Source organism: Plodia interpunctella, chromosome 12 (genome assembly GCF_027563975.2).
Source record: "Plodia interpunctella isolate USDA-ARS_2022_Savannah chromosome 12, ilPloInte3.2, whole genome shotgun sequence".
In the NCBI taxonomy this organism is placed as follows: domain Eukaryota; kingdom Metazoa; phylum Arthropoda; class Insecta; order Lepidoptera; family Pyralidae; genus Plodia; species Plodia interpunctella.
The window spans coordinates 8,518,082-9,094,636 of NC_071305.1; the positions used below are offsets into that span (position 1 = coordinate 8,518,082).

At 35.2% G+C, this 576,555-nt stretch overlaps 23 protein-coding genes and 2 non-coding genes across 41 annotated transcripts; 15 read left to right on the forward strand and 10 right to left on the reverse strand.

Annotated features, from left to right (window-relative positions):
* Positions 1 to 232: 232 nt before the first annotated feature.
* Positions 233 to 7,520, reverse strand: LOC128674377 (uncharacterized). Its single transcript, XM_053752873.1, has 6 exons — positions 7,332 to 7,520; positions 6,654 to 6,834; positions 5,797 to 5,938; positions 5,071 to 5,182; positions 4,210 to 4,391; positions 233 to 355 (listed from the first exon to the last, which is right to left on the reverse strand). The coding sequence occupies exons 1-5, from the start codon at positions 7,423 to 7,425 to the stop codon at positions 4,213 to 4,215; spliced, it is 708 nt and encodes a 235-aa protein (XP_053608848.1). The 5' UTR covers positions 7,426 to 7,520; the 3' UTR covers positions 233 to 355; positions 4,210 to 4,212.
* Positions 7,521 to 7,864: 344 nt separating this feature from the next.
* mldr (mulder) lies at positions 7,865 to 11,458 on the reverse strand. The gene is made up of 5 exons (XM_053752472.2): positions 11,215 to 11,458; positions 10,328 to 11,129; positions 9,818 to 10,201; positions 9,084 to 9,276; positions 7,865 to 8,024 (listed from the first exon to the last, which is right to left on the reverse strand). Exons 1-5 carry the CDS (start codon positions 11,456 to 11,458, stop codon positions 7,872 to 7,874), a joined length of 1,776 nt encoding a protein of 591 aa, XP_053608447.1. The 3' UTR covers positions 7,865 to 7,871.
* Positions 11,459 to 11,494: 36 nt separating this feature from the next.
* On the forward strand, positions 11,495 to 13,950 carry LOC128674122 (macro domain-containing protein PG1779-like). Its single transcript, XM_053752473.2, has 4 exons — positions 11,495 to 11,941; positions 12,235 to 12,327; positions 12,646 to 12,721; positions 13,186 to 13,950. Exons 1-4 carry the CDS (start codon positions 11,558 to 11,560, stop codon positions 13,482 to 13,484), a joined length of 852 nt encoding a protein of 283 aa, XP_053608448.1. The 5' UTR covers positions 11,495 to 11,557; the 3' UTR covers positions 13,485 to 13,950.
* Positions 13,951 to 14,627: 677 nt separating this feature from the next.
* crn (crooked neck) lies at positions 14,628 to 18,527 on the forward strand. The gene is made up of 5 exons (XM_053752471.1): positions 14,628 to 14,839; positions 14,933 to 15,118; positions 15,991 to 16,106; positions 16,462 to 16,618; positions 16,879 to 18,527. The coding sequence occupies exons 1-5, from the start codon at positions 14,801 to 14,803 to the stop codon at positions 18,505 to 18,507; spliced, it is 2,127 nt and encodes a 708-aa protein (XP_053608446.1). The 5' UTR covers positions 14,628 to 14,800; the 3' UTR covers positions 18,508 to 18,527.
* Naa20A (N(alpha)-acetyltransferase 20 A) lies at positions 18,504 to 20,407 on the reverse strand. The gene is made up of 5 exons (XM_053752474.2): positions 20,195 to 20,407; positions 19,998 to 20,113; positions 19,612 to 19,741; positions 19,076 to 19,212; positions 18,504 to 18,657 (listed from the first exon to the last, which is right to left on the reverse strand). Exons 1-5 carry the CDS (start codon positions 20,245 to 20,247, stop codon positions 18,572 to 18,574), a joined length of 522 nt encoding a protein of 173 aa, XP_053608449.1. The 5' UTR covers positions 20,248 to 20,407; the 3' UTR covers positions 18,504 to 18,571.
* Positions 20,408 to 20,933: 526 nt separating this feature from the next.
* Positions 20,934 to 26,056, forward strand: LOC128674125 (fibroin heavy chain-like). 3 transcript variants are annotated; one of them, XM_053752476.2, is made up of 5 exons: positions 20,934 to 21,156; positions 21,376 to 21,423; positions 22,443 to 22,530; positions 22,609 to 22,810; positions 22,871 to 26,056. In XM_053752476.2, exons 1-5 carry the CDS (start codon positions 21,059 to 21,061, stop codon positions 25,561 to 25,563), a joined length of 3,129 nt encoding a protein of 1,042 aa, XP_053608451.1. In that variant the 5' UTR covers positions 20,934 to 21,058; the 3' UTR covers positions 25,564 to 26,056. The 3 variants fall into 3 exon arrangements, with proteins under 3 accessions (XP_053608451.1, XP_053608450.1, XP_064292333.1); XM_053752475.2 differs by having other exon boundaries at positions 22,609 to 26,056; XM_064436263.1 differs by lacking the exon at positions 21,376 to 21,423 and having other exon boundaries at positions 20,940 to 21,333; positions 22,609 to 26,056.
* Positions 26,057 to 27,060: 1,004 nt separating this feature from the next.
* On the forward strand, positions 27,061 to 29,930 carry LOC128674179 (V-type proton ATPase subunit e 2-like). Its single transcript, XM_053752569.2, has 5 exons — positions 27,061 to 27,373; positions 27,946 to 27,993; positions 28,568 to 28,655; positions 29,210 to 29,347; positions 29,704 to 29,930. The coding sequence occupies exons 1-4, from the start codon at positions 27,276 to 27,278 to the stop codon at positions 29,297 to 29,299; spliced, it is 324 nt and encodes a 107-aa protein (XP_053608544.1). The 5' UTR covers positions 27,061 to 27,275; the 3' UTR covers positions 29,300 to 29,347; positions 29,704 to 29,930.
* Positions 29,931 to 31,005: 1,075 nt separating this feature from the next.
* Positions 31,006 to 54,815, forward strand: LOC128674440 (uncharacterized). Of its 5 annotated transcripts, XM_053752955.1 has the most exons (16): positions 31,006 to 31,218; positions 31,366 to 36,570; positions 36,844 to 37,087; positions 37,430 to 37,603; positions 38,172 to 38,275; positions 38,608 to 38,712; positions 39,339 to 39,414; positions 39,930 to 40,086; positions 40,719 to 40,924; positions 41,897 to 42,138; positions 43,997 to 44,120; positions 44,738 to 44,909; positions 45,608 to 45,796; positions 46,392 to 46,590; positions 50,459 to 50,568; positions 52,869 to 54,815. In XM_053752955.1, exons 2-16 carry the CDS (start codon positions 31,394 to 31,396, stop codon positions 53,174 to 53,176), a joined length of 7,587 nt encoding a protein of 2,528 aa, XP_053608930.1. In that variant the 5' UTR covers positions 31,006 to 31,218; positions 31,366 to 31,393; the 3' UTR covers positions 53,177 to 54,815. The 5 variants fall into 5 exon arrangements, with proteins under 5 accessions (XP_053608930.1, XP_053608929.1, XP_053608931.1 ...); XM_053752954.1 differs by having other exon boundaries at positions 31,006 to 36,570; XM_053752956.1 differs by lacking the exon at positions 50,459 to 50,568 and adding an exon at positions 47,891 to 47,951 and having other exon boundaries at positions 31,006 to 36,570; positions 52,869 to 53,007.
* Positions 54,816 to 54,868: 53 nt separating this feature from the next.
* On the reverse strand, positions 54,869 to 70,826 carry LOC128674442 (uncharacterized protein). 2 transcript variants are annotated; one of them, XM_053752960.2, is made up of 17 exons: positions 70,412 to 70,826; positions 69,662 to 69,846; positions 68,224 to 68,297; positions 67,927 to 68,032; positions 63,549 to 63,718; positions 62,647 to 62,872; positions 61,865 to 62,004; positions 60,456 to 60,586; positions 59,452 to 59,636; positions 58,941 to 58,958; positions 58,268 to 58,390; positions 57,275 to 57,436; positions 56,736 to 56,901; positions 56,272 to 56,373; positions 55,895 to 56,079; positions 55,312 to 55,472; positions 54,869 to 55,010 (listed from the first exon to the last, which is right to left on the reverse strand). In XM_053752960.2, exons 1-16 carry the CDS (start codon positions 70,524 to 70,526, stop codon positions 55,317 to 55,319), a joined length of 2,244 nt encoding a protein of 747 aa, XP_053608935.1. In that variant the 5' UTR covers positions 70,527 to 70,826; the 3' UTR covers positions 54,869 to 55,010; positions 55,312 to 55,316. The 2 variants fall into 2 exon arrangements, with proteins under 2 accessions (XP_053608935.1, XP_053608936.1); XM_053752961.2 differs by lacking the exon at positions 58,941 to 58,958 and having other exon boundaries at positions 70,412 to 70,825.
* A 1,442-nt stretch (positions 70,827 to 72,268) lies between these two features.
* On the forward strand, positions 72,269 to 84,418 carry CoRest. Of its 3 annotated transcripts, none has more exons than XM_053752557.1 (11): positions 72,269 to 72,555; positions 72,859 to 73,011; positions 73,103 to 73,317; positions 73,465 to 73,653; positions 74,054 to 74,143; positions 76,291 to 76,406; positions 76,810 to 77,041; positions 77,895 to 78,048; positions 79,083 to 79,247; positions 79,881 to 79,975; positions 80,471 to 84,418. In XM_053752557.1, the coding sequence occupies exons 1-11, from the start codon at positions 72,450 to 72,452 to the stop codon at positions 80,561 to 80,563; spliced, it is 1,608 nt and encodes a 535-aa protein (XP_053608532.1). In that variant the 5' UTR covers positions 72,269 to 72,449; the 3' UTR covers positions 80,564 to 84,418. The 3 variants fall into 3 exon arrangements, with proteins under 3 accessions (XP_053608532.1, XP_053608533.1, XP_053608534.1); XM_053752558.2 differs by having other exon boundaries at positions 72,874 to 73,011; XM_053752559.1 differs by lacking the exon at positions 74,054 to 74,143.
* A 586-nt stretch (positions 84,419 to 85,004) lies between these two features.
* On the reverse strand, positions 85,005 to 102,742 carry LOC128674486 (cilia- and flagella-associated protein 61-like). Its single transcript, XM_053753008.1, has 33 exons — positions 102,517 to 102,742; positions 101,310 to 101,444; positions 100,356 to 100,516; positions 100,070 to 100,214; positions 99,717 to 99,852; positions 99,124 to 99,278; positions 98,073 to 98,090; positions 97,875 to 97,965; positions 97,154 to 97,377; positions 96,935 to 97,029; positions 96,272 to 96,389; positions 95,553 to 95,664; positions 94,999 to 95,075; positions 94,690 to 94,869; positions 94,512 to 94,590; positions 93,858 to 93,983; positions 93,425 to 93,537; positions 92,818 to 92,949; positions 92,336 to 92,530; positions 92,097 to 92,225; positions 91,626 to 91,786; positions 91,094 to 91,278; positions 90,591 to 90,786; positions 90,127 to 90,296; positions 89,148 to 89,245; positions 88,614 to 88,679; positions 87,775 to 87,907; positions 87,381 to 87,554; positions 86,793 to 86,906; positions 86,255 to 86,362; positions 85,720 to 85,791; positions 85,488 to 85,514; positions 85,005 to 85,160 (listed from the first exon to the last, which is right to left on the reverse strand). Exons 1-33 carry the CDS (start codon positions 102,666 to 102,668, stop codon positions 85,005 to 85,007), a joined length of 4,233 nt encoding a protein of 1,410 aa, XP_053608983.1. The 5' UTR covers positions 102,669 to 102,742.
* A 645-nt stretch (positions 102,743 to 103,387) lies between these two features.
* On the reverse strand, positions 103,388 to 130,502 carry LOC128674396 (uncharacterized protein). The gene is made up of 6 exons (XM_053752892.1): positions 129,972 to 130,502; positions 119,275 to 119,441; positions 118,141 to 118,248; positions 112,991 to 113,158; positions 108,981 to 109,122; positions 103,388 to 105,107 (listed from the first exon to the last, which is right to left on the reverse strand). The coding sequence occupies exons 1-6, from the start codon at positions 130,477 to 130,479 to the stop codon at positions 104,998 to 105,000; spliced, it is 1,203 nt and encodes a 400-aa protein (XP_053608867.1). The 5' UTR covers positions 130,480 to 130,502; the 3' UTR covers positions 103,388 to 104,997.
* Positions 130,503 to 135,854: 5,352 nt separating this feature from the next.
* On the reverse strand, positions 135,855 to 135,927 carry TRNAR-ACG (transfer RNA arginine (anticodon ACG)). The gene has a single exon. It is a non-coding gene; the product is annotated as a tRNA-Arg (tRNA).
* Positions 135,928 to 145,934: 10,007 nt separating this feature from the next.
* Positions 145,935 to 153,321, forward strand: LOC128674360 (uncharacterized protein). The gene is made up of 5 exons (XM_053752854.1): positions 145,935 to 146,023; positions 150,878 to 151,031; positions 151,643 to 151,778; positions 152,049 to 152,139; positions 152,423 to 153,321. The coding sequence occupies exons 1-5, from the start codon at positions 146,011 to 146,013 to the stop codon at positions 152,548 to 152,550; spliced, it is 522 nt and encodes a 173-aa protein (XP_053608829.1). The 5' UTR covers positions 145,935 to 146,010; the 3' UTR covers positions 152,551 to 153,321.
* Positions 153,322 to 153,383: 62 nt separating this feature from the next.
* On the reverse strand, positions 153,384 to 157,028 carry LOC128674359 (uncharacterized protein). Of its 2 annotated transcripts, none has more exons than XM_053752853.1 (4): positions 156,652 to 157,028; positions 155,744 to 155,867; positions 154,429 to 154,609; positions 153,384 to 154,086 (listed from the first exon to the last, which is right to left on the reverse strand). In XM_053752853.1, exons 1-4 carry the CDS (start codon positions 156,994 to 156,996, stop codon positions 153,975 to 153,977), a joined length of 762 nt encoding a protein of 253 aa, XP_053608828.1. In that variant the 5' UTR covers positions 156,997 to 157,028; the 3' UTR covers positions 153,384 to 153,974. The 2 variants fall into 2 exon arrangements, with proteins under 2 accessions (XP_053608828.1, XP_053608827.1); XM_053752852.1 differs by having other exon boundaries at positions 156,628 to 157,028.
* Positions 157,029 to 168,779: 11,751 nt separating this feature from the next.
* LOC128674067 (uncharacterized) lies at positions 168,780 to 170,694 on the forward strand. The gene has a single exon (XM_053752360.2). It carries the CDS (start codon positions 168,838 to 168,840, stop codon positions 170,506 to 170,508), a length of 1,671 nt encoding a protein of 556 aa, XP_053608335.1. The 5' UTR covers positions 168,780 to 168,837; the 3' UTR covers positions 170,509 to 170,694.
* A 1,291-nt stretch (positions 170,695 to 171,985) lies between these two features.
* Positions 171,986 to 278,035, reverse strand: LOC128674068 (uncharacterized). Of its 3 annotated transcripts, none has more exons than XM_053752363.2 (5): positions 277,976 to 278,035; positions 175,384 to 175,471; positions 174,533 to 174,763; positions 173,058 to 173,187; positions 171,986 to 172,672 (listed from the first exon to the last, which is right to left on the reverse strand). In XM_053752363.2, exons 2-5 carry the CDS (start codon positions 175,450 to 175,452, stop codon positions 172,500 to 172,502), a joined length of 603 nt encoding a protein of 200 aa, XP_053608338.1. In that variant the 5' UTR covers positions 175,453 to 175,471; positions 277,976 to 278,035; the 3' UTR covers positions 171,986 to 172,499. The 3 variants fall into 3 exon arrangements, with proteins under 3 accessions (XP_053608338.1, XP_053608337.1, XP_053608336.1); XM_053752362.2 differs by lacking the exon at positions 277,976 to 278,035 and adding an exon at positions 182,767 to 183,048; XM_053752361.2 differs by lacking the exon at positions 277,976 to 278,035 and adding an exon at positions 177,042 to 177,192.
* Positions 185,407 to 189,294, forward strand: LOC128674070 (V-type proton ATPase 21 kDa proteolipid subunit c''-like). Its single transcript, XM_053752364.1, has 4 exons — positions 185,407 to 185,770; positions 186,929 to 187,027; positions 188,076 to 188,219; positions 189,134 to 189,294. Exons 1-4 carry the CDS (start codon positions 185,533 to 185,535, stop codon positions 189,265 to 189,267), a joined length of 615 nt encoding a protein of 204 aa, XP_053608339.1. The 5' UTR covers positions 185,407 to 185,532; the 3' UTR covers positions 189,268 to 189,294.
* Positions 207,140 to 257,736, forward strand: LOC128674066 (transmembrane protein 151B-like). Of its 3 annotated transcripts, none has more exons than XM_053752357.2 (8): positions 207,140 to 207,463; positions 243,358 to 243,506; positions 245,000 to 245,218; positions 248,830 to 248,914; positions 251,251 to 251,416; positions 252,197 to 252,320; positions 252,670 to 252,790; positions 252,996 to 257,736. In XM_053752357.2, exons 1-8 carry the CDS (start codon positions 207,413 to 207,415, stop codon positions 253,884 to 253,886), a joined length of 1,806 nt encoding a protein of 601 aa, XP_053608332.1. In that variant the 5' UTR covers positions 207,140 to 207,412; the 3' UTR covers positions 253,887 to 257,736. The 3 variants fall into 3 exon arrangements, with proteins under 3 accessions (XP_053608332.1, XP_053608333.1, XP_053608334.1); XM_053752358.2 differs by having other exon boundaries at positions 245,015 to 245,218; XM_053752359.1 differs by lacking the exons at positions 207,140 to 207,463; positions 243,358 to 243,506; positions 245,000 to 245,218 and adding an exon at positions 245,785 to 246,242.
* A 4,298-nt stretch (positions 278,036 to 282,333) lies between the features above and the next one.
* Usf lies at positions 282,334 to 288,209 on the forward strand. 2 transcript variants are annotated; one of them, XM_053752509.1, is made up of 7 exons: positions 282,334 to 282,492; positions 282,651 to 282,694; positions 282,821 to 282,907; positions 283,346 to 283,423; positions 284,153 to 284,271; positions 284,731 to 284,915; positions 285,486 to 288,209. In XM_053752509.1, the coding sequence occupies exons 1-7, from the start codon at positions 282,431 to 282,433 to the stop codon at positions 285,643 to 285,645; spliced, it is 735 nt and encodes a 244-aa protein (XP_053608484.1). In that variant the 5' UTR covers positions 282,334 to 282,430; the 3' UTR covers positions 285,646 to 288,209. The 2 variants fall into 2 exon arrangements, with proteins under 2 accessions (XP_053608484.1, XP_053608485.1); XM_053752510.1 differs by lacking the exon at positions 283,346 to 283,423.
* Positions 288,210 to 288,849: 640 nt separating this feature from the next.
* On the reverse strand, positions 288,850 to 297,142 carry LOC128674139 (zinc finger protein 354A-like). Its single transcript, XM_053752508.2, has 10 exons — positions 296,960 to 297,142; positions 296,299 to 296,492; positions 295,717 to 295,766; positions 294,555 to 294,741; positions 293,836 to 294,461; positions 292,698 to 293,188; positions 291,901 to 292,014; positions 290,833 to 290,978; positions 289,988 to 290,082; positions 288,850 to 289,435 (listed from the first exon to the last, which is right to left on the reverse strand). Exons 1-10 carry the CDS (start codon positions 297,065 to 297,067, stop codon positions 289,074 to 289,076), a joined length of 2,373 nt encoding a protein of 790 aa, XP_053608483.1. The 5' UTR covers positions 297,068 to 297,142; the 3' UTR covers positions 288,850 to 289,073.
* A 432-nt stretch (positions 297,143 to 297,574) lies between these two features.
* On the forward strand, positions 297,575 to 299,597 carry LOC128674141 (protein FAM177A1-like). The gene is made up of 2 exons (XM_053752511.2): positions 297,575 to 297,862; positions 298,293 to 299,597. Exons 1-2 carry the CDS (start codon positions 297,713 to 297,715, stop codon positions 298,569 to 298,571), a joined length of 429 nt encoding a protein of 142 aa, XP_053608486.1. The 5' UTR covers positions 297,575 to 297,712; the 3' UTR covers positions 298,572 to 299,597.
* A 70,898-nt stretch (positions 299,598 to 370,495) lies between these two features.
* Positions 370,496 to 373,718, forward strand: LOC128674163 (MATH and LRR domain-containing protein PFE0570w-like). Of its 2 annotated transcripts, XM_053752543.1 has the most exons (5): positions 370,496 to 370,740; positions 371,112 to 371,156; positions 372,038 to 372,292; positions 372,701 to 372,836; positions 373,338 to 373,718. In XM_053752543.1, exons 1-5 carry the CDS (start codon positions 370,649 to 370,651, stop codon positions 373,509 to 373,511), a joined length of 702 nt encoding a protein of 233 aa, XP_053608518.1. In that variant the 5' UTR covers positions 370,496 to 370,648; the 3' UTR covers positions 373,512 to 373,718. The 2 variants fall into 2 exon arrangements, with proteins under 2 accessions (XP_053608518.1, XP_053608519.1); XM_053752544.1 differs by lacking the exon at positions 371,112 to 371,156 and having other exon boundaries at positions 370,497 to 370,740.
* Positions 373,719 to 388,925: 15,207 nt separating this feature from the next.
* On the forward strand, positions 388,926 to 388,997 carry TRNAD-GUC (transfer RNA aspartic acid (anticodon GUC)). The gene has a single exon. It is a non-coding gene; the product is annotated as a tRNA-Asp (tRNA).
* Positions 388,998 to 501,342: 112,345 nt separating this feature from the next.
* Cph (Chronophage) lies at positions 501,343 to 545,445 on the forward strand. Its single transcript, XM_053752746.2, has 5 exons — positions 501,343 to 502,028; positions 528,085 to 528,261; positions 528,938 to 529,135; positions 529,715 to 529,900; positions 542,392 to 545,445. Exons 1-5 carry the CDS (start codon positions 501,992 to 501,994, stop codon positions 544,380 to 544,382), a joined length of 2,589 nt encoding a protein of 862 aa, XP_053608721.1. The 5' UTR covers positions 501,343 to 501,991; the 3' UTR covers positions 544,383 to 545,445.
* Positions 545,446 to 576,555: the final 31,110 nt, after the last annotated feature.

Genomic DNA, 576,555 nt, shown 5'->3' on the forward strand with positions numbered 1-576,555 from the left:
TTTGGCACATCCCTTGTTTGTTTACTAAGCATTAGTTTATATTAATACGTATTTGGACGATCGATTTGATTTGTCGAATCATTATAATTTTTATATTAAATAGTTATTTCTAACAAGCTACAAACTACTGGCATTTCGGAACGACAACTGTGCTGAGAAGGACGATGCGGACGTCCACTAATTAATACCATTCGCAACGGCTCTTGTTGTCTGCAAATAATAGAATACTTACTCCACCTAGCCCAGTGGCGACCAGACCAGGCTGAATAAGCCCGCCGTAGCCGAGCCCGTTCAACAACAGCTGGGGCTGTGGAGCCGCGGTGGACAGCGCCACGCAACACAGCACGAAGAATGCCTGGAATCACATTTTAGTTTTTTACAAGCTCTTTTGTTTCACCTGTCCCGATGTTTGCTCGTCTGTCTGTCAATCAAATCTTACAAGTTACATTTCTCCTACTTACAAATGTCCTACAGAGTTGAAATTTCCCGCGTCGCTATAGTTTCCATGAAAATTCATCATTATGATAAGCATGTGATGGTGCATCTAGGCTCGGCTCCCAACGAGGAAACTCCTCAACGGTTTCCAGCAAGGACATGGGTTTTTTGTCAGGCGTTATACGCCACTAGGTCTCTCAGACGACAATAAAAACTTGTGGCAAAAATGTAATTTTTGGAAAAAGTTGTTTCACTACTCTCTCTCTATGATTGGATGGAAGCCGCCTAAAATTAGATTTAAGTTCTAAAGTTAGTAAAATTAAGCTCTAAAGCTAGTAAAATTTCTATGTATGAATTTCTTGTTTGATCAAGAGCATAAAAATAAATGTCATACAAAAGTAAAATCTTTGCCTAATCAACAAACGGAATGTAACTTGATTGGATAAAATAGACTAAAAAAAGTGTATGAGCTTATATATTTAACATTCAAATTTATTATTTTTATTTTGTTGGTGTTTTAAAAATATTTCCGATAATTCAGAATTGATTTTTTAAATTTCATAAGTAGGCTAAAATGATAATTTGCAGCTTTTTGAGACGTAAAAAGAAATACTCACAGCGAATTTCATTTTTGATTGGGGGTTGGGTAGTGTTTCACTAGAACTGCTTTAAAAGCCTTCAAAGTGCAGACTATGATACCCTACGGAAGACAACAGTATTTATAGGGCTCTAGAAGGCCGTCAAGACAGCCCTAGGCGTGCCTAGGTCCTAAGGTCACTGTCTCAGTATGAATACTTAATAAAACTTGTCTTGGAAAAAAGTTGTTCACTTAATCCAGATCAAAACACATTCTTCGTGGGTAATCTATGGAAGTTATCACTACATGAGTTGATCGTCAGTCAGGGATTTTCAAAATATAAACATAAGTTTTTCACACTATCCGACGGCGAACCGCGTCACATGCCCTTTAGAGGTTCCATAGGAGTAAGGCTGTGATGTCCTGAAGCCCTGGTATCCGCATAGAAAGTAAACCTCAAAGTTTAGAACATCAGACGTTGTTTTTTTATTGCAAGGGGGCGGAAGCGAGTTAGCCCTCCGACAGGAAATGACAACCTCCTATTATCATTTCAGGAAGTTACCTAAAACATATGCAAAATAGCCAATTTCCGAAAATGTCAGATTCCAAAAATGACAAGAATAATAGATGCTATATTATGTGATTCCAGCCATCGATGATTCCAGCCAAACATTGTATAACTTTCGCCATTATGGATTTGAATTCTTTTTATTGGTTCGTCGTGGCGTGGTACGAACGGACGCAACTGGAGCACGACACAAAACAATACAATTTTGTGCAATACCATACAAATACAACATTACAATGTGCAGCTAATCAATTGTCAGTTTTTTCACACTTTTCCGAAGTGTGTTATGTAATAAATAAGTATTCTACATATTGTTTTGTAGGGATCATGCCTGTAAAATCAATTTATTTTATACCAAATGTTATTTAATTAATCATTTGCAATGTTGTGTATTTCATACGGTCACGATGCAGTATCTTCCCGTCATCGTCACTTTACGCAGTGATCGGCATCGGTTTTTACGCACTAATTTACAATATTTAATAATCATAATTTAATGATGAAGTAAGGCAGGAGAGGGAAAGATGTAAGTACTAATATTAGAAATGCGAAAATCTGCCTAAATGTCTATCTGTCACGATTCACGCTGGGCCGACACTGATGAAATTTTGAATAAGTAGATATAGTAAAAATGCAAATTATTCAGCCTACGACATCGCTTATTGACGTCAAAAATGTGCTTAAACCGAAATCTAGTGCCGACTTCCAATGTTGACCCTGGTTCGCGGATAAGAATACCGCAGAATGCCGGGATAGGCTACCACGGGCGAAGTTAGAAGTAGTTAAGTTTGTATAAAGTTATACAATTTGTATAATAGGGTTTGTGTTTGTATAAAAGATAAACAATTTATGACTTAACCTAGTTAGATAAGTACTACATTTGGTATTGATATCCATGATCTGCGATGAATAAATAAATTCCTTTGTTAATTTAGTGCCAAGGCAGTTATTACAGCTTGATACCTTGGGTCGTATCTTCGAGCTGGAAATGTAGGCGGTCCTCAAACTACATAATTTAAATGTATAAATGTAACGACATGAATCAGCCCTGAGGGGCTACCACGAAACATATAACACGTAGCACGACATTGCGTTCGCATGTTCCCTTTTTACACGACACTATTGGATTGTTATGTTTGGAAAACAAACTATTGAATGTATGGAAACTGAAATAAGTATTTCCTTTTAAATATGGCTTAGATATCGAAGAAAACGTCTGACACCTAGCTTTCTTTCTTTCATAGTGAAAATGATAGTGAACGATATGAACTGTCAATGAATGAGGTGAGCGAGGTGAAAATAACTAGTAATTCGATACACATTCGAATTTAGCCAATACAGAGATGATTTTTGTTATTTGAATTTAATAATTCCAACAGATGCGTACACGAAATGGAAAAAGAGGCAGTATGTGGACGTTAGTAACGAACGTGCTACCTATTTGTATGTAGGTATGTTTCGTGGTAGGCTTTCTGGTCCAGTATTTATGAATATATTCATAGTAATTTCTGATGTTTATTTCATCATTTTTAGTTCTTTGCTGATCAAGTAAATCAATTATATATCGTTTTGGTCTGTAGCGTTGGTAAATAAAGTAAGTAAATTATTTATTGACATTTTATTCTAATAATATTATAAAAATGAAAGTTTGGATGTGTGTGAGCTAAACTATACGGAACGGATTTCGATAAAATTTAGTTCATGGCAGAATTCAAAAAGTTTAGCAGGTTAAAACAATATTTTCACCAACAACGACCGAAGAAGGCTCGAAACGCAACTAATGTATAGGTATTTTTACAATATGTCCAGTATCATACGGCATTTTTTACAAAGATAAATCTTTTGCCGTAATTAGAAAAAAATTTAACAGTTTTTATTTTATTCCATTCCTGTCCATTATAATAATCTTCTTGCTTTTTAAGAAATGTCTCAACACAGGTAGCCTATTTTACTTGAGCCTAGGTATACTAATTCATGCTTAGCATTGCTAGCTAGCTAAGGAGTTACTAGTAGTTAGGAACCAGCATTTGCCTACAAATCACTTAGTAATAGTAAACTTGTTACCACCGCAACTTTGACGTTGGATTACATCATTTCTCCGTTCTCTTTGTTATATACATATACATACATGTATTTACTTACATTGCCTAGATTGATTGAAGAATAGGTATTTATATCCAAGTATTTAACGTTCTACCTTCGTTTCTAGGTAACGTTGTTGTAAATTAAGGTTAATGAAATAATATCGAAAACAGATACAGACTACAGATTATGCAAGGTGTTAAAGATTTTGTCTCTTCGGTCCTGTGACAGAAAAATCATCTGCTAGCAAATAGGTATGTAATAGAAAACCGAAAATTGGCGCTAAACCTGGAATTTTATCAAAAATTGTAGGATATGAAATACCTTATCCTCCCATGAATGTCGTTCGACGGCGATGATGTAAACTTAGACTTAATTATCTGTGAAACCTATCTAGGTTTCTCAGTATCCAGCCTGATATACTCGTCCACAAAGGACTCCTTGGGCTCCAAGACGTAGGCGCGGTACACGGCATTCCCGATCTTATAGCAACTATGAAGAATGGCAGCTAAAACGCTTTGGCACAATGTCTTCAGCGACTACGTACTTTTTAGCAAATAATGGGTTTCTCGGTATCCAGCCGGATATGCTCGTCCACGTTGGACTCCCTGGGCTCCAAGGCATCGGCTCGATACACGGCATTCTCGATCCAGACCGCGATGCGATCAGATATCGCCACCATGAACCGCGCCAGGCGGCCCGGGTGCGTGCGCGACGGCTTCGGCTCGCCTAATTATGGAAAATATCATTTTTAAATATAAATAAACAAAAATATATTGGGACAGATTGAGATAGCCCCAAAGTAAGTTCGAGACTTGTGTTATGGGATACTAACTCAATGATACTATATTTTATAACAAAAACATATGTAGATAAACATCCAAGACCCGGGCCAATCAGAAAAAGATCATTTTCCATTATGACCCGACCGGGGATCGAACCCGGGACCTCTCGGTTCAGTGACAAGAACTTTACCACTGCGCCACCGAGGTCGTCCTCGTCGAGGTTTTGGATGCTATCATTTGTCGATGTTGTCCTTTTTAGAAGTTGGCGTTCTTATATATCTATTTATTTATTTCTACATTGGATTACATAATTTCCAGATATTTGAGAAGAAATTTAAAGGAATAATTGCAATGAATACCTACTCTAATTAACTCTAAGCATTAGCAATTTTGACATTTGAGAACACAAACAGCATAAAACATATCAAAATATAGGAGAAGGCAGCTCTCATGGATTTCATCTATCACAATACAGGCTTGATGTCGATAAACAGGATATGCCATAGGCGCCTATGGTCTGACTACTAAGGATACCAAAGAACGAAAATAGAAAAAGTAGGAAAGCGGCCTCTCTATACTACTGAGGAAAAGATATTTTTAATTTTAAGCATTAAACCGCTAACCCAATATGTCGGCAACCCTCTCCAAGACCACATCAGCGATGCTTCGAAGTCTGTTTGAGACCAACATCTCTTTCTGACCCTTCGCTATGTAGTCGCAGAGACTGTACGCCACCTGGGTAACATAAGTACCTATATAGATGAGATAGATAATACATTTTTAACTTTCAAACCTGATTTATTGGTTGCACTTTTTGTGTTGCACTTTAGACCTATAAGAAGATAGGTACATATGTAAATAGTGCCCTCTGATGTCCAAAAAGAATTAAGTATTCGATTTCTTGGCAAGGCGTGTCAAATCAGTATGGACTTAACCTGTGCAAGTGTGCAGTAATGTCGATTAACGCACACACGCACAACCCTTAGCGCAATGACCGAACTCCATTAAATTGACAAATCTGTTGGAAGTACCTAAAGGCAGAAGAAGGCAAAAATACACTTGCCATTAGCTTACTCACATGCATGCTAGCTACTGGCAGCAGCGGCTTGTGCCAGCGACTCACCAAGCTTGCAACTTGTAACTGGCATGCCAGTAAATATCAAACTACTTATTTCATTTCATAACACGCAACATGGGTGTGTAAAACCATATGAGGATGAAGGACGTCGGGACAGCAGAAATTACAGTAAGGATGCGGATCGCTTTAGCTATGAATACGCACCGTGGCTATTTGCTAGCTAGCTAGCACGGCAAGCTTGTGGCTAGCACGCAAGTATTTCTAAGTTAACCTGTGCACTAAAGTTGATGAGCCACTTCTGCCGCTGCCGTATCTCTTTGGACTTGTCGCCGCCGACCTGGCTCCTCATGGCCATGCCGCCGGGGCTCGACCACAGCTTCGTGCCGTATGCTTGAAAGTACTGCTCCGTTTGTCTGTACCACAGAAATCGGAATGAGACAACTGGAAATGCATGCTGTCATATCAAATCTGATTCAGAAATAAGGCCTTCACAGCGGCGCGGCACGTTCTTCTAAATTAAATAATATTTACCAAAGCTAGAAACTACTATTATGTAGTACTAGAAAGAATGCCTGTCTTAATTGAGAGAGAGAGCTCCAATTTTATTCGTGAAAAGTTTAAACTAATTCTAACCCCGTTATCCAAAGCGCTGATGAAGAAAAACGGCACATCAAACTTCGCCGCAGCCTTTCTCCAGGGACGTTAATTGACAAATGTGGTTCATAAACTCTACTGCAGCTCATAGACAGGAAAATGTATGAGAAGGTGTATAACCTTCTCTAGATAAAAGATTTATTAGCACGGTGAATAGGGTAAACATTTTACCAATGTGAGCTAATTCTTGAAATTATAATGAAGAGCTCCATCGTCCTTGTCCATCCATAAGACACCAGTGCCTAGCAACAGTCATCATCATCGTCACCTAATTTAAGAGCGAGGCTTTAATCGGAGGAGTTTCTTCAATAGCTCACACTCTCCATAGCTTCACTTCTTACTTAATACGACACGACGCCCACTTTTTCTTTTATTTGAAAATATAAATATTTATTTGCCTGACTGACACTGCCCTGGTCCTCCTGGGCTTCTAACAGCTACAGTGGAGACACTAAAATGGCTGACGATGCTTACTCAGGGCTCAGAAAGTAGTCCTCCTCTAGGGCACTCTTGATCTTGTCCCTCCTGGCCGGAGACAGAATGCTGCACTTTTCGTCCCACAAAGAGCGCAGCCGGCGAGCGTTGGGACGAGCGAGCATCTCCACTCGCTCCATATTGCGCCGCACTTTCGAGGACACTTTGGGGCATGTTGATGCTGTCGTGACGGAAAATATGGGTCATTGAAAATGACCTTATATTTTGTTAAAAACTGTTATTTCTTCGTTCTCATTCCATACAGGTGATAATTTATATCCGTTTATTTACTTATAATCTGATAGCACGCGAAGATATTTAAAATAAAAAATAAACATGAAAGAAAGACAAGAGAATGATAGTCTCATCTGCACCATTCAAATCAATGGTGCACACGGTACGACGGGGAAAAGATTTGGGACAAATTATCACATAATTCAGTGACTGTAAAAATACAACGAAGTCATAAAATTTCGGACAAAATGTCGGATATTCCAGTTTGGTTGCGACCAACTGTGGCTGCAAGATTATAGAAACGTCAGATATATTATAATGAAATTAAGTGAGAGAAAGATAGACATACAAGAAATTATAACGAAATCTAAATAAATAAAAAATGTTCATACTAAGTCCCATTAATAGGAGATAGTATATAGTTATAAGTTTTTCCCATCTCACCTTGTTCACCCTTCTTACACACTTTTACATTTTGATCTGATTTCGACTTCATTTCGCTTCTAGAACTCCTAGAGGAAGACTGGTCTTTCGGCATGATTGCAGGTTAGTGGTACGATGTGTGAAAACGAAGAATTTACAGAGCTATCTAAATACCAAATGCTATCCCGCTGGTTGGTTGGGACATTTGAAACAAATGTCAAGATTATTTGAAGTTTCGAATAGGTAACAGCAAAGAGTTTTATTATAGGTACTTAGATCGAAATTTAAACTCAAACTTATGACAAAAAAAAATAATTTTTACCTTAATTTTTTTTACTTCATGATCAACTTGTACCGCCGGATTATTCCGAACCTGACCTAAAATCGTAACCCGGTGCAGGTTTACAATTTAAATGGAAGATCCTTATCTACCATAATTTTATACATAAAGTGTGTTTGTTTCTCCTTCTTTCACATCAAAATAGCATTGTAACAACATGTTCTTTGATATTATATTATTCATGAAAGTTGGTAAAAATAAATAAAATCAAATGTTTCAAATCAACATTTTATTCTAGGTCTCAAACAAAGCCAGCTGTCCAAGTTAGGAGTACCATCATTGAAATATGCAGTGTCTTCATCTTGTTCCTTCTGATAGGGTATGTGCCAGCTCGAAGCATTCTTCTGAGGGTACGGGTCCAGCTTCAGAGGTTCCTAGGGAAGAAGCAAAGTTTTTTTATAAATCCTGATTAATAATTCTACGGAATTCTGACATTTCATAAATGTTGCCAACAATAAAACAGCCGAACTGAGTATGGAAATCATTGGAGTAAAATAATAATTTAATTTTAGTATAGTGCATGCAAACAAGCGTACGGCTTGCCTTATGGTAGGCAAACACCGCAGCCAATGACCAAATAAAATATAAGCACGCGTTATTTTTTTGTGTGACGTACGCAAAACGTATAATAATTTATATTGATCAGTCTTCTCATTGTCGTATGCGTCATGGCTGAGAGTCGTGGTGAATTACGTGGAATGAAACACACAACTACATTCTTGGCACTAATAATGAAGTGGTTTGCCGTTGCCTTCTCCATTTCACACACAAGTTGATAATTAACCAGAGTTTTCCTCACAATGTTTTCCAGATCTACACCATCGCGGACCAGTTTGCAGAACTATGACGGAATAGGCATACATTGCTGATTTTCATTGCAGTAAATAAAAGCACTCATACAATCTACGCAATGTTCATGCATTCGCGTCGGCATCTGTCGTGTGTTCAACGATAGTTTGGAGCCGGCATAATATGCGGCTTTGCGAGAATGACGAATGTGAGTCGACTTGCTTGTATTAAAAATTGAATAATGTTTTTTATGTTTCTTTTTCATGTGATATTGGTATGAGATTTTCCTTTTCTTCCTTTATACTGTAATAGCGTACACATGTACCATTGTATTTAAATAACAATAAATAAAAATAAATAAATAAAATCACAGTCAAATCTTCAACATTTCAAAGATTATTTCTTTCGCTGACCCGGATATGTCACATCCCTGCAGGCCTATCATCAACTTTTACAGAACGATTCCAATGCAACTCAGTTCAATTTAGGAACCTAAAATGAATCACATTCATACAAAAAATTAAGTCGATACGATTTTGCGATGCGATGCAGTTTAGTTTAGGTCGTAAAGTGGATCGCGTTAAGAGATGATGGTAAGCCCTCTGTAAGCAACTAGGAGCATAGGGAGATAAGAGACAATATACCTGGAATATTAGCTTCCCAAATTTATTTATAAACACCATCCACTGGTGTTGCCATTGCCATCTTCTAAATATAATCCCGAGCTCATCATCTTGCAGTTTGAACCTGTGACCTCTCAACAAGTCCTTTGAAACTATGTCCGTATGCGCACCACTCAATATTGCAGCTGTTATGAAATACGGATCATCTTGAGTTCTAAAATAGATTAAATTTTTTAATTATTTATTATTTTGAGTAAAAACAAACTTATACAAAAATGGTGAACTTTAACTTTAAAAAAATAAAGTGAAATAATTCGAAATTAAGTTGTTTAGTTAATAATTTCCATGTGAATTTGGTTGAGGCAGTAAATAAAAAATCAATAACAATATATTTTTGGAAGTTACATAGTATATAATAATGGTTTTTGTATTTTAATACAAGACGCCGTTTGTACATCCCTCCATACATTAATTTAATATATAAGAACAAAGTTCTCTGTTTCGTCTTTCTATTCGCAATTATCTGAAAAACTACTCTCTGCATGTATTTTCATGCCTGATTCCTAAAGGTTCAGTTGTATAGTTTATTATGTTTTAACCCGGGCGAAGCCGGGATGGGCGGCTAGTGTACTTATAAGAAACATCACAGACTTTAGCAAAGCAACTATGATTCATAACTATTAGGTTTAATTGACTATCACATCGCCTGTATAAAAGGAGTCTTTAACCTCGCAAATAATTTACGTCCTACTTACAAGTCATCGGTGAAGAAACAGCAAGCTTTACTGGTTAACTCCTGAATACTCCGTCTCTGCCAGGTCATCATATGCTTCCGCCCCAGTACTAATATCTTCAATTTCTTCTGACGAAAACGGTCAACAACAGCATGCAATACAACCAATTTATCTCTTGAACCACCTCTGGCAGAAAACGCTATGTTCAAAGCATCTAATACAATGTCATAAGGTCCAGTTTTCTCTACAAATTGTGTGAACCGTTGTAACTCTTCAGGGGATGTTTTCAGAAATAAATCAGATCCTACAATCAGCTTTTCTTTGATTACTTTTTGCAGTTTTAGAAATTCCTCATCAGATAGCTTTAGAGGTGTGAGTCTTTCTTTACATATGATGCACTGTCCACTGGAAAATTTAGTAAATGTTAAAGTATTAAATTTGGACACACTATCAGTTTGGTAAATATGGGATCATTATTATATTTATAAAACAGATAAATATTTTATGTAAATTGTATTACCATTTACTTACTCTTGTTTCCTAAATCTTGTGTAATCCACATTCCAACCAGCACTAGAATACATTCTATAAAATATTTCAGCAGATTGAGTATTCAAGGTGACCAAATTTTTTGAAACATGTTGACATATATCTTCTAGACATTTTAATATAGATTTCTTATCTTTATACTTTCTAAGCACATAGTTTATCCAACTTTCATAAGCATCATGTCTTAATGGCCTATTCATATTTACACTTTCATCAATCAACTTCATTGCTTCAGTATTCTTGTTATTTCTAAATAGTGCAGCTATTAATGTACTGTATGCTGAATGTGTTGGTTTACCACTTAGATGTATATCGCGAAGGACTTTGTCAGCCTTCTTATATTCATTAATTGCACACAAAGCATGCAATAGACGCTCACATGTAATTGTATCTAACACTTTATATTTAGTATACAACTTGTTGTAACTTAACAAAATGAATTTTTTCTCCTCTTCTGTAAGATTACGGATTTTAGCTAATTCATAGTAAAGAGATAACAGACCATTTTTTACACCAATAGTTAACTCCTTTTTGGGCTGTTTAAGGTATTCGGCAAACGAAGTAGCCGCTTCAAATTTCTTTGAAGTAACCATAACTTTAAGAATGATTGCATCAATGTTCTTCTCATTAATTGAGCCAGGGATTGTCAATGTGTCAGACTTCAAAGACGCCCAGTCTTTAACGGTATTGTCTATTTCGGCCTGGAGGAAACTAATCTGGTCTGTGGCATATCTGCCGCTAATCACCACCGCAGCTTTTTTTACACATCGCACACTCAAGTTATCTGAAAAGTTCGGAATGGTAACATAACCTATCATTACATTAATAACATTCTTTTCATATAAAATAAATAATAAAATATATCTTACATGAAATACATGTTGCGTTTACAGTGCGGAATATGGAACGGTACATAATTTTATCATTAATAAACTTAAATATTGGTTTGTAAATAAAATAACTGAATAAATAAAGAAAGTAGACATTTACGTGAAAGGTTTTCATGAATGGATTGAAAACTACGTGCCATGCCAATGTCGATGTCATAAAAGTAGTTGTCATTGTCACCTCAATGAGTATCGCCCATCGGTACCGGTATCGTCCAAGCGACATGATATGCTGTTTATCCGCTGAGAAATTCTCTGTTCTCCCATGAGAATAGAAATGCAGTCAGTCAGTAATTTGTAGGTTATGTTATAATATTCTTAGGTTATGTTGTTGCCGATGAAGTTATCGAATTACTGCGCAAGGTGCTACAATAAATCACTTGAACGAAGTGTTTTGATTCATCAAACTCGTTTTTATTCGTTACCTAAAATGAATACCGATCCTGCATGGAAGGTCGAAAAAGAAAGGATTCTCTCCTTGCCCCTGGAGGAGAAGCGCAAGTTATACAAAGCGAGTGATTTTATTATTGTTGACAAAGTAGATCCCTGGAAGAAATACGTAGATTTGCTAAAGACTAAGGGCATTGCGCTTAAAAAACATAATCAGGATGATGTGAAAGAGTTCAAGAAGATAAAAATTGATAAGGAAAAGAACCAAGAGCTCTTTCACAAGGTGTCAATTTTCAAAGGAGATATTACTAAGTTGGAGGTAGGCACCATATTTCTCATAATTCTAGGTCAGTTAATCAGCAAGTTATTAATTAGTATTCTTCTATCCCCTTACACAATAATTCCTATATTATATATATGACTAGTAACTACCCACCTATATTAGACCCTACCTATATTACTGGCACAGAATTTAGAATAAATCCTGAACTAAAAATTCACAGAATATAGTCTGGTCTTTTGAGACGCTTGTGTGGGGATATGGATCCAACTTATTATTATTAATTGGCAAATAAACAAGAATTTACAAGGTGATGAAAAATGATATTCCAGGTTGATGCAATAGTCAATGCTGCCAACTCGCGATTGATTGGTGGTGGAGGTGTTGATGGGGCCATACATAGAGCTGCTGGTCCGTTCCTTCAGGTAAGCTCAAAGTTTGTGTTATCTAAAACTGATATAATGAAGCTGAACACAATGCATTTCTCAAAAACTATGAAATAAAGTGCTCTCTGCAATCATGTTAACAATAATCCAACTAAATTTTTTCCTATGTGCATGCAAAATTTCCAAACAATATTGATTCTTACCTATCTTCGAATCAATATTGACTTGTTTGTGATATGATAGCTTGTGTAAGTTGTCATGTACAAAAAGCTTTTTTGTCATACTGGTATGACACACCAAAAAAAAAAATTTATAGATGTTGATTGAGTCAATATTCTGATAGTGTATTTTTTTTAGGCTGAGTGCAATAGTTTGGGAGGCTGTCCAACCGGAGAAGCAAAAGTGACTGAAGGATACAACTTACCAGCTAAATGTTAGTTACATTATAATAAAAAATATATTATTCTGATAATTTTATTATGTGTTTAAAAAAGATTTGTGGAATACAGAATGTTTGAAGTTGTTAATACAAGATATTAATAAGTTTGTTTGTTTGTAAACTCTTTATTGCACAAAGAAAACACATACAAAGAAAGCAGTGAAATAAAGAAAGAACACATACAAAGGCGGACTTATCCCAGAAAGGGATTTCAGAAGTATGTAAACAAGTACATAAGTCTTTAGTTTTAATATCTTTTGTCCATCTGTGACATATAATATTATTTCTAAAAAACATCTACTCACACTTCTACAATTAAAAAAATCCATCTTATTTACATTTTGTCTAAATGATTTGAAATGGTGTGTACCAGTTATAGATGAAAGCTTTGCATCTACCAAACACCATGCATAATATTTGTCTTGACCTTGAACTAAAAAAAGATTATTATTTTTCAGATGTGATACATACAGTTGGCCCACAAGACGGGTCGGAAACAAAACTGCAATCGTGTTATGAAAATTGCTTGTCGCTCGCAAAACAACTCGAACTTCGCTCCATAGCTTTCCCTTGCATCTCCACAGGCATATACAACTTTCCTAACAGGCTTGCTGCGCACATTGCCTTACGCACTGCCAGGAAATTCCTGGAACACAATGATGTGGAGAGGATCATCTTTTGCACATTCATGCCGGTCGATGTTGAGCTTTATGAGACATTGATGCAATCATACTTTCCCCCTGAAGTTTATGATTAATGTTTCATATAGTCGTCAACTTCCTTATACCTATACAGGGTATTAAAAAATGCTAATAATAATAGTACATGGGAAGTGTTAACATCAGCATTGGGTATTCTTTATGCGAAGTTTCAAAACTACTATAAATTACTTAGGTAGTTGTCAGTCGCGCGATCGCGTCTACTCATTAGAATACGAAAACATTACGAGCACCATTGCTTGAAACTTCGAATTAATGATCTACAAGGTACCGTATCTTACCACTTTGTATGTAATATAGGTATTTTGTAACCCAAGTATATAGGTAGTATAAATATAGGTAGTTTGATCTTTGCATGCTTGGCCATTTAGCTTGGATTTAGTTTATTGAAATCATTGATGTGATCGTTCGTGATATTATTATTATAAAACGATAAAATGAAAGTCATTGAGTGTAGCTGGCTAATTTGTATAATACTTTTTATAATAAAAATATGTGACAAAACATGTTTCTCCATTATTTGAAATGAGTGAGTATCCTTATAGGTAGGTATAGCTTCATGGTAATAGCAGACATTCATTTGGAATGTAGAAAAAATGAAGTTTCTCGATTAATATATTTAAAAAAGTCTGTATTTTGGATTAAGATGGTATACAGCGTTATTTCTGAAACAACATCAACAACAAAACGAATTGTAATAATTTGTATTATTTTAACTAGCGGTCCGTCTCAGCTTCGTTTGGACAAAAATATAATAAATTATACACCTAAACTTTCTTCAAAAATCACACTTCAAATTTCACATTATCGGTGAAAACCGCATGAAAATCCGTGCAGTAATTTTTGAGTTTATCTCGAGCATGCAGACTGCAGAGGGAGGATGTTTTGTAAGGATATAAAGATAATTAAATCTAGTCCTGCTGTTAACTCCTGTCCAGCGAGGTTGCTGATGTGAGTGATGTATTGCGCCAATAATAATATATCAAGAAATGACGGGGCCCTTTTAAATCTAAGGTGAAAACGGGTCCCGCGCGTGGGGCCCTTCTAAATCTATGGTGAAAACAGATCCGTCACGCGGGGCCCTTTCTAAAATGTATGGTGAAGACATTGTAAAAGTCAACCAATAGGGAAAGTGGAAACCTAAAAAAGTCAGTCGTACTCGTGAATGTAGTGATGACATTGACAGCTTTGTTTGACAAACATCTCTGATGCGAGTTATATGTTGTTGTGAAAGCGTGGATTCGTTAATTTAATATAAAAATCTAATGCATGTAGTTAATAAGGCAAAACGTTTTATTTTGAAGTAGGTAATAACAAAAGATTTTTGAAAGTGTCCTACAAACAATTTTAGAAAATGGAAAGTAAAACTACTAAAATGCCTAAAGTGGCAAAGGTAAGGACTACATTGATTTCACAAATTTTACTGCAATATAATTAAAACTTTTTAACATAACTATGACTTTTCGTTCAATGTTAATCTTTGTAGGTAAAGAATAAAGCGCCGGCAGAGATACAAATTACCGCTGAACAACTCCTGAGGGAAGCTAAAGAAAGAGACTTAGAAATTCTTCCACCTCCACCTAAACAGAAGATTTCTGATCCTGAGGAACTCAGAGATTATCAGCATCGCAAAAGAAAAGCTTTTGAAGATAATATTCGTAAGAACAGACTTGTAAGTATAGGATTATTTAGTCAATAACGGCAAAGCACAGAGACACAAAAACCGACACAGCATACATATATGTTATATACTTATAAGCAGTTAACTGTAAAAGAATGATAAATTGTTTGAGCATAGTATGTTGCATGTATTTATATATATAAGTTGCTCATAGATCATCAAAGTATAAGTAGATCTAGTAATATTAAACTATTCTTCTTCATAGTTGTGGCCTCATGACTGAGGGTCATGGTCATTACATGGAATGAAACACACGTAAAAACTTGGCGTTATTAATGGAGTGGTTTACCATTGCCTTCTCCATTTCACACATAAGTTAATAATCAACAAGTGTGCAGGTTTCCTCATGATGTTTTTCCTTCACCAGAAGCAAGTGGTGGCCTATGAAAACTACTATACATGAGTCAGATTAGTATACAGTATACAAACTTATGTGGCATGAGTAGGATTCGAACCTTTCGATCCACAGGTGGGACCTTTCGATCCACGTCTTAACTACTATGGATACATATTAATTGAAAATATTTTATTTTTATTAGTAACTTATAATTCTTATTATATTCTCATGGGAATTTTGGGATAAAAAGTACCCTATGTGTTATTCCAGGTTATTTTCTACCTGTGTACCAAATTTCATAACAATTGGTCTGGTAGATAATGTGTGAAAAGGTAACATACAAACTTACTTTTCCATCTATAATATTAGTTGAGATTGGGATTATTTGTATGTAAATACTACCCATAAACTGTGCATTCAATGTTACCTGAAAATCAAAATGGCTGTATGCATTGCATATTTTTGTTGTACATAGATCCTATTCTATTTCTACATGTTTTTCATAAGGTTGATTGAATTATTACAGGTCATAGGAAACTGGTTGAAGTATGCACAATGGGAAGAGTCACAGAAACAGGTGCAGAGAGCCCGTTCCATCTACGAACGGGCTCTGGATGTGGACCACAGAAATGTCACTTTATGGTGTGTATTTCTTATTATTTTATAGGATGGTAAAAAAACCTGCATATCACCTGATGATAAGCCAATATCCACGACATTTGATTTTGTCTGACATATTTCATGTTTCCCTTGTCCATTGAACAAGAGGATTTAAGATAAAAGAGTGCAGGTCACCAAATGTTAATGAAAGCCCAGCAGCTCTGGGCTCTGAAAGCACTCATCAATGGGAAGTTTGGTCTTGTATATATTTGCCTGAATCCAAAGCATTTCATGCAATATGATATCATAATAACTTGATATTCCACTCATACAAAATGGTGAATAATGGGTACCTAGCTTTATTTATAAAATTCAAAAAGATTCCTATTTACTTCAGGCTGAAGTACACAGAGATGGAGATGCGCAACAGACAAGTAAACCACGCGAGAAACCTCTGGGACCGAGCAGTGACCATCCTTCCAAGAGTTTCCCAGTTTTGGTACAAGTATACTTATATGGAAGAAATGCTAGAAAATGTGGCTGGGGCTAGACAGGTAAGATTTAAAACTACTTAATAAATAAGTTTTCTATTTGTAGTTTTATGCAGTTTTATATTGACTCCACAGCTAGTGCCTAGACTGATCCTGGCTTACCAGTAAACTCGTGACATTCTATACTAATATTTCACTCACTCAATACCCACCAAAGCTCAGACCGTTGAGGTGAGAAATAACTGTCTTTGTCTTTTAACTGAACCAAGTATAGCTAGCATGGTAGCTTCACCACAAGATTTTACAGTTTTTCTTGTCTCTAGGTGTTTGAACGCTGGATGGAATGGCAACCAGATGAGCAAGCATGGCAAACATACATCAATTTTGAACTGAGATACAAAGAATTGGAAAGAGCGAGACAGATATACGAAAGGTTTGTAATGGTACATCCTGACGTCAAAAACTGGATCAAATACGCGCGATTTGAAGAAAATCATGGTTTCATCAACGGCGCAAGAAAAGTGTATGAAAGAGCTGTAGAATTCTTTGGAGATGAAGAACTTGATGAAAGACTGTTTATAGCATTTGCAAAATTTGAAGAGAACCAGAAGGAACATGACAGAGCCAGAGTAATATACAAGTATGCTCTTGACCATATACCTAAAGACAAAAATAAGGAGTTGTATAAAGCCTATACAATACATGAAAAAAAATATGGTGACAGATCTGGTATTGAAGATGTGATTGTTAATAAAAGAAAGTACATGTATGAGCAAGAAGTTATAGAGAACCCAACAAACTATGATGCATGGTTTGATTACATCAGGCTAGTGGAAAACGAAAGTAATCCTGAGGACATAAGGGATACATATGAAAGGGCCATAGCCAACGTACCGCCATCCAAAGACAAACAATTCTGGCGCCGATACATATATTTGTGGATCAACTATGCTTTGTATGAAGAACTAGAGGCAGAAGATATCGAAAGAACTAGACAAGTTTACAGGACTTGCTTAGAATTGATACCACATAAAATATTTACATTTTCCAAAATATGGCTTATGTATGCACAATTTGAAGTCAGGTGTAAGGATTTGAAACAGGCTCGAAAGACTTTAGGAATGGCATTAGGTATGTGCCCCAGAGACAAATTATACAGAGGGTACATAGACCTGGAAATCCAATTGAGGGAGTTTGACAGATGTCGGATTTTGTATCAAAAATTTTTAGAGTACGGCCCAGAGAACTGCATAACCTGGATAAAGTTTGCAGAATTGGAGACCTTGTTGGGGGATATCGATAGAGCAAGAGCTATATATGAAATAGCTGTGGGACAGCAGAGACTGGACATGCCCGAGCTATTGTGGAAGAGTTACATTGACTTTGAAGTTTCTCAGGGAGAAACAGAGCGTGCCAGGCAGCTCTATGAGAGACTGCTAGAAAGAACTGTCCATGTGAAAGTATGGCTTTCCTATGCCAAATTTGAACTTAATGCTGAAAATCCAGACAACATCAATGTAGAATTAGCTAGAAGAGTGTATGAACGAGCAAATGATAGCCTTAGGAGCGCAGGTGAAAAAGAATCAAGAGTGCTCCTTCTTGAGGCCTGGAAAGATTTCGAAACTGAAATAGGTGATGAGATTAAACTCGAGAAAGTTTTGTCAAAGATGCCTAGGAGAGTTAAAAAGAGACAAAAGATTGTCAGTGAAGGGGGCGTTGAGGAAGGTTGGGAGGAAGTATTTGATTATATTTTCCCAGAGGATGAGATGGTAAGACCTAATTTGAAACTCCTGGCTGCTGCTAAGCAATGGCGAAAACAAAAGGAGGTTATAGAACCAGAGGGGGAGAAAGAGACAGGAGAAGAATCAGAGCAAAATCAAAGAGAAGGTGAAGAAGGAACACCTCCACAAAATACTGACACACCTCCACCGAATAATGAAGACAGTAGTTAAATAAAATTGTTTTTAATTAATCACTTTATTTCCTAACACACCAGTGGTCTTGTCAATATTTTATTTAGTCCACATCTTCTGGCCTTACAGGATGTGCTAAAGGTATCACTGAATTTTTGTTCACATCTCTCGAACATGCTTTCCTCATATCTGCAACAATATTTGAGAAAAGTCAATATTTTTTTCACTGAAAACAATGGCACTCTTTGAATTTTTTTTTTAATATAGATCAACAAAAAGAAAAAAATACCCAGTTTTTTTAATTTAATGAACATCTCGGGGTTTTAATTTTTAATGAACATCAATCAATCATTTATTTGTCAAACATAGGTACAATGATACATCTCGTGAAACTTGTTAATTTTTGGTGTTTTTTTATGATAGGCTTCATGTAGCTACTGTGTATACCTTTATATATATTTATTTTATCTATGGTGTATACCCATTTATTTTCATAGCAAGTGAGAGATAGCAACAATGCATGAAGTCTTTACCACACAAATTGTAACATTTGAATCAAAATTTTACTACATTAAATTTTATGTATAAATGAAAATGTAATTCATACCATAAGCATCTTCATCTGGATCACCAGAGTAATATTCTAGAACTATCCTATAGACGATGTATCCCAAATTCTTGTACATATTGATTGCAACCTTGTTGCTAACTCTTACAAACAGATCAACAAAGAAAGCTTTCTTCCTGAAAAATAACAAATGTGTAGTGATTACCAAACATTTAAGTAATAAGCACAGTATAGTCAAGGAAGGCCTGCTCAGGAATGTACAATATATGACAAATCGTGAATTTCATTGTTCTCTTGTCTCAACATATTCCCAGTTTAATCCTCAGCCTATTAGAGTAAACACACTCCCCCCCCCTAGAAATATTCCTTACCCTTCCACATCAATTTAACTCAGACACACTAGTACTTTGCATTTCAGGTACACAAACTTTGGCTATGTGCCAGTGGACAAGTTGCTTCATAGAAAAAAACCTGAGTATCGGCCTATGCTATTACTGTATTTAATTATTTATATTTATTATTTTCAATATGTAATGAGTCAGTAATAAAGGGGTGAAAAAGTTTTTGCAACTAACTTTTCTGATACATCTTCCAGTATTTTCATCAATGTGGCAGCAAGACCTAATCTTCTGTAATCGGGACTAACTGTTAATGCTGTCACATGACCATGCCAGTTTTCACCATGCCCTTCAGCTTTACCCATTACTGTAAATTAAAATTAAATCACTATATAATATATTGTTCATTTTGTAGACACATTAGCTGTTATATGGGAATTGTAGATAGCCATATCAATAATATAAAAAGTATAATAATCAATGTGGCTATCATACATAAAAATTAGTTTTCAAATCTTATGCTCATAGTGCTAGAAGTTAATTTGTTCGAACAAATACAAACTCTACAGCTTACTGTATTAGTAGAGAAACGAAGATTGAAGTACGTATCAATACAAACTTACTATATCCCATAATTTCTCCACTGGGGGACTCGGCTACTTGAAAATATTCTGGCCAATGAGCTAAGTACTGAGTATAAAAAGATAGGCCATAAGTCTCAGTCAAGGGATCCAAGTTTCTGTAAAGTAACAAATGTTATCAGGTTTCAGTGAATAAGTAAAGTCCAAAAATAAAATACAAAAAAATACTGAATTCATACACATTATTAAATTTCAACATATCTTCACAGGTAAAAGGCCGAATGGTCGTCATCTTTTTTCGTTTTATCAAATTGTTATGCCTATACAATAAAAGATACGTATTTGATTTTTAATATATTGAAATAAAATAAATCTACAACAAATTTTATATCGATGTGCCGATAGCATAGAGCAAAAATTCAGTTTGTTGTCGTTGTTTGTCATTGGAATATTGTCAGTGAAAGTGAGTGTGACACTTTTTTTTTTATTCCAACGGCTAAAGACAAAGAAAATTATAGACGATGGGCGTACCCAAATGAGACAATTTCCATACAACTTCCCTTGTAAAACCAGGTCATGGAATTAGTAGGTACTCCGAGTACTTATTAAATCCATGAACCAGGTATGTGATGTTTAAAAGATATTATTATGATTAGCGTTCTATCCCGTTACTTTTTGTGTTTTTAATACGCGTTTCTCTTTTCGTGTGAGCATAACAAAAAATCATAACGATATATATATATAGACCATGGAATTAGTAGGTACTCCACGAAGTAGTAACTAAGTCCATGGTATAGACTAACTAGCCCCTTTTTTTGGTAACTCATTCCAGACCCCAACAGAAAACCTTCACTCAGACAGCCATAACACGTCAGAGCCCAACGTCCGCTGCACTGCACTGCACATCTTTTTATATCTGTGATCTTAACAATGTAGGTACCCATAGTTCTGAGGTTCAAATACTTATGTATCGATAACCTCACAGGAATGGAAGAATATTCTACGTCAGTAGTCTGGCAGTGGCAGTTCTCATTATCGTGATGACTTTAACAAAATATTTTTTTTATTTAATTCGTTATTTATACAAAAACTAATGCTTACCAATGGAGGAGAAATATATACCTATATTTGTTTTAACCGGAATTTTCGGAGCAATAATGGCTTTTGGGCCATTTTTGGTACGGAAAGGTCCTAACAGGGGGTGAGTTTTTGTGCCTACACCATACTGTAGGTACTGGTTCTACGCTATATATGGACAAATAATAATAAAATTTCAAGCAGACTTTAAACGCTTGGTCTCAGGTACTTTAAGTACACCAAAAATTACACGGAAAGCACCTGGTACTATAACTGGAATAATTCAAAAAGATAACATCATGTAAGTAGTAAAAGTAACATTAAATATTTATTAATGTTTCAGAATGATCCGAATTTGTATTATGATGTCTGCCTTCAGTGTTTGGATATTGTAAGTATAGTCTCTATAATATTATGTAGCAACAACGTGATGAGAGACGGGGTGGTACCATGAAGTTATAGATATAGAGATCGGGCCACAGATAAAAGAGATAGCAATATATGTTCTACATGTTTTCTGTTTTCGTAACATATGTCGTTATCGCACTTTGTAATATTTACAATTGATAGAAAGAGACAAAACATGCTTTACCTTAAAGTATGTTTAACTTTTTTATACCAAACGAGCACATGTTTTCTTTCCGTGGTAGAATACCACGGAATACTACGTCCATAAATGAAATTCATCCAAATCCTAACTTCGTAACTAATATTATAAATGCGAAAATAAGTTTGTTTGTTTATTTGTTTGTTACCTCTTCACGCTCTATCTACTCAACAAATTTTCTTGAAATTTTCCATATATATGTAGGTATGAAGTATGGAGACAAAGTAAGTATTAATAATCGCCCGCGTTCCAGACATACATAAATTTCCCGGAATGAAAGGTACCCTACCTTTCATTCCGGGAAATTATGTATGTGTGAAATTGACGCGGGCGAAGCCGCGGGCAAAAGCAAGTTAATTATAATCATAAGTTCAAAAACATTTGAGTCACACTATAACTACGCTTAAAAAGCAGACGCCCGCCTGTGAACCGAAAGGTTCCATGTTTGAATTCGAATCCTATTTAGGTAAGTATGTCACGTGAGTGTGTATACCAATCTGATTCATGTGTAGCAGTTTTGCATAGACCACCACTTGCATAGCGACAGGCAGACATATAATATAATATTACATAACTTATCTATATAATTTCGGTCGCTTCTAGGTAATCGAAGTTGTCTACCACAAAAAGCATGAAAAGTGCGTACCTGTCTACCACAAAACATAACGTAACACGTTACTGACGTCCACATGCTCTCTCTTTCCCTTATCGTATACGCATCGTGTAAACAATAGATTAGATTGTTTGGACACACTGACGTGCTGTGTTTTATAAGTTACATTGTTTTTTTTTTTTAATTACAGTTGGGTGACTACGTATATTGCTCAAATGAATCCTTTAGCTGGGCCACGCTTACACAATACAACTTTGGCGTGGATTCAATATGCTTTCGTATGTATATATATATATTTAAAGTTAAATGGTTTTCGAAATATCTTTCAATTTTAAATTCTAACCATATTTTTTTAGGGTAATACCGTTGCTGGTCCACAATTACGCGTAGTCACTACTTCAACTACGACACCCGATACCTCATCACCTGCTTCTGCATTTAAAAATATGATGACAATAAGACCACCCAGACCAGATCACAAACCTGGTGAAGGACCAGATTTCGGGCCAGGCCACAGACCCGGTGACGGACCAGATTTTGGGCCAGGTCACAGACCAGGTGAAGGACCAGATTTTGGACCAGGTCACATACCCGGTTACGGACCAGATTTTGGACCAGGTGAAGGACCAGATTTTGGACCAGGTCACAGACCAGGTGAAGGACCAGATTTAGGACCAGGTCACAGACCCGGTGACGGACCAGATTTTGGACCAGGTTACAGACCAGGTGAAGGACCAGTTTTCGGACCAGGTCATAGACCCGGTGACGGACCAGATTTTGGACCAGGTCACAGACCAGGTGAAGGACCAGATTTTGGACCAGGTCACAAACCAGGTGAAGGACCAGAATTAGGACCAGGCCACAGACCTGGTGAAGGACCGGATTTTGGACCAGGCCACAGACCTGGTGACGAACTTGATTATGGACCAGGTCATAGACCCGGTCACAGACCTGGCGAAGGACCTAATTTTGGACCAGGTCACAGACCTGGTGAAGGACCTGATTTTGGACCAGGTCACAGTCCCGGTGAAGAACCAGACTTTGGGCCAGGCCACAGACCCGGTGACGGACTTGATTATGGACCAGGTCATAGACCCGGTCACGGACCTGGCGAAGGACCGGATTTTGGACCAGGCGAAGGACCAGATTTTGGACCAGGTCACAGACCTGGTGAAGGACCGGATTTTGGACCAGGACACAGACCCGGTGACGGACTAGATTATGGTCCAGGTCATAAACCCGGTCACAGACCTGGCGAAGGGGCGGATTTCGGACCAGGTTATAAACCTGGTGAAGGACAAGATTTTGGACCAGGCCATAGACCTGGTGAAGGACCAGACTTTGGGCCAGGTCATAGACCTGGTGAAGGACCAGATTTTGGACCAGGCCACAGACCTGGTGAAGGGCCAGATTTTGGGCCAGGCCATAGACCTGGTGAAAGACCAGATTTAGGACCAGGGCACAGACCTGGAGAAGGACCAGATTTTGGACCAGGATACAAACCTGGTGAGGGACCAGACTTTGGGCCAGGTCATAGACCTGGTGAAGGACCAGACTCTGGGCCAGGTCACAGACCTGGTGAAGGATCGGATTTTGGACCAGGTCATAGACCAGAAGAAGGACCAGATTTTGGACCAGGATACAAACCTGGTGAGGGACCAGGCCATAGGCCTGGTGAAGGACCAGGCTCTGGGCCAGGTCACAGACCTGGTGAAGGATCGGATTTTGGACCAGGTCATAGACCAGGAGAAGGACCAGATTTTGGACCAGGATACAAACCTGGTGAGGGACCAGACTTTGGACCTGACCATAGGCCTGGTGAAGGGCCAGACTCCGGGCCCGGTCACAGACCTGGCGAGGGACCAGATTTTGGTCCAGGTCACAAGCCTGGTGAAGAACCAGACTTTGGTCCAGGTCACCGGCCGGATGAGGGACCCGACTTTAGTCCAGGTTACAAACCCGGTGAAGGACCAGATTCTGGACCGGGTCACAGGCCAAGTGAAGGGCCAGACTTTGGTCCAGGACATAGACCAGGTGTTGGACCAGATTTGGGACCCGGTCATAGACCTGGTGAAGGACCTGATTTTGGACCGGGTGTTGAACCAGGTGAAGGTCCCGATTATGGATCAGGCCAGAAACCCGGTGAAGGACCTGTTTTTGTACCAGGTGATAGTCCCGGTGAAGGACCGAACTTTGGACCGGGTCAAGGGCCTGGTGAAGGACCCGACTTTGGACCTGGTCATATACCTGGTGAAGGGCCGGACTTTGTACCGGGTCACAGGCCCGGTGAAGGACCAGAGTTTGGACCAGGCCACGGGCCTGGTGAGGAGCCAGACTCTGGTCCAGGCCACAGGCCTGGTCAGGGACCTGAGGGACCAGACTACGGACCAGGATATAAACCTGGTGAGGGACCAGAATTTGGACCAGGATACAAACCCGGTGAGGGAACAGACTTTGGACCAGACCATAGGCCTGGTGAAGGACCGGTTTTGGGACCAGGTCACAGTCCTGGTGAGGGACCAGACTTTGGACCAGGTTACAAACCCGGTGAGGGACCAGACCATAGCCCTGGTGAAGGACCGGATTTTGGACCCGGCCACAGGCCTGGTGGAGGTGAAGACTTTGGACCAGGTCACATGCCTGGTGAGGGACCAGACTCTAGACCAGGTCAGAGGCCGAGTGAGGGACCAGACTTTGGTCCTGGTCACAGACCTGGTGAAGGACCGGATTCTGGACCAGGTCACGGGCCCGGTGAGGGACCAGGCTTTGGACCAGGTCACAGGCCGATTGAGGGACCAGACTTTGGTCCAGGTCACAGACCCGGTGAAGGACCAGACTCTGGTCCAGGTCACAGGCCTGGTGAGGGACCTGAATTTGGTCCAGGTCATAGGCCGGGTGAGGGTCCTGACTTTGGTCCAGGTCACAGACCCGGCGAAGGACCAGAATCTGGACCAGGTCACAGGCCTGATGAGGGACCAGACTTTGGACCAGGTCACAGGCCGGGTGAGGGATCAGACTTTGGTCCAGGTCACAGACCCGGTGAAGGATCAGATTCTGGACCAGGTCACAGGCCGGGTTATGGACCAGACTTTGGACCAGGTCATAGACCCGGTGAAGGAGGAGGATCGGATTTTGGACCAGGTGGTGGACCCGATTATGGACCAGAAGGTGTGGAAACGAGTCGCAAACCAGGTCTAATCCTTGGACCAGATGGCAATCCGATTATTGAATCATTTGAATTGAACACTGTTGAAATACCTGATGAAGCACCGAAAGAGATACCAGACGAAATGTTTTTGTACGTTGAGTAGGTTTTTCTGTTTTTCTAATATATTATTCGGTATACGGTATATTGCATCAGAATTATTTCCATTTCACTCTGTGTCCTGGCAAAGTGCACACTAGTCTATAGTTTTTTAGCAGTCATTACGTATAGTAACCTAACACGCAATTCACAGCGAAAGTTATTTAAATTGTCTGTTATTATGTTACCATACCCAATTCGCAACAATAATGGTCCCAACGCTTCGAGAGAAAGATTTTAATTCTGAAATTGTCCGCTGTTTCTATTTAAGTACTATTTTCTATAGACTATGTTACTATACGTAAATGTTACTTACCTAATAGTAACATTCATAACAAGATTTTGATCTTTAAATTATCTTCTGTTTCTCTTACAACGGACTTCACTTTTTCTGTTTAGTGAATTATATTGAAGTCTATTATTATGTACTTTTTTTAATTCCAGCTAAGTATACCTACTTTATTTAGCGTATTTGTTAATGTTAGTACTATACAAACTAATTAAACCATTTATGTATGTACTTCTTACCTGTTCTTATTTCAGTAGATAACGTCAACTGCTTGATAAATGACAAGTGTCTACAACGTCAAAAAGTAAACATATATTATTTGATGTGCTTACTTTTCGACTCACTCTAGCATCGAATCTTAGCCCATGAAAACGAAGTGAGCAATAGATATGTTTTATTGGCTTACTTTTCGCTCAAACTTATGATGGCTCGTTGTTGTACGCAAAGTGTCTGACGATTCGATTTACTTTAGGATTTTTGGCTCGACGTTACAACGGCTCGTCACAAAGCACTGTGGAGAGAATCTATCTACACCGAAAAAGTCGGCAAATTAATAAACAATTTATAGAAACTATCACACAATCATGGTGAATTCTTATAAAGTCAGATTATCAAATTCTTCACCCCTATGTAGTCAACATACCACCTCATCGTACCTTCCGTTTTGGTTCCTCTTTTCTTCTACGAACTCCTGAGGTCTGAAATTATCTCCCTGCATCGTCTTAGAGTACCTAAGCATTATTATAGGCAAGTACCTAAGCATTATCATATAGGCATTATTTGTAGATTCCCATCAGGCTAGATAGAGGTCAAACGCATTTAAATTTCTAATATAAAAAAAAACATTCTGAATAGGTATAGCCAAATTAGAGCATCGAGAGATTTATTCGAGGAATGTGTGGTGGAACCTAATTGTACGGATTACCTACTAATTCCATGGTTATATGTGATACGAGCCATTTGTACCCTACGTCATAACGTAGGGTACAAATAACGTAGGGTACAAATGGCTAATCCGCTCTACTTCGGTGCTCGTAGAAGGAACGCAAGAAGTACTGGCCAGATTATTACTATTAGTAGGTACTAATTCCATGCATATAACAGAACAGTATTACTTGTCGTAAATATGCACATTTTTAAAAGCTTTATGAACTCCTACCATAGAGTAAACTGTGATCATTATAATCTTTACCTTCACAACTTTGTGATAATTAAATTTAGACAATTTCTGACAGACATTCTACTTTGAGCTTTGGTAACTTCATCATATGATTTGCATCTATTGTTTTTATTGTTTTCTTTTTGATTGGAATATCATTTGCGTTAGAAGTGCTTGAGATCATATTAATAATACACACAAAATATTATTGAACAATACATTTGCATTATTCCTGAAGTTCAGCTGATCTGATTCCAATCAGACCTCAGAAATGGATAAGAAATATATACCAATAATCGTGATAACAAGTGTTTTTGGAGCAATTTTTGCTTTTGGACCTTGTTTCGTACGGAAAGGACCAAACAGCGGGTAATTTTTTTTTCTTTTAGCTACTGACTACCTACAAATTAAGCGTCGAGTCGTCGACCGTATGTCCATTCAAGGGGTAAAATGGAAAGGGAAACATGGAAGAAAATTCCACCGACAAACGTAAATGATGATGACTTACTTTACTTTGTATCTGCTACTTTACTTTAGTTAGATAACTAAAGTAACAGATACAAGGCCTACCAGGAAACAAACAACCACGTAGCACGTGCACGTTTGCAACGTCGACATGCTGTCTCTTTTACCCATATCGTTTACACATCGTGTTTAAATAGAGAGAATGTGTGGACGTAATGACGTGCTACGTTTTACTATTTCATGGTAGCCTCCCGGTTGGTTTATTAAATCGTATGACTTTCAATTGATATCTACCTTTTATATAAGTACTAGTTTATTGATTGGCGTTAAATTTATAATAATAATAATTGTAGTAATAAACTCTTTATTGCACCATAAAAACATACGAGGAGTAGGTACATAAACAAAAGGAAATGCTTTATGTCATTGATAAGGTTAATTTAACTTGTTTTTTTTTACCTTTTAATTTATTTCAGAATGATTAAAGCTTGTATTATGATGACCGCATTTAGCGTTTGGATATTGTAAGTATAATATACGTTTAGTTCCTATTACCTGATGTACTCATCTGAAGTTGGCAGAGCTTTGAGTCCATCAGCAGTCTTGCTAAATGTCGGTAAAGTTTCATATCTTTCATTTCGCTCATACAATAAAGAGAAACGCGTAATATAAATACACGAGAAGGAACGGGACAAAATAATATCTATTATTCCTTTCCGTGTGCGCTGTTTTATACTAGGCCAAATCTGCTGTTTAGTATGAGATGGTCCGAGAAATTTTATGGAAATCCTCCATCTCATTTCGGTACGCTAGCTTGTCATTTTAGAATTCTTTGTCTTTGATACAAGGATATTACAGAATAGAAAATGTAGTGAAGTAGTCTATGACCATCATAAAGTAAACAAGATCGAGGATCGTGATGATCGTAAAGTACGAGTATGTTTCGTCATTGTCGCACTTCACAATTTTTATAATTGACAGAACGAGACAAAACATAAGTAATTAAGCTTAAAGTGTGCGATAGCTTGTTGTGAATGGGATACACGCTTGTGTACCTTACGTGTATAAAAATAAAATCTTATTGTTTGCTCATTTCAGCTGGGTTACTGCTTATATTGCACAAATGAATCCTTTAGCTGGACCGCGCCTACACAACACCACATTAGCATGGATACAATACGCTTTTGTATGTGATATTTCATAGTATCGTATTTATCATCATCAAAGATCAAAGTAATGACTTTGAAAATTAAAACAAAAATAGGTCTTTTTATCAAACCTATAAATTCATGGACTGGTGATACAAAGTAATGAAAAAATTTACACTTTTCGTACGTGTTTTGTATTTTTACGATGACCTTTCTTTTTTCTAAATTCTATAATTCTAGGCCAACGGCATGTATCCTATTAGGTTTTTATTCCCTTATGTGAAAATAATGGTCACGATTTTTTATGTCGTTTGAAGATTACAAGTTTGAACCCTAAAAAGCGAGGAGAAACCTCGGTAACTCTCGTGTCTTTAATCCAACTCGTTCTTGACTGATCTCAACTCAACTACCTAATTATAATATTATACTTACTTTTTTTTTCACGATAATGGTTCTCACATTGTGACGTTACTTGTGCCTACATAAAAGTCCCCTATGTATAGTATTTTTTTGTTTTTGACATATTGAAAAAAGTTCGTTATTTACTTAGTGATTTGACTTGATGGCAATTTTTAATGTTCATTATTTTTAGGGTAACACGGTGGCTACACCGTTGGCTGAAACTGACATTGATTTATTTGAAGATGATGATAGAGACTCAAACTCAGATTATTATACTTAATTAAATCATATATAAATACTATTAAATAGAATGAATCGTATTCTAAAGGTAAGATTCAGTAGATGTTCAAAGGTTTACGAATATCAAGTACCTAGATCATTAGTATAGTTAGGTACTATACTATACTATACGACCTCCGTGGCCTGGTCATCATGCCGGACTGCTACAATGAAGGCCCCGGGTTCGAACCCCGGGGACTTCATTCTAGTATAGTGTACATCTATATATATCATCATCATCTATATATCTATATATATCAACATCTATATCTAATATATATATATATATATAATATAATATAGTATCGTTGAGTTAGTATCCCTTGGGGCTAAATGTAAAACATATTTATTTTTACCTATATTTTGTTATTAAATTATGTTCTAATTAAAAATATTTGTCCTCAGAATTTTTCGCCGTTGGAATATTTGATATTACGATACAACGATAAGGAATTTTCCAGTTTTATTTTATATACAGTACAGATGAGAGAGGTGTAGATTGTTATGAGAGAATTTTATTTTATTTTTGCGTTGTCCATGCGTTTGTTGTTTTATGTCATATAGATTGTTATAATGTTCGTTATTTTATTATTCTAAGTTACTTATGAAATATACTTAGCAATATTTTATGTTATATTACTTACTTTTATTATATGTGTATAGTGGCTTTTAAAATAGGTACCAGCAAAAAACATCCCAAATAAATTTGCGTACTATCGATAACCAGTTTTGGTGCAATAATATCTCCTCTAGATAAATGTCTGAATTGTATAGATAAAGAATCAATAGTACCTATCTATTGAACCGGGATGATGATTAGCCTATCGATAGTATTACTGAACAAAGTTACTTGTCACTATAGATTGTGTAAAACTATCGATATAGACCACCGATAAATCAATCTAATACTGTAATTCAATACTATCGGTAACATCGATAGTTTATGTCATATTGCAGAGAAATCGATACTTGGTATCAACGAAAATCAATAAATGACCAATATAAAAATACAAAGAAAAACCACAAGCCGCGCACCACCCAGTGGATCTACAGGCAAGTTTTAAAGTCACAACTCGTATTTCCCTGTGGATTAAGACCCTAAGAGCGATTACTTTTTTTTGTTTCCAGCGTCCAGCACAATGTTTTTGTATCTGTGGTTTCCAGTTGCCACCCACAATGCAACTTTAATTTTCAATACCTTCTAATACAATAATAAATATATTTAATTTCATTCAAAGAGCAGGGTGGTATTACCTTTATCAAATTCTTTGTTCAATATTATTGCCTTTAAAATATGCTCGTGATAAAAAAAAATCGCAGTAATGGTAGAGCGAGAGCAATACCGACGCATAAACAATAAAAATTACATGCTGGAAGCACCATGCCTTTGATGCTCGTTTCTTAACATTATGATCCATTAGGTAAATTTAAACTTTTCTTTTCGATATTTTTCGATAATTTCTATTTAATTTTTTTACCTACCATCCTACTATATTTACCAATAAAAATATTGGTAATTATAGTAGGATGCTAGGTAAAAAAATTAAATGAATTCGTAATGGCAACATATTGAATTTTTCATATTATTGCCATATCTAATAATTTTATTTCAAGAATCATCAGTTTTCTCTTTCTAACACATGTCGAAAATATATATGTCACTCTTTTTTACAAGCCAAAGCTCAAGTGGAGCGATCTATGGGCTTCTTGTGCAGTTTACCAACACGACAATGGCCGAATTGTCCGAATAGGATATTTTTTATTGGCCCATACATCCCAACCTGCCATGTCTTTGGTTTTAAAAATGGCGTATACAAGCTTTTTGTTTGCCGGTTTACGCTGTTGAATAGTTTTCAAGACCTTGCGCGTACTCATATAAGGCGAAAACGTCGTGAATATGAAATTAAAGTACATCTGCAGGTATATAATCAACACTGTGAACTCCGTGAACAGATTATTGTAGCGTTATGGTGAATTAGAATGGTGCCTGTGGCTTGTCAATCTTGCACGTCGTCAGGTTACCCATTCGTAACGTAAATAACACCTAGTGAGCGTTTTATATTTCAGATATGACGGCAACGCAAAATAGTAGATAATGGAGAGTTCAGAAGATGATGCGGGCGCCGCGGCGAGCGCTCCCCGCCGTGCAGCGGCGCGGGAAAAAGATCTCGGGGTTGAGAAAAGCAACGCAACTGGTAGTTCGTCGTTGGAAACATCGGAAGCCCGAACATCGTGCCAAACGCCCGCGATGTCGGAAGAAAACTTTGATGGCGACAGCGTTCCATCGCCGTCCTCCCACGACGCCAACACCAGCACGGAGGCTATCCTGGATATGATCGATGAGATCGTGGATGGCCCGGGCGCACCGAAGCGACTACCGCATTCCCTCGACGCCAACAGCGAGTCGATCCCGATTACTAGTGAAAATCCAGAATTACCTATGGTGGTTTCTCAGGATAACGCCGTTCAACAATTATCGGTGGAATGTCTTGCCACCAGTGCAATTCAAAGTGGTCAAGATCCTGTCGAAAGTGCTAGTGAACTAGCTGAGAGTGCGACATGTAACACAGCCGCTGTTACGGGTGAGTTGGCTGAAGTGGGCTCTCCACAACCAAGTGTGCCTGTTGCTGAAATAGAAAATGTTACTAAATCTATCACAGTAGAAGGCAGTGCAAACCCTGAGTCCATCAGTGAATGTCCAACTCCAAATATTCCTACCAGTAGTGTAGTAGAGACCGATCAAAGCATTTTAAATGTTAGTGAGTGTCAAACACAAGACCGGACAGTGAAATGTGTGACTTCCACTGACGATCGGGACAATGTGACTGTAGTAGGAAGTGCTGAATCGACGTCTAGTGATAGTAGTGTTTGTGATGGTAAAGTTCAGCTCCAAGAAGCAACAACACGGTCCCCCCTGCGACGGAGGCTGGTGCGGCCGGCTCCTAGTGACCGGAGGCCAGACTCCACAGTTTCGTCCACATCAACAAGTGATGAAGTTGTCTCAGAACAATTAATCAGTGAAGTCAAAGATGTTTCTAGTTCATCAGATGCTGTGCCTACTGTACATGGTAATGTTAATGAAGAGATTAGAAATGTAAGCGAAATTAATGTCTGCAAAGCAGAAACATCTACGAGTCCTCCTAAAAAAATTAAACTTATTAGACAAAAAATATCTCCTGCTGTTCATAATGAAAATATGCAAGATATACCATTACCGTTGCTTGAACAAGAGCAGTGTCAATCAACATCAGCAGAGAGTGCTGAATCTATTGCAAGTGTGCCTCATCCACAGTTCACTGCGTCTTCAAGTGCAACAAGCTCGGATGATAACCAAACTAAGGATGATCGTAATAAAGAAGTAATGAATGAAATAAGTATAGAAATTCCAAGGAATGAATGTAGAAAAGAAGATAAACAAAAAATAGAAGAGGACTCAAGTGTAGGCCAAGGTGCTCTAATATTAGCATCCGAGTTGAATGATGAAGATGAGGAATCAACGGAAAAGTCAAAAGTAGAATCAAATTTAGATTCAAGTGGTTGTTTACCAAATGAATCGGAATCAGAAATCAGTACAGGTGTTGTTATCACAGAAAGTACTTTGGGCGATAGTGACAATGTGACACAAGAACCACCAGAAGCTATTAAACAAGTCCCAAAATTGACCATTAAGTTGAGTAGCAAACAATCTGAAGAGTTAAAATCTCCTGTGCCGAAGTTAACTATAAAACCAATAAAGCTTGATCATACACAAGCTGATAATTTTGAACAAATACCTAGTATTTCTAAACTGAACATAAAACCCATTCCAAAACCTCCACATGTAAATGATATAACAACAAGGTCAAGTAAGAATGAGAGCAGAGGTGATAGTGAAGAACAAATTCCCTTAGTGACAAAAATTAATATCAAACCCATCCCTAAGCCACCTGAAAAAATAAATGATATCCATCGCAAGTCCAGTAGTAGTGAAATATCAGAATCTGAAAATTCTGAAAATGATGACACAAGTACATCGGATCAGGCTTCAGCATCTGATCAAGGGCCAAGTGATGTTGTTCCTAAAGTCACAATTAAACTAGGAAAGCCAGGTTCTGAAAGTGAAGGCAAATTCTACACTGAAAAGAATATTCCCAAACTGACTATTAAGGGTTTACATAATGATAAAGAAGACTCTGAGAGAAATGTTCCTAAATTGACAATAAAGAACATAAATATGCTCCACAATGAAAAAGAAGATGCTGATAAAACAATACCTAAACTAACTATAAAAGGCATCCAACATTGTGAAAAAGAAGACTCAGATTCATCCAAACTTAAGTTAATTATAAGCCAATCTGAAGATAAACAATCTGAAAAAATACCTAAATTAACTATAAAAACAGTTGCGAAATCTGAAAGTCAGCCATTAAGTCCCAAGCTAACAATTAAACCAATAAAACCTCCAGATTGTAAGGACTATTTGCCCGATGTCCAACCTATTCCCAAACTCAAAATATCAACAGATTCAATTACTTCTGTAGCAGAAGTAAAAGAAAATGCTCATGTGCCTAAAATCACCATAAAACCAGTAATGAGACCTGACATAGATAGTAAAACACCTAAAAAATCAACAGTATCTTGTGACAGCCCTGAACATATTCCTGTTGTAACTAAGTTAAATATAAAACCAATTTTGAAACCTGCAGAGAGTGGGGAAACATCAGAAAGTTTGGATGTAAAGTTCCCTGTAGTTTCAAAATTAAATATTAAACCTCTTGTAAAGCCTAAAGATAATGAAGTAGATGCTAGTGTAGAAGGTATTCCTAAAATTACAAAATTAAATATAAAACCTATAAAATGTCCTGAAGGAAGTTCTTCAGATGAAAAAGACTGTGATGAAATGAATGCTGATGTAGAAGAAAATAGTATACCTGTTGTTACTAAAATTAATATTAAGCCTATTGTTAAGCCTGAAGTGGAAGACGCTGCTAAAGACTCAGAAAATCAATCTTCTGAGACTGGGAATTCAAGTGATGATAATGCAGATCATATACCCATTGTTACAAAGTTAAATATCAAACCCATATTGAAGCCGAATGATTTAGACAATATTTCAAAACAAAAATCATCTAATGACCAGGCAGCTATACCTACTGTAACGAAACTTAACATAAAACCATTAGTTAAGCCAGATGATAGTGTTTCACCATCATCACCCAAAAGAGATAGTTTGAAGGGGTCAGATGCAAAAACTTCAAATATACCTGTGGTCACAAAGTTAAATATCAAACCAGTGTTAAAGCCTGAGGATAGCAGTTGTCACACATCTAAGGATGAACTTGAAGAAATATCTGTCAAAAATCCACCTTTAGTGATGAAAATTAATATGAAAGCTGTAGCAGATACGGCATGCAATGAAAATTTCTGTATAGATAAGAAAATAAACAATATTGATAATAGAGAGCATATTTTTAATAATATTAGTGAAGAAGTATCTAAGCCTAGTTTAAAGGTAACATTAAAATCATCAAGCAATGAAGAACTAGAAAGAATCTCCTCAGATAATTCTAATATAGACAGGGTAAGTGATAAGGATGAAGACATAAAGTTAATGGAAAAATCTGCCGATATTAAAAGTAATTTAGAATCAATATTGAGGCAAAACCTTGTACCTGAAACTGCAGAAAAAGATAAAATTAACAAGATAGACTGTCATGAAGAGCTACCTTCATGCAGTATGACAACAAAAAGTGAGTTGGGGGATAAAACAAACACAGAATTAAATATATCCCAAGATAAAACACAAGTTTCTCAAGTGTCTAACAGCATATTGTCCCAAGGAATAGAAAATAAGCTTGATGAAGGAGAAATTGTGAAAACGTCAAATGACAATCTGAAATCAAATAGTTCAAGTGAAAGATCTGCAGTTTCAGAAGTAACATCAGAAGTAGCAGAAAAAGTAAATATGAGTAGGCAACATGGAATTCCATCTGTGCAGAACTGCACATTATTGAAAAAGTTGCTGCAAACAACTGATGCTAGCTTAGACAAAAGACTTGAAGAGCCCGAAGAAGAAAGTAATAGGTCACTATCACCATCATTACTTTCACAGGAGACTGTGAATTGCCTCCAAGGAGCCACTGGCCAAGCTGTCATTGACAAAATGAATATTAGTACTAACCATGATAGCAAAAGAAGAAGTCCTGAACGAACAAGTGACTCTATAACAAGTTCATTAGCAATAAAAATTCGACCCATCCAAGAACTCTGCAAAGAAGCAAGTGAAAATTTAAAAAATCCATTAGAAATTAATATATCTGAAAAAGTAAATCAAAGCTCAGGGCAAGATTCCCCAAGAATCATTTTGAAAATCAATAAGACTGACCATGGTGCTTCTGCAAAAATTATAACAGAAGATGCTTGTAAGCCGGAAACTGAACAGCAAAAGTCTGAGAATACTCAAGAGTTAGTAAATGATAAACAGAGTCCAAAAAGAAATCTTATCAACAGTAGAAGAAAGTTAGACACTCCTGTGAGTCAGGGCGCGCCTGTAGGCAAAAGATTGCGAAGTTCAAGGATTGTTGAAACTGCAGACAAGTCGCCAGCAGTGAGGCGCAATGCCGGGAAGCGACCTCCGCCTACGGAATCCAGTCCACCACAGAGCAAAGAGCCTGAGTTGTCTGTACTTGAAGCAAAGAGATTAAAACTCGGCGAGTTATTATCAAACAAATCCCTTACTATTACCCCTATTAGAGGAAATCAGGAAATCTCTATAAGGTCTGTAGATAATAAACAAGATAATAAAGGAAAGACTGTAAATCATAGCTTGTTGAACAATGAGAACTGTTCTAAAAATGGCAACTCAAAACTGCATAATATTCTGTCAAACTTGCAAGCGAGCCAAATTCAGGTGAAGCCTGTTAATGACGTCAACTGTAAAGCTAAGAACGAGACGGTAACGATAGAAGTTGATTCTAATGTATCTTCTGGGAGTGGGGATTGTGAGATTGTGCGAGTTGAGAATTGTCACCCAGAAATGCAGGAAATGATGATAAATGAGAACTTTGAGTTTGCTACGTTTGGGAATAGTAGTGACGACGTGTCACAGGATCCATTGGAAGTGGATACCAAATTGAATGAGGAGGTGGAAATTCCAAAGCCAGTCGAGATGACTCCGCAGCCAAAGAAGCGAGGTCGTCCGCGTAAGATTCCATTGTCCGAGGGCGCGAAACCTGTGGCCCTGCCGGTGTCTGCTTTGGAAGAGCGCCCGCAGCGATCACTGAGATTGTCTAGGTAAGTTTAATATCTTACTTTACAAAATTTTTCAAAATCTCTATTTTTGCATGAATAAGTAACAAACATCTAATATGCATTAAAATATTTGTTGGTATTATTTGTACTAAAGTATCAAACTGATTTATTATAGCACAAATCCCAGTTTCAAGTGTAGAGGGAAATAGTGCGAGCGAAAGGGGTGAAATCAATGTGAGAATGAATTGTTTTATGTCACTGTTTATCGGCCTAAATATAAAAAATATATAAATCCATATTTTTTATCATTTTCAGGGAGCGTCCATCAATAATCGCAAAGCCCCGCGGAGGCCGCGGGCGGGGGCGCGGGGCGCGGCGCCCCGACGCGGCGCCCCCCGCGCAGGGCCCCGGGCCCGAGTCCGAGCCCATCGACCCTACGAGCTCACGCATCAAGTTGCCGAGGATGACCGAAGCGCTAGACAAGTCTGTTTGCTCCACGCCGTTGTCCAGTCGACGCCACAGTGAGAATACCGATTTGAAGCTGTTTGGTGAGACACAGGTTAGTGAACGAGCACTCTTTTCTATTTCATTGTTACTGTCCAACAATATGTATGAAATGTTATCAAATTTTTGTACTTAACCCTGTAGAAATTCCATTATTCTAGATACCCTATGAAACTGTATAAGATGATGTGGAATATAGCTATCCAATGTATAAATAACACAAATCTTTTCAGCATTTATTCATCTGCAGCATTGATTAGTATGACACGAGTAAACTAAAATACAACGCTTTCACTCGATTTTAATCCCTAAGGCATGGGCCTTTATATGGATAAACCCGGAGACCGCTGAAAAATCTTGGATACAAATCTGACTTAATGAGACAATAACTTTGTAGGTGGTTTTAGAAGACAATCTCCCTAAAGATGAGTCGTTCATGAAGTCCCCGGAGTCGCTGACGCGCGGGACCCGCGGGGCGCGACGCGGGGCGCGCGCGGCGGGGCGCGGGGGGGCGCGGCGGGGCGCGGGGGGGCGCGGCCGCGGCGGCGGACGCGGCGCTATGTATATGAAGGTCAGTACACTACATGACTCTAAAACTGCTCGAAAGAGAAACGTAACAATGTTTTAAGTTGTCATCTCAAAATGTAATTTTTACTTTCTCCTTTCTTTTTTTTACCTTGTAATCTATTAAGATTGTAAGACCAATTTTGTCTGGAAAGTGGCAACTCTGACGACCCTATCCATACTAATATTATAAAGAGAAGAGAGAGAAGATTTTTCTTGCAATTCAATTTCGAAACAAAATTTTGTACACGCTCATTTAATTTGGATGACAATGCAATATTATGATAAGTATGACCTGATGATGCACCCAGAAATGACTCCAGACTTGGGAACTTATCAACGGACCGATTTCGATCAAATTTGTCACAAAGATGCAAGATGCAAGAGAAAAAAAAATACTTTAAACAAAATATTTGATAATATTTTGCAACGACGTCGCTCCCATCTTAACACATTCCTACCGTGCACCTCCAAAGAAACCCAAAAAATGCCTTCTACGCAGTGGTCATCTCTCGCGAATCGTACTACTTTGACATACAAGCGCCAACACAAGAATAACCAATAAACTGTGTCAGGAAACCCTGGGCATCTACGGGCGCGTGTGCGGGCCCGCCACCACCACGGTGCAGCTGTTCGAGGAGGAGACCTGCATGATGGACGACAACGCAACGCCCGCCAAGTGAGTTCTATATTCATCTAAACTATTATTATAAAGAGGTAAGCGTATGTTTGAGGCGGATAATCTCTGTAACTACCGAACCGATTTCAAAAATTCTTTCACTATTAGAAAGGTACATTATCCAAGATTGCTATAGGCTATATTTTATCTCAAAATTCCCACCGGAGCAAAGCCTCGGGCAACATCTAGTCTAATCTATATACATCTATTAAATACTGTAAATGCGTAAATACAATAACTCACCCAATCTTCTTGAAATTTTGCATACATGTAGTTTGAAGTATGGAGCAGGACATAGGGTATATGGATGGATACATGGTGTTTTTTCGCAGACCGTCGTCATGCTTACTGGATGAGGATTCGCAAAGCTCCGTCAAAAGCTCCACGAACGAGAGCAGCAAAATGAAGAAATCCAAATTCGAAGATTTATTTGATAGGTAAATAAATTTTTCAGTAAACTTTTTTTCTGTGATCAAATCTTGCAAGTTAAATTTCATACAGAGTTGTAATTGTCCATGTCGCTTCATTTTCCATGACAACCATGACCAGATGGTATACCCAAGATCGGCTCCCGACGAGGAAACTCCTCAACGGTTGCACGGATAATTGATTGAACTGATTCTTTGACACGCATTGAATGCACACGATCTCTCTCTCTGACGACAATTAATACTTATAGCAATAATGTTTTTGTAATGATCTATGGACGGGAAGTGGTCTATGGACAGTCTATGGACACTGGACAACAGGAGTGTCACAAATGCCGACCCTGAATGAATAATTCATTCATTTTTTAAAAACTCCAATTGTTTCAGTTTTTGCTTCCTGTGGAAACCATATTGACTTTCGTTTGTTATGTATCCTATAATTATATTTTAACTAAATACTTGACAAATTTTATTACATGGTTTAGTTTTTCTTATAATTTTGTTTCTTATGGCCGAGGGTGTAACTAAATTAACTAATAAGAAGATTGGTATATAAATTCAATAAGGTCGTCGGCATCCTTAGTTCTTCATATTCCTAGTCTACAAGCTATAATGTATCTACGTTTATTTTGTAGCAATAAAATATGGACTGCGGCCGACGTGAAAGAGTACACATGGCCGCAACCAGGGGAAGGAGACGAGGAACCTCGGGTAATATTTTTTTTTCGAAACTGGCTATAATTTGGGGTATAATATTTTCAGAATTTCAGTACAGTTTGTATACGATTACTTGCCAGTAGACGCGGTGGGTAGTCGTAAAGGTTATGTCAGATACCTTTAGGCTTCGCGGCTTCACAACTCCGAACGAAACCGAGAACATGCGGAGATGTGAGAGAGTATTCATTATAAAAAAATACCATTGTTTCTCTTTACAATATTAGTATGTAGTTCATTATTTTTTCATCAACATATATAGTGTGTTATTGCTAACACTGGTGTCAGATTTTATTCAAGTCGCCTAAAGGCATATGACATGACTTTTACGACTACTTACCGCCATATAGTGGCAGGTATACGTACACATTAGGGAACTAAACTGTCAACCAGTGTGCAGGTTTTCTCGCGATGTTTTTTTTTTTCACCGGAAGCAAGTGGTGGTATACAAAGTCAGATTGGTATACAAACTGCGGCACGCGTGTTATTTATTATTTTTTGTTGTTTTCCAGGTGATGATGATCCAAGAGCAAGTATCAATGTTCCTTGGCGTGAAAAGCTTCAGTCGGCGCTACCCGTCGCTGCAGCGGCGCAGCGTCGCGGCGGCCGAGCGCGCGCTGCTGTGCGCCCGCGGCCTGCTAGCTCCGGGCCTGGCGCACGGCCACGTCGGTCAGTACAGCTGTGTGTGTGAAACAGTGAGGAAACGAATGGCAGTAACCAGCAGCTTTGTTTGTGTGTCCGAGTATATATAAACACGGCGCGTAGCGTTTCATTAGTGTCGCACATGTTCTTGTGTAAAAAATATTTTTTTTTTCAGTTAAATATTTATAAAATTAACATTGTACCAGTACTTTACTTATTTATGTAATAGGATAATTAAATTAATTACTGTGTGTACAATTTAATAAACACTAATGACAGCCCGCGACGGAGTTCAAAACACTCGTGAAATTCACCCATTATTGCTTCCCAATCTCACAAATCTGGAGGCTCGTATCACGAAAAAACGGCGACCGGAATTAGCTCCTGGCATGGATTAATTATCTTTATTAGTTTTTTTATGACGATATTAAGAACTGTCACTCTCAAGTTTAACAAACCAGACTTATAACTAGCTTCCGTCTTTTCATTTCGTTGCACAGTCGTTGGAATTATTATTATTTTCGTGAATATCCTTATATATTATGCCGATCGCTAAATTAGAAGTGTATAACCCGAATTTGTACAATGGCGTACATACTTCGCGTAAACCAGTAGATATATATCTATATATTATATTTTAAAATAAATGTTAATTCCAGATATAACAGCGGTGGACGCGAGCGAAGTGCTAGACATAATGCTCTCGGACTACCCTCACAAGTACGAGGAGTACCGCTGCCACCAGCGGCAGAGGCAGCTGGAGGAGCAGAGCAGCGAGGAGAGAGTGGACAAGGTGGAGATGAAGATTGAGACTAAGCCCGAAGTCAAGCAAGAGCCTAAAGCTGACCCGGAGAAGACCAGACAGGTGAGAAATTGTTACACAGTTGAGAGAAAAATAATTATGGGGGTTCTATATGGGAATAACAAAAACTTTTAGAATTTTGTTTGTCTGTATGTTTGTTCGCGCATCACGCAATAACTACTGCATAGAATTTGATGCGGTTTTCACCGTTTTATGGCTGATGATCTAACTTAAAATCTGGTATAGGTTTAATCGCGATGCGTTGCTTAGAACCCGAGATGTGGACAAAAATAATAATACGAAATAAACGCAGGCGAACCCGCGGGCAAAAGCTAGTATAAGAAATATGAGAAGAAACGAGACGGAACTCTATCTTGTGTAGGTTATCACATGCCCGGCCCAATCTGCCACTTTGTATGAGACTATATGTTGCCCGGGGCTTCGCTCCCTTGGGAATTTTGAGATAAAATATAGCCTATAGCAATCTTGGATAATGCACCTTTCTAAAGGTGAAACAATTTTAAAAATCGGTTCGGTAGTTTCAGAGATTACCTGCCTCAAACATACTAACTCACAAATGCTTACCTCGTTATAATAATTGTATAGATTAATCAAATTGGGTCAGGACTGCTAAAGAAACCAATGAATTTTCATTGGTTTCTTTAGCATAGATTATCAAATTAGGGATACAATTCATACATTTATAAATAAAGCGGGCGTCACTTATCACCTTATATGTATGTAATTAATTTATAAATAAATAAATAAATAAATATATTAGGACAAATCACACAGATTGAGCTAGCCCCAAAGTAAGTTCGAGACTTGTGTTATGGGATACTAACTTAACGATACTATATTTTATAACTAATACATATGTAGATAAACATGAAAGACCCGGGCCAATCAGAAAAATATAATTTTCCATCATGACCCGACCGGGGATCGAACCCCGGAGCTCACGGTTCAGAGCCAAGCACTTTACGAGTTAAGTTGTGAGTTGCAATAAACACTGGATCTGAACTTGGTCCACAGGACATGGCGCTAGCGGCGATAGCGTCCGCCGCGGAGTGGAACACGCGCCTCAACGCGCTGCGGCGCCCCGCGTGCGCCGACCTGCAGACGCTGAGCATCCAGCGCCGCGCGCCCCCGGCGCCCCCGGCGCCCCCAGCGCCCCCGGCGCCCCGCGTGCGCCCCCCGTGCGGCTTCTACCCGCACGCCTTGCTGCCCGGCCAGTACCAGCACACGTACAGGGTCTACACCCCGGACCAACTCAGGTCAGTTGTTTATTTTATCCTATTACTTACTTTTGTCCGCGGCTTCGCTCGCGTGAATTCCTGTTATAACATTTATTTTTCCGGGATGAAAATGTATGGCTGTGTTCTTCTCCGTACTTCAAACCACATGTATGCAAAATTTCGAGTCTGAAACGGTTCTCCGACAATTGCTTCGTCTACGAACGTTGGGCGTTTGAACAACAGAACCCTTCATCTACGAACGATTCGCCCACAAAATAGAGGAGATATTCTGTCGACGAAATGTTCGTAGACGAAGCAATTGTCGGAGAACCGTTTTAGACTCGGGATTTCATGAAGATTCGTTGAGTAGTTAAAACGTTAATGGCAAGAAAATTATTTTCTATTATATTTCTATATTATATTATATAAAAGGATTTATTAGTTAGAATTTTTATTATCGTCGTAGACAGGTGTAGTATGAAGCAGTATGTATCACTCAAAAGAAATTCCATTTCACAACTCGTGTGTTACCCTCTACCAACGTCTCGTCTCAGCTTACACTGTGCAATATTTCCACACACTCCTTAGAATACCTTACTTTAATTTCTCGATGAACAATGTACTTATATTGTCTATAGGAATTCATATGTAACACTGCCATTAGAGCATTGCATATGAAACAGGTCCAACAAGTTTTGATGTTATGTCAGTCTCCCGCCAAAATCCATTCCTAGGTACATATACCAATGATATTGTTATGCCTTTTAACATTGGACCACATTACTGGCATTACATTATATCTCGATTAAATCTGATTATCTTTATGTGATTTGTGAGGGAGTTTTTTATGTTTCTACCCGAATGAAGCCGAATTTCAGACTTAATTGTAATTGAATATTTGTAACTCGAATTAAAACGACAATGATACAATAAATCAAACATTAAATTAAAATGTTTTGATCCATAGATGTCGACAACTATGCAGTGGCAAAGACAGCGTTTACTTTGAATTTGTATAGCTTGATATGCTATCGACTGTCGTATCTTACATGAAAGTTTGTGTATGAAAAAAAAAACAAATGAATACATCAAATTGTTCAATGATGTCGAATCCTTGCGCACTGAATGTTGTGTGGACATATGGGATGTACTGTGATATGCCGATCGCGATTATGGTACACTGAGAACAATTTGACTTTGTGTTTAGAGTTTTTAGAAAGAAAAAAAAAATAGTTTTAGGTCCTGAGTTCATTCCTATCGCGTAAATATTTGTACCGGTGATAACAAATATTTATCTGCGGTTCTAGGTGTACACGTTTCTGTGTAAGTTTGTGTCCATCAAACTCTTAATTTTTTTTAATGTCCTTTCAGATAATTGCTTGTCTATAACGTATCTATTATAGAAAATATTGCACGATGTATTTTGTATAATGTGTTTTTTTATAAATTTACTAGATGTGCCCTGGGACTTTGCTACCGTGGGAATTTCGGGATATAAAGTACCATATGTGTTATTCTAGGTTATATTCTACCCGTGTAGCAAATTTCATGACAATCGGTCCAGTAGATTTTGTGTGATAGAGTAACAAAGATCTTCATAAACTCTCGCGCATTTATAATATTTGTCGGATATGCAATAAATATATTACAAACAAGCTTAGTCATCAGTATGTGTCGTTGAGTGTAGTCCATGTATTGACAACTGTTCAAATGAATTTCTTTCGGCATTTCTTCTCAGCATTGGTCGTTCCAAAATGCCAGTAGTTTGTAGCTTGTGAGAAATAACTATTTGATATGAAAATTGACGTGAAAAGTACCCGTGAAGGTGTAATTTCTGAATAAATGATTTGAATTGGAACAACAACAACATGAATAACAACAACAACGTGGCCGGCAGATACTTCCCGCTGAACACGGCGCTGGCGGCGCCGGCCGCGCCCGCGCGCTCGGGCTCCGACTCGGACTCGGGCTCCGGCGACTCCAGCGCGGACTCCGACGCCCCCACACATCACTTACATAAGGTTTCTTATTGTGTATCATATACCTACTAGATGTTTCCCGCCTATATAGTAAAGCTTGCTTTTGCCTGCGGCTTCGCCCGCGTGATGTCCCAGGGGAGCAGTTATTTTTCCGAGTTGAAAGGTCCTTCTCCATACTTCAAACTATATGTATGCGACATTTCAAGAAGATTGGTTAAGTAGATAAGAGGGTGAACAGTTAACAAACTTACTTTCGCATTTATAATATTAGTTATCGAATTACATATTTTTTATAAGTTTTTATTTAACTTGCAATGTAAATGTGTCACTATGTCTCGGGTGGAATCTTGCAACTCAACTTTGAAGAAAATTTGTTTGGAATTTACAAGTTTGTATGACAATGCATTATTATGATAAGCATGACCTCTGACGGTGCGCACAGGAACGGCTCCAGACGTGGGAACTCCTCAACTGTTTACTATTTAATTTTGGAAAATCCAACTTGAAAATGATAACGAGATGAAAAAAATTCGGAATCGAGTGGGAATTAAACCCGCGCCCCTGTCTATCCGGGACAGTGCTCTCGATCACTGAGCAATCGAGTTTTTTATCTTCAAGTGTGGTGTCATTGTTGGTGGTAATAACGTTGCGTTTCGCAGAGAAAACGTCTCACGAAAGTGAAACGAAGCAGCCACGAAGCTAAGGAAGTGAAGGAGGAGAGTCGGGAGGGCCCCGAGGTGGAGCTGTGCAAGGTCTGCAAGCTGCGGCTCGAGGCTAACAGGAAATACACGCACGAGCGCTTCCTGGTCTGTGCCGACTGTAATGCCAAGCGTGAGTGCTCTTTTACTTATTCGTTTATCCTTTGAAGCAGTTATCAGTATTAGGGTAGAAAATTAAAAAAAAAAGGTGTATTTGTGATCGTTGTGATAATTTATAGACTGTATCAATGTTGCTGGATCATTATACGAAAATTTAGAGTTGGGTGGATCGTCCGTTCAAAAAATAATATATTTAATTATAAAAATAAACTCGACCATTCTAAAAAAAAAAAAAATTTTGAAGCAATGTCCATTAGGAAGTAATCACTATAAACGTAATAATTTAGGTAGCTGTCTAACAAACATAGCTTTTTTCGCTAAGATATTACTCAATTGTGACGTCACGTTCGAGTTTCATTTGTTACGGAGTATATGAACGAGTTCAAAAATGAATGATATGATCTTTGAAAGTAATGTTATTACCACCGCCTTAGAATAGTCATTAGAATAAAAATTGGCCATGTAATTTGTAACGAAAAGTTGTCGTGTCCCCCACTGTCAGTGCATCCCGGCTGCGTGCAGTTGTATCTTTGAAAGTATCGTCATTATCACAGTATTTCTTTTTAACTATTACTTCTGATACAAGGCCTTCGAATAGTCATTATGGTAATAAAAATTAACCATGAATATGTAATGAAAAATTGTTAGGGCCGTCGAATAGTCATCATCGAAATAAAAATGTATGTAATGTATGGTAAATTCCGGTGTCAGTGCACCCGGGCTGCGTGGAGCTGAGCGCGGACACGGTGCGCAAGTGCCGCGAGTACGCGTGGCAGTGCGCGGACTGCAAGCGCTGCCGCGTGTGTCGCCTCACTCGCGACCGCGCGCGCATGCTGTTCTGCGACCTCTGCGACCGCGGCTTCCACACATACTGTCTGGGCAAGGACAAGCCGCCCTCTGGTAACTCTCTCTCTCTCTCTCTCTCTCTCTCTCTCGCCACAGAGCGGCAGAGCTCAAGGAAATCGCGAGTTCCTCGGCATCTTTAATGTCAGATCATTGACACGAATATCATCCTTCACGATGCCAATAGCACCTTTTCATAAGAAAAGTCAGTTCAGTAACACTTTTGGTAGTTGTTTTCATATTTTGTATATTATTAATAAGTGAAAGAAACGTTTTCTTACTTAAAAAAATATTGTCCTGGGAAATGATATTTGAAATTGAATTGAAAAAATAGCAGTCTCAAAAGTTTAAGTTATTCAATTTTACGAATTGTTTCAATGAAAAGTATGAAGTTCGAAGAAATGCATCGCTACACATAACATATTTATTAACGGGACGTATCACGATTTGTTTTTCATCGTGGAAACGTCAGCTATATATAGCGGACGTTTCCACGACCTTCAATCACCGTGGTCGCAGCAAAACTGGATTATCGTACTAAGTCCCGTTAATAAATATGTAGTTATGTATATTCATGATTTGAAAGTGGTCGTCGATCATTTCATAACTTCTTTGCAGTACAAGAAAACTGTAGAAATCGTTATCGTTCCAGGTCGGTGGCACTGCGTAGAGTGCGCTATATGTAAATCGTGCGGCGCGCGGGAGCCGGCGGGGCTCGGCCCCCCGCAGCCGCCGCAGCCCCCGCAGCCCCCGCAGCCCCCGCAGCCGCCCGCGGACTGGCATCATCAGACCAAGCGGGGCCCGGGCGGGCACAAGGTGTACTCCCACTCGCTGTGTACGCCGTGCGCCAGGTCTCTATTGTTTTATATCTAGTCAACTATGGTTGTGCGAGGTTATACGATTTGGCGTGAAATTAGGAAATCATATGTTTTTTTTTTTGCGATAATGGACAAATTTTTCTGTTTAGTGACGACATCAGGGATTTTATTTCCTACCTAATATATATTTTAATATATTTTTAATTCAAGACGTTTTTTGACTCACTTTTGTGTCTAACTATGAATAGTGTTTAATTATTTGGTATCCTAATTTTACAGTTTTCCCTTGCAAAACTTATTTAGAGTAAAAATAATCAAATAATCTAGTTTGTAAATATTTTTTACATTATAATGTAACTTGATTCAGATATTTAAAATATATAAAGTTTACATCTTTCATTTCAGATTTGCATATTTATTTAAAAATCAAATTACATTAAAATGTTTCTACTTTAGAAATTCCATGGTTGTGTGAGACTTTCAATTTTACTTTTACTAATAATTCAATTGGCAATTCTTTGAATAATTGCCAATTAATTAAAGAAGCAATTCCAACCCATAAAGGACCCTATTTATTAATTATCTTATTTAGACATTACATTAGGTATATCAAGTTAAGTATGAGAGTCACACGTCTACAAATTCAATAATTAATTAATTTTCTTTTGGGACTGTAAATCTATTTGTGAGTCTAATAGTACATGCAAGAACTTTTATTTCCATTGTGGAATTTTCTAGACTATTTACTTTGCCTAAGAAAAGCATCATCAGAGAACCAGTTGTAAAACTATTAGAAAAAAAACATCCAAAGCAACCCAAGTTACTATTGTACTGTCAAAATTTCTAAATTCTCACACTTCCATATTATTATAGCAAACTACTTTGCTTCAATTTGAGTTGAATTTTAATTTTTATTAATTTCATTATATTTTTGAAATACATCGTCTTATGTTATATGCCAATATTTATTTACAAATGGCGAAATAGTTGTACAATATTCAGTGTACCCGTACATTTTGCAAGCTGAGGATTTGAAATCCCATTGTTTTGAGCCCGACCGCAGATAATGTTTGTGACCTATCTCTTCACATTGGGTTCTTCACTGCAGTGTTGGTAAATGGTAAATAATACGTGTCTACTAATAACACGAAATAATCTACGGCACTTTTAACCACAGTGAAGAATCGTTCGTTATAATAAGACGGCAAGAAATTCTCAAAGAGTTGTCATGTTTTGTTTTGCATATAGTGAAGAATCAATTGTTACAATAATAATGATGATTATAAAAGTCAGCGTAACAAATGATTGAATAATAAAAAATATTATTTTCAAGTAAATCCAAGAGGGGCCAAGTCAAAACGTGAACGCGTAAAGTTCCAACAAGGATTTTGGAAGTACACATTTTGAAAGTCTATTCAATGATTTATGTGTCTCATTTTAATTGGTCTTGGTAGTTGTCACGTCATCAATCATTGCGTGCTCGATGTGGATGTGGACTAACAAATAGTGTTGGCTATCGATTGCGTACTGTTGATAGACAATCGATCTATCGATAATTATGGCAAAATAAATTGTATCGGTAGCATCGCCAAGTGCCAGTAGTATCGATTCTATCGCGCGAAGTAATACTATTGATAACGGCAATACTATCGATAGTTTGACATCGAATACTATCGATAGTTTCGAGGTCAACTATCGGTAGAACAATCGATAGTTATTCAACACTACTAACAAATGGTTCATTCTATGTTTGACGTCTCACTGACATCCGCTTTGTCTCTGGTTACGTAGCATTTTGGCCCCGCAGAATGTTTCTCTATGTCCCAATGCAGCGATCTTACTCAGCACATCCCGTTACAATAAGTTGCATGCAAAATCCGTAATTATAAGTTTTATTATTATGTCTTTGTGTTGGATGTTCGCTCATTATTAATAATTCTTATAAGTATAACCACTCAGCATAAAAAAATATACATTTTTTATTCAAGATTACTTGATTTATATTGTTACAAAATTATAGTCTGTCTATAAAGAGTAGAAAATACTTTACTGTACTGGCTTTACTGTACGGGCTGTGTACTTCTTGGCTTTCTTCTTGAACATTATGTACTTATCAACCAATCTTGACCATTCTGTTTGGTTTTGTCGTTTAAAAGTCTATCCGCTCAGGCGTAGACTAAGAGCCGTTCCCCATTGCTCAGTGTTGTTCCGTTGCGACGACGCAGTAGGAGTTCCGACGTGCACCGTTGTTTTGTATAGGGTTTGACATTGACGTGCGTTGCTATGCGTCGAAACTTCATACAATTTCTTCGGGTGATCCTTCGATGTCAACGTGACGGAGCAACGGAGACGGGCTCTTGGTCCTCTGTTCGGGAGGTGTGTGTGTGTGTGGTTGTGTTTCTTTGGATGTTGAAGTAAACCGACTTTGAAAGATACTTTGTAGAGAGGCATCATCATCTCAAAGAGTCGTAATAGTTACAAAAATGTGTGTTTGGTGTTACAAACTATTACATCCACTATCATCCTGCTAAAATATTTCGCTGCCATGAGACAACTTCTAAAGTACTCAGGATTCGGAGCATTATGTTCTGCCTCATTTCCTCAAGCTTGAGCCGACGATGGCGTTATTTATCTATGATTTGAATAAATAATGTATTTAGCTGTGTGGTTTCCATTTGATGTTTCTAGTCTAAAATAATAAAAAAATGAGCAAACAATCTTCACGCACAGAACAGCAAAGTTTAGTGACAAAATAGCCACTTCTTTGGTTGTGGGACACTAAACCTCTGTCAAAATTAATAGCACAAGAAAAATCAGCACAAACTATTGCCGAATAATTTTTCTAGAATGGCAACTTTACTGTTCAATACTTTCAATTTGTAGTTTGTAATTTTCTCTATGCTTTTTGACACTGGGTCTGCCTCAATATCGGTGTCGTCCTAATTGACTAACGTTCACAATTTCATTTGTAATAATCGACTAACAATGGGCGTGAACCATCGACAACGAGGAACTAACTGTCATTTTTGTTTTACTACTTGTATTCTTGCTAGGTACACGAAACACAAAATACTTTGTCTTTTCCTTTATTTTCTGTATTATTTCATTCTTTTTCAACACTTGTGAAACTTTTATTATTATTTATCTTAATTGCTTTGTAAAACTTAATTATTAACTTAAATCCTTTTGGGATTCACGGCACATAGCCCGGTCCTTTGAGAGGCTTGCGTGGGGATATGGATCCAACACGTACTATTATTATTATTATATTATATTTTTTGTATATATAATATGTAATGTCACATAACTATCTTGCAGGGTGGTTGAATTAAAAAAGAAATGCTCTTAACATATAAAACGACTAGTGGTAATGGGACAAGCTCAAATAAACAATCAAAATCAGGATTCTTATCATCTTCAAAAGTCGCGTTGATATTAATGATCTTGTGTATTTATTCAATAACTTTGAAAGTAACCTCATAGTTGAGGGTCGTACCCATTATAATAATATTTTATTGAACTACGAATATTTTTATAATGTAGTTCAAGAGTCTAAAATATAACTGGCATTATGGTACACCTATATGATTTAATATTTTTAACTCTATCCCTGCTGCACGAAGGCATTTTAAATTTAACGTAATGTTACATAATATCTTCCTCGGATATTGATTTTAATATCTTATTATCGAGATAATATAGCAAATATATTTTTTATTCAAGTTTTAGAACACCTCCGTGCAACGGTATTTTCCAAATCCACTAAATCACATGCACATAAAACCCTCGCCAAGAATACAAGTAGTAACCCCATGCCGTGCAACATCGCGGTTCCGTATACTAATAGCGTGTTTCTATGTTCCGGTATTGTGCGCGTGCGTTTGTGTGTGTGCGTGCGTAGGGCGTATCGCATCGGTCGCTACTGCCCTCTGTGTGAGCGGTCATTCGTCGGGCCCAAGGGGAATATGCAGCTCGTCATTTGTAAACTCTGCGATAGGCAACACCATCAAGGTACGTCACGGATCGAGTACAACGCAAATCTGATCATTTTCCATGGATGCAGAACGGTTTAAATGAATATGTTGTCGGTTTGAGTTTGTAGGTAGTTTTACAAGCGCGGTTTGATGTAACTTCAAAATTGACACTATATTTCTATCATTTTACAATGGGGCTTTCGTCGCGATACTAACTGCTGCTTTATTCGAAACACAACTTATGTAAATATAGTTCACTCATTATTTGGTTCCGTGTAAACGGTGATTTAATATTAAAACAAAATGGCGGATTGTGACAGCTCGCAAATATTAATTTACTACTTGTATTTACGCTGTACGTGCTATATTTTCTAGCGCCGCCATTTTGAAATTCTTCATGATTTGTTATCACCGTTTATTACCCGTTCTGCGTCCAAATCCCTCTATCAATGCTTGTAGATCCTTATAAGGAAGCATTCTTACATTTAGCATGGTTTCTTTTTTGTGTTATAAAACTGTCATTTTGCGCTTTGCTCGCCGCCCACCCCGTGCATGTTACATATTCATTATAATCATAGTGTTTATTTATATTTTTATGTGAAAACTGCCTAGCTTTCTCTCTTTGCGTACTTGCCCACATCACGCAAAGTAATGTTCCACGAACGAGCGATTCTTTGGAGCTAGCGCCACGAACAAAAAAGAACTGGAAATGTGACCTAGGGATTTCTCCTTAATATTGCGATGTTGATTTATTTATTTCTCTCTTTCGCTCCGATATGAATGAATGATTTATGCATAAGAATGGCTTAGAAAATTTAAGTGTATCTCGACGCAATGGGAAACAACATCATTATTGTAAGAATGATTCACCTTAAATGTAAATCTACGAAAGATAGGTAGGAATTAGAACACCCAACAGACATGCACTACAGGTAAGAAGTGTAAAGTTTCTCAACGAGGTACCACGGAGCGAGTACGATATTAATGACAATTTATATGAAAAATTAGTAGTTCCTTTTACGTTCGATAGAGGCGCAGCTTTCATTCCATATAAATTATTGTAGATGGAGATAAGATTACGTTCTCGTAAGTTTTTACGACATCAACTGTTAATTGAAGCTCTATATTCAATGTGCTAATTCTTCTGAGTGATTTTTTTAAAGGTCATATTTCTCGTCTTAATTTTTTTCATGTTGCATCTCTAAGGATAAGCTCATTGGTTCCACTAATAACGAATGATAGCCCAGAATTAGGAAGCTTACTTGTTAGATGTGTTTTAGTGTAAGACGCGCATGATGTGAATACACGAAATGAATAGCAAAATGTTTAATAAATACAAAGATGAAGTTTGTGCATTCGTACAGGAATGACTTCGGGTAAGAATGGGTAAATGTTGCAGTGACAAGGAAAAGGTTACGTAGACGAGTGTGTTATTAGAAACGCATGAGCGATAATCGCGAGTTGCATGTCTTGTACGATTGAACACAATCAGATGTTACATAGAGAAGTTTCCTTGGAGCGGAAAATTTACCAAATGTCTGACCCTATGGACAGAAAGTTTGACATAAGTTGACTCTGCAGAAACGGATCTCTGTAACATCTTTGTGTCCTGTTGTCCATCTCTAGTTAACATGGACTTGCGTATCTCGGGAGGTTAAATCTAGCTCATGAGACGATAGTTTATAAAATTAAAGAGTTGTCTCGATTTATTCACTTGCGGTCTACTACTAATTTTCTTTTCTAATTAAGAAAATATACTCGATTTGGCAATCAGACATTTCCCTTGCTTTATTGTTACGAAGTAAAGCTGAATTATGTTTATGAACCTCCCGAATGCAAGTTTGTGTAAGCTATGTAATATCTATTTGGGCTCAGCCATGAGAAGAAACATAAATAATAAATAATCTCCATCTTTTCCTTCTTTTGAGTATGAGTTGAAATTATTTAATAATCTTTTAAAATCAATGTATGAAGATTATTTTTCTATGTTCAGTTCATGTTTCTTTATGATTACGAGCCTGTTCCAATTGGAAAGAGCGCAAACGCAGATCTTCCACTAGATTAATAGAAAGTAAATGATTTGTCCCGCAAAAGGTATTTAGATAGTCTATACAATCATAATGTAATGTATTTTGTCAGTAAAAGCTTTAAAACGAGAATACAAGTATTATACAATTTCCTACAAATCTTCGTCAAGGATTTGTTTTTATCCTGGGCTCACGATTACGATATTTGATAACGGGTACAAACTAGTGTAACACAATGACACAAAGGAAGATGTTGCGTCTGCGTTCGCCCCCCACCTACTTCCATAAAAACACTAGTCCACTCCCGCAGACTGTGTTAAGCCAACGGTGAGCAGTCTGAACGTGCTGGACTACACGTGCGCGGAGTGCCGTCGCGGCGGCATCACGTCGCGCGCCGCCGCCGTCCGCCTCGCCCCCCGCACCATCGCCACCCTCTTCATGGCCAAGCGCCGCTTCAACAAATACGCCCATCGACAATACCTCCAGAGCAGAATGCTCGCCAAATCCGCTGAATCCGTCGACGACCACGAGCCCTCCGACGACGGATCCGCTGAAACAGACTCTCGCGAAACGGACGCCGCAGTCTCTTCGCTCGAAGCCGACTTCGACCGAGTGTAAATATGGACCCATTGTGTATTATATCTAGCTGTTATTAGCGTATGTAACTTTCGCTTCGATAATACGGTTGTAAGGTAAACTGTTGCATAAATCTGATTAATATAACGATTAACCGGTAGGCTATGTAAGTTATCGGATAGTGAGGAGATACTAGCTGTATTGTCTTTTTTTCGTAGTCCTTCGTTTTCTATCGAGATGTTACATGACGGCGGAATTATGTATATTGTATACCTAGAGGAAGTAGTTCTTATGGAACGGACGAAGATCAGTGGTTAGAGATAGCTGTAGGTCGCAGGACTAACGTATACTGTACAGTAACTTATACTAACTTCACTATATGGGTAGCTGGGCAATTCGTACTGTTTTTAATATTAATAGTTTTGTTTTGTAAGCCGTGCGATTGTGAGGCCCCTGAGGGGACTGGACGGAAGAACTCTGTGAGTGAACTCGCTGTTAAATAAGTTTAAAGTTTTATTGTTTTAAGTTTAACTCGATTATTATTATTACAGTGTACCGTCGATGCCTAGAGCCGAAATAAATGTGTATAATTCAAATCTGCCTTTGGATGCATTTCATTTGAAAGAAATCTGTGTCGTCACTGTTGATTGGTCCGATCGGTATCTGCGCATTTTTTGGTCTAGATAAGAATATTGTTAATTTTGCTTTATAAGGTATTTATTTTAGTTTTACTTATATGGATACACCAGTATACAACCTGTCATTCTGTCCACTTGCGAAGGATTGTGAAATATGTTTCTATTCGCACAACTCAATGACACGTGACGCCCGGACTTGATGAATTTACTTATGAATTATGTTATTACGAAAGTTTCTCCTAAATCATGCGATTTATACAATGTTGATTAATTAATTACACATTAGTTATGTTAAGAATTTTGTTTAGTTTAATTTGTATGAATGAATTTCAGCAGCTCTATCAGTAATCGTCTCTTACTTAATTTCAAAGTACAAAACGCATAGGCTTCCTTTTATTTTAATTGTCACACAACCGTTCTGGAAAACGTACCGAACCCAATAAATATAGATTTATTATAGAAAGATCAAATAAATTATTTAACTCAGAGTATAATTATGTTTATTTCATGATGAGAAATTATTTATTTATTCAACTGTGTTACGAGATAGGATTAAAGTATAGCGAAGTTGGGAGTGTCGTTTCCAGAGCCCGAAGGTTCGCTGGGGCGGGTGTACTTACGATAATTGCTATCGTCTCTCCACAGTGCAATGACCCCGTATGTAAAGTATAAATATATGACAATTGTATTCGGAGCGACAAGGTCGGTGACGTGATCGAATACTTGTAATGTATCGTGTTTTAGTTTATAATTGTGCTTTGGTTATATTAATCATAATTTACTTAGAGACAATTTTAAGATAAAAAAATTATGTCCGCAAAAGTATAATCCATCAAATCATGTTATAACTTTTTTACGATGTACACGACGGCCTGGGGTGACCCACGCCGGTTTGCATTGCTTTATTGACACAGGTGAAATTAAGACTTACTTGTAAGAGAATAATGATAACTTTATGTCTACTTAATGCAAGTGTAAACGTTCTAGAAATCTCGCACTGTTCGGTCAATTTTGTAAAAAAAATTAAATAAATTTAATTTGAATATTGGCTTTCATTTTCGGTGAATTGAGTGAAACAAAAATTTGCAATAAAAAATAATTTATATAATTTTACTTATAGTATTGGTAAACTCGGTAGCGTAATAACAAAATTTCATAAACACTGAAAATATTCAGCAAATATATTTTATATAAACCGGCAATAAAGCATCTGCATTCGTTTTTGAAGAGTTGATGATCTGGAAAAGATATAAAACGAGTCATTGGATCAATAGGTTACAAAAATGACATTGGTGATAGACAACACTTTTTTGAAATATTGTCGATATTGTCAATATTAAAAAAAAAAGGTTACCACAAGAAAATTTTTATAACAATACAAATGTTATATTTATATGAGGCGCTACTCTACTTGCAACACCTGTAGAAGGTGACAAGTAATAAGTAACTATGTAATCATTTTATGACCATATTATCAAGAGCTAAAACAACTAGAAAATCTGATGGAATAGAAGTAAAATGTAATAATGATTGTTCTACCTGTCTCACTCGTCGAGCCTGAGCCCACTGATGGAGAGGAAGGTGAAGGCGTTGTGAAGGCCGAGCACGGGAACACACGTGACGGCCGCGCGGACCTTTACCCTCTCGCGGACTCTGTGCAGCGCTGACACCAACGTGCTGGCGCTGGGCGCACTCGATACCTGCGGAAAATAATAAATTAATACTCCAAAACCATCCTCAGGAATCCCACTACCTATTGGTGAAAATCGCATGAAAATCCGTGCAATAAGTTTTTGAATGTAACGGACAGACGCGGCATAGCACTTTGTTTTATAATATGTAAGGATGTACGGAAAAGATTTGGATAATAGTTCATTCGTACGCGCAATGCCAGTGCCCGATTTAAATTTAGAGTATCACAAAAAGTTCACATCAGCGACACAGCATAAGCCCTTTTTTTAATTTATTAGCATTTCCAAAGAATTCCAAACGGTCGGCTGTAAAATTAATATTAAATTATTTTTTTACGCTTGCTTAACCGCGACCATGTAAATGAGAACACGCGAGGATGAAAGTAGAGTGATTCAGATCCATTTGAAGAGACACTAATCTGATTACCCACCTGATAGAAGATTCTCATCTTCAACGCTGGCGCGGAGTCTCCATCATAGTCGTCCAGAAGTTTCTTCAGAGCGTATTCTAGAACCTCTTCAATGTGTTCGCTGGACATCTGCGCGGCGAGTCGTTTGTGGGATACACAAGCTTCTTCACTGGGGAACTGGAGTTGGCACGTGGACGGCGAAGAACCTGTTTTTTTGCCAAAGAAATATGATTATAGGACGAAGATTTATTTATTTCTTCCTACTACGTGGCATATGGTTCTCTGAGTTCGATACCCAGCGAGTCCAACTTTGCACTTGTGATTACAGATATTTGTTTGCGGTTGTATGTTGTGTCTTGAGAAATGCTTCGAGTTTGTGTAGTAAGTAGTACATTTACCTGTGGCTACATAACACACGAACGCTGCAACGGTATTTTCGTAGTTCCACCTCCTGGTGATCGCTACTTTGTACTCTCCAACGTTGCAGCCAGTTTCTTCGTCTGAAAATACAATTGCATTGCCTTAATTACGCCTATTCGGGTTAAGTTAAATTTCTAAATTTAACTTAACATTGGTTATTTACGGTAGTTTTTATGACGGTTTCAATTAATTAATATAAGTTAATATATTAAATGTCATCATCAGAATTTATGGGATAAGTAATTTAAGTTTACTTTTTTTTTAACAAAATTAATCTATTTGGTTCACCATTGGCTACTAAAACCCTGCATCAGTCGGTACAGCTATTAGACTAATTGTGTAACCTTCTAAAAGGTGGACACCACGTGCACTAATTTAAATTTGGGTAGGTTGATTTGCTGTTGACTATACATGAATGTGTAAATAAATGAACAAGACTGACATGAGAATCTGCAGTTGTCTGTGTGCGCCCAGGCGTGCCACTCGAGCGCGGCGGCGCGCGGCAGCGCCGACACCACGGCGTACTGGACGATTGCCCCGGCCGTGCGCCGCTCCAGCTGCCGCCGCGCCTCCCCCACGCTGCCGCCGTGGGTCATGTAGCATACGCTCTGAGGGGGGAATAATATAATAACTTATCTTATATTGATATATGTTTTTCAAATCCTAACGTTCAACAATTATATTATATAAACCACCAAATAAAAAAATGTTAATATATTTCAATACTAACCTATGTCCGCGCCGTGATAAAATGTATCTTTATTTTTGACCAATAATTGTTTAAAAAACAATTTCGATGTAGTTCCGAAATGCTACTAGTTTGTAGCTTTGGTAAATATCATTTAATTTAGAATACGACGTGAAAAAGTGCCTGTCAAGGCCTAATTTATGAATAAATTATCTGATTTTGATAAGCGTAAAGATTTAACAAATTCGCGAACACCACATAGGCAAAATGACATGAGACAACAGCAGCACCACCTGCACGACGCTGCGAATGTGCGCCCTGGGATGCGACGCGCGCAGCACGCGCGTGAGATGTCGCAGCGCCAGCGCGCACTGTCTGCGTGCGGCGCCCGCTACCAGCGCCATGCTGCCCGGCACTAGCGCGATCTGACCGCATGTGCCGATCACCTCGCCCACCTGAGCGGGGTAGACACGATCACATTGTGCCACTTATATACACAGGATACACGGGATGTTTCACCCATTTGGAAAAAAAATCGCATGTTGCCTATACTATCTATGTCCATTGTGACACTAGCTAATCTAATCTGAACGTAGTGCAGAAGGAAAAAAAATTTCCCTACGGCATTACCAGTAATGTGTCTTGGTAGTGCGATGGGTCTGAAGGGAAATAAAAAAATATAAGCAAATATACAGAGAGGCCACAAAATAGTAAAGTTGCAAAAGGTGGCTTTGGTTCCGCCCTAGAATATAGTCATGCATTGTAAGCAGTGGCAGCGCGAGACTGAAAACGTCCTTCGGATTTTAAAAAAAATATATTAGGACAAATCACACGGATTGAGCTAACCCCAAAGTAAATTCGAGACTTGTGTTATGGGATACTAACTCAACGATACTATATTTTATAACAAAAACATATATAGATAAACATCCAAGACCCGGGACAATCAGAAAAAGATCATTTTCCATCATGACCCGACCGGGGATCGAACCCGGGACCTCTCGGTTCAGTGGCAAGAACTTTACCACTGCGCCGCCGAGATCGTCGAATTCTCGAGTCGAGATTCTCGAATTTTTGAGTTACTTTATGAAAATCTCTCTTTCTCTCTCGTCTCCTCATGTTTCCGGTCGCGTTCAGTGCTATAGTGCGTCAGCATAAAAAACCTTATATTGTGACAATAGTTTTTGCAAATGACCTAGTTTTGGTCACAAATTAAAAACTCTAGTGGTGCATGCGGCCCTTTGCACCGCGCCTTCCACACCCGTTGATTGTGAGAGGAAATTAACCTTTATGGCCTGGCTATAAGGTCCAATGTTGGCGGGCGCCCAGTGCGATATACCCTGCACGTGCATGGTCACTCGCTCCTTGGGCGGCTCCGTCTCGTGAGTCGGTGTGGACTTATGCGCCACCTACAGACAATTAATAATATTTAATGAAGTTATAAATAGATAAATAAATCGTTTATTAGAATATATAATGTAATATATAATGTACAGTCAACAGTACATCAACGTACCCAAATCTTGATGTGCTGTTGGCTTTACTAATTGCACCTCCGATTTCGTAGGAATATCGGGTTTGAATGCACTTTTACTTCATAAGCTATTCCAGGATATGTTCTAAAAACGTGTACCAAATTTCATCGAATTGAGGAACCAACATTTTAATTCCCACAATATTCGCATGATACATGAATTATCCTATACTTAATTTAGATGATAAGAATATAATTACAATTTAATTAACGACTCTATCACATATATCTATACCTGTATAGACAGTAGGATGCAAAAAATCTTTATAGTATAAGCTACTGCGGAAAAAAAAACACAAGTGCAGAAAACTCTGAAGATAAATTGGTAAAAGTAGTCACAAAATGGTCCTTGCATTGGGTTAAGAGAAAAAATATACGAAACGACATTAATTTAAGAAATTACATGCATGTTTACTATAACTTACTGTTTCTCTATGTGCCAACTAGAACAAGAATAGGGGGTGAAATCTGTGCTTTTACACACAAGCGGAACGCGTGTGACGTAATACTATTTTACAATACAAACATTTTTGAGGAGTGAATTGTAGGATTAATCGGGATTTTTGATAATGTTTACTTAGCACATGTCTAGTGTTCAGTAAGTATTTCCAATAGGGTAACTGAAAGTCAAGTAAGTACTTTTCTTAATGTCAAAATCAATAAATTTATAATGGATATCCTAAACGAGGCTTTTTCGATCTGACTGAAGTGACTGTATTTTTCTCGCAGCAAAAAGTTTTTCACGACATTTCCCTCAGAAATTATTCCGGGTCCATTCTCTCGGCAAACATGGCGGTTTTGATTTCCATTGCTGGTTCTTCCTTACGATCAAAATGCTCACATTCAAACTGCGCAATGTACGTTCATTCGCGTCGACATCTGAGTTCGTAGATATCGTGGATCCGGTATTAAATGCTACAGAAAAATAACACTTACTGCGTCCAAAATAAGACCCACATTCGCCGGCAGAGGGCACTGAACGCAGACTCTCGTCGGTGGATTTTGGAAGCTGAAGTGTTTGACGTATACGGCGTTCAGAGCAGAATATTCAGCCATATCTCGCATGTATATGTTCACAGAACATACGTCTGTTAAGTACATGCCTTCGGAGTCCAGAAGATCTGAAAATAAAACCGAAGTCGCATAACGTGTACAGACAGCACAAGAACCTAATCAAATTCATTTCAAATTGGCCCCTATTACCGCGGCGTACTGATCCATCAAGATGAACTTGATAAACGGTCCACTCTACACCGGGTTCGAGCTCCGTTCAATATGGAAAATTCGTTTTCAGATTCTTTTATTTCGTGTACCGCCTCGTATTAGTGAAGACCAATAAATAAGACGTTACCGTATTCAGATTGATGTTATCCAAGTCGCCTAAAGGCATCGTAAATAAGATTTCAGACAACACAATGTTTTTGACAGAACAAAGCGTTGATTAGAGGTGTTCGTACTAGTTATTTGTCCCACTGCTGGGCAAAAACTTCATCATTCCTTCCATTTCTTAGTTTAAAATTATCTATCTCCATAATATTATGCAAGTGAATTTCACGACCGTTTAAACGCGGCGTGTAGAGTTTCATTAGTGTCGCACATATTTTTTTAATAAAGAATCATTTTGTTCAATTAAACATTTATAAAATTAACATTGTACCAGTACTTTACTTATTTATAAAATAGGTCAATTAAATTGACTACTGTGTATAACACACTGTGTACAATTTAACAAACACTAATGACAGCCCGCGGCGGAGTACAAAACCCTCGTGAAATTCACCCATGCCGGGATGGCGGTTTCGACGTACATTGCTGATTTTCTATGTGGTGAAAAATAGCTCAGATACACACAACGCAATGTACGTAGATTCACATTACATTACAAATAATCTAATAAAAACATGCAACTAAATAAAGACATCCCTCACAAGTTTACCTACTAATGAGTTTCTTCAGAGCGTCCTGCGTCGCGGATGCCGTGTCGGCCGCGACGCCCGTGACCCCTCCGATGAAGTACCACCCGTGCTTGTTACCGTATATTGTACTGTGATCTTCTACTGTGTGAGTGTACCTGGAATATTTGCCTTCATTATCACAGTTTAATGAGATTCATACAACTGTTCAACGGTCTTACTAAAGGTGAAACAGCCACCAACGTTGAAGAGTATATATGGTAGAATGTTGTGATAATCCTACTAATGTTATAAATGCGAAAGTTTGTACAACTGTGTGTGTTACTCTTTCACGCAAAATCTACTGGACGGATTGTTATGAAATTTGGTACACGTCTAGAATATAACCTGGAACACATAGGGTACTTTTTTATAAAATAGAAGAAGCCCCTGGGCACAGCTTGTAGTTTTATATATTTAGCCAAAGCTGACATCAAAGTAATACATGTTTTAAATATACATTAATTAATATTATCAAATAGCGTATCAATAAAAGGAATATGTATTTCCTTTCTCTCTATGTATTATGGCGTGTTGGGGCCGAAGTCGAGGGCTGTAACTTGGAAAATAATAGTAGATTAGTAGGCCAAGGGCTGGAAGGCATCAATTGCAGCCCGAGATATTTATAGTTCAAGGGTGCAATTGATGTTTACACCCGAGCCAACTACTCTGCTTTCCATCTCGATTGTGAGGTACGTAGAAAAAAAACTTAATTATAAAAGAAAATCCACAAAAACAAACAATATTTAAAGTAAAGTTTTCTATTCCCGCCTTTTTTCATTAAAAAGAACCACGTTGGCGTGTATTTGTTATAAATAGTATCGTTGAGTTAGTATCCCATAACACAAGTCTCGAACTTACTTTGGGGCCAACTCAATCTGTGTGATTTATCTATACATATTTATTATTTATTTATTTATTAAAGTAAAGAACTTTTTTTTAAGAACGAAATTGAGCTTCGCCGTTCCATACCTATTTAAAATTGATAACTATTATATTTATAAGAGTGAAGTGGTTTGTTTAATTACGTACCGCCCTAGAGCTTTTCTAGCTACATTATTACCCTAGGGTAATTGGTCACTTACAAGCCTTATTTTTAGCTCTTTACTTTTATTAACAGTCACTATAAATGTTCTTTCTCCACACTCTAATAACCAGCGACGTTAATGGTTTCACGAATAACATTTAAAAACATACTTAGCGCTCGTTTCACCACTTTCAGACAAAATATCATTCTATAATCTGACAGATAAACTAATCGATAGATAAATCTGCCTGAAGTGATTGCTCATTTAGCCCTATTCAACACTTGTGAAACACAATTATAACGCTATCTGTTCGATATGTTACTTAGACTATCAGATAGTTTATCAGCAAGAGGTGGAACAAGCTCTTACCCTCCAGGCGGCTCCTCGTAACTGTATCCATCTATGTAGTCCACGCTTTCGTCTCTCTTATCCACTTCGTCTACTTCATCAGGCCTGTCTCCTGAGTATGTGAGCAATGGATTCAGTTCTTTCTGCTTCTTCTTCTCTTCCTGAAACAAATTAATTGGTTCGAACTTAGTTTAAAGACTCATGCGCATATGTGACGTCCCAAAGCTCAGAATTCACGTAAGCGATCCTACTATTGTTCAATTGTTTTTTATCTCCAAATTAAACTCAAACCGCATACTGAGTTGAAAAATAACGACTTCCTAACATTGGACACCTCGTCATAAAAACTACTTTGAAAAATGGCAAAGTAGTCCGGCCTCTGAATTCAATCTCCCTCCCATCTGATTTTCCCGGTTCCTTCCTCAGCCATTGAATGTGGGAGCCCAGGGTCCGCTTTCCTATTTTTTCGTCTCCATTTCGCACGGTCGTCGGCATCCCCAGTTGTCAGGCCACAATTAAACAATTGGCCTACGAGTTTATTGACGACCTCCATGGCCTAATGGTCAGCAGTCCGACGACTGCTATACTGGAGGTCCCGGGTTCGATTCCCGGTCAGGTCACGATGGGAAACGATATTTTTCAGATCCGGACCTGGGTCTGGTTTATCTATATATGTATTTGTTATAAAATATAGTGTCGTTGAGTTAGTATTCCACAACACAAATCTCGAACTAACTTTGGGGCTAGCTCAATCTGTGTGATTTGCCTGTGTGTATTTATTTAATACTTATTTAATTTAATACCTTTTCTATCTTCTCAATGGATTCGATTTCTGACTCACTCAGCTCGATGTCGCTAAGGTCGCTAAACACCGTGTCACTGAGGTCCCCCACGAAATCCAGCGAGCTCTTTATGCTCGGAGGTAGTTTCACGTCGCTGTTGCATTTCGCCTCCAAGTGGAGTTTCAGGTTTAAATAACCGACTGGAGCGACCGGGTCTTCTGTGTGGATAACTGTCTCTTTCTCATCTCTGTGTGGGGAAATTTTTATTATGTTATTTTTTGACATGCTAAATTTTAGGTTAAGGGGAAGTACCTTATACAGCATCCTTTATTGATATGCCTAAACACGCACACATACACATAAAGCCAGTATAAAGGATCCAGCCAATGTAATCACTTCTTATATAAACAGGTATTTTGGTGTGGCGTAACAACGTGTGGTCCGACCTTGGAATGGCCTCGAATAGAACCACTCCATATCTCGTAGAAGACGACACAACAGCCTTAGCAACTTATAGGCATCAATTATATTCCCAAGGAGGGTTGACATCATATAAACAGCCTATTATGAAAACACAGCCGAATCTTCAAAATTGTAGGGTTTATTTTTTATTACTCCGGGTTTCGCGGCGTCATATCCCCGAATGCAACGGAAACACGCGAGAATGACAGACCTAGACATGGCCTCTTGCAGAGTATATACTGATAATAGGAAAATAATCTGAACTTACACGTAATTTGTACATAAAATATACTTTATCTAAGTTACGCAAATCTGTACGCGCATACCGGACATTGTTATTGTTAGTTAACCTTATTTGTTGTTCTCATGTTAAGTGAATTTGTAATTCTTTATGAAATGAGAATAAATATCTCAAACCTTATCTTTATCACATGGAGAGATGAGAGACAGAGAGAGCTTACATGACCAGTCGTTTCGCAAAAAGCGGACAGTCCAACGTAAATGTTTCGTATTCCCCGCCCTCCCCGCACACGTTGAGGCCGTACTTCTCCTGCATGAGCAGCAGGTGCGGCTGTATGTCGCGCAGGCTCATGCCCAGGTGTATCCGCGGGTCGAGCCCTAGGGCTGCCACCTGAAAACAAATTACATGCAATACAAATGCGTTTGGGTTAAAATAGTTGTTTTTAAATTTTCCCGGCCACAAAGAACGTGTTCCCATTGCTCAGTCAGTGTAGTTTTGTCGTGCTTCTTGTTTTTTTTTTTTTTTAAATAGGGTTTGACATTGAATTTTCTACAATTTCTTAGTGGTGGGTTGTTGACGTTTTTCGAGCCAACGAAACTCAACTGTTTTTTTTTTTCAACGAGCAACTAGCTAAACCAGTTGGCGTTGCCAACTGATTTGATATAACAACGTGGCTTTGTTTTTTCATCTGATTCGTAGCGTTGCGTGCAATGCGTTGAGCCAAAGCTCAACGCATTGCACGTAGGCAAAACAGTTGAGAACAATAATAAGTTAGAAAAAAATACAGTTTTTTTCTTTCACACTACAGTTCGCTCGCGCGGCGCGCGGCTCTGTTGGAAGCAAACCAGTTGGGTATCCCAACTACTTTTGCAGTTATGATTAAACCAGTTGTATCGTTGAGCAGTTGAATAAAACGGTTAGTTGAAATAACGCCCACGAATACAATTTCTACGTTCTTCTTGATTGCGTTGATACGCCACGGATACAGATTATAGGGTTTGTAAAATCCTTACACTGGTGATACTGGTGATGGTTTGATAGGGGTTGTTTCGGGGATAATATGATATAAAGAACCGAATAGAGTGCACTCATATATTGCACTAAAAATAAAATATGTTACTTGATACAGAAATCAGCATAGTGCCGCATATGGGAATTGTAATTTCAATAGCTATGTATTATATAAAATTAATAGGGTTCTAAGATTTAATGTACGGTGTTCCGTACACTGATGTCAACCTGACGGAGGACAACGCAGCGCAACTGAGCATTGAGAACACGCTCTAAGCAATGTTTTTGTGGAAAGAGCATATCAAGGTGAACATATTTTATTATGAACCACAATATCCTTCATTAAAATAAAGACATCTGCCGTGTCTGTTTTTGTCTGTTCGTTCGTGATAAATTCAATAACCACTGCACGGATTTTCATGCGGTTCTCACCATTAGATAGTGTGATTCCTGAAGAAATTTTATGTGTATAAATTATTATGTTTTTACCCTAATGAAGCCGGGTCGCCGTAGTACATAAACAGGTGTGATATTGATCGGAGCTGAAATATTTTGCAATTATTGTTCTTATTATTTTTCACAACCGAAAGGACTTTAACTCAATGGCATAATGGTTCATTTTGCATTGTACCGATAAACTTGATGATAATGATGATGATAGAGAGAGAGGGAGAGAGAGAGATATGTAGCTGTCTACTGTTATTGTTTAATATATCTTCTCCAGTATAACACTACCAAACAAGTGTTATCTAAAACACTTCCAGTCATTTTTTCTTAAAGGTAAACAAACATGTTTACATGTTATCCTCAGAAATTCTGGCGTTTTTAAGACAGATTAGAAATAAGGCTACGTAATCAAGGAAATTTCTCGCTCGATACAGAATAGATCCTTTAACACTCAGTCGATCAGCATTGGGCCCATTGGTGGGTCAAAGCCTATCCTCCTTATCCATACATAAGGAAAGCCAGTGCCCCAACAGTTTCAGCATTCAAATTATTTTTGCCACAAGCTTTTATTGTCATCAGAGAGTTCTTATTGCATTCAACGCCTGACAAAAATCAGGTCCGTGCAGTAAACCGTTGAGGAGTTCCCTCGTTGGGAGCCAATCTGGATGCATTATAAGTGATAATACCTGATCATAATAATGCATTGTTATAACAATTTCAGATTTATAGGACAAGCGGAAAGTGAACTTTAACTTTCAATCTATAAAGATTGACTGATCGGCTGTAAATAATTACAGCCAAACATCGTGACATATGAAACTAAATGAAACCTTATAATTACAGTCAAAAGGAGACGCGACACACCCAAGAAAAAATTCCTTGTTTACAACACTTTATTTATTTGTGTAATAATATTACACGAATTATATATATGTGTGTATGTGTGTACGTCAATCAATCTACTTTATCAACAGTGTACACAAGTGCACCGGTTTATCAATTCTATACTAAACCCTTACGATATTACAGAGACGATGTCAATACGTAAACTATATTGTACTCTTCTTATCGAGTGTGTTATTAACGTATGCTAACAGTGGCATACAATTTATAGAAAGGGCATCCGACACGACTTTACGTCTACCGCCATCTAGTATATAGGCAGTATCCACGTTAAATAAAATAAATATAAATAAAAAAATATATAGGGATTAATAACACAGATTGAGTTGGCCCCGAATTAAATTCGAGTCTTTGAAAAGAGTACGAAGATTTTGATTGTTTAAGTGGATCAAAAAACTCAAAAACTATTTTAAAACATTTGCACGGATTTTCATGCGGTTTTACCAATAGATAGTGTGGTTCCTGAGGAAGGATCAGGAGTATGATTTCGTTATGCTTTTACCCCGTTAGTAGTGTATACGTTTCAATAGGTAAAAATTTTAATGGGTAACTTGTTTTCTTGTATAACCAATCCACTTTTAGTCTTACGTCTTGCGTTTACAATGTTTGAACTCTTTGCGCAATCATCAATAAAATAAAAAACCATTTAAAACTACTTTTTTGCTTTCGCGCAAATAATTTTCGCTCCAGCGTCCTGATACGAATCTATGTGATTAAAAATGTATATTTACTTCAATACCTAATCAGTAGTAAAGTATTCCACAAACAAATGCAATCTACGTGCTCAGTACGTACAGTCAACAGCACATCAACCTACCCAAATTCATTGCAAACTTGTCGCTATTACCACGTCATAGATGTTCATGCAGCGTAACTTGATGTGCTGATGACTGTACATTGAATGCGTGCGTAATATCACGCCTATTTAATGCTTTTATATAAAAAATATCTACAATATACTATAAATAAAATAACATTATCACGCATCTGATTACATGCAGAACACGAAGTTTACATTCGAATAAATTAGTTGAACAAACTCGTGATTTTGGTAAAACAAACGTCATTCTGGGTCAAAGTTGGACTGTATAATGATGCCGCACGCGAATGATAAGGCTCTTGTTATGACGTCATTATCAATTATTAACCTGTATTCATACGAGTACAAGTTAATAATTGATAATGTTACTATAATTACAACAGAAAGTTAGGAAGTTGTCATATTATGTATATTGAAAGTCGGTTTAGTACACCTTATTTTTAAGTTTAAGGCTGAAATTTGGTAAGTAGGTGTACCCAATGTACCTCTACAAAATTGTGCAGTATGATTTTGAAAAATGCAATTATTAATTCACTCCATATCCGTACATATAACTGAGGGAAGAAGAAAAAAAAATGTATACAACATATCATTGTGGGGTGTGTATTAAATGAAGTGGAAAATAGTTCTTTAAATGATGCGAAAAATAGTTCTTTAAATGATGTGGAAATTAGTTACAGTTTTTTTTATTCCTATATATTGGAAAATATTTGACTCTTAAATTTGATTAAAAAGTCTGCGCCCCCCCCTTCTAATTTTTAAATTATGCAGTCAATAAAAACTTATACAGAGCGAGAAAGAACTATGTTGCATAATGGAAACGAGCCGAACGAGATTTGACAATATCCAGTGAATAGTACAGACAACTGTAAGTCAAGTTGGCGTGCACCTCTTAGGTAATAGGGGGTAGTATGTGTTGTAGAGTGTACTATCGAATGAAATACATACGTATTTCATTCCATAGATAAGAAATTGTTACTACAAGAATAAAACAGATACATAATACCACGTGAATGATATGTGTCTACATAGTGCGAGTGTGCAGTTCACTTTTTATTAACTACTCTTTGAGACGCAGCCACAGTGATATCACATTGTGATATGATTGTCGTCGTCACAATAAATTGCGTTGGCTGCGTACGATAGTGAATTGCAAAACCCGCAATAAAAGCCTCCGATTGCGATGGGATCGTTGTATGATAAAATTTATCAAATCAAAACTGTGATAAAATGCTTATGAGCTAATATGCACAGACACACTTGTTGTTTGTTATCTCTTAGGTTACAAGGTCAATCCGTTATTCATTTCTTACGAGTGTGTGACTCTCTCATGTCGCCTAAAGTCATCTGACATGTCAATTACAGGTAGACACACGCAATGAGCTTTCAGGATATTAAGGAGATAGAAAAAAAATACCTTAATAATAATAGCTTCAACACCGGATGTAATCATTTCCTGTAGCAATTCCTTTTGGTTTCTCCTCCAGAGGTACGCCAAGGATACTAGACCTAATCTTCGGCAACTGTAAAAAAAAAATAAATTATTAAATTATATTTACAATGTATGACGTTACAATGTATGATGGTCCTCACAAATTTCAACGAGTCGACACATTCAGAAGAGTGAATAAACTTTATTTATTTATTTATTTATTTATTGAAAAATAGACATAAAGACTCTTAAATAACAATAGTCTGAAGTCTTTATACTTACACATTTTCAACCCTAATTCTTTGGTAATCTGACAAGATTGCACCCACAGCCACCGCTTCTATTTCTAATTCGTCCTAAAATAAAACAAAAACATTACATAAACAAACTTACTGGGCAAAAAAATTTATTTCAGGTTTGTTTAGCCAAATTATGACGTCAATAAAAAGAAATCAAGATGACATCAAATCTATAAATACTATCTGTTCTAAACTAAGAGAAAAGATTTGTATTTGTGTTTGTAATGAATAAACACAAATGTCTGAATATTAAAATTCTGATTTTGATTGCCGAGGCTGTGATGTCGCCCGGGGGTCAGCGTAAAAAATTAACCTAACAATTTTAAAGATTCGATTGTGTGATTGTACAACCAGCCACCTGCCTGACTTCAATCTACTTTGGGAATGCTATTGTAGCCTACAAGCATCCAAGGCTTTGTGCCCCTTAGTCGGTTCGTACGACATTCACAGACGGCATACCATAAATTGACCAAAGGTTATCAAATAAACTATGGGGAATCCCATACATTATTTGTTGTAGTGGGCCGAAAGTTAGATCAAAACATTTTCAAACATAAAACTGCTTTTATTGCAACATTGTAATTTTACTAAATGTAAATAACACAAAGTTTTATTTGATTAAAGGGCTGATAAATAAGCCTATTGATTGTATTGTATACTCAATAAATGTATATTACATACAGTGTCTAGCTAACGAAGTCATAATACTACATTCTCTATATTGTATACAGTACTAGTGGCCCATCCTGGCTTCACTTGGGTAAAACATAATAAGTTATACCCTAAACCTTCCTCAGGAATCACTCAATCCAACCGCAAATGAAAACCTGCATGAAGATCCATGTTTAAAAGTTTTCAGGGAAAGTCTTTTTTTGGCTACAAGGGTTCTGCCATTTATATGTATTAGTATATTTCCGGAAATTGTTAATGTGAAATGTCATTATTCTAAATGTATGTTACTGATACGACTCCCAACATTTTACCAAATGATTTGAACAATCAATGCACCAGCAAATTGCTCCATTAAAACTATGTAAATTACTTAATTTGCGTCATGTAGCAAATATCACTAATCATTAGCTTGATCTTATAATGACACTAATAAGAAGAACTTAATATATGGACATGTCCTTGACTACACTGAAGGTTAATTTCATTCATGGCTAATTTTAAACTTATGTTAGTATAACTACAACACAAATAAGATAATTTACAATAACATACATTTTTTTACACCTATTTTGCATTTTGAACTTCAATGCATTATAATTTTGATTGGAATCTGTCTGTAGTAGGTACCATAGCTATCATATGAATGAACAAATTTTGATCTGATTTATATGATATTTCTAAAATATTCAAAATAATCTCACCACTAACTAAACAATTTTACTCATAGTTATTAGAAAATACCTTTTTACCTTGATCTTGGAAAGTAGCCTGAACAGATCTTCAACCTCATCATTTTCTGTGGGCTGGTAATTCCTGCCTTGGTCAACTGCCACACCAGTTATAGCCTCCCGGTACAGCGGGAGGCCCATGGCTTCTGCATACAGATCTATACCCTGGTGTCCAACCGTTTGGTACATGTAGCTGTCCAATTCATCTAAAAATATTTGGAATGTTTTCAATTTCTTTTTACTTAGAGTTTTCAACAAGAAGTGTATGGAAAAGACCAAAGACTTTTGTCCAGCAATGGGACATGTGTAGTGTAGCTATTAAAAAAATTATTAACTTTTTACAAACATAAGTAAAAGGCAGCTTTAAACATATTTTTAACTTTTTACAAAAATATTTTATAAGCAATCTTAAAGCCTGATTTATTTTGAAGTACCTATGTTTAAATTTTTTTAGTAAAAACTGGTAAAAACCTAAAGGTACTTATATCATAAAGAGCAGAAGAATACGGCAGTGAAAAGAGCATTTTTATTTCATCAAGTTTTAATCACTGAAACTGCCAGTTTGTAATAATATAATTACAACTAAGCTTCAATTTTTATTTATTTTGACAACAGCTGTTGTGTTGCAACAAAATGTAAACATACAAGTCAACTTCAAATGAACATATTATCAACCAATATTCATGATTTATGACACTCATTTATTAATCGAGTCCATATGGCGATGATCTAGATTCATGTTTGTCTAATTCTGTTAGGAGATAAAGTAACCTTTTTGTATGGGTTGGAGGTTGGCCAGCGCGACTATAGAGTGCCCGGCGGCTACACACTGCATCATGTTGTAACAGCTGTCCTTCCCGCCGCTGATCAAAGCCACTGCCCTCATCTTACCAATGATAATACAACACCGAAAACACTACAATATACGTTACATAACATACAAAATAACTGCACGCCCTTTAAAAATGAAATTAAAATGAAATTATCACAACGCGCCCGGTCACGGCAGTGACATATCAAATAAAATCGTTTAACTAAATTATAAGCACCACCGGTGCGACTTCACCACCTGTGGGTGAGAGAATTATAAAGCAACATAATCGTTATCTATTTTGATAACATTCTTCAAACGAGAGAAAAATAGATACGTCCCAAAAACTGAACTCAGGAAAACCAACTGTCAATTTTGACGGTATCTGTCTACGCGACAGGCGACAGCCAGCGACAGCAGACAGAACTTAAAATTAGCCAATTAGAGCAGACTTCGTATTTAAGAACGTTGTTTGATTGGTTGGATAATTGTGATAACATGGTGGTTATGATTACATACGGGTACCCGGGGCCGCACGGGGCCCTTCTAAATCTATGGGGTAGGTACCTTGCTAGCTAGGCAGGCAGGGCTCTGAATGTAGGACCCCTGATACTTCATCCTAATGGTTATTTGGTAAGCACCTATGGTACCTACCAAATATTATTTCAGATTCGTTCACCAAAAGCCAAAGAAAATGTTCAATTGAGCAGTTCAACTGGAACAACTGTCGATGAAACACCATTTCAGACGTGTGCATGATTATTTCTTAAATTCTTTCGTAAAATATAATAATTTCATAGATTAATTTGTTGTATAAAATTACGCAAATCAATTATGTTTCAGTCGTTCGCCGAAATTTGGCAGATTCGGCGTACTTTGTTAGTTTTTCACTACCTACAGGAAATTTACGCTCTCATGTGTACACTAGTACAAATTAATCAAAGGTTAGCGATAGTGTAGAGACAGAAAGTTCTGTTTCGGTTTCGCCTGAAAAACCTATTTCGATTAGACACTAAAAGAAGCTAACGTAGATAGCGTGATCATTATGTGAAATGAAACATACGACCTACTCTGGCTAGCTAATAATCATTAATGCAGATTTCTTCACGACGTTTTCCTTCACCGGCAGTAAGTGGTGGTCGATGAAAACTACCATTTACGATAGGTACATTACGTGCATTGATGTATATTCTAACACGAGTAGGATTCGAAAGATTTTTGTTCATTTTCATGCCTGGTTTCTATATTATGTAGACTACTAAAATTACGAAAAGGAAAATAGCGTAAAATGAATGGAATTAGTAGGTACTGGTGTACGGAGTACTACTAATTCCATGGTAAAATGTTATGAAGTGGGGAAGGGACTCTGCTGGGATCTGTTACTGGTGCCATGCTATTAACGCCATCTATTAATGAAAATATGATAACAGCAAAAGTTTTATTATTTATTATGGATCAAGCAAGATAATTGATATTTTTTTATTAATAAATATTAATAGGTATTTACTAGCATATATTTACATACGTAATATCATATTAATAATTGTGAACGACATTTATATAGTAATTAGTTTATCATATGTGTATTAGTTCATTCTATATAGACCATACATTCAGTGTTACTGCAATGAAAAAATAAACAAATATAATTTCCTTTGAATGTATTATATTAAATAAATATTTTATGTATAATGAAGTTTGATTATTAATTTACGATAAAATTTCAATCCAAAGAAACATAAAAAATAAATAAATTAATTAATAATTTCAAAAGCACAAAGTGAATGCTACAATCTAAGTACCGACGCCATTAAATGAACCATTACTCTCTTCTGACGATTTGTCAGATTATTGATGCGGTGGTTTGAATCACGTTTGAATTTAAGTGCGAAGCTTCGCATTTGTCTTTATTTGCCTCCCCTAATGTGCTTTAATTAATAAATGAAAGTCTCCGTAGTGTGATTGTAAAGTGAAGCTAGTGTTAATAAGTGAAAAATCATGGTATTGGCTGAAAGAAGTACCGATGTTCGGAACGGGAAGCGGTCGAGGGGGCCAAGCCCCAATGGTCATGGAAGTCCAGATTCAAGTTCAGAAGATGAAAATGGTAAGCAATATTTTAAGAACTCACACTACTTTTATATAAATAGGGTGTGATATTTCTTCATACATGGGGCTTTTGCTTGTCCGTGGCTCAAAACGTCATAATCGTGATGTCCAAGATTGAACGAAGTCGAGACGCGCATCTGGTAGGCGTCTCATATTGATAGCTTCTACTAATATTTACATCGAATTACATGTTATTAATCCTTCATAATCATCTGACGTGCTTTATTTTTTTATGCTTTTCACCATCTGCCTACATGCGGCGCTCCATCCATCATCACAAATTTACCATGAAACCAAGCAGTAGTGCCATTTGCAGCTGAGAAAATCAGAGTGGGTAGGGATTACCAAGCAGTTTGTCCTGAACTTGAGCCAGTTGATCAACGGAAACCGGAGCAAATATCAGATCGCGCATTATTAGTGTGGTCACCTACTGCAGATATCACTGACATGAAATGTAAGTAGATTTGAAATGAAATAATAAATAATGTTGTATTTATTTCTTTTGATTATGATTCTATTCATAAATACACAATAAATTGTTTTAGTGGATGAATATATTACAACTGCAAAAGAAAAATATGGATATAATGGGGAACAAGCACTTGGCATGTTATTTTGGCACAAACACGACCTCAACAGAGCATCTATGGATCTTGCTAACTTCACTCCCTTTCCTGATGAATGGACAGTTGAGGATAAGGTGTTATTTGAACAGGCTTTTCAGTTCCATGGCAAAAGCTTTCACAGAATAAGGCAAATGGTAAGTTATTGGTAAAGTAATTGGGATCATTCTTTATATTCTCAATAAATTTTTGGAGAATTTTCAAGGTTTACATTCTGATAAGGATTTTACATTCCTAAAATTTCATGTTTTACTTATTTAAATGACACAACAATTTGTTGACAGCTCCCTGATAAATCCATAGCATCACTAGTCAAATATTACTATTCATGGAAGAAAACACGAGCGCGCACATCCCTCATGGATGTTGTAGGTGAAGGCCGAAATGCTACCAGCTCCGGCACTGGTAAACGGGAATCTGGAGCAGGGTCTGAGCCAGGAGGTTCAGATAAAGAGTCTGATAACGACGAGAAGGTATGTCCTGTTACATGTTGCTTGAAATTAATTTGTTCACAATATGTTTCATTGTATAGTCTCATTGTAATTAATGTCAAAGCAGGAATTCAGATGATTAGCGATCTCAGATGGTGGTGTGTCTGGATTGTCCAATAATTTGATTTCCCTCAAATCACACATTGCAGTTAGTAAATAGAAATGCAGAGTAGTAGCTTTGTTTTATAAAGTTTGGATACTCCAAATTATGCCCTAACACCTGAAACCGAGAGTAATTGACTCGTTGATCTTATTTGCTCTGCATGTAGATTCCCTAAACGAAATAATTTTGTTTTTTATAAAGTACAGAAGATAATAGTGACATGACTAATCATTTACTGCTGAACCTTGTTGAGTTATGCGTGTATCTTGGATATGACAGAAGTGGACTTACCACCGTGGTATAGTGCGTGGCGGGAAGGGCCAGCCGGCGGGCGGGAGCTCGCTTCGCGCGTCCGGATCCGGGCCGCAGGTGGGTGCCGCTTCCCACCCGTCACCGTGGAACATGTGCAATGTCTTCTCATACTGTCTATATATTGGTGTTATGTCATTGATGTTTGTCAAACCTACTTTCTGTTGGACTGCTCTGGAAGCCTGGATAATGCGTCATGATCATGTAGCAGCACTTCATGTCATATCTGTGTCATGCTAGCGTTATGTTATGATACACGCTTATTAACTTTTGTTTTGTTCAGTCAGGGTTCTACTTGTTAAACTTTTAGCAAAATTGTTTATTTCTTAGAGTGAATAACAGTAGCAAATCAATTTACCTACATTCCAAATTTTCTCCTGCAGCATTAAGATTTTTGCCATGCATTTCTTGACTTTCGGTCGGCTGTATTCTGTATTGAAGAATTTTATGTTTTTGATTCCTATAATTCTTATTTACAGATTGGTTTTCTATTTTTATATTTCTTAAGATATTGTCGGACTGTCTTAGGTACTGACCTTGACTTAATTCATGGAATTTTATAAATAGCCACAATAGAGAAGAAGAAATAGTAGTTTGTAGCTTTGGTAAATATCATTAAATTTAGAATATGATGTGAAAAAGTGCCTGTGAAGGCCTAATTTCTGAATAAATGATTTGATTTTGATTTGAAGATGATTCTTCAGTAGTAAGATGCTCATCAAAAGCTTGAGTATTTTAATCATTCAAACAAATTCAAAACTTGGAGATTTAAGATTTTTGTTTAATTTTTTTTTGTTTGTGTATGATGATGCAACAATCTTATATAGTGCATGTCACTGGTAGTACTTTGTGTTATCCACTCTGAATATAAAATTGCGTTGGAAGTTTAGTAAATAATTCCACTGATAATTATTAGTTTTTGATTTCATTCATGTCACACCATTGGTTGTTTTATTCAGTGAAAGGTATAATATGTATATCTAAATATTTTATTTGGCTTATTAAATTGCTTTTTTTTTAAGTTGTACGCTCTGCATTTTTATCTACAAATTAAGACACATCATCCAACATTCACTTATAATCAAAGCTTAATTTTCATTATGAAACCAGTGGCGTGGAAATAGTTTCATGATATTAATTTTTCGAAAATTTCACGTGTAAACGTACAGTTTTACAATGCATTGATTTGACATCATTTGCGGGTGAATTTGATGACGAAATTAACGGTAGGATATTATTTTCATATCACTAGTGCCATAATGAAAGTGAGGCATGTTAGTTGACAATCATCATGAGAGATATAAGATGTATTCTCCTGTTTAATGTGGTGTGGTGAGCTTAATTTGACTTAAGAATATTAAAAAGTCAAATATTGCTATTGATTTTGGAGAATTGAAGTGGAAATGAGACGACAGCATACAGAAGACTTAAATCGTCGACGCGACGTCGGGTTCTAAGATGCCTAATGGGGTCAATCGATCGCCTTTATTATGCCGGCTGTACACTATCGGTAAACGTTTTGCCAAACTTTGGCGGATTCGGTATACAATGCTGGTTTTTCACTGCGGTAAATAAAAGGTCTCAGAAAAAACTACGCAATTATTGTTTATTCCCGTTGGCATCTGTCTGAGTTCGCCGATAGTGTGTAGACGGCATCACGCGATGTGGCTGTTGAGTTCCGTCGGATACAGGACGTTTATAGACCAGCAGCATTACGTCGCATTGTTGATTTAAGTTTTAACGTGAATTGAATTTACCTACTTCAATTGTTTTTCATTTTTGGTATTGATTTTTTTGACATTACCGAAGAGGAGCATTGCTTAAGGATTGACTGATCCGATTTTGTTTATGACAAATAAAACTTTACTTACCTATTATGACAATATTTTTACCATCCTTATATTCATTACTAAACAAAATACGTCATTTATTGCACTATAAATACATATGTATATTTTTAACAACATTAACTCTATAATTGTCAAAAATCCTATCCTATACCTGAACATCCTAAGGTTATTCCCGCATGCTTCCTTTAACAGCCCCAATGATAAATTCTCTAGTGATCTAATGTGTGCAGAATATAATTAATATAATAATCCTAATGGGTTTTTAAAAGAAGTGTGTGAGGAGTATTTGTGTTGTCCGTTCTAGAATTAGAATGTCAGTCGTTGAGGCCGGAATGTAAATTGTGTATTGGGGTTTAGGGCGAGGCGAGTGCCGAAGGCGCCGGCAAGAGTTGCACCGTGTGCGGCATTCTGTGCTCTCACATCACGCCGCACAACTCGCACAAGTTGTGTCAGGCTTGCCTCGTGCATGCCAGGTCGGTAGACTTCCTATTTTCTTATAAACTGCATGTGGGGGCTGCCGCTTAGCGCTCACCAACGCCACTGGCCAGTGAGGTCATTTAAATATGGAACCGGTTTATCTGGATTTAAAATAAATAATTACCTAATTTGTTTTCATTTAATGTTTCTTATCATCAATATTATATAATTTTTATTTATTATTTAAATCAATCTTTTGATTAGCCATTATTATGATGTAATTAAAATGACATTTAACGACTGTTGGAATCATATTGAGAAAATAAATCAGGACTCATGAACTTGGAAAGCAATCGAGACCAAAAACAAAATAGTTATCATAGACCTCAACGCCCGCTAGCGCTCCAGCGGTCCATAGCCCCTGTAGGACTGTTGTTTGAATGTTGGCGGTTGTGGCAGACGCACGGGCACGATGCGGCCGCTGTGCGGGCCTTCGGGGCGGCGCGGGCCGGGCTCCAAACAGCAGCGGTACAAACACCGTTTGCCGCGCGGCATTTACATCAATCACGACGATCTGGTCGCCATGGCCACCGGGCCCCAGCCCGGCGACGCCCCGGTGGCAGGCCTCGTCAATCAGGGCGACGCCATGCTTAAAGCGATGGACAGGGAAATTATATCGCTAAAGAGACAAGTAAGCGCGCACTGTCGCTATGTAGTGCCGACAACACATTCTCATGTTTGCGTCCTATTGGTCATTTAATCACTCCCATTTTGGCATTAATTTTCAAATATGATTCTCTTTCCATTGTCTTGGAAATATCATGTATTTATACTTTGAGGGGCGTTCCCTGTTGCTATTTTATGTTGAAACATATTTCATTATTTTTGCTGTATGGGAGTTATTTCAATTGTAATCTAAATTTAGCATGAGTATGACTGTGATGTAATGTGAGAATGTGAAGTTTGAATAGTAATAAATACAATGTAGTTTACGCTAATTCGACTCCGGTATCGTAATAACATATTCTGCACACAAAATAGTCTAGATCATTAGATAATTTTGGCTTTTTATTTATATTCCCAAGCTTATTTAGCGCTGCGATGGTCCCCTAGTAAATAAATAATAAATAAATAAATATATTAGGACAAATCACACAGATTGAGCTAGCCCCAAAGTAAGTTCCGAGACTTGTGTTATGGGATACTAACTCAACGATACTATATTTTATAACAAATACATATATAGATAAACATCCAAGACCCGGGCCAATCAAGAAAAGATCATTTTCCATCATGACCCGACCGGGGATCGAACCCGGGACCTCTCGGTTCAGTGGCAAGAACCTTACCACTGCGCCATCGACGTCGTCATAGTAAATGCTACGTACAACATGGAAAATCCAGATGCATCTATGTTTTTTCCTGTAGACATGTGACTATTATGAGACATACACTGAATCTGAGATTTTAAAAGTTCGCTTGTATTTTTTAAATATCGGATAGACACAAAGATTAAAAATTGTTTTTTTTTTTTTAATGTGTAGGTACAGCAGAATAAGCAACAATTAAGCGCAATGAAACGCAAGGTGGGAGACGCGGGAGTTGAGGAGTTGAGGCCTGGAGAACCACCGGCAAAGATAAATTCTCGTTGGACAAATGATGAACTCCTAATGGCCGTCACAGCAGTCAGGAAATATGGTGAGCCTACTCATGTTTTCAGACTAGTTCCACCCGCGGCTTCGGCGTGAATACCCCACGTAAAAAGTCCTTTTTTTCAGAGATGAAACTATGTGCTTTCACGCATTCCTAACTTATATGGAATTTCAACTAAATTGGTTAAATAAAGCATGATGCTGGGCCAATTTTGATAAATTAATAGGCTACTGAGGGTGAAGCCGCGGGCAAATTCTACTTTCTAATAAATATGTGGTCGTCCAAATCAAGGTACCTTATGGCGGCTGGCACTTAGGTCTTTATTGCCGTTGTTTTGTATTTGAATCCCTAATAAAGAGGTCCCTTTTGATTTGGACGGCCACATATTAGGATTCAGTGACTAGACATGTTTCTAACCATGTAAAGTTACGTTTTCCTTGTTTTTAAAGTTACTTTTCTCAGTGTTGTGTGTGGAAACCGATATTGACCAATATGAAGAGTCATTTGAGGACAAACATTGAATGATCGACACTCGACATCGTTCAATGCGTAGCAGATTACGTTCTGATTGATAGTTGACAATTTTAGGTCATCGTTTCATTAATAATATATAATATGCATTTTATCAAACAGTTCTCGTGCAACAAAATATCAAGCGAATGTATTTACAGTACCGTAATAAAATTCTAAAATTTCTTTCTTCGATATACTTCGAGATACTGACAATCTCTTCCTTTCATCTCTTTCGCACGTAAGGTTTTTGAGTCGACGCAGCTGAAATACAAAACAAATACATATGAAGTAGTTAACTTGGATTTTTTGTTCAAATTGTTTTAATGAGACATATATTTTTGACAATTCACGTAAACCCCTTGTTCGGTCGGACACTAGAGGGCAGGGAAAGATCATTCCCCAGTACTATTTATTATACTGTGTCTAAAATGATATATATATATATATATATATACCTGTTGTTAAATATATATATATATATATATATATATATATATATATATATTTAACAACAGGTCGCGACTTCCAAGCGATCGCGATATAAATATATATATATTTAACAACAGGTCGCGACTTCCAAGCGATCGCAGAGACGCTAGGCACGAAAACAGAGGCGCACGTCCGCACGTTCTTCGTGTCGTACCGACGTCGTTACAACTTGGACGCGGTTCTGCGTGAACACGAGGCTGATGAGTCGGCGCGCGTCAATAATCCACAAATAAACCGCACAGGTGAGAAGTAATAGTAAAATAGCCCGTCCGTCCAAATCATATCCTGTCATTTCATTGATATAATTCGGGAGCGGGTTTTGGCTGGAGACCTACATAACATCATAATTGTGTGAAGCCTCAAGTGTTGGATCTATATCCCCATTCAAGCCCCTCAAAGGGCCGGTAATATGTGCCGTAATTTTTTTATGCACAGTAGCGCCATCTACTTTATAAAGCGCCATTGACTATCAGACTTTTTGGCCAAATCCTACGGGAACAGCGTACTTTCGTAAAGTACCCTGTGTGTTAATCTAAGGTACCTCGATAACAAATTTCACAAGTTTGAGCGTGAAGAAGTAACAAAAATACAAACTTTCGCCTTTAGAATATTAGTGGGATTGAATTAAAATCAATAAATTAATAAATCATAAGACTCATTGTTTAGTAAAGTATTTTATATAGTTTATTTGTAAAGAATTAATATTCTTTAGCAATTCAACCACTAAACTTTCGAGCCGTCGATTTAAAGCCTTGACATTTGATAGTCAAGACAGTTGAACACGATAGACTTCGGCGATTTTTCTACTTATGGCGATCAAAAATCGCAAGTTTTTGTCAAATAGAATTGCAGTTTTTCTATTATATTTTGTGCAGGTGCAACGAGCACAGAATCAACAGACACAGCCAACGACAACACTAACGCTAACAACGGGACAGCGTCGCCGCCGTCCACCAATAAAGATGAGAAAGTAAGTCCCATGTTTACCAGATTTGTGTAGTATTCCTTTCAAACACCGATTTGAATAGCTCAGTGTTCAGATCACTTGGCAAATTATTGATTTGTGCTTTAAGTGGAATATAGCCTATTTTAAAAGTATATTCCTAAAATGACTTTTTTTATTAGAGTTTTCCTATCCAATTATGTTTTAAATCTGATCTGCTAACTAATGTTAAATGTTATCTGTTTCATACTGGCTTTTTACCTGTTCCTGTAGTATGGATTACCAATTTAGTAAGACATATCTGTCTTACTAAATTGGTAATCCATACTATAAAATCTGTCGCTTTTACGGCTGAACCGTTGCACGAATGAATGCATTTTTTATGCTATAAGAAATGATTATTTTACGCTAAAGAAGTCGCGGGCAAACAGCTAATGATAAACATAAACAAAAATTGTGTAAAATGTTTTTTTGTGGCGATAAATCTTCGTCTTTTTATTTATTTATTTATCTGTCGTACAGATGGAAGTGGACAGCGAGGGCGTAGCTATCGGCGCGTCGGCGGAGCAGGGCGGCCCGCCCACCACGCCGCCCAAACACAAGTCCAGCAAGTGATGGCCCTTCTAGGGCTGCCGGCTCGTCTAATGTGCCCCACGGTGACACCCCTGAACACAGCACTGTTTGAAATTTCGCTTATTTATTACAATATAATACAGAATCCTTTATTGCACATAAAGCAAAACAAATAGCTACATGTATTTACATTAAAAATACATTATATGTGCAAAAGGCGACCTCTGCGAGCTTATTCTTCAAGGCAACCAATATTATAGAAAAAAAAATTAACCACCTCATGGACGATTTGATAGTTGCGTCTTTTGAACTTCGACTGTGACTTCGAAAATGTATTATTTTATCCTCCGATTACTACATTGTCTTGTTAATTATATTTTTTAATATGAATTTTGTGACATGAACTCATATTTATTCTGCATTAAACAATGCTATGGCAATTTGTCGGCGATATACATATATGGCCATAAACTTCAAGCTACGACGTAGCGATTGGTTTGCACGAGCTGTCGCGTACTCTCGCACATCAATAGATTTTCATAGTGAGCTAAAGCAATAATTCCTGGTATAAGTAGACTTATGCACAAATATTAGCCAGTATGTTTCATAATTTAATGAATACTATATATTTTGTATATCTGCTTCTATCTACAAATCATAAATATTAATTTCTTATGAATTAAATGTATATTCAAAGGCAGGTGCATGGGAATACCCGTGCACTTAAACACTAGCACTGAATAGCATATACAGAAGCATTTGTTCCTAGTAATCAAAGTAAACTATATATAAAATTGTTCATAGATCTTATAGTGAGACTGTTGATGGACTATAAAAAAGACGATCAGAAATCAGAACATAAATCTTAGATGGGGTAATGTTGTCAAAATAATAAAAAAAACCCTGATTACGTGTAGTGGTGAGTAAAAGTCAGTCACACGTGTATTTGATAATATGGAGAAGTTCAGTCGTCTTTTTTGACGTCCGTTGGTTGAAAATAAGGCAATATTAATACTGGGTTTGTATAAGGTGTAATGAAAATCTGTTGTACTTCAGTGGTCATTGTTATGGAGTTCCGTTTGGAATTGTGATTTTCGTGTAAGGAATGACAGTATACGCATAGTATGGATGTAAATATAGTATTCGAAATTAGGTATGTAATTGTGGAAAATTTAAGACGTCAACGCCTTTACAAGTGGGGCTAAAATGCGCGGTTTCTAAAGGATATACTGAAGACGGCGATGTCTATTTTAAATTCAATGATATAATATCCCTTTTAATTCATTCGTCGATGTGAGCCTTTGAGAGCTGTGCTCTTGTACGGTTTAATGATCTCTCGGCGTATCTTAGTTGTATCTCAATGATAATCACTTGCCTTAAGTAACCATTCTTCTAATATACTCGCATTCACACTACAGATTATAGTACTACCTAAAGTGGTATAGTTTTGTATAATATTTTAAGTAATAGGCAGTTTATTAGTCTTAAAAATTATTAATCTATAAGCATAATCAATTGAATTATGTCCATTTTGCTTGTAGTTTTATAGTTGAACTAACAATGAATTAGATTTTAGGGCGATTTTATTCGATGATTGGTTAAGACTTATTTATCATAGTCTCAAATTTTATCTAATTCTGAACAGCATCTGTGCGTATGGTTGGCGAACTGTATCGCGTGTGCACGTGTGCATTCTCGCTTCATTGTGTTAAGCCTAATTTTTGTAATTAATATGAACATAATGATGTATAGAAATAATTAATATTGACGATATTTTTATACACTTAAAAGACATCTTTGTAGAAGTTCGTGTGATTAGTACTTTAGTGTCATTTAATTTTAGAAGTCTATTAACGCAGCGATTTGTTTGGTGAACAGAATTTGGGTAATTATAATAAGTAGATATTAGACGACGGAAGTGCATTTTAGTACAGTCGCATTCTGTGCCCTCAACAAATCGCCTCCTTCATAGATAACTTGACTATATTTACAATTTCGTTTGGTATAATGTATTTAATTGATCGCTTGTTTATAGCATAATGTCCTGATAGTTATATTATAATGAATACATCACGATTGATGATGAAGTACGTGTTTGATGATGTGTTACCGGAGTTTAAGTTTATTTTGTAATTGTAACCATTGACTGCGTTCATGATATAGTAATAATTTGAAAATCTCACTTTTACGTTCGCTTATACCTGAAATTTTCAAAGGTTTTACTACGTCCTACGACATAATTTATTGTGTACATAGGTACTCACCATAGTTTAATCTTTTTTTAAGATAAGTAGTAATAAATTTCGTATTTGAGCATTTCTTCACATTGCACTAAAACTATTCTGATACATTCAAATAACGTCCGCCTATCACTGACGTAGCAATATTTTATTCGCCTTTATATAATTCTTTTTTATTTTAATGAAAGCGAGTGTATTTTTTTAAATATACTATAATGTAGTTGGGGTCATGGGTTCTTAATAATTTAGTAGTACTGCCCATTTCTACTAATCATATAGACGACTAATTATAGGTAAACTGCCCTATGTAATTTTAAATTATATCATTATTATTCGAGATTAAAATTAATTATGTGTAATGATTTGAATTTGACTTTTCATAAGATGGCGGTCACATTGCTCCGTTGTACAACGATGCGTCGACGTAGAGCGTTGCCGCTCAGAATGACATTGACGTATGTCGGCGCACTGCAGTTGTGCCAATACTGAACGCTTGCACAACTGCATTGTGACGACATCGCCATCGCGCTGCGTTCCATCAACGGATCAACGGAGCGCAGCGCGACGGTGCAATGAGGCCGCACTTTAAGTTGCGTACACACTGTTTACATTGTAATAATCTAGAAAAAATTGGTGCAGTGAGATAAAGTTGGCCTAATGACTATGAAGAATACTCGTTTATACCGTTTACTCTCGCCTTAATCTGTTGTAACTATGTACCAATTGACGGTATTCAACCTTTGTCGTATGCACATTTCTCAGTTGTTACATTGTAAATACTGTTACGTATTAAAATTGTGTCTTTATACTGGGAGTTTTATGCCGGGTCCACATTGAGCCAACGAACGCCATTAAATAGTATTCGGCGATTATACTTGTCTCTTTCTATGCTATAAATAGGAAGCCATCATTTGTCCTTCATTGGCTCGGTGTGTACATATCATTAGATGAATATAAGTTAGTGGAAGTGGGACGCCTGTATAATATCGTGCTGTTTTATCTCTATACTATAAAATCGTACTACTTTTACTTTGCGTTCTAGTAATATAATGTCATAGATAAGAGATAATCGTGTTTTTGTTCGTTTTACTGGACGTAATGGCAAAAATCAGACGCCTTGCAGTAGATCCGAACGCCAATCACACCGAACGCGTATCCAGCACTTTCTCAGCAAATTCTATGCAATTTGAACACACTAAAGGTAGTAATAATAGTGCGTTAATTCCATACAACGGTGCAGGAAAAGGGCTGCACAGGGATTCGGTGTGCACGGGCCTTTATCTTAGGCAAATATGAGAAATAATCAAACTATAAATTATAATTATGGCAACACTTTTATCAATTTTCAATAACGTTTGTTCCTTTGCCTGATGTGTCTGACGATAGAACAAACTCAGATTTGTCGTGGCATAAAATCGCTCCCAAAGACGTCCACTCAATGAAGTCACACTATTTATTGATGCTAATTAGGATTATCAGAATTAAATTATTTTTATTAGTTATTGTGTTCTGTATATTAAGGAAATCAGTTTTGCAGTTCGTTTTATAAGTGAGCTCAAGCGGTACCTACTTTATTTATCCTAAATTGATTAACACATAGTCCTTACTTCAGGGAGTTTATTTTAAGGATAATAATAAATATAAGTATCTATAATAATACGGCTTTTTTATTTTAATCACATTATTTTCAGATTGTTGCATGAATATCCTATATTGATGGTTGCTTGGACCAACACTGTTTAATGAGACTCTTTGGGTATTTCTTCTCAGCAGTGGTCGTTGCGAAATGCCAGTAGACAATCTAAAATATGGGAGCATCAAGGAAGAGACTATGTATATACTTACGATACGATTTATCCTGTGGAATTATCTGACAAAGCCCAAAATAATGATTGAGCCCTACTCTAATTACTCTCAAAAAAAATAGAGTTATTTTCATATTTTCTTTTTAGTAATTAAAAATTTTTTTTATCTTAAATATTTAATTTACTAAAATAAATTTTGACATATCGCACATCTATAGGCTTTAGGAAACAAGGTAAAAAGTGAACCCACTTAAATACACATATAGGTATGTAAATTCAGCAATTATAACACTCTTTTTCACAGTCTTGTCTCGTGTAGTAAAAATAGTGGCCAGGCCTCATTGCCTCCGTTGCGTTGTCGTCTGTGTGGAGTTTTGAAACGGCAACGCGTTGCGTGGTCGCAGAGAAAGAGGACGAAGCAATTGTCCCGCGGCGTAACTAATAGAACTGAGGGTTGGGAGCGGCGTACTGCGGGTTGGTGACGGAGTTTCTGTTGAGGAATTTGGCGACGTGCGCAACTACGATTCGGTCGCCGCCAACCGTGCGCCAGAACGACCGCGCCGCGTTGCGCACCGCTGCGCTCTGACCGCACTCCTGCAAAAGGGGAAGAAATTTTCACGTGTGCTTGTATGCCCGAAGCCTGGTTCACGTACAAATAAACCTTAAATTGTGAAGATTCGGCTCAGATTTTTTTGGGAAACCCTCTTTGGGAATGCTGTTGTTGGTCAAGGTTTTGTATCTCTTAGCAGATCTTGGCCGAGAAAGTAATTGGGAAAACGCTCCAGATGAGTGTCAGAATATGGTCCTACCTATAAATTTGAAAACATCATTGTCAAGTTGTACATATTTACGCTTCTTGGTCTGATTTTTATATTTATTTAGCTAGGAAATCTCGACAAGTAACAGGTATTTAGTACTTACCGAAGGTATATCTGCTGCAACTGTCACCTGAAACAGGTCACGAGGAATTTATTGAGACATATTTGTATATTGAAGGCATAGAATGAGCATCGCTCGCTTGGTGTAAATCAGCCTTAGCCGTCTGCTAAAGGCCAGGATGCAGAAAGTGGAGAAGGAAAATTAGGATAGCGAGCTTTGGGCTTCGAATCTCTACGAATAGGGTAGAAATCTGAAAAAATAATAGAACACTTACAATTTGCGCTCGACTTGTTGCGGCAATAAAATTATCTATCACGGAACGGAAGGTGCCAAGGTCCTTTTTTTCCTAAAAAATAAATAAACTATTATTTTTCTGAATGTTGCAGAATAGCCTAAAAAATAAAGCTGCTCTTATAGAGCCGCTTCTCAACGAAGAACTGGTGTTATCAGTTCTTTGTCAACCAGAAGAAAGTAACCATTCTGGCGACCATTTTTATAGTCGTATTCCTCATATCTGAGGAACGTGGTCATTACGTGGAAAAAAACAACGACTTTCTTGGAGTAATTATGGATTAATGGAGTAGTTTGTCATTGCCTTTCCATTTCGCACACAAGTTGATAATCAATCAGACTGCAGACTTCCTCACGAGGTTTTCCTCCATCGGAAGCAAGTGGTGGTCGATGAAAAATACTATACATGATTCAGATTGGTTTGCACATTCATGTAGCGCGAGTAGGATTCGAACGTTGAACATCTATCAAATAAACATATAGATGATGGCTAGACTAGTAATTCCAGAATCCCTTACCTGGAGTGAATATAAAACGTCAATGAATGTGCCCGAAGGCACGTCAGGACCGACAATATCCTCTGGTTTTTCTCCTGGATTTTCCCCTGACAACAGGAGTTCACCAGCCTGACAATTTGTTAAAAAAGCTTTTATGTAAAGAAATATCTATTATATCTATACTATTATTATAAAGAGTGAGTTTGTGACTTTGTAACTTTGTATGTTTGAGGCGGGTAATTTCCGAAACCACCAAACCTATTTCAAAAATTCTTTCACCATTAGAAAGGTACATTATCCAAGATTGCTATAGGCTATATTTTATCTCAAAATTCCCATGGGAGCGTAGCCCCGGGCAACATCTAGTTAGGAATAAACGTACAGAAAACCGCACGTCAAATTGTTGCCTTCCATTGAAGTTTAAGCTGTGGAAATAGTGCCGATTTGCAATGATTTTCGGTAGTTTCAAGACCCGTTGACAACAGAAAAATAGGTGGATCATTAAAAAAAAAAGAAGCGTATTTGAGATGTGTGCGTAATTCACAAAGTAGGTGCTTACCTTCGAAACGTCTTGCTCTGCGATGTCCATCATGAGCCTGTCAAAGGTCTCCTGGTAGATGGTGGACATCCAGGATTGCGTGAAGAAGTCGAAGAAGTCCTCTATCAGCCCCATCTATGTAACCAAATAAAACATATTAGTTTGAAATAAATTTACGTAATTAAAATCAGTAGCTTTAAAACCCAGGCTTTGGCTTCATTACAGAAATTTCCAAACTAAGTAAAATTAAATTCGAGTAAGTGTAAATACCTACTTAAATCAACTTCATAAGAATTCTAATTTCAACTGATCTTCAAGATTTAGGCAGACAAAAAAAGAGAGACAATCTAGGTAGTTCTGAGAAAATGGAGGTCTTATTCGGTGTCACTGAAAACCAATATCATGGCCTCGCAAATAGGTACCTACTCATTCAAGTGATGATATATATATATATATATATATATATCTCTATGAAGAGTTAAGATATATTGCGCCGAAATTTAGAAATGGAATAACCTAATAAAAATTACATTGATAATCTTGTCCACTTTTTTGTTAATGTACCTAGTTATTGAATGTACGAATTTCTATTTCTAAAAGAAATCATGCCTGATATCTAGCCAAGAGTTGATTGAACAGCGCCTCGTGTTTGCCGTACAGCTGCGAGAGGATCTCCGTGGAGAAGTATTTCTTCCCGAGACAGGTGACTGCGTCCACGCAGTGAAGCACGTTCACTTGCAGACGGAAGTAGTTACAGCGTTTGTCTGTCACTAGCGTGTGGCCCTGGGAATAAAGGCATATAGCCGTTATCATGGTCAGCGGTGTTAGTCCAGTGGTTGCTTGAGACGCCGGGCGCCGGTGAATCGAATGGTTCCAAGTACGACTCCTGTTGTTTTCCTCGCTTCCGATGAACAAAAACATTGTGAAGATATCTGCACAACATAATGATTTATCGACTAGTGTATCAAATGGAAAAGGCAATTTAGGGTAAATGCTATTTTACCCGATGTGGAAGCGTCAGCTGGACCTCCATTGGAATCTCTGGACCAGGTTTTCTCAGCTTCACGTAGTAATTGGGACCGGGCAGTGTCGCCGACACCATTAACGGTGATTCGAACTTCATGACTGGTTGCCATCTTTGAAGAGAAAAGACATTATATTGACGGGGGTCAACAGCTTCAGAATTGCCCGTTATTTATAGGAAAACAAACAAAATACCGTTTTGCACCATGTGCTCGTATAAACGAGTTATCACGAGTATATCTTATGATAGAGACCATAGAACAGACGCGGATCCAGACTCTAAAAAGGATCTGGTCACAGCCCCCGAGAGTGGTATAAATTCAAAATGACAAAAGATATGATTTAAAAATTGGTGAAATTATTGAGATAGATTGGTACAAATTTAATCAAAGCTGTTGGTATATCGGGGCCACAATAGTGAAACAGCATCTGGCAATCAGTGTCGTCAAGAATATTTGCAACATATCGGATAAACGACATTAACTTAATCCAACATTTGTTAATGTTAAAACCAAATGACGTAAGAACTTTTATTACGTTTCTGGAGTAAGGTACTTTTTAACCAGTTTTTTTTACAATGAATATAATATATTTGTAACTTATATAATGAAATATAAGTTACAAATATTATGCACCCAAATACTTGTCTGGAGAGCACATCATCTCCGTTATATCTTATGTTAGTACAATATTTCATATACCTATTTCGTGTTTACTATCCTTATGTCCTATAGTTACGTCATTTAATAATATATTTAACAAATTCAGACGAATTTGAGACGATTTTTGTGTGCGTGTATAAATAACGTAAACACATACTTCCTCTGGAGTCCAATTGAAAATTGTGTAGCGGACGGAGATATACCGGTTTGAGATGTTCTAAATCTGCAATAGATTTTTTTAATCTGTTTTAGTCAAAATGGCGGTGAAAATATGTTAGTTGGCTATGTCCCTTATATATTTCCCGGTCAGAAAATCATAGCCAAATCTTCAAAATATAATGATAATTTACAACGCGAGCCCTGGGCTTTGGAGTTGTTCCGTATATGCCCAGAACCACTTTATTTTTTTTTTTGGTTTATTCCCTCGTTTTATTAAGGAGGCAAAGGGTACTAGCCCATACAGCATAAGTCTTTTGTATTGAATATCTATATATACCTATAAGAGTGGCCAATATCCACTGAAGAAGAAGGCATAAGCCAAGTCTGTAGTGTGCCCAGAACCACGCGAAAACGAGACAGAGAGAGAGTAAATAGCCTTTATATATATTTCCTTTATCTATGGTAATAGCACAAGTACATTTCTTTTATCTATGGCATACTTATATGATTGTCTATTTATGTATAAACTTACCCTAGTACAGTGGAGCTGGCATTAGGCAACATATCTTTAGGATCTGGTTCGTCGCACATGATGAAGGGGTCCACTTTCCTTAGAAATTGTTTTGCCAACTGTATGGACAGATAGAATCCATTTTAGAGTGTGCGCTATGAAATAAGTTCTATGGCAATATGTATAACTATCAAAATAGATCAACCACGTTACTGTTGGTAGGTTATTAGAGACGATTTTTGTGTGCGTGTATAAATTATTTGTCATATAATAATAACTAATGTATATTGTATATTTTTAGCTCACTGCACGCCTTGGACAACTGTTAGTGCAGTGAGTGACTTTATACATAAATAAATAAAGTTATATAAATGATACCACATTAATCAAAGATATATGAGTGCACGCACGATTTGCATCTTAGGTAGGCATCTACTAATCTTAATTATCTGTCTCTAATGTCTTAATTTTTTTGTAAGCAACTATAGCGGTCTGCGACACAATCGTAACTCTTCCCAGACACTTCCACTACACCATTGCTGGTGCAGGTCAATGATTCATACGGGACATAAGTATCAACCACTTACTTCTACGGATACAGAGAGCTATGTAATAACAATTATACTATCTATATGTACCTACACTCACAAATAAATGATTTGAATGATTGATTGATTACTTACTGTTCTTCTCAGTACTTAAACCCAAAAAACGTCAAAAAGGGCGTGAACATTTTCGTTCAGGGCTGCTAACGCGCGTGGGCCCCTGGTGTTGCAGGCGTCCATAGGTTGCGGTGACCACTTCCCATTTGGTGCTCCGTATACCTATTTGCTCGCTCAGTAGTATAAAAAAACGAGAGTCTTCTGTTCTGCGCTATGGTTCGCCAGTTGATAGCTCCCAATTTACGCTGAATAAAAACACGAGTAATACTTGGGGTTTATCTGCTGCAGGCGGCGAGAAAGGGAAAGAGATAGGGAGAAAGAAAGAGAAAACATCTCACAGCTTCCCCGACATCCTCAGAAGAGTAGTACTTGTGGTTAATACGCTTGGCGTACAATCTTCTAGAGTAGCGCACGCATGTTCCTGCCGCGTAGATGTGAGGGTCGTTCGTCTCGAACTGCGGGCCCACCACGATGCCTCCGTCGTACACAAGTCCGCTTTCGTTTATTGCTGGAAAGTGTATTTTTTGTGTAAATCCTTGTTATGTAGAAGAACGCAAAGCGATAGTAAACTTAAAAAATATATATATCTAGGGAAAATCCGGATTGTTTGGGAGTTGTTCACCTTTATTTTTCTGTTTGTTGTATCTTGTTTAAGTAATACTTATAAAAATTTTAATATAGTAAGTATTCGACAAAGATTTATTAATAGTTTTATTAGCGTGTGTTATGTTTTTGTCTAGTAGGTACTTGTCATTATAATAAATAAATGAGCAGAAAAAGTAAATTTGGTTCGTGGATTTACCTTTGAAAGCATACAAATCAATAGCCTTCAACCCGTAATAAAACAGCGCGAAGCAAGGTAAAAAGATGGCGTGGAGCGGGGCCATTAGGTCGATGGACACGACGTGATTGTTCCGCAGACACCAGCCCACTAGCGAACAGCGTCGGAACTCTGTGATGCCGAGCCTCTTGATGCTCGCCTGGACTCGCGAGTCCACCTGCAAAGGTGTCCTTGGGTATGCATTTTCGAAGATTGAGAACCGAGGATCTTTCAAATTTAAATCCTTTATTCAACATAGTATGATATACCTTAGTCGTCTTATCAAAAATAAATACAATTTAGAAAGACATTTGAATAGCCTATGTATAATATTATTATGTCTCATAACATGAGTAAGACTTCATTTTAAATTACTTTTATGTCAGAATAGTAACAATAGGTACTAGTGGAACTAAGCAAAGAATTGTAAATGAAGATTTGAACAAAGAATTTGACTATGTTTTATTTTAGTTACACTCGCGTACCATTTCGTCGTTGAAGCAGTTGACCCTCATGAGTGTGCTATCTTCGGGCGGGAAGGGCTCGACGAAGGTGATCATGGAGGCCGATATACCCAGTTCCAGCAAGGCTGCCAAGCAGGAGTAGGCTTCCACGCAGTCTCCATATACGATGACCTGGTTGTTTTCGCTCAGGCAACGAGAGGAGTCCTCTATGATGGCAGAAAAAATAATATTTTGACCTACTTATCTTAAATTTTAGAAGGATTCATGGATATAGGATAAATGTCTTGCATTTAACTGTATCTGTAAATAGGTTTTAAAAATATAATAACAATCTTAATTTAAAAAGAGAAGAAATGGCACGAGTACCTATATGCATCGTAAATAAAGTGTTAGCGAAAGACTTGAGATTTAATACAACATAATATCGTAATGCTACGGGTATAGAGTCACACTATCCGTATCTTTTATATGAGCCTATGGTCTGTTTTCTTAATTTTCTTTTCTACACTTTACGCAATGCAGAAGTCCACACATAACCTGGAATGGAACTCACTCGCTTCGGAGATCATCTTGAGCAGCTTCCTCAGGTTGAAGTTAGCCTCGAACAGCGAGTTGACCAGGAACAGGTTGTCGGGTATGTCCGGGGGAGGGGGCACCCGCTCCGGCTGGTACTTCGGGTTGTCCATCAGCATACGTTCGCATGGCTTGCCTTTCCTTATTTAAAATATTAATTTAGTGGTTGTAGAAAAGTCCATGGCGTGTCATTATCGGCATACCCTTATCCCACTTTACGTGGGGTCGGTAGATCATGTCGGTTTCCTCCACTTTATCCTGTCTAATGCTAACCGATCTGTTCCAAGAAACAGAGAATATCAGTGTACCATTTAAGATTCTGTGACAAAAATGATCCTATATTCATAACATTTCATTTTATAAATGACATGTTATTTTATTTCTTGTACTCATTAGTTAAAATTGACGGAGGAGATTATGTAAACAAACGTAAAATGACAACAAAACTTACTCTATTTCTTTGACGAGTTCAAGGGAGTCGCACAAATATTCCGGATGCTGGTATTGTTGGCCGCAAGTTAAAACCAAGTCATCATAGAACTTGACTCCTCCACCTTTCAAACGAATGCATTTTTTTTGCCTAGAACAAACGAACGTTGTAAATATCTTTGCAACCGTTACATGTCTTTACCTAGATCATCTTCATCTCAAGAAGATCTTATCGGTATTGGCAGTAAAACAAAGATTTACCTGTCAATATTAATCATGACAGCGGACATGACGTCGACGTAAAAGTAGAAGGGCACGCTCTTGAGGTAGCGGTCGGTGTAGCGGCCCACGCGAGGCACGCACGTGTCCGCCGCCTTGAGGCACTCCGCCACGGCCGGCAGCCCGTGTTCCGTCACCAGCGTCACGTTGGAGAACGTCAGGTAGCCCGACGTGGCGCTGCTTGCAGCATAATGGAGGTTAATTTAAGGTTACGTTAGCAATGTGATGATGGTTTTGTAAGGACCTTTGATGAAGTCTTTGTAAGGACGTTCATGATACAATGTCACTAAACTTATGTTAGACCGCTCGTGATGTCACTGTATCGCTACGACAACGCGAAAGCTTTTTGAATATTTACGATCTGGGATGAGATCATTAAATATTTTGAATAAAATATAAGTCTGTTCTAAGCGACAAAATGTTTATGTACTGCCCATTTTGATGGCTAAACTCAAGTTTATCACCCCATAATGAGAGTTTCCAGAAAGGCGAGCCCAGTGCGACTGGCGCCGACCACAACGATGCTGTTGTTGACGAACACACGGGGCATTGACGTCAGAGGACGCTCCAATACCCACAACGCGAAGGGGACCGCCCTGGGGAAATTACAATACGTTTTTTACCTGACTATTTCGTTGAAAAGGTGGTGATGAGCGAAGGCGGAGGAAATTGGAAAAATACTGAGCATAAATAATTCATGTGTTATGCTATGCTTAAAGCTGAGGAAGAATTACTTAAGAACGTTGAGAAGTCAAGTTTTAGCCAAATATTATATAACTTTCTTGTCTAAAATACATTTGGAAGCAGTAAAAGACGAGTAAGTAAGTGATATCTGTGTCAAGAGAACGACTTATTTTTCTCTTCATGTATAAGTATAATGATAGGCAAGAGAGATTTGTCAGAATCGTGGCAAGTGAAAATACTTAGTCTCTGCCTATTCCCAAGAGAAACTGGTGTGATATGTGTATGTAAAAGTTCCATAAATGCATTGACGACGTTCAAGTTGGTATTCTAATTGATGATGGGTTGAATTCTAATTAGTATTTCTACAGCCAACCCATCGGTACTAACAAGTCATGAGACAGCTTGTCCAAGTCCTTATTCCCAGTGATGTTGGGCACGGTGCGCCGCGGGTGCACTGGCGTCATGTGCGTGGCTAGCGACATCAGGTTGCGACTTGGACCCTTGATGACAAATCCATATGGTATAGAAAAAAAAATGCGTTTTGTCTTTTTAAATTATGCTTATGCACCTATATATAGACGGTCCTACACTGATGCTAAAAAGTTCAGGCCAAAAGTCTGCCCACGACCTATCGTAAGTACTAGGTCATCGCTTTATTGAGAGATCATTGCTCTGCAGTGGGGAAAGACTTAGACAGTGGACTAATAAAAGAAAACTTGTTACTCATGTGATTAGGGCTCCTGAAATACGATTTTTATTTCGATGCTTTTCGAACTGTTCATAGCTGCACTGAAAGACGTGTATGTATAGAGTTTATTACCACATCTCCTTTGGCGAAGAGGCGGCAAAGCCAGAAAAGCGTGGTGAACTGCGAGTGCCGCAAGATCTCCCGCATGTACCAGCGACCGTGGGGCTCCAATGCTGGAGACATCACGCCAGCCACCACCTGACATATTCATAATTAATTACATGACCTTAAACTTTAGGAATCAACTTCTGAACATGGCGAACTGTTTATTACTTTACTTTATTTTATTTTATATTTATTTATTTTGTGTTATGGATCTTGTGTCTGCAATAAAGAATTATTATTATTATTATTTTTATCTCCTTTTGGGATTCACGGCACATAGTCCGGTCCTTTGAGAGGCCGAGGATATGGATCCAACACGTAGAGGCCCTTTGGAGAATTTTGATGTTGTGTAGGGACCCGCTCCCGGATATACCAATGAAATGATTTGCCCATGAGCAGGTCTCGGCGGGAGTGTGAACTATTGCAGAATAATGGATAGAAGTACTGGTCTATAGAATGAAATTTGGATGGACTGAGAATGGGCTATTGCAAAGAGTTCGGTCACCTGCCATAATTATTATTTGTTTACCGATAGTGATTGCTGACTGATAGTTTGATAATTGAATAGAATTTTCCATTGATTTATTTAATCGAATACGCATTGAGTGCAATATAACTAACTGTTGCGTCAGTCCCAGCCCGCCGTGGCTCGGCATCCAAATCGTACTGCATGCGGATACCAGCACCGTCCGTCAGTGGCCTGAAAGATGAGATATTTTGTTTTGTAGTATATAGCATATTGAAATAAACTTGACATCATTATCATTTCTCGCAGTATTTTATAGAAAAATCTACTAACCCAATAACTATGACCCCGATAGGCTGCTTCTCACTGAGCAATACAAACGAGAGAAGACTCTTAGACGTGAGAGTGGATTCGAACAGGTCTCCGAGCGACTGCGGACGAGGAGCGTGCTCAAGGATGTCGCTCACAATCTTTTCCACGTCGTGACCTTCACCAGGTCGAACGGCTACGGTGCTGGTAGGAAACAAGAAATTATATAATTCTATGATATTACGATAACAATGAAATTTTATGAAAAATGTGATTCACCGTCCACATAGTTGAAATTATAATCGTAATTATTGCATTTGGTGCAATACGTACCCTCTAACCGAGTTGACGTGAGCTACGTAGAGAGTCTCGTTAATAAATCTCATCCTGTTTCCGTATGGTGTCACCAACTGGAAACGTCAATGGAAATTTTAGCTACGATCCCATAGATAATACAAAATACATATTTGTAAATCACACTAACACACCATACTTCTTATATTTACTTCTATTTATCACTATCAGTAATTTTTTGACGTCAATGAGTGATGCGAGATGGTACTTCTAAGCTGAAAAAGTATTTTGTCCTGATTTTGAATATCGCGGTGAAATCCCAGTGGCAGTGGTTAAAACTAAGCCCATAGTCGAAAGGTCCTAGGTTCGAATCCTATTCGTGTCACATGAGTTTGTATACCAATATAAATAATGTATAGTAGTTTTCGCAGACCACCACTTCAGGTGAAGAGAAACATTGTAAGGAAACCTGCACACTGGTAAACTGATCTGATTAGCTCACTATAGTGTGTACGCCACTAGATGGTGATGATTATGTCAGATGCCTTTGATAAAATATAGCATACTCGATAAAGAAAAAAGACTAAATTTACCGTAAAGTGATCAAGCAGAGGAAACGAAGGATGATTGGATGGCAGGCACAATATACAGTAGTCTCTAGTAGGAAACAGTTCATAGGCTGCTTCTAATATGTCGAACCCATATCTTAAATATGAAAAAAATTACAGAATAAGTATTTAACAAAAAATCATTAAGTACCTACTTATCTCATGGAAAAGATTTTCGAATTCAGAGTAATCCCTCAGGGTTGGCTTAAAAATACCCTTTAAATTTTGAAGTTTCTGCTGATGATATTATAACCGGACTGCTTCATGTCAAATGCTCTTTGAGAATGATGTGTGAATGTTCCCAACAGCTGCAAAGGTTTTTCATCCCTTAGTCGCCTCGTACGATTTCCAACGGTGACTATGGTGTGATCTTATTCTAAGAAGGGAGTCACATGCATAGAGTTGTTTTGCTTCATCATTGAAAAAATACTTACTTATGAGGAATTGATTTATTTTTCCGAAAGACTCAAAATCATTAACTGTTTGGTGTGTTTTATATAAGTAAAAACACTTTATTGCACTAAAAAGGAAACACAAATATATACAATTTAAAATAATGATACAACTAGGAAGGCCTTATTGCTAGTGCAATCTCTTCCGAAATGTAATCTCTTGGGGTAAGGAGATATGAATATAAATGATGGTGCTTAGAGTAATGAGAATTTTTTGACATAGTCGATGTCCGAGTAGTTGACATGACATACCTCTCATCATAATCAGGGTGCATAGCAAACAGCTCCAGAAGGAAAGCGTTGGGTGCGCCGACGTAGCGGTTAGGTTCAGGTGTTTTGTTCGCCGTTGGGGAGAACGTTGGCGCTTGAGCTGTCGAAGTTATTGACTAAATCCAGTTATAGTTATATAAGGCGTAATTTCAGAAAAAGTTATAGACATCGTCATAAACTTTAATTTCGTTCATAATAGACAAACGCGTATTGGAAATAGATGATGAGGAACGGGACAGTGGCTTAATATATTTTGTCCCTTATCATCTGCGAGGTAACTATTGAACACATAGGTATAGATAGGGAAGGAATATTTTCATCTCATGTGGCTACGCTTACTCATTGTATATATATATCGTTTTCTTTGTCTCAGATATGACGCAAGTAACGGAAAAAGTGAGCGTGATATCATATCAAGAAAGAAAAATGTACACACATTTGATATAATAAAAAAGTTTGTCCATTCCATCTTCTGCACTATTCCTACCTTCTTCTGAATCTAAGTCTTTCTATCGTTACTCTATTGCGTCCGCGATCTTCCTCTCTTTCTATAGCCTCTTTGAGAATGCCATGACATGTTTGAACATAGAAACAGAGGAGCCCCTTGTCCAGCATTGGGATAATAAAGGTTAACTAAAAACTTACAATTCTTCTTAGTTTTATTATTTTTCGGCTTCTCCTCATCGACTGATTTCTTTTTGGCTGTCATGGCTATTTTATTTGTAATGCTGTCAGCTACTCTGTAAATGGAACACATCATTTAAATAATATGTCAAAGGGCGATGTAATGTTGACGAGATTTTTATCGATGTGGGCTAGAGGTGTTCTAGTGCGGAACCACACTTTACAAAAGTAAATACCGACCCTTCCATGTTCCTGTAGCTGAGGACTTCAGGCACCCTGAGAAGATCGGTGTCAATGTTTATGATATCAAACTCCAGTTCCTCTTCCTCATCCTCGAGCAGATTCAGGATCTCCAGTTGGCTGGCCGCGTACGAGACCGGCTGGCGGCCTGCCTGCGCCGCTTGCGCCTGCGCAACGGCTTCGATACCCTCCGCAAAGCCCTCGTCTTCCGCTGTCCATGTCACCTTAAATTTTACAGATATCTGTACGACCGTATTTTTTGCCGTGCCCACTTCACGATTGATTAGATCAGTTTGATTAGATCAGTAAGCTGAATGTAATTTTATTTGTAACAAGCATTAAACATGGAAGATGTTTATTGAATGTTCTTTACATTAAGGTAAAATAGGAAGAGAAGAAAAACAAAGAAGATATGGATGTATTGCGTCAAAGAAACTGTGAATAGGAAGGAAGTGTTGTTTAATTGAAATGCCAAGTGACATAGCTAATTGGAAATAAGATAACATACTTTACCGATAAGTAGGAAAAAGAAGAAAATGAAGAATATGTATTACATTTGCGAAAGTTTCGATGTGAGTGATGTTTGTTGCACAATCACGGAAAATCTACTCGACCGATTTCGTTGGAATACGGTACAGTTTGGTTTCTACCTTGAAATTCCCACGGGAGCAATTCGAGTGCAGCATTTAATAACATTAATACCAACACCAAAATGGCTTACTCTGGACTTTGCATCCTTCATTTTCATAGCAGAGTCGTATTTGTTGATGCTGAAGAGTTCTGAAGGTGTTGTCGTCATGCTTAGTGATATACTGGAACAAGTAAACCACTCAGCTATCAACTTCAATACAGCAAGAGTTAAGAAATCAGTGAGCCTTACAAATTAGTTTAATATGATGTTTTACACTTGACAGCTCACCTTGGTAATAAGCCAGTGCTGAAAAAAAAACAAAAATAGAAAAATATTTAATTGGATTTTAAGTCTAATAATAATGAAGTTAGGAGTGTGCGGAGTCGATTTTTTGTATGAGATTTTACCGCTTTATGAGAATACCGCTTTTGGTAGCTCTTTGTTGTCAATTCTCAATTTATATAAATATATATTTATTTATTATGAAATTTGATGGACCTTACATTGTAACTAGGAGACGCCCGCTAAGAAAGGATTTTTAAAAATTCCATTTCTAAGGGGGTGAAATAGTTAACTTCGTAATTTATGAATTGATGAAACTTTAGATTAAAAAAAATCATAATGCATTAATTGTCTTTTGACAATTGCAATGCTATGGGGGTGTAACAGCGGGTGGAAGTTTAAATGAAACATAATAATTTTTGAAGAGAGATCAAAATGAGAACGTGACACGTCGTGGAATATAAAACGGGATGTGTTATGGGAAACACGTTGCAGGAAATGGGATATGATGTGTAGCAAAAACAGATTAAGACGAAGCGGGAATAGGAATCGAACACGTTGCGGAAAACAGTACGGGACATATTGTGGGATACGTGACGAGATACATAGAAGAACACGAAGCGGAAATCAAAACGTGAAACGGGATTGAAAACTAAAGACGAGAAACCATGCGAAACAAATAAATTTCACCACTCCATAAGAATATGCGATATGCGACGCCGCAGGCAATAGGTAGCGTAACATACATGTAAAGGTAACGCACTAAAGTTCCGTTTTCAATTAACGTTATTTTATCTTACTGGAGCCATTTAGTCTGATCTGGATGAAGATCGGCACAAAGATGGAGCTTTAAAGAGTACGTAGGCTTTATACGGATACCGCATATTTGGGAAAATATGCGGTATCCGTGATTTGAGTTAGCACCGAGGAAGTCGTGTGCAAAAGGTATTTTCGAATAAATAAAAAGATCATAAAGGAATAAAATAAAGCGCGCTTCTCCAGCTTCCTGAACCAAACAATCTTCACAAAATAACAAGAAACATAGATAAAGTATCACCTGATATTAGATTCGTAGTCTGCGCTGGGTCGCTGGAACGGGACCGTTGTGTGGTGTCGCAGGCCCGCGAACGGAGATAGCTCAAAATTCTCCTCCAGGGCTTCGAAGTTGATCTGTGTGTTTATACACATCACGCCCACGGCTAATTCTTTATGCTGGTGGTGAAATATCATCATCGTTGTTAACCCAACCACCAAAATTTGCTTGGTAATACTGGGCTATTACCGAAAACCCCTAATTCTTGTCATTTATTTAAATGGATTTGTTATACATGTCACATGCGTATTAACTTATCTTTGAAAATAATAATGAGATGAAAAAATTCGAGCGGGAATCGATCTTGTCATTTTTTTCCTCGATAAAGTACGTGAATCTGGATAGCCTTCCTCATAATGTTTACTACTTACTTGACTACCAAATATAGATATGTAATGATCTCAGATTTTTGTACTATCAAACAATTAAGCTTCTCTGTTTTGCAAGTAATAATCGATAGTGATATCCATATTAAATTAGCATTTATGTCGGATTCGCTCATTGCGTTGTTCTTATGTGTATTTGGTTGAAATACTATTACCACCTGTATGTATTACCTCGCAGACCAGCAACACCCTCTCATACTCTGGGTGCCTGGAGATGAGCTCACTGACGTAGAATTCTCCATACATTTCCTTGAGACGGGTTGATTGGTAGTTGATTATTGGCACTATATCGTCATTGTCTGCTTCTCTGACCACAGAATACAAATATAAAAATGTACATTTTACTATATTGTTAACATAGGTACTTTAAAATTAATGGATAATGAAAAGCACTGGGTAAATTAACGAAAACTGCTTCTAAAATAACCGCCTTTACAGAATACTTTGCATATGTCAAATCGGTGTTACGATATGGTCTTAATTTGGGGAATCTAACGTGGCCTCAACAGCTGGGTGATACTGACACAGCTCGCCTGACACGCAAGCGAGGGCTGACGTCCACCCTGTCAGCGATGCATAGCGTCGGCAGCTGGTCTCCTGGCACGCCTCGCTCCATGGCTGTCACACGTCTGAATGCACCTTCCACGCGCGACTGACCAGGTACTAGCACTGGACAAACAGGGAATAATTAAAATGTTATGTCGACGTCAATTGATTAATCGATTACGAATATGAACCTTTAATACTACAGGTGGTCAATCGACCATGCGCGCTTTGGTTGGATAGTCAATCTAGCACTCGATTACTTACGCGGATATGAAATCAGAGTCTTGACCATCCCAATGTAATGGACATAGGGGTCATGCATGAAGACAGACTTGAGCATGTTGTCCACTAGGTCGCGGCCGTACTGATTGTTGAAACAGAGCAAGTGGATCCATAGGGTATTCCTAGCGTTCAATTCGATAGTTCTGTCAAAATAAAACGTTTTATATTTTTGCGGACTTACTACTGAGCTTTCGAAAGAGTGTTAAACATTTAATTCATCACTTAGATTATCTAATGTGATAATGCTATAAGAATGGACTTTCGGACTAGCCTAGTCGGCTGATAGGAAACAATAGCTTTCCCAATGACAGACGTTAATTTTGAAGATTCGGAAATTATTTTGCAATCGTTCGGCAGTTCTAAAATCACAGCCGATTCTTCAAAAGTTTGAGGCTCTTTTTTTACAGTGCGAGAGAGAGAAAGAGATACTGCGATAAGAAATGGCTAAAAACATATTTAAATATATAAACATATTTAAATATTTTTATAATTTCACTCGAGACAGGATTAAAGATTTGAAGTAAAATATGAATATTTGGTTTATATTAAACAATTTCACAAATAGAAAAAAATCATAATATTAAGTACATACGTTAACTTTTTAGAATGAATAAAGGTTTGGAGCTTCGTAGCCGCCTACGAAGCTCTACATGCGTGCTACACTATGCCTACGAGATACTACGAGTCTGATCTGCTACGCAAAAAATACATATTATGATTTTTTAAGCATGTAGTTATCGTCCTAGAATAGTATATAACTACATACTTAGCGACATGCATGCATATCGATGTTTAAGTATAAGAATAAGGCACACGTCAGGCAGCCAGTCATAAAATCAGAGTCGGCTTCAAGTATCGCAGCCGCGAATACAAACCTTGAAAAAGTAACAGACCGACTTTTACATTTATAATTTTAAGTAGGATTTGGATATTTACTTGTATTTAGTCCATATGTATCCTTCCCAAGCACCCGGATGGATTGACGGAATTAATGGATAGTCTTTAATGCCTAGAAACCCTATTATAGTGTTGTTGATATCCAACTGGCAGATAGAGAGCACACCGTTTTCTCTGAAATAAAAATTATATCCTAGATTACTCTTTATCTAGACTACATTTGTCAGACATTTGCCTATGTCTCTAATCTTCGATTCGGTCCCCGGTCGGGTCATGATGGAAAATGATCTTTTTCTGTTCTTGGATGTTTATCAATATATGTATATGTTATAAAATATAGTATCGTTGTGTTAGTATCCCATAACATAAGTCTAGAACTTACTTTGGGGCTAGCTCAATCTGTGTGATTTGTCCTAATATATTTATTTATCTTAGCGTCTTTACAGATTCTTTTCTTAAAAAAAAGTCGGAACCGGAAGCCGTCTTCTCTAGAAGACGACGATGTGTCAACTCGACTATATTTGTGAGGACCAATACAGCACTATATATCGATTTAACCGCAGTCTTCTATTGGGGGTTGATTCTCTAAATCATTCATTAATTTTTAATTTTAGGTAGCGGTGTAATTAGCTTAACCTACTTATATCTGGAAAAAAAAATCTTTTGCTGAAAATTCATTTTCAGACGTCGGGCGGAGTCACAGAGTCGGCAACCATTTTTTAGTTCAGAACAAACCCTAGTTAAAAGTGAAATATAATATGGACAAAGTAATATAAGGAATCCAATAAGGCAACAACTCCCGAGTGACTGAAATTGAAAACAGAAACTAAGAGGATTTTGCCGAGCAGTGGGAGCTGATAGCTACATAAAAACATTATCTGTATGGACCAAAGTTTGACTATTTTATAATGCTATATCACTATTGTACTTTTACAAGTTGTATGTTTGTGGAATTAAGCTTAATAAATAAATCTAACTATTGTAAAGGCGAAAGTTTGTGAGTATATTTGTTACTTCTTCACGCTCAAACGACTAGATCAATTTTTACGAAATTTGCTAATGAACTAGTTCATACCTTGGGTTAACAAATAGGGTACTTTTATCTATAAATTACTCAATTCTCTTAGGATTCTCTTTGTGCAAAAAGTCTCATGGTCAAGGGCGCTTTGTAAAGTAGTTGGTGCTGAACATAATAAAATTAAAAACGTGAGTAACCGTTTAAAGAATACAATGTTAGAAATCTTACAACAGGGCATTGACATCAGAAATGGAATCAATCCTGAAGGTCATTGCCATGGGCTTGTTGATCATGGCCATAATGAAGGGCGCGTCATCTTTGCACGCGAATCGGATGCGGCTGAGAGCCGGCGGGTGGTAGAAACGACCTGCCCCGGCCATTTTCTGCTAAGGACTTCTAGATTCTTTCCTGGGAGACCGAGGGGATTATCCCATTGCTGTCAATCACAAGATTTGACATTTACGTCATGAGAGCATAGAGGTTTTAAAAAAAGTTTTAGATCGGTTAATAAATTTGATAAGAAAATTAATATAAAAAAAACTTTTCAAAGTATCCAAATATTTTGTCATTTAAGACGTATTTTTCATTCATTAAGTGCTCTTTACACTACTTATTTATTGCGTAAGTTTTGTTTAACCAATTACAAAAAGTAAAGAGTGTTTGTTTACATTTGCAATAGTTTCTCTCGGAAGTAAACTCCGCGGCTTGTAAACGGTCAATTATATCGTAATACGAATAAATGACAAGGATACTGGACTAAATTAGGAAGTATTTCATTATTTTGACCAACATATACTGCAGATGGGGCTCTTTCACCGGGCCAGACAACCTTTTTATTCATGTAGCCTAATCTATCTACTTAGAATTTGGAGATGGTTTAGCAACTCAAAATTTTGATGTTAATATTTAGATATTAAAACTGATGTTAATATATTTTTTTAATATTTAATGGCTATGATAGATTCTAGTAATCACAATTGGGGACGGCAAATATAGTAATCAGTAAAATGACAGTCAAATGGGGAGTTGAGAAAAATCAAGTATTATTTTGAAGTGAAGAAAGTCGAATGAAATAAAATTAGTCGTTGTTTACATTTTAGACAATTTATTTCATTTTACACATGTTCATATTTAGACAAGTTCCTTATATTATATTTACATTAAATGCACAGGATGGCCATATGGCGAGATCTCCGAAACAGTCTTAATTGATATGGCTTTGTATATATCTTACAAAATCCAAACCATAATATTCCATGTTCATCACTCACTTAATCTAAATCACTTACTGTATCAACCAGCACTAGTGAATATTTTCTCAAAACACATAGGATAAAAAGCTTTAGTAGTATATTAATATAATAAATAACATATAATATTCGTATTGTTTATTGTGTAGATTGTAGAAAGCACATATATTATTAAATAAATATAATGATTTAGATTGAACGCATGATGAAGCATTTTGAGTTATTCTATTAGACTATACTGAGATTTTATTTATAATGTAATGACATAATTGTAGGAAACTCGATTGACTAGATTCGTCTTCGGTATATTTGTTATATTACGTGAAATGGCCTCTTAATATTACACTAATTGATAGTTAATATTACACATCGTTGAGCTGTTAACACCTTAATTTATCTTTTATCATGCAAAACGAGTATTTACAGAGTTTGTTTCGCAAATTAGTCCAAAATTGACACCTACAGGATTTTCAATTATACAGCACAAAATTAATTATTAAATTAAACTTAATAAAATTCAAATTCAGTAGGTGTCAATGAATTATTTAGAAATACATAAATATCAATCAATCAATCAATCAATCAATCAATCAATCAATCAATCAATCAATCAATCAATACAACAATCAAGAAATCCACAGATGTGAATTTGTTCTTATTAGTAGATTGATTTAAAATAACTGTACAATATGACTAGCATACACAATATCCGTATCTTGAAACAAATATTACTTAATAAATAAAACACTATTTGTCCCTATATATAACTATTTATTAAACATCTCGTTTGATTTTTTTTTAAACTTTAATAAAGAATAAGTTCTGAAATAATGCGCTTTTATGTACATACATTTTTATCGTAATATTTTTTTTTTATTTTGATGACAATTATTTTGTGAAATTATTTAATCATTTTATGAAATTCAAAAAATACATTTATTTAAAGACATCCAAATTAATCGCACATCGATGCCATAGGAACTGTTTTAAAATTACAAAAATGTGATGATTTAATTTTACCTAGGGAAGAAATAAGAAATGGATGCACTTGTGTAGTTGTCAGCTCACTGCATAAGATTTAATTTTGAGGTGAAATTTAGATTTCCACTACACAATTTATATCGTTGAAAACAATAAAAATGCATTAATACCAACAAAGTAAATTAATTCTTTTCAGATTTCGTTATAAAATTCCACAAATTGATCGCCTAAAGTGCTATTAAGTGCGATATGTTCATTGTTTCCGTTTTGATAAATATATTTTTTCTCCCAAAATAAGACACGCTTCCACTGTCCTTTTATCCACACACAAAACCACCACATACGTCCTTTATTATACGCGCAATAGAATTTCAAGAATGTCGCATATAACATAATAATATTATCCATTGCTCGCTGACTATGGTGATGCGTAGTCATGCGCAGGCGCCGGGGAGTAGTCGGCGCCATGCAGCAGCGATTAGGTCTGGTATTGCAGCATTGGGGCTGCAGCTAGGTTCGCGTGGTGACCACTGTTCATCCGGAGAGCAGAGAGGGACTTATTATACCACTCGTCCTCGGCGCTCATGCCTGTAAATGAGAAAAAATCTTAAATAAACTATCAATTTAACTATAATTTTTTCCGCAAAATAATCACATTCTTTTATGGTATAGGCAAACGAGCGTACGGGATTTCACTCATCTGCGTGTTTTCCCGGTTGCTTCCTTTCCGCGTCGGAGTCCAGGGTCCGCTTCGTTACTTACATACGGGTTGACTGACGGTAAGTAAATACCGCATATGATTCATGGACACCAGTAACTAGATATGATGATGACGATGATAGACGCGTGGTCCTTTTTCCTAAATGTAAGGGAAAAAACCTATAAAAAGAAAAGAGTATTTGGCAATTGAAACAGGGATGTGACGGACGAATAGTTTGTGGGTTCACAAAACCAGAGATCGGTTCGAAATTTGTTTGATTTAGATGTTTAGATATAATAAATAAGTCCCATATTAGACGTTAAAATAGACGTATATGTATCATAATAACCGCGCATTAGCCATTTCGGTATACAAAAACATGCGGCAAGAGTAGGAATCGAATCTGGGACCTTTCGGTTCTCAGGTCCGTCACCGCTTCGGAAAACTTTTCATTAAAAAAAATAAAATAGATGCTTTAAATGTAACTAAAATATGACTCTTAAATTATTGGTAGGATTTAAAACAACCCATTTATTAACAAAGTCAGAAATAAGTTAAAAACCTTCTAATAAATTGGTCTACAAATCTCTCTCACGAAGCGCCCCATGCAAAATTATATACAACGTACGTAAAGTATATATATATATATATATATATATGTTGTATCGTAAGAGGGTAGGAAAGATAGAGAACTCGAATCAAGCTCGCGTTTTCTCAAGATTGCAAAATAATGAAAACGCAGAAGACTTTCGTATACAGTCATTTAATTTGGATTCCCACAGATGGAATAATTTGAGTACGTAATTGATTATGGTATATTGTAATGATCTATAATACTTTATGAATATATATAGAATACAGCTGCACTGAGAGAATGAGAAATATATCATATTTCTTTCGAGTGACGCTCAAGTGTTATTTGGAAATCTAACTAAAACAATTCAATAAAGTCATTAAATGAATAATGTGTCGTATGTTGGATATATTCACTTTCGGAGACCTTGTCATAAAAATAACGCTCAATACAGATAAATAAATAAAACGACAACAGCGTCATTTTTATTGCTCGAATCGGCGCGTCTGGAGGGTGTGGAGTGTTAACTTTCCCTTCCATATTTTATGTCAAGATGCAATCTCGCTTCAGGAAATAAGGTATTTGCGAAGACGCCGCGAGGACGCCGCCAAAGTAAATGTAGTGGAAATTTTCTTATTAGAATATCTACGGAACGATGCCCGCCACTTTTTTACGACGGAATGTGCGCCGGCGGCGTTTACGCTCTATCGCGCTCTTTCGAGACGTATTCGATTTTCGAATAGCGAAAAAATACCCCTTTTCAATTTCGCACTGGCATGCTAGATTGATATTTTTTTGTGTTGGATTATTCGGGATGCCTCAAGACATTTTGGGAGGCTGATCAAAACAGAGAAATATGCCAATATATCTAAAACGAATAAAGGAGACACTGTCTGGGGATCATAATTGAACAAAGGCCTTTTCCTTTTTATTCCATCTTTGTTTATTTCCTTTAGTCAGCAATTTTTCGAATGCCGTCGTTTTAGAATATTTTTGAGTTTCAGAGATTTCGAAATCCCTTTGAAAACGCACTAAAAATTCATCTTTAGGAAAATTATGTGTAAATATACTTATGGTTATCTGTAAGTTACACGGTACTAGGTGTGTATTTCCCATGTCAACTCAAGTATATAATCGTATGTTATACGTAATATGTACCAATTACGATTCGTCTTAAGTTGAGCAGCATAAATTAGCAATCTCCGCAGTACAGACTTGGAGGAAACTTGCTACGTTTCGAATTAACGCTAATTAAGTAGTTATATGAATTTGGGTAGCGTTAGTAAATTATGTGGAATTACATGTACATCGATTTGATCAAACGGAGCTAATGTGTAATTATCATAATATGTTCGAAAGTTTATGAGTGAGTATGTGAGTTTCATACATCCTGTTTTTTCAGAAAAAAAATCGATCTTATTTCCCGAAATATAGGGTTCAGAAATAATCTAAATTTATGTCAGAATCAGAACTGATATTATATACTATGTGAAGATATTTTATAAATATCCCAATGAACTGAAATCTAATTATATTAATTACTTAATATTCAGATTGAATCGCAAAATTTTAATTTAACTTTAGTTGCGTTGGAGATTTGAAACTGTGTAAATGAGAAAAAAAGTGGTGGTTTAATACAAGAGTCCGCATCAAATTGAACTCTTTATCCAGATCACCCGGGCTTCTGCAGTCTTTACCCGGGTATTTGTACGAAGAGTGTCGCTTCGCGCAACTCGGTAATTACATAAAATATCTATGACCTAAAGGGATAGCTAATATATCTTAGAGCCAAGTGTTGTCTTATATTTATATAAGTAAAATGGAGTTTCTATATGAGGCTGGCTTAGTCGCATCAAGCAACTGAAGCTTCGAAAAAAAAGATAAAAAAAAATATATAAACTTTATTGCACAAAACAATTTTTATAAACGGATATTGTGCTATGTCTATCTTTTCATTTAATGTATTTAATATTTATATTCAAACTTTTATAAACATCAAGAAAATATTTATGTAATAACCCGTCGGGAGCGGCGCTGCTTTTTTATTTTGTCAAGAAAAATCTCACATTGTTTTTAATTTTGATGGTCGCTCTGGTTTGGTTTGGTATGGTGGTATCGTTAATGTTGACACTTAGTTTAGGCATAAGTAGGATTAGTTTTTATTTCATCAAAAAGAGAGGTTTCGTGAATAGGAGAAACATTAATTAGAAGTTACAGACGAGATATACATCTGAATCACTAATTATAAATATTATACGATTCTTTTAGTTATTGCGGAGCGTTACTAAAAAACCAGCAAGCGATAGGAGGACTTCTTGTCCAATTTAAAATTTATTTATCTATATTAAAATAGTAATAAATGAAAATAAAAATCTCTATATCAGTGACGGATTAAATTTTATCTCCCATTCTTATACTTTTATCTGTCCATGGCAAATAAAGTAGTTGACAATTTATCATCTAGTGTGAAGGCAATTACTATTAATACTGCCAAGAAAGTAGTATGTTACATTTTACATAATGACCACGAACCTCAGCCAAGAGGAATACGACTGAAGAGAAGGACATAAATATAACAAGAACGGACAATAGTACCACTTCTGCACTATAGCTATTTTGTGCCTAATTGCCTCCACGGCGCTAACTGAAACTCCAAGGAATTGTCAAACTTTTTGTTTCAAACTTATGATGGGAGAGAGGCGGTGGACTTTAATATGTTATAATCTTTTCAATTCTTATTAAAAGAAGCTATAAGAACAAAGGCAACTGTTAGAGAAAGGATATTGATCTTGGAAATCGAAAATGGATTGCTGATTTATCTTTGTTGAAATTACTCTGAATAGAGAGGAGATTTAAAGTAAGTATGCCTACTCGAATACAAGAATAGCTATAGTCGTTTTTTTTTAAACACCATATGCATTTTAGAATGGATATCGGGCTAACATCCCACAGTCAGGATACCAGGATACTTTGTAATATAAAAGCTTATTGTGTGTACTTTATCCAATGTTATACTATTACACGATATATAAGTATATTTGTACTCGCGTTTCCGAACAACTCTGACGATGACGTGCCTATGCAGGCGTCCAGGCCGCGGTGGTCACCGCAGTCTTTTCATCAGGGATTTACTGTATACAACAAGCTAGTATAAAAAAAAATAAGCAAAAGCAAAATATGTACTGACCCATGGTGTCCTGCCTCATGCCCACGGCGCTCATGTTGGCGGAGTGCCCCATGGAGAAGCCCTGGGGCATGGGGTACGAGCCGCCCCCCATCTGGGACAGCGAGAAGATATCCTTCTGAAGCTCCTCGTAACTGCCGTGGTGCTGTGAGAAAAAAAGTTGGATATTATCACATCATCGACCTATCTACCACAGCTGTGGCTCGCTGGACTAATGCCTTCCAGGTAATATGTTCTTGTACCTTCTATAAGGTCTGGTGGAATATGCTGCGCGTATTATAACTTATTTCTGGAAGAAGTTAGTTATGTCAGAAAAAAAATGTCTAGAACCGATTCGATTAATTAGGACACAAAATACTTATGTAATTTATTGTGACAAATAAAATCTCACGACAAAAAAAAAAAACAATAGAAGCATTAGGAAGAGAAAAGAAAAAGATAATTATGAAACAAAAAAGTAATGATATTTTGATAAACAAATAAAATTGATTGGGTAAGCAGAGTTGTGAAATATGATGATCAGTGTAAATTAAATTATGTATATAGTATATAGTTCCGAAGCCACCTTACTGCTCCACCCATCGTGTATCATGGTTCTCTGATGAATATGCAATAATTTTAATTACATGTTCATCTTATTTGCATTTTCATACGAATTTTCAGTAAAGATAAATTTAACTTCTACTTGATTATCAGAAACCGGGTCTGAATATAAGCGTAAATATATTTCTTTCGAGTGTGTTATTGCTAACACTGCTATCAGATTTGATCGCTTAAAATCTGAGTCGCATACATACTAGTGAACTTAAAATGTCAACCAGTGCGCAGGTTTCCTCACGATTATGAGGTATATACTTCATAATCGGACAAAGCTTTGATTTTAGTTTAACTTTGACAGTTCAAATCACGTTGAAACAAATGTTTAGCTATGCCGCTTCCGCCTGGTTCTATAGTAGAAGGGGCAAACCCAAGAAGTAATAGAGGTTTCACAACTAGAATGCTGAAGACTGGGCTCAATGGAGAACAAAAGAAAGTAAAGCGAATCCTAGGCCGGAGCTTAAGAGTGCCGGAGCGCTTAGAACAAGGAAGGAGGAGCACTGAGGAAGTAACTGGAAAAACGCTTAGATGAGATAGAGAGAGCTCTTGGACAGATTAAAAATTATAGGAATTCATATACGAAATCTAAGCGAGTTTAAAATATGAATACCCGCCGCGAAGGCCCAGTGTGAAGGTAGGACTGGTAAATTCATGTAAACGAAAATGTGAATCTTATTTCACGTGTGAAAATAATTCATTTTCCCGAAACACGAATGCCGAAGATGGAACACAAAATCGAAGCGTACCGCTAACCTCGGTAATGACGATTCATTTCATAATTTTTCCCGCTTTATGTTAATCGGGAATTAACCACGCGCTTCATTCAGATTAACACTTTAGTTAATGCGCGGGTTTATCTGAATTACGTTAGCAACCGAGTCGATTGCCGCCATTTTAACGCAACTTTTATGTGGTTGGTGATCAGGCGTGGTAGAATTATATTTATCTAGCGGCCCGTTCCGGCTTGGCTCGGGTAAAAACATAATAAATTATACACCTAAATCTATCTATCTATCTATTGGAGAAAAACGCATAAAAAGCCGTGCAGTAGTAGTAGTATTTTTGAGTTTATCGCGAAGAAACAGACAGAAGCGGTAGAGGACTCTGTTTTATAACATATTTACCGTCAACCCGCTTCTGGAATGCAATCGTAGCCTATCACCTGCCAAAGCACTTCCCTCCTGCCCTGTCCTGGGTTACTCCGTATGATATCCAGGGGAGTACATTTCAAAATTTTTTCACCGGTAGAAATCTACATTATTTATTAGTATTAGCTTTTGCCTGTGGCTTCGCCCGCGTGAATTTCTCTGTGAAAGCGGAACAGACATGATTGTCAGAAAAACTTTCACCCCATTCTTTTTCAACAATCAACGCCCAATGACTAGTATAGTCATTCGGAGATTGATTTTTGAAAGAAAAAGTAGCCTATCTTCGAACGGGGCTCTATATGAATACCAAATTTCATCGGTGCAGTGTTTTGACGTGAAAGCAGAACTTCAAACTTCAAAAAACTCAAAAAATCTTTATTTATCTCCACAATCTTTCTAGAACAGTGTTCCTAATTATTATTAATACAAGTATTATCATGAACAGAACTATAATAATAGAACATGCCATAATCCCACAAAAGCGGAGCCCCGGAACATAGCTCGCATGAACATATTTTGATGTAAGTGACAATCGATATGAATTACCACATTTTGGTTGCCGTCGGCGCCATTTGCATCATTTGCTGAATCTCATTACATTGTAATCAGGCTGTGATTAGCGGATAGTAACGGTGGTTTCACACGGGCTTTGTCATTTTTGGCATCATTTCATGTTTGATATAGCATTTAACTCGCCAATTTTATATTATAACTACGTAGATTTTGTCCGCGGCTTCGCCCGTTCAATTTCTCACGGGAACACGTTCTTTTTTCAGAGATATATAGTAGTCATAACTATACTCCTAACTATATATATGTGAAATTTTTATATGATTTGTTGAGTAGATGCGGTAAAGAGGTAACAAACTAACAAACATAATTTCGGGTTTATAATTTTATAGTTAGGAAATACCGGACTTGCCCTTTACATAAAATCGCACAGAGCTAAAAATTGTAAATTGAAATGTGAAAGATCCTCAATAACCTCACATCTGTAAAAATGTAATTATACTCGTATAAAGGGAACTTTATTGACTTGGGATTAAATATAAAAAAATGCTATGTTTGATATAGGAATGTCAAACATAGCATTATTTTTTATTTTTTTCATAAAAATGTTTAAATAAATATAACAGTAAAATCAAAGAAAATGTTTAAGTTAGAAATTGCATTCATTTTAAAAATATTTAATCCCAAGTCAATAAAATTCCCTTTATATTTAACTAATTATTTCATCCCTATTATTATAGTATGTAGACATAATTATAGCCCAAAAAATATATTTTTTAAATCAGTTAAAAGTAATATTTCTGCAATATTCATGATATTCTCATCCAAGCGGAAGCTTCGGTGGATTGCCGGCGGCAAGTCGGATGTGGCGAGCGACGAGCGATGTAGTTCATATTTAGTTACTGTCGAGCAGGCCAGGCTTTGCACGGCCCAATAGGCTGTTTTGTATTGTGTAAACCTTCGCTAATAAATGTTTAAATAGCAATGTAATGTAAATATGTATGTTTAAATAGCATTGAAAATTGCATCAAAATTAGCGTTGCTTGTTTTATGCTAGGTACTGATGATCACCGTGCTAGAATAATCTATTTATAGTAATGATGCGATCCATATCCTCCCGTGGATGTCGTACGAGTCAACTAAGAGACACGTAGGGTTAGCATTTGATAAGCAATAATATACAATTCCAAGACGAAGGTTGATGTCATATGGTTATAAAATAATATTATAATTTCATTTTATATGCTGACCCAGGCTTCGCGGCGTTACATCCCCGAATACATCCAGGAACACGCGGCGATGAAAAAGGTGCAACTCGAATCAAATTGGGTACGTATTACATTTTTTATAGCCTGCCTAATGTGTCCTACTACTGTTGGGCAATTATTATATTATCTTAAATTAAAACGTTTACTCTTAAAACTCTAATCCTCATAACACCTAAAATCACAAGAAATATCTAATGATACATTATTACGCTTACGTTAAAATCATCTAAAATAACAAGTTTATTTGTTAGACAAATTAAAAAAACACCCGACTTTATAATATCGAGATAGATAGATAATTCATTTCGCTACAACTTTTGAACGGCTGAACGGATTTTCATGAAACATAGCTAAGGACATTCGGGATAAAATTATCTGTGACACAAAAAGAACTAAACTAAAATCGGTTCATCCGTTTGGGAGCTACGATGCTGCAGACACCGCTCTTTTTGCTTATGGGGGTTAAAAATAACAACACTGATGCAATTACCTGCGGATACCGGTTGATGGTGTTAGGATGCGGGTATGGCTGGTAGCCTCGGTAGCCTTGGATGTTCCTCATCATGCCATTGCAGCCAGGCAACACGGACGGTGCTAAGGCTTTTTGCAGCTGCTTCTCTTGCTTGCGGTACTTTGCTCGCCGGTTTTGAAACCACACCTGGATTTACATGATCATTAGACATATTTTTCCTTCAAGGCGCAACGATGGAAATGTACTCGTATATGTATCGATTGAAATGATATATATTTTTTTTAATTTGCAATTTTATATTTTCTTCGTGTGTGATCTTTGTTCTATTCCAATTATTCCTAATAGCGGTCCACAAATGTACTTTTATTTTGTATTTCATGTCCAAAATGTGGATGCAATAGAATATTTAATATTGACTATAAATCGTTTGAAAAACACTATCAAACATTGGTGACGTTAGACGCCGACGGCTTCACAACATTTATTTTACAAGTTACCTATAAAAGTCGTTTACTCATACATTATTTTGTAATTGGCTTACTTAATATAACGGTTTTTTTACTGTGAAGTAAAAGAGACCTCTCAAATTTGATGTCGCCGACTTCTGGTATTCTTGATCTTAGAAGACCACATGTAGAAGCAGTCACCACTAGTGTCAAAGCGACGGGAATGACTCTATTAGATCATATTTATTATTGTTTTACTCAAGCGAATCTAGGATGGGCTGCTAGTATATATAGTCATAATAATAAAGAGTTTTTTTTTAATATGAATAAACTGATAACTACTGGGCTGATTTTGATGGCATTTGGCACAGAGACAGACGAAAACTTCAGGACTTTCGTATTATGGTTTTACCCGAGGGAAGCCGGTACGGGCCGTTAGTAACAGATGAAATAATCAAGGTAATTATTGTGTTTTTCTGTATCTTTCTTTACAAAGAAAAGCAGCGATCAGTGGCTATAAAATCAATCCGTTAGAAAAGATAATAGAATTATCCAGCACTTAAAAAACAATGGGAAGCACGTCTAATCTACGTGTTGTCATCGAAACAGGGACGTCGTTTGATATGGTGATTAGAGCTGATTAGAGGGAGGGTGGGGGCGGGGGCGGCACCCTCGCACGCACTCCCCATATAAATAACCCGATACACTACATACCTACAGTACATAACTGACTATACATATAGACTTATGAGGATATTAGTGTAGACGGAATTGTGAGCGGTGAAAAAAAATATGATTTGTAAAAAAGAAAATCAGTCTTTATATTAGTAATAGAGTAGTAAATTGTGAGCGATGAAACAAAAAATTGTTAATTTCCGGTGTCCTATAAAATATCGCTTTGATATATAATATTTCGTATACTTTTTGCTATATTAGTTTAGTAAGTGATATCACGAAAAAAAATTAATTTCCGTTGTAGAGCGGAAAATATTATTTCGCAGTTAAATAACCGTATTATTTCAACAAAGATAATAAAACTGAATAGAGATATTACAGAAATACAGTGTGCTAACTTGTATGTGTAAAATATTTTTATCAGGTAAAGTTTTCCGTGCTGGTCTTGGTGCGAAAGAAAAACATAAAATGTGCTAGCTGCTCCTCCTTCCGCGCAGATTGTAAAAATGAACCTAACGCTGGCTCCAAACTATCCGCGAACAGTTCGACAAAATTTGGCAGATATGTTAGGTTTATAGATATTTTATTCTCAAAAAAGACATAATCACGTGAGAATACAATTAAAGTGAATTTTACTGATTCGGTATAAATTGGTGTTTTTTCATTGCGGTAAATAAAATCAGTCATATAAATTACGCAAAGCTAATTAAAAGGGAAGACACTGCTCGCCACGACACGGAATCCTAGTATGGCGGACAGTGACACTGTTGCTTTTAACAATGTATATATTTCAGTACGAAATGATTATTACATATTTCTTATGCATTTGTCGGCACATGCATTCGAGTTCGGCGATAGTGTGGAGCCTAAATAAGACCAATACTTCCACAGATAAATTTAATATCATTATTTCTAGTTGTGGATTTGGATGTTATTGGGTTTGGATGTCGTCTGGCAACAAAAAGTAAATTTAAACGATACAAGTGATAATAAATAAATACCAAAGTATCTAATGCAAGAAACGTTTATCTAAACATATTAAGTAACAAAACATCTATATCGAACAAGTAACTCGATTGCGAAGCCCCAACAGTTCTACAAAGCTCGACTTCGGCGAAAACGGTCGCCTTAAAACTGAAAAAGCACGGGCTTCGACAAAACATTTTCTTATTTCCAATTGTAGAATTCATTTGAGGGTAGAGACAATGCGGGGGGGCGCGCGGGGCGCGGGGGAGTGCTGGCTAACTTCGTTACGTATCCATTTGATGGGATTGCAATGCCTCGGGGGCCAGCCCCTCCCCGCGCGCCCCGGGAACCCCGCAACTCGTATTTTTATATCGAAATTTCCTCTCGAAGGGAGAGATGTCGTCTTGGCGTTTACATTCTTATGTAGTCGTGTAAACGTTAATAGCCTACACACACATGCTCACATGTATAGCTATACTTATGTATGCACCCGCCTACGCGTATTTCACAAGCTTTTAACCGTAGTAGGTAGGTATTTACGTAATAACGTTTGGTAGAACCTTTCATTTTCTTGTGGAACTTTGTCGCGAGCTCTTGAAAGAAAAGAGTAATTGTTAGCCTGATAGGGCCGTGAATAAAACATCACTTGTGTCGCGAAGCTGTGTAAAATGTTGCTTTGTCTTCTATTTATTAGATACTTTCGGAGTAATGCACACGGAGTTCTTTTGTAATGTGTTTTTATACTTTTTTACAATCATACTGTTCTGTAAACAATATTTTAACAGACTTTTATTCTTCATTTTCCTTAATAAATTTATTTATCACATGTTTTACATAACAGACAGTATATAAGGGCAAGACTTTATGGACAAAAATAAAAAATATTGTATAGTATTCTATTTTTAAAATTTATTATAACGCTATAGAGATCTACATTACATAACCTGTCGATCGCGATGAATCAATAATCATAGATAAACAATAGACATAGATAAACAATTCTTTGCACCGTGTCGTTAAAAATATTTGCACGTTCATTTCAGTGTTGTAAAATATTATTGTTGATATTTAATGTCCTACTTCGTGTGGTAGTAACAGTTAATTTAAATAAAAAAATCAGAGGAAAATATTAACGTAATTAGATTATTCATTATGATAGGATTTGAACTTTAAAATGTAACTTTTAACCTCACCTTTGCACTGATATTTTAAAAAAATTTTGAATTGTTAATTATACATTTTTTTTGGTCAAGTTTATAGACCACTAGCTTTTCGTTTGTGAGTAAAAATCCGTTTCCCGTGGGAATTTCAGGAAATCCCTTCCTCCTCCCCGACACTATCATACCAAATTTCACACACACACACACCAAATTTCAGCTTTCTACGCCCAATAGTTACGGTTGTAGGTATGTTGTCTGTCAGTCAGTCAGTTACTCATTAACGGAAGAGTTTTATATACTCGTATATATTGATTTATGATCTGAACACAAAAATAGCCCGATCCCCATTATTCACACTAAGCGTTATATTTTTCGTGCAGTGAGAAGTTGGCTCATAACTATACTATAACTCTGTTTTCACAACCCAAAATTACCCGTCACTTAAAAAAGGAAGCAAAAGCTCCCGTATAAATATTTAAAGTGACATTAGCTACGGGTCAAATCAATATCGTCGCCGGGGGATTTCGATTTTAAAACTGAGATCTCTATCTCAAGCAGCTCGCTTCGTATTCATACGGGAGAAAGGGACAGATGGCTTTAATTCAATCGCCCCGGGGCTCTGCAAATCGTATTATCCGACTTATCCGCGAATTCGCGCATCATTGATATTTCGCCAATTCTATCGTGACTTTCGGCGGGCGGTCTTTTGCTGTTGCGCGTCGACAGTTTTTTGTTAATAGATTTGTGTATGGGCTTTGGTATGGCATTATTGCATATTTCTTTTCTATTTTGTTGATCTATTTTTGCGAATTTAATGCCAATTGAGATGTTACATTTTTACTACAAGAGTGAATTGTGATTTTTTCATGACATAAATAAAACAAGCATGTTGGATTTTTTTCTGAATTTGTGGTCTGGTTTTAAAGAATAAAATGAAAAGCACATAGCATAGGTACAGTTGGGACTACGAGAAATGCGATGTTTTAGCTATCCATCGTGTGATAAAAGAAATATGGAGAAACTGAACTAATTTTCTTATAAGTGTGATGATAATGACGATAATTATGTCTATAGACGATATGTATATCGTCTCGAATATATTCTGAAGTCAGTACATTCAACTGCATGTCCAGTTACTCAGCACGATCTTTATGCTGTAATAAGAGCGAATTTTCAATTTGAATTTGTATAGGTTGATGCGCTGTTGACTGTAAATGAAATATTATAAAAATATTGTCACAAATTATATTATGTAATACGGTGATTACGTCAGAAAGATTATTATTCAGGTTACGATTTGTGGACTATGCAATGGAAACGTACTTTATTTCTGTAGCACGTAGCTCTGTAGACGTCGTAGACCCTCTACGGCGTAGGCTACTGTGCTACGTGGTGTGAATGTACTTTGAAGATGGATGGACTGTAGTGAGGTGTTTTAATTTAAGTTTTTAGTCGTTCTATTAATATTTAGATCTTTATTTGTATGCTCTAAAATATTATATATTTATTTTTAAAAAAAAACGGTAATGTTAGTAGAATAGTGGATATAGAATATTTTTCGTGCCGTGTTTTATCTAAAATTTTTGTTCTATATTATATTTTACATAAATAAAAAATTACATTTTTTCATATACTACTGAGCAAGGAAACAGACATGCGGCCCCCTTGGTAAGAAATGTTCTTCGCAGGCTATGAACGCCTGCGATCCATGAGCATAACATGCGCGTTACCAGCCCCGATGTTAATTCAGAAGTCGTTAAAAATTCCTAGAATTGTAATTGACAGCTAAAACGGCGCGAATGGACATCGTAAGTACGCGATGGCAGTATTTAAATTATGAATGAACGCCGTAAATACGTGAAAAGTTCCAATTTCGAATTCTTCGAAGCTTGTGTTGATGGATAGACAGCGTGGCACTGACCTGTATCCTCGCTTCATTGAGTTTGGTGGTCCTCGCGAGCTCCTCCCTGCAATAGATGTCTGGGTAGTGGGACTTCGCGAACGCTGCTTCTAATTCTGCTAATTGTTCCTGTTCAAATGAAAATACTGTTTTATTAATTGTGATTCGAAGAATATGTTTGTTAAATTTGCTATTGGCTGACATGCAAATATTAAATTCACAAGGTTTTGAAATAATCAAACAAGACAATAAAATGTCACTATTATTATTATTAATTGTATCTCTCACAAGTTTCACGGGCCGTAGCCCGGTCCTTTGAGGCTTGCATGGGGACATGGGTCCAACATGTAGAGGCCTTGTGAGATGTTTGATCTAAAATGGTGTGGGGCACGATCCAAAGCGTGCTCGCCAAGCACACCACGGAGATGTACTTGCGAACTTATTATTATTATTTTTGATTAAAGTATATGATTTCTGACTTCACAATTGTTACGTCAAAGGTTCAATTGTTACACAAGCTCCATATTTTTTTGTTTTTACATTAGAAAAATCTATCTGATTTAATTACTTTTAACATAGCTTATTAAGGTGAAGGAGGCCTACATTATCACCTAGTTGACGTCACTGGTTCAATGAGGTGAGCAGAAAATCTTTGTTTACTTACGGCAGAAAAGTTGAGATAAAAAAAGAAAAGTCGAAACACGAAGGAAAAGACAGACAAATGGTATAAAAATATAGCAGGCAAAAAATTGGATAGAGACAGGCAAGGGTAGAAAAGTTTGGAGGAAATTAGAAAAGGCCTACACCCTACACCCTAAGGGCTTTCTATAAATCTTAGTAAAGGAATCAAAAATGTATAGTGAATAAAAATGAAAATATTTATAGAAAACTAGCTGCCCCCCAAGGCTTCGCTCCCGTGGGAATTTCCGGATAAAAAGTACCATATGTGTTATTCCCGGTTATATTCTACCCGTGTACCAAATTTCATAACAATCCGGCCAGTAGATTTTACGTGAAAGTGTAAAAACATAAACACATTCGTAATCACAAAATTAAGCATTGATGGTATTAATAGGATAATGAGACTTTATTACTATTATACCCATGGCATTCGTATGACATTGCAGATAAGGAATCTATCAAGCCTTCCGGTACCTGAGTGAAGGTCGTCCTATGTCTCCTCCTCGCCGGCGTGGGACAGGACGCGGTGGTGGGGGTGTGCCCCGCGTGCTGGGGGCCCAGGGCCGGGGACAGTGCTGACGCTCCCGACCCCGTGTTGTTCCCGCCGGGCTCTGGTTTTAACTTTTTGAAAGCACCTTCCGCTGAAAACATTTGGTTACTTTAGTAAAACATCAACACTGGTTTCGCGTATGCGTCTTTTGTGGTTTCGCGAAAATGTGTACAGAACTCCAAATAAACTAATGTACAAAATGTTTCCATCGACACTTAAAGAAGAAAAAAAGGAGAAGTGTTTTAATTTTAATTCAAAATTATTTTGAATTTAAACATAAAAGAGACAACGTAAATACAAATACTTTAGGATTATTTTACTGCTATGAATCACATATTTGTACAATTGTGTCGTTGAATGATCATTATATGCTAATGGTCTTTATAACTAAGTTAACCATAACTTACTTAAAATAACTTGTGTCATTACAGGAAAAATTTGCCGTTGATTCAATTACAACAAATATAGAGAAGAATAAAATAAGAATGGCAGAAAGAAAAAGTTAAAATTTCGTCCATAATTTGGGTAAAAATGTAATATATGTTGTACTTTCATACGTCTAATTATAAATATATATACTCATTAATATTCAGTAGATCTTATCCATTTATTCAACGACTCGGTAACATTATATCTAACACAACCTTTAAACCGGTCATTAGCAATGGCCATATCCACAATCCAGAGTTATAAACGTGATTTTCAACTCTTTCAACGTCAGAAAGATTAAAAAAAAAAACACATCGGGAACGTAATCAGTTTACCTTTGGTTTCTCTCAACTCAAATTACGGGGGGTTTTAAAAGCAAAGGTTGTTCCAAGTTTTCACGCATTCCCTTTGACGGCGTTTTGAGCTACTTACTAATTAAAATGGAGCTAAGTGTTTGGGTCCACAGTAAACGGGCCTTTTAACGTTTAAAAGGTTGTATTTTTAGCCATTTTAGCTTTGATAGAGTATATTGGTCGCTTTTAGCCGACGTTTTTCATACGATTACGCCATTAGAGATAGAATTTTTAAACGCTTAGGTTTTTTGAAATTCAGTGGTAAGTTTGGGATTAGTTTTGAAAGGAATTTCATAGAATATGTGTAGTTTGTGTATTGCATGTTTAACTGATATTCCGAACATTTGTTGTCTTTCATATGATAAACTGCTTTGATTAGTTGTGAAATTTATTTCATCTTGGGCAATATTTGAGCAATTCAAAGTCACTTCGACTGTCACTGGTCTCAGTTCAGTTGTGGTTTTATTACACTGAAAAGTCGAAAAATGAGTTGGTAAACATAAATGCAAGTACATTGAATGGCAAATCGATCACAGAAATGACTTTAAAGAATGTTTGCGCTCTTTTTTCCGTCAATTTTTTTACGTTCTATTTACAGTTAAATTTCTTTTTTCAACCATCGTAAGAATATTAAAAGGTTGATGTTGGAAAAAATTGGAGCTAATTTTTTTTATTTTTAGATTAGCGTGTTAATGATGTGTCATTTTGTTTAGAATTGATATTTGTTTTTTTTTTTAATATTTTTTATGTTTGTGTAATTGTTTTTTTAAATAAATAGGCATCATTAAATGTTATAGTTAGGTATATCTACGTTTAATGTAATAGTTATACGTTTGTTGAATATTTTATTTTATGGTTCTCAGAATATATTCAGTTTTCATAATAATTTGATAATTGTCACGTAATGGAAACCCACACACACTTGACACAATCGTATCACACCTACATCCACAAGTCAAAAAGTTGTCGACACCATGTGCCCAGGGCGTAAGAACACCGGACCGTGTCATTTGGGGTTCTAATCCCCTAATTACGACGATTGACATAAAAGCGCCATCTGTGGGTGTCGGGTGTCGCATTGTGAAAACTGACGCGGGGTTTATTTCTCCTGTTGTTACAATGAACTTGTTTTTTTTTTAGGTGAAGTGTAAATAAATATATCAAACTACAGCCTAGTATGGATGGTTATAAAATTTGAATATCAATTTTTAAATAATTCCATGTCTAAGTACGATAAATCTCATTCATTTGAATTCGTGCCGAATCATAGTAAACAGCTAGGAAATGTATTATGAATACCATAACTAACCCAAAAAATAATTTAAGATAAATCTAGATTTTAAATCGACATTAATTGGTATGCCAGTGGACAATATTATAACTTCATCAAACTATAAATGTGAAATTGAGTTTGTTACACACATTGCCATTCACATTGTGATCGTTGGGCAATCATTTGAGAGATTGTTATAATAAGAATTATCTACGTTTATTTGTGTTTTCAGTGTTTTTATTGAATACGGAAAAATATTTTTGTTTTATGGTAATATAAAAGTACTAATGACACAGACATAGCTTTTGTCACGGCTCTGGCGCTGCGAGGCTCTGACGGTCCCACGCGAGCTTATCCTTGCAGATGTTTTTCGCTCGCGCTGCCGCGACTGGGGTTAAATAAACAAATTTTATAATTTTTCGCTCCAACAAGAGAGCGATATTTCTTCGGAGATTTATATGGCCGAGTAGCCATCTAAGTAGTTTTCATAGCGTTTTTTCCTCTAAATATTAATGGATTCTTATCAATCCTTTTCAATTATGTCACTGATTGATCTTAAATAAGATTACAGTCCCCTGGACCGCCACGGGAGAGCCCCCTGGCAGAGCACATATGTCGGAGAACTAATAGATTTGTGAATGGCGACGCGCAAGTGCCGCAAGCTTATTGTACAGTCGACAGCACAACAAGATGTACAAAATCATTGCATATATTCAAAGTTAAAACATTTGTTCAGAAATTAGATCTATACAGGCACTGTGTACACAAAGTGCGCTCCGGAAATTTGCTCCAGAGGGAATTTCAGGATAAAAAGTGTAGGTAGGTAGGTTATATTCTATTCGTGTATCAAATTTCATCAAAATCTGTCCAGTAGAATTTGTTAATTGAGAAACTAACACGTCCATCCACTCGCTCATTCATAACCAAACTTTTGTATTTGTAATAGAGATCTTAATAACAGGTGTCTCCTATAATTAGGAGAAAGCAAAAAAGTAGTTATAAGCTGATCTGCGTTAATTTGACAGCTGTCAACTGGTGAACTATATGGCGCAGGACAAAGGACTATGGCTACCTCTTGTTCTGGGAGAGGAGTAAGGAATTGGTAAGAAGAAAGTTAAAAAAGTAAAAAAAAAACACATTTTTTTAACACAATTCGGAAAATTGATTTACATTCCAAGTCCGTCGACGCTGGCACAGGTTAGTCACAATGACAGTTGGGTGGGGTGTGACGTCACCCCCCAGCAGATCGCATATGTCAGTGCGTTAATGGATTTGTGATTGGCACAAATGCCGCAAATCCACCATTGTGATCAACGCTTGATGTGGTCTGATGGATGGATTTATATCTCGTGATCTCCTCTATAAATAACTACTCATAATATTGTGTAATAACTACAAGAACACGCTGAAGTGACATAGTCTCTCTTATCTGACCGTTACCCGGTTTCTTCCTCAGCCGTTGAGCATCGGAGCCCAGGGTCCGCTAAGAAAAACGTACGCACGCACGACGAAATATTTCAGTTTTAGTTAAGTACTTATAATTTAGATTTAAGTTTTAATGCTGTAATTTATTCCTTTTTTGGTTTATTTAATTATAGACAAGAAATTTAAAATATATATATTATTATATATGTATAATAATATATATATTGTAAATAATAGTTTAATGCACTGTTGACATACACACACATATTGACTTCTCAATTATGGACGTCGGTTAAAAAAAGGAATAAATTTAAATAGAGTATCGCGTCAAGGCCGAGCTGATCCAGTTAGTATAAAACTTCTCCTTTTCAAATAAGTTAAAAATATTCCTCCCTCACAATTCACAATCACAACTCATTCCTACAGTATCACGCAAGGACCGGCTGATCCAGTGAGTAATTACAATAGGCTTAGCGGATCGCGCCCCGGCCAGCGGCGCGGGTTCGATTCTCGGCGGGGGTCCACTCCATTATGTCGAGAGGTGCTTAACTACACATTTGTAATGCGCATATTGAGGGCACTTAAGCGATTTGACACATTTTTGGCACTTTATTTTATGCTTTTCATAACAATAAAAGTTTCTTTAATTTTTTTCTTAAAAATTCTTATAGTTTGAAATACCTTTACTGCATATTAAAACGGCGGACTTATCCCATGGAAGGATCTCTTCCAGTCAACCGGCAAGAAGAGACATATATATAGTTATAGACACAAAGGGCTTTAGAGGCAATACAATAAAAGAACGGAAGTTAAATAAGTAATATCATAGTAAAAAAATATTGAATGAAAAAAAATAAATAATAAAATTAGATTAAATATTCAATATTAATCAAAAATAAAAAAATAAAAAAATCTCGTCTCTAAGTTGGGTTTGCGTCTGTGTTTTTGGGAATGTTTAACGTAAAATTATATCTGTTTCTGTTATACAGTATTATTTTTCAATACAAAATCAATTGTGAATACAATAATACGAGAAAGAAAGGAAAGAATGTGTTTATTTGTACCCAAATTGTTGTTTTGTGTTTTTGTTCCATATATTCAGCCTATTTGGCATACAAGTATAAGTATCTTAAATCATAATTACATATAAAATAAATATTATTGATTTAAGTAATTTAATTTCATTGTAAAATGTTATCTACCTATGTCAATTTACAATTTAAAAATTCCTGAACACTGTAGAAACATTTATCATTTAACAAAGTATGAAGCAAAGTATTAAATAAATAAATATATTAGGACAAATCAGACAGATTGAGCTAGCCCCAAAGTAAGTTCGAGACTTGTGTTATGGAATATTAACTCAACGATACTATATTCTATAACAAATACATATATAGATAAACATCTAAGACCCGGGTCAATCTGAAAAAGATCATTTCCCATCATGACCCGACCGGGGATCGAACCAGGGACCTCCACTGTTGCAGTCCGGCGTGATGACCATTAGGCCACAGAGGTCGTCAACGACTATAACTATTAACGAGTAGGTAAGTATACTTACAGTAATTATTAAGTACAACTTTTCCAACATCTGTGCATAGAAATTAAGGCTGTTTGTCAGGGCTTAGATATTTTGTATAAGTTGGGGAAAGTATGCAGCACCTACTTAGTAGTAAAGGCTCCAACTGAAAATCAGTGTATTGCTCCTAGAGTAATAACATCACTGAGTTGTGGCCTGTTTAGATTACTACAGCACACACACCCATAATCACTTTTTGTACTTACCCACGTTTTGCTTTTTGTTTTTCTTTTTTATTATTATTTTTAAATCTTTATTTTCTTTTTTTTGTTATTATGTGTGTGTCTGTTTTTTGTATAAACTTATTTCTATTCTATGCCGAGCAAGAAGATGCGACTAGTGTGTACCTAATTGGTTTGTCTAGTAAGCAACAAATATGCGTGCTATTGGACTGACAATTAAAAAAGGCGTAGACCCTGTGAAAAAGTGGGGAAGCGGACTCAGGGCTCCTCATTGTAGCTGAGGAAGGAGCTCAGAGATGAGAGACAGAATTGCTGAAGTATATGTATAACATCACAGAACGATATAAAAAAAAATCAAGTGACCAACACACGCCGACGTGACATAACAATGGAAGCAAACGATTAACTTCATTTCCGCGCCATTCACACATAGATTCGCACATTTAACACAATTCGTAAAGGGGTGAACACACAAGTATCACAGGTGCGAATGCACGCGACCGACACGCGTCAAATACTGACCGAAATTAACGAAAATCAACCTTATTACCAGAGGAAGAAGATTCATTTTAGCTTGGTTGTTGGTGTTTGCCTCTTGTCAAAATGTTATAACAATAGTGTTAACAGCAGCTGTCAAATAAATCGTTACGCGTGAAAAGTAATTGTAGTTGAAGTAATTCGTGGTACTTTAGGAAGTTAGTATATCATTATGAATGTGGTGTTTAAACGTACACTTGAATAGTGTTGATAGTTAATGTTAGAATTAATGCATAATTAAAATTTTATTCATTGTATGCTTATATTGATGACTATATATTACGTAATGGAGAAGAAATAGTAGGAAAAGCGGCCTCTAGGATCTTTAATGCTCAGGAAGAAACCGAGAAAGAACTTTCAGGAAATAATTATTTCCAGAAATTTCCACTTGTGACATTGCAATAAATGAATCTAAATCTGAATTGTCATTTTAACAGTATACTCCGGTCAAATTCAAAACGTCCTAAGTACAAATAAGTAACTGAAATGAAGCTACTTGAGTAAAGAGTCGGCATTTTATAAATAAGATGGTAATGCTTTAATGTAATTACCGTACGATTATATTTAAAATATTTAAAATTTTTGCCTAATGATGGAAAATTTATTAATCACTTGAACTAAATTGTGTTGATAATTACACCTGTCACAGAAAACAGTTATTAAAATTAATGATCAGTTAACGGATATTACATTAGCCATTAATTGTGTGACAATGAGCCGAGTTTGATGATAGTAACATTAATTAATGCAGTTTTGGTCATCATATTGTTCAAGACAGAAGTGTAATTATAACCAAATTCGATTATAAGATATTCTTAAATAATAAAATATGGGATTTGAACATTTTCCAGTGTTACTATTAATAGTTTGTAAGTACCTATATGGATTTCTTACTAATATATTGTTTTAAATAAAAATTCATATATTGTGTGATTGCAAATGATTTGACACATTTATTCAAAGAATCCAAACTCAGTAGTTTTAGTAGTTTTTTTAATTCAACCCTAGTTTTAGTAGCTTTTTGTGGTTACAATATTTTTTATTGTAATTTCTGTGATCCACGATAAGAAAGTATATTTGAATAATTCATATTGAAAGTTGCAAATCAATTCCTAAAAATTGATGTCAAAATAAAATATAATTATATCTCTTTTAGGCAATATCCTGGTTATAAATTGCCAAAGTTTACTAGGAGCTGTCGAGAATATTTTTGGCATAAACGAGCAACCGATTAATCAAAATGCCAATCAAAGGTACACAGTTCTTCCAACTGCTAATACACAACTGTATAACTATCCAGTACATCACAATTTACAAGGAAATAATCTAAACTATAATAACAGAGATCCAAATAGAAACAGATTAAATACATTTAACAATTTAGCAAATTTAAACAGCAATAAAAACAATGGACTTCTAAATCCTACAAATGTTTTGAATTTAGGAGATCATAAAAATGTTCAAAATAGTATAACGCAAAAAATTAATCAAGGTAACTACGAAGATGAAGACGTGAAGATAGCAGCACAACAATTTCCTGGACTGCAGAAACTTTTGGACAAATTGAGAGAGATGAATAAGCAGAAAGAGTTGGAAAAGAACGGCAACACAGGACAGACTACTGCAATCCCTGCAATAACTACAACAGATAACAATAACAAGGATAGTTCTAGCGAGACAATAGCTAAAACAAATGAGAAAGAGAAAATAAAGTCCATTAGAAGAAGGAAGTTTTATTTCCAAGTGCAACCAGTGGTTCCTGAGGATTTGAAGAAAGAGAATGATTTTGAAATTGTTTATTACGAAGATTGATTTGTGTAGGTTTAGCTCGATGTAAAATGATCTTATATTGTAAGGGATGATATAAGTTACCACTAGTATATTTAATATAATAAAGGCTTCAAAACTAGACAAACTAGGCAATTCTGTATCTTCTGTCAAATGTATAAATAATTATTTTAAAAAAGTAATGATCTATTTTACTTTCCTCACATTCAAAATGATGTTTGGGTTTGACATGGTTGAAAACTTAAAGATTTCAATGCCAACTCATAAATACAATGTATGGAAATTGATTCCTTTTGAATTTTATTATAATCGTGCAAGTAATTACAATCTTGTCACAATCTAATATTTATTGACTATATTTAAAAATATTTAATTCCTAAGCCCTATATAATATTACATTTATTAGAATAAATGTTTCTTTGGGATTGAAATATCACAGGACCTTTGGCCTCAAAGGTCCTAGGTAAAACTGCTAAGACCACTTAAATACTGGATTTGTTCAGTAGATTATGGTGGAATAGAGCAACACAGACAGCCTCATAACAATTTGGTCGAAATTTCACTTTTGAAATTGGTGAATCTCTATATAATATACCGACACGTACTATCGGGATATGTGCAAGTAATTACAATTCCAATTAGAGTAATATTGCAAACAATCGGCCCGAGGCGCGCCATGAATACCAAATGTCGCTAACGACCGCCTACAGCTGCCGGGGACTGAATTTTGAAGCGGCGTTGTTGATGGTGTATATTTGTATAATTTTCGTTCTCGGTTTTGCTTGCATTTCTTTTATCTCCCTATGTTTCGTTCGAGGCTGTGACGTCGTGAAGTCTGGGGTTAGCGTAACAAAAACCTTAATATTTTTAAAGATTCTGCTGTGATTTTACAGCTTGCCATCTGCCTGAATAGGCAACATTATCATGCCTATCAGCTGCTTAGGTTAAATTGCCCTTAGTAGCTATTCAAAGTCGGAATTTCACGCCGCACGGCTTTGCATATTTGTCTGCCTTTTTAGACTACATATCTCAAAGACCTAGAAGACATAAAAGTTACCTTAACTATCCGTAGTCGCGAAAGAAATACAGATTAAATAATGTAAACACATATCGAGATACTTCTCAAAATTTGGTTTTTTCAACAATTTTATTTGTTTGATAAAGAACAAACAAGCAAATGAATAATCTATAGTATCTCTAGGTAGGTAGGTAGTCGGTAGCATAAAGGCGCGCGCAAGCTGACAGCACGTATTCTCTAACAATGAAGCTACGTGACGCTCGACAAGGCTGTACCGCGCATGTATTCAGGATTCAGTGCAAAACAACCAAGGCGCAGAAAAGGATTTTATATATAAAGAGCTTCGTAGTTTGAAGTTCGTAGTAGGTAGGAATATAAAGGGTGTTATAAAATACATTTATATGTATTTTATTACACCCTGTATATTATAACTGTATATTATTTTGTATATACAAAATACCAATTAAGTACATACGATGTGGTATTATCGTGCAGCGGGCCCATTATGGTCGCACGTCGAAGCTTTCGTTGTTTTGTACTAAGCTACTACGAAATGGTAAGATTCAGTACCTAGGGTAGATCATTTGTGCGAAGTTTCAAGTACCTAAAGATTAAAACTTCTAAAAAGTAGGTAGGCATCAGTCGCGTCCATTAAACCTGCTTACGAGCACCCATTTTAGAAGTGCTAACTGTGCTGAAACTTCGCATAAATAATTTATACCAACTGCTGAACTGTATCTTACCACTTCGTTATGTATATTCTTCTTCATACTCGTATTCCTCATGACTGAGGGGTCGTGGTATTAGCAATGGAGTGGTTTGCCATTGCCTTCTCCATTTCACACACAAGTTAATAATCAACCCGTGTGCAGGTTTCCTCATGATGTTTTCCTTCACCGGAAGCAAGTGTTGGTCGATGAAAACAACATGAGTCAGATTGGTATACAAACTCATGTGGCAGGAGTAGTATTCGAACCTGGGACCTTTCGTTCCACAGGCGGGCGTCTTAACCATTACACCACCACCGCTTTATGTATGTATATAGGTATTCTGTAACAACCTGTATACGACGCAATCTTATCAAATTTGATCTCACTTGACATCAACTCAGATCAGATAGAGAGTCTCTCTTCGCCTTTTCCTGGTTACTTCTTTAGTTATTTAGCCTGACGCCACGGTCCGATTTCCTGCTTTTCCTTGAGGATAACTATAGCATTTTTTGTTGTGAGTGCTCCTTCTGCCACGACCGTCACTGCCAGAAATTACTTCCCATAATTTGTGCGTCACATATAGTTAAGCATCCACATCCAGTAAATAAAAGTTTATTATTGATTTAAAAAAAATACTAATTGTTTTATAATTAACCATAAAGAAAGTTACTCAAGAAAATTTTACCCAAACCGAATTTTTAGAACTCGATATGTTCTGTTAAATAGGTACTTTCTGTAGAAGCAATGAATCAACGGTAAGTTAGTTTTGTATTTATCATCGAGACTGTTGAAAACGTTGAAATGCCTTAGTATTAAAATTCAATTTAAAAAAAAAAAGATTCTCCGCGTAGCCCGCTCGGACTGCGATCCTATTGTTGTTCAATTGTTTTTATTGTCCCCGGACTCGAAAGGTTAAAAGATAAAACCACAAAGTTAAACTAGCTTCCAAACTCTGAATTTATTAATCATATTGCGTATATCCATTTGAGATCTGAAGAAGTTATGCCAGAATACCATAACCGACATATTTACTTACATAAAATGAACTGAACCTTCAAAACCCTGGTGCAAGTACAAAAAGAAGAGAATTGAGCTCAATAAAGATTTGCGAAATTTGTCAAAGAATATAACAATAACAAAACACTATCTTGTTGTTGTTATTTATATTTAATATAATTATCAAATAATAATTTCGCAAGATGTCTGAATCGCTTATTTTCTCAAGGGGCTCGCTGTTGTTTTTATCTTTTTGCACATGAAACTACGTTACCTCATTGTATGCTGTGTGGTGAAAGAATATAAGGTTATTAAGGAATCCACATACCTGAGTGATCTTGTAAGGAACGGCTGAGTGGTGGTGCCGGGGGCGTCGCAGCATGATCGCCACCGTACAGCCCACCAAACTCCTCAGCCGACGACGACGACGCGTTGCTGCACTTCCTGCCTTTATCCGGAGTGTATTTACTTTCTCCACCAGACGGCAAGAACTTCGCGTCAGACTGATGCTCATCCAGCAACCCTGGGACTCCAAGCAGCCCTCCAACCAGGTTCGGCCTCAGCTCTTCCATGATTTTGGAGCCTTGCCCACACCCTCCTCCGCCCGTGAAGTTGAGCTGTCGGCTGAAGAAAGCCGGGAAGATGTTGAACTGTTGCGGGTCCGGCAGGGCTGCGAGAGGCGGCGCGGGTGGCTCGCCAGCCCCCGCGCACGCCGCGCTCTTGAACTCCACCGTGCTGTGGCCGGCGCGGCTGCTGAGCGGACAGCGCTCTCCTACGCTCCTCAAGTCCTCGCTCTCGCCGTCGGGACGACCCCGGCGCTCACTGACTAACCACATTATAGTGACGCGCCGCGACCGGCCACGCCGCCCCGCGCGCTAATTGTTCGCGACTGCGCGAGGAGATATCACGTCGCCGCCCTCGCGAGCGACACGAGCCGCCTGCTCCTACATCCCCATAATCGATGTAAAATCTTTATAGGAATACTGCGTCCCGTTCCGACAAGGGAGCGAAACGGAGGAGGCGGAGCTTAGAACGACCGCTGTGGAACCCCTGATTGCTGATTGGTCCGTTGTCTCGTTGGGGCTTATACGCTTCGGGCCAGATACGGTTTTCTTTGTTTTATTGTCCCCATGGCTCCGCGTCGATCTTGCGCTTAAAGTTTATGCATTGCACCATGTTTTGTTTCACAAAACACAAATCATGTATGAAGTTCTTGAGGTAGAAAGTCGAACAGAGATGAGTGGATGTTTGTTATGTGTTTCCCCGTCACGCGATGTGCTAGGTTTCAGCTTGAATTGACAAGCCAGTGAGGTTTTGTAATTGTTCTTGTTCGAGCCAGCAAGTGTAAATAGAAAATGTACTTAAGTGCTTAGAAAAACTATTTAAGCTATTTATTTTTATTTTAGTATTATGAATAACTGACATGGCAACTGGCAACTTCTTATAACCAATTTTTATAGTAAATTAAGTTAGTTTTGACGTGAAAATAATAAACGATAGAAACAATATCCACTACTCTACTATTTACTTAATTAAGTCAAAGTCAACCAAGTTTAATATCTATTTATTGAGTTTAATAAAGTTATGCAGCTTTATTGAACTCAAGTCTTTGTTTGGGATACTCTACAAGTAAATAGTTTTTAACTATACTCTCTCTTTAACACATTCGGGGATATGAGGCCGCGAAGCTCGGAGTCGGCGTAAAAAGTAAATCTGCTGTGATTTTACAGCTGACGTCACCCCTTCTTGGGATTGCTATTGTTGCCTACAGCTGCCTAGGCTATGTATCCCATAGTTGCCTCGCATGACATCTGCGGGCATGATTCTAGAAGAGCGCGGAAGGCGCGGAAGCATAATCCACAAGATTTGTACTAATTACATTCATGGAATATTTCTAGAAGACAAGGTTGTGTATAGGTAAAATATGAACAGATAATATAGGATATTAGAGAGAGATAACATTAGAGTTAAATTATCAAATTAAATTCAAAAAGATATCAGGAACCAAACTATTTGAATTTTTACTGAAACTGATACAAATACAATCACAATTCTTGGCTCTGTAAATTAGCGAAATCGAACGCCACGTTTAACTGTAAGGTGAGCTTATTGGTGAACTAAGATTAAATATTAACAACTTGGTAGTTTCACCAATCTATAGCCCTTTCCCTTGATTGACGTACAGGAAGGATCACCAATCTATAGCCCTTTCCCTTGATTGACTTTAACAATCTGAGCGGAAGGAGAAGCAGCTGACACGTTTTTTTCCTCACTTCCCGACCAGCACGAATGGTTCTGAAACTGAATACCGATATATGAATATGTTACATACTTTAGTTTTAGCACAACTACCCACATTTGTTAATTGACGTCTTTGGAGAAAAGGCTGTGGTGAAGTTTGTTGCACTGCTTTTTCTTCACTTGCTCTTGAAAGTTGGTAGTAGACTAACGCTGTTATTCATAAAAAGAACTAATTTAATGTTTTGTCTCGTTCTGTAAATTTCAAATATTTGTACAGTATGATAGTGACAAAAATACTTTAGCTTGAAATTTACTTAACTTTATAATGAATAACGTTGTTAATTTTTAGTAAATTTTTGACGTCAATTAGTGATGTAAATTATATTATTCTAAGTTGAATAAATAATTTTGAATTTGAATTACTTATGCTATCTTCTCCTAAAAATAACATTTATTACAATGAAATATTAATCTTTGATCTTGCACTGAATAGAAGTGAGGACCGGTAAACCTACACTGCTAATGATATTCACGACCACTGCGCCACAGGGTTGCGGCAAAGGGTGCTTTTGCGTTTTATCATATCGTGCATCCAACTGCATTTCAAATTATCCAGTGTCCTCTATTCGGTTGAGATAGGGGCGCATTTGCAAAAATTTGGGGCTGGTCGATGCTTCTGTGATTGCTGATAAAATCTTGAATATTGCACTTGTTCTACATATTATTCAAATTTTCGAACTAGATCTTGATTTTATTTTATTGAAAATTGTAATTGATATCACGATGACAGTTGGTAACGTTCATTGTAAACTGAATATGAATTTAGATTTAGCTTGATTTGTGGGTAGTTTACTAAATAAGTTTTATAATAATCCTATTTATTCTGTCAATCCTTTCTTGTTCCTGTTTGTATTCTCGATCTGTCTGCGTAAAAAAATCCGTTAATGATTTGAGGACCTACCTGCCTGACATCTAATTTCTTTGGGAATGCTGTTGTTGTCATCAGCTATCAAGACCTTATTATTCTAAACTTAATTAAAATCTGTCTAGCTTGGTTAAGCCGTGAAAGCTTGACAGACAGATAGATTTTCGCATTTATACTTAAACTATATAAATATACTTAAGTATGGATGGAAAGGCTCGTAAGGATGTAAACAAGCATTTTAACTTTGATTCGTAGAGAAAGCAGTACTTCCTGAAGAGTTACGTCACACACACATTGTACATTCACATTATACATTCTAAACTCCATCCGCCAACACCCAATTAGCTGTAGGAGGTAGCGAAAACAGAATTCGTCTTAGAGACTCGCTACGAAAGTTTTAGTAAGTGGGGAGTGAAATGTTTAGTGTTGGGATGCAAATGACTCGAGACTTTAGGCTCGTAACATTGTGAGCTCGATTTAAGAGCCGTCTCATAAGTCATGGCCGAGCGGGGATACGCGGATGTCGCTATGGATCTCGTACAAATTGTTTGGTATTTTATGGTCTTTTAATATCGCGTTTATTGTTTACCTATTTTATCATAAATAAAATTACATGTTTCGATTAATAAAACAGAATAGATAATTGGACAATAATTTTTGATAAAATGTGCCTTATTTAGAAAGAAAATTGCCGATTAACTGATGACATAATTCGGAAAATTCACAAGTTGTTTCATTTTTGAACGTAGTATATAGTTTTTGTAAGTCACAATACGTACAGAGATGTCACAATTGGGTGAACAATATATTGTATAAAGGTATTTAAATAACCAAACGCACTATTTAAATTTTACTATAATCGACCAGTTTTATTAATTACGCGATTTATTACTTTTTTGACGACCTCGGTGGCGCTGTGGTAAAGTAGCTTGCCACTGAACCGAGAGGTGCCGGGTTCGATCCCCGGTCGGGTCATGATGGAAAATGATCTTTTCTGATTTGTCTTGGATGTTTATTTATGTAGGTATTTGTCATAAAATATAGTAGGTATTGTTGAGTAAGTATCCCATAACACAACTGTGTGTGATTTGTCCCATATCACTTCTTGTCGAGTCGGAATGGCGATGTCGAGACTTTACATTATTTAGGCCTCAAAGGCTCGAGCCATTTGCAACACTAGGACTGTCTTGCAACTTCAGTGTAGTTTTAATTGATTCTTCGCTACTTGAAGTAAGACTTTGGGAGTTGTACTCATACGAGCAGAGAAAATTAACATAACTTTCTTAAGATTTAAGTTTTTAAATTTGTGAATTGATAAGTGAATGTAATCGTGAAGAAAACTGCACTCTAAACGATGAATTATCAGCTATGGGAAATAATAAACCACTACATGAATATTGTCAAGAAAGCCGTTGTGTGTTTCATTCCACGAAATGTCCACGGTCCGCAGTAATGGGGAGTAAGTCTATAAGAAGAAATTTATGGCTATATCATTGTATATAACAGTGGATTTTGAACAATTTATCAAAATGAGTCGTTGCAATTATTCCACACACGAAGTTTTAATGCTTCAAGTTGTCCGTGGCTCGGTTGAAAACTTCATATATTTTACATAGAATTTATATTTGCAACTAGTACTTGTGTGACATTATGTAGCAAAGTATATAATGTAAGTATATTCTGTTTTTGTGTTTGTTTGTATCGCAAATGTATGAGTTTCCTAAATAGGTAAGTACTTTTTCAACGCGTTATTTAAGTAATTATGATTAAACTAGCTACGGGGCTCCGCTCCTGTGGGAATTTCGGGATAAAAAGTACCCTATGTGTTAATTCAGATTATATTCTACCCGTGTACTACATTTTATAACAATCCGTCTAGTAGATTTTGCGTGAATGAGTAACAAACATACAGACATACATCCACACAAACTTTCGCGTGTATAATATTAATATAGTATTTAAATTAAAGTAGGTACTCATGCTTACTCAAAGAAAAGACTTGTTTTTTTAATGAATAAACTCAATAACTAGTGGACCGAAATTAATGAAATTGGGCATAAAGATAGACGAAACATTCAGTTGCCGGGACTGGCCGCTAGTATTATATAGGTATTATATATACATATATCGTTTAATTAATAAAAACTGCTAGCTAGATGATGTTACGTCAAAATTAAAGAACTCAAAATATTATTTAATACATGTAAATTAATTTAAATTGATTGACTTGTTCGTTTTAACAGCGTACGAATTCTATGGTGAAAATAGACCTTTATTCGCAAACTCAACAGTCTTATTAAGACCAAAATCACAGGACACAGACCAGCCACTGCTGTTGGTCAACCAAAGCTAGTACATCACTGTTAATAAGCTTCTAGTCTCCATGCACATCAAAACCACGGGTGTAGTGTAGTGCCTGACGTGATTACTGCAGAGTGCATTAGCTGCAGGTGGATTGTAATCTGCATTGGCAATGAGCATATTTCGTGTAAGACCTTTATCAGATACTAGATGTTGCCCGTGGCTTCGCTTCCGTGGTAATTTTGAGATAAAATTTAACCTATAGCAATTTTGGATAATGTACCTTTCTAATGGTGAAAGAATTTTTGAAATCGGTTCGGTTTTTTCGGAGATTACCCGCCCCAAACATAGAAACTTACAAACGCTTACCTCTTTGTCGGTTCATAATTGGGTTACGCGAAATATTTTCTAAGTTCGGCGCAAACGCATCTACAAGTTGGGTCCGAGTTTTTGGGAAGAACTCGGGACAATATTGAGTGTAACAATGACAATGTAACGATTGGAAGTAAAAATAGCATAAATATAACTCCCTAAAATATTTTCTATAACAGCGAAAAAAATGTGTAAAACAGAGATGCTTATAATGATGATGAAATGATAAAATATAAATGTTAGTAAAAATGTATAGTAGCTCGTCATGATTACTTCTCCTTCCCTATGTCTTTCTCCGTACTTCTAATATGTAAGTGAAAATAAATGTAATGAAAAAAAGTCAATAAAAGTAGAATAAAAAAAGAGAAGCCGCGACCCTGCCAGGATTCGAACCTGGAATCTTCTGATCCGTAGTCAGACGCGTTATCCGTTGCGCCACAGGGCCGATGTATGCATTTGTTGAAATTAAGTATTTGAATACAATTGATACTATATAATATTAAATAACAATAAAATAGTCGTAGAGAATAATTTAGTAGAGAAGAATATAAAGAATATAAACAGTTTCTTTAACAAGTAACAATAAATATATATAAACATTTTTTAAAAATCTTTGCTTTCTATCTTATCTTTTCAAACTAATAGTTTTTTTTTTATATTTTAATATTTACTGATTAGGATACAAAATAGTTCCTAGGTATATAGAATTCTACTCTTACTTGTAGGATTCAACATATTACTGCACTGGGTCTAATTCAAAACTGTAGTATAAAAAGCTAGTTTAAATTTTTCTACAACAAAACACGCCTCCAAATTGGATTTCTTATTGAAAAAAATATACAAGAAGTGGCCGGAGAAATAAGGCCGGAAGCTGGCCACAGGAAGCATGGACGGGTGAAGGATGCGGAAATACTCGCCACGTCAACTTTACGCGGCTCTGATTGGTTGTGAAACTAGCCGTCAAATAAGATTCGAGATTTGAACCGCAAAAACTTGTGAGCTTTTGAAGTCGGTTGTTGAGGTCAAAAATTTGATATTAAAATGAGGGTCATGTTTATTTTTGGAATTTTGTGGGAATAAATAACTATACAATATTATAAATGCGAAAGTAAGTTTGTTTGTTACCTCTTCACGCTCTATATACTCAACCAATCTTCTTACTCAACCAATGTTCTTGAAATTTTGCATACGTATTTACAAGAATTATTCCCAAACATTTTTTATACAGAATATATAATAAAGTCATATGGTCTGGTTTAGGCACAAAGATACTTTTGTACTTATTTGTGTGTGAAAATATAAAAATACAATGAATCATGAAACGCACCTGCGTTTAAACCTTTATAATGACTGATCAATTTTTAAAATTAATTTAACCTTTCAATTGGGACGAAGTCCTACTTTTTAATAGGGCATTTCACACTATACTGAAAGGGAAGTATTATAATACTGTGTGTGACATTGTAAAAAGTAAAATGTATATAGTTTAATGTCACTTCAATAATCTGGTCAATTACTAAATAAAACGAAACACAAATAAATTAGTTCGGTAAAATGTTTTTGATTTTTGACATTTAAAAGAAATCTGATTTGACTTATAGTGAAATGATCTATTATATGTCGAGTTGATTGTCATAACATCAACAATAACCGTCAAAATCAAACAAATATGGCCACGTGTCTCCAATGAGCAGTGAAAGCTGTATAATTTGTCTATTATAGGGTTGCAGAGATCTATCGATGGAAGGGGCGGAGGGGGCGTTACTGGCACATGCTATGAACAAATGTTGCAAATTGTACTGATGTTAGAGTAAGCACGTTTGGACCGAGACTTTTGTACTAAAAATCCAAAAATTAATGTAAAGGAAATTCTTAGTAAACAGTCCTCTATAACCGAGAAAGAAACCGGATATGCTGTGGTGAAGTTTCAATTAGTAGATTAAACATCAAAATCGTAAATGAAATTATTTTCATTGCTGATAGTTACCCCGTTCATTTTTCATTCCAACTGCTAAAAAATTAACATAATTAGGTATATAAATAAGCATTCTAATATTCATAAATACAAGCGCTTGTTTGTTCTGGTCAATTAAGATACTAGCCACTTAAAAGAAGAAGATTTTACTTTTTCGTTTTTTTTAAAAGATGTTTTTCCCAATGGAAAATTGTTTCTTAGCGGTGAAATACATAATGAAAATATTTGGCTCGATGGGGATGAAAATATTTGACCTGTGTTTCAGTTGGTCAGAGTAAAAATTCTGCATCTGCCAATCACGCTACCGTTTTTTTACAAAAATAGTTGAACAGATTCTTAGATCAAAACTGAATCGTAAACCAACGTTGTCGTCGTCGAAACAACAACAAGTTGGACTATTGTATATGTAACCACAATCCCATTTTTTCATAGAATAGGTATTTTTTGATAGAACCTAAACTAAAAAAAAACTACTTTTTCTTATTAAAAGACATCTAAACCCCGGGAGCTACACAGGTGGGGGTGTCAGACGCGAGAGGGGTGAGGCAAGGGGTGCCGCAGGAGGGGTAATTGCTCGAGATGATGTTTAATAAGTTTTTAATGGCAGCGAGACGGCCCGCCGTTTATCCGAGCCGAATACAGGGTGTTTAGAATACCAGAAGGGGGTGGGCGTCCGGACTTAGGTTCGCTGGACATCAGACCCCACAAGGGAGCTTTTCACACAAATCGTTGAAAAAAAAAACACAGCGAAATTGAATCCTGTAAGGCACAGCCTTTACCCGTGCCCGTAACGTGTCGTAACGTGTCCGTAATTTCCTTGCAAGCATTAGTGTCTACGTTAGGACTTGGGACGCGTGCTATATGATCGACCATGCGCCATGAATTTGTATGACACTTTGTTTTATGGTGTGAGTGGCAAATGTAATCAACCCTACTGGTACTACTGGACTTCGTCGTTTTACCTAAAAACTTTTCATAATAAAAAATCTACGTCATTACAACCGCATAGCCATAAGGCGCCATTTGACACAGCATTTACTACGTGTTACAGTTTGACAAAGTATCTGGTCCGGTGATCAAAATAGGAAGTCATTCTTGTCAAATTTGTTGCACCCATGCTATTCTCAACCTTGACGTTGGTAAAATCATAGTTTTGGCGAAAGGTGAATCAATAGCACAAGAAAAGAAGACGTTATCGCCGAGCCGGATTACCTTTCTAACCCGTACTTATTCTGTGACACCGGTTCCCAGGTTCCCAGTTCACACAGGCTGTATGGTGGGTAACGCGCAATTTTACATCAATTTCGCATTTCGGCTCTGTAGTGGCGTAATTGTGTTTTAATCGGATCCTGGATATGTCTTGATTGCATCGTTATGAATTCGGCAGCATTAAAGTTTTATATTGATTAGTTATTGCCGAGAAAGACATAGGTATATATCACAACAACATGCGGACCTTGAGCTCTGACCGTCAACTCAACGCTCAATTAATAAGAAATCGGGAAAATGATTAAGTAGAGAGAGAGTCTAAATTGTGATATAAACGATATAGGAAAGTATATTATATAAAGTTTACTGCATACACGGATATATATGATAAATAATATGGCGGGAGTGAAACTGCAATTTTTCCGTAAACCTTTATTTATTTCTCTAAACGTAAATTATACGTATTTTATAACAATTTAATGACATGTGATTTCATATTTACTTATCAGGTCAAGCGAGTCGTGTATTTAGGACCCGAATTATCCCGGCTACCTGCCCCAAGCGACCCCTGAAAGGGTTCGCTTGCCCCGTAGGGTAAACACTCGCAGGAGAATAAAATTGGTAAGCATCTATATGAGGCTGTAAAGTATAATTTTGTATTTATAGAAATTATACTGTAAAAATGGAGAATATATTCACAGTATTTAGGTGATTGCTGTTTAAAAAGTTTATCATAGATTTAGTTTAGAAATTCGTCGACCTGAGTATGACAAAAACCGTTTTCTGTGTGACACACGCAACGCACTATGATTCTAGTGCGTCCCAATGAAAGGGATAAATTATTCCATTCACAATCACATCCTTTTTACAACAATAAAAATTACAACCGACTATTATGCTAATTGTGGTTTTGTTTTGTTATTTGCAAAATAGGCGTGAAACCCACTCGAGATGAATACATTTGTCAATTGTTTGCAAAAATATTGTGACAGTAAAATTTTAGGTTACCCCGCTGTCAAAATTGGCACCTATTTTGGCGCGCTCGCTTGATTCCCGCCCACTGTTAATTTGAAATTAGAACGGTAAACTTTTTTATTGCAGCCACGTGGCTAGGACTTGGCACGCTGCCATGCATTGTGCCGAAGTGCCATGTACTTTTTGTCGTAACAATAAAAATAAAAATAGAGGACAATATAGTAGAGCTTTTTTCTGTTTTGATTTACGTCAATTTTTGTACACCGTTTATTATATATATATGTATAGGATAAAAAAACAAGTGATATCTAGATCAAATTCTGTCAGTAAATAAATAAATATTCTTGTATTTTATTGAATATGTATTTCGATTTCGTGTAAATAGATCCAACCACGGAAATAATATCAACAGTAAAAATAAGAAAGTAGGTATCAACCACAAACGAAACCTCAAATAAAGAAAATAACCAAAAAAAATCTAGACGTTACTGGCTGGAAAATTCCTAAATATTTTTTCCTCTGTTTGAAATTATTTTTTCATGGCAAAATGGCTGGCAGCCAGTACGCGATGCGATGTCAAACGAACGCAAGGCAGTCTTAAAAGCTCACCAATTAGGGGCTAAAAGCACCTTCGAGCTTGCTTGGTGGTTGCGGGTTCGGCTCCCTCATCAATTTTGTACAGGCCTCTCTGCTAAGTTAAAAACTTTACCTTCAGTACTTTGCGACTGAGCTCCCTATGAGACGTAGGGTTCCGTATTATTTATTTAGTAAATGGTTCGCAAAAGGCAATGTTTATTTATTAATGTTACCATTTAACTCTTCCATTTGGGGTTTCAATGTTCAGATAATATTAATCAAGCGTTTGATATTAATTTGGCTATATATAACTCGTGTCTATTTTAATTTGCAAATGAAAGCAGTCATTTAAGTTTTATTTCACTAGTTTTAGATGACTTAGGTACCTACGTCCTTTTTGTATAGATAGATGAAATGTCTACTTCGTAACAAATAATGACGTGTATGCATGCGGAGACTGCAATTATAGGAATGACTTCAATCATTTGGAAGTAACATTTTTATGAAATAACAAATATGATTTATTTATGAAATAACAAATACTTCGGTACAATTTATCTTCTCTAAGTTGGACACCGTAAGAAGTAGTTTATTGACTTTTTGTGATAATTATAAGTATTTTGTTTTTGTTTTTATTACGAACGGAACCCTCAAAGACTTTAGTCACATATATGTATATCCGAAGCCTGCTCGCTTTCGACCCACTAATTAAGAGTAGCCACAGATTTCTGCGAAACACGAAACTCCAAGGGATCTCATGAGATTACGACGAGATTCACTTGTGGACTAAAAATTCAACATTTTTACCCATTTTTTTGTTGTAAATTTTATTTCAATTCAATAGAAATATTAAGTAACATTAAGTCTAAGTAATATTAAGTAACAAACATACTATAATGATTTACAAAACTATCAATGTAGACCTGATTATTATTTGTTTTGTAAATTGAGTTCGTGAGAATAAGATAACTTTCATATTTTTGAGTTAGTGAGATTAGGACAATTTTCATTATATTCAAATTAATAAAGTAATAGTTATTTATCAATAGTTACCATTCTAAGATGAAGATTTCTCTTATAACATTTGACATTCTGGAATATATGAAATATGATAACGAATTTTCTATTTTTAAAAATCCTTTCAGTGCACCCATTCGTTTTTTATACATGCGATGTAAGTAGCGTGGTAAAACTCCAACGTCGCTGGGGCGTAATGAACGGGAAAATATTTTTTCTTTTTCGCTTGCTATGTTGGCAACACTTAGCGATATTTATGCTGTTATACATGCTCTGTTGAACGGTTAGGTACACTCTGTTGCAAATGGGACGATGTTTTAGCAAATTCACACGTTTCTCTTTATAAGTATGATTTTAAAAAAAGGTAAATCGACTTCATTATTTCTAACACTAAAAACCGGGAATAAAATCAATGAGCATACATTTTTGCAGTACAACCGAAGTTGAGGTGTAAATGTAAATAGTTGGTTGAAGATAAATTTGTTTTTGTTTGGTATGTTATCACAAGTAGTAATTTTAATATATAATATTATTTAGCATATATTTTCTAGAAATGTTGGTTATTAGTACGTGTCAACTCAACATGTGCAAAATATAATAACACAAGTCTCGAACTTACTTTGGGGCTAGCTCGATCTGTGTGATCTATCCTAATATATTTATTTATATTGAAAAAGCTTTTTTAACTAATATTATTACTATTTATTTCTCTTATCTCTAATTTTTACAAAAAGAAAAATCCATTAGCTCCCAAACATCACCGCAACATCTTCCACGTCTCAAAGAGGCTTAAAACAAAAACATGGCGAATCTGAGAGCCGCAAGCAAGCCTTAAAAACTTTCCGACATGAAAGTTTAAAAGTGATCCAAGGGGGGCGGTTGCTAGGCAACCAACTCCCCGCCCGCCCTACGACGAACCTCGCAGAGAAATTCATTGTTTTTAACACATGGAACTGGCATATAACAGACGAACATAACTAGAAATAAAACTAAATTTAAGGCTGCCAAAACGTATTTGCTTTTTAAAATATTCTAATACTGGTCAAAAATAAAAATTTAAATTAAGAAATAGTATAAGTTAATTTCTATTTGTATGATATTACATTAAGTTCACGTTGATTCGATATATATATTTTCCAAAATCATGATTATTATATATATTTATTCTTAATTTACTAATCACCCATATGCTGTGCAGTATCCGACGTAATATTTTTAGTTTTACACTAAATTATTATAAGTCTCTAATTTCACTTTAATAATAACTGCCTATGTTGAGAAAATATCTGAAGAAAACAAAATGTCTTTTGACCTTTGATTTAATAAAAATACATTTTCTAGATTAATTTTAGATTTGTTTTTTGTGTAAATCTTTTGATCATGAGTTATTTATTAGGCACTTAAGTATTTTATGCTTGCTTCTTCAATATATATGTTGTAGGCTGTCGTTACACTTTCAGTATCATTTACTTATTCATCCAACATTTAGGGTAACCTGGTACTTTTACTTGTTGATTTTAAAAGTTTACTACTTATTTCTTTAAGATGTAAAATATTCCTACACCCTTTTGTAACAATGAGGGACCGACAAAAGACGCAAGCCCGAACAAAATTATTTTAAAAAAATTGAGCTATTTGAGTTTTCAAATTAATTTACACTCAAGATAATATGTAATATAATTCGTCTAAGTATAAGTACAGTTCATATTGTAACTTGAAAGATTATTTGGGCCACACAAAATATTAAACACTCTTAATTTTATGTAACTGTTGATTTTTGATTCTTTGAGGATGAGGCATGAGCGATTAAGTTTCTAGGACCATTTTTATAGTTTTACGATTTAATTACCTAATTGTAGCCTTCTAATATCAGAGTACCAATATAATATTAGACTTTTAATTTCTTACATCATAAAATCATCGTAACACATTCAGAACAGTCCCTCTTATTAGTCAAATCTTTCTCTCATAAGGTTGTGACTAAATTTTCATCTGTCGTCACAATTTCCATATTACAAAGTTTCAACTCCACATAACCTTTCGTCTTTAACATTTAAGTCGTTAAACCGTAAAACTATCAAAGTGGTACAAAGTGGAACTGGGAACTTAATCTCTCAACACTAACAGCCATTTGTGGAACAAAAGGAACTCTTCAAGGCAAACGCAATTAAAATGCAAATGTAAGAAAACGACCATTACGGAGAATCCCGACACACGCAATATCGATCATACAATCCCCTACGCTTACATACACCCATCTCTTTTTAACCCACCCACAGATCTCTATAAACATAAACAGTTTATATCTAAAAAGTCTTAAACCCAGCCTTCAACATTCTAGAATATACTCTATCATCAAGACGCTAAAGTTGGTTTTTGAGCTAATAAGGTTGTAAGGAGATAAGGTTGTGGCGTAGTATGAACAGGTTGTTGTGCCAGCAAATTCTGTTCCTATGTTTAAAGGAATAAAGATCTATTTCAGATTCGAGTTAAGAGAAAATGAGTCGTATAGGGAAATTTCAAAGGTCATTATCGGGGAATGGAGTTATGCAGCTAAGGAAATATATATGTATACATGTTTCAGCGGTGGAGGGTTGTAAACAGACGAATTCGGGTTTCTGGCAACTTGCGGAGATAATAAGAATGTAGATAAATACGCAAACTGCTGTTCCATTTTGATATAGAAGAAAATTCAACGAAACGGTAGAGAGATAAAAAGTGTTCAAGCAAGAAATGTATTCTCGAAGATGGTTAATGCCACCTGCATCAGTCGTTAAATCTTAGCCGTATGACTTCAAAATGTTTATACAAATACCTTTAAAGTGCATACCGGATTTCACCATAGACAAAGCCTGAAATATATCCAGGAATACATTCAGATGGGAGATTATGTTGAAGTAAATCAATACAACAAATATCAATTTGTAAATATTTCTGATTCTTCTTTGAGTGTTAATTGCTAACACAGGTGTCAGATATTATTCAAGTCGCCTAAAGCCATTTAACATGACTTTACGACTACTTATCAAGTAAACTTAATCTAGTGAACTTGAACTGTCTACTAGCGTGCAGGTTTCCTCACGATGTTTTCCTTCACCGGAATCAAGTAGATAGAACTATCTAGGCATACTAAGCGTAACTATTATCTGATTAATAATTACGCTTGTTTTATCTCGTCAATGTTAAATAATGAAATGAGAGACGGCACAATAAAATATATTCCAAGACTGCAAATGTTTTATACGTCATAATTAATCAATAACAATAACTATACAGTGTACAGAATTTACACTGTGTTCGATATACGATTCTGTACACTAACTGGAGTTGTAGAAGATTTGACATTGTGATCATAATTGTTCGTCAAAAAATATTTCTCTGACTCCACTTTGATCTATGTGGGAAATTTATTATAAATGTTAAAAAGAATTTTTAAAATACGTAGAAAATTGACCAATTTTTACAAAACCACGAATCGGATTTTGATATCATATCACTAAACGATTCTGCGAAATTTTGATTAGCATGAGGCGTGTGGTTCTCGTCCTGGGATAGCCCTAGGTTGGACCATTGTACATAAACATTAGTAAAAACTATTCTTATTATACTTTTACAAATTATGTTTTTGTGCAATACATAAATTTAAATTTGGCTTAAATAAATTAAAACTTTTAAAATAATAAACTTTTTCATTGCGTGCCGTGTGTAGACTTATTTAAATCTGTATTTTTTTTACTTTCAAATAAGTATTATAAAACAAGAAAAACTTAATTTTGGGGCTAAAAAAGGTTGTATTATGTTTTAACTTTGACAGTATAAAAATGCATCGATATGCAAAAAGTGAAGCGTCCAAATCGAATTTGCATTTATTTACATTTGAAGTAATTCTGTACTTTTTTCTTCTCATATAAAATGTTTTTAAATTATAATGGAAATTTTTCACATTCAGTTTACCAGTACAAAAGAATGTCGAAAATATGTGTTCTGTATTTTTTCATCAGCAGCTTCAATAAAGTTCTTATATCTGCGTATAAGAAGGTAATTGGCTGCCATACAATTTAGAGCAATTTCTATGATCTAAATTTCTATAATCTAAAAGAAAATTAGAATCTAGTATAAATACTGTATTTGTTTATTAGTTCAATGTCGACCATCGATACTATCTGAAAATGATGCTTGAAAAATACTTTTTGAAAATACTAGGTATTTTCAGGAAGGCTATCACAAGTCTGAGTATCTCTCTCTTCCTCGCATATTCCCAGTTGCGATCGGGGCTGCGATGCCACGAAGCTCGGTGTAAAAAATAATCGGAAATTTTGAGATTAACTGTAATTTTAGCTGCCTGCCGTCGACCCTCCTTGGGAATGCTATCGTGTCCTATGAACTGCCTAAGGCTATGTGTCCCTTAGTCGCCTCTTACGACATCCATATGGAGTGGTCCTATTCTAGAGCAAAACACATTCGTTCTGAATATTAACTAAAAGATGTTAAAACTGCAAACTAAACCGTTCAAAAAGACCAGTAACGCCATCTTACGAAGGGTGACCTAAAACTGCCGTTCTGGCAAGACTAATAGACATGCGCTGAAAAATATATTTCCAGTATATGATTGTCAACCTTACGACGTCTATGATAAAAACCAAAGTTCCCTGAAGCATTTGCGTCTGCGCCGTACCTGTAACATTGATTTATTTTGTGTTGTCAACAATGTCAGACGCGCGTCATGTTTTGTGTTTTTTTACTGAAATTAACAAATAATAGAGTGATGCGGTAGAAATGAAACTTGAAGGTAAGATTGGTTATTTTTGCGAGTGTTAGATTTTGCTTTAGTAAGAATTTTGGGAGACGTCGTAGAATTTGAGATTTGAAACCATGAAATATAGATAGTAATGGAGGGAACAGCTGAGCGCGAATTATTTCCTAAATCCAAAGATAACCTCTAAAGATTTTCAATTAGATAAAGCATTGATGATTTAGTGAATTAATCTCAAAGAGGGTTGACTTCAGTCAGGCCGTAAACCACAGGTGATTCTTCAAAATTGTATAATTAATTTCCTAATTAAATTTCTTAAATAAATCCCATCATTAGGAGGTAATTTGAAAACATATCTTTCGGTATATATTAATCTATTTCTTTTGAATTTGTTCTCTCATCTCCTGTCTCGGATTCAGGTCAAGAATTGATGGAGCCATAGATATTACGTGCACGTGTATATAACACGGCCAGTGTGTCATAATCTCATATTGTACACATGCACAGCACACGCTTACGCATAAATCCTACGTACTGTTGAAATGTACCGCCGTCTGTAAATAAATAAATATATTACGACAAATCACACAGATTGAGCTAGCCCCAAGGTAAGTTCTAGACTTGTGTTATGGGATACCATATTTTATAACATATACATGTATAGATAAACATCCAAAACCGGGGCCAATCAGAAAAATATTATTTTCCATCATGACCCGACCGGGGATCGAACCCGGGACCTATCGGCTCAGAGGCAAGCACTTTACCACTGTCTGTAGCAGCTTTTATTATATTGCTGGATTTATCCCATCCACCAGGATCGGTCCTGTCATTAGCTACGTATTTGTATTGTTTATCTATCACTTTATTTTATCTGTATCGTAGATCAACAAAAAAGAAAAAAAAAACCCCGGCTCAGTAGCAATAGATTTATGCAATTGAATAAATAAATAAAAACCTTGCCGGTTTACGCAAGACGTACTTTAAAACCTTTAAAACATTAGTCACTAATTCCTAAAACCTTAAATGTAACCAAAGCTGGTGAGTGATAAAGGAATTCGCGACCCTTGGCTCCATTGTGATCGCGGGGGATTAGGGTGTTATAGACGATAATACGTGGGCACAGGCCCCGCTGCCTGCTTGGGGTCCGGTGCCTTTGATTCAAGGGTGACATACGGCTGTGTTGGACAGACATAATAATATGTGCATAAATCTGCTCTTCGATCTTTTCGATGTTAAGCTCAATACATTACTGTTCTAATATCACAGATATTCAGTCCAACTAAACCTTAAATTTGTTGATTTAAGTTTAAAGAAGAGATTTTCTTACTTTAGATAATAACTAGCGGTCGGTCCCGGCTTCGTTCGGATAAAACTTTAATAAATTATACACCTAAAACTTCCTCAGGAATCATAATATACTTACAAAATATATTTAAAAAGTTCCATCAAAATCCGTTGCGTAGTTTTAAATATGTAAGCATATATATAGTGAAAGACAGACGCGGGAAGCGACTTTGTTTTCTACAACAATTTTCTTTCTCATCTTTCATAATAATATATTAAATATTAATTCGTTTTCGGCACTGTTTTTGTAATCTTTCATAAACAGCATGCAATAGTAATAAAATGTTTCACATTTTTTTTATTTTTCACATACAAATTTTTTGAAACTATTTATTACGTAATTTAAGTCGTAATGAAATTAAATGATATTCGTTTCAAATCGCTACTAGTTTATAGCTTTAAGAATAACAAACAAGAATCAATATTTAGAAAATTTGATATGAAAAAGTGCCCGTGAATATCTTAATTCTAAATAAATTTTATAATTAAGACATTCACACACATTATAATGTTGTTCGATTGAAAAACACATGTTTTTTTTGAACGCATCGTTCGATAGATTGCTCAGTAAACTGCGTGGACCGTGTGTATCGTCCCGCTTGTGACGGACACCTCGACATATGTACAGCGCACTTGTACTAGCGAATAATTTGTACTCCATTATGCCTTTATTTTATACAGTGCTCTGTAATAAAGTAGGGTCCGATTATAGGACAGTGTCGTCTTTCGCCAAATGTTCGGGGCGGGTCTTAGAGCACACACTATTTTATAATATGTAGAGCGCGGGCAACTATTACCTAAATATTGTCAGAAAAAATAAGGTTATAATCAAGACTTCTCAGCTCAAATAAAATTCATGCTAAAAAGTATTTAGTTGTGTAATTATTTGCTTGCTAAAATAAATAGATTTTGTATACTCAATTACCAATCTACTCTCTTCCCAATCTACTTTCATTCCTTTGTATCACTTCGTAATTCCAACACATACTTTTGTGTCCTCTAAATATTATACCTACATAATTTACCCATTGGCACACATAATAATGTACTCTTAATGTAATATTAGAATTTCTTTAGTTTTCAGTATTCTGAAAATGTACCCAACTCATCTTGTAAAAATATATCATACCAGCAGGTCGCATATATGTTTGCCTGCTTGGTTGTACAAAAAAAAAATAATGGATATGATAATGTTTTAAAATAGTGATTGTGGGCCGGGTCGTGAGGTTCCCTCTATTATGGTTGAGCTACGCGATGGCTGTCCCATGCGTCAACTCGTGAACGGGTGCTGCCAGAGGGAACTGGTCATCTCGTTTCTCATATATTTTCATGTAAGTTAATTGCGAAATGCCAGTAGTTTGTAGCTTGTGAGAAATAACTATAAATATAAAAATTGACGAGAAAAAGTGCCTGTGAAGGTCTAATTTCTGAATAAATGATTTGAATTTGAATTTGAATTTGGATAATGTTTATTGCTCTCCTTGCATTTGTTTAGTTTTGCGCTCTGTAACAGACTAGAAAGCTATTCTAACCTCATGGGGAGTATAAATTATTCATTTTGAGCATTGAATGTTACTTAATAGATTTTTTAAAGGGCGCACCTGTTTCCAGTTTTGTAATTGTTGTGTTGGGTTTACATCGCTTTGATGTCGTACTTTTTAGTTTATTTCATAGTAATTATATTAATATGTGGCTGTGGTATCGGATATTTTTTGAAAATTACTTCTAAGATGAATTAGAAATGTTATTATTATAAGTGCTAGCTTCTAGGACTGTTTGTTCACGTCCTCCGTCAGCCGAATCTGTAAACCGGTACAAATCGAACAGTTGAATCGGGCTATACCTTTATTATTAACGTTTGTCCACAGAACGTATCTTTTCTTGGTTTACTTCTTTAAGTTTTTCTTTACTTCAAGCTTAGGCAAATATGATAGGTTCCATTGTAATGGGACTTGTCCTATTTGCTTACAAAACCTACAAGTTTTGTAAGCTAATCCTATATTTGTATCTTGTAAAAAAACAAAGAGATCCCTACATGGGATAAGTCCGCCGTTGTTCATGTATCTCTCTTGTATTAATTTTGATTAATGTACATAATTATGTGCAATAAAGTTGATATAAACAAACAGACATGAGTTTATGTTATTTACAAATATTTGTCAACATAATGATCAATAAATAATTAAATAAATAATACTTGCTTGAAACTATTCAAAATCTACAAACATTTTAATATTCGGAGAGGGCTAATTTAGAAGTACCAAGCATTTTATTTGTCGTATTTTTGACTTGATGACAACGCCCGGGGCGGTTCTGGTGAAATGAGGTGTGAATATTGTGTCCCCGGGGGGCCCGAGGGGCCTGGCCCCATGGGGTTGGCCCCAGCTGGCCAGCTACCCCTTCAATCCACAATTAGACAGGTATAGAGTTGTCGATCTTGCGTTTTGTTTTGTTGTGATAAATTGATGTCGCGTGCCTGAGATGCGTTTACAACCACTATATTAAATCTTAAAACACATGTATGTATTACTCGGTTTACCATCGGACTTTGAACAAGACAAACATATTTTATAGTTTTCCATTGCATAATATAGTTACAGTTGACTAAATCGAAAACGGTGGCCACTAAATTCTTACAGTGTTTACATATAGGTATAATATTATATTGACGTCGGTGGCGCAGTGGTAAAGTTCTTGCTACTGAACCGAGAGGTCCCGGGTTCGATCCCCGGTCGGGTCATGATGGAAAACGATCTTTTTCTGATTGGCCCGGGTCTTGGATGTTTATCTATATATGTATTTGTTATAAAATATAGTATCGTTGAGTTAGTATCCCATAACACAAGTCTCGAACTTACTTTGGGGCTAGCTCAATATGTGTGGTTTGTCCTCATATATTTATTATTTATTTATTTATAGTAAATAAATTGTAGGTGCAGTTTAATGCGATACATAAAGAGAGCATATTAATTTATACTTAAATAAAATATATTAATAAAAATGTGAGGTGACACTAGTGTGCGAGGACTAATTGCCTTAAAAAATGATACAACTAGAAGTACAATCGCTTTTATCGCTATTACAGTCTCTTCCGGGAAAATAAAGGAGTTTAAAATAAACTATTTAATTAGAGATTAAGCACCTGTTTCACCGCTTGCTTATAAAGTATCTGATAGTCAATATGTAACGTATTGAATAGGTATCTTTAAAAATTGTGTTTCACAAGAGTTGGATACATTTGATTTATCTAGGATTTAGTTTTTTCTCTCAGATTTACAATATTAAAATTTATAAATGTGAAAGTAAGTTTGTTTGTTTGTTACCTATTCACGCTCTATCTATACTCAACCAATCTTCTCGAAATTTTGCATACATGTAATTTGAAGTATGGAAAAGGACACGGGGTACCTTTTATTCCGGAAAATTAACGTGGGCGAAGGCGCGGGCAATAGCTAGTTTATGGTAAAGTGATCCATGTCTAAGAATAAAAATTTATTGTGTACATAAATTGATAAATAAATTATAAGTTGTTCAAATTTCCAGTATGTCTACTCCTAACGTTGGAGCTGGTATATGCCCTCCGCCGCGGCCCGCACCACCCTCACGGGCAGACCCCGGTGGACTCACACCATCACCACTACAAGCCCAGGGGGTCGGACACCCTTACTGCTGACTCTCAACTGTTGCATGATGCCAGGTAACGTCACACCAGATTAGGCCGTAGAACGTAAGCCAGTTACAAAACTCTGACGAATTTTACGGAGATTAGTGTGTGTGGTACCCGCCTTCGAATTACTTTACCTATATATCAGGGTCAGCGTAAAAAATATGCTGAAACTGTTGAAGGTTCGGCTGTGATCTTACCACCAGCTGCCTGCCCAGCGTCAACACTCCTTGGGCATGATATTGTTACTTATTAGTTGCCAAGGCCATAAGTCACTACAAGCCTCTGCAAAATCTCAACTGTTACTTGAATTCACGTAATGTCACGTAGTAGACACAGCATGTCAGCCAGATTCGAAATTCTCGGCGATGAATTTTGATACATATACGGATATTGGCCTTACTGTGCGTGTGTGCGGTCCCCACCCTAGAATAGTACCAGTCCATATCCTTACGTGGATGTTCAAGGTGACTAAGGTATATAAAGTCTTGAGAGGCAACAACAGTTTTTTCCAAATAGTGGTTGATGTCAGGCAAGAAGTAAAATCTGTGATATTTCCTTTGTCGAATGACCAATGAAATGCCACCAATCTGTCAGCAATTTTCTTCGTATTTGAACAATAAAACCACTTGTAACTTTTTCAGACACATAGAAGAGGATTCTAAGGTTCTTACCCCTGAGAAGTTAGCAAGTATGACTCCTGAGGAACTGGAGTTCCACTATTTCTCCGCTCACGACTTTGACAGGAATTCCATGTTAGATGGACTAGAATTATTGAAGGTAAATTGTTTACACTACTGCTAAAAATCTTTGCCTGTTTCCAAGGAGGGCCAGGCAGGCGGCCGTTTAGCGGCTTGTGGTTTTGGTCTCTGTATAGAACTACTTAATTTAATTGCATAGTGAGCTAAAGTTATCACTTAAGATGAAATATGGATTTTTTTCATCTTTTCTTTATTTAGAGTACAAATTGCAGGCAAATTATATTGGACCAGTAACACAGCATTCGCCTTGTCATTGGCCTCATAAAGATGAAGATATCTCTGATTGCAGGCAGTGTACCATACGATCGAGCATGAGACGCCCGATCCTGATGCCATGTCTCCTATAGAACCAGAGGCTAACGATCTTGAGAGTTACATTGGTAAGGATTGTTATTATACAGGATTACTGGTATCAAACGCAAAGTCTCCTAAAGACTACGTGGGTGCATCAAAACTAGCAACTTTTATTCTACAACTTTCGTAATTCGTAGATTTTTCCGTATAAAAAAATACAATCTAATTTGCGATTTTACACATCATAACTCTATGTAATAGCCAAGCAACACGAAACAGTACACAGTATATGTAGCGGAATCGAACATAGACTTAACGTTTTATAGAAACGACATTAAAAGTAAAAAATGTTTTTTTTTTGTTTTCCAGCTCTGGTAGACCGAACCCTCGCATCGGACGACACCGACGGCGATGGGTTCGTCTCCTATGCGGAGTATCGCGCAGCGCGGGCCAATCAGCCAGATCGCTCGGCCAGGGTGGTGGCAGCCACTACATAGGCTTCAGATTTCAGTGACTGGCCTTTAGTCTTCACGTCACGATGTTTTCCTACACCAAAAGCCATTTCCCTATGAAAACTACCGTACTAGATTATGCCGGCTGGGTGAATTTTCGAATATTTTGACCGCCATAATTACTTTCATTCAAATTTTAACAAAGACAATCTATTAACTACCTAATTTATGAATCTGTGTTGGGGGTAGTGTAAAATTTTACTTTGGTGATAAAAAGCTCACACATACAAACTATGTAATGTACACTCCTATAAATGGGCAGATTATGTCGGTTATACACTATCGGCAAACAGTTCGTCGAAATTGGCGGTCTCAATGTATATAGCTGGTTTTTCTCTGCGGTGACGAAAAGCTCGCATACAAACCTCGTAATGTATACGATACCGATAGTGTGCAGATAACGTGATGTTACGTCTACAGCATCTATGTGAATTTGCAAGATTCATTATGAAGGTATACTGACAATACGAATCTCCATACATTCACAGTGGACAGCTAAATGCGAGCACCAGCTAGCATCTTTGCGACTAGAACCTCGGCCCTAAAGAACAGTGGAGTTCTCGATAGTTTGACAGATTAATAGTATGAAATTATGTCGATGGCACTACTGCTTTTATATTCCTTTTGGAATATCAAGGAGTGACAATACTGTTGGATTTAATGATATCGTCAATGAAGACTCAACATGGCCTATGTGTGCAATGTTATGTGAAGTAGTAGTATAAGTGTGTAAATAAATAATGTTGTGTATATACATAGTTACCTATTTCCATTATTTTTTCCAAAATATTTGATGATAATAATAATAATAGTTTATTTATCAACCGTAAAATTATTATAAAAAAAATATTCACGACAAAATTAAGAATGGAATAACAAGAAAAGTATTGATTTGTATTTAAAACTATTTCAATCTCATGTATTAGTATTTACAACATAAAATTAAGTGATAAGTTTAAAACATAGTAAACAGAACATACAAATTAGAGTATTATCAAGGTATCAGCCACTTATGAATATAAATCAGTCGTATATAGTTTCCAAAATTTAACAAACCAGTTAACCATAAATTTACACGGCCAACGAAATCAAAGCTATCAAAATCATTAATTCCAAAACCAAGCTAATTTTCATAGTTTTATTATACTCATACATATGGAGCACAAAATGGTAGAACAATTGAAAAAATCGCTCAACAATTTTATTCTTTATATGTATGACTGCTTCGCTCGTCCGAATGACCACTCAGGGTCAGATGCACCAGTCAACTTTGAGATTAACTTTAACCTGCCCGTCGCCACCGTATTTTCTGTTTTTGTGCGCTGATAGTAGTTAACGTCAAAGTTGATTCGTGTAACGTTAAAACCCTATGCCTATTCTAGATTATTCGTTGTAGAACGTTCCGGAGTTCACTCTCCACATTTGTAGCGTGCATCGCAGTTCACCCCCCTCTCCCCCATCTCCGCTGCTTCCCTGATGCCTCTGGATACTTCTTCGTAGGGCTCCAGTTCGATGCTATCACTGAAAATAATCAAGAGAATATGATTATTTTTTATTTATTTATTATTGACAGTGACAAGAACTCAGATTTTAGGGGATGCATGAAAGGGATTAGATTCCAAGAATAGTAGAATAGTTTAGAAATGCAAAATTAGATCAAATTCACTTAATTTAATTGACATAGTGGAAGCTAATTTCATTTACAAAGAGAGAGTGGGAGAAGCTTTAGATAATGGACAGAAGTCAAAGCACGAAGTTGAATCTTTTGATAAGAAATAGACCCATTACGTGTTACTTATGAGTTCATTGCATAAAGCGATGGTGATGGTGAAACAACTTTATTAGTGCGTTTATCTTTCTTACCCCTGGAACAGCTTAGCTCCCTGAAGAAGCAACTCAGCCCCTGAAGAGTACATGCCCGCTTGCTCTGGCTTCTTGCAGGACATGCGGTAGAGGCAGCCGTAGTCCTTGGACTGCTGGCCCGTCAGGTAGCTCAAGTAGAGGAGGAGCTCTTCTTCGGTGATGAAGGACGCGTTTTTGTTGTCTGGAATTGTTAAATTTAATTTATGTGAAAGCATCTAAACGCCTTTACGAACCGATTGCTCCATCGTGTGTTGCGACCAGGCGGCGCGCTGCAGCTCCATTGTTTTGATAGGTTTTGATACTGACGTCGATGTACGTTCAAGACTCCTTACAATTTTTGCGTTCTGTGAACCATCTACGGATGTCAAGGCAACGGACGACGTCGGAGCTAAGTTGAAATGCCAAATTTCTTAATAAATTTGAAATTGTGATTTCCTATACTTAATCTAAATTAAGTATAGGAAATCACAATTTCAAATTACAAATACATTTAAATTAGGCGTATTTTAAAATGATCGAAGTGTCCAGCTTCCAGTTTGCCTAAAAAAAAAACAATATTGACTGGTCATTTGTCGTCTGGCGGGCGATAATCCCCATTCAACGGGATTACTTAGTTTCGGCCATTTCGGGTACACGACAAACGCATCTAAAATATTGGATTACTGAGTGGACACGCGCTCACAAGGTGTACAGACAGATGGACAACCCTTCCTGATTTTTTTTGATAATTATCCGATGATTATTGGATTGGATGATCAGTTTGAATTGAGCCGTGGTGGTCTATTTGGGTTATTTAGGAATATTTTTTGTTCATATTGAAAATATACCACGATTTACAAGATTTTTTTAGTGGTTTATAAATCACTGATGGGCCTTAGACCTTAGGTCTAGTCTTTTCCAATTTATCCATGCATCTCTCAGTCTTTTCCTTCCATATTTTGTAATATGTATGTATTTAAACCATCTAAACATGTTGTCTTTGTCCCCCCTTTTTTCAATCTCTCTATTTTGGTAATCACTGGCTACAAATTCTGAAATTACTAGAATTAAAATCTAGAAGTGAAATTACTAAAAGGAAAGTTCCAAATCATGATATAGTGTCAGAACTCCACCAACCGAATTCCAAGGCACGAGATTAGCTTCGCCAATTAGATACAAATATTTGACTAGATCCAAGGCATGCCATGTGATATATTGATTGGTTTACCATCAACCAAGCCGTATGCTCGTTATCTAAAGATAGATGTAGAAGTAAACATGAAGTAACCAGAACGACCATTAGGCTATCCGAAGATATAGGAGTAACCAGACCTACCGTCGAGACTCCTGCCGTAGTGATGACCTCCTTTCCATGCGCCGGCTCCGAAGAACCCAGCCGCTAGAATCAGCGCCTTTAGCACGATTAGAATCACCAGGTTTGTCAGGTTCAAGCTTAGTACCTGTTGGAATATGGAGATTGTAGATCGAGATATCAAAAGTGAAAATAGACAACTCGCAAAACTTATGCGAGTGTGGCTCCTCGCCACAAATTATGGAGCATGAATACTGCCATCATATACGCCTCCATAAATTCAAACTAAATACGCCTGCGTAACTCCAAATTATAGGATGGGACAAAACCACAGAACACAAAGAAAAGTGAGGAAAAGAAGACAACTTGATGTTTGTTGCCAATTCACTTATCGGTCAAAAACTATTTTGCTGCTATTTTTACTTATCTGATTTTCAAAATATTTATTCTCATTCACCTTACATTTGAAGTTGGTACGTAATATAAATTAACTGTGACTGTGTTATCTTGTCAATAGGAAGGGTGTCCGGGGATTCTGTCCCAGAACTTGAGTCATAGACATAACTATCGAAGCTTATCATCGGATTCCGCATTGTTACTCATGCGAACTATTGTTGTTTGGGTTACAAAAGACGTCCCTGTTCTTGAGCTAGGTTTGTTTTTCTTTGTTGCCGCTAGCAAAGTTAAGATTAATATTGCGAAAAATATTACGTCACTCTTAAATGTTAGCTATTTTTTTTATTTTGTTTTGAAAGTTATCTTAATATTTTCGTGTGTTTTCTTCATTATCATTTTCATTACTAATAAAATACTTATCATTCGCGCTCATTCCGTATATTACTTTATTTTCAATAAAGCACAAAACCATGCAATAGCGTGCGAATTTATAAAAAATGTGCGATACGAACCTGCGTGACGCAGTCAAAACCAACCTGGCTGGTGCCCGTAGATCTAGCTATAAAATCCCTCGCCATGCCGTTCACGAACTGACCTCCCGCGCTGCTTAGGAAGTCTCCAGCTGACTCCATGAATGACGCCCTCCCGTACATCGACGTGTCATTTTCACTATCAAACCTCGAGTCACTTTTGAACGGCACTGGGTTTTTCTCTCTCGGTAATAATGCATTTGTATCAATTTGCTTGGGGAACATTTTTTTCGCGTATTGCGGTGACGAATATGCTCCAGAATGTTCACCAGAGACTAATAAAAATAATGGTAAAATTAAGATAATTACAACCATTTTGGATGCAAATGGGAGGCAGGAGATGCCGACCATCTTGGAGGAGGTTCGGGAAGGTACTGGGCAGGAAGCGGACGACGCAGGGTGTTTTAGTGGTAGTAAGGTAGCATTTTTATCTCTTACCGGCCTTTTGTTTGTCGCACGCACGATGACATCTGCTAATGGTTCTATTGTTGTTGCTCTCTAGTGGCCGTGTTTTATAAATCTAACATTTTTAACAAATATGAGGAAGATACTTTTTGTAAAGAACGTTTAGTAAAGATTTTCGCTTTTAATTTTCTAATGAATCTTTTCTACGTTGACATAATACTCACGGTCCACCATAATAATAACATTACATAATGTTCCCATTTTATTTCAATTGATTAATGAAATTTAATAATTATGAGATTTATTTCTCTCTCAACATCGGGTCTTTCCATTTTCGTGCACCGGTGGTCCGCTTAAAATGAACTATAAAATTTCAAATATTCAGCTGTGATTTTTAGACGCCTGCTTGCTGTGAGTAATATTATATTTTTTTCATATGTAAATATAGTAATAAAAGATTTGATTTGTGAAATAATGTTGACACGACTTGGCTTTAAGAAGGCCGCATCAAGGTAGACCTTATACAAGATGGCGCGACGATCTAAAAAAGTTTCAGTATGGTTGGCAACACACGGTCGAAAATAGAAAACAAACGGGTCCCTATCTGTCCTTTGCCCAACAGTGGGACACATAAAGGCTATATAAAAAGAAAGGCATAGTTTGAAAAATATCTTGGGTGATACTCTCAGGTGCCATTTTTCTGTGCCCAATGTGGAGTGCCTCCAAAACTGGAAAGCGTCGACGGCCCCATTTTCCGTCAAAACTGGCGGAACATCTTTGTTTGCGTCCGCAACACTTACGGTAACACGCGGCCCCGGCTGTGGCCATTCGGCACATTTTGATAACTGTGACATAACTCTTGTTACTGACACCCACTGACATCGTTTCCTACTTGCTCGCCGGTGCGGTTAAGTTTTGACTCGTCCATCATAAATGGTCTATTTTTAAATTCTTGAGCTATGTTTGTTTACGCTCGTTCCATTTGAAGTATGTATACAACGGTTTTGATAACTGTGTTGTGTTGTAATTTTACAATAATAATATATAATCGCATAAGTGTACGAAATTTTTGGTTTACGAAAGACATGGCCGTACTAGCAATGTCGGCGCGAAAATACAGCGCGATATGACTTCCTGAAGTTATTAGCCCTATACAACACTTGTAAAACACTTTTCAAACGCTATTTGTTCGATATATTACATAATATGTATACGCTTGCTGATAAATATAGGATAATCTATATTATAGGCTATCCTATATTATATCCTATATTATTATATAGGATATTCAGATACTTTATCAGCAAGCGTGAGTCTGAAACGGTTCTCCGACAATTGCTTCGTCTACGAACGTTACGTCGACAGAATGTTTCGACATCGGGCGTTTGAACGACAGAACCCTTCATCTACCAACGATTCGCCGACATAATGTCTCCTCTATTCTGTCGGAGAACCGTTAGTAGATAAAGGGTTCTGTTGTAGCAATTGTCGGAGAACCGTTTCAGACTCGCAAGCGTTACAAAACAAATGTTTCTATCTAATCCAAGCTACATTGACAGTATATACTCACAGTCAACCATCGAGAAAATTGGATCATTTTCGAGAAATAACCAGGTTCTCTAACCACTTTCACTGAACATTCCTATTGTCCTCATAAATTACAAGCAACGACTATAATGTTGTGGTAATGGTAGTTGATTACCACGTTACTAAAGCCTCTGTGTATATTATTTAAAGAATTGGTACCACTGACCGATACCATTATTGGTATTATTGATATCACTGCTGACCCTAGTTAGTGTCGGAAGCACTATTAATGACCTTGACCTATGACCCTATCGCAACCAAGTATTATCGCCCGTACCAATAAGTTACTAATACTAAGTACTGATATTAATCATTATAAGCAATATAGAATATACTATTAGTTCATTTTTCTATGGCACTAGTGACACGAACTATCAGAACCATGGTTCGTGGCCAGTGGAGTTTTGAGTACTTGTCATACCAACCAATCGTATGTTCCTCTTTTATTGGTATACCATTAATTTTTATCTATATAAAATATATAAACCTTAACACATATAGATAAAAATTAATATTAAAGTAAAATAAACACCTAACACTTTCTATAGTTATTTGCGAATTGTACAATATATAGGTATTAACACATTAGGTGTAAGGTGTATAATATGTGCTGTCATTAAGTTTAACACTACCACAGATTAAATAATACCCCAGTAATACTACGTAGTATGGTATATATGGCAAATTATATGTACAAATTATATGCTACGAGAGAGTGGAATCTCCTGGCACAAGCAAATTATGGCTTAAAAGGAGGTTCCCACAATTTGTATTTTGATGTAAAATTATGTTTACCCAATCAATATTTTTGTTTTTTTATTTATTTTGAATTATAAATTAACCACGAATATCTGATGAAACTGCTTGGAAATAATAAAAGATTGAATGAAACGGTAGATCTGTATTCTCGTTTCAAGATATTCATCGTGTTAATATAATTTGTTACAGTTTCCACCAATTTTGATTTCAAACGACCAAACAATCTATGGAGCCAATTTTTTGTACCATTTGCCATCTAACCAAAGTGATACCGACAAAATTGTAGATGCTCGCAGTAGATACGCTGCTCTCCCGCGGACCCTAAAAGCGCATGCTAATTTTTTTCCGCGTTTTTGTAGTGTTCGCTATTGAAACTAGATGGCGCTTTAAACTTATGCGGAGTTTTATCGAAATGAACTTTGTCGTCATAACAAAGTTTTTGTTCCAAGAAATTTCTATGACATATGTAGTTACATTGATTGAGTATAATGCCGGCTCCACACTGTCGTCGAACTGTTTGCCAAACTTTGACGGATTCTGTATATATTGCTGGTTTTTCATTATTGTATAAATAAAAGCATTCATACTAACTACGCAGTTTTCGAATTCGCGTCTAGTAGGTGATATCAAAAGGGTGAATAGTGTATTTTCTATATCTTAATGTTTCTAAAAGACAGTATTCTATTCAAAAGCCGCAAGTGGCTAAACAATTTTGGAAAAGATCTTAATCCAAATTTCAAGATATGTGGGAATGTTCACGCTTTGAATATCATTAATTTTTTATGGAAATTAAATTAGAGGCATGGTAGAACTTCATTGATTGCGTCCCAGACATCCCAATTAAAAATTTACTAACCGTTAACAATAGATTAACGAACAATGGTCTAGATCGACCACTACGATGGTCCTAGGGCTTGCAGTACAATACAATAGGTACATAATAAAGCACCATTTGTTGTGAACATTATGATTGTTGCGAGCGTGAGAGCGGCCGGTGAAAATGTTTGGATCAAAAGTGAAACCGGGTAACCAGCCTTGACCGTCACGCAGGGAAATCCATGGAGACGAGTTGTTATTTTTGGACCTGACCGAAAACGTGAATTTTGATTAGTTTAAATTCTAATTTTAATTATGGTTATGAATTATAATAAATATTCTTGAATTTTACTCTCTATGGATTCTTCTTTTTCTTCTTCTTTTCTTTTGTTTGTTTTTATCCACAGTGTTGGAAGCCCTGGAGCACGGCCAGTGTAAATATAACATAGACAATATTAGTTTATTAACTTTACGATCGCTTAACACTTGCATTATTGACAAAAATGTAATATAAGTAAGCGTGTAATATTTCTGTTAAATATTGTTTTATTTTTGTTTTGTATAGTTAAAACTTTGTCAAAAATACTAGACTGGACAAAGTAACTGTTTCGACTGTGAAGTTGAAACAGTTAGTTTGAATATTGATTGATTGGACATTTATTGAATCGAATATCAATTATATGTGAGGAAAAAATGTTAATCAAATTAAAAAATTTATAAAGAAAACTTTTTATATAACTTTATCGTGTTGTCGGCTCTACGTATGTCGCTGTTCCCCATTTCTTTTAGCCAGCATTTGGGCAGCAACGAAAGTGTTTTGTTTCTTGCTCTTATAACATAGACGGTGGCAATTACGCTTTCCAACGACCATGATGCAATGCCTTTCGGCAAATGTAACAGAGTGGACCACGCAATATGCTTTGTGGAGTAGTTTTTGCTGGTTGTTTATGTGGTTATTCTCTTTTTGTAGAAGTTTATTGTTATTTTGGACTGATGTGTCCGGTTTTGACTGGTCGGTCTTTTTCTTAAGTTGTGGAGTATTTTTGTGTTCATTATCTAAGAAGCATAAATGTAACTGTTAACATTTTGTATGTAATTTAATATAATTGTTAAAATATATGTGTGTGTATTTTCTGAAACAACGGAATTATCTTCTTAATTTTAGCCTGTTCCTGTTCAGTGTCGGCCCTTCTCGGCCTAGGTTTTGTTGACAGGTGATGTGTAACAATAGCATTCCCGGAGATCGTTGTAGTCAGATAGGCGGCCGGTCGTAAAATTACAGCCCAATCTTCTAAATTAAAAGGTTAATTTTTTAAACGGATTCTGGGCTTCGGGCCATTCAGTTTTCAGTAAATTTCAACGGATTTCTGAAACATTTCCGCATGCAACTAAAGTTTAAATGTCAATTTACTTAATCCGCCAAGTGAGAAAACAATCTATAATTTAGCTACTAAACCGAGTTTAACCTGGAATGTTTGCGAACAAACATAACCCTCTCCCGGAGAGGTCGGTTAATGTTTCGTTAATTGTTATAGCTTTGGGAGCTAATCAGGTTTATGGGACGCGTTCCACTTTGCGCACCGAACAAAAATCCTTATAGACTTATATTGTTACCTAAAATAAAATTAAATAATTTATAATATTATGGCTCCACATCTCGTCTCCACCAATGGGGTCAAGAGGACTTTTAAGTATTTATGTCTACATTAGTATTATTAGTAGTATTTAGTAGTGGGTGAGTAGCCATACCGAGTATTTAATTGTAATATTAATCCATGATTCCAACAAGAAAATAACTATACGCTAAGTACCTTTTATCCCGGAATAACATACCATCCCCGCAACGAATTTACGCGGGTGAAGAAAATTTGCCGCTCTTATTAATATATTTTCCCTGAATATTCACAAATAGCACCTAAAAATATTTATTAATACAAAAATATGTTTAAAAAATAACTGTGGAATATCTCAGAATAAATTTCATATACATTATCGATACATAGTCGTGCTCTTTATTATACGGTGCTATAAGTGATAGACGAATGTGGACGCGAATAAACGCATTACATTGTTCAGTTTATGCGACCAATGCAAGGAAAAACTAGGCGATTCGGTGCCATTTCTGTAGGTGCACATAGTGGAATACGTTTATGGAGGCACACGAAATAGGTTTGGCCCAAATCCGTTCTGGTATTTCATAACTTAATCCTAATTTTAATTAAATGAGAAAGTTTTGTTATTTGTTTGTTATGCTTTCACGCCTTAATTACTCGACCGATTCGACAATAATTGTGACACGCTTTTTTAAATTAACTGTAAATAAACCACGTCGCTGATTTATTATTGTGGTAAATAAAATCTCTTTCAAATTACGCAATGTTCTTAGATTCGGTCCTGGGTTTGGCGTTGGTGCGTAGCCATACGCGAAATAATGAGTTTTATATAAGACTGATGATCATTTATAATGCAAATTAATGAAAAGCCGGTAGCAGATACTAAATGGCAATTCACACATCCACTTATTAACATCAGACATACCATTTTTAATTTTATATATATATATATGTTTTTATGTATATACCTATGTGTTATTGACCTGAAATAAATACCTTGTTATTTCGTCGGTACTTTTCTCAAATACGTTTAGAATTTGTTAACTAAGCTTTTGTGGGGCCGAAGCTAGAGCTCAAAGAGGATTTATATTAAAATTAAAAAGCTAAAAATTTCCGGTCTATTCGGCAGGTGTTTAACACAACAGCTTTGTGAAGGAGGATGTAAGTAGATGGATTTTAAGTATTCGAAGATATGTATGAAGAGATTTAGATTGAGATTTACTATTGGTATCGTTTTGACTGTGCTAACACGTTATTAGCGTCCGTTTCGTTTCCGTCTATTAAAATAATATTTATTTTTAAATTAGTTATTTGTATAAGACACTTTTTAAAACAACTTAAATTTTGCTTGCTTTATTGTAAGATAGAATACATGTTTCTGTAATCCTACAAATATTATAAATGCGAAAGTTTGTGAGGATGTATGTGTGTATGTTTGTTACTCTTGTACGCAAAATCTATATACATGGACTACTACACTCAACGACACATACTGATGACTAAGCTTGTTTGTAATATATTTATTGCATATCCTACAAATATTATAAATGCGCGAGAGTTTATGAAGATCTTTGTTACTCTATCACACAAAATCTACTGGACCGATTGTTATGAAATTTATTACACGGGTAGAATATAACCTGGAATAACACATAGGGTACTTTTTCTCCCGAATTTCCCACGCGAGCGAAGCGCAGCTAGTATAACATAAACCATAATAATTACAAATGTACATACACAGATATTAAAAACAACACTCACAACTTCCAACCTTATCTTTATCCTTACATATAATGAAACAAAGACCTCTGCAGCGTCTACCTGTACCTGTAAACTTCCCATTTTCATGCGGTTTTCATCAATGGATATTGTGATTCCTGAGGAAGGTCCTAAACAATATCTATTGATGTATAATTTATCATGTTTTTACCCGAGCAATATTTAAACCCAACCCAATAAAACGATGGATCAGCAGATCCACAGATTATCTGAAAAGGTAAAATAACGCCATACTAATTTTACATGAAGAAAAAAATGTAACTCAAGGAGGTCAATGACCCCACCTGACCGGAGATTTTCATGGGACGATTGCAAGAAAGTGCAAGTGAAAATAAGAAATTGTCATCGCGCTGTAGAAAGCATAGAGATGGCGTTAAATAAGAGCAGAAACTGTGACCGTGACCACGGCGCTTGTTTATGGTGGATTCGGAGGGCCATGGCGAGAATAAATACAGATTGAGCTAGCCCCAAAGTAAGTTCGAGACTTGTGTTATTGGATACTAACTCAACGATACTATATTTTATAACAAATACATATATAGATAAACATCCAAGACCCGGGCCAATCAGAAAAAGATCATTTTCCATCACGACCCGACCGGGGATCGAACCCGGGACCACTTGGTTCAGTGGCAAGAACTTGCCCACTGCGCCACCGAGGTCGTCAAACAAAACATGATAAAAACATAATATTCGAGTTTAATTCTAATGGAAAGGGTTCCGTTTTTTATAAGCTTACTAGCTTGTGCCCGCGGCTTCGCCCGCGTAAATTTCATAGTAAAATCACGGTCATTCTTTAGAAAAATTATGAAGAGTATGTTTACCAATTTTCAGCTTTTTATCATGAAAATTGTATTAAGTCCCCCCTTATTATCACCCCTCTTTTTTAGGGATTGAGAGTTAATTTTCAGAAAAATCTGAAACACGTATTCATAAAACAACTAAAAACCAAGTTTTCAAGTCACTAACTTCAACGGTGTAGAACTTTCACATAAAAATTTTTCACCCCTTTCACCCCCTTTCGGGTGGAATTTCCAAAAATCCTCTCTTAATGCTCATCTACACTCCCCAGGGAACCTACATGCCAAATTTCAGCTTCCTACGCCTATTAGTTTCGGCTGTACGTTGTCTGTCAGTTAGTCAGTCACTCAGTAACGCAAGAGTTTTATATATAAACTTATATTTAGTTTCACTCAAGTCATGCAAGTTAGATTTCTCCTACTTCCAGTTGTCCTACTGAGTTGAGATTTCCCACGTCGCTTCAGTTTCCGTCACAATGCATTATTATTATAAGCATGACCTGATGGTGTAACCAGGATCGGCACGCAACGAGGGAACTCCGCAACGGGTTACAGCACGGACATGGGTGTTATGTCAAGCGTTAAATGCCAAAAGATCTCTCTGATGACAGTAAAAGCTTGTGGCAAAAATGGCATTGTTTTAAAAAATTAGTTTATACAACAAAGTAGTAAACAGGCAGGTCTACCTGATGGGAAGTGGTCACCGTTTCTTGTGGACGCCTGCAACGTCAGGGGTAGTAGGTAGTAGGAAAGGGGACTCTGGGCTACGACGCTCAATAGCCAAGGAATCAACACTCAGATGAGAGAGAGCGGATTTACTTATGTTTTTATTATAATGACGATAAGGTATGGAGACTTATTCAATTTGGCGAAACAACAATTTGGGAACTAAGTTTTGCACTTTTACCTTAGAAACATAGTACTTAACCGCAACAAAAGGTTATGTAACTTTCGCAATAAAACGATTTTCTCCTTTCTAGCAATTTGCCAAACCGGTTTTTAATGGCTGCAGTCGGATTATAATATACCACATGGTGATAGTGACAATAACGGTTTAATGACCTATGTATGAGTAGGGAAACGGTGATGGTCAAGTGGTTAAGACCTGCCTTGATCGAAAGGTCCCAGATTCGAATTTGTATACCAATCTGACTTATGTATATATATAGATAGACCACCACTTGCTTCCGGTGAAGGAAAATGATAATGTACAGCCTTCATTTATGTTTGAGATACATACGAATCTTATAATAAATAAATAAACATATATTAGGACAAATCACACAGATTGAGCTAGCCCCAAAGTAAGTTCGAGACTTGTGTTATGGGATACTAACTCAACGATACTATATTTTATAACAAATACATATATAGATAAACATCCAAGACCCGGGTCAATCATAAAAAGATCATTTTCCAACATGACCCTACCGGGGATCGAACCCGGGACCTCTCGGTTCAGTGGCAAGAACTTTACCACTGCGCCACCGAGGTCGTCAAAGGATAAAATGTTGCCACGAATATATTTCAATTATTGCATATTAATTATTTATTTCAAATATTTATATGATTATAATCTATATGAAAATACTTTTCGTAGAACAAATAAGTATGGTGAAGTTAAAACTTGTATACTTTTCTGTGTACAAAATTTCATAATTAATATTGTTTCAAAATTTAAATTTATAAACGATTACACTACTTCAACTGGCAGTAAATTAAAAAAGAAACTTGTAAAAACCTGCAACTCACTTTTTGAGAAAGTCGCACGATTTGCCATAACATGTCGACATTACCTCTAGCAAAAAGTGTCACAACACGACCTCTCTTACTTGACCATCAATTGTTTTTATCGCATCTACTACGAGTAATGTATCGCACGTGACTCGTATCGTAAAACTTTTTCCGACAGACTCGATTCTTGAAAGCCTTCGACATTTTTTTAATTAGTTTTCTCGATTGCCTTTTGATTTTCGATCTCTTTTCTATTACTACTCGCAAACATAAGGATTGATTGAGAGATGATCATATTTTTGGTGTCTGAATTAAAATTCAAGAATCCTGAAAGTAATTAAACTAGTTGACCGCGGCGAAATTAGATCTTTCGCGAACACAATACATTTTTGATGAGTTTTTACAAAATTGTGGATATTTCAAAATCGACTGAATAGATTCAGTTGCCCCACGAACCTAAAAATTGTATTGACAGATCCTACATACCTTTCAAATTTCATCAAATTCAGACCAACGGTTCAAAAGTTATCGCGTTACTAACATACATACATACAAAAAATATATTTTTGCCCCAAGTTGATTTGTACTAGTAAAAATATATATGATGAGAATACTAAACTTACTTTCGCAATTAAAATGTAAATGTTTATAAGATTTAATTAATTTCCCCGGATACGTCGGATGAAAGTCTTTCATAAAACTCACTCCACATAAAACCAATCGTTTCATTTCCTATGTGTTTCAAGAATAGCGCCCCAGTCCGTGACTCTCTCTGTAATGACAGTTTTATCCCTATCGCGATCAGTTCGCTCTAATTGTAAGGCACGCATCCGTTTAAGATTGACTTTTTCAATTTAATGTCTACTTATTCTTGTGTCTGCCCGTCAGACAAGTATATAGCACAAAAATATAGGTAGGTATAGTTTTTAATTTACGGTCTCTCACAGAATCATGTCTTTTGTGGTTTCTTCTTATATTTCTGGCATTGGTATTGACAATTGATATTGGGATTGTACAATTTACAAGAATAAAATAATTTCAAATTACAATATACTTACGATATGATATGAGTAATAAAGCTTCTGTGTTCTTGGAGCATTGTTTATATATATTTTTATTTATTTTCTTAAAATAAATTAACTTCCTTATATCATCATCCTGTCCATAATTATTTTAGGTAAAAGTTAGGTACCAACTTTTAAAGGTCAAATTTATTTATTTGGCGCCATCTCCAAAAAGTTATATAGAGGTGAATCCAAAAAGTTACAAAGAATCAGCATTGCCGTACAACGTGACAGTGCTGCCAGCCTTCTGGGCACATTACCTCAAAGCAACGAATTGCCGGGACTGGTATTTTCGTAAATATCTAATTTGAAGTTTTTAGTATAAATTCAATTTAGTTATTTTTAATTTTATTTATTTAGTTTTATTGTTATAGATAAAATATGAATACTATATAAAATGTTTTATATTTTTAAATATAAAAAAAATAAAACAGATTATACGAATTTATTTAAACAATAGCTGTTGCCCGCAGCCTCCACATTGGTGTTATTGACTTCACCTTATTATTATTTATATCTACAACAAATTTAATCAAAATCGGATTAGCGGTTTAGCTGTGAAAGCGTGACAGACAGATATACTTACTTTCGTATTTACGATATATTTTTTTACATAAACATCGAAACGGATAGCAACCAGTTTCAATTTGAGATCTCTAAAAAGGGCCAAGCATTTCCCGTACCAGGCCGTGGAAAACTGGCAACAGTTCATCATCCATTGTGCGCTTTTCCCATTCTTCGCGGAGAAAATGGCGCAAAATGAAAAATGTTTTCACCTCGGGTCGCGGCCTGAGATGTTCCGATAGCCAAATGATGGTAATTATCCCGCTCGACGTTCGTGACCGAGGATCGCAATGAGTGGGAGCGACGCTCTTAGGACATACAAAACGTACGAAAATTGTACAAACGTTCATACAAATGAACGTTTGATGATATACATGCTATTCTTCTTCTTCTTTACGTATCGAATGCAAATCAACGCTCTATTGGGTGCAACCTAAATATATTCTTGCCAGAATCGAGCCACTTCGATGGCTTCGTGCTATTAAATAAATGGTTTGTCGTTTCGTTTTCTTTTATACGTTTAGTCGTTTGATTTTATACTTCGATGAAAATTCCGTTAATAATGATTATACATGTCCTCACAATCACTTCCGACCTGCCGAACCTCTGCCGATATCCCTGGTGTGGTCGGACTTTTTATTTTAAGTTAAAATCTACCACCAAGTGTAGTGCTCTAGTGATGGAAATCTTTAGGAAGTTCGCGTAATAATTAATTCGATTTACTTTCTTGTAAGTACATAAATGTTATCACGTAACTATTACAAACTAGAAACAAATGCTTCAACAAATATTCGGTTGCACAGCAATCTGATAATTTGATAATATTCGCATTGTCAGAACTATTGTTCCGACAATGCGAATTGAACAGTTATTACTTTTGAGAAAAGTTATTACTTTTGAATCTTTTTGCGGCTGCCTCCAAAACTTGTGTTCGACGACCTTTACACTACTGGGAGGGCAGGGGCAACAAATGCATCCACAATCAAAACTATATCAGAGGTGTGCAGCAACCGTCAGCGCTCAGTGCCCGCGCGACTGCCCGCGCGTCTCCACGCGAAGTGAAAGTGAAAAATGAAAATGACAGTGCGTACATTCACGTTTTGCATGCTCCTGGCATTGGCCAGCTCGGACGATGATCAAGTGAAAACTTACAAACTGGATGTGCCTGGAAAGGAACCAATCACTGTCGTTGAAAAAGCACCATTCAAAAATTGGAAAGAAATCACAGTGGATCCTAACCAGGAAGCCGAATTGAAGAATCTAATGACTCATATAGTACACGAAGTAGATGGAACTCCGAGGTGTTATGGACCGTCTTGCCAACAAGGATTCAATGGAGATCAAGGCCCACATGACGGGCTCGACGAGTTCACTATTGAGAATGACAAGTTAAAGGATATTCGTGATTTCTCTCAGGATCGTTTACAAGCAATAACCGCGTTGGCTGCGAAGTTGAAGAAAGATAAAATTAAGTCGGACCGTTATTCATCAATCGAAACAGATCGTTATCAACCATTGGAGAGTGACCGTTATCAATCAACTGACAACGATCGCTATAAAATACCTGATAATGATCGCTACCAATCAATGGACTCAGACCGCTATCACTCCATAGAAAGTAATAACAATGATGATTACAATAATGGTAAAGTTTACACTACTTGGAACAGACTTAAAGTAAAACAACATAAGCACCCGTATGATGACAAAGATGGCTGGGTAACTTTGGAACCTGTGGCGTGGTCTACGAGCAAAATATCAAAATGGAAACCCAATGTGAAGAAACAAAAACCTAACCACTGGCATGAAGATGAAAATAGGTTCCCTAGTGATGATCGATTCTCAACTAATCAAGACTCAGGCAATACTTACAATTATCCTCAAAAAAGGCCGGTTATGCTGCGCCCTGGTTTCCTCAACAATAAATTACACACGACGCCTGATTACGAAGACGACATTCCTTCGAAACCATCATGGAATAAACCGATGCAAACTTCGTATACGTCGACATGGTCTCCAGATGAAGGAAGAAGGCCTCATAAGCCAAATTGTGATTCTGACGAACATTCCAGTGATGACACAGTTTTTTACGGTATATCAGATTCTATAGTAACTGACAACCGACCATCGCACTTCCCATACGAATATGAAGCCTTGCATCAAGCTATTCAACAAAAACGCCCAATGAGGAGGCCAACTCAAGTAATTTATGCGGGGTCTCCAGATTTAGATAACGATCGTGGTTCCAGGCCTCCTTATGGAGATGGTCAATGGGTACTACTTTCCACAACAAAGGGATATCGAAATAAGAAGCGCCAGAGATCATTGAACCCTCCGCCGGAGGAAATAAATGAATTTGGATCTATGACATCACATCAAGCAGTTGCGTTGACAGTTTTGCCTGTGGATAAAGCTCACACCAATATGACAACGTCTCACGGTGGTTTACTTGAAGTTGAGAAGAGTTTCCAAACGGTAGAAGAGTCCAAACGGGATATGGACAAAAAACATGATTTGGACGTAGCAGCTACTCAGTTTAGGCCAGTGAAGACCAAGGTCATTAAGAGGAAGATAGCTTCAAATGTTTCTCCAGATAGTTCGACCATTTTGGCTGCTGTAGGAGCTGGGATGGTCCCTGCTACAATGGCGATGGTCGTTCCTATGATGTTGGGACGTCGTCGAAGACGTGATGTAACGAACGAAAGTCTAAACTTAGACAATATTTTCTATAGACGCCAATAGGGTTTTAATTGTAGTAATTTATTTATAGTGTAAATATTGTAAGACTGTGATTTATTAATTTATTTAATTTAAATTGTTGAATTGTTGCTGACGTTACCAGTAGACGTCTAGTGTGTTATTTGTTCCTTTACTGGATGTTTTGTTGTGTCCTATGTTTATACACTTATAATAACAAAATTTAGTGTTTTATTGTTTTATTAAACATTCCAATGAATCACATAGATGATTTAAAAAAAAAGAAAAGAGGAGCATTTGCTATAAAATATCTTTTTATTATCAATTTATTATATCAGCCACAAATAACCACATTTATTTTGCTTCACATTTCAACTTTGTAACAATTACAAGTAACTACTACAAAAGATAATGACGTAACAATATCTACATATGTATTATATGATAAACTTAAATAGGTTCCTAATAAAATAAGTATAAAATACAAAATAAAAATACTTACACACAGGCAAGTATAAGTTCGAAACTTTCACAAATGTTACCAAAAGTACACACAACTCACAACAATAGGTATATACTATATTAACTACTAATTCTGACTGAGCAAATGGTCCATGTAAATTATTATTTTATTCACAAGAAGAACTCTAAAACGATAAAATATTAAAACACAAAGCAATAAATATATATTTAAATAAGACGCTTACATTAATCGATTATTTTCTACATTTCTTGATATATTAAGATATTATCTTTTATAAAAGCAAAGAAAACCATTTCGTGCACGGTCCCAACTCTTGCTCTTGCGGTTCTTTCATTCATATTGTAAGTAATAAAATTGTTGGATCGACATCGACATGCTAAGTAGTAAGTAATTAATGATTTTATAGCTCATAATATTATGTAGTAGAAAAAGATTGACCTATTTTCTGCTTTCCAAGTCGTTAGCATTGCTTCGACAAAAAAAATTATACTCCAATATAGGCATAATTACTGTTTGATTTGATGCTTCTGTGATGTTACCTCACAATTATAGATTCGTCATTGAAAAAGTCTTTCCAGCATCCAAATTCTTTTCCAAAATATAACAAAAAACAATTCACAATTTTTGGGAGACTTTTGGAATTAAGTATATTAATTGTTAAGTCAAGGGTATAATCTCGAATGTGTTTATTAGATATATTTAGATATATTTGAGACATTCAGATAATTTCAATTTATGTTGTTTATATGTAAATTGACAGATTAAAATGTTGACTAAAATTCCATTATATATACTTAAATAAGTTCAAGAAATAGGTACCTATTTTAAAATCACACTTAAATTCTTATTTATGTGTTTCTTAAGACAAGAGAAATAATTCTCTCGTGTAGATAAATTATTAAAATAATGAACAAAGTCAAAATTATATTAACAATTTTCTTGTTTAAATCTAGTAACGCTGTATAACAATCAATTCCCAATTATAGAAATAAATCATAATAATTTTAATCAACCAAATTTATTTTTTAAATTTGCAGGAAATCGAAGTGAGTATCTTGAATACATTTGAAAATAACACAGCTTCACATTGTCTTGATATCGAAAATTCTGCTTTGTACTAACTAATAGATATGAAAGTTTGGTAGTATGTGTGTGTTACAATGTTTGTCATTCAATCACGCAAGGGCGACATTTGATGAAAAGTACAAGTTGTACATTGCCTGCCATTTTCGTGAAAGGAACGTAAAAATATACGTAACGTGAAAATGGCAGGGTATTTTTTTATCTCGAAGTTCCTAGGAAAGCAAAGACATAATTCATAAAGGTTAAAAAAGTCCATTTTAAATTTTCATTAATTATAGGACTGGAGACAATACATGAGACGTAGAAGACAAGGCAAACATCTGCCGTCACTAGAGTGACGACATCGGCAAGGTTGCAGGCCTGTTATGGATAAGAATCACACAAGACCGTGAAGCGTGTATTGGAGGCTTATGAGCTGACCGTGAAGCGTATATTGGCACGACATGAGCTGAACAACACGTAAATGCAGCTATCGGTCGAAGTCCTTGTAGTAGTATTTCGGTTCTCTGTCCCTCATGCTGCGGTTTGTCAGCGTGTTATACTTGTCTGAACACAGCACCTCCCCGGGCCGACTGTAGATGTTCCCTGTACGAATCGCCTCCATCAGATACTTCACACTGAACAGGCAGATTATCAGGAGCACTGGAAATATGCAAGGATTTTGTTGGATTATTGGTGAGGACTTTAAGAATAAATAAAACTTTATATCTTATGCCTGTCATTGTTGTGCGTCATTACAAGCCGTTGGACACTAGCGCAGTACTGAGCAATAGGTTAAAGGCACACAAACTTTAACATTTCATGTGACATTAAACGATGATACGACGATTGGCTCAAATCATAACGACCATGACCTTTGGCACGTCTTTTTTTTATTTAGCCTATGTTATGCTACTGCTGGGTGAAAATCTATATGCCCTGTAAAATTTCAAAGCCATTCTCAATGATCGAGATCGTCTTGCCATTTCATTCTCGGTCGTTCTGGCAACTACAAGATTCTATAAGAATAAGAAAACACAGAACATACCATCAGATAAAGCGACAAGTCCCAACTGTATCCAGCCCTCGGAGACAGCCTCCCAAACGACTAAAATCACTGTGAAGAACATGTGGAAGAAACTATACACGAAGAACGTAGCCACCAGACAGTAGTTCGCCTGAAAACAAACATTTATTTGTTTAAGCTATCGTCTTTGGATTACATATTAGCAATAGATTTCAACATACATACAGACGCACAATTTATTTTAATGGTTATTCCAATGACTTTCTCATCAACTTCACATCTCATCTTGCGGCCAGCATAAAAAATATCCATCTGAAGATTCGGGTTTGGTTTTGTGAGCTCCACCTGACGTAAACTCTTTTTAGGAATTCTGCTGTTTGAATTGGTATTTGTGCTGGTCCGTACAAAGGAAGCTATTAAAGTAGGTCAAACATACTTCGAAGCTATAGTCGATTACGTATCACAGAAATCGTAATTTTTCAGTAGTTATGGTCTATTCACGCGTATAATGTACGTAGTGATTAAAACGATTACTCAGTTTCATAGCGCAGTTTCAAACCATCGTCAGTGACGTGATCACGCGATGGAAAGCATGCATATTGTTTCCTATTTCCATGTTACATCCACAGAATAGAAATATACAGACTTGTGCGAGAAAAATTGCTTCTTACAATTAAACTAGCATATACTTGCGACGGGAAAATACGGTATTTTTACGTGAGATTTTTGTGAAAACTCTTTCGAGTATTTTACATACGTATCCAGTTCCATTTTCCAGTTAGGTACATTACTAGTCAATCAGGTACAGAAAAGTTTTGTAATATGTGGAAAATTATTTATTTACAAAATTGGTTTTGAAAACAGTTACATGAACAAAACCATTGAAATATTCCATTCCATTCTTTATTTAGAAACTATACCCACCGTCCTGTCTGTACACTTGTATATTATGCGTTATGTAATCCAAATCATGCGAGGAAGGGCATTCCAAAATATATGCGAAAAACTTATTTTGACAGAGAATGCTTTTATGAATATGCGAATATGCACGAGTAGATTTGTTTAGTAGATTGAGCGTAATGGATGGAGTAGTGTAGGTACTATCATTTCTGTGCATATTCAATTCCTTTTTAGTCATGGTTGGGACATGCATCATTGACTCAATTGAATTGTTAAAAGAAAGAACTCAATTATGACATACCTATATGATGGGATGAGTATTACCGTGTATTATCTATGTAGTATTAGAGGTATAACTCTAAGTACAATTCAATATTGTTTCTATGAGCGTGAAAAATAGGAAAAGTCGCCGAAACAAATCAAGTAGGTATCAATTTACCGAATAAATTGAAAATTTCAATTGTTGTTAGCAAGTAAGAATAAAATACTAAATTTGATATATGACAAGAGGTAGATAATGGCATCACTATGTATTTATTTTGATCATTTAAAAAAAATCTTGTGTTGAATGTGTGTGTGATTGAGATGTTACCAACCTGATACGCTCCGCACACGAGCATAACTCCAAACAGAAACAGAAGAAAGGCGATAGCGCAGTACGTTGTATAGTAGCTCATGGTGATGCAAGCTACCAGCGAAGTATTAGTCTTCCCGAAGATGTTCTCCAGATTCTGGAAGTTGCGGAATTTCTCATGCTCATAGTCCTTAGAGACCATGGTGAGACCCAGCTCGTAGAGGTGGTATCCGAACACCATTATCGCTATGGTCTGAAATTTAGAAAAATCTTGTCAGGTTGATGCAAATATGTACCGAAATGAAAAGAAAATATATAGGCGTTATAAGTACATTTTCTATCTATAATGTTAAGCACGAAAAATTCCGCCTGATGAAATAATTTGAGCAAAGTCTCTATTGAGCATCTTATGTGCGATAGTAATTTCGCACACACTTTTGAAGAGGATTGTGGTTAACTGGAGTAAATTAACCACAAACCTCAATTACAACGTGATAATTTAGATAAATGTAGATTCGATATTAATATAGATAAAAGTTTTATTAGGTATTTTATTCTATCATCGTTGAAAAGGAACATTTGGATATATTTGGCTGTTTTTATTTAATACTTAGCAAATACTTAAAACGTGGTACAAAAGGCGGACTTCATTAGTATTATGCAAGTGGTTTAAAAGATAAGGAAAAAATTAAATTCATCGTCAATTTTCTTAAACCAATTCGTTACCATTACTTATTTTTCCTTTAGTTGGAGCAAACCCTTCATCCAAAAAAAAATGTTTGCTTTAAAAAACAAATTGGTAACAAATATAATGATCAAATACCAGTGAGGGAAAAGATTTTGATAAAAATATTAACCCCTTGTGATACTTACGACGATAATATAGCCTAAAACAATGTTCCCCGTCCGCAAAGGGAAACAAAAGAGAAATTTTCTTGTCATCTTCGGTTCATCAGCGTATCTGAAACAATTACTCATTTTGTAAAGCAAAATCTTAAGTATTTTTCTTATACATATCTGTTTATTATTCCATTTTACTACTATAAAATACTTCATAATATACGTACATATTATGTATACATATGCTCTCTTTATGTTATTATATTTTTTATACCAGCACACAGCCTACTGTCTCTAAAGTACTTTTGTACAAGGGGTTTCATTCATTCATATCGACTGTGTTAGTGCTAACACTGGTGTCAGATTTTATTCAAGTCGCTTAAAGGCAAGGCATCTGACATGAGAGAACTAAATTGTCCACCAATGTGCAGGTTTCCTCACGACAATACTCGTTGGTATAGGCCTAAATATTACCTTGTCTACGTAGTTCAGGCTTAGATGCGTAATATGCAGTTCAAATCTTCTGCAATGTCTTAAGTACTATTTACAAAATAAAATATTTCGTAGATGCCATATCTGAAACTATTCAGTTCGAATCTACAAGACAAAACTTCCAGAAAAAAATGTAAACTTGATGTACTTAAACGTAGAATTTGAATACGCTTATCGAGGATTGAGGATGGTATAATACCTACTAACTCAATGGGTATAATTTCATCAAGACATTATCTAAACCTCAATTTGATACTATAGCAAACCTAATCTTACAAATCAGAAATGGCTTTGCGCATGTCGAGACCCACCCATCTGTATAGTTTTCACATTATGGCATATCTCGTAAATGTCATGTTAGGTAGATACATTGAAATGATCAATATGTATATTGGATTATAAATTGAAAGAAATATACATATATTTATTTTATTCACAAGAAACAGGGCAAAAACAGGACACAAAATGGGTACAAAACTATGCTTATAATATATTAAACAAAGTACTTATATGTATATAAAATATATTTATAGGCATAGCAATGTGGATAAACATGTTATTTATAACTCTACCAAATATCACAGTAGTGAACTAACAAATATATTTAACTGATATTAAAATCATTAAATTACTTTATTTTTATTGCAACGTACTTAATTTACTAGAAATTAAAATTTTACATATTGACATATTTATAAACAACGACTTTGATACTGTCATGCCGGCTCCAAACTATTCGCCAAATTTTGGCGTATTAGGTATACATTGCTGATTTTTCATTGCGGTAAATAAAAACACTCATACAAACCACGCAATGTTCTGTTCATGCATTCGCGTCGGCATCGTTCCGAGTTCGGCGATAGTGTGGAGCCTACATTACAATTTGATAAATACTTAATCTAACGAAGCGAGGAGTTGTTTTAATAGATAAATCTATGACAATAGACACAATGCATGAATGACGCTACCCACATTATAATAGACAGACATATAGCAACAGTTACTCATTTTACGACGTCGATCGATCGATTCAAAAGGTTCATACAATACAAAACACGGAACGATGGTCTGTTTTAACTACTATATAGGAACAATACACTCTATAAATGGATGAGAAACTACGGGTCTTCAACAAGACTATGGGTTTATTCAACTTGGGTATTGTTATACAACAGTTATCATTCCCAGGGTGTCATTACCTAACTTCTTCGTCATTTCTTGCATTTAGTTCATCGATGCTGAATGCTAGCGAACTGAAGTTGGCAAGTCTGCACCCACTGTTCGCCATTCAAATTTTGAAAATGGAACCAGCAGAGACACAACCGTTGTCGCCGGGAACTTTACTAGAATGTTCTATTTTCGGGCTTCTATTGGCAACAGTCGCCATTTTAATTAGGTCTCCCGTGGCGTGAAGTCAGATGTAGTGAACGGCTCAATGTGTATTGGTTTGGAAGTGTCATGGTTCGGTGGTTAGTTTCATAAAGGTTATTGTAGCGAGGGTGGCGGGCCCAAGGTCGGGAAGTGGCTCTATAAAAAGACATGTTCATAAAGGTTACATGCTACGGGTGTGTTATCTGAAAATGTCTGACAGGGAAAAAATTTGGTACAATGTACCTGTGTACAAAAATAGAGTGTTATGATCTGTTTACTTATTTATATGTAAAATATGCGTGCGATTGATTTGTGATTTTTTTTTATTTTTTTTTCGCTTATTTTTATCTTTAATGATGAAATTAATTTTAGTTTACGGCATTAAGATAATACGTATCAAATTAAAGTAAATACATGTTGCCGATATAATACTAAAAAAATATGATATTAATTTTTAAGTTAGTGTCCGTTTAAGATTATAATGCCTGGAGTTTAGTCGATCGATTTCATTCATCAGGAAATGAGATCACGTCATGTCAAATGCCTTGAGGATTTAAAAAATATAAGACACCAGAGTTGTCTATAACACACTTTAGGTTAAGTTATGATGCCGGGTTCAGCATGAAAAAACCTTAAAATTTTGAAGATTCGTCTGTGATTTTAAAACCGCCCGCCTGTCTGACGCCAATCCTCTTTGGGATTATTATTGTTGTTTATCAGCTGGCTAGGCTGTGTGCCCCTTAGTCGCCTCGAATGACATCTACTGGAGGATATGGAGTGGCCCTATTCTAGGGCGGAACCACACGTTCCACCACTGTCTGTTATTTTTTTATTGACGTAGGTAACTCGTGGATTTGTTTACAAAACGATAGAACGCGACCCCGCAGCTCAAACAATTCGGTCAATGGAAATGTTTATTTTCTTATGGACAATGACAGCTCGGGTGGATACGGCAATCGGTCAGACAGTATTTTTTTAATGGTTTTTGAGTGCGTTTGATCTCTATCTAGCCTGATGGAAGCAGAGATGAGGTCTAACGTGTTACACGCAAGCTCAAATAATGCCTATTCACTGAAAGGGACAGTCGCCACTCAAGACGTCTGATCGCACTACCAAGAAGGTATTTACGTATCATGGTAGGAATCATTACTGGTCATTCTGAATTAAAAAAAACACCTTTTCACCCTAGGCCTCACAGACAAATGAAGGCCGAGGAAAATGCAAGCCACCTCCTTTTGCAGTCTCATGGAGTCGCATCATCGATGAAGATTCTTTGAGACAGACACGATACGGCACGCCCATCATTTAACTTTACTGATATCCTGCGACCTAATTCTCTAATATTTTTGTAACCTCAGTCCTCTTAGGTAAATATAGTGCTATGTATACAAGAGACTCTACTCTGCTACTCAAGAGTAGCAATAATCGTTGTAATACTCTAATGCTCACCTCTCATAATGGATGCATTGAATATCAAGCACGAGTGCTAAGTAAAATATACTAACTTACGTATAAAACATATGATCACCAATACAAATAGAATTCATGACATGGTCATCTCAGTATAGGCATTACAAGGCTGCTTGTTATAATAATATACTTGTATCGTCATTTTAGACAATAGTCTGTTAATCACAGACGTGTTTCATAGTTTTTAGTATATGCATCGGGAATGTATTATTATGTACATGAATGTTCACTCATTACTACTGTGGACTGCTGAGAGGCCAAAACCGCACCACCAAAAAGGATTGACGTTAGGCAGGCAGTCGGCCGTAAAACCACAGCCAAACTTCAATTTTTAGTTTAGCGGATCACAGGCATCGAGACATTACAACCGAAAACTGAGAATGCACTCAGATATGTGAGAATATATACTTGACATTCATTTCATTTAAGTGCGAGTTATACCCGTGTTTAAACAATTGGGTTTTTGAGAGAATAAACATATCAGTTGTATTACAAAATATATAAAAATTTTGTTTTTCAAAAACACAAATAACCACATTGGGATATCTATAATACATGTCTATGCTAAATAATAAAGACGAAAGATATTATGTATTAGTTTTCTATTCCCTATTATACGGAGTAGAATTACTAAAAAATACGCCGTCTAGAAATTTCTCTATTAATAATAACTCCATTGGACCTAGTACAATGCCTTGTGGTAAACCGCACCTGATGAAGATTGACGTCTTATAAGGAATGCCCCGGTCGAATTATTATAACGGTTATGAACACGTAATGGATATGATAATAAATCTAAATTAAAAATTTAAGAAACCCCCGACTTAGAAGTTGCTGGCATCATGTCATCCGCTAGAAAAGAGCTTATGTTTCCAAACAGCTCAACTCACATTTTACAATCATAGCTTAGAAATGCACATTCGATCAAATTCCCTTTCAAATGAAAAAAAACAAATAATAAATAATAACAAATAAATATACAGACTCGTTAAACTTATAGTTATACCCTCCTTCTGTCGTCGGGGTTTATAAAAAGGTTGTTTTTATGAAATAAAGTTTTCCATAAACAAAATAATGTTTATCGTAGTTAAGTGCCATCTTAACAATATTATTCTCATACATTTTTCATATTTTCTTTTGGGAAAATTTAAACATAATTTTGATTTTGAGGTTAAATATATATATATATATATATATATATATATATATATATATATATATATATATATATATATATATATATATATATATATATATATATATATATATATTATTATTAGCCAGTAATTAAAATGTGTAAGAAATTTTAAACATTACCTAAATACTCGTATTGTGTTTATGCTAAAATATTTGTCCGACATTTCGTGGTCGACCATAAAGGAGTTTTATTTGCACGTTATCTCTTTTCATATATACTTGTTTATCAGTTTAATTTCAATATAACGTTAGTTCAAACATCAAAGCGTGCGTCAGAATTAAACTGATTTACCTCAAGGAGCTGTCATATACTAACATATTATACATTATGATCATCATCTGCAGCCGTCCGTGTCCCACTGCTGGATATAGGCCTCCTTCCCTCTACGCCAACCATCTCTGTCCTGGACCATACAGTTGTTGCCAGCAATTTCCTTTACATCATCGACCCATCTGGCCGCCGGATGTCCTACGCTCCGTTTTCCAGTTCTGGGTTACCACTCAGTTACAGCTTTACTCCTTCCATCATTACTTCTTCACCAGGTGCCCAGCCCAATACAAATACGATTTAGGTCCAGAGACACGTACATCGTACAAATCAACATGTTTATATTATAAACTAGTAGTCCCAGCTTCGATCGAGCAAAACCAAAAAAAAATATATTCCTAAACCTTCATCAGGAATCACAATATCTGTTTGTGAAAACAGCAAAAATCAGTCCGGTATTTGATTCTGTTTATTAACGGTATTTTATTGAGTTTATTATTATTTATGATATACGCAACTTTATTTTATAATATACTAGATGTTGCCCGGGGCTTCGCTTCGCTCCTGTGGGAATTTTGAGATAAAATAAAGGCTCAATATCAATCAAATTTTTAAAATCGGTTCGGTAGTTTCGGAGATAACCCGCCTCAAACTCACAAGCTCACAAACGCTTACCTCTTTAATAATATAGTAGGTACTATAGATGTAACGGCGTTCCTTTTGGGTTTGACTAAACACGAAACTTTTATCATTATGCAGCCAATACATAGTGTTATCTAAATATTTCTGTACAGTAAGATATGATTCTTGAGTATTCATTTTTAATTTTAGAACTGACAATGACATCTAATGACAAATGGTTTAGTTACGTTTTTGATTCAAACTCGTTAAAAACCAAAATGAAAACAGCAAACAGATTAAATCACCATGACCATTTAAGAGTCCGTCCAATCCAGAGGTTCTCAAACTAATATGTACTTATAAAATCGTATCTCGAAAAATACAAGCATTATTGAAGTATGTCTGAGTTTAAACTTGTATTACAAACGAGACTTGATTTATTAGTGAGAGCAAATTAAAATAACTTTACACGTAGCTATTACAATGCATCAAAACATAAAGCTCTCACACATACATTCAGTAATAAATAACATTCATATTATTACTTATAACAGCTTCATTATTAAATTTAGATTCAATGCTAATAATAATAATTGCCATATAAAAAGAATTTGTTTATATTACAAAAAAAAAAACAATATTAATAAAAGTATAATTGAAATTAAAATTCAAGCACACTTTTAAAAGTGTTCTTATGTGTATCACATATTGTATGTGCTATCTCGTTGTATTAGTTTTATTTAAAAAATATTAAGGAAGCACTTTGAATGAAATTTTCTTTTTCAAAACTATAATTTTTTTCTGGCCCTAGTCTTCATCGTTCACACGGGGCTTTATCGCCCACTTTGAGAACGACTGCTATAGCCCATTACAATTTTATTATACGAGGTCAACGAACTGGTTCCGCCTAATTAGTAGATATCTGATTTTGTCGGACACACGATTCTGTCAACATTTACCTTTTATATAGTTATTAAATTAATATTTTTTATTCGAATCTAGCTTCTGCAATTTTCTAGAATCGGTCTTCAAAAAATTGAGATAGATTTCAATAATGTTATAAAGAATAATCGAATTTTCCACTAAAATTAAGTTTCACACTCTTCTACTATACATTTCCCTTAGTTATAGGAAAAATTAACTTTAAAAACACAACAATTAACAAATTTAACAACATTAGTATGACTTTCATTTAGGCAATGTATTTACATCAGTATGATAGTCATAGTTAATTTTGTCTCTATAATGCGCTAGGTCTGATGTCGACATCGGGACAAGGAAAATCGTGATGGCTCCCCTAAAGAGTTATCAAGGCCAAGGCCTTAAACAAACAATTATGAATTAAGTAGGTACATTAAAATCTATTTTAATGAGTGATTAGAGAATTTGTCTGCTTCTATAAATTTCTACAGATGCCCGATGTTGGAGTCGCTACTGTCCATTAAATTTGACAAAAAACAATGCATTTTCAAATGACAGTTTTCGATTTTGATTACCGGGCCTTAAATGGGTCTGTTGTTGGTTTGTTTACAACTCTTCAATTGAAATCAACGAGAATGTGAATTATTTTTGTCAACATCCGTAATGTGTATAAAACTTGTTATGAGATAGTAATATTTTATAACCAAACTTTATATTAAAGCCTTTAAACTAAACTGTTTTCACACCTAAATTAATAATGATTATACATACAACAAAACTTGTATGACAGCATTTCTACAAACAGTTTGCAACGATTTCGAGTAATGTTGACTGGGTATGCATTTTCTATTCCCTAGTGGCTTGAATATTTCCCTTACAAATGAAGTGAAATTCCTTTTGAATACGAAAGTAGGTTTGTTAGGAACAAAATGTAATTACACAGAATTGAATGAAAAACCTGTCTAACTTTGTTTTGTACTCATATATGTACCTTTAAGACTATGAAATCTTGCTGTTACTAATACATATTTTTGAATAACACCTAGTTGATTAGTAAAAAATTTAAAGTTACTCACATAAACAAGTCTTGACGTAGCCTCCCTATTTCGAAAACAAAAAACTTCGATACCGATCGTCCTTTACTTCGATTTACATATTAACACACACAACAACACTTTTTCTTTACACATTTTTTCTTATGCAATAAAAAAATTAAAGAGTATTCGATTTAAAATTCGATAATTTTGAAGCACACCACTATTATTTTATACTGGCAGTTAATAATATAAAAAGTATTCGAAAATACGAACGCGCGCACGTTCGTTCGGCGGACGCGCCGCGTGAAGACCGGCGCAGAGGCACAGAAAGTTACGTCACAAGGTCGAGGCGATCTACGCAACCTATTAACTTAAGCTTGAAATTAATCGAGCATCTAGTAAGGTCGTCGCGGAGTGTCCAAAGGGATTTGGGGACTGTATTCATTTCCTTGGTCTTTGTAGGGCGCACGTGCGTTCTTGGATCTATTATCAGAGGCACCTATTTACTTGGCTACTTACTTAGATACTTTGTTTTGGCAGTATCATGTTTATATCTTCATTGCCCATAAAAAAAGAACACGTCTTGAACGACGCGACGGAGACTAATTAAGTATTATAAATGCAAGTCTGTTTGTTTTCACATATGGATTCAATTTTTTTAACATGTTTGATAGTAAAACTTAGATTACGAAAAACTCAAGTAAAGTAATAAAAAAATTGGAAAAGGATAAAATTGGCTATTTCTAACAGAGTATGAAAGTGCCCTAATTTTTCAAATTATATACCTAGGTACTTTGGTACTTTCAGGAATATCCATGGAATTAGTAGGTAACGAAATATTATACTTATTAAAATCATGGCAATATCTAAAACGGATATTTAAATATGACACTTGTAATAAAAAGCTGCAAAGAAGTTCCTATGACATAATTTAGAGATTGTACTATGAATTTAAAATCAAGGCCGGATGGCCGTGGGCAGACCCTCCGATTTGGCCGTGCAGGTACTGCACCAAAGTTCATCGCAATATAGCAACAATCACAAAGAACCAAGGTGTATATTGTCATGAGATCACAATATGCATTAAACACATCTTATATTTACCAATTATGATAGTTATGACATCATCAGACAATAATTTTATAAATGCAACATATTTGACTGTATGGGATATTAAATCCGATAAGCTTACAATATTATTTACTTAATGTATACTCAGCAGAATTATTATATTATATCGACGACCTCGGTGGCACAGTGGTAAAGATCTTGCCACTGAACCCAGAGGTCCCGGGTTCGATCCCCGGTCGGGTCATGATGGAAAATGATCTTTTTCTGATTGGCTCGTGTCTTGGATGTTTATCTATATATGTATTTGTTATAAAATATAGTATCGTTAAGTTAGTATCCCATAACACAAGTCTCGAACTTACTTTGGGGCTAGCTCAATCTGTGTGATTGGTCCTAATATATTTATATATTTATTTAATTTAAGCAGATGGTAGATAAATAAAAAATAGTACAAGCTAATAATAAGTTAATCTATTTCCGTCGAATTTATATTTCTATATATACTTATTTCAAGCCAAAATGTTGTTAGGCTGAGTTCCAATATGGCGCCCAGATATCCCGTAGCGATAATGAGTCTCCAAGGGCGCAGTTAATTTATATATCCCTTAATGAAAACGTGCAGGGAGTCGATTAAATTATAACGCGACGTCAGTGCTCGGGGAAGATTACGGGGTGCTGTTTTTTCCTTGATAAAATCATACTTCAAAATCGATTCAAGGGCAATTTAAAGCACATTTTACGGCAAGCCAAAATTGTTCGGCAAATTCTTTGCAAGTAGTGGACTATAAAAACTACTGTGTACATCAGATTGGTATAAAAACTCATGGGGCGCAAAGCACAGAGATTTATGTAATCTAGAAGCTAGAGGATATTTAATGTCTGTGAGTTGCTAATGACATACTTAATTTGTCAATCAATACTAATACAATATTACTAAGTACTGCTTAATCTACGTATGAATACTAGACATGTGGGTAATCGAGTTTTATGACTTCGCATTTATATATAGCATGGCTACGACACAACACATTTGCATAACAGGTAATTAAAAAACCATGCTTTATCAACCTAACGAGTGGTACTGTTCTGTTCTGTGGTCACACGGCATCAAGCCTCCGTCACGAAACATCTCGAGTAGACACTTCTACAATAACAGCACTCTTTGGCCCTCCACTGACAACCCTACAATATGAGGGCACTTGAACGATGCTGTCTTTTGCGCGGCATTCTTTTACACACAATGTTGACGTTTCTGTTTTAAATGTATTTATGTACCTGTGTAGGTAACTTATTTCTAGTCTTATCCATGGAATTAGTATTTACTCACGAAGTACTTACTAAATCCATGGTCTTATCATTTTAGTTATTTGACTAATGTATTTTTTTATTAATACGATGTAACTACTTATATACAATGTCATAGCACGATCTATGGAGTGTTGTAAAGTTAATGCACAGTATAAGAACACTTCAATGTCTTAAATTTGTGAGTTAATGGTATATTTTTATTTATATATGTAAATAAATTAGAACCCAAAAATGAATAAAATTAAAAAAATAAAATTAAAAAAATAAAATTAAAAATATTACATGTCATAATTAATTCGTGCGTGATATTTATTCTGTCAAAATATATTTTAATAAAATTCAATTTTCACTTCGCCAAAAAGAGAAGAAAAAGAGATTTATATCTAAGGACGTAATAAAAAGAAGAAGGCGTTGATTAAATTCAAAATGCCTTTGAGAACTTATCTGTTGAACTTTGCCTATATTCTTGGTAGTTTCACATTTGTTGCGGTTTCGTTGTCCTACTGTTTAACTAACAGAGGGGAAGATTTGGATTTTGGATGGTTCTTAAAAAACGCAACCCCCTATTTGTGGGGATTCTTGGGCGTTGCTTTTGCTGTAGCATTTTCGGTAGCTGGTGCAGCAATGGGAATATTTGTCGTAGGCGTAAGCATTGTTGGTGGAGGTAAGTTAAATACGTAATCAAATTATTGGCACCCAAGATTTAAAGGGCCTCATGCGCGGCTCTGAGGTATAAAAATCGAAGATCTGGCACTCGTGATGACCTCATAAACCCATAGACCCATGATGGTACAACTAAACTATAGGAAATATACTCGTAAAGTTAGAGTTCGATCGTTACGCTTTGTCTGTACAATTAAATTTCACTAATAATGTTGACTTCTCATCAAAAATTGTTCGGCCACACGAAATAAGTCGCGGGCATCAGCAAGTCATAAATAAAAATAAACAAAAAATCACTTTGTTGCCAAATGTTATATTACATAGTTTAACATATTATAATTTAAGAAATACACTTATAATAACAAGGTGACTGGAATGTCTCAGATACAATGATATGTTGGAGATAACGTTGATTTTCATACACCCTTGAGATTTTGTGCGAGAGTTAATGTGTAACGAGGGCAAAAATTTTTTTTTACAAAAGCAACATAAATAGCTATTTAATAAAATTAAAGCCCTTATAGATATTATCCCCAAGAATTATTTGATGAAGATAACGCTGATTTACAGACGCCCTCGTCCCTGAGATTTTGCGATTTAATGTGTAACAAGGGCAAAAAAAAAGTTACAAGAGCATCATAAATACCTATTAAATAAAGTCCTAATTTTTATTATTTTTCTCCAAAACGTATTTCCGATGTCACGAAGGATATACGTGGCAATGGTCTGACAACTAACAATGCCTTGCGAATCTGAGAAGAAAAAGTAGGACCTTGCACACCGACGCTGTTTTCCGCCTAGTATTAGCCCAGTTTCTTCTTAATAGTCGAGCATAAATCCATTTATAGGGATTTTGGTAGGCTTTTACGACCGAGTTCTTGGGAAGTAACTGGGCAATTACTTGGAGTAAACCTGTCTATGATCGATCGCGCCGATTTGCCTCAACGAGGACGCGATTTAATCTGTAAAAAGTTATGACAACTGAAAGGCAATAATAGCATTCTTAAAAAGTTTGACGTCAGGAAGGCGGCTCGTCTTTAAATTTTCAAAAAGGTTACTTATTTCACGCCTTCAAAAAGGTTAATTATTTCACGCGCGTCCAGATTACCGTATACGGTAATGTGAAAGAGAGAGAGTAAATAATATTTTTTTTTATAAGGTGTGAAAGCCCCTAGGATCAAGACGAAGAATTTGATATCCATTATCTTCTGCGAAGCCGTTGCGATCTATGGACTTATCACTGGAATCATTCTTACAGGTACCATATCCATCTCTTATCTATCCTTCTCTTTCGTGTCGAGTGCGTATTTCGGTCCGAAAACTGAACATGTCAAAAGAAGTTAAATTGTTATAACTGCTATAGCTGTCATGCGTTCGCGAACGTAAAAAGCAGCAGCCGAAAATCCTAAGAAACTCAGTTAAAAATGATCTCGTGGAAGTAGGGAGAATGGATATTTCGATGTTTCTCACATGCAGTGTGGTTGTCGTTGCGTCACAATGGCGCAATGTGATTGGTTCGCTGCGTCTCATTTCGAATCGATTCGATGGTGAGAAGTGAAATGCTAACCTGCCCACTTGACGGATTTTGTGGTAACGAGTGGTTCCGCCCTAGAATAGGACCACACTATATCCTACCGTGGACGTCGTATGAATCGATTAAGGATCACACAGCCTTGGCATCTGATATTATTATTATACATTTTAAATTTTAACCTGGGTCTTCGGGGCGTCACACTCAGATTAGATAGAGATAGGTGATAAATTCTCTTTCAAGCATAGGTATTGATAGTAGGTACAGTAGTGTAGCATGAACAGCACATCAACCAACTGTAAGACATTGCAAACTCGCCTCTATTACCGCGGTCGATGTTGGGTAACTTGACATACGGTCGACTGTACCTAATCTCCTTTTTTTCTTACAGATCTTAATATGGAAACAATCTCACGATGTCGTTTAACGATTTCATAGCAAATTTTTAGCTAATACTTCAAATAATTTATTCAGAAATTAGACCTTCACATGCACTTTTTCACGTCAATTCTAATATTAAATAGTTATTTTTCACAAGGTACAAACTACTGGCCTTTCGGAACGACCACTGCTGAGAAGAAATGCCGAAAGAAACTCATTTGAACAGTGTTGGTCCCTATCATGACAGAAGAGCTTACCATTATTGTTTCTAACAATTTTTTTTCTAATAATATATAAAAGTACATAATTGTACATAATCAAAAAGTATATCAAAACAGGTTATTATTGTGATCTGAGTGCTGATTAAAATATATTTATATATTAATGCTTTCAGGCTATATAAATAAATATGAGTACGACGCCACTGATATGGAAATGAAAAAGTATTTATATTCTGGCTACATAATCTTTGGAGCGGGCATCACTGTCGGTCTAGTCAACATGGCTTGCGGCATATCAGTCGGTATTGTTGGTTCAGGTAAAAAAAACGGAATGTCTCTTGTGCCGGCGCCGGCACTGGAGCTGGATCTTGCTATGGCGATCTAATATTTTAAATGTTTAACACGTTGTGTCCACAGCTCAACAAACAAAACAAATGTATCCGAGCAGGATTTGATTACATTACTCGTACACGCATTATTATTTTAGTTAGGTATTGACACTGCCGAATTATTTTGTTTTATATACTGTTGCCATATAACTGTGCCACATAACTGTGGCACACTACCTGTTAAACATTTAAAATATTAGAGATTTTACGAAACGGTCTCAGAGCGAAAGGTAAACACATTAAATGAAATTCCAAGGAGAGTGGTTTAATTTCAATCTTTTATTTAGTTTCGCCCTTCACATGTCTGTCTGTCTCTGTCTGTAATAAAATCCTGCAAGTTCAATTTCATAACCTACGCATCCTACAGAGTTGACATTTTCCAGGTCCCTTTCATGACGATGCATGCATGCTAAGCATGACCTGATAGTGCACCCCGGGTCGGCGCCCAACGAGGAAACTCCTCAACGGTTTACTGCATAGACGTGATTGTTTAGTCACGGTTTGAATTGAAAGCAAGGTGGTCTTTTGACGATAACACTGAAGACAGGCTAGCGTTGGGATGGAAGATTACGGTAGATTGGCCCTTATGAGAGATAAAAGATATCAGCACTCTGTCTCGTTTCTTTTCGTATATTTCTCTTTGTATGAGCGTAACGGAAGATATGACTGAAGTTTATAGTATTCTCTGTGTGCGCACGACAATAAAATCTTGTGTCAGAAATGATATATTTGTTAAAATCTTATAGTTCATAGTATTTTTTGTGTCCGGACGACAATAAAAACTTGTGTCAGATATATTTGTTAAAATCTTATTTCTGAATAGATTTTGATTTTAATTTCAGGCGCGGCACTGGCTGACGCAGCGAACGCAACACTTTTCGTCAAAATATTGATCATTGAGATCTTCGGCTCTGCTATCGGATTGTTCGGTTTGATCGTGGGAATCTATTTGTCTTCTAAAGCACAGATGAAATAGGATTATGTGGCAATTATTTGATAAAAATAGTTATGTTACCCATGCTTCAAATACAATTTAACTTTAATTTAACTTTAATCGTTGCTTGCATGCATATAAATTTGACATCAATCGAAAGTTTGAATTTTTTCAACCTCTAGTTAAGTAGGTATGAACACTGTTATCACATGAACATATATTTTTTTGCATAGATGTATAGTATTCACACGACGACTGTTAAAAAATTAAAATTACTTTCATTAAAAATGTCAAGATCGAAAGTATGTTAAGATCTATTGATTTGTTATCAATTATTATATATTTAAAAAAATATCGCGATTTCATTTCATTATACATCACTCACTTCATGTTTTAATCGCTGTTCGTAGCATATAATAAGTTTTACTTTGTTTTTAAATATCATTTAATATATGAATGAAAATACTAATTATTGTTATTTTGAAATAAAAATATCATTTCATAGTCAAAAGTTTTTTATTTATTTTTCTTAGTGTACAGAATGAAGAGACTAACAACAAGTAATTGCAGATAGCTATATATAAATTAATATAAAAACAATTTACTATATCATAGAAATAAATATTGTTACAATTATAGGTACCATGGTTCCTGACTTATAAAAAATATACTTAAAATACTATCTGTATTTCCACACAAAATTGCCATTCGTTTGTAGCTTTTGGAGGAACTATATAATTAAAAAAAATATCTGAAAAGGTGCGCCTGAATATCTATCTCCTTGATGAGTTTGTGTAACAAGTTCCTCTTCGTTTCTAAAATGCTTTGGGCATTATTTATTTTTAATTTGAAATTATACCGGCTTTTTTAGCTTCTAATTCATAAATGTTATTAAATACAGCACTTAAATCATAAATACGGTAAAAAAAATAATGTGTGGGAAAAAGCGTCACGTAACATGTTACGCGTTTGTAAGTTTTGTGGTAGGCCTTCTGGGGTGTATGTCTGTTTGCAATATTCGTTGCTCTGAACGTATGATATTTTAATGAAGTAGTATAAGTATTGTTGTATAATACTTATATTAAAAGTAGCTTTATTCAATTCAAAGGAAAATGTAAATTAATCGTGCCAAAATATTTTTTACAGTGACTATTAAAATTTTAAAGCGAAAGGTTTTTTGCATAACTCTTTATATCGAAGTTTTACTTTCAATCACATTCAATCTATATTTTTGCACAATTTGCTTAGTCACCCTGGTTATATTAACGTGGCAGCGCTATACCGAGACCATTTGTCATGATCGTGACGTCACAGACAGACATCGTTTGTTGTGGAGCAATTTGGGCTTGGAATGATACTGTAATCGATAGTGAGGGTTGGGCATGTTACAGTACAATCGTGGCTTGTGGTTCCCCCCTGTAATAGGACCACTACATATCCCCCATGTATGTAGTACGAGGCGACTAAGGGACATATAATCTTATCAGCTGATAGGCAATAATAGTATACCCAAAAAGGGTAGTCGTCACGATGTCGGCCTATTGTAAAATGACTGTCGGTTCGTCAAAGTTTGAATGGTTTATTTTTTACACTGAATTCTGACTTCGCGACATCACAGCTCCGAAAAACTCGGGATAACGCCAAGATGTGATAGAACAGCGTGGGCACGTTACATAAAAAATCATAGAGAAAATTTATGACGACAGGTATAAGATGTTCTGACTTTATTACTGTACTAGTATAGCTAGCTAAACATATAGTCAGAATCCCAGGATATTCCCCTTTGTTGCCCTTGTTACTACCAATTTTACTAGTAGTAGTAATATCGTTAACTTTAATACTATACGAGTATAATAGCACAGAAGTCAATATGCTTACAGTTTATACTATGGTTCCTGACTTATATCACAAAACTGTGGACTTGCCGGGACGCGCCCCAAATTGTATTTAGCTTGAAAATTATGCTCATCAATTGGCATAGCATTTGTTTTTTCACGAGGCCACTACTGACGCATTGGAAAGCACGTTGTCGATGCCGTGCCGCAAAGCCATGCATCGCGCGTCCCTCTTCGATGTCAGCATTTAAAACCGTTATTAAGGGGAATACATTTTAGTTATTTTATTCGTAGTAGTACTAAGATCAATTTATATTGTACTTTCAGATATTTACATATTATATATATATAATTTTTACAGTAATATATTCTAATCTTTAATATTATAAATGCGAAAGTTAGTTTGTTTATTTGTTTGGTTGTTACCTCTACACGTTGCGTTTACTCAACCAATCTTCTTGAAATTTTGCATAAATATAGTTTGAAGTATGGAGAAGGACATAGGTTTCCTTTCACCCTGGAAAAATAACTGTTTCGGTGGGAAATTTACGCGGGTGAAGCCGCGGCAAACAGTTAGTAAACGTATTTGTTATACGGAGCTTGTTTAGTAATTATAGACAGTTATGTTTACGAATTTTAAGGCTCACATTCAAATTCAAACAAACTTTTCTTTTTAAATCGGCTTTTGAAATAGGCTGTCTTTCTGACTTCAACTCCCCTTGGGAATATTATTGTTGCCTATCAGTTACCAGTATGATATCCATTAGAGGATATGGAATGGGCTATTCCAGGGCGGAAACAAAACGCAAATAAACTTTCGATCTTTATTCAAATTGACAAGAAATGTTATAGTTTTATTGATGATGAATAGGTATGAGTCTCGTGGAATTAGAAACCTTTAAATTTTTAAAATTAAAAACCTTTGAGTCTATATGGTACTTTATATAGAAGGTAGGTAGAAACATCTGGACCCTGGAAAGAAGTAACTAATTTCAAAGAAGAAAAATATTAATTAAATGATTTTCAGTAGGCGCTTTCTGTATAGCCTTAACATCTTCCATTTGGCACATTGTCCAAGGTTATGGGAATCATACACTGTATGCTGTATAGTTTTATGCAATGCGCCAAATAATATAATATAACCTAGCTTCTTTGATGTCAATTCAGCTAAAATTCGACAATCATCTAATAACCATTTGGTTAGATCTATGATAATATCGCGTATATTGTGCGATTTAACACAAAATACCACAATTTAAAAACATCAAAATTAATATTAGGTATAATGTCATTAACTCTTTTTTACTCTCTCTCTCTCACCTGAGCGTTTAACCAGTCCAGTGCCAAATCTATACATAAATATATATCCAACATATTTCGTTTTCACGATAGGCAGACATCCTTTAGCAACAGATAATTTAAATTATATTGCGTGGGAATAAATAAAGCACAATATAACCCCTAGTTTGAGAGAAATCCAGCTTTATTTCAGTGGAGCCACCAGGGCGCGTCACAGGGGCGCCAGCGGTGGCGCCGTAGAGGATTCTTTTGTCAGCGAAAGGCGAGATGGCCTGTGTATGCTGGATTAAAGAGAAAAATCTGGAGACTATATCAAGTTCTTCGGTAAGGGCGTGCAAAGATTCATTTAGGGCTTGCAATACGTATATGGTGTTGCAGGCTGCGGTGACCATTTTCCATCAGGTGGGCCGCGTTTGCTTATTCAGCCGTTTAGAAAAATAGTGACGATTGTCTGACGGACACTGCGAAAAGGCTATCAGATTCAGATTAATTCATAGTAAATCTCAAGTTTGTAGTTGTTACTTAGATAAAAGATACCCTTCAAGGGCACAGTATACATGAGCTAGGTATTTACTTTTAAATTAGAAATAAAATTGTTAATGACTGATGGCAGTTCGCACGTACTCAAATTTTATACTTAAAAGTAAATCTAAAAACCATGTTAAGTGTAGCTTAAATGTCACACAGCTGGACAAGAGTCTCCTCTCAAAAAAAAGGTCCGTCTTACCCTCACGAGTTTTCATGGATGGTTTCATGGAAGTATTTAAGGAACGATATTTTGCAATTTGCTTTAAAGCAAATCGAAGCGAATCTCAAAATTTTTCGATATGGTGTGCGATGTCCTGTCCAGTAAGTAATTTTCCGTATAGGTCGTCGTTCTTGGCTTGGCTCCCGGATACGATGCCTTGACCTCTACTGCCTGGAAGTTTTTGTTCCTGGCAAATGTCCCTGTCTATCGGAAAACAAGGATTGATTAGGTCAACGGTGGGTCATCAAGAGGTCTTTTAAATTGACACGTAATTGAGATTCTGAACTCAAAAGCAATTTTTTTTTGTGATGAAGAAAAATTAAATGTTCTTAAATTTTCTAACTTTTATTACTGATTACTTACTCCTTTCATTATGCCTACATTTTTGCCAAAATACAGCCGTAAAAACTAGCAAAATGTTTTAATATTCTACGGATATATTTGTCGGAGAGAAAGAGAGAGGGGCAGACAGGGGAAACGACATACTTGTTCATCTTGTATGTGTCCGAAACATGTGTAAAACTTCTTACATCGTTAACATGACAACAGGCCGGTCGGTCCCAGCGACCGAGTTACAAAGACATTCAACTTGTGATGTCATCAAACATGAAGAAGGGTTAATCTCGGCAAAGTTTGACATGTGAACTGGGGTCGCCACCTTAATATGAAGAGAGAGTTGTATTTATTTCAAAACAGTCCATTTGGGGAACTTGAGAAAAGTTGTACACATTTTTATTTTAAATCTTTGTTTATTATTTATATAATTCAATTTAAATTGCGATTTGGTTTTTTATTCGAGTGCGAACTCCTCTATTCTATCCCAATTTCTGTGAAGTGTACATTTAAATAAATAAATAAATAAATTTGGAGTGTACATTTAATTTGTATTTAATCATGTCTGCTTTGTGGATGCAATAAAATATTGATTAAGTATTGAGTATTGCTCGGGTGCATCTATGAATTAGTTACGAATTTATTACGTTCATTACAAGGTTTGTTGTCCTCGTATGTTTAATGTGCCAACCCTATTGTACACTTAGGGACTGTGTAGGCACATTGTTTTGTGGTTAGTTGAGGAGTTTACGTAATGGGCGTATTTTGCAAAGTGGTAGATTGTTAGCTATGAAATTATTTTACGAATCTCTCCCTCATATGAGCGTTACTCCCTGATGCCGTTGAACGTTGAAGATTATATTCATAAATTGATAATAATAAACCACTTATTTCTTTAAGTTGTGAAATATATAAACATAAAAAAAACCCTCTCATTCACATTATACTTATAGAAATATGTAAATCTTCAAATAAGTCTTACTGAAGTTGTCTACTCATGCATTTGCGTACCCCATTAATAAAATCGTCTGTATACGTTATAGTAATTTTGCAAATATAATTATCACCTGTGTAACTTCTTAAGTAAACAGTAGGAAAACGGACCCTCGACTTCGACGCTCAACGGCTGCGAAGCAACCGGAAAACACTCACTCACAGTTGAAAAATAGAGAGAGAGAGAGAGAGAGAGTGCTATGTGCTCTCTACAGATATAGTTACACTTTATTTCTTCGAAAATCAAGTTCATTAAGTACATATTCATCTTTCAATAGACCATTACCTACATGATAAAGTTCCTTTTCATGGCGTCAAGGGCCGGATTCCCGCAATCGTAAAAATTTCCACTCATCACACGTTACGAGAATAGTCCGGAAAATATTTGGGCAATTTATAGCTAAGAAGCTCCTTGTATTATGAAATAATGACTTTTATATATAATCGTGAAGAATAGGTTTGATGTAACATCATTTTAAAGTACAATTGATGATATTTGAATGAATTGTTCCCTATTACATCAATATAATAAAGAATTTAATGTAAATTTGCGGCTTCTGGATTTAGTATTTAGTAATAAATCATGTTTAGTAAATAGTCCATCCAAACCGATGGTGCCAGAAGACCCCAACCACAAAGCTCTAGTTATTTACTTACCATCGTGTTCTCAAATTGTTAGCGATAAAATAGTTATATTCTTTGATTGTCCGTATCTCTCGCCTTTTATTCTTAGTTTATATAAATTTGGTAATGTTTGTCAACACTGTGTTAACGTAATTATACTATGTATAACTTAAATAAAATTCGACACTGTTTTTGTCTAGTACTTAAAATTTGTTTTTGTTGAGTGTAAATATCCTGTATAATGACTGTTATGTGCCAAAATAAATGAAAAAAAATAATCTTATTTTGAAATCCCACTTATAAAGGCGGAAGTTTGTGTGTATTTGTTACTTCGTCACGCTCATACCTCTGGGCAATTTTTATATGGTATTGAGGTAGTTGACACCTTGGATTAACATATGGTTGAAAGTTTGTATGAAAATGATGTTGAAAAAACGACCAAAGACTTACCTAATTGGCTACCATACAAAAACAATGATCCTAGAAATTAGTAATTTGTCATGGGTAAATTAATCACAAAATATAGCTAGTTGTTCGCGGCAAACGTAGACCTCGCGAATACAATTTTTTTTTTTTACAAAATTGTGAATATTTCAAAAACCACTTAAACCTATTTTGATGCCCCACGAACATAAAAATTCAATCTAAATCTGACCAAAGGTTTTAAAGTTATCGCGTACAAACACACATACATACAAACAATGTATTTTTGAGACCTCGCTCGCTTCGATCGCTCAGTCAATTATATTTTAGCATTTTTTTAGCTGACGAAGTCGTGGGTAAACTGTTGATTTATATAAATGCTTTTTTTAACTTTGACTTTAATGCACAAGTATAAAAAACATTATACAATTGGCTGGTGCACTTAATGCCATATTGCATTCTCTACCAGTCCAGTAACGAATATAGCAAGCAAGAAAATACGTTTAAGTATAACCAAGTGTTGTTACTTGAATAATAACTAGGTGAGCTCCAACTATAAGAACGATTCAAAACTAATGAAATGAACTTTGCGAATTAAATTAAACTTGGAGCTCGTTTCTCGTTACTACCGTCATACGCGAGTCGACGACGTCAATATAAGAAGTACGTTATTTACTGAGGTAAGGTAATGACTTAGCAAATGAGGTTATCTATATAATAATGAAACTGAAAGTGGAGATAATTATGGGGTCTTTGTGTGACTAATAGGAGCTAAAACAATTTTTGAAGAGAAAACTTCTTTAGCGGCGTTGTGCGCTTTTTGTGATGGGTAAAAAATGTTAAACTCGCGTCAGGACACGTGACCCTGATCGAAAATTCGTAAGACGTCAAAAATGCACAACGTTAATATTCAAGTTTTCACTTCTGCCAGAACTCCCGGGATGCAACCCGTTTCATTTTTAGAATTTTTGTCTGTTTGTTCGCGCATCACGTAAAACCCAGTGGATGGAATTTGATGCGGTTTCCATAGTTCTGGCATAGGTTTATTATCGCGATACGTTGCTTAAAAATTGAGATATTGACTAATAATAAGTTATGAGTGGACGTACGAAACAACGCTGGCGAAGTCGCGGGCAAAAGCTTATGCTCTAATAAAAATGTGATCCGTTTTTCAAATACACCTCATACCTTTTAATGTATATGATAAGTAAGTATGTATTCTTTTAAATGAATGGATGATGGAACAACGAAAAATAGCATCTAAAACTATTCAAGTTCAATGGTGTGAGATATATTTTTTTTGTAAAACAATCGGCCCGTCCCGGCTCGCTCGGGTAAAAATATACACCTAAACCTTCCTCGAGAATCACACTATCTATTTGTAACCGCATGAAAATCCGTGCAGCAGTTTTTGAGTTTATTGCGAACAGACCGACAGACGCGGTAGATGACTTTATTTTATGTATAAGGATAAGAATAAAAGAGTGACTACCAAACATACGGACTTCAATACTCAAACGGAACGTTTCAGATAGCGTTACGTTTCATTATAGAAAAATGAAATAATTTATTTTCATATGGACGTTAGTGTGAGTCGTGTCTTCTCCAAATTGTGTCCGCGGAATCTTGGAAAATTCATGAGAAACCCAAGTTTTGATTTAAGATATTCATGGAGCTCGGAGACAGAATTAATTTTAAATTTTGCTACAAAAACAAGGGAGCCACCAGTTTTATATTATATATGTTACAGTTTGACATTTGTATGGTCATTTTTACAAGATTTATTTTAACTTGCAATGTACGGTACGTATGTTCGGCTTCGGAATGTCTCAATTCAATTTTGAAATAGATATCTTCAGGACACGTTTAGTTTAGATGATAATGCATTATTATGATATGCATGACGAGATGGTTCACCAAGGATCGGCTTCCGACTAGGGAACTCCTCAACAATTAACCGCACGGGTATATTGTTCTCACGTGTTGAATGCAACAAGGTTATATACGACGCTAAGAAAGAAAAAAAAATGATAAAATGTCACATGATTTACTATATATATAGTATATGGGTATGACGCCATATAGGGTAGTTAATGTTTTATAAGTAACCTAGCTAAACAATACAGAAGTTTCAACACAAAAAAATCATCTTAGAAATACTCCATTATAATGCTAAATCCCTGCAATCGTCCTTCCCTTTCACGAGAGCTGTATCGTTGCCGTAGCTTGTCGGCGGAATTCCGGAGCGCCTACGATTGTGTAAAGCGGCGATTCTCGAATATTTTACTTGCAAGCGGCTTGAAATTCCCAAGGGAACAGTTATTTTTCCGGGATGAAAGGTACCCTATGTCCTTCTCCATACTTAAAACTGTAACAACTTAAAACATGTATGCAAAATTTCAAGAAGATTGGTTGAGTAGATAGAGCGTGAAGAGGTAACAAACAAACATGCCTTCGCATTATAATATTAGTTAGGAATATCTGTTATGTAATGTCAATTTGTTGTGTTATGTGGACCCCTGGGGCACCAAAGTAAAGTATTATGTACGTTGGCGCTCAGCGAAAATATTCGTCATATTGAAAAACAAAGTACCTATTGATGTAATGCATGAGAAATGATTTTTGTGAATGCATATCATTTTATTTTATACACACTCAACTATATACCCTATTTATTGATTACTTATTCTTTAGAAAGGAAAAAAAATAGCTGATGATGTACAGTCAACATCACAACAAGTTACCATGCATTAACCTTTATGGCGCGGTATTAGCGGCGAGTTTGCAATACATTTGGGTAGGTTGACTGTGCATGATTAGTTATGAACATGTCTATCACATTCGGAGACATTAGCTTGCTGAATTACTAAGGATTCATTCCTATTCAACCGACTGAATCACGCTTGACCATTTTCCAATCTACTTCACGCCGACAAAGCTGAACGTTTGTAATGGCGATATCGCTGTGATGTCATTGTTCGAAGTGATTTCGAGAGATCATGATAAAACTCCACTGAGAGCGACATGGTTCCTTTATACAGTACTAGCGACCCGTCCGGGCTTCGCTCGGTAAAAATCATAATAAATTATACCTTCAATAATCACATTTTCTTTTGCTGAAACCGCATGAAAATCTGCGCAGTCGTTTTTAAGTTTATCGCGAACAGACAGAGAGACGCGGCAGAGGATTTAGGTTTTATAATATGTATAATAGTGATGATCTGAATAGGATGTTTATTTTTATTTTTTCACTAACTGTTGCCTTCAAATCCGCCTGCGAAGACTACGTTTAGTTATTATATTTTAGTGAATATACCTATAGGAGGTAAAGCAAATTTTAACAATTTAATCAAGCAATGTTATATTACTTAGTTATCATGATGTTGTACCAATTAGTCAATTAAAAGTTCTAATATCGAATAAAATAACCGATTTTATCGAATAAACGATGGGTCCTTGGGGTCCTGAAGAAAGGCTATTTTTAAGAGACGTCTCGACGCGTCTCGTGGAGGCAACAGGAGACTCGAGGGGGCAACTTTTTTGCTCAGCGTGTAAGTCTCGCGATACAACGGGGCAACGCTGCCAGTATACTGGGCACGTTGCCTCCCTGTGGCGCGTTGGAAGATTATTTTTATTTATAAAACGGCATTTTTGTATTTGTGTTTATTAAATGGAATATTAAAATAAAATAATGAATTAATTAGAAATAGTAATTAAATAAAGTTAAAATTAATTATCAACAATTTTATTCACTTCGACAGAACATTGTCTTCGAATAATAGAAGCCACATGTATTATCAACTTTTTATTTTTATTCTGTACTAAATTCAAGAAAAACAGTACACAATTAATTAACAAACATAACTAAAATATTGCAGCAATTAAAAATAATTATTTTATGTCGAGGTCGTTGGCAGAAAGTTGTCAAAATAATTGGACAAACAAATTAAATTGGACCGCGGTGGGGGGCGCAGGTCGCGGGGTGCGGGGTGGGCCCTCAACATAAACACTAATGGCCCAACACGAGGTCGCCTCTTAAGGTACTAATACTGAGATCAGATTTGCTAATTCGTTTGTATTTGGTTCCTTACTTTGTCTATTCTCTCTTTCTAATCGACTGTTAGTGTTAGTGTTAATTAATGAAATGAACTGATAAACTGATGTGTAAATACAAGCAAAACTAGAAATAAGAAATAATTTAAAAAGACAGAACTTTCACGATAACGATGTAGTATTTTGACGAAAGAGCGTTCAATTACGTTTTTAAATTTAAATGTGCGTTCACATTTTTGCACTACCTAACATTGGTGTTCGAATTTATTCAAGTCATTTACGGCCGTCAGCCATTTTGTGGTTACACACTAATGAACTGTCTTCAGTGTATACAGCATAAAATAATGAGACAGATGCCAAAGCGAATGAATGAACACTTTGTAGCTTGTGTGAGTGTTGTTATACCGGTAAAACCAGCAATGTACTTTGAAACCGTCAAAGTTTGGCGAACTATTTGCCGATAGTGTATAGCCAGCTTCGTACAAAGCCAATATATTTTTTCAACATAACAAAGTCGGTCGCTATTGCGAGATACCTAAAAAGCCTTTCCGAACAGTACCCTATCATTGTTGCCAACGCAACCCCTATAATATTTTAACGAATAGAGGGGAGTCCCCTAATGTCAGGTAACACTCCGGGAATGAGCCAAGGGCGAGTCTGTTTTTATCGTTTTTGTGGACATTGAGCCAGTTTTACATTCAATGTCAAAGTACTGCAACGAGCTAAGTGTCAACGCAAACTGATGACCACTATTCGGAAGAGGAAAGCTGGTTTCTTTAGCCACATACAAATGGGGGCCCCAGTTTGAATTTCTAAGACTGATTCTTGAAGGGAAAATTCCTGGCAAAAGATCTCCTGGCCGCCCTAGACGAAAGTGGTTTGATGACATATGTAAGGGATTGGATTGGACTTAGATTGAATTAATATGTATTGTATTAATAATTAATTGGACTTAGAGCGGCCCAAAGCCGCGAGGGTTTCCGTATGCTGACCTCCAAACTTCAATTCGAAGATTCCCCAGAAAGCAAGCCAGAAAATTGATTAGGACATTGGGGAAACCTCTCAGAGAAAAGGTTTTTTACAAGTAGTAAGTCATCCTAACATATCCTAAAAAGAAGTCCCTCTGTCGCGTCTGTGTTTGATATGTTCAAACTCTCGGATGGATTTTTGTACGGTTTTCATCAATAAATATAGTGTGGTTCCTGAGGAAGGTTTAGTGTATAATTTTTTATGTTTTTACAAGAGCGAAGCCTTCACTCACATACATAAGAAATATTATCTTGCAATGATAATTCTTTATTGATCCGTCTGCAGCAAATAGTAGCCTATGTCACATACCAGCTCTTCAACAATCTTTACAACAAAAATAATCTGTTTTGATAACTGAGTATTTAAGAAACGGGAATTAAAATCCCTTTTATGTAGACAATTTTCTTTCATGCCAGTTTCATAATCCATTTTATTCTTTTTATTATTTTCACGGATGCGAAAGAATTCTAATTTTCAAATTAGGAAATAAAAAAAAATACAAATCACCGTGTCCACGGCATCATTATACACAGTTCTCTCGGTCATGGCTCTCGGCTCATGTTTCTTTATGGCACCATTTCCATTCTACAGCCCATCGCGCACCCCCGCTAATGACATGAATTCGTTACAAAATAGCCAGTCCAGATTGTTTCAAAAGGTATAATTTCAGCCCTATTTTCAGTCTGTTTGTAAAGAGTAGAATTGAATGAGGTCGCTGTGTCCACTTGGTTGGCACCACCGGGAGTTTTTCAACTGATCATGGTTATTCTATTTGGTATTGTTATACCAAAAAGTGGATCGTTAAAAATCTGTTATACATTATAATGAACACATTTTATTTTTATTTCAAATAAAAGAAAATATAGGAAAACAAGTAAAATAGAACTTCTTTTTCCAACCGGCAACAGGTGGGACGTGGTTCTTCCTCCATAAGCACCATAAGGAACGCCAGTGCCCTAACAGCGAGGACTTTAAAATGGCTATAATGATGAAATCCCTACGACTGAAGCAGGAAGTTTGCAAATAGCCCAGGTTTTGGTACGACCTTTTCCCGCTGTGTGTCATAATTCACGACAACTGCCAACCCATCATTTGTCTGCGTTACGCGAATTATGTATTTTGAATTTATAAATAGGAAATCTGTATTAATAAAGCGAAAATCTGAAAATGGAATGAATATTTTCACGGTAATTTAATATTGAATGAATGAATGAAAATATTTATTTCAGACTATGCACAATATAAAATATAAGTCCATATTATATTAGTAAGAGACTTTAACAACTATGTTAGTAAGAATTAAAATACAGGTTGTTGTTTTGGACATGTAAGGATGACCAGTACTTCAGAAATGGGCTATCCACCCTTTCCGACAACACCCTCAGGAGTATGTTGGTACTGCATCTTACCCGTGACCACAAGCAAGCAGTCCTTTTACGAAGCACCGCTTGGAAGCCGTCTGTGCTGTGCTCGGCAAACATTCCTGAGGCACTGCAGCGCCAGTGCAGCCCCAACAGACCCCTGAAGCTGTTGTTATACTGGACCCGCAGAGCATTGTAGGCTTTTTTGGTATACTTACACCATAGGCTGCATGTGTACAATGTCTGGCAGTAGCTTTTAAAAAGCGTGATCTTTATTCCGTGAGCAACGTGCAAACCTACGGGACAGCATATTGCCTCTTACCGACAATGCTCTGCGTTCCCTGGCAATGTCCATGTCACCAGATAAGTTCTCATTGATCCAGTGACCTAGGTACTTGAATTTAGAAACTTGCTGTAAGACAGCACCATTCAGTGTGATTGGAGAATGTTGGTAAGTCTTAGTACCTGATTTAAAAACTAAGACCTCGCTTTTACTCACATTGTACCTGAGCCCATGGGTCAAAGCATACTTTTCACAAATATGTAACAGTGTTCTCACAGAGCTGACGGAGGGACCCAGCAGCACCATATCATCTGCATAACTAATGTTGTTAATTTGTTTTATTAACAACATTAGTCCACCGAACAACCGACACCCGCACTGCTAGCTCCTCTAAGTCCATTCATATATAAATTAAACAAAGTAGGTGAGATTAGACCCCCCTGCCTCACTCCACATATCATTCTATATTCTTCCGAGTAATCACCCGCCCACCTGACAAGATTGCTCTGATTTTTATACCAATACCTGAACAAATTGATGATTTCCGTGGGCAAAAAAGTCTTAGTTTTCAGTTTGTTCCTTAGGACATTATAATATTATAATACAAGCTTATCTTTTCTAATTTTGGTATTTTTAATCAACTATATAATCTACATAAAATCCACTCAAGCGAATGCTTTGCTTTGATGTGAATAAACACACTTTCTCATTTTTTGCATGGATGGATTAAAACCATGGATTAAAACTGGATGGATTTTAATATTGATGTTCAAAGTAAATATACATAATCAAGTGATTAGATATAGAGTAAAAAATAAATAGTTTCATCTTTTACTATTATATTAAATACTATAAAACAAAGTGGCTTCATGCTGTCTGTCTGTCCCTATGTATCTTTAAAACTACGCAGCGAATTTTGATGTTTCAAGACAATATTGCACCCGTGCGAAGCCGGGGCGGATCGTTAGTTTAGTCTAAATAACACATGCAATGTAGTTCATGTGAAGTAATTGACTTAATGAAGCGTTGTACTGCACAATGTGCAGGTGAGCAGTCGAATGCAATTACTGAATTTCACGTCAGAAAGCCTCTCATGCATGTAGCTACTCATACACACTATGTGCCTGTGTGGTTCCGCCCTAGAATAGAACCACTCTATATCCTGTGGATGTTGCATTAGGTGACTACGAGACACAGCCTAGACAGCTGAGAGGCAAACAATGTCGTTCCCATGGAGAGTTGAGTGTACAAAATTATAAGGTTTATTTTCCTCCAATACACCGATCTCAGCAAAAATGGGAGTGAGAGAGAGAGTACGTTTAAAAATGCTATATATCACTTATATAACCATTTACTATATATATACTAACTATATACAGGGTTACTGGTATCAAACGCAAAACCTCCTAAAGACTACTTGGGTACATCAAAACAAGCAACTTTTATGCTACGACTTTGCGTGATTCTAAGTTTTTTTCATATAAAAAAATACAATTTAATTTGCGATTCTACACATCTTAACTCTATGTAATAGTCAAGCAACACGAGACAGTACAGTAGCGTTATGTAGCGGAATCGAACATAGAGGTAACGTTTTATGGAAACGACATTAAAATAAACGATTTTTTTTTGTATTTATTACGTTTAGACAAAAGTCGTAGTACAAAAGATGTTAGTCTCTGTACCTTATGCGCCTTAGGAAGGTTAGGTTATTAGTCAGCCGCGCTAGGCATTGTGCTTAAGATGGGCGGAGTATTGTGTTTATGTTCGATGTACTCTCTATGTATATGTACAGTCAACAGCACATAAAGTTACCCTGCATGAAACTCTATGGCGCGGTAACAGCGGCGAGTTTGCAATGAATTTGGGTAGGTGCAACAGCACCGCAATATGTACAGTCAACAGACTGTACATATTTATGGATCAAGGCACTGATTGAAAAAAAAAAACATTATCATTTTTTAATTAAAAAATCTCATGGCATTATTCGCGACATGGTAGCAACATACGTTATCACGTCTCTTTGCCATGTGGGTAGACAGGGTCTAGCGATTTCCACAATGCCAGGAACGTGACCAATGTCACTCGCTTTCTCTATACTCATAATTCTTTTCATGCTCTCCGGTTATGGGTATACGTGTATTGCATGTATTAATTGGCAGTAAGAATTTCAATAATAAACACTTGAATGTCATTATCCTTTTTGTTTCTAGTCACAAGATCAATAAAGTCTAGCAACTTTTCAATGAGTTCAATGGAATCCTAACTAATATTATAAAAGCGAAAGTAAGTTTATTTGTTACCTCTTTACGCTCTGTCTATTCAACCTATCTTCTTGAAATTTTGCATACATGTAATTTGATGTATGAAGAAGGACATAGGATATCTTTCATCCTGGAAAATTAACGCGGCTGAAGCCGCGCGCAAATGCTAGTAAATAATAAGTCTAAAGAACACTTCAGGAAATTCAAATTCAAATCATTTATTCAGAAATTAGGCACTTTTTCACGTCAATTTTTTCAATTTTGTCAATTTATTAAATAGTGATTTCTCACAAGCTACAAACTACTGGCATTTCGGAACGACCATTACTGAGAAGAAATGCCGAAAGAAACTCATTTTAACAGTATTGGACCCAGAAGGGCTTACCATTACTGTTTCTTACAATTTTTTTTTCTAATAATATATCAAATTACATAATGTATATCAAAAACACATAACAAACATAGTCATAAAGTATATCAAAACAGGTTATGATTGTGGTCAGAGTACTGATTAAATATATATATGTATATATATCGATGTGAAACACAATTAACTTACATAAGATTTAAATATTAAGTGTTTGTAGATTCAAGATTCAGATTACTCAGAAATCAGTCTTTATCAAGTAACTTTTTCTTGTAAATTGACAGAATAAGTTATCAGTGAGTTGGTACCTAATTTAATACTTACAGCATTTCAAAGAAAAGTTCTTTTTAAGGGTAAAAATCTTTTAATTGAATCACATTTTAATGAATAAACTTTAAAATCTGTTTACTATAAGATTTTATAAACTAATTTTATATTTTTAATGAATTAGACTTTCAATAGACCGCTTTACACCTAAATCTGATAAATTTGATATAGAAACATATTATTTTTGAGATATTTGTACGTATAGGTATTAGTTTCGTCTCCGAAGTTCTGTGGTTAAGGATACAACTTATTAAATATTGAGATAACTTTAAAGGATAGCTGGAAGAAATTGCATTGGATAAGTTCACCTTTGCTATGTTTCCCCTTTGCATTTTATAACAATTATTCTTTTGTATCTCGTTTAATGTCCTTGAAAGGGTTACATTATTACTATGCTCACCATATCAAGTGTGTTATTGCTAACACTGATGTCAGATTTTATTCAAGTCACCTAAAGGCATCTGAAATGACGATTATCCCGAAAGTGCGCTATTTCCGTAAGATTTAATCAATAAGTTTTATAGTCAATAGCGTCTTATAAGGTAGAAGGCGTTTCTGTGCTTTATGTACAGTACAAAAAACGTAAGTATTTTTTTTAATAATTGCGCGGGTAACACCGCGGATTGCAATTAGTATAAACCACCATAACACAAGCCTCGAACTTAGTTTGGGGCTAACTAGATCTGTGTGATATGATCTACTTTTAATTCCGAAAGTATCTATCTATGAACTAGAAGTTATAGAAAAATAGAATAGAATATATTTATTTACTTTGCCGGTTGCCGGTTGCCCGAGGCTTCGCTCCCATGGGAATTTTAAGATAAGGTTTATAATAATAAGTTCTGTAGTTTCGGAGATTACCCGCCTCAAACTTACAAACGCTTAAGTATCTCTTTATAGGTCTGATTTTGATGAAATTTAAAAGGTATGTAGGATCTGTCAATAGAATTTATAAGTTCGTGGGGCATCATCAAAATCGTTTAAATCGAAATATTCGCAATGTTGTAAAATCTCATCAACATTTATTGTATTCGCGTGGTCTAACGTTCGCGGCAAACAACTAGTATTATAATTAGAATCCAAGCAATTTCAATTTGGTTGTTATTGCCATCGTATCACTGCTCGACGGATACTCGACGTGATAGCTATCATACCGTAGATGGCACTTCAGCTGAGCCTAGATTCGGATGCTATAGCCGTCATAAAGGCTATCCCTGTCATTCATTAAGTACTAGCTGCGCCCCGAGGCTTCGCTGGGAATTTCGGGCAAAAATAGTACCCTGTGTTATTCCAGGTCAGATTCTACCCGTGTACCAAATTTCGTAACAATCCGTCCAGTAGATTTTGCGTGAAAAAGTAACAAGAGAAGCGGAGGTGGTGTAATGGTTAAGACGCCCGCCTGTGAATAGAAAGGTCCCAGGTTCGAATCCTACTCGTGCCACAAGAGTTTGTATACAAATCTGACTCATATACAGTCGTTTTCATCGACTACCACTTGTTACCGGTGAAGGAAAACATCGTGAGGAAACCTGCACACTGGTTGATAATTATTAACTTGTGTGTGAAATGGACAAGGCAATGGCAAACCACTCCGTTAATAATGCCTCCGTTAATATTGTTGTGTGCGTTTCATTCCACGTAATGACCATAACCTTCAGCCATGAGGATACGACTATGAAGAAGAGTAACAAACAATCAATGTCATTATAATTGACAAACGTAGCTTAATAAATTTTGCTTCACACGAGGGCTAATCTAAAACTTTAATGAGTTAAAATTCAATAAGATTGCTAGGTGACTTGCGTCAAAGCTTCTTAGTTCCAAGAAAATGGCCGCAAGCGAACTGATCCGGCAGAAAGCCACTAATTCAGTTCGTGTGTCAGATATTGTCTAGTACAATGCATACAGGCTTTCCCCGCATAGAAAACCTTCGTTGTCATGACTACGAGACGCCTGCAGTGCTCCAAACCCGCCCTCCGCCGCAGTAACCGTTCGAACGCCACTCGGGGAGGCCGAATTCAAAAATTGAACTTCGCATTCTCAATTCGAAACATTTAAAAACACGTTCACATTTTAATTTTATAATTATCGCGTTCGATTTCTTTGAATTTCTGTGGTCCGTTACAAAATGTTCGTTAATAGTGGACTTTGGATGCAGTTAATGTGTTTTCAGTGATGACTCCGGAGTGCATGGTGTTGTGTGAAACATGAGGGTTTATTTTGTATATCGGATGCTTACGTCGACGGCATGACGGCGCAGGACAGAGCGAACATTTTCTCAGAGGACAACGAGGACTTGGTGAGTTCTTGCAGTTATGTAATGTATCCTTGAGATTTGGACCAGCTCCAAGAGTGGCCTCGCTGTGTTATATAAACCCTACCTGCATTGCGTTTCATTTCCTTGAAACTTTTACCTTGATTTGTGGGCATGGGAAGATTTATCGTATCAAACGAAAGAATCACTTGAAATTGTTTTTTTTTTTTAAATTTCACTTCATAAATGACTTCATTTACGATTTCAAGACCGTTTGATGTTGAGAAGAAAAAGGAAAATGTTTAGAAAAGCGGATCCTGAACAAAAACAATTAAATTTTTATCTGAGAATGGAGTCAAATAAATTAATCATCCATGAAGAAATAAAACATCATTTGGACTGATGATAAAATATCATAAGTACCATTCTTTTTTATTGAAAAAAAAACTCAGTATCTACCTCGATCTGGTACTCGATTAACGGACTATCCTATAAATAACTTTATCTAAATAATCTTGAATTAAAGAGCATAAGCTAACCGTCTTTTATCTATAATAAATTTAATCACAAAAATATTTAAACAGAGAACCGTAATTCCATTTCTCCGAATAAAAAATTCACGCGAGCCATTTCACAAAGTGCGACTGTCGGAGCACTACTGAAACAACTGGCATTGTTGTAATCCTGTGCACCACTTGTAAATATTTATACCATAAACAGCATTAAGAACAAAATATTTCTACCTGAATTTCCGTTACGGAGTAATGGGTAAGTTCTATCACATTAATTTACTTAAATATGTGTTAATTAATTATGTATGAATGAATAAAAATACACACACGATCACACAACACGTCTGCTTGAAAATAGACTTGCAAGTTTCCACCCGAACAAATAATACACACATTGCAGGTTAATTAAGAGCCATGACCCATTGCTCAATCGCGCTCCGTCGTTTTAACGTCCGTCGACAAACAACGCAGAGTAATGCAGGAATTGTATGAGGTTTAGACATACGAGTACGTCAACGCACGTAATTATCAAAACCTATAGAAATCAACGGAGCTAGAACGTGCAGCTTCGACACAACGGAGCAGCGGGGCATGAATCTAAAGCTTTCAAAAAGCACGTTATATATTCATATATGGTGCATAATTGGTGAAAGAGTCGCTGCTGATGTATATATACTGTAAAAGCTCGAACTACCGTAAATCCTAAGATATTCCAGTAAAACCTAAGATTTACCAACTCTTAATGGTAAAAGTCCGAACAATTTTGCGATTCGAACTTTTACCACCATTCACTTCTTAAGATTTACATCGAAGATACGGTAAATGTTGAGAAAATAATTTTACATTTGTTATTTTTTACAATTTAAGAAGTATTTTAAAGGTTATACCTTACCTTTAAAGTATATCACCTTTAAAAGTTAAAAACATTTATGAATAATCATTGTTTTATAACCAAAACCAACATTTACCAGCCGTCAGTAGCAAAACCTAGCATATACTAAATTCCAATGGCAAAATCCCGAAAAAATCGTCAATTATTTAAAAATCCTTACAATTACCAACCCATTCCGGTTAATCCTAAGATTTTCTGAAAAAACCTAAGATTTACCTGTGTACGGACTTTATTACAGTAACATATATAATAAACGATAACAAATATATGTATATGGAAAAATTACATAGATAAAGTTTGACATGGAATGAAAACTTTTTAATTTACTCAAGTATCCTTGTCATACTTATTATCTCTCAAGATATGTTGAGAAAATACACTAAACAACATAAAATTAATTTAAAAAAGCCTTTTATTCCACCAAAAGTTTAAACTATACTTAACACATTATGACTATATATTTTACAGTTGTAACTTTAAGTTGATTTCTGGAAGTCGCCTCAGCTCCGTAGGCCTTCCTCAATTTAAATAGGGTAAAATATGGTGTTAATAATACAATTTAACTTAACCTATTTAGCCATTAACAACAGCGTGCAAAAAATTAGTCAAAGTTTACATTTTAAATTTAAATTTTTGTCCATTATGGCGAATAAAATTAAACTATGCTTCACTATTATTTAAAAATTCACCCAAATAATCTGCGTCGCATCTCTTCTTAAATCCATCGTGTCTTTGGTCTTATTTGCTTCCCTTATCATCTTTCATGTTCCATCCCACACAAGTGCCCAGCCAGTCAGTGTATGTAGGACACTAAACATAACAAAAACAAAAATCTGGCCAGTGATCTGTTTCAGGCATATTTTTATCTGTGTTTGTAGTTTTATCCCCCGGAGGGTTGTGGTCACGTTCGCCGACAAAATAAATGTTTTCCGACAACTTCGGAGTTCCCTTTGTTCTTGAGAACAATACCGAACATACACACACGCGGCCACCACCTGCTCTGATGGAAATTTCGGAATGAAAAATGTATATGAGGCGCGTGGTTGTGGTTTGCCGGTGAATGAAAATATTTATTCATTTAAGACTAGCCAACACACGTGCTAGCGCTAACCACGTTGTCATATATTTCTTTTTAATCTTAATTAATACCTAAAATAAAAAAAAATAGAAGATTATGTATACTCTATTTTGATTTTACTAAGTATTATAATATTCGCTGTTGCCACAATTTACTATAAAATAAAATGGTGACAACCAAAATTCTTGTCGTAAATTGTGATTAGATTTTTTGTATTTCTATAATATCAGTGTAGCGTATCTCCTGTGGTGTATACAAAAGAATTCCTTGTTAAAAGTATTTGAGGTATAAATTCCTGAGCAAAGATAACGTTACGCCCAATAATTCGCAATGTATTCACAAAAAGTCGGCCGAAATCAATGAAATATAAAATTATATAAGTGAAAAACATTCACTCGCACATCGCGAAGTCTCGATTTCGGCTAGAATATATCAAAAAGACGTCCGCTAAGAAAGGATTTTTATCATCCATTCCTAAGAAGGTGAACGCGGGCGAAGCTGTAGACAAAAGCTAGTATAATTTAAAAGTTAACGCAGGACTTTTTGCAAGAAACAAAACTGCGATAACAACCCATCACTGCTTCTGAGCTGTTTTAAGAAAAGACAAAGTATAAAGTAAATTAGGTTAGATCTTAAAATGGCTTATCCCGCCCCTGGGGAGATTTGCGGCTCTTTTGATGAATTCTTAAGACGAAACAGGCTTGTCAATGGCTGAAATGTGGAGTTTTAATAATCTGTGCCCTTAATTTTGATAATATAAGAGAACAAACTACTAAAGTCTAAGTTTGAACATTGTAACTGCCCATATATTGTTATTATGAGCAATAATGGGTTATTGAATTGCAATTAACGCAAAAGGAGTGGTGTTACAATATTTATATACTGTTTATCTGTACGTGTGTTTGCGGCCTCGTGGCTCCTGAACACGTGAAACTATTTTAGCGTAGTTATTATTCGAGAGTAACAGCCTTTTTTCAATGTTCGGATTTCTGGTCATTATTTTTAGTCATTGATTTCCAGTATAATAGATTTTTTTTTTTTAGTTTAGTTTCAGTTACATGCATCCTCGTCCTATCAAGTTATTTTTCAGAAGGTTTTGGAAGCTCAATGTATCAACTATGTAGGTAGTCCCAATAAATTCGGAGCGAAGGTGGTGTGACTTACAGACAGACAGACAGTCAAGGGATTTTTCCATTCGCCTACGGAAATACCTACTGAGGTGTAAGTACATAGAATCGTGTCTCACACACCTGAAAAATCTCGTTGGTAGGAAATGCCTCAAGATCTCAGACGGAGCATCATAAATCTTAGCACAAAAGATCATTGTTCGCTCAGAACATTTCTACCTGAAAATGGTCTTACTCGACTACCGTGAAAGGAGTGTATCATTTGATACACGATTACATACATTCACGGTTCAAATGTTGGATATTATGATGGTCAGAGGATATCAAAATCCTTGCGTTAAAATAGGTTTCTAGTATTATTCTAGCTGCACACTGTCGCCGAACTCAAACACATGACGACGCGAATGCATGAACATTGCGTAGTTAGTATAAGTGCTTTTATTTACCGCAATGAAAAACCAGCAATGTATACCGAATTACGTAATGCACGTTTTACATAGGTTTTGTCATAAAAATCTATAAATTCTGCGATGTTCTCCAATGGTTCATCGACGGACGTTAATGCAAAGGAGGTTAATGGAGCAATGGGACAGGGCCCTACATTGCACGGAGCCTGTAAATTGTACAGCAATGTACAGTCAACTACTAGTCAAGTTATCCTATATGGAATTCTATGAGGCGGTAATACGGGCGAATTTGCAATGAGTAGCTTGATGTGCTGTTGACATGCTCCTGCTACACAATACACACATATACTCGTATTGCACTGTATTTTGTTTTAAGATACAACTCCACTGCTAGTTACTTTGATGATATGTTAATTATGATTAAAAGTATTAATAAATATTAATAAATATTATTAATACTTTTAATCATTACATTAATAAATATTATTCAAATACCCTTAATCATTATTAGTCTATAATATTGCATACGAAACGTCATAAAAAGATGTAGGCATGATTACTTGTATCATTGAGGAGTTCCCTCGTTGGGAGCCGGTCTTGGCTACATTATCGGGCCATGTTTATCAAAAATAATACATTTAAGGAACAGAAACGATCACGTGGAAAATTTCAACTCTGTAGGACTTTTACCATATAAAGAAATATAAATACAAATACAGACAATAAATACAGAAATATAAATACAGACAGAAAGACAGGCAGACGGGACAGGTGAAACTAACTAAAAGTTTATCAATAAATTGTAGTTATAATGATAAAGGTATTTCTAGTACTTTTTAACCGCCTACGGTGAAGCGAAAAGAATGGTTACGAGCGTTTTTTTCCTACTCAAAGTAAGGGGTATTTCTATATACGCATCCTTAGCTAAATGACTAAGTAGCACTTAAACGTAAAGTAGCTTCTAAATCATACGCACCAATGGAACGGCGGGTTTATTCTGTGAAAAGGTGTAATTACTCTCACCGGCATCTGGTTTTGTAAGGAACTGTACAAAGTGACGCACGGACGGATTATGAGAGAAATGAAGTGCCTCGTAGAATAACAGCGAGTGCGTTTTGTCCCTTTTACCCCTAGTAAGCTTCCTAACTGAGCGGCCGAGTGCTGTAAGACGCGATGAAACTAACTCTTTCGTTTTTATATACTTTTAATGTATTTTTCTTCTTTGGTTTTATTGTGAAAAATTTTTAGCAATGTAGAGTGTCAACAACGACTGTGCTTAAATGGATTTGATTACATGTCACACATACTTTTTAATTTGTTTTTTTGAAAATAATAACGAGATGAAAAAAATCTGGAATCGAGCGGGAGTTGAAACCGCGCCGCTGTCTATAATCTCGGGAGATTCATTCTTCGTTCGTACCACTGAGTTTTGTCCCACTAATAAATTTCTCCGTTCATCCCAAACTCCAGGACAGTGCTCTATTCCAGAATTTTTTCATCTCATTATTATTTTTTCCCATTTATTATTATTTGACGACCTCGGTGGCGCAGTGGTACGGTTCTTGCCACTGAAACGAAAGGTCCCGGGTTCGATCCCCGGTCGGGTTATGATGGAAAATGATCTTTTTCTGATTGGCCCGGGTCTTGGATGTTTATCTATATATGTATTTGTTATAAAATATAGTATCGTTGAGTTAGTATCCCATAACACAAGTCTCGAACTTACTTTGGGGCTAGCTCAATCTGTGTGATTTGTCCTAATATATTTATTTATATTTATTTTTATTTATTTATTATAGTTAATCCATGTTACAGTCAATTTTATTCTTCATCTGTTTCAGATACCTTTCATGACCTGTATTATTCTATCTTATCTGAGCGTCCGTTATATAGCATCGCAGCTCAGGGTCTACTTTCCTACATTTTCTCCTCCACTTCACATGGTCTTCGGTACCTCAGTTGTTCAATCTTGACGACATCAAGCCAGCACTTCTTGGGTTTGTCCTTTCTGCCACGGCCAGGCGAACTTTTCTTAGTGGTAACATTGGGTACCACTATTAATATGATGTGTATGAAAGGTTACGCTTGCAACACGTGACATGATACGCCACAGCTAAATAATGTTTGATATTGTCGCATCGCGTCGTGTTGTCTTGTCGTATCGCATTTGTAGCTAGGACAATAGATTAGATGAAGTATGAGTATTCTTTAATTGTAATTAAGATACATTTTCTTGCTTGGGTCGTTAGTATATAATATTTTATATTATTGTAAATTTCTTACATTACATTTACAAAAAACCTTGTACGATTTTTCCATGTTAGGTATTCATAAGCCACTTTTTTGTGACGAGATTCCGCCCTATCTTCCCGTGAATGTCGTAGGAGGCGACTAAGCGATACAAAGCTTTGGAAACTGATAGGCAATAATAGCATTCCCAACTAGCGTTGACTTCAGACAGGCGACCGGTATTAAAAATCTCCGGGATTTGCGGCCTCACAACCCCGAATGTAACCAGGAAGATCCAATGATCAGAGAGAGAAAGATAGTAGTAATAGTGCCAGTAATAGTTTTCGGTACAAGCCATTTTTGAAAATTACTCGTACACTCGTAGCTGTCCACGAGCATTTACACGAGCGATACCGCGGGAGTAAGCTAGTGTCTTATATGTATAATTATTTACTTGACCTGAAACACACTGGATTATAGCAAACTCCACAAAGCGTCACGTTCCATAGGTAATTATGAGCTTCATTTCAAACAGTTCGACTTAAGACCATTGATTTTTCATGATTGCCTTCAAACATAGCACGAACAGCGACAATCAAGCTAAATAATTCATTTAAATTGATTACAACGAATAGTAACGACTTCAATTTACTTTTATTGTCTTTTGAACACACTGGTTGATCAACTTGTGTGTGAAATGGAGAAGGCAATGGCAAACCACTCCATTATTAGTGCAAAGAAAGTCGTGAGAAATACGACTATGAAGAAGAGATCTTTTTAACAAGATAGATACTCTCTGATATCAAGAATATTAACTCGTCCGATGTATTCAAGAAACAGCCGAATATATAATTGCTATTTATTGAACTTGTCTGTTGTATTTACATAGTTTAATAGTGTGGAAAGGAATAGGTATATTTACTTATTTTTTGTATTTTATGTTCTCATGTAAGTGAGGTAAAACATGTCTTTGTTACGAGAATAAAAGTCTTTAAACCTAAACCTATTGCTTATTATTGTTTGTTATTGATTTAGTTATGCAAAAATCCAAAAATCATATTCCGAATTTCCTTTTAAAAGCCGTCTCTCTCTCTGATATCCCCGTGTCCCCGGTTGCATTTGGAGCTGTGATAAAAAGTCTATACATTTGGAAGATTTGACTATGATTGTACAACCAGCCGTCTGCCTGACATCAACCCTCTTTGGGAATGCTATTATTACCTAATGTTAAGGCTGTGTGTCGCCTCGTACGATATCCATGGGAGGTTATGGAGTAATCTTATTCTATGGCGGAATCACAGGCCTACTTACTTCTTAAAAGCACTTTATAAAGCCTTTGAACCAAGAGGGCCCGGGTTCGAACCCCGGTCGGGTCATGATAAAAATTGTAAAATCATCTTTAATCACGGCGGCCGGGTCTTGGATGTTTATCTATATATGTATTTGTTATAAAATATAGTATCGTTGAGTTAGTATACCGTTACACAAGTCTCGAACTTACTTTGGGGCCAACTCAATCTGTGTTATTTGTTCTAATATATTTATTTTATTTATTTATTCTTAAAAGCGTTGCCGGCAACGTAAATGACCACTTCCATCTTTAAATTTACTTCATGACATGAAAATAGGTCACCAAATTTGCTTTCACAGATACAGTAATGATTAAATTTATCTTATTTTATTTTAGAAATACACAGCATTTTTGCGGTTTCCACCGAAGAGCCTCTCGACGCCACACAGTTTCTCTTACCCGTCTCGTTAAAAGGTTATTTTTATTTGCCAGCCCCTTGCCGTTTCATATTTTCCACACACACCACAGTGTTTATATGTTCTCCTTAGTTTCCTTTATGATATTTTGTCTATGACCCAAAGGACGTCAAACGAAGTGGAAATCCGAGAGCGAATATATTTCGGGATGACGCGTGTCGCAAATGTGGTTCCAAATTTAGATATACCTGCTCAAAGGGATGTTGTCGGAGCAAATAAGTATTTTCGTGTCTAATTTCCAATCGGATTTTAAAATGGTGATGAACTTAGATTATTCGATTAGATTTTTAGACAGTCAAAACACTTACACACACGGGGTGTATGGTTCATTCTACGGTTCATTTTTAATTACTCATATTTTTCTATTTTGTTTTCCTCTCTTTATTATTCTTCTACCGGCGTCATGGTGTACTTCTACAATTTTGGATCATGGGGAAGTGTGAGCCTGATGACCTTACCTACCTATCTCAGGCACCAGTTCTCTCCGCACTAATGTTAGATTTGTACGTACAAAAAGCAAATTTTCTAAATTAGTAGTAAGTGGAGATAATAATAAACTATTTATTATTATTATTATTTATTAGATTATAGGAAACAATAATTTATATTTACTGGCGACTGAAACACCAAACATATTACTTTAATGTTATATCTTGAAAAGTTTTTCCGCCGTGATTAAAGATGATTTTACAATTGCTCACTGAAATATCACATTTAGCTTTTTAACTATCGACTGCGTTGTAATTATTCTAATTATCAATTATAATTACTTATTAAATATCAAGGATAACATATGTCATAGTTACTTGTCAAAATTTAAATGTACTGTCAGTTTGCCGGTTTCTTCTGCAGTTGTTGAATGTCGGAGCCCAGGGTCCGCTCTAAATGTACTAAAACACTATAGTTTGATAATTACTATTTATAAAAATATTAATAAAAATATTCTATAAAAATTTCTATAATTCAAATCTAAATATTGAAAGTCCTTACGGAAATTCAATTCAGATGTTAGACAAGAGGGTCGGGGAAAACTTGCATCCAATTTGGTTTCTCAATTCCCTTCAACCAACAACGACACTCGTTTACTTTCACTTCGTTTATCCTTATCCTTACATATAATGACCTATATACGCTTAATACTAGATTAGCTACTGTAGATAAAAATACAGCATTTCCATTTCATTAATAAAACTATTTTTCTTTCTCAACGAATCAAATTTTCGTTTCGAGAGTTGGTTTAATTCAATTTTAAACAAAAAAAAAAACTTATTCACTTGTCCTAGTAGTTTACATTATTTTTCACAATAAGTGTAGATTATATTTAGCGTGGACTTGCTATTTCGAGGATCTAATGTGAAAGTTTAATTTATGAAACTAATAATTTTCCCTTAACATAACTCGGTTGGTTTAATGGTAGGAAAAGTCCTTCATGTACATTACATACAAATTAAAATCAATATGTTGACGTGTGAGTGATAGAATATGTAGACTCCGGAATATGAACATTTATTTAAAATAAATAACAGCTTATATACTAACAAAATGAACAATTAAGAAAACCTTGGCTGCACCTATGTCTGTACGTGGGAAGCTTAATTAACATTTTATAAATTACTAGCTTTTGTCCACAACTTCGTATGTGAGTGAAAATCCGTTTCCCGTGGGAATTTCAGAAAATCCCTTCTTAGTGCTCCCCTACACTGTCCTAGGAACTTACACACCAAATTTCATCTTTCTACGCTCAGTAGTTTCGGCTGTGCGTTGTCTGTCAGTCAGTTACTCAGTAACGCAAGAGTTTTATATATAACGCTTTTCAAATCCTACTGTACTTCTTTCTACGCGGGAAGCCTGTGGAAACTGCACAAATAAATCGTACAACACCCTGCGTGTACAGTATAACAACGTCTTAAGGGCGCTGTTGGGGTGGCCGCGCTATTGCTGCGCCTCAGCTATGTTTGCTCACGCACAAGTAGATAGTTTTTCAGCTATTCTACGGAAGAAAGCTGCGTCGCTGCAGCGAAGGGTGCGCGGGGGCAGCAACAGCGCCCTGAAGGTGATAGCTGATAGTGGGGAATGTCCTCTAATCGGCCATTTAATAAAAAATACTAAATCCCTAGTAGAATATAAGTACTAACACAGTTCGTTTTTAAGATTACTAACACAATAGATTCATATTGTCCGAAAATAAATATTTATATTTTTTTATTTATATATATATATCCTATATCATGTCACGTACATTAATATGCAGCCATATCGACGTTATCCAGTGATTTCTATTCCATTGCGCTAGTAGATTGTGGACTTGTCTATGCTACATCTTAAGAGGTCATCGGTTACAATTTACTTCAAAATGTTCCGCTGCTCAAACAGAGTAACGCTGCGGAACATTAGAACTCTGAACGCAAGATCTTATTTCGTTTCACCTGTCCCGATGTTTGTTTGTCTGTTTGCAAGTTAATTTTTCTTCTCCTCTTGTATTACAGAATTGCTTTATGAAGTTTCCACGTCGTCGCTCTAGTTTGCATAAATGACAAGCATGACTTGATGGCTCCCAACGAGGGAACTCCTCGACGATTTACGTGCACGGACATGAATTTTTAGGACACATTCAATGCTGTCGATAGGTAATTGTGAAAATAACTACTTTAGAAATAGGTAAAACTAATGGATATGCATATTATGGAGTAATATATTCGTTAACTTATGTCAGATTTTTGGGAGACTTCCAAATAGCACTGAGACCACAAAATAAATGTCTTCCTTCCGCTATTCCGTCCATTTCTTCCATTACCTTGGCAGGTCAGGTCGCAGGCCAAGGACACAGCACAGAAACGCCCACAGTTAATTATAAGTCCGTGGCTCGTAGTTATAAGGCGACGGTTCTGACTATGCATTTCAGTGAATTTTCAGTGAAAATCCATACTATGATAATCCATTAATATGATAAATGCGAAAGTCTATTTATCTGTTTGTTGCTTTCACGGCTCAAGCGCTCGACCGACTTTGATAAAGTCTGGTATGCACGTAGATAAAGAGCCCCGTTCAGACATAGACTACTATTTTTCCAAAAACTACCCCCAATGACTATAATGGGAGGAATCCCGTCTAACAGCGTTCAATCTCTTAGGACGCTTGGGACGCCAGTAACACTTGAGTCGGAGTGCTCATTGATTTTCCGCTTGAAGCTAAGCTGTTTTCTTTGGCCCGCTCCTTCAGGATTTATTTGATAGCCTGTTTAATAGATCGCCTTCAAATAGTGAAAGCCGTTTTAAATGTGTAGCGGAGATGGGCCCAAAACTACCCTGCAGAGGGCACTCTCAATAATTTGTTGTAAAAAAGGCGAATTCTTTGAAATCATTACAAATTCGTTCTCATATTAAAATTAGGCGTGAAATCTTTCCTTTGATAGTACTAGTCACGCCCCGGGGCTTAGCTCCCGTGGCAATTTCGGGATAAAATTACTCTATGTGTTATTTCAAGTTATATTCTACCCGTGTACCAAATTATCATAACAATCCGTCCAGTAGATTTTGCGAGAAAGTGTAACAAACATACGCACATATACATCCTCGCAAACTTTCGCATTTATAATACTAGTAGGATAAGATTGACATGAATGTAAAGACAAGGCAGGTCGGTGAAAGGGCACGACATTGTAAGGGTGAGTGGCACCGTCAAATTTAACGCTAACTTTAACGTACGTAGAACGCAAAGTACGCCATTTTGCCTGAACGTCAGCGGCGCGTCAGTTAAAATCAAGGTCAAATTTGACGGTGCAACTGATCCTAAATAAACATGGCGGCAAGCTCGAGTTGTTCAAAGAGAAAGTTACACAAAGCCGGATGATTTTGTTATAATTAATTTATTAACACCGCAGGCCGATTGAATCGCGTCACTGGGGCCTGAGGAATGTTCTTCGGTTTAATTTATTCACCAAATTCAAATCATTTATTCAGAAATTAGACCTTCACAGACACTTTTTCACGTCAATTTTTGTATCAAATAGTAATTTCTCACAAGCTACAAACTACTGGCATTTCGGAACGAGCACTGCTGAGGATTAATGCCGAAAGAAACTCATTTGAACAGTGTTGGTCCCTATCATGACAGAAGGGCTGTTTCTTACACCTTTTGTTTATGCAGATTTCATTCCTTGTGCTGAATGGTTGGTTGGTTTCCGCCTTCAAATATCCATACTTATCATCATGTGGCTATCTTACAAGGCAACAAAAGTTTCATTGTACCATAATCCTTGAAATCTATACTAATATTACCTATAAAGAGAAAATATTTGTATTTTTGTTTGTAATCAAGTAATAAACTTATAAATAAATAAATAAATCATTTATTTCAGGTTTAAAAACCTATATAGTGTTAGTAACAGAGTGTCTTACAAACTATGTTAGTACATCTATATTAAAATTACGAGAGCACTTGGTGTCCTTAGCTAGGTGGATGCGAGTCCAGTACTGCATGAGAGCGCAGTCCACGTCCAGCCTAGCAGCTACGGTCTTCACCAGGCTGTTGGTGCTGCGCCGCACTCGGTGCATCAGAGATGCTGTACGATTCCTAATAATGGCCGACAGGATTTCAACCCCGGCTTCTGCAAGTATCGCCGACGCACTACAAGGGCGGCGCAGCCCCATCAGCACCCTAAAAGCATTATTGAACAGGGTGCGCAGGGCTCCGTACGCAGCCTTATAAACAACTGGGCGAATTTTGGAACGAAATGGAATTTGGCACAGAGACAGAGGAAACCTTCGGGAATAACATACTTATTAATACTATAGAGTACGTACAAAATTGTTTTTATAATGGTACAACCGTTACCCGAGACCCGCCTGAAAATTGTACAACTCCCGTGGGAAAATCAATGAATGAATATTTTTCCTATTTACTTGAAGGAAGGAAGGATTGATAGGAAGGTAAGTACAGACATAACATCTCATATATACTTTTTATCCCGGAAAAGTTGTGAGAGTCCCGTAGGAAAGTCAAATAATGAACTGTTCGACCGATTCACTTGAAAATTGGTACGAAGATACCTTAAGTAACATACCGGGTAATATCTTATAAATATTACAATCGAAAATTACGTTTTAGGGCGCGGTCCGAATAATATATACATCACATGTTGATTGCAAAAATTTATTGAGAACAAAGTCTACTATCGATTTCACCATGCGGTCTTTTCTCCAAAGACGTAATATTCAAAATTAAAACAAAATCTTCCGAAAACACCATAAATTATTCAGTTAAATTTTTAAACGGCAATTACAGTAAAAAGCCTTAATTAAAGTATTATTTTAATGGCTCCAAAACATTAATTACCGGGAGATTTCATTCAGATATCTTTATAATTTCCTTGGCCAAATAGCTTTGTTAAAGCGCCATTTAATTGGCTATTTTTATGTGAGTGGTTTTGTGGATTCTTTTGTTGAACACTAATTATATTCCGTCGCGCTGCTAATTGAGATTATGGTATAAATTGATATGTAATGAAATACCCTGAATATTTTTTCATTATATGAATTCCCAAAGAGCCTAAACGTCCGGCGGGCGACGGGTCCTTAAATAACAGACATCCAAATTATGAAAATTAAAAGTTTTATGTTTCACTCAGGCTTTAGGGTATCACAGCCTAGAATGTAACTAGGATTATTAGGAGGATGAGAGAGGTGAATATTAAATATGAATTGGAACAAAAAAATTGATACCTAAAATCTTCTCAGGAAGGAAGTGTGAGGGAGAAACCAATTCTAAACCTTGTCAAAAGCAGAGTTGATGTTTTATTTTTGCTGAAACAATCGCACGAACGCACCATCCTTAATAGTCCCCGAGCCAGACATAAATTTTGTTAGATATTTTTCTCCCGAGCTTTATATATTTATTTGAAACTATATTCACCAAACTAATGTTAATAGCATTCTCTACCTTTGCATAAAAAGAGAACAAAAGTGAGGTACGATATAAAGATGAAAGTGATGAATAAGAAGTGAAGTTTCTAGCGCCGATGCAATCACTTGCGTGAAGAAACTCAGATTCGAAAATCATTGGAAACCGGGCAGGTTTCCTGTGCATTATTTATAGCATAATTTTTAAGTTAATTTTTGTAGTCAATAAAAATACTACCTTAAGTTGAAGTTTGATAATGAGTAATATTGATTTTAATAATAACTCTCCATAGGACATTTACGTTTAGATTATGCCCTGCCCACGCGAGCCTTTCATTGGACCGGATTATATGCAATTAATTGTTAAGGATATACAAAATAATAATAATTAAATTCATTTATTCAGACATAATCCATTATTTACTACGTATAGTACAATTTATTTGACGATTTAACCAGATACTTATTTCATGCCTTGAAATTCTGTCGCTGGCTCGGGGACTAGCCGTCATGGACACGCACTTATTGTGTGCGCACTTTTGTTGCAAACTTTTCGTTTGTTTAGGCTTTTGTTATTATTTTTAAGTGATGCTAAGCTTTGTTATAAAAGCTTTTTATCTGGTTATGCGAAAGTTTTGAGTGGATTGACATTATCGTTAGTCTGTCAACAGTTGTTAAAAAAATTGAAGCAAAAAATAGCGACAAATTCCGGTTTCGCACGCTTAAAAATGTAATAAATCATACACCTAAACCTTCCCCAGGAATCACAAGTGTGAGAACTCGGGTGTTGGTCAGATAATATTTAGTCTATTTCCTTTTACTAAAAATATCTCTAATAATAAGTATATACACTCCATAAATACATGTATATACAACTTGACTTGGAAATTTAAAAAATTATACATTTTGGACCTGAATAAATATATAAATAATTGCATATATAACCATGGTACTGTGTACCTACCTTATAGATTTAAGCTGACCATTGCTAAACTCTTAGCATTTAATATTTATAGACCCGTTATAGCCGATATAACGAAATTACCAAATATTAGTACAAGTACTAATAATTTAGTTTTAAACTAGATAATAAGACAGCGGTGAAGCCCTCCTATTTAAATCTTATACATCAAAATATCCAGGGCTTCACCAGCAAATTCAATGAAGTTTGTTTATATTTAGAAAATAATAGTATTGATATTTTCTGTGTAACTGAACACTTTTTTAGAAATGAAATTAAATTAAATTTTCCCGATAAGTATATATTAGCAAGTGCATTTGTAAGACAAAATGCCGAACACGGAGGATCATTAATACTATTAAATAAGAGTTATAAGTATAAAGAAAGGAAAGACATAGTAAGTCTATCAGTTGAATGTACTATAGAACTTTCTTGTGTGGAGTTGGATAAATATATTATTATTTCTGCTTATAGACCTCCATCAGCTAATTGCGAAACTCTTTTAGACGTTTTGGAGGAAGCACTCAGGCGAGTTACATCTAACAATAAGCATATAATTTTATGCGGTGATTTTAATATAGACATTTTAGTTTCATGTTCGGAAACCAATGGATTTAAAAATCTACTAGACTCATTTAACTTAAAGCACACATTCTTTGAACCCACTAGAATAACCTCGACCTCAGCCAGATGTATAGATAACGTTTTCTGCGATTGCGCTGTTTATAATCAAAAACTGTTCGCCTGTCTGGGGTCTGACCACCTGGGTCAACAGGTATCACTTATACGTGACGGAGAGTCTGACCTAAGCACCGCTCCTGTAACTTGTAGGCCTCTAACTAAGCAACGTAAAATGCGTTTTCGCGAATCCGTTTATAACAAATTGCCAGATGTAGACCTCACAAAAAACCCGAATGACCAATACAATGAGGTGTTCAATATAGTAGAAAAAGAATTAAAAAAATCTTTTCCTATCAAAACTTTCATCAAGAAAGATAAACTTAACTTTTGTGATTGGGCCTCAAACGGTATCTATATTAGTAGAAACAGACTTTATGAACTTTATGGCCAAAAACAGTACAATCTTAATGCGGAATTCATAACATATGTTAAACGCTATTCTAAAACTTTTAAAAAAGTATGTTCTGTCGCGAAATCTTTGTATTTAACTAATAAAATAAAAAATTCGAGTGATAAGATAAAGACCGCCTGGTCCATCATAAATAAAGAGACTGGTAAAATTAACACGCGCGACGTAAATTTTGTATTAAAACTTGACGGTAAAACCATAAGTGCAGATGACGAAGTTTCCAACGAATTTAATAATTTCTTTTCCAACATTTCTAAGAATATCACAGGATCCCTTTTCTCTTGCTCCTATGCGGCAGATGATCTATTAAAAAGAAATGCTCCGGACCCTAAGTCCACTTTTACATTCAGACATATTACACCAGATGAAATTATATCTGCTTTTAAAGCCCTAAATGTTAAAAACACTGAGGACCTGTGGGGGTTTTCCGTCTCAGTATTGAGCAGCATTATTGACCTGATTGCTCCTCACCTAACCATAATATTCAATAAATGTATATCTGAAGGCGTGTTCCCAGACTTAATGAAAATAAGTAAAGTAATTCCTCTATTTAAACAAGGCGTTAAACATGATCCCACAAACTATAGACCTATTTCTATATTACCCACTCTAAGTAAAATATTTGAAAAAATTATTTTCAGTCAACTTGTGTCGTATTTTAATATAAATAAAATTTTACATAATCGTCAATACGGTTTCACCAAAGGTCGTTCAACTACTGATGCAGCAGCCACTTTAGTCGAAATAATTAATGAAGCTTGGGAATCCAAGCAAGATGTCGTAGGTATTTTCTGTGACTTATCGAAAGCTTTTGACTGTGTAGATCATAATATACTCAAAAATAAACTTCAACATTATGGTGTCACTGGCGCGGCTCTTAGTGTTCTTTCGTCTTACCTAGATAATAGAACACAGAGAGTAGAAATTAACAAAACAATTTCCGATAGTGCACCTGTTCACATAGGCGTACCTCAAGGCTCCATTATCGGTCCCTTTTTATATTAACGACCTCCCATGCCTTGCCCAACATTTATGCGAAGTAGTTCTATTTGCAGACGATACATCCTTATTATTTAAAGTCGATAGAAAAAGTGAAAACTATAACTTTATAAGTAATAGCATGTCGGTAGTGCTTAACTGGTTTACAACCAACAACTTAGCTCTAAATACAGAGAAGACAAAATGTATTAAATTTTCTCTCTTAAATAACTCGCACAATGTTATACCTTTAACAGTAAATGGTAAAGCTCTGGAATGGGTACATAGTACTAAATTCCTGGGCATTACTGTGGACGACAAATTAAAGTGGGATAAACATATTGAAATCACGGCCAAAAAACTTAGTACGGCAGCTTTTGCAGTGAGAAGGATCAGACAGTGTACGAACATAGATACAGCTAGACTTGTGTATTTCAGCTACTTTCATAGCATTATGTCCTACGGACTATTAGTTTGGGGTAATGCAGCTGACATAGGAAAAATTTTTGTATTACAGAAAAGAGCTATCCGTTTTATTTATGGGTTAAAACCTCGAGATTCTCTTCAAGAACTCTTCAAATCAATTAACATCCTCACTGTGGTATGTCAGTATATCTTTGATGTGCTTATTTTTGTCAAATCAAATTTACATTTATATAAAAAATTAAACGAAGTAAATAGTGTAAACACTAGAAATAAGCACAAACTTTGTATGAATAGATTCAGGCTTAAAAAGGTTCGGCGGTCTTTCGTGGGTCAAAGTGTAAAATTATTCAATAAACTCCCTGCAGAGGCTATTAATCTGCCAATGAAAAATTTTAAAATTTATGTTAAGAAAAATTTAATGGATAAAGCGTATTACACAATTAACGCCTATTTGACTGATAAAAACGCTTGGATCCTCCCGACAACTTTGCCACTCCACACATGATCTCCTAATTTTTATTTTACTGTTTTTTATTATTTTATTCACAATTTTGAATTTTGTTATAATAATTCGTATGGCATTTAAATTTTATTTGTAAAACATGTACGTGATTTGTGATCTTCAAGTGTCTGAATTATACTTCTATTTCGACGAATAAGAATTGTAATTATGAAGTCATGGGAATCGAGTGTGTCATGCTCACTCAAATGGTCAATCTGGTGGTGGCGTCGTGGGCCGGGTCGTGAGGTTCCCTCTATTATGGTTGAGCTACGCGATGGCTGTCCCATGCGCCAACTCGTGAACGGGTGCTGCCAGAGGGAACTGGTCATCTCGTTTCTCATATATTTTCATGTAAGTTAATTGTGTTTCACATCGATATATATATATATATATATATATATATATATATTTGATATACCTTTTGACTATGTACATTATGTACTTTTATATATTATTAGAAAGAAAAGAAAAAAAATTTTTTTTGTAAGAAACAATAATGGTAAGCCGATCTGGCATGATAGGGACCAACACTGTTCAAATGAGTTTCTTTCGGCATTTCTTCTCAGCAGTGGTCGTTCCGAAATGCCAGTAGTTTCTAGCTTGTGAGAAATAATTATAAATTTAAAGATTGACGAGAAAAAGTGCCTGTGAAGGTCTAATTTCTGAATAAATGATTTGAATTTGAATTTGAATTTGAATTTGAACAATATCTATTGGTGAAAACCGCATGACAATCCGTGCAGTAGTTTTTAGGTAAGTTTATCGCGAACAGACAAACGAGACTTTGGCTGGTTTATTTAAAAATAGTTAAAGCTTAAAAAATGGAATGTCTTTTCGAATCATATTCTAGAAATTGTTATTCCAAGCAGGTTCACTGGATTAGCCAGTTATCCCGTCGTGACGTTGCCAGAAAGGGACCGCGACATGTCTAGTGCGTTGTTAAGACTTGTTTTGATCATCCGCATTATTCCCTGTGACACTGATGTGGGTTAATACTAACAGATTTTTATTTCTTTCTCAATTTCTTTATTTTATTCGAGTTTCCTTTTACTTGATAGAAATGCAGTGCAAATGATATAGTTGGTTTCTTGTAGAGAAGTACTTTGTCTTAATATTTAATGTTGCTCGCAATATCTAGTCTACGTGACTCTCCTCCTTCCTATCTCCACACAAAAGAAACGCATCGATAGATATTTTTTTTTTAGTATTTCGATCACCGTCATTACGTCATTACCTTGTTTCAAATTTCAACAAAGACAATAATCTTTATACTACCCTAATTTGTGAATAATTTAATTTAAAATTTTATAAATATATGATCTTTCAGATTCAAAAAGGTTGTATATTTTGAAGGTTGAAAGGTTTGAAGATGGAATGGTTAAAAGGCTCGCCTGTGGATCGAAAGGTCCCAGGTTCGAATCCTACTCGTGCCACATGAGTTTGTATACCAATCTGACTCACGTATAGTAATTTTCATCGACCACCGCTTGCTTCCGGTGAAGGAAAAAACCTTGTACACTTGTTGATTATTAACTTATGTGTGAAATGGAGAAGGCAATGGCAAACCACTCCATTAATTATGTCAAGAAAGTTGTTACGTGTGTTTCATTCCATGTAATGACCACGACCCTCAGTCATGAGGAATACGACTATGAAGAAGAATTTTGAAGGACGCTGAATTGACGGCGGTCAAAATTCACCGTATTTCTTTTTGACGTGGAAGAAGGACAATCAGCGAACAATCTTTCACATTATAATTTATAATAATAAATAATTTATAATAATATAAACATTTATAATATAAGAAATGGATGTAATTATAGTGTGGATCCTGACAGGACGAGATTAGCGTAGACTAAAAAGATTTTCCTTCAAGTGTTCACGTCGTAATCTTTATAAAAAAATCTAGTAACACCAGCCAAGGAAAAATAACTGTAACTGAATGAACAAATTTCGTTTTGTATTACTGAAATATTCATTCAAATCACAATCGATAAGTTAGCAGTTGCAATAACTGACGTCGTTAACCTCATTTTGTTACTCCATGGTACTGTCAACAGCATATGAACCTACCTACACAAATATATTGCAAATTCGCCGCTATTATCACCGCATACGGTCCATGGAGTGTAACATGACATGCCCTTAGCTGTACAGGGAGTGGAAAATACAAAAGGAGGTGATCCGTATTGATTATAACAATTTTTTATCAACTAATCTGAAGCGAAGGAAAAATTTAAAGTCAGTGGAATTCCTTTCATAGGTCTCTTGGTTTTGAACATTCTTCCTTAATTTTATTATAATGTATAATATGACACAGAGATATTAAGTCATCTTACCAAGAAGCTTCACTAGTCGAACTACTGGGAACTGGGAAACTTCTTCCAAATAGGCTTAGTCGTAGACACTGGGAGACAGTTTCTTAATATTCTTACCAGTAAAACTAAATTCCCAACAATCCTATTCTTATGTAGATCTACTAACACCTAACTTAGATAGATAGAGATACCTAATTGAATGTTATCCTTAGAAAATAAGAAAATTTTCTCAACTGATATCTTGTCGCCATAGAAGAGAAAAATCTCAAATATTTAAACGTTCTTTTTGTAACATTAGTAATCTATCTTATCGTGATCTTAACAAAAATTTGTGATATACTATATTTTTTTCTATTAAATGAATAAATAGTAGCATATTCAAAGGATTTCTATAAACTCCAGTTCATTCTCTTGATCCGAGTTTCAGAATTCCTTTGAAACAAATTCGTCTCATCGTTAATTTACATAAAGTACATGTCCTCATCTCACTTGAAAAGTCCAAAGCTCACCCCGAGCTTAAAGCTTCCTTATTGTAACCGTAACGAGGTGTACATAAATAAATCGAAATGCTTCCTAAAGTGTCTGTTTCCGTTGTCACTTTTATTGTTTGTTATTTTTAAAATAAAAGTTTTTATTTTTTACTTTTTCGATAATTAAAATAATATTGGCCTGATTGATAGAAAAATGTAGCATTCTTTCTCTTTCTCTCATAACTCCGCATCTACCCAGTTGCGCTTAGCGTAAAAAAAAATACCTTAAAATATTAAAGATTCGGCTGAGATTTTACAAACAGCCGCCTTTCTGACGTCAACGCTCCTTGGGAATGCTATCGTTGCCTATAATGTGGGCGTCAGAATGTAGGCAATGGGAATAATCGTTCTTGAAAATGTCTGCAAACGAGTTAACAACTGGAATCGCGAGACTTTTCTCAACAAAAGTAATTTGTTATATTTTCCTGAATGCCTCCGATCCTTGGTCGTTTGGGTAACGAGGCAGCGATCTTTCAAAACCCTTTTGAGCATTTTAAATGAAATTCGAGTATTTGTCTTGTTTTTGTTGAAAATTTTATTTTATACTTCTTGCACATTTGTCTGTTACCAAAAATTATTTACACAAGGCCAATTTTTTTGTGGATTGAAATCCTAGGATCTTTAGGTAAATACATTTTATTTGTAAAGTTAAACAGTACAGTACAGTTAAATTCAACATTAGGTATGCTTCTTACAAAGCCAGCCCATATTCATATATATATGTATATATATTTTAGTAGTTTAGTAGTTTTCTTTTTAAATCCATGTACGTATGTGTGTGCTCACCACAACTATATACCTAAGTAGTTTGTAGCTTGTGATAAATAACTATTTAATATAAAAGTTGACGTGAAAAAGTGCCTGTGAAGGTCTAATTTCTGAATAAATGATTTGAATTTGAATTTAAGTCAATTCTGATCCAAAACATTTAGCTAAATAATAAATACAAACCTAAAACCATGAACAACAGCTTGTCTTAAATTATTAAATGAAAGGAACCATCTTGAAATATCTGAACGAGTTCAAAACACAAAGGCTTTAAAAGTTTAAGGAGAGCTTATTCAATTACGGAGCAATTTCCACAATCCACTCACAAATTACGAGACGTATAGACGGATAAAACTGTAGACATGAGATTAGCTACCCTCTTGTGATAGACTATGTTGAATACACCTACAAATAAAAATAAATGTTAAACCCTTCTGACATGATGGAACCAACATTGTTAAAAGAGTTTCTTTCGGAATTTCTTCTCAGCAGTGGTCTTTCCGAAATAAAAGTTTGAAGCTTTAGCAAATATTATTTAATTTTGAATATGACGTGAAAAAGTGCCTGTGAAGGTCACATTTCTAAATAAATTATTTGGTTTTGGCTACTTTTGGCAGATCGAAGAAGGCTGCCCTTATAAAAGCCAGCATACAATGAAAGGATAACATATATTATAAAGGATATGACGACCTCGGTGGCGCAGTGGTCAAGTTCTTGCCACTGAACCAAGAGGTCCCGGGTTCGATCCCCGGTCGGGTCATGATGGAAAATGATCTTTTTCTGATTGGCCCGGGTCTTGGATGTTTATCTATATATGTATTTGTTATAAAATATAGTATCGTTGAGTTAGTATCCCATAACACAAGTCTCGAACTTACTTTGGGGCTAGCTCAATCTGTGTGATTAGTCCTAATATATTTATATTTGTTTATTTATTATTTATTTATATATTAGGGGTCTGTCAAAAAAATAGCCGAAGACCGAAACACTCGATAATAAATAGCAAACATAAAATTTTGTGAAATGTCATATTTTTTACAAAACGACAAATGAAATACTCGTAAATGTATAATTGTTCTAATTTTCAAAAATCCTTTGAAAGGAGCCTGGAAACGGTTAACAAACGCCGTAGGCGTAGCGAGGAGGCTCGCCAATGGACAGAACAGCGAAATTATAGAAATAAAGCTTAAACTCTTGCTCATTTGTGAGTGTCCCCAGTTGCATTCGCGGTTGTGAGAAACCCTTAAAATTTTGACAGGATGACGACCTGATCCAATCCTTCCCAACCGTCTTAGGGAATAACGTTGACGCCTTTCAGCCATCAAGAATTTTTATGGTAATGTCAATTTTATGAATGATTGATTTCAGAAATTATCGTATATCGTATCATTTTGAGAGGATCGTAGTTACAGCGCGGCCGCAGCGGTCGAAACGCTCTGATAACACCCTACTAACCAAAACAATTATTACAATGACATCACAAATGTGTATATACTTGACTTATAGGTTTTCTGTGTTTTGCAGTAAAGGTACAAAAGAATATCCCAAAAGAAGTTCCTTTACTTTATGGCTGTCAGAACTCTGGGCGAGTACGGCTCATTAATAATGTCAAGATTTCCCAAGTTACGCTGAGCTCAAAAGTTATGAAAAGTTGGTTCTGCGGTCGTCATGCTCGTTACTTATTAATCTTTAGTTTTTATTTGTACAATATATAAATTATTATCGTGTGGAACGGTTAAGACGCCCGTGAACCGAAAGGTCGCAGGTTCAAATCCTACTCGTACCATACGAGTTTTTATACTAATCTGACTCATGTATAGTAGCCACATGAGTTTGTATACCAATCTGACTTATGTATAACAGTTTTCATCGCCCACCACTTGCTTACAGTAAAGGAAAACATCGTGAGGAAACTTAACTCTGGTTGATTATCAACTTGAGTGTGCAATGGGGAAGGCAATGGTAAACCACTATCACTATTAATGGTAAACCATTATTAGTAGTACCAAGTGTGTTTCATTCCACGTAATGACCGCGACCCTCAGCCATGTGGAATACGATTATAAAGAATTCACAAAATGGGAAACCATCAATATGTTAGTCGTCAACAAGAGTCTGTTAAAAATTACTTAATTAGTTTTGCTCTATTTCCACAAACAACTTCAATAAGATAGAGCAACTACGGACAGAAAGCTTCTACCAATATCTAAGAATGTACTTTCCCAACTCGTAGATTAACTTGAGCTTTTTGGTCCATCTAGTTCGAAGCCAAAGCTCCTCTGGAAGCGTTAGGCGAAGTTGCTCAACTTTTATAACACAAACTTAAATATCTTCCGTCTAACTACGATATTTACATTAATACTTTATCTTACACTAGCCTTTAACCGCGGCTTTGGTCGCGATCTTCGCCCACGGGAACAATTATTTTTCCGGGATGAAAGGTATGACCTATGTAAGGTATCCATGCAAAATTTCAAAACGATTGGTTGAGTAGATAAAGAGTGAAGTGGTAACTTTATCCAAGTTATACAAGTTAGGATTAAGATTTTTTTAACACCATTGATATTCGACCCTTTCCACATTTTAACACTTTCGTGGACGCACGACTGTTATAGCAGTTATATTTGACGTTAACTTTGACCTGCGCAGAAAAATGCAAAGTATGCCATTTTGTCTAAACTTGGGTGGCGCGCAGGTTAAAGTCCTTTTGAGTGTCGTCAAGCGTCATTATAATTTAACGGACCACGGGCTCCAATGCACAACGGTGGCGGAGGTAATCAGAAAAGCGCTCAGATGACAGGGACATCGCAAACTTTTGGGAATTGTCAGCTCCTCGAAGGACATTTGGAGCCCGCGGTCATGAATATGCCAAGAAAATAAAACAAGGAAAAAGTAAATTGTAATGGAAAATAAAAGAAAAAAATCTGCACGATTCTCGGGACGTTACGTAGTAAAAGCATTTTATAAGTTTTTCTTGTGCCTTCCTTCGCAAACGGGTGCTATGAATTTTGGTTATGAGCTCGCGGTCGAAGGGAAAAGGTTTACTTTCTTTGGACCCAACGAATACTTGAAGAGTTTGTATTTATCATAATAACGAGCGACACGTCCCGGCCTCGCTCGGGTAGCCGAAACATAATAAATTATTCACCTAAACCTTTCTCAGGAATTTGGGAAAATCGCAAGAAAATTCGTGTAGTACTAGTACTTTTTGAGTTTATCGTGAACAGACAGACAGATGCGGCAGAGGACTTTATTTAATAATATGTATGATAAAATAGAACTCTGCAAGAAACCTCAGTGGATTTAAACGACTGCAAATACAACCGGGACCAACAGCTTAACGTGCCTTCCGAAGCACGAAGGAGCTCAAGATAATACATTTTTTCATCACCCATCTAATGACCGAGAGTGATTTAACCTACCTTCTACCCCGGGCCGAGTGCGCTAATCAGTGCGACATTGAGCTCCGCTACAATTTTTTGTCAAGTTCGCTGGCCCTAAAGAGAATATATCCTTGGGACTCCTCTAAATTACATTCACGACGAGTACTCCCGTTTTCGTTCCGTCATTTTGTAACTTGTGTAATGACGTCTTCAATGTGAGTTATCTGAAGAACCGTAATATTGCATGTTTTTTTCATTTTAAATAAACCCCGCAGAGGAAATTGAATTTTCGTTTCGTTTAAAATATGGCCGTCGCGTACCATAATAGAAAATAGATTTTTGACGTGCTATTTTGTGAGTAGATTTCATAACGACCGTATCTGTATCATACATTATATTTTTTCAGTTTTTATAATTCTGTACCTCATTATTAAGACTCCGGTATTCGTCCGTCCGTCCGTCCGTCACCAGGCTGAGTCTCATGAATCGTGATAGTTAGAAAGTTGAAATTGTCACTCAAACACTATTGGACCGATTTTGATGACAGCACAGAGGTAGACTATACGTTTACGTTGAACGTCTGTTTAATCGCGACAAAAACGTGGAAGTGATCACTGGCGGCATTCAGTATGATTACACTTCGCAGCAAGGAAGACAGATCATTCAGGTTTATATATATATATATATATTCAAGGCGTGACAAAAAAGTCCTATCCGTGCAGTAAGCCGTTCGGAGTTCTCTCGTCGGAAGCCAATCAGTACACCATCAGGTTTAGCGATCGAAAAAAGGAATAATAGCATAATAACGCATTATCAAATTTAACCGACGTGGAATTCAACTCTGTAGGACAAGCAGTAGGTGAAATATAGCCAGTTTGTTTATAGACAGACGGGACAGGAGAAACTCAATAAAAGCTTGTAACAAAATAACCCAACTTATAACGGAACAAATATAGTTATGTAGATCAAACGAGTAACGAATGCCAACATTGTGGTCGCCGATACAGGACGACCCACTAGGCTCCCGCAATCGATACACTTCATAATAAATGTATATGAAACTTGATCGAGTAGTACAGTCGAGCCGACAATAGAGTAGAATATTCCCTAGATACTATTTAGGCCACAGCATTGAACACCAAAAGGGATTCAAATCAAAGATGTTATATTTGTAGTTCTGTACTAAACAGTAAACTCAACTGAAAACTGCACTTTTATCTCTGTATATTTATGTATGTTACAATGTAATTTATATACTCCAATAATATTAGTATTTGCTTTTACTTAAATTTGCAAGCTTTTATCCGCTTTTATATTTATTATATTATTTTATATATTTATTTTTTCCTTTGGGTAATTTCCTAGCAATAATCGAAGTAAAAGCCCAATCTTTACCGCATATCTTAATCAACATCGTTTCTGTACATAGTTCAATTTGTTTGAGCAAAAAATCAAGTGGAAATCCCTGCGAAATCAAATTAAAAGTTTGACACGAAATTGCATTCAAAAAATACTGTAACGAACCAATCTCGCTCTTGTGAAAACACGCTCATTTTTTAGCAGTGAGGAAATGGCGAGACGGGCGTTCGTTTCGGGAAAATTAAATTTTCTATTGGAAGTGATTTGATGAATTATTGCGTGAAATTCGCGATATAATCGGAAATACTTGGGGCATTTAGTAACGTGGTGTTGGTTTTTCGTAATAAATTGACTGTTTGGGATTTAAAATGAAATATTCTATTTCCATACACGATCTTGGTACTTCTTAAGAAAAATACCGAAAAATATTAAATTAGGTAACATAACCATGTCAAAATTACAGTTTTAGTTCAATTGAGTATTGTTTTTTACATAAAATTATTATTTACTAATTTATGATGATCAAACTGTAAGATGTAGCAGTGATTTTACGACCGGCCGCCTGCCTGACTGTAGACCTTTTTTATCAGAATACACGATATGTGCATGTTGTATCACGCAAAGCCCTACATTCCAGCCAAAATTCGTGACACACAATTCAGAAACAATTTAGAAGGAAAACGTAATGAGGGAAAATTGTTTTATTATGTGTTCCCAAATTACAGTTCTAATTTTGAAACGGTGTACGGGCCATTTTTCTCTTAAACCCGATTTTTTTTTCTAAATGTGAATATAATGTTTGATTGTAAACTGATTTGAAATAGGAATGAAAATACGTAAATTAGGGATGATATAAGGATTCACTATAATACAACAGTCAATCTTGAAATATATAGGTATTTTATTTTAAGAATAATGTATAGTTCTTATGGAAATGGGTACTCTTATGGTCGTGTGTATGAATGTAGATACATTAATTTATCGATAAATTATAAAACGATTTTAATTTCAATTCGTAATAGGTAATTGATCACTGTTCTTGATCAATCACAACGCAAAACTAATAAATTATTCATTACAAAAGAAAAGTAACTTTATTATTGTTTTGTATTCATCCCATATACTCCTCATTATTGTTTTAATTACTTCTGTTTGGGTTGATTGAAATCACAATTCAATATTCATTTTCTACATAAGCCGAAATGTTGTTTTAATATTCATACTTTTTGTGAGTTTCCTTATGGTTGTTAGGTGGTAGGGTAATCTCAGGTAGGGTTGGAGTAGGAATAGGCAAAGGCAGACAGTTATATAATAATATAATTAATAAATAAAATACAGACCCCTTCAAGGGTCTATAAATAATTTAAGATATTTTATTATATATATATATATATATATATATATATATATATATATATATATATATATATATATATATATATATATATATATTATTACAGCGTACGTGTGGTACGTGCCGATATCGTTATGGTAATGAATGAGTCAAAATGTGATTTCAAAATATCAAGTGGAACAATAATTTAAAAATTTGAATTTAGAATGAAAGAAATAAAAATCATGCCAGCGCGCACGCGATATGACTAAAGAGGTTTATAACGTTGTGGGCTATATTATTAGTAACACTTCTTATGTTTAAATTCTTATTTATCTGTATATAATGTAGCTGTTTGTTGTTCCAATAAATAAATAAAAAAAAAAGAGGTCATAATGCGTGGCGTTACATGGTAATAAGTTAGATATTCATTTAAAAGAAGAAAACACATACTCATTTGCTATTCGTGATATGACAAGAGGGGGTGGACTGGAGCTTAAGCTATTCAATACCTATATTCCAGGAATTTTTGTGGAGAAAGACAGGATAAAGTATACTACTTTGGGATGAGTTAAAAAATGGAATAAGATATTATGGGGTGAAATCTGTCTTTATTGTTTATGCAAAAATCCGACAAAAAGTTCGTTCTGGTGAGAAAGTCATAAGTTTTAGACACAACTCCACGTAATATAACTCTGTGAGCCTATTTAACTTTATGTCAGTTCGGAATAGTTTTTGCTACCAGTTTAGTATGTAAATAAGAACGTAAATCTATTCGAAGCAACGTGACAGTGATGTAGCGTGGTTGGGACTACACAAAAGTATTCAAAAACTAAGTTTGATATGCAAATTTGGACATTATTTCGACCAACTGAGTCTTGGAGATACTATGGTTATTTTTTACTCAAATTAAAATTCAAAATTTCTTCAATTTAGAGATGATTTCATTCAATTTTGAGTAGTTCGCAGAGCATTTCGACCGCTGCAATGCAGCGGCCGCGCAGTCATTACATTTTTTGTAATTTTAAGAACGACAAGAATTTGTGTTACTGTATGACTTTAAAATAATTATTCTGTACTGTGGTAAAATTTGAGAATTCCTTATTCAAGAAAATTAATGGACCCGCAATTATACCAATACCAGTACCGGATACCATAATCTGTACCAATAATATAATTATCCTACTATTAGAAAATAAATCTGAAAATATAAGGAAAAAAGGCCACAATCACCACCAAAAATAATCACTGAAACCTTCGTGAAACCCGAACCGGGCATAAATTACAAAGGGCGGCAGGTGAGCACAGTCCACATTATAAGTTGCCAAATACTCACCTTTATATTGCGGTGATAGCGGTGATTATACAATGAACTTAGCTACGTTGTTGTGCGGTTCACTGTACAGAGATTTTAAGAGGGATTATATAATGTTTCCCGTTTCCCATCCCGCCATTTTGTCTGTATTTCGGAACGTACCGAGAATTCAGTAATTATTATGCTGGAAGCATGTGTTCTCCTGGATATTAATTGGAATGTATATGATGTCTGGTCTGAGGTAGATTCGACTGTTTCATAGAATCTTAATAAATAATACTTGCCATTTTACTTAGCAAGACGTATTGATTGGACGGACTTGACGCTAAAAGCGTTCTCCAGCAGTCAACCTTCGGGAAATCTGAAAGATTTCAGATTTCGTAGCGATAGTTGTAAAGTTTAATCAATAGGCCTACCATAGTAATAGGGTAGATGACAAGGTCAGAAATGAAAAAAAAAATTTAATTCATCATGACAAGTCATCCATCCCATTACTGGTCGGCCACGAAATAATCCCTATTCATAGTCCTAATACCTATTACTAACGTTCCTATATGGTAACTAGGCGGTCGAGCTCCACTCAGTATTTTCCTAGACATTAGAGCGATATTTTGCCCCGTAGGCACCTCACATCACTTATCATACAAAAATTGCTCGTTTCACAGTATATAAATTAAACGGACATAAGATACATGAATAGACACGCCATATTTCATTGAAAATAAATAGGGTTATAAATTTTAAAATCCTAACCTAAATTTTCATTGCGACAGCCATTTTGAACTCTGAAGTGACAATCTGGGACGAGGTTTTATTTATTTTATGGTCCAGAATGATGGATGACAGTTATCCATTACGGCAGGACATTTAGGTTCCGTGAAGAGAAACATTTTTTTTAATAACGTGGCGCAAAACCGTTACCGGATTATCCGTACTGATAGTAGAAAAGATTGGTTTGCTAGGCGGAAAATATTTGTTTGTTCGTAATACCTTTATTGTTTATAAAAACAAAAAATATATAAACTGAAAAGTACATGATACTACAAAATTAGTAAATGCATTCCCTCCGTAAGATACATTTTCCCGTGGAAGGTCACATTTTGACATCTGATTAGTCGAACTATCAGATAGCCGACGTCAAAGCTCAATTGAACCCTCGTTAATAGCTTGCCTTAACTCGCTTTCTGGCTGCTAATCCATAATCCCTTTGAGTCTGACGCCCCGTGATTGGCTGATGATGCTGATGACCGCTATAATTATCAACAATAGATAGATATTGTGTAAATTGTACTGCGCTTTGCCCGCGTTAATTTTCCGGGATGAAAGGTATGTCATTCTCCATACTTCAAACTACATGTGTGCAAAATTTCAAGAAGATTGGTTAAATAGATAATGCGTGAAGAGGTAACGAACAAACTACTTTTGCATTTATAATATTACAGCGTGAGAGATAGGTAGCTGTCTGTCACGCTGTAACGGCTAATCCGCTGGACCGATTTTGGTGAAATTTACAATATAGTTAATCATAAAACATATCTAAGTTAACGGCGGAGCTGCGGACAATAGCTCGGTAAAAATAAGGAAAGCTTCTTCAAGAAGTGGGCTCTCAGACCACGCGCACATTCATAACTTAACTATATTTTGTTAATCATTTCCTAATTTTAGACAGACAGACTGTAATTTTACAAACTGACTTTCGTTATTTTTTAATTTAAAAACATTTACATAAAAATATCTTATTACTTTTTTATTCTATCATCAAATGTTAAGATTCCTTTCCATTCTCCTAAAATAAATTATTATTTTTTACATAAATTTTGTAATTTATTGCAATAAAGTTTAAAGAAATACACAAAATTGTATTGTAACTTTAACATGATTAACCTTTTATTGTTTGTAATGAAAACGTGTACATTTAAAAAAGGACCTGCTCATTCCTTAAAAGCAGTTAAATGAGTAGACTCATTCTCCTCTGGAAGGTCCAAAAACAATTTCGCTGCTCCCAAAGAATGGAGTGATATACTGAGCCTCCCCTGCGAATAATCAAATTTAATTTTTCCTTCCCGTCATCCCTACAGTTTTGTTTGAACAGCGGCACAATTTTGTTCGAACTTTTTTTAATATAGTTTTAAACAATACATCAATTTGTTGATTGTCAACTTTCGTATTTATAATATTAGTAGCATATACATTTTTGAAAATATAAATTACCACATGGATCAGCACTCTGATCACAATCATAACCTGTTTTGATATACTTTTTGACTATGTATATTATGTAATTATATATATTATTAGAAAAAAGATAAGAAACAATAATAATGGTAAGGCCTTCGGGTATGATAGGGACCAACACAGTTCAAATGAGTTTCTTTCGACATTTCTTCTCAGCAGGGGTCGTTCCGAAATGCCAGTAGTTTGTAGCTTGTGAGAAATTGCTATTTAATATAAAAATTGAGGTGAAAAAAGTGCCTGAGAACGTCTAATTTCTGAACAAATTATTTGAATTTGAGATGCAATTTAATTAGTAGCCTTTATGCCTTCAGGCGACTTGAATAAAAATCTGACACGTTAGCAATAAGACACATGATATTCAATATTGATGATTCAATAGCCAGCTGACGAACTCAATAACCTCATTCAACTTTTTACGTAACTTTGGAGCGTGGTCATTAACTGCGCCAGTTTTTGCGTGAGCTACAATCATTAACGTGATTTTGTTAGTAGACACTAACAAGCTTCTGCCATTTTGATTTTCGTTTCTAATTTGTTAAATATTGACGCGCCTATGAATACAGATACAGTCTTAGTAAAAATTAACCTACAGTTGTTGAAGTTTAGGTGTTTAAAACACCTGCCTGTCGTTAGCCCTTTTTGGGAATGCTACTTGTACCTTAGTCACCACATTCAACAGCCTCGAGAAGAGACAGTCGAGTGGTCCTATTCTACAGCGGGACCACACACCACAAAGAAGATACGCCACTACATTGCAGTTTATTATGCTAAACTAGCAACCCGTCCCGGTTTCGCTCGGGTAAGGATATAATAAAAAAGTAGCCTATATGTTACTCCTGAATGTTTTATCTATAGCATTAAAAAAATTCTTCAAAATCGGTCCAGTAGTTTTGAGCTTATTCATGACAAACAAAATACAAATCTTTTCTGTACGTTCTGTAAGTTATGTATGCCCACAATAGCTAAATGCAAACGTATCTCAGCTGTATCTAATAGGAATCTATTCCCACCGAATAATGTACATAACTACTACCTCAAGTTATCCTGCTAGAACCCTATGCAATGCTAATAGTGACGAATTTCCAATGACTTCAAATATCTTGACGTACTATAGGATGTACAGTCGCAACCACAACGCGTTTCAGCGGAATTACATTTGCATCTTAATTTTATGACTTTATGGTTCGTGTACTATATGAATATACAATGCTGCTTTCAGGTTTTGTGTTCTTTACTACTGTGTTACTTTGTGATCGATACGGTGTTTGTATAATATAGGCAATTCAAAAGTTCGTTTGCCTATTATGCTATAAAAAATAATATACAGATTTCGTTTAAACTCATAGATCAGTGGATCGTCGCTGAGGTTTTTTAGGAGGTATGCTGACCTTCATATAAATAAAGCAATTAATATAAGATATTTATTTATTCCCAATATGAACTTTTGTCTGAAATAAAGATTTTTTAAATTAACCTTCCTAGTAACTATCTATACAGCTTGTTTATTTGTGGTGTGATGTTTTACGATTGCGTATACGAATTCAATACAGCCTCGTTTGTTTGAAATAACTTTATTGCATAAAAAAACAGATACAGAATAAATAGAAAAAAATACTAACAACTTCGGCGTAACTATCCCATGACTTTGATAGCAGACACAGATCGATTGATTTGAATGTAAAAATTGCAACATATATAACACGCGCTTAGTAACATCCGAGGACGACATCTAAGTACCCCGAAATACTCACACATACACAAGAATCTCCAATATTATTAGGTCAATGCAAACAAAGATCCCATTCTTCACAATTGCCTTCTGAAGGGTTCGCCCTCTTGCACAAAATAACTAAATTGAAGAAGATATTCTACTGTGTGTTGCGACTTTGCTATTCACATGTCACTATCAAGTCGATTCGCAGTGAGACGCAGCTAAGCAATGCGCCACAGTGACGCACAGTGACGCATCGACAACCACACCGCAATGTGATTGGTTCGCTGCGTCTCACTTCGAATTGACTCGATAGTGAGTAGTGAAATGCAAACCCTCACTTCGCCCACAGATCATTCTCATCCGGTCTCCCGGTTAAATTCGAAGATGTGACGCCCCAAAGCCAACGGTTCGCATAAAAATTCAACCATACAATTTTTAACATTTGGCTATGCTTTTACAACCGGCCGCCTGCCTGACGTCACCCTTCTTGGGAATGCTATCTATGCAATCAGGGTTACATGTCGAGTGGTCCTATTCTAAAGCGGATCCACACACCACTTGCAGTACTTATATGTCATGTCTGAATATTCCCGAATGGATTCGGGCTTTTGAAACCGGGGAACTCGGGCCTTATATGTCCTAGCATTATTTTATGGTTTTCACCCTAGAGGCTCCACAAACACACCTTTTTGAGACCGTCGAAGCGCGAAGTTATTATGGCTAATCCTATTGGACGAGCTTGATACAATATTTATCAGGGACCTTCAACAAAGGAATACGTCCGCGACCCGAAATTTTTAACCTTTAACGGAGAAATAAAATTATAAATTTAACGCGTGAATGTGACATTGTAGGTCTGAACAGAAAGTGCAGACGATACTTTTCGAAGCAGTGTACACAACTAACCAATTTTACACGACTTTCAAGAGTAGGTCTATGAAAACTACAATACTCATAGGTATAAAAACTTATGTGACTCAAACTCGAGTTGGATTCGAACTTGGTCTTTTTCGATCTCAGGCGAGCACGCTGTATTAAAACAAGGAATGACCATTGAATACCTTTTCACATCATAACAAATACTCCTTTAAAACGGTAAAAATATAACCTCAAAAACCGAAGCGTTTCTTTTATTTTTATACAATTTACACATTACGAAAATACATATTTTTACGGCCCAATAAAACTGGCCAGAAATATCGAGGGTTACTTTGCAAGTCGTTCACGTATGATGGAACGTACCATTGTCGGGTTTTTATAGGCTATTTCTTGCTCAAAAGCTGTTTTAACATCCATCACTTGGTTGAATATGTGTGTAAGTTAGATTGTCATATTTTCATGACCTTGTGGGCAATTTGAATAATATAATTACTTGTTTACTTAGGAGACGACTGTGTTTTGTTTTCTAATAGTGAAAAAATTTATTCATTCAATTTATATTTTACTTTTTATTTGTGTAAAATTTAGCCCGTCAAAAATTATACAAGATTACGTTATGAGACGTTGAGATTTAGAATTTTAATTTTAGTTTGACTGTACCTAGATGTTAAACTAAGAGATACTTGTACCACAGCGTTCACGTATTTCATATGATTACTTGTATTGCATTTAATTTCGTTTTTAAGAAATATCACATAATCTTATATAGATTTTTTTTCGGTGTACCTATTTTGTTATAGATATGATGGCCTTTTAAGGCTTATCTGATTGTTCAGTTCTTGCTAGTTAGCTATTGAAAAATATTGGTTTTCCAAATAAATAAAAATAAAAGAAATGTCCCGGTTGAACTAAACTTGCAACTAACTCATTGATTTGCACTAACACAATCATACTGACTTTAAAAAAATCTTAACAAAAGTCAGTTTAATTTCTGATTCGTCACAACTCTCGATAATTAAGACAATTTTCCACATCAAAAGCTTTATGCGGTGACGGACGTTGTTTAATTATCCCAACGTTATATTTTCCAAATTATTCGATGAGACAGTGAACAACAAGCCTGCCTGATTCATTGTAAAGCCACCCTTATTACCACGACATAGATGTTCTTGTAGTTTAAAGTTATATGTAGTTTGACTATAAAGCAAACTCTCGATATAATTAAACGATAGTCTTTGTGCCTCAGCTGCTATTGGGAGTATGGTATAACCAGTAAATTCGATTTCTCGAAGCCTGAAAGTGCACGGGTTTCAATTTGAGCATGTTGACGTTATTAAACATTATTATTAAACATATTATTATTATTTAGTTTATATTTGTGTTACGGAAGATAAAATCAATTATCAATCATGTCATTGATAAAATTCAAAAATCTTTATTTTCTTAATTGTAGATATTTACAAAGCGTTGGTAATAACATTGATTCCCTTACATTTTACTCTGGAAAGATGCGCGAATATTATAATGTCAAATAATTAAAACTATATCATTTTATAAAAAAATACGATAATTATTATGTATAATATTTATAACAATATAAAAACAAACATGAAAAGAAATATAAAGAGGAATGAAAAGAAATATTAAATTCATGTTCCATAACGCCACCAATTTGCTAAGATATTTAAAGTTAGAATGACTGTGGAAAATTGGAAAATTTTTCACAATTATACTTGCTTTGTCAAAAAGTTTTGATCTCTTCCTGTCTCCAACACAATACACTCAAAAGACTTTAAATAGGGACATTTTAGACTGACATATTTACTTATTTTAAAGGAAAAAAAAATTACATACAATTTTAAGTTTTACATCATTATATCATAATTTGAACTGAAAACTTTGATGATTTCATAATTAGGAGTAGTATTTGCTATCCTGTTTATTAATTTATATTTAACGAATCTGTACTAGACCTAACAATATGACTACTATATAAACTCCTGTGGTTGTCGAACTAGGCAATTTATATATAAATATTTCCAAAGAGAATTGACGTCAGGTAGACGGCTTATTAATCAAAGCCAACTGTTAAAAAATTAAAGATAAATCCTTTGATTTCAAATGGAGCACGGGTTTCAGGCGATACAGCCGAGAAAATAACTGGGACTATACTAAAATCATCTGAGAGTGAAGCACAAAGTATACCTGTATTATAATTGGTGTTTTTCCCTTGTTCCAGCGTCCGCGTCAGCAGAGCCTGGGTGGAGTGCTTCGCCGCGAGGGGAACTGGAAGTGCTTCCTGCTGACCCTCATGATCACTGGGTGTTTGGGCTCCGTGGTGTGGTGCAACACGGCTGAGATCGACCGCGACGTCATCGACCTAGACTCGTGAGTAACAGGAATCAGTTGGTGTTTCGCTGCAAGGCTACTGGAAGTGCTTCCTGCTGACTGGTGTTTGGACTTCTTGGTCTGGTGCAACACTATTGGAGATTGGCCTTGACGTCTTCGACCTATTCGTAAGTTGGTGGAAACAGCTGATGTTTCTCTGCAAGGCCTCGGCAAGGAAGTGCTTCCTGCTGACTCTGATGATTCATATATAAATTAAGTATTTGTGTGGGATGTTTAATGTTGAATGAATTAAATTGTAAGATAAATAAAATGAGTCTACACTAGATGGAGTTTCCATAAGCATTAGCAGTTATCATTTGTCAATTATAGGATTAATTGACTGGCCACTAATATGAAATTTTAATCAGATTGTGTACAGATTGAACAGTTTAATAAAAATCAGTAAATGAGATGTTGATATTCATCCTATAGTATTTGCGTAAAAAGTAACAAACAGCCATCCATTCCCACAAATTTTCACGTTAATAGATATATCTTTTACACATCATTATTTTATCGAATCTCTTCTGAAAAATTGAACATTTTTTGCTTTGTTGGTTTCTTTCGAGCTATTGGTTCGAATTTTCTACCCAATGAACGGGACTTTATATTTACTCCAAATTGCTTAAAACTGTGAAAAGAATCGCCGGTCTCAGCCACATTTACTCGACTGCTAAAAGAATAAATGTATTAATTAGATACAGACACATAGCTATTTAAATAAATGATGTTGTATTGTTTTTTGTACGGGATTACTGAACAAATGTACTCAAATTTCATTTTAGGTTTTTTTTTTCATTTGTTTTCTCAATTAGCAAACGTAATTCATGTTAATTAGATTCAATCTGATCAAATTCAAATTCAAAATTGTTTATTCAATGTAGGATAATATACATCACTTATTGACGTCAAAAAATTACTTAAACTATCTACGTAAGTCTAGTACCTACTGCCGACTTCCAAAGCGCAGGTGAAGAAGAAGCGGCGCAACAAACTTCACGCAGCCTTTTCTTCAAGGACGTCAATAAACAAATATAGGTCTTATACATATATTAAAAACTTCGAATGAAGTTTTCGAACGAAGTTTTCGAACGATCGAACTTAGTATGAAAAGTAATTTTTATTCCCTCCGGAGGGTTTATATTCTTCTATTGTCGGAAACTGTTTTATTTAATGTACTAAGTGTTTATAAAAATTTGTACAGTGAATAAAGAATTACCTTATATGTATAATATAGATAAAAAGACATTGGAATAAGGAATGTAGCGTGCTCGAAGAGAGGCTTATGCTCAACTGTGGGCAGAAAAAGGCTCAAATGATGATGAAATTTTGATCATATAGATGCATCTTGTGTAAAACATTAATAAAACATATATTTAAACCTTTCACACTATTTATTATTGAAAACCGCACTAAAATCAGTTAGGTATACTTTTGAGTTTATCACGTTATAAAACCAAAAAATGTAATGTAATTACTAACATCTAAAACAGTTTCATCTTCCGCAGGACGCCAATCAAACGCACGGTCAGGCAGTCACCATGCGACGTCGGCTACGCGTACATTCCCATCGCTTTCGTGATGCTGCTCTACTTGGTGTACCTGGTGGAATGCTACCACAGCACGGCCAGGATCCAGCTGGCAAGGAGGGTAGATGTCGCTGCTGTCAACGCAAGAGTGCACGCTATGAGGACAGCTACACCAAGGGTCTGGTAAGTTTAGTTACGTCTAGTTTTTGTCACACTACATGTACAATATGAATCCATTGTGTTAGTAATCTTAAAAACTAATTGTGTTAGGTTAGTAATTATATTCAACTCGAGATTTGGTTATTTTTATTCAATGGCCAATTAGAGGACAATCCCCACTATCGGCTATCGCCTTCAGGGCGCTGTTGCTGCCCCCGCGCACCCTGCGCAGCAGTGACGCGGCTTTCTTCCGTAGAATAAAAAAAGCGATCTACTTGAGAAGCTAAATACAAACAATTCTTATATAGGACCTGATTTTTTATAAAAATTATAATTATGAATAATAAAGAGATTCCAGCACGTCGCCGCTTGGAAGGGTTCCAAGAAGGCTGTATTAGAGTAAAGAGTTTTAATCTCTAGAACATGACAACTAAAAAGAGAAAAATGTTGTCATGACAGTTGGTTGTTATTTTTCTGAGATGGTACAATTGTTGTAATGATTTAATGTATTTATTATATAAACAAGTGATGTTTTATCTCCATACCCTGTGCATATTTTATGATAGTTTATCTACGGTACTCAACAGGCTGACAGCATTACCGTTCTGAACCGCTATGGAAATCCTCTGTGCAAAGTAATTGCCCGCCCTTGGATCGCCCTTTACCTCAGACGCGCTCAGTTAAAAAGGATTTTTGCCTCAGGACCCCATGGGCCCATCGTCTCAAATAAGCATAATTAATTAGCATTAAGCTTGTATTGCGGGTCCGATGAACATAAACCCGCACCACCTGCAGACAATACTTGTGATCACAAGTACAAAATATTTACCCACACTAGGAATATAACTCTAGATAGCGGACGAACGTGACTACTACGCCCGGAGGTCATCGGATCGAACAGCAAAGAAAAGGCAATCTCAATTATATCTGACATTATTTTGATCTTGTATCTTGCTATTGACTTCACAAGCCTTTACAGATTTATTGTTATGTTGAGAGTTATGTGGCAAGATGAGAACAGACCAGATGGCTTCGAATCAATTCGATGGTGAGTTGTAATACTCGTAGTAAAGACACACTATACACACAGAGAAGAACCAGAGAAGAAGCCTTCTTTTATAAAAATACCAAAGCGAATAAAATACCAAATTCGTCGTCTTAAAAATCTGAGATATGCCAAAATTCTTCTTCTTCTACATCTAATTTTGTTCTCTGAGAACACAAACTTCCTCCGATGTACGAGCTTCACGGTCTTGTGCGTTTTTTCCCCATGACGGGCCTCCAATCTTAGCTATGTCATCACCCTTACGGGCAGCCAATTTGTCTTGCTTTCTTCATCAATCAATTCTTGCATTCTTCGTTCGTACGTCCATCCATCCATACGACATGATCTATCCATTTCTTCGGAGTATCTTCAGAGTATCGGACCTTTTGGCTAAGAATAATATTCTTAGCCTTAGATATTCTTAGAATATCCATAATAAACATAATACAGCCATTTTTAGATTTGATAAACTCAAACCTACTTTGAGGAGAATCTAAATTATGAAAAGAAGGACAGCTATATAGAGCGTGTTTAGTACCATGCCATTTGCACATTTTTCCTATGCCATAGTCACACCGTTATCACTCTGAACAACCAATGAGGTAATATGAGTTTTTCTTACGCGAATTATTAGTTGACGGTAAAATAATAATAACTAAGATCACCATTATTATATCTCAAACAAATAGAAAAACTACCGTAGTCAGTTTTCCAAAAAAGCTGCTCGTGTTTTATTCATAGCCCGAATAAACTGGTATAGCTGTCGTAAACCAGTAGCAACTCCCGTTTATGACCTTCTTGCAAATTAATTTTGAACTGCACATAAAAAAATGAATTTCCGGAAAATCTAATAAATTTCTGGGAAATCGGTGACATAAACTTTAAATAATTGTTTTATTCATTCGTATTTGTGTATTTTAGATTAGTGTTATTGCTTTATTTCAATACAGTCAGTGAGACTATAAATACAGCCGAATCTTAAAATAAAGGTTTATTTTTCAAGCACGCTTCGTGGCGTCACAGCCCCGTATGTAGCCTCCCGGCTCCCGACAAACGAGGTTGAGATCAACCACAAAATTCAATTTAACCCGCCTAAAACAAAAAGTTGTTGTTGAATCGATGATATAAGTTCCATTAGCTTTGACCTAATTAATATGGGTTACGTTTGTAAATTTATCGTTCATTGAAGTCGACGATTCAACAACTGGTTGTAGTAAATGATAAGAGAAATATTTAGAGTGCAGCACGAATGTGACATCGCAAACGCGAAACTAAGAGAGAATATTAAATCGAAATCTAGTTTACAAAAGTGGAGAGGAATGATAGTGACAAGAGGCGCTGAAAGGCCATTAAACATCAAAATAGATATATTTCAAATCAAATCAAATCATATTCTAGAAGAAAATTGCACTTTTCTTCTACAGAACTAGATTTAAGGTGAATACGAAAAGGTAACAAGCGTTGTGGAAAATTTATTAATTACACTAGGTATTTATAAAATCTTTTGTAGTTGCGTTTTCCCCTGTAAATCGAGAGAACTGATTTATCAGTGTGTGAGTAGACTAACAAACAATTATTAGTAGGTACTCCGTAGTACCTACTAATTCCATGCAAACAATAGATTGATGTGTGACTCACCCCCTCCTCCGTCCCGCGCCGCGCACCTACCCTTCGGTCGCCCACCGCCACCGCGCTGACCATACACCATACCGAAAGTTAAATCGAAACAGCTCAGAAAATATACATTTTACCACAGGCACGAGTACATTACGGTACGGCGGTACCCTACACCGATCTCATGAATAACTAATGGTAACAAAATTAAGTTTCCAAATTGCTCTTCGAAATAGAAGCACAGATTGTCGCTCTGCACGCTCATAAAGCGTGATTAGTGTTGTTATTGTATGGAACATAATAAATGAGCTTTTCGCCTGTCGAAGTTTCGCTTTTAGAGATTTCTAAACTGCTCGCCTAAATAAAATAAAATAGCTTTTTAATACGTGAAGTTCCGCTCATAATTATTATCGCTATTTGTCTGTTCCGTTTTTGATGAATTTGGTATGCATGTAGTTAAAGACCCCCATTGAAACATAGGCTTTTTTTTTCAAAAATCAACCCAAGTCATAATAATCGCGTTGAAAGTTTGTATGAAAATCATGTTTGTTTCAAATTCACGCGGGCGAAGCCGCGGGCAGAAACTCGTACATTATACACACCATTTCAATCGATCGCAATAAATTAAATAACATTAGATCACCTAACTAGAACTGATAACTTTCAGAGTATAACCTTAAATGTTTTTACCTATGTCTTGCTGTCAAATTTAGTAAATTACGATAGTCACAAAACGTACTTTAGTTTAAAGTGTACTTTTTAAATATATAACAGGGTTAGAAAATATCACGAATAACGACCTCCGTCAGCAATCTGAAGATCGTAGGGTTCGAATCCCAGCGCGGGAAAATATTTGCACATGTAATCAAAAATATTTGTACAATTCCCTTGGGAAGACGCGGTTAAAAGCTATTACATTAATAAAATATTTAAAAAACGTGGCAATCGGCATTAAAAATTGATGTTTCTCATGCAGGTGGAAGGCAATATGTTATCACTACGTGCGGAGAAAGAGGCAGGTTACGAGATATCGCAACGGAGACGCTTACACGACCACGCAGGTATGTCGCGTAAAATAAATATAAAATTATAAAATTTAATTCATTCATTCTTCCTTTGAACTCATTAATTCTTCCTTTGAACTCATTCATTCTTCCTTTGAACTCATTCATTCTTCCTTTGAACTCATTCATTCTTCCTTTGAACTTATTCATTCTTCCTTTGAACTCATTCAGTCTTCCTAGGGGTAAAAAAGTTCACATACCAATTACACTATTATACAACTTTCTGATTGTGGAACCGATATAAGAGTAAGGTCGCTCAACTGTCCCCTGTGAAAGCGACATAATTGAACTGCTTGAGTGATAAAGATCGAATGAAAGCAAATAATAAGAAGTCAGTACGAGCGCACTCACTGCGTCAAATGTAAAAATAAATAATTCCTATCTTTTGAACACTCGAAAATGTTTTTACGAACTATTGACGGCCGGCAACGCGCGCGGCATACCAAAATACGAGAGTTTTAAAAGCGATCCAGTATTTCATTCGTTTTGTTTATTTTTTTTTTTAACGGACACCATTCGAAATTTCAATTTTGCGATGACGATTTTCATTTTTTTTTTGTAAAAGATAAAAAATAGAAAGTTAAAGATATATAAATGAACAGACTCAAAACACATTTGTTTTGAATCTGCTCGTTTAATATTTATCTATCTCTTTCAGCTCAGATGAATGAGATGTCTTACGGTGTCTTACTCAGCCAAAGAGATCTTAAGCCAAACGTCCGCTTTCCTACTATATTTTTCATTTCGCATGGTGTTCGTCATCATTATTGGTCAGTTAGTTGAAGGTTATAGTCAATGGTTAGTTAGTTGAAGCGGTGGCAGTGTAATGGTTAAGACGCCTGTCTGTGGATCGAAAGTTATCAAGTTCGTATCCTACTCATGCCATATGAGTTTGTATACCAATCTGGCTCATATATAGTAGTTTTCATAGACCACCACTTGCTTCCGGTGAAGGAAAACATCGTGACGAAACCTGCACACTGGTGGACAGTTTAGTTCACTAGTGTGTACGCGACTATCTGCCACAAGATGCTGGTAAGTAGTCGTGAAGTCATGTCAGATGCCTTTAGGCGACTTGAATAAAATCCGACACCAGTGTCAGCAATAACACATTCGATATGATGATGTTTGGTTAGCACATATCCTCTATAACGACGCGAGCCAGCACTTCTCAGGTTTTCTTCTTCTGCCAAGACCTAAAATCAGAAGCTGAATAGCCAGTATGGTTCTTTAAATAATTTACCGATGTATAAAAAACCTTGATAGCTGGATAGGAAACATCAACATTCCCAAAGTGGTTTTAAGCAGACCTGTGAGTATCTTATGAGTGAAAGACAGATGTTTAACTTACACACGAACAGATTGCCGATGCACATATTGAATTATAAATTAATCCAGACGTATCGAGCCTGCCGAAGCAATCAAATTACCTTGTTCGCCTCCGGGATATACAACTTGTATACCAGTCAATTTGGTTTGATTATCTGTGTACTGAAAATTACATTGTAGTATTAATTAACGACGACATATACATTGAATAACCCTATATTTGTTCCATTTCAAATCGGTATATGTAATGCCGGCTAAACACCGAAATTTTAAGAATTCGCCGTAAGTACGTTGCTGGTTTTTCAATGGGGTAAATAAATACAAACAATGTTCATTCATTCGCGTCATAATATGCGCGCTTAATTAATACAAGAAAGATATATGTGCAACGGCAGACTTACTATTAACCCTTACAATCAATCGACGATATGTTGAGACATAACACTAGTTATACCTACGTTCCTACCCGCATGTGTACACAAATATACGTAACTACCTCTAAATAGAAAGATTTTAAGGCGTAAGGCTTATTGTTATACTTTTCTTTTCCAGTATTATTCAAACGTAGGAGTTATAACAGTAACAATTATAATTATACCAATATAGGATGACATACCGAGTTGAAGAAAAAGAAACATTTCAAACCACATTGAAAATAAAATGTTAGGACATTTCATACGACACGATGCCTTCTTCAGATATATGATATTATATTATAGAAAGGAAAGTGGAAGGTAGAAGGGGCCCAGGAAAACTAAGACATATTTACACCAGACAAATCGAATAAGTGGGTGTCGTGTCGTATCAAGAAGCGAAGGAGTTGGCTTTGGAGAGAGAACAATGTAGGGAACTCTACCGACGAGAGCCTCGCTTTAAATTACATGATGAAGATGTCTATTTTAATCCATATATCATTTGGTATTTCTGGAAAGACATGATTTGATCCATTTCGTAGTACAACGCCATCAATTTGTAATGAAAAAGTGTCTGTTAAATTTCTACAGGTATACTACGAAAGGGTAAACACCCACAGTGCGAGTACATCCTTCGCGCATGCTTGTTGCGGACAACGTGACGCGTCCAGAAACCTGGTGCTTGACACCAAGACCCCCATCACTAAGGTCCGGTTTAGTAAAGGCTTTGCCTTTGCTAACATCGAAGCTGCCAGCGGTAAGTGCTACATAATCTTTTTCTCTCTATACTTTCTCTCTCACTCTCGGTGACATTTTGGAGTCAAAGCATGAAATATTCCTTAAAATTTTGCAGATTCCACTGTTTTAAAATCGGCCGCTTGCTTGACGCGAACCCTCCTAAGCTAAGGTTAATGTCCCTTGGTCACCTCGTACGATTTTCACGGGGTTAGAAGTGACCTGCATCCGATATTTTACCCAAAAAGGAAGTTCCCATGGCTGGGTTGGTTTGCGCAAGAGTCGATTTTGACTTACTTTAATTTAATCAACTTTACCAATGTGCCAAAAATCAAAAAATCAACCAAAAATATTATATTTTTCGATTATCCTGTTTTATCTAATTGCTGTGCCTTCTGTTCCTTTTCCCTCCGAATCACTTCATGCCTTCATTCAACATTTAAGAACAAAAGACTTTTTGGTGAAGTTCCTTCATCTCTCTCTCCAGCCATATAAAGTTCTTCTATAAGATACAAAATCCAATCTATTTCCTATAATTTTTATTTCGTTGATGAATATTTTTTATACGGATTGTTTATCTAGATTTTCATGATATTAGAACCAACTTTGAAGTCGCTAATGATATGACGGGAACAAGAATTTATTACAGAAATTAATTGGTTATGATCTAACGAATCAAAAATTCACAGCGTTAGCTTCAGATATACATTTTCAGAAATTCCGCTCATTTTATATTGACTTAATTTCCCAAAGATACATTACGTTTACTTGGAAGAAGATTAATATTTATTTGATCTTTCAGAGTTTGAAGATCAGAGATCGAGGTTTTTCGCGGAACATGAAAGGTTCGATGACTTCATGGAAATGAGGGAGGGCCTCGACTTGATCGGAGTGAGCTCCTTTAAGGAGTACATGGTGGCTTACAGGTAATTTGCTGGAGACTCGTAGGTACCTAGGTACCTATCTAATATTAATTAATTTAATTTTTGTCGTAAAAAGGAATACAATTGGGTAGAAACTGGTTTCAAACAAAGATCGATTTTACTCCGTCTCTACTAGTTACGAACTCGCCAAAAGAGATACAATATGGGACTATCTATATAGGTACTTAAGTAATAGACATTGCTGATTCATTGGTAGGTACTCATATTCAAATAAGCGAATGGTGGCTCTCTCAAATGTGGGAACACATTTAGAGATTGTCCATATACAACATTTGCAATTGAATAAAGACTTTATTCTCATTCAAGTTTTAGAAAAGTCATTTTATTTCAGGGAGGCAGACCGGTGTCCGTGGTATTCGTCTCAATTTCTTTTTTGGACTCTCTCCTGCCTTCTGCTATCCTGGCCGCTTCGGATTCTCATAGAATGTAACACAGCTTACGTACATTACACGGTAAGTGTTAGATTATAAAAAAAGATTTGCTATCAGGAGCTCATCAAAAAGTACAAACTTCTTTGCGAAGTATGATGTTGAAAGTTCAGATTTTTCGCAACTTTATCTTGCACCGCTCCAAATAGTATGTGTACTTCTTAACGTCATTGACTTTCTGATATCATTTTCACTAGCCGTGGCCATGACAATAGCATTTTTGTTGCAGATAACCAAAATATTTGGTACAAATTACGAGCTAGATCCAAGCAGACAGCTGGACCTAGACACGCATCTGTCGGATACTCTCCCGCCGGTGACCGCCACCAACTACGCGTGGGCCCTCGCCGACGAGCAAAGTGCTGTCCTCTGCTCTGTCCCCCGTCCACCCCGCACCCTTCCCCTCTCCCACGCCTCCACTGTGGATAGCCTCGAACTCTTTGCGGCCATCAGAGGCAACTGTGCCTTAGTCCCCTCTTACTCAGAAGCCATGAGAATAGACGCTGCTTTGCGAGAAGAACCAACTGAAACGACTACCTCTGGAGTTCAAGTAGATATAGAACCGCAAAGACCTAGACCAACAATCAAAGCAGCATCTTTTGATGAACCGCCAAGAAGACAGAGAATCACTATAGCTGGAACGCATTCCAGTCACAGCATCTCCACTAGCGCTAAAACGAATGACGCTAAACAGCAAAATAGACGATCTTGGGCGGGAGTTTTAACCACAGCTAGAAGTGCCAGACAAATTTTAGAGGAATTTAGGACTTCAAATCCAGTCAATTACCAGCCGATGCCTGAAGGAAGTGGAAGAGAAGGTGAAAGCACTCTGTATTATTCAAGTGAGTTGTCGCCAACCTGCTCCCGAGATCCTTTCGGTGGTCGGGCGCAGACGACTCCGACTGATGAACCTCCATCCTATGAGGAAGCCTTAAGGTTGCCAGCGTTAAGGAAATTAACTAGGTCTATTACGGGAACTGACATAGCAGGTCCAAGAAGAGCCTTTTTGAGGGATGTGTTGGCGAATAGAAGATCATGTTTAGAAGGTGTAGGTGTTTTGTCCGGAGCGAAGGTGGTAAGGTTGCCTTACAGTGAGTCCGGAGATGAGACACCTCTATAGCGGTCTTGTGGAGAAGACTTTTATGGTGCATGAAAATTTATAATGTAGTTGTTCGGAGTAATGTAGCTGTTCTCGGAACCACGAACTGATACTCGTATTGTTTTTAATATATTTACATGCTTTGGAATTGTTTAAATATTCTGAGAACGAGCTTGCGCAATTATTAATATTCGACAAAGATTAAGAAATCGATGAAATGAATCGATGCAAAGTTGAAATTATAAACATTATGATTATGACCAATCTTGCTTACTGTCTAATTATTGTCTGATCTCAGAGTAAAGAGATCAAAGAAATGATTTCTGAAAGTTGGCATACCTTAAATTGTATTGCTTAAGTATTGCTTCATCTCGCTCTAATGTTCCCAGTTATTTTGAAACGAAATATATAATATCATGGACCATTTTAGGTCACAAAGTGTAACAAATATTATATACTTAAATAGTTTAAAATAAAATGCGCTTTACGAAAGCTGAAATATTTTGTTAAAGTGTTATGCAAATAAAGAAAAATTGGAATTTAAATATTTTCAGCCTTTTGCAATATTTTTTTAATAAGATTACCTTTACATACCTACCAAACAGTATAATGTACTCAGCTTATTTAGATTTGTACATAGTTATTTAATTAGATATTGCTAAGTTTTACTAATATTATAAGTGCGATAGTTTGTGAGGAAGTATGTGTGTATGTTTGTTGATCTATCACAAAATCCACTGGACAGATTGTTATAAAATTTTCCAGAGGAGTAGAATACAACCTTGAATAATACTCAAGGTACTCTGAATCCCAAAATTCCCACGGGAGCGAAGCGCCGGGGCGCAGCTAGTCTTATTATTATCTTCTATGACTTAAATATAAAAATTAATCTTTTTTAGTTTATATAGACTAACTATGTCTGTATAGGTATCTGAATTTAAGTGGTATGTCGTTCTGCGCACCAAATGCAATTGTACCCAACAGTTCCGTTTAGAGCACCAATCAAAATTTGTCAGTAATTTCAGAAATAATTAAAATTAATTTCTTCCGGGCAGTGGGTCTCAAAGTATGGCTTTGTAAAGCATATGTTGGGGATTTACAAAATATATTCTTCGTCTTCGTCGTCAAGTCGACCCTAATTGCAACATAAAGTTAAATTATTAGCCATATTGAAATAAGTACCTACTATTCTTATAACATAAAATAAACAAGTTGGTTGAAGATTTTTCATTATTATTACTATTTTAATGAAATTTATTTCATTTAAAAACACCATTGTAAGTTTAAGTCACAATATAAGCTTTTAGGTCAGTGCACACAAAATAAGTTTTAAAAATTCTAGTTTAGGTCACCGTGAAAGAAACAAATTTTCAAAACGACTTTATCTTCAAAAAATGTTGAGAACCGCAGTCTTAAGGCACATTGATCTAAGAAGTACTAGATATTTTTTCGAGACTATAATATAAATAATTCAACGAAGCAATATTTTAAAACATTACATACAAAAAGAAAAAGATAATTTTCCGTCTTTACCTGACCGGGGAAAGAACCCGGGACTTCCAGTCCGGCATGTGGTCGTCAAAATGTAATGTCATTCAGGGTGACCAGAACGACATTAATTTCATTTGTTTATTATTTATTATTTTGTTATTCATTAATTGTTCATTTTGTAATATAGGTACTTTCGTATAAGTTGAGATTGATGGATAAATACAGATATTTTATTTATTTTTGAGATTTGAGATATGATGTTGTGATTATTATATTATTAATAATTTTTAATTGGCAATATTGGTGTAGATTAATTAATAGGGCAGTGCCTTTCGTTAATGTCTAGACATAGTTAGCCGACTATTAATTAAGATAAATTACTGGACAAATGTGAATTGATCACCAATTTTATATATATAGAAGATAATGCCAATCATTATGTTAGGTAGTAGTGTTGGTAAAATCGATAATTTCACTATCGATAATTGGAAATTGGGTAGATCATTGATAGTTGCATCAATTGCCCAAAATGAGGCAATACCATCGAATGTGCACGATACTGTGGATAGATAGTATTATTATAATAAATTTATCGATACTTACCTTTGATTATTTTAGACTATCGATAGTCTAATTATCGATGATACCATAGATAGTGTTCGATCGATAGTATTGTTACTCGTAAATAAAAAAATAAATCGATCGATAAAATTGCTTCATTCTCAGCTATCTATGCAATCGAAAGCTTGTCGACAATTGTTTAAGCCTCAATAGTCTATTGAATGACTGTCGACCAATCGATAGTAGTAGACTATGTATGGAATGGTAACGTAAATAAATAGCTAAACATATTTTAACTAAGTATGTATAACCCATATATGTTACACTTATTTCAAATATCAACAGATTTTTTTGTATCGCAATACCTAAATAGTGTCCGTCTGATACCTAAAGAAGTATAATGTAATTTTGAATTGTAACATTTGTAACTGTCAACTTTGACGTTGACTTTAGCCTGCGTACCGTCGATATCTAGACATCGAAATGGCGTACCTACCTTGCGTATTTCCGCGCAGGTTAAAGTTAACGTCAAAGTTGACTAGAACAACTCACTCATAAATGATAACTTGAATGTGATGAAACTTGAGAAGTGAATAATTTATTATTTTTGGACGCACAATTAATTGATTTTAGGAATTCGCGGGTAAATTTGTACCCCTATTTTCAAAACACGTCCCAATGCTAAGTACCTAATTATAAAAAGCTTGTAAATAAATTAGAATAAGGTACATAATTATGAGGTAACTATGAAGTGCCAATAAATTTTAAGATTGTAATTAAGGTAATTGAATTGTTCATATAAAGTTTAACACTTTAATAGCTACAACATGTCCCACAGCTGGGTAAGTACACACAGTACTCTCCCACGTTATTTTGTTACGTTTTTTCATATAATAGCATTAATTAAGTAAGCAATAGTCAAAATAATGATTAAATAAAAACGTATTTATAAAAATCCCTCTATGAAATTTTAATATCAATTCTTGTGTCGAAACTCAGTGTCGTATAAAGAAAAAAATATATTGGTTTGTAACTTATATTGAAGATGTTTCTTTACTTCTATCGTATCGTAACTGGTTGCGAATCTAAAGTTTCGCCTGCGCACGAATCTTTCTATTTAACATTATTCAAGAAATCTGTGAAATAAATAAAATATCACTCCTTTTACCCTTTCTGTGTACACAGACCGGAGATTCGTAATTTCAGAAGGTTAAGGTTAAAATCTCGATTGCATAATAAAGTACCTATGATACAGCGCTCGTATGTGTAATCATATTATATTTCATAAACGAAAGACTTAAATGATACAAATTAAATTAAAAATCAACAATACGCTTTTAGGTTGACAAGACGTGATGCTCCCATAATATATTGTTAAAAAACTCAAACTTAATCAAGTAAAGTTAAATATAAGAATTGTTGTATGTAAAAGGGGTCAAAAATAGGAAATAATACCAACCATATACGTAACAATATTTTATGTTTTGATTCTAAATGTAGCATATATTTATATGCTATATATATATACACACACAAAGTGATAAACCAATTGAATATATTGTTAAATAGTAACAGAAATGCTATAATTCCTTCGTCATAAATGTTCAGATAAAACACACCAACAATATTGTTACGTATATGGTAAACATAATTATGTAGTGTAGATAGTATATGTACCTATCTAAGTATAGCTTTTCATGTTGCAGTCATATTAAAATTGTATAATATGATAAATATGTAAGTAGTTATGCTAAATAATTATATTTTCAATTGTAAAGCGTAAGAGAAGTTTATTATTTTCAATAAAGTATGACAAAGGCAATAATAGTTTTTCATTACATTACATTTATATTACCCATCGTTTTGTTAATATTGAAATAAATTGTTCAGGCACCAGGCCCGAACTGAACGATAAAATTATTTCGAGAACACAAAATTAAAAAAAAAAAAAACTAGTCGACGAAGGATATAATAATTATACTCCGTCCCATTTACAATTTATGTTTTGAGTCAGATTAACATTAATTAGATTTTCCGTAAGAAAGTAGATATATTCTTCTTCTCTTCTCTTTTCTTCTCTATCTTAGGACTAGACAAAGCTGGCTAGAAGCTTATCTACTTATTAAAAAAAAAAAACATAACATGCAATTCTTGTATGCAACGATCTGAATTTGATCATGAATAGGATACCGCGCCGCATATTTGTTTGTATATTTTCTGGCGCGGATGATTCGTGTATCATTTTCCTATATTTTCACCAAATAAACGGTGTTCGTTATTTTTATTTATGCTAAGGATAAAGATAAATTTCCCAAATATGCTCCATAGAGTTTCCTCAGAGTTATGTAGGTGCGATATATTCGGATGAATATTACATGCGGGTTTAGATGATTAGGTTAGTGATCGCACGGTGTTAGCCTGGGGGTAAGACGCGATTTTTGACGCCATCGTGATTTTTTAAATCTGAAATGAGTGAATCGTGTTTATATATATTTTTTTAAGTATGTATGACTCAGGATAGAGGCCTTTGGAAGACAGAACGAGGCCTTGCCCAGCAGTGAGACAAAATATAGGCTATAGGTATATTTAAAGTGATTTTTTAAATCTGAAATGAGTGAATCGTGTTTATATATATTTTTTTAAGTATGTATGACTCAGGATAGAGGACTTTGGAAGACAGAACGAGGCCTTGCCCAGCAGTGAGACAAAATACAGGCGATAGGTATATTTAAAAAAAATGGCAGCGACTGTAACTATATCTATGGTAAGGCATGTTGATTAGTATTTTAAGATTTTATGTATCAGTTTACACGTGTTTTGCACATAATTTGGATTTACGTAATTTAAAAAAATATTTTTAATTAAATTGAAAATGGATCGCTGCTGGGACCAGCATCTATCACGAAGAAGTTGGTACGATATTTTCTGACGCAAACTTTGGTATAGTTACGTCGAAAGATATATTTTACCAATAAAGCGAAATATATTTCACAAAATTGAGATTCAATTTCATAGAATTTGCAACCGCGCACAGTTTGCTAACTCGCTCCCTAGGGCCAATGACGTCGAGATCGTCTCAATATTTTGACTGAAATATTTTAAATAAAAATACTCCTGCAGGATTGCGCCACCTCTCCATATTCTTCCTTGGATGTCGAATGAAAGGGAAGGCCTTAGCAGCTAATGGGCATCAATAGCATTCCCAAAGAAGGTTATCGTTAATCTGGCAACCTGTTGTAAAGTCACAGCTGAATTTTCAAAATTAATTAATTACGCTGGCCGCGTGCTTCGCGGCAAAATAGTTAAGAATGAAAACAGAAACATGCGATTATGTGAAAGAGAAAGATTTTACAACAGTTATATATTATTTATACCGCTTTATGTGTTGTCCCTCTCTCTCTATTTTCAATATTTGACATTGAAAGAACTAGACAATACAAAGAATAACTATTCCGAGGCTAATCAGAGAACAACGTTTTTGTTAATAAGGGTATTGCAGTTTCTTTTTAAGACTAAGGAATAATCTTTACATTTCCTACATGCAATTCTTAGAATATATTCCTTATTTTTAGTTCCGAGGAGGGTAATTCAATCTCTGTTTATTTTCCTTTCCCGCAATTGGTTTCTGTCTCCGAAGGTTTCTCCTTATTGGGCCAATATCCCGCTTCGTTTGTTTTTACGAGAATATTCCACGATACATATTCCGTGTCTTTATCAATTTGTTCGGAAACAAATGAAAGAGAGGACTATATTTTTTAAAGAATTAATACTTACGTATTATAAAACAAACCCCACTGCCGTGTCTGTTTGTCTGTTCGAAACTCAAAAACTGATGTATGGATTTTCATGCGGTTTTCACCAATAAATAGTGTGATCCCTGATGAAGGTTTAGGAGTATAATTTATTATGTTTTTACACGTGCGAAGCCAGGACGTGCCACTAGTAGTTGTCTACATACTTTTTTGAAAAAAAAACAAAAACACATGTGTAAGAAATTACGGATGCTTTTGACCGGAGTAGCCGGTCTCAGTGAGCTACTCAATACAAATATACGACGCTAAATAGGTTACTTTACTTTAATTTACGTTTCATTAATCCTAGGTTTAGCATTCCATTCCTTCATCATTTCGGCTAGACCGAGATGAGTGTATCGTATTTATCTCAGGATAGATCTAGGTGCGGTCGGTCATAGTATTATCGATAAATGGAATACAAAAATTGAATTTTATAAACTTGAATATATATATAAAAGAAATACCTAGGCAATATAAATCAAAACATTTAACTCTACTGATAAAAACAAAAATCTAATAAATTTAATTAAAAAAAGCAACTTCAAAATAATTCCGTCAGTGCGAATTGAAAAACAAATTATCAAATTTATGAATGGTCTCAGAGGATTCCGGTATTGCCGTCATTAATCCCAGTTTTGGAGATTAAAACAAAGGGAAACAGAGGGAAATTAAACCGAAGCCCCAGAGATTAGAGGGGATTTCATCAGAGGCGTGTGTGTTATTTTTCGTTTCAATTCGCTAAATACGTGGATATGTCAATCAGAGTGATGAGACTCATGGATGTCACATCCAGACTTTCGTATTTATAAACAATATTAAAGTTATAAAAAATAAATAAATAAATCAATCAAAGTTTAGTCTTTACGTGAGAAAAAACATTAGATTTACGAATGACAATTTAGTTAATTAAAACAAATGAGGTCCTTAATTTATCTTTCCCCAAATGTCCCTAAAGTCGGTACGGAACATTTATTTGAAAGACATCAGAAAGGGACATTCTGACACCATCGAAGGACATTTTGAAAAGGTAGATTCCGGACCTCAGCCATTAAAATTTGTGACAAAAGGCTAATCAATACAAGCAAAGTCACTTAATGTCTGTCCGTTTCTATTCTCTCTTAGATATTTTAAACGAAATATACAATTTACATTTGTGTGTGAGTTTCCTTCAAAATGTGTTTCAAGCTGACTCAATTATTTTCAAATTAATTAACATAACATGTTCCAAAAATTGTTTAAATGTACATTACTCTATTGAAATCATTGCAAATTCGTCTCTTATGCAACTCTTGGCTCTGTCTACCCCGTAACGGATAAAGACGAGATACTGTAGCTTGAGGTTCGGTTAACTATGTGTATGTAAATTTATTTTTCTTTTAATTTCAAGACTTTTTTAATTGGTATTTTGTTAGCTAATGATAGGTATTTTATTACTAGTCGCATTTTTTTATTATTTCGTAACGTGAGACAACCCTAATCACCGAGGAAAAAATAATTCTAGATTAGAAAACTCATGTGTGATATCTAGACTCTTCGATATCTGTGGGCGGCAATAAATCTTGTGACGTTGCTCTCGATAATTGAATCATCGAGTCGAGTGCTCGATTTTGTGTAACGAGCTTATTGATTCCTTGTTTGCACAGGAAAACTTTGGAGCCTTTGTTCTGTCGATTTAATTAATAATTTAACAATGTTGATCTGAAGTCACCTCTTTGTTAAGAATCTGGAATCAGGAATTGTTAATGGTAACTTATTCCTTTATTTATCTTTTCTTTTTTATATATATCTTTGAATTTCAAAAACCTTATTGAGCGATTCGATGTAATTTATTTATTTCTTCAAAGCATTGTCTACCAGTTAAGCTTCGGGAAAAACTGTAAGAAAAAGACATTATAATGTTTATAGTGTATATTCTAGCTAAGGTCAATCAATCAATCAAAATATTTATTTGCAAAAAAAAATGTAGGTACAGTAAGATGATACAGATTATATTATGTCCCTGATACATTTTACCTCTTGCGGAGGTATGCAAAATTACATTAAAAATTAAAAATATTACAAAGTCAATCAATATCTATTAGAAAATTAAATTAAAATAATATAAATTAAAATTATATAAATCATCCAACACGTTTAGGAAAAATGACCACACATTTGTTTAAATTATATTAATTATAATATTATGATGTCAATGAAATAAATAGAATTAATTATTATGTCGGTAGTGGTGAAATTCAATTGTTTTCATTCATAAAGTCCGATAACGAATAATAGCTCTTGTCACACAGCCACTGGTAAAGTTTCTTTTTAAATATTATTATATTGAGGCTTCTAATGTCTTTCGGTATCTTATTATATACCTTTGTACTCATACCTAATATACTCGAACTGAACATTGCTGTCTTGTGTGGTATATGACTCAGTTTGTCATTATTGCGAATAGAGGACATATGTTCAAAACGATTTAAATTTGTTTTAACAAATACTGCTAGTTCATACAAATACAGTGACGGTAAGGGTAGAATCTTTAATGATCTAAAATGGGGCTGGCATGATTCAGGTATTCGTATCCCACACATTGAACGTATACACTTCTTTTGAGCTTTAAATACTTTGTCTACTCCTGTGGCGTTTCCCCAAAAGATGATGCCGTATCTTAAAGTAGATGCAACATATCCATGGTAAGTGGTTAACAGAGCACAAGGTAAAATATAGTCAAATTATTATACAATTCAGCCACATTCACTTGCAAAACAAGCAATGAAAATATCATTTCATGCATCGGTATACTGGTTCAGTATAATGAATCTGCTAAGCGTACGGAAACAACAGAACAGGGTAACGGTTTTCACATTTTCATCATTTAGATGTAGATTTAGTGCTGTTGTAAACTCATCATAATATAAGGACAAACCTCAGGACTAAAAAATATATGATTATCTTCAAAATTATAAAATTGTTGTACTTTTATCTGGCGAAAAAAACCTTATAGCAAAATATCTATACCCATTCCTCCAAGAATATAATCTAAAAATATAATCCAATATAATTGAGGCAACCGTATTAAAAAATAAATTTCAAACATAATATTAAAAATATCTTTTCTATTCCTATTCTGTTCTTTTAGGTTCATCTACAAAAATATGGAAGCGGTCTAGTGCCTAAAAAGGCACTTTCTATTCCGTCCAAACCGGAACCATTCCACATATTGATCGATGTCAACAATGGACCATTCGCTGAAATAAATAAACATTACTTGAATACCAATTTCTGTTCAATCGATACCAGAGAAGCACTATTGCAAAGATTAGGTACGATCGCGGACCCGTGGAGGGGATTTTTCGTGCGTCATTTTAATGTGCGGCGACAATGGAATATGAACGCTTGTGGTACTCTTTAAGATTCAAATTCGAGTAACTTTTATTCGAGAGGTCTACTCTCGAAACTCCTCAATTCAAATAACGTTTTGTTTTCCCATTGTAGATAATGGTTTTTCAATAATTCATTACGAATTTAAGTCTGGCAATGCAATTTTAAATCACCACATAATCAATTACAATTTATACAGTAATACAGCCAAGAGTACAGCGAACTGCATATCAAGTTACTGGCAATAAAACTTATATAATAACGGTACGATTGAAATTAATTAACTGTAGATACTGTTACTTAGGTATACTATGTCTGTATACGCGAAACCGAATTTTGGTATTTGTTGGCGCAGAGGCCTGAATATAGGTTGTGACTGGACTGTATTTATAAGGCGCTGAGTTTGTAGGTTAGAATTTATTCTTTGGGCAATGGTGCGTACAAGATGTAAGTTAGTATAAGATGACGAGCGACGGAAATCCGTCGCGGCGCCTCCATTCCTTGTGTTGCCAGGCTTTGGCCGCAACAGTACTCAATCAGCGATTCCTTTGCCAACGCCAGTTCATTCGACTAGGCTTAATTTTAAAATTGTTTTGTATTTTATTTTTTTATCGATTGATACGTAGAACTGAATAAGGGTATTAGGTTCTACGTACTTATAGGTTCGTGTTATTTTTTCATATTAAAATTGACTGTTCGGATAGTTGATTTAACTAATATTGTAAATATAATTCAACCAGGATGATACGCGTGCCAATGATCTGACAACTAGAAGTGCCGACGACGCGACCGTACGAAGTGGAGACGAAAAAGTAGGAAAGCGGACTCTGGGCTACGATCCACAAAGGCTGAGGAAGAAACCGAAAAAACGCTAAAATGAGTCATTTGATTGAACTAATGTTTACATGCTCGCCCGACCTTGTCAATAATATGTGGCGACAAAAATAAACAATCACACCTTAACGTACCAGATTTAGTCTTAACCTGAGCTATATTTTAACACGAAATGAAACTTGTACGACGATTCGTCGTAACTCGTAACGTGTGGAATAATGAATAATAATTTTGTCACGAAATTTCCATGGTTCCTGCTGGTTTTATATTGATAGATTGATCTACAAATACAAAGGTAAGTATACAGCTACGACTGGAATTTGAACCTGCCCCTTTTCGGACATACCTAGGCTTACCCAAATATCCACTGAGCCACCACCGTTCTTTAGTTTAATGGAGCAGACATAATGTTTTCAGTAGAGTGGTCGTCAGAGAGATGTGTTACTAGTGTATGGGCAGTATCGTTCCACGTTGCTTATCGATTGATTCAAAGTAACCCTTGAAGGGAGGATTGGTTAAACCTACAAATAAGACTGAGATAAAATTTGGCAAAAAAGTAAATATTTTTTTTATAAATTTAGTATGCATGTAGTTAAAGACCCTCGTTCAAACACAGGCTACTTGTTCAACCCTCTAATTAATTATAATGGGGGGGGGGGGGGCGAAAGTTTGTATCAAAATCATGCCTGTCCCGCTTTCGCTGAGAAATTCACGCGGGCGAAGATGCGGGCAAAACCTAGTTATTATCTTACCGTAGCCTCCAAATGTCATCTAGATTTGACATTTTCCATTTATAATGTTAGTGAATATGGATTAATGAATGTATGTTCTGAGAGTATCACTAGTATAGTACAGTCAACGGCACATCAAGTTATCCTGCATGAACCTCTATGGCGCGGTAATAGTGGCTAATTTGCAATGCATTAGGGAAGGTTGATGTGCTGTCGACTGAACCGTGTAAACTTATGTAGTTTATTAAACCTATAATTAACTAAAGTTTGTGTTCATAAAAAAATATTATTGTTTAACAAAGAGTACTTGTTCAATATTTCGTTTTTCCGTTTACAAAAAGGAAAACAAGCAGCTATAATTTATCACAGGGGAAAATAAGCGGCTCCAGAAATCCCGGATCCCACCGCAGTCGGGGTTCGGGATCGTGTGAGGCAATTAAGGTAAACTGCTGGGATCGTACAACCACTATATGCTGTAAAAGTTTAGGAAGATTTTGCGAAAATCAACCGAACGCCGAGCGTTTTATTAGAATACCAAAATTGAGAAAATAAAAATTGCTTTTAATTATAAATATGGTTATTTTGGAAGTCATTTCTTACATTACGTATTTTTTTCTATAAAGTTTCAAATGTCCATGGAAATTTGTTTCTTCAATGAATCTATGTACGGTTATGTCATTATCTAATGTAATAATACATACGCGCTATATAGACGCGGTGTAGGTCGTCATGAAAGTCATGTCGGATGCCTTTAGGCGACTTGAATAAAATCTGACACAAGTGTTAGTAATTAACACATTCGAAAAGTATAAGAAATATCTAGACTTTGGAAAAACATCGAAATAAATTTTATTGAAATGAATCAACCAATCTTCTTAAAATTTCGCATACATATTGTTTGAAGTACGAAGAAGGACATAGGGTTACCTTTCATCCTGGAAAAATAAATGCGCCAGTGGGAAATTCACGCGGGCGAAGCCGCGGGCAAAAACTAGTTTAAATATAAAACACAGACATTGATCCGGCTTGTTCTCGGATGACGTGTCCGATGAGACGGACTGTTGTATTGATTTTTTATGATTTGTCGTTATTTTATGCAGTGCACTAAGAAACACTTTTCCAATAATTTCAGTTCAATGATAGCAATACACGTATTTATGAAACCTGCCTAATCGATTCTGGTTCTGGCTAAATGAAGAGCGCGCTAATGATATACTTATATTGAGCGTTTATGAATTACGTTGAAGGCATCGATAAAAGTGGCGCAATTTCAATACATAACATACAGAATTTTTTCCAATTGAATCCTAATGTTCAACATTGCGGTACAGAAAATAAATTATTTTATGAGCACATAAAAAATAGCGGGGGAAGCCGCTGGCAAAAGCTAGTAAATATTACATAACACGGAATCACCCGGAGTTTCAAACAATTACTTTATAAATTACCGTTATAATTAATTTTCCGGGAAGTACTAAAGAAACAAGGTAATTAATTTAATTAAATCCGGGAACGCAGCAGTTCGTATTACCGACCTATGGATCACACTCTGCCTTTTGACTTTGATATAACTTTGATATAAAATAAGTAGAAGGAAATGCCTGCAATTACTAGTTGCGTCTCGGGGTATCGCTCCCGTGGGAATTCCGGGATAAAAGTACACTATGTGTTATTCCAGGTCATATTCTACCCGTGTACCAAATTTCATAATAATCCATCCATTAGATTTGTATTAAAGAGTAACAAACAAAAATACACACATACATCCACACAAACTTTCGCATTTATTATATTAGTAGGAAGTAATGTGAAAAAGCTGGGAGGTAAAATGAATTGTAACAGAATTTCCCCGGGAGATTTTCCTACGGGAACATTTATTTTATCGGAATGAAAGTTACCCTATGTCCATCTCCGCACTTCGAAGTAGATTGATTGAGTAGATAAAGCGTGAAGAGGTACCAACCAAACTTACTTTCGCATTTATGATATTAGGATTAGGACGTGTAGTGATGATAGTGATACTGTGATACGATACTCCTGTAAATTAAATTTATTAAGTGACATGTAAGAACTCGTATTATATCTATGGACGTAACATGCAAAATGTCGGCTCGTGACGCGCCGTCATGTTGAAACTTTAATTCGCTTGGTTTGTTTTACCTTGTTAATTTATTACATTACTAGCTTTTGCCCGTGACTTCGCTTACAGAACAGTACTTCCTCCAGGGAATTTTACCACTTTACTTACTTTAAACTACAACCTAAGCGAGCAATACGGCCAATACAGTCTATCTGATGGGAAGTGGTCACCGTAGCCTATTGACTAGTGGAACACTCGCTCGTTGCTGATTCTAGGGCCTAGGACATTGTAATTACACTGAAGGTCATTCTACAAAGTAAGCACTACAGTTCGGCTGAACCCAGATATCGATTACCTACAACTTGTATTAGATGTATGTATTTAAATCCTGCAACATCAAAGCCCTTTGATGTCGCTTCGCCACACCACATTGTTCGCGGCTTGATTTAATTGCTAATTAACATACATACCTAAAACCAGACATATACATACGATATCACATATTCAGCGGCAGAAACTCCTATAAATTATTATCTTGGCAAAACTGTTCTCATGAGCTCAGACAGTCCAACAAAATGTTATTGTATCTAATAAAGGATAGGCGTAGCCAAAATATGTGATCTTTCTCATCTGAGTGTATTCCCGGTTCCTTCCACGGCCGTTGAGCGTCGGAGTCCAGAATCCGGTTTCCTATGTTTTCGTCTCCACTTCACACGGTCGTCGGCATCCCTAGTTGTCAGACCATTGGCACGCATATCGTCCTTGACGACATCACGAAAAGATATTTGATATTGAGTATGATTGATTGTTTATTCATATTGATAACCTAAAGAACCCAATACTGTTTTTCCGTTTCTCGTGTCTTTGTGTTTTGTCATGCAATGAAGTTATTTCAAACAAACTTTCATACTATTATTATAAATTCGAAAGTTTGTCAGACAGACAGACAAACGAATAGTAGTTATAAATAAACCTTTGGACCGATTTTGATAAAATGGCTTGGCATGCATGTAGTTAATAACCAACGTTCAAACATAAGTTGCTTTTTTTTCACAAATCAACCCCTAAATTGCGATAATGGGTCGGTAAAAGGTTCTATGCGAATCATGTTTATTCCGCTTTCGCACGGGCGAAACAGCTGGCAATAGTTAGTAAGTATTTAATAGTAATTATATAAATAAATAAAAATAATTCCCAAACATACAAACAATTCAACAATCACTTACCGTATCGTAACTAATACAAAACGTACGGCTTGTAGTGAGTTACCTAAAGTGCTTTCGCGGGTTTCGCGATAAATCCACTAATTTGTTAGCTGTTGCTTATAGGGTCTAGGTGAGCGACGGAATGCTGCACGACGAGATGCGCGTGTGTTGTACTTCATGAAAAACGAGTAATGTATAATAACATATTAACAAATCAATATCCGTTTCATCAATATCAATCAATAATCATAATAAACATCAATATCCTTTCGGACAAGTCTGTACATTACCAGACGCAACAAACTCGAAGACATTCGAGTTCTTACATTTTACAATTCACAAATCGCTTGAAGCGCTCCCTCAATTATTGTGATTGATCTTCGCGATGGCTGACCAATACGTCAACTCGTGAACGGGCGCTGCCAGGGGAAACTGTTCAGCTAGATCTCGTAAAATAATCATGTATCTTTTAAAAAATCTATTTTTTTTTACTATCACAATCATTATATATTTTCAAAAAGTCAAATTACATTAGTAGTATTACATTGTCAAAAAGTATACGGACTTTTTGACAATGTACTTTATGTAAACTGCTTAACTTGTTTTTTCGTGATTTTTAATTTTGGTAAACAGCTTAAATAAAGTTGTTGAATGATTTTTTTTTTGAGGAATGATCCTTATTTTTTATTTATTTATTTAATCAATAGCAACCCAACCTTTGCATTGGTGCACAATATCGTGCATGTTGCAAGGCAATGCAAAGCCAGCTGGCTGCTAGTTTCGTATAAGCTTCATAAAATAGTAGCCATTTTTTAAAAAGTTATTGCTCATAATATTAGAGTACAGAACTATTCGTAATACTCCTTGAGCCACGTGGTCATAACGTGAAATATTAAAAAAGTTGACTGGAGAAGTCAGTAGTTGGGATCTCAACTTGGTGGCTCCGCGGCTTATGTAGTGTTGCAACTACAAAAAATTCAGGGCGAAAATTTATTTCGTAATAAAAGCAGTGATTAGTAGAATTATTAAATGATTTTTTTTTAATCAAGGATTTTATGGCTCCATTTAAATTCTTGTTCATTTCATATTTAGTGATGGTAAATGAGAAGTGCTCTTTCACTGCCACCAGTAAATAACTCAAAACGTGTCGTAAACTAAGCATAAGTATAAATACGTTTGTATAACCTATGACTAAGCGTGAATCTGTTTATCTGTAGGTTTATCCTATCGAGCGACGTATGTACCGGGAGTGGCGCCAGGGCGCCGCGACGTCTTGGCGACGCATGTCTGGATTGTTCAATATCATCTTAGGACATAATATGACTAATATTTGAAACTTGGTGGTTATCCTTGATGAGTATGGATCGTAGCAATTGGAGGTCCATGGTTATTATGAATCCTTCTGTCGCGTGTGGTCCCGCCTTATAATAGGATCGCTCCATATCCCCTTCTAGCGTTATAGCGATACGATGTGTTCCAAAGCTACAAATAATATAGTTTAATATTCCCACGTAATAAGCACTCTCATAATAATATAATTTTCAATTAACTCTTCATCTGAGTTTGGCAAATATGTGTACTCATTGATTGATAAAAACGTGAAATAAATTATGCATCAGTTTATATTCCCATTGATCACACTCAAGCGCCCTCCACTGACACACAATGTAAACAATTCGTTCATTCATTTGTTTGTTAGTAAACAAATTGCTTTTCACGTGTTTTTTCCTTTGTATATTGGTTGGAAATTGGGGAAAACGCGTTGCTTTTTTAGCTAGGTTCCTGGCTTAAATAATATTTTTAATTTGATTAATTGATTAATTTCGTTATAAAAAAAATACCTATGAGTTTTCTGAGATTACATTTACAATATAAGTTCAGCTATTCCGTAGAATGACGCAGAACAGAAAATCTAGACAGAAAAACATTATGGACGATTAAATGAATTTATTTTGTAATACACACACCTTTGCTTACGGACAGTTGGTCCCACACTAGCTAGGGTGCAAGCCATCCCGTGGTAGCCAAAAATCGACTAGAGTCATTTTACATGGCCAATAACTAGATTTAGTACACAATATACATTTTTAGACTAGTGCTTACTGTCTGAATATATATATATATAGATGCTGTCTGCTGTCTCATCAATACCACGGGTTTTAGACTAGGTACTGCATATCTTGTTTGAACTGTGGCAATATGTCATGTGAAATCATTGAAATAAACCTGAATTTAATCCCCAGCAGTAAAACTCTTCATTTGAGAATACTCACAGTCGTTAACTTAACATGCCATTCCTAATTTACGGGAACTGAACGTCTTTAATCCCGACATTATCTCTTTAGACAAATTCCCTTTTATTGAGGTCGTAAGTCCCGTTAATGTCCCACTTTTGCCTTTAATGACGTCACAATGACAGTTTTAACGCAGTTTTAGGACAAATATTTGAAAGGGGATCTTTATGCGTTTAACGTCAGTAAAAAAATATATCCACAGGTTTATTAATGATCTGTGTAATAAGAAACTACTTATTGTTTTTTTTTATTTGAAAAATCAATCGTACTTTAAAAGACAACAGAGTTCAGTATAATACCTACTCCCTTTTTGCGTTGGGAAAAATCACACGGTTTGTGCTTGCCACAATATTATTTTCGGAAATATAGATAATAAAATGTGCTAACAAACCAATGGCAGTTTAATTTAGACAAAAAGACAGACAGAAAGCATGTGAGAAAAAGGTTCATCACCACTTTCCCAAAGAATCCACAATTTTCACTGCTCCGGTTAGGTCAAAACGGAAAGTGATCTATTTCAAATTTAGTATTACATAACACAAGTCTCGAACGTACCTTGGGGCTTAATCTGTGTGCCTTGTCCGTATATATATATTTAATTATTAAGCTCAATATTGTAGGGATGTTTGTAAGGATAGTGCATGTTCATTTGGCGCTTCTCGTCAAGACATGTGCCACCTAAGTTTTCCTGAGTGTTACCTACTGTGGCAAAGGCGAAAAACAAAAGAACAAATGTCGATAGATTAGAGAAAAAATCAGTTTCAATCTTTCTATCACCTAGTTCCAACGGAATGTCTTAAAGGAAAGAAGGAAAGTTAACATATTCAAGTCCGATCTAACCTTAGCTCGGCGACATTATTCGGCTATCGCTATTTCTGACATATTTTCGCGGGAATATAAATTTGGTGAATTGATCTAGAATACTAAAAGCTACATGTCCTACAGCCTGTGTGGTCGGGTCACGTAGCTCTCTCGTAGATAACGATGTACCCCCCCCCCCTCTCTACAATATTTTGCTTCGTAGACTGAATACTAATGCATGTTGATGCGCAAATACTTACTGAATGGGAACTGGCACCAGCGTGTCAACCGTGAACTGTGTGGCCTGCATTTTGTCGCGCCTTTCGATTCTTCATACATTGTGCTAAGAGAAATTTTGTTTGACTATTAATTTTATTATGTAACTATTCATAAAAAATCCTTGAAAATGCACTTTTAAATGATCAAATACTATTATTTAATTTTGGTTCATTCTTTATTATCTGCGAGTATAAACATTATTTGCACATCCATTATAATAAAATATATTCAAATATTGTAATTTTAACCCAGATCCCAATTTCCGATCGAACGAAGACGCAGCTTCATCGAATTTGTTTGATTCGAATTGACAAGACCCAAGATTTTAGATAAAACCGGTTCATGTCAATAAAAATTTACGAAGATTTTTCGAAATTACCTTTTTTTACACATTTTATCTTATTTTATTCCCTCATCAAAGTCCCCCAAAGCTCATTGATGTTGACACGTTGCTGCGCACTAATTATTCACCTGGCACCTGTCTAGAAGGAACGATGGAAGGTGGAGTAAAGCTGTAACTAAGTGATAGAGGTATCACATAGAGATAGAAAACATAGCGTAGGACATCCGACAGCTGGTTGGGTCGACTATGTAAAGGAAATTGCTAACAATAACTGGAGAAGGATGGCCCAGGTCCAAGATGTTTGGCGTAGACGGATGGAAGCCTAGATCCATGGGGTGAGCGGGTCACGGGGGCCTGCAGATAATGATGACGAACTATTCTCCATACCTCATTCTCGAATTATCTTCAGTAGACAAGACACTGCTTTACAATTCTTTTTATTAATATGTACTTTGAAACAAAATTTGATACCAGTCTTAGTTTTGACTAGGTAAAGTTCAAACTGTTACTTTCTCCGAATTCCGTACAATTTTTAATTTTGATGTACATCTATATTATAGATGAAATTAGTTTCGTAATCTATATGGTAGGTGCGCTGAAGAACAAAACACAGGTTATATAACAATCAAAACGTAATGACGTTTTAGGGTGACTTGCACTGTCTAATTTGACATTGACTTTACCGCTGACGTTTAGTCAAAATGGCGCATTTTCTGCGCACGTTAAAGTTTACGGTGCAACTTACCCTTAATGACGTCGAGAATGACATGCGTGCCAATGGTCTAAAAATTAGTACCGAAAACTAAAGAAGAGAATGTAGAAAAGCGAATCCACGCGTTATTGTTGACAAAAAAGCGTTAATACGCGCAGACGAAAGAGAGAGAGAGTGAAAAAGATAAACCTAAATTATCACAGGCATCCCAAAAATAGTACAAAATATTTATTTTCACTTCAATACCTTGACCTGTTTCAAAATAGGCACGTCTTAGCTCCAGTCGAGATTGGCTCCGCTCGGGAAGAAAAAAACCTCGAGTTTTCCCATTTCCTTAGACGGGAAATTGTTTCCGATTTCCACTCAATGTTTGCCAATTCCCGCAGTGCCCGGGGAATATTGAATATCTAAGATTAAATTAATAATGTTGTATAAGAATGTGCCTTTTTGAGTAATTTATCTGAGCGGCCAGGTTATTTAAATGTTATTTATTGGTAATATTAAAGTTTATTTTATGATTACTATATTTACTTTGATTTTTTCTATATTTTACTTTTACTTTGATTTTTTCTAGCTTCATTTCAATAAGTACTGGTCTGAGAGCAACTGCTTCTTCTTCCGCTTCTTCTTAAAGACGGTGAGCTAGCTATATATATATATATATATATATATATATATATTATATGGGACATAATCTAACTGTTTACTAACTCTATAGGAGTTTCCGAACAAGAATCGAGTTAAATTAAACGCAAACACAGCTAGACCTGCATTTGGTGAGGCTCTCTTATTTGTAGGTTAAACATTGGGTTTGTTTTAGGACCTATCCGAGTGACGGAATGCTGCACAACGCGGTGTTTTGTGTTTTTGAGTTAGTACGGCGACAATATACCAGAAATAAAAGTACACCCATCCATACATTTCACTCGCCTCGATTTGTCGCTCAATTAGGACAGCGGTGCAGATCTACAGATATAGGTTCAGAGTAGAACTGATCCGGTGTCATAATTGAGCGGCAAAGTATTAAAATGCAAAAGTGGATTTCAAAAAAATCTTTAATTCCGATACCTTAATCTACCATTAGATCCTAATTAGTGGATCAAAATGAAATAGGGATTTTGTTTCAAAAAAACTTGTGTGTTGCACCGATCGTAATGATCAGTGATGTAGATGAGCACAGTTTATATAACAGGCAATTAAAGCATGAACCATTTTACATACGAGTGGTTTTCGTAGATTTGAACAATTAAGAAAAGATGAGGGAGTATCAGAAGTGGGATGAAATTTCAAAATCCAATTAAAGAAAAAAAAAGTATTTTTTGTGGTTAACGATTCATGCGAAAGCGCGGCTAGACGCAATCAAAACTTAACTCAGTTATGTAAAACACTGAGTTTAAGAATGTCACGCCATATTTCGTCATTTACAAAGCGGCCTAATCCCCAATTAGCTCCACATAAGATCCATTTCTATCGCTCGGCTACCCTCGGAACTTTGTGCACACACCCCTTTAATCTCCGAAGAAGGACTATGTCTCTAGGGTTGCCAATTGACCGAAGATTGTGAGGATTTTTTTTATACAAAATTCTACTTCACACAACAATGAAAAGTAGACTATATGCGAACGACTATACTATACAAGAGATTTGCACGTAGATGACATTGCTACGCTGCATGTGTAGCACGTGGACTCGAGACAGAGAGAATGTTCGTACGTACAGCAATCTTAAATAAATTCTTGGTAATTAAAAAAAAATTATAGAAAGCTTACGCACTGAATTTATAATACTCGTGTACCGTGAGGCACGCGCCCACTAACCAGGCCGAAGGTATCGCTTCTCAACGCCGTGACTGCTCAACTACCTTGCGTGGATATATTCCATGATAATTTGAGACGATTTTTGTGTGCGTGTATAAATTACTGAAATCTACTGAATATCTAAATGACAATTTCAATTAATTTAATTAAGTATTTGATCTTTTAATGTATACCTAACTGACAATTAGATAAATTATGTAGACACTTTATAGAATAAATTATAGTATAAATATTATGTAACTTCAGTTGTAAAACCTATGACAAAAATTTCGTATGCCTTATGGCGGGACATAGAGAAGCTCATTCCAATGTTTTATACCTATTATGTAACCTGTGTTCACGAAATAAACGAATTGAATTGAAATTATTTGTCATATAATAATTAATGTATATTTTTGTCACGCCTTGGGCAACTCTTAGTGCAGTGAGTGACTTTATAAATAAATAATGAAACACCTCACAGGCCATTTCATACTTGTATACCCAATGCCTGGAGACGACATAGAATATAATATACGTTTAGATTTTAAAGTAAATCTTACATCGTAACTGTGACAACCCTCGAGGCTTCTAGCTACAAGTCACTAAACTAATTCATTAGCGACCGATGTGTTACATCTGTCACCCGATTTTCAACTTAAGTCTTCGGTAATAAGGGTGGCTTCATAAAGCCAAATTAGCTTTAGACGCTGACTTAGCAAACTCAAAAATGTCGTTAGGTTTTCGACTTTACCATTTGGTATTAAGGGTGATTGCTTAGCGGTATATAAACTTTTGTTAACAAGCCGAATACCGAGGCTTTCTCCATTGGATTAACTTTGTTAACATGGCCCACCTTTAAAGGTTAGTTGGGTCAAGGAACATAGTAGTTAATTGATTATCTACCAGAACAAAATCTGGGAACAACTATTTTTCAAAAATGAAATTTTTGCCACAAGCTTTTATTATCGTCATAGAGATCGTGTTGGAAAAAAAAAAAAATAATGCCTGTGCAGTGAACCGTCGAGGAGTTCTCGCGTTGGGAGCCCATACCAAGCTTATTATAGTAATGCATTGCCTTGTTAACTGAAGCGACCTGGGTTTCACTTTTGAACTTGTAAGATTTGATTACAGACAGACAAACATCGGGACAGGTACTGAAAGTAGGATTTTATGAACAGTGGGACAGGCGAAACTTATTCGCATCTGTGACGCCCGGGGTTAGCGTATAAACAATCGCCATTTCTATTTGGAAGATTTGGCTATGATTGTACAACCGGCCGGCCGCCTGACGTCAACCCTCTTTGGAAATGCTATTGTTACCTATCAGCCGTTAAGGCCTGTACTATTTTAGGGTACTGTGCGCCCTATTCTAGGGCGGAACCACACGCCCCTTAGTACCTACCTACTATTATGTCTTAATCTAAACTATTTCGTCAAACAAGCTGAATAGCGATCCGAATCGGGAACAAAACAGAATGGACGGAATTTCTCATTGAGAAACGTAATAGTTGACGTTTGAGTTTCCAACTGGCGTTGAGACTCCAGGAATCTTATTACTCTGCTTACGGGATTTCAAGCCCAATTCTCTTTGACGACGATTACATGAATTTTGTTTAAGCAGATTTTTAAAGAATTGTTATATATAACATATTTATTTATTTAAAGTTCATAAATATACATTTGATGATACAATAGGTACAACTGAAAGCTGTGCATTGTCTGCCAGTTTACCTTATGTGATAGACGCAGTGCAAGATAGAAAAATATATACATTTTTTTCTTTGTTGTTGTAGGTATTTTTAGGTGCATTGAACAGTATTCAATGCACCTAAAAATACATTTGATGATACAATAAGTAAAACAGAGCATTGTCTGCAAATGCCACCTTTGGGACACTTAAGTGATAGACGCAGTGCGTCGTGGGTTAAAAAACACTTTTTTTTTGGTGAACCTTAAGTTAGACTTAAGTATTGTGGTGGATTATCATTACAAGCATTGCGTTTGATCCCTATTTGCTTTTGTGGATGTCGTGGGACACAGCCTTGGCTATTGATAGGCAGTAATAGGTAACAATGTGACACCTCGGTGGCGCAGTGGTAAGGTTCTTGCCACTGAACCGAGAGGTCCCGGGTTCGATCCCCGGTCGGGTCATGATGGAAAATGATCTTTTTCTGATTGGCCCGGGTCTTGGATGTTTATCTATATATGTATTTGTTATAAAATATAGTATCGTTGAGTTTGTATCCCATAACACAAGTCTCGAACTTACTTTGGGGCTAGCTCAATCTGTGTGATTTGTCCTAATATATTTATTTATTTATTTTTATGAAAAAATAGTAATATATAACTAGATTGCAATAAACACTATTGTTTGTATTTCCCAACTATTAGTAATGTAAACAAAAGTCTTTACTGTTCCAATGTTAACACTTCGATAAAACTTTATTTACTTTTTCTTTTGCAGCTTGCCCTTTGAAATAGGCCTTATTCTACGGTTTTCCACTTTTGTCTATGGCCATTTTAGGTTAAGTTCCTTTTGTATGGTGAGGTGGTGGATACCTCTTCAAGTATATTCACGTGCTAGAGTAATTTTTCCACCTATTATTATCAAAGGAAGTTAAGATAGCCATTGTATCTCTATGGTGTGTCATGGAGAAAGGCATGTATAATTCATGCATTCAGGTGAGATGACGCCACAAAGAGCCAAACAACAACCATGAATATTACATTCACGTGACACCGACCGAGAAGGGAATGAATAAATTAAAGCCAGCTTCAGTGGCCGTCTCCGATCTGTGGTTGAGAAGATATAGGATTAAAATGTCATAGATAATAAGGGAAATATCGTTTGACCCACCGGTAGAACAAAAAGGAAAATAATATGCATTAAGCCATTCGAATGTCTAAATAATTTGTCCTTAATTCGGCTCATTCAGTGAGTGAATTAAAGATTCAATTTATATGTGAATGTACCTATGTGAGATTTGTTGTATCAGATTCTGGATTGAACATTGGAAATTGTGTATAAGTTTCTAGCTTTCGCCCGCGGCTTCGCTACTCGCTAATTGACAACCAATTGAAAACAGTACGATTTGATAGAAACAAAATGATTACCGTAACAATTCAAACAGTCATCATTTAAAACTTCAAATTTATCGTCGTCCAACGCGTTTTGGATACAAAATAATCCACTTTACAATACTCCTTTTATATTACTACCAAGCAGGCGAACAGGCATACGGCCCAACTGATGGTAAGTGGTCACCACAGCCTATCAACGCCTGAAACACCAGAGGTGTCACAGGCGCGTTGCCTACTTTGTGTCCTAGGATCTTTTGCCACAGTGCCCTGTGATCACACCGCCTCTCTCGCCCTTCAAACCGGAACACAACAATGCAAGCACTGCTGTTCGGCGGCAGATATAGGTGAGGTAACGCAGACGAACTTTCTTCAATCGATTACCATAAAAACTCATCATTACGTCGTCTCTCTCTAACACCTAATTAATAAAATATAATCTATCCTTGTCCCACATAATGACTTCTTCTCACGGCACGACAAACTGTCGCCGTGGCGTCATCATGTCTGCAAACATTTGCAAACATTTGCACCAAATACATAACTTTCTCAACTCTTGAATTATGCCTTATATGAAAGTCAATAAAGTCCATTTTGGCTTACTTTCTAGACGAGAATAGTCTACGGGACTTCGGCCACAGATTACATAACACTTTCAGTAGCTCGATATAGATTTAAATGTAAATAGATAGATACTAGAAATAAATTTAGACGACCAAATCTAAAATCTAGTGATTACTTTTTTTTGCTCTCGTGCACACACTTTTTTCACAAAAACTAAAACATGAAAGTACTTCTACTACTTCACATTTAGGCATCTGTTAACATCTTCAAATAAACGAAAATGCGATTCTGTCTTTTATATATTTATCGGCCATGTTGTTACGTCATTGTAAACATCGAATCTTACCAAGTCATAATATAAATCAACTATATAAAATGAACCCGAGCCAGGAAGGAAATGTACCCTGTCAAGTGTCAACATTGCTTGGCCGTGTTTAACTCTATTCATTCGGAAAACGAACACGAGGTTACCTAGAATATAGCCTACATCTAAATCGTATCGGTAAAAACCATGATCTGATATATATTTCTTCGTCTATTAAATATAAAATATACAAACACATAAACAAAACTATTATAAAAAGCATATTCAATATATCATAGCATGTTTTGCAACAAAAGAAAAACACGTTTACAGTATTTTTTAAACTTTTGCACATTCGTACATAATAATTGTAATATATTAACGAGGCTAAGCACGAACCTATTTTATTAAATATTGCTGAAGTTATAATGAGATTGCTTGCAGGAAGACTGCAGTACTTGCGGTGTGAAGTCTAAAAAATGGCTACGAAACTACGACACTACTACGCACACGGCGTAGCACCGTAGCAAATTCAAATCATTTATTCAGAAATTAGACCTTCACAGGCACTTTTTCTCGTCAATTTTTATATTTTTAGTTATTTCTCACAAGCTACAAACTACTGGCATTTCGGAACGACCACTGCTGAGAAGAAATATATATATATATATATTTATATAGGTTTTACCGTTTACTGTTAAAGGTATAACATTGTGCGAGTTATTTAAGAGAGAGAATTTAATACATTTTGTGTTCTCTTCTCTGTATTTAGAGCTAAGTTGTTGGTTGTAAACCAGTTAAGCACTACCGACATGCTATTACTTATAAAGTTATAGTTTTCACTTTTTCTATCGACTTTAAATAATAAGGATGTATCGTCTAGCATCAGCGTAGGCCATAGCACATAATTTGTTAGAGATAATGGTTTCTTAGATTTTGATATAAGTTAGTAACTGGTTTCAGATTTTAGATTATAACATTTACAAAGGATTATAAGTAATCATAAAATGCACAAAACTCAACGGCCCGCACTAAGCACTAAGCATGCATCGCAAGTGGGTGGAATCTCAGAGCGTTTCGACCACTGCGGTCGCGCTGTCATTACATATTTTCAAATTTCAACAAAGATAACATTGAATATCAGTTAAAATTTGATTGAAAATCAGTTGAAAGTCAGATAGTGACTTTATAATAACTAATCTGTGCTGTGGTAATGTCACTTTAGTCAGTTATCATGATTATGGCAGGTGACCAAACTCTTTGCAATAGCCCATTCTCAGTCCATCCAAATTTCATTCTATAGACCAGTACTTCTATCCATTATTCTGCAATAGTTCAGAATTTTATTTACAATTAGTATCAGAATTTACCTACATTCCTACCTACATTACTTTTTACAAAATATTAAAAATTAGAAAATACAAAGTAATAATAAATAAAATGTGATCAAGGCCATATTATGTGTATATTTGTTACACTATTTCGCTTTACTATCAAGGGAAATTACGTTGACCAAACATCCTGCCACCCCTTCGACGAGGGTGTAGGCTTTTAATATAGTTTTTATTGAGTTACTGCTCCATAGGAGGCTTGCGTTCAGAGAACGCTGTCGGAACTATCCGTGTGTTTTAAAGTTTTATGAATGTCACTACGAATAAATATTTATAATTGTGTCATGTTTTCCATAAGATTATTTCAGATTGTCAATTGGTATACAAACCTATGTGGCATGAGTAGAATTCAAACCTGGGACCTTTAGGTTCACACGCGGGCGACATAACTAACTAGGTACTAGTTACATTACATTACATATACATTAGTATGATTAGTATTTAATAATCGGTACGAAGAATTAGAACCTGGTACATTACGGTATTAGGCGGTCATTTTAATCACTGGACCACCACCACAGTTTATTTAAACAATAATTTTATGTTGTTAACCGTTTATGTAAACCTAAACTTAGTCTTTAGATATTTATTTTTTTACTTTAGATACAAGATCCCTTATTTTCCGCTAAGGTGTGTTTATATGAAGTTTTACTGGAAAAAGTAAATATTCCGTCTCAAAGTACTTGTATTTTTCTTTTATCCACGGGTAAAGCGGTATATGTCCACTGTACCAGACACCCGGATCCGACATCCGATAAAATACCGGACCGAAGACCGCATAAAAAATGGCAATGTGGTAGGCCTTATACACTGCTATTTTTATAAACAGGAAAACACTGTTATTTTTAATACTAGGTACCAAGCAGACAAGGCATGTCCCCCGCCTAATAGGAAGTACCTGATCACCGCAGCGTATATACGCCTGCAATACCAGGGATGTAACACGCGCGTTACGTTACTTACATTGTGGCTTAATTTTTTGTTACAGTACACTGCAATTGTAATCGTCATCATTACCCTGAAATTACACTGTCTCTCTCACCCTTCAAACCAGAATACTACAATGCAAGCGCTGGTTGGTGGCGGAATTAAGGGAAAGTGGTATCAAGACCTACCGCTGTGGCGACATCTATCACGCCACATACGAAACGCCGCTGACGCAAAAAGCCGACTATGTCACGTAGAAAATTCACGACACTACGGACAGATGGCACTACGGTGGACTCAATACAGAATCTAAAACGAGCCTAAACCGCGCGGTTTAGACTGTGCATGCGTTTCGTGCCGTGCGGTCCCCAGGTGCAACACCTATCATGGCGGTAAGATATCCCCTTTGTGGCGGTCGAGCCACAGAGTAGGTACATTTTTATAAAGTCAAGCATAATCACCTCGCTCCCGCTACACCTCTAGTACCTACTTAAGACTAAATTTATGTATATATAGTCCGCTTCTTCGGTTCGATTTTTTCTCGGATGACGGATCCGGTGATACGACACAGTGGACAAACGTCCTAAATACCCAGGACTTTCCTTTCCTATTTTGGGAGGATAAGATGAGGTAAACGTTTTACCTTGGAAAATTTTATCTGAAATTATTTTAATTGTAGCGAACCACTTAAACGGACGCAGGGAGACTTGTCACGTGGGAGATTATTTTTAAATTCTTGTTTGTTTTTTATAAGTCGCTTAGTAGGGAACACAAAATAGAACTCATGTCAGTTTTTATTTAAAAAAATATTTATTATCAAAAAATAGGGAGTATTACTGCGCATTTATCCCGCCAGAATACAGCACTGTATGTTAGGTACACAAAAGTTTTGCTGCTTTTCTATGTCGATTAAAACGTTTATTTTAGAGTACTTTATTAATCCTTTTATTATGTAAGCATTCGTTTGTGAAAATATACATATTTGGGTGCCGAAGTATTGGAAAAAAAAATGGTTGCCTGTAAAGTCGGTTTTACGGGCGAAGATTTTACGTGACAACGTCTTTTTACGCGCGCGGCAGACCGATCATAGTTGAGTGGGAGAGAGACGCAAGGCATTCGGCGGGCCTCTCTCTCGTTCGGTGACTCATCGTAACGTTACCGGGCGTTACACTTTTTCATAAGTGACTCCCAGCCGCAACCTAATTTAAGACGTTGTCACGTCAAAATCGTTTTCCATAAGATAAAAAAATTTCGAAAACTATGGAATACACCTCACGCTGTAAAATTTTCGAGCCAGTATACGGTTGAAAAGAACCTCGGAATACTTCACACGTGAAGACTTATTAAAATATGGACTTCATATAGGTAATATCTTCAGTCAAAAACAATATTATATCAGTTTATGACCACAGTTGACCAAATAATGCAGAACATAACCTAAAATAGTGTTATTTTTAGGATAATCCACTAAATCCTTCTTTTATTCTTTAAACACGCACCACGATTGCGTAGAAGGTATTTTTGGTCGTAAATTTGCAACAATATTGAAAATTGCTTTTGCCTCCATTGGCAATGTTTGTTGACCAAATAATGCAGAACATAACCTGAAATAGTATAATTAGTGCCCTATTGACTTGGGATATGCAAAAACGAATTTACTTATTGATAAGTAATAAATATACGCACTTATACATAAAAGAGTTATAATACTAATATATGTTTTCACTATCGCACACTATCTAAAACGGCTAATCGGTACGGACGGATGCCGGACCGGACCTGACCCGATCAAATCCATCGAATATAGAAATACTAATGTTTAATAATGGTTACCCCCCCCCCATGCGATTTTTACTACTCTATGGTTTAGTCATCTCTATCTCTATACGCAATAATTTGTCTTTGGCCTAAAACAAAAAAAAAATAGAAATGTCTTTGGCCTAATCACATGACCTGTTTTATTTGTCCCCGTGATCAAATTGAGATAAATTCAAAATAATTACGTGCAATGGCCACAAAAGTTGAGACTGATGTTGACACTGACATACATGAGAACTCCCTCGATAACAGGTAAAATGCAATAACTTGTAAATTTGTTAAAACATTATAAATAAGCTTGTGCGAAGGTCGTCGGGATATATTTTTGCATCTTGGCAAGCTCATTATAGTCTTGTTACATGTTTTATTTGTACGAATAGCTTTATGTACCATTCTGCGTTTGTTCCCAGTGCTGACGGAGAATACCTTGGCATGGTAGATGAAGGATCCTTTGGTAAGTAAACAACAACTGTCACAATGGACCCGCATTGTTTATCAACTAGAAATTTGTCCTGAGTCCTGAATTTAATTATAGCTGGTTATTGAATTAACGCTAAATTTAATTACGATTGGATTCCAGGTGCAGAAGAACAGTCCCAATTAACCTCGCAGCCTTTCTTGGATACAAACGAAAACACTTCCACAACCTACAGCTTCAGGGATATATGTATGTACTTGTGTTTAACATTTACTAATACTTTTTTTGACTGTTTTTATCTGTGAAACGAGAATACAAGATTAAAGCAATACATAGGTATACCTATGTATTATGAATAAAAGATATCAATTTCCTAAAACTGGGTGAAATAGACCGATCATCCGTCCTTTGCTTGTGCTGGTGTCCACAACTAGGAAATAATAATTTAATTTTGTTGGTTAAAACCTATTGCCTACTCACTGGTAGCTGGCTACCATATAACATTTATGCATTATCTTGAATATTTGTGATCAAGGCATTAAATCGTGACGATTTGCTAGTTTATTGTCTATGACAAGAATCTCCAGTTCATAACCCTTTCCTATACATACCAAGGACAAAATGTTATGTTCTGAAAATGTAATCAAAAATGCAATATTGTCATTGATCATATTATGCTTTTTTCAGCTGGGTCAGTGACATACAAGATTGTACACATGACTAGTGATGAGCCAAGCAATAATATATCACAATCACCCAATCACGGTAATGATGATATTGTTATACTATTCCCAACCTGTTTCACTAATTCATGCTAGATAAATCTGCCTAAAATTATTTGCTGGAAAATAATTTCAGACAAATAATTTAGCTTTATCTAACACTTGTGAAACACAATTATTAATACTATATGTTTAATGTACTATCTAGTTAGGTAGGTGGCTATCAGGCACTTTATCAGCAAGCGATGAAACAGACCATCTATGTTCCTTTCTTAGTCTTATAATCATTAATAATGTCTATTGAACTTGAGATAAATTTATTGTTCAGTTTGAAAAGCATTGAGTCTGTCATTCAGTCAGTTTTCTAAAAAAATATAAATAATAGACATTTTTCCAGAGACCTAAAGAAAAGTTAACTTTTTTATGATACAGAAATTAGAACAACTCACTAAGTATTATTTATCATAGCAACTAAATACACTTTATATTGAAAGTTATATAGATAATACCTAGAAAAACAAAGAATTATATTACCTACTAGATGTTGCCCGGGGCTTTGCTCCCATGGGAATTTTGAGATAAAATATAGCCTATAGCAAACTTGGATAATGTAGCTTTCTAATGGTGAAAGTATTTTTGAAATCGTTTCGATAGTTTCGGAGATTACCCGCCTCATACATACAAACATACAAAAGCTTACCTCTTTATAATAATAGTATAGATGTCCGCTGCTGGGAGAAAATCAATAAAATGTTGAAAAATATTGTTTCAGTAATACCAGAAACAGAGTACTATGTAATAAGTAATCCTGTGGAAGTGTTTGGAACTAACTCACCTAAAAAGGCAATAAAGAAAGAGCCACTACAAGCAAAAGCTGTAACAGCAAAAAAGGTTTGTAGTTTTAATGTTATGTAGCTTAATAACAATATTTTACAACTCCATTGTTTCTTACAAATCTTCTAGTGTAAAAATCTTACCATGTTTTTTATGATTTTACAGTAAAATAAATTAAAATTGACTTCTTTGAAAATTACTTATGGTATTGAATGCTATGTATTTAACAACATACAGTTAATTCTTCAGATATTTCTGAAAAATCTTCAGAAAAATCTGGCACCAGCAATAGCAATTAAGAGTGTGTTACCATTGCTCAGTCGTGCTCCGTTGCGACGGCCCAGTACATTGCGGCTCCGTTGTGCTCCGTTGTTTTCTATAGGTTTTGACACGCGTTGATCCGTCGACGGATGTCAACATGACGAAGGACGTTGCATCGCAACTGAGCAATAGGAATACGCTCTAACACACTCGAAATAAAGAGTGTAGGTTATAGCACAAGTTTTGTTAATCCAGCGCGATGACAAACGTCGCGCGACACACAACGAAGTGGAGCGACGGCGACGCGACAAGATCAACAGTTGGATCACAAAGCTGGCGGCGCTCGTGCCCAACTCGGGCTTGGCCGATACCGTCAGCAAGGGAGGCATCCTGGCCAAGGCCTGCGACCACATCACTGAGCTAACTGAGAGGCAGAAAAGGTATATACATTGTTTTTTGCACTTTGCAATCTGTTCCATGTATGTCATGAAACAGATTGCAACAGCAGTAATTTTGTTCTGGTGGATGTTTATGAGGCTTGTTGCGCATATCCTTGTTCATGTTTAAAAGTTTGAAATTTTGAAAAATCTTTTGTCACACATCCTACATAACTATTCTAATTTCTTAATTAATATTATAAATGCGAAAGTAAGTTTGTTGCCTTTTCACACTCTATCTACTCAACCAATAGTTTAAAGTATGGAGAAGGACATACCTTTCATCCCAGAAAAAACATATTCCCGTGGGAAATTAACGCGGGCGAAGCGAGTGGGATCGATACGAGAGGCAGAAGTGTGCTAGGACTTTGAGGTGGATTGACCAAAACTTATGAGGCTACATTAATCTAACAAGTGTAGACCATATCTGATCCATCCATCAATAAGGACGGCTAGTGCCCCTTCAGTAAGCTTTAGATTTAACATTATGATCATGAACAATCTATTATTTTTATTAATGTTATTTTTACATTATTCTCGGATATGTTTGAACCAAATTATATTTATTTTCAGATTGGACAAATTGGAAGTCGAGAATGAAAAACTTGTACTAGAAATATTAAGGCTTAACCAAGAATTAGCGGAAGTGCGTAAAGAAAACTCATCAATGAGAAATCAGTTGGCGGACAACTGCATAGTGATGGCCCACAGGCCGAAAGGTCAGAAGTCCTAGCTAAATAAACTTAGTGCAATATCGGTGTAAAAAGATTTCTTTGGGGAAATTTTTATTTCCTCACAATAGGGAATATTATGCAGAGTTTAACGCAGATGGCAACACCAGCGATGTAGACAAAGAGAAATATATCTTTCGTCTCGCTCATACAAGAAAGAGAAATGTGTATTATACACGACTAGACGAGACAGAGTGCTAATATCTTGTCCATGTGTGCCAACGGTGCCTAGAAAATTGCCCACTGTATAATTCTTTGGTTTTCTTTGTCTTTGACCAGCAACTTCCACCTATCGCAGAAGTCAATGCCATTTGTCATGATGTAAGAACTGTCAATGCCAAAACGCGCTGTTTACCCGAAATGCTTGTGCTGCTCTCTAGCGTGAAAACATCGCAGTAATGTTCCCTAAAGGTCCATAGGCTACGGGAAGCCCTAATCATCGTTAGCCGTACGCCTATTTGCCTATTTAGAGATATAAAAAAGGTGCTGAAACTGTAAGCCTGAAACTGTAAGCAGTGTTACCTTATACATGAATTTATGATACAGAACGGCAACCCCATAATGAGCAATGGATAAAATATAACTAAAATTAATGTTTCATAGGAAATATTAATAATACAATAATAATGATGAAAAATAGGTAATAAACTATAAATTGCTTTAAATATTCTATAGTATCATTTAAAATGCTATATTTCAGGTTGATATCAATTTAAATTAACATTAACTAAATCAAATTTCTTTTCACCAAACCTAAAAAAAAAAAAACAAAATGCTTGTTCTTTTTATGTTCGTTTTGTGTATAAGGTTATAGTCTTTAGAATTTATTTCCTCAAATGGGGCCCCCAAATGTAGAACCCTGAGACTTATGTGTTATTATGTTGAAATTGGAGACATAAATGTTATTTACCGCTAAAAGAATTAGCTCTTCCATAATTCATACAAAATTTCATTCACAAAATTTTATGGACTTGGCATATTTGACATCTATGGTGTACCACAGACCCATTAACATCCATTCAAAATGGATGTCAATATGCTCATGGTAATAAATGTACACGGCAACGGATATAAATTGACCATTTATTTCCGTGAGTTTGAATCTTGAATAAAAGTTCTGTCTCCTTAATTGTGATGTGATAAAAAACTAATGAAGTTTTGTAATAATAATAATATAGTAGTAAATAAACGTTTTATCTATGTTGAGACTGGAGCAAACTCAAATGATAATTTCGTCGCTGCAATTTCAGTAACAGTTTTATGAACAGATTAGATAAAGTATCGGCATCAGTTTAACGAGCTGCTAAATGTGTTGCGATAAAATGAATAAAAATAAGTTGATATGACATACTGTTGTTTTCTGGATATAATAATATAGTTCTTCTTTAATTTTTTGCTTTTTTATGATTTGTACATCAACTTCTCTTAGTAGGCTTACTCAATTTGGAAGAGAGAACTATATGAATCTAGAGATAAAGTTAAGAATGTATAAGTTCCTTTGCAATATTTTTTTGTTGATATAAAACATCACAACATTGTTCTAATCAGAATCTATATTATTATCTTTAAATTGGAATTAAGATTCACATTGAAGTTATAGCCTGTCTCAATGGTTCATAGAACGTAATCACTTGCCGTCTTTTTCATAAAAATCTATTAATTAACAAAGCTTATAATACTCATAATTTATCAATTAGCTCTGAAATATGATTCGAAGATTCGAATATATTATGTAATAGTAAATAAAAACACATATTCGTTACAAATAATAATGGAGCCTGTCATCGACGCCATTTGCTTTTCGCGACAACTTGTTATTTCTATCTCTTTCGTAATGTGATTGATGACATTAAATGATGAAAGAGATAGCAATAATTGACAAACAATTTGATAAGTGGAAAATGTAAGTTTGTATGGAACAGAGGCCGTAGTGCGGCTTTGCCATTCGATATCGAGCGTCGAAAGTTTTTAAAGTGAAACGCAGCGAACCAATCACATGCGGTGTGGTGTCATTGCGTCGCAATTGGCGCTGTGATTGGTTAACTGCGTCTCTCTGTGAATCGACTTGATGTGAATAGCAATCGCTCTACGCGTATAGATTACAGAATTCAGCGCAACATTCAATATGGCGTCTTTGACAGTTCTGTTCTAATTGTGATTGGCATAGTAAAAAAATCGACTCGTTTTTACTTGAACTTAAGTTAGCGTTTTTATGGATAAGACGGTTATATTTGTGTCAAATTGTGTACATCCATTAATGTATAGGAGACTATTTTTTGTTGTTTCAAAGAAGTTTTACAATAATTGTAAGTATTGTGTACTAAGTAGGTAGTAGTTAAGAGTTGTTTTGTTATAATTAAAATACACAATCGGTATATTGCATTTACCTTTCGTTTTGTGAATTCAAACTTTGGCCTATATAAAAAGAATGTACTTCCGTTTTTAGTTTTAAAAAAATAATAATGTAGGTCAAAAAGAAAATTTTAGTCGACTTGTTTGAAACTTTTTTATTTTTTTATCTAGCTCAGACTATTCAAAATATAATCAGGTGTTGTTGAGATGTTTAGTTGTCTTTTATTTCAAGTCTAGAATCCTATTTTCGTTTACAATACAATAGTCTTGTACAGAAAATAAATATCAACATACAATATGACGAGCTCGGTAGCGCATTGGTAAAGTGCTTGCCACTGAACCGAGAGGTCCCGGGTTCGATCCCTGGTCGGGTCAAGATGGAAAATGATCTTTTTCCGATTGGCCCGGGTCTTGGATGTTTATCTATATATGTATTTGTTATATAGTGTCGTTGAGTTCTATCCCATAACACAAGTCTCGAACTTACTTTGGAGCTAGCTCAATCTGTGTGATTTGTCCTAATATATTTTGTAAATAAATAAAAATTATTACGGCGTCCTAATATATTTATTTTGTAAATAAATAAAAATTATTACGGCGGTTACTCCCTGCACACTAGCGCCACCTCACATTTTTATTAATTTAATTTTTCTTTGCGAAATGAAAAACCTTAGAGAAAGAGTAGTAGAAAGCATTATACGCCTTAAAATTACCACTAATGTAAATCAACATATAGCTATTTCGCTCGCATCATGCTTCTCACTCATGTATATTGATATAATGGTAATGTATTAAGTGGCTTTATACAAGTCTGTAATTGGTCGAATAATGAAGAGTGAAATTAAAAAATACAATTTGTTTTAAACCTTATATTTAAAGTACACAAGTTAGGATCCTATTATCACAGAACAAGTTAATATTAAACGCTTAATTTATTTTGGATTATTTGGTAGGGTGAGATTTATTTACTGAAATCATCCCGCCAATTTAACCAATCAAAATATAAATGCGCATGAATGCTGCTTAAAAACAACATAATATTTTCCCCCATTAGCTTTTTCCGCCGAAAATTCACCTTTTATTCCTCCGTTATCACCTCTAATTGAACATTAGCGCACGGCCGAGCGGGATCAATAATTTCAATCAAATTCGACTGGCTAATCATTTCTTGTCTCTTTCTACACACTTGCTTTCTCTGGTGATTTTTCAGCATATTCAAAGTCTTGTGTCTCGAGTGACAAAGCAAACATCTATACGGCTTCGTGTCTATTTCATTCTGCATTTGCAGTATTGTCACCACATTTGCTCGTTTCCTTGGGATTTTCCTCATTTTTCCGGTTTTTTTGAAGTCTCTACACCTGCCGCTTTTTATGTGGTGAACCAAAGTAGGTTTGTTCGCGTATCCCCTGTTGCAGCCGTCGCACACGTAGCGAGTTTCACCTGTTTAAACAAAATCAATTAACAAAGTCCGTGACAGTTGACGTTGTCAGCAGGATGACCATAGACTAACTAAAAACGGATTAAACGTCCCCACTGCTGGGCATGGCACTGGCCTTCCTGACGGACGGATAAGGGGCCCATTGCGCAGCGGGGACCAACGGCTTTACGTGCCTTCCGAAGCTCGGAGGAGTTCAAGATAATTTTGGTCATCCAACCAATGACCGACCATTAAGAGTGTCTTAACCGCCACTATTAGAGGCCGAGCGTACTATCCACTGCGCCATTGAGTTCTTAAATCAAAATAGTATTGAATAAAGATTTCATAATTTTTTTGCGTTTCGCTCTAACGCGCGCTGCATGGAGCGGTAGCACGCGGTAGTTTTGTATTAGTCACAAATCTTGAAAATCGAATTCCACAAAATCAATAAAATTTTCGAATATCGAACATCTGTCTCATCCGAATGTTTTTTTCCCAAGCGTTCGACTTTGCTTTTTCTTATATTTTCGTATACAAAACACATGTATGTAAGTAATTGTTAAAGTATAATTAACCTGTATGAAGCCTCATATGCCTGATGAGCGCGTTTCTCCGCTTGAATGTACTGTCACAATGTTCGCATGAATGACGTCGCTCGCCTGTGTGTTCTCTGTGTATGACAACATATATTTAATGAGGACATATTATAACTTAATAAGGTTGTAAGGAATTGATATTTTAACGTCAACCTTTTTCTAAAATAAATTGGGAAAAGGTTGATAAGGTTTCATAAATCCACACTGTCGTCGAACAGTTTGCCAAACTTTGGTGGAGTCGGTGAACATTGCGGAAACTATAGGCACACATACTAACTACGCAATTGTTCACGCATTCGCGTCGCCATGTGTCAGAGTTCGGCGATAGTGTGCTTTTTTTTTGCCGCAACGAAAAGCCAGCAATCCGCAAACTGCATCGCTGTAACGTATGGCTGGCGTAACAATTAACTATTTAGCCATGTAGTTCTAGTAGATACATCGTCCTTGCTTCTTGATAGCGTCGTCTCAAACATCAAGTTGCATATTCTCGTTCTATATTCAAATTCAAAGCATTTATTCAGAAATTAGACCTTCACAGGCACTTTTTCTCTTCAATCTTTATATTTATAGTTATTTCTTACAAGCTACAAACTACTGGCATTTCGGAACGACCACTGCTGAGAAGAAATGCCGAAAGAAACTCATTTGAACAGTGTTGGTCCCTATCATGCCAGATCGGCTTACCATTATTGTTTCTTACAATGTTTTTTCTTTCTAATAATATATAAAAGTACATAATGTACATAGTCAAAAGGTATATCAAAACAGGTTATGATTGTGATCCGAGTGCTGATATACAGCAACAGATACAGTATGCCACTCACGCAGTATGGTCCCGTAACTCAGTGAGCGTATAGAACCCGCGGCCGCATTCCTCGCACGTGCCGACGTACGAGCGAGTGTGCTTCAGCTGGTGCTTCTTCAGCGAGGTCTTCAACATCGTCATGTCGCAAACATCGCATGTCGCTTTCTGTATGTATTACACATATTTTGTTCTGTTAGCCGGCAGTAGACTTAGTTTAAGTAATTGTTTGGACGTCATTAAGTGATGTATACCCATCCTAAATTGAATAAAGAATTTTGAATTTGAATTTTATACGCGATACCTATATTACAGGAAGCAGGATTGGACCAAATGCGAGATGGAACTGGTAGCGGGAAACGGGATAAATACTAATTGGAATCATATACCTATATTTACCAGTCTATATTATTTTATCTATTTACGCGATAAAATAATGACTGAGATTTTACTTAATTACTTCTAAGAAATTAAATTCACGCGGGCGAAGCCGCGGACAAAAGATAGTTGTATATATAATGGTCCAATGTCAAAGGCAATTTTTAAATTGTATAAAATTCTCAAAAAGTCCGCCTTTGGATCACAGAGTTGACATCACAGAGGATATACTAAATTATCAAGGAAAACCCTTCGCGAAAAAATATTCCTGTGGATTTATGATAAATGCTGTCAAAGAATATTGTTCGATACATTCTTATATCTAAGGCAACCAAGCGAGACGTTTGTAAACAATGTTTTTTTAATAAAATATATGAAATGTGTTTCTAATGTTGCAAAATAGAAATAGTGAAATGTAAAATCTTTTTGGAAGTTTGATGTTCCTTATTCCTTTTTACGGCAGAAAACTGAAGAACGCGGCATGACAGCTGTACTACTTAATCACCCTGCCAGGGTCGACTGGATCTAGCTATGGATCTGAGTCCATGTAGTTTTATTACCCGTGCAAATTTAATGAGGGGTAAGGCCATTTCAGCAATACTTAATGATCAAGAATTTGAATTTTGAATTTGAATTTTGCGCCTTCAATTCAATTTATTCACTTTCTACACAGTTATATTCGACATAAAAAAAGTTCATATTCAACACTAACCTCTTTCATAGTGACCTGGATGCGTTGACCAAAATGCGTAGCCAGATGCAATTGGTACTTTCTTTCCGTACGAAATTTGATTCCACATATTTCGCACCGTTTCTCTGGCTGGATCTATTGAAGGAAAATAAAAATACTCTTTATTCGTACTATTATTTGTTTGTGGCTTATGAAAAAAAAAAAACAGCTTGGCCAAAATGTTATTACTGGTCACATGCATTGCATACAAACATGTGACAAAGTCTAAAATTGAATACATGTGATCCTGTAATTTACAAATGATAAAATTGAGATGTGATCTCTTGGGTTTCATGGTCAAACTGTATTTGATGACACAGGTATGGTTTGGGTATGAGAACTCTGAAGTATAGGTTAATTTACTTTCGTTTTACAAAAATCAATCTCAAAGTTATGTTCAATATCTCCTATGTGATTTGTCATAAAACAGTTTGCTGTTAAACATTAATGCTGTTTTTTTTGTCAATTGTTGGCTGTATTTATATTAATGTAGAACCAAAAGTGGGGAAGGCCCAACTCCATGAATATTGCCCAGAAAGTTGTTGTGTGTGTTACATCCTACTTACTAATATTAAAAATGCGAAAGTTTGTGAGGATGTGTGATTCTCGAAAAATCTATTGTATGGATTGTTATGAAATTTAACATAACCTGAAATAATACATAGGGTACTAGGGTACTTTTTATCCCGAAGTTCCCACGGGACTTCGCTCCCGCGGCACAGCTAGTTCCAAATAAAGACCTTCAGGGACGATAACGAGACAGAAGAGAAGAAACTTACATTTTTCTCATGCCTCTTCAAATGCATATAGAAATTCCGTCTATCATAATATTCCTTGCCGCAGTAATCGCAAAACATTTGTTTTATCACTGGCTTTCTTTTAGCCTTTGGCAATTTTATTCCGTGTGCTCGTACAGAGTGCAACTTGAGTCCTTTCTTGTCTTTAAATGTTTTATTGCACGTAACACAACATTCTATGTTAACTAAATTGGATTCGGAATCACTGTTTCCCGGTGAATAAAAGGTATCTTCTTTTTCAACTTTTTGTAATAGTTTTTCTTTTGGAGACACGAGTTTCGGTGACATCAATAGAGTATTCGAATCCGATTTAACATCTATCATTAGATTGTACTTGTTTTTGTCTACATTAGGGAGTTTCTCCAAGATAAGTCCAATTGATCCTTGGCTACTGTTCTCGTCGAGTTTTTCCCCAAATAATATATTGTTTATCGTAGGAGTCGACAGCCCGGCTGGTGTAGGCGTTGGATACTCTAAATAAATAATTGTATTAAAACATCATTGAAATAATAACACATTTATACCTAACTAGCGGCCCATCCCGGATTCGCTCGAGTAAAAATATAATAAATTATGCCCCTAAACCTTCCGCAGGAATCACTATCTATTGGTGAAAACCGCATGAAAATCCGTGCAGTAGTTTTGGAGTTTATCGCGAACAGAAAGACACGGTAGGGGACATTGTTTTATAATATTTATAATATGTAAGGATGCCGGCTATGCATTATCGCGAAACAGTTTGCCGAACTTCAGAGGATTACATTGCCGATTCTTCATTGCGGTAAATAAAAACTCCCATACAAACTACGCAATCCTCGTGTATAAGTCTGAGTTTGGCGATGGTGCGTAGTTTAGCCGAGTTTAATCGTCAAGTGCAAAGTCGTTGAATGTGTCAAGATTAAAACGAGACACTGGAAACATGCGTTATTAATTGATAATGCTTACTTATATATATATACTGAAATGATGTCTTTATTATATTGGTTGGTTAAAGTTAAAAATGTAAGACTAATATATGTATGTATTCCGCTACATTGTCTTAAATTAGTGCATGCGGTGTACACTTTAAAAGATTGCTCATTTAGACTAAATGGTAACAAAAAAAAAAGTTTATATTTACCAGAAGGAGAACCTAAAAGATCTCGCAAGGATATTTCTGCATCGCCCTCATTCCTTTGCAATGCTTCATTCAATCTCCTGTCTACATCATCTACATATTGAGTTCCTCTAACATCCTTATCAACAATATTGGGGTGTTGTTCAACAAATGTCACTGGTTGTTCAACAAAAGTTGGCGGTTGTTCACAAAATGTCACCGCTTGTTCATCAAATGAAATTGTTTGTTCAATTAATGTCCCCGATTGCTCGACTGTGTTTTCAACGTAATAATTCTTGCCATTCATATGGTCAATTTGATGATCGGCCAACGTAGGTACTTGTGCAGTGATTAAACTACTTTCTATTTTCACAATTTCATTTTCCTCGTGTATGTACACCTTTTTAGTTTTTACATTATTATCGAAATTATCGCCAAAACTGTTATCTAGTATACTATCGCATAGTATGTCGTCGATGGCTCTGTTCTGAATATTCCTTTTGCTTTGATTATTATCATTGCTTTGGGCATTTGGACTTTTGAATATATCAAGCATATTGAAACGGTTATCGTCGGGCGTTTGATCTGGTGTGGCGTGTTTTGGAGTGTTAAAATGATCATTGGACATAGATCTTGGCGTAGAAAAGGGGCTGAAATTTTTTTTATTATTATAGCAGAAAAGATTTTAAAATTTGAAATTACTAATAAGAGGACAAACATCAAAAAATATAAAGTAAGATTACCTGAAATCAAGCCTAAAGTCAGTAGCAATAGAGACATCATCCTGTAACCAGTGTGAGTCGAGCGAGTCATCCAACACGTCCGCCTCTTCCTCAATCACTTGTCTGATGATTCGGGCTTCCGAGTCCGGCATCTCAGTGTCTGGGAGCATGTCCTGCATGAAATTGCGTATGCTTGTGCATGTCGATTCTGAAACACAAATGACGTTCAACATATTAATTTGCTATGTATTTTTTATAACTCTAAAGTTATTAATAAAGAGTGCTGGGCCCATAACCTAATTAATAATGAAAAAAAAATGGATACCTAATTAGATAAATTTAAGTTTGAAGCCCCCTTTTTAAAATTTTAAAATAAAGTGTGCTGGGTCCATAACCTAATGAAAAATAAGTCAACAGGTATGTAACTACTTTTAAATTTTGACTATCCTTATGCTAGCTTCTGACGATCTGTGGTGTTTTTTCATTGGAAAAGAAATTGATGAAGTTTAAGGAGTTTACAAGTTAATAAATGCCTGGGGAACTGGTCAGCTCGATCTTTTATTAAAAGTTTTTTTTTGTTTGGTTAATTATACATATATATATATATATATATATATATATATATATATATATATATATATATATATATATATATATATATATATATATATATATATATAAGTATATGTATATATTTTCCTTTCATCAGCACTTGATCACAATCATAATATGTTTCAGTATACCTTTTGACCATGTACTTTATTGTGTACTTACATGTTATATTACTGATAAAAATTTATACATAAATTTATATTTAAAAAATGGTAAGCCCTTCTGGCATGATAGGGACCAACACTGTTTGAATGAGTTTCTTTTGGCATTTCTTCTCAGCAGTGGACGTTCCGAAATGCTAGTAGTTTGTAGCTTTGGTAAACATCATTTAATTTAGAATATGACGTGAAAAAGTGCCCGTTAAGGCCTAATTTCTGAATATATGATTTGATTTTGATTTTTGATAATCTTAGCACACTACCAGTGCAAGTTACTAATTCATCATAAAATAAACTAGCCATATCAGTTGTTTCCGAATCTAAATGCATGCAAAACATATTAATATAATGAAATTAAGTAACTGATATATTATGAAATACTTATGTGGAAATCTCGAGTTCAATTCACATACCATTATCATCATCTCTCGTCTGATTTGCAGGTGTACTGCTTCCACCCCATCTGGAAATAATCACATCAATAACTATCCATACAAAAAAAAAAAAAAACTGCTACCTGTACCTGTGTAAATTTTATAGCTCTCCACCAGAGACCTTAATATTGACTGGTTGCAAGCAGAATGTGGTCCAACAGACAATTTTCACACTAAATAATCATGAAAGAGAATCTAGTAATGAATATTTTACATACTGACAAATTATTTCTCTTACATCCTTGAATGTTTCTAGCATTTTTTGCTTTAACAACCCATAGCCCAGGGTCCACATAAGAAAACGGCTTTAAATCCTGAAGTTTTGGCTGTCATTTTATGACTATTGGTGTAACGGTCTTCAACATACTCTGGGAAACCTGTTATTGCTTATCAGTTGGTAAGACAATTTTTATCCTTCAGTTGCCTCTTACTTAGACATGAATTTGCCCCCAGTTTCTTCCTAAGAAGTTAGGGGTAAAACTTAGTTGTGTTTGCGCACAACTTGCAAATACATCCAAAGCTAAAGCAAAAACTACATATTGTAACATATTTAATTGTTACCTTAAAGAAAAGTTATCATCACTGTTTTTAAGATATGTGCACAAATCCTGTGTTTCTCCAGATTCTTTCAAAGATAAATATGTTCTAAACTTCTTGTCTGACAATCTGCATAGCTTTTTAAATTTACAAGCCTGCTGCATATTAACATAACAGTCTTTACATAGCTGGAATGTGAATATGTCATTGCGTTTAACCTGAAATAAAGAGTTCAGAGTTACATTCTGTCAATATATTAATTAATTGAATAGTAAATGGGCAGCTTTTGCTGGTAATGCATCTATATCATGATTGAAAGGTTTCACACTTTGTGGAATTGGTCCCGCCCGTCTGTAACACCAGTAATAAAGTTGGAAATTATTTTTCCCAGCTTTCTCACTAGTCTAAAGGACTGAAAATTAATTTCCCCATCTGGTGTGAAAACTTAGTGTTATTGTGGGTAAGTTTGTAAAAATTGTAGGTACATTTTTTACTCTACCAAGCCGACAAGCAGACATGGGGCCATATAATATACAAAGTACTCTGTGGGTCTACCTGATAGTAAGCGGTTAGTTTCAAAAAGAAACAAAATATCGAGCGTAATGTTTTTTTAATTTGTAACCTTTTTATATCAATTTGTGTTAAACTAATGAAATAGCAATAGTTTAGAACCAACGGGATATACCTGTAACCCAGTGGAATAAATAAATAATCTCCTATTTTTCTCAGTATATTCTAATAGCTCTTCCGGGTCGTCGTATTTGATTAAACATCCTCTACAAAAACCCTCCATTTTACATTCTTAGATCATTACATCTTCAAATTCAAACAAGCAAGAAACAAAACATGTGAGCAATGTCATATGTCAAACATTAAAAGTCAAAACAAAACAACACGGGCACAGACTATAGAGGTGGCCCAAGAAACATAGTAATCCGACATAGTATCTTACCTACTATAAATTATATTATTATTCACAGACATTTAATTTATCTTATTTTATTATAATTTTTATTTGATATTTCCCATAAATTATAGATAATAGTATTAGATAAATATGTATTAAAAGAAAATTTTAGATAAAAATAAAGTTCAAAAGAAAAATTTAAACATTAAAAATATGTTATTTATTTTCTACCTTGTTATATACTAAATTCAGAGTATGATTATAGACTAAGTTTACATTACTACATCTCTAGATAAGATGCCTGAGTTAACGAACGTGCCACGCTTATTTTCATATCAGCATTCTAGTAGTAAAAGGTAGACCATGATGAAAAATGACTGACAGTGACAGACAATAAATCAAGCAAGAAGAAGACTGACTGGCTGACTGAACAGAAAACAAACAACAACAACAAAGCACGATCGTGCAACGCAAATTCATGAAAGGAAGAAAATAATTAGAAAGAAACTTCTGTGATTTTGTAAACTAAACATGGAAGCGAAGGCAATATCTGACGAAGAAGTACGAGTAAATGTTAAGCCAACAAGAGTTCTTCATTTTTCCGATGGCGTCGATGAAGAAATTGACGCTGCAGAAGCAACTGAATTGAAAAGCTGTGCTACTGAAGAGCCTGTAGATCCTGTAAGCCCAAATTTACATATCCAAAAATAGATTCTCTTATCACGGTTCTCATAAAGACCTTTGTGTAAATATTATTCAAAAATTCCCTTATAGTTTACCAAGGTCGATTTCTATTGTGTATGATGACTGCATGTTATTGTTTGTTTGCTTCAAAATGAGCTTTGTATTACTGCATAATTAAAATTAACTGTGGCAGTCATTCATTCATTTAAAAATATATAACGTTAATGCTTTCAACATAATGCAATGTAGAGTTTATTTTTGGACTAAACTTTTATCCCAACCTGTAAATATCATCTCACATTTAATATAAAGTTGTTTTAGTATTATGAATAAATAACTTAATTTTTAGACCAAACAATTTAATCATTCAATCACTGAAATTATGTTTGCAATATTTTTCTATTAATACTTTTCTTTTAACTTCTAGTCAAAATTGGATTGGTTGCCGTGGATGTCTCACTACGCCTGGACTTCCGGCACCAAGGTTTTGAATGTGGTGGATGCGGCTGGAGAATCTCTGGCCAGTTTCTTTGGAATCACAACACCCAAGTACCAAATCGAAATAAATGAGTATGAAAGAATGCAAGAAGAGAAGAGAAGAATGGAGGAGGAATCTGCTGGTTGGGTGCCAAGAAACGCTGGTGGTGATATACCTTTAGTCATGAGTGAGCCTCAGAAAGTGGGTGATACAGAGAATCATGTTTGATTATTATTATTTACTAGAAATGGCACCATATTTATGGAACTAACGGGCTTTAATAATCCTCATAAAATAACTTAATAATGTATGCAGAAAAAGATTTAATTTGATTATTTATAGTTCTATATTTGTAGGATTTTCCCTTAAGATTCTCTCTTATTTTTATCTTTCTCTTTCTGGTGCATATAGGTTTGTGATGCCTCAATGGCTTTAGTATTGAGTTGATTTAGTTTTAATTAAATTTATGTTTATTTATTTGAGATTACTTAATAAGGAATATTATTTATTGGAACTTCTGTATATAATGGCAAAGTCTAAACATTTGTAATTGACTAATAATACTAATCTGAATGTTTGACAGGTATTCATATATGATTGAATAATTAATGACAGACTGATAATGAATTGAATGTTTTATATGATGTTAACTAAGGCACATAATTAGAAAGGGTTCCCTATTAGTGTATTTATTATACACGGCCACTCCCTGCCCCCCACTTAATATGCTCACATTCACCTTACAGTTGTAGGCTGGCTAGGGTTAAAGTGCGCCGTGCAATCTGCGCAAGTCGCCTTACATTTTCAAATGGACCCACGATTATGGCGCCAACCCTAGCGTCTTGTCTGCATGCTTCGTGCGCTTACCATTTACACGAAGTAAGCCAGTGTGTATATATTTAGAAATGAGCTCGTATTTCGTCGAGTTTCTGACCTGGCTGGCTGGCTACTGAAGTGGCTAAACTGTCGTCAGTGTCACTTTGTTGATAATTCTTGTACAATCAACCTTGAATTTCGGTCTTAAAAGACCAGAATTCTAGAATCAACAAGGCATCACACATTATAAGATTTTTTGTATCTAAAATAATTTTGTTTACTCAGTTTCTTTTTGAGGCGATAAATATTATGTTTTACAAAAAATTGACTTATATGAAATTATGTGTAACATGAACATAAATTTTAGTTATTAACCAACAGGTTGAGTATTATTTTATTGTTTGTTATGTATATAATACATATTTACTAAAACATAAACATCAGTGTTTTTTTTCACCTAGTCATTTTGAACAAACAGATTATAATAATAGTTAGAGCTAGGCCCCATTGCTACGTTCCGTCATGCTGCTCCGTTGTTTTCCATACCTGGGTTTTACTACTAAATATACTACTACTTAACTTATACTTACTTCAAAATTCAATTTCTGCGTTGTCCATCAATTGCGTCATCCGAGCACAACGGAGCCGCAGTGTCGTCGACGCAATATAACAATGAGGCTTGGCGAAGTGTAAAATAATATTTACATTTTGACTGCCATCTGGCGTCCAATAGTTTTTCTAGATAGCAGTTTCCTATTCAACATGAATGTGCTGAGAGTTATGTGAGTTTTTACTCATTATCAATAACAGATGGCGTTGTCAGGTTCGTTCTTTGTTAATTATGTACTAAAAAGTGCTAGTAGATGGCGCCACTAATTCTAATAAGAATAGCTAGAATTATAAAAATAAAATTTATTATTATAAAAACTGAATAAATATACTATTACTAATAATATAGCTAACCAAACTGTAGGCAATATGCAACATAGTGAATAGAGAAAATAAGGATGAGCTGTAAATTTTGATTTGTTCATAACTATATAACTATGTTAGGTAGGTACCTACACCGGAAGGACCATAACGTTTATCCAAACACATTTTCAGGAACTTTATTCGCTCAATGATTTTCAGGTCCTATTTCGTCATAAGTAGGTAGATAAAAAGATTTTTTTGGAAAAATTTTACTTACCGGGCTTTATTAATCCTTAGACAAATTAAACTGCAGCTGAGGGTACAAGGATCAGATACACCTACATTTTAAAACTTTCATTTACTAGATCAATACAAAACCATATACCTAAGTATAAATCTGTCCCCATAAACAAAGGAGGTATCTTTCAAACCTTTAATAATTACATGCACGTCTACCGAAATTATAACCCTTTGAAGCCTTCATCTCATTAAAAGGTAGGATTTATTCTGTCTGAGGTGGTGGTCACCTTGAGCCCTCTCAAACGTTCGCTCCGTTTTTGTGAGGGACAGAGGACACAACTACACACGTTTTGATCTCTCTGCCATTGTGAAAAAGTCCTATTTCTTGAATTTTACATCAATTTATTTTCAACCTTATCACAATCGACACAGAGTTGTAACTGGCGTGTGCGGATTGACCATTATAAATTATACCACATTAAAATCGCCAAATGTTGTAAGCGACATATTCATATACGAACGAAATTGGCTCGTAATCTTTACAGTATAGAGTGTAAAATCCCTTGTGATTTCCCCATATGTTATTGTTTGTCGCTGTTTAGCATGTGATATGTCGAAATGTAAACGGTTCGAGCGGTCGGCAGATCAATATGCGTGTAGCTCTAGAGACGTGTGATTGGCCGGCGTGTGTGGGGCGTGGCGCGTATGTGAGGCGGCGCGCGCTACACGCAACCAAGGATTTTGGCGCCAATTTGGGCATTCCATTTTCGAATAATGCACGGTCATAGTCATTTGTGATTTTTTTTTTAATTTGGAATAATTTGCGTTCTATGCCGCCTTTGATGTTAGCTGTAAAAAGAAAATTGAACAAAGAAGAAAGTTTTTTTTTTTTTTTAATATTTAGTTCATACATATTAGAATTAACAATACCAAACAAATTGTTTTTATAGGAAATTACTTACTATATACCTATATAGGTACCAGATTTGGTAAAAAAATACTTATTACTATAATTATATCTTAAATAGCGCCAAAACCAGCTTTGTCATTTTGTAGAGCAAGGAGATTTCATTGGTCTTGATAGTTTTGACTCATTACTTTGTTTCTCGTTGCTGTACGGAAATGTTTGTACCTAAATAATTACTTTTTGCAACTTTGGCTTATTAAGTTAGTACCTACTTATTATAAAGAATGCTATCAACGATTAATTTAAATAAGAGATTTTGGAACGTGAAGGTTCGGTGTTCAAAAGGTCCCAGTCTCAGGTTCGAATCCTACTTATTCGCGCCATATGAGTGCATTATTTAAAATATTATTGTTTAAAGCAAGAAGTACTTATTGACATTTTTTTTATTGTCACAGCTTTCTGTGAATTAGAAGCCTGGTACAGTTTCAACGAGTGTTAATTATTAATCGTCTCAAATTGAATATCTTATAATAAGTACCTATCTAGTTAAATTGACAATTGAAAACAGAATAGTTTCCAATAATTCCCTTAAACAACTAACACAATGTAAAACAACCCGTAGGCCATATCACAATCCAGTTTTAACTCAATCTTAATACAAACAATGAAGCTTTAATTTTTTATTTCATCGCAATAATAGGAAACACGCGTTACAACATTCAAAGAGACGCTCGAAATTTATTTATATTCAAAGAGCGTGCCGGTGAAAACTAGTCCAAACTAAGCTGGCATACAAAATCATTATGTTTGGCAAATCGCGAAAACAATGCCTCAAACCAGATATTCGTGTTTATTCGCCAAAAAACCGGTCCGGTCCGATCGCGCGCCACTGTAATTTGCAACGTTCGGGTTCCTCGCTGCGAATGGCGGGATTTAGAAGTGACATAAAAATTGCTGGCTCAACACATTTTTCTTTAATGATCTATCATCTATTTTTAACCATTGATATATTGTGAAATATATTATTACATTTATGGTAAAATGGTCAATAATGACCATTTTACTATAAATTTAATAACACAAGTACTTACAAGTAGATACTTGTAAGCGCTTTTAGGTACCTAAAGCTTATTGGAAATCTACCTACTCTCCTCTGGGTACAGATACTTAGTTACAAATAAGTAGATATGTAATGTAGATTTTGGTACATTAATTTTCTGTATTGCCAAAGACATATTTAACTAACTTAAACACACTCAAAATTTTAATTAAAATATGTGTAGGTACTTAATTCCAATAGAACTTACAACCCCGGTTCAATAAACTCAAAAATGTACGGAACCGTCAAAGAAAATAGTATACTTGACCACACCTTTTCAATCTAACCGGGTAAAACCAGAAACGGCCGGGGAGTGACATTGGCACATCGCGTGTCCATTGTGCCGGGCACATTGTGCGGAATGACCCGCCTGTTTGAATGTTGAATTATTTCCTAATTTACACCATTTGTTTGGAATCGCCCATAATTCATATCGGTGGGTATTTGAACGATAATTTAGTGCCGAACGGGTCAGTTGTGTTGGGTTGAATTTATTTGAAATGTATAAGCAAGTACGCTAAATTTGTTGGAATTATTCGTTAAACATACCTACTTACCTAAGTAGGGTTGTAAATTTTTTTGTGTCATTTATAAATAATCTAATAAATAGGTAGGTTAGGCTAAATATCTATAATACGCTAAATATCTATATATATCTATAATAATCATAATTTTCTTATTTTCACAAATTTGGATACGAATGCCTCAAGTGTAATACTATCTAAGTTTGATTACAAAGGTTTAAGAAAAGGTTCAATGCTAAATTATTTATTTAATTTTAATCATACTATTCCAGCAGAAAATATTTAAATTTCGGGTTACATAATAACCGATCTACTTTCACTCGGAACCCTATGAATCAAAGAGCAGATGTTCTATATTCAAATTTGCAATGTTGTTTATTAAAAAAAATCTTTTGTGGCCATTTTAAAAATAGAAGTCTACAACAATGCGCCATGCAAATTAGATGCGAATTTATTTGAAAAAAAAAAAAGTTCTAAATTTCGAATTTAAAACTAAATTCTAAGCAATATAAGTGCCACTATCCAATGCATTACTTTTCGATGCAAATATTATTTTTATTGATAGCTTGTCAGATTGATTTTCAACATTAAAATACAAACATACAGTTCAAAATTGAATGGCAAGCTATGCGATTAGGAATGCAAAAATTTGCATAGACGACACCGCACACCTTTACTTTGATCCATTCTATGCATTTTGACTGACAGCTCAGGTTCAATGGAGAATTTTGAAAGCGTATATGAGATGTGTCCATTTATTTACTGCTGTAGAGTTTATAACAGTAGTTATGAACGTAGGTATTTATAAATTTTATTTACTTTTACTTATTTTATTAAGTTTATTTTTTTTTAATGGAAAAGATGGACATTGAGTTTTAGTTTTTCTACCAGTCAACTGACAGAATGATGTATCGGGAAGTGGAATAAAAGTCACATCTCATAAGATCTTCCTACTAACACGCGTAAATTAATGTTTTAAGAATCTGAGAATCTATTCAAGAGACAAATGTTCTAGTACAGTATACCCGCTTTACGATTCTCTAGAAAAAAAAAATGGAAAATTTCATCTCTAATAGGTACCTACTTTCGCGATCCACAACCACACGTATTTTGCTCAAAAACAAATGTCTGAGGAGGGATACTCATCTAAAATACTAGCGAATCTTCACAATTTTAAAAGCACGAACATGCGGAGATTACAAAGAGAGTTATTTCCTATGCAGATCTTGCACACAAATAACAAAATAAATTGTAGGGGACAAGACTTCCGGTGCATACATGAGTGACAAAAAAATGTTGCACATTGAAAAGGGTGCGTGCAGTATGCAAAATAGTTGGTTCCAAAACAGTTCTTACTGATTTACAAATGCTAAACAAGTAAAAGTCTCTCTGTCTCTCATTCGCGCGTCTTCCCGGCTACATTCGGGGCTGTGATGCTCCGAAGCCCAGGGACCGCGTAAAAAATCAACCATTTAATTTTGAAGATTTGGTTTTTATAACCGGCGCCCACCTGACGTCAACGCTCTTTGAGGATGCTGTTGTGTCCCTTGGTCACCTCGTACGACATCCCCAGGAGGATTTGGAGTGGTCCTATTATACTATATCAATATTGATAGTAATATATAACCTACTTGCGGCCCATCCCGAATTCGCACGGATGCATTATTATGCATAACATGCATAACATATACAAACAAACCTTCCTCTCGAATCACTCTATCTATTAAAAAAACCCACATCAAAATCCGTTGCGTAGTTCTAAAGATCTAAGCATACATACAGCCAGCGAGAAACGACTTTGTTTATAGTATTATGATATCTGGTGCAGCTATACCGGTGCACCAAAGCGAAATTTTTGTATAAATATAAATAAGGTGTTACCATACGTCAGAGAATAAAATAAAATTTAATATCACAAAAAAATAATAATATCTAAAATAGCAAAATTCGAAACGAAAATAGATGAGCCCCTGATAAGGAAATAAACTGCAAAACCAGTTTGGAAAATTTGCAAACCAGTCTTCCCTAAAAGGGACACTTAAAAAGTTTTAATATGAACACAAAAGGTAACGGGCGGGCAGTGTCCGGCACAATGGGTCTACTAGCCGATTAATTCTCTCTAACAATGACCAGGGGCTAGCCCTAAAGGTCATATTTAGGTAGAGGGGTCAAGGGTCAGCCGGGTTACCGGTAAATAGGAACGGCCAATCGCCAGGGGAGTGACGCGGCCAGCCAGTTACACAACATGTCCGCATGTGAGGGGTTCGAGAAATTTATGAATTTTTTTGCAAGTCCCATTTTCGGGTTTGAATTTCGAATGTTAACAACTGTTTGAATTACGTTCTGTTTTATCGAGCATTTCGAATTTAATATTCTTTTGTTTTTGCTAACAATTGTTTAGCTAATGATTTGGAATTAGGAAAGAAATTTGAACTAAGTTTTATTCATTTTCTTATAATGAGAATATTATTATGCACTTATAAATCTAGCGCATATGGAAATATTTCAGTTTTATGTCTCAATCGAGTTAAAAAGTCTTCAAATTTACCTTTATAGCTAAAATAATTTGTATTACAGAATTCTTTTCATTTCAATAAGACTTAGTTTATTATCACTTAACATTTTTTTAACAAAAAACTGTAAGACATATTATCCCTTCGTATGATAAGTCCATCGTATAACTTACTTTCAGTACTTTTTATTACATATTCAATAAAGTTATTTTAAACACACTTTCCATGACCATCCAAGCCAACAATCAACAATCGAATGACGGGTTCGAGCAAAGTCGAGTGCTCTCAATAATATCGTCAAATGCGATAGTTATCGAGTGAGATCTCGAATAGGTGCCGTGTGTGAAATTACTGATGCTATCTGTAGGGCTTTTAAGGGATAGAAAGGGTTAGGAGACACCTTGTTGGTGGATGTTTTAATTTTGTCAGTCGGTTTTTGAGAACGGGTGACACGAGTTTCAAAAATGTTAAAGTAAATAAATAATAATTCGTACTGTACTTTATATTGTTTTGTTACATGTCATTCATGATTGATTAACAAATTGGATATTCATAATTATATTTAAATATTTGTTGTAAAAAAAAGTAGGTACCTACTAACATATCATCGGGCGCCTTATTATAAATAAATAAAAATAATTTATTTCACACTTTTGAGGTCCATATATTGTTAAACATAACATTAAATTAATTATTATGTCAATAGAATAAAAGTATAATAATAATAACATTATAATTACCTATTACTAAATAACTAATTATTTAAAGACAATTTAATTTCTTGTCAAAGTGTTTGTATGTGATGGCTCCACAGCCCACAGTCAATTAGGATTTTGAATTTTTTAGCAAACCCAAATAAAAACATGTAAAACAATATGCACTAATCAACATTTGAATATATTTCGCGACACAATTAACAATGGAAATTGATGCAACGATGCAATATTTAAAAATATTACGTTACGAAGCCGACTGACATTAACACGGAAATAACGAACCTTTACGAACCACGAAGGGTTAAATCAATGGTGCATATTAAAAAAAATATATTCAATACGTCAGACGTAACCCTTCCTGTGCATAAAAATACCAATTTTGTATGCGTACCCGGTGTCTCATTTCAATAAAGTGTAATAAAAAAAAAAGATAAAACTTTTTTACCCACGACGCTTTAGGGGTCACGGTTTTTTTTTTCTTAATTTGCAACAAGGTGCATCACAGGCAAATAGGGTTGGGATTTAAATGAGTTCTATAGATAAAAAAAGGGTTCTTTATTTTTTTATTTTTTTTTTCACAAAGGACGTTAGTGATGTTTGACAGTGACGTGTCGATCAGTAATGGTTTATTGACCTCTGCTTTCTTATGAGGATCGCTTTGTGATGAGATCATCTAGGGAAAGTATAGATATAAGGTTAAGTTAACTATAGGGTTAAGTTCCCACAGGATCTCATGGCACACCTTGCGTGTTTTGAGCTTGACTTTTTTTTTTTATTAACTATTTTGTGCCATAGAATCTATTCTTCCAAACTAATATTATAAAAGAGAAAGTTATGTTTTATTTGTCTCTCTTTCACGTCAAAACGGAGAATAGGATTAAGGATACTCATACAATGTAAAATAATAAAAGAATATTACATTGCATAAGTATCTTCTTCTTAGTCGTATTCCTCATGGCTGAGGGTCGTGGTTATTAAATCGAAAGAAACACACACAACAACTTTCTTGGCATTATTAATGGAGTGGTTTGCCATTGCCTTCTCCATTTCACACACAAGTTAATAATCAACCAGTGTGCAGGTTTCCTCACGATGTTTTCCTTCACCGGAAGCAAGTGGTGGACGATTAAACTACTATACATGAGTCAGATTGGTATACAAACTCATTTGGCACGAGTACGATTCGAACCTGGAACCTTTCAATCCACAGACGGGCGTCTTAACCATTACACCGCCATCGCTTCTATATATTTATATTTGATACAATTATAAGCAGATTTATCAATTTATCGGGTCCTTTTCTATTTATTTACATATATAAATAACTAGTTACTTTGACAATTTTTTTTTGAAAAGTATATTCCCGGTCTGTGTTATCCCCCTATTTTCTATTTATCAATAAAGTTGGCAGGATTACACAGGTAATTTTAGAATTTAGACCCGTGACTCCACAAGTATTTATAGATTAATTAAAAAAAAAAAAAATTATGGTTTCTATACACTATGTGTATAGAAACACACGAGAAGCAATATTACATATACGTATTTTTATAGTTTTGTATCAACGGAAGGAACAACCAGCTATACTTATAGGTAATTGCTGGTTGGTCCTTGCGTCGTCGGTACATAGAATTTACTACGATTCGGCGAATATTATTCGCTGATAGTGTAACGTTTAATAATCTATACTATTATTATAAACATGAAGGTACAAGCGTTTGTGATTTTGTGAGTTTGATGCGGGTAATCTCCGACACTACCGAACCGATTTCAAAAATTCTTTCACCGTTAGAAAGCTACATTATCCAAGATATTATTATGCTACATTATAGGCTATATTTTATCGGAGCGGAGCCACGGGCAACATCTAGTACACATGAATAATATGAACTTGGAGCTGGATAGCTCACTTTTAACCAAAAAAGTAGCACGTAAAACTTCATCTCTCTCCACACGTGTATAAATATCAGGGCCTAACATAAGATAAGGTCGGAGCTACAGTCGTTGCTGAGCAAGTGTAATCAGTCGACCAACCGTAGTCACCCCGTAGTCATGGCGACGTGTGGTCGTAAGTACCAGTACGGTCAGTAAAAACATCCGTAATATTAATAAATTAAAGTTCTAGGGAAATTATTTTCAGTAAATTCAGTAATCTCTTTTTTTTGCGCAAACCTCTTTTTTAGACGTTAAACTTACACTTCGACTCAAATCGTCAAGACTATCCAATTACCTAATGCATGCAACCAAGAAGCCCAAGATCCATTGACCATTTAACCAAGACGTGCAGAAAATTATGATCTTTAATAACAATTAATAAAATAGAATAAAATATAAGTGATTTTTTCCACGAATAAATAAATAAATATATTCGTATGAATATTTGAATAAAATTTTAATCGAATAGTACCCATTTCTGCTTCGGAATATAGTCCAAATCATACCAGTAAATATATAACTTACAAATAGGAAATTAAGTACATGATGATGGCTAGTTAAAAACATATTTATTTTCACTATTTAAAAAAACTACCACTATAGTTAAAAACGCAATATTTTTGCACTCAAACTATTCCAAAACAGACAATTTAGTAGCGTATCTGCTAACGTTACTCTCCAAGGTGCCTGCGTGCTTCTATCGCGAATGGGCAATTTTAGAGTTCTGTCCTGTACAGGATTTCCTCGACGTGTGCCTTCAAACAGGGGATGTTACCCCTTCTACCCCCCTCCCTCTGCTTAGTTGACGAACAAATTGTGTGGTGCAAGGGAAAAGTGACAGGCGTAGCAAGTTTTTAAGTTAGCTAACTAGTTCTAGCTCTCAGAAGTAAATGTTTTTCAAACTTTCTCGCTTGGAACATATAACAACGTAAATTATATTAACCGGACTTAGCACGAATCTTTATTTTTAATTGTTACTATTGCGTTTCAACGACCTTGTAGTCGCCGTGGTCGCAAAGTCCCGATAATATAATTTATGTAGTTACACACGCGAGTATTTCCATTAAAAGTAAATAATTGTTATGATATTTAAACAAAGTTTAAAATTTTAAAATTATCAAAATTTGGATATTAGTTCCGCTCGGACAGACGGTGTCGTGTATTAGGTTGTATTGTAATTCAATCTAGATGGATAATTCCAATCCAGCGTATATCAACGCCGCGATCAAGTACTGTCAATTGTACCATAGGCGCCATCTGTCCAATGTAGTTTTTGCTATGGTATTTATTTAGGATGCATTGTCGAAATTTTTTAATAAACAAATACTTATCTTAATTTTGTCACAAAACTACACAATGTTCTCGTTTGTGTAAATGAATGATTTAAATTAAATAAATAAATAAAATAAATAAATATATAATAGGACAAATCACACAGATTGAGCTAGCCCCAAATTAAGTTCGAGACTTGTGTTGTGGGATACTAACTCAACGATACTATATTTTATAACAAATACATATATAGATAAACATCCAAGACCCGGGCCAATCAGAAAAAGATCATTTTCCATCATGACCAGACCGGGGACCGAACCCGGGACCTCTCGGTTCAGTGGCAAGAACTTTACCACTGCGCCACCGAGGTCGTCAATTACTACCCACGCTACCCGTTTATAACTTGTACCACACATCTAAACATGCGTTGGAGAGCCACCCAGTTTAGACCAAACACTGGGTGGGCGAGGGGGTATGTACGTACCATGATATATAGTGCCCCTTAAACTTAAACGGATTACCTCTGATATACTGTGATATATGGCTGCTCCGCGATTCAATCTCGGATAGTCGATGGGATTGCGTTTATATAATTAGCGTCTCATGTTTCTGAGAGGACGCGAATGAAATTCATTCGTGACATTTATTACATGATTCGCTTCCATGCAAGTTTTGAGAGAAAATTAATATAAAGTATGATGGTAGGATAAAAAATGACTTATTTATTTTGCCATTATTCCCGTTTTATTCCGGGCTGTGATGCCACGAAGCCTATGATCTGAGTAAAAAATTGTATTAAAATTTCCGAAGATTTCAAGAGCTGTGATCTCACAATCTGTCTGACGTTAACCCTATTTGGGAATTCTAGTTTTGCCTACCATCTGCCATGACTATTGTGTCCCTTAGACGCCTCGTACGACATTCACGGGAGCATATGAAGTGGTACTACTATTTTAGGATAGAATACGCCCAACATTCGATCTCAACGACATAGTATTTTTAATATATGTATAAGACCTAAATTTGTTAATTGACGTCCTTGGAGAAAAGGCTGCGGTGAATATTGTTGCGCCGCTTCTTCTTCACCTGCGCTTTGGAATTCGGCAGTAGACTTAGTTTAAGTATTTTTTTGATGTCAATAAGTGATATAAATAAATAAATAAATATATTAGGACAAATCACACAGATTGAGCTAGCCCCAAAGTAAGTTCGAGACTTGTGTTATGGGATACTAACTCAACGATACCATATTTTATACATAGATACATATATAGATAAACATCCAAGACCCGGGCCAATCAGAAAAATATCATTTTCCATCATGACCCGGCCGGGGGTCGAACCCGGGTTCAGTGGCAAGAACTTTACCACTGCGCCACCGTAGGTATCATCCTAAATTGAATAAAGAGTTTTGAATTTGAATAGGTGATTGTTTCAGTGTTTCGTAGTTATTTCTGTAAAGATGATGAGAGAACCAGAAAATATCCATTATCCAAACCATATTTCCATTCATATCACATATCCTTCCTTTCGGCATTTTTTTTTCTTATTCAACTTTTTCTATAATTTCGAAATGCCAGTAATTTGTAGCTGTTCGAAAAATGAAATTTGAAAGTGAAAATCTGCCTCGCAAATCGATATTTGTTTAGATTTAGACTTCGTTTCTTAGCTGAGATCATAGGACCATACAACACAACGTTAATTCAATTTTAGAAATCTCTTAGTTTTCCCTCTTATCATTTACTCAAATTCAATTCAAAATTCTTTATTCAATTTAGAATGATACACATCACTTATTGACGTCAAAAAAAATTACTTAAATTACACGTAAGTCTACCGCCGACGTCCAAAGCGTAGTTGAAGAAAAAGTGTCTCACAAACTTCGCCACAGCCGCTCACAAGACGTCAATACAAATATAGGTCTTATACATGTATTAAAAACTAAGAGACGTTACTCCATACTATAGACATATTTCTCAGCACAATTTCTCAACAGCAAGTAACGCTACATATATTACGAGCAATACTTAGTAATATGGGGAACTCCCCACAGCCCACGAGTTCAAAAAACCACAACGGAGGGTTCCCATCACGTCCTTTCATCACTTGCAAGGAGAATGGCATGTCTCAGGGAGTGCGAAGGGAGATGGAGTGGATAAGGTATATTAACAAAGGAATTCTGAAGAAATTCATTCGCCTATTTTCTTTCATCACGAGGTGAATGATGGCAGAGAGTGCGAAGGTAGGTGCTGTCATAAAATTCTACTGTCACTTTCAATCAACTGGTAATGAAATTTTTCCATGACTTCAAATTTTGCTGATAATTTTTGCATAAAGTATGGACGTAGTATAATAAAGATGTCTTTTTAGGTTTAGGTTTTATGTTCATATAGTATGTCTTTTTAGGCGCCATTGCAACTATTGCGCGTGCGTAAAAATTCCGTATTTTCCTAGCACTTTAGAATAGTTTTTAGCATTAATATGTACTTACCTGTTTTTTTATGATGAAAGGTATCATAATATCTGGGGACTGCTAACTTCAAACTAAATGTACGCAAGGTTCAATAGATAAAGCTAGAAGAACAAACAAACATTATTAACTTGATGCACGATTTATTTTATTTATTTCTTGCATATGATTTTATTTATATTTAATTTATTTAATAATAATAATAATAATAATAAAAAATCTTTATTTCTTCTCTCACATAGAAATACACAGTTTATAAATGAGAAATAAGGTGAACCATGCAGTTACAAAATAATGATCTATGTGAGAGACTGGTGTCTGTACTAGGAAAACCTGTATGACAGATTACCAGCCTCTCCTACACTGAACCAGGTGTATACAATGCAGGTAAACACTTATACTAGTTGAGGTTACATACCTATTGAGGAGAAAAAACTAACAAAAACATGTTAAAAATTACTAATGAAGCATGAACTACAAGTAATTAAAAAAAAAAAAAAAAAAAAGGAATTAACACAAGATAATACAGAACATATACCCATCACGAATCCATTAACATCATACAACAAAACACAGTGGATTTATATATTTAAGCCGGGACTACTAATAAATTTTCTGTTTCGTCATAAGTTAAAGATTTCAGCCAAGAAGAAGTAGTTTTTTTGCAATTAACTTTAGAAAGTTGGTAGATAGCTAAGGTTGTGTTAATTTTATTATATAAATATTTGCCTAAAAAACCGAAAAATCTTTGAGCAAATGCAGTAGACCATTGGCCAACAGGAGCAACACGATGACCACGGCGTCTCTGTGCAAAAGCTGCGGGATTATAATTAAGTCGGGAATGTTGTCTGAGGATTACATTGAGGACGAAGAGTTGTCTGACAGTCAGGACTTCGGCCAGATTGTACAGATTTTCAGTAGGAAAACGATACGGTAGAAAGAAGCAGACCTTTAACACCGCTCGTTGAGCTCTTTCAAGTAAGAGTAGGTTTGTTTTTGGTATACCTCCCCACACTGTGATGCAGTAACCTATAATTGACTGACATAGAGCAAAGTATACCATTTTTATAATGTTTACATCAGCAATGTGTCGTAAGTTTTTGAAAATAAAAATGAGCTTACGTACTCTAGTCGTAAGTAAATTTAAATGATAATTAAAGCTTAATGTATTATCAATTAAAACGCCGAGATACTTAATGTTGTATGTTAACATAATTTTACTACATGAGCATGACCGATCAGATAAGCATGTATGTGCTACTATGGAGTAGTTATTATGTATAGCATTATTGATGTTTCTGATGGAGAATGGGATATATTTCGTTTTGTCAACATTGAGTGTTAGGCCGTTTGCAGAGAGCCAAGAACAAACTTTATTAAAACCTTTTTGAGCATGTTGATATACCTGGTCCCAAGTATCTCCGTGAAAAACGAGAGCTGTATCATCAGCGAAAGTTACAATTTTGCCATTTGGAAGATTCAAGTTACATAAATCATTAATAAAAGTTTGAAACAGAGTGGGACCAAGCACACTGCCCTGTGGTACACCATAATTAATTGGTAAATCATCACTTCTGTACTCTCCAACTCTAACTCTCTGCAGCCTACCACAAAGATAATCCTGAAATAGTTTCAGAGGGATATCACGAATTCCCAATCTCTCCAATTTATTCAGCAGAAGTGGCGTAGAGACCGTGTCAAAAGCTTTAGCTAGGTCCAGAAATATAACCAAAACTTTCTTTTTCTCGTCAAGTTTCACAACAATAAAATCAGTCAGGTTATGTACTGCATCATTTGTAGACATTTTGGCTCGGAAACCAAATTGGGAATCAGATATAAGTTTCTGGGTTTCCAAATAGTGAACAAGACGTTTATTAATTAATTTTTCTGCTATTTTTGCCAAAATAGGAAGGAGAGAAATAGGCCTGTAGTTATTGACACAGTCCCTATCACCATTCTTGTGTATTGGGATCACTTCGGCAAGTTTAAAATCATTTGGAAAGGTGCCAGTGGAAAACATGAGGTTGAAGATGTGAGTTAGTGGCGGCACAAGAATGTCATGATATCGTTTAAGAAAATCACCTGAGATGTTATCACGTCCAAATGATTTGCCTTTTTTGAGACTGAAAATCACATTTCCAACCTCAGTCTCATCAGTTGGCGTTAGAAAAAAGGAAGAAGAATGAGAAGGATAGTGGGGTAAAGACCCAAGAGGAGTACTTGGAATCGACTTCTCTGCTAATGTTTTACCTATAGAGACAAAGTACTGGTTTATATCATTAACAGATTTACTAGGGTCTGCTTTAGATATGAGCTCAGAGGCTGAATGTGAACTACTTTTATTAAGGTTTGTACATTGTTTAATAGTATCCCACAGTTTTTTATTGTTAGTTTTGGCAGCATTTTTTATTAGTTCTTTTTCATATTCGTTCTTTCGTTTTCTCAATAGCCAACCGCAGAAATTTCTATATCTTTTATACGTTAATCTAATAGTATCATCGTCCGGGGTTTTCTTTAATTTTTGATGAAGTCTGTCTCTATTTCTCATACATCGCAATAGGCCGATAGTTATCCAAGGCTTTTTAATTCTTTTACGATTAGGAACAGTTATAGTTTTTGTGTTAGCCGTAATCTTGATATTCAACTCTTTAATTAACCATGAAGTAGCAGCATTTGCATCTGTCGCTTGAAAAATTGGAGTTAAATTTAGGTTTCTCATGTCATTGTCTAGTGCATCGTAGTCAACTTTCTTTATATAAGAAAATTCATCAAAAGATTTACGTTGATGAAATTTGAGAGATAGCATTACTGAATCATGATCGGTTATAGAAGTCTCAGAGACATAACAATTTGCAGTGTGCTTGGTTTTTAACATTATGTGGTCTATAGATGTTTTATCATGAGTAATGAAAGTATGTGCTGGTAAAATACTGTGTGATGCTAATGTGTCAAGGTAAAAGGAAGAGTATTCATCAGAGTTATTAAGCTTTATGTCAATATTTATATCGCCAACAATAATAATGTTGGGATGTCTTAGAGTAGATAATAAATCATTTAGTGAGTGAATAAATGTATTAACATCTTTATATCCAGGGGGTCTATATATTGCAACAACAATAGTATGAGAATCAATTTCAATTGTTAGGCAATTAGCATTGCTTAAATTAGGCTCCAAGATTTTTACTCTCATATTGGTTTTATGGTAAACAACAACACCTTCATTCTGAGTTGGGTTTTTTGCCGTACGTGCATGATTATAGCCATCCAGTGTGTTGATATAGTGTGTATGTGGCAACCAACATTCTGTAAAGATAATCAAATCCCAGTCAATTTTGGCTCTTTCAAATAAAGTGAGAAAACTGGGAAAATTCTTGTTTAGACTACGAATGTTTTGATGAATAATTTTGAGATACGAATCAGAGTTATTTATGAAAGTCGAACATTCGTCTATATTACAGACAGATGCTTGTGCTATTGAAAACTCGTCTAAGTCATTGTTTATTATATTGGTGTTATCGAATTTTATTTACAAGATTCCTGAATGAAGCGATCGAATAAGATGTGCTATTGGTTGAAGTGAGATCTGATTTTGATAAATAGTAGAAAACTTTCACATTAATAAACAAGAAGTATAAAAGAGTTAAATATATCAATGGCCGTGACGACATGAGGATGGTCTCTTTATTTCGAAGTCGGTTATTAGGGAATACTGTTGATCGATTTAATATTACAAATACAACATTATAGGTACGATTGGTTCTGAATTTTATTTGTTTGTGATTATTTAAAATGAAAGTGTGAGTTATTTGAGATAAGGGCGGAGAGGTAATTTTCGTTAGAGTAGTTAGATGTAGAATGTGTTCAAACGGCGTTGAGAGAGTAAGTAGGGGTATTTTACTGTATTTTTTAGAAACTAAAATTATATGCAGAAAGTAGTAGTTACATGTTAACATATCAAACGCGAGAGATACATTAGATTCGTGATGAGTACACAGGGCCCGCATGCTATATGCACAGGTAATATGGGTAGTTAATAAACAAATGTAAGTAAAAAACAAGAGTAACACAAAATCTAGTCACTTTGAAGAAAGTTTGTCAAAGTCTGTTTCACAATCAATGCGTAACACTGGCGAGTTTTGAGTCTTCCTTAAGTAGACTTTACCATATGAGGTCCATGTACTATGGTAACTATTCTCCTTCACCAATTGACGGGCTAAGTAAGCGAGTCTTTTTCCTAGACTGGTCAGCAGCTCGTCCACGAAGATCGGTTTAGAGGGCCCAGGTAAGCCAATATGACTAGTATTCAGTTTATTCTCTTTATGTGTCTTGTTGTAAGCTCTGCATTGGTTAATAAAACCGTCCTTGCATATTGTACTAGTAAAATTAACAATAATATGGTTTCCTGTCTCCTTTTTTGTTTTAAGTCTATAAACATCATTTATATCAGAATCTGACAGGGGCTGTTGAACAGTCTCACACGCCCGTTTTACTAGCGATCTTAAAAACAATTTGTTTTCCACATTCTGCTTAGGAACGTTTCTTATTTCTACAGACGAAGTACGAGAGTTTCGTTCAAGTACCTCTATTTTGCTCTCAAGTGACTCAATCTTCTGTTCGTAGCTCCTATTTGTGGTTTCTAAAGTTTGTACCTTATTTAGTAAATCATCGTATCTAGACGACAAGAAGGTAATACTCTTTTGAATTTCTAAATTTTGTTGTGAAATAGCGTCTAGTTTTAGGTTTTGCTTTTTTTCAAAACTCGCAAACATTTCCTTCATTTGATAAATAATAGACTCAAAGTCAGGAGACTCATTACTATGTTTTCTTTTCATTCTGCGTGTGATGAAGTCAGAACCACTGTCTATATTTTTTGTTGAATCATACAACTGAGGGTCTGAACCGAAGCTGGATACGGGGGTCTTCATTAATCCAGGCCGATTTGTAGAAATGATAGGAGACCTCTGAGTAGTCATAGTTGAAGAGTAAGTAAAAATAAACTTTTGTTACCTAGTGTACGCTGCGCAATCTTTTTGTTTGACTGTATTTGGCATCAATGGCGGCGGGGTCGGCAGTAGTAGTAGCGCGGGCGCAGGACTGAATGGACTACGAGTATAAGTGGGCGGAGCTTTTACGACTTACGCACGGCACGCGTAGGCTATCCTGTTTTCGCACACGCTGAGCTGGAGTTCTGTCTTACTTTCGCTTACGCCGGCCTCCGGGATGCTTCTGATCTCCTGGTACTACGTACTAATTTTGCGGCACTTATTTTATTTAAAATTCAATTATTTATTTAAAAAATTCAAAAATTAGATCAAGTAGGGGTTATCAAAAAACACGTCCGCACACAACGGAGGTCCAGGTAAACATTCTAAAGAGGTACACTATTATTAATAAAAAAAAGCAGTGATGCATTAATATAATGCCACAAACAACAAAATACACTCATGCAGTTTGTGTGCATATAATGCATACATTGTGCATGTAAAGTAAAATTAGTTACGAGTAGAATGACAATTATTAATTTTCTTATACACAGATACCACTTCCATATTTATGAGTATAACTCGAAGACTTGCTTCTCTCTCGATAAGAGCGGACCATCGCAAATGAAGAGTGCGCGCTAGTTTCGCTTGAGTATTGTGTGACAAAGAAAGAGATTCTCAATTCTCTGTCACACAACACTCTCTTTGCATTGTAGTTGGTTAATCATATAGTTATAGTATTGCGTAAGTATTAAGTACTTTATCTTTTTCGGGTTGACAGAGTCAAGAGCAACTTCGAATATCACATTTAGCTGTATGGCGAATAAATGGAATATCAATAGTCTATCGATGTTTGTTGCAATAATCGAAATAGGTATCTATGACTAATATAATAGTACTTAAGTGTTAAAAACTATCTTAGATAAATAATACTATCGGTAGCCCTATCGACTCGATATATAGGCACAGCCTATTATCGCAATTGAACAGTGATAGAATTAGCGGCAATTTACCATGGAAATCATTAAATATAACAATATTACTACCGATAGTATCGATAGAGAAACTATCGATAAGGCCACATCCCTAGTGGAAGACTCATACGGCGATGGCGAGTGACGTTTATTGGAATGCATCGAATTGTTGTGTAGCCACCGTGGTATGCACTCGCGCCAGTGGGTTTAATAATCGTCAGGCTATTTTTCAGTCTGCCTGAGGGAAATACGCTATTGGCGGTTATCGGCACGTACATGCCGTACATAGAGTATACCTAATTTTTTATTTCGTTCGCGTAAAATGCAGAAATGAATGCCGGTTGTTAAGATTCTGTATCGCAGAAAGAAAAATGGAACCCTTGTAAAATTGTGCGTCTGTTTGACCTTTTCAGCTAGTATGCTATACGAAATTGCTGAACCGATCGAGTTGAAATTTTGCAAAAATTTCAAAATTTTGAAATGATTTATGCAAAATTTTAAACGTTGAAATTTTGCACGCATACTTATGTCAAAATCAAAATCAAAATCAAATCATTTATTCAGAAATTAGGCTTTCACTGGCACATTTTCACATCATATTCTAAATTAAATGATATTTACGCAAAGTTGCAAACAACTAGCATTTCGGAACGACCACTGCTGAGAAGAAATGCCGAAAGAAACTCATTCAAACAGTGTTCGTCCCTATCATGCCAGAAGGGCTTACCATTTTCTAAATATAAATGTATGTATGATTTTTACCAGTAATATAACAATGTAAGTACAGAATAAAGTACTTACATTGTTATAGTACTGATAAAAAATTTATTTCTGTGACCCAAGGGCGTACAAGTAACTTAAAATTTGAACGCGAGGTGAAAGGTAGTCGAGGGTATTTTTTGCGTCTGGCCTGAGTGCAATTAAAAAAAAACAGAACAGAGCAGTTAGTAGTACCGTGGTAGTAAATTTTAGGGTTAGATGTGTAGGTTAGGGCCTTTCTAAAATTTTAACGTCTGGCAATCAATTTATTTATTTTAATTTAGCTAATTTAATTTAACCATTCAATTAGAAGACATATAATTATTATTTTTATTGTGCGAAGTCATTCCGAAATCAAACCAAACATAATTTGAAATAAAAAAGTCGGTAGCTACTTCGTAAATAAAAAGAACTTTGAATTTTCCAACATCTTTCCTTTTGCCGCTCTGTCAAAGGATTCCCGCCGTTAATAACCTAAGTTTTTTTGTTTGTGTAATATCGTTATATTGTTTTCACACCGATATTCATGCAAGCCTGTCGTAAACAAACCTTAAAACTAAATTTATTTAAATTCCAGGTAGTGAAGACAATTGGCGGGCGTTGCCGTGACAACGGCGCGGCCATCTTGCCGACTGCGGTTCCCAACTTCGCTAGTTCCAAATTGTTCCCGAGTGTTCTAGAACGATGTATGTGCACGTTATTTACTGAGTTATGTGCGAAACCACTAATTACTGAAGACATCGCAGATGGATTTTATATTACAATGTCTTAACTTATGAGAATTAGGTGTTTATTTATTTATAATAATAATTGTTACTGAAGAATTTTATGTAAATGCGAAAATTTGTATATTTTCTGTTATTGTGTCTCTCGATGAGAGATACGATATTATTCGTATACGGTATACTTTCAATGACGTGGAAAAACAGAACAGAATTTTAGGGTATCTACAGTTTGTGTGTTTATCCAATACAAATAAAAAAAAAAACAAAAGACATTTTTTTTTATATCTAGTACAATTTATTTATGACTATATATGTATATATACACTGAAGCTATTTGTTAAAATTAAAAATTAAAACTAAAATAAAAAATATTAAATTAATTTAATTAAAAAAAATGACACTAAATCGCCGTCGTCGTATTGATATTAATATTATCCATATTAATATTTTTTAATATTAATATGGATGAAAAACGAAAAGTGTCTCATGAAAAAAATCGTATAAGAATGTAAATATTTAATACGCCAAAAGAAATGTTAGTACCTTTGCTCAATAAATCAATATCCAATGTCATGAAGAAAATAAACGGAAGTAATTCTTGATAGAAGATATTTAAACCGCCTTTATCATGAAACTGTTCGTCCCAACTTCATGAATAACTATTATGAACATGTCCTAGTTGTGAATAGCTCTAATATTTTAAATTAAACTTGTGACTTTGAGCGTACAGAAATTATGTGTAGCGCGCGCAAACTTCCAGTCATAGGTAGCGATAGCAAATAAAGTATCCTCGGTACCTCTAACAAGAAATAATAATAATAGTTATTATTTTCAAATTCAAATTCAAATCATTTGTTCAGAAATTAGACCTTCACAGGCACTTTTTCTCGTCAATTTTTATATTTAGGTACTTATTTCTCACAAGCTACAAACTACTGGCATTTCGGAACGACCACTGCTGAGAAGAAATGCCGAAAGAAACTCATTTGAACAGTGTTGGTCCCTATCATGCCAGTCATATAACTATATCCATAATCACACATATGAATAAAAATTACAACAAGCTTTTTCCCGACGTTGTTTCGTTTACAAAAATATTCCTAAACTTCTGTTTATTGATATAAAATATTTATATAAATAAAAATCTAATACTGAACCCCTTTAATCCATATAATGTCATATAAATACAAAAGTTCAGATGTGTTTGTTATTCAATCAAGTAAAATCCACTAGTCGAAGTCGGTTTTGCAAATTTAGCACACAATTCGAACCTAACCTAAAACGGTACATATATATATATATATATATATATACCAAAATATAAGAAGCTCCAAGGCATAATTACTTATTTTAAAAAAAAAGTAACGTTGACTTGAAACCATTTTAAAAAGTTTACTTGAGACAGTTTGAAAAACTCGTATAAATATTTGCTGAAACTAACAATTAAAAATTATAAACTGTTGCTGGCTGTACCCTGAAGGATTAGTTAAGGGAGATTTAATAAGAGTTCCTTAGGTAAGTGTACAGCAAGAGCTCTCCTATCTAAGTACTACTCAAGCTTAAACAGGATTTAAGCGTCAGACCTAAAATAGGCTTTTTATGGATTTGATCGATCCTGTTCTATAGTTTAGCATGATAATTCCTCTCATTATTAAGCATGGAATGTAACACACACCACGAATTCCTAGGCAATATTAACTACAAAAAATGTCCGATGTCCTCTTTTGACGTGATAGAAGGCCAAAAAATCAAATCATTTATTCAGAAATTAGGCCTTCACAGGCACTTTTTCATGTTATATTCTAAATTAATGATATTTACCAAAGCTACAAACTACTAGCATTTCGGAACGACCACTGCTGAGAAGAAATGCCGAAAAAACCTCATTCAAACAGTGTTGGTCCCTATTATGCCATAAGGGCTAATATTGTATAAGTACGGAAATAGATTTTTTTTACACGGAGATGTGAAGACATTTCATACACATGATATTTCTTATGTTATGCGACCGTCTGCTCAAAGGCGTTAGGATGTATGGATATATAAATCTAGGGTATATACCTATTAAAACTAAAATAAAATTCGCTCCTTTTATTTGTTGAAAAAGATTTTTCAAGTATTCCATCATTCCTTTAATCAGCTTTTATGTTCTCCGCATGAGGAAATATTCCAAGGTTTATATCACTGTGGCCAGTTAGATGCTGATATGACAATAACTCTTTAAAAGCTACTAAAACTGAGGGGGATGTTAAAATAAAATTGTGTCCCACATCAAAGTAACTTTTCGGTTTTATTCTCAACTCTACCCCGATGAAAATTAGGTTGGAATTTGAAATGTATTGTTAGTCTGACCATAGAGTGGTACAATGTGTAGTAACTTTCAGTCGTAAAGTTTGACGATGACGGGTGACGTGTACCTCGTATCTTAGAGGAAGACGAATACTGATAATGATAGTTTTATCTATTCTGTAGCATGAACATATAAAACTTTTATAATATAAAATATTAAAAAAAAAACTTGTATCTTTCTAATGTACATTTTTTAAATTTATATACCATTTTCGTTAAATAAATTTATTACAAACAAAATCTATGCCTATTATAAACAATGTCCTCTGCCTCGACTGCTTACCTGTTCGCGATAAACTCAAAAGCGATGGCACGTGATTCCTGATGAAGGTTTACGTGTATAGTCGCTAGTAAAAATATTTTAAGATTTTTATTATTTAATCGATTATTACTTTAAAAAAAAAATAAGCTTATGGTATGTGTCGACGCACTACATCGACAAATCAACAACTGTCACATACACACACGCACACAAGCAAAAAGCACGGACCTAGCAGCGGCGTCGACGGCGGCGTGCCCTCCACTCGACATTGGACGCGCATGCATCATTCACGTCTCACTAATAATCCTTATTTTTACACTGTATAAGTTACTTTCTGTTCATTAAATCGCATAATCGCAATCGCGACCCGAGTCTTCATCATTCATCTCTGTCATCAACGCATCTGCACCCGACTCCTGACAGTCCGAACAGTATTAACTTTCACGTACGTGAGTAAAACATAGGATCTCATAAAAAAAACTTTCAGAAAATTAAATTGTATGTTCTATCGTAGTAAAAAAATCAATCCAATTAACTCATTCCAAATACCGTTTTAACAAATCGTCCGAGTGCGTGGCGGACATGGCGCAACCCTAAAAATACCAAATACATTTTTCCTATCACTGAAATATTATATACTTAGCAGACCTTATGTATTTTATTTAAGCGAAAACCGGATACGGCTGGTAATATCCGGCCGTACGTGGAAATCCTTTCGCGCCACTTTCTATAACCTATTAATATGAAAGACAGCCCGCCACCCTTCGGATGCTCACATCCTCATAATAACATTTCAGGACTAAGGCTCTATAAAATTCAGCCTTACAACATTTTAGGCATTTTTTCAGTTTGAAAAATGATTTAATTCGCGAATGGTTTTAAAAATGAAAATGAAGGATATTCCACGTTTAACAATTAAAAGTGATAACATTAATTTAATAGATAATATAGATATTCAGATATAGATCACGTCTTTCATCGCAGAGCGAGGAGTTGCGAAGTCCGGTGACCACGTTTAGATAGAAGGTTGCTACACAAAAATCTAACTATATTTTTCTCTCGCTACCAGACTAGCAATGGTGACCAAAACATAACCAATACACGTCGATATCGAATAAAAATCTTCAACACACACGCATTGAACTGAAAAACATATAATTAATTCTAATTACACCACGGAAAGGTAGCATTACCGAAGTCGTCACCACAAAGGCTTCTAAACGCCGAATTTCGCCAACACACTCGCATCCCCCCCTATTTGGGGGGGAAAGGGGGTCTAAACCACCCCCTCGGGCTCACGTCTATCCATTTGCTAGCTAGTTCCAAGCTAAATTAATTTCAAAGCTCCTTATGTTACGTGCCTTGCGGCTTTAAGATACGTGTGTGGGTGTTAAGGGGGACGGCAGACTGCGAAACTATGATAGTCTAATAAAATAAAAATATTCTTTTTTTTTATCCTAATTACATCCTCTTTGAGGATTTATTTGAAGCAAATAAGTACTTGAGTTAGTAATACTCGCTCTTCAACATTTAATTGTTACTATTATTAAAACATTATCAAAAAAATGTATTAATTAGAAACAATATCCAATAGTCGAGTCCAGAAGAGTAATAGCAATTTTATTTTATGATTGAAGTAAGGAATCAATTAGGAGGTGAGAGAACAGATTTTTCTCTGTCTTTCATCTGAGCGTGTTATATTAATGGCTGTAATGACTTGATAACTGGGGACCGCTAAAAACAATTATTGCTTAGAAATTTAAATATTCGGCTTCGATCGAAGTTTCTTTTTCATATAAAAAGCATTTTCGACGTTTACATTTTTATCATTAAAAAATCTAGATATAATGTTCAAATTTGACATAAACGAGATCTGAATTAATGTCAAATTCAAATCATTTATTCAGAAATTAGACCTTCACAGGCACTTTTTCTCGTCAATCTTTATATTTATAGTTATTTCTCACAAGCTACAAACTACTGGCATTTCGGACCGACCACTGCTGAGAAGAAATGCCGAAAGAAACTCATTTGAACAGTGTTGGTCCCTATCATGCCAGATCGGCTTACCATTATTGTTTCTTACAATGTTTTTTTTTTCTTTCTAATAATATATAAAAGTACATAATGTACATAGTCAAAAGGTATATCAAAACAGGTTATGATTGTGATCCGAGTGCTGATTATAATCTCTTGAGTTCGTGTCAAAAACATACACAAAATACAAACAAAAGCTTGTACATACGTACAATACCAGTACATATATTTTGTTATTGTCAAGGACGATATGCGTGGCAATGGCCTGACAACTAAGTATGCCAAAGACTTCAAAGTGTAGTAGAAAAAGTAGCAAAGCAGACTGGTCTCCGATGATACGGCTGCAGACATAACCGGGAAAACGCTCAGATGAGAAAGAGAGAGAGAGATAGAGAGAAAGAGAAAGATACATTTAATACATCAAACAAGTAAATGGAAAAGTCGCCTCGTGTGTATCAACCCTATGATCTTTGCATGTGTTAGTGGGTACTTTCGGAAGGCTTAACCCAATATGTACTCGTTGAGTGTGTGTGTATAGGTACATACAGTTATATATTATGTTAAGTTTACGGACAGAGTCTTGTTAAGGCTGAATTAGACTGTATAAATTAGTCTTGCAAATGAATGTTTCATGTCATTGGTTGTGGATACTGAAGGTCTTTGAAATGTATGTGTGCCCTTTGTCTCACTGCATTATTAATTTCAATTAAGCTTACGTAAGTTAGGTTTAAATTGGCAATACCGATTAATCGACAATATCGAATACATGTGAGAAACATTTGTGGTTTCCGCCTTAAATTAGGACTCTATATCCTCTCGTAGATGAGGTGGCTAAGGTATAAGAAGCTTGACAGTTTATAGGCACCGGTCAACATTCCCAAAGGGAGGCGGCCGGTCGTAAAATCACAACTAAAACTGCTGATTTTTAAAGTATATCTTTTTGGTGGATGAAAGAGAGAGGAATACGAGAAAAATAATAGTATATTTTTCACAGGTAATTCAATTTTTCACAATTTCAATGTTAATATTTATTAAACATTAGTTACCCGATATTCTGATATAACAAACAAATAGAAAAGAACGCATAGCGCAATAAAAAACTAAAATATTTAAACATAAAAAAAAAATATTTAACCTAAAAAATACTCCAATTTTCAATACAAATATATCCTTAAATACGGTCCTCTTTATTAATCCAAGTATCAATATACGAGAACAGTGATCCCTTATAACCCCCCTCCCCCCACCCCCCAAAACTCTACATATCCCTGTGTACTGACAGGAGCGATATGGAGCGGATATTGCCCGGGCCTAACCTACATACGGGCAAACATGACATCGAATTTTACAAGGAAAATTCTCCTTTGTTATGTACGTCTTAAACAAATTGGAGGGAAATATATTAATACGCAGTGTTGAAGTTATTTTTAATAAAGTGTATGACTGCAGCTTCGCTCGCGTGTATTGCTGACGCGAATTAATTTTTTTAACCTTTCATCAAATCAGTTTATCCGATGTAAAATTCTGTGACTCCTAATTATATCTACGAAATTTAAAGAACATAGTGAAGTAGGTGACAAATAAACTCACTCTTTCATTTATAACATTAGTCAGAATAGGATTAGGAATAAGGGTTAAAGATTAGGAACATTTATCATAATTATGATAAATGTTTAGTATCAGAATTTGAAACAAAATTTATGAAGATTTATCAGAGACACAAATCACAATTTAATATTATGCAGCCAAATGCATTGTGTTAAAAAAACAATACAAAAAACGCCACGTATCCAGATTTATTTTACCAAAAACAAAGCACGCATAATCGTTCCAAATTCAAAACTTTAAAAGCCATTTACATATCCATCACCGTGCTGTCAGTGTGGGCTCTTTATTCTAAACATCACGATCAAAGAAATAAACTGAGATTAATTTTCGCTGTATAATAACAATGAAGGTTTCGGTTTGTAAAGGGTTGTGACAAAGCCGTGGACCGAAGTTAGTCTATAACTCTGCATGTGACTTCAAACCTTTTGTTTTAACCGCTAAAAACAATGGCATTAATGCCATACAATGACGTTTAATTGTTTTGTTCTATATTCGAATAGTCCTTTACACATTTTGTGGATTACGTTTCATGTTAAAAATAAAAAATCAAATATATTACTGGCCGTAAATAAACGAAAAATAAAGTTGTCATCAGTGTTTTAATGATTAAAGTAACAGATTGGCACTGCTGGCCATTGAGATAAATTAAAAAGTAAAAAGAAGAATTGAAAGCATAGACAAAATAAAATAAATAGCTCCGGTAAAAAAAAATATGTGCAATTATTTTTTCACTGAATCGCAGAATGCTGTGGGACTTCAAAAAGTCTATCAGAGCGGAATATTCAGTTCGCCAAATGGTAATCAGAGGGAGGCATTATACATTATGGTTCAGATATCACAAACGTTCGCTTCGGGTTTTTTATTCGCTGATGAAAAAAAATACTACACAAGTATTTGATTGAAGTCGGCTTCGTTAAATATTGGTCTTTTTTAGACTCTTGTCTGGAAAGGTAGCTTCATATTCTGCTTTCTTCCATTTAGACCTTTTTTTGATTCTCTCGAATTTGGATTGACAAGTATGGTATTGATGATATAAGTACAGTAAAAGATTCCAAAAAACGTTATTTTTGCTCTTAGTAGTTTATGTTTTTGATTTAATTTAGAGTGATTATGTTTTTTTTTAATTTTAAAGTGGTTCTTGACATACTGTAGCAGAGATTTAATTTTTTAGATAAACACTATACTGCAAAATTTTGTACGAATTCATTCCACTATACGCACGAAAAACGAACTATCTTTCTCATAATAAAATCATCTCAAAGATATTTTTACCCCAATATACGAGTATGTTATCTGTACAAAATTATAAAAACGTGTATCTTATCACAGAAATACGCTCGTGTAAACATCAAAACGATAAAACTGGCATAAAACGTTATATTTGACGAAAAAAAAAACTTTCAAATCCCAGGCACGCAGGCCAGTCGAAATTATTTTCTGTATTTACCAATTAACCATTGCAATGTAGTCTTTATGTATTGTGATTTAAGGTTTATTTTGAGGTGCTGTGTTAACAAAGAGTTAAAGGCTTAATACACGTGACGTGGAGTGCGCTAGTTGGGAGGTTGTAACAAGGAGGATGTCATTGATATTTTAAAAGATTAGATATGATAAAAAATAATTGCCTTTTATGGAACTGATATCCTAGTTGCCTTCATAGTGACGTCCATTTGCAGATCAACGCAGAACAACGTAGACGTTGCATGGAGTTTCGACGTACGTCACCGCACGTCAGTGTCAAACTCAATAGAAAACAACAGAGTACCAAGGAGCCACAAAGTGCTGAGTCGTCGCAACGGATCACAACTAGCAATGAGGCATGGCTCTAATTTCTTACGTCGTCTATTACGTTATTAGCCACCACCAGCATTAAAGGAAGATTTTCAAAGCGCGATCTCCGATCTAACTAGTCGCAGAAATAACTCTTCATACTTTTATTGTTACTTAACAATTCCGCAGCGGCTATAGTTATATTTTATGTTTCATTCCACGTAGCTGTTACATTTTTATTTAATCAGATGTAGAATTATTGTTTTTCCAATTTCACGATTAGGTAAATTGTGAGTTCATATTTTCACCTGTCAAAAATTCCAAAGCTGCTAAAACATATACAACACATGAGAAATTAACAGACAATATTTTATTGCTCCAGAAGATATCACCATACTATGAATAGTGACCTATTTGAACTTTTTCAAAAGGCAAAAACGGCTATTACAATAGGAAATTTTAAATATGAATAGATTTAAATTTAAACCTGATTAACGCATGCGATTCGTCCTCCTATTAATTTGTAATAAAATATTGTGAGGGCGAAAGAGCCTTACGAATTGTGTAGCAGCTACGGCGGCCTACGACTTTCTGTAGAGGGTCTACGAAGCTACACAATCTACTTAAACTAAAAATATATCCTTACGACAAATCATTCTAGACGCTGTTATGTTACAGTAAGTATTTCAAGTCAACTAATATTTTGCTCCTAGAATAGTACCAATCCTTATCTTATAAATAAATATATGAGGACAAATCACACAGATTGAGCTAGCCCCAAAGTAAGTTCGAGACTTGTGTTACGGGATACTAACTCAACGATACTATATTTTATAACATATACACATATATACATAAATATCCAAGACCCAATACAATCTGAAAAAGATCATTTTCCATGTTGAGCTGACCGGGGATCGAACCTGGGACCACCAGTGTATCAGTCCGGCGTGATGACCATTAGGCCGTTAAAACTTTAGTGAATATCGTACGTTATAGATATCTAACACTAGGCAACAGAAAAGCACCAATTTTCGTTTCCAATTTATCTAGATTCCCAGTGGCGTATTTCTAGCACCGGCACTAAACGTGCTGTGTGGCACTACCCCGAGATTAAACCCTGACACCCCATATGTCGCCGATACAAAGGGTTGATTGGGAAACGTGCCAATAGGTATACATCTCTGTAGAATGAAGAATATATAGGTACTAACAGCCCGTCCCGACTTCGCTCGGGTAAAACCATAACAAAACTTTCTCAGAAATCACCCTATATAGACAATCTGTTATATATAATTTAATTACATACTAATTTCCATCAAGATATATTTCACTAATACTAGTAATATGGTCCAATATTAATTTCGTTAACGATCTTTAGTTGACGAAATTTTGAATGGGATTATACGTTATTTATTTTCACCCTCATTTAACTACCCTAAAGGTCACATTTCAAGAAATCCTGAAACACGGGTTTCATTATTTTTGTTGTGAAGCGTTTTTGCCAAGTTTCAAGTAGATCAGTAAAGATTTTCCTTTTTTTTTTTCATACAAACTTTACCCCCAATTTTTACCCCTTTAGGGGTCGAATTTTGAAAATTCCTTTCTTATCTTAACACTACGTAATAACCTGAAGCTACTGCCCAAAACACTTGTTTATATATATAGATAATGTCTCCGTCTCATCCTGGCATGTGAATACTATGTAGTGATGTATGTCTGTAAGATATTTTTTTTAAATATGGGTCACTGGCATTTATATTAGGATTTAGATACTGTACTTATTTTATTACCTGAAATAAAATAATTTATTATTTGTTTCTCGGCACACAGTCCGGTCCTTTGACAGGCTTGCGTGGGAATATAGATCCAACACGTAGAGGCCCCTTGGAGAATTTTATCATTAGTATGTTTCATTAGTAGGCATTATTATAAAGCTTGCTGTATGTTCCCGCGCGGTTGCTTCGGGGGTTCACAACCCAACACGCACAGATGAGAGAGTTAGCTGGAAGTATCTCCATTTTATAGTTTTTATACCTATTATATACTATGTTTTTATTATTATTTTATTTATTGCATAAAGAAAACAAACACTTTTGAAGTATATAAGTGAATTATATTTCATTCTGTTGCCAATTAAAGATCTGTCTTGAGTTGTTTCATTGTAATAAGATGGATTTGACTCTTGGAGGTTACAGATGTAAATGTGTAAAGCATATGATTTGTTCTAAGAAGCAATTATTTTCTTCTTTAAAACTGCTTATGAATCCCGATCTGTGTGATCTGTAAAAAAAAAATATTAAAAAAATTATTAAAAATTCACACTTACAAATTTATCGAGATTTAGAAGTTGAAATTTCATCAAAATCGGTCTAGTACCAACATTTTAAGCTTTACAGAAAAAAAAATTAGGCACTTTAAAATTTCATCAAAATTGGTTTAGTACCTACCTAGTTTTTAAGCTTTACAAAAAAACCTTAACGTTTTCCCACTGCTGGGAATAGGGAATATAATATTAGTATAGACAATAAGAAAGTTACACAAATGACTAGCTATTGCCCACGGCTTCATGAATTTCCCACGGGAACAGTTATTTTTCCGGGATAAAAGGTACCCTATGTCCTTAACCATACTTCAAACCACACGTATGCAAAATTTCAAGAAGATTGGTCGAGTAGATAACGCGTGAAGAGGTACTTTTACACACAAACTTACTTTCGTATTTATATTATTAGGATGAAACTTATATTTTCTACAAAACAGATTAAACCCAAGCAACCAACAAATAGGTAACAATTAAATCTACCAGTAGACATGTTACTAAAGTAGGTACACGTAAAGTAGAACAAGGGAGATTTAATTTTACGCGTACGAATTTCGGTGAAATGAACCGACTAACAGACCGTCTGGGACTCGAATGGAGACAATAACATGTAGATATACGAGCGCCATACTCCTATAGGGTGTTACAAAACTTTCCTTACAGTCTGTTGAAAAATCTTAATTTTACGTATCCACGTACGTGTCCCGGCTTCGCTCGGGTAAAATAACATAATAAATTATACCCCTAAACCTTCCTCAGAAATCACTCTGTCCATTGGTGTCCATTGGTGCATTTGTTTTTGAGTTTATCGCGAACTTATCGCGAATAGACACGGTAGAATACTTTGTTTTATAATATGTAAGGATGCTCTATACGGCAATCAGTTTATCTCCTCTTAACATTGAGTTGCAAAAGTAAACGTTAACAAGTAGGTACGCCATTTTGTCTATTCGTATTTTTAACCAAAACGATTTTTGAAAAAAAAAAAGTAGCCTATGTAATCGGGAACGTTAAACTGTATGCATACTTAATTTCATCAAAACGGTCTAGCGGTTGAGCTGTGAAAGCGGAACAGACAGACTTTTTCGCATTTATAATATAAGTATGGATGTGTGTATATAGTAATTAAACATACATGCAGTTATTTTTGGCCTATAATAATTTAGTGAACTATGAAAAATAATTTGTTATGCACAACCTGTAGATCTGTTAATTCAAAGACCAAGGGGTCGCTTTCTTGAATTAACGGGGGTTGTAGTGGAGTAGTATAAATTGATTCATTTTGAATGCGAAGGCGGTTAAGCTATATTATTTTTGACACTAATTAGTTTCTATCAAAAAGCAGCATGTGTCAGTCTCCAGCTCTATATAATATATTTCCACACCAAAATTCGTTAGAGCCAAAAAAAAAGAAAAATAAAAAAAATTAATCAATTTTAGTTTTGTGAAGATTTTTTGATTACCAATTTATATTATTAGTAAACATATACAATAGCAAATCTATATATATATATATAATATAGTACATATAGATCAGTAGAAAAAATATATAAATCTACATATATTTGAGTTGTAACGTCACACAATTTATTTTGTGGAACTTGTCCCTTATTTTACGTCACATTTCTTGTTTTATAACCCATTAAAAAGCCAAGAATCTTAGTAACAACTAGACATTATTTTACAAAGGCAATGTTTAGGATGGATTCATCCTCATATCGAGTGTGATATTGCTAACACTGGTGTCAAATTTATCCAAGTCGCCTAAAGGCATCTGAGATGACTTTTATGACTACTTACCACCATCTATAGTGGCAGTTAGTCGCATACACACTAGTGAGCTAAACTGTCTACCAGTGTACAGGTTTCCTCACGATGTTTTCCTTCACCGGAAGCAGGTGGTGGTCTATGAAAACTACTATATTTGAGTCAGGATGGCAATTGATTAGATATAGATACTGTAATATAATCCAGTCCTTCAAAATTCTAAACGAAACTAAAAAAAAAAACGTTTTCTCTTCAGAAAAATATTGGATTTACATATAGACTTAATTTGGACACTTTGACGCGGGGGCGTTTCATGTAACATTAGTATATAACATACTATATAACCGTCAAACGCTCCAAAGTCACGTATGCTTGTCCTCGCAATATTATTATCCAACGCACACACGTACATATAGTACTATATATATATATGTATGTAAGTGTACGTTAGATAGGCTTTGCCCGGGCATTTCGGCCCACACGACCTCGAGCGAAGGGACAAAGCGAAACGGGTTTGTCCTTTGGGAAATTCAATATTCGGGACTAAACCTTAACTCCCCTTAAGACACCCCGTCTACCACCCCCTAGAATGCTTATATGGCCAGGGTGTGTATCGATTTTCATCCCAAATGGAAGATTGGTGTCGAAACGATCTCAACGGACGAATGGATGATGTAGTGCGTAGAGTATAGCTATCGTAGGTTTTATATAGGACTTCCTTTGAATTTTTTATCTCCCTAATGCATCGGGGGTTGGCTATTATGGATGGAGTGCTTTCTGAGGTGACTGATTGGATTCCAAGATGGCTTTTAGGTGCGATTATTTCCGTTTTGGATGGGGATTATTGTAAATTTTATTTATTTATTTCGAATTGCTGACAACCGGGCGTCGGTCGTGGTTCATTTTATCATTACAAGGAATATATACCTCATTAACATCTAGTATATTTTATATTAGCTTTTGCCTATAAGTAATAGAGTTATTCTGTGAAAGCGGAACACTAACTTTCATCTCCCGTTATAGTCAAATGGGGGGTTAATTTTTTTAAAAAAAGTACCCTATGTTTGAATTTAGCCTTTAACTATATACTCGTACATACCCTATTTCATAAAAATCGGTCGAGAGGTTTAGACGTGAAAGCAGAACAGACAGACAGACTATCGCATTTATAATACTAGTATGGATAAAAAAATTACGCTGACAAATGCGGAGATATGAGAATACTATCGTGTTCAATCAAGCATTACAATTTGATTGTACGCTGAGGAAGCAACCAGGAACATACTCACGTGAGTGAGAGAACACTAGATACTATTTATACAGCCAACTCAGAAGTGGGAGTAGGAAGTTTAATGATTTTTGAGAAAGCGCTTTTATTTAAAGATAAAATAAGTTAAAAGTACTTATTTGAGTAAATGTTAAAATAGTTGTGATTTTCTCCTTCTGATTGTTGATCTTATATCGAAAAATAAGTCTGAATTATCGTGTTGCTATTTGTCTTCAATACTTATATACTTCTGAGAAAACAAACAGGCTTGCAGCTTACTTGATGTGAAGTGGTCACCGCAGCCTAGCACCGCATCACCACGGCTATTTTTTAAGAAGTTATGAAAAGTATTTTACTTTCTATAAATTAATATTTTCTTACCGAAGTCTTGTTGATTCGTAATAACTCATTAAGTCCTAAGATTTATTTCAAATGTACTGAAATAATGACCGGGGAACACGTAATTGAGTGGGTTATTTTAATTGCATGTTACGTACGGTCGACAACACATCAACCTATCCATATTAATTGCAAATTCTTCGCTATTACAAAAGCATAGAGGTCCGTGCAGGGTAACTTGACGTGAGGTTGATTGTACTCTTTAACCAGGTTAATTAAAATATTATTTTTGCTTATATTGTATTGACCGGGCAGTTAATTAAATTCTATACATTCTTTATTATATGTTCTTCTTCTTCATAGTCGTGTTCCTCATGGCTGAGGGTCGTGGTTATTACTGGGAATGAAACACACACAAAAACTTTCTTTGCCTTCTCTATTTCACACACAAGTTGATAATCAACCAGTGTGCAGATTTTCTCACGATGTTTTCCTTCACCAGAAGTAAGTGATGGCTGATGAAAACTACTATACTTGAGTTAGATTGGTATGTAAACCCATGTGGCACAAGTAGGATTCGAACCTGGGACCTTTCGATCTACAGGCGGGCGTCTTAACCATTACACTACCACCGCTTCATATTATTACCACCGTATTAAATGTAGTCTGAGATATAAAATAGAAATAAGCTGACTAAGGATATACAGTGGATCTATTCCAGGGCGGGAAACACACCGGCCACTTTATCGTATTCGGTCGTGTATACGTTATTTTTATGGTAACTTATCTGTAGTATAAAATTACCTTAGGTTGGTGACACACTTATTATAACTTATTCACGAGCGAATCTTTGAGTGCTAAATCACGACTTTTACGTCCGTATGATCTCATAAAGAGCCACGTTAAAGTGACGTCGTGAAACATGTCTAACTTGAGTTGTTAATATTTAATCCATGTGTTCATAGATAGAAATGTATGGCATTAAATAATATATTAAATATATTATCGTGTCCAGAAATGTGACTTTTCATTGATATACTTTAACCTTATGGACGGATTTTGTGTTTATATTTTTGAACTGAATAATTTTTGAGTAGCAAACACAGAAATAGGCGTAATTAACGTAATATTCCTATACCCATTGAACGTCACCCAGTGTGTATGCGAATACTTACAAAAAGATGTCGGTAGGTATTCATAAAAGCCTGGCAATGCCTTTAGGTAACTTGGATAAAATCAGACACCAGTGTTGCTAACCTTGAAAAGGATAACAAGAAATTACTGAAAACAAGGTCAATTAAGTCCCTTAATTCTAATGTTTACATCAATCATAGATGTAATTTAAGATTAACCTAATTTAAATATAACTAGAACCAGGCTGGAAAACTAAACAAAATAAATTTTATATTAAAAATAAGACACTACTAACTTTTAACTACACAACTCGGTCTTAACATTTATTGTTTGCTTTAAATTAAAAATAAAATAATATTATATATATTATATAATAGTATTATTAGCTTGTCATGTTAATACGATAATATATATTATATATTCACATGCCAAGCTTCACTGAAATTTATCCAGCCGTTTTGGCATTAATTAGTACAAACAAACCCATATAAGGCATCGAATTTAACCATCGTCATAAAAACTGAGTTAAATCTTTAGAATTTAAACGGCCTTTTTTTTGAGCGAATTCCGGACTTCGGGCGCCACAGCCGAGAACGAAACCGATAGATATGAAGCAGACAGCTAAAACTTTACGCGTCTGTCCCGTTTTCTATAAATTTTCAAATTCCTTTGAATCCAACAAAATGACACCTGAGAAATATTTATCAAATAACAAAACCCTCGAGCCTCAGAAATCAAACAGAACGGGAGACACCCTCACATACGAACATTAGTATTAGTAGATTCGGCCTTAAAAGCCCCTCGGATTGGGGTGGGCGGGGGTGGATCCAAGATGGCCGTCGCACGGCCGGCCATACGGGTAAGAGGCTTTGTATTTATATGTTAGTTTGTATATTGGTCAGACGAAGTCTATCGATTTTGACGGTCGGCGTCTTGGGAGCGCGGTTGAGTTTGTATAATATAATGAGAATAACGTCCTTCATTGAGTTGACAACTTTTATTGTAGCTGACATTGTAGGTATATGACAACCGTGTCACAATATTCATCTTTTAATTATTTCTTTTTCACTATATCGTGGTATTTAACTTTGACGTTGGCAGAATCCTCGTTTTATCGGACGATGTAAATAAATAAAAAAATATATTAGGACAAATCACACAGATTGAGCTAGCCCCAAAGTAAGTTCGAGACATTAATTATTGGATACTAACTCAACGATACTATATTTTATAACAAATACATATATAGATAAACATCCAAGACCCCAATTCGATCAGAAAAAGATAATTTTCCATCATGACCCGACCGGGGATCAAACCCGGGACCTCTCGTTTCACAGGCAAGCACTTTACCACTGCGCCACCGAGGCCGTCGTCGGACGTTGGAGCCATAACAGAAAAAAATAATTGTTGTTTTATGTGAGTTTTTGTCATAATAATTATTGTCATTGAACATTTATGGTGTGTGGCCAGCGGTTCTATTCTTGGGCGGAAACCTAATGTCCAGTGTACCTCATACGCCACCCACAGCATAACCAGTGCATGATGAGGTGACTAAGGGATAAATAGCGTCTGTAGCTTATAGGCAACTGAAGCGCTTCCGAGGAGAGTAGACAACAGCCAGACGGCCGGTTGTAAAATCACCTTTTACGTTACTTTACAGCGTTACAGCCCCGGGAACGAGTGAAAATAATATAGAGTCTTATTAACATTTACTATTGTCAATTACATTTTGTGTCTCTGATCTTTACGGCATAGACAATTTGTTAGAATGCATTTAGTATACATACGTTTAAAAGTTTAAATATATTGTTAAATAAAATAGAAATGTCTTACAAAAAGTCACATATTTGTTTAAAGACAGTAAAAAACATAGCGGTTAACCATTTGAGGGTAAATAAAACTCCTATAAAAGTGAGCGTTAAAGGCAAAAGTTTTTCGCAGGAGCGATACGACTTTACTGCATTCATAATCTTCTATTCTTATTACAATATAAAATAAACAAAGCTATGTTCTTTATTCAAATTTGAATTTGCGAATGGTTTATAATGGTAGTTTTATTTTTAATTATTAAATGTTATGTATTGGCATAAAAGTGCCGCTCCTTGAATTTGGAACACGACAATGTGATGCTATTATATACAGTATCACTCAGCGTTACAAGACAAAGATTTTAATAAAACTATTTAAAAAATAATATTATTTTTTAATTAGTTTTAATTAAAATCTTTGTTTTGTAACGCTGAGAGTTTAGCCATAAATAAAATACGCCAGTTTTGCCATCGAATGGCACGATAATTATTATATAACATTCTAGTTACATATACAATGATATCTAAGTGTTTATCGGGAATTGAAAACCCTAAACATCCCTTAGAACGGGCGTCCAGAAGGGTTTTAGATGTAATAAATTACAGTCTGTTTATCAGGGGCGGTGGTTTTACAGTTTGGCGTTATACCCCAAGTTACCCCGGAGGGTAAGTCGGGAGTTACTCAGCGGAATGTGCCCTTAGGCTCGCCCTCGTGTGGGGAAGATGGCGGGTTTTTTTTTAGAACACTGATCGATTCTTTTCAGTACTTTCTTTTTGATTGCGATCCATCACGCAACCAGTCCGCTCGTTAGAAAATAATGTCATAACTGATACTAATTACTAACATCCAAAATTAGGGTAAAGAAATATATAAGAAAGCATTAAAAATATCTTGTTAAAACTATTGTTAAAATTTTCACTTATGACGTAATTTTTACTTCACCCATAATCTATAAATAAACCTTAAATTCATATACAACTTTCGGATTGCATAATATATACTAAAACATATATAAAATAGGGTTCCATAAACCCACAGAAGACGTAAAACAAACAAGCCGATATAATATTCATATCCGACATTTTTAAGTCGATTGCTCGCAAAGTTCACAAAGTATCAAGTTTGTTTGGTCGGAGTTCCCCGTGCCTTCCTTCCCATACGCGCGGTCAAGCGGATTCTCGCTCAAAGAATATTTAAAAATGTAGACGCGACTTTTTCTCGAATTTCTTTCATCTACGTTCAGTACCTATTTGGTTAATTTCTTGTACAGATTTTTTAAATTTACAATTTGATTTAAATTCATACTTTTATCGAGTGAAAATAGGGTGGAAGACTCATTACACGTAAGTATGGTTTTTATTTAATTTTTCACCCAAGTATATTTAAGCTACGTTATAATATTTTGTGTTGGTAAGTAAACGAGACGTACTTCTGTATTGTTTTTAAGTCTCATTAGAGTTATAAAATCTAATCTATTGTGACAATAATATTGTTTATATAAAATACGCAAATTGATGAACCGAAAAAAATTTACACAATATAAAGAAACAGACATTCGAATTTAACCAGAAATTACACGTGAATTCACAATTTCACTTAACATTTCGCGAAAATTCATACTCTGTGGCGGTTTGACAATGTAGGTGGAGTGCGGTCTGAGGAGGGTGAGGGTACAGGGGGGGAGGGGTAGTGACACAGGCTACCGGTCACCGCTCGTATTGATTTGTTGTATCGCTCGTCCTGCAACAGTTGTCTCTTTCACTCCCACGCAATTATCTGCCTCTGCTCTCCCTCGCACTCACATCCTAGCGAACACGTGTACACATACGGTCGTATGTAGAGGTTGTATGTGTGTGTGTGGTTGTATGTGTGTGTGTTGGGGTCCGAATTATGTACGCAACATTTTCGCTTCCATTTTCCTGTAGTACGGCCGGCTCGTCAAGTTTATATCGCCTCGTGTTACATATACTGAAGTAAAACACATGTTATTCAACTATTTACATATATTATGTACCCTTCTTCCTTTAAGAATATTTTAGGTATTCATCTAATCACTACATAGTAAAAAACAAAGTCGCTTCCCGCTGTCTGTCCGTATGTATGCCTTAGACCTTTAAAACTACGCAACGGATTTTGATGCGGGTTTTTTTAAATAGATACGAGTGATTCAAGATAATAATTTATTTATTGGCATGGCCGCTGGTATAATTTATAAAATCACTTATTTTTCTATCGGATGTGAGTAATCACATACCTATATATAAATAATATTACACAGCTAGTTTTGTTAAGTAAATTGTAATTATAAAATTAAACAATAATAGTTTTTGCCCGTGGCTTCGTCCGCGTTAATTTCCCAAGGGAACAGTTATTTTTCCGGGATGAAAGGTATTCTATTTCCTTCTCCATACTTCACACTACATGTATGCAAAATTTCAAGAAGATTGGTTGAGTAGATAGAGCGTGAAGAGGTAACAAACAAACTTATTTACTTTCACATTTATAATATTAGTTAGGGTTACGATTATACATATAAAAAATGTGTCTGTTTCTCAGATATGTATTAATAAGATATATCTAAATAAATATAGAAAATAATAATAAAATTGTATTTAATTGAAAAATACATTATTGAAGACAAACATACACAAAGACAGGACACATTACTAGTGCACCTAGTGCATGTCGCATTAGTATTCCACCAGTATTCGCCTGAAATCTAATAGAAGAATCTGTCATAGTTGCATCTCGGCTTGTAAGTGCTTGATTAATAAAGTTTAGCCACTTTAGTAGTCGCTTCCAGTGGAGCTTAGTCGTAGGTAGTTGTACTTGCTGTGCTTAGGCAAGTTGAGTAGGTATGTTTGAATGTGATATATGATAGGTATTTTTGAAAAAAGTTTGTTAGGTGATAGGGTAATCTCAGGGTGTAGGTTGGAGTAGAAATAGGCAAAGGCAGACAGTTGTATAATAGTATAATTCATAAGTAAAATACAGACCCTTCAAGGGTCTATAAATAATTTAAAGATATTTTATTATATATATATTTTATTATTAGTACAGCGTACGTGTGGTACGTGCCGATATCGTTATGGTAATGAATGAGTCCAAATGTGATTTCAAAATATCAAGTGGAACAATCATTTAAAATTTTGAATTTAGAATGAAAGAAATAAAAATCATGCCAGCGCGCACGCGATATTACTAAAGAGGTCATAATGCGTGGCGTTACAAGTTCACCATTGTTGTAATTAAAGTTTAATTGGTAAAAATTATCACAATATTTTTTTAAACTAAAATCAAAACTAACTAGGTATATTTATTATTAATTACATTTAAAACTCTGTGTAAAAAGTGTCCTGCAGACCGTTGTCTTGTAGGTAGGAAGCGTAGGTACCCTAAATGCTGGCAGTATTGCCAAGTTGAATGGCAATAATCAAAGAGCAATCAAACCTCGTTTCAAAGTGCAATAAAATTGGGTTTCCACAAACAATATGTCAATAATTAATTTCAAATAAACATACCCATTTTCCACCAATTTACTGGCAATAAATTACGGTGTTGCCCGACGAAAATATTATTTGACCGGCAGCGGTCGCGGGCGCACGGGTCACGCGTCCCAAAATATTTGAATAACGAATGATATACGATTTGTTTATTGGCCGGTCTTTTCGGCCCTCACTCGCCGATTATTGTTCTATTCGGCGCGCGGCGGGTCAGAAATGGTCAGGGGCCAGTCTGACCCCTTGTACGTTACATTATGTAAAAGTTTGGATATTTTCGCAGCTTGGCATACCGGTTTTGGGGATTTTTACGTGTGATTTGTGAATTTTGGCCGCACGCGTATTTTTATAGGGTTAATTCAGGGTTAAGAGTTTTTGGGCGCGTATTGTAAGACGTTGGTGTTAAATTGATTTATATTGTGTTGAATAATGTCTTGTTGTATACTGGTTATTGAAGATAGAGACTTGCCCGGCATAGATCTTTATGCCGCGACAATGTTATATTATAATAGTAAAACAGGTTAAATTTGATTAATTATACTGATACCTAAATTGATGGCATGACAAATGTGTTGCACTCCGGGAGTGTCGGCAGAAGTGAAAACTTGAATATTAACGTTGTGCATTTTTGACGTCTTACGAATTTTCGATCAGGGTCACGTGTCCTGACGCGAGTTTATCATTTTTTACCCATCACAAAAAGCGCACAACAACGCCTCTAAAGAAGTTTTTCACTTCAAAAATACTGATTCAGTTTGCAAAGCGCATTCAATGCATGATTCATTGTTTATAACTGGCTTCTGTGCAATTTCTCTAAGACATACCACATGATGCTTTAGAAAACAATGTATGTATTGTAATGTATTGTACAAAAACAATATAATGTGTACCTATATAAAACTCACACGCACACGATAAAAAAGTTGAGAAAAGAAATTAAACTGAAACGTTCCAAATTTGAACGACGACCCTCGCGTCCCGGGGGATGAAAAACGAGGAAACTTTCCCTCTCGCTACTTTTGTTTACATTTACACTAGTTATGTAAAGAGGGGGTGTGAACGACCCGCACAGAGATCATGGTGATATTTTTCATAAAATCTCAAAACTGGCAGCAGGCTTTGCGGAATGCGTTCGTTTTGACCGATTTAAATGTTAAGAAGCATTTATTTTTTTTGCGGCTCGGCTTATGTGTCACGTCTCATGGAGCCAAAGAGTTGCAAAACTCGAGTACCATGTTTCGATGTGTGATGATGCATGGTGGATTTTTTGGTGGAGTTAAGATTAAACGACGATAGGTTGCCCTTAACCCTTGATTAACTTTTACAGGCGCGGGAGGAGACAGATTTATACATTATACCTACCTACATCCTACTAATATTATAAATGCGAAAGTTTGTGAGGATGTATGTGTGTGTGCATGTTTGTTTGTTTCACGCAAAATTTGTTGGACAGATAATTATGAAATTTGAATGGAGTGGGTATATTTTATCCCGAAATTCCCACGGGAGCGAAGCCCCGGGGCGAAGCTAGTATTTGTCTTTGGCTCCCAAACCATGGGAGCTTGTTAATTTTAATAACGTAAATAGCACATTACTTTTGAGACTCGCAACTTTCTTTATATGGGCTCTTCTATCCGCGAACAGTTCGGCAAAATTTGGCGGATTCGGTATACATTGCTGATTTTTCATTGCGGTAAATAAAAGCACTCATATAAACCACGCAATGTTCACGTATTAGCGTCGGCATCTCTCCCAGTTCGGCGATGGTGTATGTTGAATACATTGTGTTAGTATATTCTCGAGAATTGTATTGTTCATGAATATTTTCGAAAATATAATTGTATCTATCGATTATATCAAAAATTTTATTGACTTGGCTAAAAAACTTATCCTTTTTCCACCGACATCGTATAGGAAAGTGCTTTTTTGTATGGATATAGTGAGAGTTAAATAGACTTCGGGCTCCGGCACTCAAAGGATAAGGAAGCTACCGGAAAAACATTCAAATGTGAGAGAAATAGTGACATAGGCGAATTTTTGCGGGTGAAGCCGAGGGCAACAGCAAAGTAAATTATGCCATTCTACTTGGGGCAAAAATATTTTTTTTTGTATATATGTATGTTTGTAACGCGATAACTTTCGAACCGTTGGTCCGATTTCGATGAAAATAGACCAACGGTTTGAAATAAAAGGTATGTACGATCTGTCAATAGAATTTTCAAGTTCGTGGGGCATCAAAATCGGTTAAAGTCGTTTTTGAAACGTTCACAATTTTATAAAAAACTCATAAAAAATTTATTGTAAATAAATAAATATATTAGGACAAATCACACAGATTGAGCTAGCCCCAAAGTAAGTTCGAGACTTGTGTTATGGGATACTAACTCAACGATACTATATTTTATAAGTAGATACATAGATAAATAAACATCCAAGACCCGGGCCAATCAGAAAAAGATCATTTTCCATCATGACTCGACCGGGGATCGAACCCGGGACCTCTCGGTTCAGTGGCAAGAACTTTACTACTGCGCCACCGAGGTCGTTGTGTTCGCGGCGTACAACTAATATATTTTAGGTAGTACAAATTTCTGTTTCTTTAACGTTACTTGTTTTATATTACCTTACCAGTTCACAAAGGAGCCAGGGTGCTTAGTATGCAGTATTGCGCGTGTCATTACACACACCCTGACAACACAACTTTTGATATTACATCTGTGGAAACTGTCAGATGCAATCGGTTGGAGTATACTGACACTTGCTAGCAAAATTCAAAATTTTTACAATTGTGTGTTGGGGTTTCGCTATTGATATAACTAGCGCCCCGTTCCAGCTTCGCTCGGGTAAAAACGTAATCACCAATACACCTAAACCTTCCATAGGAATCACACTATCTATTGGTGAAAACTGCATTAATATCGATGCAGTAGTTTTTTAGTTTATCGCGAACAGACAGACAGACGCGGCACAAGACTTTGTTTTATAATATGTATAAGGATAAAACTTAAAATGAGCTATGTCTGTATATACGTATAGAAGATATTAAAGAAAAATATTTGTAGGTGGCATTTTTTAAGACTAATAGAAGCCAAAATATATATTTTCTAGAATTTTTGGCTGTCTGTATGTTTGTCCGTGTATCACGCAAAAGCTACTGGGTTGAATTTCATGGGGTTTTCATAAATGTATAGCGGATGGTATAACTTAAAATCTGGTATAGGTTACATTTACCGCTTACTTTGCTTAGAACCAGACCTGGCATAATCTGGTCGTTCCGAAATGCTAGTAGTTTGTAACTTTGGTAAATATAATTTAATTTAAAATATGACGTGAAAAAGTGCCTGTAAAGGCCTAATTTCCGAATAAATGATTTGATTTTGATTTTGAGATATGGAGTATAATATCAGCGGACGCACGGATAACACGCAGACAGACAAAAGCTGGTATGTATGTTCTAAATTTAGTTTTAGTACAATATTTGGATATAAAACCGGTTGCAAGTATTAGAGCAGACTCATCATCCTCATATACAAAAATATTTAAAACTTTTTTTTCATTCCAAGAAGAAATTTTTTTACAATATTAACATCGTTCATTACTAAAATTCTTTATATTAACCTTGTCACGGTTATTAATAAATCGACTAGTAATTAACTGGGGGAGAAAAATCTATCCAAATTGGGTTATTGTTACTGTGATAAGCTTATTAACATTTTTCATAAATTCAAACTACAGAGACCAAGCTTTTTAATATTTCATTCCAGCATTTTTTGCAATAATAAAAAAACAATCTTTTTTTGCCAGAAATAAGGACTATGACGTTTCTTAACTTAAAAGAAAACTATTAATTAACTACCTAATTGTTATTAGCTAACTAATTGTTATTAATACTCGTGAATATGAACGCGACTGATAAATTATTATTAACTAGTAAGTTTTATATTTTATTGTAAATAAACAAAAAATTGATCGCATCTACTTATCCATTTGTTACTACGATACGCTCTCACTGTAGGCTGTAGGAATTAGTTAATTGTTATTAACACTCGTGAATATTAAACAGAAACGTGAGAGGATCTGCGACTCCTACACTAGGCCTAAGCCTGTCTCGTGAGAGCCATATATCATGGTAACAAATGGTTAAGTAGATGCAATCAATTTTTTGTTTATGTACAATAAAAATATAAGCCCGTCTCTTTCTAAATGATCAATTATTTATGTAAAGAGTTATATTTATTTTGATACGCATTAATTTTCTTCGTTCAAATACCGAAACTGTAGTATGTGTAAATGTGAAAGTGTGTTTTTTATTGGATAGGTATCTTTTGAAACATATTATGTAGTCAAAAATCTCATTGTAATAAAAACATTCTCTTGTTTTATCAACACAATTCGAGAACCGTAAAAGGCTTTGTCTCTATATAAGTATAATCTGTTAAATTATACCTTTTGGTACAATCAACCAGCACATCAACCTACTCAAATTCATTGCAAATTCGCCGCTATTGCTGCGCTATAGAGTTCATTCAGGGTAACTTTTTGTACTGTTGACTGTCTCATCAGAAGCTTTTCCTCCCCATCATAATTGTATTAATTTAATGTTATTAGTTTTTAATTCGGTGCAAACTGTATTGTGTTAAATTGTTACATTATACTTCAGTAGTAATTTTTTTTGGCATTTTCCTTGTAAAAAACATTTGGTAACTCAACTTACTTATTTTTGTCACTTGTCTTCATGTTTAAGTATCTAAACATGAGTTGAATTTCTATAGCAATATTTAAGTATATCAAAGTACAAAATTTTTATATATATAATTATTAAAAGGAATCACAAACAATTACAACAGCTTTTTAAGTTGTGAAAATGTAGTTTTGTTTATGAAATACAAATCACAGACTTAATTAAACAGAAATCTTAAATTGCCGCTTTAAAAAACATTTGGAACACAAATTCAAATTGACGTTCGAGGTGGGCAAACAATTTATGGCGCGAGGGACATTCAAATTCAAACATGGAACATAAATTTCGAATATTACCTATATTGAAACGGGATTCTAAAATTAAATTTTGCATGCAGAATGCCGTCGCCCGAGGGGACCGTTATTTGGTAGGCGTATATAATTTTATTGCAGGACCAATGGTTTGCGAAACATGTCGGGCATTTCTTATTTTGTGATTTATTAAATATTCCGTATGAAGTCTTTTATTGGTTTTCAGTTGTTATTTCTCAAATATCGTAATTTGTATATAATATTAATTACTTAAAATTAAGGCGGATCATGTCTGTACATACATTAATGTTACATACATCACATTTTTATATTTTGGTATAATTTATGTAATTTTTTTTTAGCAATGGTGTCAGTTTAGTCGCCAACCTTCCTAATAAATAAATAAATTTAACCCAAATTTTCATAAAAATCGAGCTTTAGGGTAGCCAAATATGCACTCTAAATATTAGTTCCACGCGGTGATAACGGATTGTTTTATCAAAACATTCTCACGTACACATCACTCCTCAAACACATCATTTAATTTGTCATGGATTTGTTCCCATATGTGACAAAGACAAAGCATTTAACACATGAAAGAAAATGGAATGGAAACATCGCGGCACTCCAAAAATAATAACATATTATGTCCCGTCAAAGTAGCGGGAGGGAACCCCCTTTAAGGGTACAATAACTCCCTCACATGGTCATAACGACCCCGATAAGGGTCTCCGAGACCCTCAGTAAATCACCCTAGGGGGTTACACCCCGGTATATAGCGGGGGTGGTACATAGGTAGGTGGACATTGGATGCGGAGGGATTGGCGATTTAGTGTTTCGAGTAAATTTTGGAGTTTACTCGTTTTGGCAACGACTTTATTTTGTCGTGTCGAGGGATGTTGTTAGTATTATCTGTCTGTTCAAATTTATAGGGCCAGGGAAATGTTGAGTCAATAAAACATTAACAAAGGATAAATGATGGAGACGAATGTAAAGTATATGTTGACATTAAAAAGCTAAGTATATATGTTAAAGTTTCAACCGTGCTTGGTCCCGCTTTCGCTTACTATTCTTTCTATTTAGTTCGTTTTTAAGTTTGATAATGTCTAATTGATGTCTAGTATATATTCTTTTTTTTTTACTAATATAGGTACTTTAATGTAGAATATATATTCATTTTCAGATATTTAAGTGGTAACGTTATTTGCCTCCTTTCACTAAACTGCTTCATCTCATTCATAAATCAAAGAGCCTCGTAAAGTAAAAACTCGAAGATCGGAAATCTAAAAAGGCAAGTCCCACACACCCATAAAACCCCACATAAAACCCGGTCCATCAGCGATTCGTGACGGGCCTTAAATAAACATCTTACGGTCCCGGGGGTAGTAATGTTTCCTTTTACTTTTTATTCCATCAGCCGGCATGACGGCGTAATCCATCAGTCGATCGATTCAGGAGGGACCAAACTATGTCTATGGTACGCTTATTGGATATTGCGGGGGCGTTTCGTGAAAATGGAATTTCGAATTCGGAGATTTGGATTCCGTTTTTTGAATTTAGAACTTATAAAATAAGTACTGGCAATTGTTTTAGTGTAGAAAGACATTATTTGAATTGTTAACTTTGAATTTGGAATCTAAAGAATAAAACCGATTAACTTTTTTTTTTCAAATACGACTATCTACATTGTAAATACAAAATTACACACTGCATTGAATAGAAGCACACATTTTTTTCGAAATCAAAATTTTTAATCTATCATTGGTGTTTTACAGCACTTATTATAGTATTCTTTACCTATTACGCTAGCTACCTAAATATTTAGTATTTTTATATCCAACATACGACCGTGTATACGACTTTTATGACATTTACGGCTATTTTAACTCAAAAGAGGTGTTAGGGTGTGTTAAACGTTATGCCGGCGGCTATAGCGGTTTATGGCGGGAAATGTGAAGATACTGGTTGGTACTACTATCAAACTACTTGGGTGAAATGGCCTTAAGGTTGCTATTTGGGTGCGATAACTGGTATATTCTGTAATCTTATCTTTGAATGTTCAGTTCAATCGAAGAGTTGTTCAACTTATACAAAATACAGGCTCTTTGGTTTGGGAACTATAACGCATATAATATATATAACGTATGGAGAAATTACTTGATAATAAAACCGTTTAAAAACAATACTATTACAAATGTTAGTGAATTTTTTTGGTCTTCTTTCACGTCAAAGAAAGTCACCTTTTGGTGTGAAAACCATTGGAGAGCTGAAGAGTGATTTAAGTTTATATTTCCGCGGAAGAACCCGCGGTCAATATCTAGTAAAGTAATTAATTACAAGTAAGTTATTCACATATAAATTATTATTTAACTAACGGTCCGTCCCGGATAAATTATACAAACTGTTTAAATGCAATCAATAGATTTTTAATTACAGCTTTTTAATTAAGCTTTTGACCTCGGTGCCGCAGTGGTAAAGTGCTTACCTCTAACCGAGAGGTTCCGGGTTCGATCTCCGGTCGGGTAAAGATGGAAAATTATATTTTTCTGATTGGCCCGGGTCTTGGATGTTTGTCTATATAATGTATATGTTATAAAATATAGTACCGTTGAGTTAGTATCCCGTAACACAAGTCTCGAACTTACTTTGGGGCTAGCTCAATCTGTGTGATTTGTCCTAATATATTATTATTATATTATTATACTTCCTTATTATACTGATTAAAATTTTAATGCATTCAAGTTATTTTACAAAATGGTCGGATAACATTAAGAGATTCAACAGAAAATAGCAAGAATACCAAGGACAGGAATATGTGGAGAAAGTTAAGGGAGGCTTTTGCCAAGCAGTGGGATTTAAATAGCTAAAAAAAATCAATTGTAAGCTGTGCTGTGCCAGTATTAATATCTTACCTAATCCACATAACTTCAAGGGAGACGCTGCATAAATCCTAACGATCAATTTGATTGGTGATTTTTCATTTACTTCTTCATTTCTAATATCCTTATTTCTCATTCTTATGCTGTAGATTCTTGTCCATTTTGTTTGTTTCTAAGCGGATCCTGGGCTCCAAAGTTAAATGTCCGAGGAAGAAACTGTGCTGATGGAAAGTATTTTGTTTATATTTTCAGGTAAATTTAAATTTCATTTTATTTAATAGTTGATGAACATAATGTTAACCCTATTAAAGTTGTATACGTCCATTTTGTACCCATGCGCGCGTATTATCTGGAATGATTGATTTTCTTCATTGGTATATTTTATGTCAAGTCTTCACTACTTGCACGTTTCGACGGCTATGCGGTTATCAAGTGTATTCGTCTTCCCTTCAACATTTTGAGTTTAGTTTATACCATTTTGTTGGTCTCGGGTTGTCTCTAACCACTTCACACCTCCTGCAGTTTCCACAATGTCATCTGACTTGCGCATTTCCTATGTAATAGATACAACACATCCTTCTTGTCTAATTTTCTGGTCTTATTTACAAATGGCCTCACATCTTTCTTGTGTTATCACCGTCATAAGTTCTAACGTTTTGCTATTTCACCGTTTATCAGTTATTCATTCACAACTGTCACTGAACTATTCGAATCAAACACCAGTAACATACTAATCTTAGTTCACGCGATAATAAATGCGCACATTGAAACTATGAATAAAAGTTAACCCTTCCGCGGCGCGTACGCATGGAAATTAGATCAGTAGGTAGCAACCGGGACAGTGTTGCTCAAAGGATTAGGGTACTATTTAATGTAAATTATTATTTTTGTGTTGATAAATTAATACACCGAAGTTTACGTCTAGAATATAGTGTTTGGGTTTTATGTTTTATTTTAAATTAAAATATATAAACGAAGTATTTTTGGTATTTCGTCTTTCAATAATGTCATTTTAGAAAGTTTTGTATATAGCAAAAAGCAAATAAATAAATATATATTACATACACAAATGATAAAGTTTCAGTTAACTTTTTTTTTATAAACTAATTTTATTGGCGCAGAGGCCTTAATATTATTAATGGTTAGTGTAAATAAATTAAAAAAAAATACTTCAGTTAAACTTTGGGAACCACGAAAAACTGATCGTATAACCCGATACGTAACATTTTTTGCACTCCGCTCATTAAGAATCGTAAGAATACAATAGTAACCCTTCCGGTGCTGTATTATCTGTGCGCCTCTTTTTATTATGCAGATGGTCTATCAGACCGACCCGCAAATTATGTCTAAGCTTCCGCATGGTAGGCGATTCGCATTGTCTGTTTACCTGGGGTTAGGATTCTATTTCAATGATCTTGTCAATTTTAAATTTAATTATTAAATGGAAATCGAGTTTGTCTAAAATTTCCTAGATATTTAGTAATAAGTATCATTTCGTATCAATATGAAATTTAATTTGAATAACTATACTTTCGAATGCACCGTGTTTCGTTTTAGTTAAATTATCAAAACGTTATAAATAATTATCTTATCATTTTGCATAGAGAACAAAGAAGTGATTTTTCCGAATATTTCTTCCTCCGTAGCTGATTTACACTTTTGTTTGCTTTCCAACAAATCATGCATGAATGAAAGTGACACTTCGACATTCAAATTAAACAATAAAGAAACTATGCGGGTCACAAATTTAAAAATCGAATCGTTTCACCCTCAATACAAACGTCAATGGCTAACTGCCAATCGACATGACCAATCACGCGGAACGATCAATGGGAAAACACTAGTATAACGAGAAACACATCTGCATGTCATTGGAATAAATCAAATCACTATTGAATGCACCCGTAAAATATTTTCGAACTATTTTGAATGTGGAATATTACAAAAAAGTCCCGTCCCTAGTAACTTAACCCGTTCGATGCGTATTGAACAGATAAAAAAGTTACACCCATATTTTGCACTTCCTGAATAGGGTTTATTTATGCATTCTCGATAGAAGAGTATTTTTTTACGTCCATTATAAATCAAAATGTATTATTTATCTTTGGAGATTTAAAATCTGCATCCTATTGTTATTCGGGATATGCGGTGTGTCAAGGGTGTAATGTTCTTTAGAATTTGATGGCATTACATCTAATAATACTAAAGCTAGTGAAGTATTGGCCGTTATAAAATCAACAGCATACAAAAGATTAGACAAGTAAACTAAATTGAAGTTTAAAATAAATGAATGTTTTTATCAAGAGATTAGAAGAAAGTACTGATAGCGTTTTCTGTACAAACCAATTTATTGATCTAAGAATAAAGTCTAAGAATAAAATAACTCTTTAACAAATAATTGTGTGGTAGAAAAATTTATAATGTATTTTATATTTTATGTTTCTTTTTATACCGATGAACAAATTATATTAAGTCAAAATTTCAAGAAAATGTATAGTTTCACAAATACATGCCGATCAAACATAACGAGGGTTCTCTGCGGTAAAATATAACTTCAGTAAATAGCCAACGTTTACATTCCTCTCTTGCACTCAAAATCGCCGGGAGATTTTATCACGCGCATAAATTAAGCGAAGTGCAAGCGGCCATTTTGAATATCTCTAGGGCCGGGGGTGTATTCGACCGTGGGGCAGTAATTATTTGATTGGAGTCAAGAGGTACCATGCCGCGAGCGGCAGGGTTGCATTGTTAGGACGCCTTCGAGGCCTCGAGAGGTCGCTGGAGTATTTTATAAGAACGCGCTAGAATCACATCTACCGCGTTTAAGGGTTAACCGTCAGATGTTTGAATATGTAATTTTGAATTTCGAGTATAGTAAAACTTATATTTTATGGAATTGGAATTATTTTTTGTTACTAATGAAATATTTGATGATTTAGAAGTTTACAGTGCATTTTTTATTTGCAGCTGCTTAGCTTTAATTTTGCATAAAAATATACACGAACAATATACCAGGATCAGTGTATCTTTTCAACATGCAATGCGTTGCATAATCGAGAATAGTAATTTGCATATCACAAAGGGCCCATTACAATTCGATACACAACCCTATCGGAAGTATTGCCACATAGAATTAAAATCCAGATTATCAATTACTAAAATATCGGTACCGTACAGCTTGCGATCCCAATGCATATTATTATAAAAAATACAATAAAAAATCATCTGACACCGTCAAGGTGACAGGAACAGAAAAATGTCACGTCACAAACTAGTAACCTTTAATCCGTTCTATTATGCATATAATTATTATTTCCGATCAAAGAAAATAAGTCCTTTTTGCATACGTTTTTGACGGAAGTGTGAATAAAAAATGTCACCCTCAGGTAACGAAGGGTGACCCAAAGGGTTTTTTAAGGGTAAGGGTAATTCGAGCGCGTTTTGTTGAGAATTTTGAGATGATTATTATGCATATGTTCTCAGGAAGATTTTGGCCCGAGGCGAATGTTGCAAGTACCTTCTTAGGGGCACCATTTGAGGGTTAACGGAATAGCCGTTAGCTATGGACTTTGAACAAAAAAGATTTTTAAATTTTGATATCAAAGAGAAATATGAATTTTAAATTATTGAAAAAAATGGGATTCTCACGTATGAAATTCGAATCAGTGCATATGCACGCCTGTATCAGTCTTAAATTTTTGATCGAGTTGAATTAGTATAAAAGTAAGACGTACTTATTTTTCAATGACGCTCTGATTCTTTTTTAATTACAGCCTATGGAAATCATCGCTGCTTTAGTTTTGTCAAGTATTAAATAAGAAAGACTGAAATTTCTAGACAAATCTTGTAAACTATATATAAGTTACCATTCGAAAGACAATTCTAAAATTAAATTAATTTTATTGCATTTGGAATGCTTAGCAAAATATGGTCAATATTAAACCTTTTTTACATTATTATAAAAAATCTTACCAGCCAGCACGTTTCCCACAGACCATAGACAAAAAACAGTCACCCACCTTGCCGATGGAGGGTGGCCATTGTGTGTGTTTGTTTGGTTTATTTTTTATGGGTCTTAGGCCAGGTAATCCGGTAGCCTCTCAATGGGTTTTGACGTATAAAAGGATTATTTTATAATAGATAATTAATGATGTTGCCGACTGTCACGCTCTGTTTTTTTTTTTTATTACTTATTGCTTTCGATTTATTGTTAACGTTTGATAAGTATCATTGACGAATGAAGTTTTTTAATGATGATTTAAAAAAAAATTTTGTTCGATCCGTCAATTATGATGAGGAATAATTATCATGGCATTTTAAAACAATAATAAAATGAACATAAACAAAGTCAGAAAGCATTGTCATTCACTCGGCAATGCTCACAGTCTTTTGGGTAATTTACCCCCAATTGACATTTTTGTAATTTTCAATAATTATTTAATTTCAGCATTTGCCCAGCCACAATATATCATCCAGAGGCTAGAAAAAAGTTTACATCTAACGTTAGAATAAGGGCAAATCGATTGCAAAAATACTTCAATGCAAAAAAAAACATATACTGTGTATACCTACTAAGACAACTACTACTAGACAAAAATAACAAATTACTTAAATAGAATAAATGGCTGGAAACCATCGGCGTCCCACGTTCAAAAAAATACAGCGGGAATCCGCCAACAAAAACAATAGACAGCTGGCAAGTTCATCGACCTACGGCAACGTAACTTTCATTCAAGTTAGTAACCTACTTTTCATTAATAAGGAGAGCTAAAAAAAATGCAAGAAGTATCAAAGATTGAGCGGAGCGCGAACTTCGCTAACAGGCGACGAAAGATTCGCATGGATCCAACTGGAATTTTTCTCGAGGTATTTTTTTTTTTGTGAAAATTTTCTTTAATATCAATCAGTAAAATAATATTCTTCAGGACCAGCGAGGCTAGCATGATTATTAGCGAGAACGTGATTGTATCGACAACAAAATGACAATGTTAAAAAATATATGACAAATTAATAGTTCCTTTTACGAATAGGCGTTGATCGTTTTCCATAAATTTTTTATCATTGGTTGCGGTTTAGAAATATATCTTCAAGTTATAAACTGGCATAGGCCATAATTTAAAAAAGCTACTTAAACTGGATGGAACATTATAAATTTCTTTTTTATATAGTTAATTTATCGAGGAGGGACGATTGATACTAGCCAATATTATCAATCAAGCCGTGATACGGCGTTCTCTTTAGTCCATCGTTATTAAACATTATGGAAGCATAAGCGTAGATTAGAAAAGAAAAAAATAATGTAATTGAAACTGGCCACAAATAAATTTGAAACCTGGCATTATCATCTCTATTCCACTGTCAGTTTTTCTCGCGCCGCCAGACGCCGAGACGCCGACGCTAAAAAAAAATAATTAAAACGGGCGACGAAAGCGAAAGCACGCCGTCTACCGCGTAATTAGCACAATGGACTTTCCCGACTTTGAACTCGGATCTTTTTGTTCTAACATTATGATTTAAAGGCCAATGGGGTTCGATTTTGTTTAAAATTCGAATGGTACTGGCTGATTTTCGATATTTTTTTTATTTATTTTTATCAGCGTTACTCTTGCATTAATGTGACTAGTTTTATATGTAACTTACTGCCTAGATTTCATATTTTGTAATATGAGGCACCCTTTTAGCTATACTTATAGAAATAAATTGATTTTAGATAAAAAGCGTCTAATCGTCTATCTATAAGAAACAAAACATATATATAACATATACATAATAACTCTTTTGTTAAAAAAATAAATAAGAAACGATATATATTTTTATTGTATAATGATATTTTATTACGGTGTGTATAAATTAGGTAGATTTATTAACTAAATTATAACCTTAACATTAAGTAGAATTAGATCTTTTAACAAAGAACTAGAAATATACTATATATAACATATGCAATACACGATTTTTTAAAATATTCATAGTCAAAACATCACATTAGAAAAACCACAACACCCAACGCGGACAGAAGCCGCACGCAACCAATCACCAGAGCCCATATAATAATATAACCCCAATTTTTCCTCTACATATTGAAAATTTGAAAATTAATTCCTACGTAATTTCCTCCACGTGAAATATGAGCGCGGCGTTTGTGCGTTCAATACACACACACACACACACACATACGCACACAATTTCGTTACGTCGGGCAGGGTTGCCGAAACTACCCCGTAACATCAATCTTGGCCCCCACCTACGATCGTATAATACAATAATATATGTCTAAGTTTCGGACCGAACCTGTAGGTAGTGGCGTCCCTGTCTTTCGCGTTGGATATCCGCGCGCGCGAGCGTGAGGGATATATAGATGGTGGCGTTCTAAAGGGTGTAGGGAGTATGTAGGGGGCGCTATTGAAATTGAAGCGAGGTTTAGGCGCGGATGACGCCTGGTTTGAGAATGGATGGAAATTTCCTCAAATTTAGCATTTTCGCCAACAAAGGACGCCTGTAATTCTTGGTTTTTGTTGCGATTTTACGTTGCGTATGTTTGGTCAGACTTCACTGATGCTCAATCGTGCTTTATGCATACCAAATGCATCGTTTTGATAGTGTTTAAACTTAGTGTTTTTTTCTCATTTTGGGATTCGCGGCACATAGAATGGAAAATGTTATAATGTTTAACAAATATTTCATTTAATTAACTTTTGTTAAGTCTTGGCACTTCTGTTTATTAAGTCACTCATGTTTGTTTTATTTTATTGGCACTCCTTTTGTGAAACTAAACCTGATTCTGCAGTCAAACCAAAATATGGTTTTGCGGAATTTATTCTACTGTATGCTTTTATTGTGTATAATGAAATGAAACAAATGAATAAACACTCAATCGACAAGAACCTTGTTCTTAAATATATTAATGATGATGGAACATGACCTGGTCCTTTGAGAGGCTTGCGTGGGGATCTCTCTCATGTCTGCATGTGCCTCGTTGCTTTCGGGGTTGTGAAGCCGCGAAGCCTTGAGTCAGCGTAAAGAAAACCTTAACATTTTGAAGATTCGGCTGTGATTGTATAACCAACCGTCTGACGTTATGCCCCCTTGGGAATGCCATTGCTGTCCATCAGCTGCCGAGGCTGTGACAGATGTACTATATAGAAATATGAGTCGGTTAAAATAAGTTTTTTTCTTCCGAATAATATAACAACAAAAGATATTGCAAATTTTTAAATTTCCAGTTTGTATGGTGTGTTTTGCTTTGTATGTTCTACTGGACAGATTTCGATGGAATTTTGTAAATTTTGTATACCTACGAGAAGAGTGAATAAATTTCACTCTTCTTGTGCATTAAATGCACAGTTTTTAAATCGGGATTTACACAGGAACAAAACACAACATTTATTTATTATTTAGTTTTAATTTTTAATTTTAATTTATAGTACCTACTTATGTTGTAATTGTAAATAATTTTATTCTTATCTGAATTATTTATAAATTATAATATATTTTGACCAACATGTATTTTAAAAAAAACATAGATTATAAACTGTAAAATGGCCGAGGCAGTATTAGTTAGAGGGCGCGGTAATTCAATAGAGAGAGGAACAGACGCAGCGGTGTAGAGCGCGCGCAGCAATTCCATATAGCGAGGAACAGACAGCCGGCGGTAATCCGAACGCAATTAATTAAGCGAACAAACTTCTGCCGCGATTTACATTCCTGTGACACCTTCGTGTATCTTGGGGCCTTTCGTGTTGCTATACTAAACAACGTTCTATTATTGTTCTAGCTATATATACATATAGGACGGGTTTAATAAATATATTTATCTATATTACACCTAGCGACTCGCCCCGGCTTCGCACGGGTGCAATATTATGCATAAATAGGTAACATATGTATAAACCTTTCTTTGGAATCATAAACAAACATAATAATTTTAAAGATTTAAGCATATGCAGGGACAGACAGCGAGAAGCGACTTTGTTTTATACTAGGTATGCAGTGAATCCACACACATTCACAATACAAACATAACAACAAAAACAGATAAAAAATACATTTTTGATATGTTATGACCGTGCGTCACAGTGTGTCCGGATAATGACTAACATCGCCCAGCGAGGAAGTTGCATTCAACCTTTCAATGACTTTACGGCGACAGTCGTCGAACAGTTCGCCAAACTTTAGCGGATTCCGTGTACATTGCTGTTTTTTTTTATTGCGGTAAATAAAAGCACTCATACTAATTACGCAATGTTCACGCATTCGCGTCGGCGTGTGTCCGAGTACGGCGACAGTGTGGAGCTGGCATATACATAAAATATTGTAAATAAATAAATATCCTTGTTATTCTACACTTGATGTAATCTTACACTTCTCTAACACAAACAAAAAATATAACCTAAAAACCAACCTAAACAATACCCCATTAAAACTTATATTCAATCGCCTTCATACCTTATCTGTGACACCAAGGAGGGGTGAAATAGGAATAGTCGCATTAGAGCCAAAATTACAGACGACCGTCACAGCCTAACGTGGTAAAATGGCTCAACCACCTGGGGGGATAAGAGGGTTTACCCCCCAAAGTCTTTTAGAGCCATTAGTCGTTTCAGACAATTTCAAGCAATCCAATTTCCTTCTTATAGCTCGATGTTTAAAGTAGGATTTCGCTTAGAGTTTTCACGTTACAAGTGTTGGTTGTTACCGTAGAAGGTTCAGTTTGACCCCTCTACGTATTTCGACCGGGCGGGGTGATTCTGGCCATCAATAATGTTAGGTAAGCCAAAGTCGGGTTCCGTTGTTACTTTATGTTGGCATGCCCGGATTATCTAAGTAGGTATTAAGTATGTTTTGAAGCGGTGGTGGTGTAATGGTTAAGACGCCCGCCTGTGGATCGAAACGTCCCTGGTTCGAATCCTACTCGTGCCACATGAGTTTGTATACCAATCTAACTCATGTATAGTAGTTTTCATCGACCACCACTTGCTTCCAGTGAAAACATCGTGAGGAAACCTGCACACTGGTTGATTCTTATTAACTTGTGTGTGAAATGGAGAAGGCAACGGCAAACCACTCCATTAATAATGCCAAGAAAGTTGTTGTTGTGTGTGTTTCATTCCACGTAATGACCACGACCCTCAGCCATGAGGAATACGACTATGAAGAAGATTAAGTATGTTTTGATAATATGGATATAATATAAAAGTAGATTTTCTTTTTAATATTAATGTATTGATTATCTTATGCAACTCTTAAGTATAGTATTGCTAAATCTTAAACAGTGTCCGACAAAATCGCCAATGTTCGGCGAACTGTTCGCCGATAGCGTGGAACCGGGATAAGACTAAAACACACTTCAAACATGAAAAAATATTAAAATTGTTAATCTCATTAAATGCCAAACTGTTGCCGAACTCATACACGCGAATGCGTGACTGTATTTGAGTGCTTTTATTTACCGCAATTAAAAACCAGCAATGTATACCGAGCCCGCCAAAACTTGGCAAACTGTTCGACGTATGTGTGAATGCCGACATTTTGTGAAACTAACAAGAATTTCATTGTTATTCGCCAGAGATATGTTATATCATTTCTTTTATATTTGAAATATTATACGCATTAATTACAATAACAAAGTTTTCTATTGGATTAGATAGAACTATAGGAACTGTTATGTATTGGATAAAAAAATAAATAAATTTCCAGCCAGTCTAAATCACATTAAAAGTAAAATAATTCTAAATTCAAACGAGCTTAGCGTTCGGTTTGCTCTCCAATCCGCGCTCAGCCTGGCGGGTGACGTCACAATCCCGAGGCGCCGCTGATCAATCACAGTTGATGGAAAGCCAAGCCCAAAACACAACCACAGACACTTTATATTAAAGTAATAGACTGAATATTATTTACATATTTGCAATAATTTCATTCTTAATATTGTCAGAGGTGGACGACGAATATAAAATTTAGAAAATTATTTAAAAGGTACGGAACTGACTGACTAAAAATAAGCAACTGGTATTTTTTTTTATCTTTTCTCCATTATAACATTTACATACATGTTGTCAGTGTCAAAATCTATTGAAAACATCGGAGCATAACGGAGCCGCAACATGATACGTCGACGCAATGGGGCGACAATGGGATCTTACTAATGATTTCATAAAATATTTTTATGTGTGCAGTGCCCATTGCGCAGTGTATATATTACTTAGTGCTACATCGTAGCACTCTCGTAGCAGATCGTAGACGCGAGTTTGTGCTGCCACCTATCAACACACAAAGAAGTTGTCGAACAATAGTTTTGCTATTCACCCATAGATGTCACTATAATCGTATTGGATTTCTGAATTAGATCTTATTGGACCGATTTACTTAAATAATATCATTTAACGTTATATTTTCCTGTTGGAATTACATAATTTCTAAATGGGACAAAATCAAACCAATATTCATTAAGGTTTTGATTTGGTTTTTTTTTTTTTTGAAAGTCAAATGAAGAAAGAGTTAAAACAGTGATACGCGTGTTCAAACAAAACTGCTCTGCTAAGAGCATACGAAGAATAACAAGAAATCTTTCTTGTTCTTCTTCGTATGCTCTAAAAATAACTGCTAGACTAAAGGTTGTTTAAATATCCCAACATAAATAACTAGCGACCTGATCCGGCTTCGCACGTGGTCATTTTTGTATGTAAAAACATTCGGGAGTAAATTGTCTGAATAACACTGAAAATAAACAGACGCGGAACGCGATTTTGTTTTAGATTATGTATAAATACATTATTATTGAAGAGCATCCAAATGCAACAAAAATCGAGAATAGAAAACTAACAAATCATCGGTATATACACGAAAATAACAAAATATTTCTGCCAAAGATTAAATATACATAGTATTTCAAAGGCGTTCGCAGCGGTGCCCCGGGCAGGTGACAGCTAGGGGTGAGGGGGTCACCGGGGGCGGCCAGGGGGCCTATTTGTCTTGGGGGTGACATGTGCGATGTTTATGTTTAGCTAGACTACGGATCGGGGTAATTAGTTATTCTTTGTGTGTTTCACGTGATGATAGATTGTACGGGCGGATAGTTAAACTAGATTTTTTTTGAAACTATAGTTCTTATTTAATACAGTTTAATCTGTTATTCTTGTTAAAAGTCAAAACAAATGGACAACACTCACGGCCCACACTGAGCACAAAGATTGTGTCGCGGGTACGACAATTATTTGTGATCAAATACAAATATACGCGTTGGGAATCGAACTTAGAACCGCCAGATAGAGGCGGGCGTGGTGACCACTACACCATGGAGGTCGTCAAAGCTATTCAATACCACAGCTCCAACATCCGATATAGCATTTCCGTCGATAATACACTTGAGTGACCCATATTTTTAAACAATAATGTTTATTTCTCACGTTAGTTTTTATCTAATCATTATAAGTCTGATTAAAATAAGGTAGTTGCTATCAAATCAAATAAGATACTTTTTCCCCGCGTCAAAAGCAAAAATATTATATAGGATTTCTATGACAGTGGGCACAAGTGACGTCACAAATATTGCAGTCAACAAGCGTTTTAATCACACTATAATAGAGAACAAAAAATACTAAATGTTTCCACAAATAAAATTGATAAATTAAAGTGACATTTGATTTTACATATCAGGCAGGAAACCCTATAACCCTTATAAGATTCTTATATAGAGCCAAATGTTCAAGATATTCTACATACAACCCTTCGTTCTAACCACCAAACATCCCTTATTACCAAAGTCAAACACAACACATGAAAGGCCATTTTTGCCTCCATAATTAGCGAAGTTCCTTCATCAAGCCACTAGTTTGCCTTTAGTTTAATGTATGCACATTATCTAAGCCAGATACCCCCATTCCCCCCTTTCATATAGCAACTATAAGCTGTAGAACGCGCGGTTTACATGTCAATAGATCACAATATGTATCAAAAAGTTATTACTATAAATAGACGTATATTTAGGTAACAAGTTATTGCTTAATATTTTTTTCTTATTTTATTATTATTTTGTATTAACTATTTTGATTACCATAAATATGATTTCACTTAAGACACTAAAATGCTAGTTTCAAGAGGTTCTTATTCACTTTTCTGTCATAATTTTTAATTTACTGACTTTTCGAAAGTAAGTGAATCTCTTGCTTCCGGAGCCACGTTACATAATGACTCCTTCACATCTTCACGTAAATTTTAGCGGATTCTGGACTTCAACGGTTATGGAATATATAATAATTTAGAAAACGTTTATTACGCCTTAGAATAAGTCCACTAATTATCTCAGTAGACACTATTCATTAACACTTGAATTACACGAGACGACTAAGGGACAGAAGTCTTTGTTTTTAAGACTTTTATCCCTTAGTCGTCTCGTATAATTCAAGTGTAGAAGATAGAAGCAAGCTTTCCGAAAGACGTCAGCGGCCGATCGTAAAACCACACCCAAATTTGCACAAATTGAATTATTTTTCAAGCTAACTCTGGATAATGGGATGTCACAGCGGAATATGTAATCGGAAACACGCTCGAGAGACATAAAAGGACCCGCGTCAAGTATGAGCGCGCTCTACAACAATCAAAGCATGTGGTGGTTACTCTGAGCCTTGCTATATGATCAATTTGGTTGCATCCTATATACACAAGAGTTTCCTAATGGTATTGGATGCGACGTGAAGGGGCTAATGGCAAAATGGTTTGCTAATAGGTTATTTATAGATGACATCTCAGTTGGTGGCGTCAATGCTCTTATCTAATACTAGACGTTGCCCTGGGCTTTGCTCCCGTTGGAAATTTGAGAGAAAATATAGCCTATAACAATCTTGGATAATGTACCTATTTAATGGTGAAAGAAATTTTTGAAATCGGTTCGCTAGTTTCGGAGATACCCGCCACAAACATACAAACTCACAAACGCTTACCTCTTTATAATAATAGTATAGATTATTATAGTTATTTATAAATAAATCAATTAAAATAGAAACAGTGCGAATGTGGAGAGTCGCTTCAGACTTTTCCTCACTCGAGTGGCCATCTTGCCAAGATTCGAGCACCTTGTGAGACCTTATGACCAAATAAAAACGCTAGCCGTGGCGAACTTTTATTCCAAAATGATGTAACTTTATGTTTCAGTTAGGTCGACTAGACAGCCGAAGAAAAATAATTAAAATAGAAGGACGCATAAACGCATTTGTAATTTTCACGCGAGCCTTGGTTTTCGTGGCAATACAGTCGAGTTTTTTACAAGGAACAATATGAGAGAGAGCGAGAACATAAAAAGGAAACAAGTGCCGAAACCATATTTTCCGAGATATATTTAAGCAAGTAAAACCGCAGCCGGCAATTGTAGCCAATAAATTGGAGGGAAATTATCCAACGTTCAGGGACCAAATTCTCAAACCGCTTCTGAGGATCATTAAGATCTGGATTTCCAAGTTGGACTGTAGTTGAATTCCACTTTTACAAAATGGAAGAATCGATCGAAAAGAGCACTATTACTTTTTATTTTAGAGTGTAGCTAGTATCTATATTATCTGAGCCTTTTCCCCAACTCCCTTACCTATTAAGTGAAATCGGAAGACAGGATACGCTTGCCTAGGTACTATTTCTTTCCTAATTCGTTCGGTCGCCATCTTTAAGGTAAATTAATATTTATGTGAGGTGACGTGTTGCAATTTGTCAAAACATTATTGCTTGTATAGAATTGTATGGAGATAATCAAATTTTGCTAATGCTCAACGACGCTAGCGAAATTTGAATATCCCCATACCGTTTTGACAAGTCACACAACGGTATGTAACTTAAGTATAAATTTACCTTTAGTTGCCATTGTCTATTCTCTTTCACAAGCCATTTGGGTTAAGACATGAAATTAGTAGGTACTCGGTACAAAGTATCTACTAATTCCATGGGTTCAGATAAAAAATGGAAACATAGACAAACAACATTTTTTTAATTAACAAAAAGCTTTAAAGCTAGATATATCTAGCTTTCATAGACCAACAAAAAATTGCATATTAATTATATTCCATCATTTCATTAAACAAAATTTTCCAAGTAGCAAAGCAACAGTATAAAACAAAAAGTAAACAAGACATCGTCTGCTTGTCTTGTCAGTTCCAACTACACAATATTCTCTATTTAGAAATGTAAGCGCAACCTCACAAGTACATTACATAGCCGAGTCCGCGGCACATAATGTAAGGAAACAAAGCCCGTACCTAATGCCCACCAAATTCTAACTCTTGCGGAGGTGCAAGTGAGAGGAGACAGCGGAATGGGTTATAATGGATTATAACAAATATGAATCAGCGTTAAAATATTATACAAGTCTAAGACAAGATATATTATAAGTCGTAGAAATAATATTTATTCAGATAATTAATAAAAATACACAGATATAAGAACATTAAATTGAAGATAAATATATATATACAGTTATGTAACAACTAGAATCAGTCGTAGAATGTCAAGATCTGCGAAGACGCTTTCTTTGTGGTGAAAAATAAGAAAATTGTGAAGGAATGTGAAGGTTTTCTTATCACCCGTTTATGATCAGAGTGGTTATTACATTAAATTAAAAAAATATATAAAAATGCGAATACCTCTCACTTTATCCACTTTTCAGTTTTCAGCATGTTATTCGCAGTGGCCGTTTTTTTATTAAAACTACCGGTATTTAAGCTAGTATACTCGGTTAAATAAATTCATCTCTTTCGTTCTACGAACATTTTTTAGGCTGGCTACATGCATGGAATTGAATGCCAAAACACTCAAAGATAGCCACCTCATAGATCCTAATAAACAACAGAGACCGGGCAAGCCAAGAACCAGTTGGCGAGACAGTTGGTTCCGCAAAAGCTGGAAAAGTACAACACAGGATCGCACCAAATGGAAATAATGGACGGAAACCTATGCCCAGCTGTGGGACACCTAATGGTTCCAAATAAAAAATAATAATTTAATGGCTGTAGTTTGTTTCTGCTCATAATCAATATATTGGTGAATTTTGCGACTGTTTGAATGCGGCGTGTAGCGATTCATTAGTGTCGCATATTTTTTAAAAATAAAGAATCATATTTTTTAAATTAAACAGTCATAAAATTAACATTGTACCAGTATTTTACTCATTTATAAAATAGGACAATTAAATTGATTACTGTGTATGGCACAATTTAATAAAAACCTAATGATAGCCCACGGCGGCGTTCAATACGCTCGTGAAATTCTCCCTTAATAAATTAAGTTACATCAACTCGATATGTATTTTTTAGATATAACTGATACCTATAATAACTAAAAAATCTGAATCGAGCTCGGCTTGTCTCGAGTAACAGTGTGTTCCACAAAAAGGTGTTTCATTTTCCGCTCATATCGCCTCTGCTTATGGCTTGGGGTATGCCTTTGGGCGGGTAAGCAACAAAGGAGAATTTCCTTCGAGCCAGCCACCCACAACAAGCGGCACCGAAGCTTACCTACGACAGCCCAAATTGAACCCTCGCGACTGTGTGTATTACCCCACTTTGTTGTACGTTGTGTGCCGGAAGTATCCACGATACTGTGTATGTTGTCTCGAAAATATATATCTAATAAATATACACAAACAAGTATTTATAATTTCGTTTTACTATTCTTAACTATAATTATGTGGTAATTTAAAAAAAATACATAAATATTAGCCATATTCTTGGCCCTTCTTGAAGATTTTTTGCTATTTCAAGTGCACGATAACGTTTAGGTAAATATTAATAAGAAAGATGTTATAAACTTTGTAAAACACAACAAAGAAACGCAGACAATCGAATGTCATATTAAATAAAAGGAAACACAAACAAACATATCCTTATTCGGCCAAATATAACAAAAATATCGATACAAATAAAATCGCTCCTTTGCAACAGTCCACCTCCAAACTAGACACGAGTCTCTCAGATTTCTTAGAGTCTTAGTAAAATTTGGTGTCTGGGCTTCATAGCGTTTTTTTAAAACTATATACGTAGGTATATAAAAAATTAAAACAAATATCGAAGATCCTAAATCTAAACAAATATCGATATTTGTTTTTATTTTTTCTACTCAGGTGTGTTAATTTACGAAAACCCCAGATCCTGTTTTCTTGATACAATACAAAAATACTCTATTAATAGAAATGTTTTCTTTGATAACTATTGAGACAAAGAAATTTCCTAAATTTATCAGTATTTAATATATTTGTTATTCAAGTGGTTGATGATTTTTAATAAGTTTGAAATTACTATTTTTTTCCTTAAAAGCATAATTTGAATGTCGAATGTCACTGTTAATGCGCTTTATTACGCGCGTGCGCTTCTAATCGCCATCGAACTGCAACATATTAACCTCAAATACCTCAAAGAGCATCAAAGACGCCCGGAGCAATAGTTGCCATGAGAGGCTTAACTTCACGTATGTAATACATACAAGTATATGTATATAATATACTTATGTTTACCCTCGTGTTACGGGGCGCGGTCCGTGGTTACAAACGTTTGCTTTACCAACTGGATATCAACTTGGTAGGGATGGGGGGGTGTCGATTTGAAATAAGATAATTAATTATGTTATCGATAGAATTAATGAATGAATTTATTTATTTCAGAGAATAAAGAGTGCGAATCATGAAAATTTTTTACATTATTTTTTTTTGAGGCGTCACAGCCCACAATGCAACTGGGAATGCGGAGATAAGAGAGAAACAATGGACTCTTCTTGATTTTGTGGATTCTTAATTTAGTTATTAAATTAATAATCATTATAATAATGTAGTCTGCCGCGTCTGTCTGTTCGTAATAAACTCAAAAACGACTACACGGATTTTGTTGAGATTTTCACCAATAGATAGTGTAATGTGATAGTTGTAAGTATTTTGTTTAGTTTATTATGATTTCACGCGAGGGAAGCCGGGATGGGTCCCTAGTATTAGATAATTTGCAAATCACTATAAACAAGATAATCGCAAAAAAATATTTATCGATAATATCAAAAGTGTATCATTAATTTTTATTTATTTCAAATGAATAATTACAAAAATGTTTATTATATGTTTAGGTACATAAAAAAATAAAAAGTGTATCGAAAACACCGACCACATCCCTATTACGTCAGCATAACCCGTGGTGCTTGCGGGACGAAACCGAATTTCCGAAACGTCTAATAAGTTGGATGTTAACACTGTACTATGTAACTGACAGACCAAGCAAACTTGACCTATCTCGTCTCCCGTTCCTATGTATTTACTTAGCTTTTCTCCGTCATACGTTTAAATGTAGAGGTCTTGTTAGACTGGTCTACGTTCCATGTGTGAGTCTCATTAGCTGAGTCTGTAACTTTGTAGTTGGAGCTTCTAAATTGAGAAATGTTTAGTTTGAGAGGGAGACGGGATTACGACCGGTATTTTCCAAATTTCTCCTCAAAAAGTCCGCCTTAAATTCAACTCGTGAACGCGTCAACTCGTGAACGGTTGCTAGTCAGTTCGAGTCTCATGTATTTTTTTGGTAAATCGTCTTTTATATCATTTTTTTTTACACTCTTATATATTTAAGTATTTTTTTATATTTATTATTTTTTATATTTTTCAATCTCGATTCAATCATAAATACTTATTTCTTTTTTACTTTTTATATACCATTTACTTTGTCATTATATTATTAGAAACAATATATGTCAGAAACAATTAAAGAAACCCCTTTGTGGTATGATAGGTACCAACACTGTTCAAATGAGTTTCTTTCGGCATTTCTTCTCAGCAGTGATCACTCCGAAATGCCAGTAGTTTGTAACTTAAAGAAATTACTATAATCTAAAATTCCATGTGATAAAAGTGCCTGTGGAGGTTTAACCTTCCGAGTAAATCATGAGACTATGATCAATTGGGTTTGCGCCGGGCTTTTTGGGACTAAACCTGGAAAATATTCGGCGTATCTCCAGTTAGAGAGGTGATTTTATATAGCTTCAATCTGCTAGTATAAATCTTGCGAGAGTGAATGTAAATGTATGGTGTTAATTCAAGTTAAGTGCAAATATATGACTGTAGGCGGAAAGCGGACACAAAGCTTTGACGCTTTGCAGCTGAGGAAGAAAGCGAAAATCACTTTGAACAGTGAGATATGACTGTCGTGTGTGCTCTTATCTATATCTATACCTCTATACTATTATAGAGGTAAGCGTTTGTGAGTTTGTATGTTTGAGGTGGGTAATCTCCGAAACTACCGAACCGATTTCAAAAATTATTTCACCATTAGAAAGATACAACAATATAGTATGGCACCGAAAATTTACAACAAAATTCCAAATTAATATAAAAGCTTAAATTTAAATCTATTTAAAAAGCACCTCAAGTCTTTATTAACTGATAAATGTTATTATGCTTTAAATGATTTCTTTAATGATAGACTCGGATAGAATTTAGGGCTAGTATACATTATAATTCTTTTTTTGTTTTGGATTTGTAGTGGATAGCATGCTCCTCTTTATTTATTTATATTTGCATACCTATATTCGGTAAAACGTGTAGGTCTAATTCATTTTGACATCAATTTGTCTATTTGTACTCATGTTATTGGCAAATAAATGTTTTCTTTCTTTCTTTCTTTACATTATCCAAGATTGCTATAGGCTGCATTTTATCTCAAATTTTTTACGGGAGTAATGCCCCGGACAATATCTAGTATTCCTATAAACGTAAATCTAAGTCAGACCACATTTTATTAACTTATCTCAGTTAAATAACCAATAATTTCCTCTTGTGAAATACGACTGATCCTTACTAAACACAAACAACTTAAAGAAGCTTTTAAAAAATTGTCAAAAAGCCACAAACATTTAATTTGCAAATAGCAAGCTCCGCGATAATTTAACGACTCAACAAGTGAGAATCGACACGGAATATAATCGAATCCAGACGATAATGAATAATACAGAACCGAGGGGCGCGCTCTTAATCGACTAATTAGGGAAAAACGAAAGAAGCCTCGTTGAGGCAGGTCCGGGAATATTTTTACGTCAGTTTCTTCTTCACAAGTGTCCGGATGGTGTGAATTGGCTTCGAGAATATTTTTATTGACAGCTGACATCGCGACGAAAGGTTTCTAGAAGGTAGTTTTTATTTAGTCTCTCTTTCTCATCTACTCGTGTACACGGCTTCGTTCGGGGCTATGACGCCGTAAAGCCCCGGGCTTTGTGGTTAGCGTAAAACATAACCTTCTTTTTGCATGGTCTTCATCATTTTCATTGTCATACCATTGGGATGCTTAATACTCTGACTCCCTTTACTCCCTTTTTGCTCTATGGTACGGACAACGATGGATACATATAGATACTTTGACTTTTGATTAATACAGTCAAGATCTCATTGTTACTAACAAAATGGACCAAGTCTGAATAAATGAATTTATTATTATTTGAGACTAATAATTATTTCTGAATCAGAATTTGACTATGCATGTATTTGTATTAGGCCTTCATTTATCAAAAATAAATATATTTCTTTTAGAAATAAAAATGAATGAAATCTCAACGCCAATGCACGCACCCCGACAACCGCGCCCGTCGCGGCTCGCAATCATAATGAATATTTTATTTTATCATAGCAGCCCCCCCCCCTCCCCACCGCGCACCCCTCACCCCGCAGACGCCCGGCCAGCCGTGAACTTGACACCACGCGAAAAATTAGTTCAAAGGAGAAAGTGAACTTCGCCTGCACTTTTTGAGATAAAAGAACTTTGAGCTTCGAGCTTTTTAAACAACTTGGAGATTTATTAGGCTTCCCAACGTTTTTCAGGATTCGTTTCAGCTCTTTTGTTCGTTCATTCTCATTTGGGCAGGTATCTTCTTAAATTATAAGATTGGAGGAACATATGAACATATGTTCCATTCCAGTGTCCAAAATATTCGGTAATGCTCTCAGGGCCATATCCATAATAAGCCATCGTCGCTTAGAATCTAAGATTATTGTATCAAATTTATCGCGGAACGACTTAAAGACAAAAAAAATATATAATGAATTTAATTCACAAATTTCCATGGCGGCGAAGTATGAAACAAATATTTGATTGGATTGTTCTCTCTTCTTCATAATCATATACCTCATGACTTCGCAAATTCTTAGTGTAAAACGTTAAATTTCTCAATTGGACGAGTTATGTGGTGAAATTTAAATTTACCGTTCCCATAAATCTGCCTATTAAGTTTATTTTACTAAAATAAATGTTAAATGGTTTTGCAACTATGATAAATTATTTTTTGTGTCACATTGATAATAATAATAATAAAAGTAAAATTATTTGGATGTTTGTCAATCTAGTCTAAACTAGAGATCAAGTTAAAAATACAATAGATCATTTTAATCATAGTCATGACCTAACGATTCCATCCCCAAATTCGAATCATGTCTTACTAAATACCTTTAATTGTCTCAAACTCACAAACATATTAATTTTTACATCATTAAAATACCATTTTGCATAACACTTCAAAGTTTAAAATAAGGCTTATTACTACCCCAAAAGCGTATTTATCACAGTTCAAAGTAAGCACTTACGAATTAACTTACTCCACAAAGTTAAACTAACCACATGGCTGAGGAAAAAGGGGAAAAAAAACCCTATTTCCACGCATTCACTCAATGTATGAGGCTAATTAAAAAAGTATAGAGGCTGATTCCGCAAGTGGCGTAGTTCCGCTACTCGCCGCCAGGTGGCGCTTTTCACTTTGACGTGGTTTTGTAGGCTTATGGCCTCATAGAGAGTTTCATTTTTTAATGAGGTCGGGTATTCGGTGGCTCGGCCTTTGTGGATTTACCATTGAGCGTGTGTGAATTGAGAAGAACATGGAAACTACAATAGCACTGCTTCTGAGGCTGGTCAAAATATGATCTGACAGAGTCGTAATTGTGTACAGTTGTGTGTTATACATACTCCATCCTAGAGATTTTATATGTTTGTATGGACGGTGTTTTTGAACTGAATTGTGCACACCATTTCCGTGAGCAGTAATATTAATTTATTTTAATAATTAAAATCATATTTTTCCTGTGTACAAAAAAACTAGGGCACAACTAAAATGATTCTTTTCAAATCTAACTATGACAGTTGTGTCCTAGTTTTGTACACAGGAAAAATATGATTTTAATTATTAAAATAAATTAATATTACTGATCACGGAAATGGTGCTTCCTGGAATTTTCATCTCTCATCCTTATTTTATATTACAAGACATACATCAAGTTCACAAACACCTTACAATAACTGATTTGCATTGGCGGAGAAAAACATCTATCTATCAAGATGGTAAAAAAGGCAGAAACCTCCATTTGGTTCCAACAGCGCGCTGTTTATGCGTGTATGAAAGACCGTTACTCCTCATTTATTCATAGCTGTTCAGAGGCCGCTGATGCAGATTATGGGGTAACATTAACTTCACAAAGTCTTAAAAATGTGGTCGAGATCATCTTGAAGCTTTTAAAGTGGAAAATTCTTGGATAAAAATACCTTACGAGCAAAGTCAGGTTTTGTTTCACGTGTAGGTATACAAAATTTCACAGTAATCCATCAATTAAGTTTGTTAAGAGCAACCCATCCGAATATTATCAAAACTTTCAAATGTAATCTTAGCTATTGCTCGCGACTTCGTACGTTTTAACGTACCCGTTGGTATTTCAAGGAGTAGGTAAGTATATATATAAGAGTATATAACAGTTAGGTAAGTATATATGTACAGGAAAGCACCCCTCAGTATTCTATGTTTTTCGACTGGCGTTACCTGTTGGTCAGCTCTGTAAGAGTTTTATTTTTATTTATTACATTTTATAGGGGGCAATGAAAATTAACGAAAAATGATATATATATATATATATATATATATATATATATATCTTATTTACTAGCTTCACTAAACTATGTATGTCAGTCTGAGAGCGATAGAAAAACATAGTACATCATGAGAAAGCTATAAATTGGAGATACTACTCATATGTGACGGTCTAGCCTTTCGTACCACAGAACTGTGGAGGACGTTCTTAATTCGACATTTTGTTTCAATTATTGTGAACTTTGAAGCGGCGGTGGTGTAATGGTTAAGGTAATGTTTTTCCCGCCTTTGGATGTCGTTTTGTCGGTTAATAAAATTATATAAAACCTAAAACAATCTTTGGCCAATTCTTCGTTGTTGTCTGAATCGTGGAGAACTGTTGTGAAATGGTGGAACCCACTCCACCGACAAGAGTCCATATATAATAATTCATATTTCCATTCTAATAAGGGAAAATGCCATGGGGATCGAAATTATTTAATGGAAAACGGTGGAAAATGGAAACGGTTTCTAATAAGATAAAAGTAATAAGATTTTTAAATTATCATAAAGATAAAAAGTTATTTTATTTGCATAAACACTTGTAAATTGATACATAAAACCTTAAAACACTTCAGACTCAACATACATTACCATAGAGTGTGTAAATATAGTTACAGTCGCTGCTATACAAGTAAAGAAAAAGAATCATTTACGAATAATTAAATAAATAGTTATACTCACTATGTATTGAATTTATGACAATTAGGTATGATCATAATTTTACCATAAATTAATATTCTTTTGTGAACAGGATTAAACATATTTTAAGGAACAACGCCCTCTAGTTTCGAGTAGCATGTATTAATACTCGATACAAGATGGCGCTACTGATGAAATAACCGAATGAATTTGCGAACTACTTCTAGGACTTCGCTTTCATTATTTCTAGCTTTAAAATGGTCCTATATTCTAGATAATCGAAATAATATAATCTATATGGAGAATGAGAGCAAACATACAAACTCTCGCATTTTTAATCAAACCAAATTAAATCTTAGACGAATAAAAAAAATATGTTTTATAGAGTATTTATGCCTGTGGTTTGGGCTAATGGTTCCACGGAGGATACACTCATATCCTACCGTGGATATCGTACTAGGTGCTTTGAGACAGATGACATTAGGCAGGCAGTCGGATGTAAAATAATAACGGCCGAATAGTCAACGTTTTCAAGTTTATTTTTACGTTGACTCAGCGGTTTGCGGCGTCACAGCTCCGAACGAAAAGAACACGACAACGCGCATCAACAAGAACGTTATGTATCTGAAAAAGATTTACTATTTTGACGCGCGAAGATGAGCGAGAGGTGTCTGTGGTTTAGGCCGTAGTTTGACATTAGCCAAAGAGTACCCAGAAAACTTTAATCAGAAAAACAAAGAAAAAATTCCAAACACGAAATCCATCTAAACATCTGTCAGGCACAAAGACAACAATTGTCAGCAATTTTTCAATAAGTACATTTTCCTGGTTAAAATGAAAAATTCAAGGTGTAGGCATATGTAGGGGACATTTCGTGTTGAGTTTCGCATGAGGAGTTGAGATGGTCCGGTGGCGGTATTTTCTGGTAGTGGCTTTGCTGCTACTTCTGCCGGTGAAGACTGGCTCTAAGTTGGATGACGATGATGAAGAAGAGTAAGTAACAGTACTGGCTAATGTACTTGCTCAGACTATGTCAATATTTGCCGCATTCACCGTCGTTCGTGGCTCGAAGAAGAATCACCAATCGCCAATGTTACTTTGCAATATGATCGAGTGTAAATTTAGACTTCTATCGCACATTTTCGCACATCACAAATTTTAAAATTTAAAAACAGAATTTCGCATCAACGATAAATTGATTTCAACCAATCTACGAGCTATGTAGTAACTACATCAGTAGTAAGTAAAATAGTACTAATGGCAGAAATGTCGTTATCTAAAAATTATTTGGATTTGTTGACTCGTTGTCATGTTTGATTGTTTAAAAAGCGATTTAGTTGATTATGTCAAATTGTCCCAACCAGGAACCTAGCTGGTGGAGGACCAGAGCCCGCTGCTGAGCCAGACAAGTAAGTATTCGAAGGTGTGTAAGAAATGCTGAGAAAGTCCCATTTAAAACGAATACCAAAACTTTTTGTGATAAATGTAATCCAAAACCCATTAGCCAATAAGTTTAAGGTCAATCCAAATTTTATTTGTGTTATAAATAAATCAGTGTTCTCAGTGATCTAATTATTTTATATGAGTTTTCGGAATGCATCTCAATATGATTAGAAAACGGTTATGACTATAACTAGATCGCTTTAAGACAATATGCTTATACCTATTTTAAGCTTTAGGACTCTGATATGACTAATAAAGTATATGATTATTTTTTTTGCATTGGGATTGTGGGAATGATATCACGCAATGCACTCAGTGTTCCCTTTCAATTCATTGTCAAAATTAAAATTAATATTTGTAGTTGGTCAGCAAATAGCAATTTTTCAATATCTCAAGCCTAGTAAAACTTTGAGACAAAGATTATCGGCGTTCTAAATGGATTTATTTTGTTGGAATGTATACAATATATTGCATTACTCTTTTGTGTTAACTCTAATGTTTCTGGTGTCAAATTTTGATGATACCAATGATATCATGAACACTGTCAAATAGCGGTCGTCATATTAAAGTGATAAACCAGTGTGCATGTTTCCTTGAATACATGTTCCTTTACCAGAAGCAAAAGGCAGTTGATGAAAATATCTACGCATAAGGCGTCTTTAATTATCATTACACCATTGGCACGCATGTCCTCTATGAAGAAATCCAATAGCACGTTTTAAGCTTGCCCCAGAACTAGACAGAAACGACATTGCCAAAAATATGTACCCTATACAACTGAACTAGTGATATAAATGTAGGTATCATACAGTTAACATATGGAATGAGTAGGAAAACCCCCTTCCAGACGCCCAGATGAGTCTGACGAGGAAGAAGACGATGATGACGACGATGACGATGAAGAAACGTCCGAGAAGAACGACAGGGAACCACCGTCGACGGCTGCGAGGCGAGCGCCCACGGCACCAGTGGTGACCACCAAAGCTGCCACCAAAATGTCTACTGTAACTAAGACGGAGAAGAAAAGACCGTTGGAGTGCTATGTCTGTGCCTACAAGTCGGAAACGCCGATGAGGTCATGCCTGGATCCCACAAAATTCAGGTAGTCTTTTTTCTTCTTGACTTTTTCCAGTTATCACAGTATATTAACTCCTTCCATTTAGCGCTGTTACTTGCCCATAATTTTCACGCTTTCCCTAACGCAAACCATCCACCTTTACATTACCTTTTCCTCTATTTGTGATACCTTTAACTTTAACAAAATTCAGGTATATATTAATAAATTCAGGGGGCTTACCATCATCTCTTAACGCGATCCACTTTACGACCTAAACTGAACTGCATCGCAAAGGTATTCAGACTATAAGATATGTAACAGTGTTTAGCTCCTGGCCTAGAATAAAGTGTTCCCTTGGATGGCGTTCAAGGAAACTAAGGGATAAAACACACACAGTTTTACACAAATCTAATGTGTATTTAGCCACTTAAACTTATTTTCTTTGTCTTTCAGAGTCCATACACTGACATGTCACAGTGCGGACGACAAATGCTTCACCTCGATAATCTCAAAACACAACGCCTACGAAGCAGTGGTCCGAGGATGTCGGTCCAACTGCATTGGGACCCCGGACACGACGTGTTGTGAGGTTAGAATCTCATCATTTTGGGCACATCCTACCACATAAGAAGACAGGGCCTCCGTTAGAAAATTTAAAAAGATCTCTTCATCTCCATATTGTGTATGTTATTGGCTCCAGATTTTGTAAGTCTCTAATGAACTCAACAGTGTACAGTTCAGGTTTTCTCACGATGTTTTCTTTCACTAGAAGCAAGTTCTATTTAAACAAATGGAATTAATAAAAAAAAATTTTTTGTTTCCTATTTTAAACCAAAATCCAATGTTGGACACTATCGTAACTATAGAATCGACTTTTGGTCCATAAAAGATAAAAGGAATGTAAACATGATCGCGGCTGACGGGATCGCCATGTAGGAAAGGCGTACGTATGCGGAGATAAATTATACCACGTCTGCCACACAAGACACTGAAATCAGTGTCTTATAAGTAAAACACACGATTATATATTCCTCATAGAACCACAACACAATCGCTTCAAGATAAATGTTAAGTATTTATATGATTACAGTTAAACCGATGTAACAATCAAGCCCTGGCAATGCCGACGCCCGCGCCGAAGTCGCTAGTCGCAGCCGACACGGCCACATCCAGTGCCCCAGAGAAGTCCCTACAACCTAATGTACTGTTCTTTGTCACAATTCTCCTAGTTCTCCAGACAGTCGTCCGGGTTGTTATCGTATAAATGTAGGTCCCTACATATGACGTTGACAGAAACAAACCCAATCAACTTTTTATGTTCTTAATTCACTTTAGTATAGCCTGATCACTTTAGTTTATATTATGATTGATAGTTAGTGAAAAAGTGAATCGAAGTGCTGTTTTTGTGACTGTAAAAATTATTTTGATAATGTTCGCGTATTGTTTTTGTAATAAAATTTTTGATCATTGATTTTTTGTCTGTTGAATGCTCCTCTTCTGAATCTGGTCTCCTTTCAGGGCATCGATTCGAATAGGTCGTGCGTTAAACCTCATCACTTCTACACAAATATTTCATATTATTATTTTTAACCACATCTTTTGTCCCACTGCTGGGCAAAGGCCTCCCCTTTACTTCGATATTCATCCCCGTCTATTGATAACATGCAAAATATTAATGTGGAGAGAAAATAAATAATTATTAAAAATGTTATAACATGACAAACATGTATTAATAGTGTCTGTACCTTATTCCTAATTATACGTGCCTTAAAACCTATTCCCAGATAACTTAAAACAGAGATTAAGTTAGTTAGATGCGGGTCCGAAAACTACCGGTTAGTGGCAGATAATAAATCCACTTAACTGGCGAGTTCAAAAGACAAAGTTTTTCGACGGGACCCTTCTACTAAGTTTTGGATATCATTAATTGCTGAGATAAACGCTTTTTCGTGTGTAAAAATAATACATCGCTGCAATAAATTGTATTATATTCGTCAACACATCGCGTGTGTTATTACTGACACTCTTCTGTGGGTCAAGGCCAAAATACTTCTTATTCCGCCATAAGGATGACCTGTGCCTCAGCAGACCTGTGCCTTTTGGCTGTTGATGATTAATGATGATATATATATATATTTTTAAATTTAGAATTACTGCCGTATGTATACAAAATAACGGCTACAATCACAGTAAATAACATCAAGGCATCAAATTGAACAACGGCTATGAATTGCAAAAAAAAAACGGTCAATATCTGGCATAACAATAAGACGATGATTTTGCATAATTTTATTGATCTAAATAACCGTGGATCATTGATCATCGGGTCAATAATACGTATTAGAGTTGTCACTATTCATAGTGTTGTGATTTTGAGATAATATTTTGTGCAAAACTGAGTATCGATATCGATATTTTGTTATGATTTTTATAAATACCACAGACACATTGATATCTGGGCTGGAGCGACTATGTAATTCATAAGGATTATCCCTATCCTTATATACTATAAAACAAAGTCCTCGCCACGTTTGTCTGTTCGCGATAAACTTAAAAAAGACTGCACGGATTTTTATATTTTTCATGCGTTTTCATTCCAATAGTATTGGAGTTTATCGTGCAAAGACATTACCAACACAAACGCGAACTACTGACTGGATTTATTGACTGGCTGATGATAAGAAAAGCCTTGGTGTATATTTTACGCAGGTGGAGTCAAGAGGGAAAGCCAATATTATTTGGAAGGTATAAGGTTGTTCCCAAATCGATATCGATAGTTATTAGAAAGGTGCAACACTAGAGCAGTGTTGTGCAAACCTCAGTTGACCGATGGTGCGTGCCAAATGACTCGATCGATCATAGGGTATCATAATCTGTGCCCGGGTTCATAGCTCATTGTCAATGTCCCAGGTGTGCCGAGGTGGATAGTCTGTGGATGAAAAAATGTAACGAATTTTAATATTCCCAATACTGAATTAGTTACTTACGCTAAATCAAATGAGATATTTTTTTCTTAATTATATTTCTTCTACTGGACTTCTGACCAGGTTTCTCTACAACTGGATATCTTTGATCCAATGTTATTTACTATATTTCTTAATGTCAAAAACAATTTATATGTGACTTTTGTGAATTTGGTTTTAAAAGGCTTTAATAATTTACTTCAAAACCAAATAGTATGAAACCAAGAAATTGATATCATTCGTATTTGGTTATTTAAAGAGCATTTTTATTACTTATACCACGGGGCTTCGCTCCTTTAGAATATTGGGACAAAAGATATCCAAAGTCACTCAGGAGGTCCTCATTCCTGAGTATATAATAGGAATAAAGGTTATTTTTCTATCACAAGCAAATTTTTATTATTTCACTTAAAATAATATTGTATTATTACTAAATAGTGCTTGTATTTTCTAACTAAGAAACAAAAAAAGTACACAAACCTTCACTAAAACACAATAAAAAGGAACTTTCAACTCAAATAGAAGTCACATCGGGGGCCAAATTGTCAACATATCAAAGAAAAACAATCTGGTGTCCCTTGATGTGTGAATTACATGACCCAAATCTGTTAACAGCCCCAATAAAAATAGCCAGGTCCGGTCCGGATATCGGGAATTTTCTCACCCTCAAAAATTTAACACGTGCCAACTCTACACCGCGTCAATGAAACAAAAATGACCAATAACCACTATATCGTAGAGTCTAAACGGACTGCACGAAAGTTTGGCATGAAAATTGTGACGTGCCAACACTAAACGCAATTAAGCAAGCGAGAATATTACGTAATGTGTACAATATAAAGTCGTAAAGAACTGCAGGAGATAACTTGGTTTTGTAGTGAGTTTTCTCTCTGTGATTTAAGCCCATATGTCGAAAACAAGTGAATGGTCTTCTTAACACCGGACACCCCAAAATGAGGGTAGCTAGGGTGATCCGGGGTTTATTGGAATTTCCGAAGGTTTATTTTCACACATACACTTCGCTTGGGGTAGATTGAGTGGAAAATATGATTTTTTTTTTTGCGATTTTTCATACAATTGGCTTCAACTTTCAAACTATTCAAATCGGACACATTTTTTATAATAATAATATATAAAAAAGTATTATATATACGTAAGTTGTATGATATGTATAAAAACATTTCCAAAATACGCCTGCCTGACGTCTACCCCCTTTAAGAATATTATTTTTGCCAAGGCTATGGTATCGATCATTATAAACGTTTCAGCTGAACACAAAATGGTAACATTTTCTTTCACTATTTTGAGAGCATTCTCACTCGTATTCTAACATATTCTTGGTTTCATCATCGGCTGTGATGCCATAAATGCGTGGCATTGCTATTATATTTTATGCACATCTATATTATTATTATAAAGAGGTAAGTGTTTGTGAGTTTGTATGTTTGAGGCAATCTACGAAACTACTGAACCGATTTCAAACGATCTTTCACCATTAGAAAGGTACATTGTCCAAGATTGCTATAGGCTATATTTTATCTCAAAATTCCCACGGGAGCGAAGCTCTGGGCAACATCTAGTTGTAGTATAAAGCGTCAAAATTAAAAGCATGGGTTAAAAAGCTACTCAAAGAGCTTTCACTTCCTCTAAAACCCTCAAAAGCTCGCAAAGACGCAATAAGCCAATAATTTATAACCATAAACCAACCCCTGAATTATTCACGACATGGTCACGTGATATCCTCAACCGGAAGTCGCTCAATTGGGCGGAAAGGCTTGACCGGGGGTCGAGTGACCCTTCCCGCCCGCCCTTCAACGCGTAGGGCAGCTTTTCAACTTTGAAGCTTTTTTGAGGCGTTTCAATAGCTACATCATTTGTGGAGAATTTTTTTGGTGAATTAGCTTTTTATTTGAAGATCCAGCAAAGGATTTTTTAACTTTGGAATGAGAATAAAAAAAAAAAAATTTCGTTCCAAAATCTGTGAAATCTTTTTTAATATTATAAATTCGAAATTTGAAAAGATGTTTGAGTCAATCATGGAAATTCTACTCCGACAATTTTGATACGACTTAAGAAATGCGAAAGTTGGCTCGCTACATAATCTACGGAACAGTTTGCGATGTAATTTTATATACACGCGTAGAATATAACCTACAAAGGCACACAGGTCTAAAGGAAATTCCCAAGTAGTCCAGTGGTTAAGACGGCTACATTATTAGCCCTTTACGCTTCGCTTCGATAAAATATTTGTTAAATTTGTAAAACATCATGTCCTATAATGCTTCCCGCAAGGTTAACTGACCTGAACTGTAGGTCTAAATTCTTTGTAATAGACATAAAGGGGTATATAATCAGTGTATAAAATAACATCAGCACAGATATTATATTATAGGTACATGCAAGCCAAGTATTCACGACACCCACCGTCTCGCAGCGCCTTCACTGTAAAAATTGTGGATCCGAATATTATTTTGAGCGTGAAGGCCATATACTAACAGTGTTACACGGAATTTTATTTTTAGGAATTTTGAAAAAATTGGCTCGGATCTTGGATGTTTATCTATATATGTATTTGTTATAAAATATAGTATCGTTGAGTTAGTATCCCATAACACAAGTCTCGAACTTACTTTGGGGCTAGCTCAATCTGTGTGATTTGTCAGTATTTATTTATTTTATTATTTATTTATTTACTATACTTATATTCGGTGGTAGGTATTTCCATTTGATCTTTAATTTATGGTTATAAGTTCACATGCGGGGAAATTATGCGGTTTGTGGGGTCAATTTGGGGTCATCCCCAAAGGTCAGCCGGTGACCGATAACGAAAGCGGCCTTCTGTGAAAACGCCAACGTGTCAATTCTGTCACCAAGTTGAGTTTGTTATAAAATAGTACTTCTCGCAGACTTAGGGCGCATAAATAAATAAATAAAATATATATGGATAAATCACATACATTGAGTTGGCCCCAAAGTAGCGAGACTTGTGGGATAAACTCAACGACATATATTTTATAACATATACATATATAGATAAATATCCAAGACCCAGGTCAATATGAAAAAGTTCATTTTCCATTTTGACCTGACCGGGGATCGAACCCGCGACCTCTAGTGTAGCAGTCCGGCGTGATGACTGATCATTGCTCAGACGCGTTAAGTTGCGACGACGCACCACGTTTTAGCTTCGTCGTGTTCCGTTGTTTTCCGAGAACGAACGAACTTAGAAATTGTATGATGTTTCGATGCACGTCAACTCATGTCAGGATCAAACCCCATAGAAAACCAACGGAGCTGCAGCGTGGTGCGTCGTCGAAATTGTTGTATTTTAATGTATATAATCTAAATGTCATTGCCATCATCGCGTCCCGCCGAAACAGGAGCTACACAAACAAAATTCCAGCCGCTTTTGTACACAAAGAGTGCGGGTTTGATGCCCGGCAGTGACCGGACCGTGGGCTGTCGCCATTTTTGTTGGCGCTGAGCCAACTGACCGCGGCACGCGTGTGTCGATATACAGGGTAATTATTTTTATATTTAAACATAGTAAAAATCATTTATTCGACCAAAATCTAAATATAGTAAACCAATCATCATATATTAAATATATAGGACAAATCACACAGATTGAGCTAGCCCCAAAGTAAGTTCGAGACTTGTGTTATGGGATACTAACTCAACGATACTATATTTACACATCCAAGACCCGGATCAATCAGAAAAAGATCATTTTCCATCATGACCCGACCGGGGATCGAACCTGAGACCTCTCGGTTCAGAGGCAAGCACTTTACCACTGCGCCACTGAGGTCGTCATATAAATAAAATCATGGAAAACTTACAAAATTTCATATTTCTTATAATCTGTGATAAAAATTGTGTTTTGCATTTTTAGTAAAATCTAGCACAAGTAAGAAAAAATACAATATTTGGAGACTATCAAGCATTATTTAATCACCCTGTACAACTATTAGCCGTAAAGCGCATCAACTCTTTGGAAAACTTTATTTTCGCCGGACGTCGGCTGGCCGCCGCCCGGCTCAAACTACAGTGAGTGTAGAAAACAAGCAATCATGTTTAGTTTATCAAAAGTGACATATAGAATATTCTTTATTTCTTTGCTTGTTTATGGCGAATCTGAAAAAAAAAAACTTTTCTTTCTAAAAGCATAGTTTTTTTCGAACAATCAGTCGATTGTTTCATCGATGGTTTCATCAGAAACTGCATCAGTCAGCTCTTTGGCTTATTACTATAAAATAGATATACTGGAAATAAAATTAACTGAATATCTTGTAACTCCAATATTTTATTGTATTTTTTAAATTTCAATTCTTCGCTTCAAAAGTTGGAAAGTGGTCTGAGGAAAAGGAAACGACAGATTTTTCTCAGATAAAAGAAAGAGACAGAGCGAGCGGTTTCCTTAAAAGATTTGAAGTCTTATCTGTGTACGCACGTTATTTCAAATATCCACAAATAGTAGGCATTCGGCGACTTGACTGCACAAATAAATGCAATAATTCTTGTCGCAGTTTATTTTTGTAACGGCTTAATTTTAGTATAGGTGCCTACATATTAGTGATGTTTTTATCGAGAAATTTCGAAAATGAACCAATATAATTGCAAAAAATTACCGCGTAGATGGAATTATCCTTGTTTACATTGTTACAGATTTAAATATATTATTGATTTTGATGATTTTTTTTTTATAAACAATAATAGGTGGGATTTTTTTATTATCTGATTTTAGCATATTTGGGTGGAAAATTTAAAGTTAAAACCCTCCACATTGACACAGTCCTACTAAGATAAGAAACGATATTTTTCTTAGCAAATACGGTTGCGTTATATTAGCGATAGATATAATGTTTCAATTAAGACACCAAACAAAACAACCATAAACAAAGCGTTCTACAAATCTATGGTCAATAAACAACAACGGTAAACACGAATTAGCATAGGGCATAACAATAATATTACTTTATGAGAGACGGCGCGGGGCAAGCTTGTACTAATTGCTAGTTGTCACAGGGTTTATGATCACATCGATAAATATTTAATTTATAAATTATCATCTATAGCTTAATCAATACACCACACCTAATTACACGTACCAGATTGAAATGAAAGAACTTTTTTATTTCTTTTCAGTCTGACTGGTCGGGCTGGGAGCGACATTAAAACATAGATTGTACCAGCTGATTTTCCTCCCGCGTAGATTGTAAAAGTCAATCAAGGGAAAGGTCTATAAACTAGAGATTCTATCCATAGGCGATGAGCTAGTAACCAGGAACAATATAATGTCCGTTCTACCAATAAGCGCACGGCATAACAGTTCTATCTACCCCGTAAGAAATATCTGACGTAACGTGACGTGCAAGTGTATTATGCCTTTATGTCCTTTCATTTCATGATTGCATTCAATCAAGGTGTTGGTATGGACAGGTTTCAGTACTATAGAATGAACAACCCCATACAATGTAAATTCATTTTATTCCACAATTAGTCCTGCGTTTTCTGAAAAATTATCGCAGGTACATCACAATGGTGTGAAAACGTCTCACAAGGCCCCTACATGTTAGATCCATGTCCCCAAGGGACTGGGCCACGACGGGTTAAATCGACGGGTTTCTAGGGTTAAGTAACGGGATTTAACCCTAGAAACAAAATAATCATATAATACTATGGTACATATTTCCGCGATGGTGATCAGAAATTTATTGACGACAAAGTCGTCGATATAAACAATGTATATTTCCTATATTAATTTTAATCAGAAGTCTTATACATAGATTTGATGGACCTCTTCGGAATAAAATGAATTGGCGGGCGTGCATAATCGGCGATCGGTGCCCACGCGCACCAGGACTCGGCCAGCATCGCCGGTCTATGAATATTCAGGAAGTACCGCCGGCGTGGGAGGGATCTTGTACGGGACTTTTGTGGAATATTTATTTAAGTATATATCCCACTATATGTGATGGAATATGTATCCCATCACACACATAACGTTTGCGATTAGTGATGCGAAGAGGTGGTGGCTATCACCATCGAATAACACCACCGTGTGCGTCGAATGGTCGTCCTGCCTGCGTCGAGTGAGTTTGTATACCAACCTAACAAATGTTATTTCTCACTTGGAAAGTCATCAACAGGCAGAGGACCCAGAAGGGTCGTTGTAATAGCAACTTGGTGCTGCATCCTCAAGGACAGCACACAGTGCTCGTGCGGAGATCTGCTGTAGACCACGCCTCACTAGCTTGAGTGTCCATCAATTTTATATCACAAGCATGCTGGTATCAAGTATGTATCAATAGGATTCCATTTTCAAATTTTAATTCAAAATTCTTTATTCAATATAGGATGATATACATCACTTATTGACGTCAAAAACTTTCAAAAAGGTGTACTTAGAAATAGATCTATCTTTTCATCAATTATAAAGGCTTCTAGCTCGTGGACTATACCGCGCATGGTGCAACGGTCTAAAATTTGGATGAACCAAAACAATTAATCATTCAATTTTCAAATATCAATTAAAGAAATTTATATTTCAATTTGATTGAACTATAAAAATAAAACTAAATAAATAAAATTAAAACTAAAATAATTAAACTTATACTAAACACTTACAAATTAAATATTTACAAAAATGCCAGTCCAGTTAATTGATCGAAAATCCTTACATATAACACAGCAAAGTCCTCTACCGCGACTGTTTGTCTGTTCGCGATATAAACTCAAAAACTACTGCACGGATTTTCATGCGGCTTTCATCTATAGAATGAGTGATTATTGAGGAAGATTTAGGGGTCTAATTTATTATGTTTTTACCCGAGCGAAGCTGGAATGGGCCGCTAGTAAAATATAAATGAAGACTAGGAGTAATTTCATTATATTATCTTAATTATATTTTATATCCTAGCCTTAATTTACATTTTACTAATTTTACTAGCTTTTGCCCACAACTTCGTATGTGAGTAAAAATCTGTTTGCCGTGGGAATTTCAAGAAATCCCTTCTTAGTGCTCCCCTACACTGTGCTAGGAACCTACACACCGAATTTCAGCTTTCTACGCCCAGTAGTTTCGACTGTGCGTTGTCGCATGTTAATGCAAGTGTTTTATATTATATAGATTTATTATAAATTGAATGGCTCCAAGCTTCTTCAATAATTTTCTTAGACAATATAATGAAAGGGTCCCTAGCTCTTGGACTATAACGCGCATGGTGCAACGGCCAAGCTGTTTAGGAAGGCCACAGTCGTTATCGGTCAGCGCGCGACCTTTGAAGACGAGCTGCGCCGGGCTGTGAGAAGCACATTCCGAAATATCTGACCTGGGGTAAAGGATCTTTTAGTTGCGCAAGTGCAAATGCGAGGTTGTGTTTTGTGTATTATGGAAAATATATAGTTATTCCTAGCAAATAGCTATAATATTTATTACAAGCTGCGTTGTCTACTGTTCCAACCGCGCTGTTTGACCACGGGTCCACAGTGATGTGCCCACATCTCCAAAATGAGACGGGGGTGTTCCCCTTAAATGGAAACGTTAGGGAAAGTTATGATTATTAATATTTTATTTTTGTCACGTCTAAGAGCTTATAAAATAACTGTATTTAATTAGTGCTAATTATTAGAGAAAAGAAAACAACCTGTCTGATATTTGTCTTTATGTCTCTATTTGTTAAAAAGGATCGAGACCGATTGGAGGCTTTCGAAATGTGGTGTTGGAGACGAATTAAGAAAATAAACTGGACAGAAAAGAAGACAAATGCAGAAGTATTAGACCTAGAAAAAGAACGTTATTAAAAGTTAAAGAGTTGAGGCGTGGAAAAATGGTTCGCCACCTTGTGCGACACGATAATCCAATTAAAAACATAAATAGAAGCGAAAAGAGGAAATGGAAAGCCAAGAAGGGCTTATATGGACCAAATAAAGGAGACGGCAAGATTGATGTCTTACAGGGAGGTCAATGGCTGAAGATAGAAAGAGATGGAACTCCACCGACAAGAACGACGTTCTTAAATGATGATATTTGTCTAGACTGTAATAAAATTCACCTACTTCCACTTGTCTTAAAAAGATGAAATTTCTCACGTCGCTTCAGATTCCATTATATTGCATAATTATGATAGACATAACCGGATGGTACACCCAGGATCGGTTCTTAACGAGGGAACTTCTTAACGGTTTCCAGTGGGATGTATAGACATGTTTTTTTTATATGACACTAGCTTTTGCCCACACCTTCGTATGTGAATAAAAATCCGTTTCTCGTGGGAATTTCAGGAAATCCCTTCTTAATGCTCCCCTACACTGTCCTAGGAACCTACACACCAAATTTCAGCGTTGTTTGTCAGTCAGTCAGTCACTCAGTAACGCAAGAGTTTTATATAGGTACATAGATTGTCGCGCGTTTGAAAGCAACACGATTTCTCTAACGACAATAAAAAAGCTTATAGCAAAATGAAAAGGTATTTTCCATAGGATAGGTATCGAAATACATCGCTAATGCCTAACCCAATATAGAACAACGCATACGGCCATCGCCCACGCTCAGCGCACAATAGCCGATATTAAAACATTATTCAACTGGCCATTACCATAATAAATGTTAATAAAGTCGGGACACATGCACAATTGCACATTACTTGCATTTAATCATACGTTGTATTGGTTTAGCCCATGTTCTTTGATTAACTGTTCTCTGTGATATGATATTTTAGTTACTATCAATTTTATATTTATACATAAACCTTAATATATACGAAAACCTTAATTTTGAATCATATTATAAAAACCAGTATCAAAATCTTTAAGTTTTAAACTTAGTTTCAAAGATCTAAGCATACCTACATATATACAGATATACAGCGGGAAGGGACTTCGTTTTATACTATGTATGTAGTGATACTGATAATTCTACTAATATTATCAATGCGAAAGTTTGTGATGATGTATATGTGTGTGTGTATGTTAGTTGCTCTTTCACGCAAAATCTACTGGACGGATTGTTATGAAATTTGGTACACGGGTAGAATATAAACTGGAATAACAAATAGGGTATTTTTATCCCTGAATTCCCACGGGTGCGAAGTCCCGGGGCGCAGCTAGTAATTTGTATATCCAAAAAAATTTACAGACTCCTAAACGGCGATATTCCCGATCCGACACGAAATTGTTATAATTTCATTTGCTGACTGCCTCTCACGCTTGCCTGGTTTTCAGAAATGGGTTATTCCCATCACGGTTATGGCCTATAGGTTGGGTGAATCGTTAAAACCAGAGGTCGAGCGGTCAGCGGTGGGTGCCGAGGTGAGGCACGATGGCCGTTAAATGTCACTGTCCCATTGCGGGGCACAGTGTTATTCTATCCGCGAACAGTTCGCCAAACTTTGGCAGCATCCTGTATATTGCTGGTTTTTCATTGCGGTAAACAAGAGCACTCATACAAACTGTGCAATGTCCATTCGCCAATTCGCATTGCTATCTCTCCGAGTTCGGAGATACTATATATATATATATATATATATATATATATATATATATATAACAAGAGCACTCATACAAACTGTGCAATGTCCATTCGCCAATTCGCATTGCTATCTCTCCGAGTTCGGAGATACTATATATATATATATATATATATATATATATATATATATATATATATATATCTACCCCGTGTCCTTTTTGGTCATTAGAACAAAGAGGTGCGATGCGATACGACATGAAAATATCAAATGTAAGGATGTTACTGTATGCATATGGCTGTATACTGTGTAGACTATACACTGTGTACACTATATAGCACACTGATCTATGAAAAATTTCAAGAAAATTATATGTGTAAATTAAGCATGCGAGACCGATAAACTTTCGGCTTTATAATAATAGTGAAATATAATAATTTGTCGAAGTATTGAAAAAAAAAACAAACCAACCAAACTATTCAACATTATAACACTTGACATTCAAACTGATTCCTGACTCATTCACTCGTGCTGACCACAGAAGCTGTCATTTATCCAAAACCTCTGACCGGAAGGTCTCTTACTGACAGGCGGATGCCGACCAGAGACGCTCACGCTTGACCTTTGGACATTCACATTGCAAACATAGCTAACCTCAAAGATAATATTTAATTCGTAATAATGATTGTCAATGATCTGACAACTAGGGACGCTCAATGGCTGAGGAATAAATATAAATAAATATATTACGACAAATTACACAGATTGAGCTAACCCTAAAGTAAGTTCTAGACTTGTGTTATGGGATACTAACTCTACGATACTATATTTTATAACATATACATATATAGGTAAACATCCAAGACCCGAGCCAATCAGAAAAAGATCATTTTTCATCATGACCCGATCCGAACACGGGACCTCTCGGTTCAGAGGCGAGCACTTTACCACTGCGCCACCGAGGTCGTCGTCGTCGAGGAAGAAGCCTGGAAAACGATTTTTTTCAAATTTTAACAAAGACAAGAATCAGTTTTATTATCGGCCTTTAAAATAAGTAATCTATACTGTGGTAATGTAATCAAATCATATGAATGATTGATTTTGGAAATGATTTCACCCTCATGAAAATTGATGGATCGTAATGACAGCGCGGCCGCAGCGGCCGTAACGCTCTGAGAACCTCCAGCCACACACGGCACGGTTGCTCTTTCTACACATATTTCATCTTTGTCAACACAAGATTATTTACTTACAATTGACAATCGCAGAAACCGCTACGTTACATATTCAGTGCGCGGACAATTTTCGTCGCGGAATATTTTGAATAATAACCATTAAAATTCAATATGTACTTGTTGCAATAAATCTTCGCAGAAGGCTATCTTCTCCAGCACATCTGATCCAGAATACTTACAATAGTTGAATTGGCTTCGAATATGCCTTACTGGGCTAAGGCAATTTTGCTGGAATTTGACACATTCATACATAAACATTATGCTTTTGCTTCGGTGGTCGTGGCAATTCTGTACGCTAATTCTTCATTGTTTTTCCTAATGGCTGAGGGTCGTGGTCATTACGTGGAATGAAACACACACAACAACTTTCTTGGACTATTAATGGAGTGGTTTGCCTTCTCCATTTCACACAAAATAATGAAGCAGTGTGCAGGTTTTCTAACGATGTTTTCCTTCACCGGAAGCAGGTGATGGTCTATGAAAACTACAAAACATTGACAGATTGTTATACAAACTCATGTGATACGAGTAGGATTCGAACATTTGACCTTTCGGTATCACAGGCGTCACATTTACACTACCACTGCTTCATGCGTATGTATATATATATATTTTAATACATAATCTGCATTATATAATATTCCAAGATGATTATAACAACTAGCCGATGTTGTTGTTCATGCTAAAACCATGAATTTCATATTTTATATAAGACCATTGGAGCCATGCCTCATTGCTCAGTCGTGGTCCGTTGCGACGACGCAGCACGGCTCCGTTGTTTTCTAGGTATAGGTTTTAACACTGACGTACATCGAAACTTTATACAATTTCTGCGTCGTTCCGCGTTGTCTGTCGACGGACGCAATACGACGGAGCGCGACTGAGCAAATGGGCATAGATTAAAGTCAAAAATTTATTCATAAATTCAGATCTTCACAAAAATTTTTCCTTATTTTAATATGGATAATGCTTAAGGTGATATAGAAATTATTACAAATGGACTTCAAATAAGTTATTATTATTGAAATTATTAATTAAATTTTTATTATTGACTTCAAATAAATAAATGACCAATCATGTCATGCAATGGCCTATTTATTATAAGTGAATATCTGTTTGTTTTAACCATTTACGAGTATAATAACAATTTTATTGCTTGTTTCTTGAAGGTGTCGTAAAATTTTATAGACAGCGCTCAGTTATCCGGCTTTCGCTAACAAAATTTTCGATAATCTAAAATAGGCAAATGTTCACTTAAGGCTTATTATGAGGCACATAAATTAGATTAATATATTAGTGACGTGTGGTTTCCGCCCTTTAATAGGACCACTCCGTACTCCGTAACTCACGAACGCTTAGGTACCTACCTCTTTATAATAATAGTGCCTATAGATAAATCTATAGATTTACGCTAGCCAGGCTTCGCGGTGTCACAGCACCGAAATAGCATATCTGAAGACGTATAACCTCTTTAGGAATGCTTGTATTGCCTATAAGCTGCAAGGCTTCGTCGAGTCGAACGACATCCATGTGAGGATAATGAAATGATCCTATTTTAGGGCGCCACCACACGTGACAACCTTTGCTACGTTGTCAATCTACCTTAATAAGGAACTTATTTGTTCTTTTTACATACAAAGTAATGTTAAACAGACAAAGAAGTGACTTGCTAAATTACCTAGGTACAGTCAACAGCAAACTAAGCTATCCAAAATCATTGCAAATTCGCCGCTATTGCCGGTGCAGAGAGCACTCTGCAGGTAGCTTGAGGTGCGGTTGATTGTACGTACCTATAATTTTATCCGTGACATTGAGTGAATTTAGTGTACAGTCCCAATGGCAACAAGAGCGTGTAACATAACAGTGACATGAAGCTTAATTATTCCATGGACTGACGCAAACCAGGGGGGAAAGGCCAAGCGAGATTCATAACTTACCTACAAGCAAAACAATGCCACAGTCTAACAAACATCCATACAAATCCACAATAATTTCAACAGCTCGCTAACGAGATGTGGGATATTTAAAATAGGATAGAACATCTTAAGGTCACCTGTGCTAGCACACGTCTCAAACTCGAAAGGTCGCAGAGGTCAAGGTTAGAGGTCAAACTGGTACGGAGGTCAATTTTACATTGTCATGTAGATTTTCTGTTTTTGTCCATGTGTATTGTATGAAAATGCTTACACGATGAGTGACTGATGAAGTCTTAAAGACACAATGGTTTACCAGAAATGTTAGTAGCTGCCGTGACCTTTGGAGATTTGAGGACGTTTGAACTCAAAAGAATCCATTTTGCATTCAAATACCTACATAGATCTAAGTGTTCAAAGTATGTATCTTAGGAAGTCCAAACACTTAGATTCGGCTTCAATCGTTTAGAAAAACATTTCTTTATTACTAAAGTGCATTAAAATTTCAAACAATGCTTCCTAAACACATTAGCTATTTTCAAACACAGTTTTCATTTTGGGTGGACATTGTTTCTCAAATGTTTTTGCATCTAAACGACTATTAGTGTTTGGCTGCGACGTCTAGAGCCAATCTCAAATACGTATATATTAGATTGTCCATATATATAATTGTTATAAAAAAAGCCCACAGCTAAATTCCGCGTCGAAAAGTATGGATGCCTTACTTTTACATATTATTAATGTTACTTACATAAAAAATACTGGAAAATCAACTGCAATTAAAAATATATTCATCCCAAAGATTTTACTCACAAGCCTAAACACTAAACCATATTTTCCATATAGGTAATAATTTTAGTTACAAATAAACGTGTTAAGAGATAGACTGTAAATAGATATATGACTCAATAGCGATTAGTATAAGGTAGTGCGTAATCATTCAATTCAAATCCAATCACAAAGCAAGAAGAACGCATGATAAAAATAAAACGCTACGTAAACGTGACGTCACGCGACGCGACTGCGCGGTGTAATCATCCGCAGCGTTCTATTCACCGGCGCGCTTTATAACTTATTTTTTCGTCACTGCTCACAAGTCTTCGGTAGTATAGTGGTCAGTATCCCCGCCTGTCACGCGGGAGACCGGGGTTCGATTCCCCGCCGGAGAGATCCTTTTTTTTTGTTTTTTATTGTTTTGTTTTGCTGTGTTTGTGTTTTATTTAGGACTTTAATACGGGTTTTAACTCAAACTGTATGTTGAACATATAAATTGTAAATAAAGTATAGTAGTTATGTAACACCAAATAAATTTAAAGAAATTCGAATATTGGGAAAATACTTAACACATTTGAGTTGTAAACTTCATTGTTAATGAATTGTTGTAAACTTCATTGCTAAAGAATGAATCTAACTTCCTAAAAGTGATGAAAATAATTCTTCTGTAGTTCCGGAGACAACCCTACAAACAAACATACCCATCGTCTTTAAATTAAAAGTGTAATAGATTTATCTATACATAAAAATGTTAGCCTTATTTTTAACGTTTTATTTTTAGCAACAAAATCTTCTGAAGCAAGTCCATGGAACATTGCCCTGGTTTCGGAAGTCTATGAGAACTGATGGTATCAGTCTGATGCCGGTCTGATTGTGGGGGGAGACACGTGAGGTTCGGATGTGTCGTGACGGGAGGCAAGTGGCTATTGTTATGACAAGAGCCGTCTTTGAATTGTATTAATAGTTGAGAGAAATTTGAAGACATTTTTGAGCTAAAATATGACGTTGAAGAAATTACTTAGATACTACTTACCTATTCATATTCATCATAGTGAATACTTATCCTAATAGTATTATAAATTCGAAATTTTGTGAGGATGTGTGTACTTGTTTGTGAGGATGTGTCTACTTACCTATGTATCTATATAAGTATGTATGTTTGTTAATATTTCTCGCAAAATCGTTTGTACCAATTGTTGAACCTGATGAAATTTGGTACACGAGTAGAATATAAACTGGAATAACACATGGAGTACATTTTATCCCAAAATTTCCACTGTAGCGAAGCCCCGGGGCGCAGCTAGTATTAGGTAAGTTTGTTTGTTACCTCTTCACGCTCTATCTACTCAACCAATCTTCTTGAAATTTTGCATACATGTAGTTTGAATTGTGGAGAAGGACATAGGGTACCTTTTATCCCGGAAAAATAAACTGTTCCCGTGGGAAAATCACGCGGGCGAAGCTGCGAGCAGAAGCTCGACTAATGTAAATTAAAACATGCTTTAAGCTAAAATATGTTTTGTCACTATCGCAGTTTATAGTGATTGAAATTGACAGAAAGAGACAAAACACATTTTTGCTTAGAGTATGTTTTAATTTTAACGCGGCGTGTAGCGTTTCATTACTATCGCACATTTTTTTTTAAATAAAGAATCATTTTGATTCATTAAACATATATAACATTAACATTGTACCAGTACTTTACTTATTTATAAAATAGGATAATTACATTGATTACTGTGTACGGTACAATTTAATAAACACTAATGATTGAGCCCACGGCGGCGTTCAAAACGCTCGTGAAATTCACCCAGGTGCGTTTCAAAGAATGAAATTTTTATATTTTTTTGTAAGCGGACTTTTTTGGTGGGATTCGAAGAACAATATTGGATGCGTTTCGACGCGTGCGCTCAAAACAAGTGCGCTTCGAGGAATAAGTACCTCAAAGTTTCATCACAGCGATCTCTCTATGACTCACGGCCGTAGGTAGTTAGAGTGAGCATAATCTGTTAGTTACAGCTTCACGGTAGGTATAATTGAATAGCATTGAGTGTTTACTGTTTAACCACGACTGCGCGGGAGGATTGTTTATGTGTTTAGAGTAACGATAAAATGTTATACAGCGCGCGCAATTGAAATATTTTATACTAGCGGCCCGTCCCGGCTTCGCTCGGGTAAAAACATAATACACCTAAACCTTCCTCAGGAACCACACTGTCTATTGGTAAAACCGCATGAAAATCCGTGCAGTAGTTTTTGGGTTTATCGCGAACAGACAGTCAGACTCGGCGGAGGACTTTGTTGTATAATATTGTATTATTGCACAATATTTTAGGTATACATACAAAACTGTAGTACATACAAAAGTAGAGTATAGGTAACTTGTGAACTTATATAAATAGTTCTTTGCCGCGAACTTAGACCTCACGAACATAATATTTTTTTTACAAAATTGTGGATATTTCCAAACCGACTTAACCGATTTTGTTGCCCCGCGAACATAAAAATTCTATTGACAGATCGTACATACCTTTCAAATTTCATCAAAATCAGACCACACAGTTCGATAGTTATCGCGTTACAAACAAACATACAAAAATCTTTTTTTTTGCCCCAAGTTGATTTGACAAACAAACGTGTGACTATGAGCATAAGTGAATGATAAAGAAATGAAGAAAAATCGTGATGAACTGGCAAATGTTAGAGATAGTGCAAAATCGGCCGGTTAACATACAAAACGAGCTTATCTTGCGAACTCCCTCAGACGTCGCTAAAAAGCTACAATGTCAGTTACGGGCTTTTATTACGTACAAGTGAGAGCAAAAGTGTTATAGTGTTTCTATAATGGCTTTTTAATTCCTTAGCATATCGAGCATAGTTTTTTTGATGAGCACAATTTTATGACTGCGTATCCTGCAAATCTTGTGAGGTCAAATTGTGGCTTAGCAAGTAAATTCTTTCTTTCTAAAATTGAAACCAAAAAAGGATATCATCAAAGATTTTTTGTAGTGGTACAAGCACACGCCACAATTCCAAAAAAAGGTATATATCTGACCAACAAAGATTTTTTTGTAGTGGTAGGTATAATATACGAGCACACGCCACAATTCAAAGTCGAAGCAATTGTTCATTTGTTTGTAATACATTTAGTGTACAATCAACACATGCTAACAGTACAAATAACAAAAATGTCCTAATTATCCCATGAAGAAATGCCGATAGTTTAATACGATATATTTACTCAATTTAACGGTAGAAGTAATGTTGTAATATAGAAGGAATAGATAAAAATAAATTTAATGAATATCTTCTTCATCATTGTACCGATATAAATATAATAATAATAAAATAAATAACTTAAATGGTAAAATTTTACAATAAACATAAAAAAGTATTAAAAGTAGGTACCATAAAAACAATGACATTGATAACATACTATAATTTTATACCCACATTATCTTTATGTTGATGTAACTATTTGTCAGCGAAAACTTTTAATGGGTCATATATCTCTTTTTGTTATTTAATTCTACATATGTTATTAGCTGTAAGTTTTCCAATAATACAATAAATAAATCTGTATTACCTGGAGCATTATCTGGAAAGTTTTCAAGCACTTTTCCATTCGTCTGTGCAGGGCTGAGACAGCGATGACCATCGCTGGCGGTGACCTGCCGGTCATTTATAACGCGAGCATGGGAACCTCCTGATAGCGCATCGTAGCCTCCTGATAGTGCATCGCACGTCCCCAACATTACCACTATTCATGTTACCGCTCATTCTGGACTCATTAACTTCGCTCATTTTAAACTGGACGTGGTCCAGTATTGAAATGTATAATTATCATTGCAAATCGTTTCCCGCTGTCTGTCCCTATGTATTCTTAATAAATAAACAAAATTAATAAAATTAATAAATATATTAGGACAAGTCACACAGATTGATTGCTAGCCCCAAAGTAAGTTTTACACTTGTGTTGTGGGATACTAACTCAACGATACCATATTTTATAACATATAAACATCCAAGACCTGGGCCAATCAGAAAAAGATCATTTTCCATCATGACCCGACCGGGGATCGAACCCGGGACCTCTCGGTTCAGAGGCAAGCACTTTACCACTGTGCCACCGAGGTTGTCAAATCTTAGGTCTTAAACGGATTTTGACGCAGGTATTTTTAATAGATCAAGGTTTATATGTATAATATATAATATGCATAATGTTGCACCCGTGCGAAGCCTGGGTGGGTCGCTAATTGTTATGTTATACCTCTTCGTTAATTTATCTTAACAACTTTATATTGGGCTCGGTTACCGCTTCATTTGTCGGTTTGTTTGTCTGTCTTCAATTTATATTGCATGTAGTACCGACAATTACTAATCGATATTAGTGTGTCGGCAAAAGTTTTCACTCATTTTCGAATTTGGTATGAGCAGTAGATATCATAGAAACACATAATCCTTTCACGACTGTACTGTAGAATCGAAATAATAAGTGCGTGGGCGCACTTTTGTAATAAAAAATCGCACTTCGAGAAGTGCGGACTGCAAAAGTGTATGATTAGTTGCCATAATGGACGGCGGAGTGTATTGTTTTGAAATTGAAAATGAATGGACTTATAACGTGATGACAATAAATGAGAAATCAACTATGAATATTGAATTTGGAGTATGTCAGTGAACAAGACTTTTATTCTTAAGTTGTGTTCGGGTTATTCTATAACAGAAACAGTTATTAGGTACATAGAAACCAGAAAGTTTTACCAAAACCAATAACCTCCAACAGTTCAATTATGCTGATTCATTAGTGTTGTATTAATATGTTTTTAAACACACAAGAAATGTGTATCATTTATGAAATGAACGTGGAAGCACGATTTATGGTGCTGGTTATTGAGGCTAATGACACGACGCATTATTATGCAAATTAATAAATATATGAGGACAAATTACACAGATTGAGCGAGCCCCAAAGTAAGTTCGAGACTTGTGTTATGGGATACTAACTCAACGATACTATATTTTATGACAAATACATATTATAGATAAACATCAAAGACCCTGGCCAATCAGAAAAAGATCATTTTCTCCCAGGACCTCTCGGTTCAGAGGCTAGTATTTTACCACTGCGCCACCGAGGTCGTCAAACATTGCATAGTTAGTATAAGTACTTTTATTTACCGCAATGAAAAACCAGCAATGTGTACCGAATCCGCTAAAGTTTGACGAACTATTCGACGACTGTATAGAGCCGGTATAATAGGTATTACATGTTAAGTTTAAAGCCTGCAGCCAGTATGTCTCTTCATAGCTTATTTGTCTAAAATAATTACCTACCAAGCGGTCTTAGGATAATGTAGTGAAAGGACTATTGTGGCTTCAATGTATAAATTATACAGAGTGGGCAGAGAAAGTTATGATGGCTTTCGACTTGATGCAGCTCCTTTACTTTGATACAGATGTCAATTGAAACATGGATTTCCTCGACGAGGACGACCTCGGCGGCGCTGTCGTAAAGTACTTGCCTTTGAACCGAGAGGTCCCGGGTTCGATCCCCGGTCGGGTCGTGATGGAAAATGATCTTTTTCTGATTGGCCAGGGTCTTGGATGTTTATCTATAATATGTATTTGTCATAAAATATAGTATCGTTGAGTTAGGATCCCATAACACAAGTCTCGAACTTACTTTGGTGCTAACAAAATCTGTGTGTTTAATGTGTCTGAGTTCGGCGGCAGTGTGGAGCTGGCATTATGTTTTTATGGCACAGGAGGGCCAAACGAGCAAGCGTGTCAACTAATAGTAAGTGGTTACCACTGTCTTAGGAGAGCTACAACTTATTAGGGTATTACAGGAGCGTACGGCTGAAGGTAGAACTTTTAAGAAATAGTAGACCCGTTTCTTGATGGTTTCATAATTGTATCGATGGAGGAATAACATGATTTCATAGTTGATTGTACGTGATTTCTTTCAGCACAACAAACCGTGGAATCAACGATTTCTTCAAAAATATGATGGTGTATTGTCTTTTATCTAGGTGGAAGGGATACGTCTCTCTTCATTATTGTCATTGCACACAAGAATCGTAATGACACTGGTAAAGCTTGTCCTATATCATCGTGTACATGGTTACTGGTATCAAACGCAAAACCTCCTAAAGACTACTTGTGTATGTCAAAACAAGCAACTTGTATTGTACGAATTTTATAGAAAATACATTAAAATAAAAAAAAGGTTTTTTTTTTGTATTCATTACGTTTAGACAAAAGTTGTAGAAGGAAAGATGTTAGTCTCTATATACCTTATGGGTCTTTGGATGGTTATGCGTTAGATACCAGTAACCCTGTATATATGGGTATGGTGCGCAGTCACCACAGCTTCTAGACTTAGGCTGCATTGATCAGACAAAATAATAGACCATGTGTAAATTGCCTAAGACTCTGGACTGATTGCTTCATTGTCCTCCGTTGTTTTGACATCCGTCGACTGATCAAGGCAATTGTTGAGTTTTAACGTAGGAAAACCTATGGCTACGTCGACGCAACGGAGCAGTGCAGCCGGGCTTTAAGTTGTATAAAAAAAGTCGAGTATATATACCGATTCTCGGACGTGTAAACACACGGGGCGGCGCAGCGCAGGCCGGGTCCACCCACGCTGAATCTATTACCCATGATTAACTTGTAAGTGTGGGTCGACACCAGCCTTTGTCTTGACACAGTGGACCGCAAATTTATGCCTATGAAGACCGGTACAGACTTAGAGACTTAGACAGAAGCAGAAATTTTTCACAAGTTGGTTTTGTTATAATATACAAATTTTCAATGGAGAAAGGTATCATTCTATAGTCTGTTCCGTCTCTCTCTCTCTCGCATTCTCACGTGTTCCCTGCGGAGTATTCCCCGGGGTGTGTTTTCTTGTCCTATTATCTGAATCTAAATTCTACCATGTTTCGAATTTCGATTTTTTTAGCATAAGTAAATAGTGATGATAACCGCTAAAATCCTATTTGCATCATAATTTATTTATGATACAAAAAATTTTATATCTCCTAACATCCATAAACTGGTAGAGAACTGGACTGAGCACAGATAATTTAGAATCTGAGCGTATCAGTATTGCCATCTGCTTGCCAAATCCCGAGAAAGCTACGCGGGCGCAGCGCTCGGTAACAAATTGGATGCGCGTCGCGAAGGTTGTAGGGTCGCGCACGCGCGTCTTTGACGCGGTGGTACACTACGATGATTGTAATTTACATGCCTTATATTATGTACTAGATTGTCCAAATAGCTAAAAAAAAAGACGAAGAAATTCTCTAAGGCTTTAATTACTTTTCGTAATCTATTTGGTTGAGTTTTATTTAATCCAGTGTATCTATTAAATAAAACTAAAGTTAAGGTGCTAGCGTAGCCAAATGAAATAGAATATTCCCATACAACTTTTCGGCCTATCGTGCAAAGCGGTTAATTAAATGTTGTAAAACCGGACACACTGAGGTTCAAAAAGATTTTTCTCCTGTATTTCTAATCGCATTTCTCTTTCTATATATAAAGAAAACGAAAGGAATGACGAAGTCTATAGAATTTTATCTGTCTACGGTGTCTATGGAGTATTCTTTATCAAAAATTGCTCTGAGTGTACCTATGACTTAAGTGTCCTAGTGTCATATACCCGTGCTCTAGCGCAATGTATGAGTTGTTCCCATTTGCTCTAAAATTACAAATACCGCAGAAATAGTGTGCAAGTACATACCTACCGGAGTAACGTAAGCGGACAATGATATCTTTTGATAAATATATCCATATTTATCTAAATTTTATCATGAATAACTAAAAAATAAAAAGTTTTTGAACAAAAATATGTTTTTTAGACACAAGCTTTCATCGGAGCGATTTTCTTGCATTCAACACGTGACCTAAAATCGACCGTGAAGTAAACCGATTAGGAGATCCATCCATCAAGTCATCTTATCATAAATTATGAATTGTCATCTCAACTAAACGTTTATTCCAAATTTCAGCTTATATATTTGATTGTCATAATGTATGTAAAAAAAACCTGTAGAAATCTTAAAACGCCAAGCTTCCAAAAATTTTACATCGATATTTTATCTAAAATTGTAAATTTTCTCGTGGAAGAAGAAGCTAATATCTCTGTGCAATAATATTATAATTTAACATCATAATTGCAACAAGCACACTAATTTACTTTGAAATTTGAATATAGCATTTGAATAGACAGTTTTAAGGACCAATGGGAGTCAAACACGTGGCCGGTTGCACCAAAACACTGCATACATTCATCTCACTCATGCGCCTATTATAAGCTATATTTAATTAAAGTACAGCTTACGCCACGGCAACTTTTCGTTGACCCGTGGTGGTTAAGCGAATTAACTCAAATACTAATAAAATTTCCATTTTATTGAGCAAGTGGCGCGGTCTCTGAAGTGTCAAGTTGAGTTGGTCGTGTTAAGCAATTTGTCTACATTGATGGATCTTTTGTGGCCATTAAAGAGATCTTTCGCATAGCAATTATGTTTTTATTATGTTGACTTTACGCGATTTTATAAACATTATTGGCTTTGATTGGGATTGTAATTGAATCTTGTTTGTTTGCGTTTCAGTTTTTATCTACATATAAATTAATATTGTTGATATTTATTATTAAGTATGTGGTGGGTGTATTACTTCATGGTTATATTAAATACTCGTACATATTGATTTTCTTGCAAAATCACTAATAATGATTGTCGCAACTGCGTTTGCTAGTTCGCAGCTTCTGTTATGTGGCAGGTCAGAGGTTTTTATATTGGTTTTATACATAAAATGATATGCTACCGGAACTTAGCATATCATTTTTTCAAAAATTTTTTTAATATGAAAAACCCCAGTACTATTCTTGAAATGTGTCAGGAACTATAGAACTCATGTGGATGCATATAGAACTCCAATGAAACTTTGATATTCTATAACTTGGTATGCCAAGTTCACAGACACCATGTCATACGTGTTTTTGTGCCCAGTTTTTCGGTTTCGACACCAATGATTTAGTTGAAAATTAAAAATTCATGTCTAGGAATTTTTCTCCAAATTTTCACATAAAAATCACGGTATGTATACTCATGTATAATGATTATAAGACCATACTTTCTATTAAGAGATGAAAGTATTTATGTAAATATTTTAACAAAACATGAAAAAAAAAATCATTTGAATCTAAAAAAAGGTTTATAAAGTCAATAATAACGTAACTATTGGATAAGTCACTTTAGCTAAAGAACTGTCTTCCACAGTGATCCCACAAACTTGAACCCACGACCTACCAATAAACATAAACAACTGTGCGTGACTACTCTACCAGTAGACCACTCTCAGACCTAATTCACGTTCTATGATACTAAGATGATATACGATTGTATTAGAGATACAATAGCTAGCTACAGGTTCCTATTTCAGGTACTACTCTATGAACAAAGATGAACTTGCATATGTAACTTACTTTTGACTTTACTACATAGTATAAAAAAATGTGTTGCACTCCGGGAGTGCCGGCAGAAGTGAAAACTTGAATATTAACGTTGTGCATTTTTGACGTTTTACGAATTTTCGATCAAGTCACGCGTGTCCCGACACGAGTTTAACCTTTTTCACCCATCACAAAAAGTGCACAACGCCGCTAAAGAAGTTTTCACTTCAAAAGTTCCTTCCCGTCTGTCTGTACCTAAGTATTCTTAGATCCTTAAAACTTAGTGTGAATCCTGAGGAAGGTAGAGGGTTGACATCAGACAGGCGGTTAAAATCACAGCCGAATGTTCAAATTTGTGAGATTTTTTTATGCTGATCCCGGTTTTCGCAGTGTCACAGCCCCGGATGAAACACGCAAGAAAGAGAGAGAATGAAAGGTGAAAAGGAGTTGAAAGCGAAATTAATATCCACCATTACCTACCGCTTCCTAGTCGTGAGCTAAACGATCATTGATAGCAAGCACTGACAGCGCTGGACTAGCTAGACTAAGCACTAGATTAGGCTTCGTGTGTACGAGTACATCACGTGACGTGACCAAACGTCGTGACTACAGTTATGATGGTCCAATGGAGGCTGAGCCTTATTCGAGATACCTTTTTATTTTATTTTAGTTTCACCTGTCCATATGTTTGTATGTAAGTAATCAAATCTCACTTGTCCAGACAGAGTTGAAGTGTACCACGTCCCTTCAGTTTCGATGACAATGCATTATTATGTATGCATCTTATTACCTAATGGTGCACCCAGGATCGGCTCTCAACGAGGGAATTCCTCAATGGCTTACTGCACGGAAATTGTAATTTGTATTCAGAGACTTGCTGGCGTCCAAATAACTCTGGAGTTATCTAGAACTTCGCACATTCCTTAACAAGATTTGCATTAGAAATGACCACCATAAATCCTAAGGTCATCAGAACCTGGTTGCACTGTAATCTATGAATGCATTCAGCACTTTAGCGGCTGTAATAGCTATTTTATTTACAACTCGAAAATTGCATCGACTTTCATCGGATCGCGTAGTACGAGGCTGCGGCGGTATGTAGTTCGTAGTGATGGTGGTGATTTAGCTTGAGCTGATAATACCACCTTGAAATACATGGTCACGTTATCATTTAGAGTAGACATTGTCTGCTTGACAATGTTGTCTTGACAATGTTGCAAAACTCGTAAGCTACATTTAGCGGTATCGCTGTATATTAGATTTATTGGTGTATTTGAGAGTTTAATAATGAGTTTGCTAGCCTATTTTCAAAACTAACCTAATAAATTTTAATAACTATAATTAGTTAAATTATTATCCAAAAAAAGTACCTGCAACTACACGAAATTATCAGACTGCTTGGTAGTCTATACATAACTATTAGTACAAGGAATCAATTTAAAAATATATCTAAATTAATTACTATCCAAAGATAATTACTTCAAGTAGCCAGGTATACGTATCACCAATATCAATGAAACAAAAACTAAAACTAAACTGATTGAATAAAGTTTTTGATTCTGGAACTATTGATAAATCAAAATTAAATTTATCCGAGGAAGACATACGACCTTTACGATCGAACGATATGCGTTATTTAGTCTTAGGATTATAATATTTGGTTATAATTACAGCGTACTCAACTATCAATAAATTATATGATTTTGTACATTTAAAATCCAATTGAGATTGTTGAATACCCTATATAAAGGAAAGTAAATACCCTATATAAAGGAAATTAAATTAAGGAAATAAAGGAATAAAGGAAAGCAAATTAAAGGAATTGAATTTAACCATTTACGTATATTATTTATAGAATACCTTTGACACACTATTACAATTCTAAAATCACACTTACTCTCCTCGTAATCGATACCTGCACCATTCGTGACTAAAATCGACTAATGTGTGTAACCTGCAAAGGTACCGCTTACGCGCAATGAAGATAGCATTGGCAGTATTAATTCATTGCTCCGGAACCGAAGCTACATACCCGCGGTCATTATCCCATTGGAAACCGACTGTAGGGTTATTCACTATGAGACCACATGGAGCTGACCACGAATGGTCGAATGGCTCTTGGAAAAATATAACTAGTTATTGTATTTACAGTCGCCAAATATTGTTAATGAATCCTTTTCATTAATTTTCATAAATTCCCATTTCAGTCCAGTAAATTAATCCTAACTAATATTATAAAAATATTGCCAAGAAAGTTGTTACGTATGTTTCGTTCCATGTAATGACCACGACCCTCAGTCATGAGGAATACGACTATGAAGAAGAATATTATAAATGCGAAAGTAAGTTTCTTTGCATCTCGCTCTATCTACTCAACTAATCTTCTTGAAATTTTACATACATATAGTTTGAAGTGTGGAGAAGGACATAGAATACCTTTCATCCAGGAAAAAATAACTTAACAGTTATTTTAGTATAACTGAACCGTAAGAAAATTACGCGGGCGAAGTCGCGGGCAAAAGCTGGTGTTTTATAAAAAAAACTGGCCAAGTGCCTATGTGACTCCACCAATCAGGTAACAATTTTTGCTAAGTGGTTAGTTAAGCACTTTTATTAGTTTCCAATATAAAATTAACATTTCGTATAACACTATGCGAAGTTTCATTTTATTTACCTATCTGTTTTGACCACACATTTGTGGTCGAGTGGGGTCAGTCTCGTGTGGTCTCGGTGAATAACCCACGTCTGCAGGGTTCACACGGGACCTCGCTCCCCTTTAATTAAAATAGCTGTGAAAATTAAAAAACGGATTATCAATCTTGAGAAAACCGTTCTTCCTGGTCGTATTGTATTTGTGTGTAGTTGAAAATGCATATTTCTTTTGTATTTGTTTGCTAGGATGAAAAATGTTTGTAGCTAGACCTCGTATAGCTGTATGACCGACCTATACTTTGTTACATAGAATTATGAAGTTACTAACTGCGACCCGGGGCTTCGCTCCCGTGAGAATTTCGCGATAAAAAGTACCCTATGTATTATTTCAGGTTATATTCTATTCGTGTATCAAATATCATTACAATCGGTCTCATACATTTTGCGTGAAAGAATAACAAAAATACATACGGTAAGGTTTGTAACCAATTTTAGACCTGTGCCCTATATACATGTTAAATATGCCTGTTTTCTTCCTCTGTGGAATTAGCAGGTACTCCAAAGTACTACTTACTAAATCCATGACTTTCTCAAAACTATTAATAGAAAAAAAAAATGTCGCGATATTCACAACTCAAAAAACTGGTTCACATTTTCAATTTGATGCCTTTCCGTCGAATAATATGTGGACTGAAGTGATCACCAATTAGCAAGTCATGATTTTGGTAACTGTGGCGAAATATTAGCGGGGTGCGCATGAGCAATCGTTTAGTTTCGGAGTGCGGCACGACTACACGAACTGACGGCTGGGCCTTGTATGGTAGGGATTAAATTAGTCTTTAAATGTCAAGAAATAAAACATTCCCCAGAGATGCAACGAGGATCTAAGGAATACATTTTTAATATTGGAGATTTTTTTTCATTACTATGTCTGCATGTGTGTAAAATTTCACGATCATTGGTTAAGTAGATGAAGAGATAACAAATTAAACTTCATTATGCATTTATAATATTGGTTAGATTTCAGACTTATTTATTGTTCAGGCGGTTCTAATCAAATTTTGCTGTTAGTCGATGCAAAAAGAAACTAATTCGTTGGTCACTATTTCAGATGGATTTAGATATTAGTAGTGACTACGGTTATAACTTAAGATAAATTAAATGAATATGAAAATTTTAATTCAGTCTATACCAATCTGATTAAAATATTGATTAAATAAACGTCCTGTTTATATGAGGCAGAGGAAAAATAACTGAAGATTATATCAGTGCACTAGTCATAATTCCCCCTGTGAGGTAATGGTTAAGGCGGAATAACAGCAACAGTAATATACATACATACAATCTTAGAACCTGTAGAATCCATCCTTACATCGTGTGTTGTCGTGTCATCCGTGAATAAAGCAACAGAATTATTGATCAATTTCAGCTCGTGTTCTGACCTAATGGCCGAACAAACGGGTGCAACACCATACTTACGTTGTTTAAGTTTTGGTTCAATTCAAATTTCTTCTAGCTAATTGTGAAAGGGTTAAAACGCACGCTAGTGGTTATTTCAACGTGATGTAACAAATATAATATTGTGCTAAATCTGTTTAATATGATTAGGGCACCAATTCTAACATTACAATAATTCTATGACCTGAAAATAGACATTACAATTCCAACGCGTGACATTCCATTGAAATGATGACGTTAGTGTAAATCAATGTTAATGCTAGTCCAGGAGCTAAATTGAAATGTTCTTATTCGGTTTGGTCAATAAATCTATCGGCCAATTACTCCATATCTGGATCCTGATCTTCGAAAGTAAAAGGAGTTCATGTGAAGGCAACACCGAATGTTCCAGACGAAAATTCTGATAATTGGGTACCTTACCACAGAATAAATAATATTAACTACTAATTACTAGGTTGTTTCGCGTGCTATGAACGTAGATTGGCGACGCACTGACTCACGCGTCTACCCCATAGAACAGGTGCCAATTTTTTGTTTTTCAGATATAGTATTCTTTTCGTATGTAGATGATGTTATTACTCCTAGAAAACAACGATTAATAGAGCATTTTCTACTAACAATATTTTGTACTCGAATGAATGATTTTTAATTATGTAAAACACAAGACATAAGTCATATGCAACATCATTGGGAATCTCTGTCGCAATTACATGCAGTTTATATGTTTATATTTAATAGCGGTGAAAGTATAGTGCCTTGAGGTGCTCCCAAGCGATAAATTTTAATGCAAATTGAAAATCTGCATGAATTTCTTCTTATATTAATAGTTTTCAATTTTCACTTTCAAACGGTTGGGCAAAAGAAGAAGTACTGTGATAGGAGCTTGAAGTGAAAGGAAGAAGAGGTCAAAAGGAGATCGTTTAGTGTTATTTGGGTAAACTGAAAGAGTAGGTAGGCATCATGCTGTATCGGAACAGGACTTAAAATGTAAAGCTGACAACAGAGAAGTCTGGCGAATACACCAATGTGATTTAACATAGCTAATAAGAAGAGTAAAGGAGCTTGAGGACCACGTGGGGACAATGGTGTGGGCGCTCAACCTTTTTTTTTCTTGTTTTCGCAGGGGAATGCATTTACGCACTGAGTGTGGGACTCCTGGGCCGCTAGTCGGCCCAGACTACTCACTAAATCCCTGCGGATGCCATCGGCCGCTTTACTAAGAGGCGCCTCGGATCTAACTAGCACAAGGCGCCTCAGCGACTGGCCGGTCTCTTTCACCAGAGACCGGACTCTCCACTCTCAGGGGCCCTCCGACATCTGGAGGACCCCTGCCGCCGGGTGGGACTTTTGTCCCACCGATTTAGGGGGGCGCCTGCAGGCGCGCCACCAACCACCAGGTGAGCCGCATGCCATCCAGTCTGGAAGCAGACCGGAGGCAGCGGCTCTCCGTCTTATTTCGGCCGCAGAGGATAGGGACAGCGGCGCACCGTAATACCAACACTCCTCCTCCCCCGCGACCCCTACCACGGCTGTGAGAGTAGAGGGCTTAGCCCCCTTCTCTCACGGCCACTGAGCCAGTTGGCTCTCCGACCTAGGTTACCCGACATGGGTAATCCACCACCAGTTTGCCAGGACATTTGCCAACGGCTAAAAAGACCCCTAAACGGGGAGTTATTAACCGTCGCCCAGGGTGCATCAGCCAGCAGATGACGGGACCTTAAAATATCTGTTGATGGCATTGATTTTCTATTTGTTCTATTCTGATTTCGCAGTCCAAATCCACATTATCTAGAGTTCCGAAGGCCAAAAGGCAACAAATCAACAACAAAACATGTCAGCAAGTAGTTTGCATCAGATAAGGGAAGCCAGGAATAGATCACACATTATTCAGCCCGCATCAGATTAGCCATAACCATGTATCCGCCTGTAACATATGATGGCCATTTGACTTAAATTATAATATCGGTGCCACTGACTCTAAAGCCTGGACTGGGAACTATCAATGACGGATAATTTCTAAATCCCAATTCAAATTTAAAATTCTTTATTAAATTTTGGATGATATGTATATCCACTAAATAAATTAACTAATTTAAATAACAACGTAAATTTTTGACGCGGAAGGTAAATTTTTGAAGGAGACGCGGCGCACAACCTTCATCGTGGCAATCTTTCCAAAGGAGTCAATTGAAAAATGTAGGTCTTATTACTATTATTACTTCTGTAAGTCTGTCAGTTTTCCTCTCATTTTAACATTTTCATGGCTTCTTCCCAAGTCGTTATCCCAAAGCGTCAGAGCCCAAGGTCAGCTTTAGAACTTTCGCATTCATACATTGCGAAATGGATACGAAATATTTCCTGCTTTTTCGCGCGAAATTCAGCATTCTTAGTTGTAAAACTAGATAGGTAGATAAACTCTTTATTGCACCATTCACAAAGGAGTTATAAGTTACAACAAGATATTCAAACATAATGAATGCAAAGGCGGACTTATAGCTAATGCAATTTCTGTCAGCTACCATTGGATGTCTAGTCGACTTAATAAAAATGTCACCAGTGCCAGTTATAAATAACACACTAGACAAGATCCCGGATAGCTTCGCTTGTTCAATTGATTGGCATACGTTTATATATTCTTTTGAATAAGTACCATTTCAATACAAGTGGCAGTTCCAGGATTCAGGCTTAGTTTTGGTAGACTCAATATACTATATCTGACAAAATATTCATGCAATTGATTGAAATTTATAAAGAAAATCAATAGTAAAAACGAAAAACACTTTCTTGTTTCCCTTTTTGAGTGACTAGTCTAAATATCTTATAGAAGTCTATGGTACCACCACAAATGGCCGACAAATGATAACATACGAGTGTATACAGACCGCCGACTCGGTCAAGCGGGACTCGTCTTCAATGGGATATTAATTTTATACTGCTATAAATTATGGCTATTGTTTTTCATAGTCATGGTATTTATCCAACCTAGATATTTTTTCCGCTGTACGAGTTTCATAAAATGATTTAAAACTAGCTTCTGCTCGCGACTCGCGTACACGCGTAAAAATCCCATTTTCCCGGTTCCTTAGGAATTTCGTAAATTATAATCTTTATTCAGACCATAAGTCCATTTTGGTTAGTATCAATGAAACCTTAACCTATTTGTAGTAAATACAAATAAATAAAAAAAAGACAAAACGTCCATCAGTCACTGCTGTCCAGTTCCGTGTGAGACTGCGCAACAGCGACCCATGTACACACAATCCAGTCTGCTGGCCACCATACTCGGAATGCTGTTGCGGGCCAGCATCCGCACCTTGCGCACCAGGGACGCACACCGCTTCCGCATAGTAGCGTAGGACTACAGAATATAGGCAACTCCATCTTTTTCAGTAATAAGTCTTAGTTACCTACATTCCCCTAGGAACCTGAACCTACATTAATACCATATTTCAGCATTCTACGCCCAGGTAACAGCAGGTAAACACGGGCATTAGAAACACCCAACGAATAAACTCACTTTCGCACGTCCAACCTGACTGCACGTGCACCAAGGACAAGTCAAGCCTAAAAATAAATACGGCGCGAAAGGATATGAAAATAAAACGAGATGCGCCTGCGCAGTAGGTCAGCAAGTCGCGGCTTCCTTGCAAAGGGCAGGCCCTGGACTTTGACCTTTGGTATATAGAGTCGCAGAACGTTTTCTTCTATACTAGGAGCGTAAGAACAACTTATCTTGAAAAAAAAAAACCTGCTTCTTCTTCTTATTGAGATAGTTTTTGTATTATATTATGCTAGTCACTTAAAGAGATTTGACATAACTTTAACGATAATTAATATATATTAATTATATAATTTATTTTATTACAATTAATATATAACGATATTTTTCCAAAATGACATTTTTGTCACAAGCTTTTATTGTTGTTAGAGATAACTTGTTGTATTCAACATGTTAAAAAAAAACCGATGAAGAGTTAGGAGCCGATCCTAGATGCACCATCACAATTATAATGCATTGACATGGAAACCGAAGCGACGTGGGAAATTTCAACTCTGTAGGTCAACTGTAGAAATCTAACTTGCAAGATTTATTTACAGACAGACAAGTAAACATCGGGATAGGTGACAAAAGCTTGCAAAAACTAAACCTATGACTACTGCACAATTTTTTAAATATTTATAATAAAAAAGTATGACTTTCAATTAATGTATTAAAGTTATAACGTTTTAAAAATAAAATAAATTTGTGCCTAATTAATATTCCGAATGACCACTGTTTACAATAGTTCGCAAAAAAAAAACTCGTTTTAATACCATCAACGCAAAATGGATCTTTAATTACATTAATTATATGTAATTATTAAGTATATCAATTAAAATTACATTTTACAATTTACTTTTAACACAATTACCAAGCGGATAACGCATAACTTGATAAAATTACAGAAAAATAAAAAAAGCTCGATAAATATATTAATTAGAACTATAAATATGTCGTCGTTCAGTTTACTATCAATATAAAACATTTTTATAAAACCCATTAAAAATATTAATAACGACGCACTTATTTAAGTTGACCGTTGAATAATGTGTAAAACACCTTTAACTTCACAGGCAACATTTAATCCCCATTAAAGATAAATAACGAGATCTTAACTTACCTTATTAATAGCTGAAAAGTTTATGTTAACGTGGTGTAGACATTTCTACAGATTTACGCTTATTAAGATCACGAAGGGAATCACCTACGACCCGTTTGACCACTTTATCAATTCATTCATTCAGGACTCTATGCATTTAGCTTTAAAGTCAAAGTTCCGTTGTTTTGTTACTTCATTAGATTGGTTAACTTACTGGCCAGCAGTCTTCAGACTGTCCGATCGTTCATTGAGCTCTTCCCATGACATTATTCGCATATGCCATACCACTATGCCTTAAATACGATTTCGAAACATCGCGAATTCAACTCTGTCTTATTGTACATAAAGTTGCTTTTACAATAATGATAGAATCCAAAGTGGGATGTTTGGAAATGGGTTCGGAAAATGGCGCATCTGTGGCACCGATGGCCCTAAAGATGGACCTCGGGTTTTATTTCCATTGGGGAAGACACGACCTGGGTCGTGCATGGGGAAATATGGGCGTCCGCAGTACCGGCGCCAGGAACGACCGCGGTTGGACGACCGCCCCGGGTGCTGGATACAAAGGGGTGCCTCAGGTTTGTGAATGAGTTTTGTTGATTACATGATACACGGACGCCAGTAAAGTGGCATGTTGGACGGTGCAGTTGCCGTCATAAATTTTCGGCGCAGTATAAAAGTTAAACTGGAAATTAAAGAGTACGCATGTGTAAGGCAGGCCCTCGGCTAATGAGTTTTATTTAGGTCGCACGACAAACGGCTGTCCTGGTAAAATATATACAAAAACTGGATACAAAAAGGCGTGCTAACGTAACCCAATATGACAGTAGACGGAATAAAATACTGACTGAATAGTGGCTTAGGACAGGCGCAAGAACTGAGAAACCTGCAATGAGATAGGCTAACGATATAATCAAAGTATCTGGTCGTATATAGATAAGAATGTCACAGGACAGTGGAGGATAGCGTAAGTAAAAGCTAAAGCTCATCAGTAGGTAGAAGGGGATTGAAATGAGGATAATGTCACACAACACACAGCCTTCTTAGAAATAAACAGACACGGGGGTGCCTTAAAAAATTTGCCCGTGTCGCTAGCGCTAACCGGCACTGGGCGTCGGCTAGACACTATTTCACCGAGTGAGTTCAGAGGGTCAGTCTACGGACATATTAAACTGTTACTTCGTGACTTATGCAGATGTTTAAGTAAAGGTTTGACTGATAGTTTCGCATGTATGCATGGTCGGTCTCATGTGAATCCTCCTTGCACGACTCGCTCGAAATTAGTTGGAAAGTTTCACCGTGTTTGGTGTGCACGGACCGAGGTAGACGGTTATCATTTCGACAGTGAAGAAGTCCTTTTTGAGGCTCACAAATTGTTCCAATCTTAAAAACATTAGTCTTTAAGATTGGAACAATTGTATGTATTTATAAATATATAGGTAAGGTTATGTTATACTGCCCAGGGCTTCGCTCCCGTGGGGATTTTGAGATAAAAGCCTATAGCAATCATGGATAGTGTACCTTTCTAATGTGAAGTATATTTGCCCGCTTCAAACATACAAACTCACAAACGCTTACCTCTTTATAATAATAGTACAGATAGGTAAGATTATTTTTTATATATTTGTTTTAACTAGTTTTACTTAGACAATGCAATTCAAAACAAAAGCCAAAACAACAGTCAAAATAAAACTAAAGAAATCTAAAGATTTTTTATTTTCATTTTTTTTTTATTTAAGTAGTATATAGTTAACGTGAAGAAAGAAGAAGCGGTGGTAGCGTAAAGGTTAAGACGCCCGTCTGTGGATCGAAAGGTCCCAGGTTCGAATCCTACTCGTGCCACATGAGTTTGTATACCAATCTGACTCGTGTATAGTAGTTTTCATAGACTACCACTTGCCGCCGGTGAAGGAAAACATCGTGAGGAAACCTGCACACTAGTTGATTCTTATTAACTTGTGTGTGAAATGGAGAAGGCAATGGCAAACCACTCCATTAATAATGCCAAGAAAGTTGTTGCGTGTGTTTCATTCCACGTAATGACTACGACCCTCAGTCATGAGGAATACGACTATGAAGAATACTTAACGTAATCACCGAAACTACCGAAACTAAATAAAAAAAAATTACCGATACTAAATATAAAAAAAAAATATAAAAAGAAGAAAGGCTAGCAATTTAAGTATGCACCATCATATCAGTATATGGTCCATTAGTTGACTGATTCTTTTGAGTTAAAAACAGAAATTAATAAATGGGTATTTATTGATTTCGACCGTTTGTTTATTTATGCCATACACGCAATATGTACGTACATGTTACATCAGTAAATTTAACAGCAACCTATACAACACGCATTAAATAAGCAGAGTTACAGACAGAAATCAGTATTAAACATCTTTAAGCACCGTAACTATTAAAATAATATCTCTACAGGTTACCCTTATTCGTGACTGCCGCTTCCTGACAATCATGCGAGAAGTTACCTAAGAATATACTTTTCCAAACGCAAAAACCGACTCCCATACTAGAATGCAATTAATACTTCTTGTGACGATGTAGGAAGTGTAACTGTAAAAGACGAAATGTGGGAAGACACAGACGAACAGACAATAGGAGAGATGGCGTTTTTTCGGTCGAAAGAGCGCTCGTCGATCGTAATTACCCGAGCGACGTATATGCCATGATATGAGTTGAGTTGCACCACGCTGGGTTAAGTAACTGACATTGATATTAACTCTGTGAGTTAATTTTTGTGATGATACGTACGTTCGTAGCTGTATTTTTTTATTTAATGGAGCGAATTAAAAAAATGCATTTAAGTAGCTTTGAAATAATTAAGAATTTAAAAAGAGATTTTTAAAACGATTTATTTATTTATTTATTGACTCGACGAAAGGATAACTCCATAACTGGATTTTTTGTAATTATGGAAATATTATGCTAAAAACTTTCCGTTCCGAAAATTATATCTTGACAACGTAAGTACAAAAATGTTTACTATATATTTATTTGTATTAGTGTGTATATTAAAATTGATGTATAGGTAATGTGTTTGTATATTTGTTAGACATAAATCAAATATAATGGAAGCGGACTCATACATAGTAATTGCCAAAGAAAAAATATTTTAGTTTAAAAAGTTTAACTTTTGCCCAAAAATTGTCACTAAAGGCAAAATATGTGTTGTGATGTTTTATAACTAACACAAGTACCTAAGGTTTAAAAATAAAAAAAGTGTTTAACCATGTGTTAACAAACTCTCAAACTTAACACTAGTTCAACAACCGGCCCAGGCGCAGGTTTTTCACGAGGAAAAGCGCACACAATACAACCCACAAGAAACTGAGAAAGCAAACTACTCATTACTACGGACTGGACAGTTATTGTCTGCTGATCACACCATTAAAGCACCTTCCTCATTCCTTTACACTAATTGCGTATTCACATTTTATACAATAGTTTATGTACAATTTAGAGCTAAATTTGTATCAATATACAGCGGTTCAATACATATTACGTTTTAATTGAGCCTTAATAATAATAATGAACATTTATTATGAATTTGACGACCTCGGTGGCGCAGTTGCAAAGTGCTTGCCTCTGAACCGAGAGGTCCCGGGTTCGATACCCGGTCGGGTCACGATGGAAAATGATCTTTTTCTGATTGGCCCAGGTCTTGGATATTTATATATATATATATATATATATATATATATATATATATATATATATATATATATATATATATATATATATATATATATATATATATATATATATATATATATATACATATATATATATATATATGTTATAAAATATAGTATCATTGAGGTAGTATCCCATAACACATGTCTAGAACTTAGTTTGGGACTAGCTCAATCTGTGTAGTTTGTCCTAATATATTTATTTATATATATTTATTATTAAACTTATAATGGATATAAGTGTAATTAGTAAAACACATGGATAATCATAACAAAAGACACACCTTATAATTATAAATGGCAGCCATCTGGAGCAGTTGCAAGCACTCTACGAAATATTATTAGCCTTAGAAATATTATTTTTCTTCTTTGAGTGTTGGACTCGACTACATTTATGAGGATCAATACAACACCACTATAATAGCAATATTCTGTGACGTTATACAGGGCCTTCAGCGTGTATGTGGTAGAACATGTAGGGTAGGACAATAAGTGTGGTATTGTTTGGGCATAGGCACCACATTGGCAATTGGTGTCACAGCTTTAGAAGCGTCTAAACATGTTTTTTTTGCTTTGGCCGAATGGTGTCGGAGTCCAATTTATATCATCATCCTATTTATGTTATTCCTGCACTAGAGTACTCTCCATACTCTCCCGTCTTCTCCATCACTTTGACAGACCGTTTTGATTCAACTCAATGTCATCTCATTTGCTTGCCGCAGGCTGCGGTGAAGTTTGTTGCGCCGCTTCTTCTTCACCTGCGCTTTGGAAGCCGGCAGTAGACTTAGTTTAAGTAATTTTTGACGTCAATAAGTGATGTATATCATCCTAAATTGAATAAAGAATTTTGAATTTGAGATATGAATTTGAATTTAGATACAACACGTGCACATTTCCAAATGTCATTTTAAATTGTGTAATTAATATTATATTATTATTAGTAGTTTGTAGCATTTATAATTAAATGTAAAATATGGATAATATAATTATAAATGCTACAAACTACTAGTAGGTAAGTCCGTGGTCCGTGTCCGTAGGTAACTCTAACAATGTGAACTCGTCTAATTGAGCTGTTCCCGTTTGATTTAGAGAGGACAATAATATTGACGATTCGCTCTTGTCCGGAACGCTTGCCTTTGTCTTGTTATGATTAATTTTTACGAGGTTTGCTCTCATACGCATCCGTCAATGGGTTGTGAACCTAGGGCAGTAATAAATTTGTAATACTAGCTTTTGCCTGAGGATTTATTTGTGAGAAATGAGGTAGATTTTGATGTACAATATGGAAATGAAACAACCACAAATTATAACGCTCACCGGTCTGTCGAATGTTATATCATAGCCATAGCTGCTAATCCACAAGACGTGTCACTGATTCATCTTTATTTATTACGCTTAGTACAAAGGACGTCTGCTTTGGTCAATCAATCCTCAATCTCACCTATTTCAGCTGCCAAACAGGAGTGCTTGCATTGTTGTGTCCCGGTTGGAAGGATGAGAGTGAGTAGAGCTATTTTTAGTAAAAGGAAATAGACTAAATATTATCTGACCAACACCCGAGTTCTCTATTTCAGATAAAATATCAATGCAATTTGTAACGTCTAAACGGGAGACATTTGAGGCATTACCTATAGTTAATATTAATGTGGTATTACTATCTATTTTTTCACATTTTATTCTAGACATAATTTGAGAAATATGAGCTCCTGGCATACGTATATTGCTGGTAATTGATGAAGCAGGATGATTACTGGTTAAAAGACCCTAGGCCCTTAGATTATCAACGTGCGTGTGACACCCTGGTGTTACAGGTGTCCATAGGCTACGATTCCCATCTAGTGCAATCACGTTGCCTGCTTGCTGGAAGAAAAAAGAATATAAAAGATTTTTCTGGAACATAATTCCTAAAGAAAGTTCTTACGTCCTTTACGTACTTTTAGGTATAGTTAAAAAAAGGACGAGAAAGAAAATTATATTTATGTCCGAAGTTTCTAGAAGATTACATGAGTAAATAAAGCATGTAAAAGTGACAAACATAAATATATTAACTCTTGCATTTATAATATTAGCAGCAAATACTGAGCATAATAGAACTACCAGTCGTCGCACAGGTCATATTAAAAAAATTCAACCCGACGAAAAATATTCGCTAAATACGCGTCCGTTTAAAATGGCAGATTTTACCATTACTCTCTTGTAGTTTCGGCACAGTAACAATGGATTACCTGTAGCTGAATTTGATCTTTGACATACGCTTATTCTAGAGACGTCTCGCAAGGTTACACCTGACGGATATGACTCCAAATTATGCTAAATGTAGTTAGAATGTGATTTTTGGATTCAGATTTTAATACTTATATTGTTTGTTGTAGTTATAAATTCAATGCCACATTATTTGACAAAAAATACGTGGAAGACGGAAGGAAATTAACTCTGTATAATTATATATTGCTGATCTGTATATATTATATATATAATATTGTAAGGCTATGTGTCCCTTAGTCTTCTCGTACGAAATTCATGGGACAATATGCAGTTGTCGTATTCTAGGGCGGAACCACATGCCGCATGTCGTAGATTTTGTATAATTTGTTTTAATCAAACTTATCATAGTGATCTATCGCATAGGTCACAATCTCAGGCTGAGAATCATTCAGTAATGCGGACGCTGTTTGGAACAAATGGATTGAACTTGTCTTGGTTAGTGTTTATTCGAGTTACCATTAAATTATTTAAGACAATGGTCTGTTTCTTGTATATGGAAAGATGTTGGTCTTAAAGATTTCATCAAAATATGGAATGTAGATCTAAATAATAAAAAAAACAGAGACAATTTTTTTAATAAAGCTCATTAAAAACCAAGTTTAGATTCTTCTATAAATAGGAAAGGTAAATTTGGATGGGTTAATAGTAAAAGGTCTAGAAAGTGTTTTGGAATGAATCAGATTGATAAATATGCATGTTTGTTGACAAATTATTAATCGGCATTTTCAGCCAGGAAGATAATCTTGTTTGCCCTTTGAATTGCAATACTAACAACACTTGCATACTAATCGCATCCTAACAACAAATCATAAACCAAATCGCTCAATCGATTATAACAATCAATTTGCCATTTGGAACTGTGAATCGAACAATCGAAACATCCCGATTGGGCAATCGTTCCTGCATAAATCAATCGACAGGGAATGCCGCATCCGAACACCACCTTTGACCTTATTTTGACATTTGCTTGTGTCGCAAAACACCGTGGTTTAAAGGCGCTAATCCATTGTGGCATAACGTGCTGTAGTGTCATATTAGATTTGAATACTTTTCTTGCCTTTTCGTGTCGCAGAATGCTCTACAAATTCCTGTCGAGGGCGTCTATTGCCACGCCGTAGGAATCTCTCAATGATGGATTTTTCTTCTATATTCTAAATGCAATATTGTTATTAAATGAAAAAGTAAGCGAGGTAGACCAATGGTAAGATAGAGTGGTATTTACAGAAACAAAAGTAGTGGATCGAATTAAATGAGGCAAGGAATATGAAAAGATAGTAAATATGATCTAACACTGTAGTGTGTTAGACCACATTTACATTTGTTTACTATGTATTGGCAAACGATGAGATCATTCGAAAATCTGCTATAATTTGTTAAAATCCATTGCCTCATGAAAACATAAAAACTGAGTCTAATATTATCTCATTCCTGACCTAAGGCGGCCCTGAGATACCCTTGAGTACCTATAGTATACCTTCAAATCCATACAACTCTATTATTATTATCCTATCTATTACAAAGTGCATGTTAACGAATTGTGTTTATTAGTTCCCATGAAATCGCCAATCGAAATATTTCTAAGTTCGATATATAATTTTAAAAAATTCCATAAAGTTGAATCCAGAGTGGTGAATGGAAACAATTATGTACAATGAAATCTGGCATTAACTTCGTCGTAAAGAATAGACCAATATACCACGGACATCCGCCCAATGACCTCACTCAAACGCAATCTCCCTATCAGCCAATAGCATCAAAACAAAGTCAAAACTGTGACCTTTAGCGGCCTTTGCGCCGATTTAAATACTATTGCGATATGGAGCGAATATAGCAATAATTCGGGGATTGTTCGTCGCTCATTGTGCCGGCTGTCAATCATTTTGCTTTTGAATGATCTACTTTGGTTAGGATGGCTTTATCCTTAATCAAACAATTCTTCGTTTACTTATTTTTAAATGTTTTAGTTTCATATGTGTATAGTTTCTGTTGTCTTACAAATTTAATTTACATTTCGAATGGGCTTATGACTGGAATACCTTGTAATAAACATTTATTTATTGAAATAAATTAACCACAAAGACAAATTATCAGAAATGTAACGTACAAAGAATAACAAGTCAAAGTTTTGCGTTTTAAAATTTTTCAGACTGATCTTATGTTCAGAAAATCATCTGACTGAAAAAGAGGTCTCGACATGAGGGCTGCATAAATTATCTACCTGGTATATCACAATATTTTAATGATTTTTTTCTCTCATCTACCTTGTTACATCTCGCATAATGATCGGACGCGTCCTCGCGTTGTCAATGCGCAGGCGCGAGCGCGTGAGAGATGGGATGGACGACTCTTGCGCAAACTCGTTAGTGCATCAACCACGAGAACTCTTCTATACTTTATATCTGAGACAGCTAGAAAACATACATATTTGTGATTTCAAATGATGATAAATATGTTTGTTAACGTTCGGCTAAACCTGGTTTTAGCCGAATGTAAACACACCTAGGTATGGTGAACTGCGACCGGCCACACCTAGGTCTATCCGGCTAAACCTTAGCCGCACTTCGGAGTTTAGCCGTAACATATATTCACAGTTAACTGAATACTAGTGCACGTTTCCTCATAATGATTTTCCTTCACCGGACTATGGTCTATGAAAGCTTCGTGACACGGGTTCGTGAAACTTACCTATGTTTTCAAACTGAGAATTTTATCACTTGGAAAAATTATAAATATCTGATGTGAAATGACAGTCATTGCCCAACCTACGCCGTGCGGTAAGTGTACTGCAAATCATTTAAATGTGTCAAGTCGCACATTATTTCCAGCCATATCAAGTATTGCCAATTCTAGAGATGCAAAACTCGGCCCGCGTGAAGGAAATATATACAATGTAGAAGTGAAACTTTAGCCAAAATCAAGTAATAATTACAGGGTATTGTGGAATAAGATTCTAAGCCACAAAGGATGCAACTCACATGTGATACGATGATGACGCTGGTGTTCCAGGCGTCGATGGTGGTGACCACTTACCATCTGGTAAATGCATGTCTGTTTGTCTGCTTGGTGTTATTAAAGAAATCGTAAATTTATGAAGTTGAGAGATTCTGAGCACCATGGACTTCGTCAGGAAATGTGAATTGGATATGTGAATATAAACGGGTTACACCTGGGAATAACCAACCAAGATTGGTTGAAACTAGGTCTAGCCACATTTCGGAGTTTAGTCGTACCATATATTATAATAAAATCGTACTTATCATACTAATATTATAAATGCGAAAGTTTGTGAGGATGTATGTGTGTATGTAACAAGGAGAGTACTTTTTATTCCGAAATCCCCACGGGCGCGAAGCTCTATAGTACCATCGAAGTACTTACTATATAATTCAAAATTTGATATGAAAAAGTGCAGTAGTAAAATAAATTGAAAAAATAAATAAATACTTTGACTCTATAGTTTCACATCTATACTCATCTTATTCCAGGCTCCCGGTCCGTGGGAGCTTACCACTGACGGACGTCACGACCACACGATCTCGTGTGCAACTAGCCTAACCTACATACATGCCATAATTACGTGAGAGAAGAATATCCGTGATTGGCAGGAAAAGTTGGAAAAACAATTGACAGATGACATATCAGGGACAGGGATGACATATAGGGACCAACACTGTTTGAATGAGTTTCTTTCGGCATTTCTTCTCAGCAGTGGTCGTTCCGAAATGCTAGTAGTTGTAGCTTTGATAAACATAATTTAATTTAGATTATGACGTGAAAAAGTGCCTGTGAAGGCCTAATTTCTGAATAAATGATTTGATTTTGATTTGATTTTTGATATCATTACATAGTATTGCCGCTTTCCATAATATAATAATAATTCATTTATTTCAGATTAAAAATCCTTATGTGTTAGTAACAATAAAATACACCTTATAAGCTGTGCTATACGTAACCACAGAGTATAAATGACTATCGTATGTGGCCAGTAACTTATCTATGGGAGTGATAAATAAAATACATATCTTTCAAAAACGATGTTATGTTCGATTTTCAATTATTTGGTTAGTGTAAATATAAAGTCAAGATTCATTCTTCTTCTTGCAACTTTAGAATGATATTTCATGATGCCCGTTCGACATTGTAACATGATGTATAAAATAAACACGCGACAACATCTAAAATAAATAATAACATAAACTTAACGAAAAATATCCCTTTTCCCATTGCAGCGCCCGCCAGAGTCCTTAATTGTTACTATTTATTGTAAACAAAGACCTATACGACATTAAGGAAGCAATAAATGATTTGATTTGCTAGCGTCATGTTCAGACAGATATATATTGTATCTATTAGCAACATATTATATCCTTTGATTGTGAAATGTGCACAATAATTATTTTATAATAATATGAGACTTTATGCACGACGGCATAAGATGAAATATGTTCAGGTGTAATGGAAGAGAAATCTATGAAATATATATTTGTAATTGAGCTTTGTCCTTCTTTCACGTCAAAACAGAGCATTAGATTTATGTAATTTTTGGTGTGGAGATAGTTGAAGAGCTGGAGGGTAACATAGGCTACTTGTACCCGCGAACAGATATGCAGGCAACAGCTAGTCATTTATAGAAATACTAGCTTCGCTCCCGTGGGAATTTCGGCATGAAAGGTACGGTGGGAATTTCGGCATGAAAGGTACGGTGGGAATTTCGGCATGAAAGGTACGGTGGGAATTTCAGCATGAAAGGTACGGTGGGAATTTCGGCATGAAAGGTACGGTGGGAATTTCAGCATGAAAGGTACGGTGGGAATTTCGGCATGAAAGGTACGGTGGGAATTTCGGCATGAAAGGTAAAGGTAAGGTGTTTTTCCAGGTTATATTGAAACTATGTACCAAATTTACATAAAGTGTAACATACTTACATACACACATCCTCACAAGCTTTCGCATTTATAACATCAGTAGGATTATTAAAGCATTTTCAAGAAAATACATTTATTTTTGAAAGTAAACAATGCCACACTGACTCTTATTGCGTTGCTTAATTTCTGTATTTTCCGAAATTTGGAAATCGAAGAGTAAGATTTTTACAAATATATCATTTTATTATTGTCAGAGAGACCTTATTGCGTTCAATGTGTGACGGAAAATGTCCGTGCATCTGTAACAACAGTTCAGTTGAGGAGTTTCCACGTTCATTTCAGCTCCAACGGTTGAAGATATCTGCTTCAAATGAGTTGCAAGATTCCACTCGAGACATTGGGACATATTTACATATATTACTAGTTAAATAAAAGCTTTGTAAAATGGTCAATAATGTTTTGATTATTCCTTGTTTGCTTTTCACACGGACATATCACATTACGGATAATTACATTCACAAAAGCATTTTCTTATTGTGACCAATAAGGGCGGCCGAAGACGCCATATTTTCGAAAATATCGCTTAAAATTACATTCAAAGTGTTCTCCTGTGCGTAATGAAAACGTACGACTTGTTGATAGCCCGATATGGTGTACGGAACCCTCTTAACGTCCACTACTGGTTCTTCCCATTGGAGCTATGTATTTTTCCCCTTTTTACCATTATATGTAACGGCCCGGCCCGGCTACGCTCGGATAAAAACACAATAAATTATACACCTAAATCTTACTCAGGAACCACACTATCTAATGGTGAAAACTGCATGAAAATCCGTGCAGTATTTTTTGAGTTTATCGCGAGTGATATAGACGCGGCCTTTAGAACTTTATTTCATAATATGTAAGAATCTTCTTTCTTGTCTAGTGTTTTTTTTTTTTCAATTGCCGACACTGGTGTCCGATTAAATCGCATAAAGGTATCATGACATGTTTTTATACTGCATAAACACTAGTGAAATATTAGGTCCGGTTATGAGTTTCGATTTTGATAATTCAGTGTATGATGGAGGAGCGCGAGGTATCGATTCCCGCTCAAGCCTCGAATATTTCGTGTCTTTGAATTTTAAATTTCAATTTGTTTTCTATATTTTATATGATTCTAATTAGATTTTATGTCATTCTAATTGCAAAATAACTCGGTCTAAATATTCTTAGGTGATTGGCACATAATTTGTAACGTCCAAAAATGTTGATTCGAATGAACCCATTCAGATACTGTATTTTGGCGATTGGAACTGAAGTCCGGATATCTCGCGGTCCTATGCGCGGCGCCTAACGATTCGGTGCACATCGGAGCAACCTTCCTCCACAAATTGTTGTGCCCAACACTAAACTACTGTCCAATGTGTTTTATTTGCCGAGATATATCCGTATTGTTCAGGCCATTGTTGTGCAATGGGAATTCCGTATATACCTATATCTATGCATGCGTTTGCGCAGAAGGGTTGTGAAAAATGTAAAGTAAAAAATATTATTCTGTAATTGGGTGATTCTCAGAGCGTTTCGAACGATGTCATTACAATTTTTAAATTTAAATTAACAAAAAAATTAAAATGATTTAATAAAAAATATATGATATTTAAATTATGATGTTATAAATAATAATAATACATTTACTTAGTTTTATTATACTTATAAGAAGCATATTTACTAATTGACGTCTTTGAAGAAGCTATGGTGAAGTTTGTTGCGTCGCTTCTTCTTCACTTACTACTGGTAGACTTACTGTAAGTACATTTGTGACTTTTGTTGAAAATTACTAAAGAATTATATTATTGCTAATTCTTTTAAATCCTATATGTGTATGAACGTGTTAAACTCAACGTCTCAAACATGACAAACTACCGGAAGTGTTTTTTTTGTTTTCACCAATAGAAAGTATGATTCATGAGGAAGGTTGGAGTGTACAATTTAAAATAAATAAATATATTAGGACAAATCACACAGATTGAACTAGCCCCAAAGTAAGTTCGAGACTTGTGTTATGGGATACTAACTCAACGATACCATATTTTATAACAAATACATATATATATATATATATCTATATATGATAACATCCAAGATCCGGGCCAATCAGAAAAAGATTATTTTCCATCATGACCCGACCGGGGATCGAACCCCGGACCTCTCGGTTCAGAGGAAAGCACTTTACCACTGCTCCACCGGGGTTGTTAAATTATTGTTTAACCCGAGCGAAGCCGGGACGGGCCGCTAGTGCATGTATAAATCAAAGGTACATCTCAATGCCTATATTGCGCTGTCCGCTCCGCACCCAATTGAGACGTTTACTTGTATTGACAGTAAAATGCGAATCGACGGCCGCCGGCGCCGTAGTGAAATTTGTACCGTTAGTACAGAGTAGACGACCAGTTGGGACGCGGCGGTTTGGACGCTGGAACTCCGGCCTTGGTAGGTACCAACGATAGGCTTTTGAATTTAAATTTCACTTTTGTTAACTTGCAATAAATATCTGTTTGCGATCAAATCTTATAAGCATGGTCTGATTCATTCGTTGAAGTTGTTTTTACCGACATTATTATGATATAAGTGGGTACGTAGAGAGGATTTTCCGTTATTTGTTATTTGTTTCTTTTTAATACTTATGTACTTTTTTTTTACTTTGTGGGTCTTATAATATTATAAGTCAAACGAGTGTGATTTTCATTGTGAATTATTTTCTAACCATGTTTTAGATATGAAGTTAATAGCTTCTAAATTTCATCGTCACGATTGACACTATAAAGATTCACTCGTAGAGAATAATAATACGAATAACGTAAAGTCCATCAATTATACGTGATAAATTAGTGCAATGATGTTTTAGACAAAAATAAAACAAAAACTAACATTAATCTACACGTAGAGAATAATGGCGTAAAGTCCATCAATTGTACATAACAACAATGATGTTTTTGACAGAAATAAAAATAAAAAATAATATAAATCTACAAATAAACTGCCCGTTTGCAAAGCCCACTGCACCTATGATACGAAGTGACGCCGGTCGCCCACTCAGGGGCTTCGCTGATTTATTGCAAATGTGCGAAAGGGAAAACGCTCGTAAAACGCGCGTTTATTGCGCGTTGTTTGGCCGCGCAATCGTGCTAGACCCTTTTGGTGAATCGGTTATTTAGCTTTTGATTGTCAATGGCTTTTCTAGTTGCAGCTAGAACATGTTATGGTAGATTGAGTGGTGCGTAGTCGTTTGCTATTTGCGTACTTGTGGATTTTATGGTCATAATGACTACATATAAAACAAATTCGCCCTCTTCGTCTGTTTGTAAGCTTTCTTCTTTTAAATCACACATCAGAGTTTAATGGAGTTTTGCACTGTATTTTTCAAAAACATTATAATAGAAGGTTATATCCTTATAGCTATTTATATTTTGAAGTGAGAAAAAATTAAATCTTAATCGATTTATCGTATGCTTTTTCCTTGAGAAAATAGAAACGTTTAACTAAAAATATGTTGGCAAGGTATTTAAATTTTCAATTTCATCACGAATAATACGTATCGTATTTTATATTATCCTTGCATATTATAAAACAAAGTCCACTGTCGCGTCTGTCTGTCTGTTAGCGATAAACTCAAAAACTACGGCACAGATTTTCATGCGGTTTTCACCAATAGATGGTGTAACTCCTGAGGAAGGTTTAGGTGTATAGTTTATTATGTTTTTACCCGAGCGAAGCCGGGACGGACAGCTGGTAGAAATAAATAAGTAATTATTTCAAAATGCATATTAGATAATATATTTTATTATGCCCGGATTTTTTTTAGCTTTTACCCCAAAAATGCAATAAGAGTGTGCAACGAAGCAGCAAGTCCGTTGATCCCTTAATCAGCCTGTCCGGCTATCGGTCACAATTATAATCCGATTCCCTGACAGTGTGCTGATACCATTATCTTGTTGAGCTTTTGGTCATACATAGAGGCGAAGTCGTTTCAAATTTTTTTGAATAGCCAATATGTACCTTATATTGTAAATGTAACTAATACGTGTTATACCTTGTTATACCTTCGCTAATTTTTGAAAATAAGATTTGTTATAAAAAATATAATTTTAAATTAATTTGAAAATTGAACTGATAAATTGATTGATATAAATTAAATTTGTTGCAATTAAATTGCTGCAATTAAATTTTGTGGTGTATTTTTATCCCGTAATTCCCACGGGAGCGAAGCCCCGGGACGCAGGTTTGACGTAAAATACCAATTTAACAAGTGAAGTGAAGGAAAACATCGTAAGGAAAGCTGCACACTGGTTCCTTATCAACTTGTGTGTGAAATGGAGAAGGCAATGGCAAACCACTTTACTAATAATGCCAGGAAAGTTGTTTTGTGTTTAATTCCACGTAATGATCCCTCAGCCATGAGGAATACGACAATGAAGAGAACAAAAATAAAACAGAAGAAATTCTCTTACAAGATAAATAAGAATTGAAGCATGAGAATGATTTCCAATAAGATTTACCCTTGTTCTGGACAACACAATATTTATGTAACGGACTCAGTAATAGCATGAAGTATTGGCAATTTACGATATTGGACAAAACAACCCAAAACTAAGGGTTAAAGTAAGCTGAACAATAGGACAGTGTGCACGTACGCAACGCGTTAATTTTGCCCGCGGAAATTAATCGTTACATTTGGGTAATAAGGCGGGAATAAATTGTTAAATACTCCTATACGTTGCTGACTACAGAGCCATTAACTGAGTAATCATTATATGGAATGAAACACACGTCTTTTCGAAGTTTTTGACATGGAATAGAGATATATTCCATTCTGGGTATCTAAAGTGAAAATTTGCCAAAATTACTTTTCAGGCTTATCAATGGACTAGCGGTGTCCCAGGTCTTCGTTCCCGTAGGAATTTCGGGATAAAAAGTACCCTATATGTTATTCCAAGTTATATTCTAGCCGTATACAAAATTTCATAACAATCCGTCCAGTGAAATGAATCTATTTTGCGTCAATGCGTAACAAACATACACACATTGCATCCTCAGAAAATTTTATTTATAATACAATATTAGTACAATAAATCAACATCAACAATAAATCTCTCTCTCTCTCTCATCTCAGCTTATTCTCGGCTGCTTCCTCAACCGTTGAACATCAGAGCCCAGAGTCTGCTGTAAGATCAATAAATGTATTATTATTAAATCGTATTATAAGCATATACATACATACATGATGTTTGCACACAGATAAGCTTTGCTATGTTTTTAAACCATTCGAAATAATACTGATAGTTAGGAGATAATATAAAAAAAAACAATTGCCTACCTGATAACAATTTTCACCCAGCTAATTTTATAACCAATCATAAATCATAAATCTCATCTATTGGGCCTTACGCGTCGACTTTAGCATAGCTCATGCAAATTATTTTACTGACAATGAGCCCATTTGTATAATCTATACCAACTTTTATTTGCATACAACAAAAATATATTCAACTCTATTCTCAATCCCATAAAGTTGAAATTATTTAAAACTTGAGATATGGATTTGTGGTGGAAATATTCATGTAATAAGGTAGATATGAAGACAGACGGACGGACCGATCGAAACAATAAAAGGTGTGGGTTGGATTAACTCATTATATGTACATACTCTGGACTCTGCGCCTTGACCGATTTCCATATTGAGTGAGCCTAGTGATTTTTACTAGCGTTTGCTCGCGTCTTTGTCCCCGTGGACATTAGATGGGACTTGGGAATAACAATAGATTATCCTTACGTATTATAAAACAAAGTCCTTTGCCGCGTCTGTCTGTTCGCGATAAACTCAAAAACTACTGATTTTCATGCGGTTTTCACCGGTGTTTCCTGAAAAAAGATTTAGGTACTTATATAATTTATTATGTTTTTACCCGAGCGAAGCCGGGACGGGCAGCTGGTCATTTTATAATAATAATTAAATAATAATCTTTGGTTTGAATTAGAATGGTATTACTCCATATGCCTTCTTTTATGCCTCGTACGAGGCGAGTAAAGGTACAATAGCATCGTAAGGAGGGTGGACATCAAGGAGTTGGCCGATTGTAAAATCTTAATAAAATTTAAGATTTTTTTTTATACAGTCCCAGTTCGAATAAAACCGGAACAATGTTGATATAAAAGAGAGGATAAGGATACGTAGTTTCTCTTTCATCCGAGCGTTCCCATGTCACATCTTCGGCTGTTGTGCAACGGTATCGAGGATCCGTTCACAAGCAAAATCTAACAAGACCCAATTGGAATACATTATATAGTACTAACACAGCAAGTGTATTGTGGCGTGTGGTTCCGCCCTAGAATAACAGCACTCCATAAACCCCCGTGGATACACCATGGTGGTAGCTAATAGACAACAATACCGTTTAAACAACCAAATTAAATAATTAAATGTCGCTTTAATTTATCACTTTTATTAATTACGAGGTTCACTATTTGTTCGGTCTCATTCACGTATATTATAAACTAGCTGCGCCCTTATGTGTTATTCCAGGTTAGGTATATTTCAGGTTACCCGTGTATCAAATTTCAAAACAATGGGTCCAGTAGATTTTGCGTGATAGAATAACAAACATACATACACACATCCTCACAAACTTTCGCATTTGTAATATTAGTAGGATGCTTTTTTTACTCCAAAATCCGTGACGTCACAATACATTACTGTAATACAAGCTCCGTATTAAAATTTTGTTTTTGACATTAGAGAAAAGGTATCCGATTTATCTATTATATTTATTATATATAATTGAAAAGTAGCTATGTCATGAGTGAGTACACGTCGCTAGAGTGCGGTGGTTCCGCCGGCAGTCGCACATCCTGATAACACGGCGAGCCCGTCCACCGCTACATTGCTGAGCTTGCTCAGGGATACCTTGGACAAATTTTCGATTTATACACCTCGTATCTCGATATCGATCTATATTGGTATACCTCGACGTCCTCGGTGGAGCTGTGCTAATGTATTTGCCGATACTAAGTTCAGAACACTAATTACTTCGATTGGATTTCTAAATATCAGAGTATTTGTAACTATATTTAAATATTCTGATATTTAGAAGTCCAAGATCTCAATCATTAGTTCTTATCGAGATGATGTCATTTTGATAATTTAAAAATACAGAACGGAATAACTTAAATCTTTTAACAAGTTCATCAACATGCAGCCTTCCAGCAAAAGATTGGATAGACATATTTGTGTGGCTTAATTGCGCACTTTTGTGCTATAGTATACAGGATGTAATATTACCTCCAACATAGCCGTTATGTATGCATAGGGAAATTATATAAGTTACATGATAAAACAAATCTGCAAAAAAAAAAATTAAAATTTTCATTTTTCAGGCATGATTTCTTGGAGAAAAATGATCGTATAAATGGGGAGATTACGTGGATTTCGGCCATGTCGAAGGTAATGTTACACCTTGTATGGTGTGCATTTGATCCAGCCGCACAGTGTACACGATAATGGTGCGACCATCGGCGCGTCCGACAATTGGCCTATTGCGGCAATTGTTGTGCGACGCTGTCCGCCCGCCGCCGCTCATTATACACTTGATACCATGCAAATTGATACACGGATAACCTTTACGGATTACAGATATTTATAGTCATAACAATAAGTAGTAATATGGGTGGAAATAATAAGCTGGATAGAGAGAAAAAGTAATGAAGAAGTGCTGGAAATAAGTAAACGAAGAAAGGAGACTGCTGACAGAAATAGAAAATAGAAAGGGAAGAATTATTGGCCACTTGATACGACACGACGCCTTATTTAAAACTATTTTTGAAGGAAAGGTGAAAGGAAGAAGAGGTCCAGGGAGACCGAGGAAGAGTGATGCAAGCCAACTGAAAGAGAAGGCAGGCGTTGTGTCGTATCGAGACCTTAAAAACAAAGCCGAGGACAGCTCATGAGAGGAATTGATGAGAGTGGAAATGCTTCATTTGAAACCGATATGTAGTTTTGATCGATCTGGGTCTAACACAATTATTTTTGTCGACCTTACTTGCTTCTAGTGATGGAAAATACAGCAAGAGAACTCGCACACCAGCAAACTTTTCTAGATTAAAAAATAAATATAAAATATTTTCAATAACACACTCGAAAGACTTTTCGTAGATTTGATCTCCCCTCATATATTAATCTGTAAATGTTAATATGTAAAATCTTTATTTTTTTACGATTAAATTAAGCATAAAAGTTGTATAAAATAAATCTGTTTGAATCAGCTGATAACAAACCAATAAGAATGTTATTATGGTTATATTTTTTTTCCATTTCAATTCAACAATGTAACAGATCAAATTATTTATTGCAAACAATAGCGGCCAGTATTTATTCAAATATCTTCTATATTCGAATATAATATTTAAATAAATACTGGCCACTAATATTCAGGAAATAAAAAAGTGCGGCCTCCTCAAGGAGTTCCCCTCGGTCCTCTCAATACAATTTCTTCCGATTCTATGTTACGATGCTATGATAGCTATACACTGATGGGCTTAATAAATTCAATGCCGCCCACGCCTTCCGCTTGCTGCATCTTAGCTCTGATAGACCATGAGTCACCAATCCATGGCTATTCAATGTCTAGCGTACCTTTTACTTTTTGCCATAACTTAGTTACAGGATAAATTTCATTTTCGACTAATTAAATGACAATAATAATAATTTGGTCTAATATAGGTATTTTAATTGAAAAAACAAAAAGGTATGTTAAAAATAATACAATAATGCTAGTTATCACAATCCGTACTTAAATAATATTTTAGAAATGTCTGTAACGCGTTATCAAATAATAGTTATAAAATAGGTTTATCGGTTTATACGTAACAACGTATAAACCGATAAACCTATTTTAATGAAATTTAGTAGAAACAAACGATATAGCTAAAGAGATGAGGTTGAAGGACATTAAATGTGAACTGGATTCCTATTTTAATTTTTTTTTGTCTAATCAGAAAATCGTATGTTTAAATCATTATATTTTTCAGCTACTAAGTACCTTGAAGGTCTCCTTCAAGGTACTTACTTAAATACAGGGTGTTACAAAGTACCAGCGCAGTAGTTAAGAACTAGTGAATACGATATAAAGACTTCCAACGAACAGTTATAGGAAGTTTTTATAGTTTTTTGACGTCAATAAGTGATGAATATCATCCTAAATTGAATAAAGAATTTTGAATTTGAATTTGAATATAGGTATTAACCTGAATCTTCGCTTATAGGTTCTATCCAGGGTACCATATCTTACCACCTCGTATGTACCATCACATATTTTGTACCATCCTGTGTGTGTAAATACTTAATAATTTAATAATTTCGTGGATATAAGCTAGTTGAAATGTAAACTATATGAGTCACCGATGCGCCAGACTAGGTTTATTGAATTCGCACGCCTCCTTACAAATTCATTGATTTCGGTCGAGCTCCGGTGCTGAGTCACTCTATCACTATTGGGATAATATTGTAATTAACACCTACTTACGAATGTTCCTGTCTAATATATTCTAAATGTTAAACTATCGATAGCTTTGATTGTATAAGCGATGATTCTGTAATGATTAAATATATCTAAACTAGATGTCGCCCGGGGCTTCGCTCCCGTGGGAAATTTGAGATGAAATATAGCCTATAACAATCGTAGATAATGTACCTTTCTAATGGTGAAATTATTATTGAAATCGGTTTAGTACTTTCGGTGATTACCCGCCACAAACATACGAACTCACAAACGCTTACCTCTTTATAATAAATAAATAAATAAATGAGGACAAACCACACATATTGAGCTAGTCCCAAAGTAAGTTCGAGACTTGTGTTATGGGATACTAACTCAACGATACTATATTTTATGACAAATACATATTATAGATAAACAGCCAAGACCCTGGCCAATCAGAAAAAGATCATTTTCCATCATGACCCGACCGGGGATCGAACCCGGGACCTCTCGGTTCAGTGGCAAGAACTTTACCACTGCGCCATCGAGGTCGTCAATAATATAATACGTATAGATTATTATATTTCATGTGTCACGTATAGATTATTATATTGTGAGCCAAGATTCTCTTCTTACTTATACCAAACGAACATTGTCTGTGTGAATCTTAGCTCAAACATGCTTAAGTTTGTGCCAAATTAGTAGGTGCTCAAAAATATTATTTCCATTTTGCTTTTATTAGTGGGAACCTATAACTGGCTTTCCGATTTGTATTTTAAGCGACTATTCTATATGCACGAGTACTACAGCTGTTGGTTCTTCTAAGAATAAATAAATAAATACGTCATTTTGAGAATCATTCTAGGAACTTTCAAAGACTATATTAGATGTGTAACGATGGATGATCTATACATATACTCGTATAAGGCTATGTCTGTATATAGGTCCTATATCAGTGTTTATCGATCATTTCTCAGTCTATATGTTATTCATAAACATTTGTTTAATTGAAATAAAAATTTGCAATAAATCAACATTCCTAATAACACTCGTCAAATCATCTATCAAAAAATATAAGTGCCGATAAAAAATCTAACGGCACAATTTTGGAGGGAAACGCATAAAAAGTACAAAACATCTGCGCCTGCGCATACTTACGCTGTCGTATTCATAAACAACTTTACCAACAATGGTAACTCGAGTATTGATAGATCGGATGACAAGAATCCCAAATGACTGATTTAATATTCGACTACTGATTTTGTATACAGCATAATAATATACTGTTATATATATATATATATATATATATACGACTATATAATTTCTGTAGCTCACAGCTACGCCCACGGTAGCTTATGTGTCGGCTCTTTTCAAAATTTCATCAAAATCGGCTCAGCGGCTTCACTGAAACAGTGACAGTGGACAGATATACTTTCGCATTTATAAAATTTATACGGAAGTATGGACTAGCTGTTGTCCGCGACTGCGACCGCGATAAAAAGATAACATATAATATATATCTATGTTATAAAAAAACTCTAACATGTATGTGCAATTGTGCATTCATTAAACTAGTAATATTTATTAAATTCATTACATTGAAATTGTAATATGCGGGAATAATTAATTAAGTTGTAATCATTTAATATGTATAATTATTAAGGAATAAATGAGGGTATTGAAATTGTAAAAATTTATAAATAAAGATCAGGAAAGGGTTTAGTACATAAATAAAACAATCAGAACATCAGTAAATCTAAGACAATAATACGTAGCATATGAAGAATGTAAAATTTTATAGTAACAACAAACCTGAACGGTTCATTGCGTGTGAACGTTAAAAATTATCAAAAAACAATAGAAAACAATACTGAGTGAACAATGGCGGTGAAATTAGAAATGTACACGTTGTTGATAAGCGATAGCCGATGCGGGCTGTCTGTCTGTCTGTGTGCCAACGGACAGCGAGAGCGGCATGCGTTTGTTTCAGAATTTATATTTTTCCAACAGGTGGTAATTATCACAAAATTCTTTTATTGCACTCCCAAACAGGCTAACAAGCTTGCGGCCTGATGGTAAGTGGTCACCGCAGCCTATGGACGCTTGCAATACTGGGGGTATTAGACGCGCGATGCCTACTTTGTGTCCTAATGTATTTTGCCTCAGTACTCTGTAATTACACCGCTTCTTTCACCCTTCAAATCGGAACACAACAATGCAAGCACTGTTGTTTAGCTGCAAAAATACTGGCATTCATTCATACAGGCGACTTTAGTACTAAGTCTAGTTAACCATAATAAATATTAGTTTTGTCAGTATAACCAGAGCTTAGAGCTCGATAAATATGCTTTTAGCATTATTTTTCAAACTCTTTCGCCAGTGTTCATAAAAGCCCTGACCCGTATGGAAGCTGAGACAAAAATGCCTTTCAACACAGTACAATAGTCGGAGGTAACACGTGCACGCCGCTGACAAAACCGGGGCCTTTTCAAAATAGTCAGTTTCAGTCGTATTCGGATTTTTTAGGCTGAAATTGGGCTTTTTGAGAAGTCCAGACGTTTGCCCGGTACAGAACACGTGGCTAAGCATTTATTGATCATGTGTCCTCTTTCTGGCATGCGGGCGTAACGGCCGGTTCACGACCTTTCCGCTGCGAGCGGGAGCGAGGCGCTGAGCTGCTTTAATAATATAGTAAAGAAGGAAGAAGAAGACGCGCGCGGATTTCACGGAGGGAATCACGACGCCACGAAATACCTAGAGCGAAACCAGAGTGACGGACTGACAGGAGTATTTAAAAATATTATTTTTAATGTATAAGAAAGAACACCGAGGCGTTTCCATAAGCGAAAAAATAAACTACCTATATGGACACGTAATCACATAAACACGTGGATGTTATTATAATATTGTAGGAAGAAATAAAAACCACCTACTTACGTGAAAAAGATTACTTTAAGTTAATAATATTTGAAATAGAGAGATTAACTTTACATTTGTAAAGAGATTAGTTGTTGACCGCTGCTCCGTCCACGGCAAAAAGTAGCCTGTAACAGTCTCCATATCCAAATAACACCAAAAGTCACCTAAATCCAATCCTCCGTTTGACGCGAAAGAACGACAAACAAACACATTTTCATATAATTATAACATTAGTATGAATTTACGAGCAGCTTTTTTCATTACGACACGTGCAATCATTGCAAATTCCACTATTATACAATAAATGCGTCAGGATGTCTGTGGGGATGTTAGTCAGTCACTCGAATAGCACATATTTCATCCCAAAATTTTCACTACAGCGAAGTCTCGGATCGGTTAACTTATATTTGAAAATTATGATCTGTTAATATCTAATTTTTCATCGGAAGACATAATGGCGTAATTGCGTTTTTCTGCACAGGATAACGTCATGCGAAAGCTAATAATCCAATCCAAATGCAAAACCGTGAGAACGTTGACCAAAACAAAATAGAAAATAACTATGCATAGAAACTGACTAAAAAAATCCGGACGCTGTGGGGTTTTTTGCACCCTAAAAAATTCATACGCAGTTTTTTTTTTATTCAAATTGTACAAGTAACTTCACTCCCCAAGTTTTTTGACAAACAATACTGGCTTTCTTTAGCGGAGTTAAAAAAAAGTAATTTATTATTTTTTTTAACGGTCATACCTCGGGCCGGGGTCATAGGTGTCTGAAGATTACTGGTTCCCATAAGTTTTTTAAGATGTCTTCTTTGTCTGTGGACATCTGGTCGATATCTATTTGATATTGGATGGATGCTTTTTCGCGTGGGAAATAGATAAATATCACTTTTGTAATGGTATTTTTAATGTACTTTTGCAAATGATTTACTATATCTTAAGTGTAATACGAGTCACATTACTTGGTATATTAGAATCAATACTAATCTGTATTAATTTTAAAACAATGAAGTTTAAAATTGTTGTGTGTTTGAACTACATAATTTCTGGGACAACTGGTTCGATTGAAAATAATCAATACAAGCCATATGGGCATAGGCTGTAGTGACCACTTAAAGTTTACGTTGGTCGTATGTTTGTTTACCATAAATAAAAACAACATTAAATTACGATTATCAAGGCTTTGAATTTGGATTGTCAATAGGAATTGTGTGCCTACTCTACACTGTTGCGCTCATGCCCGAATTTCAGGATAAAAATTACTATGTATGTTATTCCAGGTTATGTTCTACACGTATACCAAATTTCATAATAATACGCCCAGTAGATTTTGCGTGAAAGTGTAACAAAAATACACACATACATCCTCGCAAACTTTTGCATTTACCTTATAATATTAGTTGGATGAGAGCAATTTATCACGAGAAAAATAATCAAACAGGAGTTTTTAACGCTGTTTTAATATATTGTTACTCTAAACTCATACGTCCTTCTTTACCTGCCCAGCACTTTTTGTGCAAACCCTACATCTTAACCGGCGAAACGACATTTGTGCAAACAATTCATTAAAAAAAACATCTTCCTTTAGAAAATTGCCGGTTACACATGTCTGCAGGATAGCTAAAGGATTATCTTTTTTTTTTTATAATTGGACAATAGAAGCGCAGTTTTTTTTTTAAACCACCTGGCCTTGACAAAGTCAACAGATAAAAAATGGCAAAGAAGGGTTCGGACAAGGGTTCCCTTTTTCAATTTGGTTTTTGCTCTGATAACTCTGAATTTCTGAATGTTATGATTTGTGGAGTTTGTGATAAGGAATTTTGTTGTCAGATTGATTATATACAATGGACTTCAAACGGGTTCATATGGTTGAATGAAATTAATGATAATGTATTTATTGTAATTTCTTTTGGTCAAGATTTTGGATTATATTTGAAAAATAATAATGTTTCAACTTTAAAACATAAATTTATTGAAATTGACTTTTATCCCTGCACTCTTAGTGTGACTAAGAACGTCCTCCAAGAAGCCCTCCAGAATATGTCGTATGAAGATACAGAGGAATTATTAACTGTTATAATCTTAATTTTTCTAAATTTTGTTTTACATTCTTCTATTATTAATAATATTATTTTATTATTAATAAATATTATATAAATATTATTTTATTATTAATGTATTTATTTTTATTGCTTTTCAAAATTGTTTATTACACATGTCTTAGCTTTTAAACTCCTGAAACACAGGGTGATTTTCACCCTTGCTCAGGCAACATTTATTTTTAAACTTTTTTACATATATATTGTAACATAGCTATTAAGATACTCGAATAAAGATTTTATTTATTTATTTATAAAATACCATATATTTAAATTAAAAAAAAAAAAAAAAAAAACAGATTTTGCAATCTATAAAGAAAAAATGCAGGTAAATTGGCAAAAATAATTCAAGCGTTAAAAAAAAGGAAACACCGCGTGTTTGTAAAATATAGTTTATTTAGGTGGTTGTATTAAATAAAGCTGTTTAATTTATGATTCAAAGTCTGTAATTTAAGACAATACGCCCTCAGACACCCCCATACTAAATCTAACATAAAAAGTGCGCGCACGCATTTGACACAGATGCAAAAACGTTAACGAACTGTCAGGACATAAATTATTTAAATTTGACTAGTAATAGTGTACGGGTTGACACAGGATATGCAGAGAAGGGTTAAAAAAATTGTGGGGTGAGATTTTTTATGCCGTGGGGTCATTTTGTCCGGGCAAGTATTGATGATGTAACGAACAATTGAATATTTAAATTTTCGCACGACGATTAAAAATCTTGTTCATAGAAATAAATTGTATTTTTAATATGAGTAGCATTCTTGTGCATACAATAGTACAATGACCGTTAGTAGACTTAAATTTTTTAAAGCTTTCAATTCTAGACGGTAACGTGGTTTTATGTATGTATTGATGCGTAATTACGCATCAACTATAAAGACCAATAAAAATGAAAGACCTTACAATTAATTTCAAACGATTCTGGTTGCTAACAATAACTGTAATTTGCAATTTACTGTTAAATTTTTCATATTAGCACTATTATTCGTTCCGAAAATTAGCAATAAAATGTAATAAATCTAATTTTAAAAAAATTACCCGCTTGTCACAAAGCCCAGTTAGTGTTAATGGGTCCGATTTTTTGTCATTGTTTTTCGAACCCCTTCAAATTATTTTCCTCCCTTACAACGGTAGTAGTACAGTCAACAGCACATCAAGTTACCCTGCGTAAGAAACTCTATGGCGTGGTAATTAATAGCGACGAATTTGCATTGAATTTGGGTAGGTAGATGTGCTGTTGACTATACTATGCTTATTGAAGGTTTTTTTTTCCATTTAGTTTTTATTTTGGTTTATATTGGCATGATTTCTGTCATCTGGTTTATATTAAATTACAGTTTTTGTAATGAATATGTGGGGTTATTAGCATACGGGGTACTGAGAATGAGTGAATATTATACAATCTTTTTTTTTAATTGCATGACGGTCTATTTTTTGTGGTAGTATCTGATTGTGTGTAATTTATATTCTTTTTTGTTTGTGCTCTTATGAAATATGTTCATGTTACATTCGCCTCAGATTTTTTGTATTTGAGGCGTTTTTATGATGAATACAAAAAAATCGTGAGGAAATTTTCAGAAATATTATCATTATTATGACAAATAAGTATTGTTTTTATATTTTTAAAAATGATTTATTAACATGAATATGACAAATTTTAAAAAATATTAAGTTTAATGTTTTAAAATCACTTGGTCAGTTCAATTTAAGTAAAAGCTTTTGTAAGCTATTTTATGTTTCGAATTTATTTTAAGAAAAAAAAAAACCATGTATACTAAAACTACCAGGTGAATACTAAAATCAAAATAAAGTTTATATTGAGCGGCACATCTTAAATTTTCAACAATAAAAAAAAAATTGCAACATTTTCAATTTCAACCACTCGAAATCAGCCGATCGCGATTCCAACAAAAACGATCACAGATGTGTCTGCCCACAGATCTCGATACAAAGGGCTCTGCGTGAGAAAACTTAAAAAACATACGCGCACATTAAAAAATATCTTTCACAATTATCAGGGCCCTTGCACAATACTTACTGCATACACCTTGAAGATGCGTTCTTAAAAAATGTGCATAATGTTTTTATAAACATGTGGGGAGTTTGTGTGGATGTGAAAAAATCCAGGGGTCTCTATGTGATGGCGCTCAAACTTTCGTGAGGATTATTCAGAATTTTTATCATTATTATGACAAATAAGTATTGTTTTTGTATATAAAAAAAATATTTATTGGCATGAATATGGCATCCATTCGCACCCCGCACTGGTCAATAATGATCTTTGACGTTTTTTGTTTTCCTTTTGAAATATTCTTTGATTATAGCAATAGAACATACAACACGGATTTTTTAGGACTGACATTCGTATAGTTATGAAAAGTAATTAAAATTTTTGATTTTCTACAGCGCATTTTATCAAAGAGTAATTTTAAGATAGAAATATTGTGTAGCTTGTGATTTATATTAAAAAAAAAACTATATTTGTGTAGCTTGTGATTAAAAAAAAAACTAACAAACTGTACGCATATTTTTTGTTATTTTACTATGCAATATTATATAGTGCATAATAAATGTCAGAGAAGTTTGAAAACCATTGGTCCAAATAAATAGGTTGCGTGATCTACATGAGACTCTTTTTTGATTAAAATTTCTCTCCACGAGATTCGGGATATCTTTTTTTACCGGAAGCAAACACTGGTCGGCATCCGGCAACTTTTTATGATGTAAAAGGTCCGTTATCCTAATTTAATTAGTTAAACTATATTATTTTGAAGTGCAAGCTTTTTGTTTGTGGAATTAATCAAAACTATATGTCATTTATTTGAAAATATATACTACTAGCCGCGCTCCGGGGCTTCGCTCCCGCGGGAATTTCGAGATAAAAGTAGCCTATGTGTTATTACAGGTTATATTCAATAAGTAAAAGTGCAAAATCGATTAGACGGATTGCGTCTAGTAGATTTTGCGTGAAAGAGTAACCAACATACACACACACACACACACATCCTCACAAACTTTCATAAGTATTTATAATACTAGTAGGATATTATCTAATTATGTACTATTTCATGTTAAAAAAAATTGGTAGTGAAAAATATCTCTTCAGATATAATATATTGCTTGTAATTCAGTTACACACTTAGTAGTTTTTTAGCCTTCGCTAATTGTTTTATTAATTTAAAATAAAAAACGTCTTAAATGTAACCTAGTTTGACTGTAAAAATGAAACTTACATCATAAAAAAACGTTGCCCCACTAAATCTTTCAAATAAGTATCCGTTCATAAAAATTGTATGTCACCTCACATATTTACAGTCGGCCATGCTTCCTGTCCTACACTTTCTGAGATAGGTTCCCACAGACGTACGTTTTTTATCTGTTTTTTTTTTTTCATGCAGATTAGACGTAACGGTAAAAATCTCCCCTAAGGATGATTTAATTCACTTCTCCTCTCTCACAAAGATGTGGTTGTCTTTTGTTTGTGATGTCACGGGAAAAAAATGTGCAGTTTTTTAGCGCGAAGATTCAATTAGAAAAGTACCTATCGAATCGAATGGTGTGAATCTGTCTATATTGTCTATGATCTATGGTATATAGGTAGTGATTTGCAGGATTTTTTTATAAGTTAACGATAGAAATATGAAATCAATAGTGAATATTCAACAAATTTTTTGTGTGTACAAATATTTTTGCGCGTATAAATTTAGTAAAATGAGTTTAAATAATGAATTGCCGTTTCCAAAAATAAAATAAACACTTATTAATTGTATATGACGACTTTGACGACCTCGGTGGCGCAGTGGTAAAGTTCTTGCCACTGAACCGAGAGGTCCCGGGTTCGATCCCCGGTCGGGTCATGATGGAAAATGAAACTTTTTCTGATTGGCCCGGGTTTTGGATGTTTATCTATATATGTATTTGTTATAAAATATAGTATCGTTGAGTTAGTATCCCATAACACAAGTCTCGAACTTACTTTGGGGCTAGCTCAATCTGTGTGATTTGTCGTAATATATTTATTTATTTATTTATTTATATAACATGCAAATTACTGCTATGTTCAATTTTAAAGTGATATTTTTGTTTAAACATTATATAACACAAAATAAACATGTATTATGAAGTGAAATTTAATACCTTCGTCATGTTTTTTTATGAAATAGAAAATAAAAAGCTGAGTATGATGCTGCATACAAAGATATGAAATTACGCAAGTTTTATTACAAAGAATGCGCGTAAAAACTAAATATATGCAACGAAAACTGCATAAATCAACAACGTAATTATTTTTTGCGACAACCGTGTTACGAGACCTGTTTTTATAAACAATTTACATCTCGTAAACAAAAAAACAAAAGAAAGGAAAAAGAAAAAGTACACACAGAGATCAAACCCCAAAGGGTTCTTCAAATTAAATTGTCATTACAAAATAAAAAAAAAACAAAAACGCTAACGTGAGAAAATTAAACTATTTTTTTTTCAATCGAAATTCGCGACCGTTGCGATTTGCATTTATTTTTTAACATAAAAACTGGCAGTGTATAATTAGAAGAAAAAAAAAAAACAAGGGTAGCGCTACCACAGGGCATTCTTCCGGGGTCTTTTATCTATGGGTCAGGTAAGGTACTTTATTGGGCACAATAGCCCCGGATTTCCTTTTTGTAATGCTGCCAGCGACCTTTGCATCACGTGCAATCGGCGATATTCTCAGGGCGTGATCGATTTCCAGATAGTTTTGTGATACGATTTTTAATCTATGATTTTGGATTTCCGACGCGCATTAATTCCGCCCAATTTCCAATTTGAAGGACTCAGGTGGACGCAATCATCGTGTCAGTATTGATGTAGGTACACCTTTTCAATTCACATATTCATAGATTTTATATTGATAGGGTTTACGAAGTTGTCTAAGAGAAATTTCAGAGTTAAGACGGAAAATACACCGAAAGGGTGATAAATGTTTGAATAAAACAAATAGATAATGGCATGGTAAATACTAAATTAAAGTAGAATCATTCAATACTAGGTACTTTACGACCATAAATAAAAAATAAACAAATTCAATATAAAACCACCACAAATGGACACATTATTTTAAAAGCAGGATCCTATTTATATTAATAAATAATAAAAATATTAGGATAAATCACACAGATTGAGCTAGCCCCAAAGTAAGTTCGAGACTTGTGTTATGGGACACTAACTCAACGATACTATATTTTATAATAAATACATATATAATAAGACCCGGGCCAATCAGAAAAAGATCATTTTCCATCATGACCCGACCGGGGATCGAACGCGGGACCTCTCGGTTCAGTGGTAAGAATCTTACCACTGCGCCACCGAGGTCGTCATGCATTCATTAAAATGCACTATATTACATAAGATTATCAATACATTAAAAAACAAATCAATAAATCAGCTGACCGTATCAAATAATTACCCATCTAATGCCGTAGAATAAAAACGACAAAGCGCAATAAAGTCAACAAAAGGGGCCATAAATTGCTGAGATTATGCAACGGCACGGCTTACGTCCTGTTCCTGGCTTTACTCATAAATTTCTCTGCTGCAAGGTGGTCTGACAAATTTGCGGTCTCCACTACAAACGTATCTTTAGCCTATTAGCGCCACAGGTAAATTACGGGAAAAAACGAACGCTGTTCTGGTTTGAAAATACGAATTTCGAATTCCGTATTCTGTGCTCTGTGCTCTATGGTCATTGTAGGTACGAGTAATACTGGCCGGAACGACATTTCGGACCGATCGAACCTTTTTTTTTGTTTTCTTTTTTTGTTGTTGTGTAATTGTTTTTGGACAAAAAGATAAGTTCGCGTTATGTCGACAATGAAACAGTAGTGGGCCATTCGGGAAGATTTGTTGGCGTATTGACAGACAAGAGCAAAAGTGTTTGTATTGTTGAACAGATAATGATGTTTTGTTGGACGTTTTGCATTTGAAGAGGTTTGCTTCTGTAATTGTCGTGGAGATTTGCTGCTAACTTTTTTTTTCTTTTCTTATATGAGATCAATTAAACTTGAGCAGTATAAGTAGCTTCGTTTAAAAATGTTACACTTCTTACTGGATTGACGCAAAGGATAAATTTTAAATTTAGTAAATTAGTTTTACATTTTTTTGCATTTACTCCTATACCTATCCTATACCTAACATTAAAAATGTAAATCAGTAATTGTTTTAAATTGAAATGACACTGCCCATAGCGGCAATGAATATCATATATGTTTTCATACTACACGAATATAATTATGTGACACCAGAGATGCAGTTAGGTTATTAAAAGGGCTGGGATAGGAAATGGAGTCCATTAGTTGCGGCTGACCACAATTTCGTGACGTCACAGTCACGAGTGTTGCGGACGAATTGCAGGACTCTGCTACTCTTATATGAACTGATATAGTATATTTGTGCTGCTCTATAGGACCACTATTCTACGAGGCGACTTAGGAACTCATAGCCTGGGCAGTTGATAGGCAACAATAACATTCCCAAGGAAATTTCACGTCAGACAGGTGGTTGTAAACTCAAGTAAAACTTAAGTTTAAAAAAAAAGGTTGTTTTTAACACTGATCTCGGGCTTCTCGGCGTCACAGCGCAAGCAAACGAAAATTTGGGAAAAATGCTGTTAATAATATCTGAATTTTAATTGTAACAAAAACAACAATTGTAGGACAACCGATTTAAAATATCTGAAACGAGTTAATTATGATTTTGAAATTCGAAAAAAAAAAAAAGAAAATGAGTTCCATTTTTAAACCACCTCTATTAACAAGCCCCGTTGTCTGTGGCCAGTGTGCGGCTGTTTTCTCCTCCTGGTCGTGAGAACGCATCGTGCTCTATGGTTTCCAATGCTCTATGGTTTGCTAGATTGATGTCAACCATATTTGCGGGTTGATGGAAATCATCTGTTGATTGTTTCGCTAACAGTTAAATTGAACGTTTGAATATTACCATTTTATTACTTATTAGGATTGGTGTGGTTGCAGATTTTCTTCTAAACTCTAGTTATATCTTGTGGTTACCTCAATTTCCTTTAGGGCTTGTTTCACCGCTTGTTAATAAAGATCTGATAATCTCTATGTAAATTCCTAACTAATATTATTAATGCGAAAGTTTGTTTGTTTGTGTCTTCACTTCACGCTCTATCAACTCAACCAATCTTCGTGAAATTTTGCATACACGTGTTTTGAAGTATGAAGAAGGACATACCTTAAATCCGAAAAAAAAACAACACAAAATCCCAATTATTTTAGTCTTTAATTTGTAATTGTTTAATAAACATTGACTTTAGCGACTTGCATGAAGAAATAACTATAAATATATAACATTTACAGAAACACCTCCTTTGGTTTCTCGAACAAAAGTACACGAGAACCCACAAAAATAATTATTGCAGCCAACTGTAGGTTTAGTGCGGCTTTACATTTCACTTCTCATCTCATCGAATCGATTCGAAGTGAGACGCAGATAACCAGTGACATTGCAGTGTGGTTGTCGTTACGTCGCAATGGCGCAATGTGATTGGTTCGCTGCGTCTCACTTCGAATCGATTCGATGGTGAGAATAATCTCATCGGTTAATAAAACGCTACTAACTTTAGCCACTAGCAAAATGAACTGAAAATCTTTAACATCTCGGCCTAAAGTACATATGCACCACTCACACGGTACGTGACAGGCAGAAAAACAGATTTGTAGAACAAATACACGAGCGACTACAGTCGACGTCGGACTGTGTAATTAAAGACGATAAGATATGTATTTAGTTAGGGATATGTTGACCGCGAGAGGGCACGCTGTGGAAAGCTAGGCTGTAAATTTATCTCGCAAGTGTAAGGTAGAGGTTATAGTGATGGGAGAAGCGTTTTCATGATAAGGAGATCCAGAGCTAAGGCTCTATACTTTGAAGACTGGAGAACAATTTTGAAATTGTTCATATGCGTGCTTTTTGTTCATATCTGTAGACGCGTACTCTATTAGTACCTATATATACTCCTTAGAGTATACTAGAGGTAGCGCCATTAGTCACACAAGGTCAAAATGGTCAAATGATCTCAATCCGACTTCTGCAACACCGAGGAAGAGTTATGCGAGCTAACTGAAAGAGAAGGCATAAAAGCAAAGCCGAGGATAGAGAGGTGTGGCGTATACTCCATCGATAAGAGCATAGCTCTTAAATAAGAAGAAGACGATTAGAAAAAATAGGAATGAACAGCGAATTGAACCGAAACGTCCTACGAACCGTTGCAAATGCATCGGTCATACAATTATTTATCTATTGTCTCTCAAATCAGCACGATTACTATTATGATATATATTTTTAAACTTGTCATGCCAGTGGCTGGCGTTTCTAATAATATTGTATGTAGGCTTCAAAATTCGAACACTCGTGAAACATCTCACAAAATTTCACTTGTTCATGGGGTCCAACTCCTTGAAATCAGACATAACCTAGAATTAAGCAGTAAACATGGATTCTAAAGCGCTGAAATTGATTTAATTGGCACTATTTATTAACAAAACATTTATAAAATTGTGTTTTTTTTTTTAAATAATATCGCTGGCCGCTTCCATCAATAGATCCGCTCAGCTTATCACCAAGGTATGGCTGCATTTTTCAGAGCACATAAGACGCGTACAAATATTAGCTCATCTTCATGGACCACACACATCATCATGACTATTAGCGGAGATGTTATGAAATGTTGCAGATGTCACGTATGTTGGAAAGTTATCAGTTTTGTACACATATATTATTACGTATATTTATGTATGTACACAATAAATGGCGTGTTTTCGGCCACAGTTTACAATCACTCCATAACCTTGCTTGGCAACTGATCGAATACAATAGCTTTCCCAAGGAGGGTTGACGTCAGACAGGCGGCCGGTTGTAAAGTCACAACCAATTACTAAAAGTTTTAGTTTTGTTTATTACGCTGACCCGCGGGCCCTGGGGATGCGCGAAGATGAGAGTGAGACAGAAATATACGTATATAATATTGTCTACAAATCAAATTGGGGTAAAAATATTTTTTTGTGTATGTATGTATATGTATGTATGTTAGTTTGTAACGCGATAACTTTCGAACCGTTGTTGGTCTGATTTTGACGTAATTTAAAAGGTATGCAGGATCTGTCAATAGAAGTTTTAAATTGGTGGGGCAACAAAATCGCGAGGTCTATGATCGCGGCGAACATCTAGTATAGTTAAGTAAAGCTAATTATATTTGTTATCGTGATTATGGAAATGGTAACATTGAAACGACAGCAACAATAGTAACCAAAAAAAGACATTCTAAAACCTTCTAGTTAAGTGGATTTATTTCTTGAGTTCATCCAAATCATATTTTTTTAATAGTCACAAATAAAATGAACGGTAGTACAAAAGTGACTGCGATTGGTCGAGAAAAGAAACTAAAAAAATAAATAAAGGGACTTTGCAGTTTTGCAACCAGCAATTTCGCCATAATTGCTCCGTGTCTCATTCAGTTTAGTTTTAATTTCAATTTGTGCCGGCCAGACACGACCGAACATAAGGCGCCGTTCACAATATACCCTAAACTATCAAATGATTTGTTCTGTCTTGCCTATCAAAAATCGAAAATCGAATCTATAGAAAATCGCTAGGTCTGTGTTCGCGGCGAACAACTAGGTATAGTTAAGTAAAACTAATTTTACTTGTTATCATGATAATGGAAATCAACAAGAGTCTAAATATTGATGGTAAAATACAGCCTGTCCTGAAAGTGTAGAAAACTGATTTTTGACGAACAAAATTTTTTTTTTGCCATTGCAATACTAAATATAATGGTCAAGATTGGTTGATAAACACCCAGTGTTGCCAGTCAACAGGAGACAGCGCACTCGTTTTATTTCTTCACTTCCTGGACTACATAAAGTTTTGTTTTAACTAATTAATTGTTAGAAAAGTAATTCGTGAAATGAAACATCGGCCGATATTTTCTATTTTACGTTTTCGCTGTCAATGAAAATAGATATAATCTTGTGCATCTCGCCTGATGTTTCGTTTCACCAATTACTTTTCAAACATTAATAACAAAAATCGAACGAATGTGAAAATTCTGTACCTAAAAATATTATTGATCAAATTATAATCAACATCTCTACCGAGCTCGCGCGATGACATTCGGCATTCATTGTTTTAATACATAAAATAAATACAGATGAAAGATTTATTGTAAATACAATTTTGGCGTACAAAATCTACATGCGGATATGAAACAGTGATAAAACAATTGGCAACAAAGGACCCCATTTCAATGCTTGGATTACGAAGTGTGAACGCAGCTTAACTTTGATATCACAAGTTAGGATGGACTCAATTAGGTTGCGGTTACTTTCGACACTGCATTATCCTGCAACTGCATTATGCACAATGCAACTGCTTATTGTATTATGAAACGTGAAAATTAACTTACTATTGTACTTTGACATAACTAGGTATTTTTATGTCATTTCGACATTGAATGTGAATTTTAATATATTTTGTAAATAGATTACAATATGGGTTATTTTGATAAAATTATAAACATGAAAATGCATTTAAAGATTTTCTGTATTAAAAAATTAAAAATGGCCACGACTTCCATTAAATTTCAAAGTGTTTATTACCATACATATTGTAATCAATTCCCCTAGCAACTAGGTACATTGTTGAAGCGGTGCTGGTTAAGACGCCCGTCTGTGGATCGAAACGTCTCAGGTTCGTGTACTACTCGTGCCATGTGAGTTTGTATACCAATCTGACTCATATATATAGTAGTTTTCATAGACCATCACCTGCTTCCGGTGAAGGAAAACATCGTGAGGAAACCTGCACACTGGTGGACAGTTTAGTTCACTAGTGTGTATGCGACTACCTGCCACTAGATTGCGATAAGTAGTCGTAAAAGTCACGTCAGATGCCTTTAGGCGATTGGAATAAAATCTGACACCAGTGTTAGCAATAACACACTCGATATAATGATGATGGTACACTATTTTTAGTCCAATATGAATTGGGTTTTTGAAAAACAACAAATGAAAACAATTACGAAAAATTCCACGTTTAAAATTTAGCGTGAATAAAAAAAAAAAGAACTCTTTATCACCAGTCACATGCACGTTCGTATTTGGAACACTATCGATCGTGCCAGTTCCATACATTTTCAGACCTTTCAAAAGGACATGCACTAATGTATGCAATGTGCTTAGTCGTGAGTGGGCAGGTATGTTACGTCATATGTCTGGGAATAGGAACAGATATGACCAATATGTATGCAGTTCTATAGAAGAACTAGATATTGTATCTAGCTTTGAATATAGGAGTAATTTAACTGTTGCCCAAAGCTCCGCCCGCGGTAGCCTAGTAGTAACTTTTGTTAATCATTATTTCTACTCTAAAATTAATTAAAATCGATATCTCGAGGAAGAAATTACCAAAGAATTTATTAAATTCTTTGGTAATTTCTTATATATAACTTGAATGACTGAAAAAGCGAATATACCTTGTATGACTGAAAAAGCAACCGGTAAAGCGAGAGAGAAAGTACACTTTATAGTTTTTCTTTGATTTTTTCTTCAAAACTGGCAGTATCATGGATTAATCAATTCAAACAAAATAAACTTCATCAAAGCACTGTTTGAAGGAATTAATATAAAAATTATAACAAAATCTAGCTGCAAAACTATATAAAACGGATTATGTTTAACTCCGTTATTAGTATATTATAATAAAAATTGATGAATATATTTATCAATAACCGTGTAAAAACAACATCAGCTCATTCCTTTGAGAATTTAGGAAGTTAACAGATGGATAGAATTGTCTGTGTGTCTTCGATCATTAATACGAATTGCATACGTCCGAACGAGCAGTAACATAACGTACAGACTAACACACATATTGTCACATTAGTAAGAAAATATACAACCTGAAAGCGACTCTATAATTATAGACGTGAAGTAGAAACTTTTGTGGCGAAAAGAATCGGATTTGGCTAACTTTGTGGGTGAGTGTACGAGGACCATCATTAGTTGTTATTGATAATGCGATGTCACAGGATATAATTATTATGCTACGATTTTGTTTTTTCGCGAGGGTATGTTTTTCGTTGTGATGGACTTGTAATTTTATTAGATCTACGTCAGAAGTCAACTCCCAACATTTGTTGATTCATATCACTCAATATTATTAGTCTGAGCATATATCTTTATTTATACTTTTGAAAATAATGAAATTGGAAAGTGATCTTTTTCTGATTGGCCCGGGTCTTGGATGTTTATCTATATATGTATATGTTATAAAAATATAGTATCGTTGAGTTAGTATCCCATAACACAAGTCTCGAACTTACTTTGGGGCTAGCTCAATCTGTGTGATTTCTCCTAATATATTTATATTTATTTATTTATACTATATTGCACAATTTAAAAAGTTAACAGTAGGTGACCTTAGTCCTGGGTCTGGGATGTTTATCTATATAAGTATATAATATATAGGTATTATAAAGTAACCCATAACACAAGTCTCGTATTTACTTTGGGGCCAACTCAATCTGTGTGATTTGTCTAATAAATACATAATTTGTTAGTCTGCCAGTCTAACCTTGGAACCAAAATGAGAAAGGCAAAAAGGTTGGTACTTCAAAAATCCACCTAACCCTTACGACCTCGGTGGTGCAGTGGTAAGGTTCTTGCCACTGAACCGAGAGGTCCCGGGTTCGATCCCCGGTCGGGTCATGATGGAAAATGATCTTTTCCTGATTGGCTCGGGTCTTGGATGTTTATCTATATATGTATTTGTTATAAAACATAGTATCGTTGAGTTAGTATCCCATAACACAAGTCTCGAACTTACTTTGGGGCTAGCTCAATCTGTGTGATTAGTCCTAATATATTTATTTATTTATTATTTATTTATTTAACCCTGGCAGTAGCAGTAAATCTAAATATTCACTTGATGTCGTCAAGGATGATATGCGTGCCAATGATCTCTGGCCACAAACTAACTCCGGTGACTGTGCGAATTGGAGAAATAGTAGGAGAGTAGGCCCTGGGCTCCGACGCTCTATGGCTGAAGATTAACCAGGAAACCGGTCTGATGAAAGAGAGGAGAAATGAATATTGTGTAACTATTGGAGTCATATTTATGAACGAAATACTAATTTGTGTAAATAAAAAAGTCACGATGTTTTCCATCACCAAGGAAGCAGTGGTCTCTAAAAACTACTTGCTATACATGAGTCTGATTGGTATACAAACTCATGTGGATTCGAACCTAGGACTTTAACAAGCGGTGAGTTTTTATTACTATTAGGTACCTACTTTTTTTTTTTAATTCGATTCAAGTGTTTTTTTTCCAATTTTCATGCTGTGTAATTCCATATGCAATGCCCAATTTTTTCATCACACCACCGGCTTAAGATCGTTTAGCACACACCACAAAGGAATTAATCCGGCGAAAGAACATCTAAATACACTCGAAACGCGTCAAAAATCACGCACGCGTTTGCAAAAAGACCAAAACCTTGGTGGTCCCGGTTTTATGATGCCAAATAATAAGGGCACCTATGTTTTCTATTTTATGTAATAATGGAGGTACGTTTCTGTGGGGCAGTGTAATGGCCGAAGCCTGGGTGGTCGGATTATACCAAAGCCGCGGATTGGGTTGCTTCGACACGTGTATACTGTGGTTTGAAGTGGCTTTAGGCGTTCCTTGTCTTATATGATAAGAAATAATCATGTTTTAAGTAGGTATATTTTAGTACTAGCTTTTGCCTGAGGCTTCGCTTGTGTGAAATTTGGCTTTCCGGAGATATCATACTCTCAGCGGTTCATCAGTCATAAAAACAATCAATCAGCGGCAGCATCTAAAAAATAAGTTTTCGAACATTTGAATAATTTAAACTTAATTTCTCCATGAGCCCCGGGGTTCTGGTGCCACAGTCAAGAATGCAACACATGGAGCACATGAGATATTTTTGTGGTTAATGCATAGTTGTTACACATGTGAGTGGTTGCCACAATATTAATTAAAATTTATTGGACCAAATTCATTGAACAATTTGCATTGAACATCGTTTTGCTACAAAATTGTAAGAGATGTTATGTTTATAGGTGAGTACGAATGGTCTATTATTTATATACAGCAATAAATACTATTTAAGAAGCTATGTAACTTTTGGAATATAAAATAGTGCTCATAATAATTAAGTTTTATATAGGCTTAGTATAATATTTTCTTTCTTAGGTTGAACTGGTATTGGTATAAGGTACAAGTTATTCAAATTATAATATCGAAATTAGCAGACCACGTATTTATATCTATGCTTTTATCCCATCAAAGTTGAACAGACAAATTGAATAAAACTAGTCTTGCATAACATTTTCAACTATTTAAAATTACAATTGGAAATGTTACATTATCAAATGTTTAAACAGTATGTATTACGAAAGCAAAATTATTTGATAAGTATATTTTTTGTATCATAAATTTAACTCAATCGCCCACAAATAATTTTCCTACGTTGGAGCATTATAACGCGATTTCAACAAGCCCCAGCCACGTGTATTATTCACAAAAACATCCCTAATTACCGGCACAGTAAAGTCTGTAATGACTTGGCAGAATATTTCTCGTTGGTTAACATTTTAGGATTCCATTCAAAAAATGCGTCGGTCCGCGAAAAATTGTATAAAAAAAAAATTGGATCTAGTCTGTTTGCTTAGCGGACAGCGTTCAAAAAATATTCTTGACAGGATAATGGTGTTTTTTTTTTAAATAAAATTCGAATAATATTGTTAAATTTCGTGGATCCATCATCATATGGTTTATCAGCGGTTTCTTTGATATTTTTTTTATTGAATCTCGGTACCAGCTCCTTGGTTACCCGGAATACCTTCACGTTTGAACTGTGTATGTTTAGGATGATTGCCAAAAACATGAAATATTTTGTTACAATAATATGTCGGTTCGATTGACCGCAGCTTTGACGAAACCGACAACTCAACCTTCTCTCATTAATTTACTTTATTTGGTTCGATATATAGAAAGTTTATTGACGACCTCCGCGGCGCAGTGGTAAAGTCTCTGAACCGAGAGGTCCCGGGTTCAAGCCCCGGTCGGGTCATGATGGAAAATGATCTTTTTCTGATTGGCCCGGGTCTTGGATGTCATCTATATATGTATTTGTTATAAAATATAGTATCGTGGAGTTAGTATCCCATAACACAAGTCTCGAACTTACTTTGGGGCTAGCTCAATCTGTGTGGGTGATAATAAATGGGTCGATAAGTTCTTCGATCCATTAGTTTCATTACGCTTTTCTTTCCTTTTAAATTTTTTTAAATATTTAAAAAAAAATGTTATATTTTTTAATTAAATTATTTTTTGTTCTCCTATGATAGATATATAAACATATAGGTTTGTTATTTAAAGTATATAATTTGTTCTCTTCGTCGATATAATGTAAATCATGCTGTTCGCACTTCATTCTTGGATTGACCAGCAATTGTACCCATTTTACTATTTAAACCTTTGTTAAACTGTTTTGTGTGCTAATAAATAATATTAAAAAAAAGAATATGGATTTACCATCTTCTGTCCGAATATCTAAACGTCGGAGTTAACATATTTCAATTTTGTTTTTAAATTGAATATTTAAATTTTTCTGTAGAATTACATTTCTGAACTTTCATCATAAACAAGATCCTTTAAATATTGAGATGAAAATTGTGAGTATTAGTAAAGTATTAAGTGATCCGGGACCAAGGTTGATGTAACATAGATGAACACCTAATATCAGGTCGTCGCAATTTGCAATTAGCTATGGAAATAACGCGGGCGTGCCTAGCTCGGACACTAGGTATGCGAAACGTCGACATATTTTATCGATAATCGATAAATAATTTTGTACAATTTAATTATTTGATATTACAATTTCTCGTAGAGATATGAGTATAAAAAATAAATAGCGAATTAATTTTATAAATTTTATAATGGAGATTGACAATAAAATGTACAAGCCACCTACAAAAGACCTTGTTGAAGATGTAAATGTTATATCAATACAAAACTCGGTTTTCCCATCGTAAAAGATAACGTGCCTTGGCTATATCTTTAGTTTGTTTTGTATTTTATGTGCAAATAGATACTCATATGTTGTCCTTCTTGTTATTTAATATAAATGGTTTAGATTTTATTCAAATTTATTTTTCGTTTTAAGTGTAGAAAGGATAAAAAATATTGAAATATATCAGATATGTGTGTTTTCTTTCATCCTATACTTATATAGTCTCTTCTTAGTTTTCTATTTTTGAAATTCAAATTTTCGCTTTTCGAACGATTTCTTTTTATTATCGATAAACTTAAGATCTACTTGATCACATCACTACCTTCTAACATAGTCCTTCTTTATACTCGAGCGTGTTTACAAAATGGCGATCATTACACCCCAGTCCCGCTGCGGGACCCCGCGAACATTGCGGGATTCCTCGAATACTGTGGGAAATTGGCGATCCGCGTAATTTCAAATGCATACAACGCATTTGCACATTATAGCTCAAAGTAAATGTGCTAAAGTCGTAAGGTTTTCACGCATTTTCTACGATATTTATTTATTTACCATTATGTAACATATTTTGACGTCAACAAGTGATGTAGGTATATCACCCTAAAAATAATAAAGAAATTTAAATTTGATATATCCAAGACAATTAAAAAAATAGTAACACCAAATAAATAGGTTTTTATCTTTTCAATTTATTAGGCGCACCCTAAACATCGTCTTCGCTTTCTTCTAGTCAGATTAAAAAAACAAATGCAATCAAATTATTAATATAAAAAAAATAAATAAATAGATATATTGATGACAATTTTACCGTGAATTTCATATTCGAATGTTAAGCTACAGATCAGATACATGCTGACTGTGAGTCACAGATTTAGATTAGTAATTATTTTAATTATTAATTAAACCTGTGTTGGGAGTAACAGCTGATTTTCAACCGGTGTTCTGAGAGGCAATCGAGAATACAGACCTTTGAATTATTGTATGATAAATAGGCAGGCTTTAAAGCAACATAAAGAAGATACGTTAAGTTTATGGCAATGTTTTGCGAGCCACAAATAATTTGGCATATGGATTAATCGCCACTAACTTAATTTTTGTTGAATCTATCAAAATTGATAACGCAAAAACAAGTTATTTATGATGATAAACAACTTCAGGGTTTCGATTGTACTAATGCTATGCCATTATCGTGTCTCGATAGTATTTCTTATGGCCTGTCAAAAAGAGCTACTATTGAAAAGCAATTTTGGTTTAAATTCAGCACAATAGACGCCCAGGTCAGCTGTCAATCCAACTTTGGACAAGTCCAACTTGAGCGAAATCAACAAAATCCAATCATCCTAATCTGTTAATTGAATTTATTCGAAACACAATCAAAATTTGTCTAATTGGCCACTGGTGTTATTGTTATTGAGGGACGATTAGGTACTAAAGAACAAACTTTAAGAGGTTGAATATTCGGATATAATTGTAGCTGGCAAAAAGAACTATAATATTAAAAAAAAGAAAAACATATATTTTTTTTTATTCGGTGGAAAAGACAAATTGATAAAAATACCGTATCGATAGGCCACCAAGCATTCACCGGAACGGCCAACCGGTTTTTTTATCGAATTAATTGCCGACTATTGACTTCATTACCGTATTGGTGCCGTTTTGAACTCACCTTTATCTAATCTAAAGAGGACGTGCGGGTATATAGACAATACTGGCTGGCTGCTATTTAAAAAACATTTCAAAAACTACAACTGAATTCCTACTTTATATGCTACGTTATAAAGTTCATTTAGGATTGTTTCCCATTTATTTTCTTTTTAATTTTTCTCACACGCGTTAGCAATGGAATTTGGAATCTATAACAAAGAGTTTAAAGTAGGTTTTTGATTGTAATGATAGATATATCCGGTAGTTTTACTACGAAGTGTCAAACGGGCCACTTAAAAGTCGATAGGTATGTAAATATGTAACTAGATGGATGACTGGTCACCTAATAACAGAGGAAAATTGTTGGCCTTCTTGTCTACAAGTCATTTTGTTTATCAGGCAGGATGAATTATTTGGTGATCAATCTTTTGGACAGCACATGGATATTGGTCAACAACATTTTTCTCTAAACCGCTGAGAGTTTCATCATTATAAGTGTTTAAGGCTAAATTTTCAGTTCGGTCATCACCGTTTATATAGTAAGTTGATATGGTTTAAGCCATGTGGTTCCCACTCCAGAATACGATCACTCCCGTGGATGTCGTACAAGGCGACTAAGGGGCGAACGGTGACAGCTAATAGGGAAGAAACAGCTTTTCTTTTAAGAGGGTTAACGTCACAATTTTGAAGATTCGAAACTTAATAAACATAAAGGCTGTTGAAAAATAAAGTATTTATCTATTTTCTATATAATATTCTCAGGACAGTGATCGTTCTGAAATGCCAGTAATTTGTAGCTTTTTGAGATTACTATACAATAAAAAATATGACGTGAAAAAGTGCCTGTGAAGTTCTAATTTCTAAATGAATAATTTAATTCGATATTGCAATGTAGAATAAATTATGCATTGATAATGCAAAAGTCGATAAGAGAAATTGCATGTCCCGATAGTATATCTACTCGTATGCTAGTATCTCCAAAACTTATCACAAGCGGCGAGCTTGATCAAGGGCCGTGACTGGACACGGGGGACCCAATATTAGTGCGTTTGATCCACCGGCGTGGACTGTAGGAACAATAGGAAAAAATAGTTTATGAAAATTGGTCCCAGTAAGAGCTCGTCGTCACTGCACCGTCAGTTTGACATCCGCCGACAGATTAACGATGAAATTGTATCAAGCATGGATATTTTAGGTACCTACTATGTACGAAGTACTTACTAAATGGTATGGTATGAAGTTTCTGCGTATGACAATACATGCCCTATAGAAACGCAAACCCTATAGAAAACATTGTGCTAATTGGTGCTATAATAGTAGCAATAGTGCTAGTACTATATTATATATTATAGTCAGCTATATCGGATCGGTGATATCGGATCACAATCATAACCTGTTTTGATATACCTTTTGACTATGTACTTTTATATATTATTAGAAAGAAAAAAAAAAAACATTGTAAGAAACAATAATGGTAAGCCAATCTGGCATGATAGGGACCAACACTGTTCAAATGAGTTTCTTTCGGCATTTCTTCTCAGCAGTGGTCGTTCCGAAATGCCAGTAGTTTGTAGCTTGTGAGAAATAACTATAAATATAAAGATTGACGAGAAAAAGTGCCTGTGAAGGTCTAATTTCTGAATAAATGATTTGAATTTGAATTTGTACACAACGGAGCACAACTGAGCAATGGGAACACACTCTAATGCAAACATTTCAAAATATTTGTATTATTTCTTTCACAATTTAGAAATTTAGCTAAAATGTCTGTGTACAAAAAGTTCGGATCGAACCTGGAAGGGTAGAGACCCTTCCAGTTGCAATAAAGAATGTTATGCTCAAAAATCATTATGCCATAAGTACAGTATGCTGTGTTACATTAAGGCTTAAATTTTTATGCTTATAGATAGAGATCTATAAGCACAAAAATTTATGCTTGTAGAACTATGGCATAATGATTTTTAAGCATAACATTCTTACGCATAATTGCATACGCATAACAATTTGAACGATAACTAACCTAACCTTTTTTTTTTTTTTTTTTCCCAACCTAAACGTTAATTATGACACATTTACCCGCTAAAAATCAATTATGCCCTAGATCTATTATACCAAAATATTATACGCAAAAATCGTTATGCCAAAGATCATTACGATAAAAAAGTTTATGCGATAAAAAGTGGCCCCAATCTATTTCGTCGAGGGTTAAATATACGAAATATTTCTAGATAGAAATTTATAAACATGAAGTTCCATAAATAGATGTTAAATGTCATTTTTTGAATGTTATTTAAATGAATAAAGAAACCGAGTAGACAACTAAATATTTATTATTATTTAAAGTAATATAAAGCTTGAAACATAGTACTTTTCATGAGACTCAAAAGTAGAATAACAATATTTCTGTCGTAACAAATTTCACAAAATCAGAGATCCTATCAATAAGAATAGTTTAGTCTATTTTATGAATTTCTAAATCACAGTGAAATATCCACTTTAATTCTAAATGATAAACGCTAAATTCGATTGGCGTTAACTCGAAAAAAATCACTATTATCTTTTTGCAACTCTAATTTAACTTTCATGTCCATTGCGCTTCGATCATATATATAGAGATGTGGACATTCATATGGGAGCATCGTTGAATATGACAGTGATGGTTGTGATCGTTTAGGGTTCCTATGGAGGTCGAAGGGGTCCCGTCGGTACCATTCGCGACTGACCGCCGAGCGCCCTGCCCGACCTTTCACCTTAGGGGACAGAACATTCGAATTAGTAGAGTAGAACTATTTTATAAAAGAAAAAATAAAGATAAAACTAGAGACTTTACAATTAACGGTAAGTACTTAACAGGAATCTTTTTCTTTAATGCAGCTGACACTAATATATGTGCAGTTGTGTGCAAATCGCGAACGATTAAAAAACAAAGAATGATATGGATTTGATTGAAACTTGTTATATACATAATTGAAAATATGTAGAATGCAATTTTCTGCCTAAAGCATTATGCATAAAAATGCAGAAATTTTAAATGACTCATAAAATAAACTCGGGCCAAAGGTAGATTTGTAATAGGACATATCGAATTAAAACAATTATAATAAAATACCAGGAAATCAGAACAAATCATTATAAACTTTGATAAAAATATATTTTAGCTCACCGGAAAAGTTATAAAAATAATAAACTATTCTAATTTTTCAGAAGTCAATAATCAGGCAAACACATCAAATTGCCAGAAGGTTAATGTTGAAAATAAACAAGAACAAGCTGCTCCACAGATTCCCGAACCATACAAAGTCGAGTCGATATAACTACCACAGATTATGCGATTGATAAATGGTAACACCAATCTATTGCCAGCCGAAAAAATAAGGAAGCATGAATAATTATTCATTATTCGTTTTATTGCAGAATGCACGGTCCGCTTCTAATGGTTGCCACGTTTATTACTATTTTTAGGATTCCGTACATCATTTTGTGTGATAAAAACCGACATATGTTTTGAGAGTACAAATGTTATTGAATACCTGTGAATATTTACGTATTTTTTTATTTTTGTTTCATTCAAATATTTAGCAATTTATTGTTCAAGTATTGTATTTTTTTTTTAAATCATATAGCATTCTTAAAACAATTTTGGATTGCCAAATAAACCCTTTGGATCAGAATTTCATTTGGTATGTCGTTGAAAATTCTGAGTCTGTAGGTACAAAATGTTGTTTAATAGTTGTAGGCTGGAATAGGCTGGAAATTAAATTAAGTTTCTAACTAAGCTGGAATATTAACTATGGTGATTTAAAAAATATATTATTACGTTCACCAAACAATTCGTTTTGATTTTGTACATTATATAGTATGTATAGAAATGTGATAAAAATACCGACAAAAGATTTTGTTTGAAGACTGTTATTAGCAGTAAATTAATATGTGAAATAATTTTCGAATCAATCAAATGGAATATTTATTTGGACTGCAAGTAGTTTTTTTTATTACTACATTAACAATTATAATTAATATAATATATTAAAAATTATATATTAATAACGAAAAATATTAGGCAGTCCGAACCCCAAAAGCAGAACAGTAACTGCAAGAATAACGCTCGCGCTTATCCAATTTTTTTATAACATTAATGCGCCTGGCCTCCGATTTCCGAACTGCAACTATGAATTATATTGGACAAACAATTTCTGCATAAATCAAAGCATTGTCCAGCTTTTTTTCGATGGTACTTATCGATTTTTCTGCATATAATTGTTGCAATAGCGTCCTAAAATTTACAGTATATATATATCAATTATATATATACCTTTCTGTTTTTTTTTTAAATAAATAAATCAATTATTCAGAAATTAGGCCTTCACAAGCACATTATCACGTCATATTCTAAATAAAATAATATAATAAAAAGAGCTAAAAGCTTTAAAGCAGAAAAAAGATGTGCTTTTTTATATATATGTTATTATTATAATTATTATAAAGAGGTAAAAGTTAGTGAGTTTGTATGTAGGTAGGTGAGGCAGATAATCTCCGAAACTACCGAACCGATTTCAAAAATTTTTTCATCATTAGAAAGGTCCAAGATTCCTATAGGCTATCTTTCACCATTAGAAAGGTACAATATCCAAGATTGCTATAGGCTATGCTAAATTTATCTCAAAATTCCCACGGGAGCGAAGCCCCGGACAACATCTAGTACATAGTAGTAAGATAGAAAATGGAACGGGCGGGTCACGTTTGCCGTATGAATTCTGAAAGATGGAGTCATTCTTACCACCTGCATTACTGATGGGCACAGGAAACGAGGCAGACTTAGATGGTCGGATTAATTTAGAGATATCGACAAGGCTAGGATACATGGAAAGCGAGCGGGGATGCTTTTGCCCAGCAGTGGGGTATATTGTAGATAAAAATTTTTTGAAACAGGCACAAAAAAGTGATTCACCTTTTATATTCGAATATGTTTCTACGGATATGATTCTACGGCTCCAAGGAACAGACATAGTTGTAATTTAATGTATTAATTACTTAATAATATATTTTATTGCTATAGATATGTCCAGGAAACTACCAAATAAACAGATTCATAATAAAATGACTTTACAACAGTTAGATTGCCATCATAATTAAATAACAAACACGACTTAATATTGTAAAGTAAATAATGTTATTGTAATATTGGCGTAGAGATCTGTGTGAAATCACGCAAAGGACGTTCGGGGAGAGTGGGTAATGCTTTTGTACACGGAAAAGAACATTTAAAGAATTAGGAAACTCTGAAAGTTCTAGACTCCTCTCGTCTTTTAGAAAATAGCTGAATACCAAACAGCTGAACAAACATTTTCCAAACATAGAACACTTTCAATTAAATTCTCAATCGAATTTTCAAAAGCTAGATCAAAATCGGTTCAATCGTTTGGTTGCTATGATGCCACGGAGAGACATACAGATACACACGTTAAAATTATAACTGTCCTTCTGTCGTCGGAAGTTAAAAAAGTGTGTTATAGTTTTATTATTTTATGTTAGCAAATCACTAATTATTCGGAATCTTATATTCCTTGAATTAAGTGGCGGGATGACCTGGAAATGATTCAACGAGATTGGCAGCTGTTAACGCCTTGTATATGTGTGTATTGCCATACACACACACACATGCACGCTTAGAAGATCGCCTTCGGCGGCCATCGCGCCGCCGCGCAATTAATTTTGTGACTGCCTAAATAATAGATTATAAGTTCAAATATCATTTCAAGTTTTATTGAAGAATCCACATAGTAACCACAAAGAAGTCGCTCCCAGTTTGCCCAGCAGCTAATTGATACTGTTACATATAGGAATTAATTACGTGACTGTCACATTCCTTTTGTTCTTAGCTTGATGTCGTCAAAGACGATATGCGTGCCAATAATCTGACAACTAGGGATGTCGACGACCGTGCGAAGTGGAAACAAAATTGTAACAAAGCGGACACTTTGCTTCGACGCTTAATGGCTGTGGAAGAAACCAGGAAGATGATCAGATGAGAGAGAATATTAGTATGTATGGATTCAAAGACCTAAAATCAAGAGCCTTCATGAGCATTCTTCAATCGCACATCAAACGAACAGACATTGAGATAAAACTGAAGTCCGTGGTCCGTTTGCATCTGATAATGTTATTTAATTTAGCTATTCTCGTGTTTGTCAGATAACAGTAATTTATAGAGGCTAGTCCTTTATGATTATTTAAGTCGTGTTTGTTTGACGGTCGTTGCGCAATATCTTGAGGACGTGTTATGACGCTAATTACGTTTTGAAGAATATTTTTCGAGTGGGTTGTGGTTTCGAGTGGTGGAAAATTCCCCAGTACCAACGCCATTTTGTCTATACGACAGCGGGGAACTAGTTGAAATCGACGTCAAATTTGACGGTGCAACACACCCGTGTGGATTGAATCAGTCAACTTTCACGTTAATTTTAATCTTTAGAAAAACGCAAAGTATACTAACGTTAGCGGTGCGCAGGTTAAAGTCAACCTTTTACTCCAAGCTGTGGATTTTCTTAAATACTACGGGTTCCTTATTTGTCATCATTCGCCATTTTAACGTCCTCACTGTGGAGCACTGGCCTTTCTTATGGATGGATAAGGAAGATGGGTCATGTTGCACCAAAAACAAATTCATACATAATTATTATAAAACAAGGTCCTCTGCCGCGTCTGTCTGTCTGTCTAACTCAAAAACTACTGCACGAATTTTCATGTGGTATTCACCAATAGATAGTATGGTTCCTGAGGAAGGTTTAGGTGTATAGTTTGTTATGTTTTAGCTGAGCGAAGCATGGCCGGGCCGCTAGTACAGAATAAAATAATGCATTTTGTCCACAGATTTATATTAACTTTTTGTCTATCGGCTGCTGTGACCACTTCGCATCATAGTGCACGCTTATTAGCTTACTCAGTAGTATAAATAAGTGAAAAGAAAAAAACTTTTTAAATAAAAGCTTTTATTAAAATGCTCCAAAAAGAAGAAAATAAAAATTTCCTTTAAAATTAAATAAAATTTTGAGTATCAACTTATAACGTCATTATACACGTGTCGCGATGTTTACTTGGTGTAAATAAACTAAAAACTATTTAATTGAGTAAAATACTTATAGGTACTTATGCAAAACGTGTATACAAAATTTCAGCTCAATAGGTTGAAGATATCTGCTTCAAAATTGAGTAGCAAGATTCCATCCGAACAGACACACACACACACACACACACAGACACACACACACACACAGACACACACACACACACACACGCACGCACGCACACACGCACGCACGCACGCACGCACACGCGCGCACACACATACGCACACACACACACACACACATACACACACACATACATGCATTGCAAGTTAAAGAAAAGCTTTTAATGAAAAAAGTAGGACCCTCATCAACTGACCCTATTTAAATATAGAGTAAAACAACTATTATCTGTTATTTATAACAGCTCTTACTCTAGCTCAGTGGGCAAATAACGTAATCAGTACGTGATTTAATACTAGGTATTGTCAGTTTTACGATGTACATAACATCGTAAAAGATGGTTCATATTGTTTGTCCAATGATTTTGTTTTTCACTGTTTTTATCTACAATTACATGCGGAAACATAATAACCAGATCTACCATACAGTCTTTTCTATATTATTCTGTCCACCCCGTGAAGGTTAAAGATGTGGTAAATACAGAAACAAAAACATCTATGCAGATATTATAATACTATATTATACATTTATTAACTATAATAACGGTGTGCTCACATGCCCACAATGTTCAAGAACCTTCACCAATAAGATTGGCTTCACAAGCCATATGCTATCGCCGTGACCGAAATCGGTCGGACATCATAATACATTTATTGATAGTAAAAAGTTTGTCATGACTGTTCCGATTTCTGAAGCCGTTTTTAGCAAAAGCTAATATTTTAAAATACGATGCAACATTCTCAAAATTGCCACGAAAGCGAAGACTTGATCAAGTAACCATATAGGTATAGTTAAGGTCCATACAGCCCAAGGTCAGAAAAAAGAGATTCTCACCGAAACCCCAAAACCACCCCTGATTAAACTAATGAATTATATAAACTCAGGAAACAGGTATCAAAATGAGAAAGACAAACACGTCGTTTCCTTTGACCATGTCTATGGTGCCTTTATCGTCCTTTATCAACCAGAGACAACGACGATTGTTGTATTATCTCACATAAATGTTTGAGGTTAGTTTATTAATAATTTATCATTTGTTTATTATTATTTCGTCATCTTTTGCTGTAGTGTTGCAAACAAATATTTTGCCTGAAGGTGACGTATCACGTCAGATACACTCTTCTGGATTTGTTTTCTTCATTCTAAAAATCAACATCTTTGTGTACAATTTCTTAAATATAACTTCCACTATGGATGCCAGGGTGTACGGGTCGATTGACCTAGCCGGAGAGATACCGCTTGACCAATTTGACCATCAGTCTCGTGCTATTAACCCTGCTCATCGCGTCCAAACGTTGACGATCTTAACGCTTTGCTGCTCCACAAATTATCCCAAGACCATTGCCCTGGGTGCTCATGACACATGACAGCTTACGGTTATCTGTCCGACGCTTCCGTGTGTAGATAATAATATATTTTTTTTCTATTTTCTCTGGCAAATTGTCCACGGAGACGCAGTAGGCTGGCATAACGATGAATGATAAGCCGGGATGAAACTATTACCTATGCTATGTAAGTTTGTATATGTCTTGATGGTCAAAGCTTCCGTCTTATTTTTATGGACATCTTTTCCTTTCATTCGAGCGCTTTCCCGGGTTTTTTCTCGGCTACAAGGCACTTAAGCCCAGGGTCCGCTTTCCTACTTTTTTTGTTTACTCCACGGATTTAAATAATCTATTGTCTACTGCTTGAAATAAAACTTCATTAAATTTGCTATTTGCAGTTTGCATATAAGAAGATGTAAGATATGTGTTGCGCAGTAACCTTATATAAAAATTTTAAAACAAAACAGTGAATGTCACGTAAACACCTTACTAGACTTCTAATAGCAGCTATAATAATTAAACTTCCGTTGTAAGTACACGGTAGTGTCTAAATTGAATTAAAAGAGGTTAAAATACTTGAGTATCCATAGAACATTCCTTTGGATTTCTTAAATGCTTAACACTTCTGTATAGCTATAGACTATAGCAGTTATAAACTATTAAATTTATTTTTCTCGTCGAGCGTCCGAGTGATTCAGAAACTCCGACACTAGAGGCACAATTTCATGAACCACGTCATATTCGATTAGAAGTAAAGAATTTGCCAAATGACAAAACAACGAAGGTTACAGTTTATATGCACTACCATGCCATAGATATCCAAATCGTAATTATGGATTATGGAACTGACGGCAGTGACCCACATGATGATACAATAATGAGCAGAGCAACGGACGGTAACGGGAGGTGAGACAAATAAGGGCAAAAGATTCACCACTGTGACGACTTTGCTGGCACGCGACTTGATCTTGAACATTAATGTAAGTAATGACATAGTAATGGTCATACACTAATACATATAAATATATATGGACTAATCACACAGATTGAGATAGCCCCAAAGTAAGTTTGAGACTTGTGTTAAATGGGATACCAACTCAATGATACTATATTTTATAACTACATATATATGATAGACTGTTCGTTTATAACCATATGTATTTAGATACCAGCTTGAAATGAGTGCTGTAGCTTCCAGTCATGGCACTAAGCTGAGCTGAGATTCTTTTCAGTATAGATCCTATTTACTATCAATGAAGTTCGACAGGGTTGCAACAATATCGAGGAAGTAGTGGACATATTTGATACACCTAGACCCTAGACACTAGTCGGACACCTAGGCACGGAAAGAAGAAACTCGGCACACCAAGGAAGTGCTGGATGACCAGCGAAGCTTTGGGATGAAATGGTCGGATTTGGCAGCTGATAGAACAGCCTGAAGGGAGTTGTGAGAAACCAAGCGAAGTAAAAGTATGGATTTATTAATGAGCAAATATATAACGATCATTTGTCGATCATTTGACGACCTCGGTGGCGCAGTGGTAAAGTTCTTGCCACTGAACCGAGAGGTCCCGGGTTCGATCCCCGGTCGGGTCATGATGGAAAATGATCTTTTTCTGATTGGCCCGGGTCTTGGATGTCTATTTATATATGTATCTATTTATAAAATATAGTATCGTTGAGTTAGTATCCCATAACACAAGTCTCGAACTTACTTTGGGGCTAGCTCAATCTGTGTGATTTGTCCTAATATATTTATTTATTTATTTATTTATTTATTCAAATCTAGACATTTCTAAAAAAAAACAAAAGAAGAAATTCAATGTCAATCACATAATCTTTCATTTTTATGTTCACCGCAGTAGGATAAAACCGTTTTAACCGACCACGATACGGAACACGAAATTGGAAGATCAGAAAATGGTGTAGCGGCACCACCTATTTGGTCGTCTAATGGTGTATACAGCCAAACCGGCGCGTATTCATATGTCACACGTGGACGTCTGTCTGTCCGTGCATTGTTTTGGTTTATGCTTGCGTGGTTAGAAAGTTGATAGATAATTTTAAGTGTTTATTGTGATATGAGGTCTTTGTCCGGCAATTTCTTTTTTTTTGTATTTATATGATCGAATCTCATTGTTGCAAGTTCCCGGTTACATTCAAGGCTAGGAGGCCGGTAAGCCCAGGGTGAGCGAACAAATATTTTGAAGATTCGGCTGTGATTTCAAGTATTATATCTTCAGTTATTAGTTTATACATATAGTTTTCAATAAATTATTATCTTATGTTATGGACATGACATAATATAGTTATGTATAAAAATTAGCTTTTATTATAATTAAGCTTCACGAACTCAATTGCGCAGTTGTTAGCGGGCATGTCCTATGATAGTGGCGGTTAAGACACTCTCACAATAGGTTATTGGATGGGTGACCAAAACTGTTTTATCTTGAGCTCCTCCTTGCTTCGGAAGACACGTTATAAGCCGTTGGTCGCGGTTGTATAAGGAAGGCCTGTGTCCCAGCAGTGGGAACGTTTATGTGGCTGTTGATGATAATAATTGAGATTAAGTCTAATAAATACATTATATTGTAAGTATAATATTGGTACTGGACTTAACAATATTGGCACTGAAATTACCCACTGTTATGGAAGAGCGTGGCCTTCTGAATCACGAAAAATACGGAAACATACCGTATCTTTTCACTAAAGCAAATAAATATTTTTAATTTTTTTTTTAGTATAAAAAAAATATTTTTCTTATGCAGTCGTAAGGTCGATCAGTCGTTTCGTAAACTTTCTTCATTACCTTTTAAAACCATTTAATATTTGAGGATTCACGGAATTAAATTATTATACTAATATACAGGACATGGTTAGGATATAAAGTATAGGTAGGTAACACCATAAGAAAGAGCTTTTAAGCTGTTTTGTGTTTCTGAAAAAAAAAAGAAAGGTTTAATCAAGTCAGGTGTAATAAAAAAAACATATTGGGCACGTGGTATGTTTAGTTTAAAGTTTTTTGTAGTCATTTCCTGCCAATTTAAAAACTTGGTCAATGGGTTAAAGGTTTTACAACCATATGGTTTATGAATGGATAAAAAAAACTACAAATTGATGATTAGGTTCTTTATTAACAGATAAACTAATTTATTTTTATCTAAACACTATTCGTGTGTACACACATATTTAAAATTTTAACGTGTTGGAATGAGATTATTAGACGTATTATTAAATATTCTTTTTGTGATGGCTTGTGGGTCCGTCTTAGAATAGGACCAATCTATATTCTTTCATGGAGGTCGTTAGATGCGAGTAAGGGACATTTAGTCTTGGCGACAATACCGTTTCCAAGTTGGGTTGACGTCAAGCAAGATGCACGTTCTAGAATCTCGGCCGAATATTAATAATTGAGCTATTTAATTTACACCCGTCCATTGTGGCTCTAATGAAATATTTCAATTTAAATTTGATTTACTTACGCTTGTCTTCCCAGCTTCATTTTCCATTAATAAATTATGACGATAAGCATAACCTAATAATGTATCCAGAATTGGCTCCCAACGAGAGAGCTTTGCTGCTAACTGTATAGCATAGATATTACCTATTCACACATAACACACTATAGCTTGTATCAAAAATTCCATCATAAGCCAGAAATCAGGATCATTTCAGATTATGCAATTCTAAATACACGAATTCCTACTTAATTGTTTCATACTAGATGTTGCCCGAGGCTTCACTGCCGTGCGAATTTTGAGATTAAATATAGCATATAGCAATCTTGTATAATGCACCTTTCTAATGGTGAAAGAATTTTTGAAATCGGTTCGGTAGTTTCGGAGATTACCCGCCTCAAACATACAAACTGACAAACGCTTTCCTCTTTATAATAATAGTATAGATTTAGGCAGTTTAATTTTCGAATAATAGACATAGGTTAACATAGTACAGATTTCAGATACCGACAAAATGGAAACAAAAAATATTTTTGGCCACGGTAAACAGGATTTTGTTAAAAAAATATAACTTCTTCCGGGGTGTAAAGGGTATTGTAAATTAGCATATAACGACCTATCCTTTATCTCGGTATCACAGTAAAAAAAAATATTTTCAATTTTAGGTACAAAAAAAAAACTTTGAAAATTGAATGCATCACGAGTCTAGCGGTTTTTTTTTACCTTTTTATTTGTATATTCAGTTACCGTGTAATTTACAGCGTAGTTTTGATGTGAAAAAAGCCATTGTTATTACAAGAACCGGTTTATTTTGTTGCAATTTTAAAAAAGCCATAGATGCTATTAACGCGAAATTTGAGCAGTAGCGTAAAATAAATAAGTAGAGTATAAAATTCTGCCCCTAAAGGGGTAAAAATCGGGGGTAAAGTTTGTATGAAAAGTAACGAAAATCTTTACTGATCTACTTGAAACTTGGCATAAATGCTTTGCAACAAAAATTATGAAACCCGTGTTTCAGGATTTCTTTAAATGTGACCTTGAGGGTAGTTAAATGAGGGTGAAAAGAAATAACGAATAATCCCATTCAACATTTCGTCAATTAAAATTATGAGTAGACAGCTCAGCGGTGCGGTAATCACCATTCGCGTTGTTACTATGTTGATGGTTCGACTCTTGAACTTCAATTATTTCAAATTAAATCTGATTATATATAGGTTGATTTCTGTGTAAGTTTTATGGTTTTACCCGAGCGAACCTGGGAACGGCTGCTAGTCTCTGCGTATATAAAAAAACTACAAAAATCCTTAAAATTTCAAAGATTGTAGCTGAAGACTGTGATTTTACAACTAGCCGCCTGTCTGACGTCGACCCTTCTTGGGAATGCTATCTTTGCCTATCAGCTGTTAAGGCTTTATGTCCTTTAGTCGCCTTGTACGACATCCATGGTGGTACATGGAGTGGTATTCTAGGGTTGTTACATGCCACATGCTTAAACAATGACTTTAACCTATAATATGTATAACTATATTTATATTGGCCTATATCCGCCCTGCGTGACCACGGGGGCGGGCGGGACTAGCCACTCGCCATCGCCGCCCCGCCCAGCCGGGTGGTGAGTGCCAGAAAAATGGTGATATATGTATATATAGCTAGTAGATTGTAACTTTGAACAAAATTTACATGATTTAAAATTCTACGTGAAAAACTGAAGGTCTCCGCCTATGCTGTCTACGACTATGATAGATAGATAGGTAAATTGTTTATTCCACTGTTACAGACACAAATAACGGAATAAAAATAACAGTAGATCCTTAAAAGCACAATACGAACATTCGTGTGCTGCAGCAGTCAAAATGGTCACAACTCAGCGACACATTTTGCACTGGCGAGAGTACAAAAACGTTAATTTTCAGTTATCACCTTGGAAATAGGTACAGGCACTAAAAAATATGATGATAACTTTATTATTTCCAGTTAAATTAGCATCTGTTCAAGCTAACCATTACTAGATCATATTCTATCTCCTAACTAGCGACGTTAGGAGATATAACATGTTCTAGTAATTATTTAAGTAATGATTTTTTTTTAAATAATCTTTTATTTCGTTTCACCTGTCCCGATTTTTGTAATCAAATCATTGCAAGTTGAATATCACCTACTTTCGCTTGTCCTTCATAATTGAAGCGTTCCACGTCGCTTCAGTTTACATTAAATTGTATCGTTATGAAAAGCATGACTTGATGGTGCACACACAATTGGATCGAGGGAATTCGTCAACGATTTACTGCGTAGATGATTTGCCACGTGTTGAATGCAACGAGTTCTCTCTGACAATAAAAGCTTGTGGCAAAAATGTCAGATTTTTGTAAAAAGTCTTGTTTTATGTTTGCCCAAAGTTTATTTTGCTGACCTTATCATATATACAGGGATACAGGTATCAAACGCAAAACCTCCTAAAGACTACTTGGGTATATCAAAACAAGCAACTTCTATTCTACGACTTTTCGTGATTTTTAGTTTTTATTTCATACAAAAAAATACAATCTAATTTGCGATTCTACACATCTTAACCCTATAGCCAAGCAACACGAGACAGTACAGTATAGCGTTATGTAGCGGAATCGAACATAGAGGTAACGTATTATAGAAACGACATTAAAACTAAAAAAGGAACATTTTTATACTTATTACGTTTAAACGAAAGTCGTAGAACAAAAGATGTAAGTTTCTATGTACCTTATGTGCCTTTGGAAGGTTATGCGTTAGATACCATTAACCCTGTATCTATATACATATAATAAAGGCTCCGAAAACACAAGATAGCACTCTCGCCAGTAGTGGTATATCGATCTAACCGGGGTGGGGCGGCGATGCTCGCGCCATCACGTGTGACCCCTGGCCGAGGCCCACCTTATGACCCATACCATTAAACAGGGTGTAGCATTTTGGATATAGTCTATTTTGGAGCTGTGACGCCCCAAAGTCCAGGGTTCGCGAAAAAAATATCCATAAAATTTTAAACGTGTGAACCCTGGCCGTGGCCCACCACACGACCCGTACCACTAACCAACCGATTACCAACGACAAAATTAAAACAAGCCAAAACAAAAGAAAAATCTTATACTAGCGTGCATTGTACCTTGAATTTTAATATACTAGTGTTGTCTGGGGCTTCACTCCCGTGGGAGTTTTAAGATAAAAACCTACCTTTTTAATGATGATAGAATTTTTGAAATCGGTTCGGTAGTTTTGGTGATTATCCGCCTCAAAGTATATAAAGACCTATCTTTTATCTCGGTATCACAGTGACAAAAAAAAATACGAAATATGTATGCACCCCAGGCTACCGATTTTTTTTACTATTCTTATTTGCATTTAGTTACCGTGTAATTTACAGTGCAGTTTTTATATGAAAAAAAAAACATTCTAATGCAGTTTAGTTTTTAATTTGCAATTGAAATAATATGTGCTGTGCATCGTTGTTATGCATTTAACGAACTTTGTATGCCAGCAACTTAGGAGTCGGGTTTTTCTTAAATTTTTAATTTTATTTTTATTTATTACTTACTAAAGCACGCACTGTGTTCCATCGTATAGTTTATAGTTCGCTTACGGCGTGTCGCACGAAACGTTCCGATAGAATAGTCGGCAAAAGGCTCAGTCAGTCACGAAAGCTGGACGACATGCAACCCGGTTCTTGCTTTAATAAACTTATTTATTTACCCGCAAAACCCTTATTTATCTGATTACAACAAGGGCGAATATTTTTAGACGTTGTATCTAAGCGAAATATTATCGGCCTTTAAAACGCAATAGGATCAATGAATATAGGTATTGTGTGAATACATTTCATTTCAAACTAAAAATATTTGTGAGGTCACAATTATTATGTAAAGAAGTACCTATAAGCTTTTGCCCACAACTTTGTACGTGAATAAAACTCCGTTTCCCGTGGGAATTTCAGGAAATCCCTTAGTGCTCCCCTACACTGTCCTACACACCAAATTTCAGCTTTCTACGCCCAGTAGTTTCGGCTGTGCGTTGTCTATTAGTCAGTCACTCAGTAACGCAACAGTTTTATAAAATATGTATAGTAAAAATATTAAGTACCTTATTTTTGTATTTAATTTATTTTTTTCAAGTAAATATAGCTTTATTCATAAATGTTTCTTATACATTTTCGGTCATAACAAAATTACACCCCGAATAGTACAAAGCGGTATATTGCTATATATATTGCGTATGACTTCTTCTAAGAAAATAATAAAACTTGAGTTATAAAGTAAAAAGCACAACCTATTTTTTTATGATAACAAATTAGTAGCATTTAGGTATAACTAATAAATAAATATATTAGGACAAATCACACAGATTGAGCTAGCCCCAAAGTAAGTTCGAGACTTGTGTTATGGGATACTAACTCAACGATACTATATTTTATAACAAATCCATATATAGATAAACATCCAAGACCCGGACCAATCATAAAAAGATTTCATTTCCATCTTGACCCGACCGGAGGTCGAACCCGGGACCTTTCGGTTCAGAAGCAAGCACTTTACCAATGCGCCACCGAGGTCGTCAAACATTGGTATTAGTTAAATTATCTAACCATTGATACACTTTTCTTGATTAAACAGGCCAATGAAATATCTTTGTTATACAATTTTCATAATAAATATTTTTATCGCGTTATATATTTAATTTCCCGATTCCAAGCATAGATTAATACAAAGTTATATGAATTCTAGCAGATTTTGTACAAAAACTGTCGAAGGCGAAGGCGGGGTAGCATAAGAACTTAAAACTTAAAAAAACATAGCGACTTCATACCTTCACAAAGCTTCATTGTAAACGTGAGCTATTTAGCACAATAACACAGAGATCCGCGGCCCGATATCCATTCATTGAATCATTCGTTCGTTCATTCAGAGCTTTGAGTAGTTCGATTGGCACTACAGCCGGCGAGCTTTTGAACTTCGAGTCCTCAGCTTTTTTTGATTACGAAGACAGATTAGACCTCTTACGATCGGAACACGTCTCCATTTTCGGTTTTTCCATTCGCATGCATAATGACTCATTAAATTGGTGTTTTTGAAAAAAAATAATTTTTTTACCCTTTGTGACCTTATATTGACAGAGCAACACCCTGATGACATACCTTTTCTATAGTAATTTTGGATATAACCTAGGTTATTGTCCACTGCATGGTTTGTATGCTTGACCTGCAATAGTGGCGGTTAAGCAACAAAAGATTAAAAATTGTACTTTTATCAAAATTTTACAAAAACTTATAAAACATATGCAAAAGTAGACTAGACCATTGCTTTATTTTTTTAATTTGTTATTAATTTACATATTTAATTATTATTTTTTAAACAGGGTTGTTTAAAAACGTATTTTTTTCAATCGCATCAGCGGTCCAACAGAACAATGAGGTAAGACAAAAAAATACAATTTCTACAAAACCGTTATAACCCAATCCGTTGGTACCAATCAAAAATTTCATCATCCCTTTAGAAATTTACTAATACGCTAATTCAGCGTATTGTGAGGGGTCTGTTTCTTAAAAAAAAGAGGGCTTGCAACAAAGGTAAGAAAGGGTCAGACGTTTTTTCGAATGAAAAAATTCTAACCAGATGGATGGCCGTGCGTTTAGCGACAAAAAACGAGTGCGTGCCTAAATTTTGTGCAAGTATGGTCAGCAAAAAGTAGACATCTTTTTACTGAGAGCTCTCACACCAATTGATGGTCAGCAAAAAGTAGACATCTACCATTTTTATGAGAGCTCTCTCTCCCAGCTGTGAGTTCTCTCTTTAAAAAGAAACGTCAGAGCCCAGGAGCCCTTTTTCTACTTGTATTTTCTACTACGTATGATCTTCGGCATCCTCAGTACTCAGATCATTGTCTCGAATATTATCTTCCTTGATTGCGAGTATCATTACCAGAAAACGACATAGCTAGACATTTGTTCCCGTAATTTGGTTTACCCAAAACTTGTCTAGTGCAGGTGGAACTCCTGGAATCTCATCTTTTCTCATACTCAACTTATTTCAATAATTTTTAAATTAGTTCTTTAAACTTTATTTGCTGACGCTATTTTTCGTCCTTCCACAAACCACCAGGACGATTTGTCCCACCGTATAAATTTCTTTATAATTAATGGACCAAAATACGATATTTTGATATAACAGGATTTACGGCATAACAGGTGGTCAGCCTGCCGCATCATGCAGCCTGTTGTTTATAGTCAAAGACCAAAAACCATAGACCATAAGGGTCCATTTAATGTTTTAGTAGCAAAACGTCAAAGTTATCTTTGGACAAATCTCGATGCGATTCTGGGAAAGTATTTTGAAGGGTAGGTATATTTGTTTATGCGGTTTTTAAATTAGTATAATGGTTTTTGTAAAAATCAAAAGGGACAAAAAATTATTAGAAATACAAAAAAAAATGCAAGTATATTATTACATTCTTTAACATTTTTTATTAATTAGCATCAAATATTAGTACTTTTGATGGCCATATATTAAAAGAAATTGATTCAACAAATTTTCTAGGGCTAACAATAGATTGAACATACCCAAGTAAAACTGATGAAATCTGAGACAACAAAAAAAGAATTTTCTCATATGTTATTATTAATAACTAGGTACATAAATACCAGTACAAAGTAAAGAAGCTCCAAATCGCAGTTTATGTAAGCCTCATACCCAAGCCACGAAATCTGAATTATCCTAATTAATCACAGAGAAACAACCTTGTGTAGCCCAGCATTGACTACAGTTAGCCTTTTGTGTAATTTTGACTAACTACTCGTAATCAAATAGCGCATTAAAAAGAATTATTGCTGTATATAGTTGTCAACGGATGAATGGCAAATCCCAGTGGTATTATAAACTTGGTATGGAGCTGAAAGGTTATAAGTCTAAATTACATAAAAATATAGAAATTGACGATAGCTTCATTGATTCGCTTTATTTCCATATACGAATTAGATATTATTATATTTGAGTTTTTTTTGCCAAACAGAAAATATACCTTTACATCTTTAATTATTATATTAATTAATAATCTTGATGACCTCCGTGCCCTAATGTTCACCATGCCGAATTGCTACACTGGAGGACGGGTTCAATCCCCAGTAAACATGGAAAATTATATTTTTCAGATTGGCCTGGGTCTTGGATGTTCAACTATATATGTATATGTTATAGTTAGTATCGTTGAGTTAGTATCCCATAACACAAGTTTCGAATTTACTTTGGGGCTAGCTCAATCTGAGTAATTTATCCAATTATCTTCTAATTATTATTATACTCATTTTTGATTATAGACAGAAAAGTCGACTATAGTTTTCTCTTAATCTTATAGAAGATTTTTTTCAAGAAGATTGTGTTTGACTATACGACTTTGCTGGCTAAAACCTCATTTTATTATGAAGTTACTTCAGGACATAGATCTAAAGATCTACTTAACATAATTTTGTAAACAACAAGCGTTTGTATGAAAAAGTAGAAAAAAAAAATCCCTACCAGTTAATTTCTTTTTGTTTTATTTCTTGAAAATTATCATATTTAGAGTTACATCATTGTTAGAAAGGGACGCAATAGTAAACTGTGGGAACGGTCATTATTGCGGCTAATTTTACATTTGAGCTGTGAACATTGAGCAATCAAAACAAAATATTGGTGACACTATTTTGAAACTGAAGTTTACACTGCAATTCTATATCAGTTTTTAAGAAAAGAATTAAAGAGATACTACTTCTCTCTGTCATGACGAATAGTAGATATAAGTATGTATATGTAAGTTTATATTGAATGGTACGTATATATTTTAGTATATATATGTAATTTTAAGTAGGTTTATTTTGTTTTGTTTAGTACACGCGCCTTTCTTCGTCTTTCCTCTCTCGGGTCTGTGGTCTGTGGAAGAGATTTCATTAGAACTAAGCAGTAATACTATTACACTTTTTCATTTTCTTATATATTCTGTTTCGTGTCACATCAACCTACACAAATTAATTGCGAACTCGCCACTATTGCTATCTATTCTTGACGTGCTGTTGACTGTACCTCAGAGTGTTTTGTTAATTTAAAAAACTGATCAAGTACGTGCTGGGTTCACATACCTTGCCCTTTTTTTGTTAGGTACGCAACCTTTATTTTTAAATTATTATTGATTTGAGCCTGATGGAAGATAAAGATGATGATATTTGTTATTTCTGTACGAGGAAACTCCTCAACGGCTTACTGTCCGGATATGATATTTTTGTTATTAGGTACTATTTATTACCCCGAATTCAGTAAAAATATCTTGTCTCAAAAATTACTTTTGTGTTTAAATACTCGTTTTGAAATTATGCTTGCAAATTAAATAGGTGCCTGGTAAGGTAACAAATTCATTTTTTTTATATATAAATTTGAGAATCCTAATTGCCTATAATATAACTCTAATAAATACTTCAAGGAAGACAATTTAAGCCATCTACATTCATCCACCTATCTCCAAAACAATAGGCTGCCAGTCCACTCGCCGCGTCCAAAAAAACGTTCGTCACGTCCCGCTACCAAAAACAATAATTCGCGGTGTAGATTTTCCTCACTTTCGTAAGATACGACACGTGATAACCGCTTGATGGACGATCGCGTTAAACTTTGTTCTCACGGTTGGGCCTTGCCAATGTTTAGACAGGACATTTACACGTCAGAAATATTTTGTTTATAAGACATACCTAACTTTTATTAAATAATATTTTTGTTCACAAAACTAAAATGGAACGAGACACGCAGCGTTAAACAGGAAATTGAACTAAAGATGAGAAAAATGCGCAAAAAAATAAATTACCGACATTTTGCTATAGCCGCGGGCAAAAGCTAGTTAAATAATATTTTTGTTCACAAAACTAAAATGAAACTAAAACAAATGAATTATTTTGATACGAATGTATATTGATTTATTTTTTGATACAGTATTAAAAAATAAATCAATAATAGTTATTAACTAGGTATTAAGTAGGGCGAGGTTAATGAAATTATTTTTTAATCAAATGTAATTACTCTATTCAGCGGGGCCCGATCGGACTGAGATCCTATGGTTTTTATTATGCCCTAGCTCGAATGTTCGTGGTATTTTTTTATGTTTTGATTTTAAACCCGGGAATGGCCTAATTTACTATCTTGTGGCTTCGCCCGCAAAATTCCTAAGGTACGATTTTTTTTCTATTAATAGATACTTCAAGCAATGTACTATCCATATCAGTTCATGGAATATGCATAAATAAAAAAGTGACTTGGCTAAAATTACTGACAATGCCACTTCTAGCCATTACATCGTTCTTTCTTACGCAGAGGCGGATACTCTGATAATGCGTCGAGACGCCTGATGGAGATTGATCGCGGCGTCTATGTAAACCTGCCTTTATGTACGTCGTCTATGTAAACACACCTTTATATACCACTGGACCTGGTTACGCGTTTGTAAGATGTTGATAAGATTATGAATCACACTGTACGTTACATAGCTACCAATTTATCTTGATTAGATTTTTTTGCAATCGAACAGTGGCGCAAAATGAGCGAACAACCAGAAAAAATATTTTTTTTGTAATTAATATTTAGAAAGTGCGATGTATCACAGTTTTTCGTGTCGCCGTAAATTGTTGTTTCTTCACGAGACGTGCTAAGGACGTGATCAAGAAACGTGCGTGCCGTGAGTACCGTCATATCAATTGCCTTATATTTCCAACACTCTTTATAATATAAAGAAAAAAATTTCTTAAGTTAAGTCACAAAATTCGGCCTCACGGTCCTCAATGTTCCGGTATGTGCCACTCCTAGTTCTATTTTATATCTTAAACATAAAAATGGTCTCTGAGTTTTAGATTAAGTAACGAATCCGTCCAACTTATTGAGTAAGTAAGATTTTAGTAATGAAGTAACTTGAAATGCGAGCTATGTCCGAAACACGTATACGTATGAAGTCACAGGTTCGTTTATCTATAGAAAAATTTACACAAAAACCATAAAGTTTCACAAACTATAAATCATTCAGCGCCTAGGTTAGCGGTCAAATTCCACTTTTTAATTATAGGAAAGATGCTAATAAGAAAATATTATAACTTAATTATTCCCAACCGAACGCAAACATCCGTCTGCGAGACCACAAAAACTTACCGATATCTGTCACACATGTGGTTTTGGAAACAACCTCAATTGTGCACATAGAATTTTCAATTGACGTACCTTATTACCCACGACATAAAGTTGAAAATCGTTCGACAAACTATTTTCAAACAAAGGTTTATGTTGGTAAAATTAGTTTTTTTTTTATTCGTGGCCGGATTTTAAGGTCGCAGGTTATTTGCTGTTGCAAGGTGCACTAACGGAGCTTTTGCCGGCAAAAGAAATGTCACGTTACATATCGGCTCTGTGGGAAGGAAGCTCTTGTTTTCTGAAGCAAAGCTGTGTTTGATTTTTTTTTAAATATCGGTGAGAAAATTGGTGTAATACCGTTAGATTTGGTTTGGGAATTATTTTGGTCAGAATCAGTAGGGAACAAATTTAGAGTATCTTATAAAAAAGATTTTTTTTTTCAATTTTCTTCGACATCTAAGGATGGGAAATCATTGTTTTATTTAATTTAAACAATGCAAGAGTAAATATTTTTTACCAGAAACTTATACTCATTTTATAAATTCTTTTCGCAAAATCGTTTGAGTATTATGTCCTGTCTATCATCCACTTTCATATATAAACTCAACACCAGAGATTCAAGAACATTTACACCACAATACTGTTCGAATGATCTTAAAACTCACATGAAGGAAGAAGTTAACATTCAGCCATTTATAAGCCAGCCAGCCAGTTATATATATATATAACATTTCCATTTCACTTTTGACCTGTCATCCGACTATCTTGCGTTGCTACTGACTAAAAATAGTCGCAGATGGACAAAAAACAAGCACTCATGTGGGCCAACTTTGCGCAATATGGTTTTTGACCCTTAACCAACGGATATTTGTTTTATCGCCGTCTTATCCCGTGGGACTCTCTACAGGATGCTCTTGTTTCGAACATTGGGATTAATTTATGACCTGGTAATTTACCAGTTTGACTTCACTACAGTCACTTTTTACAACAATACAGAGTTTCTAACGGATATTTTTTCATTAATTATTCTATTAAAAAAAATACATGAGTCTTTAACAAAACAAAATACGAACAAAAACAGTTTGTCAAAATACAAACAAAACAACAGACTGCGAGTTTTGACACCCGTCTTTATACGGATCCAAAAATGGATGCTTTCCTTGCTGCCGTCATAAGGACACGCGCATTTACTATCAAATTAGTATTAATACCTATTAAAACTTATTATCGTTAATGGTTATTGAGAAAGACCAAACCGTTTTGTATTTTGTTTTCAAAGGTTAAATCTAGTCTGACTAAAATGAAGTGAAAAATAATTTCAGTTGATGTCCTTGAAACAGTCTTATTCTTAGGAATAATTCAAGAAAAATAAAACATAATGTAATACTGTAATTAAATTATTATTTTTTGTTGTGTTTATCTCTAAATAACATCAATTTCATACCCAAATTTATGAAAAATAATAAAACCAAGTCTAAAAGATCAAGTTCTACCGTAAAATGAAAGGGAAAACAAACGAAATATCTATTTAAAATAATTATAAAATACGATATCGTCCTATAGGATATTTTTTGCTATTGCGGGTCAGGCCGTAACGGTGCGCCTGCGCCGCGCAACGCCTTCCAGATGGGGCGGCTAGCGGTATTTCTACGGATTTTTTGTCCACTTCAGCGAGACGCTAGCGCACTGTGCATAGTGAGAATTACGAGGACGAAATATAGTACTCGTAGAAGTATTTAATCTGAAATGTGATAAAACAACTGAAAGTAATATTATTTCAATTAAATATAATATTCAATTACAAGAATGATAAAAACTTTTTTTTTTAATATATTAGGACACACAAATCACACAGATTGAGCTAGTCCCAAAGTAAGTTCTAGACTTGTGTTATGGGATACTAACTCAACGATACTATATTTTATAATATATACATATATAGAAAAACATCCAAGACCCGGGTCAATCAGAAAATCATTTTCCATCATGACCCGACCGGGGATCGAACCCGGGACCTCTCGGTTCAGAGGCAAGCACTTTACCACTGCGCCACCGAGGTCGGCAAACTTTAATAACAAAAAGAAGTCCACGAGCAATGTCTTAAATTTATTTGGCCACACATGGTCTTTTTGATTAATCTGGTCAGTACTTACTAATAACATATTTTTGCGTGTGTACAGTCAAGTATCTACAGAAGTAGTTCATTTATTTGTTGAATTGCAAAACACAAAAAAATATTAAGTACCAACACTAACTAAATATTTATTTATATATTTATTTATAAACGTGAATCAGTGATTAATTAAAATTTATACTAATTATCTTTTGGAATTTATGTCAATACTTTGTGGAAGATGCGGACTTTTATTAACATTTTCTATAACTTTCACATCGTATAGGTAGCTGATCAAAAATATAAATAGTGCGCGTAAAAAGAAAGAGAAAGGCTCAATTTTAAATAGGACAATAGTATAACCTATTTTTCCCCATAATCCAACTCGTAACTGGTTGAAAGACGGCACAGTCAGTTACTAATATCAAATATGTGTGTATTAGCATGTATTAGCTAGGTTGTAATTTTACAATGACTAGATAAATATAAATAAATATATAAATATATATTTGGTCAAATCACACAGATTGAGCTAGCCCCAAAGTAAGTTCGAGACTTGTGTTATGGGATACTAACTCAACGATGCTATATTTTATAACAAATACATATATAGATAAACATCCAAAACCCGGGCCATTCAGAAAAATATCATTTTCCATCTTGACCCGACCGGGGATCGAACCCGTGACCTCTCGGTTCAGTGGCAAGAAGTTTACCACTGCGCCACCGAGGTCGTAGATAAACTCACAAAGATACTAAGTATATTCGAAAAATTCAAAATTCGAAAGAGAAGTAGAAACAGTTTTGTCTCGGACGATACATATATACATTAAACAAACACAGCGATTCCCATGTCCATCACATGTGACCAGCGGACGCATGAGGCGACCATGTGTGGAGCCCTGCGCCTCCTGGTCACAACACTATGTGTGTTTTAAGAAATGTATTAGTGAAACTAGTAACAATGAGGTCATTGTTATTTAGAACAGAAGTAAAATAGGTCTACGGTAGCGAATCAACATACTTAAAACAAAATGCATTTCGGTCATAGGAAACTACATTATGAGCGTTTAAAATGTGATGATGGCAAGGAAGAATCAAAATCAAAATCAAATCATTTATTCAGAGATTAGGCCTTCACAGGCACTTTTTCACGTCATATTCTAATTTAAATGATGTTTACCAAAGCTACAAACTACTAGCATTTCGGAACGACCACTGCTGAGAAGAAATGCCGAAAGAAACTCATTCAAACAGTGTTGGTCCCTATTATGCCAGAAGGGCTTACCATTTTCATAAGATATATATATACATGTCATTGTCACTTACGTTGACCACCGCAATCACCACGATATAAGGTAAAGAATAAACATATTTTCATTTGTTTGCCTTCCTTTTTTTGTGAAGTAGATAAGAAAATTTGGGAGTTCCGACACTTTACTGCTGAGAAAAAACTGACAAAACGCTAAGATGAGAGAGAGAATCTGAAATCGCTACAGGTCTATATAAAAACATGCAATAGTCTTCTCTCATAGGTTACTCTGTAAATCACGGTCAGTTAAAAAAATGTATAAAAACATAACTAAAATGACCGACGTGATCGTGACGATCCCAAGATACGGTTCGTAAGAAATGAAACAAAAAATTATTAGCGACCCTTGATATCCATCGGAAGAGATGCAGAATTCATAATTTTAAGGTTATTTTTGGAGAATTATTTGGAACCTGACCTGCGTACGCGAATTTCTTTCACATTTAAAAATTCCACCGAAATATAAGAAAGAAATATATAAATAGGTACATATATTATATACTACATAATAAAGTAGAAGACAATGAGTCAATAATTTCTGATAATTTCTGAATAAATGCTTTGAAGGCTCTTTGCCTTGAGGAACTATTAATTTCTCTTTCCAACATATTTTTTAGACTGTAGCTAATTATCTTGATGCCAATAAATTTGACTATTTACAAAACTTTAAAAACCAGGAATATAAAGAACATTTTTACAATTTGCCCTTCATCCCAAAATTCACTATCACACACGAAAATCACACCGCGACCGTCACACATGAAAGTTTTAGGTCCGGAGACAAAAAATGTACCGTTATGGACACCGAACACGTATTGCATAAATCATCTCAAGGGCTTGGGTTCAAATTCACTTGGAAACAGAAAAGAAATGGATTTGAAGTGGACTGACGCTTAATTAGAAACGATGTGTTAGTTATGATTATGGTGTTGTTAAATGCAGCTTTAGAAATGGAAGAAGAAAGGATTCGGATTGTCTGACCCTGGGTACACAGGAACATGAACGTGTTCCAAATGCGGCTGGCCATTACAAGTTTCACAAAGACTTTGTAAGTGTCAAAATATAAGGAAGATTAGCTCGTGATATCGTTAAAATGGAAGTAAAGGGTTCCAGGAATAGAGGAAGACCTTAGAAGAAATGGATAGAGTGTGTCAAGGATAGTATAAACAGGAAAGGAGTATCAATATCAACGAAAAGCTCAAATCCTTGCTGCTCAGAGTGCGTGACAGCAGCAACAGACTCCTAACGGTTATTGCAGGCTTGTTCCAGGGTCCCTTGCTGTTACACTGGACCAGACTTCATATAAACTAACACTATTTATTGAGTTCTTTTTACTAAAACATGGATGTATTTTTTCCTTGAAATAAAATTACATTATAAGTGTGATAAGGTTAAGAAAAAGAAGAGCTTGCGATATTGCCACCCATCATGTACTCGCGAAGAACTACAAGTTTTCACGGAAACCTCGGTGGACGAGTCGAAATTGCACTTGACCGTTTCATTTCTATGTAGAATAGTGACCTTTTAACAAGAAGTGGTATTAAATAGACTAAAGACAAAAATGCATGGAAATTAGGTGAAGCTTTTGCCCAGCAGTGGGACTTAAATAGCTGTAAAAAAGGCAATATTTTCCACCTGATACGTGATCAGTGCAGGAGCGTTGTCGACCTCTCAAAGTTGTATACACTCGTTTCTTGAAGGTTCTAAAATCAAGTCTAGTCATCTAAGCATCTGCCGCTGGATATGAGGTATAAGATTATGTTGTATCTCTATAAAGCTTAGATGAAAATATAAGTTTTTAGAAAAATATGTAATTAGTGTTTTATTTAAGCTTCAATATATTACCGTAAACTTGAATTGTGTAAAATAAGCAATGATGGTCTCACATCTAATCACAATCTACGAACAACCTTTTACCGCCACGTTTTTTGTTCTCGATTTGTCCTCAGATTCATTAGCGTTCACAACATGTGTTGCAGATCGTATCGCCCTGGTGGCGCGGCGATTAAAACCGATGTTTACGTGGTTTTAGGTTCGTCACAAAAAGCGAAACGAATCGCAGTGGTCGACTGTCGTAAATTGACGACACGGCTACCTGTGCCTATTGCGTTTTTTTTAGTTTTTATATCACCTGCAATGTTGGTAGTAGATTCGGGACAACATTTCCTGTCTCTTGTATGTGACATTGCATTTCAGGATAATCATGATCTGATGGTGAACCCTGTTTCAGAACTCGATGAAGAAACTCCTTCCTTTAATAAAGATTTGGTTGTAAAAGCAGATAAGATCTTTGTACGGTATATCTGAAATTCAATCAAAAGTGATTAAATTTCAAAACAGATGGTTTTTTATGATGTCCACCAGTTTATTCAATAATAAAAAATAAAAAAAGCCAAAATCAAATTTAACCCGAACGCATTCATCATCATCATTTCATTCCACCATAGACTATTTTTCAAAATACCGGACAATAGACCGGGTCCATCATAGGGTCTATCAAAAGAAGATTAAATCGATAAGGGCCTGCGTGGGCGCATAGAAACGTCTAAAAAACGTAACACGAGGAATTATTCGCATCGTTTCCTTTCAGTTCTTATAAAACCGTTTTTTGTTGCAAAAAAAACCATAAATAAGGGTGGGAATCCGAAAAAATATTTGGACAAAGGCCGGTGCACAAAAGACATTTTAATACGAGTTTTTTTTTATGACCGTATAGGTTTTCCATCTATACATACGTTTGTATTGTAGAATTTCTTGTTTTAATACCAATATCAAATAATGATTTTGAATTGAAAAATCTTGGAATAATATTTATAAAACAGATTACTTATAGTCTGTTAAAAATACTTGGCTTGATCTCTGATCATCTCTGTGACAGCAGGATGCAACGATAATTTCGAAATGAGAGCGACAGAAACAGATATCATATTTTTATACAATTTTACACCTGTCACAGATATTAAGCTATATTTTACAAGCAATAGTCGATAAAAAAATATAAATAATAATGTTTCTGAGGAAATCTATGAGCGGAATTTGCAGCGAATTGACAACAAATATATACATAGGTAAATGAAAGCACACTTCCATTCGTAAAAATAATTCCATTGACTACATCCGTACCTATAACGTTTCAATATTGTATCAGTGAAGAAGAATCTTCCATATTTACTTTATTTATTTTATTTTATTTATAACACACTAGCAGCTCATTAAGCTGATGCGTGCGCGTCTTGAAGTTTGGAGATGTTATCCAATCTGTTCTTAAAACTGTTGACTGAAGGTCTGACAACATTCTCAGTTTGTTCCAGTCTCGAACCACACTATGTGCGACACAGTTTCAAGGAATGACCTCCTAATTTATTATTTTCCGAGAGTTCCGCATATTCAAATCTAAAAGTACAATAACGCACAAAATTCATTCCATAATTCGCGATCGCAGCGACGACAGACACCGCCCGCACGCGCGACCACGATAATTTGCGGGCGGCATCACGCGTCCAGTAATGACAGTGTGACCAGCACATTCAATGCAAATCGCGGTTTGAAGCGGCATGGGTGGAGAGGGTTGGGTAATGTTCTCAAAGATCAGTTTCGTTAATGATACCGAGAAGTAGACTTTAGCTAAAATTGAACTTATGTACGTACGGTACTAACTGTAAAAATAACTCTCACTATTTAGTGATTACAATTATCAAAATAAAAATCAAATCATTTATTCAGAAATTCCTTCAGGCCTTCACTGGCACGTTTTCACGTCCCATACTAAATTAAATGATATTTACTAAAGCTACAAACTACTAGCAATTATAGATCTGCATGTATTCCATTGAAAATTAAGTTATCTAAATTATGGTTCAGTTTTTGCTCAATTAAGTTTACAAACCCTTTTTGCCTTTCTTCTTACACTTATAGCTAGCAATTTTGTGAACCAATAGACTTTTTGAAATAAATTGTTGAGAGTTGTAATATCATATGCATTAATGATGATATATTGATAACGTTGTATGTTATATTTTTTGTTCAAAAGCATAAAATATTTGAGTTGAAACCAGTAGGCAATCATAACAAACAACGCAAAACATCACATAACAATTGAGCATAACTGTAAACTGCTATAGCAATCGTTATTGTTCAATACAAATCATTCATATTTTAGTGGTACTACTCAAGTCTGTCCGCGGATCTCGCTTGTACAGTCAACGGCACATCAATTTACCCTAAATCAATGGAGATTCGTAGCTATCACCGCCGCAAAGAGGTGTATGTGGGGTAACTTGCATTGAAGATGACTGTACGCAACACAATGACCGTCCGATGACAGGCCAGCCCACGCGCTAATCACACCTATCTCAGGTCGGTACTGCACGAGAACTTACTCCACTTGGTGCTGTTGGTTAATTCGTTCTCTTTGCCTTGAACACTTTTGTTTCTTCTTCACACTATTCTCGAATAAATTTGATCGAATATTAAATTTATTCCATTAAAGCAAAGTTATTTATTTATAGGGTCCCGGAATAGAAGGAAATACAAATTAACGAAGATGGACAGATGGACGAATTGCATTTAAAAAAATTAACTGTATAACTTGCCATTTCATTCGACATTCATTACCTCTTATTTTTAATACAATTAGTCCATCTCTTCTTCGTTTCTTAGTATTTTCTTCTATTCCGGGACCCTATAAATAAATATCCATGTTTAATTAAATAAATATACATGTTTAATTAAATAAATAAATAAATATAATTAGGACAAATCACACAGATTGAGCTAACCCCAAAGTAAGTTCGAGGCTTGTGTTATGGGATACTAACTAAACGGTACTATATTTTATAACAAATACATATATAGATAAACATTCAAGACCCGGGCCAATCAGAAAAAGATCATATTCCATCATGACCCGACCGGGGTTCGAACCCGGGACCTCACGGTTCAGAGGCAAGCACTTTATCATTGTCATTATCCTGTTTTTACGTGTGCATGAAGTTGTATATAAAAACTATAGTTCTTAAACTATTTCAAAAACACGTTATAAATAAATTGAATTCGCGAAACATACATATTACAAATACTTATTATGAAGTACTCTAAGTAGGTACACAATATGTCGGACCAGTTGAGAACATACCGAGATACCGCTGGCCCATTCATGCATATTTGGATTGCTTTTTTGTTTGTTCACTTGCGTGGGCGTTCGACGATTAATTGTTTTAATTTTAAATGTTTAATGTTCTGCTGGTGAATGTCAGTGTTTCTAGCCAGTGTCTGAAGAAAGTGTCAATCAGTTACAAAATCATCAACAAAAGTAGAATTCGTCTACATAGTAGAATGGTCTTTTTGTAATTTGGCTCACAAAGACGTTATTTATATTCCATTTAGCAAAAATATGACTACCTATATATTAGGAATAAATTTGTACTATGCTGCAAGTTTTAAATTAAATTGTTATATTTGTTATTTATTGCTTAAGGATGTTTTTTATAAGTGTATTTGCTAAAGATTTCATAATTTTATACGACCTAATTTAAATAAAATAAAATATTACAATAACAATGTTTTATTACAATGCCCACGTGACATAACGTATTCTAAGAGTAACATGAAAAAGCAAATATTTTAAATTTACATATTATAATAAATAAATGGACAGTGAAAGGTTGTCTGTCCGTGCATTTTCATGCTAACACAGTCCACACTGGCCAGTATGGTAATGAGGACAAGAAATGTCAAACGTCGAGATTGTTGTGCCTTGATGACTGTACATATTTGAGGACACGCCCTTTAGGCTCCGGTCACAAATTATACGTGCTTAGATTAAAAAAAAGTTTAGTCTAATTTGTTTTGAGGTTATTTTTAACTTGAATGAAGGATAATTTATTTGAAATGAAACGTTCAAATTCATTGAAATAACATCCCGGCTTATATAAAATGTTTAACAGAACTACAACAATATTAAAAGATCTGTTTAAATGCCTGAACAAAGCTTCTGTCTATTCCTATCTTAGGTCTAGGTAAATGAGATGGTAGAAAATTTATTTCATTCAAACTTTATAAATAAAAATAATCTTCCAACGCGCCACAGGGAGGCAACGTGCCCAGTATACTGGCAGCGTTGCCCCGTTGTATCGCGAGGCTTAGGCGAGGTTATTATTGTCTAGGTTATTTTATAATTTACGGTATTCTAAATCCAAAACATAATAAGAGCAGTATAATTTTTGACCTACTTTCTTTATCGACAAAACGTCGCGATGTGATAGACGTTTACGTCTAAGTTCTGTACAGTTACTTTAAAAATCTACAAGATCATTGCCGTATCGCGTGTCATCGCATCGCATCACGAATTTTTGAAGACGCAAGCTAACACATTATTCAGGCTTTACACTGAATCGCTGAACATTTCGCCAAACTTTGGCCGATTTGGCGTGCATTGATGGCTTTGTAAATGAAAACTCTCATACAACTTCTATGCGCTACGCAGTGTTCAGGCATTCGAGTTGGTATCTGTCCGAGTTCGGCGATAGTGAGCGGGCATTACAATATTCGCACCAATAGTCCGTCAAAGTTGTTGACATTTCCGCTCCTGTCATGTTACGTCAAACTTTGAAGATATGAATAGCCCTTTACTTGCCGAATCATCGTTGTGTGTGTAGGTCATTCATAGACCTCATTCATGTTTAAGTACTTTTAATATTTTATTTTTGATGTTCTGTAATGGCTTTGAAGTTTTTACAAGTAAATAACTGATTTATCGATAAAGTGGACGTAGAAACTTATGATATACAAATATATATAAATTAAAGAGATAAGATTTAAATTTTAGATTTTAAAAAGGCTCCTGAAGGAAGCAAAGGCGGCCGGTAAGGTCATCAGGCTGAAGAAACAACCAGAGCCCCCTAAAGCTGCGCGCATCGTCAGCGGACTGGAGAAACCAGTACTATTGGCCCCGATACCTTACGAATCCGTAGCTTAATAGTTGAAAATTGAAATATTTTGTATTCATTGATTATTTCAACACATTGAACAAATAAGTACCTAAGCAAAAACATAGGACAAAGTGAACAATGTCACAGGACGTAATCTACGACAGATTCATGAAATTAATGCTATAGAATGTTGTGAAATTAATCAATGTAATTGTAAAATGTAAACACCAATAATATATATTAGTAATGAGAAAACATTTGTTTGTTTGTAACGAAGAAATTATAAAATGACTTGGGTTAAATTTAGTATTTACTTAGGTAAAGATACGAAGAAGAATATTAGTCGTGTCCACATAAATCTGTATAGATCATTGTTTAAAACTATCGATTGACAGATCTGATGACGAGAAACAATTGAAGATCTAATCGTTATAACAACTATAGGCGTCTTGTGTCTAAGGTTCATGTGTTTGGTAGTTACGATGACCTAGCGGACTCTGGACTCGGATGCTTTACAGGTGAGGAAGAATAGGGAAAACGCTCACAGAAAGGGATCTGCGATGTTTGATAACATCGCTATAATAGATACGAACGACCCATGTGCAACTTTTGATTTGAAGTCGTATGTTTTAAATGTAATTAAAATTTATGCAGTGGCAATTGCATAAATTGCGAATATTAATTTGGATTTATTAATGTTTGCCTAAATGCGTCGATTGTTTACAATCTTGAAACGAAACTAACACGTAGGCGGGGGAATATGATACAGTCGCGGGCAAAAGTTCTTTATTTATTATCTTCAATATAATATACTAATATTTATAAATATCAAAGTGTGCATCAAAGGATCGATATTGGGACGTTGTTTATATATGAAAAACTAGTAGCTAAGTGCTGGGTACGGGCTAGATTTGACCGGAGGCGAATGGTCGGAGACACCGTAAAAATAAACCATTATTTTTTAAAAGAATCAGTCGTGATTTCACGTTCGGCTGACAACCTTTCTGGGAAATACTTCTTGGTTGCCTATCAGCTACTAAAGCTATGTACTCGTATCTCTTAGTCGCCTTGTACAACACCGATTTTATGGATAAATCTTAAACTAAGGATTGAAGGCTAGTCAAATGAAATTACTATTAATTTGATTTCTAGCCAATTATTTATATTAGATACTTTTGTACTCAACTGTACTATTAAAAAGCTATACTATATTTACTATCCTACGCAAGCGCTGGGCAAGTGGGCAGAGGAGACGTCCGTTTAGCAACATCTCCCATCAGCCCTCATTAATTACACGCCAGTTAGAGCTCATTACGGACAGACAAATCCAATTATCTATTTCACAATAGCTATGATTGATGTGAAACATTTATTTCAATTTTTATAGCGACTGTACCGTTGCGAAAGATAAAACAAAAGAGGTGAAACTTGTGTTCTAATTTTAAAATAAGAAGCTTAAAATTTCACATTATGACTTAATGCGTTTGATTTTAAATTGTTTTTTTTTTAAACACTGCGTAATTTCTCCACGGGTACAGATATTTTGATAGGTACACTATGTCCTTCTTCATACTTCAAACTACATATATGCAAAATTTCAAGAAGATTGGTTGAGTAGATAGAGCGTGAGGAGGTAACAAACAAACTTACTTTCGCATTTATAATATTAGTTAGGATTACGAAAAATATATTCAAAAAAACCTTTGGCACGATAAAATTACAAGTCACGTTCTTATTTACAACAATACAATCGTCATAATGTTGTCCTCGAAAATACTTATTAAATAATCATGCAGTCTGGCTTCATGGTCATTGTATAAATAAGCAATTTGTGCAATTATTGGACTCCCCAAGTCGAACAGTTGTCGCAATGCCAAAAACCCAAACCGCAGAGTGAAAGCTGAGTAAATACTTAATCTGAATGAAAAGCTCACGGAAGTTCACAAAAAAAGTAAAGACACTTGAACGGAATGAGTTGAAAAATCTTACAATTTTAAATGCGAAAGTAAGTTTGTTTGTTACTCCTTCACGCTCAAGAAGTCGTACTGAAATTTTGCATATATGTAGTTCACAGTACAGAGAAGGACATATAGTAGAATTAAGTTCGATTCTGGGTGCTTCGTGTATGTTTTTGTGTTTGTGCCCGTCGGACCCGCGATACAAGCTTAGTGTTGCGAATTTTGTCCATTTGTGGCCGTCCAAATCAAAAGGGACCTCATGGCGCCCGGCACTTACACTATTATTGCCGTTGTTTTGTATTCGAACAACGGCAATAAAGACCTAAGTGCCAGCCGCCATAAGGTCCCTTTTGATTTGGAGGACCACATATATTTATTTAATTCATCCCGGATAAAACATTTTTGTCGTGGGTGCTAACGTTCAAACTCACGCGGGTAGGGCCGCGGGCTAAAGTTATAACAGAGAAAATATATGTGTATCAACGCTACTGTAAATGAACGATAATAAGAATATTAACAAAGTTAGTGGCATTTTTATAACTCAACATTTGTGTACGAGTGTACCTTATACTTCCTCACAATTTTATTATTAGACTATAGTCACAATTTGAAATAATTAATTAAATGTTAAATGTTCTATGTAGTGTGTACTTCCGCCCTAGAAAAGGACCATCCTATGTTTACCCGCGGGTGTCGTACAAGGCGAGTAAGAGACATAGACTAGATTTCTAGACAGCTGACAAACAGCAACAGCATTCCGAGGAGGGTTGCCATCAAGCAGTGGGCCAATTAAAATCGCAGCCGAATCTTCAAAATTTATAGGTTAATATTTAAGTTAAAAATACTTCAGACAAAAATGTTATATTACATTTAAAGCACTCAGTCTTAATTTTTTACACCTATAAAGTCGAATTACGAATTTGGCTTCAGTAAGGTAACGGAACCACATAGACATATGGTCAATGCAAGTACTGTTGTAAAGTAATTGTTTTGTTTAGAAGAGTTTTGTTCTCATAATCCATTTTAATAAGAATTTTTCTTTGGATATAATGTTTGAGCCCAACCTCAGCCAACCCTGCATTCTCTTTTTAAAATACATAGTAACTATACTAGTATTTCCTACAGGAACGAACGCTGGTGCCAGAACGCACTGAACTTTAAATGGATTTGTTATACATGTTAAATTATTTTTTTAAATAGTAATGATATGAACAAATTCTGGAATCGAGCGGGGATTGAACCCGCGTGCCTGTCTATTCGGGACAGTGCTCCCATAAATGAACTTATTAACAAATTAAGTCCATTACAACGAAAACAATAACCCACAATAATTACCAACTTAGCATAAACATATATATATATATATATGTTTATTTACCCGCTGAATTAGTATCGCACATAGAAACCTGTTTGTGAAGGATAACGTGTGTGGCAATCACTTTATTGACAATGCAACACGCCGCCTGGACGATGGCAATTTACAGGACAAGAAACCATGGAGTAGCATACATATAAAAATATTTTGAAATGGTACCGTTTTGGTGTAATTATAAATTAGCTAAAGACTTTCAATAGAAATTTCATAATAATAATTATCTATACTAAATACTATTTCTTTGGATAGGTATTGACTGCCCTTTAAAAAAATTAAAGAAGTTATATTGGAATTTGTTATTTATTGTACAATTTCCATAACCAGAAAAGATTCACGCTATCCTCATTCTGTTAATACATGCATGCAAAATTCCAGTTAAATCAAAAAAAGGAAAACAAAACACAAGAAAAAATAAAAATCTAATTTTTAATTTGTAATATGATTAATTAATTGGTAAAATTCAAATAGTGATCTATTTCTGTAAACGGTGCACTCATATAGGGTACTTAGACGTGCACGTGCACACGTTTTTTTTATAATGTAATAGTTTTATGAATGAAATAAATTCCTATTTAAAAATGTAAAAACTTTCAATTTTATTCATAAACAATTTCTACCAAAAAAAATCAGCGACTCTACAGATTTTGGTTTGACCGCAACAGTGAAGCAACATTTGGCCCGACCACGAATCATTGTTTGACACGGACATACATACAGATAATGCGAATATATATACTATATTATCTCATTATCCAATACTGGCCATCACAATACTTTAAAAATAAAGACGTTTTGTTAACAATTGTTACTATTTTTTAAGCTGGCAACATGTGCGCTGCGAAAACTTCGGGTTAACATTGTTTCGTATCATCTGTCATTGGTTTCGTAAATGCTTTTGATACATAAATATGTATATTATCCAATTACATTTGTAACACTGTAACCGTTTTAAAGATTACATATAACTATAGCATCACATTTTTTCGCTTAAGGGGTCGACAAGCTTAATGGGTCACATAACTTTTTAAATGGAGATAATTTGCTGAGAGTTATTTGTGGAATTGAGATAAATACTGCTTGCAGTCGTCGCCTATGACAAGAATACCAATTTATAGTTCCTTGATTGACTTTTACAATCTATGCGAGAAAATAATATGGTGATATTTTCTGTTTTTCTTTGGTGACCAGGCCAGCATCATAGTAAATTATTCCACAAACCAAAATAGTTTTCTCTTTAGAAAATGAGGCACTTTAAGCAAGCCTGTACTTAATTACCATAGGTTAAATAGACAAGCCAATTTTACGAGTCAACAGCTTCTAAATACAAATTCAAATTTAGAACGTACGAGTATGACGAGCCGACCTCCAGCCCACAGGCGGCCCACACCAGCCAGTCATTTGCGATTCGGGCCGCGCGTCCATTGTTTTACTTTTATTTTGAATTTGGAATCTGATGTTTCAACAGTTGAAGCGCCAGTCGATGCCAGTATTAATTTTAGGGTTATTCATTAACGCGCGTGTCCAGTTGGTAAAATTAGAAATATTGGTAATTTATTTTGTCTACAGGACATATTAAGTTATATTATATGTGTAAATAACAATTTAAACTGTAAAACTTGAAATAATTGTCATTATCTAATTGAACACACATAATATCAGGAATATTATGTGAGTTCAGTTAGATAGTGACAATTTTAATTTAAAATAGACACCATACTTTACGACGTGGAAAACAATATTAATATGTCTAGTTGCATAAACAAAAATAAATAAATTATGTCTATTTTACCCGATCGGACAACAGCATGTTCGCATACCACTTAGTGAATAACCCAACAGTTAAACGGCAGTCGTTGCTTGCCAGTAACAAATTTAAAAAAAAATTGCAACTCTTTGTAATTTTAAATGTTTTTATGTGTCATGGTACAATGGTTTTTTTGCAATATTGGTCAGCCGTTTTGACTTTCTCCGTTTGCAAAACGTATTACCGTGTTTGTTTTGGCTCGTGATCAAGCATGTTTATGTGGATGGTGTCATAACTTTCTTTACATCCATCTTACATCCTTGATGACGTAAACTTTCCAAGAAAAGTTGTAAAATTTTGTGACAGTGAGTACGATGCAAGTGAATTCCTTTGGAGAAATAGATTTTTAAATAAAAATTCAAATTCTTCTACGATTTCACATACCTATACATACCCGTATACATACTATAATTATAAGTCCCACTGTCGCGGCTGCCTGTATGAGTGTGATAAACTCAAAAACTACCGGACGGATTTTTGTACTGTTTTAAACATTAGATATTGTGATTCCTGAGAAAGGTTTACGTTTACAACTTCCCTACTAGATGTTGCCCAGGGCTCCTCTTCCGTGGGAATTTTGAGATAAAATATAGCCTATAGCAATCTGGGGCAATGTATATTTCTAATGGTGAAAGAATTTTTGAAATCGGTTCGGTAGTTTCGGAGATAACTCGCCTCAAATATACAAACTCACAAACGCTTAACTCTTTATAATAATAGTATAGATTATGGTTTCACCCCTCTAGTATTGTATATATATATCTCAATAATAATGTTTTGGTTTGTAATAAAACTATAGCCAGTAGTTCTGACAACGTTTAGATTTAATTTTATGAATGATTCATTTTGGAAATGATTCCATCCTCAAGAAATTGACCGATCGTGATGACAGTGCGGCCGCAGCGTTCGAAACGCACTGAGAACCACCCTAGCATAGGAAAATTTTATTTTAAAATTTGCCAATCGAAGAATGACTCACACAAAAAGCTTCAATAATGCAATTTAGGGCAATTCAAATGAATAGACTAAAATGTCACTATTTTTTCAGCGGTCCATTTTGCGTTACTCGATACAACACTAAGGCTTGTCAAAATATTTGCTTTATCCGGTAATTTTGCACAATAGCCGGCAGCTAATAAGGCTAAAGCCCATTCACAACTCAAAAAGGCATGTGATTGTCATTCTAATGCAAGAATTCGCACTATTATATAGAGTGATGTTGATGTTCGATATTTACTCCGAACAATTGAGATTCGTCTTGAGATAACGATGTATCGAGTTGCGAATCGATGTTAATTCGATACGATTTTAACAGCTGCATACGAAAGTGTGAGACTACGAATGTCAAATTTCAATTTTATATAATCGCAATTTTTTTTAATGAATATAAATATTTTCTGCAGAAATTTAGAAATATGTCTATTAATATATTGCCGGCTCACTGTAGTCGAACAGTTTGCCAAATTTTGGCGGATTCGGTATACTTACATTGCTGATTTTTCATTGCGGTAAATAAAAGCACTCATATAAACTACGCAATGTGTCTTAATATCTTACTAGGAATTTGTGACATAATAAACCTGGAAGTCAGAATTGTGTTTTATTTTCTCTTAATTTTTTTATGGATTGTATAATATTACTACAATACCTCAATACAGTATAGAAGTACTTGCAAGCAATTTATAACCATCATTATAGAAATAAAACAAAAACTGGTTGTCATTACAAAGTGACCTCGTATGGTCAAGAGCGATCCTAATTCATTCCTGATGGCTGCCAGGGTCGAGGAGAAGACGACGCACAAATTAACATACAAACATGTATAATGACCATACGGTCGCTGAGGTTAAGGTTATGTAGGATTTAACCCATTATCTATATTTTTTTACTGCAATTCAATTTGAATTCTATTTATGTAGATTTAAAGTTGAAATTGGAATGGAATTGTCAAAAAATATTTTAAGCTTGTAAAAGTTAAGAGTGACAGACAATAGATTTTTTTTCTACTAAATATTTTGTTCGAAAAATTTAAAATGAAAGATGTGAACGTATGTTTTTACTAAATAACTACATAATTAATTAGTATGTATGCAGGATTATCTGTAGGTATGCTAATTAGGAGAGTAAAACGAATGTTAGTAACAAATTAGGTCTCAATATCAGAAACCCTTCAGAACCTTCACAAAAAAATTAAGAAAACTGTAGAAGTGAACTTCGATTGCGTGAAAATCTGACTCCTGATCTCTATAGGACTCATGATATCCTGATCCATAGTCGTATGGCTGAGGGTCGTAGTTATAACGTGGAATGAAACACACAACATCTTTTTTCCTTGTTTGTCATTGCCTTCTCCATTTCACACACAAGTTAATAATCAACCAGTTCCTCACGATGTTTTCATTCACCGGAAGCAGGTGGCGGTCTATGAAAGCATAAATGTGTCAGATTGGTATACAAGCTCACGTGGCGCGAGTAGGATTCGAACCTGGGACCTTTCGATCCACAGGCGGGCGTCTTAACCATTACACTACCACCGCTTCGAAGCTCAGATGAGAAAGAAAAATAAAATGAAAGGGATCATTGAAAGCAGTTTAAAAATAATCCCAACAATTTCAGACCTTAAAATATTATCTAAATTATTTTCATACCCTCTTTCCACAAGGTAGCCTGAAATATTTTGCACTAGCGTTAAGACCGCCTTTATTGTACATATTTGTAATTGTTCGTATTTAACTTACTTACGTAAATGCATATTACATCTAAACTCTAAACTGAAGACACTAACTTAATCCAAATTAATATGGCTGAGACCTCAAAAGACTATTGTGCTGTCTGGACACAAAGGCAACAAGTTAATAAAAGTAATTTCAGAAGAAAGCCGATACAACGTGCGTGGAGCCTTTGTGAGTATGCGGGCGTTGTGACTGGGGCCTTGGCCGATTTTTTACATGAGTTTTGTGTGGAAAATTGATAATTCCATCATCTTCTAAAAGGAGATTAATATCAGCATCTAAGTATATATTTTTTAAGTGAAAACTTCTTTACCGGCGTTGTGCACTTTTTATGATGGATAAAGAATATTAATCTCGCGTCAGGACACGTGAATCGATTCGAAGTGAGACGCAGCGAGCCAATGACATTTAAGTGTGGTTGTCGTTGCGTCACAATGGCGCAATGTGATTGGTTCGCTGTGTCTCGTTTCGAATCGATTCGATGGTGAAAACAGAAATGCTAACCCGCACTTCGCCCCACTGATCAAAAATTCGTAATTACAAATTTTACGCTGGTGAAATTAGAAAAAAATATACTTTTACTTTACCTATGGAAAGCAACGGAGAATAGCGGAGCTGCATCTTGCTACGTCGTCACAACGTAGCAATGGGGCATGGTTCATTATTACGTTAAGATTGTTGTGTGTATGTACCTAACATAAATAAAATTAAAAAAATTAAAAAATATGAAAATTAATCAAGTTGATATTATATGTGTTTTTCTACTTTCCACGGCTTGATATGTTCACGTTGTCGCCATGGAGACGTCGTGTCTTAGCCTTGACAGACTTTCCCAGGACTTACGGACTATATTCCGGACTAGATATATCAAATTAGATAAGTACTAACTGATAGTACTAAGTAGAATATTTTATGTTCCGTTTTAGATATATGAAATTAGATAAGAACTATTTATAGGTCCTAATAGTCAAACACAAATAACAAATGTAAAAGTATGTTTGTTTGTCCTTCTTTCACGTCAAAATTGAGCATTGGAATTTGATGTGGACGTAGTTGGAAAGAGTTGTAGGGTAACGTAGACTACTTTTGTCGCAGGCAACAGCTATTCTCTATATTATAAGTCTTCGAAATATATAAATATATAAGGTATATTTTAATATAATAAGTATATACATATAAGTATATATAGTATACTAGACGACCTCCGTGGCTTAATGATCATCATGCCGGACTGCTACAGTGGAGGTCCCGGGTTCGAATCCCGGTCAGGTCAACATGAAAAATGATTTTTTTCAGATTGACCTGGGTCTTGGATGTTTATCTATATATGTATATGTTATAGAATATAGTATCGTTGAGTTAGTATCCCATAACACAAGTTTCGAACTTACTTTGGGGCTAACTCAATATGTGTCATTTGTCCCTATTTATTTATTTATTTATTTATTTACCAATTTTTACTTTTACCAATAATTTTATTATTCGACCATTTGGATTCATAAAGTCCAAGGTGCCGTGTTTTTAATTTTTTTAAACTAACAATAAAATTTTTATAAGTAAAAAATATATTTTGATCATTACAGTTTACACATATATATTATACTACAATAAATAATGATTTTAAAAATATCTTAGGAAGTGTCTGAAACTGAAGACTTCCGAAATACATTTTAATTTCTAACATACATTATCAAGCGTATTGGTAGATAAATAAATACATTTTATACATTTAAATTAAATAAATTAACATAAGACACAGATTATTATAATATTTGAATGAATATTCCTTCAAAAGACAAAAATAATTACAAGACGCATAATTTTTAATTGTAATACTTCCATTATCGGTATTAAAATCCAAAATAAAAGAGAACCTCTTCTTTCTCTTTTTTATAAAGACCCTTCGACCCTGCTGAGTCACATTTCTCACCGTCAGGGAGGTTACAGCGGTCAATACGTGGTGCCAGGTCGTGATATACCCTGCCTCTGGGTGGCACACCCCCAATTTTCATTATCATAATCTACCCCAGTTCTATTTTTTTTTTATTGTGAGGCCTTGGGTCATTTCGTTGCAATACAAAATGTTCTGCGAAAGATTTATGTATTATTTTGGTTATTATTAGTCGAATTTGATGATAATGTAATATTATTATATTCATGATTATTTAGATAGATAGATAGATAAAATGTTTATTCGACATTGCTACAGACACAACACCTTAAAATTAAAACACACAATAAAATACAAATAAAATTGCGCGACAATGATATGCTGCGACAATTCGAATAGGTCATAACATTCAGCGATCTTTATGCACTAAATTAGTACAAAAACTTTATTTTTACTTTTATTTATTTATTTAGTACATAAATGCTGATTTTCCGATATCACCCTTGGAAATATGTGAGGTTATTTCGAAATGAATATTCACATATTATGGGCTTTAATGTGCCGCTTACCCAAAATATCTTACGGTGTAATTGCTAATGGTGAAACGAGAGCACAGATTCTTCTTTTAATATTGAGGTTAAACCTTTACAACCCTTATCGATATAATCGCGGGCCCTTGGCGCGTGGTACCGCCGTGCACCGGCTATTGACCGCTAAATATGAAGGGTCAACTAAAGTAGATTTCATATCAACTCAGTGGTTCTATAGTTTTCGGTAGGTACCTACTTGGCGCGTGGTACGGCGTGCATGAATATTTCTGAGGTATTATTGAGGGTCGACTCCAGCTATTGCGCAGTAAGTAGTCTGATAGACCTTTTTTTTTCGAAAATTTAACAGTTGTATTTTTTAATGTTAAATAAGAAATATATTTTTTATTGGAAATTTGAATTGTTCTAGTGTTATTTATATTATTTTTGATTACCAATTATTTTCATTAAAAAAAACAAAAAAAGGATTTTTTGAAGTCGATTAAAAAATAACTTGATTCGTCGCGATCATTTATTTTAATTTGAATATGATGTACTTAGTTTAATAAATTTATAGAATTCGCAATGAAACGTCATATTAAAAATTTTAATCCTGTATCTCATTTGATTACAAGTTTACTTTGAAAATAAAATAATTAATAAATATAAATATTTAAAATGTATTTATAGAGCGATACACTAGTTATAATTTTAATTATAATCACATTTACAAACATTCTATATACTAGCTGCGCCGCGCTTCGCTCCTAAAATGTGCCCTCGATAAAAAGTACCCATATGTTATTCCAGAATTTCCAGGTTATATTCTACCCGTGTCCATATTTCATAACTATAGGTCTAGTAGATTAGCGTGAAATAGTAACAAACATACATACATCCTCACAAACTTTCGCATTTATAATATTATAAAATATTTATATAATAATAATGTGTTACTCATATTTAGTCATAACGTATTAGTGTGCTATTCAAACTGCAGATTCAAATGCAATACCTGCCCTTTAGTTTAGCCGTCAATACAGAACTATGAAATCAGATCGAGACTTTGTTTGCGTGTGAAAATACCAATGTACCATTCATAACGTTATAATGTTACAAAGCTGATTGTAAGCCCACATAAATTTGAAATGTTTACACTATATAACAAGTTAGCGAGTACCTGCTCGTCTTGTTATGTTCTCTCGCAGAAATTAATGTAATTATTAGTAACTATATGCGTCCCGGGGCTTCGCTCCCGTGGGAATTTCGAGATAATTAGTAGCCTATGTGTTATTCCAGGTTATATTCTACCCGTGTACCAAATGTTATAACAAACGGTCCAGTAGATTTTGCGTGAAAGAGTAACAAATATGCATACATATTCACATCGTCACAAACTTTCGCATTTATATCACTAGAATAATAAAAATTTCAATAGTTAATTCTAAGTTTTTTATTCAAATTGTGTTTACCCTATACAACCTATAAAACATACAAGCTGACTATTTCTTCCATAAATCGATATTAATGTTTTTTTTTTCTTTTCAAATCCGATTTTCTTTCATTAAATGTACATAGTGAAAAATTTCATCTCTAAATTTTAACAAAATCTAATAAAACTAATAATTTGGCAGGGATTTAATATTAATTATTTGCAAACGTTCATATTTTTTTATAGTATAGTAACATAACAATAAAAAATAAAGTAATAAAATACTGATAATCGCTTTACGCATAATTAATTCTGTTTAATTAAATCTCACAGTACTAACTTTATAAAATCAACACATCCCTTTGTAATAGATTAACCCACTAATATTCATGATTAATCGAGCAAACAGATTGACAGACAGACAGGCTATCAAAGGTTTTGCAAGTGGTGAGTCATAGCCGTGGGCGGCTAGAGGCTATGGAGCCGAGGATGCAACCTTGCGTAACTGATTGTGATGATAATTGTATACTACCTCTGTTGTCCAATGACCTTTAGGTCGTAGGTTCACATCCCACGAAAAATAGATTTCCTAGGTTCTTACAAACTGATTAAACAAATTATATCGCTGTATGATTTGTGGCGTGTGGACCCGCCTTACAATAAGACCACTCAAAAATATTTATATTTCAATATAAATATTAAATTCCGTGGATATCGTACGAGGCGACTAAAGGGCATATTAGAGCGAACTGTAGTTTTCTTGATTTTATTTGTAGGTCGTTTAGTTTATAGTGAAACACTGTAATTGGAACCACATATATATATATTTTTGCACGGAAACACAATCGCACTCATAAAGTATCGTAATTATAAAACTGGCAGTGTTGTCATTATTCGCATTTTTATTGTAGGATTCCTAGAGGACACATGCCTTAACATGTGATAGGCGACAATAGCATTCCCAAAAGAAATAACTGTCGGCCGCAGCTTAGTCAGCGTTAAAAGCTTAAGTTCTACATTTATCTCCACATCAAAAATCACCTGAATAGATAAAGACAAAGACAAATATTATTTATTTGCAAAAACATGAGTTTACATTTTTTACAATGTGGTGTTAAAAGAAAAACTTAATCCTACATGTTTCACCGTCAAATTTAAATTTAAATGGAGAGCGTGCTATCATCCCACAAAACAAAATCGAATAAATAAAAGTAACTAAATTAACTAAATTTTTAACTGAATTAAACAAACACTATCATTAAACAAATCGTCCAAATTATAACATTTATCAAACAGTAAAGACCTGAGGTGCTTTTTAAATAAATTTTAATTCAGATCTTTATATTCTTGTGGAATTTTGTTATATATTTTAGGTGCCATACATACAACACTTTTACTGAGTAATGCTGTTTCAGAAGTCTATAGCTCTGTTTTGTCGCGAAAGAAGGACAAACAGACAATTTAGGAAAGTATTACCAATTCACATTTTTATTCAGAGATAGTCTCTATTATAAAAAAATAAAACATAATGCATAAATTTCCACGACAAAAGTGACTACTTCACACGATCTCATTAGGATAAATATCACGCATCTGTATTAGGCATTTGATTAGCGTAGACTGCATCGTTCATCCTAATTAGCCTGAGAAATAATGTTCTTAGCCCTGTAGAAACAACACTGAATAAATCTTGGACACTGACTTCAATTATTATATAACTTTACTGGACTGAATACCTTTTATTCCTTAATTAACTATAGTATAGCATAGTCTACATTTTAGTCTTATGGATTCACACACGGCTTGATTTGACTGCGAACTGTTGTTCAATTGTTTTTATTAATAAAAAAAAATGATTTTGAGTATTCTAGCGTTTGTAATAAAACTTTATCTGTCCAAAATACAAGTTGTGTAAGCATAAAGCGGGATTTAATTTTTAGGAATGATCCAACAGGCAACAGTTTAGGTCATACACACGGGATTTTAAAGAAATGCAAGAAAATAAACACAATATTTAATACACATAATTTATTTTTGTTCTATAATTTTTATTATCATATTTTCAATTTAAATTGTTTGACAATGTTATACTTGATACGACACGTTGCCTTCTTCAGATGTATTATAGAAGGGAAGGTAGAAGGGGTCCAGGAAGCCCAAGAGATAGTTACACCAAACAAATTGAAGAAAAAGTGGGTGTCGTGTCGTATCAAGAAGTTGGTTTTGGAGAGAGGACAATAGAACGAACCCCACGAGAGTCTCATTCTAAATTACATGATGAAGATGATTTTCAATTTGATATACTCGATAATACTATAATATACACATAACATACACACGAATTTATACAGCTCCCTCTACTTTGTATAGAAATTTAATCCAGCTTTTTAGAATACAGGACAATGTGGCAGACCTGATGAATGGGATATTGTTTTGGGTGTTTATAATGTCGTGTAATCCTTATTTAGTGCAACGAGGGAACTATGTTTAAGATTATATATATATTTCAATTCAATGTTTAAGCAGTTGAAATTTTTATGTTTTAAGTACTAAGTATAGTATTTTTTCACACATGTTGTATAAGAGTTTTCTGAATCTGTTAATATCTCTAATGTGAAGATACCAAGATTTTATGGTCCAAAAGTGGGTCGCACCGTTAACTTTGACGTTAATTTTAACGTACGCAGAAAAAGCTAGGTTAAAGTCAACGTCAAATTTGACGGTGCAACTCATTTTTAGGTCTGATTGGTTCACTGACTGATTGTACAAACCTAACGTTCAAGTTACTTCTTCAGCCATTGGAGCCCAGGATCCGCTTTCTTAAAATTTCTTCTCCATTTCGGTGTTTGGCATTCTAAAGACCGAAGTTAAATAAAATATATATATATATATATATATATATATATATATTAGGACAAATCACACGGATTGAGCTAGCCCCAGAGTAAGTTCGAGACTTGTGTTATGGGATACTAACTCAACGATACTCGATATATTTTATATCAAATACATATATAGTTAAACATCCAAGACCCGGGCCAATCATAAAAAGATCATTTTCCGTCATGACCCGACCAGGGATCGACCCCTGGACCTCTCGGTTCGGAGGCAAGCACTGTACCACTGCGCCACCGAGGTCGTCAACAATAATAATAGTGGAGAATATTATTCATAAAATTGTGCCACACAAACGCAAAATACCCAGAACACTGGCAGCGATTCCTCGCTGTATTGTGCATACATATACTGAGCAAAAAAGCTGCCACATCTCCTATTTATTCAGACTTCATAGTCGTATTCCTCATGGCTGAGGGTCGTAGTTATTACGTGGAATGAAACACACACAATAACTTTTAATTTAGATTATTAAGGAATTCAAATATTTTGTTTCCTGTAGATTTCTTAAACCAAAGTATCAAAGTTACAAAATCTAACTGTCAACTTAAACCACAGATTAGGGATGTATTCTATTTTTAAATTTAAGGACACCCTTTAAAAACCAAGTTGTATTTACTGTTCTAAATTTAAAACAATTGCAAATTAATTCTTATTTTGAAAGTTAGAAGGTTCATGCCAGTTTTTGGGTTGTTAAAATATAATTTTGTCACATGTCGTCGCTTCACCAACGTCTACATTAATTCCTGTCTGTCTGTCTGTCCCACGTGTGTCCCAAACTGTGTCCTTGAGATGGGTCGAGCTAGTTCTATTTTAAACCGGGCCCCTTACTAAGGGCTGGCGGCTATTTTAATTAGAGAAATCATTTGCCCATAGATAAACTTGAAGAATTTTAGTGTCATTATTTCAAAGTCGAAATACCTATATATGACAATGGCGCCACAGAAATATTGGAGTTTCATTTGCTTAAAAATACATACAAACATACTGAAGAATGATAAGTCATTAAAATAAAATAAAAATATTTTCATATTTTATAATGAAAGTTATTATGTTTGAAAAAGTTTTTGAACAGGATATTGTAAATGTCTTTTGCATCTCGAGAGTTTTTAAGACCTCCACTTTGAAGTTTTGTTTTTGCAATCTACAATTTTATAATAATTGTATACAGATATACTCATCATAAACTGGCTCTTATTATCGCGTATTCCCATTGCATTCCCGAGTGCGACACCCCGAAACCCAAAGTCCGAATTTGGTAGATTCGGTTGTGATTTTACGACCGGCCGCTAGCGAATAACAGGACAATAGACTACTGCAAGCAAAGCATACTGCAAAAGTATATTTTGTCATTTTGTTCACTTTACAAAATTTGTCATTGACAGAACGAGACAAAACATACTTTAGCTTAAAGTGTAATGCTTCATGTTTTTGTTTAATAACATGGTTGGCCAAATGTTGTACTAATAAATATATTCAACACTAGCTGCGCCCCGGGGCTTCGCTCCCGTGGGTATTTTGGGATAAAAAGTATTTACCCTATGTGTTATTCCAGGTTATATTCTGCTCGTGTACCAAATTTCATAACAATCTTTTATTATTTTATTTTGTGTCTCCTTTTATGGCATCGCGGAAGAGCAGCGTCGTGGCTCACACCACGACACCATGCTGAGCGAAGACCATTTTAGTACAATATTTTTATATCTACTATTATATGTCCAGTGTTATCTGTCATGTTTTTTATTGTGCTAAATAAACGTTTTTTCTTTCTTTCTTTCTTTCAATCGGTAAAGTAGATTTTTCGTGAATGAGTAAACACATCCTCACAAACTTTCGCGTTCATAACAGTAATAAAGTAGGATTAGCCAGCTTTTACAAACCCCAATAATTGAACGATTCAACGGATACTTTTTTCTGTCTTCCTCCCAGATGTGGATCACAGGATACATGTCGAAGATTGTTCAATGCTTGTAACTTTATACGGAGTGTCGGGTTCGATTCCCGGCGTTTTTGTGTCATTTGTCAACGTGGAACGCATCTCTTAATTTAGATTTTTACGTATTTATTTTAATGTATATTATTTATTTATTTTTTATAAGTGTGACTAATTTCTCCGCTTGTTGTTGTGGAGCGATTTTCCAAAATATTGTTTTGAAAGAAATCAATTTATTTTTAACCAGCTGCGCCCCGGGGCTTCGCTCCCGTGGGAATTTCGAAATAAAAAGTACCTTGTGTTATTCCAGGTTAGATTCTACCCGTGTACATTTACCTCACAAACTTTTGCATTTACAATATTAGTAGGATATTTATAAAAATATATGTTGGAAGCGATCTCTTTCGGGGATAAGTCCGCCTTTATACGCATCTGATGATTTTTTTACTGCTTTCTCTGTATGTGTTTTCTTTGTCCAATAAAAAGTTTACAAACAAACACAATTTTAATATCAGAATGTGGCCTTCGAAATTTTGTAACTCTTGGCTCTGTCTATCCGGTAAGGGATGAAGACGTAATAGTGTACGTATGTATAGTATATTTTTACAAATATTTATTAGTATATAGCAGTATATAGCACTCACAGTCCTCGAGAGAAAACAAATTAATGAAAAGTAATAAGTGAGAAAAAAAATTACATAAACACTACTTTACATCCGAACCTCGACTTAGTAAAGAACCAAACTCGATCGAACCGCCGCCTAGTGTCGAGTAGCGCCGGGAAAATTCCCTCCAACCCCCTTCACACCCACTGTCCCTTTCCACTCGCCCACACATCCCTACACATGAACGAGATAGCCATATATCGTGAATAGAGATTTTCCACAAGAGAAAACGGACAACCCTTCATCTATCTCAGGTTTTGGCCATTAAATCAGGTGATTAGAAGAGGACGGGCAATTTTCAAGGTTTCAGTTTCAGATGGACACACGATGACCACGGTTTTTCTCGCAACTGACCTATCAAGGTATGTTTGCTTTGCATTTTATGCTTTTTGTCATGGCAGCCCTAAAAATAGAACAAAAACCTAGTGAAAGACAGGTGCTTCTAAGAGCCTCGTTTTTTTAAGTAACTGAAGTACTAATGAATGTTTTTATAAATGAAATGATTTTAGAATTTAAAAAAATATATTTAAATCTATAAGCACATTTATTTAAAAAACCCCAAAAAGCACTGGCCGCAAATAATAAAGAAAAAAGTATCCAAACAGTCAATCGCGAGAACTTGAAATTTCAATAATCGAACGCGCCATTCCAAGTTAGCGAGAAACGGTTCAGAAACAATTATGAAAAAGTTCTTTTTCGTCGGCGTTCCCGCGGCAGTTAAGTCCCGACTGACACTCATAAAACTTATTAAAGTCAAGGACCGACCAAGATAAGTTCCTCGTGGCGTCTTAAGTAAAATAACGACGGGAAAAAATGTGCCGGGAAACTTGCAAGTGAGAGTGAAAGATCTTTTCGTTCGTTCGGCTACGTGTTGCGTTTGTAAGTACAAATTGTGAATAGTGAATTTTGGTTGAAGTTTACTTCTTTTTTTGTATTTTGTTTAGCTGATCTACAGAAATCAAAGATTTTATTAGTTGATTAAACGTAGAGCCCTGAAGATTAGATAAAATTAGCTACGCGTCTACGATTAAAAATACATAATTGTATGCTACGACGATGCAGCTGCTACGACTGTCGTAGCAATATTACGTTGCAGTCTACGAAAAACGTAGACCGATTTTTTATAGCTACGAAAAAGCTACACGTCCTTGGATTAAGTGCGGTACTTTTTATTGACTTAACTGTAGTTTTGTTTTCGTGTAAAATTGTATAATAACTTGGCCATGTTTATTTTCCAATATACAGGAAGAAAGGAGACACAAATGTGTGAAAGAATTGAATATGAAATATTAATTACGTCGTGGTCAGAGTGACCGAGTCCACCCAATTAAAAATTCCATCTCCTAATCGAGTCATGAAATATGCAAGCAAATATTATCCCTTTTCTTTTGTAAGCTGCATCTTCGCCCCACCCGCACGCACACCGACGCACGGCACTTATGATTTATGCCCGTCTCTCTCTAACGTGCGCGGGCGGAGTTCCAATATGCGTGGTTCGTCTCCCTCAATCTGCCGAGACGACGGCGACCGCGAGTAACCCCTGGCCACTTCGTATGGACTCGCACGCGCCGCGCTCGGCCGGCAGAGCGAGACGGAGCGCGTGGACACACGGAGGCCGACGAGCCCTCGCGCAAAGGGACACATGACAGGACAGACGCTCTCGGACACCGGGCGAGAGCGGGCGACCGGCCGCGCACCTGTCTCGCAATCGCACGCGACGAGTCGATCGCGAACCATAAACACAAAACATTTTCGAATTCGAAAATTATTAATCTTATTTAAATTTTATTTGGAACAATTTTAACGTATAACGGAAAGTGATTGTAAAAATAAACTGAAAAGTGAAGAAATTTTGTTTTTTTTAATGAAATAAATTTTCGTAGTGACCAGCTGCTGAGTTTGCCAAATCGCAAGACCACTAGCGGATAGATTAGATACGGAATCGAGATTTGATAAGACATAATATATGACCACTGAAATTTGGCAAGTGAAAATCTGGCTGATGTGTTTTCGGAAGAAATAATGAAAAGAAAAAAGTAAGAGCAGATATTGTGAGAAGTGAAGATGAAGAAACTGAGAAGATGACTAAAAATTTTATGGTTGTTCTCCGTCGGACTTTTGACGGGTTTGTGATGCGCGGGATTTTATCAGAGTTTTAAAAACTGCTATCAGTGGCTTGACCGGCGGCTCGTGTGAAGTGAAAAAAGGAACTATCATCCATTACACAAGATATTAAGATAAATAATTCTGGCGATAAACGAAGTTGTTGAAGATCTAAACATAGGTGACCAACTCAAGATGAGAATTAAGATGCCAGCTGTACGCATCGCGCAAGGTAAGTCGCATTCAAAATTAAATATACCCAATAAATTGCATTTGATAATAAAAGTGATGTTGAAATTCTTTGACTAAAAGTTTAGTTTTGTTATGGTTATTTCAGAGAAAATAAATTAATTCTAACAGAAAAATTTAATTCGCAAAAAAAGCAAGAATATTTTAAATAAACTCATAAAATGAAACTCAACGTAGCAAAAATAAAAGAGTTCTACCTTTCTGGCCACCGTTGAGTATATCGTCTAAAAAAATCAAAACAAACAGACGCAGTGTCCTATCTGTGCGCTATTCATGCGGGAACGAGCTACTTAATGCCCGCCAGTGTGTCAATGTTGACACGAGACGTGGTCATCTTGTCCGAAAGGGAACGCGAAAATATGTCCGAGATATAGATTTAAATATTCATACTCTTATGAATGGAGACGCTGATAAAAAAAAGACTAGGTAGATGCTTTGTAACAGGAAAGAAAAACATTGATTTTTTTCCGAAAATTTCCTCAATAATATAATATAAAATTCTGATCAACGATTGTTATAAGAAAATTACAATAAGAATAATAACAATGTGATGACATTGACAGAAACTGAGTTTAAAAAAGGAATACAAATCTGATATACCTATTTAAAAACTGCCCCATTATAGAAGTTGTTTAACAAAGAAGAGAAAATTCAGATAAAGATTTATAACCCAATCACGATCGGGAAAACGATAAAAATGAAATGGTTATTGAAATGACCATTAAATTCAACAATGTTATGAAGAACAGTCCGTCAGATGCTGTTAAAATTTATGATTGAGGTCATTTTGACAACTATGGTATAATAACTGACCTGTGCATAGCAATTAAAGCCAGATTTAACCTTAATCTATGTCCTGAGGTCAGTAGTAATAAAGTTACAATGTATGAAATTGCTAAGGATAATTAATTTATTAACTGCAAAGATCACTGCAGGTGTATAATCTCAGAGTATTAACGCAACAATGTTTCAACTATAAGAGGAAGCACAGAATGTTCTTGTGTCTTTATATTGACCAAACGGCTATTTAGAATGCTTTTTTCATTTATAAATTTGACAAAATTATAGAAATGAAAGGTACTTTGATAATAATTTTCTTGTCAGACACACACATCGAAAAATGTTATTTTTATTGAACTGAATAACTATCTATAAAGATAAAAGTAACAAATAGAGATTTAAGATAATCAAGATAATTGTAATTGGCGTATCATAAATTACTGCAATGATTTAGATAATGATTTAGAATGATTAAATGCGATCATTGATTTATACTTTTAATGTAATATACACTATGATGTCATTTCTACTGATACTAATTCATGGATTTTTTGTGCCAAAACACATATTTTTATAAAAAATTATGACAGAGAACAATAATGTTTAAATGAATTAACTATATAATTTCTTCTACAATAATATTTTTTCCGACCATATTTTAATTAAAATTAGCGTGGACACACAGCATAGATTTCTTATAAACTGTAATATACATATATCACTTAGACACACACGTACAAAATTATTAAATGGAAAAAGCGTACTAAAAACGATAAATATACCTTATATTTATAATCGTAAACATCGTAATGCAATTGACAATATAATTCATGACAATTTGGTTTTACAATAAAACAAGAACCATTTTAATCACCATTGAATTAATAAATTATTAGTAACCATCCATCGGTTCGTGAAAAATAAAACCAAACTTTTTCTGTAGAGGTACTTTGATTATATCATCCATTTTGTTAAAAAAATATGTCAATCTGTTATTTTTACATCCTTTATTATGTATAACAATTATTTTCTTGATTATCTTTATTAGTCTTCTCGTCAAAATCGACGCTTAGAGCAAACATTAGAAACTGTTATGACCTGGTGCCTTCACCATTGTCCGCTTATCTACAATTCCCACTGCCCACCAGTTAGCATTAATTTAATTACTCATTATGAGAAAAAGTGTTTCATTCCCATACCTTACTATAACCCAAATGGAATGGTCAGGTTGGCCGACAGATGTGAAATTTTATTAGAAAGTTCTGAGATCTGCAAAAATTGTATGTTATTGTTAATCTTTAGAGAGATTATTATATTTGCTTTGAGTGAACTAAAACTGGAGGATATTCATTTGTTAAACTGTTCAATGACTACTACCAGATTTTTCGAGTATACGACAAATAATTGTCCAAAACCATAACTTACATTTCAAAATATTCCCATATGTTGTAAAAAATATCAGAACCCTCAATTTTCGCATAGCCTGTAACGGAAACATGAGTTGAAGAAGCATTTCAAGGTATGTGTAATATTAATTGCTGTTGCGAGTGTGTGCGTCGCGACTCTCGCGCACGATTTCTTCTCAAAAACTAGCGTTGCGGCACACATGAGCAATTAGTCCAAGTTGACCGGAGGCGACGGGCCACTCGGATTGGCCCACGAATATGTGACGTCACCGAAGACGGCGGCCGTCGCGCCCGATTGGTCGACACGCGTCATTTCGTCGATGACACGTTTGTTCTTATTTGAAAGCAAGAAGTACACGGTACACAGTTTTTGTCGCACCACACAATAGAACCCTCCTTACATGAAATTGGAATCTTTTATGTGGTCTCAAATATAAATGTAGTTGCTGAAACGAAAATTATTACTCTCATTATTACACAAAAAAAAAATACATTTAGACTAAGCTAAACATAATGACAGTTCAAATAGAAAAAGTTATCAGAAAAGGGGATATGCGTTAGCATTAAAAATTAAAATGGTCTCGGGAAAGTTGCTAACGCGATCCCAATTACGTTTAAAGGTAGAAAAACTTTCGATTTTTTAAAAACCGCCCTCGAAAGTGTGAATTAGGAAATCGAGAAATTACTTTATCAGGGTAGACGGGACACGGCAGTCGTAACTTCTGAACAAACTTTTAAAAATCCAAGTTAACTTTTTCCGGCCAGAGTGAAATAAAACATTAAAGGTCCCGTTGTTTTTCCAACAGTATCCGCTAATTGATGTGGGTTCGCGTGTCCTTTGTCAGTTTTTTGTTTAATTGAAATTGTTTCTGTTATTTTGTTCTCGTTAATATTTTATTGGTGCTATTCACCCTTATCTTGTATGTTCATTGAATATTCAGAGATACAGAGGATCGTTTAGATGGATAGGTTTGTTAAATGTTTCTGTCTGATTTGCAATTGCTTCATTTGCATTTTTTGATATTTACACATCAATCAACATCTTAACAATAAAAAGTTTTACCAGCTCGTTGCCACTAAGTAATGATGTAGTTATTCAGTAAGGTATTTTTTTTTCTATAATATTTGTAAGTTGCCTGTTTGCGGTTATGAGACTAATATTTTTGCAAGTCTCATAATCAATCTGTAAACTGAAATAATTATATTATATAAAAAAAATGTGCAGAATAATTTAAGAACTTAAACTGCATTGTTTTAGGTTATAGTTTTTTTTTTATAATGTAGGTGAAGATAGGTTTATACGAACGATTTAATTGTATATACATAGTTGATTTATCATACTATTCATGTCTGTTTGACATGCTCTAATAAATATACAGAGTTAAGTTTATAAGCTTACCAAATTTAGATGGAGAAAGAGCACAAGAGCACATTGACCACAGATTGTAAGCACATCGGAAGAATTTGCAGTTCAATATCTATGCCCTGACTGATATTAACAATCTGCATAGTAGAAGCAGCTGGCACATTCTATGTTTTTTCTTTGCTCCCAGGACTTTAGGAATCGATTCGAATGTCGATTTATTCACTATTCAGTTTTCCGAATCGAACGGATGTTACATAAAAGAACCGCATGTCAATTTAAACATTGCCTATATCTTGTCCGTTGCCGCTTAGCGATTCAATATGTCTTCATTAAGAGAATATCGAAGCATCGCATTTACAAGCGGAACCTTCAATCTTGATCCTTGCCTGGAATTATTGCTTCAACGTCGGAGGATGGTAATGTTGTCTTTATACACCTTGTGATGTCAGATAGAGTTTTATTTCTGGGTGTACAATTTGAACTGGGTTCCGTTTTTAATATTTACTATGGACGTGACGCTGAATATTACGATTTTTTTTACAATTAGCAAAATTCACAAAAGTATATGTAGACCTTTTGGTGGCCATATTACTAGGAGTATTCAACAATTCATGTAATAGTTTTGTGTAACAAGATCGTAATAAATTATTTTTCAAAAGCACTCAAAAATCCGAAGCAACAGTTAAATGATTTATAATTGCGATCAAGTAATCTAACAGCCGTTCATATAATTTATAACAAACAGCATAATTACGCAGCAAACGCAAACAATCGTGGGAAACAAGAAATCGGCTTCATCTCTACGAGCGAGCAAAGAAACCAATAAATTGAATTCGTCAACAGAACGAATAACTTAGCAATTGACATCTTTCGTCCATTAGAGTAGGATGATCACAATGAAAGAGAAAGATGCCCCGGATAATTTATCTCAGAGTACCGGCAGTTGATATTTAAATTATGGGAATGAAGTTAATTTTCGTATTTAGAATAATGATACCGCGGACGACGGCCACCCGTTTGAATTTCGAACTGGACTGGATGCTTTTTTCTTTTTTCAGACGATCGCATCGATCGGCATTCTGCATTTGTGATCCTTAAGATAAAGACGTATGGATTTACATATGTTATGTCAGTAGCAGAAACATTTAAATTGGATTTATTAGTCCGGTAATATTAACAAAGCGACGTTGGAGGCAAGATGCTAAATTAAATCAGTTAAATTTGGTGAAATTAGCTTAAGAATATTTTTATTGAAATTTTGGTATCATGAAAGGATTTTTGAATGACTGGATAAAATAAATGCAATACTGAAAGCTCGATGAATCTTGGCCAGTATAATTAAATGGTCTTAGTAATTAGTAAATTGTGGATGTTTTGACACAGCTTACTGAGATAACAATAGTGAAACATTTTGTATTCGAAGAAAATATAGATTATAATCATCGAAAAGATTTAATTTTTTTTTCAAATGTTGTCCAAACAATCCTTTCCTCCCAACCAAAGGATTAATACTTCTGACAATACAAATCGAATTACAAACATTGTAAACAGTAGCCAACTTTTTTTTTAGTTTACACTCAATCTCAAGTGTTAAGATCAGACAGACAGATAAATAAACATTTGTTGCTTTATCTTAAACGAGTAATCTGTATTGTGAATCATCATCTGTATCAATACGAAGAAGCAATTTCTTCGTATTGATGATTTGATCACACAATCTGTACAAAAGCATACCGTGTCATTAGAAATGAAAGATTTGGACAATATTAAATTGCTTATCGAACAGAAGTTTTTAACACAAAGCCCAGAGGGGAATATTTTAAAATGTATTTTTTACACATTGGATATTTTTTAAGATTTGTTTCATATCCCCATAGTGTAGCCCTAGTTATTTACTTCGAGGTTGGGTTATCTAGAACGATCTTTTATTTGTATATATACAATTGTACATGATACTTTTGAAATGTATTTATTAAGAGAAACAATAAAACCGATACAAATCTCCAAGAAAACCCAAAACATATTCGTATACTTGGATGACATTTTCTTCTTTTGTAAACCCAACGAGATGTTAAAGAATTGTCATCCTTTGTTCTAATTTGGATCAATCTTCGACCGAATACACCTACCAAAGTTTAAATCGTCTTTCGTTGAAAGGCCGACAATAACAAATTGGTATTAGAGCCTGACAAAGATGGACTCTTCCAACTGTCCACCCACTACCTTCTATTGATCGTGGTCCACAATAAATTAATTCTTGTTATTAACATTTTTTATTCTATTGTCGTTTGTAGGGTTAATTCTCTAGCCATCGTCTAATGGGCATTGGTCAAAAGGTTTAAAAAATTTATTGTATGAATTTGAATGGAACAGATTTGTTCTTGTTTGTGAGTATTTTTGAATAGATTTCTTGATGGCTGGGAATAATTCCTAAACATGGCTTAATTTTAAGAAGTTAATTTTAAGTTTGCTTACTGTATTTGAATGTAATTAGATAGAAATTTAAACTGAAAAATGAATCTTTAAATAAAAACATTAATCTAAATTGCGGTTAAAATAAAAGCTTGATCTTGCTACGAGAAGAATAAACATAAAAATATTCGAACCCCACATATTATCAAAAATAGAATCACAGATTCCATCAAAGATCAACAAAGGCCCAAACAGGTTGACAAAAGGAAATCTCCGATAGAGGCACCTGAAGCTGCGATATTTTCCCATGGTCCCATGGTCATTCGATAAACACCTTGGCAAAAACTACCCAGGCTTTGACAAACAATTGGTCAAAGGATTTTTTTTTCGGCAAAACAGACGCGCACCCACATTTTGCCGATGATATTCCAACAATAAGGGACGCCGTAGGCAAAATACGTATTGTACTTCATTATTTGATACCCTTTCATCAATTTTTGGAGAAAAGGGGTTTACGAGTGTCACTTACTACCTTTTTATTGTAGTCATTGTCGTCTTTGAGCTGAATCGGACCACAGATAACTTATTATTATCTGTGAATTGGATGCTGCCCGAATTTTGTATAACTTAGATACAAAATTCGGATATTATTATAGGTGTAGAAATTGTAAAATTGTAAATGAAATGAACTTTTGTATAAATTATAGTTACTGTATATATATATATATATATACTTGTTATTGTGATCAAGGTTTACGTGATCACAATAATAGTCTTAGACATATTTACTTCTTATTACTATTTGGGCTCTCTCTCATCTGAGCATTTTCCAGGTATTTCCATAGCCGTTGAGCATTGGAGCCCATGACCGCTAGTTGTGAGCCCCGTTGGTAACTCTAAATGTGTCTTGGCTTCCAACACGACAACATACCGCTGTAGCTCCGTTTTTCTTCAGCATTTCACTTTGATATTCATTTTGTGAACCAAAAACAATAAAATTAATTTGTCTTTCTATTCATTTTTACTCTGAATCACATCTAATCTTGTAGAACTTGATATCTAGCCGAATATATGATAAAAAAAATCAAAAGCACATGTTTTATTGACGAGAAAATTGGTATGTGTCAGAACTACCTTCCTTTTATATCGACTATTCTTCATCCACATGAGCGATCCGTGACCATTGTCCAACCGCCTTTGATTCTGGGTTCTAAAACTTCGATTATTTTTTTCTTCTTATTGGGGATCCTTATTGAAATAGTGCAAACGATACGCGAGACTGTGGTATGCTTTGTAGAAAATGTAATAAAAGTATCTTATCAAAATATATAACACTAGATGTTGCCCGGGGTTTCGCTCCAGAAGGAATTTTGAGATAAAATATAGACTATAGCAATCTTGGATAATGTACCTTTATAATGGTGAGAGAAATTTTGAAATCGGTTCGGTAGTTTCGAAGATTACCAGCCTCAAACATACAAACAAATAAGAAAGAGATGGATAATAAGCGTAAATTAAGACGATATATGCATTATTACATAGATATATTTAAAACGCAAATTTGATAGTGTAACCTTGATACTGGAACGCGACTCGTGCTTGACTAATTTTTTCATTCGCCATACGAGCACACACGTCAAGTTGAACAGCCGCGTTATTTTGCCATAGAACATCGACATTGTGTGGAATTTCAAGTTCGGTTTGTTCAAGTTCGGTTTGATTGAATGCGTTTTTATTTTTTTTTTGTTGGAAGAATTTAAATAGCGAATATAATATCAGCTGAGTCTACATGATGGACTCCATAGATGAAAAAAAAACTTTAGATCGATGCGAAATTAACCCCACGCACGCTAGCTTTAAGGCTCAGGATGTTGGCACTAAAGGTACTATTTACTTTTAATAAAAAATAGAGCAAAGTGTAGAAATCGAATTATTATCAATAATTCGATTTCTACTACTAACTAATTTATTTCTCAGTGTCCAAATGGATACTTAATATATCCAATGAGACACAACTCCCTTATTTATTGTCTAGTTTTAAAGATTATACTAACATAAAGACAAGTGATTATGAGTGGGATTACTGTAAATAATACTCCAGTAATTAACCAACACATTATATCTGTATTGAATTGAATTTATTGTTTTAAAAACTCACAAAGCCTAATTGTTGTGTTTGCAAAATGTATCACTTTCTATTTTCTCAACATAACAAAACACACAAACAGCAGACCTACTAAATGAATAGAGCCGGCGCTTAATAAAAAAAATCTTTATCTCCTAGTTACATTTAAACGTTGCACCATCTAAGGCTTATTGTTCCGTTGAAGAGATTAAGTGGGTGTTAAAAATCATAAGACACATAACCAAAGGAGTGAAAGATGATAGTTAGACGTTCGTTTTTGATTTATGTAGTGTTGTGGTGTGTGTTAGAGCATTGTTCTTCTGTCATTTTATTGTGTGGGCGGCTCTGGTAGATTTATAGTTCTTTGCGATTTAACTAAATACATTGTTTCAGTTACTGTTTTTTTGTATTGCCTATCTGTTATTATTGATTCGATGACAGTAACGTCTTTATTAATGTGATTAGTGATTTTTTTATCTCGATCGCTACCGCTTGTCGCTTCTTTTCCGTTTGAAGAAATCAATGTGATTAGTACGTCTTCATTATTTACTACAAAAACGCAATGTATGACTGCAATTTAAAACTAAAAAATTGCTTGTGTGCAAAATTCAATGATTCAGCGATCGTATGAAGAGTTCTAGAATGATCTCTTCTTTTATATTTTGCATCATGTTTTACTATCTCGACCTCGGTGGCGCAGTGGTAAAGTTCTTGCCACTGAACCGAGAGGTCCCGGGTTCGATCCCCGGTCGGGTCATGATGGAAAATGATCTTTTCCTGATTGGCCCGGGTCTTGGATGTTTATTTATATATGTATCTATTTATAAAATATAGTATCGTTGAGTTAGTATCCCATAACACAAGTCTCGAACTTACTTTGGGGCTAGCTCAATCTGTTTGATTTGTCCTAATATATTTATTTATTATTTATTTATCTCTTTCGAGATCTTTCAAGTCTCATAGCACTTCATTTCTATAGTTTTACCCAGAATGGCCACCAGGCCATTTAAATCAAGTTTAAATTCTCTGGTATTAGTACCAACTAATACCAGAGAATTTAAACTTGATCGGTGAGAAGCGGTGGTGGTGTAATGGTTAAGACGCCCGCCTGTGGATCGAAAGGCCCCAAGTTCGAATCCTACTCGTGCCACATGAGTTTGTATACCAACCTGACTAATGTATGTAGTATGTAGTCTTCATCGTCCACCACTTACTTCCTGTGAAGGAAAACATCGTGAGGTAATCTGCACACTGGTTGATTTTTATTAATTTGTGTGTAAAATGGAGAAGGCAACGGCAAACCACTCCATTAATAATGCCAAGAAAGTTGTTGTGTGTGTTTCATTTCACGTAATAACCACGACCCTCAGCCATGAGGAATATACCACTATGAAGATAAACTTAATCAAAAAATCTAAATTCAATCATGAAATTAAATACCTACATACTGAACAGTGTACGTAATCATCGCAACGTGTTTAGACTAATTAGCTCTCCACGTGTCTGCATAACATTGCATCAAACTCTTGCACCTCGCCGAGGTCATAACATTTGCGGGAGCTTTCCCAGACCGGGCATTCGTGACCGTACACACAAAATTTCTAGTGTATAGATAGATAACACTTCACAATAGAATAAGAGTAATTTATTCGCATAAAATATCAATAATGAACTGAAATTACGGGTCACTCGCATATGACTGTCGACCGAATAGTAAATTATTTATCAGATCAAACTAATATTGGAAAAATATCATTAAGAAAAGTAGATTTGTTTGTAAAGTATGGTGTCAACTATATTTAATCACTTGTTATTAACAAAATAAACACAATTTGTAAAAATAAATGACTTTCTCAACTTTCTATAATTAAGTACCTCTTCTGATCTTCTGTCATTTGTGCCATCGCTTACCTATGACCTACCGATAGCATTCCAACACAATGTGATATTTCACCCTAAAATCACTTACAATATTTTCTTTGACACAAAAATCTGTTGACATTTGCAATACCATATTTTAAATAATCAAGTACAGTTGCATGACAGAAAGATATAAAAATAACCATAAAAGCCTATCAACTAACTTTATGCAGTGCATAAAACTTATATCAATCTACCCTACTTGCAACCGATGCATTCTCCCACACTTTCCGGGTCGCAATCACCCTTTGTTGGTAATTTCACATGACCACAATTAGAAGTGCATGATCCGACAGGTCATCGGCAACTATGGTAACCATTGGTAACCGTTGGCAACTGTGGTAACCAGACAACGGTCACAAGTCGTGAGTAACTGTGCACTTTACGACGCAGATCTGATGTGTGGATGAGATCGTCTGCGATTAGTTTCTTTTTATTGACTTTTCAGATGTGATCTCGACTTTCTGTTATTTTTAATGCATAGATAAATTGATACAAGATTGTGTAAAATGTCTGAAAATTAATATTTTCTTTTTTTTTTATTGTAAATTAATACTTATAATGAAATTAGCCGCATCTCATAGTTGAATAAAAAAAATAATTTTTTTTTGTCGTACAGTGATCATTCCACAACAATTGTATGTAGCTATGCAAACATTTTGAACAATTTACAAAAATCTAGTATACAATAAAAATCCTTTAATATAATCCACATGCAAATCGACCACAGACAGAGCAAACAACAGTAAACAGAGGTGAACTTGTAATACCTAAATTTGAAAACCAACTTCAATATTCACCGATACGACCAGAACTGGGCCATTTGAATTTGCCTCGTCTAAAACTCTTAGTCTTTATACATGAAAGCTATGATGTTATTAATATCTTGGCAAAATAGTTTTCTATTTTCTGTCTTTGTCTTTTCCATAGGAAAGTAAAAAGTCTGACACTAGTTTAGCAATTACATACCTAATTAAAGAGAGAAAGAAGTTACCGTCAATGGACAATTGTAAAATACCATACTTGTGTCAGATTCGTGACTTATGAACAGGATTTGACACTAGATCTTTTTGTCTTTTTTGTCTCTATCTCTCTCTCTCTCTCTCTCTCTCTCTCTCTCTCATCTGTGCGCTTTTAGCCGTCCTCAGCCGTTGAGCGTCAGGGTCAGCTAGATCATTTTGTCTATACGTGCTTTGAAAATAGTCCAGTGTGCGAGTTGGACTAAAATTTGACTTTTAGTTACAGTCCAAGTCCAAGAGATCGGCTTTCTTCCGATCTCGAGATAACCGCGAACTGACCCGCGTGTGACTTACTCTACAGCCTATTGTCTGAGAAAACGACTGACTTTAGAAAACATTATACTTCTAATTTCAATTCTACGATGCAGTTATAAAGTTTCATTTTCATTGAGTGTGCAATGTTTAAATGTTATTTAGTGCAGGATTAAACCGTCACGGTTTATTTAAATGTTGCTTCTGTTGTGTACTGGAATTGATTTCAGATGACAACATTGACAATACTCAACGGCCCGACTATATTCTAAACTTATTTTCACATCTTATCACTGGTCTAAAGACACAGAGTGACGGTGGGTCAGAGGTCTAATTAAAAATTATAGAGACTATAAAAATAAATGCATAATTTTTATATTTCATTTATTATCATCACATTCATACACGTCAAGCGCGACAAAGCGTTAAAAATTGATGAATTTTAACGTCTAAACTGATTTCATTTTAACCAATGCAATAAAACTCTTAGTACTATAGGTAGCTGAGAACACAGCCAGACAGAATGTCAGACAAGCCTGCTACTATATGCTTACGCCAACCACAGTAATTACATATTTTATTAAAATTAATACCTGTGTCTAATTATAATTTTATTTACAATAACAAATATAATTTTATTACGGTTCCATGTCTACACGCCATTAGGTCTGCGGCATAAACAGTGTAAATCATTACAACGATTCAATTCACACTACACTTAATTAGTCTCGTCAACATATAGTATCTACACATACCACCAGTGTTTGCTGACCCCTCGCGCCTGTATTCGAGTAGTAATCACATAACATTAGAGGAAGATTGTATATCATGAGAGGTCATGTTACGTTGGACTTGCGGAAGCTGCGTTAAGAAATTATGGGAATAAGATCATTGTACCTGACTTCGTTTTACGCGACTGCTAAAAAAACGAGTGCATTTTTTTATTACACTTTTTTTCTGTTGCTCTTTTCAGGTCATTTAGTATCTGAGTATTTTATTTCCTGGCATAACAGACGACCAAAACACAACAGCATTTATAAAAAAAAAAAAAAATATTGCCAAAAAAAATTTCACGTATTTATCAGAGTGTAGTGAGAAACACTGGCCACTAACAAAAAAAAATATATACACCTTAAAAAACCTTAAACGTTTTAATCGACATAGCAAAAGGCGGCAAAGCTTTTGTGTACCTAACATACAGTGCTGTACTCTGGCGGGATAAATGTGCAGTAATACTCCTTATTCCGCAAATTTAGAAAAAAATCTTATCATTTATTTGCGAGGTACCGCGTCCCACGCTGTCACTTTTTTTTTAAAGTGACAACCCTTTTGATCTAAAAGGTTCTCACAAAGGTGACCACAATGGGTTCCTTGACCAGAACTGGAGCATGTGTGTGAAGATTTTTTGGATTTACAACTAATCGGTTACGCTGCTTCCGCTTTAAATCTATTTTAGCTGATTTTAACATAATATGTCGTTTTAAATTATTTATTTTGTATATAATATAAATTTTACGTGTAAATATAATTTACCTAATCTACATTTGATAATTCTCAATGGTTTTACTTCATTAAAATTGCTGTTCTAAAGAAAATAATTTTAATGATTAATTATTGAAAACCTGGATTTTCTTCAATTGAATACGATTCGCTGGTTGAAAATCAATTTTCTATGAAAAGAAACCACAAAGGTTTGATTAAAGAAAATTTATTTTAAAAATCCCTTGTAAAAATATATTACATCAAAAAAAAAATTAAAACCAAAACAAAGAAAACTCTCTAAAGAACCAATACTCATTACGGTCACATGCGCCATAAGGCACCGTCACATTTAAAAATCGAACAAAAAGATCCGAATACGAAAATCGCGAGGCATAAAAGCCGAAAATACACGAAACCGCGAGCTCGCATCACGCGCCCGGCTTTGTCCACCTATAATTACAGCATCCAACACACAACACCTGTGCCTTTTTCACACGATCCGAGAACAGGTAGAGGAGTTGGCCGAAATTTCGGACGTAACAGTATACTTTTTTGTTCTTCCGCCTCGATTTTTTGTCCCGAAATATGATCGAATCGATTCGATATTATTTGAACTTTTGATATTTATTCCATTGGCATTTCTGTTTATTGTCGTTCCTTTATGTGTTACTGAAACATTATTAATTAAATTAATTTTTTAATTAAATCCTTGTAACTAATGCTTGAATAACTATCTATCGCTATATAACAGTTAAAGATCTTGGAACGGAACATAAATTATTTTTTATTAACCGACATATATTGTACTTTCTTGATTATTATAAAATAACAGTATTCGTCATAACAACTAGATTTGTAATTACCTTAATGTGTAATTCGTTAGATATTATACCTAATTTAAAAAAAAATGAGTAGAATGTTTCTAAAATAAAGTAAGACTTATATTTGCGAAAACTGCTTTATTAAAACTGATTCCTATTCATTGAATCACGAGTTCTTTGTAAATTGTAATGCTATCAAAAAGGTTACAACACAAAATGGCTACTTAAAGCAAAGTCTATCGAGCGTCTTTACATTATGAGAGATCTGAGTTGGAATTCTCGAAATATGTAATAAAATTATGGCAATCAAATTTGGCGTAGAATTAGGAATGACCCTTGGTAAAGAATATTTGCTGTTACGTAAACAAACAGTGGAGATTGACAGACAGTGTACACTGTACAGCTGGCGTAGTGACGCAAATAATAGGGCAAACAGAGTAATTTGATTTTTATAAGGCCCCAGTAAATTGTGCGTGATGGTTCGGACATTAATATGGATGGCTTTTGGTGTAGAAAATATTGTTTTGTGTTTTATTTCATGATTACAGTATTTGATTACCTTATAGATTACTGAATTTTGTATAAAGTAGTGATTTAGCTTTTTTATTTAAATCACTTAAAAAAAAATTACGTTGTTTTTGCGAACCAAAATATTTTGACCAAAAAATGTTAATTTTTTCTAATGGCGGTGTTATAAATGTTATTTTTCTTCGAATTTTAGGATTCCGTACCTCAAAAGGTAAAAACTGAACTTATAGGATTATATATATCCCTTATAGGGTGACTTCGTTATTTATATTGGTTAGTATATTTTTGACGAATATTCCAACATACCTTTTTCGTTATTATTAAATTGATCATAGACCGCCTGGACCAGTCCAGTCATAAACACCGACGAATTCGTTACAAAAGCTGCATAAAACCAATAATTCATGCTAAATACAACTCTGTACAATTATAAGTCATCCAGCCATTCATTTCTGTGCGAAATCATATTCATCCGCTAATGTCATTTCGGTGACATGCAATTTTTGCCATTCAAAACGGGGGACACCATTTTTTTTCTACAAACTTTTGAACAGCCCTGCTATAGTCGATTACGCATATTTTCGCTCATATGATATTAGGGGTGCTCCGTGTGAAAAAAATGTATTATTATAAATAAAAGCCAACAAAGGGATGGGAGAGTAATCGGGGTCAGTAGAAAACGGTTTTGATACGGGATTTTTTTACCTGGGGGTCTTTTTTATGGAACCTTAGGGCCTCGACTTTTTCGAGGTAGCCAGTCAGTGTGTGTTCATCTGCCAAGATGATCACATGGTTTATAGCTTCGCGAACTAGCCAGTGGTCCATTGGAATTGAACAGTTTTATAGCAACGTTATAAGACTTAGATAAGACGTTATAGAACTCAATTAGGACTTTTATAGAACTAAGTTAAGATTTGTTTTAGAACTTTTTGGTGATTATATTGGTGTTGAGACTGTGTGTTTCTTCGACATGGATCTATCGACGAGGAGTAAGTCAAGATTTTTCGACTCTGGAATTGACATAAGACGTAAAGGTACATATTCTGGAATTATATTCCTTCCCTTTCCCTATTGAACTTAATCAAAAAGATACTGGTAATATTGGAAGTAATAACCAATACAAAGATAAATTGGAAAGTAATATAGTGAAAATGATATCTGGTCCCGAAATATATGAATCGCAACGATACCAAACACATTAACATATAAATGAGTTTGTAAGTGGACGACGTATATATTTATAGTTGTTTATAGATTGGGTTCGTAATGTTTGGGCTATAAATGATAAGATTATATGTTGATATTCGTTTGAGATTGTTTTCTTATTAATAATAAAGATGGATCAGTTAGTTCCTGTGATTGATCAGAAAATTGCAATTACATAATGTTTATATCAAGTAAATTCGATATTTCTAAAATTATTACGACTTATAGAATTAAAACTATCGTATAGTGAACTTTTATTTGAAGATTTTTTTATTTTAAATTAAAAGAAGATTTCATGAAATAAAACAATTACAATGGGTGCGGTGTGTGTGTGTGTGTGTAGTGTACTTTATTTAATATTTTTCGTCGAGAAAGAGACGCATTGAGACACATAAAGTTCAAAATCAAATGAAACAATCAAGAGCAGACTAGAAATTTCACATTCGCCAAGAAACCTCAGCACTATATCACCATAAAGCGATATTTAAAAGTATATTTGCGAATAAAACTACATTCCTGCTGCAGTGACCGCAAATTTCCTAGCCGCAACGGCCATTTGTCAAAATAATGACCTCGGAGTAATATCCAAGCATGTGAACCATACAGAGAATATTTGTTCGAATGAACTTTTCTGAATTTCACTTCAATTTATCGCGCAGTGCTTATTCCTATTTTAGAGTTGTGCTCGTGTTATGTTTTACGAAATTAGTGCGGATCGGAGGAAATTGTTCAATAAATAAATGAATTATTCTTGGCTTCTTGTAGGAAGTATCGATAATGTTTCTGCCATAAGTCTTAGACATAGTATTGTAACTATAGTATAAGACCTATAAATATTGCATTTTTATTTTCAAAGGGATTTATAATCAATAAACAGTTTTCAATGATAAATTATTATTAATTTTTTTTATTACTAAATTAAAGTTTGATTGATTTAATTGAAAGAATTCTAATCACATACAATTAATACACATGAAATTCTTCGGCTTCTTTTTTAATTGGAACTTTTTCACGTAATATTGCCGTTTTGATTTTTCGAAATAAATAGTACCTACCATTTTGGTGCAAACTATTGACCTTAAGCCAATACCTCTACATTACCGCATTGTTGTTTAATTTCGTAGAATATTTGCATTTCGTAGCTGGCAACACTCCCGGCCGGACGGGACTTTATGATCGCACTTTTATTGCTTCAGGAAAAACTACATCTTTATATTTCGCCCGTCCACGCCCACAGATACGCGACCCCAAACACATTAAATTTTTGTTTTATTTCCGAGACCATATTCTTATTAGAATTATTATACAGAATAACGGACTACAGCAGTGCTGTTATGGCTTTCTTACTTATTAGTGTGAGAGGGTGCATTCCACATACAATTGAAAAAGAAAGAAACACAAACAAATAGTAAGTTTTAAACGTCTTTGGATCAATTATACAATGGTAAAGCTATTGCTTTATAAGTATTCAAAATATTTGTTTGCTTAACAAAAAAAAATACTCATCCATATACAAAAAAAAAAATCAACTGTAAACTAAAAACCACTAACTAGAAAATACTTACTACTTGTAAATAACATGATGTAGGTAATCAGCTCGGGAACGTCTTAAAAATTAACCCATACAATGTCTAAGGTTCAGCGGTGACAACTGCCCCGAACTGCATTTTACAATGGCCGCGTATTAACTCTTAATAAATCCTAATATTGTACACTGTCTCAAGTCCAATTTACCAAGCACATAGCTACGTATATTGCGCTAATAGATACAGCCTGGCAATAATTACTGGCGGGCAGTTAACGCCAGAGCTGGATTAAGATTTTGCCCATAAATGCCCGACGGGAAATAAAACTCCCAGGATTAGGGGTTAAGTGTCCGCCTTAACGGGTATCGGTAGTGCTGGATATCGATATCGATATCGATAAATATAGTGGTCGGGTTTAAAACGAATTTTCCTTGATATTCTACGAAGGTGTAATTGTATCTTTACTTTGTGTATTATTATAATGCATTATTAAAATATATAATTGAATTGATTATTAAATATAATTACAAAAAATCCATTTAAAGATGTGTCTGTAATAAAAAGAGCTCACATAATATCTAAAACTAACAATCATCAAAATTATTGCACTATTTTAGTAGCAAAATTTGTAGTTCATGCATGGACAGTTCCACGAAACTAGCTAAAGTTTCAAATATAAAGGGTTGTTTGCTTTAAAAACTCAACTTTTAATCGTCATTTTCACTCATTTCATATTTATGATTATATTTTATTGTCATTATCACGTAAAAACTACAGATAAGTCTGTGGTCACGACGGTGATCAATGAAATATTGCTTATTGTCAACGAAGTTTTCTAATTACCCATGAAATAAATAACGGCTTATCACGAGCTGACAGTAGTTGCATTTGTTGATTCAATGTCGATAATTGTATGTGGTTATTACATATATTCTAATATTATAAATGCGAACGTCTTTCTTTCATGGCTAAACCGCTGGACCGATTTTTATGAAATTTGGTACATTGCATATAATTTAAAAACCCCAGTTCAAAAATAGACAACTTTTTTTTTCAAATTGTTTTAATTTTATTAAAGATTTTATATTAACAATAAATTTACTGTTATAGAGCAAAATATTATACCACACGTCTATTTAAAAAACAAACTTGGTTTCTATTCAGTTGCATCGATTAATCGATGACGATCGGCAGTCTCCCCTCACTAGTCGTCGTAGTGTAGTGTCTGACAGTCCGGCGTGACATTTTTATTGACACTCGTGTCGTGACAAATATCCAGGGTACGGCAGGGTTGGTTCGTTCTTATTTCATAATAGAATAATGTGAATTACCATTGCTAATACCAACCTTTAGTTTCTGGGAGTAGATGTGATAAATATTGATATAAGTATTATATTTTTATTTGTCTTCGATCTTAAAAAATCAACTCTTATTTGGGTAGTAAATTATTACATATACATACCTTACAATAATGGTTTAGGTATTGCGCAATATGCGCTGCGCAATTAAGATCAAAATCACCGAAAAAAAAACGGAAAATATAGGTAATCTGTTTTTTGCAATTTTTAAGAATCACCCAAAGCCGAATTGATTAACAAAACTCATCGAAAATAATTTAAAACGCAACTCTATCCGCTATCAGAGCCCCGTTGAAATTAGTGTTTCCAATATTTCGCCCCTGCAAATTGATATTCTAAATTTTCATAACAAATTTCACCAAAAATACTGGCCACAAATCCCTAAACGCATCAGGTTTCGCACCTAGAGCGAAAAAAGAGAAAAAAAGAAAAAAAAACAGCCCTCTAACAAAGCAATACACCAGAGGCTTGGAATTAGTGTAGCTATCTTTGTCTAAAGTAGAGCGCGTAGGTATACGGTTACCTAAACCATAACTGTGAAGTTGTAAAATCTTTTATAATATAATATTTAACTCTTACACTTTTATTAAGCTTTCTCCTTCATTTCTGTACTTTTTTTGTATTTTGTTATATCTTCAATAAATATATTCTCTCCCTCATTAGCCTGTGGAGTCTCAATGCTGTGCAAAACCTCTACTTTGCCATGTAACACTAAATATATACTTAATTATTATAAATACAAAAATTTCACAACTAATCTTCTTGAAATTTTGCACAAAGTCATGTAGTTTTAAATGCGAAGAAAGACATAGGGTACCTGGAAAAATAAATGTTCCCGTGGGAATATCACGCGTGTGAAGCCTCGGGAAAAAGCTAGTTTCAAATTTAAAAACAAAAATCTAATTGTAAACACATGTCTCTTGTCTCCACTCTAGTGGATATGTATGAGTATATCTACAACGCGCGATCTACAACAAATAGTTCCTCTAAATAGGGTTTTCCTACAGTTGTCTTGGAAATTTGGCCAGTATTGGATATCAGTAACTTGATTATTGATTTGACCTTAACTCAATCAGCTACCGGCCGCCATTTCTTTTCTCCCAGAGGAATTTATTATCGCATGTGTTGTTTAGGTGATAAAATTAGATATGGTCGTATTAGTTGTGTTAAAAAGATGAAATCCAGTTACTTTTCCACGTCGTTGTTAATTGGCTGATATATATTTTCTTGACATCAGGAAATAGAGAAATTTTAATCTACGCATTAATTTATTTACTGTAAACTATTTTATATGCGTATTGACAATATATTAAGAGTTATAATTTACGTAATTAAATATGTCTTCAATAAAATAACTAAGAATTTTTTGAAAGTATTTTTTTTTACTCAAAGTGATATTGACGGGACTGTCCTAAATCCTATAAGGTTACTACTAACATTAAGTCTCCGTTTATTGTTTGGTTACATTTGGGAAACAAAATTAATTAAAAAAAAATCACAATATTACTAATAAATAAAAATAAGCAGGTTGTGTCATAGAAATTGCTATATTACATTTTGTTTTTCTTTATTTTCTAGTGTGTTATTGCTAAGTGTCAGAATTTTATTCTTTAAGGCGCTTAAGGCATCTGACATAACTTTTAAAACAACCTACATCACTACTTGTGATAAACCAATACTAAATAAATAAATATATTAAGACAAATCACACAGATTGAGCTAGCCCCAAAGTAAGTTCGAGACTTGTGTTATGGGATACTAACTCAACGATGCTATATTTTATAACAAATACATATATAGATAAACATCAAAGACCCGGGCCAATCAGAAAAAGATCATTTTCCATCATGACCCGACCGGGGATCGAACCCGGGACCTCTCGATTCAGTGGCTAGAACCTTACCACTGCGCCACCGAGGTCGTCTAATACTGACAGACACACGACACTATGATGCCGTGATATTAAGTAATTATTATGAACTACGAACGCAATGAACCCTACAGTTTTTTTTTTTGTTTTAATTATACTTTTTAATAAAACAATGATGAATGAATCGAATTTGTGTCAAGATACCATTGACCGGTAATTAAAATAATTAAAAAAATAATAGAAAACCAACATAAAAACTTAGTTTATATATCATTTACTCAATAAAAAAAAAATGAAATTTTGCTTCGCAATAGGCAACAAAATCATGCATTCCCAAAGAGGCAGGCGGTCGGGCTTAAAATAACAGCCAAATATTCTTTCGCAGACCCTGAGCTGTAGGGCTTCATAGCCAAGAATGAAACCAGTAACATGAGTGTGAAAGAGACGGCCAAATACAATATATTTTTTTGCATTATTCACAAAAATAAAAACAAAAAATTTGATCCATGGTTTTGCAACTTTTTTCCAAAAAGCATCAACTTATAGTACATTCACCTCTACATCAAGCATCCAACGGCCCCTATATGCTGTAAAATTAAAAGCGAATTTAGAGACTCTAATTCTCATTAAATAAATATATATTTTTTTAATTATATTAGGTCAAATCACACAGATTGAGCTAGCCCCAAAGTAAGTTCGAGACTTGTGTTATGGGATACTAACTCAACGATACTATATTTTACAACAAATACATAGATAAAAATAGGTAAACATCCAATCCAAGGAATCGAACCCGAGACCTCTCGGTTCGGTGGCAAGAACTTTACCATTGCGCCATCACCAGTTTTAAATGTTGCCGTCACCTTATTGAGGGATGGAAGGCCGAGGTCGGCGTAAAAAATTAAAACTTTTGTGCTACCTATACGAAGTGTAGGGTTTTTTTGGCAGTTACAGAACCCTAAACGCGTACAACAGTATACAAACCGCTTAGCTCAAGTCACGCCCATACTGTTCTTATATAGAAGGCGGGTTGTGTCAACATGGCGCTAATGACGTCACTCCTGACGTGGCCACTCAGCTACCCCAGCGTTTTTTTTTTTTTATAATTACACTTGAAATAGAAAGTATCATGTATTTTATGTACCTTGTACTTGGCCCAATAAACGAGGTTATGTATGAGGTGAATTCTGACAAATAAGGGTAACTAATACAGTTAATCAAACATTTTTTTTTTAAATCAATAAAGCCTTAATTTCTTGCCATCGGTAGATATTGGGTACATCTATAACAATCTGATGATAATATAACTTCAATTTTTTAATAGAAAAAAAAAATATTCAGAATGCAAAGGCATGGTCCTTGAAAAGATCTTGAACTTAACATTTCAGAATTTTCAGATATAAAATATAGTTATTATAATACTCTCCTATTTATATAGGAACAAGTTCAAATCAATTTTATTGATTCGTGAAATCCACTATAGCAATCATTGACCCAATTTATCTGTCTCAAAATGTACATGCCTTTCGGTCTTTCAAAATAGGATGCCGATTCAAAATCTATTTAAAAAAAAAATATTTTAATAAAAAATTGCATTAATTGCTTCACTCCTAAAACATATCAGAAGATCTTCATTCACAATCGAAGCTCTTTATGATTTCTGCCGACATAGGCTGTGTGTCTTCAAAAGGCTTTTCAAAATGGCCATTTCCGACAACTTTAACCCCTGAATGAGGTTTTGTCAAAGGGGCCGATGTCAAAATTCCCTCTGCTTGCCCTTACAAACTAACCTATTTTTTAAAAAGAATTTCGGATTTCTTTTTGCATAAGTAATATCTTAAAAATATATTATATACTTACATACTTTACATTCACATGTTCTTTTCATATTATAAAACAAAGTTCTCTGCCGCGTCTGTCTTTTCACGATACTCAAAAATTACTGCACGGATTTTCATGCGAATTTCACCATTTACCTGAGCAAAGCCGATACGGGCCACTAGTTTATTAATAAAAATATATTATTATTACCCAATGAATAAGTAAAAGTAATCACTTTACGATAATTCGTGAAAATTCTTAAAGTCATTGCGAGATAATTTTAGTTTCTATTATATATTTTTCCATTAAAATCTGACGACGAGGGGCCCAAAGTGATACATGCTTTGACACTTACATTTGTAATTTACAGTATTCCAAAAGTTACATGTATTTAAAAAATGCAAATCTCTACCTACTGAAACAAAATTCAAAACAATTGAACGAAGCCGGTCGACTAATATTGCTTTAATATACAGAGCTACCCGCAATCTAAATCGTACATTGTTAGATACACCCCCGCATCGATACAGATTCTTATTATTTTATTTTACTGCTGTTACAAAATAATGAAAGTACAGAACTATCGCTTTATGGACAACGCTAGACATGGAAACTTCCTAACGACCGTCATTGGAATCTTTTTGAAATCGTTTTGAAATGTCATTTTATTGTCAAATTTATTCAACAGTAGCATAATTAATAAATAAACGTTAATTTTTACGTCCATCATGGGCAAGTAATGGTCGAGGTATGGTCGAGTTATGGTCGAGTTATTGTCGAGTTATGGCCGAGTTATGGTCGAGTTATGGTCGATTTCTGAAGTGAAATGTAAATGTATCAATTCCATATTCCAACATTCGAAGATAGCAAAGAATTGAGATTTAGTTAAAAACTGTTAACAATTCTCTCTTCATTATTTCGGTGGTGTAACTTGTTGCTACAGTTCATTGGACAAGTTTCGATTCTCCACATTTCCGTGCGAATATTTCTGTATGCTTGTTAATTTTCATTTCGGTGAAAACCGCTCTTTTTCTGTGGACAAAGGGCTTCGGTACCCCTGCCAATTAAAGTCGGTCACGGTGGTCACGATTGTGTCAATGTGGACACATTTTTTTGTCCAACACGTCATATTATTGATCGACAACCTTTCACAATTTCTAATGTGAATGCTCCCTAATTCTCGTATATCGATTGATTTTCGTACAATTCTATTCATCAGACATAATCGATAAAAGAAATAGAAATAGAAAGAGACAGAATAGATAAATTTCAATTCGAAATATACCTATTATGACAAATTTCTATTTATTTTATTGTGACTATGATGATATTTCAAAAAATACTATGTATATTTTCTAATAGTATTTATTAATTTATTTTTTGGTAGCTAGTAAATTATCAATTATTTCTATCACAAAAAATGCAACTAAGTATCTATAGCTTTTTTGCAATCTATGATCGACTCGACCACAAACAGTTTAAGAAGGTGGCCACTCCGCATACTGGTGGAGTGGCCACCTTCTTAAATTTTTTCTTATATATTCTAAAAATGTTGTTGTGAGCCGCCGATCTGACCTCTACCATATTCCGACAATGTTCAACTCGGCCAGTGGTCCAGATTTTTATGGCCAAGTAGCCACCTAAGTCAAATGTAATAAGCTGAAAACTTGAGCACAATTTCCATTGGGAAACACAGTGGTGCTGTAATGTGAAAACGTAGCCGAAATGCAATTAATAATTAATTTTCCGGGCAAAACTTTAACATACAAGTTACGTTCCGACCTTTTCTGTGTGGGAAAAAACAAACTCGGATAACTGGCAGCCGTATGTCGTAGTAACGAGCTAATTTAAACTTTTGGGTCCTCTCCTTTGGGGGGGTGGCCCCTTTCGGCACCTGAGGCGTTAGACAATACGAAGCTTGACGTTTTTCAATAAGTCGGGTTATTCTTTCATCTTCTTGTGTTTAGTTTTATTTGCTGACGTCTAGCCAGTATACTTATAAAGAATGGTCTTATTTCTAATGACTGTCATAATTAAACAGGTAAGTATGTACTTAATATATTTTTCTTATAGTGTAGAAATTGCCATAATGCGAGTTCGACTCATTATAACAGTAAAGACTCAGAATATCGTTTAGATTCTTGTAGACACAAGACTGGTGGACAAGAAGAATCTAGTTAACACAAGTAATATCGTTCTAAACTCCTATTGTCCCTGTCAATACCAGCAATAAATCAAGAAAAATATTTGTAGTGGGTGTAAAGCTATAAAGGTTTTTGTCCACCGCGCATGCCCGCTGACCAATGTCCAGTCAGAAATAGTGGGTGTGGTCAAAGTGAGCCCACTGTGAAATCTCAGTTTACGTAAACGAGTTCGATTGGTTTGATTGATTGGGGGTAAGCGGGGGAGTATATTTGAACAGTACCAGGGTGAACAAGAAGTGAACAAGCGTTGATTTAAATTTTGATGTTGGTAACACAAGTTTGTTGGCTATATGACCGCAGCCGATAGATGACAATAGTAAGAAAGTAGTTGTAAAAGTAATTGAAGATTCCTTTGGGAGATTTGAATAAAGTTTAACACAAGTGTTTATATTAACACTTTCGATAACTTAAAATACAAAAGGATGTATATAAAGTGAAAAGAAAATAGAAATATTTGTGATATCAATTGGTAACAAAAATCGATACTAAAATTGACTATAGACAACAATTATTTAAAAATTGTATTAAACTTATCACGTCTAAAATACATTCGATTAGCTATAAAAAGCACGGTTTCCTTTCGGAGCACGCGTCGATGCAATTAAGGTATTTAAACAAAGGAACGTGCTGTCATTTTTTCACCATGCTCATATATCAGGAAATAAGTCTTACTTGCACTAATAAAACATCCTATCGGAAATGACAAAAAAACCATCATTTGCCACGAGCTACCCTCCAAAATCTGTACAAAATTATACACATACATTTACATAATAAACCCCTCTATGCAAACCAGGTTGGGTAAACATCTACTTTCTTATATTAATTTACATCTCCGGTTACCGGGGTATTTTAGGTGGGAAGACGTACTTACAAAGAAATTGAAGGACGCATAATAATAAGAAAGTAAGGGCGTCTACGGTACTTATGTGAAATTAGCCCCTTTGATGTGCCGAAAGGACCAATTGTACGTTTAGTGTGTAAATGCCTTTATAATTCGAGCTGTGAGCGCTATTGGCGAAATAAAACTCCATAGTTATACATGGTTTTATTTGTTGATTGAAATTGTTATATAGAAATAGAATTATTACTCAAAACAATCAGAAACGTTACGGAAATAGCTCTTCGTCAACCTCATCTTACTTTAGCCACAAGAAAAACAATGTTTTTATAAAATTTTGTCAATTTAATTTAAGAATCAAAACAAACATGCACAGTGGAATCAAATTCAATAAACACTGGTACAAAATAAGACATTGTAAATTATAATTTCAAGAAAATGCACCCATAATTACGTGGACCATCTGTTTCGGACCAAAAAGATAACCTTATTCCAACAAAAAAACCCTTTCATGTTCTGTAACCGCAAAAAACAATTGCGGCAAGAGATCAATTGGAAATTCGATCTTATGCGGAAAGATTTAGGGGTGATAATATTGACCATTGGAAGATAAGTGGTCATCCAACTGACACTTTGCTTTTGAAAAGCGTGACTGTTAAAGTTATAATTAACTTGACACAACAGAGCTTTAAAACATCTCCCATATGTCGCATGACCCAGTGGTGTTAAACGCTTTGAAAAATTATATGGCGCATTTCAAATGATTATTCAATTACGCAGTTAATATTTCTACAGCTAAAATGTTAATTGCAGATGCAGTTGGTTAAGACAATATTGATATTAAAGTTTGAAAATAACAATATTGATTTAATTTAAATTAATATCGCTGTATCCACCTTATTTCTAAATTCTCATTTCCCAAATTATCAAACTTTTTTTGTCTGCATAAATCTTTAAAATATAACCATAGTGTTAATCAAACGATGCAGCATTATAAACTTTTAAAGATCTTGGACAATTCCGTGTTTCAGAAATACACAATTTATACCAAATCTTATTTCTTTAAATTCATTCAATTTTTAACGTTCATCTTCTTCCCCAGCGGATGCGGACAGCGCGGCAGAGGGTGGTGGGTCACCAACTCCTGGCATGCCGGGAGACACCCTCACCTGCGGCGCTTGCCGGCGAGCCTTCGCGTTGGCAGACATCGTCAGGTTCATCCAACACAAAATCTCCTCCTGTGATAAGGACCTCACCTCCTACCATTGCTATAGTGCTGGTAAATATAGTTTTTAGTCTACATTTATATATAACTGCCTTGACGATAATATGCGTGCCAATGGTCTGATAAGTAATGACGCCGAAGTAGAAGAGAGAAAGATATGATGACAACATCTTTGGCCATCATGCCGAAGTGTATCGAATGTCCCGGGTTCAATCCTCGGTCAAGTAAAGATGGAAAACGATCTTTGTCGGAATAACCAAAGTCTTGGATTTTTATGTTATAAAATATAATACTTATCGATGAATTAGTATTCCGTAACACAAGTCATGGATTTACTTTGAGGCTAAATTATTTAATATTGTGTGGTTCATTATATGTATTCGTCAAGGCTATTACTACTATGTCACTTGAAAACTTGTTAGGACTGCTGTTCATGTTAGACTCCATTATTGATAACGTCGCTCATTATCTACTAAACTACTTTTACATTACAAAAAATTGTGTCGAGATCATCCGATGCAGAGCTGACTTTACTAAATGGATAAGATAATGACAAGAAGACATCTCTGTTTTTAATATCGATTGTATCTAATCAAGCGGACGTGCCAAAACTCATGTGAAGTAATATTCCTTCTATTACGACATGAGTATCTCTGTCATTTTCCATGAATTTAGATAGATTAAGTCAGATATTGTCTAGGCAAACTTTTGACAAATCATTTTTTGATAGGACCAAACTCCGACCAAGAAGACGGGTCACGACCGGGGCAAGTCTCAACAAACGCTAGTCGGAGACCATCACTCCTGACTGCACGAAGACCACCAAGCAGCAGAGTGCACACCCCTCCCCTAGCGAGTCCCTCGATAGCCCCTCCAGATCTCATAGAAGATGGAGGAGCGTCGAGCACTCCTAAAAGACTACTAGATGGTAAGATCAGTAATGTCTCGTGCACATTTTCACATTCGCAATATCTGTTGATTGATTTAGATTGCGAATGTATATTTCAAGTGTGCACGAGGCATTAGACCGATAGGGTTGAGAAATTAGTCTTTAAACCAACAAAACCATAAATCGTCTATTTAATAGTTGCGCTAGTCAAGTGTGTTATAAGATAAATAAATTAATCGTCTCTGTAAACATAAGGTTTAAAGAACTTTATTTCTCATAAAAAATACAATGGTATTTCACTTACTGAGAAACACTACTTACACAATATAAAATTTACAATTAGCGTGCGGATTCTTAATACTATTTAACAACACAACGTAACAAAACAAAATGTAGGTAGCCCAACAATTAATGCTGTCGCTAGCGCATCACTCGCTTCTCACTATACGCATCGATACAATAGCCCGCACCTCGCACACCGCATATAACATATGAAACAACAATCAACGATTAAAAGAAATTATACTAGTGTAAAACATAGACATGACCATGAAGGCATGCAGGCTTAAAATATCGTATTTTTCAAATTAAATTTGATATTAATCTTTTCTCCAACAGAACCAGACGTAGAAGCGTCCACTCCAAAAAGAAGAGCATCAGCATCACCCATGCCATCAAGTTCTCCTGATGAGGATATCAAACCTAAAATCAAACAGGAGCGTATGGATACCTCTGGTTCCCCTGAAGACACAAAGAAATCTAGAACTGAAGTGGCTGATGCTGAATCTAACACTATGCATAGCGGTAAGTACAGTATAATATAAAACTATTGAATATATCCAAGAATCGTTCCTTTATATGAACAAGAGTTTAAAATTCTTGATAATACACAGCCTTAGCATTAAAAACAACAATAACACATAAATAATGATTATGATTTTCAACAGATATTCAGTCAATAAGTCAAAAGACTAAGACGTTGAAAGTAAGAAAAGAATTCCCAACTAGAACAAAGGAAATAATGTCTTGTTGACTTCCAATTCGATTAGGTCAGTTTTCAAATTTAATTTCTTACGTCACGCCTCCTAATTCCATAAACAGACAACGGAAAAGACACGTGCGCTGACAAATTCCATTTTATTTCTAAATTTCGCGTCATCGTCTTTTCATATCGTGTTTAGTATTTTATTAATGATTCCTACGATTTGGCCTGCATCAAAAGATGTCTTGGGGACAATTTTATCTTCACGTACAGTTGCTTTTGTCCTTGGTGCAAGTTGCACAACAACAATGCTGGACTTGTTTATTGCAAGTCATCTTTGAACCATACATTTAGGATTTTGGATATAATCTCGTCACACTTCGAAATTGCTGACAAAAACAGGATGTTTCACATTTTTTTATTGTGTGGACAAAAGGAGTAAAATAGGAACAATAGTTAAACTAAAAAATTACAGAAGTGCAGTATGAATTACATTAATAGTTCTGAATCTAAAACATTATCTTATATATTTGTTAAGACAACAAATTATATTTAAAAAAATCAAGTTATTCTAGAAAAATCATAATTGTGAGCAGAATTCTTAGCTCACAAACAAAACAATTCAAAAATATTATCAAATTCTTAAAAATAATTACAGCAAAAGACGCCATCGCCTAATCCTTGGCCGTTCAAAATTAACCATAAAATAATTTCGAACATCTGTATAAGCGTAAGCGCAATCTTGCGGGGGAGATTCGAAAAATAATCTATCTAACCCTTTTGTACCGGCAGATGTGGCGTCATTTGACACTTTTGTATTAAACCGTTGCACAACAAAAGCCTTCTTAAACCCCGAAAATTGTTTCGGAAATTCCGACCCGCATTTAGTCAACAGTTTGTGCACAGAAAATACGATCGCTTGGTAGGTACTGTTAGGTTTTCCAGTTATTTTGAATACATTTCGTTGTATTGTGCATTTTATGGTTCTTAACAATGTGTTAAATCTTTTTTTTATCATTATCATCATTTCAGTTCCTTTCTGCCCACTGCTGAGCATAAGGGAGGCCTTACGCGTATACCACCCTCATCTGTCCTGTGCCTCTGTTATCCACTACATATTTATTAGTGTTTTCGGAACAATGTATTCGTTATGTTTGATGATCATACATATGATTTTGAAATAATAAACAAGTTTTAATGTTATAAAAACAAATGCTTTGAAATGCCATTATAATAATAAAAAAAGTCTAATAATAAAGCCGTTAAAACGACGACGCAAGCTATTATTATCAAGCCCGTATTTTCTATATTACCGTTGCGATATCATAGAAATGTCAATTGCAGGTTGGCTCCGCACCCGTTGTTTCGGCTTATTGAGTTTATCCTAAACGTTGATATTAACCCCTTCAAGTGAGCTGTCATACAATATTTTCAATAAACCATGTGGGCCCCAGCAATAAAATATTAAATTGATAAACAGAAACAAAAGAAAGGAGATCATAAATCGTCTGAACTTTAAAACCGCATTCAAATATAAGTGCATTGTCATAACAAGACTATAATTTTAATGGTGACAGTAAGTCGCGACCTCGTGCTCGTATAAAAAGGGATCTTAATTTTAATTGTATTATTCCGTACATATTAATTAACCCCATCGCTATCTGAACAGATAAAGGGGATGTTGTCGAAGAAAAAAATTATTTGCATGAGCACACGATTGACGTGCGCGCATTGTTATCATATGCCTTTGTGGATGACCCCTGTGTTAACCATGACTACGCAGCTGACAAAAGAGCTAAGGTCTTAGAGATCACCCATTGAAATTTCAACTTATGTGGCGTCCGTTTAAAGTTCAATTTTGAAGGACACACGTTTGGTGCTAATGGTTTTTCATGAACAACGCGTCGTGATATTATAATTGTCAAAGATGCTACCGATGTCCCATTGTTAGAAGCGGCCTTTAATATTTTTTTCAAAGATAAAAAATGTTTGGCGTGTTTCTGACACGTGGTACATGGCACCGGGTTCGCCGTGACCTATGGAACTTCTTTGAGCGTGACACAATACTCATGGATATTTTTAGTTTTTGTACAGACGGGAAGGTGGCTAAGTGGCGGGTTTTAAATAAGTGGGATTTAATTTTAGATGTGACGTCGTTTTGTGTGATAGGTGAGGGGAGGTTTGTCTCGTGTTGATCGTGTGTCCTTTTTCTGTGCCATAAATAGTTGGTCGTCGAAACTGATATGTGTAACATCCATGGCGACTGAAATTTAAAAGCAGATTTTAAAAGCAGAAAAATCCATATTTACTCACTTTAGGTGTCGTTAGCATTTCGACAAAGAGCTCATTCAACACTCGGGACTGAGTCCACAATAGTGGCAGAGACATTACCATCACAAAACGCTGGAAACCGATGGCCGACACTTATTTGTATCAAAACAAATATTGGATCAAGTGTCACTGGGTCCAGTACGGTCTCTTGTTTGAGCAACAAATTAATGAATTGTCGGGCTAGATGTTTCGTTTTTCAACCGCTAGATCGCTATGTTCAATATTTGTCGGGAATAATACAAAATCCCATTAAGTGCAAACATGTGGCTGTGGTCGGGTGATGAATCAAAGTATTCCTTCGACAATTTAACATCAATTATGCGGTTTCGGTCAGCTTCATCGATTTGAGGTCCCCTCGTGCATCGAGCGTGTCTGCCGATAGTATTATCCTCTTGAACTTGAATGTGTATGGTCTACCGCATCGCAAAGCACTTGGCCGATATGTCCGCGCCACGACACACTTTTTCCCTGTTCACTCAACCAGATAAACAAAAAGTTCCGACCGTTGGACCTTTCACAGATCTGTAACCTTTGCAATCTAATTACGCATTCATAAACCGTTTTCTTGATAAATGATCGCCCCCGCAAATGATTTCTCGATTAAGTCCAAGATTTCCATATCAAGACATGTTTTCTTAAGGGTCGCCACAAAAGGCCCATCTCGTCGCCCAATCTTTAATCCTATCTCGGGACCTTTGCGGGCAAATTTAAATTTCTTTAGAAATATCGTCCTTATTATGTACGTGCGGGCTTCTATTCCTTGTGACGTCCGTGGGTGAGATAACATAAGTTAAGTCCGAGGAGATTGTTGTGAAAAAACTACTGCTAACTTGACGAGATCCCATCTTCGAGAGGTTTCCCATTGGAAATTGATCTCTAAATTTTGAATGATAAAGCTTCTTGTTGCGTGCTTTGGTCCGGATTAGTACAACCTTATTTTGTATATGAGGTGATAAGTCTTTATGAGGGGTCAACCTTTTCTATAGTGGAGCTTACCCTTTTAGTGAAAAGAGTCTGTTGATAGGTGATTTAGGAATGGTGATAATGCACTAGGAGCCTGTTGTAAATATATCATAGAGTTATGCTGATAGCCGCCGACCACATTGAAGTGGACGGTTATAATATTATTTTTGATTGTTTTAAAACAGTTGTTTCAATATTTGCAATTTGGAATTCTTGTAATTGAGTTTCGAGAAATCATATTACGTGGCTTTCGATATTTCATGAAAATGTATTTACGTTGATTTGTTGCTCTTGATGTGTTTATATTAATTAATAATTAATCGAACTGAGTTGAGAAATAAGACAAAAACAAAACTTGTATTTTTTAATGGAAAAATTCTATAGTCTATCGATATTACAATTATAACGAAGTAAACGGAAAAAATCTGCGACAATTAAGAAGTTTCTCGAAACTAACACGAATTTAACGAAAATCAATTTAGGGCTGAACACAGATTTTAAACCATCACTTTACTCCCCTTCTTATTTTATTGTTTTTCCAACATTTTTTGTAATATGTGGTAATGGCTGTAACACATGTGTCGTTGGCGGTGTTACGAGTTTAAAATAGCCCACAGCTGGGCAACGCTAGCCGTAGACGACCCGACAACGATCTCTATGGTTTAGGACATGTAATTTTGGAAGCGATTTTTCACAACCCTAATATTAAATTGGGACTTTTATGTCCTGTCATATGATTCGGAGTGCGTTATAGGAATTGTTATCGAGCTGTTTGTTTGGACAAATCTGTAGGGTGTTTGCTAGGAACTATCGTACCTATAATCTGAAATAATATTGTGTAATCTTCTGGAGTTATAGTGTGATTTTTTTTTTTTAGATGTCTGATATTAAAATACAACGTCAAGGTTCCTCTCAGAATGCCTATTTTAATAGCCGCGTTCCCAAAAACACTACACATTAATACACTACTAGATTGAGTTCAGATATATTAAAATCGTGATATTTTATGACTATTAAGACCGATTATTGTTTTTATTATTATCCCTTTTATATATGTATATAGGTAAAATAATATAGTTTTATAATATTAGGTATAATAAAAATGTTTCATCCACTTAGTGCTTGAAGTACAATAGCTAAGTGCTATCAGAGCCGGTGCTATTCAAATCCCTGCTCTGTATGGATCACCTTTCTTGTATTAAAAGGGTACGTTTAACAGTATCAGTAACGTTAGTTATAGCGTAACTGATTTTTGTGGGAGGGTGAGGTTTGCGTAATTCGATAGTTTACTAAAACGCTAGAAGGGAGTGTCCGCCATCTTTAATAGGCGTTAATTGCTTGGCGGGAAACGGTTGGAATAGGTAAAATTAATGTTTTCTTTACAAAGGAAATTATTTTTTTATATAATTATTTAATATTGCTTGATGCTTGATTGATAGTTTTTTTCAAATTCAAATTCAAAATTCTTAATTCAATTTAGGGTGATGTACATCGCTTAATTATGTCAAAATACTTAAACTAAGTGTACTGCCGACTTCCAAAGCTCAGGTGAAGAAGAAGCGGCGCAATAAAACTTCACCGCAGCCTTTTCTCCAAAGACGTACAATTATAAAACAAATGTAGGTTTATAAATATATCTATTAAAATGTTTTGCACATAAAATGGACGGGAAAATATAACAGAATTGTGCGATTGCTATAAAATTGGCAAATATTTTTAAGGCTGTACATTATATACATTATATGCGAATTGGGGTTTGTTTTCGTTGAAATATCACAAAAATCCTAGGTTATGTTCTAGGAAAAGAAATATATTTGAATAAGTCTTTTACAAAAATGTCATTTTTGACACAAGCTTTTATTGTTGTCAGAGAGATCTTATTACCACGGTGTGACAAAAAATATCATGTCCGTACAGTAAACCGCTGAGGAGTTCGGACGTCTGGAGCCGTTCCTGGGTGCACCATCAGGTCATGCTTATCATAATATTGCATTGTCATCCAAACTCAACGTGTGTACATTAAAGATATCTGCTTTAAACTTGAGTTGCAACATTCCAGCCGAGACCTAGGGACACAGGGACATAAATTATTTTGACGACCTCGATGGCGCAGTGGTAAGGTTCTTGCCATTGAACCGAGAGCTCCCGGGTTCAATCGCCGGTCGGGTCATGATGGAAAATGATCTTTTTCTGATTGGCCCCGGTCTTAGATGTTTATCTATATTATTTGTATATATATTTGTTATGTATATGTCTTTGTTATAAAATATAGTATCGTTGAGTTAGTATCCATTAACACAAGTCTCGAACTTACTTTGAGGCTATCTCAATCTGTGTGATTTGTCCTAATATATTTATTTATTTATTTAACTTGCAATTTAACTACACTATACGTTAACTGCTACACTACTGCTGCTATACACACTAATACATTGCAAGTTAAAACAAAAGCTTGTAAAATGCGAACAACTAAGAACAAAGCTAACTTGGTATATTCTAGAAAACCTTAATAACGGACAAGAAAATCAACTTACTCTATAAGTAACTAACATATGTATACATATTCAAACACTTCAAATGCGATCTGCTGTTAGAATGTTAGAACAAAAAATTGACAGAATTTAGACGGAAACATTTGAAGGTTAAGTGGATGGTTGTGAATTTTAATTATCGTCAGGTCACTTGTGTTTCGACATTAGGCTTCCGAACATTTATTTTTACACGGTCAAATCGGTCATTTCAACTTGTACACACATAGTTTACCTACATTAAATAATAACGAATTGAATTATTATTTCAGTTGGTGTCCTTTTAACCCAGACATCTTTAAATGCGTCATCTCACCTTGACAGAAACAGTATACATTGTTTTTAATGCAGTTTAAACTTTAAAATGCTCAAAAAATGTGAGCATCTAATACGAGTACCACAAAATTCCAGTTTTAAATACAGCATTCTAGCATTAAACTTCCATCAAAATAACCGCGTTCCATTTTCAAAATTTAATTTTTATATTTAACATTTCTCGCCAGCCAGTAACGTGTCTCCAGTTATGGGTCACAATTTGCACCATTTGGGTTATAACTTCGAGTTAGGGGGTGTGTGGGGGGTGTGAGGGGGTCGGAAGGGGAAGGCGGTCATTCAGCGCAGCGGCGCGACGGACATCCGCCGCATAACAAGTCGATGGCGAGTCTGGGACGCGCCACCCTGTCATTCTTAAAAATCGCATAGATTTAAAAATAGAAGCGTTTAGTTTTCTCTTAGTAATGCTGCATGATATTTTAGGATTGGCCGCTTTAGTCCACTATAATACCGACTTAAATTTAATAATATATTATATTAACGTTATGACTTCCTAGTCAAAGCTGAGCAAGGATCCACTTCGTTAATCTCAAGTAAAATGTTTAATTTTGCCCATTAAAGTCTTTCTTTATATTTTCAACCTACAATAAATTAGAGACACGAATTAACCATGCAATACGGCCGTCATTTGATTTTACAGAAATTAATTAAAACCTCCTTACTATTATATTATTTGACATTAAAAAAATAAACTTTAAAACGTAAAAAATCAATTATAATACACAATTTAAAATATTCATATTTTTCATCGTAGTGTTATACTAAGGAGACAGCCGACTTAGTTCTTGTTTTACCCGATAGAGACGCTGGGCGCTAACTGCTGTACCGGAAGCAGCGCCGTCGACTTCCGGAAAGGGATTCCGCGGCTGTTTTCACTATGCATGGCTATTTGTGATTTGGTTTTATTTGAAAATATTTAAAACGTTTACTTTATTGTGTATTTTATTCTTTATGTCAATTAATAATTTAGTACTTAGTTCATATGAAGACCTCGGTGGCGCACTGGTAAAGTGCTTGCCTCTGAACCGAGAGGTCCCGGGTTCGATCCCCGGTCGGGTCATGATGGAAAATGATCTTTTTCTGATTGGCCCGGGTCTTGGATGTTTATCTATATATGTATTTGTTATAAAATATGGTATCGTTGAGTTAGTATCCCATAACACAAATCTCGAACTTACTTTGGGGCTAGCTCAATCTGTGTGATTTGTCCTAATATATTTATTTATTTATTTATATTAGCCATAACATTTGTGAAGTACTATAATTAGTGTTCCCAATTAACAAACTTCAAATTTAAAATTAGAATCAGTTATATGGTATATGCTGGAATGAGCATGTAGATAGCTGCAGTTACGATTATTAAAATCATTTAACGATATTATAATATTATGATTAGAATAAACATTTAAAACTTTAAAACATCTAAGTATTCGATTTTTGAACAATTTAAGAAAACAACAGTTGTGCTAATTCTTTATTACTTTATATTATCGATCGATACTATTATTTCAATATAACTAAAGCTTTTCTTTACATATTGATAAATAAAGCTACATACATACAAAAATGAAAATCAAATCGCATTTAATTCGTAATTTAAAACCTAACCAATAACTTAAAACCTATGACAAAAACAATAAAATTCAAAAAACTGGCCATCCTTACCGTTATCCCAGAGTAAAATACCGGATACTCCCCCTAACCGCAGGGGGGGGGTCCAGACGGGTGGTGTTTAAAAATTTCACCCCCCACTTCACCCCCACAATAGTCGGTAATCAAGTATTTCTGTTTGAAATCGAAACGGTTTTTGCTTCTACCTTTTTTTTTCTCATGGACATTGTCTGGGAACATATAGTTTTGTGTGTTTGTATGACTATCATCTAGTGCTAGTGTTTATTAGATGCGATCGTGAGTATGTTATTAAAAGTGTTATATGTATGTATGGTTCTTAGATGTAACTTAAGTATAACCTATAGGTACACAAGATTTTGCGTAAAAGAGAAACGAACATTAGCAATATACTTTTTATATGTAACTTTGTAAGTTCCATATAATATGTCGATAATTTGTAAATGTCCACCTTATGCATGATTTACAAAATTAGATTGATTACACAATATTAAAATAAATCATAACGCAAGAGGACAAATCACACAGATTGAGCTAGCCCCAAAGTAAGTTCGAGACTTGTGTTATGGGATACTAACTCAACGATACCATATTTCATAACAAATACATATAAGCATCCAAGACCCAGGCCGATCAGAAAAAAATCATTTTCCATCATGACCCTACCGGGGGTCGAACCCGGGACCTCTCGGTTCAGTGGCAAGAAATTAACCACTGCGCCACCGAGGTCGTAAAACTTAAAGTACTCAGAAAAATATATATATAATTACAGAACAACTAAATCAAGCTAAAATTAAAACTAAAATATGAACAATAAATTAATTTAAACAAAAAGTTATTTAAAAGAGCATAATATTTTATAGCTCTCATTTACAATATTTAAACAATATATGTTAGTCCGTCAGAGACATCATTCTAATTGGGTCTAATGGAGCGAACACTCAAACACAAATTAACAATAACCTACTTAACATACCGTATAATCCGGACCACCAACCGACTCACTACCCACTATTATCGGTATTTACGATACAGAGATGTAATCAGACGTGTGGCTAATCACTAATCAATGTAATCGTAATCCTATCGACGCGGCCGGTAATCAATAATTGTAATCGCTTAACGCTACCGGTGACCGGTGCGAGTACGGTCAGAAAAGTAATATATTTTATAAATTATTTTTCAGTTCATTTTCAAGCTGCTAAAGTAAAAAAGAATGTTTTGGTAACATTAAACACTAACATAATTCAATTAAATTATGCATCTAAAATCTTAACGCTGTGTAAATCAAATTGTTATGTACCATTACTACATAGTATAAAATCAAAGTAGTTTTCTGCTGTCTGTCTGTTTCGTAGCTTTCTTCCTTTATACTACATGACGGATTTTGATGCAGTTTTCGCTGTTAGACATTTTATTCTTAAAGGTTTATATACACATAAATATCCCCGTGTGCTGCCGGAGTAATATAATTTTCTGTTTAATTATTAAATATAGACGTTTTCCGGAAGGCGTAATAATATTTTTTAAAGGCTAAGATTGAAAATTATATACGTTTTTATTGTACTACTCATCTCTACACGATATTTTTCCACTTCTGTCTATTTATTACAAAACTACAAAAATCTATGATTGTATTTTTATATATAAATAAATGGAAGATTTTGTTTTATCTGTTAGTACGAAATGATGACCAAAACGCAACACAATGAACAATGGTCTGTACAAAAAGGTCACACAATATTGATATCGTGATAAATCTCTATGAATACAGGACGATGCAAGTTTAATCAAGAAAAAAAATTGTAACATTATTTTAAATACTAGTATATATATATTTATTATTATTATTTATAATATTTCTATAATTTTATAATTGTTTTTTTTTATTATTATTTATTATCATTTTAAAGACAACATTACTATGTTTTGTATTATTTTAGTGGCTTTAATGTAATTTTATTCCGTTTTTGCGTGTACACATTTAATTCAATTTATGTTACATACACACTGATCTGATATAAATAACACGTAACAAAATATGTTATGTAAAAGCTTTAGCCTCAATATTATCGTTATCAAAATTTCATAATAAATTAAAAGTAGTCCCCTTATTGGTCAGTTAAAAGGTATCTTTTTCTTTTTTGATGTTTATTTGTACTTAATAACTTTTATTTATTTCATCTCACAAAAAGTTCACATATAATAATACAATTTAGCAATACAATTAAGCAACTGATACAATTTAATTTGACGATAGCTAACAGAAAAACCGTCAGTATCGGTCAATAAACTAGTAAATGAAAATTGGTCATCCTGTACATGCCTTCTTTCCGGTCGGTCACAATCTGACCGTTACAATTCAATAATCGTCTTAAGTCGACTCTGATCGCTTATCGTGCCGCGCCTACTATCTGTAGTGACGTGTACTCGATAACCTCACAATTATCGATAACAATTACGATAAGTCTAGCGTATGTTATACTTACACAATTTATCGCGATTTCATTTTTTGTTTTGATTAACAAAACTTGCATATAATCATATTTTTTAATGACAAGCAAAATATTAAATAATAAATATTCAAGGATTTCAAACAACTGGTAATGTGAACAAAATTAATGTTATAAAATATATACGTCAATGATATCATAATATTATATAATAGAAATAATTTACTCAGCATTTTTAAATATATACCTAAATATTTGGAATATAATACAATCTGTATTTGCTATCTTTCAGATTAATTTTTAACCCACTTATGGGAAATGGCGGCGCATTTTCATTTTTTGCCATTATCTTCTCGTAATCCAACCTAAAATATCATCTTATCGATAGAATATTTTAAGAACGTCTATCTTTAGATTTGCGATTTGACATTATCATAATCAGTCTTATAAAATACTTGGAAAACTTTGTCTACACGGTTATAGAATCTTTTATAATATTACATAAGGAGATTTATGTAAATTATTTGTTATATTTGTATCAATTATACATTTATTATGATTATATACACAATCTTAATATAATATTTTTTTAACATGAAACTATGACTAAAAGAAAAACAATTAAAACTTATTAAAAATAACTAAATAAATAATTTTAATGATAAAAAATATATTTGTATTTACAACAATTAGGTATGTTATATTGGATATTCGCGATTGATTGTAGTAATGTCGATATATCAATGAATGTGATGTATGTATCGACATCGACTAGTTCCCATCACGTTTGTAGGCTCTGAGGCCGTCGCTGGTCTCGATAATAAAATGTCTTGGTTCACAATGAGCAATCAAATTACTGTCAAACTTGAGGGCGCTGGTTCGGTGCACGGTGACCAACTAACCTAGCACGTATTCATAGAAGCTTCACAGAAATCGTACTGAGTGAACAAATAATACTTATGTATCAGAGTCAAAGCCTTTCTTTTCAGAAGTTAAGCGTTTCACGTCTATTTAAAGTAATATTTTTCTTTAAACGTTATAAGCCAATACTTTCTGATTTACAACAGGAACAGACTTTGTTCTAGTTACCTAAAATATGTAACATGACTTACTAACGCCGCCTTTTAAAGGCAGATATACTTATTTTCTTTAAACGTAATACTTTTTATACCAATACACAAATGTAATTGAGCTTATATCTGTAATCTAACTCAATTATTTATTAGCTATGTCCTAGATGAGCTTAACTCGGAGCTTTTGTGCTTTCCAAGCGATCGGCAGAGACAATTAGTTTACCATAAACTAGATCTCAGTCCAGTCTCGGTCAAAGCCTGATTTAATTACACACAAACCGACGAGTTGACAGCCAGTTAAATACCAAATTGGACTGTAGTTGAATGGTAATTTAATTTCAATAACTTTGTGTTGTTTTGCATTGTTTTGCAAATCATAAAATTATGGTCTTTGCGGACGAACACAGTATATTAAAGCAGTTTTTAGGACTGACTACAATTTTGCATTATATTTTTTTTCCTTGAATTCAAATAACGTGTTAAATAAAAATTATATGTATTTCGAAAATTTCTAATTCCATCAATATATTAAAATAAAGCGAGTACGTATTTCTCTACGGGAATATTCTTTGTTAAAAATACTACTTTGTTAAATAATCATTCATAATTCTTTTACCCGTATAACGTTACATACAGATTTCAATATCAACAGCTTTAACCCGAGCCGTACGTGATACGGCCCCGCGTATATTTCATAAGATTTTAGAGGTGCATGAATCACCCACGACACGAAGGGACGATCAGTCACCGCTGTACCGAACCCTTGGCCCTTCTGCTTAGAATGCGGCCCGCGAACACTCTCTAGGCCCTACGATATGTGAGAGCTATTACTAGACACTTTGCCAGTGTTAATATTGCTGTAAATCTCCCATCGGAAGGCATGTGATAGGTTACATTTGTTTGAATTGCGTTTTTCTAACTAAATTTGGGAAAAAAACGGACGCAAGATTTTACGGTCAATTGCGCCACTGAAACTGAAATACTTCATTTCCATTGTCCACAGAACCCAGCAACTATGTCTGCTCGACGTGCAAGGCGCGCGTGCACTCCGCCTGGCGGCTGCTCCAGCACGTGCAACACGTGCACGGCGTCAAGATCTACGTCGAGGCTCTGCCCCAGCCGCAGCCCAAGCAGAACCATTCATCATCTAGCACTTCTTCATCTAGCTCCGGATGTTCTTCCACCGGCGCATCTCTCCCACCACCGACGTTACGTCACCATCCTTTGTTACCACCACCTGACATGCACTCCCCGTTTGGAGTCGGTGGTCTACTAAGAATGCCTTTGCCAGGCAGCCTGCCACCTCTTGCTCATCCTTCTGTACCCCCTGCGCCACTATTCGCCCGGCCAAACCATCACGACCATCGGTTTAGAATGGAACAACTAGTTTCAGAACAATTTCGCCACCATGGTCTCAATTTGGCAGCCGCAGCAGCCGCTGTGGCAGCAAACTCTCTTCCTCCTCACCAAACATTTCAATCTCCAGCGGACCGACCACCAGTCGTCCCGACCTCTCTCTCCGGACGAGAACGGCCACCACCAGTATCTCAACCCCTCTCATTAGAACCCCAGCTGGATTTTTACTCGCAGCGCTTGCGGCAACTGGCCGGTACAACCAGTCCAGGGGCGGCCACAGGCAATTCGAGCTCTCCTAGCCCCAGGAAGCATTCTCCTCCGTTCGCTTCCCCGTCGCCCTCCCGAGTCGGTCAGACTCCACCGGCGGGCGCCGGACCCGGGACGGTGGACACGCCTCGTGAAGCGACGAGGCCTCACAGTTCGACGTCACCGGAGCGACGCATCGAGCCAATCGCGGCCGATGCTCCTCCACCAGAACGACGGTCTACGACACCAACCGCTAAACGCAACGATGACGCGGTCCATTCCTGTGAGTTTTGCGGGAAGAAATTCCGCTTTGAAAATAACCTCCAAGTACATCGTCGGTCGCATACTGGCGAAAAACCTTACAAATGTACTGAGTGCGATGAATGTTTTGAGAAAGCATCGAAATTAAAAAAGCACATGAAAATACATCGGGCGCCGGATGCTACTGAAGATGGTGAATCAGGTGGTGATACGGGGGAGGATGACTCCGACGATGAATTGGAAGATGAGGAGTTAGATGGTGAGGAAGAAGAGGAGAATGAGGACGGCGATGATGTCGAAGAAGCTGAAGACTTGACTGTGTCTAATAGCAGTGCTCCGTCTGCTCCTCTCAGAAAACAAGCACCAGTTATCCCCGCTCATCCACCCAGTGCATCAGTTGTTGGTGAACTCATGGACAAGTTTGGGTTATCCAATATTGCACAATATAGTGAAGCATTCAAACAAGCTTTACAAGAATCTGGTAACTCATTAAAATGGCAATTAGCTAAAGATAGAGATAACAACAACGGACCTCCCAGTGACAAACCTAATGGCATGCCTCCAACTGCCGCGTTACGATTGAAAGAGGAGTTCGCCAAAATGCCTCCTCAACCGCATCCTCTATTCAATCCTTTTGAGAATCCGTTTGAGGCGTCAAAGCGGATGAAATTAGAAATGGAGCGAGGTGAGGGCTGGTGGCTCCCCACACTGCACGCGCAGCGACCTCCTGAAAATATCTTTGACGGTCTCAAAAACAGCAGCAATGGATTACTACAGAATCCGTTGTTAAAAACAAAAGACGGGCGTCGAAATGATACTTGTGAGTTCTGCGGAAAAGTGTTCAAGAACTGCTCAAATCTGACTGTCCACCGTCGATCTCACACTGGGGAGAAGCCGTACAAATGTGAGCTTTGTTCTTACGCGTGCGCTCAGAGCTCTAAACTAACAAGACACATGAAGACGCACGGGAGGTTAGGGAAGGACGTGTACCGCTGTCGGTTTTGTGAAATGCCGTTCTCTGTGCCGTCGACGCTAGAGAAGCATATGCGGAAGTGTGTTGTGAATCAAAGTAATGGTGCTCCGTTGGCATTATCTGATGACTCGAATGCGTGTCGAGACGAGGCGTCGTGACTCTACCCGTGGGGCGGGCTTCGCTTGCCTCCGCCCGCGCCTTCTAGCCAGATTTTCTAAGGCCTAATACTTTAGTTCCATGTGAGACGTTGCGTCTTACGTCGAAACACTTTGGAGAATCGTGCAATATTTGTCTTAACTATTTATTGAATATGAAATCACTAATTGTAATGTTATCGCTTTCAGAAATAAAACATCATTTCATATTATACATATTGAGTTAGTTAAAAAGAACTACTACATATAAAACGCTAAATTTAGACTTGAATTCCACGTAATTAAAATCCGAGTAATTTCAAAATCCAATATTGGCACGGTTTTTAAAGTTATTCGACATTTGTTCAACTTCTAGTCGTAAGGATTGAAGGGCTGGCATATTATTATAACGGTCATTGCAATATAAGCCCAAAGGGTCACAACCGCAGGGCATTATTATAATTATTGACATATCTTACATCTCCGTAGCAGTGTTTGTTCCCATTGTTATATTTTGATTATTTACAAGTGAACATGGGCTTTGTAACTAGTCATGTAAAATTTCAATCGACAATATATTTTTATCGGCTCGTCTAAGAGATATGATAAAATTGCTATCTAATTTAAACTTTTAATTAGACATTCTATATTTAAAACCATTTGGATTCTTAGTTACTTAGCCCATGTAAACTAGTCTATTGTTTGGCTCACTGTGCCGCTTCTGTCTGATTACGTTATTCGATTGTTTTGACGTTTTTATTTATAGAAAAAAAAATGTGGAAACCAATGCCAAAGTTAGCTATGTTGATTTAACACGATTTAGCTGTAAGTTGTATAGTGTCAATTAAAAATTAGGTATTTTCAGTATTTTTAGCATCTTCATAGATTGATGTAGTAATTCAAAGTTTGTTCCGTTAGTATGTCTGTACATTACTAAGCAAAAATGTTTCCTATCTTAGATTATTATTAGTTGTAAATACGTCCTATGTGTAATGTGTAAATTGAGTACCTACCTATTGATGTTCATATTTATATTAAAAAAAAAACACGGTGGTTCGCAAATTATAAATAAAAAAAAGTTAAAAAATCGGTGAGTTTCCTGTAATCAATAAATTAAATAATCTAATTAAAAGCAAAATTGGACTCGACAAGGGTAGGTGTTATCATAATGTCTATATTAATTAGTATTTAATTATAAATTAATAAATTAAAATGTCGATCTTGGTCTATCCTTTATTTTCGAAGGGAGCTAGTTATTTTTTAAGACTGAAAAATATTCCAGATTTTTTTTTATATAAATGATTTCATGTGATCCTTATTCGTGGAAGATACTCGTTTGTTTTCGAAAAAATCTTTCAGTATACGTACTTAATGTAAATTTATAATTAATAGAATTTATATTAGATAATTGTAAGTAAATTATAATAGCAACATTTTGTCGTCCGTCGTCTCCTCATCAATTTTGTTTTGTTTTGAATAATTTAGGTCTTCTCCGGACGGCGTAGTCGGCGATACTATTTACTCTAAATCATTGGAAATACGCCTTTATTGCCACCGCGTAGAGATCTCTATAGAGTAACTGGATATGCGCTTGACTGTACCATGTTGCGATGATATAAGCAACAATAAACTCTACGTCGTGCTGATAAGACCTAGAATTGTTAATCGGTCAATTCACAACGCATAAAACTTGTGTTTTGCCCGATAATCTAACCTAAAAGTCGTTTCGATTATTTATTTAACGCTTGAGTTGACTTTGAAGTTAGATTATAATGTTTTCACTTTTCCAATTATCTGTACTTTAAAAAAAAAACAACGTAAACTCATTAAAATTAAAATTGTACAGTCGTGATGAAAATACATAATGTTAACGTTTAAATCTTTTGACACATTTTTTCAAATTGTAACAAACAAAATGTATTACTTTGATTTTTTTTGTCTACGTTCAACTGTCTGGATGTATGTGACATCCTATATACGTAACAAGGACGACAAGTGGGGACAAACTAGTAAAACAAATTTTATTGTGTAATCGTGAAAGATGGAACTGTTTTTATTATTTTTCATTTTTATTATTTTTATTTCAATAAATATCCACGATTTGTTAATTATTTAATCGTTTGATTTCATCCTTTACCTAACGAACTGGAAAAAATATAAATAAACTATACTAATTCTTCTTTTGGATGTACTATTGCTAATAAAGATGTCAAATTTTGATTCAAGAAGCCTCAAGGTAACTTATTCTATAGATAAAGGAGAGAGAATGGCCTTTGCCAAGGGCTAATCCTATGATACAATATAGATATCGCTTTCCAGCGACTAACTATATAATATTTTTAGTACCTACACTCGATACGACACGCTGCCCTGTTTACTACACACATCATAGAAGAAAAAAATGGAAGGGAAAAAAACATTGAAATGAAATCTCTTATTCTGACTTCATTTCTTCTAAGTTAATGAATCAATTATAACGAATAGTGAAGGAAGACAACGAGGAATGATATGGTCGAGAAGAGGTTTCCTCGATGTTTTCCTTCACCGGAGCGAAGTCTATCAAAACTATACCGACGAGTTCACAATTATTCAAGTTGGCGCCACGACAGAAATCTGAGACGATCATTATTTATTCTTTATTTATTTAATTTTAGGAACACACATATAGGTATAATATTATAGTAAGTAAATTGTAGTTGCAGTTTAATGCGATACATAAACACCAGTTAACAGAGAGCACACACATTTGCCAATAATATAATTCGCTGCCGTAGAAAAAAATAGAAAAGATCTATAACTATATTAGTTAAAGTTAAAGATACAACATTATCTATATACTTACAATAAATAAATATATCAGGACAAATCACACAGATTGAGCTAGCCCCGAAGTAAGTTCGAGACTTGTGTTATGGGATACTAATTCAACGATACTATATTTTATAACAAATACATATATAGATAAACATCCAAGACCGGGGCCAATCAGAAAAAGTTCATTTTCCATCATGACCCGGCCGGGGATCGAACCCGGGACCTCTCGGTTCAGTGGCAAGAACGTTACCACTGCGCCACCGAGGTCGTCATAAATATACAATACAACTACACGACCACAAAACTGTAACTGGACTATGTCTGTACATGGGAGATATTTACGAAAACAAAATAGGAGAGGACTATTTAGGGTCATGTAATTTGAAGTATGAAGAAGGACATAGTAGAACCTTTCATCTAGGAACAATAATTGTCCCTGTGGGAAATTTACGCGGGTGAAGCCGTGGCCAACAGCTAGTTGTATATAAATAGAATGTTCCATATCATATAACAATGTATTTAACAAAGAAAACTCATATATAAAGGTTCGAAAATGAAAATAAAATCAGTGATCTATTAACAGCAATCAGAGTGATTTCATTTTACAACTAAGTACCCCTCTACGCGTACGACCCACAATAGACGAGAGATATATTTCTTTTTTCGGATGAGATAAATAAAATTAATCGTAATTGAAGCGGTGGTGGCGTAATGGTTAAGACGGCCGCCTGTGGATCAAAAGGTCCCAGGTTCGAATGTCATTACGTTCGTGGTCATTACGTAGAATGAAACACACACAACAACTTTCTTGGCATTATTAATGGAGTGGTTTGTCATTGCCTTCTCCATTTCACACACAAGTTAATAACAATCAACCATTGTGCAGGTTTCCTCACGATGTTTTCCTTCACTGGAAGCAAGTGGTGGTCGATGAAAACCACTATAATATGAGTCAGATTTGTATACAAACTCATGTGGCACGAGTAGGATTCGAACCTGGGACCTTTCGATCCACAGGCGTCTTAACCATTACACCAATACCGCTTCCAAAATATAAGTAGATTGAATCAAGCCAAGTATTTATTTATTAAAATAGTTCGCTTATTATTCGACTGTTTCTGGACCAGTTTGCAGACTTTATGGATTCTAAATTGAGTAAATATAAAATATTATCATAAAATAAAAAAAAAAGAACGTAAAATAAAATTAATTAATACCTTTTAAAAAATTCAGTTACTCAGAAATATTTTATACATTGCATCAAAAATTTCCGTCAGCTGTGAAGGCGTTAACTAAGTTTAGTATGCACATAGCGCCATCTCGTGTCGAGTAGCGGAAACTAAAGTAAGAAAATGCCTAGGGGTTGTTTGTGGTGTGCTCCAAGTACAAAATTTAACTTTGTTCATGAAAAAATTAAAGTAATCTTTTTTTTTTACTTGATTTTTGTTTAAAAAAAAATCTCTAAATGACTGTTTTTGTTTTCTGAATGATAATTATCTTTTGATCTGATGACGACGATTAATTTTATAATTAACATTTTAATTCAAACTTGACGTTGAATTTAACCGGCGCACCGCTGACGTTTAGACATACCTTGCGTTTTTCTGCGCGCGTTAAAGTTAACGTCAAAGTTGACAGTGCAACCCACCGTTAATGTCATAATATTGTTATAATTATAATTTTCCATTTTCTTAATCTCTCTCTCTCTTATTATAAATTTATGAAAAACCAGCAATGTATACCGAATCCGTCAAAGTTTGGCGAACATTAACACATTTTGTATAAAAATATCCTAATATCATATATATAGTACATACTTATACAGAATAACGTCTTTTTCCCTTACGGAATAGACAGAGCTAAAAGTTGCGAAACTAATTGGAAATTAGAAATATCCTTTTCTACTACATGCACTATCGGTCATGTTCGTGGCATTTCGTTCAACTTCAATTTCAACGTAGATACATAGCTGTTGTTACCTTATGGCAAAACAGGTCACATACTTACCTACAAATTACGCAATGTATGTTCATTAGTGTTGACTTCAATAATTATGAGTTCGCCGATAGTAGCCATTAAATACCATCTATATTATCGATTAACACAATCATGGCGAGATGATTTCCAATATGACAGAATGCTAATGCCGGGTACAGATTATCGCCGAACTCAGATTGATGCCAACGCGAATACATAAATATATATTATAGCTTTTATTTACCGCAATAATAAAACGGCAATGAATAACAGTTCTGAAAAAAATCGCCGAACTGTTTGTGATAGTTTATAGCCGGCGTGAGAATTGATTTTTGTGATATGTTTAAAAGAAATTCTACTAGATGGCGCGCTTTTTATTTAAGTCAGATATTAGGAGACAGATGGCGCTAAAATAAATCAAGAGACGAATGGGAAAAATATACTAATTACAATTTAATTATTGAAGTTACTAATATCTAATACAAATATATTTGAGCTCTGGAATTAGGTTTTAATAAATCCTTTGTAGGCAACCTATTATTATTTAGGAAATATATAACAACTTCGAAATAAACCAAAAAAAGTTTAAAATTGAAATAATATATTTTTATCGACGACCTCGATGGCGCAGTGGTAAAGTTCTTGCCACTGAACCGAGAGGTCCTGGGTTCTATCCCCGGTCGGGTCATGATGGAAAATGATCTTTTTCTGATTGATCCGGGACTTGGAAGTTTATCTATATATATATGTATTTGTTATAAAATATAGTATCGTTGAGTTAGTATCCCATAACACAAGTCTCGAACTTACTTTGGGGCTAGCTCAATCTGTGTGATTTGTCCTAATATATTTATATTTATTTTTATTTATTTATTTATCGAAAATATAAACTACAAGCATGATTTGTATATTTCTTTGTTAGGTTGTGATTTAAAATTTTAATATAATTCATATAATAAGAATTTCTTATTAGAAAATAAGTATACTTTTTTCTTATACGCCATTTCTAGGAAATTCGGTATTTTTAGGATTACCGCTAAATGGAAAAAAGTTTTACGTAACAATTTAATTACCTACATATATAAGTGAGGGTAGACCAAAAAATGACATAGTACCTATGGATTTAGCTGATGATGATGTATTTGAATGATGTATTGAACATTAGTATTAAACATTTAATTCGTTCAAAAAATGTGCTCAGATCACGAAGAATAGAGGAAACCATCTGTCCCTGACATAAAATATAAAAATACTTAAATATAATGTGAGTTTAAATTCTTCATTGTTTTCATAGTATTTTAATCTTATTTATTCAAACTTTATTTACCAATACGGTACGAATGGTTAACTTAATGCTAAAGCATTATCTACCAGACAACCGTTCTGATAATTCAAGTATTAAACCGTTCTAAATAAATGTCAAATGCATTTTATCACCGATTCCCATAAGAAAATCTCTCGCTATTCCAACGTGTGTCCTTCCCATACGAAAATACCCCAGTTTTTTCCCCATCATAATCCAATAAGAACATAATTCTCGTATGTATCTGACCAATGGGCAGTGGACTAAGCCACGCCCAGGGGTGGACAGTGTCCGATGTCCGAAATAGGGGATTTTATTAAGGGTCGAGTGTGTAGAATGAAGTCGAACGTGAATGGACGTCATATTATCATACAACTTTTTAAAAGTAGGTATAATATGAAAGAAAGTCTCTTTTAGAAAAACAAAACGAGTGTTATTGTGGTTTAATTAATTTAATATTCACTTATATGATGTAACATTTTAAAATAATTAATAAATCTTATTTGACTTGCGTTTTCGAAAACGACTCTAACGATTAAATTTAATTTTGAAATATAGATGCTGAAAAATTAATCTAGCTGCAGCCACCGACGCTCGAAAACTTCAATTATGTTTTGATTTTATTTATTTAGTTTTATTATTTTATAGGTAACATGTACATTCAAATAAATCTATAAATTATTCTTTACAAATGTTAGTGACTATGTTCTTAATATAAGACCGGATTACCATGTCTGACAAAGATAAACTATGAATTATTAATTCAAACAACATTCAATTTCAATGTGTATGGTTCTAATGTTTTAAGTAGCTATAAAACATTTGGGTTTTTCTGTATGTTCACTTTTTCAATTGTAATATTTTTACTAAAATATATTGTCGTTTTAATTTTTTCATTGCCTTGTGCAAGTTCTTAAAAATATTTAAGAAATAGACACTATATATATATACATATGATAACTGTATTTAATCAATAATGGCCGTTAAATTTAATATTTGTAATAATAACAACTGAAAGCCATTATGATTTGACCATCTGGTGTTGAACAAAGAATTTTTTTCTTCGCAAAATAAATTTTGCGAAGGGGTTACTTTCTAGAAAAACTGGTTTTTAGTTTGCATTCATAAATTGCAGTTTCAAAGTGCATGGGACATAATGTTAAAAGTTACACAATGCATCAATATTGTCTTTAGTAATACGTAGTTTTTGATATTTTTGGGCTACACATGCGACATTTAATATACGTAATTTTATTAGGTAATAATTACAACTATTTCTAATAAGACTTTTCTAGTATTTAGTTATTTGTCAAAGTTCAAACTGTATAATCATAAATAAGTATCAAAAATTTCAATTTTACTTTCGTTTTTGTTTTTAGAATAATATAAAGTGGTTTGATTGCAAAGTGATATTTTTTTTTGTGAATCACAAAAGGCCGCCATTTTTTCACAAGGTCTCCCGCATCATTTAGACATTTTAAGAATTCGATTGCGGGCGTTGATGGGTTTAGATACTTACGGGATAGTCAGATGATTATTTTATTGAGAATAATCTTATCAAATATATGTAATAGTATTTTTTGTTGGACAAAAGCTCGGAAAATTATTCAAATACTCAAAAAAATCTTACATTTACCATTTTTACAAAAGTTATTTATTATGAAATTCGATGCAATGATATACTTTTTGATTTATATTTTCATTCGGCGACAATTTTCTTGCCTCAGATATTCAGTTTTTACATACAACATTGACACAACTCTCGCGCTCCTTTATAAGATTTAAATATACTTTTATTTTAATTATTTATTTAAACCACATCAATTCACATCAAAATTCACTTAATTTCATTTCAAAATCGGACATTCATTTACATCACTGAGAAATATTTTATTAAAGTCTTCACATGCAACATGTTTATCCCAGAACACAACCTCAAAACTAATAACTTATCGACACATCAACACTAATAAAAATAATGACTGCACCCGACAAGCCGACATGTGTTTCATAATAAATAATAAAGCATAATAATATGAAAATAACATTTTTTACCCCACAATAGACACGCGACACTGTTGGCTAATAATTTCAACAAAAACGGGGAAAGACGGGTCGAAGAGGTCATCTCGCTTTTGGGGGTTGAAGCAAAGGGTTAAAACGCCCTAATAACTGGACGTAGGGACTCGGTAACTCGGTCGATATTAAACGCAGTCACAATTTAATTGTATACTGTGGATAAATTGGTAAAGATCTAAGCTTTTCTCTATTTCAACAACCAATATTAGGTTAATTATGACTGAAAATTTAATTAAAACATTAAATCTAATTTAGAATAGATTGGTTCCTTTTCGAAGAATGGAATATTAATGACTATATGAATATACTTATGGGGCGTCGCTCCCGTGGGAATTTCGGTATAACAGTACCCTATGTGTTATTCCAGGTTATTATTTATTTATTTATGTACACAACATAATAATGTCAAATATAAAACTTACAAATAGGAATAAGTAGAAATGTACTACTTATTTCCATAGAAATTTCTTCCAGTAGACCCAGTAGAGGTTATATTCTAGACGTGTACCAAATATCATAACAATCAGTCTAGTAGATCTTGCGTGAAAGAGAAACAAACATACACACATACATCCGCACAAACTTTCGCATTTATATTGAAAACAATCAATTGGCTTCTGGTAACTTGAGCGTATTGTAGTTTTGTAAAAAAATATGAATAAAAAACCAAATCTAAAACATTTAAATACGAAGCCAGTGTTGCCACGAAATAGATGTATAAAGTTTTCACTACAAACTGCAATAATAACAGAAACAACTTCAAAGAAACCACACCTCCAACATCCAAAATCTTCATTAAGAGTCGTTCTAGAGAATGTAATCAAAGCAATATACAAAATTGGTGTGCATAGTTATCAACCGACCACGCTAAACAGACCTCCCACACCTCCTTTGGAAATTCTAAAACAATATAAAAGTTGAGCTGAGAATAATCTGCTAGAGGTCTATTTGAAATGGCCAAGTTGGGCGCTACAGTCCAAATCAAAATTCAAAACCGCGCTCTCTCTTAATCCGTGTTGAGGATCACAATAAAAGGTAATACATTTTAACTCCAGTTATGTACAGCGGCAATTTCAACCTTAATGTATAAGGGATTAGGGTCACAACCCCGTGGTGAAGACAAAAATACGATTACCCAAGCGAAAGTAGAAGGTGAAAGGGAGACATTTTGTTGAAAGGAATGACGGACACTGGGGTATTGCCCAGATGCCTAGAATATTTTGACAGTTTGATGTTCCCGCCGTACAAATTCTTGTCTTGCATTCTTGTATTCATATAGGGAAAACTAAACATAGAAATACTAGATTTGTAGATGTTCTACATTTTCTTTTTACACGACTACATACGGCGAAGCTAAAAGAATTTTTTCATTCTCGACCATTACAAAATTTGCATTCGCGCCACAGACCGCGTTAAAAAATCCTTCCATTTTTATTAACATTTGCGATTTCCCTACTTATATAATCTATTCCATATTCATGGATGTTGTACGAAACGCCTCAAGGATGTGAATCCCAGCAACTGACAGTCAATAATATCATAAGGGGGTTGACGTGAGACAGCCGGTTGTAAAATCACAGCCAAATCCAAATGGTTATTTTTCCGCAAATTGTTTGCTTTAGCGCGCCACAGCTCGATGGAACTCGTAAAGTTGAGATAATTCGGCAATAACTTTTTCTTTTCCCCCCGTCTGAAGTTTGGTTCAGTGTCCGCCAACCTTTACCTCAGGTGTCGGTCGGTTGGCCATAACATCGCGCATCTCATTTGTGCTTAGCAATTAACCCTCTCGGTGCGTGACACGCACATTTTAAAGTTTACCAAATGTTCTAAACCCATCTATTTTTATAGTTAATCTTTAAGTTTCATTCCTCTGAGAAAATAAGTAGACTAAATTCGATGGAAATAAAATGTTTTAATATGAGAATATAAATTAATTAAGTATTTTTTTCGAGTTAAATCGAATGTACTAGTCTGATTTTCTAGATTGCAATTGGATCGTTTTGAAAATGGTATGGTAGCAACATTTTTTATATAAGAATTTTTTCAATAAACTTCAATCGCTGAACATCTAAAATTCGAACATGTAAATAAATAAATATATTAGGACAAATCACACAGATTGAGCTAGCCCCGAAGTAAGTTCGAGACTTGTGTTATGGGATACTAACTCAACGATACTATATTTTATGACAAATACATATATAGATAAACATCCAAGGCCTGGGCCAATCAGAAAAAGATCATTTTCCGTCATGACCCGACAGGGGATCGAACCCGGGACCTCTCGGTTCAGAGTCAAGCACTTTACCACTTCGCCACCGAGGTCGTCATGTATCTATAGCATAAATTGTACATATTTCCTATAACATTTATGGAGTAAGCCTATATATAATAAAGATATTACAAACAAACATAAGTACGTTCAAACAAAATATTACTAAAACGTCTGGTCCAGTTTTATTAGCAGATATAAACACAACAAATAAATGTTGTATGTTACTTTCAGTTTTATTTTTCCCTTCATACCTTTCCCCTCACGGATCCTTATTAAGGGAAGTGGATAACACATAACACTTGTATACAAAGTTATGGAGATACGGCAGAGATACACAAAGAATATAAGACAAAGCCGGGGGAGGGAATGTGGACAATTTTACACGAGTATTTACTACCGCTGTCCAACGGTCTCAGGGAATGTGCTAGGGCTGGGACACGTGCGCTATCGATGTAGTTGTTGATACATTTATAATTCACTACTAAGTACGAAAATACAACAGAAGCACAAATACCAAGTTTTCGAAATATTGCTAAGTTTAATGAAAATCTTTTGAAACAATATTCCACTTATTTATAGTAATGTTCAGTATCCGATTTTCTCTATATTTTTGGTATTCGTTTTCACATTCTCATCAGAGATACTACCTTAATAATATACCTAACAAACTAATACACACAAAGTTCAGAGTGTGTGTATATTAGCTTGATAGGTTTCCTGGTTGTAATTATAAATCTCATCTGATCGTCTTCAAATTGTGTTGAAATATTGGGTTTATTCCTATGATTTTATAATAGTTCAATTTCCTTCAACCTTGCAAACTTCTCCTAAATTTTCTAAGACTGATTTTTGTTTTATCTAACTCTTTAAAATCTTAAACATTTACTTTAAAATTTGGCGTCACAGCTACGAATGCAACTGGGAGCAAGTAGAGACGAGAAAGAGATAACAAGTTAAAAAAAAAAACATCGATAAAACCCGATCAATCCCTAGGTCGCCGTCATCAACACCGCATTCGGAAAATCTACACTTAACCAGAAGAGCCAGCCCTCCCATTTATCCTACACTCACAGTGTCCTGAGGGGGGACCCCCCCAAGACTAATTCGGGGTGGCAAAGGGCAGCGGTGGCGTATCTATCTAGTGAGTGCTGATTCGGGTATTCTGAGGTATTTTATTATGTAGAATGAGTCGGTTAATTTTATTAAGAACATTTTTTTTTTACTTGAATTATATCTGTTGCAAAGAATAAATGTTTGTTCTGTATTGCTAATTTGTGAAAAGTTTGTACTTCGAGAAGTACTATAGGTAGATACGATTTAAGATTTGACGTGAAAAAGTGCACGTGCAAAGGTCTCATTTCTCGAAAAATGTACAAAGTCATGACCCATTACTCCGTTGCGCTTCGTCACGTTGTCGGACAAACGCAGAACAACGCAGGAATTCAGAAAACAAATGTCAAAAAACCTGTAAAAATAATTATACATTAACGCAACGTTCTGCGTCGTCGGAGCACGCCTAAACAGTGAGGCATGGCTATAAATACTTGCAGCTTGAATAATATATAATTATTCTATATTGAGCTGTTGTCACGCTGTTGGGAAAAAAGTATTAGTTCCGCTTTTCTCCATTTGCTTATGCAAAAATTTTGAAATCCACTGGTTACGTACCTCATATTGGATATTGTTTTTTCTCAATCATCATCTACTTGTCTATATTAAATACACAAAATCTACTGGACGGATTGTTATGAAATTTGGTACAAGTACAAGAACAAGAACATAACGCATAGGGTACTTTTTATTCCGAAATTCCCACGGGAGCGAAGTCCTAGTAAGTCATAAAATTATATCAAACACAGGGTTAAGGGCCACCACTTTAGACATTATTTTTCCAATCGTCACTTTTCCTCATTCCCACACACCAAACTGAACCCTCTCACAATTAAAACACCATGTAACTGAAGTTACCCCCTCCCAGCCGGGTGTAGGCGGGGAGGGGGCGAGGGGGGGGGGCGTTCCGGGCCATCAGTCTGGCCACGGCAATTCGGATGATGAATTAATCCAACAAATGTGACGCTATCACTTAGCCCTAATGTACGGGTATAATGTTACCCGAAATTTTGCAAACGCTGCGAGTCCTTTGTTTCTGGTGATATTGGCGCTTTTAAATGACTTCAAATATTATATTTTTGCGCAAGAACCGAGAGAAATCATAATTAGTATATAAACGTGGACACATATAATTGTTTTGGTTAGTATGATCCACAGCACTCATATTAAAATGAGCTTTTAATCTATTACGACAAAATTAATAACCTACCGTGATGAAACGAATAACTCAGATTATTAACATAATAATGTATATTATTTTGGGTTTTATGATGAAGACAATTTTATGATGGCCAAAAAGAAAGTGCTTTTAAAGAATATTCAAAGATTGATTTGATGAGATTGAGATACGCGACTGGCAATGTAAACAAAAATAGCCATTGATTATGCCCAGCCAGCCCTAATTACGCACATAATAAACGCTCAAAGTTATTGTGGTCAATATTTTGGGTTCTAACTAAAGTATTGTGATTAAACCTATGTCGGTTTTTAAGTTAGACCATCTGCTATACAACTGTTAAAATCGCATCAAATTCCATCTAATTGTTTTTGCGTGAAAGACAGACAGACAGACAAAATTCTATAAAAATTGTTTTGGCTCCTATTAAAGACCCCCAATAATTATTTTTCTTTAATGTCTGTTATGTACAAATAGACTTAGAGTTTTATTATATGTATAGATTACTTGTTTCTTCACTACGCGTTTGAGAAAAAATATAATATTCAATAATTAATAAAAACTAGGATCTTTTTAATTGTAAATAATATTTTTTATGAATGAATACTCGCTTTTGTTGATAAAATTTATCTCTACTTTTTATTTGTAACTAGCGGCCCGTACCGGCTTCGCTCGGGTAAAACCTTAATAAATTATACACCTGAACCTTCCTCAGATATCACACTTTTTATTTAAAAAATCCGCATCAAAATCCGTTGCGTTGTTTTAAAGATCTAAGCATATATAATGACAGACAGCGGAAAACTACTTTGTTACATACTGTGTAGTTATGGCTATCTCGTAAATATAGACATGTTTCAGAATTTGTAAGAAAACTGTATGTCAAGATAAATATAATACCTCGGCAGAAAATCTCCTTAAAATACATATCCAACTAAAACACGTTACAAAAGGCGACGGGCACGAATAAAGGTGTTGTTTTAATTACATTATCAGGCTGGCACACTCGGGGGTGTGGGGTCCTTCAGACCCTACTCACGGGTTGAAAGACATTCAAATAATAGTCCGGAGAAAAGTGGGTTATGGCGTAGTAAATATTAGGAAATGGTACATATTTTATAGTATAGAGATGTTTATCTTACAATTTTAAGAAATTTAAGTATTGATTATATAAATCTATTTTTATTTTATTTTAAGTTAAGTATTTTTTCCTTCTTTTGTTTAGTTGCACTTTGTGGCACCTATTTGCTAACTGTTTGGTCTAATGGTTGACTGGTAGAGAATGCCATAATGATGTCAAGTCCATCTTATAATGTATATACCACCTTATATATGTAATATATACTTTTTGTAATTTTGTGCAATAAGATTTTTTAAATAAAATAAAATTTTACTAAGTATGGTTCCATTCTTCTTCTTTGCGTGTCGATGGCAAATCTCCAACGAGCTGTTGTGATGTTCATGTCAGTTCAGGGTAAGCTGATTTTTTTTCAGTCGTATTAACACAATGCCAATTGTTTCTGGTGATACTATACTATACATATATACTATACTATACATACATATATATTCTGATATACTATCTGGCTATATTTCGTTTTACCAACTTAGCAAGATATTTGTTTAGATAATACTCGGCTAAAACGAGCAAAAATATAACACAATATACACATTAAACTTCATCATGAAATCATACTATCTATTGTTGAAAACCGCATGAAAATTTGTGCAGTAGTTTTTGAGTTTATCGCAAACAGACAGACGCGGCAGAAGACGAGGAGACAAAGTGGGGTGCTACTGTCGTTGACAACAACAACGTGGCGACGTTTTTCATAATCATCATTAAATGATAATTTCACATTACACTCTAACTCCAGAAACTTTCATGGGTCATAAATATTTTTTAAAAAAAGTGGTTATTCATATAAATCAAATATAGCTAATTTTCTGTTCTGTGAAGTGATTATAACCATTGAAAAATATGTCAAAGCCAGTAGAAATACTATGAGAATTATATTCTCAAAAAACTTCTTTCTAATTCTATTATAATTACTTGCAACATTAGTAGAATTTTATTAGGCAAATTTAATATTAAATTTAAATTTATGACATAAGACTACGCCTACTACGTTTACTTACTGATATTTAATTACACTATGGTCCCGTCGATGTTGCCAGTACGAAGTTTTGATTGCGATTCACCCGTCACGCTTGACGCTTCGATGAATTGTCCCAAAACGTCCCGATTTGTGGCGACGTGAGTTTTTGTTTTTGTTTAAATATCCCGTGTAATATTGTCAAAATGATATTGGTTAGAAATATGATAGTTAGAAAGGTGGTGGCATAAAGTAGAACGTTCTCAGCAATTAAACAATAGAGTTAGATTAACTCGAATAAGTGACTAAGCTTGAGTTAATAAGCGATGTCTATTTTAATAGCTGGTCTTTTAATTTAGTGACTTTCTTGAACATTATAGAAGTATATGTAAGGATATATATAAGATTACATACATTCATATACTACTACTATCACGATTCATATCTACTTTCCGATTGTTATGTTATGGCAGAAACTATTCCCACTTGCCACGATCCTGATCTCACACGCTTCCTCTATACTCATTACTCTCTTTATTCATATATATAAGATTCTAGGTGAACATTTTAAACTAAAAGAGGAAAAAACACAACTTTGATTTACCATATTACGTATCAAAATCTAAGACACCCATAATTTGCGCAGTACAGAAATACCTACATTTCATATAAATAATGCAGCATTTCATATTTCACCACTTCAGTTCATTTAAAATTAAAGCGTCATTTTCACACTCGACATGAGCACTCACACACACAATCCACAGTCGTGCTAAACTTTCCGGCGCACACATTGAAATTGGGAACAAAAGTTAGTCGGGGCCCCGTTGACCAATAGCGTCAATTTAACCCTTACGAGGATTAGAGGAGCATTGTTTCAAATCTCCGAGTTCCGAATTTGGAACGGCCGCCATTTTGTTCATTTAAAATGGACGCCGCCGTGGACGCTGTAACAATAGGTCACATTGTTCGCTAGAAAGACGGAGCGAACGTGCCATTGTTTCAAGGTATAATTTTGAATTTTTTATTAAGTTTCGTCACTGTGACCAGTCGGGATAATTTGAACAAGCACGCAAACCCTTGCTTGCTAATCTTGAACGTTTCAAGGTATTTACTGAGAAAGATAAAATTTCAATTAATTTTCTAATTTAGGCAGAAATTGGAACTTACATATAAGTTTTACAGCACCATCTAATAAATTACCACCATCTTTTAATTATTATTGTAACTAATTTTTAACTAGCAGCTATACTTTTTTCGAAGTATCATTATAGTAGAATAGTATTATCTAAATACTCCACTTTATTTGGGGTTAGGTCTCCTCGTACAATTGTTTGAGGAGTGCCTGAGGAGTGCCTTCTCCTTGGGTTGTATGGTGATATAGGGTTGAGGGTTGTATGGGGATTGAGCTTGGATTTGTGGATCTCTTTTTCGATGTTGTTAGCCACGCATATTTCTCGCGATAATTACGTCCCATTCGATAATAAATATGTTTTTATTGCAAATTAAATAACTAAATATATTTTATATCAGCTGCGTATAGTATAATGTCAGTGGATTAAAAATAAAGTCTAAATTTAATTGAAATAAAAATAGACCCGTACTCGGACCAAACTCGAAAATCCAGTTTGTATTGTCGACAACAAAGGGGTCAAAGAACTAGAACACCATTGAATAATCCCAACCAACCGGTGGTGTGTTTACAAAAAAAATATTGGTCGATTTGGGCCAATATTGTCTAATTTTCGGTAATACAGTTTTGTCAGCAGGAGGCGCGCGCGCAGGGTTAACTTTGACAAATTATTACCAGTCGAAAATAATAAGTGTTGATGTTTGGATTTTTATCATCCATCATGCTCGTGGTAATAATGTTATTCATTTTTTGAATGAATCAAATGTCTGCGATCCAGGTTAAAGTATATAATAAATAAATAAATATATTAGGACACACATTGAGCTAGCCCCAAAGTAAGTTCAAGACTTGTGTTATGTAAATACATATATAGATAAACATCCAAGACCCGGGCCAATCAGAAAAAGATCATTTTCCATCATGACCCGACCGGGGATCGAACCCGGGACCTCTCGTTTCAGTGGCAAGAACTTTACCACTGCGCCACCGAGGTCGTCAAGACTATTCAGATTTATTATTTGAAAAATTATTTTTTATATAACTGTACAACGCATGTTGGATACAACACACAATATGCTTGGGATTCTATTTTTTTTTCTTCAAGTCATATTTCGAACAGAACAAAAATAAACCTACTCAGCACGGTGTGCTTCACACATGCTCTGCACAAGCTTCGCTTAGTGCAGAGCCCACAGTATAACCAAAATTAAAATTGTAAATTCCAAATTATACCTAAATGTATCCATTAACTATTGTTCTGTTGGAAAGAAAGTTAATTATTTTCGACTATAATCACCACTATGCTACTGTGGCATGACGTTCTTGGCTACAATACTGATATGTCCTATGTAATGATATTATATTCTTTGCGAGTAATTAAACATTCAACTTGAATGGAGCAATGTTCATATTTAAATAATAATCGATTACTTTTCAAATTTTCATACACATAATCCATTAGTTTGTCTGATATTCATTGTCATTTAAAATAAATTAATGATGTAATTTATATCTATATTATTCTGAGATTCAAATACTTATCTCTCTCTTCAACCCTTCCACGTACTCATTTCTTACTTCACTGGCTCAATTGATCTATTTTAAAATGGCAGTCGTTATCGGTAACAAGTGTTGCGCTTTGAGCATTAGACGCGCTTGGACGCCGTTCAGCTGGGTCCAGGGTTCTACATCTATTAGAGATGTCACCAGGAAACCGGATATCCGAAATAATAAATCTGTATGTAATAAAGTTTTATGAATATCAAAGAATACGCAGATATAGGCGTATAATAAAAAATATGTTTAATTATAATTAAACAATATTTTTATTATTAATTTTAATTGATAATACATATAATAACATTCTATTGTTAATTTTGTATTGTTAATTATTTCATAATATTCTTGGAAATCATCTATATATTTTTTTTAATACAAGATCAACTATAAATATTGTCTGTAAACTAAAGTATCTGCATTTGTAATGGATACGAAATAATTTGTTTTTCTTTTTTTAACTCGTTCTTTATTTAAACAATATTTAATATTTTTTGTAGTTTAGTTTATTTTAATATATTAAATCCAGCTGTTGCGCGCAGCTCCGAACGCAATAGCATATTTGACCTCGGGACATTAACTATACCTATACGAAATTTCATCAAAATATTGTATAAGCTTAACAAACAGAAAAATAGACATACTATTACAATTACAATATTAGTATGGGTTCATACCCATACTAGTCATCATATGACTATATGTAATTATCCATATCTATATCCGGATCCGATATTTCCTGTCCACAACGACCCTAATCCACCTAACCTACACGTAGTGTAGAGGAAATGGATGCCAGACTTTGGAGACGTGAGGGTTAATAAAGATGTTTAGGATTGGAAATAAGGGATTTCTATACTTTGTTGCACAATATTTGTCACAGACAACCGGGGTGCTTTGCATGAACTCAAATATTTGCAGTTTAAAAAAGGATTATTCTTGTTTTAATAAACAACAAAAGCAATCAAAAATCGTCTGAATCTCAGCGCGATTGTAAAATTTGATGGTGCATCTCGCCCTAAGTATATTAAAATAAAGAAGTGGCATGTTGTAGATTTGAAATATTGTTGTGGATTAAATTTTTTTATATTATTAAGCACGTCAAGTCTTTATCAACTGATAAACGTTATTATACTTTAAATGATTTCTTTAATGATAGACTCGGATAGAATTTAGGGCTAGTATACATTATAATTCTTTTTTTGTTTTGGATTTGTAGTGGATAGCATGCTCCTCTTTATTTATTTATATTTGCATACCTATATTCGGTAAAACGTGTAGGTCTGATTCATTTTGACTATTAGTACTCATGTTTTTGGCAAATAAATGTTTTATTTCTTTCTTTCTTTCTTATATTTTATTCAATAGAAAGCTCAAATTTTGCGTTCAACATCTATACATATAATAAAACTGTACATAGGAGATATTAAATAAAACAAATGTATATAGGCAGACTTTATGGGACTATATAATAGAAGCCAGAATAATTATAAATATAATATAATTTTTGTCTATCTGTATATGTTTTTCGCGCATCGCGCAACAATTACTGGGTGGAATTTGATGCGGTTATTAGATGTACATATAGCGGATGGTCTAACTTTAAAATCTGGTATAAGTTTCATCGTGATATCTCTTCATAGTCGTATTCCTCATGGCTGAGGCTCGTGGTCATTACGTGGAATGAAACACACACAACAATTTTCTTGGCATTATTAATGGAGTGGTTTGCCATTGCCTTCTCCATTTCACACACAAGTTAATAATAAATCAATCAGTGTGCAGGTTTCCTCACGATGTTTTCCTTCACTGGAAGCAAATGGTGGTCGATGAAAACGACTATACTTGAGTCAGATTGGTATACAAACTCATGTGGCACGTGTAGGATTCGAACCTGGGACCTGGCATTTTATAATAGTTTATAAAACTACCCACTTATTAAGTTACATACTACTTATTCCTTCTTGGCGCTGTCTGTATGCAAATATCAGACCATGTACTGATACCGAGGCTCGTGTGGTAGACAGGAATTAGTATTAGCATACAAACGACTCGTCGGACCCAAGACCAACGATTTATGATACATACACAGCCAGACATACATACATAACTGTATGAATATCTAGGTATCTCTTGTGGGTTTGATATAATTTTGTTTGTGTTAGGAAAACTGTCTATATATATATATATAAGGACAAATCACACAGATTGAGCTAGCCCCAAAGTAAGTTCGAGACCTCTCGGTTCAGTGGCAAGAACTTTACCACTGCGCCACATATATTGTATTGCAAGAGGTATTGAATACAAAACAATAATAATGTGTATTAGATAATTTATAAAGTTACGTTTTCAAAACTAATCATACAAAAACGAAACACAAACTAAAAACAAAATATAAAACGAGGGAGTCTCTCCTTCGTTTTATAGATTTTCTGTTACCATTTTCAAGATCAGTCATTATTATATAATTTTATTTATTAATTCATAAATAAGTAGCAATAAAATTGGTTACTATATTTCACATGTGAGGCGTAATCTACAATATTTTAGTACATTTTTAGTTTTTGTATTTTATAATTGACTAGATTTTTCCCGCGGCGTGCCCGCGTGATATTCCCACGGGAGCAGTCATTTTTCCGGGCTGAAAGATACCCTATGTCCTTCCCCGTACTTCAAACTATATTTGTGCAAAATTTCAAGAAGATCGGTTGAGTAGAGCGTGAAGCAACAAACAAACTTACTTTCTCATTTATAATATTAACGTTTGCCTGCGGCTTCGCCCGCGTTTGTTTGTAGGGATGAAAGGTATCCCATGTCCTTCTCCATACTTCAACCTACGTGTAAGCAAAATTTCAAGAAGATTGGTTGAATAGATAAAGCGTGAAGAGGTAACAAACAAACAAACTTGCTTTCTCACTTATAATATTAATAATTTTAGTTGAAATTAGTTGAAACATAGTAGTCTGTTCCTCCTGAAGGTTTCGTTTGTCTCTGTCCCAAATTTCATCAAATCGGGACATTAATTTCTGAGTTTATTAATTATAAACAAAAATACGAATCTTTTCTCTTTATAATATTACAGTAGGCAGTGTTGAAGTATGGATAACATAAACGAAACACTAGATATATTAATGAATACAAAAGAATCATAACACTTCCAAACAATGTAAAAATCCAACGACTGAAGCGGTGGTGACTAGTGCTAATTACCAATTAGTATTCACACTGGCGCTCTGGCAAAGAGCTTGGACAGATCTTCGAACATGTTTAAGGTTCCGTAGGTAATAATGACGAGAAAACGGGTTTTCTTCAACTTCTTTTAGCGTTTTATGGTGTCGCATGCGTCTATAGGCTGCAAAGGCCACTTCACATCACGTGGGCCGAATGCCGGAGTTGCTCGTAGTAGTAAAAAAAAAATGCCAAGCGTAAACTTAGCTCCGAAGCTACAGAGTAAAAAAAGAGGATAGAGATAAGCAAAGATCTTCATTGAAAAGCAGTAATTTGGTTAATGGTTAACATTGTTAATCTTGTCATAGTATTTATCAGAAATTTTAAACTTTAACTTAAACGTGTAATGAAAAAATTTTTCAGTCGCTTTAAATTGTGTTCAAATCCACGCGTGACTACAAAACATTTAATTCATAATTCATATAGTTTTTCTTTAAAGGTTTCTATTAGTACGTTAGGTGTCGTTTATCGGCCTAGAAATGCAAATAAAATACTCATTTAACTATCATTTTAAAAGTAGTGTCGTTATTATAAAGGATTCCTAAAAACTACTATTATTGTGTCGCGTAATTAGTGGCAACACCGAGAGGCTTTGAATTGCCACTTTCGCCCGATTGTCGGCTGTGTTGCCACTTTAATCCGTTCTAGGGGTGTTGAGCATCGATGCCTCGAAGCCGCTCCGGCATTTCACTATTATTTGTTATTTTGAATACGAATTTGTTGCATTTTAATTGAAAAGGTAACACTATAATAGGCAGATGAACTATTTAATACACAATCAACATTAGGTTTTAACCAGGTACTCAAGTATTGTTATAAAAAGCTTTTTATATTTTTTTATTTTGGCGTGTAGGTACGTTTACATTTTAATACATAGTTAACCAATCATCATTAAATATAATATTATATTGTTAAAGTAACTTAGCTTGTAGGCAAATTTTGTGGTTGATTATTGCAAAAATCAAAATATTATTTTATTTATGTCATACTTGTTTCTTTTAATTGTGCATATTATACATAATTTATACAAAAATGCTCAGAATTTTTGAGAAATATAAATAAAATGTACTATTTTTGTCCGTCCGTATATCAAGCAATTGTCCTGAAAACAATTCAAACGACTCGCGGCGGCACTTCCGATAAAACCATACGTGGTTTTAAGAAGCGAACAGCACTTAAGGTGAATGGTTTTATGCATGAACTATCCAAGATTTGACTACAAAAAAAAAAAAACAAAAAATCACCAAAACAAAAAAAATATATAATTAAATTTCAGACAAGGGTAGTTGAATTGGGATTATATATATTTTGATGATAAGTTATTACCATGGAAACAACAATGTTTATTAAGTTTTAATGCAATCTTATAACAAAACAGAATATTTAGTTTGTAAGTTTTGATTTATGTTTAATTTAGTTAGTATTCATTTTATTTATTTAGTTTTATTTTTATAGTAGAAATGTAAATTCAAGTAAATTCAAAATTTCTTTATTTTTTTCTCCACAATCTAAACATAATACAAACTTTTAGCATAAGTTACATTGTAGTGTAATATAATTTCTGAATATATTATTTGTACCAGAAAAAAAAACATTGGCACATGTATGTGTTTATCTGCTTCTTAATTTCGTTTATCGTTAATTTTTCTGCTCATTTCGTAATTCTTTGGCATCCTTAGTTGTGATTTGTGTGTACCTATCCATTGTTGTGTTAGCACGCAATATCATCCTTGACGACATCAGGCCAGCACTTTTTTGATTTGGCTTTTTACTGTCTGTTCGTTCTGTCTTTTATACATTGTATCCTGGGCGATCGGTAACTTGATTTGTCTCTACTTTCGAGTTACTTGATTTTATATATATAAAAAAAAAATTAAACTAACCTCTGAATATCTCCAGAGATAGCTAAGTTTAAAATTTTTATTTTTTGATTTTTTTTTAATTACTTTTTTATATATAACATCTAGCATAACATCGTCGCACGAAGGAGAGGCTCTAGCGGGCCGTCATTAAAAGGCTTTTAATTCTTGATGCGTCCCCATTCACATCCCCGACACACGGACCTGCCTAAGAATATAAAACTGTTTACGCCACAAGGGTTTAGTTACTTTTCTTTATATTAATTTCCTTACTTTTTATTAACATTTATTAATATTCTTATATTTATTTACTTGATTAGATTTCTTATTCTTCTTCATTAAAATTGTTTTTCCTATGTTTCTTTCTTTCACGCCAATCTTATCTGTCCTGTGTTAGTCTAATCTTTCAATAATCCTGCGACCTGCCCACCTCACTACTGACCCGGCTGTACTGTTGAGCGGAAACGCTATAAAAGATACTAATTTTATTTATCATGACACAATTAAATTTATCAACGGCTATCTATTAATTAGTATATTTAAAGGTCACAGTTAATGAAGTAACAAGCTTGAACACCACTGAATTATGGAATAATAAGCAATGTTATGTTTGAAAACATATTATTCTTTGCAGAACATATCTTTTGTCCCGGTAACGTCGACCAGCTCATTACAGTTCATGCACCATTTCTCCCTTGTCTTCTTCAAATTCCGGGGAATACGTACGTACATGATGACCATTGAATGAAATAACTAAAATTGACATTCGTATTTTTTTCATTGAAATAAACATTACTTTAAAAGTCATTGGTAAAAATTCAGTTTAGTTTGGACACCGAAAGAAAATCTCATTAGAATTGTACCTGAGGTATTGCAAAATACTTGCACTGTTATCTTTCCAGAGATTTTTAAATTTAAAATTAAATATGAATGAATAGGAAATATCAAATATGGAAAGAAAAATAATAGTTACTAATTATGAAATATACATGTCATATTTTTTGTGTAAAAACTGACACACTGACACTGACTAGCTGAACACATCCCATACAGATTTTTTTTTAATTCGTGATGAAATATAGCAAACATACAAGCAGGCCATTTAAAAAATCATTTTGATATTCTTCAGTAGTTTTATTAAGCCTCATACAGCCGAAATTTCAATCTTCGTCTGACGATTTTGATTGCTCTCCAAATATTTTTTCTTCAGAGATGGCAGTTTTGGGCTGAAATCTCGATCATTTATTTACTTTATTATAATAATTAAGTATTAGTCATTAACTTCTATTGTTATAACCAAATTCTAAAACAAAAGCGTGTGATAAAATTAATCTATGTTCTGTTCAAAAAATACAATATTTTTTAAAGATCATACATGTCGTCTCTTTGCTTATATGGCCTCAATGTTGAGCTTGTTATGTCAATATGATTTAATAAGGCTCTTGAAAAGCGAATACCATGGGTCGTTATTCAGTTTGCAACTGCGCTTTCGATTGCATTTCAGCTAAACTGCACCCTTTACTAATAGTAAGTTATATCATAAATGTTGAATCCACACTTATTTTTTTAAAAACGTGTTTGTATGAAACAAAATATGTAATAAGTAGAAAATTAATGGTAATTGTAATTAGATCAAGAATAACATTGGTGAATTATTATTGTTTCAAACTTCTTTTTTTTCATTATGTTTAAATTCAATAGCAGAATCTATTGAGTGAAAAAATCAATACTTACTAATTTCGATAATTAATTATCGAAAAGAAAACTCTCTATATTTATAAGCCTTGTCTTAAACAGCCAAGACAGTTTTAATCATCACTCTAAGAGCTACACATTGACGTAAAACACTACGGACTCCGTTTGCACGACACTTTGTGACGACTCAGTTTTTAATTAGCGTATTTTTTTCTTTTTTTCTTTGTGGCGGCTTCCCGCAAATTAGCCTGTGATGTGAAGTGCTCTCTCTGGAGGCAGAGACAACGCGTGCTATCATTGGCCTGGTTTTATAGAGACGGCTTTTTGTGTGTACGGGCATTAGCGGATTACTGCCTTTATTTTTTTTTTCTTGTTTTCTTGGTTGCCAGTAATGAGGGTATAGTTGGAAATTTAATGCCATAATTTTTTTTTCTAGGTAAGTAGGTATATATTATATATTTTATTGGTGATTTTGATGATACTTACTTTGATAAAGAATTAGCTGGAAATAATGTAAATTAGATCTGTTTTTCTTATTATACTCGTAGAATCGTGGTGTTCTTTGTTTTTTTTTTCAGAACAATACATTTTTACTTTCTTTCGTAATTTAATAGGACATGAACTACTCAAAATTATTTCAATTGTTCCGCTATTATATTCGCTTAGAATTATCAAAGTTTTATGCCGGGTACTTTGATCTACGGAAGACGATAATTACAATTTTTTTTTCAACGATTGAAAAATTTTATGTAGGTAGGTGTACGAATTATTACAACGCAAGTAGCGTTGTAATAATTCGACTGCAAGTTACGATTGTAAATCACGAAATACTCCAACTCCACCGCTAGTTAAAGTTTTTGCTTGTTTTTCTCCTGAGACTGCGTAAACATACATTCCTATTAAAACTTCCGTGTGTAAATTTTGCCAACCAAACCGTAACATTAGGATTTTAGGTTCCATAAGATTACGAATCCCAATCACAGTAAAGTTTCGCCCGCGAGCGGGACAGCATTGTTTTGAATTGAGACGTGTGTACGCCTGAGCGAGATAGGTAGATAGTCGAGTGTGAGGGTTGCCATTATATGGGTCTGACATAATGATATATTAATTTCAGTAGCGTCTATTGTTTTGCTAGGTATTTAACGGTATGACGCATGGTCATTAGGTTTTCATAGTTTCATGAAGGCGTATTTCTGATGCTGTTGTTGATGGTGCTTTGTGTGTTTAATGATTGAAGGATAATACGCGTGATAAATTACCATGAGTACAGCACAGGCGTTGTTGTGAGGATTTTGATTGCCTTTGGTCTATATTTTATATGTTATATGCTGAAATCCTAACTAATACATGCGAAAGTAAGTTTATTTGTTTGTTACCTCTTCACGCTCTATCTACTTAACGGATCTTCTTAAAATTTTGCATATATGTAGTTTGAAGTATGGTGAAGGACATAAAGTACCTTTCATCCCGGAAAATTACAGTTCCCGTGGGAAATTAACGCGGGCGAAGCCGCGGGCAAAAGCTAGCTAAGGTAAGTTTTTTTTTTTTAAACTCACAGATACAATTTAAACGAATTTTTTTCAAGAATCAAGAATTCAAAATTAATTTCAGATATGCCAGTATTTTGGTTTATATATTGGTTTATGTTACAAAAAATTATAATATCTCTTTTCCAAGTGTTCCAGGTAGCATTCTCGTAATAGGCAATCTCTCTGAGCGTGATGCCGGTTGCATTCTCGTCTGTGATGCCTCAAAGCTTTGATTGATTTCAAATTTTGAAGTCTTTTTCGTTCATTTCCTGACATTGAGAACGCTTTAGTTTAATACTTTGTGTTCATTAGCCATTCTAATATATTTTCAACCTTTGGATACACAAATAAATATTGGTCCTTTGTATTTTACTGATAAAAGTTGTTGTATGTTTCCCGCCCTAGATATAGGATAGGATCACCACACTAAGGTGACTAAGGCAACAACAGCATTCTCAAATCTTAATACTAGTAAGTTTATTGCAAATGCGGTTCTATCGTATAGAGCGCTATTCTCACACAGTAACTTGGCATTAAAAAATCGTATAATATTTAACAATATTTTCTTCTTCTTATCAGATGTGTTATTGCTAACACTGGTGTCAGAATTTATTCAAGACGCCTAAAGGCATCGGACATGACTTTTTTTTTGTCAATTAAATGAAGTCACTATCAATTCAATTAATAATGGTTTGTGAAAGATTTTATTTCCCTAATCAGTCGCTTTAGTCATTTCCGGTAAGCGTGTTCACTAAACTGTAATTATAATGAAACTCTAATGATACGAGGAGCGACGATATGTGACATTCTTGTGCTTTGAAATAGATACCCTTGATCGGGACAGTTCTGAATATTAATTCATTCTGAGGTGTTATAATCCGTGATTATACAATCTGTACATAAATATTCATGTTTATCGTATTTAAATTGTTTTTTCTTTACTTAAGTGTGTAGCAGCGACTGTATCTATATGTGCATACCATTCTATAGTAACGCATGTTGAGTCTAAGTGTTTTATGATTTTATATATTAATTTACACGTGTTTTCTTATATATTAATTTCACTTTCACAAACCATTATTAATTGAATTGATAGTGACTTCATTTAATTGACAAAAAAGAAGTCATGTCTGATGCCTTTAGGCGTCTTGAATAAATTCTGACACCAGTGTTAGCAATAACACATCTGATAAGAAGAAGAAAATATTGTTAAATATTATACGATTTTTTCAATGCCAAGTTACTGTGTGAGAATAGCGCTCTATACGATAGAACCGCATTTGCAATAAACTTACTAGTATTAAGATTTGAGAATGCTGTTGTTGCCTTAGTCACCTTAGTGTGGTGATCCTATCCTATATCTACTACGGGAAACATACGCTAGAACTTTTATCAGTAAAATACAAAGGACCAATATTTAATTGTGTATCCAAAGGTTGAAAATATATTAGAATGGCTAATGAACACAAAGTATATATATATATATATATATATATATATATATATATATATATATCAAAAAAACTTCGTATCTAGTATAATCGTATTTAATCAATATTACTAAGTAGCTCGTAATTTGTCGATAAGCCGACCACCTACTAATTTATCCATAGTGAGTAGTATTCTTTTTATCTAAGATAGAAATCTACGATATGAAGTAATGTAGGGATTTTAGTGTTACGCAAAAGGAAGGACCTAGTATCTGAGACACAAGCTCGGCCTACTTTAGACACTAGTGTGTTGGACTGTGATAATGTACTGGTTCTATTTATATCGTACGTAAAGTTCGCCTACTTATTGTAAAATTGTTCTTATTTAGCACGTGAAAACCAGATTGTAATGTGAATTGCATGGAGGAATATTATACATTAGTCTGATTTGTAACATTTGGAAATATAAATTGGTCAAATAGCATAATGGCTAAAATTCAAAACGCATTAGTATCAAAATGACTATATCTCGAAGCGACTATGGAAAAATAATGACCAGATGGCAGAGTGTATATGTGTATGGGACAATGTTGATGACTCCGGTGTTAAATTTCCCAACTAAAACCGTCATTATATCTATGAGTACGATATCACTAGAAGCTTTAATTGGCGTCTCTAATCCACCCCCAACATATGGCTGCCCTGCAAGTCACTTCGTTTATGGGAGCTTTATTATACTGTGTTATGATTAAGTGGAAAAATTGAGACTGTTAATCGAACTGGTATCTTTGCGTGTTCCCGGTTGTATTCGGGGCCGGGAAGCCCGTGATCAGCGTAAAAAATGAAGTATTAAACAGTACACAATGTACATCATAGCCATCCGTTTAACGCCAGCCTTCTTTGGGAATTCTATCGTTGTCTATCAACTGTTAAGGCTTTGTGTCCCTCAGTCGCCTTGTACGACATCCACGGGAGATTGTGTGGTCCTATCCTAGGGCGGAACCACACGCTGTATATACTGATAAACTGACAGAATGTAATAAATGTAAAAGACATCGGCAGCTTAGCATAAATTACAGCAAACGAACATAAACAAAAACCCAAGTCGGCAATACGAAACAAAACAACAACTTTACATATTCATTAGTTTAATACAAACAGTATACAATTACCTCGCATACATTTGGTAGATATCGCGGCTTCTTATCCGAAGCGAGTTAAACCTCCGAAGGGCAATGGGTCCGCGGAGTGTCATTCATCAACCAAGTCCCAACTTTGCATGTACCTAAAACCACTTATTATTTGCTACCCCTGACAATAAAATTGGACCGAACTTACGAGCGAACACAACTGAAATTTCAACCTTCTTACCATCGGTGTAAAACACAATTTCGAAATAAACTTTAGTGGTTGAAATGGAGTCGTATTCTTGCATTCATTATCACTTTCCGTAGCCGGTTTAGGGTAACCCTTTCGAGTTTTCGACCCCGAGTGGTCACCCCTTCAGGTCTAGTCATTAGAATGTGCTATATAAGCTGTGTTGGGTTCCGTCCGTTTAATTTCGATCCTTTATGCTTTTCGTAGCAAAAGGGACTTTGTTTATTGTGCATAATTAATTTTTTGAAGCGACTTATTGGTTTAGCAGTGACTTAGACGTGTGGGATTGAGATTATCGAAACCGAAATAGTGCCTCTAGTGATATTGGTTTCATTCTCTGGCTATGATGATTTAAGTCCCGAGTAAGCAAAACAAATCAACCTTACTATTGTATGTAATAAAATCTATATAGATATTTACATAAAATTTCGAAGATTCAGCTGTGATTCGAACCCCTGACAAAATATATTTTTGCCTCAAAAATACCCTGAAATTATTTGACCAAAATAAAATATCACTTTATTTTGACGACCTCGGTTGCGCAGTGGTAAAGTGCTTGCCTCTGAACTGTGAGGTCCCGGGTTCGATGCCCGGTCGGGTCATGATGGAAAATTATCTTTTTCTGATTGTCCGATTCCAGGTCTTGGATGTTTATCTATATATGTATTTGTTATAAAATATAGTATCGTTAATATCCCATAACACAAGTCTCGAACTTACATTGGGGCTAGCTCAATCTACACAGATTGAGTAAATAATAAATATATAAGGACAAATCACACGATTTGTCCTTATATATTTATTATTTATTTTGGCAACGTTGAACAGGAGTATTTTCGAATTCACCATAATAGCTACGAGACTAGTTCCTCCCCCAAACTAGCTCCCAGAATTAGTTTTCCAATCCAACCGCCACATTAGCCTATCTTTCCACTTGGCACGCTGTAAATTGGTCAAAATCTGCGCAGCCGACGATTCTACCGCGTGTGTAGTTAGGGTGACAATAAATGTATCCCATCAGTTGATATTTCGTAGCTTACGTATATAATTTTATGTCTCTCATAAACAGAAACTACCTTTTAATTAGTATATTTCTCCGCAATCCCATTTTTTGTCGATTTAAATAAAATTATGCATAACACTTTTTGTTACATATTTTAAATGATATTTTTGTAGACTAAATAAATATTCTTCACCAATCTTTTTATTATACAATTTAATTGTGTTGTGTTATGAGTAATGGGAATTACTAAAACATTGACGCGTTGCAATGAGCGAAATAATTATTTTCGTTGCTGCATAGGATGTGGCTGGTGTAGTATTTCTGAAACAAAAAATATATCTTATATTTGTATTTTAACTGCAAAATATTTATTTTGGCATATATTTTTCTAAATAAATCCCACTAATTTCGTAAATAATGCGCACCCTACCCTAGCATCTGTTATCATCAGTGTTCCTTATGTTTAACCAGCAGAAAGATAACATCACACGGGTAACAATATGCTATTATAGCCAAGTACATAAAATTAACTTTGACGTCTAGGGGCGATTATCAGCTTTGACTAAACATTAATATGATTTACTTGCATTGACCGTGTTCAAAATTGTATGTTTGATACGAACATTGGAGTAGGTTACTTATCAATTAATCTACAGAGGGGATGTATTAAATACCTTGTATATTATGTAAAAAAAATATATAGTCTGAATTAATTATTGGATATACATGGATGACGTCAAAACATATAAAACGTCATTGTTAATGAAAAATAAATGGTACTAAATAAGATTGGCATAAAAATACGTTAATTAAATTTAAATGTCATATTCAGTGTCACGAAAGTGTTATCTCTAAATAAAAATTAGATATTAAATTGAACCAAAATGAATTAACCGATCCTTTGCAAAAATATTCATTCTATTTTAGCAAATGCTTGCAAAACTTAATTTTATCATTACGACCGGATTCGAGTGGGTAAGTATTTACGAGGACCAAAAACTTATGGAAATAGATTATATAGGGTTTTCTACTTACAAACAAAATATAATTAAAGATTCCAGGACTCAGGCAGGTCGTTGTAATAGCAACCTGGTGCGTTGGGGCCTCGTGGACAGCACACGGTGCTCGTGCAGGGAGCCGTACATGCCTCACTTGCTTGAGTGTCCATCTTGTCCAACTTCGTGCACCCTGGGAGACCTTCGAAAGGGTACAATTAATGCGCTGGTCGTGGCACACATTTATCGCAAAGTAACTTAACTTTATATTGTAATATTAACATGGTCGACCGGACGAAGAAGGCCGCCAGGGTCCATAAATTTGTGCTTTTTTATATAATTCATAACACCATGTCAACTTTGTGGTATGGAATAAAAATATTGAGTATTAATCATTATATCATGAATTTAACTAACTTCAATTTTATTTTTAATCACAGACTCCTGTTTTAGACGTTTGGGATTGAGATTATGATTATCGAAGCCGAAATTGTGGAACAAGGCCTAACCCTTTCTCTTTTAAGCCTTTAGTGTTAATGGTTTCATTCGCTAGCTATAATGCCTTGAAGTCCCGAGTAAGCAAAACTAACCAACCTTACTATTGTATTTAATAAAGTCTATATGTATTAAAAATATTGTCGTGATCGTTATTGTTTTAAAACATAATGAATTTGGCATAGAATTCGAAAGCAGATCCAGTTTCAAACCTCTTCCGCGACAATTAAACCCCAAAAACAAACCAAACTCGAACCTTCGAGCACAAACTAACTACACTAAAAGATAAGGTAGTCCCATACAAAGTATCCACCCCTGAGCCTAACTTGTCCGAAGTTGGAATAACTTTGAAAGACCAAGGGCTGTTTAGAGAGGACCCAACTTGGGGTTGAAATATTAATGTAGTTTCATAGAATCGTATATGAGCCGCTTTCTGGGTATTTGCTAATGGGGAGGGGGGTCAAATTGTCGTGCAAACCGATAGTAAATGTTAGACCATAGGTATTTTGCTGGCATTGGGTTTGAGTCCTACTCGGAGTAAAATTATTCGAAATTTTATGAATCGCGCCTATATTGCTTTGAATGTAACTTGCTCAAACGTGACTTTATTTTATATGGACCAAAAAAAATTGAACTTGAAACAATGAACTAATCATAACAGAACGTGTTTATGTATTTTCATACACAAATGGACGATATTCATAATATAAATTACGCACATAATTGTTTTAATTTTAATCTGGCTAATAAGTTATAATATTTAATTAGAATTATAAGCCAACAGCGAGCTACCTTTGTGTTATATTTTAATCAAGTAAATGTCAAGTAAATCGACTGAACATAGGTACTGCCTGATGTATGTGCATCTGATAAATAAATACAGGCGTTTTGCTGCCTAAATTGAATAAAAATTTTGTTCTATAAACTTTTTTAATCAAAAACTATTATCAGTGTCTTTAAAATATTGTCTCAATGTGATTAAAATCTCAATATTTCACATACTTGAACACACACACACGAACTAAAACTTCATGGCGAACAGCCAGGGGTGGACTCAGGACCAGTC

Coding starts and splice junctions, on each gene's coding strand:
- LOC128674377 (XM_053752873.1), bottom strand. CDS start 7,425: ATGCCGAAAGACCAGTCTTCCTCTAGGAGTTCTAGAAGCGAAATGAAG. Junction 6,835..7,331: donor GTGTAAGAAGGGTGAACAAG/GTGAGATGGGAA, acceptor CCGTCACGACAG/CATCAACATGCCCCAAAGTG. Junction 5,183..5,796: donor TCATCAACTTTAGTGCACAG/GTTAACTTAGAA, acceptor TATGTTACCCAG/GTGGCGTACAGTCTCTGCGA.
- mldr (XM_053752472.2), bottom strand. CDS start 11,458: ATGTCGCTTGGACGATACCGGTACCGATGGGCGATACTCATTGAGGTG. Junction 11,130..11,214: donor AAACGCAACATGTATTTCAT/GTAAGATATATT, acceptor CGAACTTTTCAG/ATAACTTGAGTGTGCGATGT. Junction 8,025..9,083: donor TTGGGAAGCTAATATTCCAG/GTATATTGTCTC, acceptor CTTCTTCCCTAG/GAACCTCTGAAGCTGGACCC.
- LOC128674122 (XM_053752473.2), top strand. CDS start 11,558: ATGTTGTTGCCGATGAAGTTATCGAATTACTGCGCAAGGTGCTACAAT. Junction 11,942..12,234: donor GAGATATTACTAAGTTGGAG/GTAGGCACCATA, acceptor ATGATATTCCAG/GTTGATGCAATAGTCAATGC. Junction 12,328..12,645: donor CTGCTGGTCCGTTCCTTCAG/GTAAGCTCAAAG, acceptor TATTTTTTTTAG/GCTGAGTGCAATAGTTTGGG.
- crn (XM_053752471.1), top strand. CDS start 14,801: ATGGAAAGTAAAACTACTAAAATGCCTAAAGTGGCAAAG. Junction 14,840..14,932: donor AAATGCCTAAAGTGGCAAAG/GTAAGGACTACA, acceptor TAATCTTTGTAG/GTAAAGAATAAAGCGCCGGC. Junction 16,619..16,878: donor ATGTGGCTGGGGCTAGACAG/GTAAGATTTAAA, acceptor TCTTGTCTCTAG/GTGTTTGAACGCTGGATGGA.
- Naa20A (XM_053752474.2), bottom strand. CDS start 20,247: ATGACGACCATTCGGCCTTTTACCTGTGAAGATATGTTGAAATTTAAT. Junction 20,114..20,194: donor ATGTTGAAATTTAATAATGT/GTATGAATTCAG, acceptor GTTACTTTACAG/AAACTTGGATCCCTTGACTG. Junction 19,742..19,997: donor TGGAGAAATTATGGGATATA/GTAAGTTTGTAT, acceptor TTTAATTTACAG/TAATGGGTAAAGCTGAAGGG.
- LOC128674125 (XM_053752475.2), top strand. CDS start 21,059: ATGGAGGAGAAATATATACCTATATTTGTTTTAACCGGAATTTTCGGA. Junction 21,157..21,375: donor CGGAAAGGTCCTAACAGGGG/GTGAGTTTTTGT, acceptor TTAATGTTTCAG/AATGATCCGAATTTGTATTA. Junction 21,424..22,442: donor GCCTTCAGTGTTTGGATATT/GTAAGTATAGTC, acceptor TTTTAATTACAG/TTGGGTGACTACGTATATTG.
- LOC128674179 (XM_053752569.2), top strand. CDS start 27,276: ATGGATAAGAAATATATACCAATAATCGTGATAACAAGTGTTTTTGGA. Junction 27,374..27,945: donor CGGAAAGGACCAAACAGCGG/GTAATTTTTTTT, acceptor AATTTATTTCAG/AATGATTAAAGCTTGTATTA. Junction 27,994..28,567: donor GCATTTAGCGTTTGGATATT/GTAAGTATAATA, acceptor TGCTCATTTCAG/CTGGGTTACTGCTTATATTG.
- LOC128674440 (XM_053752954.1), top strand. CDS start 31,394: ATGGAGAGTTCAGAAGATGATGCGGGCGCCGCGGCGAGCGCTCCCCGC. Junction 37,604..38,171: donor GCGGCGCTATGTATATGAAG/GTCAGTACACTA, acceptor AAACTGTGTCAG/GAAACCCTGGGCATCTACGG. Junction 46,591..50,458: donor CTGTGTACGCCGTGCGCCAG/GTCTCTATTGTT, acceptor GTGCGTGCGTAG/GGCGTATCGCATCGGTCGCT.
- LOC128674442 (XM_053752960.2), bottom strand. CDS start 70,526: ATGAGGGCAGTGGCTTTGATCAGCGGCGGGAAGGACAGCTGTTACAAC. Junction 62,005..62,646: donor CCATTGAGAAGATAGAAAAG/GTATTAAATTAA, acceptor AATTTGTTTCAG/GAAGAGAAGAAGAAGCAGAA. Junction 56,080..56,271: donor CGTGTGTTATGTAGCCACAG/GTAAATGTACTA, acceptor GCAAAAAAACAG/GTTCTTCGCCGTCCACGTGC.
- CoRest (XM_053752557.1), top strand. CDS start 72,450: ATGGTATTGGCTGAAAGAAGTACCGATGTTCGGAACGGGAAGCGGTCG. Junction 77,042..77,894: donor TTATATCGCTAAAGAGACAA/GTAAGCGCGCAC, acceptor TTTAATGTGTAG/GTACAGCAGAATAAGCAACA. Junction 79,976..80,470: donor CCACCAATAAAGATGAGAAA/GTAAGTCCCATG, acceptor TCTGTCGTACAG/ATGGAAGTGGACAGCGAGGG.
- LOC128674486 (XM_053753008.1), bottom strand. CDS start 102,668: ATGGCCGGGGCAGGTCGTTTCTACCACCCGCCGGCTCTCAGCCGCATC. Junction 93,538..93,857: donor TCTTCGCCAAAGGAGATGTG/GTAATAAACTCT, acceptor TTTGTCATCAAG/GGTCCAAGTCGCAACCTGAT. Junction 85,161..85,487: donor TTGCAGCAGATATACCTTCG/GTAAGTACTAAA, acceptor CCCCTTTTGCAG/GAGTGCGGTCAGAGCGCAGC.
- LOC128674396 (XM_053752892.1), bottom strand. CDS start 130,479: ATGTGGTTAGTCAGTGAGCGCCGGGGTCGTCCCGACGGCGAGAGCGAG. Junction 119,442..129,971: donor TTCCTTACAAGATCACTCAG/GTATGTGGATTC, acceptor AAATGTTTTCAG/CGGAAGGTGCTTTCAAAAAG. Junction 113,159..118,140: donor TCAATGAAGCGAGGATACAG/GTCAGTGCCACG, acceptor ATGTAAATCCAG/GTGTGGTTTCAAAACCGGCG.
- LOC128674360 (XM_053752854.1), top strand. Junction 151,032..151,642: donor CAACTGTTGCATGATGCCAG/GTAACGTCACAC, acceptor TAACTTTTTCAG/ACACATAGAAGAGGATTCTA. Junction 152,140..152,422: donor CGATCTTGAGAGTTACATTG/GTAAGGATTGTT, acceptor TTTGTTTTCCAG/CTCTGGTAGACCGAACCCTC.
- LOC128674359 (XM_053752852.1), bottom strand. CDS start 156,996: ATGGTCGGCATCTCCTGCCTCCCATTTGCATCCAAAATGGTTGTAATT. Junction 155,868..156,627: donor GTTTTGACTGCGTCACGCAG/GTTCGTATCGCA, acceptor ATATTCCAACAG/GTACTAAGCTTGAACCTGAC. Junction 154,087..154,428: donor GGAGCTAAGCTGTTCCAGGG/GTAAGAAAGATA, acceptor GATTATTTTCAG/TGATAGCATCGAACTGGAGC.
- LOC128674067 (XM_053752360.2), top strand. CDS start 168,838: ATGAAAATGACAGTGCGTACATTCACGTTTTGCATGCTCCTGGCATTG.
- LOC128674068 (XM_053752361.2), bottom strand. CDS start 177,130: ATGGCGAACAGTGGGTGCAGACTTGCCAACTTCAGTTCGCTAGCATTC. Junction 174,764..175,383: donor TTTTAGGCTATATTATCGTC/GTAAGTATCACA, acceptor TCTAAATTTCAG/ACCATAGCGATAATGGTGTT. Junction 172,673..173,057: donor ACTTGTCGCTTTATCTGATG/GTATGTTCTGTG, acceptor GCATATTTCCAG/TGCTCCTGATAATCTGCCTG.
- LOC128674070 (XM_053752364.1), top strand. CDS start 185,533: ATGCCTTTGAGAACTTATCTGTTGAACTTTGCCTATATTCTTGGTAGT. Junction 185,771..186,928: donor CGTAAGCATTGTTGGTGGAG/GTAAGTTAAATA, acceptor TTTTTTTATAAG/GTGTGAAAGCCCCTAGGATC. Junction 188,220..189,133: donor AGTCGGTATTGTTGGTTCAG/GTAAAAAAAACG, acceptor TTTTAATTTCAG/GCGCGGCACTGGCTGACGCA.
- LOC128674066 (XM_053752357.2), top strand. CDS start 207,413: ATGACGGCGCAGGACAGAGCGAACATTTTCTCAGAGGACAACGAGGAC. Junction 248,915..251,250: donor ACGCTTACACGACCACGCAG/GTATGTCGCGTA, acceptor AAATTTCTACAG/GTATACTACGAAAGGGTAAA. Junction 251,417..252,196: donor TAACATCGAAGCTGCCAGCG/GTAAGTGCTACA, acceptor TTGATCTTTCAG/AGTTTGAAGATCAGAGATCG.
- Usf (XM_053752509.1), top strand. CDS start 282,431: ATGGCCACAAAAGTTGAGACTGATGTTGACACTGACATACATGAGAAC. Junction 282,695..282,820: donor GGTAGATGAAGGATCCTTTG/GTAAGTAAACAA, acceptor ATTGGATTCCAG/GTGCAGAAGAACAGTCCCAA. Junction 283,424..284,152: donor ATCACAATCACCCAATCACG/GTAATGATGATA, acceptor ATATTGTTTCAG/TAATACCAGAAACAGAGTAC.
- LOC128674139 (XM_053752508.2), bottom strand. CDS start 297,067: ATGGAGGGTTTTTGTAGAGGATGTTTAATCAAATACGACGACCCGGAA. Junction 294,742..295,716: donor GACGAGAGATGATGATAATG/GTATGTGAATTG, acceptor TTTGTGTTTCAG/AATCGACATGCACAAGCATA. Junction 292,015..292,697: donor TGAAGAGGCATGAGAAAAAT/GTAAGTTTCTTC, acceptor TTCCTTCAATAG/ATCCAGCCAGAGAAACGGTG.
- LOC128674141 (XM_053752511.2), top strand. CDS start 297,713: ATGGAAGCGAAGGCAATATCTGACGAAGAAGTACGAGTAAATGTTAAG. Junction 297,863..298,292: donor CTGAAGAGCCTGTAGATCCT/GTAAGCCCAAAT, acceptor TTTAACTTCTAG/TCAAAATTGGATTGGTTGCC.
- LOC128674163 (XM_053752543.1), top strand. CDS start 370,649: ATGGTCCGGTGGCGGTATTTTCTGGTAGTGGCTTTGCTGCTACTTCTG. Junction 371,157..372,037: donor CCCGCTGCTGAGCCAGACAA/GTAAGTATTCGA, acceptor ACCCCCTTCCAG/ACGCCCAGATGAGTCTGACG. Junction 372,837..373,337: donor CGGACACGACGTGTTGTGAG/GTTAGAATCTCA, acceptor ATATGATTACAG/TTAAACCGATGTAACAATCA.
- Cph (XM_053752746.2), top strand. CDS start 501,992: ATGAGAATTAAGATGCCAGCTGTACGCATCGCGCAAG. Junction 502,029..528,084: donor AGCTGTACGCATCGCGCAAG/GTAAGTCGCATT, acceptor CTTCTTCCCCAG/CGGATGCGGACAGCGCGGCA. Junction 529,901..542,391: donor ATCTAACACTATGCATAGCG/GTAAGTACAGTA, acceptor CATTGTCCACAG/AACCCAGCAACTATGTCTGC.